At 37.8% G+C, this 576,716-nt stretch overlaps 1 protein-coding gene and 1 long non-coding RNA gene across 4 annotated transcripts; one reads left to right on the plus strand and one right to left on the minus strand.

The window, feature by feature from the left end:
* Positions 1-76,395: 76,395 nt before the first annotated feature.
* Positions 76,396-396,789, minus strand: TAFA5 (TAFA chemokine like family member 5). 2 transcript variants are annotated; one of them, XM_054187634.1, is made up of 5 exons: positions 396,621-396,789; positions 274,482-274,631; positions 154,610-154,737; positions 78,630-78,722; positions 76,396-77,301 (listed from the first exon to the last, which is right to left on the minus strand). In XM_054187634.1, exons 1-4 carry the CDS (start codon positions 396,709-396,711, stop codon positions 78,714-78,716), a joined length of 378 nt encoding a protein of 125 aa, XP_054043609.1. In that variant the 5' UTR covers positions 396,712-396,789; the 3' UTR covers positions 76,396-77,301; positions 78,630-78,713. The 2 variants fall into 2 exon arrangements, with proteins under 2 accessions (XP_054043609.1, XP_054043617.1); XM_054187642.1 differs by lacking the exon at positions 396,621-396,789 and adding an exon at positions 341,286-341,389.
* On the plus strand, positions 162,856-206,166 carry LOC128903637 (uncharacterized). 2 transcript variants are annotated; one of them, XR_008464140.1, is made up of 4 exons: positions 162,856-162,930; positions 166,658-166,954; positions 192,515-193,346; positions 204,630-206,166. It is a non-coding gene; the product is annotated as an uncharacterized LOC128903637 (long non-coding RNA). The 2 variants fall into 2 exon arrangements; XR_008464139.1 differs by lacking the exon at positions 162,856-162,930 and adding an exon at positions 163,308-163,414.
* Positions 396,790-576,716: the final 179,927 nt, after the last annotated feature.

The raw sequence follows: 576,716 nt of genomic DNA on the forward strand, positions 1-576,716 counted from the left end.
AAAAAATAAGTTAGTCTTACAGACATGGATGTGTTAGAAACAGTATGACAATACACACTCTGTCTTGATGAAAGAGTAACTGTTACAAAAGGTCATGAAATCTTTCTTACTTGATATGATTGTTCTCAATCATATGTTCCTGTGGGTCTTCAGCAGATGGTGTATGTATTCTAATGTCAATTCAACATTTACTGTTGAAGCTGTGATAGAACACTTGACACCTATCCAATTTACCCCACTGAAATATCTCTATTAGGTCAACTTCCTATTATAATTAATAGGGTTAACCACACCAGTATCACTCATAGAGTGCTCTTGCAGTGCTTGCTGTTAACCTTACAAATTTAGCTGTAATAGGTCAAGATCCTGAATATAATATATACTTGCAAAAAAATGTATCTTTTCTATCTAATATAGCAGGTATTAATATCTTAAATTATTACCATTATGATTTCCTATACCCTTCACTTGCAATTATGTATGAGATTTCAATTATTATTTAAGAGACTTTATTCCATTGGAATTTATAAAGAAGTTATGAGGTTTAGATGTAAAATTTTATTCATATAAATTCCATGAATAACTGTAAATGAACAAAAATGCTAGCATATAGGTAATATATTTTTTCTTATATTGTTCTACTTTAATTTTCCCCTTGATTAAATTTTGCGCAGGTTGTATACTAAGCTCCGTGATGAAAAGATATCAGTTCACATCTAAGTAGTTCATGGAGAATTATAAAACAGAGTGCCAAGATAATTAAATAAGTATTAAGTGGATTAGTTGGTCACATCCCAAAGCTCTGATAGGGCTTTTCAGTGGGAAAGAATGCAAAATGACTACAAAACCTGATGGTACAATTTCAGTCATGGATTTAGCTGTCTTTGTGAGAATGAGCTTTTACTTTCTGCCATATTTTGTACTTGCCATCTTACAACAATTACCAAAGGGTAATGACCATATTCCAATCATTTGATATTTTAAATATTAGTTTACTTGGAAGAGAAAGGGTCTGGAATGAAAACTTGACTGCTTGTATTTCCCAGATAGATTTCATAAAATATGTTAAATACTGAGCCATCTAATTTCTTTTTTTCTACACTTGTAGCAAATATGACCGTCATACAATAGACAGATATGTACTATTCTGCAGGGCACGCCACAAAAAATACAGATATAGCTGCTGATGGGGTGTCTCAGGCACACACTGTAGTTGATGAAATGCAAGTTTGAGTCCTGAAAGCCCAACAGCAGCTTTTAACAACCTCCATACCAAAAGAACACCAGTGAACAGTTGTTATTTTCTTCCTTAAGTGAAATACCTTCTCTGCCAAAAAGAACCCAAAGGCAACATTCCAATTGATTTCAATGGGAATGGGATTCCACCCTGTGCCTTATTGTGGGGCTGCCAAATTTAATTTAAAATTTTGAAACAATAGAGAATTTACTGTGTGCCTTAGAAACTTGTTCAACAAATTGCTGGCTTTCAGAATGTAAACTGTGCAATTTTTTCCCATGTGATTGTATCTATATTATCAATTTTCCCAAAGCTTCCTATATACATTTCTATGAATGAAAGAACTTAGGGACACATGTTCATAATTCTCTGTCTTGACACAATACGGTGAGAAGAACAAACTGAAGTATTCCAAATTAATTAATTTTAGATAGTGGATAAATTGAGATAAGAATTGGGATTAAATGCTGAGTTTCTAATTATTTTTTTCTTTTAATAATAGATTAAAAGATACTTCCAGGTTTTCAAAGAAACAAAGACGGGGTTGCAGAGACATAGATCCCAAGAAGGTATCTGAGTGTGTAATTTCATTTTTCATTCATCAAAAATATGGAACCTAACTGCCTTTAAATTCTGGATATTTGCTAGTCATAGGAATACAGATAACTACTAATTGTTCAGGAAAAAAAACTTGTTCATATTTCGTGCTAAACTGCTGTTTAGTTTTGAACAGTTATTTAATTTTAATTAAGACTTATAACAGGTCCAAAAGGTTTCAATTTAAGTGGTGGATCAAAACACTTCAAGAAGTAAAAATACAGAATGGGCAAGGCACTGAATAAATAAAGGAACTGATCCTTTAAAGACAGCGACCAGACTTCTTAAAATGACAGCCACAAGGACTACAGATAGAAACGAACTGGAGTGATTGCTAGTTTTCTTCTTCCACTTTGGAAATTTGAACTATGCAGCATCCTGCCTAATGGCAGAGTCCCGCTGCTAGTCATGTGATGTGACCTTGGCATGGCAGCCTGAAGTGAAAACTGGATTTCAAAGTCGAAACTTATAAGCAGCTACAAGATGCTCTAAAGTATCACTTTGAAAAGGCTTGGCATACTTTTTTTCATAACTGTGTTCCAATTCTCTTTTTGTATTTGGCCTGGGGAAAGGTACTTAAGCAAACTCATGGGAACTGTTTCATCGCAGACATTTAAATGTGTGTTAATTAATCAAAAGTCTATATAATAAAACTTCACAGTGAATTTGTACAGGAAATGTTTGTCTTCTCTTAAAATTTCCAGTATTAAAAACCTGATGAATTAGCTTTTAATTTCCTCTTTAATTCCCTGGAAATCATATGTCTTTGACTTATGAGCCTCATCCTTTTATGAGTCCTCTCTCATGAATAACACTGTAACATTTGTGTTCTGTGTTGTGCATATTTTGCAATATCTTTTCATGTCAGGCCACAACTTCCTGGCAAACCCTCCCATTTTGTATAAGGTGTTGATCTCAGCTGGATTTTGCTTTGGATCTCTGAAGAGAAATGTTCTTTTGTGACTCAACATAAATTCTCCATAACAAAATATTAAACTTCCCTAATGTGTTTCACTGGAGATTCTTTTCTTCAGTAAAGAAGAAAGCTGCACCCCTGGCTGCAGCTTAGGAATACAAAAGAGAAAGAAACTACATATCTTCATGAAAAACTCTGAAATAAGGAGATTCCAAATCATTCCAATTTTATATGCTTATTACTTTAAAAGTTATTTTCTTAAAGTAAAAATGCATTTATCTGAATAAGAACTATAGAATGTTTTGTCAGAATAGCCTTTTTTTTTCCACAGAAAATGTAAAAGATGGTATCAGAAAAACACTTGTTTGAAGTGGTCCATATGTGCTACAAAATCATTTTGTCTTTGCCTTTAAATATGGGAGCATCTAGTAAAAGGAAATTCAAACAGCAATGAAAACATCATTAAAAAATGAAATTTTTACCTATTCGAGTTCACAGCTGTCAATTCAGGAAACGCTGGAAGGAACTGTTTGTATACACACACACACAAACTTCCTTGCAAAAACTGTATCTGTTAGAAGGTCCCTAAAACCGGGAGGAAAGCTGAGAGATAAGATCTTTTGAAAGGGCAGGATTCTTGTCTTCCTGTATCAAAAAGAAAGGAAAGGAGATGTTAGAAAAGTACTGGGACAGAGTATGGAGAAGGTGTAGAGAAACCAAGAGAATCATAGCAGAGGAAATGGTTTTGTTACCTTACACAGTACAGCTCTTTTATCACCAGTTCTCTGAGGTATCTTCTTTTCACTAGTGTTTTAAACTCTCTTCAGGCTGAGAAAATTAGTAAACTGCATATAAAGTTTTCCACTGAAGTGACTTTATGCAAATGAGTCATTAACGCAGTCTCCAGGATGTTGTGAGCCCAATCTGTTTCTATCTTAGCATTAACTTCGTAACATATGTTTGCATCTATTTTATGATACTGGTAACACTTCTCTCATGTGAACCAGGAATTGGCCCCAAAACTTTTGAGTAGTAGCAGCTTGCTATACAATACAGGAAGCTGTTGTGCAGATCCTTTAAAAATGATTTAAAACATTCCCAAAACATCGCTTAAATAAATTGCTCTTTTAAAGGATTATAGAATAAATGGATAAATTGGTTCTAGCCATTACACATTCTGATGTATTGCTTCATGCTAGGCTGTACTGCAATGTGTCACTTCTGGTGACTTTCCTACTTTGTTTCCTCAGCATTTCGGATATGACATGCTGTTACTGTGACTAATGCAATCTTACAGGACCAAAAGAAACTTGCACGCCGAGAATTAACAATAAAGAGTACCACTGCTTTGGTTTTGCACACTTTTATTTCTTTAAAACAATGAAAAATGTCTTTTTCTTAATAACAGAGACAATACTTGTTAATTTCTGCTGGCTATTTTTTAAAATAATCAGGAGCTACAAAAAGTGAACTGTTCTAAATATTATACACATGAAAATACTTTTTTGATTGTACAGCCTTTTAAAAAAAAAATCTCCTTAAACTGATAAAAACAGAGTTCCGTGCATAAATACTCAACAGCAAGTTGACATTATGTTTCTTCTGCTCTCAATAAAAGTGAAAATTCAAACCCCAAAAGCTTCCTTTTTTTCTTTTTCATTTTTAAAACTTTGGTAGCTGGCTTTACACTTCACAGTTTGCAACACTGAATGATTCAAAATTCAGTTTTGAGGGTTCCAGGTTGCAAGAACTTAGAAATTCTCAACTGTTATCCAGTATAAAAGGCACTAGCATCCCACTGAGCAGGGACTGAAATTCTGGACTTCCTCTTAAGCTGTTTCATGAGTTTTTGAACGAAATGTAATTTTGCTACTGCAAGAATGAAGAACAGGAGCTGGGCCAGTTATGCCATAGAAAGGATGCAGTGGAGAGACAAGGCTTGTAGTCTCATCACAGCTGGGGGAGCGGAAGGAAAAAAGAGAGAACTGTGGCAGCTTCAGATAGGAGTGTCTTCTCACCCTCTAGCAGTAGCTGTTGTCCCAGCTCCTCTCTCTGGAGCTGGCAGTGAAAGGGAGCCCAGATTTCCACAGCTCTGGCATGGCAAGGGATGCAATGGTGCAATGACTAGTTTTCTAACTCCAGCAGGAAGATGGCTTGGAAAACAGTACAATTAGAAGCTGCTCTGCCTTCTTCCTAAATTATCATTCATAACACCTGCACTTCAGCTATGCTTCCACTTTGTTCTTTTCTCCCCGGTCTCATGATTCATTTACTTTGATTTGTACAGAGACACAGCTTTGTCGTATAATTAGCCTATAGCAAGTGATCATGGTGAGATATGGATCTGAACCCATTGAGCTGAAATGGATATTTTACCTTTATCATCACCACTATCACGATTCATAAAACATTATATAAAAACTTAGCAGGACTTTCTCTTTTTCTGATTATCATTTGAAAGAAAATAGTGGCCCATGGGCAATAATAGCTATAGGTGCTTAAACACAGAGAAGTCCAGTCTCTTTTGAATTTCATGAAGATATCTACATGCAGCTAAGTCAGAGACCTCAGCCTGAAGAGTGTTCAGGTACCAACTCTGTGGTTCTCCTTATTTTCTAAATCCCTAATCAACACATGAGTATTTTGAAGTTTCTAACTTCTCTGTGTACTGCACAGGCTTTTACTGCTTACACGTTTGATTTTTACTCAAAAAAAATGAGGATCTAATACACATTTTCCAAACAAGTGGCAGCCCAAGATTAACTGAAGGAAAAATTCCATCTCTAACACTACTGCAGGATGACAGTGCAAGCTAATGAGGAGGTTGTTCCATCTTATCTTCTTTTAACCTGCAAATTGGCAACTGGATACTGAAACATTTGATATGTTGGGGCTAAAATTTCCACTTGGATTTTGCTTATTGACCTGTCTGTGGTGGATTTCTTTCTTTTTCCCTACAGGGTTTCGATGTTGCTATTGTTGCTGTGACTGATACTATTTTTTCACTGCTAAAATATAGAAGTAAAACATATATTCTCCAAGTCTAAACAAAATAGTCACCAGGGACATCACTATATGGGATATAACTAGACCCTTGGGAGTACAGCAAGAGAAAATCATTCTCCCAGAAGATCCTGCTTTGGAAGTTATGGCTGTGGGGAAAGAAGATAACAACCAATATAACGACAAAGTCCAAGAGTCAGAGAAGAAAGGAAAAGGAAATGAGGTAAAGAGACTCAGTAAATGTACTCATTAAGAAACAAATGAAAGAATATGTCAGAGATCAGAAAAGAAAAAGAAATTTGCTATGTTAAGATATTGACTGTAGATCCTTGGATAAGCAGAGGTGCACAGGGTAATTTCAAAGTTTTCTGTTAAGTTAATAATTTTAAAAGGCGAGGTTTTTTCCTAAACTTGTGTTTCAGAAAAAAATGCCTACAGGAAACACGTCAGAATCTTTTTCTAACATAATTATGTTGTCATCAAAGATCACTGAAACAGAGAATTGTTGGATATGTGTTCATATTTAAAAATGTGTTAGCTTAACCAATTCTATAAAGTGTGCTCATTTAAGTGTTTTTCAGCTTTCATCTGCAAATGCAGGTAACTCTTCTAGTGCTGTTCAAGCATTTACACATATCAGAAAGAACGAGATCATTTGAGAGATTTATCAGAGGAGTTACTTGAAAATCTTTCTAGAATCTCTTCCTCCACTGTTTATGATACTCCTCCTCTGACATCATTAACTGTAGGATTATTCTGCTTTATATAAAGCAATACTAATTCACATTGGTTTCATAAAGGGACAGCTTCAATAACACTCTCTCTCTGTTTCTTCTGCTCTGTCTTCTTGTATTGTATGATATACATGTGTGTTTTCCTCTGAAATGGCTTTAGTCTGGTTGAAAAGAATTTGTGAGAATATAACAAAGGAAAGTGTCTGCTCCCTTAAGGGTGTCTGGTCAAAGGAGCCATAAGCAGGGACATAATGTAAATGCATACCACCAAGACAATATAACATTCTCACACATTAGGAGCAAAAACTTCTCTGACAATTTGAAAGGCCTCAGGAATGGAGAAACGAGCAAAGATGTTTCTAAGTCACATTTCACCTTTCTGAATCCCAGACCAGGTCTTGCTGCTCGTTAGAGCTCCCCTGAAAAATTTTGCCAGAGTGTGAAGTGTGATCCTCCTTCTTTCTTTTCAGAGACTCCCCTCTAATAGATATCTAAACTAGAAGCTGGTTGGAAATCAGTATAAATGATGTTCACTGGGTAGATCTAGGCTACCGGAAAACAAATTTCTTACTCCTGAAATCTCCAAGATCTTTAGAGACTCTTCAATGAAATATATACAGCAGATATTGCAGAAAGGGAGTCACAGGAAAAAAAGCAGGACTCCCAAGAACTCTTTGACTCAGGCATGAATTCATAAGCTAATGCCAACTAACGACATGCACTATTTGGTGTGGTAACACATTTTAAAATCAGCACAATGAACAAGGAGCTGAGCCAATGCAAAAAAAGCATTTCAGGGATAATGTGATCGATAAATTTCAGTCTGTGTCAGGAGTCTGATTACCATATCCCAGATGTAGTGAAAAGGACATACAGGGCACCAATAAAAAGGTCAGGATACAGTGCATAGCTATAATTGAGTGTACTACTTATAAAGAACAGCTACAAGATTGTGTATTGCCCTTAGTGAAACACTGAGAGAGACTAACTATAGAGAAAATTAAAAGGACTATTCACTTTTTTTTATAGGAAATGAAAACTTACAGCAATACTTAACAGAAACAAACTAACAAACAAAAATGAAGCAACGACCCCCCCCCCCCCCCCCAGATAAAATTCTAACTCACAGCAAAAGCTGATATCTGATCACGTAGATACGGGTTCAGATATGAGATCTTCATCACCCAAGTATTATTTCTGTTAAGGTCTAATTCTAAGTATCAATATAGAAGAAGTTAGATCGGTGTTAACATCTGCTTAATTCTGTAATAGCACCATTGTTTCTAATAAATTATAAACACTATAGTGCTCCTCAATCTAAGCATTATACAGTTTGGATTTATGTAGCAGTTCATATGTTCCTTTGCCTTTACCACTTCTGAAACTGAAATTAAAACTGCAGTTCAAGAGAAAAGTCATAGGAAAAAGATTGGTGATATAAACATTTTCTGGATACAGATTAGATGGATTGAGTTTACAAACTTATTTGCGTGGAAAGGAAGTCATTCAGTAAGAGTTCCTGGCTCCTAATGCATCTGTATGTACTTAACATGAGAAGTCAGTATCCTTCTTCCTAGTAGCAAATTGAGAATACAAAAAGGAAGAGATATGTGTCTGCATGCATTCAGCATAGCTGGTAGATTCCCAGTTACCTGTATCCATACCTGCTGCTGTAGAAGCACAACAGCATAAATATGACCTGTAAAATCTCATCCCAAAATGTATTACCACCTGTGTAACTGTGACCTTTTTCTTTTTTTTAAACTAGCTATAGAACTCAGAAGAAACTGACTGGTATTTAAGGAAAAAAAAAAAACTTTCTCTATGTAATTCTATGTAATACCTATAGATCAAACTCCAAGGTACTAAGCCATATTGTTCAGATATTGTATAGCATTGTGCCTTTACAAATAACTCAGTTGTTTCCTACTATATTCCAATGGCTGAGGTAACAACAATTCAGGATCTACAATTAGGATGTCTAGTCAATCCCGTTAGTTCCAGGTGCTAACAGATGTTAATGATCATACAATTTCTGCTTGAAGTAGAAACATACTACTATAAAACATCTGTTTTAAATTGTTAACAAAGTTTTAAGGTATAATGTATCAAGAATGGCACCTATGTATCAAACATCTGCAGTGGAAATGTCCACCTATTATTTTAAATTATTTCTCATTTGTGTCTAAAGCAGCTGTTTTGGTCTGTCTCATTAGTATCAGGATAATAGGATCATAGGATAATTCAGCTTGGAAGGGTTCTCAGGAGATCTGTAGTCAAACTTTCTGGTTAAAACAAGGTCAACAATAAAGCAACACCAGGTCCCTCAGGGATTTACCCAACGTGCTCTTGAAAACCTCCAAGGATGGAGTCTGTACAGCCTCCCTGAGCAACCTTTTCCAGTGCTCTCTCTCTTATCGCAAAAAGAGCTTTTCCTTATACTGGCTATTTCCTTTCCAGATATTACTGGATGATGGCTAATATTTGCATCAGAATATAACCTTATTTTTGCTTTTTCTAGAAAATGCAACAAAGCAAGATAAGAATCACAACTTAATTTCAAGAGTGAACTAATGCTTACTTAGGGATAAATCCAAAACCACCCATAAGACAATTTGAAGCTCAACTCTAATGAAATCCAAATACGTAAATTCAAAATTATACTCCACAAAATTTCTGCCAAATACCACTGTCTGTATGGTTTTTAGCTCTGGTCACTAAACTTACCCAGATATCTACAGAACTTTCTTAGAATTGCTGTCACCTTGGCTGATCAAAGCATCTTAATGCCTACCTCACACCTAAGTCTCACGTGCTTTGGTCTCTGGTATGACTCTGTGATGAGAACGCTACTTTTTGAGAGACACTTTAACTTCAGTTATTGGTTTCATGACTTCCTCTGTGCTGGATCTTGTGTCTGTGTAAAGGAATATGCACAGGAATCCCATGGAGCAGGGAATGGATCCCAACACTCCTTCCTTTCATAGGAATCCCTCACCACTGTGTTGCAAAATCCTGCTTTCCTTTTGTTCTTTTATTCAACCCATGAATTTTACAGTGTCAGAGTTTAGGGCACTCTCCAGAGAGGTCAACCTCATCTGAGTCTCATTTGAAGAGTTCATAAAAAAAATGTACATTCTAGGCACAAGATTATGGCACAAAATTTAGTGGCATCTCCACCTGCATATTCTACTGGAAAACCATCTAGTTCAGCCTTTGCAACAGACTAACAGGAATACCTGTATGCTAAGAGAATTTTTCTGGTCTGAAACCAAGTCCTACCTGAATGTCTAACTCAATATTTCAGCCTGGCACCTAAGGAAAGGAAAGAGATATATTTATCATACATATTTTAGTTACAGCCTTATTTCTCTTTAGTGTTTTCTACTGTCAGACTCTCAAATTCCTCACATTTGGGACATTGGCTCTTGTGGCTCCCACTTTCCAGCATGTAGTAGAGGCAACACGAGAAATTAATCCAGGTTAGTGAATTCCTAACATAAAAATTTGTGAATTGATTAATGCAAGCAGAGACATGCTTAACCAAATACGTAAAATTTATAAATTATAGACCTTTAAATATACAGCTAAATTCAACCCTGATTACCTTAGTAGTGTAGGTGAATAATTTGCCCTCTTCATAGTCGTTCTTCCAGGCAAGGCATATTCAAGGACATAGCAGAGTTTCTTCTCTAAAACAGAAGCAGCATGCTCACACATCCTAGCTGGCTATACTTTCATGCTGATAGTAGTATATATGCTCACTGGTATGGGAGGCTGGCTACAGCCCAACAAGCTGTTGTCCTTCTTCCCTGTTCAGATATAACTTATGTATTTGTAAATTTGCCTAGCAAGACTCTTAAAGCACTCCCCTTTGCTGTAGGAAAAATTAAACCTTCAGAATGTGTCACAAGCAAAAGGACTTGCATAGGCATAAAAACACAGAAAAAAATCTACAAAAAGCTCCTTACTTTTCAGAGGACTTGTATCCCCTTATAACTCTCTCACAAGTTGCAGGAATTCATATTCACCATTTGCCTCAGAGAAAGAGTCCTTTAACTGCGGTTCATGTTCAAGGAGATATGGTTTCTACTGTGCCCTCATAGAATCATAGAATCATAGAATCATAGGGTTGGAAGGGACCTCTGGAGATCATCTAGTCCAACCCCCCTGCCAGAGCAGGGTCACCTAGAGCATGTTGCACAAGAATGCGTCCAGGCAGGTTTTGAATGTCTCCAGAGATGGAGACTCCACCACGTCTCTGGGCAGCCTGTTCCAGTGCTCTGCCACCTTCAAGGTAAAGAAGTTCCTCCTCGTGCTTAGGTGGAACTTCCTACACTCAATATGTAAATAGATTCAGTCCTTTCAATCTGATAGCAGAAAGGAAACAGATACTGTGTTTTCCTCTCTATCCCACTCAGACTATTACAAATGGTAATGGTACACCCCTTGCGATCCGTAAGAGGAGATACAGTAGCCCATACATAGCCAGCTACAGCCATTCTTATGTCCTATGATATCTTGGACATTAACATGAAGCTGACAGACACAGTTCAGGACTTACAGGAGACCAGCAGCCTTTTGGAGCAGCAGCTGGAAGCCAGGAAGGAGACTCTAGAGCGTACACCTGGCTAACAAACAACAGTATGGATGGAAGGGGTGACTCTGAACACTTAAAAGTTCATTGCTAGATCTGTAATTCATCTAGCAATATGAACAAAGCAACTAAACCTTCTATCCTTTTACAAATTAACTTCCATTCCCAACAGCAGAGTCAGGTAGCACTACATGACCTTTACATTTTCTCCCATTTCTATGCACTGGGAAGGGAGATTTGGAAGAAGGATTGAACATGCAGGTCTCCATAACTCTCTTCAGACAGGAGTTATTTTGACTATAACTGCATAAAGAAGTGAGTGAAGACTCTAATCACGCTTTTGTCCTGGGGGATCGCACCATATCTTAAGACATAATCTCTTTCTTTCTATTTTTCTAAGTATGGCAGCGTACCCAACAAGTGACTCATGCAGTCTCTTTTAGGAAGGATCCGAATCAGTCAGCAGCACAAATAGCCTATTATTTGCCCTCTCAGATCTTCACCAGGGTTTAATTCACAGCCATTGCAAAAGCAAAGTGAGAGTCAAATGAATGAGTCTGGAAAGGTGGTTAAATTGTTTGACTTTCTGGCCTAAAATACTTTCTGTCACACACATTTTCTTTTATCTTTCAGGATGTCTTTCTTTTTACAGTCACTACTTTGGCATTCTGAAGGGCAATGGTCTTTTTAAAATATGTATAGACTTCATTCAAAATAAATGAATCTAAAACCCTCTGGGGCAAAACGATGTTTGGTGTATCTCCTTGGTGTACACCAAGGTTGAATCCAGGCCTATGTCCTCTTGTTTGTCGAAAAAACCAAAGAGACTCCATTAAAAATATGGGTTATTTTACATTCTCCCTCATTGTCTAGTTTTGTTTTACAGCCTTAATAAAAACTTCTATTAGTGGGATTTCATACATTTATCTTTATGTTTGATAACATTTTTGAGCATTGTGATAAAATCAACGGAAATTAATGTAACTGTTTCCTGCCAGATTCAATAACTCTAATTACCAGCATTTCTAGTCCAACTGCATAATATGCTTAACTATCCAGTGTACTGAAGGAAATTTAACTACCGCTGACTCAGTGTTCTTTTATGTTTGTGTAAGGAGAACAATCAGAAGAGTAAACAAAGAAAAAAATGAATTTGCAAATTTCTGTTCATCATAGAATTATCATTAAGGATACTGCATAGCACCATAGAAATATATGAAAAATCCAATCAGCAATCTTTTGTCATGGTGTATTTACAATTAGAGAAGATTGTATGAACATATTATATGAAGCAATGTGGTATCACGGTAATGCATTTTTAAACTGAAAAACATCTCTGATATCCTAAAATAACTAGCTCTTTCTGATATGATATATTCATGACTGTCTTTGTACACTTCTAAACCCTTATTTTTATACTCTACTTGACTGAAAATGTCTTCAATGGCTTCACATGCTGAAAACAACAAGAAAAATACCTAGAGTCCTGATTATTTTTCTGGATTTGATCAAGGAAAACAAGGAGTAAACATAACATACTTGTGTCCAGAAGAATTTTAAATACACATCCATGTAAATCCTTCTGTTCTTAAATTCCAAAACAAAGAATTTGATTAGTATGCTACTGAGTTATGGACATTTTGACTTACGCAGATATTCCTAGATATTTTTATCTAGAAAATATGCTACAAAACACAGGCATGAATATGGAAGATACCAGCATTCTCTACATTATCAGAGCTGATTCACATGACTCTAAGCAGTATGTTATATTTTTTAAGTTACCAAGCCGTTAACAGGTTGGTCCTGGTTTTGGTATTTTTGATATCCTGACAGGACAAACTGAAAAGAAAGACTGAGATCATAATGTTCAGCTGTGTGATCACTAGGGACAGAGGAAGTCATCACTCTAACCTGAGGAACCTGAACATGCAGTTCACAAACCACTCTCCCTCGTATTTGAAAAGTCATGGCAGTCAGATTAAGTACCTAGTGGCTGGAAATACTGCTTCTATAATAGATAAGCAAAATACATATCTTCTCCCCACTGTAAATATAATTATTTATATCACAGAATCATAGAATTGTTAGGGTTGGAAGGGACCTTAAAGATCATCTAGTTCCAACCCCCCTGCCATGGGCAGGGACACCTCCCACTAGATCAGGTTGCTCAGAGCCCCATCCAGCCTGGCCTTAAAAACTTCCAGGGATGGGGCTTCCACCACCTCTCTGGGCAACCTGTTCCAGTGTCTCACCACCCTCATGGTGAAGAACTTCTTCCTAACGTCCAGTCTGAATCATCCCAGCTCTAGTTTTAATCCATTACCTCTAGTCCTACCATTGCCCGACATCCTAAAAAGTCGTAGGCCACTATAAGGTCTCCTCAGAGCCTTCTTTTCTCCAGACTGAACAACCCCTACTCTGTCAGTCTGTCATCATAGGAGAGGTGCTCCAGCCCTCTGATCATCCTTGTGGCCCCTCTCTGGACACGTTCCAACACGTCCATATCTCTCTTGTAGTAGGGGCTCCAGAACTGGATGCAGTACTCCAGGTGGGGTCTCACAAGAGTGGAGTAGAGGGGGAGAATCACCTCCCTTGACCTGCTGGCCACGATTCTCCTGATGCAGCCCAGGATACGATTGGATTTCTGGGCTGCTAGTGCACACTGACGGCTCATGTTGAGCCTCTCGTCTACCAGCACCCCCAAGTCCTTTTCTTCAGGGCTGCTCTCATCCAGTCACTGCCCAGCCTATATCGGTGCTTGGGATTTCCCCGACCCAGGTGGAGGACCTTACACTTGGTCTTGTTGAACTTCATGAGGCTGGCATGGGCCCGCCTCTCCAGCCTGTCAAGGTCCCTCTGGATGGCATCCCTTCCCTCCAGCGTGTCAGCTGCCCCACACAGCTTGGTGTCATCGGCAAACTTGCTGAGGGTGCACTCTATGCCACTGTCCATGTCGCTGATGAAGATGTTAAACAAGACCGGTCCCAGTACTGATCCTTGAGGGACTCCCCTTGTCACTGGCCTCCACTTGGGCATGGACCCATTGACACTCTTTGGGTGCGGCTGTCAAGCCAGTTCTTTATCCACTGAATTGTCAATCCATCAATCCCGTATTTTATCAGTTTGGAGACCAGGATGTCATGCGAGACAGTGTCAAAGGCTTTGCTCAGGTCCAGGTAAATGACGTCAGATTCTCTCCCCTTGTCTATTGATGTTGTGACCTTCTCATAGAAGGCCACCAGGTTTGTCAGGCACGATTTGCCCTTGGTGAAGCCGTGCTGATTGTACCCAATCACCTCTTCATTATTCTTCTGCCTCAGCAGTGCCTCCAGGAGGATCTGCTCCATAATCTTACCAGGCACAGAGGTGAGACTGACTAGCCTATAGTTCCCTGGTTCCTCCTTCTTTCCCTTTTTGAAAATGGGGATTATGTTTCCCCTTTTCCAGTCAGTGGGGACTTCACCAGACTGCCATGACTTTTGGAATATAATAGAGAGCGGTTTAGCAACCTCATCCACCAGTTCCATCAGTACCCCTGGGTGTATCCCATGGGGTCCCATGGACTTGTTCACTTTCACGTTCATCAGATGGTCACGAACCTGATCTTCACTTACGATGAGCAGTTCTGTCCAACCCCTGCCATTGTCTTCTGTGACTCGGGGAGTGTGGGTGGAGCCCTTGCCAGTGAAGACTGAGGAAAAGAAGTCATTGAGAACCTCGGCCTTCTCCATATCTCTTGTCACCAGCTCTCCCGTTTCCTTTCTGAGGGGGCCCACAGTCAAGATTTGGAAAATGCTTTTGCATTTTCTATACAAACATAAATGTTTAAAGCTTGTTGGGGATATAGGACTATAATTAATTCTTCTCAAGGCTGCAAATAAAGTGATTCACTGACTTTATTACATGTGGCTCAACAAACCATGAGATTTAAATATATAGATCACACTCTACCTACTTAAAAACAAACATTGTCATTACACAGTAAACAAAATATAGATTTTTTTTTCCTAACATTTCCTTTCCTAGAACAAAAGATATCTTTTCTGTTCAGTCTTTAACTTCAGAAAAGTTTAGTTTCCTATCCAATATCAGAATGGTGTACTTATTTAACTTTCTGCCTAGATGTTCCAGCAGTAAATCTCAATGTTCATCTCTATGATTTCTTCACTTTTACTTGTCCACAAAGCCAGCTGTGGCGTATCAAAGACATAGAAATCTACTTATCTCCTCTAACATGCATGCCCACAAGCTCAACTACCCTTTGCTGTTTACTCTGAAGTGAATATAAACAGGAAATTCACTGCTAGTCTGACATGCTCATCACATCTCTTTTTTTCCCCAAATAGAAAAAATTCACTTCTCTATAGAGTAGTGGCAGAACACCACTACACTGTTCACAGCGCTCTAAGTTCCGGAGCTTTATACCATTCCTATTCAAAGAGATATATATCCAATTTAGCACTGCAGGGCTGGTGAACAGTTAAGTCCTGAGTGTCTGTCATTTCTAGAATGAGATACTAGGTCCTGTTTCTATTATAATCTTGCTTTGCCTATTTTAATTCTTCTCCTTCTCTGTCCTGCTCCTATATTTTGTTGACTGGTGCATGTGCCAAGCATGTGTCAAGCATATTCACGTGGAGCCCCTCACCTTTAAGGTGGCTATAACAATCCTAGCAAAATCCAACACCTCAAGGAATCAGAACTTTGTTGTCGCTGGGAAAAGCAATAAACACTAATGTTTAGGGATGTGAACAATATATTTAAAATAATTGATTTTAAGAACAGTGACCAGATTCACTCAGGGGGACACAAGGAGCCTCAGTAACTCTGAACATCCAAGCCTATAAGTCCTCATGCTGCACAGCGATAGAGTGCCCAATGGGAACTCAAAGCAGCTGGGAAACCAGACTTTCTTTGGGAGATCCCAACCATAGATGTTTATTTTAGCTGCCCAGCACTCTAAGGCTTCTTTTAATGATGATATAACTATTCCCTATACACATCACCATAAAAATGACACTGTTTACTTCAATAGAATTTTTTCCAAAATAAATACTTCAGAAAGTTCTCTAATATCGTTTGATGGGTTTTTTTACCTTTGTAGACAACTACCATTTAGTACCAGCTTTTTGAGAACTATGTTTGATCCTGGCCTTGATTTTTTTATTTCTTATTAGAGTTTCACATCCTCATCTGAACTATGTCAGACAGAAAGCTGAATTGTAGGTAACACACAAAATGGACACAACCTCAGCTGCTGCTCTGCAAAGCAGCTAACGCACTTCAGATTGCTGAATATATAGAGTAATGATCACTAATAATGCACAAATGCTCAAAAATGATCCAAATGAACAATGTATATAGATCAACCCACATGTTATAGATCTGAAGAAAATAATGTTTCATTTACCTTTTGGACTCTGACTTTTTTTGCAACCAAGAGAAAAGATGAGGAGAGGAAAATAAGGCATCAAAATTGCTTTATGAGTAAATGTAAAAGTTATTGATGGTCCTACTGAATACAAATTTACTACCAGATCTAGAAGCTAGTACAACCAGAAGGTTTGGAGGATTTTTTTTCCTTTGAAGCAAAGTAACTATTAACAGTTCATTCATAGGTTACATTCTCAGAGGCCTTACATATTTATTAAAAGATTTGAACATTTTCACTCAGGTTTAGATGCAGGAGCTTTAAAGCAATAAAAGTAATTTATTTTTTTATTATTTTTCCTCACTTAATTTGGGGGGTTTCTTCCCAGTATTCAAACGATCTAATGATCTTTTGCCCTCCTTCAAGGGAAAAGTTCCAAAGTACCGCAGACCCAGTAGAGTTCTTTCTGCATCCATCCAAGACCTTGGCATACTTCCCTGTGCTCTTCCAGCCTCAACCCTAAGGGCAGCCAAAGGCAAAAGTATTTTCAGCAGACTAAGAAACATTGTAAGCTTCAGGGACTTCTGGATGACAGATTTTAAACTGTAACCAAAGTAGAGGTGTGATTAAAAATAACAAGAGCTAAGAACTGTCTCTGAATTGTCAAGGAAAATGTGAAAATTTAGCTTTCCTCAACATCATAACTGATGACTGAATCATTTCTAAGTTACTCACGAAAGTTAAAGCAGGATCAATCTATTATGTCATTTGTTCCATGTCCCTAATAATACAATAAAACTCTCTACAGTACATTTTGCTGTCTTTTTTTTTGCAATCGGGATTCAGACGTTTTGAAACTGCCTTGCTCTGTATAAGGTTCTGATGTCAAATGCCCGTGCACCTCCTGACTGTTAAGGATTTTCATTTCTTAAATTATGAAGAAAGTTTGATCATTTCATCATTCCTAAAAAAGAGTGTGTAAACACAACAATAAAAATAACAACTGCTTCTATAGGTAGCACAGTCTAATTAGCAAAGCTGCTTTTAGACAGATTATGGCATTAAAATCATGTAAGGCAGTGAATAGTCTCAGCTGAAATTTACAGAAACATTTGTGGAATTAGGAACTAATTCAGTGCAAAAGAATATGTAAGTTACAAAACTGGAATCTATTCTGTACAAAGACAAGTCCATCTGAGTAATGGTATATACATTGGCAGTTCTGCCACACGTTGTGAGAATGTGGTAACTGAACAAGTTACATGCAAATTTATAAAAAAATCACTTTTTCCAGGCAAAATCACCAACAGATATTAAAAAATGAGGAATCTTACTGTGAATATAGAATAAAACCTGTTTGCGTTTTATTGAGAGCTCTCTATTTCCGATCTTTGCACATGAGAACCTTAACATCCTTCAGCAAGTCTCCTACCCAGGATTAGACCTGGAGAGTCCTTGCTTTTCTTGGGTCAAACAGCTTTGCCACACCAACTCCCAAAATGGTTTTCATATCTCACTCCATGTCCAAAAATCATCTGATTAGTTAAGATTAAGATGCCCTTCCAAACCCTTGCTTCTCATTCAAGCCAAAGTGGCTTTTTTTTTTTTTTTTTAACTTGGAGAGTATAATAGCTTTCCGTTATCAATTTCTCACATCTAAATTACACAGAGTAGGTTGCTTGAATTCCCACCAGTCTTTTCCATTCAAATAATTGTTATGGATAAAAGGAACACACTGTAAATTCAAAATCAAGAATATATCTTTAGTCTAATTAAAGACCTAACAGACTAACCAGATAATTATTGCTACTCTGGTTACAATGATACCAACAATTGCAGTTCAAATTATATACAGTTAAAACAATAAATACGCAAACTACCTTTTTCTGGTGTAGTGCTCATCTATTCACTGCCCCTCTGAGTCCTAAGTAGAAATTCAGTTTGGGTCCACAAGGCTTGCGGGGGGAATCCCCAGTGTGTTGAGACTATGATGCTGATCTTGGTGGTTTCCTCCTCTTCCCTCTGAGACTTGCTTGGGAACATTTTTGTATTTGCTGATACACTTTACATCTTGCTCATTCTTCATTGGTTTGCAAGTCTACATAGACCTGAATTTGTTATCTGTTGTGTGTTTCACTTATGTTGGATATTTGCTCTTTGTTCTGTTACTCCCTAAAATTTCTTTACCCATCTCTCACCACGGCATTCCTATGATAAGAAGTGGTTAATCACTGATAAGTTGTTTATAGTCCTGGGGATTCCCATATCATCCTGTGCCTGTATTTTCAAAGTACCTAAACGTGGGTATCGTGTCACCAAGTAGTCTCATCTGGTCTCCAGCAGCCACTGCAGAAGGGTACACACTCACTTACAACTTGCATCATATTTGCCAGAGTTAGAGTGTCTAAAATGGAACTGCAGTTGAGGTTTAGACAACTGATTCTCTTCTGAAATTCCTACAACTTTTGTGAAAATCTGTAACTGAATCAAACTGAAAATAAAAATATAGTAAGTCCCCAGCTGACACAAAGCTATAGGATGAACTCAATGCTTATCTGTTCAGTTTGGTCTAGTTGTCACTGTCTTGTCAATCACCACCCATGTGGGTCAGGATCAGCTATAACAGATGTTGAATTTTACTCAGCTGTTAATATTAGGTCACAGAAAGGGGGTGAAGATACAGCAGAGGAGTTAAGGATGCTGAGAAGGAAGGGCAGAGCAGGCAGATGCAAAGTGAATGCGTCGTAGGGAAAAGGGCTTGGGACTGTGGGGAGGTACCGTAGGAAATGCCTTATGGGTGCTACAGTGGAACGATACAGACACATGCAACAAAAGCTTATAAGAAACCAGGCTTCATTAGTTCTGCTACTAATTAAACACTTGTCATCATTTATTTTAAGATGATGTTGCATAGGGATTTCTTTTTTCTGTCTTGTGCTCCTGGAATTCCTGGTTACTCCTAAAATGATTTATGTAATAATAGAATTTGCCTTCCACATGTCAGAAAGATGACTTTGGCCCCTGCCTTATCCCCCTGACAGCCTTGAAGGATGTTTTGTTCCTACATCTATTCATGCCAATACTCTGACATTAGACCTGATCCTCCAAATCAGTCCTGTTTCCTCAGACCACCATTCCTTTTTTTTTTTCTTTCATCAGTTAAGCTGTCCAGCTCTCACATTTTCCCAGCTTTACTACCTGCTTCACAGATTCTACTTTCATATGTAGGTCCTACATCAATCACTTTTACATCAGCTGGAAAGTGACAGATTCACTTCTCTTCCCCACCAAGTTTTCCACCTTATCTCCTACAATCAGGGGCAGAAGGAGTGATTGTTTACAGCAGGACCTTCATCTCTAATCCAGGAGGTGGAGGAAGCAATTTCAGAGCCTTTTGATCACCTTTTATCTTCCTCTAGGGATGCAAGGATGGAGAAGGAACAAACAGAAGGAGGAGAAGGAGATATGCTTGCATTAAAAGGACGAACAAAGATTCTGTCCTGATAATCTTATTCTTCCTGTATCTCCTTTCTAAGTCAGGAAACAAAAACTTCATTTTTTATACCACAATGGAGACAGGCCTGTGGAGAAAGTCTTTTTCTCCTTAAGAAAACTTACTGGAGTAGAGGAACTTCCTATGTCACTGAAAAATTCTTCTCAGTCCTTGGCAAAATCTTACTATTAAAATTTTCATACTGTAGGTTGGAAGCTTTGTCCTGATTAAGCATATATTGTAGTATAAGCAGAATTCTTACACATTTCGCTTTATGCACTAGGCAACAATAACTTGTGGATTCAGCTGTTCCTGTTATAATTACTCTAAGCCTCCTATCTCAACCACATGATTTTAAAACATACCATGTGACCTTTCAAGACATTAAGGACTTACTGACATACAAATAACTGCAGCAGTTGTAATTCACACATTTTGGCTTTGGGGTTTGTTTTTTCTTTTCTGAACAGGTCTCTGGATACGTCTATGTCAAAGTAATATTAATTTATATGCTAAGTTTTTGAGTATTGCAACTGAATATATTTGTGTATAGATTAAGATTTGTATCAGTTAGGGAATTAGAAATTGTGATGGGAGTGATGTTAAGAAGACCAAAAAATCAGCTCCATGGAGCCAGTGCCGCATTGTTAGCAACAATGGCTACAGTGCGTGGTGGTGCTTCGTCCCTGAAGCCACAGCGAGCAGGCTTGAAGTCTCTCTGACAAAGAAGTCAGGACTATGAAGTGTAATTGTCATCTTTCTCCTTCTTCCTCACTTATGCCAGATGCATTTATACTTTTAAACCTCCACCCATAGCGGGTTCTCATTTGCTCCTGATGCTGCTTATGTTGTATATGTATTTTTCAGTAATCCTTGTGTATTTGACAAGAAGTCCTGTCTATTTGCAGTCTCTTGTGCTTACCTTGTTCTTTGTTCTCTAACTTGAAAGAGCTATGATTTGGATGCCTCCACATCAAGCAACAACACATCGTTCTTTGTCACTTCAGTTATCATATTGCATTCATGTTTGTGCAAAATGTCTGTACATTTTATTTGGCTATGCCACACAGTATTATGAAGTATTTATATACTGTTGTTGGTCACATTATTGTAGTACACTTACAATTGGGTTTGAGGCAAAATAATATTAATTATATCCTGATCAATGCACTTTTATCCTATAGGTGTCACAGGTGTCTGCTTGAGCTGTGTAACTGTCATTACAGTATGTTTGTGTGGTAGTCACAGTTCTCAACTTTCAGACCTATGAATTTCCATGATTTATGTGACACCTTGGAGAAGTGAAAGAAGAAAAAAATTATAAAACAACTTCATAAAACTGCAATGCAAAAACTAAAATAACTATAAGTACAAATATTGGAAAAGCTAAGGAAAGAAAAATAACAAGCAATTGAATTCTGAGAAAATTTGTGAGAGGAAAACTATGCAATTTAAGTAAAGGGAAAGAAAGAAATAATAACAACGGAAGTACCCACTATACATCCGCAATAGACAACAAATGTCAGGGCTTGTGCAACTTTCGAGCAATCCCATCCTTGGAAGTTTGTTCTGATTTACGATCAAGAGATTAATTTGAAAACCAAGACTTTTTTTTTCTTCTTCCTTTTTTCTTTCAACCATTTTCCATTTAATACACATTAGAATTTATCTGAATTTTCTTGTGTATGGGAGTTCATCATTCTTACATATTAATGTAGTGAAGATCTGTGGTCAGCACAAACTGGCAATGAAGTTGCCACATCAGTCTACAGCGGAACACAATGGAAATTCTCATCCCCCATGGGAGCTGTTGTGCGTGGCATTGAGCTTTATGCTGAATGGCTGGGTTTTATCTTACCTTGTTGAAGATATCTACAATGTAGACTTCTATGACTGAGCTAATTGCCTTAGGATTTGTTTAGTCAGTAATTTTTGTTCATTCAGCTGATAAGATGAGGCATAACCATGACGTGCCATTTTCTCTCCATTGGCTATGAAGGGAACTAAGGGTTACTAGCTCAGATATCTGTATTTAACAGGGCACTCAACCTGATGCCTAATTCAGGAAAATAGCAGGAAGTGTCCCAACTGAAAGGATGCAGTCTGCATCTCTATCCATTTGCGTGTATAGCTGAGTAATAAGATTCTAACATCTCCAGGTTTGACTTGCAAAATGTAACAATATAGCAGCTAGTAAATGGCTGAAAATCCAGACCTATTAAAACTGGTAGGACATTTGGCATGGCACCAATTCTGGCCCTGCATTCCTTGTCTTCAGAACCAGGAAAAGAAAAAAAAAAAAAAAAAGTAGATACGTTTCTTTCCTGGGGAAGTAACTGTAGTGGAGTTAGTCAATTCTTTTCTGCCTTTCTGATTAAGTCAAAGCCAAATTCAGTCTTGCCTTCTTTCAGATCAGCTTGGTAAGCTACACTTGCTTACATTACTTATCTTGTCATTTAGAAACAGGTGTTACTAAAATAGCATCAGTCTATAATTTATGCCTATTTTAAAGTTTAACCTCTATCCTAAATTTATCTCATATTTGATCTTTCCTATGAAAATGTATCTGAATTTAATAGCATGGGAGTATATTTCTTTTAAAATGCTGTCTTTGCATTTTTCCTAAATGCTACTTGGAAAGACTCCCATTAATTTCAGAAGATTTAGTTTAGGTCCTTTGTTAAGGAAAAACATTCTATTTTAAGAATTCTGTGTTGCCAGTTAAAATATTTCCATATAGAAAATAATTTTCAATTTATTTTTGAATTCAGCATATCACATAAAGGTACTGCAAATGTAACAAATACACAGAGATTTATACAAATTGGAAATCCTTTTTATGTCAATATGCCAAGAATAAGTAACAGGAGATGGTTATATAAATTACATCAATATGAAAGTTGATGTGATTTAAAGTAAGAAGTAAAAATAGATGTCTGAGATAAGAGTGATTGAAAAGTTGATGTAAAACTGATGTGATTTAAGCGCAGAAATTGAAGTAGACAGGGAAAATAAAGCAATTCAAAAAACTGATGCAGTTCTAAATGAACAATGGAAATGGTGGGCTCAAATAAGAGCAATGTAAAACTTCAAGAGATTTAAAATGTGAAGCAGAGAGGTAGAGCAGGTGTAACTGAAAACCCCGTGATTTAAAGAGAAGACTGGAAGCAAGGACCTGGAGTAGAATTAACAAAAAACAAAAAAAGCTGATATAGTTTGAAGAGAGAAATAAAAATAAACTTCTGGATTATGACTGATAAATTTCAAGAAGACACAATATTAGATCACTCACTATGTCCTTGTCAATGTCCAGGATAAATCCTGCATTAAACCCATGCCAACTTCCAAATCTAAATGCTAAATGACAAAAATTCTTTTATAAGAATTTTCTTGGATTTCATTATCTTTTGTATGGAATTCTTTTTTGGATCTGAAGTTTTCTGTGGAGTGTTACATGCTTATGCCTTATGCTTCTGCCATTTCAAAACCTAAGATTTTGACCTGTCCCTTTTTATGACTTAACCATGGCTTTCATACCTATCTCCTGGTCCACGGTCACCTGTGTTTCTCAGCACCCTAAGACTTTAGAATATTAGACATCGCAGAAGCATGCTGGTTTCATTTTTTGCAGTCAGGGGTTTTTGCGGACCTTGAGTGATACCTTCTTGTTTTTAGAGAACAGGGATATGAATCACGAGTGAATCCAACCTTGGCACTAATGTTGACAACTCCATGGTTCTGGACAAGACACTTCATGATTCTTCATCAGTTCCTCTTTTTGTAAATTCAAAATATAAGCACTTCTCTGTCTGTGGGCTGCTTAAATGACTAATTGAATTCATGGGTGTTCAGATAACTATTTGTGCCAGCTTTTTGGCACAGAAAAACTCAAAAATGATGCTGGTGCCTTGGGGAGTGTACAAGTTGGATCTGGAAGTCATTACACTGGGACTGGGCAATAAGTAACTTTAAGTATGAGGTGCGACTCCCATTATTGTATCAAATCCTAAAATACCTTAGCATGGTCAATGAGAGTGATGTGACTGAAACTTGAAGTAAACCTATTGTTAGAAGTGCATGTATTGACATTCTATTTGGTCTGCACTAACATTAGAATTTTGGGACCAAAATATTGGTCTATAGCAATATATCTTAAAATCCTGCATATTGCATATATCATCTGATGAAGAAGTTATTCTCTACAATTTTGCGCTCCATTTGAGTTTTAGGGTTTTATGGAGCCAATTACATAGGTCTGTCTTAGGAGAAATTTGGGATTTTGTCGGGTTTACTACTGAATACAAATATGACTGTGTTCTGGATGTGGTTTTAACTCATAAATAAGCTCTATCATCATTAAAAGGATATCATCATTAAAAGGATATAAAGAAGTAAAGGGTACCACAGTAGTAAGAGTGGAGCAAGTACTCACACAATGCACACTATTAACTCCAATTTGTTTTTCTTCTCTGCTGTACTATCAGATGGAGATATAGCAAACCTCGTACTTAGGCTGTCCCATTCCCAGCTGCACTTCACAGAACAAGTTTCTATAGTTTTCCATGGAGAAGGAAGCTGTGAAGGAAATCAGGAGGGAGGTAACACTGAAAAAGATTATTCACTCATTCCAGATATTTAACTGAAAAGTTTCATAATTCATTTTCCTCAGCCATGAAGCTGACTTAAGTTTGGGGGTAGGGGGGGAGAAAAAAAATATTTTCCACTTATCCTTTTATTTGTTTTGTCCAATGAAACAGATTATGAGAATAAAGCTGTTGAGGAATTTAGATTAATTCTATAAATCAATGTCGTCAAATGAGTTACTAATGTAGCTAACAGTCCGAGTGATTACTTCTTATAAATTCCAACTTCTAATTCTTCTCATGAAAACACTGCTGTATACCCTTAAGTGAGTGGATTATCCCACTAACTTAGTGCGTCTGCAGACATGTTCTAAATTCGGGAATATATAGAACTTTTTGCACCTATGGGGCCAAATAAGTAGAGAGTACACTAAAGTTGAAAGTAATAAAGTAGCAGTATATCACATTTTTATCTGCCAGTGGGAAAGGTCTCTGTGAATATAGATATGTCATTACTAAATCAAAATTTAAATTCTATTCATCCTTGGTCCATTTTCGATACTGCTTTGAAGAAGGTGTTGAAGTAGTAAAATCATGATTAGCCTTTGATATTCATCCAAGCATAAGTTAAGATTCATGACTAGGGCAGGGGAGAAAAGATTTAATTGGCATGCAATCTGCTTACTTGCAGATATATTTTTGTTGCGAGTACTTTTTGATGGCACTCTGCCTCTCACTTGGTTCTACTCAAAATCCAGATATTCAAGACAAACCAGTTATAAAGTTAAGCCTTACTTCTGAGCCCTACTGTTTGAGATAAGTTAAACTGTTCAATACCTATGCATATATATGTGTGTACGCATGTAAAGTCATAATTTATCTCTTTGGAAGAAAGTTGAATACACAGACACTGCCTTAGATTGCTGTTTCCAGATAGATCAAGTAAAGAAATTTGAATTTAGTGCATGAGACTTAATTTCCCCATTTTCTTCAAGGTGGAGGGCACTGGATTTAAAACTAAAAGACCCGCATCCTAATCCCACCTGTACTACTAGGCTGCTCTGCTGCTTCTCCCAGGTCACTAAAATATGCTAAAACTTTAAACGAAAACAGGACAAGTATGTAAGCCTTCCCTGAGAACATGGGTTCCTTTCTGCCGTACACCTTCATGATTCATTAAGGGGAATGAGTGAATGTATGTTCTCTTGATTCTTCTTTGGGAAGGGCTGCTTTTCACTTTCACAGAAAAGACTGGAGATTAGACACTGCAAATTTAAGTAATGCACAGAGGTTTAAACAGATTCATTATTGCAAAAAAACAATACTGATGACTATTGTATTAGCATATTAGTGTTTCTTCTTATTACTGTTCTATACCCTGCCACAAAAAAAAAAAAAAAAAAAAAGGGAGAACAAACCAAACTCACCAAAACCTTCTAGAGTTGATACAGTACTTCTTCTATGTATCAGAGACGAAAGAAGATTTTTTCCTGAGATCAGGACCTACCATTCATGTCATACTCCAAGGGGAAGTTACTGTCATCAAATAGCTTTCAGCTATCCTATAAAGCCTTAATAATAACAAAAGATCCTTCCAAAGCTCACTGAACTCAAGGCAAATTTTCCCTTTGCCTGTGCTGGAAAGGGGTAAGAATTAAACAGCAGGGAAGTGACATGACAGAAGACTATAAAGACAAATTCAAGATAAAACTGAATGAAAGGAAAGGGAAAGCAGATAATTAAATTAATAAGGAGAATAGCTCAATGAACAAAAAGATAATGAAAGGAATAAGAACTGAAGTATGTGAGACACATAACCAATAGAAGGTACGACACAAAAATTAGCTAGAAGCAGTAAAGGGAAAATTGCCTTTTAAACAGAAACTTGAAAAGTGCAACAAAAGTAGAAGGATGAAGGACATAATTGACTAAACGCTTCTTAAAATATTCCGTATCTTTATTACCATTCCCGGTTTTTTTCACCCCCATTTTTCTGTTTCTTTCACCAATCTGGTGCTTAAGTCTTTCCTGCAGTGATCAGCAGTCAATGGATAAGATTGTCTTAAAAGAACCGTTTACTGTTTGTTTCAAAGGCAAGTCAAAGCTCTGTCTGTCTATTTGTTACAACTTAACAGCTAGCAAAATTCACAGATACCATGTTTGCTATTATAATGGTCACAGTTCCCTCCTGATTTTGTCATCAGAAATTAGAACACAGCCATTACGCATATTTACTCCAAAAATAAAGCAATCCATTACTCGCTATCTACCAGTCAGGGACTGTAGTCACATTGCACACATAGCCGTTAGAGAAGATAACACACTATCAGAGAGGTGTCTTCCATCACGCTGTTGGAGAAAGTCTTCTGAATAAGTCAGTCAAAAGATGTAGGAAAGGAGCCCCAAAGTGGTCACTATTGAGAGGTAGGCAAGTAGGAGGGGAGATAGATTCACTGACTAGACACTGTTATAAAATAGAATACCTTTCCCTAGTGTGTATTCATTTGCACTTTCAGAGTGCACATGCTTTTGAGAGGAAAACCCATGGTATTTATTATCATCTTTACTTTGACTAACACAGTGCATTTGAGCTCCACTCATGGCCAAGGACCTCACTGTGACAAATGCATTAGATGGATAACAATGTTCAATGCTTCTCTATGGGTGTTTTGTATTGCTGGTAAATCTAAATAATAACTATATAAAAAAATTCAGATAGTTGACCTTGGGCAAATGACACTCTCTTTATGTCTTAGTGGCATATCTGCAAAGCATGCATACCCTTTTTCATCAACTTTATGTAATTTGTAAGTACTTAGGAACACAGTTTGTCTCACTATTTAATACACTGATATCCTCCTCTTGGTCAGAGTTTGAAGATGCTTTTGTAATACAAATAAAAATAATGGTTCTCTGTTCCATTTATTTTTGCCAAAAGCTGAATAAAACCTATGAGATTCCACAGAGATCAGATAAAGTAAATGTGCCTCCTTAATAGACTGTACAGCATCTGTATCAGAGGGCATGCTATATCAGCTCTTCTATAAGAACACCCAAGTCTTGTTCAGACAACCAAACTTTCATTGATTTCAAAGAGACTTAGCACCCCGCCATCTTGCAGAGTGCTTACTATATTCTAGGTCCCTCTGACCCACAGTATTTGCTTCTAGATGGTACAAGAGCTTGCTACAGGCCCAATATGCTATCATAATGATGACAATTTGAGGGCAAATTGATTACTCCTGAACTTTTTTTTTTGTCACTTACTGAGAAAAGAATAGTTAATTAGCATGAGCCTTTCCCCAAAAGCTATCTGTAAAAATAACCTTACCATTTTTCTACCAAGTCTATGAAAACACTTGAATTTGCTTTTAAATTAATTTTCCTGTACTGAATGTTCACTGATACTGGAAGTTATCACTTAAAATACCAACTTCACGCAGCAAGACAGAATAGCACTTTATACAGAAAAGACCTGAGAGTCAGAGGTTCAGCTCTTGGACTTAAAGAGCTTCTCTGCTGAAACCGCCGGAGCTATACAGATTTACACCAACAAAAGAACCTTTCAGCAGCTTTAGGCTTTGCCACTCTGAACCCTAACCATAGAGGTAGGCTGATCCTGAGCTCACAGGATGAGTGCCATCATTCATCCAGAGGAGACAGCTGTGAGGGGAGGAATCTTGGTGCAGCCCTGCTGGGTTTTTTGCGTGCTATTTTCAGCCCCGCTGCCCTTTGCAGTGGGGATGAAAGGTTCTTTAGTTAGCCCCAAAAAGCTCTACGCTTTTTGATTTTTCATTTTTCTTCATAACAGACTACGTTGTTTCACTGTGAGCGAGTGATGTCCCTGCAAGATACTCAGTCTTTGGACAAAAGTCAAATGGAAGCAGAGATTTAAACATGTTTTTTTCTAATCTACGGCAAAAGTTTCTGGGAAACAAACAAGATATTGCTTATTTCAAGATACTTTCCTCTTTAAGCTGGATTGCTTGGTTTTTTTCTTCTTTTTTTTCCCTACAATTTTTCCCATTCTCTGTGCACATCTTATAATATACTGCATACTTGTATCTGTGACCTTTCTTAGAAGTAAAAAATAATTGACTTCTAAAGCATAAATATAACAAAAACATTAGGAATCAGTTAAAATTTGGTGAATGATTTTCAAATCCAAATTGTTTACTTTGATGGGACATTATAAGTCATCAACCAATGATGGACTGAAGGCAGTAACCAAAAGTCTGAAGTCACATTTTGAAGAATACAATTACATCATATAGCCCAGAATAGATAGGTCCTAAGCTGATTTAAATTATGGTATCTTGCTTCTCTGACTCTTAACTAAGAACTTAACATTTTCCAGAGATTGAACGCTGAGATACAGACAGGTTGCACACTTAGTGATATTCAGCTGGCCTTTCACCAACATCTTCCCAGAGATATTTATTATGTTATAAAACACCTTTTTATTTTATTCACCCCTTCTTGGTGAATAGCTAATTTCCTTATTGTGAAAGATTGGTTAATAATACATCTACAGCATTATGCTATTATGCATCTGTCTGTCTTTCTTGATTTAGAAGCAAAAGGGTGACCTCCCAATATAGCTAATTTAATCTGCAAAAATAACCTTGCAAATTGACTTGCCAGAAACTAATATTAGATGAAATCTTTGTTCTATTGAACCTGACTGTCATTAGTGATTCCCCGTGAAAGGCTTAATCTACAATTGTAAAAAATCTCTACTAATGTTGTCAGGTTTCATAAAATATCTATTTTATTAAAAAATTAGTGATGCTGATTCTGGTGGATTTGCTATATTTGGGTAGAAAGCCTGAATCTGATTCAAATTCAGATCACCTTTTGTATTAAAGTTTGGTAGAGCTGAAAAAGTGCTGCAGTAGCTACTATCGGTATAAATCAAGAGTATACGGTGTTAAGAAAATCTTAATTCTTCTAGGAATGTGAAGCATTTTGTTTTCTATGAAAAGCAAGAGTTAGATCATTGGAACCTTTTTCAGCAGTCACGATTAATGTGACTACAATTCTTTTTTTACCTAAATAACTACACTAATTATTTTAGATGCCCTATATCACCATATAGGAAGGGGCCAATCTTTACAGCAAAACAAATACATGGTGGTAGCGTACACTGTAGGTAGCTCTGAGAATTTCAGTATTAAACAGCAAATCAATTTGATATAGAGTTAAGAGCCAAATATATTTAACTTGGCTAAATAATCAAGCAAAAACACAACAGCCATACCGAAAAGTTGAAAATTCTTTGTGCGTGTCTGGAACAATCTCTAAAGTCATACAAAGATAACTGAGGACAAATAAAGAAGATTCTTTAATGCCTAGGCTACTCAGTGTTTGAAGTCCTCTGTCACCAGAAAGAGTGAATTGCTAACACACCATTATTCAAAATTAAAATGGATAGAGTTCTACAGAAAAATCAAGGTTTGTCTGGGTGCAAAACAGATGGAATTAGCTGCCAATAAATCTGTCGCACTTTGGGCCAGGTTGGCCAACGGCAAGACAATAGATGCTCTCCCTCACTTCTCACTCCAAGGAGAAGAAGAGAGATAAAGAGATTTATGAGTTTAGAAAAAAACAAACTATTGTAATGAAATGTTGATAATAAAATAAAAAGGAAATAATGAAATAGATACAATATATATATAAAACTGTATCAAGTTCCCAGGAAGATGTCACTGGCAGGCACTGGGGACGTTCCAGAGTGGCCTCAGTAACAGATGGGAACTGGATTCCAGGTCTGGCTTCAAGAATGCACAGATCGGGATCAAAGACAGATGAGCAGACAGGGTCCTCCTCAGACATTGGTCATTGAAGAAAGAGAACCACTGAAGAACCGACCCATTGAAGAGAAGAGCTGACCCTTTGATCCCTCGGCTTTTATACTGAGCATGGCAGATGGGATGGAACACCCTATTGGGTCACCTGACTTGTCCACCCCTCCCCATGGGCACAACCCCTCCACAGGGTAAACAACCAAGTGAGCTGACCCTGCTTGCGACAGCAACAAGTGTCAGCAAAAGCCTTTCTCACTAAACTGAAAGTTGACTCTGTTCCACCCCAATCCAGGACAAAAATTAAAATTAAAATGCATAAATCGAAGTTCTAGAGAAAAATAAGGTTTGGCTGTGTGCAAAATAGATGGAATTAGCTACTTGCTTTCTGACTTCTCTATGATTAGTTAAAGATAATGCTATGAATTGCACGAGGACGAAGAATTGGTTTTAACAATTTAAGAATTCGAATATAATAGTTTATTACATTAGTGAACAGACCATTCTTTGAACTAACCAGTGAACATAAGTCACAATGCGTATACTCAGTGTGTACGCACGCACATGTTTTTCACTAGGTCAAGATTAAAGCTGATAGGTTTAAAAAACAAGCAAAGTCTCTTTGAACATCACTTCACAAATTGGTGAACATGAATTCAGCTTAAAGTACAAACCTAGAGGTTAGAATTCTTCCTTCTAATTGTCCATTGTATAGTGTTATTAAATACAATACCCCTTCATCTGAGGTCACAGGAATATATATATGTGTGTGTGTGTGTGTATATATATGTCTTTCCAGAATTTACTTGGTTCACATTGTGAACCTATTTAGCAATGCACAGCTCTTCCCTGAATACTATTTTCGGTATATGTTCGAACATTTATATTAGACTTCGGACTGTCCCATTAAGATACATATGTTCATGAAGAATACAAAGGTTAATATTTATCTGAGTTATACATGTGTATGTATATTGTTTTATGCCATATCTGCATTTTTAATGCTGTCAATATATGATTATACAGAAATATGTAGTACACAAATTATGTATAGTTGGCTACTGGTGCAAATAGCTGTGTAAGTACCAACTAATTGCATAGATTTATGTATTCATATCTGTGTACAAAATACAACCAGGTACTGCCTGTGATATAGCTGCTTAGAATTACAGTACCTTTTTAAACATTTAAATCCTTAAAAGCTATTCAGAAAAGCCTGATTTTGAACATTGCGCTTGTAACAATGGATGAAATCATGCTGTAATTTTTTTTTTTTTAAATCAAGTAGGTAAATTCAAAGGTGATGCCTATTTTTAAATTAACTTCCAGCACTGTGTAGAATAAAGGAACTATTTTAATAGAGAAGACGGCATGGGAGCAAGCTTCTGATGCAGTGTTGATATTACATAGAATGTGAATTACACATAGATAGCAATTCCAAATAGGTAATAATAATTACTGTTTTGAATTGCACTGTTTGCTTTGCATCATATTAAATAAATAAACATGTTAATGGACCAAATAACTTGTGTCCATATAAAAAAAAGGTCGACTTTCACAGCGTGTACTAGCACTTTCCATTGTTTCTTATATGCTTGGCTTGATCTTGGGCTACAGTAATGTAAAACATCGGGACAATATTTGAACACTTTTAGAAAACTCACGTTTTCCTAGTCAAAAAAGCCACTATAGGAACACCAAACATCCTCTTGACAGTACGTTTTCATGAAGTAGTACAATCAAAGGAAAGCAATTTGCATCATCATTGCAGCATGTCTACCTGCATCAGGATAGTCAATACATTTCTCAGGCACTATGAAAATTTCTACCTGAAGTTAAAATGACGTGAGTCTGAATATGAAATGAACTACAAAAGGGTCCTGGGACCTCATCATTTTGCTATTGTATGGTCACTCATTCCAAAGGGCTTTGTTCCTCTAGCAGGCTGTGTCTAGATCATCAGGGAAAGTCAACCATTTGCTGTGTTGCAGCTACTGCACTCTGAGTCACCCAAATCTTCCAGAAAGTGGAGGTGAGAGGGGAGTTGTTCACATATGGCAAACGACAGGGTAGGGCAAGCAGAAAAAAAGACAGCAATGATGGAACCTGAGGCACACAGAGATAGAGGGAGCTTTCTGAAATGAACCAGAGGGCAGGCTCAGCAGTCAGGGGTTGAGAGGTGATTATGTAGAGTTTGTTTCAAAGCAGACACAGCTGGAAATCACTGGATCAAAGCAAGACACAAGGCTTAGAAATGTTACATTCGAAATCTTATTATGGGCAAAAGTAGAATTAACGGTGTAACAGTCTAAAAGTCAAAGTCATCAATTATCGTATTGGAACAGAAAAACTTTGTTAATAATACAATTAGAATTGTATGTTAACAACCTAATATCTACTACTGTTCCTGGTTTATATTCACCTTTCCGTTCTCCCTCTGCCTCTTAAGTTTGAAAGTTTCAGTGTTTCTCATATGGCACCGAGTGTATGTAAGCAGACGATACGTGATATGCCATTAATATCTTAAGACCTTCAGTGGGAGGGATATGATGTTCATGGTGGGGGTCCCTTCCACAGAGCCTTGGTCGTCCTGCTCAGGCAGCTTTTATATTCTTCCTTGCCCCAGGCAGCTGCCTTCAGGCTGCTCCCAGCTGAGTGGGAGCATGACCCGCAGCCTCCCCAGGCTCAGCCCCACCAAAGGCTCTTGTTCGTTGGGCAGCGACCCCCTGGGTTTGCCAGACCCTTCCCACGGGGGCACCGGCAGAGCTCAAGCTCAGCTGGGGGAGGCAACAGGCACCTGGCCCCTAGGCAGGCACTGAAACCAGCTCAGCCCAGTTCTGGCCAAGGTGAACCCTGGGCAGCCCTGAGATCTGTGCTCTCAGCGCAGGGCAGAGCTTGTGATTTCTTACTAGCATTGTCAAACCCTGTTGGTCAGGCTATACAAAGTGCATCCAACCTTCAGTTTTATTCTCTAGAAGCGTAAAGGGATTTCCACAGTCTCCCTCTACAATCAAACACTCATATGCATGTATGTTTTATTGTGTAAACAGTGAGTTGTAATAAGGGAAAAAAATGAAATTAAGTTACAGAAATGTACAGAAACAAAAGCCTACCACAGGTATGGTCCTAGTAACATATAAAGTTTCAGTGAAGAAACCCTCTGCCTTCCCATATACATACACACATAAACAGCAAGGAGAGGAGGATAGGACCTTCCAGGATCATGAGCTACAGAAAGTGGTGAAAACAGAGCACGCACACGTGATTGTCTGATAATCTGTTGCCCTGATCTCAAAATAAAAGATCAAAGTTCTTAATTGTGGTGTGCTTAATGATCTGGCTGGTTGTATAGTCACCTGGAGAAAAATAGGCAGGAAGAAAATATCTTGCAGTCTCAAAAAGAAAGAAGAATATTTTCCTCAGCATTCAAACTCAGTGTAATTTCAAGAAGAACTATACGTATCAAAGGTATAGACTGGTTTACAGATGTATTTTAAGACAGAAAAAATTAATTTCCATAACAACGTCTACTTTCTGGCATTGCAGCAGGAGCTGTTGAACTTAAATTATAAGGATCAAATTACAGTTCATCCTACAGCTGTAATTACAGCGTAGCTGGGAATCGGGGCTGTGTCAGTGCTCACACCCAGTGACCTTGGCTGGCCAAGCTGCTCTCTCACTCTCCTTTCCTCAGCAGGACAGGGAGAGAAAATAAAATTAAAAACTCGTGAGTTAAGATAAAGGCAGTTAAATAAAAATAAAATATAATTAAATAAACAAAAACCAACAAAACCCCAATCACCTTAATAATTAATGCCCCCAACCTGCTTTCTCTTAGCTTTTTGTGCTGAGCATGGTATCATACGGTATAGAATATCCCTTTGGTCAGTTTGGGTCAGCTATCCCAGCTATGATCCCTCCCAACCTCTTGCCCACCCCCAGCCTACAGGCCTTTAGGAGGGGGGGTGTGGTGTTGGACAGACACTCTTGATGCTGTGTGAGCACTAATCAGCAACAGCCGAAACATTAGGATGCTATCAACACTGTTCTACCTATAGCTAGAAGCACAGAGCAATAGCAGCTGCTATGGTGAAACTTGGCTCCAGCCCAACCCAATACAGGGGGTTCTGTATGGGGTTAATATGACTTCACCTTTAATTGAATGGAATAAAACCAACAGCTTTATATTAGATGTTTATCTCTAAGTACTAAAATATTGCAGTTATGAAAAGCATGAATATGCAACCATTCTTTTCTGATGATTTTATGTTATTGCCTGAATTTCAGGTTTTTAAAATCTTGAAGTTTTTATAAACACTGGAAAAGAACCAAATATTATATTCCATTATTCTGCTTATATTTCAGCCTTAACTTTGTAGTCTACCTTGTGCTTCTTGTCTTGCTATCATATGCATATTTAGCATTCCTATGTAAATGACTTTATACACAAGAAGTTCAGCTGCATTCAGAAGACCTCTGTAGATGTGCAAAGTCACTGAAGCATTTCTTTGCAGCCTGAAGAAAATATTTCTTTTTTTTTTTTTCTTCTATAAATGACAGCAACACATCAGGAAATATATTTATTAAAGGAAGGGGCTTGGAGTGGAAAGTTTGAAGCAAGGTGACCTCTGAAGCAACCAGGTTCTGGTTGGTTTTCAAGTTGATAGCATTCTCTTAAATTGAATAGTTTTCCTTCTGGTAAATTGGATGGAAAAAAAATTATGACCTGTTCTTCTAAAACTTTGAAGCTCCTCTGCACTCTAGGTGAAATATAGAGATCAGAGACAAAGACCAAGGATGTCCTTTAGAAATCTGGCATTGCCCGTACAGAGGCATTGCCCTGAACTCCCCTCCCCGCCCCAAGCTACTTGTATGCACAAACTTAATTAAGGTGCAAATTTTTATGATAATTTACCCAGACACTTGGTAAGAAAGACAGGTGCAAAAACACACCTCACTTACCGCAGCGTGGTTGATTCTGCAAGGGAAATAGATAATACTACTACTAATTCTTCATACTATACGGGCCCAAGTTCCAAAATGTACCCAGTCTTCTTTTTTTCTTTTTTTTTTTGAGATCTAAGTATATAGCTACACATCAACATAAAAGTAGTCCTACCCACATCCCATTAAACTCAGAAGAAATGCGCAGAAAAGGAAAAATAAAATGATAACTAGGGAAGACAATAAAGGAGGAACAAGTTTGAGTAAGATCATCAAAACATCTTTAAGAGGTGGAAAGAAACCTAAAGCTTTTTCAGAAACCAGCAAACAAATTGTGTAACAACTGCCAGTCCTTTGAACTATCAAGTATTGAACTAAGCAATCAAAGCAAGGCAAAAATTCAAAGTAGCTTTCTACATACGTGTTTACTAGGAAGGGCAATGAGGAAATTTCCTGACTCAAAGATAATCTTTGTAAGAAATTAATGTGTGGACCTAACAAAGGCTGATGCCTCTAAGAAAGATGTTATTGAGCAACTCAAAAAAAACTCAAGGACAGTAAATCACGGGGACCAGATGGTGCTGATGCAAGAATTCTGAAGGAACTGAAGTGTGAAATAGCAGAGGTAGCAATGAAGATATGCAATATATCCTTAATAAACCACACACTGTTCTTAAAGATTGGGAAGTTGTTATCTTAGGTTAAAAATAAAATAAAAAAGCCATAGATGATCCTGGGCATTACAGACCAGTGAGTCTTATATCTGCTCCGGGGAAACTGGTTCCGAATTTAATTAAAGACAGAGTGATACAGCATTCATGCAATTATAGCCCAATAGAGTATGGCTTCTTTAAGGGCAAACCTTTCAAACCTCTTAGGAGTTTTAAATGACAGTGGGAAAAAATTGGCACTCCTTTACTGACCAGACTAATAATGTTTTATAGGTTCAGCACATTACCAAACACATGGGGATCACAGTATACAATCTAATAGGTGCAAGTGCAGAAAAGGTACTTCATTTTACCTTCTCAGAGTCATGGTGTCATGAGAGGCAACTGGGTGCTTCTGAAGTGCTGAAAATGTAATTACCATCTGAAATAAAGATAATCTCACTCACTCTGCTCCTGAACACCCTAATCTCAGGAGAAAGTATTCTCTGATGACCTTTCCAGAGTCACACAAGTGCATTCTATTGACTTCCCACTGATATATTTTGCTTTTGCAGCAACTGTGAGGTGGTCATGAAAATTTAACTTTGAATAAGCAGACACCTACTTGAAAAGGCTGAGTAACATTGATTTAGGGGAACTACTATCATTTTTTGTTATGGCCTCTTTTTTCATTGCTATAATTCTCATTCTCTGCATCACAGCTTTAAAAACGGTAGCTGCTAGGGGCCCTGAGGTAGCAAGAAATCATCATTAATCTTCCCATCACTTCCTCATTCTTCCCATCCTTCATACTTAATTAGAACTGTGCAGAAAGGGGTGATTCCATTTCATGAAAGATTTTATATTTTGAAATTTAGCTTTAATCCAGAATTGGAACAAAAGCAAAAATACTATTTATTCTTGGTGGAAGAAAACAGACCCTTATCTCAAATGGTGGAAGATCTGGGTCCCTTAAAATTTGGTATCCCAGAAACCCCAGAATCCATGTTTCTGTGTTCAATCCACATGGCTCAAGATCAGCTAACATGGATAACTGTCTTAAATCTGCAGATTCTGGCCATTAGTTTGAAAAATTGCTTGGGGTTACAGTACTGGGGAGCTGTGGGCTCCTCAGCCCAGTGGCAATCAAAGTGGCTGGCAGCTGCATCAGCCAAGTTATCTCCCTCAGCCAACCTGTCGCTGAGTAAGTAAAATGTCAACAGGGCACACTGTAATACCATGCAGATACATTAGCACAAATCCCAAAGCAATATATTTAAAGCTATATTGAACTCAGTTCAAGGTCTTGCTTGCTCAGCACCAGAGCATGGCTCTCGGCACCATGCAGAGCCATGCTTGCAGAACTGCACACCTGGGAAGCCAAAACTGCTGATGGATTGTACAGGTAAATTACCATGAGACTAAGCAAGATTCCCAAAAGATGCATGCCATGTATTTAGGACTGATTTACAAAGTTTACAAGGGTTCTGTCAGATTATTCATTATAGAATACTAAATTTCAACAAAATACTCTGCTTGGGCTAAAATAACGCCCAATTAGTATGTACATGCCAGTTACCTGAGGCTTTGGTTCAATCCATATCTCTACTGTAGAGCCCTCATTGAGCTTCCACCTCCCTGCTCCTCTTTCACATTCCTTTTCAAAGAAATACTATATCATAGACTGTGGATTTTTATTTTATACACCCTATAGTGCAATGCGTTGTTCTTCAGGCAATACTTGACTACAAATGTTAAATAGCAGTAACAATAATTTCATGCAAAATACAATCATATCAGAAGAGTCTTGGGTTCTTACTTGAAAGGGAATAATATATTTGCCTGTTGTATGACAGCCTCATTTTTTTAATCTTGTAAAATAGTTATCTAGTACAAATGGTCAATATGTTTTCACGTTCCTATTAGCCTCTTTTGTAAATCAGTAGTACATTTATAAATGTTTATTCTTGACATACTGAATGTTATAGCTTCAAAACAAATTATTTTTCAGCATGGTATAAACAGAACAGAAAACTTAGTTATGAAGGCTGTTGAGTTTCACAATAACAACACATCTGTCTTCATATCACTTTTCTGACTGTACAATACTCTTTTGTAATGCAAATATGGGAGTAATGCAAACATAATGCTGAGCTTAATTGCCTTATGAAATCTTTATTCATTTTTCAACATGCATTTTACTCACTCAACTATTCATTAACAGATAGTTTGCTATGTGGAGATAATATTTTTAGTATGTAATGCAATTTATAGAGTTTAAAAGTGCTTACAGTACAGAGCTGTTATAGAGGTCATTGACCTATATGGAAATTAATGAAGAAAGCTGCTTAACTTATCAGTGCCAGTGAAAAACTGAGACATGCCAACAATGCAAATAGATCATGTTTATCTATGTAAATCTCCTTTATATAAATCAAATCTCAGACAAAAATCAATTAATTCAACCTTTCTTTTTTTTTTCTTTTTTTCTAGCAAGCACTCTATTGCAGGTATCAAATACAAAACCAGGCAAACAAGAAAATGATCTTTAGGTATTATTCACTGTTACATAGGGTAACATTTAAAAATTAAGATCTACCGATCGCTAACTTTCTAAAACAACACTTGCACGTAAATTCAACTGTAATTAAAACCAGTATCAGCTCTCAGTTCTGAGACCAACTTAATTATGTCTTAATACTAAGACATACTAAGACATTTCTTTCTCTATTTAGGTACAAATGGGAAAAACATGAAAGGAGTGATATATAAACTAGGTATCATGGAATCACAGAAACATAGAATCATAGAATGGTTCAGGTTGGAAGGGACCTTTAAAGATCACCTAGTTCCAACCTTCCTGCTGTGGGCAGGGACATCTTCCACCAGATCATGTTGCTCAAAGCCCGTTGAACGCTTCCAGTGATGGGGCATCCACAACACCTCTAGGCAATCTGATCCAGCGTTTCACCACCCTCACAGTAAAGAATTTCTTCCTTACATCTAATCTAAGCCTACCCTCTTCGAGTTTAAAACTGTTGCCCCTTCTCCTGTCACTATAGGCCATGGTAAGAAGTCTCTCTCCATCTTTCTTATAAGTGCCCTTTTAGGATTCAAAGGTTGCTATAAGGTATTCCTAGAGCCTTCTCTTCTGCAGGCTGAATAACCCCAACTCTCTTAGCCTGTCCTTATAGGAGAAGTGCTCCAGTCCTCTGGTCATTTTTGGTCCATATGTCTCCTGTGCTGAGGGCTCCAGAGCTGGATGCAGTACTCCAAGTCAGGTCTCATAAGAGTGGAGTAGAAGGGCAGAATCACCTCCCTTGGCCTGCTGGCCATGCTTCTTTTGATGCAGTCCAGGATACAGTTGGCTTTCTGGGCTGCAACACACATTGACAGCTCGTGTCCAATTTTTTGTCCACCAGTATCCCCAAGTCATTCTCAGAAGGGCTCCTCTCTATCTCTTAATCCCGCAGTCTGTATGGATATTTGGGATTGCCCCAACCCAGGTGCAGGACCATGGCCTTGTTGAAGTTTATGAAGTTCACATGGGCCCACTCCTCAAGCCTCCCCAGGTCCCTCTGGATGGCATCCTTTCCCTCAAGTGAATCAACTGCACCACTCAGGTTGGTATCATTTGCAAACTTGCTGATGGTGCATTCAGTCCCACTGTCTATGTCATTAGTAAAGATATTGAATAGTACCAGTCCCCTGAGGGACACCGCTTGTTACTAATCTCCATTTGGACATAGAGCTGTTGACTGCAACTTTTTGGATGTGGCCATCCAGCCAATCCCTTATCCATCGAATGGTCTATCCATCAAACCCATATCTCTCCCATTTAAAGACAAGAATGTTGCCCAGGACTGTGTCAAAGGCCTTACGGAAGTCAAGGTAGATGAGATTCATGTGATCAGTCCATCTTAGAAGGCCACCAGATCAGTCAGGCACAATGTTTCCCTTGTGAAGCCATGATGGCTGTCTCTAATCACGTCTCTGGCATCCATATGCCTTAACATAGCTTCCACAAGGATCTGTTCCATGATCTTATTGGGCACAGAGGTGAGGCTGACTGGATGGTACCTCACAGGATCCCCCTATTTACCCTTTCCATATATATTATAAATCCTCTAAAATTTCTGAAATATAAATTAGCATGATTTTCAAGTTTTTGAAACGTTAAACATACACATAAATAAAAGTAGAGTTTCATTAAACACAATAAAGGCATGGAAAATAATGTATACTTTTTTAAAAGCATACTTTTAAAGTGATAAAGAGTCCACTAGCATCTAGTGCTTGATTCTCTGTGCTGTTTCTTGAGCCTAAATTAATCTGCCTTCTGCTTTTAGTTATTGTTAGTTTAATGCATTTGAAATAAATTATCTGATTCCATAAGACATCTATAGTATGCTGGTATTTTTATTTTTGTTTTCCAGACTTCTCTAGTGCTTTAAATACTTGTAAGTCTGTGATCATGTCATTTCTTGAACTACTTTATGAAGGTGAGCTGGCTGAGCCCTTCTCTCCAAAGCTCTGAAATAGGGTTTCCAAGGCTTGTGTCATTCTGATAGCTCTTTTCTAAATCACTTAGAAGAATGGGAGTTAGGAAGTAAGGATAATCAGGTGATACATTGAAAGCAATGCACCAGCTGAAAATCTACATCTGCAGCTGTATGAAGTATCCTTTAATATCTCTAAATGTTCCCAGTCGTTGCCATCTCTGTATTCACACTTAGTATCACCGTAGAGTTGCACCACATCAATCTCAAAATGTATGTTTTATTTAGCTGTTTGTCATGACTGCTTTTGCAGCATCATTTGCTTTAAGGTAATCATCTCCTTTCAAGTGTAATGCGAATGTTGAGTTTCTACCTGTGTGATTCAAGCCATTTAGCATACTCTGTAGAACTGATTTGTACATGTCATGTACAATTCCAATGATGCTAGTATGTTCTTCAGAGTGCCAGACCATTTATGATGATCTATGCAGCTTTATTAAAAAACAAGAGCATTAAAGATCTTATTTCCTTTTTGAATTGTTAGCTATAAACTATTTAATCTTATAGATCTGAAGATATATATATATATAATTTTCTATTTCGCAGTTTTCCTAGTTATTGCTGAAATAGAAAATATGGCTCTTTCATTGAACTATGAATTAGTCATCAAGCTCTCCTGCACGTGCAGTAGGAAAACATTTATTGAACATATTATGCCACCTTTCTATGTCATTATTAATCTTCTACAACCTTTATTTAAAGAAAACGAAAGCAACAAAAATCTGCAACACACTTTCCCACGTGTAGCATTACTTTTTCTGTATTCACTTATGCACTGCGTTCTCTGTCCCTGGTTAAATTCCTAAATACATTTCAGTCATCGGCATGGTCACCTCTACTTGCGGTCTATATAAGTAGTTCCAAAATCAGTGAGAAATGGGTAACGCCAGCATAATGTAGACTCTTAGTCTATATTACTGACTCTCTGTCAGCAGAACTCATGGAAAGCTGTCAATATGATGAGGACCCAATTACATAAAAATTCATGGCTGTTAAAAGGACAGGCAAAGAAGAATGGTGTGGTGCAGGAGGGGTACAAAATGAAGTAAAATACTTGTCATTGCTGTTGATACCGTCACATAAAACAAAATACTGAAGCTCTGCAGATGCCAGAATGCAAAAAGGGACAAGAAAAAGAAATGGGAGAGAATAGTGTGTAGATGGCTCCAGGAACTTTAATCCCAAACTTTAGGATTACATTGTTTTCCTCTGTTCTCCTTGTTATACTGGGTGTTGGTTCTTTTGGTTATGTTAAATTCAAAATGTTAGGAGACAGTTGAAAGCAAGCAGATTATCACGCACTGTTTCCAGAAGGCATAACTGCATAAAATCTTCTGGCAGCTTTGTAAGCAAGAAGGAACTGATCATGATTGGCCATTTCAGCACTGAATTCATGCATATTTCCCTCAATATTCGCAGTTCCCATTCCTAATGGGAGCTGACAGAATGTAAATGAGTTTCTAAAGGAACCAGCAAAAGTGGCAATTTTTCTCATTTAATCTTCAGATGAGCTGTCTGTCTCCCAGCTGCTGAGCTTCATTAGAATTCTGAAACTAATTTCACCTATCAACACATGATTATTGGTTTGAGTGAGGTTTTTGGGATACTCTGAGTAAAAATCACTCTACAATGCAGAGTTGGCTCAATAAAAAAAGGAAAGAAAAGAATAAAACTGGCAGGCTTCAGAACAGTCAGTTCTTACCCTGAAGAAAACTTGTATCTATCTCTGGAGTCTGGTAAAAGTTCATCCTATACAGATCAGCAATGCAACTAAAATGTGATATGCAGGAAAGGTAGAAAGTGATTACATTTTATTTATTAGCATAAAAAAAGTTAGAAAAGATTAATATTTCTGCCAAATAACAAAAGCCAGTATCCAGGAATGACTGTTGTGAATCCCCAAACCAAATATGAAGAGCATATATGAGATTTAAATCATAGAAAAGTAGAATATACTGCAAAACAATAGAACAACTAATTGATTCTCCTATGCAAAGTGAGCTAGTTTTAAATATTAACATTGGACAAATATCACCTTTTCCATATCGTCCCTGCAGTCATGCTATGCTCACCTCCAGTATTCATTATTCTGCCACTTGTTCTTAATGAAGCAATCAGCTATGTCTGTCTCAAGATCTATGAAGACTACTGGTGTCATCACAGCTTTTTCATCCAACTGTATGTATACAAGGCAAAAAAAAATAAATAAATTAGTTTTGTACATTATAAATTGTCCAGGAAATGATATATATCTGCAGGAGATGGCTTTAATTGTTGCCATGACTCTATGTCCTTGGCACTGGACAATTGTGTTGTGCTGTGATTGCCTCCACATTTATTACCAACAAATCTGTTCTGTGTCATGCGTTTACCCCTGTATTTTGTCTTTATGAATCAGTGTGTGTTCATAACAAGATGCACTTCATTTCTCTCACTGCTTTCATTTGGGAAGTCAACTTTTCACTAATCTTGCAAACTATTCCCTGCTCTCTTAAAGTACAGTCCATTTCTCACAATAATTCAGCTTCGACCTAGTTATCAGTTACATCACAAATAATTTATCTCTGTTGGTCCATCTGTTATCTGTACAGCTTACATGATTTAGCTTTATTATGTAGGGCTAACAGAATGGCTAATAGTCTCAACTGGCAGCTTGTTTCTTGTAAAGAAAATGCCTTTCCCCTGTGATACTATTGAATGCATCACAGCAGCCTTGAAATTTCTAAGTGACTTTTCCTAGCATTTTACATTCCCTTTCTTTCTCCCAAAAGAGCATTGCTCTCAGTTTGCAACACAACATTTTGATTGTTTCCAACTCTGATTTCTCTACACTACTACCCACTTTAACTTAATGCAATTTTACACCAGGAACCTCTGACAGGGGTGTTAGGGGGCCGCTGAGCAGAGAGAATGGTGTTTGCTTCCTATCTCAGTCTCATGGCACAGGGCAGTTTGCAAAAAGTTAAATGTACCGCAACAGAGATCAGCATAACCTGATACACTGGCTACTGGACATGTGGTGCAAAAGAAAAGAAACAAGGTAACACTAAAAAAGAAAACCTATTGTTCAAGGTCGGATGGCTATTTTCTTTCTACAAATCCGGACATCCAGGAAATAAACAGAACTTGAACGAAGGAGGCACCAAAATAGCTTCATAATTCCTTTTTACTTCTATGGCCAGTGGAGCAGAAGGATTTCTTAAAAAATAAAAATAAAAATTAAAATAAAATAAAAAAAATAAAAATAAAAATAAAAATAAAAATAAAAATAAAAATAAAAATAAAAATAAAAAAATAAAAATAAAAAAATAAAAATAAAAATAAAAAATAGAAAAGAAGAAGGAATAATCATACAGATTCATACAAATGCCACTTGCATTTATTAATTTAAACTCAACAGGCACTTTCCAACCAAGCACTTATAAGGAATGAAAAGTTAACTTTCAGCTAGTTTTAATTTGTGTGTATATATATATATCACAGAATGAATGCTGACAAAGTGTATGCCATGTCATATGTGTAGGTTCACATCATAGGCTTTAAGAGGACATTCACATTATACAGCTGCTAAATAGTCTGAAATATACTACAAGATATGTAAATGCAATAGCCTACAGTTTGTCTGAAGAACTTGTAACTGTGTCAGAGATCCGTACCACTTTTCCAAACCACCATAATTAAGAATTGTTTATTACACAATTGTACTTTATAAATATGTTACTACTTTACAGGAGGTTCTGCAGGATAACCACAGAAAGTCATTATTATTCTATACATAGCAAGTGACTTTAACAGGGCTGTTTTTCATTTCCCATATTCATGCATTTGGTGTAGCTAATAACCCATAAAGCACCTTTACAGTCAATTTAACTTGCTTTAAAATTATATTTGTCAACCACACAACAAACTCCACTTGCTGTACTTGTTTCAACAGGTTACCCCTATACTAATAAGTTACAGTAAAGTCAATCGTAAAAGATTTGACATGTCATAGAAGTAAGTGAAACTCAACAATGTATTATCTGTGCAACCGTAGCCTCTTTCCTGAAGAACTGTCTAAGTTCTTCCTTCTTTTTGTAATTGCTTGACGTAATTAATTTCTGCCATTTCTAAACCCTGGTTTCCTACTTTTCCTGGGTTCTTACTTCATGGTGCCTGGTGTTTTCCCCAAAATGGTGCTGCACGGATAGGAAGAGCAAAATACAGGTCTGAGGCAGATGACAAGGAGGGCTGATATATGGAAAATGCAAAGGTTAAATAAGGCTAATAGAAATAACCCCAGTAAGTAACGATGCGCCAAAAATCCAAAACAGTCTATGGAAGAGTAATTTATTGTGTAAAAAACTGTTATAATTTGGGGGATTTACTTTTTTTAAACTATAGTACTGTAGTACTGTATTGTATTTGCATTATAATGAGATCCAGTCATGGCCAGCCTTCTGCTTGAACGTGGCACAAAAACTAGCAGCCTTTTCCTTTCAAACCAGATTTGTCAATGTTCCCTCACAAACTCAGACAAATCAATTCCTACCCTCAGGAGCACTCATTTTGATCACAAGCTGTAGAAACAAGCGTGGTTATAGCACTTTTCACAGTATCTGCCTGTACACTGTATGAGAGTCTTGGTAGCTCATTGCACATTTACTGGAATAAACACATTCTTAGAGTGGGTATAAAATGGACAAAACTATTCTTTGCAAAAAATGTCATAGCTAGCTACAAAGCGTGGATATTTTGTGGGGATTTTTTTCCTTTTTCTTGCTCTCTTTTTAGGTCAATTTTCTATTTTGACGGTAATTTTTCAACAGGTTCAGTTCAGAGGGTCTCGCTAACTGGATTTCTGTTCCTGGTGATGATTCTTAATCTCCTACTCATCTCACTGATGATTCTTAATCTCCTACTGAAAAAAAGCGGGTCCTGGGAACAGATACTGTCACAAAAGTTATTAATATGGGGACTGTGTCTTAAAGAAAAAAACCCACAATAATTCACTAAAAGGTAATAATTAAAATAGTAGAAGAAACACCTGACTAAACATCACTGAAATTAAAACTACCCTGAACTGCATAAGCAGGTGAAGGTTAGACACCCATGAGCAGCATGTAGTTTCCATTTTTCAGTTACAATAACAAACTCTTACCTCCTCATATGATTTCAGTTACCTGACTGATGGTACTTCCTGTTTGATATATATAATATTTTAGAGAAACCCACAGTTTCAAGGGTTCTGTATTAGAAAGACTGCACATGGACAAAAAAATTCCACAGCTTGAGGGACCACCACTATATGCTTAAAATCAGTGAGACGACTTCCATTGTTTCCAAAGCTGTCAGATCAATCCTAGAAATGTCTAATCAGACAAAGCAGGAAAAGTACAGCTGAGGTTACAAAGCTACATTTAACTGAGTCTGAGTTGTTTTTCTCATTCTCCTCATCTTTGCTGTATCATGCAAGCTTTTTTGCTGGAGAGATTAAACATGGATTTGGGATATTCTAGAAAAGATGAGGATACAGGTGTTGTGGCATTCCACTTGCTTTTACAAAAGGAAGTTCAGAAAGAGCATGAGTGCATGAGTCGCTGCCACGTTCTGCAGTCTGTGAAATGGCTGATATTAAAAAAAAAACCCAGAAGTGGAATAACCTTATTTCAGATTTCTTTCCCCCTCATCATCTTTATACACACACAGCGTACACTATACTGGACCACTAGCCAGGGTAAAACTCCATTTACATAAATGTGCTTCATGAATTGAACTTGTATTTTTTCCATCCCTTTCTCTGGGTTTCTAGAACTATTAATGTGGAGCTGAAGCTTTTTCATAGTTATAAATGTCATTCACAGTGGTAGGTTATACTTATTCATTTGCTTAATTAGTTCATTTATCAAATGGATGTGTTCCATTGTAGGGAAGCCTGATTAAATGCCCGTATTTTCTGTTGGTTGGTTGGACTCCAGCTCGGCTGTGAGTTGATTTCACGAAAACCAGCCAAAAAGTTTATAGAATGAAGACATGAGTCTGATCGATCTCCAGTTCCTCCTGTTGTGTTCACAAGAACATTAATAACAAGTAATTTTTCTGAAATTACAGAAAATGAGGAATTTTCTTTCATTTGTCTGCTGAGGGCAGAGTTAAAATTGGCCTCATTATAATTATTATTTATATTGCAGTGGTTTCATTGTGCATGCTACAAATGTGTAATATAGACTTTTTAAAAGACCTTAAATTCTAAAGACAGGAGACAAAGGGTGAAACAACAAATGGACATAGAGAAAGGTGAAGTGATGCTTAGAGACCACACATCAAGTCACAACAAAACCAAAAATAGAACAAGTCTCTCATCTTTCTGTTCACATTGTCTCCAAAATCCCCAGTACAAGTTCATAAATTCTCTGAAATAAGTTCTTTAAATGTTGAATATCAGTTTTCCTGATATCAATTAAGTGAACATCTGCTGTTTTCTTGGCAACAGTTCCATCCATTTTGGGGTGAATAATATGTTTTGTTCCTTTGCAACATTCATCATGGTACTTCACACAAATAAATATAATGTAAAACAGGCTAACATAAAACATATATTACAATATGTTGCACCTAAGAGTTGACTAGAATGTGCATAGGAACAGATCAAACTTTACATGTGTGTTCATAATATTTTGTGTACATTTCTGTTGAAAACAACTAACATTGAGGGAAATCAAAGAACAATATTTATGCCGTGAAATGCAAGAGTGGAACAGTATTAATAAAATGAGCAGTTCTCTCACAATTGCTACATTTGGTAGGCTTTGAATAAAAAAATTTTGGTCAAAGAGTCAGAATGCTTTTGACAAGATAGAAAGATTGCTCAAGAAACGTGTATGTTTTTACAAGGCTGATGGTTGTATCTTGCGTATCAACGTAACTTTTCAAAAGTTACGCAGTAAATTACAGCCTAAAGCAATGTCAGAGCAAAACTGTTGCCAGCAGATCAGCTGCAATGCAAACATAACATGGTTACTGGGAACGAATAGCAGCATACATGGTTACTGGCAGCAATTATTGGAGAACTATGTCATGGAGACTGATGAGGTATCTGCTTCCTTGGATCTAACGGAATAGTTGGCATTAAGTGGCTAAGGGTGAATGGCCATCAGAACTCACTAATTTTGGTGAGGCCGCTCTACACAGCATTCTAGAGTTGGCCTGTCATTGTAGGGCCCCGAAAACTCACCCTGTCCTTCAAGTATAAAGAGCAAGTGGCGTAAACAAGAAAAAAAAAATAGTGAGCAGCTTCTCCAGAACTTTGTACAATCACAACAATCTACTTTGGTTTAATAACTTTGTGATTTGCATGAAATTTATAGTGCCATTTAAGCATCACTTTTCTAAAAATAGCACACTTGAGACCCAACTGAGGCTAAATAAAGCCTCAGTCCTAAAACTTGGTGATTTAGAGGCCATCCATGGGGTTTACTGAAATCAATCACAATATTTGAACTCGTTGAGCAAAGAAACCTCAGAGGTTCTTGGCTATAGGTCCCTATTTTAGTTGTATCTCAACTCTGTACCTTTCCCACAGTATTTCCCATCCCAGATGTTCATTTTAATGGGAAAGAAATTTGGAAGCACAGAACAGAAGGAGAGAGAGCAAGTTTGAGCTGGTTCATGGTCAGGACCCAGAAGAAATCAGGTGCTCCATTGTATGTATCCAGTTGCAGAGAGCAGCAAGTCTTTATGCCACTGATTCTCTTGCCAAGTTAAGGGACCAAAGAGCATGAATATGAAGACTTCATCCAAGTGATCTAAATTAAAAACTTGGGAGCTTAGGTTTAAGTGGGTTTTTTAGTTGTTTATTTATTTATTTATTTATTATTTCTTTTCACTGTGGTATACCTCCGAATAAATAGGCACAAGGGCCTATTTATATCCAGATAATCAGGACGTTTTGGCATAACCATACTACAAAGTGCAGATATAACAGTGAAGGGAGATGAAAGAAAGAGAAGAGAAACAGCTTAATGTAAAAGCCTCTGAAATTACTTTAACTTTGATGATAACATCAGCTAATTTAAGCCTAATTTTAGCCATATACAAATCAGTCATGTAATCTAAACTAATCTTCACAGTTCTGGCCACAGAGAAGGGAGCGTTAGACATCTCCTGATTCATTATACATTTCTTATATCTATCTTCAGTTTTTAAAGATGGAATGAAATATTTTCTAACTTTTTTTCCCTGTCATTGAGTCTGGATGCAATCTACAAGTCTGTGTGCCTTTGGAAGAGAAGATGCAGCCTTAGAAAGATATTTCCCCCAGTTTGATGTTCTCTGAAATTAGAAGAAACATCCTGTTGCCCTTGTTGCTCAGTTAATGATTTGTAATCAATCATCAATATGTATTCAGGTAAAGTATAGCTCAGCTTCCTTCTTGATTAGCCAGAGGAACTGTCAAACTTTGAAGTACTAGAGGAAGGAGTAAGGTAACTCTAGGCAGAATAAATGCTATAACCCTTGAAAATATCTTTAGTTTAGTAGAACGCAGACTCTTAAACAAATACCACAGCAGAGCATCAAGCATCATATGTGCAGATTTGATGAACTCTGAATATACTTATAACTTTACTAAGGTGGCCGAGATATCTGTGCACAGGCTGACCAACAGACAAACAGGTGGACTCCCTTGTTATTCTATCTAGGAAAAAATATTTCTTCTCCTATCTTCCCATCTCTTCAGAATCACAGTATAATTATTTCCCTTGTTATTTTCAGTTGTCTCCATCTTACTTCAGGTTTCTTAAGTTAATTCTTCACTGTATTTGACTACATTCACAAAGGTCCTGTTTTCATCAGTTTCCTTGTGAGTCCTTAGTTTTATTACTCTTCAGTGTCAAACTCATTTTTTTTTATTTCTCATGTCTTGTTTCTGCTAAAAAAAACCCATACTGCTATGTTGTTCCCTGCTGTTCATCAATTTCAGCCAATTAATTTCTATTCAAAGCTAATCAAAAAAGCATTTGGTATTAGCAAATGATAGAAAAAAAAGTTTCTATTTATAGAGGGAAAGACAGAGAGCAAGAGATGCATATACAGTTCTAATTATTTTAATTAATTCCTTAGTCTGCTAGGTCTTTAATGATACAAGCACAGCTTCTTGTAAGCCCAAGGCCAAAATGCTTGTTTGCCCCTTACTTGCTTTCAATAGCATAGCCAACAAGATGGACACCAATGTGAATTAGGTCATCCACTTAGATAAACATTTTTTTCAAAAAAACACCTATAAATAATAAGCCAAGTAACAGAGATTTCATGAAGGCAGTCTGACTGTTAGGACACTCAGCGTATGACAGAGGAGATCTGGATTACTTAAAAGCAAACACAAGTATCATCATCCCAACTCATAAACAGCAGCTTATGAGTTCAACACCTCACCTTGAAAAACCCCTGTCTCTGTAGATATTTTGCTTCCTGTAAGTGCATATTTATTAGACTGCAAAGAATGAACAACTAAGCACACAGTCCAGTGGCACAGGCTGTTGTCAACTGTTCATAAAAATAGGACTTGCATGAAAGACTGAAGAAGAGCCACTACGGAATTCCCAGTAGGCTGGTAATCAGCATAATCAGAAAGAAATTAGGGGTTTGAATACAGAGGCCACGTCCATTGGGTCTGGGACATGTTCACCTACAAGACTGTTCATGGACAGTATGCACAGAACATTTGCAATGACAGTTTTTATTCTTAACACGTCCCAAATTAAAACTAAAATTATTTATGGGACTGTTGGAATATATAGTTTCTAGTAACTTACAGCAGCTCTGTAAACTTTGTTTAAAACCTCAAACAAGAGAGGTTGTACCAAGGACAAAGCAGGACAAAGCATCAGCAATAACAGAGCAATGGTTTGTACCAAGAATGGTGATGTGAAAGTGTGAGACACTGAATTAAATGAAAGTCTTTAAGTTGTGAAAGAAGAACAAGATTAAGTGCAAGGAGAAAAGGGAATGAGACAAAGCCCCATCGAACAAAATTGGTGGAACATGAAAACTCCATTGTAATGAGAGGTTAAAATATAAAGATTGTACAATATACTACTGTCCTCCAGTTTGTATAAACCTATTTAAATGAGAGAAACATGTATAATGTAACAAAGAAAAATATTTTTTTCTTTATGACCATGTGTGAGTCTTATAAATTTCAAATGGATCTAAGCCAGTACTGTTAGATTTTATATATTATATTCATATAACTGTTGTTTATAAATCTTCCTGTTGTTTATACTCATTAAGATTCAAACATAAAATCTGACAACAAATCAATGTAAAGAGCGTACTCTATAACATGTAGCAAGGTTGCAAAGTATCTCACATACATCTCTTTATGTACATTTAATGAAGAAAGAATGAGGAGAATGTGCATATATCCATTTAGTTTGCACATATGTACTATTTTGAACAGATAAAAGCTATGTTTTCTGCACGACCTTTCTAACTATACATAAAGTACAAAGCATTTTGAATATTCTTCAGATCTATGAATTCAATGATACATGTAGACCATAATGACTGCATAACTGTAAATCAAGAATTGCCTTAGTAGTGAAATAATATTATTTCCCAGACTACTGAAAAGACTGAGATACTTCTAATGGGTTTGCATAATTGTTGCATTGTGTCTAGGGAGTATTTATAATGTTTCATGCATCTTTGGCATTTCTTCAAGGCATTGTCTCCCTTTAACAACTCTGACATAGGTTTTTAAGGCACTTGGGAAACGACATTTCATGATTTACTTTAAGAATCCTGGCTTTAAGATCAGCAACTTGAAAGGTACCGCTTGGCAGTGCAAATTAGAATACCTCTGAAGCTCATCCAGCTTATGCCAAGCATTAACTTGAGCCCATCAGCTCTCAGAAAATATGTTAATAGGGCCAACTATGGTGTTAACTCCCTTATCCGGGTGAAACGAGCCGTGTGTGTGCAAGAAAGCATGTTTGCACACCCCATTATGTAGTTTCACGTCATGTTCCAGACATATCTCAGTAGTTCAGTGTTTAAGAATTCAGTTCTCATTGCTTCATACAGCTGATTACACATATAAACACTATGCTGTTGAGTACACAGTGCAAGGGCCTGTTTGTTAACAAATGTTCTGTGCCACGGATAAGGTGGCACATAAATGCAAAGACAGATCTTCTTTTCCTTTTGTTATTTTTTTAATATCTGTTTTAAAACAAGTAGTGAAACATTTTTACTCCTAAAAATATTTTCAATAACAATTTGAGTTAACTTTATATCTAGGGTCTAACATTTTTGGTCTCTACATTTTTCCCTTGTCGAATAATAGTTTGAAGCATGTAGAATCACACCCTTTGTTACAGCAAATCTTTCTTTTCGTATCTCCCTATCTGTGAGAATAGCAGAGAATGCATTCATCTTTTAATTATCCTCAGTAGCAAATTAATGTGGATATACAGCTTTCACGACCTGAGCAGGCACCTTTTGGTGGAGCTATACTAACCCATGAGATAGCTTAGAGCTCAGTCTGAGAGGCATTGATGTTGCACCATTCTGGTATGGCCTCCTTTTTCCTGGGGCTGCTCTTAAAGGGTGGAATGAAATTCATGGGAACAACTCTATCCTACAAAAGCAAACATATCTTTCATAGAAATGTCTTAAGGAGATTATAATGGAGTAGACTTCATGTATATATGAAATCATTTGTTGCGTTACCATGTGATATTTAATTAATTAACTGCAGAGGGCAGTGTAGAACTATTTGAACAGAGTATGAATTTCCTTAATGAAATACCATGTTCCAATCTAGCCTGTGGATTTGACTCCCTAAATAAAGATGTGTGAGTACATTCCTCTTTGGACCAAACTTGATTTTGCACACAATCGGGCTGTTGGTCTACAAGTATACCTCAATGTATTGGGAGCAGCAGAGAGGAACTGACCACAGCCCCTCCACCCACACTGTACGGCTCGATGGGGGAGCAGAGGAGGTAGAGTCAGGAATGAAGGCGTGAAGTTGAACCTGGGAAAAAGGAAGGTGTTGATTTAATTTCATCTCTGCTTCTCACCATCCAAAACTATTTTAATAGGCAACAAATTAAATTAATTTTCCCCAAGGCAAGTCTTTTCTGCACATGACAGAAATTGGTAAGTCGCCCAGCTGTCTTCATCTTGACTCACGATCTTTTTCATATTTTGTCCCCCTGTCCTGTTGGGGAGGGGAGTGAGTGACCTGGCAGCTGGCCAGGGTCAACCCACCACAGTCAATAACTGAAAAAAATCACAAATATGAGAATCCCATTCACACTTTCCCAAATAAATCCTTTGTGTAATTCCCAGGAGACACATGTCTCAAAGGAGAACTGAAATCAGTTCAGAAAAAAATGACAAAAATTATTTGCATGCCAAGTCCCACATCAATGAACAGGAGCCTTCAGACTTCTTCAGATATTTTAGGTTAGTAGATTTTAATATTACAAATTCTTATTAAACAAATTGTTAAATGTTATTATATTTCCCTGATTGCAGTTATGAATTAGAGATGACTGTTTATAAAAGTTAATATTTTGGAACCATATCACAGTAGAATTAGACATGCTTGAAAGGCACCATCGTACACAGAGATTTTCAAGTAAATGTTTTAAAGAGAAAGCTTCATCACTGGATTAGTTATATTCTCCTCTTCCCAATTTATTTCCATGGGACCCAGGACAGGTCTCCTAAACACGAATGAAGGTTAGAAAGATTTTACCTCTTTTCCTTTACATTGTGTAAGCTTACAATGAAAGAAAAAAAAATATCTCTGATTCTTCACTTAGTCATACTTTAGCTATACTGTCTATGTAAAAAAACCTTGAAGACCAGAAAATGTTTGACTCCTGGGAACTGACTTCAGAAGTTAATCTAACTCCACCTAGTGTTGAAAATAAAAATCACTACTTTCTTAGTTCTGTTTTAAAATAAGACGGGCATTGGGAAATAAGACAAGTGAAAGACATATGAAGAAGCTAGAATTTTATTTTTAATTGATTTTTAAAATAATATTTTAAGATGAAGTCTGTTTACTGCCACAAAACACCACCACTGTGCTATTAAATGGAAATTAAATAAGCTAATAAATAGTAGACAAGAAATAGTGGGAAAAAAATTAGCATTCAGTTTTGATTTGTCAGTTTGAACATCTTTGTCATGTAGTGTTGACCTGCAGTTTAATAGTGACTTTTTAATTTACTCATTTTCCAAAAATTTCCAAAAAATTAAGCCCACATAACGATCCGAAATATTTTCTGTCTGTTGAACAATTGTAGTTCTTTAAAATTAATGGATATTAGTAGAGAGGGAATTTTGAAAGATGGCATATCCTACAAAACCAGACACATATTCTTCAAAGACCATTTATATGATTTTAGATTTTAAAAGAAAAAAAGTAAAAAAGGCGCTCTGCTAAATTACATTATTGAATAATATTATAATATTGAATTAAATATCTCCATAAAATTCAGGAAGTCTCGGAGAGGACTAACCAATACAGAGATATAAATGTCAAAAATTTTGAAATCATTTGTGGATGTACCTCATAAAACATCAGAGAAAAACAACAGAATCTCTGGGGGTGGAGGGAGGGATTTTGCACTCAGACACTCATATTTTGAATATTTGTGACTGATAACTCATTTGGATTTTACTTCTTTTCCTGCTCCCAAACTGTTGGCGAGCAACTCATGATTGTTTCACTTCAATTTATTTTTTGCTTAATTTTTTGCAGAATGACTGCTGCTATTACTTGGTCTCTTGGTTGTTCACATACACTTTATTACTGTTGATTCTAAATTAAAAACTGCTTTGATTGCCTACGCAACAAGTCAGCATGACAACAGACAGCCAAACCCATACACTTTGCACACTTAGTTACAAGGAAATAGTGAGGTTGTCCTGGTTGGCTTGTGGTATTTTGTATATATTCATATAAATATTTGTCCTGCAATCTGAAACATCATTGTACACTTCAATTCACAATCTAGGACAAAATCTTTCTCTAAGGAAGTATCTGTGGCTACTGTTTGTGTTTCTTACCATCATTTCCCAAAGTGAACAATCAAAGCTCTAGAAAGAGAATTATACCCATTATTCTATACTATATGAAAAATATAAGCTAATTGTCCCAACAAGATGTACATACAAAATTTGGGAACCATCTTTCAGTATCCAGCTACTGTAGTTTATATATACTGATAATGTGAATCCTTTTTTAATGCTTTTGCCAACTGGTATATCACCAAATAGTACAATGAGTGGAGTTCAGAAGGAAGTATTTAGACGAAAAGTCAATCATCGTGAGATCTTGATGGGTCAGCTCCTTACTGAAGTTCATAAGGTTATTTGAAATGTTTTCATTAGTTAAGAGTGATAGACAACACCTTTATTTCAGTGGTATCTGAATAATCCTTTGTATGAGAACAATTTCTGCAATTATATCACCACTTTGTAATAGAGCGTGTCGAATTCTTAATCCTGGTATTGTAAGTGAATATAGCGGGTACCTCACTGAAAGAGAATGACAATCAACAGGCTTGAATACCTTAAAAAAACTGCTGAACTTTCAGTGAATTCAACAGCTTGAAAGGAAATTCATACTATTTATAGAGCAAATCAAAGCCTCAGGGGTCTATTTTGTCATGGTATCAATGGTTACCCAAGAACAGTGCACATTCTCCATAAGCCAATAAACATGTAAGAGATGCTTAGCAGCCATTTTATTGTTTCTAATTTAGTCTTCAAGAAGTAGTGAAGCAAATTTCAAAGACACTATTGTTTGCCACTAAAGACACTCAACATTTTCTAAGACGCTGTAATTTCAGCATATGGTGGTATTTACACTTCTGTTTACACAAACATATGCACTTTAGGTCAAGATGGACCCCCAGATGCAAATGTGAAATAAGAACCAAATCCAAAGGTCTTCAATATAGGCCCTGGCATTTGATTTGGAGTTCAGCCTGCTTTATACATAGCACATTTTTCACATAAGCCCATTTTATATACCAAAAAGAACAGACAAATGTATATTTTTCTTCCTACCATTGTTTTCTATGCTAAAGAATGGATAACTGACAATTGTGACAGAGCCAATACGTTTTCACGGTTATTTTGTTATATTGCTATGAACATAAAACTTGGCTGTACTTCCCAATTTAAAGGAATGGGACAGAATAAATGACTGCATTTATGCAGGCCTGTTTTTCTGTTTACTGTGTATCTTCTCCATAAAAAAGCCCCGTCTGGATGAACAGGAAAGTGGAGGTTCAACTATTATCAACTCTAACAAGAAAGGGAAATGTTGGGGATTGCAGGAGAGGATGTGTATAAGGTTAATAAAACTAATAGTTTGAGATAGGAATCTTCTTACTAGATTTCATTTTGATATGATGGGAAAAAAACCCCAAATAATTAAACAACTTTAAAAGACAGAAATAAAATAATAATAATAATGTGTTAGTCATTATTTAAGCAAAATGTTTTACAAAGCTTGTCACGTTCGTATGTGATTTCAAATGCCATGTCTTTAGCAAGGAAATGCATTGTAGAATATTGGTTTTGATTTGTTTGTTTGTAGAAAGTAATGTATTATTCCTCAACATAGTATCTCAACTTTATATTTAACACATGGTATTTGTTTCTCCTTTAAAAGTAGAACTGGTAAAAACATAGATGATGGGGATTAGGTACATTTTCTTCATCAAATTTTCCATTTTAATACAGACCAGGAGAATGAATGCCATTATAGCTTGTGTGAGATTTAATCACATTAAAATAAACTGCTTAAATCATAATCACAAGCACTCTAGTAGTTATATATGCAAGCAGTGAAGAGATGCAGATATTATAAGGGAGAATTCAGTTCACCTGTGATCTGAATTGCTCTCTGTAAGTGTCTATTTCCTATATAGGAACTGAAGATACCTCAGTTCAATGATGCTGATGACCAGTTTGGGCATGTGGGCAGTTAAGTGTTTCTGTAGTCAGAGCTCATTCTGAACAAACACAGGTGAAGGCAGGCAATGCAGAAGGAAAAAAAAAGGGGAAAAAAAAAAAAGAAAAAGGAAAAAAAGAAGGTATATAACAAGCCAAAGTTATAATGCTGTTGGACTTTAAAAAAAAAAAAAAGTGAAATGAACGAGGTCTGGATTCATTCCCCTTAACTTGAGATAGCCTGCTAGGTTAGGAGGAGCAGCCACTCTAGGTTCACTCTTCAGAAAAACAAATTAGAGATAGGAATCTTCAGAGGGTAATTTATCCCACCTAAGAACCAAATCACCTCTCTGTCTCACATTGTCAGCTACAGGGAAAACCTGTAGTGCCTTTGCTCCCAGCTAGGATATTTCAGTTTATTTATTCCTGTAGACATACTTGAGCTTAAACAAGAGAGGGGCAAAGTGGCAAGAAAGTAGTAAGACATGGAAATTGGTAGTTGGGAAATGAGCAGAAGTTAAAGAGCATGAAAAAGAAGAGATTAAACACAAATTAATCACCATGCAAGAGAAAAATCACATAAAGGAAACTGAAGAACTGAAGAAAAAAGCAAGAAATCACAAGGAATTCAGAGCAAGAAAAAGGCTTTTCATTTATAAGTTCAAATGAACAGGGCTGGCACTAATAGAGTGAATTAAGAGGCTATACTGCATATATTATTGTTTGTATTGGTTTTATACTATGGTAGGCTGGACTAGTTCTAGCTAATTGACAAATGTCTGTCCATGCATCACATGTGGTTTGATGAGGTATACAGCTGATGATGGTATGAAGTATGCTGGCACTTGCAATATTTCAAACATCCCAAATTACGTCCAAAAATTACATCCATCCAGGCAGGCAAAAATTTTCTAAGCACCTTTGGTAAATTCCCAGACCCTACTGAGAACCAATGTCAAAATTCCCATGAAAAACTTTTGTGCAATATGTATATTCGCTCACTTTAAAAAAGGCGGGGATGAAATTGTGTAGAAAACAAAAAAGCATCTTAAACCATTTTTTAAGCCAGTAAACCTGGTTAACAACGTAATTCAACGTTTATTATTTGTTGAGCAATGTGCATCTTGCTAACTAAAAGGCTAAAATACTCCCGTTGTCCTGTTGAACAGAGCACTATCTTTACTTGGGTGTTGTGCGGCTACTAAACACACTTCATTTACACAGGTTATTTAAGATGTTAAATGAACCATAAAGGGCAGATGACAGAGACAAATAATCCTTTTCCCTGAAAGTGCAGAGTTTCAGGGCCTGGGTCTCCCTTTCACACTGGTGCAGTGTGTGACACTGGAGGACCTGACTATCACTTTCTATAAATGGCTTAACCTTCAGCTTTGTGTGGTCTGTCTAGTACTATGCCCTGTCAATTAGAGAAAATCAATATCTGGCACTTCAATGCTGAAAACATGGAGGCCGCTTTGGAGGTAAATAATTAGTTCAGAAATGCTTCAGGCAATAATTAACCAAACTAGACTTATTAAGAACACTTGCCTACAGCATTTTTCCATCTCAGAGGTGTTTAATATCTACCACATAACTTTTAAATTATTTATATTTAAGCATTTCAGCTTTTAACAATGCTATAATTAACATTGTTTGGCTGGTTACTCATTTACACAATAAATTATTCTCAAATCGCAACACCTTAGTGAACCTTTAGACCTCATGTTCATTTATTTCAGGCTACGAAGAGAGAAGCACATGAATTATTTGATTCAGAAGCCTCTGATTTACATTGCTATTCAATACTCATGGAAAGGGATGATTGTGTTATACATTTCTGTTTGAACCACGGATTATGGATTTGATTCTACAACACATCTGCACAAAGAACTCCAATTTAAGCCACTGACCATGAGAGTGAAAGGCTAAAATCCTTGGCTGTCCATGGGATTTTTTCCACTGCCTTTAGGAGGAATAGGAATTTACGGAAGATTTTTATGGTGAAATCCAGTGATGTGTCCAACATATTTCAAGTTTACCTCATCTGATTCAATGACACAATAGAAAAATGTTATTCGTATTGGCCACCAGCTATCTATGTTATGGTTAAACAGCTGATTGGAAAGAGGCAGTGAAAAGAGGAAGAGGTACTTTTTGTCAGGCTGTATGTTCATATTTATCATGACCAGCAGTGGAAATATTACCCAACTGAAGCTTTAGCAATTGCTCAGCTTTGAAAGCATTAGAATTCCTGTTGAAGTCAGCAAAGCTTCTGTAGTTCTCAAACACATCCTTTGCAGGATCTGGGCCTCTACCTACATTGCTTTTATGGCACTGGAAAGTTAACATGATGAAGGCAAAAAACATACTTCATACTTCTGGGTTTGGTGGTCCTGTGATATCCATATACTCAGTGGACTGAACTATGGTCTGTCCACCATTTTTATGTAAGTAATTTACAAGAGAAGAGCAAGAGATTTTCACAGAGCTGGGTTTGGGGCTTGTGTGTGTATGTGTGTGCGCACACGTGTGCATGCGTGCTTACTGCTGATTAGAAATCCATCCTTCAGCTTTACAAATTTTATGGAAAACACATTTTACTAGAACATTTACACTACCAAAAGGAAAGAACAATCCTATATCCCAGTTTTGTAACTAAACAACGCAGCCATCTTCAGCCCCCCTGGGATCAGTGGAAGGAACTAGAGAAACTCCATATAGAATACTATCCTTTTTTCTCCTCTAATTGAACTGCTTGATGGATAAAATTCGTATTGTAGGTGATCTGTCTCCTCTAGCGGCTCGTGAATTTCATGAGCATAAAAGTACAATTCATCTTACAAGGATTTAAAAAAAAAAACACACTATAGAAATTAACAGTTCTAGATTACTTTTGATATTTTATGGAATCTATATCATACATTTAACAATGTAAAGGAGACTAGTCAGGAAAATCAAACATAAAATAATAGTGATTTACCCTACAAAACAAAGAGCATACATTGAGAATTGAGACACCCCAAGCTGAGGCAGAAGAGAACTGTCCTACTTTTATTCACCTACCAATCTTGAAATGCAGAAGTACAAATAATGCAAGTTAGATATCTGGCTTAATTTACACAGTCAAGCTTCCTCTACTGTCTCCACAAAGAAATTCAGTTCTCTGGCCACTGGCACATATCCTACACTAGAATATGGCACATATCCTACACTCGGAAATATAACTTATCTTCTGGAGTTGATCTATTGGCTGTAAAAGGGTTATAAGCAGCTTACAGTAGGGGAAAATTGTGGCCTAATTTTAGTAGTGTAGAATGTAAGCAGCTACATATCTATTTGTTTAAGCTCTCAATACAGTCAACAGAGACCAAGTTCATAATTTGTCGGCAGTTCACTGTGCCAAATGTTGGTCTCTCCCTTAAGATAACATAATTTGTTCTCAGGGCGCTATTAACTGTATTTACACGATCTACACTGACTATAAGGCAAGCCCTGAAAAAAGCTCACCTGTGCTTGAGGCAGTTAAAGCTGAGGCAAGAAAAATCCTGGTCAAAAGCCTAACTTTTAGGTATCTAATTTCAGATGAGATGAACTTTACCCATTATTTATTTCACACTAGACCTTTCTCTGCCCATTATCTTGAAATTTCTTTTCTATGACTATGCCATATCACATGGCTCCTATTTTCCTATTTCCACTTACTTCTTTCAGTTTTTTATCACTGACCTCATGTACATCAACACTCACTTTATATTATCAGTGTGAATGTATTATTTTCCTGCCATGTGTTTAAATTCTAAAGGGTAATTCAGGTACAATGCTTTAGGCGACATCCATAAGATGTTTGATGAAACACAATCTGTTTCACACTAGTATTATTTGAGTGACATTTATTTATTTGCAACAGTTGAGGTCTAATTCTAAAAATATCAATATTTATTTATTTATTATAAAAATTCTGCCAAGGAAGTAAAATACTAATTTAGCCTGTATGATTTATACATGTTTGGGAAAAAGCTATAATGTGAGTATATACTTGTCTTCTCTAAAATGATGGGTTTGAGTTCAGCATAAGAGTAAAAAATATTAAAGAGAAAAGATGCAGTCACCTGAAATCACTGTAAAAACACTTTACAGATGATAACATAAGTTTCCAAATAGGTTGCTATAAGATTTTTGTTGAAGCCCAAGGTTACAAGAAAATAAAGTCAAATGGTGCATTTTATTATTTCGCACCCATTACAGCCTCATGGGTAAATGGTACCCTCACTGTGAAAACAGATTGATTAATTTTCCATGTACTCCCTTATTCTTATATTCTTTCATTGATCTTCACGTTATATGTGTTCTTTTGACTTTCATGGATTGTTTCCCACAGAAAGTCTGAAGTACTATTGCTAGTGCTACTCCTGTGCTCACAGTGGACCTGACTCTTTTACCACTACAAGCATTTAACTCTGTATTTAACAAGTTGAGGGAAGTCAAAACAAAAGAATTAAATCCCAGTCCTTTTGAAATCACTGACAGAAATCTCATTTGTATTTGTGTCAGAACTATATCCATCTGATGTCTTAGAAGGTTTAGGTGCTGTCAGCCATCTTCTACAAAATATTGTGTTGTTTTCCATATGTGTTTAAATTTCATTGCAAACATGCTGCCTTCCAGGGATATAGGGACACTCTTAATTCTTAGAAATATGGTACCTAATTCTATAAGTGCTGCATTATGTTAAAAAAAATGAAGAGCCAAACACTGAGGGAAAAGAACCATTGACAAAGTCTAGGGGTAGGATGCCATGCAAACTGGAGGAACAACATGAGGAAATGCAAATGGGGAACAGTAACTTTAATGCAGATAATATTTCTTATATATGTATAACCAAAAATCATCCTTAATAACAGTTTAGCATGAAATAATCATACAAGCCTCTGCACAATTGGAGAAAGGGCCCAATCTAACAAAAGCAACCATTAGCATGAGGGAAAGGTTGATTACCACTATCAAGACTGTCAACTGCAAGTTTTTGGAACAATAAAGATTACATTCCTGAGCTCTCAATAAATTGCCTGCTGTATCACAGGAAGAATTCCACTAGAGTTTCCCCACATTTATTGTGAAACTACATTCATGGAAATTTATTATAAAACTGACAGCTTTGAGACACCTTCAACAGAAAAACATCCAACAAGTATTTAACCTCTGAACTGTCAAACATTTTTGCAGGCAATCAGGTGATATTTCTATGCTTAAAATCAAAAATGTATTCTATTTGAAGATATCTCAGAGTTAGCATTTGAGATCCATTTATATTTTCTGTCATTTTTTGAATATGCAGTCTAATAGCCACCTATTAATTGAGGAACTTTCAGAGAATTTAGAGCATCCTATATCACAACTGACCTTGTTTGTATCAGCGGCATAAGCAACAGAGCACATGTATGAGATCAAAGTATTGGCATTTTCTCTGACATGTTAGCAGTGATGAGGAAAGCAGATGGAAAAAACATATTAGATATTGATCCCTTTCTCATTCCTGCATACCGTTTAATTAGATTTAGATTGTAAACAATGCCATTGTATCTTGTGGCTGTATGCATTAAATGGTGGCCCGAACAATGTCTATGTATATTTTGAAATATTAGTTAAATTGAGCACTTGAGATTTATATGCGTTAGAAATATATGCTCCTAGTCATGTTGCAAATTTCTTTAAAATTATTTTTTTTTTTTAAAGTAGAATGCACTTTTAAATGTGTTATGGGGAAATATACTAATCTCTCTTTTAAGAAAGGGAAGCAAACAAACTCATATAAGGGTGCAGAAAGGTTATAAGTATGCAGACAATGCAAACCAACAGGGGCAGCAATAGGTCGTGATTTCAGTCCTTTCGTTATGCTGTGGCTGTCACTGTAGCTACAGCAGCAGCTACCAAGCTGGTACCAAGCAAATGAGCAAATATGTCTCTCCATGTTACACGTACAAGGGTACCTCACAAAATTATCCTTCACGCAGTCGATGTGCGTCCAGCAGAGTTTATCAGCTTAGATCCGTTGTCATACAGGGAGAGCTCTCTGATTTCGGAACCAGCTCCCGCTACAGTAAAGCATGTTGACGTATTACTGACCGCAGGCTGCTACGCTTTGCCAGAGCAGCAGCAGCCCCAAGCAGACAGCTGAGAAGTGTGCATAATTCCCCTGCGCTCTTTGAATTCTGGAGGGGCTTATTGCCAAGGGATCTGTGTTGTAAGAATGGAATTACACTACATCGGGTGCAACGCTTATTCCTGGTATACAGGTGATCCCAGCTATCGGTTATTAAGACAGCACAGATTCAGGAGTTTGGTAGAGAGAGACACAAGAATTCCACACAGACAACTTATGTTTGAAAGTAGTAATATTATCTTTGGTTTTCCTTTTGATGGATCATTGAACTTCTTCCTGTTTATATTGCAGATTACTGTCTTTCAGAGAAGAGAAACCCGCTCACTAGTGAAGAGATGACTATATTACCAGGTAAGTCTTTTTCCTCAAGTTGGCTGTTGAGACCATTGCAATCAAAATACAAGACAAAATTCCATCACACAAGAGAATGAAAGATGGTCCTGTGAGCAGGCTCTGAAATGCTGCATAAGCAAAAGTGAGTTGGATCAAGGGTCTGCTCTGTGAAAAACAGAAACCCAAGAGATAGGAGATGAAACAGACTTGGGAGAAGGAAAGTGCACTCAGTCCAAAATGATATTGACAAAGAAGTAAAACTAGACTCTATTGGCTTCAATAATTTACTTATTTCTTGATTTCTTTCAGGCCTCAGCACTTTGTTAAGAATCTGTACCATAATTTTTCACATTGATATGTGCAGTTTAGAAATTATTTTTTTTAAAAAAGTTGTTACTAAGTGGCATTCAGGATCAGTAGAGTTTTTCTTTTGAAGGTGGTTGCTATTAAAATGTACTGGATTATAGGCTAAATCCCCTGTATTGAAGTTAATGAAGAAAGCTGTGAGAGAAAAAAAAAAACAATTAAAAGGAAAAAAGAAAACACCCAAACACACTCACAGCAGGTAGGAGAGCATGTGGTTTTGTGCAGCTTTTTGGATGAAATTGTCCAGTGGAACCACTGGGAGGGAACATCCAGATTGTCTGGAAATACCCAAATGAGATAACTTCCCTGCTGGATACGCACTGCTGGATGTGCACGTTGTTGCCGCTATCTCTGCAGAGCACATCACCAGGGGCATTAGATTGTTCCAATTATGCAGTAAAGAAACGCTAATTTATCCCCACAGTTGTCCTTTTGCCTCCTCCTGGTGCATTCCTCTGCTTTTTCTTACTTCACGCTCTCAGAGTAGGGGCACATACCAATGAAACAGCACTTATAGTAAGGCATACTGCATTGGGTGTCCATGCCCAGGCACTGGCAGTGGGGGCTGCAGGGTGGCCTCTGTGAGGAGAGGATGGGGCTTCCCCATGCTGGTTCCAGCCATTTCCAGGCAGATCCAACCAACCCACTGCAGGGCACAGCTGAGCCCCTCGGACAAGACGGTGGTGCCTCTGGAAAAACAGATTTAAGAAAGGGTAAAACGCTGCACAGCAGTGGGGAAAAACAATTGTGAGAAACAGCCCTGCAGGCACCAAGGTCAATGAAGAAGGCAGGAGAGGAGGTGCTGCAGGCACCAGAGCTGAGATTCCCCTGCAGCTTGTGGAGGAGAACATGGTGGAGCAGGTATTTCCCTGCAGCCCATGGAGACGCCATGCTAGAGCAGATGTCCACACTGCAGTCTATGGAAGATGACATGCTGGAGCAGGTTGATAACGTCTGAAGGAGCTGTGGCCTGTAGAAGACTCGCACAGGAGCAGGTTTCTCCTCAAGGACTACAGACCATTGGAAGGGCCCATGCTGGAGCAAGGAAAAGTGTGAGGAGGAAGGAGTGGCAGAGAGGATCTGTTATGGCCTGACCACAACTCCCCCATTCCCCATGCCCCTGCGCCACTTGAGGATGAGGGGGGAGGTAGCGGAGTTGGGAATGAAGCAGTGAAGTTGCACCTCGGGAAAAAGAGGAGAGGGAAGGTGTTCTTTAAATTTTGTCTTTATTTCTTACTATCCAAACCTATTTTAGTTGACAATAAACTGAACCAATTCTCTCCAAGTTCGGTCTGTTTTGCCCATGATGTTAATTGGTAAGTTATCTCCCTATGTCTATCTTATTTTCTCCCCCTGTCCTGTTGAGGAGAAGGAGTGAGAGAAAGTCTGTGTAGGCATCTGGTTGCAGGCCAAGGTCAACCCACCACGTACATAAAATGCAAATAATATTACTTTGAATACCAAGAGCAGTGATATTTTGCTAGACATTGTCAGCACGTAGACAGAAAGATATTCCCTCTGTGAAGAGTCTGCAGCCTATGAGTGTATGTACTGCACAGGAACAATCTCACTAAAATCTCACTAATTTTGTTAATAGTAGCACAGAAGATGTGAAGATGAAGTTTCTCTTGCAAAGACCAGCATCCTTGCAAGGCCAGAACAGCCCCCACATATGGCAGGCTAAATATTTCTCCCTCTACCACCTAAGCAGTATGGACTAATTCTCTGAATTTTTTTATCCATGTTGCTATCATACCTCCTGATTTTCACAGACGCATCATCTATGAAAGCAAGAAAGACAATAAACTTAAACCAGATATAATGCCATTCACTATGTATATACATGTGTATATATATAAAAAATATATTTGAGATTAAGTTAATTAATAAAATATTTAAGATAAAATTATACCTTACCCATGTCCTAATAACCCCACAGCTCCTCCTTATTAATTATCAATTTTCACATAATTTTAACCCAAGAAAGAGGTCCTAATCGGGGACTTGAAATAGGAGAGAGTAATGGTCTTTCAGATCATATGACACATATCTAATATATTGTCACATTTTCAAGTATCAGAGAGGTCAAGTTATCTCATTACGTAAGGGTATTTTGATGTTCTCAACTGCTGCTCTGAGGTGAGCATTTCATTACTTGCACACTTTTAGCTCACATACATTTAATCCCTACTAATGGGATTAAGGAGCTATGAAGATTCATGACTGTAGGTATATTGTCCTGTAGATTTTTGCAGAATTCCCATTAACATTAAAGGGAGTTAAACACTAGAGGACCAAAGTCTATTAATATGAATAGCGTCTTCACAAACAGTCTTCTAAACAGTAATTTGGGTGTCCTAAAGTTCTCTAGTCATTGAAGAGAAATGACTCTGATGTTAACACTTTAGCAGCAGGGATTCATCCATTCCCCCATTAAGCACTTACAACAGACTCTCAAGCAGGGCCTTTTTTTTTGTTTTAGTTAGTGGAAATGTCTTCCATTCTTGAGCCTATTAACTTGTAACAATAGAAATAATAGGAGCTGAGACAGGTGTAGAAAGTTTAATTCTCTTCTTGTGAGCTTCAAATTTAAAAAGAGAATTCAAAAAAAACATGATAAAAAAGGGTATTAAAATTCATGAATGCCAGTATAATATAATTTTGATCTGCACAGTTTTTCAGGGATTGTTGTCAGTTTCTATTCCACTGTTAGACATCATTAACAGCAAATATGACAGATACACTAATGAAATCGATTTGGTCATGTTATCAATTTAATTCAAAAATGTAACCCCATTTTATTATCATGTAAGTTATAAAGGCTTATAGGCTAATGTCATCTGTCACTGTAAGAGTTCTCTGCTGAACTTCTTAATAACTAAGTGTAGGTTTATTTTAATTTTATTTTTCTACATTTTGAATTAATTACTTCAGTACAGTAGTAAGCATGCTGTTTTAGCTCATGGTAGGACTGAAATATCGTCAATGAACTCTAGTAAGGGAAACCTTTCAGTGAAATGAATATAGCCATTCAGTATTGCCTTGGAACCTGATACATGCTATAGCTGAGCAATAGATTACTGTGCAGCATATATTCCCTGCAGCCAACTCACTGTCTAAGGAACAAATACATTCCTAATGCCCTTAGAACTGGTGCACCCTGTTGTAAGGAAGTTTTTGAAGGTAAAATGAACGCAGGGTGGTCCTCAGACACATGCCTCTCTCATTATTAATACTAGAAGTCTCTGCACTATATTATTTCTTGTAGAAAGCAATATTTTTTAGGAGCACTGATCAGCTGATGAGCCCGAGGTATGGCTTTTGTATTGTGTTTGGAAAAATAACAGACAAAACTAAATACCATTAGGACAGGTGTTACCAGATGGCATCTTCATACACAGACTCTGAATTATTTTACTGAGTGAGCAAATGTTTAAATTTGGGAAAGCTCTTGCCTCTGAACATAATCTTAGACATAATCTTAAGAAATGGAATGAGAAGCAACAACCATTTTCTTTCCTTTTTACCTCCCGTTCAAGTTGGTTCATAAGGAAGAGCTGTTCTCAGAGCATCAAAAAATGCTGTTGGACACAAATAATAGTCTTACAAGCTGATTGTCTTGTTTCCAAACCAGGGCATCTTTACAAGTAAGTAAAAAGCCAACAAGCTTTAATATGCATATATCTAGACTTCATATTCCCAATTCTTCTCCATAAGACAGGCAAGGAAAGAATGACATCTGGAAAAGCATAATTTTCTTTTTCAAACAAGAGAGAAACACTGAAGAAATCCTCCATCCCTGTTCTCCTCAGAAACATAGCCAAAACACAGTGATTTTAGATTATGCAGCCTATCCAAAATCCCCTCAGAGCAGCAAACCTGGGGCCCGCTAGCCATCTGGCATAGCAGTGCACAGCTAGAGGCAATGTCACAAGCTGGGCTTTTAGTTGGCACTGCACTCCCCACTGCCAAAACCACACCAGTAGCCAAAATCAGGCTGAACATCCTTAAAATAATTCCTTTAGAACCGCTCACGGTCATTGCAGTGGGTGTGTTTGCACAGCACTACAGGCTGCAACCATCCCTGCCCCACCGCCTGACCTGCTGCTGTGGCTCCCAAGTGCAAGAAAAAGGAGAGGAGAGGAAGCTTGCTGGGTGCCTCCAACTACCTTAGGGGCTACAGTCACCGTCAAAATAATACAAAATGGCCTTGTCACGGAGCCACTTACACACATTTCTTCAAGTAAGAAAGGTAAAATCTAGCAGGACTTTCAGCTCAGAGTATTAGGTTTTGTTAAGCCAGGAAGAACAAGACATTTCTGGAGTAGCGGAAACTCTAATCTCAAATTTTAAACTCAATTAAAATAACAAAGATTTCAGAACAGCTTTTTCCCTCCCTCTTCCTTATCTTTTATGTTAGAAAGTTTCCATGTGTTCCTGGATTGGAAGAAGCTCTACAGCAACCCTTTGCAGCATGTGGAAGATGTGGCTGTTTGCCCTTCTCAGGACCTTCCTGTGTCCCTAAAGATCTGCACTCTTTGTATTCATGTGTGGCTCTTCATTGCATTTTGTATTCCCAAACTTGCTCTTTTCCTCCACAATAATGTTTGAAACAGAGCGAAGCAACCAGGACAAAGCAAGCAAGCAGTTTTCCTCTCTTCCTTTTATTACACAACCAGCATACTAAACATAACCAGAAATTAAATTACTCAGTCATCTCATAAACACTGATGAGGTCTATTCAGCAGTAAAGTGAATATTTTCGAAAAGAACTACCAAGAAGTAGTCAATTTACTAGCAATCACCTTCCGGAAGAGAATACCTTGGTATTCGCAATGATCTAAACAAGAGAGGGACTCAGACTATCCTTGGCTACTCCGATTCCACCTCTGCTAGAACCTGTTACTAAGACTTTCTCTAGTAGTGGCTTAGCTCAATGAAAAACTTGCATTTTCACCAAAACACGTATAACTGATCACACTGAGAAGCAATTTAATTCATCTGGATTTCCGCATGGCTCACTGTAATTCTGGGCGTACATAAGGGAACTAAAACTGTGTATCAGGAATGACTTTCCATTGTAAAGTAACTTGTGCCAAAGACAGAGGTTTATGGGACAATATAATCCAAAGGAAATTTCATATCATAACAGTTAAAAGGCAACACTCAGTCACACTCCAGCATCACTGTCGGTATGTCCATAACAGCAGATGCTGCTGGCTGTTGCATTAGAAGAACAGGAAAGAGGCATTCATCTTCTGGTTCTGCTGTGCTGGAAACTTAAAGGTATGGTTGCGGTTAGTCATAATTCCTATAAACACTGAAACACTTTTACAGTCTAAATAAAGCAATCACGTGTGATATTTCAGATTCTGAGGGCTATTATTTGGATGTGAAGGCCTTGAATTCTGCGATATTAACTTAACTGAGGACTAAATAAAAAATAAGACTTGGCATCACTTTTGTACCAATGAATTTCCAAAAGATCCGATTGCCTTGTTAATAGGTTGGCAACAGTTATTTCCCATTTGCATCTGGTACCTCCAAAGATCCCAGCCCTGCCTCCAGACATCAGAATTGATGGAGATGACTTGGTTCTGCTCCTGCGGTTTGGTGTCTGCATCGAAGCTTTGCCTGACACAGTTATGGAGGCATTTACCATCATGAACAATCCCAGTATTACACCTGTTAAATTAAACTGAGACAACACTACGTGCTTGCTACTTTTTTTTTTAATACTATTTGTAAAAATAATTATCAAAAAGTCCTTCTTTTCAGCAATCTTTCATATGTGCTCCTTTTTCCGCTTTTCCACTACCTGACAAGATACTGGACACTACTACATTCACCTTGGGTTAACATTTTCTGTCTACAAATCATCTGAATAAGAAAAACTGCAATTTCTAAAGTGAGAATAATGCCCTTAAATGTTGTGCATATCCCCTGTCCTTTCAGGTTTCTCTTGACTGGTTGGACAGTTAGTTGATTAAACCATCTGCAAAGCTTCTGAATTCAGGCCCTTAAATAGATTTTTTTTCCTGCCACAAGGTTCAATTGTTCTGAGGCAAAGTTTTCTGCTCTTTCTGCATTTTTTCTGCTGTCTCCAGAGTCCATGTAGCGAGAAGTTCCTGGAACACACTAACACGCAGCCTGTATTCTCTGCTTTCCTCTTTTCTAGTAGAGTAGATGGACAAAAAAATAGTTTTTGGAGAAGGGGAGCCTGACATCTCCTATCAGCTTTTAAAAATTAAAATGAAAACAAGCACATGATTGCATAGAATTCACAGTGCCATTAAGTATATTATATTGCAGATTCTCCTGTGATTGTAATAGTTTGAGTAAGAATGAGATAACAAAGCTTGGGTGCATTATAATTATTTGTGATTTTTCTCATTTTTGTGGGTGCTGGTTTCCTGTGCAAAGCAAAGTCATTGTTATCTACTCAGCTAAAATTCCTGCCTTTCCAGAGATCACCCTCATTTGATTTGCTTTGCATGGGCTGGAAGTTACATTATCATTGTCATGTTGTTATCTTCAACATTCTGGGAAGAAAAAAATCTGTCTGTATTAAAAACCAAGTGCTACATGGCTTCATTGAGGAAGAATCATAACTTGAGCCAAATTAAACATAATTTTCTTCAAGCCTCATTGTACTTTTTTATTGTTTGCTAATAGCATATCAATCAGGCTATTATGTAGTAAAGTTGTTGTCATTTCTGCTCTTGAGGCTTCTCACATACCTTTGTGTAGAAGTGACCGAGGAGTGTGGACAGAAGTAGCACACATTTGTTTTCATCTATCCATGTGGGTATGTTCTGCATATACAAGAGTAAATCTATCACCCTGCCTACAGGAGTAAATACATTAACCTTACATTTGCATTAGTCACCGTGATGGGAAGGCCCTCTTTACTGCCACTGGACCTCTGTGGGCTCACGTTTTGTTCAATGCTTTTGTGCATTAACGACTGGCTCAGGTCGCTCCTGCCAACCTTCTGTTAGCACCTTCACAACTCGGGAAGTAATTTCAGATGACAGCTGATGTCAACATTTCCTGTCATTATTGTCTCCGCCTTAGGTGGCTGACATGTATTGTTACGCCTGTGTAAGAACCTGTACCAAAGCACCCATCTCTCTCCTTGAGTGTATGGCAATATACATGGGCTTCTTCTCCTGCTGTGAAGGAAGACAGACTCTTGCTCATGGTGATTTAAACCACTGTTTGAGGTAGTGCTCAGGCTCCTTAGCTAATGTAAATTGCACTTTGCACATGCTTTGTTCCTTTGTTCCTTTGATTATATCAGAGCCTGTACTCCTAACATAGACACTGAAGTTTCTACTACTAAACTTTTTCACGGTTGTTCTGAAAGTTCCTTACAAAATTTTTCTTTTTTCCCTGTATTGCATTTTTTTTGCCATTTTGTTGGGTGGTTTTTTTCACATTAACAGCCTTTATGTTTTTTTGCTTCAGCTGTTCTTTGCATGTTATTTAATAATAATTTTAGAAAAGTTGTTTTTTGATTACATGCTAATCAACTTTGCTTATTTGCATAGGTCATTTTGGATCAGTGCCGCACAGTAGAGTGGTTTAACATCGATTTCACTAGCCTGATATTGGCAACATCAAACCCAGAAAACTGTGGTCATGGTCTGCGCAAGTCAGCTGTGGAGGACATCAGTGTCACTAGCACCTCGTGCCTTGTGACTATAAATATGTATCCTAGGGGTCCTCCAATGGCTTGCTTGGGCTCTGAAAAGGCATAGATAACATAGGTTTATCATATGAAACCAGTGACTTCACGTAGGCACTGAGCAGCTTGAAACCAGCATTAATATCAGTTTCAAGAGCAGAATGAAAGAAGTCTTTCCCTTTTTCACATATGTCCTAAAGTTTTACACAACTGAGGCCATAGCGGCTTTGCTGGAATGAGAAATGATAAACTGAAACTCCTGATTTTCAGTTTTCCATATTTAATGTTTTGTGTCCCATTTCGTCTCTACAGATCTTCATATGCGTCCTATATCTTCGCTAATCTCTGTAATTACTGATACTAACAAACCATTCAATCTCAGTGTTCACATTTCATTCACAGTCAAAAGCAGTACAGGAATTTGCATCCATCCTCCCATGGAAAGTCTCATTATTAGTCACTGTTTGATCTGGCTTATTGTCATTTACTTCCGCTTTTCTCCTATTTTTTATTTTATTTTTAATCGGTGACAGAATTACCTTTAACATAGTACCCATGGGTCTCAAATTTCAATGGGATTTATATCTCAAAAGAAGAAAACCATATTATCAATAAAATTTCTCATCTCTACAGTTAAAATAGTTATTTTCTTCCTTATTTATCTGTTTCAAATTTTACTCCTTTTGGCTCTGATAGCACTTATAAAATAATAAAAAGCACTTATTAAATACTAAGTACTCTGAAATGAAAAATATTTAATTTTCTCTGGTTTTGTTCTCTTTTCAGTTTCCTTCTTGGCTTCCTTTCTTTATTCAAGCCCCAGCCTGGAATCAGATGTTTTCTGTCCATCTTTATTTGCCTAAGTCTGAGTCTGAGATTCATTGCATCAATGTAGCATCAATTCTGTGATGTTAGAAAAAAAACCCCAAAAAAAGAATCAAAAAAATAATTACTTAGCTGTATCTTTTGTAATTACATAAGGCAAAAAATATATATATAAAGACTTCATTCTTCTAGGGTGTGAAGCCTACACCGAATAGTAACTGAAGATCAGAAGAAACTTTACTTTAGGGAAGGGTATCATATATTTTGCCACCTGAAGAACCCAGTAATTTTTAAAAGATTCCAGTTAAGACATGATATCAACAGACAGGAAGCACTTGGCTGAACTGCTTTGACAGTTCCCGCATTCTATTGATATTAATTCTCTTTGAAGATGGTGGGATAAATAAAAAAGCATCATATACAGAATATACCTGAAAGAAGAAAAAAAAGAAAGCACAAGTTACTTCTTTTCTTTGCATTAAGTATATGAACCACCTTCTTCAGGCTTTATGATTTTCACCACAAAGGTGGCAAATCACTTTCCTGTGCTTTAATCATTCTCCTCAGAGAGTCATTACTCAATTCCAGACACAATATTACTGCCCTTGTTGGGATGTCTGTGAATTGTTTTCTGCATGTTTGGAACAGGAGGAATAAAAGTACCTGGAAATCAACTTTACCCTTAGCCCATCTTGAAGTTGCTAGAAAAACAAGCTGGTCTACAGGTTAATATAATTTATACTAATAAAGAGTGTCTCTTAGAAGCCTTAGTGATGGTACCCTGTGCTCCCTGGGAAGCAGTATGGTAGTTATTTTACCTTCCGAGGATTCTTGACACTAGAGAAATTCTCTGACTAAGCCTGTTCTACTAAAGGTTGCTTTGGGAATCAGGAACTGGGGCTACTTTCCACTATTTTATGGTAGTTCTAACCCAGTCTTCACAAGGTCCATTCCAAACCTCATAGAAAATGCTATTCTACATCTTACTGATCCAGTCTTTCATCTGAAACAGTTATGTGGAAGGTTATGTGCTAAAGGCTTCCATTTTCTTGTCATCTCTCACTATGTCCCTGTAATGGGAGGAGCGACTGCTTGTGTAGAAGTGCACAACACCCCTAGTCAACCCATTCCTGATCTTTGGTTGCTAATTATGTATATGTTATGCTTAATATAAATCATAGAAAGAGGTTTAAAAGCAAATGCCACCTTCTGTATTTTTTTTAATGGAGAAAGGTACTGCATATGTGTAGGTTTGTGTGATGAAAGCTGGTTCTGTTTGTTTTTCTCCTTGAGCAAATATTCCAATTTTTTTTTCTTTTTTTTTCTTTTTTTTTCTTTTTTTTTTTGGCTTCTTGTGTCTACATTCACTGTTCGCTTGTGCTTTTTCCTTTCTACTAGTTCAGTGGCTCAGGCACTCAGTGCTGTGATTTTCCTGCCAACCAATCAATTTACCACCTTCTAGTTTAGCTGTTCCACATAGCCATATACGCTCTTCAGACACTGTGTTGAATTCTTTGTTTTCTTCTGGAAACTCTAATTAGTACTCACAATGGTGATGAATAGGCTATATTAGATAGTAAGTGCCTGGGTTAAAGATTTATGCAACAGCATGTGGGTACAGTTTCAGTAAACAGGGGAATGATTGAGAATACCACATGCATAAAACCCGAGCTACTGCAGAGAAGAAATGAATTGGGAAAAAAAAAAAGTTAAAAGTATACTTATTAAATTAGTGAATGATTTGTCATATTGATTGCTATAGTATGTTAATATTTGCTCCATTAAATAGCCCAGATGTTTAAAGCAGTAGTTGCATCTGTTCTTGCTTGGGTTAACAGAAAGCTACAGAGAAGCTTTTTTCAAAAAATGTTTAAAGGTTTACTGCATTTCTAGAGGTTGTTTTTATTGGTCTATTATGTGTTTTTCTGTATTCTCCTGTCCCCTTTTAAGCATGTTTTGAAAAAGTTACTTGTTTGCAAGCTGAGAAATGAAGGATATTTAATAGCATTCAAATAAGACATTCCCCTCTGTGTTTCAAATTTTGCTTTGGAAGAGGCACATAAAATACTTTCAGAAACAAACAATTTTTTTTTTATGTAACTTAGTTTTGTAAAATTAGAAGTTCACAATATTCTGAAAACATATTGTTCCTGAGAGAGAAACATTTCACCACTGCTCTTAGAGTAGTAATTCACAGTGACAAAGGCAGCCAGTATATTTTGTTTGTTAGAAACTGTACATTTTGGGGGAGGAAAGAAAAGTACAAAACACATTTTAAGTGCCTTGAGGTGTCTGTTGTACACAGGAGACTCAACAACTAGAATTCATCTCTGATGAATAATCAGAATCTTTTGTCTTTGATATTTCTTGTCCAGAGTAGACCTTATAAACGATGCACATCTACCTTTCGTTGAATATTTAAAGTACTCAGAAAACAAAGACATAAGCTTGCATATTCAGAATTGATTGGAAGGTATGATTTCAGATGTAAAGACTTCAGATGTCCACTCTTAGATCCTCTAGTGGGATCTGCTTTCCAGAAAATAAATTACCTTACTCTGATTTATAACTGAGCATACCAGAATGAAGGTACCCAATGCCTGAATAGGGAAGGGTAAAACAAATTTCAAAACACAACTCATGTCCTCGATTTCCCATTCCATCACTGTCTTCCTCTCTGTGCCCCCACCTCACTTATCATCTGGTGAAATTCCTTTGGTGACGTCATGCTCAGGGAACAAAAGTCTCACTTATAAAAGGATTTTCTTTATTTTTCATAATTTAGCTGAACCAACACAAAACTGAATACTGTAAAGCAACAAAAATGATGAAACATCGTGAATTGTTCTGTGTTTACTAAATAAGGCTACTACACTCCCTTTAAAATAAATCAAAACAGAGAGTTGGTAGAATGAGGGATCTGGCTCTTGAGGTCTACATGTACAGTAAATGTATTTACCATCATTTATTGCATGACATGTTAAACCTGACATTGGTCATTTATAGTGCAGTCAGTCCATAACACTTTTCAAGTGGCTGGGCTTTAATTGCTACTTTGACAGTGGTCAAAATCCTAAGATTAAATAAGAATTTTGTATATATTTATTTTACTTGAAGACAAAATGATCTATAGTTCATGTTTCCTGCAACCTCTGCATTAAATAAGCCTCAGTATTAGAGCAGGCTTTAAAAGAAAAATCTTTAATCAACTTTTCATTTTTGTACCTTTCATCTATGGTCACTTGAACAATTTCTATATATTTTTCTTTAGTAGAATAGAACTAGCATAACACTAAAAGTTAATTGGAGTATTAGGTAGTATACTTGGAACCATAATACATTTGCCAGGAAGAAATTAAGCTCCCTTGCTGATTGCATCATACCAATATGTACCAAACTTATATACCGAAAGGTACAGTAAAAGGGAACAAGGTTTTGTCTGTTTCTCTGTTTTATCATAATTTCCCCCTCATCTATGCCATCTTTGCTAAATTTTCACTAACCAATAATGCTGAAAAAAGTGGGCTTTCTAACAATGAGGTAAAACACTGAAAATGGGATCTAGGAACAGGTTTCAAACTGACTCTTATGTAAAAGTGTGTGTGGGAGAGAGAGAGACAGAGGAAGGAAGGAAGGAAGGAAGGAAGGAAGGAAGGAAGGAAGGAAGGAAGGAAGGAAGGAAGGAAGGAAGGAAGGAAGGAAGGAAGGAAGGAAGGGAAAGGAAAGGAAGGAAAGAAAGGAAAGAAAGGTAGAGAGAAAGAGAGAGAGAAAGAAAGAGAGAGAGAAAGAAAGAAAGAAAGAAAGAAAGAAAGAAAGAAAGAAAGAAAGAAAAAGAAAGAAAGAAAAAGAAAGAAAGAAAGAAAGAAAGAAAGAAAGAAAGAAAGAAAGAAAGAAAGAAAGAAAGAAAGAAAGAAAGAAAGAAAGAGAGAAAGAATGAAAAAGAAAGAAAGGAGCAAAAGAGAAAGAGAAAGAAAGAGCGAAAGAAAGAGACAAAGAAAAGAAGGAAGAAAGAAGGAAGGAAGGAAGGAAGGAAGGAAGGAAGGAAGGAAGGAAGGAAGGAAGGAAGGAAGGAAGGAAAAAACCCAAACTTTGCTATGAAGAGCAATGGGTAAAATATCTTACACTCTGTTTTTATCAGTACATAAAGACAAAAATAAAAATAAAATAAAGATAAAAAATGCCTTCCAACAGTGCAATGGTTGAATGCATTTATGTAATATAAACAACATTATTCTTTGCTTTTTCTACACAGTCCTCTCTGGTCATGCTTTACATCCAGAATGTCCCAATGGAAGAAAGCAAACGACACCAGTCACTTCAGAGACAACTGAAGTAATAAAACACAACTTAACTCTGAACCACTTGTCATGACTGTCAGAGTTATCACGTTAATTGTTAAATAGGATTTTCTACAAATATACAACATATAAAAACTGTTAAATATATAACTTTAGGCTTTTCAAAATACATTTAATGATCTCTTTCAAACAAGTGTTACTTTTGTTTTCTCTTTAATTTGCTTTCTGGTGCTAAATGGTGTATCAGATGAGACATAGGCCACAGATGACCAAACATGCTCTTTGCAAATACTGTATTATCCAACTTTAACTATCAAAAATGGAACTGTAGAAGAGGCATGTTTAACTGGTTAAAACTGAAAATGATTTTAGTACGAGAAAGTCAATCTAAGTACAGAGGAATAAAGGTGCCATGTAGACAGTTTGTGTTCTTTTTGTCCCAGTTTTTCAACCATAGGTCGTTTTTTCTCAGTGGTCCATTATGTTCTCTTGAACGTGGCATTTCAAGAGCAGGTCTCTGAGTTCGTTTTTACTGCAGCTTTCCATAAAGACTTCTGCTGGACAACAACATCTCAGCTTTGTGAAAGCCGGAATCATGTCTTTGTGGAGACCTCCTACAATTTAATGACATAACTCTGTTAACAGTAAGATTGTGTCCACTTTAAAATAGATTTTGCTCTTTGGTCTATTGTATATACTGAAAGTATAAGAAAATAAAAGCAATTCAGACAGTTTAGGGCACAAGAAGAGTTTCTCTTTTGCACCTCAGTGTCCTCCCATAGGCAAAACAGTCTTCTCTAAGGCTGATTGGGATAATACTCTTCATTGTAGCAGACTCTTCGGATTAAAACATGTAGGTAACAGCAAGTCCAGCAGTGGTGTATAACGCAGATGAAACGTTAACCATGAACTTTTTTGTATTGCTAATGCCCAAGCATATATCTTTTTCTATATTCCTTAGTCCAGTGATCCTTAGTATGGTAGAACAAACTTTAGCTCATAATGTAGCGGAATTATGCTGTCATTCATGAGATACAGAGAAACAGACAGTTGAGTTGATGACATATAACGGATGATGATCCACAGCAGTGAAACTTGACTAAGTAAAGTAGCTCACACAGAGCCTAAACCACTCCTACGAAGATTCTGTGTTGCTGCATTTGTCAGGAGACCTGTAAATCAATAAGAACAAATGAGTCAGTGTCTTAATTTACAATCCTGGTTATCTTTACTGTCCATTATTTTAAAATATACTGTACTCATATTTTTCAAGGAGGCAGTTAATGAATTAGAAGGTATTTATTTTTCACAGCAAACATTTTCGCTGAGAAACAACATAGGAACAAACCTATATTTTTATTTATTATAAAAAAATAACACTTTAATAATTATTTCTAATAAAGTAATGACTATAAATGACAATTTACAATAATTTCAATGCCATCTACTTTCTATGAAGCTCCATGCACGTTCTTTTTCATAAAAATAATATCACAGAATGTTCTTTTAGCTGCATTAAAGTTACATATAACAATATCTAATACACATTAAGGTGACTATTAATTTTTACGTATATGGTATGATGAAAAATGGACATGAAAGCCATGACCATTTATTAAAAATGCAAAGATGTTTATACTGGAGGCTTTTCTGCCTTAAAGTTTCCAATGAGCACTAGAGTGTGTCTAATTTAATCAATACTGCCCTCTAGCGATGCTATTACAAGTGCAAATTAATGTAAATAATGTTTATTAATAATCAATTGAATCAGAAAATTGTTTTAGTTACACAGCAGAAAACAAACCAAAAGAATGAAACTGGGCAAAGGACTGTGTGATGAACCTGTTTAAAAGAAAATGGAATGGAAGCAGTGATTTGAAAGAGAAATGTAACCAAAGTTCACACTATTAAAGAAAACAGAGTACTGGAAAACAGCACAAACACAAATGAGAAAGTAATGACTGATTTATACAACAAGGACCCAGCTATTCATGCTCACCCAAAATATCAGTTTAGAAATGTTTTCAAAATTACACAAATACTGTACAAGACAAAATGTTTTGAGGTGTAGTAAGCAAGCATGATTGTTACAAAATGCCGTTTGAATGTTCAAACACTATCTTCTGCTTTGGCATTGTTCTGTCTCCAAATAGTCAGAACTGTTATTGCTGATGGAAATACCATGCACAACTCCAGAAAATACTGAACAGTGAATGTGAAAGAGCAAAACAAATAAGAAAATCCAATTCACTTGGTTCAAGCCGTGTATTAAATTTAGAGTTTTTAACCTAACCCTCAGAGCAGTAAATTAAAGAAATACCTGCCTCCAAATCAATTTAGTGACAGCTTGAAACATATGGATCTCCCTATATATGTAGATAGATAGATAGATAGATAGATAGATAGGTAGATAGATAGACAGACAGACAGAGAGATGAATATTTTCCTTATAAGGCATAAAGTGTATGTATGTCATAGATTTCTGCTTTTGTCCTCTCACCTTTTCCAGGAAAAAACACCCCAGAAATCTTGCAAACAGCCTTTCCTTTTCGGACTAGTGATCAGATCTCCAAACCACATGGCCTCAGACAGGCTGAAGGCAAAAAACCTGGTTGATTATTGTGGTATATTCCCCTTTTTAAATATACATTCAGCAAGAGAAATTATTTTAAAGTTTTGCTTCTATTAATTGTTCTGTTTCTCCTTTATACTCTTTCTTGGTGTTTCTGCTATGCCCCCTATTTTTCTTCCCATTAGAAAAGAACACAACTTTTAAGATAGTAATACTTTTTAGGCAGTGAGACACAAAGCAAAAGATTTGTGGTTTATCAGGTCTGAAAGCAAACTACTATTCTTTTAAGAATTAGGCTGACTTAGCTCCATCTTTCCTGAATTACGCTGGAATGGCCCAAAGCTAAAAGCAACAGCATAAACTGCTGATGGACTGTGTGTTCTGTGTTTTCATAGTGTGTTTCTCTACCATAATTTTCCCAGGATGGAGAGAGAATTCAGGTACAATCACATTTGTTTGCAGACGCTACTGCTTTGACACTTTATGGATATAAAAGATTCCTTCCTGACTTGCTATCCCTGGCTCCACTTTGCACATCCCTGCTGCGTGAATATGGTATCAACACTTTAAAAGAAGGAGGGAAGAGGGGAGACGATTATGCACTCCAAAAATGCTGAGGCAGAGCAGAGAGCAGGCTCGAAATAAAGTGATGACAGGAAGAGGAAGAGATTAGAGAACAGGAGGTGGATTTACAGCTTTGGACAATGACAGGAGAAAATGGAATGAGAGGGGGGAAAAAGCATAGGTTAGTCAGGGAAGTTGAAACATAATTTATTAATGAAGGCATGAAAAAGAAGTAAGATGGGTAATAGGAACAACAGATAAAAAGGAGAGGATAGGAGAGCGCATGAAGAGTCCAGAGAAGAGGAGAACGCACACCTTCCCTCCCATCGCCTGTTTTTTCCCCTTTCATTCCTTACTACAGGTAAATTAATCACTTCCCAGAAAACCAGACAGATCAAACGAGAAAAGAAGGATTCCCAAAATGACCATAAAAAGGAATTGTTCACTATTTACACTAATATTTCAAACTATGAAAAGTTCCATACCCCCGATACAGCAAGTTTAAAGGAAAATGATGCTTTTGATGACTGTTTGGCAGCAATTTCTAGAATATTAATTAGGTAAATAAATTACAATGAAAACTGTAAATTCAATAACTACGTACACAAAACTGCTTTAAAGCTTGGGAAAGGTGTGTTGGCACTGTTTTGTTCCTTTTTTCCCTTCAATTAGGAAATCTGCAGCAGCATCAAATTAAAGAGAGCCTGGGTACCTGTCACGTAATGCAAGATTTTCTTTGCTGTCCATCTCTACACGGGACTCATGTCAGTTCTAGGTACCATCGCACAATTTTGTTTGTCACTGACTTCAATGAAGTCAGCATTTCTCCCCAGTGCTTCAGAGAGCAAGCTCTGCTTCCTTCTGAAGGAGCCAAATGTTCTGGCTGTAAGTTTGGAGCAGACTTGAGCTTGTTCAACTTTGGGATGTTGAGCAGGCATATAGTACCAGACATTAAAATACCGCTGTACGGTATCTGACTGTTTTCACGATGGAAGCCCAAGCTCCTGTGTGCTCCACAGAATTCTGCTCAAGAGGAAAAATTATTTTCCTGACTGCATATTAGTAGATAATCCAAAGCATAAGAAACAATACATTTCATATGACTATATATATCTTAATATAGTTATTGGGTGGCTCGAATATGTCCTGAGAATGCGTGGCTTATTTGAGCAATTATAACACAGTCCACTTAATTTATCTTACTCTGGAGGGAGCAAAATAAGGGACAGTCTATCTCCAACTGTGCCCTGATGGCACATAAAATAAAATAAAATAATTCATTGGTTTATTCCTATGGTCAAAGACAAAGGAAACAAGAAGATGGGAATATGTGGTGCTTTGCTGACTTACACAGGCTTTTCACCAAGAGAAACCCACCCAAAAACCTGTGTCTGTCGTTCAGTGTACGTACTATCTAGGATTTAATTTAGTGACAAAATGTTTTAATTTCTTAGCACAAACCAGAAAATTGAGCCAGGCTTACTGTAACTGGCAAATATTTTCAGAACCAGGACTTGGTTTCAAGCATGTCTGGCCTGACCTTTTATTTTAAATGGAATGCACATAAACACCAACAATTCCATGTCAAGCCTGGTAAAGCTTTAGCAGTTTCATCTGGTTTCCACTCTGTATTTTGAGAATAAAAATGAAAGTCGGAGGGAACCAAAGTTGTTATTTTTGCTGCAGTAGCCGAGTGCTTTTACATGACTGCCTGTTGAAGTTATACTGGCACTCTGTGATGACAACACTGAACTATCTGTCATGTTTCCAGCACTGATTTCTGAAAATTTTCTGGATGCCTACAAAGTAATTGGTCATATTAAAGAGGTTTCTGTGTTGCCTAACAGCTGAACTACTTGTCTAAACTGTGTATTTTACACTTTCAACTACAGTCTTAAAAAATGCCTCTGGGAGCCTTAGGATTCTGTATAGCACCCATCAGTGTAAATGCCTTTTGGTTTTGTTTTTTTTTCTTCTTGTACTCTTATATGAAAAAAAAAAAAACCAACAAAAAAACCAAACCCAAACAAACCCCACAACATTTTGCACAAAGATAATTCACAGAGATGGATGTAGGTTGGGACACTCTCTGTCTCACAAATCTACTCATAATGGAAACAGTTCCAAACCTTTTACCAACTGACTGCAAGTCAGATAAACAGCATGTCTTTCCCCTCTGCTTCTGCAGCTGTCTGTTCCAGGTCCCTGAATAACTAAGCATGTATAATGCAGAAAGAAAGATATGAAAGCATTAAAATGCCCAAGGAAAACCTTACACTGCCTTGCAAGATACCTCATGCATTACAGGAATAAAAATGTAAATTCTTGGTGATGATCCAAGCAGCAGCAATGACCTGTTGCTTTTATGAGAATTCCCACAGTCCCTCCTGAAAATTTCTCCTGTGTCCCCCCTTCCTCTTCCTTTCTCCGTGACGTTCATATATGCAAATTGAACTGTTTAGTCTTTAGAAAAAGGCAAGTTAATCTAACTTTAAAGTGTCTGTGGCTATTAATAGTAAGAAAAAGAAGCGTGGAAGCTGCTGTACTTAGTAATTCTGTGTTCTGTCTCACAGAGCTAGCCACAGGAAGGACACCTTCAGAGTTCAAACTGCAATACCTGCAGAACTAGGAACAATAAGATTGGTCAAATCTAGTGTCTGTGCTTCTGGGTGAATGTTTATAAAAAGCAGCCTGGTGTATTAGGTAGTGTATAAACAGGTATGCTTTCCTGTTGCACTCCAACAAAGTAGCATCCATGAGTTACAGGTAGCAGAACCCAATTATTAGACACCTTCTAGGAGAACGTGCCTTTTCTTTAACACCCGCTGTTTGGGTTTTTTCACTTCCACTATTCAAGTTAGATACAGAAAGAAGTATTTATTCCAACTCTGAGACTCTTTGCAAATAAGGTATTTTTTCCCAATAACAATTATTATAATATCAACAACGTGTCCAGAACTAAACCCCAAAAGTGTAATTTCCCCTTAAAGAACACTCTTAGCCCTATTTTCTAACTTCCCCTGACCACCTGCCAGGACTATCATCTTGATTGTTAATTTCCTTTTCTGTTAAAATCCTGTTTGTTTCATATTACCCTTTTTGAACTTACAAGATCTTGGAACGTGCTGGCTCAGATCATACACTTCTTCCTTCTACTGAATTGCCCATTGCTTCATAAACAATACTAGTGACGGCAGTGGGACTGCTCTTATAATTAGATAATCCTGACAATGAATGAAAATGTTAGAACTAAGTGTTGCAACCCATCGTACCCTGGGTCATGTAGGTGACCCGTGTTAAAGAGCTCAGGTTTAGGCATATATAATAATGCAAGATTGCTTTGCGGAATCTGAACACATGCAAGGGAAAAGCAACGGAGGTGGCAAAAAAGATGGCAGCAAGACTATCTGTACTCAGAACATTTAAAGCCCCAGAGATCATGGGGGATTTTTGGCTGGAGTAGCGTTTGGAGCTCTCGAGCATAACAAAAGAGCCAGGCAGGTCTCATTCTGCCCCCCATGAAAGTCAAAAGCCAGCCCCTTGAAGCAACATAGACAGAAAGAGGGAATCACACATCTTTTAAGGCATAACAATGCAAAACAGTGCGTTTTCATCTCTTATGTGCTGGGTGAAAACCAAACACACTTAAAATAACTCTAGCTAAAGGCCTTGAGCAAGTAACCCAAATGTATCTGATTTCTTTTTGCTCTTTCAAAATGGTTAGAGGCATGCACCTATATGAAGCTTAGTAGCAGGTAAAACTAAGAAAGATTTGTAACTGGCATGGAACTGTAAACTTGAAAAGTGACTACTTCTCTACCTCCCTTTTACTCTTCAAATAAAAGCAACTGCAATATTAGCATGATTGAAAGTGTAGAAGAATAGCCAGGGGCTTTCCTCAGGGTACTGAAAAAATAACCTGGATTTACCATTCCTAAGACCTTTCTCTAGGGTAGGAGACAGGTTCAGATTAAATCACCAATGCATCTAAGAATCTATTTTTATTTAAATGCAGTACCTTAATGTATACTAAATTCTGAATATTCATACCTTTATACCTATATTGAAAGCAAACTCTTCATAGATGAACAAATCTTAACAAAGATGCAACCTTAACGACATTAAACCTTCTTGGGAAAAAAATGCCTTAAATATTTCTGTGTGCTAATAAAAATCTATTAAATAAAATGATCTTCCATAAAATAATGCTTGTACTGCCACAACAGAAGAATATCTCATGAAGACAACATTTTTAATTATAAAGTTTCAAAAACAGTCTTGCCTACAGGTAAAGTTTACAAGTCTACTTAATGGAAAAAAAAACAGGAAAAAAGAACAACAACCCACATCAGCCAGCGCTGAAGTCCACAGACAAATCTAACTGTTACTTTTTCTTCTCTAATTAGAGGAGAAGAATGTTCAGGGGTATCAGTGAGTGACATCTGATTGACAGGCAGCTGGTCTAGAGCAAGGTTAGTCTTACACTCACAATAAAAATTCGAACAGTTATTTCCTGAAACTGATTGTGAAAATAGTTAAATTTAAATGAAGAATACATTGAAAAGGCAACGTGCTTTTAGATGGAATATTTAGGATATTTCATCCATTAAAAGAGATAATTCTGACTTATGAAGCATGAGCTTTAAATAGGAAGTTCAGCTGCTAGTGAAGGAACTGAACAGTCTGCGTTCACCAGTGAGATACTATGTCTGCTTTATGTATTCCATCTGAGCACTTACTGCTTAAGAAAGCAGTCCTGTTTCATATCATTCCAAAAAGCAATGTAGCACAGTAGATGACTTTTAACAAGCAATCTGTATAAGTATGTTGCGTATGGGAAATAATGTCAGTATTTAAAATTACTCTGCTTAGCCTTTGCCTGTGACGAGGAGAGAGTAGTAAATGAACAACCAGGGGGAGTGGGAGTAGTGGAGGAACATATATATGCAGGTCAGGTAAGAAGAATGCAGGAGGGTTTTTATTCTCTCAGAGCCCGTTTGAAAACAAAAGAAATAGCATATATAGCATTCTTCTGTAGAAATAACATACAGGCATCCACTGCAAACACAGAAAAGCAAGTGTGGTCTTCAACAAAGCTCAAATATATGTGGACATGTAAACAGAAGAAAGCCCACCACTGCTCTTAGTCCTTATGCCCACTGCAAAGGAGGGCACATTTTCTTAAGGCAAAATTTTCTAAATCAGAATTGTTCTTAGACAGTCCTTTAATTGGTACATGCAAAACAACACAAGCATGTATCAGCACAAATTATTTCAGCTTTTTTAACCTTCATTCTACTCACTTTCAGTGCAAAACCAAAAATTCCCAGCCTAACAGATTGTTACATCCTTGTTAAAAGGTTTATGAGTTCCTGGCCTCAAAGACACAGTATAAAATGTGAAAAATCTCTCCCTGAAGCACCTCACCACAAAAACAGCGAGGTTCTTCAGGAAAGTGAAGCGTGTATACTTAAGAAGTCAACATTCCTGTCTTGTATCAGATTAAAACCAATTTTTTTTAGAGAACGTTCAATCCTTCATTCAACCATAAATATTCTGAAAGGATAGGGGAAAATGTAGTGACTTAACAAAGTATTTTATTCAAGATTTGGGGAGGGGAAGGATATTCCTCAACAGCGTAAGGGGAAAATTGACAGGAATAGAGGGTTTTGCATACAGCAATATATGTTGATCCTCTGTTTAATGACAACATATCCATACACCTTTGCAGACTTTCAAGTCCTCTTGTATTTCCTTTCAGGAAATACTTTATGTTTATTTCGTGATATATTCTTATAATCCCAACTAAAATAACCTTTTGTACATCTATGCTTATCCTCCAGTTTTAAGTTCTGCATGACTATGGCAAAGCTGTGAAGAACGATGAGACAGGGAATTTAAGGATCATTATCCCAAACTAGCCAATTAAAACATTTTTAATCCCTTAGCGGCAAAGCAGACACCTAAATGCATTATACTGTGTAGCATTCTGATTAACAGTGCAAATATATTTAAACCTAACACAAACTAGGGATGCGTACAATGCAGTAGTTTAAAAACCAACCAGTGTGTCACCGTCTATAGGAGGCAGAGCGCTCTCTACACTTTGCAGCATGTTGGATCTAAATTCTTTGGCATGATCACCACTACTTTCCCTACCCCATGTCTGTGATATTTTGGCAAGCAGTGCTGTGGTGATCAGATTTCTGCAATAGACTGAAAACAAACAACAAAAGAGGAAAAATAAACTGTGGCAAATGTCAAGGAATTTTCTGTAATTTACAATAAATTTTACACACACAAAAGACAGAACTATGTAAAAGCAGCTGCAATACAACTTTTGGAGAGCAGGAGAAGAAGTGAATTTGATCTTCTCTCGATATAAAGATATCAGTCTTGCCAAATCTTATCACTTTATCTAGTTTCATGTGCCTCATAGAGAGGAGTAAATCTCCTACCTTATAGTAACCTTTCTCAATCAGATTTTAGGGAGTCCTAGCCCAGTGTCTCTTCCATGACAACCCTTCAACTCCCAATTATTACAATCTCCTTGGGTTATTACAATCTTCTAGATTTCAGTTCTGCCTAAACATGCTTAGTGCCTGTGGGACATCCTTGGGCATCTCTTCTGATCTCCAGATGCTGCTTTAAAAGGCCTTCTGTCATACATTTGTGCTCCTGAACACATCTTAGGCTCTTGGAGCATCTAGGCTGCCCTGGACACGTGAGTTCAGGGAACTGAATTCTGCCCTTATCACCTTTTTTCAAGCTGAGAGTCCCAAGCAGCTCCTGCTTGTGACTCAGTGGGCCTCGTTTGGTCATGAGTGACCCACTAGACCCTACCGTAACTCCACATGCATCACTGCCCAAACCATATTCTTGTGACTGAGCTTTTCCTCTGGGTTGAGTGACACAGATGACAGGGAAGAGGAATAAGATACCAATCTTGTGATCAGTCCCTGTGCTTAAGAAGCAAGCAATCACGGTTCAGTTAGCTAAGGCTACAAGACAGACCATGAAACATTTGTGTGGATCCATCCTTAAGAGAGAAATGTCAGTGCAGTGATCACACAACCCTAGAAGTTCAGGAGGATGGGATCACAGATAAGTGTCTTATTACACTAAGCACCTGTCATTACAAGTGTTATGAGAGCTGTCAATTTGTTTCTTAGAAACATTTACCAGACCTTTGTTACCTTTCAAGCTTGTTTTCACGTTATAAGAATGACAAATATTAACATCAGATCCTGAGAATACTTCAAAATGCCTGAGCTATTTAAGAGATACTTCTGGATTGAATCAGAGTAAAATGCAGTTTTCCATTCCTCACTTGTTCCGATCGTAGGTGTAGAACAGACCTTGCTGGTTCATAAAACAGTTACTCAGATGAAATTCAATGAACCTGAGAAGCAAATAAGCTTCAGGTGAAGACAGGGATCAAGATATAGTATTGTCAATGTCATTAGTGAATCCAGGGCGGTGAATCACACAGTACTTGTGCTGTTCATCACAGGACCATTTCTGAGTTCAGAATCTAAGGCAAGAAACCAACTCCAGGAACCACTAACATGAAACTTATTTTTTTAATATAATATTTTATAATTTAGGACTTTACTCTTTTCATTATGGTAAGACTTTTGCTGCTGAGAATTCACAGATTTCTTTTTCTCATCATAGATTTTCTCAGATTTGAAAAAATATACAAGAGATTTGAGAGACTTCAGCTGCTGGCAGTATCAAGCCCTTGGTTCCTCTGATACGTCTGGGTTTGTGAGGGGGAGGTTCTCAAGACAGAAGGAAGAGATATCACCATGTTTTAGCAGTTACAAGAAAGTACATCAAAGTTAAGGGGATAGGTCCTAAAATATTAACTATAGTCCAGATGGCCTGCGTGGGTGAAACTTGAGAATGTTTTATGAGAAATCACACAAAACTCAGATGCTATAGAAACAAGAGACAAAACAGAAAAAGAGGAAAATGTATTGCTGACTCTGCCAGACATGCTAGGCAACATTTCATAAATATCAGATGGAAGAAATCATGATCAATCTTTCCTTTTAGGTCAGGAATTACACGTCATATAGAACAGGACTAACGCACAAATGATATCATTTGGTTTGAGTTTCTGCTGTCAGATAGGAGACCTGTATATTCTCCTCAGAATAGGCCTTGGCTTAGGCTATGAGTTTCTTGGAGATGTCAATGTATCAGGGTTAATTAACAAGGAATAGTTTGTGTTTCTCTTGGCTCTTTTTCGCTAATTAAACAGAAACGGAAAAAAGAAGCAAATTTTTATTTATTTATTTTTTTTTTTAAAGTAGGAGAGGAAATCTGCCATGTGTAGGAGACAATGTGGGTGTGTTCCACAGATTCTGTAAGACTCACAGGGACCACTGTGGGAATGACAACACAGGTGGGAAAGTGCTATTGAAAGACAGCCTTCCAAGGTACAAGCATAAAATTTGCTTCAGCAGTCACATCTGTTTGTAAGGCTAGCTGCAACAAGTAGTCAAGGACACTTTTTGTGGAAAACCAGACATTCTGAGGTGGTAATACAATTTTTTCAGTGCATACTGCAACTATGTACACATATCTTGGTCATCTTGTTTAGGAGCATCCAGTTAGAATACATAAATTATATCAAATGCTCTAAAACATGTACAGCCTAGTCATATTTGAGGAAAAAATACAATTGCTTTTTTCATGTAAATGAAATGAAACCTTACCTTTTGGAAGGACATATGTGCCTCCATGGATGATGGAGAAGGCTAACAGCACCTAGTTTCTGAAGGCATGTAACTGGAAAGCGCCTTCTAGAGAGGAATGGATCTGGATGTCACTAATTATGTGTTTTGATATTTTAAAAAAATATGTTCCTTGTTGGGTTTTTGTTTGTTCGTTTGTTTTTTAATAAACAACTGTACGCTGTGCAACTTCTAAAGACAAGATGATGTTTTCATCTTACTAGAAAAAAAAAAAAATTCAAGCTAAGTTATTAATAGGAAAACAGCTGCTTTTCTAATTGGTACATTTGATGCTTAGCTTCTTTTCATTACAGCCCAGACAGGGGACACTTTGATCTAGATGTTTTAATCAGCGTTAAGTAGCATTAAGCCCTAATAATTTAAAAATAAGACAATCACAAAATCAAATCCATACCTAAAAATTGATTTGATCAATACGTCCTATTATATATAACACATCAGTAGGAATGAAACACATTATAACTGCTACCGATATGCCATAAAAGAATGTCATAAGAGTAATGAAAACGAGAAATAATGTGATACAATTAAAAAGTTTCTTTTGGATTCCAGAATTAAAAATATTGAAATACTTCAATGTCAAACAGAAGTGAAAATTCAAGTTTTAACAAATGCTTGCCCTCATTCTTTGTTGATTGGGTAAGGAGAATTTCAAATCATTCCTGAATATTCTCCCTTCCCTTTTAAAAACTTCACACCAGCACACTATCTGACTAAAAGGTAGGAGTGAGGAGGGTTCTCCTTTTTACAGTATATGCACTGTCAAGTCTTTAAACTTACTCTGATAAAGTATGCTTAATTAACCTGTGGTACTTGTTCTTTGTACAGACTTTCAAAATGCTGAACAGCTATATCAATGGGGAATAGAAGACCTTTTCACCATGATTTTCCATTTAAAGGTGTACTTATGTTGATACTTGATTACACTAGCGTTCTTCTATAAATAGCAGAGTATCTGCATATTCCACAAAAAAACTCTGTTATTGGGAATTTTCATTCAAAATCTGGCGCTGTGGTAAGTCAGAGCTCTGACATCTGGAATGCTTTGGACTGACTCCAGATGTAGGAAAAAAAATAGATTATCAATATTTGCCAGAGGTCACCTTTCTCAAAGACAGGCCAGGCATCCATGGCCAACCACATATAAACTGCAACTGAGAGCTTTGCCACCAAAATTAACAAACAGGGTGATTTGAAAATGATCCTATCACTCCTAGCAATGACATTGCTTTGCTCACTTATGAGATACACAGTTGTCCAATAGGCCAAAAACCACACAAACAACATTAAAATTTGGAAAAAAAAAGGATATGGATTATAAGTACACATAATTCAGAAGCTACAGATTCAGATCTGTATTAATGTCAACAGAGATAAATACATTTTGATTTAAAGCCTCATACGTAGTTTGATCTGAAATTAGTGCCAAGATTCATCAAAAGCTGTCAATTGCCATTTGCTGTGCTAATTTGAGACATTCATGTACTTAAATACAAGTATACTTTTTTGTTTTTCTGCGTCCTGCAGATTCTCCTGAGACCATTATAACTGGCATATTTCCCAGACATCTCTGTAAAGGATATTCTGCTCATAGAAATTATAACATATAGTGTCCTAAAGTGAAAAGTGTGGCAGAACACTGGCAAGTTTGTGAGATAGGGGAAAGAAGTGTTTTAATCTCAAGATATGAAAGATAAACTGAGCTCTTGGCTAACTCCTTAAGGCTTACAAAGTGACAAATAATTAAAACAAATGCTCCTTGGTCCTTTTGCTATATAAATGTAATTATTTACTTGTTGATTAAATTTCTGCTGCTTACTATCTATAATAAAAAGCTTTTGATTTATGACTGATCAACTGTATGAACAAAAACTGTAGTTCTCTCAGTTCAATTCCTGGCAAAAATAAGGCATATGGTCTGTTTTAGTATCTTAAACATCAGCTAACGTCCATACTTTACCATAAACATAGTTCACAGCTATCACCTATGAACTGAAAAGAAAGTTATTCACTGGCATTCTGAAGAGGGAATAAGGCGTACACTTCTGTAACACTTTATATCCTAGAAAGAGATAAGGGGACTAAGGAGATATTTAGGCGCCGTATCTGGAAGCAGTATGGCTGTTAGCATAGCAGAGTTATTAAATTTTACTACATCAGAGAAGCACTTAGCTGAATTGTGTGAGTCTGCAGGTTCTGGTTAGTATTTCTTTGGTGGATGTCTCGCGGTGCAATGTCAACCTTTTCACAGATTCAATTCTATTTGTAATCAGATGATATGTAAAGAACTACTCAAGAACTACTCAAGTAGTTTCTTCTTTTTTTTTCTTTTTTTTTCTTTTTTTTTCTTTTTTTTTTTTTTAATAATCCCTTCAAAAGAACATCCTCTGTGCTAGGCTGCCGTATCAAGTTCTCCCTCTTCCTTCCAATGTTCCTGGCTGCACAGTGGTACATCTAAACCGAGAAAGGTTTAGTGTTTGTTCTCCCTTACCTTAACTCTAGACTAGAGACAAAGTAGATTTCAGTTCCTACATTGAAAAAAGAACAGAACACAAGTTTCTTGCCTCATCAGTAATTATTTTTATTTAGGTCTAACCACTAAGTCTAAGGGTTCAATTCATTACCCCCAGCACAGCGCGTGCAGATGCCTTAGTGTACAGAATGCTGATGGACCTGAACAGGCTCCAGTGATCATGGACGCCTGCCTACCTTTCTTCACCAGGAACTGCAGCTCCTAGCAGTGAGACAGAGTGGCAGCTGGGGGAACTACCTCACACAGGAATAAATTGCAGCAGACCAGCCACTTCCTCGAAGAAAATCAATCTTCGACAACCTTCTGCCTTACAAGTACTACGTGACAAAAGTCTGCACGCAGAGAGGTAGAACAGAATACCCGACTTTGGCTAAATTGACTTGGTAGAAGTTTGGACAGCCCAAAGGCCCCAGAGTTTCCCAGAACTATTAGTCCCCAGGCAGTCAACCTGCAGAACGACATTCAGACTCCACGAAACCCCCTGAGGAGTCGGATTCTGGCTTTGACTTTGAGTCCTCTGCAGAATTGTTACAAAGAGGTGGCTGGTGCATTCTTCTGCTCTGTTTTTTGAGGAAATTACCTTTGGATTCAGTGCTTTGTGCAGAAGCCCAGAGTACCAATGTGCACTGTATCGGGCTCATTTCAGACTTCAGTGAGGGAATACACGCTTACTGGATATCAAACACACTTGGCTATAAGACGGGCACTAAATTGTTCATCTTTGCCACAGTAGCCACACCTGGGTGCGCACAGAAATAAAATGACATGCCTGCAAGAAACTTTACCAGAAAAAAGAGGTTGTTTATAAAATCACAAGGACCACAGACACTAGGCAGGATATTTGTTGAACATACTCTTGGATTTAAGCCTCATCAGTAAAACAGGAGTAGTATATATACAAGTATAGGAGGATTGAAGTAAAGCATGGTTGCGTTCAAGAAAGCCTATTTCCCAGTATGCTCCCTCTGATAATCTGTTTCCATCAACATTTGTGCCTCAATCATCACACCAAATCTATTGAAAACCATTTTAAATACACATACTTGACCTCACTGTTAGAAAGCACTCACCTCTACACTGACCATGGGCTATATTCTTCAGGAATTATGAAAAGGAAGTCAGAGTGAATAAAGCTGAACGGGTTCTAGCCCCCGTGGGCCTAAATTGCTTTTGAAAATGATCCTGAATGTTTTGAATGCTGTAACGTAATGGAATATTTACTCAGGTGCTTTTCAGTGTAAGTATGATAAATACAGCACCACAAGATTCAAGAGGAATGTCTACCCTAGGAGTAAGGAATGCTGACAGGTTTTGCATGTGACGGGGGAGCAGATATCCTACTGCACATCTCTCTATCCTCAGCCTGCACCAGGCTCACCTTTCACATTGTCCTTGAAGGATGTCTCCACAAAAGATGTTTCTCATCAAGAATGAATTCCGAAGGAGACGTAGTTTTCTTTTCTTAATGAAGTTAACTTGATTTGGAATTGACGAAGCACACGGAGTGGAAATTGGCAAAGCCATTTTGCAGATGTTTTTCATAGCATAGCTACACTGTAGGCATGCAGGACGACTGGAATGCCTAAGGTCAGACCTGCTCTCAAAGAGCCCAACCAGGTGCTCTCAACAAGCTCTACAAGATGTTCTGGAAAGACTAAGATGGGACAAAAAAATGACAGAAGCATTCATAAATGTATCATATCCTCTGATGACTACATTTATGACCCCTTAATGCATACTCTGTCTTATTGCTAGTATGATTCTGATATTTGTTAGATCTAAGAATAATATATTTTTGTAGCATTTGTTCTGTATTACCTGTAGTAATAAAAAATAATTAATTGAAAATACAAGGGGAAAAGACTGTAAAAAGAGGTGCTGGTAACTTCTTATGGCAATCTTGTTCTGTCTTTTGAAACAATTACATTTTAAAATTCCTCCAGCATTAACTTCTTTCCCTTGGACTGGGTGTAGCATCTAAACCACCTTTTTTTTGCAATGTAATTTTTTAACTGCTCAAGATAGCACAGGATATGTGCTACTCCTGTATGACACCTGCAGGCTGTCTCAAATCTCATCTCCAAACACAAGGAGACATAAACGGATGCTTTTTATCATATCTTACCTGTAACAAGCACACAAAAATGCATGGGAAGAGTGGAGTCTCGGCTCATTTTTCCTTCACCATCAACCAACAATGGGCTACACTGCACAAAAGGAGGTGAGTACTGTTCTGTGCCATACAGAAGTACTGCCTGTCTGTGGTGCACCCCGGGGAACATGAGAGGGAGCTCATATGTAGCCCAGTGCCTCTTACAGCACCTTCACGCAGCTTTCCCTCTCACCAAGGTATCTCTCATATTACAACATAGTCGATCCCCAATTTATTTCTAAAGCTAATTTGGGGCCCACTACTGCCCACCAGTTTAATGCCCATGAAGTGAATGACAAATCCCCACTCAACAGGAAAAACAGAGACAAACTACGACCCTGAAAAGCACCCTCACTTCAGCCACTGCATCAGGACACAGCGACTTCATAGCCTGGTTTGGATCCCAGGGAAGTAAATGGAAATCATGTGACTCCTTATGAAAAATTAAAGGTATAAAAGGTGCACGACTGACTGACCACTAAAAGAAGCTGGAAAAAAAAATCTCAAAAAGGAAAAAAGCCCAAACCTAAAACCTATTCTCCTGCTTTCAAACCTCTTCCTCCTAGTTCCAGAGTCACATCCATTCATTTATTTTCCTCTTGAACAGAAGGAAGGTGAAATTTAAGGCTTTTCTGCTGTGGCTGAGTAGCTATCAAGGGCAGCAGATGTACCAAAAATTTCTCTGTGGTTTTGAACAGCACTTCCTCCATGGCAAGATTCTTTTTAACATTCAAGTTGTATAAAAAAAACAAAAAAAAACCAAACTGCATCTGGTGAACTTTCATTTTGCTCATATATCCTACTTCATAAAAAATGAAAGTAAAAGCATTCCATATGCAGGTCTATGTTGCTAGTGGGAGCTGTGGTCATGCTAATATCAGAAACAAAGGACAGTTATATGAATTATGATACATGTATTAAATAAAACTCTGCCATACTGACCTAGCTGCTTAATGGTAAAGGTTGCAAGCTACTTTGCAGAAGATCATTTATTTTCTCCTCTCTGATTTTCACTTGCAAGAAAAGCAGGTGTTTTACCACATCTTCTGAGGACAGGGACATACCCAGTAAAAACCAAATAGCTGTAAACACATGTGGACTGCCTTTCGAGGGAATCCCTTTCCGTATTCCTCAAACACACATCACAATTACCCACTGCTGACTGAAATTTAAGTGGAATAAGTGAGGGACAAAATGGGAGGCTGAATGGCAGGCTGTCCTGTGTTTTGTAAAAGGCTTAAAAAAGATTTTGTTTGGAAGTGTAATCTGGCTACACACCTCAAGTTAAAGCATGACTCCCTTAGCATACAGGATGTTTAAATGTGTACTAAAAAAAAAATAAATTAACTGCACAAAAAGAATATTGAGAAGTTTTAATATTCAATTCTACTTATAAGCTCAGGGAATGAAGGGTTAGTTCCTCCCAAATCTGGTACTCTGCAGAGTGACAAGTCCTCCGCTCAGCTCCTGACCTGCCGTTTCTTCATCCCTTTGCCTCACTGCAGCGTCTGGCTGTTCATGCGATGGCGCTGGAGGGGAAGGAGCCCAACTTACACCTAATTAAAAAAAAAATCAGCCACACCTTCAGTTGCAGGCAGAAGTAAATGAGATGCCAACACAGCATCCAGGGAAGATATGGTCATCCGCTGATTCTTGTATCAACGGGCAGCTGCATTCTGTGCTTACCACTAGTAGCTGAAACTTTGTTGATCCTGACTCTGGCTCTATGTACGGGTGGGGAAGGTTCCGTACAAAAATCTTACATTGCAGGCTCCAGGCCTACCATACCTTCTACTGACAGCGGAGTATATAGAATTTTGATATCCCTGAAAATCATGACAGTGACCTAAGGAAATGTCTATATAAAAAGTTTTTTAGTGGCCACAATTACTACAGTGCCTTTTATTACTAAAGTTGATTGAAAATGCAGAAAAAGTCTATCACAAAGATTCCTTTTTAATCCCAGTTTCTTTGACAAAAGACATTAAATTTAGAAAATAAGCTTTCCAAATGTTCTCCTTATACAGCGTCTTTTCCAAACTTTTACGTTATGTGGACTTAATTTTGGTTTCTGTCTTAGAGAGAATGATCCCCGCTCATTCTTATTTTTTCTCACAGATTAAAAAAACTATTGTGAGTAATATATCTAGAGAAAGTAGATGACTCTCTCATTCATAGTGATGATATTACCAGGACATTGTTCAGGCTCTTTGGAAAACACGTAGGAAGCTTATAGAAAATTTCCATTGCACTATGTACTCTTCACCTAAACAGAGAACTTCAGTTTCCATTCAAAAAGCAGAATTCTTGAACTTTCTAAAACAATGGGACTACATATACACACGATATTCAAGTTTGAATGCAAAAATAATTCTTTTAATTGAATCATTTATCTGGTGTGCCTGGTATGTTAAGTAAACATTCAAAATGATAAAAAAAGTCTAAAAGTCTAAAATAACTATCTTCACAAATCTAAACAACGTAAGTACACAATCAGTTCTTTTCTGTATGTCAGTTGATTTCATCTCTCTTCATCCTTTCTGTCTTATGCTTTGTCACACAAGTGGAACAGTGAGATAAATCAACCATTTATTTGCTTTATTGCATAAATCTCACAGCAATAAAATGGAATTGATCACATAAAGAAGTTTAAGATGGGTTTCAGTGAATTCTTGAGATGCTGTAAATTAATCACGCAAGCTTATATTATATTTCCTGAAGGGAAATATATTTTAATAGATCTTTTCCAAACATTTTCCTCCTTTAATATATTTACAAATGTTGCTACTATTCTTATTTTTTCTAAGATGATTAAATCATTATTTTTCCCTAGTGTCGTGTGTTTCAAAACAAATCAAGAAAATCTCTTAATTATTTAGAAAAATATACAAGAAAAATCACTGAGAAATTTAAAATAAAGGTATGAATATATCTTCAGTAACAATTAATGCATTCCTAACCTGTGTTTAAATCAATATAGATGACACCGCAGGAGGGCCCATAAAAATAGAAAGCCATATTATACGTAGCATGTAACGCTATCCTGAGATAAGTTTTAAAGGAATGAAAATTGAGCTACTCAACTTGTCCTTTGCATCTAATTGATACTGTCCATAATATAGTATTTTAAACCATTAAAAATGTATTTCATTAATTTCAAAGCTGCTTGATTTATAATACTGGAGAGTATAGTCTAAATTCCCATTGGGAAAGTATATATTAATGATTTTATGTGCGCAGATGTAATTTAAAACAGGATTGCTACTAAGTCACGAATAGCTACTGAGTGAATATTGTTAGTACAAGTTCCTCTTTGCTGTCATGTCTCTCTTTTGCAGACACCTGAACTGCGAAAATGCAGCTGCTGCTTGCTCTTGAGCTCCCCTACTAAATCTGCCCAGTATATACTGACTTGTGCAAATCATGACAATTCTGTTCTAAGATAGTTATCACTCTCCAAGAAAATGGAAGCAAAGCACAAGCATTTTCGTACTGGTCCCCACAGTGGAAATGAACATTACCAAAAGTAGAGATCTAGGTTAAACTATGACCATGAAGATGAAAGCACCTTCCCTATCCCCAGTCTTAAGTTATCGAACCTGAGTAGTTTATTATGGAAATACAGGATTAAAACATCTGAAACCAGTGACAGACAAGGTAATATCCATTCCTTTACTAATCCAATAATATGTGATGGTTTTAGTTTACTCTAAGACTATTACTTCTAGAGTGGAAACTGTCACATCTGTGTGATTCCTTGCCATCAACCCTTAAAAAAATATCTGGTGTACTTTTATTATTATTACTTTACTTTCTGGTGAACAGCTGGCTGGTGAATCCAGGCTGAAGCACTCCATTGTCAGATAATCATGAAGTTATCATGAAGCTGATTCACCATAAAGTGGTTTTTGTGAATGGAAATAATGTATTTTTTTGGCATGGAACAAGGCCAGCGAACTTTGTATCTGACTTAGACTACAAACTCCGGGTTACTTGTGTACAGTGATATGGATAGGGTGAAATCTAAAACATGTTTATGAAATAAATTAGTAACAGCATGGAAAATAACATTGAACTTTGCTACACAGGGTAAATAAACACCGACAGTAGTACACAAATAGTAGGATTTGTATGGGATCCTGTAACAATTTTTTTTTTAAATGTATAAATTTTCTTTATGTTTCCATAATATAATTTGGTTCACTGTTATTGAAATGAAACAGCTCACTGATCTGATAGAAAATGAACTCATTAAAAAACAGGGAAAAAAGACTGTCTGTCAGATCGGTGAGCTCAACCTATTTATGCACACAGTTGCCAGTAGCAAGAGACGGACATGAATTTCCAGCCAGGCCTAGAAGAGCCTCCTTTTCAGAGGCAATATACAGCTGTACTGAATTAGGTGAAATCTTACAGTCCATCCTGAGAAAGATTAATACAAGGGTAATGACTGGGAGATGTAATGTGCTAGAAAAACTTAGTGATCAAAAGTCATTGATCTTGCAGCTTTTACATAAGCAAAATAACGATTGCTTTCTACAGAGAATTTGTACATACAGGACTCAAAGGAGACCATTTCATCAGATCTATAGGATTCCCATATCGGAATTGGCCTTTCCAAAAATAATAAGCTTCAGAAGAAGGTTACTATATTTGAAACAATTATCACACAATTTCAAACGTGGCCACATTCATGAGGACTGGGTTTCCCATCTTCCCAGGAACCAGCCAGCTATTTGCACACTACCATATATTTCATAATACAACCACTCATTAAGTAAAATTAACTTGACTTTGTAAATGCTACAAACCAGATGTTAAATGGCCATCTTAACTTGTCTCCTTTCCTCTTGTAACTGACATATCCCTTCCTACACATTTGTAATTGCAAGTTTCGGGGACAAGTAATATCCCATGTCATACATGTACAAGAGGTGACATTATGTTGGTCTAGATGACCATTAAAGGTCCCTTCCAACCCAAACTATTCTATGATTCTATGACAGTGGCTGCTGATCATGATTAGATGATTAGATTTAGATGATTTCTATATTAATCTGCATTGATTTTCTATATTAATAGGAAAAGTAACAACTGATATCAAGGTTCAAGACGGCAATTTGTAATTTTAAAGGGGACTCACAAGAGTCATCCAGCATCCATGAAACATGTTCCAAATAAAGTTTAATGATGAAGAGAAGTATTGGCCTTCAGTCCTTTTCATTTAACAAGCTAACAATGCTTCATTTTCTTTGCCAGCAGTGAGAACATTTTGATTTACAGTGGATAAAAGAGGATAAAATGTTTATAACTCAAGCTGGACAATCTTTCTTCAGAGACAGACTAAGCATATCCAGCTCCTGGCTAAAGAACTTTGAATGTATTGTCTTATCAGAGGTCAAGCTTGTCAGCTATTGTTGCGATGGCTCAACCTGTACTGCACTGTCCACAGCACCTGGGATGAAAGGATTAGTGAATCACCTCTTTCCACTATCTGGATCAATAGATAAAACACTCTCACAGATGCCTCTGAAGTTCCCTCAGATTATGATTAATGAGTTCATGATGTTTTCCTGTTGGCTTTTCAGTTCCCTCACTACAGTTTGAGCTAAGAAAAACCCATAGTTTCTTTGCTCTCAAGAAGCCTGATTTTGAAGTTTTTTGATGGCTGCTACAGTTTTGCTCTTTACGAACAGCATACTCTACTCCAGAGAATGTTTTCACTTTATCTGACCAAGATACCTGGGTAAACACCCCAGATGAATACAGGCAGCAGAAAGCAAGGGAACATGGCTGATCAAGCATGCAAATGAACACTTTTGCCCTTAATTCAAAAAGTCATTGTGTAACCTGTCAGCCCAAAGAGGCATTTTGATTGGAAAGAACTCTTGTCATGACAAAGCAATACAGTTAAGCATATATCACATAGCCTTCAATGAAGTTCATTACTACTCAAGGAATTAACACTGTTAACTAGCAATACGAATGACCATTTTAATGCTTCTTTTGATTTGTTTAGCAAGAAGAACTTGGCAATATCAAACATAAGCTACTGGAAGGGATGCTTTTAAATCCATGTAATCAGGTTACCGTTCATATGTGTTACCATTTGGGTGGTAGTATATGTCCAGAAGGATGTACTGTCATATCACCTAAAGGTAGCAATTTTTGTCTGTTTATTGAAATATTTTACTTGCACCTTCTTCCAAAAACGCGAACTGTTTTCTAAAGAAAGTTCAAACTAGAAGTTTTGCTGTAAAAGTTGACTTGCTGCGTTGAATTACTATGTAGCTAGTTTTCCTGCATTTGAGATCAACTATTTCTTCCTTCTATGACACAAAGCATTGTTCTTTGACAAAGACATTGTTTTCAATTCAGCAGATGCTTCAGGCTGTATAAATTTAGAAACTATTCTATGGTGCAAGATAGGATAAACTTCTGGAATGGCACATACCTTACACTAATGCAATACATAGAGACACCAAAGAAAATACCTGAAGGGCGTTTGTGTTGACAGTGCCAGTTTAAGTAATCAAATCTTGTTGATCCACCAAGACTGAAAAATCTTGAGATTTTTTTTTGTTCACTGTCAGATGTCTTGTTTTTAAATACTGTGACAATGCTGAAATCTCCATTCTTTCAGAAGCTGGCAGTTCTGAGCACACTACATACTGTAGTACTGAAGTGACTGAAGCAAAGCCAAACATGATATTTGTCATCACATTCCTGCATTTCCATTTTCTCCCCTGGCCCATTAGTGGAACAATTTGTCCTTGTCCTTTTCATAAAACGCTCCCTTTCCCAATCACCCCTCAAACAGAACAAGCTGCCAAGAAGACTGAAAGGCACATACAACACGGTCATGATAGGTTGTAATGAGTGCTGTGGGTGTTAGCAATTACAATGGGTGCATTCGGTGTTCCAACTCAATGGTACTTTTCAAGATTATATTTGTACACATGGTTACTTGCAGTCTATATTGTACATCTTAAATAAGGATTTTCTGTAAGGTATACTAGACATACTGACCAAGAAGGTACAATATTGTTTTATTAGCAGGCCACTGGTATCATTCATTTCTGCATCATTCCACTACTGTTTTATCCTGCATTACATTCTGATGTCATTTTCAGGCTGAGATGATATACTGATTTTTATGGGTTACATATATCTACCACACACAGCATGCTACATCCCAACAGGGGCACTCAGGTTTCCTTATGGCAATTTTTGAAGGATGTATATAGGATTTAAGGTGTATATCTACATTTAGCATTTTAAATGTTATCAAAGTAGTGTTTTTAACCCAGTAACAAGCATTTTCAATAGCACAGCATCCTTCTAGTTTGAGGCCGATAATTTTGTTAAGCTATGCGCACATGCATAGTGTGTGCTATAATCATGCTAGGAATTACAGAAATGCTGCCTTCCAAATTTTCCATATCTGATACAAAAAAGACCTTTCACCGTTCTGACTGTATGAGAGACCGTCAACCATGACCCCCCACTCAAGCACTGTCTGGAGGAGGTTCTCTCTGGGAGCACCTATGCCTGGTCATATAATGAATCAGCAGCCCTTGAGGAGTACCTCAGGAACAATTGGTATATGGATTCATCTACCCCTCTGGTTCCCCTGCAAGGTTTTCCATGTTTTTTCCTCATAAAGAAGCATGGGAGTCTCTGCCCCTCCATGGATTATAGAAAGCGGAAAGACATCAGAGTGAAGAACCGGCACTCCTTGCCTCTTACCCTGGAGCCCTCTGAACATCTACAGTGGGCTCCCTAGTTCATCATGGTGGATCTACAAGAAGCTACTATGAGCATCCTGTGATGCTAGTTAGTCTCTACAATGCTCGAGCCACATTCCAGTATTCTGTAAATGTTGTCCTGAGGGACTTGCTTCATAGCTATGCCATGGTATACCTGGATGACATCCCGGTATTCTGCACCTCTTGAGAAGTATGCACTGATGGCATTCAGGACGTTTTCAATCACTTGCAGCAGCGCTGACTCTGTGCCAAACTGAAGAAATGCTCCCTTCACCAGCAGAGGTTGGAGTTCCTGGGATAACTGTGGGCAACATTGACTTGGGCATAGACTCCAAGGAGACAGATGACAGTCCAAGTTGGCAGCCTCTTTCTATCACAGGTGCAATGGTTTTCAGGATTTATCAGCCTCTAAGGATAGTTCATGAAGGGGATTTCTGGTATTGTGGCTGCCATAATGGCACTCACCCAGAAGAGGTCTTGATTTCATGGAGGTCTTAAGCACCAGCAGCTTTTGAGAAAGTAAAATGGGTATTCACTGTAGTTTTTATCCTAACCCCAGTCTTTTACTGTAGGAACAGATGCTCCTACCTGTACCTTTTTCTCTGGGTAGCTCACTCCACTGAGAGGAATTATGCCTGAGATAATGAGCTCCTGGCAATCAAAGCTTGCCTTTGAGGAGTGGCAGGACACCTGTGAGGGGGCACAAGGACTGAAAATGGTGATGACCAACTACTGCAACGTGGAATAGCATCAAGGGATGAAGTGCCTTTCTCCCCACTTTGCCTCCTTCTTTTTGTGCTCTCCTTCACTTTCCTTTGGCATCCAGGAAGTAGAATGTCCAGGCAGATGCCCTATCATGGAAGAAGGACCCAGACTTGGATGCACACCTTATAAATGTACCTTGTCCTCTTTTTCTCTGAGTTGCTTCACTACAGCCATGGCAGAGGATGAGCTTATGGCAGAAGTTCACCAGGCCACTGCAAATGACCTGCTTCTGGCCGAGCATTGTAATGGCATGGCTTCCACCAGCCTTTAAGCAGGCAGACAGGTAACATCCATCACGGACTGCTGCAAACACATCTCCTCCACTGATGCCACAGTGCATCTGAAGCTGGAAATGAGCTTCACCACTTGAATACCCAGTCCTGCAGGTAATGTATGATATGGACATGTGTGGCTGATTATGTTTGGGTCTGTAACACCTGTACATTCACCACAAGACCTCTGCAAAGACCACAGGGTGTCTTACAGCCACAATAAGAAAGAGGGGCTGCAGTGCCTTGGTGGTATCTTAAGATGTCTCTCTAATCAAGCTATAGATTTAGACATCTGTATTGTTGTTGTAACTCTCATTAGAGCAAGTGGGTAGGAAAGATGGATCAACATTTCCATCTTTCTCTCTCCCCACTGTGGATCACGGATGCAAAGGAGAAGGAAAGAACTTTCATTTTCATGCTCCACATCTTGGGTCAGAAAATGAAGGCCCTGCCATTTGCATTGGCCCTTTAAGTAAAGTGCCGTTATACTGAGAAAGGACAGCTGCCGTGGAGTCTTTTACAGATTTCCTCCAGCTGTGCTGGTCCCTGGCCAGAGATCTCCTTCTTACTCTTTCACTGCAGGCTTAATTTTTGAAATTTTATTATCTCTCACCACTACTTCAGTGCACATGAGGTAAGCCTACAGGAAGAGCTGTCAAAATGTCTGTTGTATAAGTGCCTGGCACCCATACACTGACAGATAGTTCTTCTCTCCCTTACATGTGAGATACCCTGTTCAAAATGAGATAAAAAAAAATAAATATTTGCATAATTGATGTCTCTCTACCAAATTATGACTTTGAAATCATTCAGTATTAAACTTCTCATTTCCTCCAACAATTAAACACACAAAGTGTTTTCTACAGGATCTTCTTTACTTTTGCCTGATCTCATGACATAATGTAAGAGAAAAATCTTTGTGCAACACAGTTTTTATTGAAGCTTCATCATTACCAATACAAATATCTTAAAACCTTTATTGTCCATAATGAGCCTATACCTTCTAATTCGTTTCTTGGCTTCCTTATACCCTTTATTCCGCGTTGCTCTTTCTAACTTGGTCAGACTATTTTTCTAACTGGAAAATGGAAGCTGTCTAGCACATACTCCATTTATTACTAGTTTTAGTCCACAACTTGCAAAAAGTCTTGGTAGACTGTTAATTGTTAAATTGATAAAAATTGTAATTGTAAAAGAAGTGTTCCAGTGAATTTTCTTTGGATCAATCTGTGATGTTTTGGAGCTTTGATCCTTGAGAATACATCAACCATTTTGACTGGACTATAATTTCTCCGAAAAGGTTGCATACACTTAAAGTAACGGCAAAATCCTCACAGTTGCACACAGAAGACACAATGTGAAAACAACATCATGGAAGAAATAAACTGGAAGCAAATATGTAAAATAATGCAAATTTTAATAGCACCAGTTTTCTGTAATACAAACTGTGAGGTGCTAATAGCAAAATGAGCAAAGATAAAAGAACAGTAATCTCATAAACACAGACGAAAAAGTAGGGGATGATGTAAACAGAGTACTAAGAAAAGGACATAGCCTTTTTTTTTTTTTTTTTGGAAGTACAGGTCATGATTTGTCTAGGAATATTGGTACAGAACAGTAGACAACGCTGTGGTTGTGCCTAGTCATGTGGAAATTTGATTACTGCAATGACCATTTATGATTTCTGCCTTGCTGGCTTGACAGTGTCAGCTGCTAAGTGTACAGGCCCCTACATACAGCACTGAGATTTTGACCACAGAGCTTTGTTCCTGTCGTTCTTACACTGGTCAATAGCAACCTCCTGAGCTTTGGCTCTGCAGCGTTTTGTACTGTAACATTTCAGGCTGACATTTCTTGCAAGGCACCTGATTCACTGCTCCCGCAGACAGTTCACCTGAGCTTCCTCCACGGGCAGAGTCTCTCATGGTGCTACTTCCCTGTATCAGCCCTTGCTGTTTTACCAATTGCTTCTCACTATGCCCTTCTGACGGCTGGTAGGATGCAGGGATACCAGTCACTGTGAGCTGAACCACCACCAGACCTTATTCCCAACTCACAGGATATCAGGTGAAACTGGAAAAAAAGCTTTATAATTCTCTGAATGCAAGAACTGTAATTTCGCTCCGTTCTTTAAAGGTCCTCACAGGCTCAGGAAGCTCTGTAAACCCTTCATTTCCCATATGTATCCACATAATATCAAGATACATTCTGGCATGTAAGAATAATTTTCAACTTCTATAGAAATGGATTTTTTAGATATGCATAGGAAGACAGATATTTGCCATGCATTGTCTGGAGTCGTTTTTCATATAGAGATCTACTGGATTCTAATGCATAAATGCACACCATCTTGCAAGTTACACAGCCCTATTAGACTGAACAGAAAGTATTTAGGTCTGAGAGTGAGTTTCAATACCGGCTTTGAGCTCTGGGTCAGAAAGCTTGCTTTAACTACCATCTGTACCTATCTCAGCTATCTCCAGACACAGCATAGGACATTTTTCCTTCTTTCTTCAAGGATTGAATGACCTTCCGCCTGACAGTCATTCAAGTGATTCTGTTAACGTTTTGAAGTTAAATGCAAAACATTTTTCAGAGTTATTTCCCACTTGATGCTATACACATGGCTACATCTGTTATTCTTTCCTCGTATTTCCCCCTGGCACTTGAAGGACAGATGATAAATCTGGGCTAGATTGTATCTGGCTTTGCATGGGCTTGCAGTGAATCGGACAAAAGGGTACAAGGAGCTCTTCCTGTTTCCTTGAGTATCCAGGCAAGGGGCAGACACAAGAGACAGTCTCAGCCCTGATTTAGTAGAGCTCTGAATGTGCACAATCAGTGTATTTAATATTTATAGAAGCACTGAGTGCCAAAAAACGAACTAAGGCCATGGTCTTCTGATTGGGTCAGCAGTGGAGTTAGGTGACCTTTTTTTATGAACTTCACTCAAAAATACAATCCAGAAGAGACCAAAAATACTAGCAAATGTAGTTTGGATTTCTTGACTAGATTTGGCCTGCACTTCAAAACCGAAACATTTCTCCGCCCCCTCAAAAAAAGGTTTCAATGACAATAAAATTAAATATTCTGTCTCAGTTGAATCTCTACCTTCAGTTTTTACATGGGATCAGCAAATAAAAAAAAAAAAAAACAAAACCTGTTTTTTACACAGTAGAGGTATTGAGAAATGCCAGTGCTCAAGGAACACAAATTGTACCCTTTAAAAAGAGCAAAGGAATACAGGACTCTAAAGGTCCATGGGACCCCTGAATATATCGATTTCATCCCTTTCATATACCAATCGCCCAATCACACTATACATTAAAACTGGTTACGCTGTCCTAGCCTACTTCTACTAAGAGGCTATTCCAAAGCCTACTTCCATTGACAATCTTAAACCTTTTAATTTTAAGATCACAGATCACAGTTGTCCATGGCTACTATTATCATCTAATTGCTCTTGTACCAGTACTGTGCTTAAACTAATTCATTCTCTTTGGTGTTTACTTTCTTGCCTCTGTCTAATGTGCAATCACATACCCTCACAGGCTTCAGTTCTCTAGACTAAGCCACAAAGCTTTTTTTTTTCAAAAAAGAAACAAAATGAGCTTATTTTACAAAAAGGCTTTCTTCTGATTATTATGGTAACCCTTTTCTTTACATGTTCCAGTTTGAAGTAACCTTGAATGGCGAGTACAACTAACCATAGCATTCTAGATGAAATTTCATTTTTGTCTTGTGCAATGGCATTAGTGCTGCTTTTTCACTCCAGGATGTGGTTCTCCTGGTGCTTCCAAGGGTAAGTAACATTTACCTTATCACAGCAACTCATATTTGTTGGAAGGCCTGATGCAGAAGTGATGGAGTTAATAACAAAACAAGCATATGAACAGAGCGTACTCCTGAGGAGTTGGAGGAAACTGTTATAATAAGACTATTAACTTTGGGTTAAAGGAGAAAACAAATAAAAGGCAAGTGTTGTTGCTAAGGCATTGGGTCAGATAAGCTAGATTAAAATAATATTTGTTTTAGCCTTGGGAAAAGAAAAGCAGCAAGTTGGGAAATAAGAGTTGTTATTATTACAGTTAGAAATAGATAAATATAAATAAGATTAGCTAAGTAGTTTAAACCAAATAACCAGGGATGGAAACAGTCCTCTGTTGTGACTATGAGGTTATAATTGAAGGCAGGGGTTGAAGGCATTTTTAAGTTCTTTGCTTAGTGTCTCCCAATATGCTGTTGGACTGATTAGCCAACAGTGTTTCTAATAAGGATGTAGTGTCCACTATCCAACTTAAATTCACTTCCCACATAGAATTTGAAAACATAAAGCTTTCTATTTGGGACATTGAAACTTACGGCCACAGTATCATTACTGTTCAACATTACTTGTACTGAAAACAAAACCAAATTAATTTAATTTGAGGGCTACAGTTGTACTACTGTTAGTGTAGTACATAGACTTAGCAATCTATTTTTTTTTCCTTTTTCTTCTTTAATTTTCTATTTGCATGGTCAATAAGCACATTGTCAAGTCTAATGCCCCATAAAAGCTTTGTTTCAGTTTGACTTCAGAATCGAGGACATTCTCAATTTATTCTGCAAGATGTGAGGTTTTACAACCTTTGCAGTTTCCCTGTTGAATCGTAATGTCTCATTTGTATTGGTTATTTATCCAGTTTTGAGCTTTTCTCCAACATCTTCTAGCTCTCTTCTTGGGATACATGTTCAAGAACATTTTTGGACACGCAAGACAAAGGACTCTCAGGCCGCTTTCACATTCAAGTGAAATGTTAATCTAAGCTCTGTTGATGATATGAGTAACTAATTACTTTTATCTACCTTAGCTTGCCTATTCAAAACTGATTCCCCTTCATTACAGGCCTCTATTTACTCTTCCATTTAATTAAAATTCAATTACCTTATTGTCACGCAATCCAAGTCTATTTTCTATAACCGAAATTTTGTATAATGTCCTCACTACTTAAAAAAGCCAAGTATAAAAGCAAATCAGCTTTTTTAGTTCATTGGTGAAGGATGGACACATTCTGAGGGACTCATTCTTTATGAGTAGCTTTCAGTCAGAAACTCTAGCCGGGAAATTAGACAGCTCTGCTGCACACAATTTTCCCAGGGTACACACTGACAAGATTTTGCATATTCAGTCTTATGGCTTAAGAGTGTGGTGGCATAAAATTCTTTCATGGCAGGTAACCTTCTTTGAGGCATTCACTTCACTGACTGAGAGCCAAGGTTCTTGAATACTCCAGGACAATTACCCTGGAGCTTCCTGCGATGCTCAGAGCAGTATCAGTGCGGCTCTACCTACAGTCTTCCCTCCCAACTAGGCGCAGTTTCATTTCTGTTATGCTTTGCTGCTTTAGTTTTCCCCTCTGCAAAGCAACAGTGTCCTCCCCATTGCTTTTATCTTTCTTTTCCCCCCACCCCCCTCTTTTCATTTTCTCCCTCAGACAATGAAAACCCAATTTCTGCAATAAACTATAAAGTATAAGCCTGAGTTTTAAATAATGAGACTATGGACATAATCAACTACCATATATGTTTTATCAGCTTTTTAGTAGCCATGCGGTAACACAGTAATTTCAAAGCTGTTCAAATTCCCTCACATGCAAGATGAAGCAGGGTACTGAATAAAAGACAGGTATCTGTGAGATGTATAAGGAGTGGCAGTAATACATTTGTCTTACTTATTTTCATAGTAGGCTTACACAAAGGAGGTCCTCTAGAATTAATTTAACAAATGTTATGCTCTTTTGCATCGCTCTGTAATCTAAAAGGAAAATTTCTGTGTGATGCTCTTTCTCTGAGGGCCTTGGGTTTTCCGCTATGTAATTTTTCTTTTGAAACCGTGACTTTCTTTTCAAAGCATTCAGTCAGACTCAGGGAAGATCCCGTTATTGTTCCATGGACTGTGTGGCTTCACATATCGGTCCTGAATTAAAGACTTGATGCATTTCATCAGTATGAGTGCACACCAGGACTTTTTAGCACAACATTGGGAGGTTATACCGCAACCTTAGAAGGGAATACTAGCAGAACGCTATTAATGTTAAGAAGCATTCAAAATAGGTTAAGATCACATGGCCAAAGACTACCTTTTGCACAGAGAGTTCTACCCCTTTCACTGTCACAGATGCCTCCATCCTGACTGAAAAAAAGGCATTTAAGCCCATACTTAGTTTTCTGTCAATATGCATGTGGCAGTCCGAGAGCAGGACAGTGAATCACATTTCCCAAAATTAATTTGAGGTGACTGTTCTTTGGAGGCATTGCTTCAATATTAGTCCATTTCTTTTCACCCCTCACATGGGGTCGTGATTTACCCTTGTGTAATTCCAGTGTAGCACTCAGCCTCTGTAATGAGACTGCAGCATGCGTAAAAACACTGACAAGCAGATTTTTATCTTCCTGTAAATTAGCAATTCTGCAAGAATGTCAAATGGTCCTGCTAAATACATTGAGCTGGCCATGTCTGAAAATTAACTTTCTAGTCATTGCTCCAGCCCACGTGGCACTTGACAAGTGCTACAACACTCTAGGAAAGACCATGTTAATTATCACATGACTATTATTTATATCTCTATTTCTTGAAACACTATTCAGTCATTAAAGATAGTGAAAAATGGCACTATCCGGAATGAATATGAAATGAATATTCATAACGCAGCTAATTGTCACTGACATCTCAAATTTCATTATAATTTCTGTTTTGCTTAGCACTTTCTTGTACTCGCAATAAACCCATCACTATGCTATTTAATTACTGACTGTAACAGAAGTCCAGACAAAATTACATATACACAATAGGAGTCTACATTTCATAATCAGCTATATAGTTAGGAAGTTTGGAGAAATGTTTCTTATATAGGTGCAGATGTATTTATGTAGCATAACAGATCTTAACATGCTTAACAGAATCTCCTGCTTTTTTTATTAGGCATCGAATGTTTTAATTCACAGCAAATCTAATAATTCAAGAGTCTCTAAACTTGTTAGTACAACTTTTTCGTTCTACTGGGATATTGTAATAGGCTTTATTTCTTTACACTGTGCATTTCATCATTCCTTTGAAAGTGCAAGTAGAAAAATACAACTAAACAAAAAGGTTTGCAAGTGAGCCATTCTAGTGTTTATCAATACCATTATTTTTCTTGCAGCCTTTTTAAGCTCTTAAGTATGTGTTTGTATCAAGCTCATTTAAGCCCATGCTTTTTGTGTAATATCACCTACTTCATATATGCATAGACAATAAGGGAGGTTAATTTAAAAATGGCTATAGTTACAATGCTGGCTGTATAAAGCCAAAGGGAGATTATTTTAGCTTTAAAAATTGGCTTGGGGAAAATTAACACAGTGAACAAGCATATTAAACACACACTGCTTTAAACCATACTGATTCTTGCTGCTGCTCAAGAAAGAGCTATCCAATTTAAAATATTTCTCAGGCTTTAAAGAGTACTTCTCTTACAAATACTTACCTTTACAAACACTATTGTTTGAAGTGCATTAAAAAAGGAGCTGTTTATTGGTAGCCGACAGTTTTGAACATAACACTGTGATGAGGGAATCTGTCACAAACAGGAAAGCAGTCATTTGGGGAGGAGAAATTATGATGGTTTGATCATGATGTATTTACCGGAGTTCCTGGGACTGTGGGTCAATGGATCCTCCTTCCTGCAAATGGGAAAAAGTCAACCCCTAACTAGAGGGCGGTCAAGCCACGCTGAACTGCGGGCCTAGCTGCAGAATGCCCACTGATTTCTGCTCGTAATAAATGTCAGCCTCTGAAGCTGTTATTTACAAGCTCTCTCTGTGGTAGCCCTGAGGTTCCCAAGGCATGGTTGGTTGCAGCATTATGCACAACAAGTTCTTTCAATCAGAGCAACCAAGGCAACAGAGACTGAAGCTGACAGGTCACAATCCCGTAACACTTTATAGCGACTGGCATTCTTTTTGTTTAATGGCTACTTTTTAAAAAAATATAAACCTTTTTAATTTTCCTAAGAAAATGTTTGTGTATTTATTAAAAATAGCTTCTCTTGACTTCTCTTAGGTGTGCTATCAGTCTTTTTCTTTTCTGATGCAGGAGATTCACAGATGTATATACGCAGGAATGACAAAAGAGCTAAACATATGAGAAAATTTTAGCCTGATATTGTACATTTTCAGTCTCTAAAAAGGGTAACAGGCAATATCTGAAAATTCTTTAAAGGGAAAAATCCGTGCAGACACTCAGTTTAAAACTGATGCTGTCGTGCTGTCTGTATGGCTCTTAAAGAAGCCATCATGATTATTCCAATTTAGATAAACAGTGAATGGAAAAAACTCCAGCAAACAGCTATATGAGAAGCACATCATACAAAGACTCTTTCTTGACAAAGAATTGTCTGGTGATGCTCACAGGCCTACTTAGCTGCCTCCCTCCTAAGAGGGACTAACAGCTAATGACAGTCTGTCACAGAAGTTTTGCTGGAGGTCATATTTGATACTTCTGACATTTATAACAGGGATGTAGGAAAAAAGCTGTTAATACTGGGAAAAGAATGAGTGAAGTGGAAAACCACACAAACTTCCATGGAATTAATTTGTTAATCTTCATCTCTACCTACAGTCACCAGTATTTTCTTCCGCCCATGAAGCAGCTAGCTGTTGGTTGCATCCTTATGCAGGAAGTCTGTTTAAACATGTTAAATATAAAGACTTATTTTAAGTGAATTGAAGAATACATCTGTGAGCATGTGTCTAAATGACATTTTACACAAGATTTTAAACAAGTGTTTCCTTGAACTCAGTCCTTCATAATCAGTTAATCATCTGGGACAGAACAGCTACACTGTGGGAGTGCAGAAGTGTGTGAAACAGGGCATAAGATTCAATTCATGGCTAAAGTACTCCCAAAGATGCTGGAGTCACTGTTAATGGCCTGGATTCTCCAGGTAGATCAAAGGCAAAAAAAAAAGGCAGACAAGATACCTTGAAAATTCAACTGAACCATGGAAATAAGAAAATGTTCTCAAGTGAGATCAATCAGGTTCTGTAGCACCACGCATTCACTGCATTTTTTTTTAATCTTTGTGATTTGGAGATAACTTTACAAATATGATCTAGTAGTAAACTGGTATTGTGTTTTCTTCTTCAGTTTGCAGTCGGAGAGGTCCAGGAGGAATGTGAAGATATGTTTTAGAGCTTTTAAAGAACACATGAATTTTAATGAGAATCCCTAAATTTCCCTTTGGTGTGGTTGATACTGCTTTTCTGATTATAGCAAATGTTGAGCGAAGCTGCTATTAAGTTCTTTAGGGCTCCAAACTGACAATACTGAACTCACTATGGGAAAAAGAAATCAGTTGTCAGAAAAGAAATGGACAAATAAATAAATATACTGGTGGAAGTCAGAGAAAATTATTTTGCAATAGTGTTACTGTAATTGCTGCGAAAAGCATGGCTTAAATCTATTAGAGAAACCCATGTGTCTTCACCCAATGTGAAGAAAAGATTTTGAAAAAAGAGGGGACAAAGTGAGAACAATTACATACCAGTTTATGAGAGATGATACTATTAAACAGGGACAGCTGTCATGTTTGACCTTACCTGTAAAGTAGCTTTTTTACAAAATAAGCAAGAAAGAGAACAAAACATAGTACCAGTAATAAAAGCAACAATAGCAACAACATAGCAAAAGACTATTTAATTGCAAATTGTGATCAAGGAAAAGAAAGACAACAAAAAGTAAGCCAGGTGGTAAACCCTTCTCCTCTAAATGTCCCTTGTTTTACTCAGTACCTACTGGTTATTTTAGTTCAGATAGCAAAATAACACCTCATTTGGTGATGAGATTCCTCTCATTCAGCTGTGGACGTTGAGGTGAATGAGATTTGACTCACAGATTGAGACACCAAATTTAGGTATCTACATGTGAACTATATATCCAAGACCCCAGTCTAGTCAGTAAAATACTGGAGTTTCAGTCAGCTGTTTAAAGATAGATATCTATTGCTTTTCCATTTAAAATGCCTTCTTAGGATATCTGAGGCAACCTCATGGGACTAGCAGATATGACAGAGGACTTCCGGGACACCCTACTGAAGAAGAGTCTGGAGGCTAGGCAGACATTCCTGAGGCATCTCTAATAACATTAGACGTCTATGCATGGACAACTGAAGTGAAGCCTTAGTCCATTTGATCAATGGATCCAGAGGACTATTCAACCCACTCCAAAGTGGACATCTACAGCAGATCAACTGAGCTGTTCCCTACATGCCCCTGCAGAAGACCAGGATGAGATCAGCATTATCAATTCAATGGCCTGCATTTTCTTTCTTCTTTGCGTACATATTAAGTGCTCGGTTAAAGGTTTTTCTTCAGTGCGTATGTTCTACAAACAAGCTAGGCCTTGGATTCATTGTTAACCAAGTGAACTTCCACAGCAGTAAATTTTACAGTCTAGCAGGTAAATCATTGGGAAGAAAGAAAATTATCATCTTGTTTTATGAAGTCCCTTTATTTGGAATACTGTGTTCAAATAAAGGTACTGCATTCTTAGAAACAGATTGGCAAAATGGAAGGAGTTTTTCAGAGATTCAGAATAAATGCATATATCTTTACTTCTTAAATCACTTAAATATTCCAAAGAACGCAGGGCTCTAACTACCATGGACAAGTGATGAAAAGGAGGAATAGTATCAGCTTGCAATAGTAGAAGTCCCAAGAAAAGAATGGAATTCTAGTGTACATTACTCTGGGATGTAATTAGAAGCCAGAGTGTGAAAACAAAGACAAGAAATATAAAGAGAAACATCCCAGTCAGTGACACTTTTCTAGTTATTCAGTAACCTTTGAAATGTAGAAATCCCACTCCATGGGATACTGAAATCCAAGCTTGATTTAGTAATAGAAAATCATTTTTCTACAGGGAAACCTGTTCCAGTGTTTCACCATCCTCATTGTAAAAAATGTCTTCTTTATATCTAGTCTAAATCTACCTGTTTTTACTTTAAAACCATTACTCCTTGTCCTATCACAACAGGCCCTGGTAAATATTTGTCCCCATCTTTCTTATATGCCCGGTTTAAGTACTGGAAGGCAGCAATAAGGTCTCTGCAGAGCCTTCTCTTCAGGCCTAACAACTGCAACGCTCTCAGCCTGTCCTTATAGGAGAGGTGTTCCATCCCCCTAATCATTTTTGTCCAAGAGGTCCATGTTTTTGCCGTGCTGAGGGTTCCAGAGATGGACACACTACTCCAGGTGGGGTCTCACCAGAGCAGAGCAGAGGGGCAGAATCCCCTCCCTCAACCTGTTGGCCACGCCTCTTTTGATGCAGCCCAGAATATGGTTGGCTTTCTGGGCTGCAAGTGCACACTGACACCTTTTAATCCACCAGTATCCCGAAGTCTTTCTCAGCGGGGCTGGTCTCAATCCCTTCATCTGCAAGCCTGTATTGACACCAGGGGTTGCCCCAACCCAGGTGCAGGACCCTGCACTTGGCCTTGTTGAGCCTTATGAGCTTCCACGGGCCCACTTCTCAAGCCTGTCCAGGTCCCTCTGGATGGCATCCTATCCCTCAGGCGTGTCAACTGCATCACTCAGCTTGATGTCATCTGCAAACTTGCTGAGGGTGCACTCGATCCCCCTGTCTATGTCACTGATCAAGATATTGAACAGTACTGGTCCCCATTCAGACCCCCAAAGGACACCACTTGTCACCAGTCTCCACCTGGACACTGAGCCATTGACCACTACCCTCTGGATGCGACCATCCAACCAATTCCCTATCTGCTGAACAGTTCACCCATCAAATCCATATCTCTCCAGTTTAGAGAGAAGGATGTTGTGGGCGACCATGTCGAAGGCCTTAGAGAAGTCCAGACAGACAATTTGTATCTCTTTCCTTGTCCACTGAGGTACTGAAAATGTACTTTAGAAGAGTGTCCGATATCAACAGGGAGACAGATGGGATAATCTGAAAAGATCATCTATTGCCAACACTTACGCATTTTTCCACACGCTATTAGTTTTCCAATATTTTCTCAGAAAAGCAACTATCCTGATAAAGAAACAAGATTTGTCAAGAGAATACCAAATAACTCTTACTCAGGACTCACACTGGTAGGCCCTTAGCAGCACTGCCTTAAATCATATCTATCTGCCAATATTTCTGTTTAGCAGATGCTCATTGGCTAGTACTTATTTTGGACTGGCTTTAAAGTAGAAGATTAAAGGCATTGAGTATTGATAACTAAATTAAAAGGGCTGGCTGCCAATAGCTATAACAGTAAGTAATGAATAAAGAGCATTGCCTGCTCTGTGTCCTCTTGACCATGCAGAACAATCATTAAGAATTAAATGCCGTGATTCAGTCCCCCTCCTCCCTTTTCCCCAAGAGGCAATGCCTCACACACCACCAAGTATGCAGTACTCTGGGAACAAAGCCAAAAGTAGCAACTCGTTCTCTGAATGAGACCAGCTCAAAAATAGGTCTTACCCACGAAGGAGCGGTGCGGGGAGGGGAATGACAATGTTTCCTACTATTGCTTATAATGCACTTATTTTTAATGGAATGAAATTTCTATTAACACATCTTTTACTGTCTTTCTTAAATGAAGTTCAGGATTGTGGCTGAGAGGCTACATTAAAAATATGTCATAAAATGATGCTGTTCCCTTTACTCTTAACTTATTCTTTTACTTTTGCAATCATACATACTGTAGCTAGAGTGACTTTTGTACAGAGAGGTCAGGTAAGTCACAGCAATTGATGATGTGTGAAGCTTTGAAAGGAATACCTTCCACCATTCCACACCTCCCTCCTTTTTTCCCCACCAATGTCTGCTCCTGGCACATAAAAAAAAACAGTTGCATGATACATATTAAATATACATCAGCTTTATACACACAGGCTTGCCTGTATGTTTGTATATATGCATAGACTTGCATTAACCTTGTGGTTAACCTGAAGAGCTATGGCGATGATTTAAAGAAACTGTCCTACACAAAACTAAAATGCAACTAAAAATGTAGCTCAGAAACAGAGACACTGCTGTTGGCCTAAGTTTGCTGTCTTAGACTGGTTATACTAAAATAACGGCACTGACTCGTTGTAACTGAAAGTAGGAACAAACAACAAGAGAAATTATGCAATGCTTGCATATCTTTTTACATTGATTTACTCTTGGTAGAATGCAATGCAACTTTTGAATGACTCCCTTAGTTACATTTTCAAAGGATTTCTCTCCCTTTTGCTCACAACAACCTGCTGAATGCTTTATAATGGATGTTATTTTCCATTTAGAAAACATACTGTGGTTTGTTTTTTGTTGTTTTTTTTTCTATATGCTTTCATTTCTAATGATGCTCAACGTTAACGTCACTTTTCTACTTACTCTGCATATCGATCTTGATGTCAGCACAACACTAGCGCTAGATGTGGTTAGTTAAAATTAGTTCCTTCTGTTTGCTGTGTAGCAACAGAGCATAAAACAGAGATAATATCTGAATCCTCCAAAAACAGTGGCTATTGTTTAGTTGTTTTTAGATCTCCATTGATGACTACATGGCAGAATGGGCTCAAAACACAAGTGGTATTGAATTCAGTGGGATTATACTGACGATTCATTTAATCATATATGTTCAGCATAAAGAAAGTATTAAACACTCTCCAGGCTGTGGCTGGCCACACATGGGTGTGCAGATGACAGTAAAAGCTACTCTTGCAGGTGAGAGCCATGGGAATACTGGGGAGGGCAGTCAAGGTTAGCAGAATTGAGCTGAGCAGCAATAAACGAGCTCTGAACCGTTCCAAACTGTGGCTGAGCTCCTCCTCCAGCATCCCCTCTCCAGAGGCCTGGCACCCTCTGAAAAGGCTTCAGTATGTGACAGATGAATCAGAGAGTATTCCTTGAGGGAATTCCACTGTTGCACGGCTCCTCTTTGTCTCTTGTTCCCTCTAGTGTAACACAGTGCATGCAGTTACCACGTTCATATATTCAAAGTCTGGGTTTGCGCACAAATACAGATGTTTGCATCTGCATAATGGATACACCTCCATTTTTTTAGGGTATACTCACAAGGACTCTAGCCTTTAATGTCTGATTAAATTAGGAGGATGTGCATTATAACTTTATATAAACTTCATGGAACAACTCTCAGATCAACAGTCTGTGTATTTTAATGATTAAAATACCAGTGTCTTTCAGTTGTTCCAAGTTGAGACTTTTTGTTGTTTGGGTTTTTGTTAACACTCTACGTACTGGAATAGGGCATATCTTACATGTTTGCTAGCATGAAAAAAAACCTATTACAGTAGGTATATGATAATTAATAAAATACAGTGAAGATCTGAACATTTTTCTTGACTGAATACAATTTTCTAGATGTCTGACTTTTAAAAACCTTGGAACAAACTGGACACTGTGCTCGAATTGCAGTCACCAGAGAAAAAAAAAAAAAACACCTCTGGAGAGCAATCCATCTTATTTTCAGATAAGCATCTGAGATAGGTCAGCACATTGCTAAGTGCTCATTTCTCTGTGTATATTACAGGTAGGGGCTAGGGTGGATATCTCAGACTTGTATGTCTACCTTTTTGATGTCTGTGGTTAGAGAAATCAGCACAAACCCAAATATCCAATGCCAGTTAAAAAATGTACCCTTGTGCTCGTCCTCCTCCCTTTTTACATAGAATTCATCACAGAACCACGGTATTACGGAGTGGTTGAGTGAGGTTGGTGTGGACATCTGGAAATCCTTTAATCCAACACCACTGCTCAGAACTGGGTCAGCTAGAGCAGGTTTCCCAGGGCTGTGTTCAGTTAGGCTGTGAATATTTTGAAGGATGGAGACTCCACAACCCCACTGTGTTTGACCATCCTCCAAGTAAAAAAAAAAAATTTCTTATGTATAAGTGAAATGTCCTGTATTTCCATTTGTGCCTATTGTCTCTTCTCCTTTCACAAGGCACCACTGATGAGAGTTTGACTCCCTCTTCTTTATAACCCTCCCATCAAGTACATATAGGCATGGACAAGATCCACCTGAGCTTTCTCATCTCCAGGCTAAATAATCCCAAGCTCTCTCAGCTTCTCCTCATATGACAGAGGCTCCAAGACCTTAACAATCTTTGTGGTCTTTGCTGGACTTGCCCTAGTAAGTCCGTGTCTCTCCCATACTAGGGAGACCAGCACTGGACACAGCACTCCTGATGAGTCCTACCAGTGCATAGCAAAGAGGAAGGCACCTCCCTCTTCACCTGCTGGTGATGCTCTGTCTAGTGCAGCCCAGGAGGCTGTTGGTCTTTGCCCCAAGAGAGCTCTGCTGGCTCATGCACAACTTGCTGTCCAGCAAAACTCCCAGGCTTTATTCTGCAAAGCTGTTTTCCAACCAGTCAGCCCCCAGCCTGTACTGATGTACTGGTGTATTGGGCTATTCTTCCTTGGCTGCAAAACTCTCCATTTTCAATTGTTGAACTTCACAAGATTAATACTTCAACTCATTATAGCCATCACGAAGTCAATTAATCCAGTCCGTTAAGTTATCCCTACAATCAATTGGAAGAGTAAACCTGCTTCAAAGGGCAATTCATCCCTCTGTTCCACTGAATAATGTGTGAGGGAAGGGGACATAAGTCTCTCCACATGTGTGGCCAGTCACAGACTGGAGAGTATTTGATGTTTTCTTTATGCTGAACATGTTCACTTGCTTCACAAAAAATTCACTCTTAATGCCTTATGCTTTCTCATCTCAAGAGAATATGGACACTAAATCCCTACTAAATATGGTTGTGATGCTGCTCAGCTCTTCTTTGATCCTTGGTGTCCAAAATGCAAATACTTCTCCAAGTATCAACCTTACTCCTCTGAAAGGCATGTCCTTTATTTGCTGTCTTATTTTAGTTTTTAGTTAGCTTATCCACTGTCTCAAGAAGTTTTGCTGTTAGTCACAATATTTTAAGGGTGTTTCTGGAATATTTTATAAATCCTATGTGGTAAATATTCACTATTAGAATCATAGAATCATTTAGGTTGGAAAAGACCCTTGGGATCATCGAGTCCCACCATCAACTCCACTCTACAAAGTTCTCCCTTACACCATATCCCTTAACACCACATCTAAACGAGTCTTAAACACATTCAGGGATGGTGACTCCCCCACCTCCCTGGGCAGCCTACTCCAGTGTCTGACCACTCTTTCTGTGAGGAATTTTTTCCTAATGTCCAGCCTAAACCTACCCTGCTGCAGCTTGAAGCCATTCCCACTTGTTCTATCGCTAATTACCTGTGAGAAGAGACCAGCACCAACCTCTCTACAGTGTTCTTTCAAGTAGTTGTAGAGAGTGATGAGGTCTCCCCTCAGCCTCCTCTTCCTCAAACTAAACAGTCCCAGCTCCTTCAATCGCTCCTCATAAGATTTATTCTCCAGGCCTTTCACCAGCTTCGTTGCCCTCCCCTGCACTTGCTCCAGCACCTCGATATCTCTCTCATATAGATGGATATTCACACATCCAGTCAAACTCACTACCTTTAATCTGCCTTGATTTTTTTCATGCACACCACATATGTTGTGCTTGATTTTAAAAGTTGCTTCGTACAAACTACATTTTCCAATATCCTTTCAGCAGTTCTAAGAGCTCGTGTAATGGCAGCTTTCAGCAAAGACAGAAGTCAGTAAATTTAGTAAAAAGGGTTGTTTTTATCATATGCACAAGTCATTGAATAATGTTTGTGTTGCCATTGGCAGTTTTGACATTTTTACAAAGTCCAATGACAGATTTTAATGTAAAATTATAACATGAAACTCACTTGTAATTAAAGTATAGGTGTTGTTACAAAAATGAATTCTGGGGTCTTTTCCAAAAAACTGATGAATAAAGATATAGCTATGTTGGTTAAAGGAACAACTGGGCTAAGTGGAAATTTATATGCAAAAGAAAAAAAGATCTATTCTTGCACCAAATAGATCCCGTAAATACTTACCTCTAAAGTGAGAAATCACGGAATCACGGAATCTTCAGAGTTGGAAGGGACCTCTAGAGATCATCTAGTCCAACTCCCCTGCTAGAGCAGGGTTGCCTAAAGCACATCCCTCAGGGCTGCATCCAGGCGGGTCTTGAAAATCTCCAGAGAAGGGGACTCCACAACCTCCCTGGGCAGCCTGTTCCAGTGCTCTGTCATCCTCACTGTAAAGAAGTTTTTCCGTGTATTTGAACGGAACTTCCTATGTTCTAGCTTGTGCCCATTGCCCCTTGTCCTGTCGCTGGGAACCATTGAAAAGAGCCTGGCTCCGTCCTCCTTAAACCCACCCTTTAGGTACTTGTAAACATTAATCAGGTCCCCCCTCAACCTTCTCTTCTCCAGGCTAAAGAGTCCCAGCTCTTTCAGCCTTTCCTCATAAGGGAGGTGCTCCAGTCCCACAATCATCTTGGTTGCCCTTCGCTGGACTCGCTCCAGTAGTTCCCTGTCCCTCTTGAACTGGGGAGCCCAAAACTGGACACAGTACTCCAGTTGTGGCCTCACCAGTGCAGAGTAGAGGGGGAGAATGACCTCCCTCGACCTACTGGCCACAGTCTTCCCTATGCAGCCCAGGATGCCATTGGCCTTCTTGGACTGCTGGCTCATGGATAATTTGCTGTCTACCAGGACCCCCAGGTCCTTCTCCTCAGAGCTGCTTCCCAGCATGTCCGCCCCTAACCTATACTGGTGTTTGGCATTCTTCCTTCCCAGGTGCAGGACCCTACACTTGCTTTTGTTGAACCTCATTAGGTTCTTCTCTGCCCAGCTCTCCAGCCTGTCCAGGTCACGCTGGATGGCAGCACGGCCCTCTGGAGTGTCGGCCATCCCTCCCAGCTTGGTATCATCAGCAAACTTGCTGAGGATACACTCTGTCCCCTCATCTAGGTCATTAATGAATATATTGAACAAAATTGGTCCAAGTATTGACCCCTGAGGGACACCACTCGTTACAGGCCTCCAACTGGACTCTGTGCCGCTGATCACAACCCTCTGGGTTCTGTCACTCAGCCAGCTCTCGATCCACCTCACTGTCACCTCGTCTAGCCCATACTTCCTCAGCTTCCTAATGAGGATGTTATGGGAGACAGTGTCAAAAGCCTTGCTAAAGTCAAGGTAGATGACATCTACGGCTCTCCCCTCATCCAGCCAACCCGTTATAACATCATAGAAAGCTATCAGATTGGTCAGGCATGATTTGCCCTTGGTAAATCCATGCTGACCACTTCCAATAACTTCCTGTTCCTCTATGTGTTTGGAGACGACATCCAGAATGAGTCGCTCCATTACCTTCCCAGGGACAGAGGTGAGACTAACCGGCCTGTAGTTCCCTGGGTCCTCCTTCTTGCCTTTTTTGAAGATTGGAGTGACGTTAGCCTTCCTCCAGTCCTCAGGCACCTCTCCTGTTCCCCATGACTTTTCAAAGATGATGGAGAGTGATCTAGCGATAACATCTGCCAGCTCTCTCAGCACTCGCGGGTGCATCCCGTCAGGGCCCATGGATTTATGAATGTCCAGCTTGGCCAAGTGGTCTCTGACCCGGTCCTCCTCAACTAAGGGAAAATCTTCCTCTCTCCAGACCTTCCCCCTTGCCTCCAGGGTATGGGATGCGTGAGGGAGCACGCATGTGATGGATGCACTACTCATGAAAAGAAGTACTGTTTCAAGACAGGATTTTTTTTATCATGGAATCCTATTACATTAGGCTCCTTCAGGAGCTCTTGTTCCCCAAAACTTTGTCATAAAAGTAATTGTCACACAAATCGTTCCATTAGGCCAGGTTCTGAAATTCTCAGTCATTTTTCCATCTACGCAGCCAGTGGCCTTCAATAACCCTTTCAAAAAATGACGGAGTTCCCCCTCTGGCATGCCCTCTCCGGAGCTGTGACTCCCTTTGAAAAGAGGTCAGCTTGTGCAATATACACTATATAATGCCAAAAGCAGACTGTTGAGATAGACCAATCATTGTAAGTCACGCATGCTTTCCTCCACCTTTTTGTCACCTTTCCTTAATTTTTTAAGGCTGCTGGGAACCAAACTGGCCCCTGACATTAGTAAGGCATTCTTAGGAGTCACTTTGCTGGGCTTAATTATTGCAGTGATGCAGAAGGGCTGTGCATTTTTTTTTGTATTTTTACTGCCCTTGGTAGACTATTATTGAAGGACAAAGTAGACAACGTAATAAATGTCACAGTATATTACCGAATTCGTATGAGGCCTTAAATCTTTTTTGGAAGCAACTTGAAAAAGGACTTTACACTTAAAAATGTAAATCTCTAAGGAAAACAAACAAACAAACAAAAAAACCAACCAAACAAAAAAAAAAAACAAAACAAAAAACCCAAAAAAACCCCCAAAAAACCCCACCAAACCCTAACTAGAAGAAAAAGACAGTGAGGATCTTACTGGGTATTCAACAATATTCCTGCTAAACCCTATCCTGCATTCTCATATTAAAAAAAAAACAACAAAACAAAACAAACCCAAAACCAAAACCCAAACCAACAAAACCAAATAAAACTAAAGCAACCAACTGAACAAACAAAAAAAAACCAAAACCCCAAAGCCCCAAAACCCAAAACCAAACACAAAAATCCCTGGTTTACATTCCAACTGAAAAAGAGTTTAGGCACAGAAGACCTGGGTTGTACAGGTGTTTCCAAAAGCCCCTTAACTTCAAGACACTACAATTCTTTTCAAAAATTACCATTAACATTTTCACTAGATGACTTTCTCCTATGATACATTCTTGCTTCCTTCATAGGTGTGAACTGTATGCTATTTTCCTTACAAGCCTGTTATCAAGCAATCCATGTAAGCACTTGCCTGTTATTGTTTCTACCTGAATAGCACTGGTGAGTTAAGTGCATTTTTACATTATTTGTTTCTTTTTTTTTTCTTTTTTTAAATCATAGGAAGATAATTTGGTGCCACAGACAAAGACTGTCAGCATCTACTATCACTACGCTCCTTTGGTGAGAGAGTATAGGACACTATATCATTTTACTTGGACCAAAATGGTTTGGTAGGACCAATCCAGAGTCAGATTAGGGTTTGGACTTTTATTGCCAGCTGCATCCTGAGGTTGCCCATCTAGCACCCATACCCACGGCAGTCGCAATGCCATGGGCAGTAGAGGTTGCTGTTAGTTTGAAATAGCACCTCTTTTTCCAACACCCCTTTCTCATTGTTTGGACTAGATATTGAAGGATTAATAGCAAAACACCTTTGACCCGTCTCTGGAAACCTGCAGCCTTCTATAAGGGCTCTCTGTCCCCCGATTAACACAGCTTTTCTTCAGCACTCTATCTCAGAACCATTTCTCTGCTGTGAACTGTTCTGTATGAACAGGTTTTAGCTATTATTCTCTAAAGCAACATTTGAGGTTATCATTCTCAGAGAGAGAAAAAAAAATTGTTTTGTGTTTTTGGTCTTTATTGTCTGCATCCAACACCCACATTCTGAATCATTGCTCTGTTCCCACAGTGCCTTCATTTTAAATCAGTCCGTGATTTGGTTTATTTAAGTCCATAAGAAATGACAATATAATAATACGTAGGAAATTTTAAGTCAATTAATAGTATTTTTCTCTTGGCACTACTACTATTAAGGCTTCACCATATTCCTTTGTTAAACTGCCAGAAAAGCAGAAAGCCTCTTTGCCATCAGTTTTCAGTTTGCACAGTTTATTCTTAGTGAGGGACAAAGAATCATATCCTGTTTTAGTCACAAAGTCAAGAAAACGTTTAAATTTATTTGAAAATATGTCTTAAGTGAGAAACTGCATGAGGTTTTCTTTTTCTTTAAAGTTATTGATGTTTTATCTCTTGATTCTTCACAAAGTGGGATCAGTTATTTCATCCTTGTGCTCATCAGCATTAGAATCATTAAAGACAGTGAAATGCAGTTAAACTTTCTAAGACCTGGGTATTGATCTCACTTGAAAAAAAACCTCTTTTCAGATTTATTTGTATTAGATTTCACCTTAAGAAATAAAAAAAAGTGCAGGAACTACACAACAGTCATGCCATTCTTTACTAAGGCTGCCATTTCTGGGGACACGTTCTTCTCCATCAAGCCATGTCATTCAGGGATGTCATATTTATCCCGTGTGCTGTTTGCCTATGCAGACTCTATGTATTGTAGACTAAATATACCTGTGCTGCGCTGCATATATACTACCTTTTTCATCTAAGATTTTTTTGAAGGAATATGGGTGCCTTCTACATGATATATCCTGTTATATTTTAACTGAAGTTAGACTTCACCTTACATATACAATATTTCTATCATCAGATAGTCACACTCGGGCTGTCTTTACACCCAAAAACTTGCAGAAAACTATTTATTTACCCATATATACTAGATACTTTAAGGATGAGAGAAATCACCGCCTGCTAGGGTCTGCTTCACTCCGTAGAATCTAAATGTGAGTCTTGATATCTACACATCAATGAGTCCCATTCCACGTCTGTCTTTTTCATCCACAACTTGCCTAATGTGCAATTAAACTGTGCCTTTATCACTCTACAGGAGTCTAGTCAGCAACTGCAAACTAAACCCTCTTATCATATTTAATTAGGCAATTTAACCATGCTGATTTCAGAATTGCACTTCTTCCTGATTCACATTTGAAAACAAAACCCAGAATGTTTAGAGAGAAACTGTCACGTTGAACGGCAGCTCAAGAAGCTTTCCAAATCATAGTATCAGTCTTTCCTAATATATCAGCTCTTGAGGAGCCTTCTCCGTGACTCTAGTAAGTTGGGGATCAAGCAGAGAAATTCTGATATTGAAGTCCAGGAACTGGAATCATACTGTAAACCAACAGCACATAGAATGTAAAATGCTAATTGATTTCTCTTGCCTTTCGCACAATTATAGAATCATAGAATGTGTTGGGTTGGAAGGAACCTTTAAAGGTCATCTAGTCCAACCCCCCTGAAGTAAGCAGGGACATCTTCAACTAGATCAGGTTGCTCAGAGCCTCATCAAGCCTGACCTTGAACGTCTCCATGGATGAGGCCTCCACCACCCCTCTGGGCAACCTGTTCCAGTGTCTCACCACCCTCATTGCGAAGAACTTCTTCCTAATGTCTAATCTAAACCTACCCTGCTCTCTCTTAAAACTATTGCCTCTTGTCTTCTTGCTACATGCCCTTACAAACAGCCCCTCCCCAACTTTCCTGTAGGCCCCCTTCAGGTACTGGAAGGCTGCTATAAGGTCTCCCCAGAGCCTTCTCTTCTCCAGGCTGAACAACCCCAACTCTCTCAGCCTATCTTCATAGGAGAGGTGCTCCAGCCCTTTGATCATCCTCGTGGCTCTCCTCTGGACCCGCTCCAACAGGTCCGTGTCCTTCTTGTGCTGACTCCAGAGCTGGACACAGTTCTCCAGGTGGGGTCTCATGAGAGCAGAGTAGAGGGGGAGAATCGCGTCTCTCTCGATCTGCTGGCCACAATAAAGGTCTTTGGGCTTGGTTTAGGTTCAATGTAAACAGATTTTTTTTTTATGAATCAGTACTGAGACAGTATCATTTCAAGAAATCAGAAAAAAGAAACATCTTACATATGGGGTTTGTTCAGCTTGCAGTTTACAGAATTGAATGAAGATCAAAGTCAGTATGTAGCCTTGTATTGTGTATGGATAACCGCATGGCTCAGTGATCATACCAGAAAACAAAAAAGTCTGAAGTTCTATGACTGAACACTCATGTAATAATGTTCTCAAAAATTATTTTCCAAATGAAAAATACTGAAAATATATGGCACCTTCTAACCTCTTGAGTCTTCTCTATTCAGTAAGAACAAATGCGAAAGCAAAAATTCAGTGGAGCCGGGATAGATTTCTGGGAAACAATTTACATCAGTCTGTATCTGAGAGAAGACATTGCCGGATGAATACTGATAAAGCAAACCTAGATGTAATTCTAGACATTTTAAAATAAGAAATGCAGTTGATTATCTAACACCAAACCTTCTCTTTCTGATGAGTCAAACTGTGAAGTTACAAAGAGTTATTAATGGTATGCAGTTGGAATAAAAAAATTAATACATGCCATTAGGAGAAATGTAAGAAGTTCATCTTTTTTTCCACCTTGCATATGAAAACCATAATTTGGACATTTGGAGAGCCACCTAAGTAAATGCAACCACCAAATAATTTTCTTTTGTTTAGGAGCTGTATGACTGACTGATTCTTAATAACTGCAAGAATAGCTGTAGGCAAATAACAATATTAAGCTTGCAGTGCACAGAAGTAAGCTAAGAACAGATGCCAGCCCTCAGCTCTTCCTGTATAATTTGTACATGGTAACGATAGTAAAGTGATTCCTTAAGCATATTTTCTAGCTTGTTATTCACCACTACCTTATTTCATGTGGCACTTCAAAATGCTCTTTTATACCTGGGTTGCTAGAACAGGATATCAGCAGCTTTTCGCTAGTGCATGTAATTGAAAGGCTGCTACTTAAAGCAGGCACCATTAAAAAATCTGAATTTGCCAACAGTTACAACCCAATTCTATGCCTAGAATAGAAAAGTAATTATGGTATGCTGCTGTATTGGAAAGTGTTGGCAAATCTTGATCTTTTAATGGTGACTCCTGTTCACAATAAGCAGCATACACCTTGAGGCTCTTTCTGTAGTCTATGTACATTTATTATAACAGAAACAGTGGAAGTAGGGAAGATAGAAAGGACTATTTTATCAAGACGTAACTTTAAACAACAAACTCCATTACCGTTCACAGGTCCTTTCAAAATTTTTAAAATTTTGTCCGTTCTGTTAATTTCAGTGGTGATGACTGAATTCACTTTCTAGAAATGAGACTAGAATCACATCTTTTGTTTCTCGTTTGTGAAAGGACCCCCGGTGTTAGACATGAAGCACTTAATACCACTTTTCAGTTTTAAAACAAACACCATTAACAATTCCTGACTACTCGTTGCTGAAAGGGGATGAAAATCAAGTGACTTTGCATTCTAATTTTGCCAGAATAAAATCCTGCTGCCTCAGGTAAAATCAAAATAAATTCTCAGTAGTGCGAAGAATATGTGTGTTCTCCTATACAGATGTGTCCTAATGGCGCTTCATACAGTGCAGCACGTTAAGTACACTTACTGTCTGACAGCTTGCACCTTTTGTTAAAACAGGAACATATCTGTCATTTCTGAGGTAGACTCAAAAGATTAGGAGGTTAAAATTATTAAGTGCAGTGCCTTTTGTCACTGAAAATGCTCTTGAACGTGAAGGCACCAGTGAGCTGACTTGATTCCTATATTGTTGTACATAAGCTGGATTTGCACTAGCAGTACAGTACTGATTATACCTTCAAGCAAGATTTACTTTCCTGTAGAAGATCATCCCTCTTTATTTACTGAGCTAAGCACTTCATGTGCATTGCCTTGTCTAGCATAAAATAAAAGGGCTCGTATTTAAAAAGTCTCCTGGTGAATGAAGAGTTATGTATGCTTTCATTTATTTCAGTTATTTACCATTTATACATTCAAAATGATTGTAAGAAATACTGTTTTAGGGAAAATGGATACTAATATTGTACATTTACTGTAAATAGCCTGTAGGAATGTAGTGGCAATGTTTTCTATCCCTGTGTTATCTCAAATTGGAGCACGGATGAATGTCAGCTTGATCAGCCACATTCAGTTGGTTTTTTTCATACTGAAAGTTAAAATCCCTGGTTTTTTTAATACTCACAATTCTCAAAACTTATATTTCTATCCAAATAATGAATGCAATTAACAAATACATATAACCTTTATTAATTCAAAGAATTAAAAAAAAATAATAAAAAAAGCCACAACAACTACTTGGAAATGAAGGTAAAAACATTATCCTTTATTCTCTTCGCTAAAAGTGATAAAACTAACTTGATGCCAGAACAGCGTGTAAGGTCACTGGAGATGGACTCATTTGTATAATCCAGGGTTTTTTTTAATGTTTTTTCTTTTATGGCTACAGTAGTCTCACTGGTATGACAACACTAATGTATTACTTCTTAAATGATCTGTTAAATCATAATAAAGATATTTCTTTTTCTTTGTCAGTACTAAGTTTGTATTTGAAATGCAGTTGAGGCCAGTTAAAGAGAAATAACTAAGCTAAAACAGGAAAATTTTGAAGATTCGGGAAAAGCATCTCCATATTAGCCTGAACAGAGCTCATTCTTTTTAATGTAATTTCCGTTCTAGGAATTTAAGATACCGTGGAGTCACCAAGCTGCCACACAGGAATCCCACTAGCAGCACAACTCTGGAGAGTACAACTCAGGTACCTTAAAAATGACACAAATTGTTAGAAAGAGAACCCAGGCTCATTTATTTGATCTTAACAGATGAAACAAGGATCAGATTCCTAGGAATTGACTTCATTTTCACTTAGCCCTCATTCAGGCCAGTTCCCATGGGCAGCAGCATGAATTAAAACAAGACCAGACCTCACATTTGGCTTAGTAGGATTTGTAATGCCATGTACCACGGTCTGAGATGTCTGTCTCTTTGAAGAATATCAATCTTTCTACATGCTTTGGAATGTCCATGTTTCTGTTCAGTACCACATATTTACAAACTCGTAGTGACATTTTAAATGTTACTCACTCTGTAAGAAAGAGGAGAAATCAAATGTACTTTGTACTTAAACGATGGCAGGAATGGTTGTTATTCTGGATATTTTGGGTCAAGGAACAGAATGATGAATTTCAGTTCCATGAGTGACCTTAACTGTAGAAATCCAATACAGCAGTCCTATGCACATAAGTGGACAGAAATAATGGCAACAATGTTTGTGACTCCGTCCTTCATTTGCATAAATCTGTGAGTCTACATAGACAGGCAGACCTTGCAAATGTCATACTTTGGTGGTAAACCCTCTTAGTAGGGTGAGAGAAATATTTCCTCCTGTTCATACCTCTTCGAGAAAGTGAGACTAATACCCAGGAAATGTTGAGCCCCATTGATGAGGTCTTTCAATTCCTTATCTCTTAACTGCAAGTTGAATATTTCACATGATTTAACTTTTGATTTGGTAGATTAACTTATGTCTTTTATTGCCTTTCTCATAGTCATAGTAGCTATCTAAAGGAATAGACTTTCCTATAATAAAATCAGGATGGACAGGCGTAGGACTGTCAAGATTGCCTAAGCAATCCTCAAGGATTCTGCACAGATATTTTTAGACTTTTACTGCAACATTTTAAGCATGTAGAAAATTTCTCATATGGACTAACACTCAGTGAGTTTTTCTATTCCTTTCCACAAAAGAAAAGCAATGCATTTAAAGTTGTAAAATTACACTGAAGGAATGAGATACCCCAATAGCAAAACTAAACCTTAACTCCCTTATCAGTTTTAACGTAGAGGTCTACACTTCTGTTCTTTAAATTAAAAATGAGAAAATCCAAACCTAGACTTTTATTAAAGAATCCACTTGTAGAACTAGAATCTTGTTATACCAAGCATCGCCAAGCTTTTATACAAATCAATGATATCTAAGAATCTCATGGAGAAATTGCTAGCAGCCAGCATCCAATCATAATTATTCTCTCACTCTCTTAGTAACTAAAAGTCATACTATGATTTTTAATTTTTCAAAGGAGGAAGTTTCTCCCACCAGCTTCTAAAAAGTAGAAGACATGAGAATTTTAATGTAGTATAAATAGAAAGCCCCACTTAACAGTGTATCTACCCAGCCTACTGTTAAATCAGAAGATAATAAAAAAAGATACATTATACACGAACTTTTATTTCATAGCATTTACATTTTCTCTGTGCATGCAATGGAATTCCCGATTCAATCAAAACGCTGATAACCTTCAGTCTGGAAATTGTGCTTACTTGGAAGACCAGATTTTAAAAAGTAATAAAGGTTAAAAAAAAAGAAAAAAGAAACTTATTAAAACTAGCTATCTGGCTGCCTATCAAATTGCAAATATAAACGGAGCACCTTCATCGACTGTATGTCTAGAAACCTTAACGTTTTTCTCTTGCAAATAGGTCACTTCTCAGCCCTAGAAAGCCAACCGCATTCTGGGCTGCATCAAAAGAAGTATGGCCAGCAGGTCAAGGGAGGTGATTCTCCCTCTCTACTCTACTCTCGTGAGACCCCACCTGGAGTACTGAGTCCAGATCTGGAGTCCTCAGCACAAGAAGGACATGGACCTGTTGGAACGGGTCCAGCGGAGGGCCATGAAGATGATCCGAGGGCTGGAGCACCTGTGCTGTGAGGACAGGCAGAGAGAGCTGGGGCTGTTCAGCCTGGAGAAGAGAAGGCTCTGGGGAGACCTTATAGCGGCCTACCAGTACCTAAAAGGGGCCTACAGGAAAGATGGGGAGGGACTCTTTATCAGGGAGTATAGTGATAGGACAAGGGGTAATGGCTTTAAACTGAAGGAGGGTAGATTTATATTAGATATTAGGAAGAAATTAGTTACTGTGAGAGCGCTGAGGCACTGGAACAGGTTGCCCAGGGAAGTTGTGGGTGCCCCATCCCTGGAAGTGTTCAAGGCCAGGCTGGATGGGGCCTTGAGCAACCTGGTCCAGTGGGAGTTGTCCTTACCCATAGCAGGGAGTTTAGAACTAGATGATCTTTAAGGCTTCTTCTAACCCTAACTGTTCTATGATTTTTAACCTATATTTAAGTAACTTGCAACAGAATGAACACCCCACATCATCTCAGGTAAAATATACAGTAACAGGAACAATGTGAGCAGGTAAATGAGCAGGGCTGATCCCTGCTACAGAACAACCATGATTGTTTGGTAAAGTGTGAACAGGAAAAAAAGAAAAAAAAAAATAAAAAGAAAAAGAAGATTATATCTATGTGAATAAAGAATGAATGGCATTCTTGCAGGATCTTATACTAGATTCTGGACTAAAATAACTCTGCAAAATGCTGTGGGAACATAACCTTCCTGTAAGAGACTTATCTAATATGCATATAAAGTGAGGACCTTCTCTACTGAGTCAGTAGAGCACTGCGGTTCGAGATACAACCAATTTTGGAACAGTCTGTTAAATTCTGCTAAAACTGTCATCTAGGAGATCTCTGATAAAACGGAGGGGTTTCAGAGGACATTTGAGAAAATAAAGGAATGAAAACAGACCTTCTGAACAATTCAGAGTCCAACATATCTTATCAAAGGAAAAGATTAATGTAGAAGTGACTCAGTCACAGCCTGTAAAGATCTAGTCAGTTTTTATCATGCATTTTCCCATCCAACAAACAAAGGTAAAATAAGATCCCATGACTGGCAGTTGATGATAGACAAGTTTGCCCTAGGACTGTAGTGAAATCTTCTAACTGAAGACTATTAGGAGCATTTATCTAGTATTACCTTTGAGTCTCACCACTTGATTTTTTAAAATAGATTTTGTATTTTTTCATGAAATTTGCTTTTGAAAGCATTGTTTTATAACATGTAGTTCTTTTCCAAACTAATAATCTACAGACAATTTAACTGATAACTATTCCTTCCAATAGTGGAGGGTAAATTAATTCAGTGAATACTTCAGAGAAAACACAAGGGTAATTCACCAATACCTTAAGTGAAAAAGATCAGCATTATAAACCTCTGTTTCTTGAACAGATTTGTGATTTAAACACATTTGTGCAAAACCTCCTAAATGAAGATTAATTTCTTGTTTGTCAGAAAGTCTATTTATTTATTCATGAGTCCACAGTTCTTTAAAAAATAGCATCCGTTGTAATTCATCAATTGGGAAGGCAACATTTTGTGTGAAAATCTTGTCTATTCAGGCTTTATTTTTGTTTAAATGTAGTAGGATATGGACTACAGATAATCTGAACAGTAAAATCTTCTACCCTTTGGCAAGCACTCATTCACTTTTAAACTCCAGGTGCCTGTGATTGAGCACTAAAGCACCATAATTAAAACATGGAATGCCAGATATATTTAACAGGTTCAATTTTGTTTGCTGGTTAAAGACTGAGAGACCAAAAGATGGAGCCTATTAACAATAGCGTATGAAGAAAGAGAAATCACTGCAGAGTGAAGTAAGTCCCACTGGGGGCCTAACAAGCACCTGCCATTTCCATGCGGTGAGAGATCAATCAGTCTCTGTGTGCAGCAAGCCGACCTGCCAGAAGCTGATCCACAAGGGGCAGAGAAGAAAAATGATCAATTCCCCAAATTCTGTACTCTGCAGTAACAAAATGCTGTGCTTTAAACACTTACACTGTCTTTGCAATTGAGATATCTTAGTCAAGTTCAAAATCTGCAGTGAAACTACAGTCTGATACATAGAAAGAAAGGTATCCAAAGTGTATTAGAAAAGAAATTCTCTCTATTGTTACTGTGTAAATTCAGTCGCATTACAAGGAAAATAAGTTTTGGGGTTTTTTAACTTACAGTTGTGAAGAACATATGCCCAAGTTTTTGATCTCATGTACAAGACTGCAGCTTAAATTTTGAAGACTTCAATTCATCGCTTATTTGATTTCTTCTTGCCGTGGAGGACTGAGACAGCCAATAGAATAGTAAAACATACTAAATATGTACCAAACACAACAGTGGTAACTAGAAATGAAAACAGGAGAATTGGAACTCGGTATTTGTCTATTTGCTAGAAAGTGTAGTTATCAACACCCCTATAAAGTTCACTTATTATCAATCAGAAGAAGAATCAAAGAATATTGCACATAATTCTAGGTCCTACCAAAACTGCACGCTGTTACTGGCTTGGGTCACTGCCTGGGCCCATGGATACAGTTACGCGTTATGGTAAGGAAGACCAGTCTCAATTGTCAAAGATCAGAAGCCACGAATTAAATCTCTAGACATTACTCTTCTTTCCTAGGTAATCAGGTAGTCAAATGCATCTTAAAAGGTGACATGATCAAACAAAATTGTCTGGAATTCCAGGGAAAGCACTGAGATCCTGCACTTCTTATGAGATTAGCCTGGATCTTTTAATATTTTCGTGTTCTCTCTCAAGTGTTCTTAAAGCCACTTTCCCACAATATGAAGTGTGATTTTTCATTTCCTGTGATACAGAAGACAGCTGTGGAGCGGTGGTGCAGTAGTAAATAATACAGGATGGGAATCTGTTTGGTATACAGAAAAAAATGAAAGAGCCTTATTAGAGTTATTTATTTGCATTTACCCTTCACTACTGTTAAGAAGAATGATGATTATTAATGAAAACCCTCAATTAAAGAAGTCCAAAGCTGTCTTTTGATGTAACGAAAGAAGTCCAGACTGGTAAAAATTAAAAATAGAGGACAGCTAAAAAATTCAAAATAATATAGTATTCTTCATCACTTGATTAGAAAAATACTTTTGTTTGCAACAAAAGAGTGGAAATAAACGGTCTGATCTTCAGAGAAAATTGTTTGTTTCTCTTTCACTTGAGAAATCGTTCCAGAACAATTCATCCTTGCACAAATATTACCTTTGAAATATTATCAAAGTCACTGTCTGCAGAGGTTATCTGCCAAACAAGTGACCGTAGTTTTAGCTCAAGAGAGATCCAAAGATGGCTATAACTTTTTCATCAAACCTGCAGAAGAAGAAACATCAGTTTTATCATATACAGTCAGGTTTTTAAATAGCTCGTTCAGTTCTGCCAGTCTCTGTTCTCTGGGACTGCATTTAGGTTTCAGCAAATCTACCTCCCCATAAGTTTTGCTCCTCTGATACCCTTGTTGATATGTTTAATTTTAATATTACACCCTCAGTTGCCTCACAGAGACAAATACCACACGACACCATGTGGATTGTGCTGCTCTTCAAACTGATGTGAAGTTCTGACTTCACTGAAGTGAAGAGGAAGACTTCCGTTGACTTCAGTGGGATCATGGTTTAACTATAAAACACATCTCTAGGGACTGCACCATAAATCTTGTTATCAGTCAGTGACCTGAACAAGTTCACTACATTAACATGCAGTAAATTAATTTTACACTAAAAAAAATAAAAATTAATCTGAGAGTTATGTAGACAATCTTTAAGCAAATAATTAAAACAAGCACTGGATAAAGATAAAAAGGAAATAAAAAAACCTCCATAACAAAACAAAAACCCCACCAAAAACCCCAACAGAACAGCACATGTGGAGAGGGAAACTGAAAATAATTTCTTTCACACAAAACAGAATACAACTCAAGCTGTTCTGTAATGTGTAGCATACTTTGTAGCATACTTGCCTATTAAATAAAAAGCAAGAGATTCTGTCATTTTGGCTTTCAAATATCACCCAAAATATACCCTGTACTTCTGCGTGAGAGCTAAGTACACAAATGTTGAAGAATGCTGCCGTCTTTAGTGATTGCTTCTTTTTCAAAGACCCATTTCAGGATGACATAAACAACTTACTCACAAGTTCAGTATATGAATTCTGTGTCACTTGGGCTTACTGTGATACAATGCCTTCGGAAGAGATTCAAAGGTATAGCTGTGCAATAACACTCAGAATACAGACGGAATTATTTCTCTTTCTAGGAATCACTACAATCACAGTAATAGCAGGCTAAATTAAATTATGCCTAAAGTAATATTTAGATACCTTACATCAAGACAGACTTTCTACATTATCTAATACCCATCTTTGCCTTGTCCTGAAAGCACTTATACTCTCTACCCATTTCTGTTTGATCTCAACTTTTCCTGTGCTGTTATATCAAACATCAATGTGTGTGCATTGATACTGATACCCAGGGAAGCGTATGCTCTGGGGAGAATCCTGCCTTTCTTCTGCCTAAGCTTCTCTATCATCTATTGTGCCTAACCTAAATTCCACCTCACTCCCCAGAAAACCTGCAAAAATTTTTCTGGTCAGCCACAATCTGGAAAGCAACGGAAAAGGCAGTGTTTAACTCCTAGGTAGCATCCTAATGGCTATGATCCATATTCCTTGCAATACGTCTATAAAACTTCATGTTCACAGCCTGAAACATATTGAAAAGTTTCCAAGAGCTCAGCTTAGAAGTCTCAATAAAAAATTGTAACTATTAATTCTCAGATATTTTTAAAGCATTTTACCTGGATCACCAGCAAGCACACTGTCCAGTTTACACTGAAAAGGACTTCTGTCATAAGTGCAGAAGAAATATTTAAAACACTATTTTGCTAAACAAATGAGAAGGACTCCTCTGAGTATTCATAATACATGTTTACGAACTATTTTAATTAAAACACATATCTCTGTAGTTAACTTGAAACCTATATTTCAATCTGGCTGCTTTATTATGATTTTCAAGTTTCCTGTATCACACACACATACATTTTGAAAAACAAATATAAATAAAATATGACAGAATAAACACTGATTAGAACATTTTGGAACATCATTAACATACCCAATTTACATGGCGTAAATCTGCTAACATCTGCAGTGATATAAAATCCCCCAACATCTTTCACATCATGAAGATGAAAGCAGTGGGTTTTTTTCCTTCATTTGGTACAATAAATAAAACAGTGCCTTTCTTCTATTTCGCATTTAACAAGAAGCCATTACAGTGTGTTAGCATAGTACATTAAAAGGCAGAAGATGGAAATATGACGCTGAGCAGTTCAAGTAATCTGTTAGCCCAGGACATAGAACAAGAAATTACCTCCATCAGACAGTAATTCATTGTTCTGGGAGGCTCCAAGATAAATAACCTAGACTACAGCATCACCTCCCTTGGCATTTTTCACATTTCTTGTTTTCCATCACTGAAACTGACCAGTAGAAATTTAAACAAGAAACAATTTATTAAATATGAGGAAAAACATACACTTATGCACGCTGATAATGCAGAAGGTTCTGAAACCATCACTGTTGATTATTTTTGACCCATATTAAATCCCAGTTTACTTGGATGGACATCGTCTTTTAGTTAAAAAATAACTAAGGAAATGAGGTTTTTTTGAATCCTAAGAGGAAAATACTAAAAATCTGCCAAAAATTTACATTTATTCTGAAGGTTGACAACTGTTGGTGTAAAATGCCATTATATTACAATTATATTCACAGTGTGCTTGCACAAAGGTGCAATAAGTATTATCCATTTCAGCTCATTCAGAGCCTAGAAATGAAAGCCCAGCCTAATATGCAACTGCCCAATTTTTGCTTCAGTCAAACTGTTTTACTCAATGTTCATTTGTATGAATAAATCAAATACTGAAGTCCTAATTCAGGCTGAGAAACCACCTATAGTCTTCCCCTACTGAGAGTGGAATGTCCAACTTATCTAATAGGAACAGATTTATGTTTTGAAATTATAGTATGTCCATCTGAAGAACAGACAATTCAGGTTCACTTCAGGTCTGTAAACGTTCATCCAACAAAATGCTAAGTCTTTAAAAACTATTCTGCTCTGCAAAGTCCTAGACACAAATGACTGATGACAAGCTCTTTCAGTTGCAGTTCTTTATTTACATAGACCTACGGTGGCAGCAACCTATCACCCACAAGTTTTTTGCCTCTTTGCTTTTTTCCCTTGTCCACATCCTTTGCCCCAGGCATCCCTCTGCTTCACAAAGAGCTAGGGAAATTCCTGTTTGTATTTCAGAAAACCCGAATGCAAGAAGTTATGCATTTGCAAGCTTCCAAAACCAACAAAGCCACTGTACCAAAAATGAGCTCTCAGATTGAGGAATCTGGACACAAATCGCTAAGACCTTCATCTCCTAACCTTTGCAAACTAGTTTTGAAACCAAAAAGACCAGAGACACTTTGTACCAAACCACTGTCCCCTGGGACGCTGCAGCTGTCAGCATTGCGGTGGCAGCCACTGGACTGGGTGTGGAGCAGATACTGGTTTCTCTGTTTGTTGCCCTGTCTACCCACCTTCCTCTTCCACTCAGCTGAAACCACCTCAGCATGCTCCCTTCCCTGCCATCATCTCTGTCCCAGCCATCTCCTCCTGTTTCCATGTGTATATTCCACATCCTATCAGATGTGGAATATCTGCACCCTATCCCACACACTTCTTAGGTGAAGGACTATTACTACACTTAATGGTTACCTACAAAGTCTGAAACCCAGCTTATTACTGGCCAAAAATAAGTTCTTTTTGACCACATATCCTTTGTAACTCAGGGCTTTCTCTTCAGAAGACAAGTTTTAAAATCATGTTTCAGATACGTCACCTACTTTTCCAAGGACAAAAATGAAATGTATGCAAAAACTAATTTTAATGTCAATGTACCATTCCTCACATAAATTAATGTGAGACCTAGTCCTAGGCTCCTCAAATACTTGCTTATTTGTCTTTATTACAGTGCATTACCAACAACATATAAGATACATCCTTCCCTCCTATTTTAACAAGCACTTTTACTAAGGTGGTGGTAATAATGGGTCCTTTATCTTTATTACGCGTTACTTTGAAATGTTTACACCCAAAAATGCTAACAGCAGTACAAGCTCCGTTGCTAACAGCAGGCTGCTCTCCACCACTAGGCAAGAGAAAGACAGCTTCACCAGAGCAGAAAGTAGCAAAAATATCTTTTTTATGAAAGGAACTATAGCTGCTTGTTATGTATTTATTGTGCTTTCTGCATTCTTTATGTTCATCCTAATTTGAGAGGGATTTTTTCCACAGGATTGTAAAAGACAAGTCATTCTCCCTAGAAAATCAAACTGCTCCTGTGGCCAAGTCAGGTAAGTCAGCTCACTCAGGCTGCGGGGCAGGCAGAGCCCTGGAAGAGCGGCAGCTCCTTAGACTGGGGTCACTGCCCTCTATGAGCATCTAACTCAAAGAACCCAAGTGACTAGCCACACACAGTGTAGATGAAAACTCTCTGATTAACCCTTATCAGGGCTGTGCTATCTTCAGAGGACTGGAGCATTAATAAGATTACTAATGTTTAAGATGCCATTCATGATAAAACATCAAGGGGGATCTACAGCAAGACCTGAGCTGAAACAACATTGGATGTCCATCTGTGGGCCAATAACCATCCCACCTGAAACCTGCCTGAAAGCTGGCAGATGATACTGCAGGGTTTAGATTGCTGTAAGGCAGCAGTAATACAATCTAAGATTTCCCAGGAAACTTTCACAAAGACTTTTTTCCAGAAAACTTTTAGGAGGGCATTGGCAGGTATGTAGTTGTATTAATACTTTTTGTATTAATGCATTAATACTTTTTGCCCCTTTCCAACCCTCAGTTCAGTTCCTACCCCTGTCACCTGCACCATGGAGTCCCCTCTAGGGAACAGGTGCAGGAAAGTATATCATTTCATGGTGGCAATTATATCATAAGAGCTATCGGAAGATTCCCAGAGCTAAGAGGCACAGTTGGACCAAAACGTTCTGCTGAAACATAGACTATAAACACTACAAACACAGACATAAGCTCTTTTTTAGGGGATTAATAATCATTGCTACAGTTATCTTATTCTTTCATCTTTTTCTCTTTATTGTCTCCTAAGGGAATACCATTTTTAAAGGAGATTGTTCCAGAATTCATAGTGCACAAAGATAGTATCGGGGAATTAAGAAATATAACCTATTAGTTTCCTTCTACACTGATATTAGGCCACTTAAGAATAACCCACTTGGAAATAACTTATGAGCAATATTATCTCTATCTTATGGGCTATTGCAGAACTCAGTTTTATTTTAATGGATGTTGTTCATTTACTGAAAAGGTTAAAGATCTTCTAAAGCGTTTGATTATTCATCAACAACACACCTTTTTTACACATACTATGAAGGAACAAAAACCCAAACCCAACACCTGGAAATCATAACCAGAACATAAAGAGGTAATAGAATGAAGAGGATATCCAAGATTACCGAATTCTTTGCTGCAATTCAATTACTGCTGACATAATACACTAGCAGTGAAACCCCTAGATTTTACTTACATTATACACTACAGTTAGTACAAAACAGTGCAATACAATGAAATATACATACTTAGTGCTGGTCAACAGAATATTACTGAACCAAGCTCAATAAATTCTGCTCTTCTATGTCTAGTAAGACTCAGGAAATACCACCACCATCAGCAAATAAGGTAAGACAATGGGGTTTCAGTCCTAATCCCATGGAAAATGAAAAAACAAAGGGAAAAAATTTCTCAGTAATTGCTACATGTCTCATTCACATATGACATGCTTCGAAACTGCTCCCACAGTGCTGAGAAAAAGTCACGTGAAGTCCACGATCACTTCTGCTTGACTTGCTGGCTGCCCTGGAACAACTGGCCATGCATAAGGGTCAAGTCTTCTAAAGCTGGACGACAGCATAGGCTGGACCCAGCTGTGGAGGAGCAGAGACTGGCTAAGTCCTCAGCCTCTCAAGTCTACAGAAGCTGCCCTCATGCACAGAACTATGTGGTTACAAAGGTCTATATTCCTGACATAATAATTGTCTACCTCTGTATCTGTAAGAAGGCATGAAATTATCATTGAAAAAGAAATCTCATCCTGTGAGAAGGTTTATTTAGGAACATTCTCCTCTCTGAATATGAAATTAGGGGGCTATTCTTGAACTAGTGTATAGAGAATTCAATGCAATCTTATTAATGCAGCATGCTGACAACTTAAAACTTGTACCAACAATTCATAGTTGATGCCATAGTCAATACAGTACAGTATGTCTTCAGTCTTGTTGATGCTAGCAAAAATTTCACAACCTGTACAGGATTTGTGAGTAGGGCTGTGACTGGACCAAGGCTGTATTAAAAATGAAAAAAAAAAAAAAAAGAAAAAGTAAAAAAAGAGGGAAAAAACCCCAAAAGGTAGGAATTATTCATAGTCCTCTTGGGAGCTCCATTATATTTTTCAAGTGCATTATTTTGTCAGCAAAGCTGTGACAAGTTTGGACTTTAAAAACATGTGATACGTACAAAATCAATCAATAAAAATTGGTTTGAAAACATCGATAATAACACACTAACTTTATTACTTAGCACTCCTAACCTGGTTGCTGATCATGAGGTTTTGTAGTCCCTTCACAAAGTATTAACTTTTGAGCCTGCAGACCACTTTCAGCTACATTTGATAGAGATCTCAAAAAACACTAAGTCCCTGAATGTTTAAAAGGCTGGCAATGGGCCAGAGTAAAAGAAATTACTAATGACAAATTAATGCTTATTGATGCTCCTGGTGTGGGAAGGACTGCAGCTAGATGGTCAGTCAGCACAAAGAGACTCTTCTTACTGCCAGCAGCACAAAAATGACAGATAGGGTATCTGGGATTTTGTAGGAGGGAAGGAGCCCAGGATATAGTATGGAGGGGACGCAGGGGACATAGAAGAGAACGAGAAGCATTTGCAGGTTCTGAGAAGGGCTGGGAGTGTTGGAGTATTAGGTGACATGAAGGAAAAGTAGTCAGGATTGCAAGGAATAAAAACTACTGCTTCGTTAGCCCCACAGTTCACAGGACAACCTTCTAATTAAAACATCACAGACCTGGCTTTGTAACGTAACATATATATTAAAAAAATATTTTTTTACATCTGGTAACTGCAAATAAGTGTGGTTTTGGAGTTTGTTTGGTTTTGTTTTGTTTTTTCTTTCAGACTGTGTGATTTTGGTTAAGCTTTATAACACTGTAATGAAGATTTCCTTGAAAAGTCATATAAACCCTGCTGTGAAGATATTTCACTTTTTACAGCCTAGCTACAATACTCTATTAAGCTACGGTGTGAAATTTTTATGCAATGCTTGGTTTCATGGCAGAATTCTTTGCATGAATACAGACATTCATATGGCAGATGTTTTGTGCGTGTCTATTTTTTGTTTTCCTTTCAAAAATTGTGTTATGTCTATGCAAATTCCCTGTACTTCAATAATTTTGTTAAGAGCTGGCAAATATGCTCAGTACTGTATCTTCCAATAGGGATAACACTCAAATATAGCCTTGTCAGCAACTTCTGCAACACTTTGGGAGATGCTCCAAAATTTTTTGTTGCATTTTAAAGTTCATTAATTTGACACATTTAAAATATATATGCATTACAAAATCCCGCATTTCTCACTTCCATTAAAAAGCCTATATTGCAGAGAATGTGATTTTGTCGCTTCCCTTTATTTCCTTCAAGTTCACCATTAAAGAGACAGCATATCTATTCTTTTATTAGAGTGAAAGTTTTATTTCATATGTTGAATCAAAAACAAATAAAATCTTGGCACAAAACATACGGTAAGAGGATGATTTGGCCCAGTTTTCTTTTGATTTTCCTAAATGAAAAATAAAATATTACTTCTAGGGGATGGAATGGGAATGGATTTCTGCATTACTAAGTACATATATTGATCTCATAACACTCAGATGACAACCCGTCAGAACAGTGTGACTATTTCAATAATGCAGGTAGAGACATTTTCACACTTGCTTGAGCAGAACAGCTGCATAGGATGCTACTAAAGTACTCTTGGCTTGACTTACTAATACAATTTAAACATCTGCCAGTGGTCTTATATTTTTTATCAGTTATTAAGAAGGACAAAGAGATACTGACAAAATACAGCCATTTGACGAAGCTTTCATATTGTAATTAGAGGACTATCTAGCATTATTAAATAAACACACATTTATTCTTGATGTGATACCATTGATTTCAGTAGAAGTAGTTACATCAAGAATGAGAAGAGAAGAAAGCAGTTCACAAAGGAAAAACGGAGATGAAAGGCATTATGTTTAGTGTAACACAGCCTACTGAAAAATGGGATGACTGCCATACCTAAAAAGTGCCAGTATGCACTTAATCTCCCTTCTCAAACAACAAAGGAAATGGAGGTGAAAGCAAAGCTGTCCTCCTCCAGGTCAAATTGTTTCCTGGAATGAGAGCACCAGGGGATGATTTGACTTAAAACTAAAGACATAAAATGTGACTATAAAAATAAAGCTAAGCATCAAACTTAAATGCCTCCCTCAAACGCATTTTGCATCACTCCCCCAGCCTCCACTGCACATGCTTACTCTGGTGCTAGATGGGTAAATCCGATCCGGTAGATTGCCTGCAGTAGCCAAGATATGCCACAGTCTGGGTTCAAATTCCCTAATGGTTCCAAGTTCTTCTTCTTCCACAAAGAGCAACTTACTATGGAAAAATTTCAAAAGTCTGAGTAAAAAAACTCTGCAATGATCACTCAACAAGTAACATGAAAGGATAAGGCAAGCCACCTAAAACCTTAGGTTAAATCATAAACACCTAAAGTTGCTAAATCCAATCTTTTAATTTGCATGTCTTTTAGAATTTATATTTATTAGATATCTCTGAAGTTAGTATGAAATTTATATTTTAATGAAATTCAAAATTTTCATTGGTAACACATACTTAGAAGTGTATACTCCAAGGAGATGGATATCCGTCTTTCTAAACTAAGGTCCTTCTGATATCCCCCACGTTTAGGCAGGCAGGAAAATAAAGTCTGGCTAAAGTACTCGGGAGTCAGGAAAGACATGCCTGTACCTGAACCAAGCATGATGACAACAGGGCATTCATCTTTTGCACATCAGTCTAGTAGTTAGACCATTCATCTAGGATGCATCTAGGCCTATTTATCGCAAAGGGGATAGAATTCCCAGTTCCTGCATTCCAGGAAAATGCCATAATCACCAGCCAAATACCTTGAATTTTTCACTCTCTTCCAAAAGCTAAACCACTATGCAGCAAATCTTGAAGTCCCATGGAGAACAGACAGGATAATCTGTCCAAGCCCAGCAGTTGACACTCATCATGGAACGGAAGAGAGGATACAGACCTCTCTCCATGAAACATATATGCATTTTTATATTGACTTTGGATAAAAAACAGCCTGAAGAGATTTTAATTTTCTTCTGGGGATACATAACCTGTCTACATAGCCACCAGGGACAGCAAATTCAATGTCCTGGTGGAGATCTAGATAGGCACCTACTCCTTTGGCTGGATAGTAAAGCTGGGCACTTTTGCTCATGTCCTTGGCTCAGACACTTAGGTTGTGCCTAGTTATGAATTAAATTCAAAATTCGCATTTGTCAGAAAGAAATCTCATCATATAATTGATGTTCTAGTCTAAGCCCTAGGTGTGTCATCTCACAGTCAAAGTGAAAAACTCATATAATTGGCTTGTACCTGATCTTTCCCATGCTAGAGCTGCGTGCCAAACATCTAGAGGATGTTACAGAAGGAGGATGTTCCCTCTTCACCCAAAGTAGCCCTGTGCATCTCTCAGCTACAGTAATCCCTATACCTGGGGTAGTACCATTTCTTAAGACATCACCTAGACCACTAAATGCACCTTCAGTTGTATGACTCACTTCACATGGAAGGCAAGCATTTATCTCAGAAGTCTGCAAAATATCACCCTTCATTAAAACATATCAGTGATTAGGCATATAAACACCGTCGTTCAACCTCACGCCATCTAGCCTAAAGTGTCTTTCAAATGGATGATGGAACTCCTTTAAGGACTATCTAGAGGGAAAAAGATTCAGAAGGTTACCTATCAGTCTTCGTATAACTCTGACAACCTTTTTTTTTTTCTTTTTACATATTTGTCATTGCCACACCACAGAATGTATAATTCTTTTGTGGCTGAAACAATTATAAGAATTGTTCTGTAAGGGAAAAAAACCACTCTCAAAAGAGATTCTCAGGACTTCATGGAGAAAAGGGAAAAGAGATAGGAAGAAAAAGGAAAAGAACAACAAGAAGAACAACGAAAAGAACAATTTACTGATTCTCATTTTATTCCAGACTAATTAGTTGGCCATTTTATTATATTTAATGATTTCAAGGAAGTGAGTTCATTTTAATTCAGGCTACTGGATGTATAAAGCAGATGTAATACTGAAATGAATCCTATCACACATACATACCCTTTCAGTCACATAAAGGAAGATGAAATATTACTCCACAGCACAATTCAATGACAAGTTTTTGGGACCAGTGTCTGTCTGGCTGAATGGACCACTAATCTCTGTGAGAAAAATTAAGTCTGTCTGATGACTCAAAGCAGCCTCAGAGTATTAGAATCTTCCCTTCATATGGTTTATGAGTTATTCCACTACGGCTTTTATAAGGATGGTTAAAAAATAATCAGAATGTTAGAACTTGTAAAGACTGATCAGTTAATCTATGTCATATCCTACCAATACAAGACTGATCCCCACAGTACTCTTTCTAGGTCTTTGTCCAAGCAAGCTTTGAACTCAACAATTGTTGGAGTTTCCAGCTCTGAGAAACTATTTCACAGCCTAATAGACTGAACTGCTAATTTTTTTTTCTCCTAAATATTTCTCTATCCATACTTTTGTCTCTGCAGGTCACCTTATATGCTTCCTCTTCCTCTATGATTTTACAATGTTGAATTAGTCATGGATTGTTACTGGCTTCATCTCTGTCTCCCCTATTAGCCACCATTTCAGTAAGTTCAACAAATTTTTGTGCTTTATGTAACTCTGCACAGACAATTCTACATGTGTTTGGTTGTTCTTTGATTTTCCTGTATGATTAGAGTGAGTTTTACCTACATTTTCACAGGAGCTATCATCAGTTCCATTTTAGCTCTTCCAGGGACTTTTACATTATCTTTCAATCTTCATGGGTATCCTTCTTTTAAATTCCATTTAAATCTTAGTGAGACTTTAGTTGCCAAGCTTCCACCCAAAGCAAATTGAAGTAAAATAATTTTGGGGGCAGACAGAACAAGACACAAAGAGGAGAAGTTCCAGAATTCAGAAATTCAGGCATTCAGAAATACCTTGGCTTGAGAAGCAAAATGAATAAGCTCTAAAACTATCTGAAATGAGTGTTTCCGCACTTAAAATATACCTGAGTCCCTAGAGGACTTCTAATCTGCTACCAATGCTCAAACATCACCTCAGTCACCTGTACAGCTCTGAATCCAGCACAGAAACATAACCAAGGGAGAGGAGTACATCTCTCAGGTCTTACACATACTCAATGAAAAAAAAAAAAAAAAAAGCAGCAGTAGGATCAGTGCTCAGTGCTTCTTCTCGCTCAGAGGAGTCCCCTTTTTACGAGGCCACAAACTTACGTTTCTTTTTACTTATTTTCTCCATCTGGCCCCATCAGTCTTGAATTGCTTTCTGCACAAGAGTTTCCAAAAGGACTACAAAGGCGCCTCAACTGGGATATGCCCCAGTCTGGCAGGTAGTGTGACTTGTGGAGTAGTGTGGCAACCTACTCTAGGTGCTCTGTGGATCAGTCTCGGATGGGTTGATATGGATCTCAGGTACTAAAGGAAATGTCATACTGGGCCTACATGCTTCCCTCCCTAAGTGCATTACCTTCCTGAGTTTGGCCCTTATCACAAGATTTAGGGTCTTAATTATTATTTGCATTTGTCCTCCAAAATTTACAACACATTTAAGCCCTGCAGATCTCAGCCAATTTCTTTTTAGCTACTCACAGAGATTAAATACTTAATTTTTACTGATAGCATGCTGTCCCCCTCCTCCCTCTCCCTTTTATTTTTATGACTCCCTGGTCAGAACTGGCTCCTTGCAAGCTGTTTTTGGCTGTATTATCACATATCCATTGAGTAACCTGGTCTAGTGACAGGTGTCCCTGCCCATGGCAGGGGGGCTAGAACTAGATGATCTTTAAGGGCCCTTCCAACTCAATCTCTTCTATGATCCCATGATGATTCTATGTCCAGCTTGGTCTCAGCAATGTTCCTCCAAATGAGTTTCTCCACAGCAACATCCTGCTTCCTTTCCAACCACCAAAATTATTTCCTTAAGGGAAATTATTTCAGTCTTAGGTGAAATCCAGATTTCTTTACTGTACCTAGAGATGTCTAATACCCATCAGTAGGAATAAATATTTATCCAGAAATCAATCTGTCACATTACTCACAGACGGACTGCATACAAATTTAGAATTGTGATGACAAGTCCAGCATCCTCCACAGTTCAGGACATGGGCTTTCAAATATCCTATCCCCTTCACGTAGGGTACACTAGTGTATTTCATATAAGGGTGTATTTCATATGCTTTTTCTGCACCTCAGAGGCAACTTTTAGAATTCTTTGGTAAGTGCAAATAGGGAAGAATAGCAATGTTAGCTGAAAAAAAATTAACTAGGTATCCAGCAGAAGTTTTTGATGGCCCAACAGGCATTGGAACTACATAATAAAGGCATACCCCATAGGTTTTGGCCTAGAATAATTTAAAATGCTCTGTATCTGTGTTATTCTGGGTTAATCTGCAGCACTGTAATTAGAAGCTGCTGTGGCTGAAAACTAACCTGGCAAAAAGTGATGCCTGTTTGGCATCTCGGACATTTCCACAAGCACTTAGTGCCTGCCCAACACAGAGGTCAGGCATATACAGAGAGAATGAGACTGGGGCAGTCTGGATTTAGGTTGGTTTAGGCTACCATGAAGCTGCACTGTCAGTTGTAAGAAAAGGTCCTATTCTTCTATATTTTGCTGTTTGATTCTACTGTCCCACCCTTGCCTGGTTTTATTCCTGTCAAGGATCAGCCAGTTTTGTTCACTTCCAACATCCTGTCTCAGCCACGTAATGAGAGTGTTAATCTCTAATGAAACACAGGAATAGCCCAAGCTTTACCATGACTTTGTGAACTGGATTGTCTTTCTGCATACCCTAGCATGCTCATATGCAAGTGAGCAGGAGGAGCAGCTGAGAAGAAAGTCTCACAGGCAGGAGTTAATTAGATGAAAAAACAGGCAACCTTATCCTTTAGGTCTGCAACCAAGGTAAAGATATTTGTGTGCAGAGATAATGCTACCAAGTACCTGAGCTCTATTGCAGATGCTTAAGGAAAATATAGCAGGGGAATATCGGAAAACAGAGATGTCTGTTATGTGCCTGCCTTCCACAGATTTTCAATAACACTTAAGAGCTTAACATCTTTTATGCTTTTGAAACCATTCTTAATAAAATAACATTAGACCTTTCACAGATCTGTCACTTCCCGGGCCACCTTGACCTAGATCAATACACTCCTGTTAACTGTTATTATGTGCTGTTCACAGGTCCTCCATCAGTACCTCGTGGAAAGGGCAGTTTTCAATGTGACAGGCTTTTCTGAATTAATTTTCGAGTATGATTTTAAGAAATAATGTGTCAAAAGTATTATAAAAATCCCTGTACTGTAACACCTATTTCATTTTCTTTATTCACTGCTTGTTTTGTTCAGTACAAGAATTCTAGCTTGGTTTGCAAGATTCAACAGAAATCTTTGGGGGTATTCTTAAAAAAGAAATATTCCAAAATGGATATACATGTGCAACAGCTACATCTTCTAACACTTGTACCATGAATGTTCTCACTGTGCAAAATAGGTGTGTAATAATTTTAGCATCATTTAAATTTTTGATGTTGATGTGACGTATCAGTTTCCATCCTTCATAGTTTTCCATTACACGCCCACAAAAAACAGGATTTAAACTATATACTCAAGTTCTGTGTTGTCTTTTCCAACTTTCTTCCTCGTTTGCACTACCAAATCTATTTTTTCTTTCACATGTACAATGTATCCTGTAGTCCCCTTCAGTTCAACTACATGGCATATAGCATCTGTTGAACAACTTCTTCCAAACAGTGTGTTGTGCTTTGTACAGTGAATTAAGAAATTGCACAAGTAATCCTCAGGGATGTTTCCTCCAATAGTCTCCCTTTCCAATCACTTATTAAATGAAAATTGATTTTCTCATATTCATGCAAGAAATCAGAACCTTCAGACAATGTCCATCTATCATGAAGCATACGTGATAGGAGTGGGCAGGACTGTACCAAATTGTCTGGTTTAGCAGATGAGGAATGAGGTTTAGTTGCTTAACAGAGGCAGTTAGTGAACTAGCATCTCCTGCACGGCTTCCAGCTGCCACCCCACAGTGGCCCGGCTCTATAGATTCCATGTTATTTATGCATGGCCCTATGCAAGGTGACCCTATGCAAGATGTTTTCAATACCCTTAAGTATCTGAATGCACTAAAAGGATAAATTGAGGAAACGAAATCCCAATTAGAAAGTTTATCTGTTATGCTAAGAATCGTCAAAACACAAAAAGACCCAACGTTACCGTTACTAATACGAATGTGGTTTAACTCTTCTTGTTTCCTTTTTGTCAATCTCAGTTTAATAATGTACTAATTCTTAACATGTTAGTTTCTTAGACCAGTTGCAATGCTATTTCAGTATTCGGAAAGGCCTACATAAATGTAAATGGTGACTAAGGTGCTAAACAATAGTAATTAAATATAGTATCAGCCTCTTCACATCCACTCTTTGATGGGCCTGCAATTTTCCCACACAGAGACCTGAATCATCCATTATACATCTCAATTGTCTATGCCCTGGGCATTCCACATTTGAAAGTCAAGTTTGTGGTTTTTTTTTTTTTCTTTTTGAGGAGATTGATGAGAATCCTATCCCCATATAAAATTATAATTTTTACTGACGTATTGCTAAATTATGGGATTTAGAAAGAATTTCAAATTATTGTTGGTTGGATTGGGGGTTTTTTTTTGTGGGTTGTTTTTTTTTTTATTGGGACCAACTTAATAATTTAGGCATTCCTTAAAATGCAGCTTTTAAAGTTTTGTATACCCTGGAACATTTTTAGATGTCACAATTTACTGGGTAGGTTCACACTATGACATAGTAGTCATTGAACTCCCTAAGTTACAGATGTGGTTTTATTTACATTTCCAAATCCTGGTTTCAAAGCATAGAAAAAAATAAAAACAATCCATGCAGCTTTTAGTTGATCTTTTTTTTACTGAAAACAAACTTTATCCCACAAAACCAGCAAAGAGATGATTCGAAACTTATTATTATTGCCTGGGGTGGAATCTGCTTTGGTTTACTCACTCAAAGCAAATCAAACAGTTACTGTTCACACCTCAAATGGATCAGAATGTAGCTCATTTTACAGTGAGCTAACTGGTTTTAAATATAGATTAACCCATATCACAAAAAAAAAATAAATTCCTAAGCATTAATGAGTAAAACATTTTTACCTCACTGAATCTAAATCTGTCGTGTCCCTAACTTAGCATAGTAAGACAGGACTGAATGCTAGAAGCAACTTCCCAATATGAATATGAGTTAAGAAAAAGGAATCCTGAAAGGAAAGTTACCTCTAGAAATCTTATCTATCTGAAAATTGACTTTATTTATTTTCACGGGAATTGCAATATCTTTAAAAGAGCCTGTGCAGAAATGGGTATTCATATTTTCTGTAACTTTATAAAGTACAAAGAAATATGAGGCTATTATAATTCCCCATTAAAATCTAAAAACATATGTTCTGAAAGAGAAGAACAAAACCTATGTTTTCTTATTTACTCCCATGGAATTACATGAGATGTTAACAAATCATGATTTCAACTTAGAAATTTTACTCCAAGTTACTCTTGGAGTAATCTGTGGTCTCTTTTCAGGCAGCGTGAATCACTGAACATCAGTAGAACCAGTATTCAGCATTCAGGACAGAGGAAGGCACCTAATCTCTTTAAGGCGGTTCTTTAAGGTTCTGCCAGCTCCTTTCAATGTGAAGTCTACAAAAATCACAAAACCTTTTCTAGCATTTTGGATTTAGGATTTGAAGATCAGTTATGTGCCACAAAGAAGTGCATCTTGATAAGCGTGATGGAGAATAGAATGGGTGAGTTTCTGTACCTTGGTACCACAAAGGAGCGCACAGCTTTGAAAAGACTGTACTAGTTGAAGCAGCAGTAATATGGATGAGAACTCGCATGTTACAAAGCAATAGCATGGCCCCACTCTATTTATGTTCTTCAGCTTCATGAAGATTTTATTTCTATTTAGCTTCCTCAGTGCAAGAAGGATGTAAGACATGGGGCCATGCAGACCACCCCACCACTCTACTTGTAAGCTTGTCTTGAGCTACTATTCTTTTCCAGCACAAGAATTAGAAACATGACTTTTAATCTCTCTGAAACTTAAGACATCCAGCTCATGTGTTAACTTGATTGAAAATTAACAAAAAGGAATCTAGTTCCAGTACTGCAGTGATGACCCATTTGTAAATTATGATAACTTCTTTAACCAAGCAGAGCAATGGGAACTCTCTTCAGAGTACAAAAACCTCTTGAAAGCCACAGAAATAGAAATAAACAACAGGTTGAACCTAAGTCTTGGGGTACAAATCTACAGAGTGTACACTGAAGCACATGGCTCTGATATGTCAAGAATTGGTGTTTTCTCTCGTAATTACCAATAGTACTACGGGGAAGAATATAAAATTAATAAAAAAATATTAGAAGGCTCAGTTAAAGCACTGGACCATGACTAGGACTGGTCCTGTCGATATGCAGTTACATTAGAATGAGATGTTAACTATGAATAACCTAGTTCTAGCAGTTCATAGGTACAGTCACATATACAAATGTCATGACTGTCATGCTATCATGATATTCTGCAGAATGTGTTCATGTTCTACCATTCCTCAACTTGGTATATAAATATAAAAGGTAGAACATATAAACATTTTAACATATGAAAAGTATTTCAGGCTAGCTTCAAATTATGTGGTAGCGGTCTCAGAAAACTTTATTCAAATAGCAATTTCAGGACCACCCCTCTGAGACAGGAGCTAGTTTTAGAGGACTTCGTGATGCGTAATGCTTGATGAAGCAATGGTCTCAGAGCTCATGAAGCTCTAACAGCAGGAGTTAAGAATACATAATATGGGTCTTAGTGACAATAAGGGTAGTGATTTTCTTAAACCAGATTTCTAGAACAAGAAATTCGGAGTGACCATGGCTGAGGATGAGAAGAGAATTGGGCTGAGTTAATGATCTATTTCACCACATCAGTGTATTTGTGAGAGCCCTTTCTGCTGCTGCTAAGATCTCTCACAAGGCAGTGGCAGGCGAAGGCCACACAGAAAAAGAAAAGACAGAGAAGACATTGAGACCCACAGTTGTGCATGTATACGGACCTTGAAGCAAGGATGTACTCCTGGTCCCAAAGCTTAAATATAGCCAAAGATTCTGATTCCCCAACAGTCTTGGCTATGAATGACAGAAAATTCAGGATCATAAATTCCTGCTTGTTTCTAAAAGCTATCCTTTGGACTGGGATAAGGGAATACATCAGCCTCCTGAAAAATATCCTCTGTAAATTTGGTCCGTATGTAGTGTTCACGTTACAGTTAGGACAGTGAGGGAACTTGGTAGATGAACTGCTGACAAGTGGATTTATGTATTTGTTTCATGAATTGACCACTTCTGACAAAGTGGAAGAGGAAACTTAATTTGGCATGGCATGCATGCCAGTATCATTCCACTGCTCTAATCTGGTGCTGCCTGAAAGCTTATTTTGGTGGGTATTGTGCCCTGGAATGACACAGAGCTAGAACTGGTGGAATGTCAAAAGACTTCCAAAAATAGCTTAACCAAACAAAATCAGCTGACCTGTGGAAGTATGAAATGCACATTTAGAAACACTCAGAGCTGGAATGTAGGTGAGGCTAAGTACAGGAATGCCAGGGTTATGTGAATATCTAACAACAACATATATATCACCAATAAGGACATTTATAAAAAACAGTATTTTTATTTTTAAGTTACTCTGAATTTCTAAACCTCTTAAAATATTAACTCAGGACTCCCAAATTCACTCTGGTAGGTAGCTAAGGATTGTTAATCTTATTTTTACTGCTGGGGAAACTGAGGCAGAGAGGTTCAGTGACTTACCCAAGGCCACAGAGGGAGTCACTGTCAGAGCCGGGATTAGAGCTCAGGAGTTTCTGGCTCCCAGTCCCAAGCTCAGACCACTAGACCATGGCCTCAGGACATTTCCAGCTGGTCTTCAGTCTAAAAAAAAGTAAATTCTCAAGTATGTTACAAATATGTAACATATATATATATTTCTTTTTACTTTGAATGTAATGGTATGAATGAGAACAGATTGCTCGTAAGTCAGTGATGAAAAGCAAACCCGTACTTTTTATCTGAGTTACCTTTATCATACCTATGTGTATGATGAAGGTCTGCAGAAAAATCTTGATTTAAATTGCAGCCAATACAAACAGCTATTGTATTTTTCAGGGTAAGGAACAAATTGCCTTTCCAACCCAGGCAGCATGTCATTTATATTAATGGTGAGGAATGCCAAGTTGCTCTGTGTGTAAGTAAACTCTATTAAGAAAGTCACGTCCCCTGGTGAAGCTAGATCCTTAGTAAATTTTACTAGCTAAGCACTGAGCTCCATGTCAGAGTAATTACACCTTTTATCCACTGTGAGCTCTCTCTTAGCTTCTTCATACTCCTTAATTTCCCACTTCAGCTAATTTAGCAGTAAAATCGCGAAGGTTTTAAAAGGTTAGCTACCGAGGAACTGGCGCATGAATGTTCTGTTAAGCTCCATGCATTGAAATCACATCATGTAGAAGAAGGAATTAATTAAGTAACAATTAGGTAGTGATGGATCATTGACAACATATATACACTTTGGTGCTAAAATTAATCTCCCTTGTAAATCCAATACATTGTGTATCTTCTCATCTACACGCTGGCAAGTTTTATACACGAAATATAAAATGGACAGGCCCTTCAGCAATATGTTAAAAAAAGAAGGTATATCTTCTGGCACTATCGAAACTACAGATTATTTTAAAAAGTCATATAGCGACATATTTTTTTTTAAAGAATTTAAAGAGTAATGAGAATAGCAAAAGGAGAAGAAATTTTTAAGGCAGGTGATTTTAAAGTGACTGTAAGGACATTTGTTATATGGAAGTACTTAGTATGTCGAAAGTGCTAACAATTGTGTAGTATTCTCCTGCTATCTACTTTTACAAGTTGCCATATTGTTTCCTTGTATTGACAGTCAGCTGCTTAATACATAGATTGGCAGTTAGCCCGGTCAGTCCTCGATTCTAAAAGCCTCTTAGCAGATGAAAAAATCTTTGGTTCATTCACACCTTGTAGAAAGGATGACAGGGCAGAAATGACATCCAGATCCATTTAGAGTATACTTTGAGTCTGATTTTCCTTTGCCTTGCACCTTGTGTTGTCATTTATAGCTGTGCAAAGGGAGCACAAAATGGATATAAAACACTGCTGCCCATGTGAGGAGAGAATTCCGATTTGGTTGCATTATTTCCAGAGGTGATCACAAAAAGTGCCAGGCAGTGAAAAAATCTGGCTCTCCATAGAAAGTCTAAACAATTTTGACACAAAGCATAAAGTAGCAGCAGCGCTTTCCAAACAATTTACAGAAATTGCACTTTTGCTTTGGAGTAATGGGTATTTCCATTTGCTGTTTGCTTGGTATTTTCATAGAAAAAACAGTAAATGTTAAACTCATCTACAGAAAACAAATCCCATTTCTTCCTTTATTTGTTATAAACATATTTAACTGTGAGTCCTAGAGTATATCCTCGCATAAAAAGGTCCCCCATAAGATTTCCACTAGTTCTACCTTTCCACATGCTACTTAAACCCAGTACTTAGAAAGTGACACTTCTACACATCCTCCTGGAATCCACGCCAAAGCTGGCATTATCACAACAGCTGGTCTCAGTCCATCAGAGTTCAATACTGTGCTGGCTTTAGTATGGGGGGAAATTATTGTCTCAGCATCTACCAAACAGTGGTATCTCTGCTATATGATCTACCACTGCTATGATAATGGAAGACCTACTGCCAAGTATCTTCAAGATACAAACTAACATGAGCAGGAAAGGCCTGCAAATATTAGATTAACAAATGTGTGTTAACAAAATTGATAGTTAACAAATTAAGGACCTAATCTGGCTGTTGCTGAAGACGTGGTCAAGAATTCTTTCTACTTAACAACAGACGTTTAGTGTATAATAATTAATTCAATACGTATGGACATTTATTTTCCCATACTAATTGGTGGACATTTTTCTGGCCCTTCCCAGAAATCCTTCCTGTTACACTTAGATGCCATGGTGGGCCTGGCAGCTCAGATGTGTTGATTAGGAACAGAAACAGAAATTGACTTCATCAGCAGCTGTTGACCTAAGAGTACAGCTACAGTAAATAATGTCTCTTGATGTTTCTGTTAGAAGATTTCTTTTCATTTAATCACAGTCATGCACTTCATAGGGTCATCCTATGACATAGTTCCCAAACCTATTACCATTGCCCAAAGCCTACCCTTCAACCAAGTGGCTAAAGAACAAATGAATACATTTTTTTCTTCTTCTTATTTTAGTAATAGGGCATTATAGATTGGGAGTTCTTGGGCATTTTTTTCTTTGTTGTTGTTGTTTTTGTTTCTTTTTTCCCCCTTCCCCTTCTGGATTCAGTGCTTCTTTAAGTATTCTGAATTGCTAGTCTGGCTTGACTGAAAAGTACTGTGTGTTTGTTGTGTGTCTGCATGTGTGATACCAACTGTTGGACTGCTTGATGTCAGATGAGGACTTAGCTTAGAGCTGTTCTACAGTTGGCGCTCTGGCAGAATCTCTCCTCACCAATGACAATGACGTCTTCGTGCGGGGGAGAGACTGTTTTATAATATTACACTTGCCACGGCCTTAATTTTCCTGATGGGGAATGATTATGATTTCATTTACGTTAATCAAAATCGTGAGTCATTCCATTCATGTCAGTAGCATTAAAGAGCTCTATAGACAAGTACGAGTTCAGAATCAGGCTTCTGGTGTTTAATCTGAAAGGATATCTGAAAAACTTCATTAAAGATAGATACCGAAGGATAGATCCTCTGCTTACTTTGCATTACTCAGTCATGCCATTAGCATAAAACATCAAATAAAGAACTATAATGACAGCTGGCAATGTGTCACAGTCCAGGGGTTTTCTGTTTACCTCTGGTACAGAAAACACGCCTGAATCAACGAGATTTAAGATAATATTTCAAGTATGACAAAGCTACTGTATTAGGTCTCCCTGCCCTTGGAAGTTGGCATTAATGTTTCAAAAACTTACTTCCTTCCTTTGTTTTTTTATGTCACTCACACATAACTTTAATGCAAAAGACCTGAAGGCAAACAATATTTAAGTAAGACCTCAGACAGTGAGTTAACTTTTATAGCCCTGTCCATAATGAATATTATGTCTGGTAAATACAGGAGCATCAAAACAGTGATCACAATTCATAAAGTTTGTTTTGTAAGTATCTCATAAAGCCCTATCAAATCTCCCTTCTTTTTTTAAAAGCAAAAAAAACCCCAACATTTTCCAAAATATAGTCATTCTAAAGCAATAAAAGGTTTTGTACTGGTGTCTGTCTCCTGCTCAGACAGAGAAATTGTGCAAGGGATGATGGGCCCTAATTTAGTCCTCACTGATAAGTACTTTTAAGACTAAATATTCTTGAAATTGCACTTACTTAAATTACACTCAAGCTCCATGTAAATCTAAAAAAAAGACGATGGGGGGGGAAATCATTTCAAGAGGTCTAGCAAGCTATCAGAATATTGCTTTATTATATCTCTTCAGATTTTTTCCATTTTTGAAGTCAGAGAATTATTGGGATTTGAGAACATTTTTTAGAAATCTGTTTGATACATTACAGACCCTAGAAACTATTACTGTGGAATAAACTCTCAGCTTCACTACAAGCACATGCCTTAAGAGACCAAATCAGAGTTGAGGGTTTTATCAACAAACCAGGATGAAAAGGAAGCTGAAGGAAGGGATCTTTTAGTATGTTTTATATAGGTCTCACTGAGTATCTCACTGAAAACTAAAGATCTATCTGTGCATCTTGCTTTTCCAGTACAATGGGAATAGCAAAAATATTTTCTCCCAATTCCCAATGAAAGCTTTATTTTCACCCTGTTAGACCATGTGTTCAGTTTTATACCCTACACTTCCTCAGCATAAGAAAATTCTTGTACAGCGAAGCAATCAGATACTGTCTTCAGGCTGAATACAAGTGTTAGTTAAACCACTGGTGCCTTTTCAGAAGACCTTGATATAATTTCCACTCTTGGTAACTGTGGGAATTACACATTTTTCTTGTCTTTGTAATAACATTGCTCTGTATTTCAGTAAGAACACTTGGGCACATAGCTTAATTATAAGGCAACAGATTTTACATATCTGTGATGGAAAACAATTAGAAACCTCACCCTTTGCTTTTTAATAAACTAAAGTGAAAGAGAAACTGAAGAAATATAAAACAGAGAAGTGACCTACCGTGGTTGTCTTTATCCGTCCTCCCGGTTGTGTACAGGTCCAGCCTGATTTATTGATTAGCAAATCACAGCCTTCTCCTTCTAAACATGGAAGCATTTCACACCACTGTTTTGTTTTGATAATTCGTGCTATGGAACAGAAAAGAAAAAAACAAACAACCAAAACAATTGGCAGGAGAATTCACATTTCACTTATCTCTAAACACTTTCTCATTTGAGTTGTCTATTTTCATCATCCGATAATGCAGCCATAGGTTATGATGTAGACAGCCCTAGGCAATTTACAAAATTATTTACAACACCTGCTGTGCCAACAAATTCCATAATAAAAATAGAACTCAAAAACCAACAATAAAACAAAAGACAGCTCTGTTATAAATCGAAAGAACATAAACGTTAGTTAATTTTCTCATCCCATGCTCCTTACAGTCAAGTAAATATTGTTGGGGGGCTAACAACCAAAGACCTACTATCCTAACTAATCATTATGGTAGCCTAAAAGTGACCTATGACTGGGATCCATTGTGTTAGACTCTATAAACCCGAGCAGGTTTATACCTTCTTATCCTGAAGTGCTTACAGTGTAAATAGACAAGACACACAGTGGAGAGAGGAAAAGCTATAATAAACAGTAGAGGGGTCAACATAATCACAGCAATTGTGAAACTCTGTGATACTTGCAATGGTAGGGGCATAGTTAGGGCAGGAACCAGGAACATAAGAAGGGCAGGTGTTAAGAATAAGAGGGAAGATTAGAACAAACACCCTATTACCTTATTGCTACAAGGGAAAGGAAGCCTAGTGAGGAAGGTTCCTAGCTGTCTGAAAGGTGGTGTGCACCTCCTCTTAATGCTTGCATCTCTGGTAAGCTGGTTCTGCAAAATTTCCTCAAGGCCACGCACAGCAAGGAGTCTTGGAACAACAGAGCTCTGACTGCATTAAAGTAGACGCAGAGGAGCTGTAGGGAGAAATTTTTCTCCAAGGCAGGGAGAAAAGGGGCTTTAATTCCTGTAGACTTGTTTCTGGATTATAATAGCGCTTCTTTGGAGTTCACCTCTGTAGTATCTGGGTTCCTTCTCATAGAGTATTAAGCAATATGACTAATCTCTAATATTTCTTTATTCTTTCACTCTCCCCCTGTAGGCAAAATTGTAGGCTGGAGTGTTAGTTTGCTATACTTTTTATAAAATACATATACAGAGATGCACTCACTTGCGTGGTGCCATATACTCATCCTAAACAAGGTAAGGCCCCCAAACATTCTATCTTTTGCTCAAACTGTAAGTCTCGCAGTCCACAGAAAATGGTCCTCAGTTCCTTCAGAGGTCATCTCAGCAATCCTGGGATAGACTATAAGAAAGCTTCATCACCTCCATTTGTATGTAAGTGTCCTAGGATTCAAGGGCAGAACAAGTTCCACATACAGGGACACAGATCATGTCTTCCTCTCTGTTGATGTTTGACACCAATTCGTGCAATATACCTCCACACAGTCATGGGCCCAACAAAACGAGAACTACAGGAGAAATACTTAGCAAGATAAGCGTGCGAGAAGCTTATGATGCTCCAAATTAATTTTGGGTCCAAGGAGCTTAAAAGCAGAAATCTATACCCAGTGGCAGTTGCAGTGGTTTATGCTCACCTGAACGTGTGATTCAGTTTCCCTACGCCCCTGACTTCCTCTGTCTGAGACCACTTAAGAGTACGATTCCCAGTGCCACTGCATCATGGCAAGAAATAGAAGTGTAATTTAAAGTCTTTTAATAAAATCCTTTCCAATATTTTGACACAAAACAACTTGTGTCCTCAGTCCCGGTACAATTGTTGGTAAGCTCTAGCAATATAATGAACACTGATTTCTTTCAGTGGAAGCTCAATCTGAAATTCATATTAAGATTTTCATTATAAAAAACATTCTAGCTCCCAAAGGTCTACATAGGAATTTGCACTGTTCATTAGGCAATATATATATTGCTTGAGGAATGATTCCTAAACAATTTTCATAACTACAATTTTTTGAAGCAAATCCACTAAGTTTTTATAGCACATAATATACAGAAATCTGGATTGTGCTTGGGGTCCATAGGTACTGCTCTACTGAGAACTGGATAATATCAGTTTTCGAGGCTAACATCTCCTATGTAACAGATAATAGCCCCATCCTTTCTGAGTGAAGGCATGCCTCCAGTTGCAGGCTTTACAGAAAAAGCTCAGTAAAATGTTAACACCAAACCTCACCCATTTGCATGGATATATTTTGCAATTCACATATGGAAATGGCTATTTCTATCAATGTTTCAACAATATGAAGGATCGCTGAAAGCCTGAATAGTCAGTTAAACTCAGAAATACGTACTAGATTGCCTTTACTCTCTCAGGTGGGAGGTTTTCCTGGAAACATAATTTGAAATATTCTTTAAAAAAAAATATTTCTCTCCTCTGTGAATTACTGTTAGTGTTTGCTTGGTTGCTATCTCAGAATGCAGCTATCGGTAATATCACAAGTATATGGAGTCCTTGCTCTGGGTATTGGCTATATCCACACAAATTTAGAACACACCAAGGGTATTTTACAGAAGATAAAGTCTAAAACATTTCTATGTTAAGTGTATAGACTGGCTCATGCATTTAGGCCTTGAGATTCACAACCAACTTCTTTTGGGGGAAAAGCTACTCAGCTCACATGGTTTAAAGCAAATCAGTATCACAATGGTTTATTAATTAATGAGACACAACCAGCAGCAGTGCAGGATCAATACCAGTAATACAGAAAAGTAAACCATTGTACTACACAAGAAATGTTTGTAAACACTTGGGAATTCCTCAACACCCACTCGGAACTAACCCCAAACACTTCTATCACACACAGCCAGAGGCACACCCCGCTCTCCCATCCCCTCCGGGCCGTGGGGATGCCCCCGAACCCGCCGGGCAGAAGAGGCGGATCCATCTCCAGGGCATCCCTGTGTGCCAAAAGCTGGCCAGGTGGGCGCCCTTGCCCTTGCACAGATATCAGTTGAAGCGTATACAGACACGCTGTCCTGTTAAACACATGCAGCCACAGTCGCAAACAGGAGGCCGTATTCGTGCCTGTGGGGTCACATCTATTTTTGCATTTTCACTTTTCAGTTTCCCATTACAGCAGAGTATCACAGTGAAGCTAAATACATAGTATAAGAGCAAAGTACACAACGATTTTATCAGCATAGTATCAAGAATTTCTATCAGTAATTGAAACTGAGTTAGACTAGTCAAAGCAAAGGAATACAATGTATTTCCTGAGGCAGTGTAGTTGCCTTTTTACTGCTATATTCACCAGGGGTGAAACTCAGCCCTCTGCAGATAAGACAGCAAAAAGCCTATCAGATTCTTCAAATCCACTCCAAGCTCCATTATAAAGAATTAAGTGGCACTTAAATGATACATAGGCTTTGTGCAGACCTTCTGCAAAGAACTGAATTTCATCTTAAGAATCTGAGCTGACACGACTTTGCATCTCCTCAGAAGGGCTGTGCCCCTTCACTTAAACTGAAGCTAATAGGAAGTGACGGTGCTCAGCCCATGGTAGAATTGCTTTGCCGGGTAATACCATCTGAACTGGAGAACAAATGGGCTTTATCCAAGGGTTTTTCATACAAACAGTTCTGAGGTGTTGCAGGCTGGCAGAGGTTATATCAACACGACACCAAGCTACACACCACAGTGTTCTCCACAGTTTGGTAAGATAGAGCAATTTGCAATGGATTTCCAGTTATTAGTAAAAATAAATAAATACAAGTCTCTATTCATGATCAGTATTTTCCAATTTGAGACAGAACACCCCAGGTTATTTTCTGCTAAGTACTGCAACTAGACATGTTTTGTCACTAAGCTTCTCACCTGGTTTAACATCATATATATACTTTCCTATAGAAAATCAGCTTTATTTTCTATACTTCCTTTTCACACATTCACTCTCCGTTTAGGCAGTTATCAATTGCTGCATCTCTAGTCAATCTCATAACTGAAAATTCTGAACTTTTTATGATAGCAAAAAAGTGAGATAAATCTTGTTCAGCAGAGTAAATGCAGCCATCTAAAATATGTTATATTAAAACACTCAGATTGTTACAGGTCATTTTCTCTTTTTTTTTTTTTTTTTTAATGTTAGAAACTAAACTTTGAAATAAAAGTAAAAAATATGTGGTTTTTTTTCATCCAATAAGAATACTGATTTGGATGCGGAGACTCAGGTTTTCAGGTTACATCATACTCCCATGCAGAAAAGGTGGTGTGTGAAATGAATATTTACAAATCATAATGAAAACCATGGTACAAGTACCTAAATAAAGTAAAAAAGAGATGTCTTAGTTGATGTTTCTCAGTCAGTTCCAGATGCCTGAAGTAGTGAGTGGAAGATTCTTTGTAGCTGGGAGTGGGGAAAATTTTTCCTAAGCCCAAGCAGAGTATACCATTTTGAAACATGCTTCTTAAATGAGAGCTTAGCTCACCTGTACTTCTCATAGAATGATGTTCTGCTTCATGTTATTTTTTTTCAATGAAAACTTGTAGCACTTAATGCAAAATGTAAAGTATGCAGTGGAGAAATTATTTCCTTTTTCATTTTCTTACATTATTTCACTGTTGTGAACTTTGAAGAAAGCTGATCAGCGTAGCCGATTCCCAAAGTTCAGAAATGCCTGTGGGTTCATCAGTTTAGGTGCAGCTAGATACATTTACCCTAGTGTTCCTCTCTTGCCCTGTTAACTCTAAACAGGACCTACATCTTTTATTATTAATCACCTCCAACTGATCCCAGCTGGTTCCATCATCCCACTCCTCTCCCAACCTCTCTGTTCTCTTTATCTTATATTTTTCCTTTTCCCTTCTTCCATTTTTTTCAGCTGTAGCCTTTTGCTCCAACCATTTCTCTCCTTTCCCTGATTCAGTACATATATACTATCTACCCATCAGAGATCCCAAAACACTTTGCAGAACTTATGTTTAGCTAGTTTTACCTATGACTGGTAAATGCTGGTCATTGTCCCCATTTTGTACAGAGGTTAATCAACTTGACCAAGGACACGCAAGAAACTTGTTGCAGAGCTGGAAACAAACCCTCTGAATACTTAGTGGTTGCTAGCCTGGAGACCTTTGTCCCATTTTCCTTCAGAAAGAGAGTGTCCTTTAATACATATATATAAGAAATTAAACAACAACAATAAAAAATATGCAAAGTAATAGGCTTTTAAAAACATACATCAGTTAAATTGCAGCAGCAGGAAAGAGGCCAGCAGAAACACAAACGGAATCACAGTACTGTAATAAGACACTGCAATCATGAACCGTCTTTAGAGCAGCAATTCGACTGTAATAGTGTATAAGCCCCAAACGTTAATCTATTTTACTATACAACAAGGAAACATTGCAAACCTCGGATACCTTTTACAGCAGTCATTCTGCTCCACTTAAAAAATTGGAAGCAGTGCTAATTCACAAAGAGTTAGCTCGTCTCAATTATTTATAGGGCATCGAGACCAAAGTACGAACAGCAATATCGCAATGTCTAGACGCCCATTTTATCATTTAGCTCTTGCTGTCAAGATTGGGAGGGATACTTGAGCTGAAGTTGAGAAATGCACAGAAAAAAGTGATCTCCTGCGAGCTACAGAGAGGCTACAAATTGAGAGCAGGTAACTAGATGAAGAGTAAAAGACTGAATGACGGGACAGAGGCTTTTCCTGCATCTCACCCCAATCATAGTTCCAGTAAGGGAGAAATCTTATTGCAACCCCAGAGTTGAGAAGAGACCTTCAATATTGACCTGTTCCCTGAAAAAGAACGAAAGCCTTGGTTTACCATAAACAGTGCAGATGGCACCACGCACAACGTATATTTGGGAGGAGCACCATGATATACAGGAGGTGATCTCCAATTTATGCAGTCATGCCTATCATCCCAAACTAGGACTGCCTAAGGGGTGCTCCTGCCAGTTACATGAATGGTCCCTAGGAATTCAGCTGTGGCATAAGATGTTGCTGCATTACGCTGTGTGAATATAGGAATTTACTTAGTAAACCACAATGGCATAAGTTTAACTTTCAAACTACCGCATTTAGCGAGGCATCCAGGCATCTTTAATTTTAAGAAGGTACCTAATGTGTTGCTGAATCTTTACAAGAGTCTGTAAAATAAATATATACTGACAGCTTAGGAGGGAGAAAGTCCAAAGGTATTACACAATCAGAAATGATTATTAATACATAATAAATCCCCAGAACACAAGATAAAGGATAAAAAAAACCCAAACAAATGAAAAAAAAACCCACCACAATTATGCAAGCAAAAGCTGAAGTGGAATCCAGATTGTAGGAGCACTCATGAAATTCAACAGCTCCTATCTTCTTTCCTGTTTGTGTCTCAAAATAGCAGATTTTCCTCGTTATGATGCCCCAAACAACAAATAAATAAATAAACAATGAAAATAAGCATATGAGAGTAAAGGATCACAAGATATTTGATCCTTTTGTAGTTTAGAAAGAAGCATGTGTTTACCTGACCTCTCTCTTTTCAGTTCTTTGAAAACCTTAATCTATGTGATTTAGTGATCTAGTAAGGTATCTTAGCTTCGTCTACATCCAGATGTTCAATATTTATATGACGAAGCACTATCCTAAAATGGAAAGTGTCCTACAAATCAGCTTCACAGTGTTTCCATGTTAATTTTCAAGGGCCAGTTTTCTTCTATTTATAATTGCTCTTATTTGAGATTGTAATACGTCTCCCCATTTGTTCTCAATCCCTTCGCCTTTCACTGGCAATTACTGCAATTGCTTACATGGAAAAGTAATACAGCAAATATAACACATATTTTTCTACTTCTTGTAGAGCAATCTAACAGAAACAGAAAAAAACCCACATCTGTTATTTACCAGATCTCACCGGGTCACAAGCAGCATCCTGACAATCACAATAAATAATAAATACAGATAAAATTTACATGTGGCATTTTATTTAGGAACAATACATGTGCTCCCAGCCTCTTCTACATTGGTGGTTTCTAACTACATAGTAAATGCCAATGCTTTAAATAGGCAACCTGGCCCACAACTTTGCCCGGGATTTCAGCTCTTGCCTGAATATTCACAGATGTACACATTCACTGGTTTTCAATCTGTGAATGATCTAGTGCTTCATTGTCTGTGGGTAGTTAGCGTTTGCCGTCTAATAAGAGATGCTAATTGAACACCTACCCCTAGAGAAAGCCTTTGTTAGGACTCAGTGTCTTCCGTTTCTGTCCCCCGCTGTTCTGCTCTGCTGTATTCAATTAGTGTGCTGGAAGCAAAGTAAAAATTACTAAAAATCTGATGTGTGATATGCCAGCAAAGAAGCCTTCAGAGATCAGGTTTTCATCACATTTCACTTCGCTGCCAGCACACTGAGAACAGCAAATTTAACTGGAGAGGGACAGCAATTTCAGACCCAAAGAAGAGAATCTGAAGTCAACTGTAAAGGATAGAGACAAGGGAGGGATATAATGGAAAGTAACAAAACAGATAATGGAAAAAAGAAAATCAAGAATAAGTCAAGGAAGGAAGGAAGGAAGGAAAAAGAGGACAAAGTTCAGCTATGTAGTAGTAACTACTGAAGCAGATGGGTAAGGTCAAAAAATTGCACAACTTGTTCAGTGGAGTCAGTAGGACAATGTGGGTAAGCGAAGGCTAAAGACCAAAACTATTTAGTGGTTTGGTTTTTTTTTCTCTTAAGTACACAGATTTCAGTTCTCCTGATATGAGCAGAGTACTGCAGTGGAAGACCAGATTTACTGTGGTTAAAAGAACATGAAAGAACTGGGCAGATAATCATGACCATCCCTATGTTACGCAGGGAAGGCTGGGCAGCTGTGGAAGAGGGAGAAGGACCCCAAGGTCTCCCAGCTATGAAGCATGTGAATATACCAAGGTAACCACTGAGCAGACAGCAAAGCAGGAATTTAAAGGAGGAAGCTACAGTAGGAATAAAATATGCTCTAGGTTACATGGTAGAGAGTGATTAGTGCCACAGAAAGAAGCTGGGAATAAAAGATTATGAGGCTGGTAGTAAAAGAGAGCGCAGGAAGGGTGGCAGAAAGGTTATAAATCAACCTTACAAGTGTCTGAAAACACATTGGAAGGGGAAGGGGAAGGGGAAGGGGAAGGGAAGGGAAGGGAAGGGAAGGGGAAGGGAAGGGGAGGGGAGGGGAGGGGAGGGGAGGGTTGGGTTCTTCATCTGACAACTGCTTTTGCATGGACATAGCAGTGAGAATCAGAATGTGAGACTCCATGCGCATGAGAACCGAAATCTGTAAGTCTTTATTCTTTATAAAGCTATTTCCAGGAATTTTAGTTAATGTTCTGCGTGTGCATTCAAAGGACAAGCATTTAGCTGAGTGGTTCTGCTCTGGCCCTCACTGCTTTTGGTACTTTCCAAGTCCAATGTCAGCACGTACACTGCTGCTGTGACATGGTGGTAACACTTCATTGTGCACTGAAAGAGATAATAATTCAGCTGTTCTCAAGTACAATGGGCTTCCTTTGTCAACAACCACAGCAACAGGAAACTTTGCCCTCCTTTTGTCACGTATGTGAGAACAGAACATGCAAGCAAATTGAGTTGAAATGAGCTTGATAACTAGCACAGGAGAGGAACAGCTGCGGCTATGAGAACAATTAAAAGTATTAGAAAAGGAAACTCAGCAACGAGGCTGTACTTATCCCGTACCCTCTGTGATATCCTCCTGTTCCACATGACTAGATGCTGGTTTACAGTAAGCTCTATGCTCTTTGGGGTAAGTCTGTGACTTTTTGTTTTGATTAAATAGTAAAAATAGGCTATGGTTATGCTGGGGATTTTAACACAAATCAATGCTATGTGAATGAAAATCAAGAAAAAAAATAATAAGTGAGAAACGTGAAAACAAAGAGAAGGAAGCAATTACATGGTATCACCTTTCACAGTGGAACACAATTAATGTAACCACTTGTGATTCTTTTGAAACTTGTGCTCATAAATATCACTTTGTCAGCGACCCAGGAAACTTGCCATAGTGAACTGCAATGTTGACCTTTAGATAGCTTGGAAACTGGCCTTTTCTCATGACTTCTGCTTTCATTACCCAGTGTTTGACCAACAGAGGAACAAATGTGTTTAAATACAGCAAAGATGTTAGTTTATATAACATGCACTGAACTGGTATGCTGTCCATGGGACACCCTGTTACCAGTGTATGTGTTATAATTCGACTGCAAAGTCAGTCTCACATCTTGTCAGACAGCAGTTTGACATCATGACTACGCAGAACATGATTTCTGACTGACAGATGAAGCCATGTGAATTTTTTTCATGTAACTTTTCTCATATACATAAAATATTACTGTTCCTTACCCACAAGGTATATGATCTGAAACATTTTTCCTCCTTTTTGTACTTAATTTGGGCACTTATTGGTCTCAAAACTTACCAAAGCTTTTCTGTATATACCTTAATATTTGTTAAAAATAAATTAAAAAAAAAATTACAAATTACTGCCTTATATAAGATTTCTATTTTTAATTTACTTTTATAATTTGCACATAATAGCAGGAAATTGATATCTTAAAAAGGAAAATAATGCAATTCATGTCCGAAACTCAGCTAATGCATGGATGTTTTTATCTTGTGTATGTAATGCACAGAGGAATAGATTTTCAAAGATTCATCAGATTCTACTTCATAAAAATTCTTCACATGTTTTATGTAGTAAATACAGTACAGTTCAGAAGGAGCTCTATAACAGAAATAGTCACTCCTTAGAAGGAACAGTCTTTCTTCACCTAACAGGCAACATTTCATTTATTGGAACACATCCAGCAAATCAATGAACAGCCACAGAAGGTATTTTAAAGGCCCGTAGTCTCCCTGTCTCCTTCATCATCAGAAAATATAATTTGAATTTTTCAAAATGATTTTTGTGAAAGCAGACTACAGGGATTGGTCATAGGGTGCAGAAGGGGGTTAATGCTGCTTCTTTTCCAGGGCAGGCAATGCATGTGCTCATACGCTGCGGCCACTGTACTTGCCAGCAGGAGTCCTGTCCCATGTCAAAAGCAGTACAGCTGGCTGGTCACAGGACACAGTAATAGCACAGACAATACCCTCTGGCTTCCTTTTTTAAACTTTGAAGTCTGAAAATAAGGTGCCATAAGCAATTGTGGTTCTGCAGCAAGTGCTCACATTGTTAAAAATCAGACACCATGCACGAAGCAGTTGACCAGCACAGGTCATTTAGAGTTAAAACTACTTTTTTGTATTGCTCTCCTTTACTAGAAACATGATGAGTCATAGATTTTAGGGACAGAAACAACCAGCTACACTAATCTAATCTGATCTTCAGCTTTATAAAATCATAGAATCATTTAGGTTGGAAAAGACCCTTAAGAACATCCAGTCCAACTGTTAACCTAGTACTGCCAAGTCCACCACTAAACCATGTCCCTCAGCACCACACCTACATGTCTTTTAAATACCTCCAGGGATGGTGACTCAACCACTTCCCCGGGGAGCCTGTTACAATGCTGGATAACACTTTCAGTGAAGAAACTTTCCCTCATATCCATCCTAAACCTCCCCTGGCGCAACTTGGGGCCATTTCCTCTTGTCCTATTGCCTGTTACTTGGGAGAAGAGACTGACCCCTACCTTGCTACAATCTCCTTTCAGGCAGTTGTAGAGAGCGATAAGATCTTCCCTGAGTCTCCCTTTCACAACCCCTGTTCCTTCAGCCGCTCCTCATAAGACTTATTCTCCAGACCCCTCACCAGCTTCATTGCACTTCTCTGAACACTCTCCAGTACCTCGATGTCCTCCTTGTAGTGAGGGGCTCAAAACTGAACACAGAATTCGAGATGCAGCCTCACCAGTGCCGAGTACAGGGGGACAATCACTTCCCTAGTCCTGCTGGCCACACTATTTCTATTACAAGCCAGGACATTATTAGCCTTCATGGCCACCTGGGCACACTGCTGGCTCATATTGAGAAGGCAGTTGATCAACACCCCCAGGGCCTTTTCCACTGGGCAGCTCTCCAGCCACTCTTCCCCAAGCTTGTAACACTGCATGGGGTTGTTGTGACCCAAGTGCAGGACCCAGCACTTGGACTTGTCAAATCTCGCACGATTGGCCTCGGCTCACTGAGATAGGCTGTCCAGATCCCTCTATAGAGCCACCCTACTGTCCAGCAGATCAACAGTCCTGCCCAGATTGGTGGTGTCTGCAAACTTACTGCCTTTGATATACTCATGCTGACTGTGCCTAATCACCTGGTTGTGCTGTACAGTGCATGATAGAATTCAAGATGATCTGCTCCATAACCTTCCCCAGCACAGAGGTCAGACTGACAGGCCTGTAGTTCCCAGGATTCTCCTTCCTGCCCGTCTTGTAGATGGGCATCATATTTGCTAACCCCCAGTCAACTGGGACCTCCCCACTTAGCCAGGACTGGTGACAAATGGTGGAAAGTGGCTTGGTGAGCACTTCCACCAGCTCCCTCACTACCCTTGGGTGGGTCCCATCAAGCCCCATAGACCTGTGTGTGTCAAAGTGCTGTAGCAGGTCACTAACCATTTCCCCTTGGATTATGGGGCTTCATTTTGCTCCCTGTCCCTGTCCTCCAGCTCAGGGGGCTGGGTACCCAGACTGCAACTGCTCTTACTATTAAAGACTGAGGCAAAGAAGTTTTTAAATATCTCAGACTTTTCTTCATCCTTGGTCACTGTTTTTCCCCCCACATCTAATAAAGTATGGAGAGTCTCTTTAACCCTCTTTTTGTTGTTAATGTATTTATAGAAAAAAATTTTTGTCTTTTACGGCATTAGCCAAATTAAGTTCTAGTTGGGCTTTTGGCCATTCTGATTTTTCTCCCTGCATAACTTCATGACCTCCTTGTAGTACTCCTGAGCTGCCTGCCCATTCTTCCAAATGTCATAAACTCTCTTTTTCCCCCTGAGTTCCAGACAAAGCTCTCTGTTCAGCCAGGATGATCTTCTATCCCACAGGCTCATCTTTCAGCACATGGGGACAGCCTGCTCCTGAGCCTTTAGGATTTCCTTCTTGAAAAATGTTTAGCCTTCCTGGACTCCTTTGCGCTTCAGGACTGCCTCCCAAGGGACTCTCTCAACCAGGCTCCTAACCAGGCCAAAGTCTGCCCTCCAGAAGTCCAAGGTGACAGTCCTGCTGACCCACCTCCTTACTTCTCCAAGAATTGAAAACTCTATCATTTCATGATCACAATGCCCAAGACAGCTTCCAAGCACCACATCATCCACAAGTCCTCCTCCGTTCATAAACAACAGGTACAGCGCGGCATCTTCCCTTCTTGGCTCCTTCACCAGCTGCGTCACGAAGTTATCTTCTACACGCTCCAGGAACATCCTAGACTGTTTCCTCATCCTGATTGAGTGGTCTATAATGGACTCCCACCATGATATCTGCCTTGTTGACCTTCCCCCTGATTCTTACCCATAAACACTCAACCCTATCATCACCATCGTTAAGCTCTAGACAATCAAAACACTCCCTAACACACAGGGCTACCCCACCGCCTCTCCTTACTGGTCTACCCCTTCTGAAGAGTTTATAGTCATCTATTGCAGCATTCCAGTTGTATGGGTCATCCCACCATGTTTCTGTGATGGCAACTATATCATAGTTTTCCTGCTGCACAATAGCTTTCCAGCTCCTTCTGTTTGTTGCCCATGCTGTGTGCATTGGTGTAGATGCACTTCAGGTGGGCTATTTTTTGTGGAAAAGCACACTATGAAGGCTGTAAAATTTAATACAGCAATTTATGTAATAATCTCAACAATTTATGGTTGAGATACAACATACCTTTTAGAAAGACATACAGTACTGATTATCAGAGAATACTCACATTTCTACAAACTCTTACGGCAGCTTATACAATTCAATAGCAAAGGCAAAACTCGTCAGTTCTATAGACTTCAGTATTATTTCTATGGGACTCCTCTTTAACTCTCATAGGAATATACTTGTCTTTCCTTACTAAACGATTGAGTGGTCTGCTGTCAGCTATAACAAGGCCATGTCTCCGACAAAACACTCAGTGTTCCTAAAGGTTAGTCATCTAAATTTTAAATCTCTTGCTGTTGCTTTTTTTTTCACACTGAAAAGCATCTTAAGCAAAATAAAAAAAAAAAAGCACATCAACACAAAAAAGAGTTTAAACCCCCCAAAACTTAACTTGGTTCGGTATCTGTAATCTTGGCTTTTAAAGATGCCGATGGAAGCAAGTTAGAATACTCCACCTGCAGGAATTTCATTGTCTTCTTTTAACAGTAACTGTCTGCAAAAGAGCTTTCTCAACCAACTCTTGCTTTACAGAAGCAACGAGGAAGCTTTATTGGAAATATTTATATTGTGTAACAATAGAAACAATACAAGTTTGCTGTGCTGACTCAGGCAAAACTCGCAATGGGTTTCTTGAGGGTTCCTCTCAACAAAGCACTGCTTGACTGAGTCCGCAGATTGGAAATAGGCCCTTGCAGATTAAGAAACCATAACTGCTAGTTCTCTATGCCTCTCTTAAGTACAATACTGAACTACTTAAGTGTTCATATAGTCTCAACATTTTAAACATACCAAAATAAAATAATCTTCAAGAGGTCTTCCCAGGGAAACTTCACAAATTTTCTAGATGTTTACATAGCAGATCTAAAAATGGCCCTTTAAATTATCCCTATATGCATAATTATATAAGCATGTATGTATGCACGGATCTGTGCATCTACTGTATAAGGAATAAAAGTGGCTGTCGCCACTTTTCTGGAATGTTTTATCTCTGGTCAGCAGAACCAGTTTAACCACTGTAGTCATATAAGATTAACAAATAATTTTTATTAAATTGTAGAATAACATGCACAATTTCTACTGCTGGACTGAAAAGGCACTTTCATAATTTCACCTGTGTTCAAAAGTTTGGAGCCTTTTTACATGCCCTAGTTGCTGGAAAATTAAACAGTGAATTTACAACACACTAGCCACTCATCACTAACTTCGCTTTTTACAGCTTGAGGTGCACTTTTGTTTGCATATTTCTCATCAATATACATTACCTGCTGCTTTTATAGACAGCTTTCTATGTCTGAGGAAGCTTGTTTAAAGATAGATCAGCTATCCCCACCTGTAAAATTTGCAGCGTGTAGATTAAATCCAAGGAGTGGGCTAGTAAGTGCACTGCCTTTCTGGTAGTAGGAAGAAAAATGGTCACAGAGGTTTTTTAATTCCTCTTTGTTCAACAGGATTATATATATTTTTGTTAGTAAAGAGAATATTATTCAGATACCTTAGGTCACTATCAGTATGTTCGGTATCCTAGAATAAACTATAAATTCCTAAATTTTGGCTAGCCAAGTGAAAACGTAGCTATTTTTAACTGTGTCTTACAAAGATTTCTAAGTTCACCAACTGTAAAATATTCAAGATAAGGGAGAATCGTTTCAAGAAAACAGACATGATAGTCTGATAACATGGAGATTGGTGATTTCTACCAGGTGGACTAGCAGGCACTTCAGCATGCTGAAGATGTATGCCTCACCCTTGTTTCACTTGTGCCAGAGGCATGTATAGCGCACGCACGCACACACACACACAAATTTCCCAGCAAATTCCTCAGCAGTTTTACTGTGATACGAACGCTTTTTGTTGTTGTTTTATTTTTTAAATTGTAGTGGGCGCTACAGCTTCAGTACTGCGTTTGTTATATGTATGGTCTTGACTACTTGAATCTGTGCAACCCATTTAAAAACAGACTGCAAAATGCCAAAGACTTTCTTTCACTTCCAGTCCTGCTTAAGTTTTCTTTGTGGCACTGCTCATCTGAATCATTGCCTGTTTCTTGCTTACAAAACATTCATATTCAAAGCACCATTAGCACAATAGCAATTAACAAAGAGCCTTTTATGCCAACGTGCTACAACTTCATCTCGCACACCCTTTACAGGAAAAAGGTCTTTTCTCTTCTCTCCAGTATCAGTGAAGCACTCATACCATGTGAAAAGAATGCTCCCTTTCAGTGCAGAGGGGACACGACTGTGCCTTATGTGAATCTACTGTATGTACAACTGAGGGGAGGACTAGGTGACCTAAAAGATCTTTCTCATCTCTAACCTCTATGGAAGTTCACGGTATCGGGAATTGCATATTAACAACCAGATGCAGGATTTTGTGTGGAAACGGCAGAGTGCTTCCACAGGATGTTTTTCTACTTTTTTCCCTGCTGTAAAGGATAGGAAAAACACTTTTAAGTTTGTCACAAGTATAATTGACAAAACACAGAAAGGACAGTGATTCCCCATGAGCCATTTACAGCCGTCATTCCTAAAAATATTGCTAACATGGAGCAGTAAGTGGGAAGGAGACAAAACCTGCAGCTACACCACACTAGAAATTGGTGGATTTTGTTATCAGTACTACATCAAGTTGCCACATTTAGACAAACACTGAGGTTCCCCATGAGGTAAGACTGTTCCTTTATAACATGCTGTAGATGCCACGATCATATTAATTAGAAACAAACAAAAGAAAATGGAAATTATTTATACATCCTCCTAATAATAATTTATAGGCAATTTCACAAGGCAAAAAAGTGAGTAGCACAGAGTTGGTCAGAAAAACACAGAACACAAACCCGTATGCTATAATGGTATATAAGCAGTATGAAGGCTTTTTACAGTAATATAAAGATATAGGGTAGATATGAGAATCTAACTGCCCCAAAACCATCTTCAATATCAGATAGTCACAATATTTCCAAACACCCAAATTACACAACCCTGTGACATGTTAATAAACTTGATCATTCCGTAACAGCTGTAACATCGTCTAGAATGTTTACCCCGAGTTCCCACTCGCACAACACACACTGGTAAAACAAGAAACAAAAAAGAAACGACCCCTCAAAGGCTCTTGTGTGCCTTTATTTCACACTGAATAAGCAGGCACAGTACAGCCTGCTGCTAAGCTTTTCCTTACCAGTTGGTCAAAACATGGACAGACTCTTGGTTACAGCTCTTAATGTGTTGATCAACTGACCCAGAATAACGAAGGCTAAGGGTAAGCAACACAGAAATTACTATACTGGATCAGACCTGAATCAGTCTAGTCTAAGATCCTGTCTCTGCGAGTAGCCAGAGGGATGTGTAAGAACCCCGCACCAGCCAGCCACATCTATTTCGGTAAGTTCTAGCAAGAACAGTTACAAGAAGAAATAATTTAAGATGCTCAGATTTGTTTCTCCACATTTTCTCAGTTACTGCTTTGCAAGCTGTTGATTGAGGGGCAAAGGGTGGAAATTGTACATCTCTGAGGAACAATTAACTTCTTTGTTGATCCCCTGAGGTGTACTGTAAGCCATAATACCGTAAATTATCCCAAGGAGAATTTCTCATAATAGATCTAAATTGATAGCTTTAAAAAATGCTCATGCATTTGTATTTGAGAGAGACTTTTTTTTTTTAAAGGATTTTGCATTGCCAATTTGAGGGAAAAAAACAGTATAATTTTTTTTTTCCATAGTAATACAGAAAGCATTGCATTTGCATCACACATTAATCACAGAAAAATTAAGGACACAGAAAAACAAATGTGATAAATCACATATCCTATTGCCTGAGATATAACTCAGCATCAGGCCTGTATACGTCATTAACTACTGTGTTTGCCATTAATACTTCACAAAAATGTGTGAACACATAGCTGTATGATGAAGCGGTTAAAAAACAAAATTGTCTTTAATTTTTCCTGCTTTACCTGCCTCTATACATTATATGAAAACCGTCCATACTGTACACCTTTCATTGCCTAAAATCGAAAAAAATGCTGTATGATAGAATCTGCAAGGTTTTCTATCCACAGACAGTCCTGCCTGCCTGAGAAAAGGTGTGTCATACCTACATCTCATTATTTCCCCTCCTGCAACATGAAATCTTTCACGTATAAGCCTGACCTGCTAATAGACTATCCTGTTCCATTCAGCTTCTTACGCAGCACACTGCAGTGCTGCACCCAGGTGCCTCTTGGTAGGGTATGAGCAACGTGGCTCTCATTTACATCATGCCTTCTCCCTCCCCAGGGCAAAAAGTATATGCGGTGAATGTTTTGGTCAACACTTTATTGTTGTTTTTCTTAATGCACATAGATATATAACTTATGGAAAGCAAGCCAACAAAACAAATCCTGTACTTATAGCGGAAGATGCTGAGTCTTGTCCTTATTTCGTTGGAAAACTTATTTTAGTCTAAGTTAGGGCATTGACTGCTTTCCTTAGCACAGCCACATGCTAAATGAGGCTGCTGAATGCACTCACATTCCTGCCCACTCTTGTAAGTAAATACGTGTTTAATTATTTTAACTTCAAGACACTTCTCCAAACATCTATCCTCTCAACCATAGCAGCTCTCAAAATAACTCTCAAATTTTGAAAAAATTCACATTCATCTCCTGAAATTCCTAAATATACCCCAGATTTCAGGCATCTGAAAGCTCTGTCTGCACAGACTATTCTATTTGGATTCATTGCTTCAGGAGAAAAAGCATGACTGCTCTCATCAGGCTTTCTGCCACCCACTCAATACAATTTTAAAGACAAAACCATAATAATAAAGCGAATTGTTAACATTGGGAATATGAAAATAAAATTTTAAAAAGAATTATGGATCTTTACATCCAGCTCCGTACTGCGTATCTTGCCCCACTTGGGGTGCTAGTGGTCCAGAACTTTATTTAACAGAGAGGAGCTGCCTTAAGGAATTCTATTTTTTCTGATTCTTAAAAAAAAAAAAAAAAAAAAAAAAAAGCAAAACCCTGTAAAATGAGGAATTGTATCTCCTTGGCAGACTCTCTTGGAACACACTCATATCCTTTAGTATGTTCTTTTACTTTTAATCCTGTAATTTCATAGATTTTTGATGCAGTTCATGCATAGATCATGATAAATATTCATGCATGCAAGTACATGTGTAGTACATTTATCCTAGAAAAACGTGCAGCCTCTACCATTTCTCAATAGCTTCATAGGGACCACACACATTAGATGAATGACAAGATAGCAGTTCTGGCATCTCCTAAGGCTGCACCCCTTCCTTCCTCTTCTGTGAACATGAGGAGTTTGTGCTTTCACAGCTGTTTGTGAAGCTGGGGCCCGGAACTGAGAACTTCCTCTAGATACTCCGAGTGTACTGGTTATATCACTCAGTTTCTTTAAGATACGGTGTAAAATGTAAATATGATTTAACATTTTCTGGTAAGGTGATGTAGGCACTGGGAAACCAGTCTGCCTGTTTGTCTTGCAGTAAAGTATGTCGCGAACGATACGTATCAGTGGAAGACTTTTTCAAGCACTCCGGGATTCGTGCTTCAGTCAAAGATAGTAAAAAGTAGCTATGGCCTTAACTCAGTCAACTGAATAAGTAGTTTTTCCTTATAAAACTGACTAATTAAAACAGTTGGCCAGAAATAACCTTGAAGAAGGATTTTGAAAGATGATTTTTAAGTTAATGTAAAGGGAAATTGCTGAATATAACAGTGCATAAAAATAAGCCCTGGTTAGGAAAAAATCTCTTCACATTTTTACTGAGTCTAATTTAACATCAAAGGCTTAGCAGAAAAACAATTCTGAATGACTATCCCACAGTAAGAATCACTGAAGTATAATTCCAAACTTCTCACAACAGTTTTTAAGATCTCTGCTTTTATATCCCTTGTGATTTCTTGTAGCAAGCTACTAGAGCGAGATGTGACTTAATGGCTATTATTACCAATATAAAGAGTATTTGTGCCTTTTTTTTCAGCTGGTATAAACCACAATAATAACCAGAATAATGAACATCAGAAACCCATTTACATCAGTGCTAAATCCAGAACTGCTTGTGTTTATTAAGTATTGAGATTTTCTATTCACTAAGATTTTATGTTTATACATACATATGAACATATCTTACAATTAACAAAATTGTAGTTATTCTCAGAAACTAGAAAATTCAAAATCTGTGTTACTTGAGAGAAAATGCAAGCTTGTAATTCATGTCTTAACTGCAACAGTTGATCCTAATACAGCAAATAAAAGCAGAAATCAGTTGTGTGCAAAACTCTGTAAATAATCACAATTATTAAAAAGTGTGAACTTAACCAGGTTAAGAAAGCAAAAAAGAAAATATATGGAAATATAAAACCAATACAAGTTGAGTGAAAAAGTAGGAAACTGGAAAACACAAGAGCTGTTAATTTATTTTCTGGGTGACAGACTGTAAGACCAGCAAGATCCATTGTAATTCTATATTCTGACCTCCTGTACAATGTCACCCATAGGAACTCCCTGCATTCATCACTCTACACACTACAGCCGGCAGTAGCTGTAGTAGAACTAGAGGACTGTTTTGGAAAAGAAATAGAAAATCCTGAGTTTAAAATTTTCAAACCACAACTTTGGTGACTTGTCCCAAAGGATAATGGCAATTGCTGTTAGAAAACTCTTGTGCTTGTTCCGCATTTTTTAAAGTCAAAGTCACAACATTAGTTCCTTTAACTCTGTATTGCAGACTTAGGGCTGGAAGAGGCCTCAGGAGATTTCTAGTTCTCTTAACTCTCAATCAATGTCTTGATTAGTACAAACTGAGTCCTGGAGCCTCATACACCAAAGTATCTTTCTTTCATCACCACCAAGACTGTTCTCTGAACTCTCTCCAATTTTTCAATATCTTTCTTGAATTGTAAACATCAGAGCAGGACGTACTAGTCTATTAAAATCTGCCCCATGTCCCAAGTGTGTAAGAACAGGTTTTCCCATATTCACTCAAGGCTGCGTTAGCTTTTTCCAAGCTGTTGTCTGTAAGATGTTCACCTTCATGAACATTGTCCATCTTCCATATCTTTCATTTCAGATCTGGCTGGGCTGGAGCTAATTTTCTTCACAGCAGCTGGCATGGTGCTGCGCTTCAGATTTGTTATGACACCAGTGTTGGTAACAGACCAGTGCTTTTGCTGTTGCCGACGAGTGCTTGCACAGCATCAAGGCTTCCTCTCTTTTTGATTCTACCTCTCACAGTGAGTAGGCTGGGGATGGGTGAGAGGCTGGGAGGGGACACAACCAGGACAGCTGATCCAAACCAACCAAAGGGACATTGCATGTCATATAGTATCATGTTCATCAATAAAAAACGGGGGGGTAATTTTTCAAAGGTAGACATGCTGGCTGGGCATTGGTCTGCTCGTGGGAGGCAGTGAGTGACTGCCTTAGCATAGTTCCCCCCACCTCTTTCCTTCACTTAATAAACTGTCTTTATCTTAACCCACAAGGTATTCTTGCTTTTGCTCTTCTCTCCCCTATACTGTTGTGGGGGCTGGGGGTCAGTGAGCAAGCAGCTGGTGGGTGCTAAGGTTACTGGCCAGTGTCAACCCACTACAACATATTAAAAGATACAGTTCACATGGCTACATACATTCTACCTTCTGACAATGCCCCACAGCATTCATGGATGAATTTCCTTATCATTCCCAGTCTTGGCCTTTGAAATATTTTGGGGGAAATTGATCTGTGTAGTCTTTACAGCAATCTCTGCCGCATGCTTTCTGGATCACCCATGCTCAGAAGTGACTGCCTAGAGCTGCTTCAGTTCGTGGAAGCTTAATCCTCCAGTGCAATGCAGCAGATCCCACACAACCACGGTGCCATATCATTCTTCCATGTCCTCGTGACTTCACATATGGTTTATCTTTTCACAGGCAGGACGTAGTAAAAATCTTACTTGTGAGAACCCAATACTGCATGACACACCACATGAGACTGCACAGGAAAAGCACTTCATGTGAGACCACAATTAGAGACTCAGCTATAAGAAGTGCCCATAATGAGCACTAAGAATAGAGCGACCTCACACCTTCCAGCACTTAGCTTCTACAAATGCTTAGCTCAGCTTCTATAAATGCTAGTCGTCACTTGGGCTCTTGCCCTGACATTGTAGGTTGAGAGCTGAAATGGGGGTTTCCCAGGCAACTCAAATCTGTCTAGCAACCACCCATGTCAGCATGCATAACAAGGTCATCACAGTATGTTTGCTATTTCCCATGGCATCATCTTATTCCTTGGCAGCTACAGAAAACAGATGCACATGATGCCTGCTCAACCTTGGCTCCTGGTGCCAGCAACCAGAAGCCAGCTGGACCTGCAATCCAACTTTTGACAGCCAGCAGCACTGACCAATGCCAGTACAACACACAGTAGAGAAAAGCTAACAGAAATGCTCCTTATTTGGTCCATACGTTAGATGCCCTGTGGACCCACTTCCCAGCACTGCCTGGTCCTACCCATCTAGGTCTGCCAGCAGGCACCGGTAAAAAATAGCACAAATCAGGTGTTTAGAGAGGCATGACAGGGAGAGCTTGAAGCATGCAGGGGAGCTGGTGGAGGGGCAAGTACTGGCAAGGCTGTGTTGAAATTCCAGCAATGACATCGTGGGGTATCTGTCACTCTTGAAAGCTCTCTTTTGCAGTATGCAGTGACTGGGGTCATCTTAAGGGCTGGCAGTAGGAATATAAATGGGTACTTTAGCATGTAGTGCCATCACAGGGGTCACATGGATCCTCTATTTACATTTACTTACGAGGACCGACTAATTAATCACTTTTTTCACTTATTACATGGCATGTTTATTTTTAATTTCACATTGTTCTCATTTGTCTCCAATTATTGTGTCTATAGAGGAAGTACATTATATCATAGAATCATAGAATCATAGAATTATAGAATCATAGAATGGTTTGGGTTGGAAGGGACCTTAAAGAGTCCAACCCCCCTGCCCTGGGCAGGGACACCTCCCACTAGACCAGGTTGCTCAAAGCCCCATCCAGCCTGGTCTCGAACACTTAACAATAACTTAACAATATCAACACTAGCTCCTTTATTACATTAAAATGTAACGTATTTTGGAAAAAAAATATGTGGGTAGCAGTATAGTAGCTGAAAAACAGCCCAAAAGATCTGCAAAGTGAACTCAACTCATTATTTTAATTTATTTTTGAAATATGGATTAAAGCAAATATGCTACCCTACACCTTTTCAGAATAATTTTCACGTTTCTTTCCAGTGCAATGTATATTTAGTAATTTAAAGAAGCTGGAATAATTTCAGCAGGATTGATTAAGAAAGCTCCCTCAGAATAATCACTGACACAGTGGTCTTTCGACTGATTGAAGATATAGGCATTGCATCACTTGTAATGACCTTTTTGCCTATTGGAATTACTTATCTATCTGTGTACCAGACATTCCATTGTTTGTCCCAAGCTGACATTAGATTATCAGGCAAAAATAACCAAGCTTATCCTCCACCCCCATGAATTCTTTCTACCTGTCCCTGGTCTTCTTCCATAATTCTTAGACTTGCTAAACACCATAATGACAGCCAGAGAAGTGAGTCTTCTACCCGAGTATTCTAAAATTATAAGAAAGAAGTTATTTGCTACTACTACTTCAAAACCAAACAACTCCCATTGTAACAAAGTATTTCACTGTTGTCATCTTCATCTAATATGTGTTTATCTTTTTCCATAACTGTGAACACAGAAAAGTTTTTGAATGTAAAGGGCTGTTATAATTAGAACCATTAAACTACAAGAAAACTACAAGTAAACTACAAGAAAAACATTGAGTTTATTCAGTAGTTGAGATGGCATTTATGGTGAAAGGCTAATTTGTTTCGGAAAAAAATAAGATAAAACTAAATTAAAGGCTGCTTGATAATATTAAGTAGCCAAATACCATTGTTTACATACACACGAAGGAAATTATTTTATCTGTCATTCACTGCTGTGACACATGCAAGCAATATAATTCAAAGCAACAAAGACAAACACAACCACATAAAAATGCCTTCTACCTCACTTAACAGGTGCCTTTAAATAGAAGATTCTATAAACAAAAATAATTTTGTTTTACATAGACTCAAACAGATCAGTCAGTGCAATTTTTCTCAAGCAGCCTCTGAAAATAAACCTTTGAGAAAATCTCAGATTACCAAAAGGATTTGATTTTATTATTGTTCCATATAATTTTACTTTCAAATTAGGCAGCACATTCTTGTTTTAAAACTAGTACAGTAATAATTTATCTCATCATCTGACATCAAAACAAAGCTCTGGGGAAGTTGTTTAAGAAGAGATCCATAACCTTTAACAAAGCAAAACAAAAATTTGTTTAGAAAACAAAACACTAACAAGAAAACAAAGAAAAAAGGCCAAAACTCAAGTTTCCATGGAGAAAAATCGACTTTCCATTATTTATTTATTTATTTTGTTTAAAAAATGAGTAAAAACTTTAAAGTAGTGCTAATAATTTGGAATACATAAAAATATTGTTGACTTACTGCACCACCGAGAGACTGGAATATGGATGAAATATTGATACCCATTTAGATAAAACAGAGAATGTGCTCCTAGCTTTGAGGCAGCTGAGTTGTTATCAGGCTTCTTTCCCCACTGACTGCTGAAGTCTGTTTTCCAGTTATGAATTATACTGACAATCCAGCAGTTTTACTCCATTCACAGCTCCTTTTAAAGGACTGAACAGTAAAGTAATATTCTAGAATGCATTTTACCATTTGTCTTTACTGTGCTAGGACTTCATATCCGCATAGCCTCAGTTACCTCCACTCAAATCAATGCTTTAACCTTTGATCAATGTAGAAAGTAAATCAGAGCAAAAAGTGCCATTTGGCTTGGGTATTAGCGTTGTACAGTCACAGCGTGGCTCCAGGATTTCATGACCTGCACAGCTTCCACTTTGGTTTTAACTTAAAGGGAACTTTGATCCAAAGAGGCTCCAAACGTGCTGTGTTCCACCTACTTGAAATGATACCACAGCTAGCATCAACAGAGAGGCTTAACCCAAATTCCCCCCAGTTTAAAGAAATCTGAGTGGCAATACATTGTTTTTTATGGGAACTTTCTGCTCTATGGGACCCAAATCAACCACACCCTTGAAGCAGAATTACCTTCGTCTGCCTTGTCTTCTTGAAGTCAGCACATCAAATGATACTTGGCTTTCATTCCCTTAAGGTATGTTTTACTAGAATAATAAAAAACCCAGAACAAAATAACTCTTAAAACACAGAAAAGTCTGAACTGCTAGGTGAAACTTGAGATGCTTGTAAATAAATCTATCCCTGCTCACTGTTTTTAGAGTGAGCTGACCTTCCAGCTCTCCTTTTCAGGGCAATAACTTTAGAGAGTTTTGACCCTGACAGATTGGAGAAATGGGCTGACAGGAATCTCATGAAGCTCAAAAAGGGAAGTGCAAAGTCCTGCACCTGAGGAAGAACAACCCCATCCATTAGTACATGCTGGGGGTCAACAAGCTGGAGAGCAGCTGGACAGAAAAGGACTGAGGTGCCTAGGTAGACAACAATCTGATCATAAGCCAGCAATGTGCCCTTGCAGCCAAGAGGGCTAATGGTTCCTGGGCTGCATTAGGAGGAGTGTTACCAGCACAGGACATGACTCTGGTAAGACTATTCTGGCCTCTGGAAAGGCCGCAGCTGGAGTACTGTGTTCAGTTCTGTGCTCCCTAGTACAAGACATGGACATACTGGAGAGAGTCCAGCATAGAGAACTAAGATGATTTAAGGACTGGAGCATATCTCATATGAGGAAAGGCTGAGAGAGTTGGGACTGTCCAACTTGGAGAAGAGAAGGCTTAGGGTGATCTCATCAATGTATATGAAGACCTGAAGGAAGGGTGCAAAAAGATGGAGCCGGGCTCTTCTCAGTGGTGCCCAATCATAGAATCTTCATGGTTGGAAGGGACCTTTGAGGTCATCGAGTCCAACCATACACACAAAAAAAACCCTCCTACAATCTCTGTCCCTAGAACATGCCCTGAAGTGCCAAATCTACCAAACCTAGACAATTCTTAAATACCTCCAGGGATGGTGACTCAACCACCTCCCTGGGCAGGCTGTTCCAGTGCCTGACCACTCTTTCAGTAAAGTAATTCTTCCTAATATCTAATCTAAACCTCCCCTGCTGCAGCTTCAGACCATTTCCTCTGGTCCTGTCATTATTCACCTGGGAGAAGAGGCCAACACCCACCTCTCTACAGCCTCCTTTCAGGTAGTTGTAGAGGGCAATGAGGTCTCCCCTCAGCCTCCTCTTCTCCAAGCTAAACATGCCCAGCTCCCTCAGCCTCTCCTCATGTGACCTGGTCTCCAGACCCCTCACCAGCTTGGTAGCTCTCCTCTGGACACATTCCAGCACCTCAATGTCCCTCTGGTACAGAGGGGCACAGAACTGAACACAGAACTCGAGGTGAGGCCTCACCAGTGCCAATGACAGGACAAGAGTCAATGGGCATAAAGTGAAACACAGGAGGTTCTGTCTGAACATCAGGAAACATTTTTTTACTGTGAGGGTGGCTGAGAACTGACACAGGTTGAGCAGGGAGATTGTGGAGATATCCTTGGAGCTGTGTGGACATGGTCCTGGACAACCTGCTCTAGGTGGCCCTGCTTGAGCAGTGGGGTGGGACCAAATGACCCCCAGCGGTTACTTCCAACCTCAACTATTCTGTCATTCTGTGATTCTTCAATTTCCACAAAACCTGCCTATTGCCCAAGAGCAAGGCAGAGATCAGTGCTGCTCCCTTCTAACCAGCAGTACTCTTTTTAACAAAATGCACAATGCAGGTGAACACCTATTACAAAATAAACATCAAACAGTTCTATTAATTGTTATAAACGTGCTCCCTTGTACCTTCCAACCTTTAGTTCATACAGGAAGAAACATTTATTTTTGCATGTTGTTCTAGAAAACATCACTGTTTAGGTGATCTATGTTGTGGAGTGAAGTGCGGTGCTTATGAATATTGACTTTGGCTGGCTATTTGCTTAAGTGGCTATTTCAGCTTGCTAGTTTTTAATGCAGATTGTGTTTGGAGTCTGGAACAGGTGCTTCTTTTTATTAGTATTGCAGATACCTAGACAGATTTTCTAGAGAAACCTAACAGTCTGCACGCAATTCGTACGTTGGCATCAACCCGCGTGGCAAACGTTCCTTCTCACTTGATGGGTCACAGAACTCCTGGGCAGGCAGAGGCTGTATTTGTGTAGGGTAGTCATAACTTTATTTTCTGCTTTCTGATCTCATTTAAATCACACCACAGATTCCATGGACAGGGGTTGTGTACAACTCTTTTTTACCTACTGTAGAACTTGCTACATTGTTTGCTTAGTTCATTACGTAAAGCACGCATCTACTATCCTGTTAATTTACAGACTTATTTCTTTTTCACTTCCACAGTCCTTTTCTACCTAACATGTTTGAAACATTTATATTCTGCCAACTATGCCTTAACCTGGGATTGGAAACAGCAGGTTCTTTTCTCTCCATGTTTACACATCTGTAACATTGATAAAATCATAACATAATTTCTCCAAAATTATTATGTTACTACATAGTGATAGTGTAATTACTATGACTACACAGCAATAGTGTAAATTACACTACTACTCCTACAATAAACCAACATTCACAGCACGTCAGTGCTGTATGAGCCAAAGGAAGCCTCAGTTCCAGTGAGTGGAAGATACAGATTTAGTATTTAGTCTTCTGCTCCCAAGGGAAATGTCAACTTTCCTGCCTTAATTCTCTCTGGCACGAAACATTCTCTGGAAATACACCTGGTTCAGCAGAGAATGCTACAATTAAATACTGAATTCTGCTCTAAAATAAGTAGTTCAATTTAAATACTGAATGTCTCTTGCATATTTTTTCTATCATTTTTAATTATTATAATACATGCAATTACCAGTATGCAGTACTTTTCAGCTTCAGAATCCCATAGCCAAAATTAGATCATAATAAAATATTTCTTTGGAACTTTTTTTAATTTCAATAAAAGGTTCTCTTTCACTCCTTTTTAATGTGAATGTTCATTTTAAAGGCATCCAATTTAAACACTATAGCACTATGACAGTGCATTACAATAAAACATAAAACTGTCAGAATTAATTAATGAACAGTAATTACTGTAATTTACAGCAATTCTCTCTGACAGCACCTAATTACCAACAGAGCATCCCTATGACTATAAAGGTAAGCATTTTATTGCTTCTCATTTTTTAATAGGGAAATTGAGGCAGAAATGTTAATTAAGCTCAGAATACTGAAAAATTAGATGTCCAGAATTTAGTCTGGTATGTATCTGTGCTTAGATTTAAAGCTTCTCTCTTTTTGTGGGAACGGCTCATTACTCTCTAGATCGCCCTGTTACTTCAGCAGATTTTCAGAAAGCTAACAGTCCGATTGGGAGGGGTAAGAAAAATTTGCAGATGACATATTTTGCTAGGGTTTTAATTTCTCATAAGGGGCAAAATCCCAAATATATAAGTGGAGCTACTAGATTTTAGATCATCTTGGAGGGATTAATTGTCAGTAATTTAAGTAGAACAACTTTCAGGCTGCTTTTTTGAAATTACGCCTCCTTCAAAAAAGTCCGCAGTTCTCTTTGGTTACTGTTTCCTGAAAAAGTTATCACAGGACACAAGGATGAGGACTTGCAGCATATTAAACTACATGTGCATTTATTACAGGGTAGGCTAACACCATGCAAATCTACTCCCTTGTTTCCCCATGATAATTAGAGGACATCTTCAGTAAAAGCAGGCTGAGCAGACACAAAGCTGATCACCTTAGAGTAGTTAATACAGTCTCAAACTAAATCTATGTAATGCCATGAGTTGCTTGTTATTCCTACCTTAAAACTCATATGTTGTATTGGGATCATATATCAACAAATGAAACAACCTAGAAGTAAGCCAGGATGCTTAACTGGATACAGAGAAGGGGACGCAGAAGACCCTTCTTGATCCCATCTACTCAGGCATGGATGTTTCCATCCTATTCAGGTACAAAATATGCAAACATATGTGTGCAGGTGAGAACTAAGGTCAGGTAGTTTCTAATTATGTGCCCTTTGTCTGCCCATTTATTGCAATTCAGGGAAAAAAAACACAACAGGATGAGAGGTTCAGGCTGATGTACTATTTGTATAATTATCCCACTCCTAGTCTGCTCCTCTCCCTTAGATTATTAGTTTGTCCACAGTTTATCCTTTCCTGTCCCAGCTTATTCTTTCTGTCCCAGACGCATTTCCCACTGCAGTTCCCACATAATACCACGTTATACCATACGTCTATCAATACTATCCTTCCAAGTGCCACTAAATCTCTTAATCTACATTACATTTATAGAAGGATGAACTAGTACATGTCCGTAGAGTTCTGTATATAGATTTGAACACATGGCAAAATACGCTTCTCACAAATATATTCCTTAGGCACAGACATGCCAGGGATGGAAGGAATTCTAAGGTTTATGCTTCCTTGCCCTGCTACTTCTACTGTCCACTATGGTACACATTCCTGCATCACGGGCCACGGCTGCTACCGTGTTCCTCCTCAGTTCTCTATTTACATAAGAGCCGTACCTTCCTCTGCTCTTTAAAATTACCATAACGCAATGTAACAAGAAAACAAGCACATTAAATAAACATGTTGGAAATACAGTATCGACATAAATACTCCTGAACTGGAAAATTTATGCCTTTCAAAGCAACACCATATTTCATCGTGCTATGCAAATTAAACCTATTTCCTTGGAGTTTATTGTTTCTTGGTTTCTGTTAACACATGAATCTGCTTACTTTAACCAACAGCTGGAAAAGATGAATCATCTAGAACAAGACCTGTGGGACTGCACTGGAGTTCTGCACATACCGTTGCACAGTCTTAAATTCATATATGCCATAAATGGCAAAACTGCCAGTATTTTTCTGAAAAGCATGGAAAATTTGCACACATTGTTAAAATGTTCAAAAGTACACATATTTCTTCTAAGTTTGCCAACCAGTACAGCCTATGAAGTCAGCCTTGCTATTTGTTTTTCTTCTCCTCAGAAAAGGCTAGGAAGTCAATACAGAAAGCTCACTTTCCGTTTTCCAGGACACGGGTAGTGCATAAACATACAGAATCATCCCTGATTTCTCTCTGGCGAAGAAGAGAGAAAACAGACAGCATAAACAAGACAGCAGTTTCAATGGTCTCTGGGTTTGGGTATAAAAGACATTTGCCAGGCTTTCTCATTGCCTTTGTTACACAATCCATTTACAGTTATAATCAGTGGTAATTAATAGATTACCTATAGTTTCTCCTGCATCTTCTTTCCCCTTTTGGTTCACTAGTAGATGTGTTACATACAGATGCTGATATTCAAATGTCCCTGCAAGCCTAGGGAACTGCTGAAATTCTTACAATTCATACTGGTTTTGCTATGATACTGTACCGGAACATGTGAACAAAATGATGACACAAAATGGCATCAGGATTTGGCATGAATGATCTGCTCACCTGCACGCACCTTTAGTGCTGCCTCTTTCTTAGTCGAGTGCAAATTCTGCAGGATCTCCTTTTCATTTGAGCAAAAACCAAGCATTCTGGGCCTCTTTTGTAGCATCAGCCACCCAAACGTGAACTGAGTGTAAATGGATGTAGCTGGGACTGTGTAATCCTCACAACAGCCAGCTCTAGTGCCTCTGCCACTATTCCTAGCTTCACTAAGCTGCAGAAGAATAAAACCTGACTTGAATTTTATCATGTTTACTTGCAGATACTGTGAACATTATGGACAATACAGTCACCTAAGAAAAGTGTGGCAAAGGCACCTGAAAGCCATGACTTGGCTGCCTACACGCCACAGATCTAACATTTTGTACAATACAGACTTGGTTGTCAGCAGCCTAACTACTTAACTGTGCATGTTTGATGGGGAACCCCATCAGCCCCTGCATAAATAAGCTGGCAATAAAAGGAGACATCTTTGAAAAGTCTAACAGCTGCTGCAAATTACAGTGTTTCCCTATATCACAAGATTATTCCCCATCTTATCTATGCAGAAGAAGGTCACTCCATTTCACGGGGGGAATTTAATATTCCAAAATCTAATTTCAATCTGATTAAGAACAACAACAACAAAATTCAAATACTGAAATGCTCAGTTAAAGGGGACGCATTTATTGGACGTTAAAGCCCTGGAGCAGTTTGCATAAGAGTTCCCGGTTACAAGGTCAGCTCCTGAAAGGCGGCAGCCTCAGAAAGCCCGGATTTCCTGCAGCTAAGAGGCTGTGTTGGCAATTTTCCAGTATAATTTGTTCTTGATATTTTGGCCAAATTGGACCATTTCTATGAAACATTCCTGTTTAACTATTCACTGCATTCCAATGAAATATGCTGAATTTAATTCCTTCTTACTTTTTCTCTACATTGCTGAGCTCTTCAATTTTCCCGAACTGTGTTTCCACCGCTCAGGAACCACTCCACTGCTTAAGGACAAAGCAGGCTGCCTGGAATGCCATATAACACTTAAATAAAGCAAGCTTGATAGCGAGAAGCAATATATTCTATTAGCCCTACTGATCAAACTTATCTAGATAAGCTAGCAGACTCAAAACCTCTTCTGTGGGACAATAAGGGACCACAAAAAATTACTAATTTGAATTCAACGTGCATTTACAGTAGAGCTTCACTGTATCAATCTGCTAAGAGGTAGCAGCCTTGGAATGCGGTTCATGCAGCCTTGCAGTAGCTTCATATCGTGGCAGCTGCAAAAGAACTGCAGTGCAAATAAAAATCAGGAGTTTCTTTTTCTCACCATTGCAAGGATCGATTTCAAATCAAGGCTACCTGTGAAATCAAGAACTTGAAAGCAAAGCAGCAAAGTACAGTGAATTCTAAGGCCTTCTGAAGCTGACACTCTTCCTTTTACCTGCTTTTATAGGTTTTATAGAATAATACAGCATAAAGCCTCAAAGAATTTTGAGAAAATATATTCCGCAGCGACACAGAAGAGCTGCATAATAAAATACAGCACACTCATTGCTCAGCAATAACAGACATTTCCTCCAGTGAGGGGTGGATATAACATGGGTCAGGCCATGGATTTCATCTGGTAGCTGTCAATTTAAGCAAAAACATAAGGAATAAAGGGGAAAAAAAATCTTGGCTTACAAGCAACTTGCTAAAGCACAGCGCTTCAAACCTGCATCTTAGATGTCATTTCACTGGCTTTTTTATCCCCTGTAATCCATCAATATAATATGGCACATCAAAGCTAGACTCTAATCTTTTAAATTAATATTTTAAAAAGATTGCAAGTGTTTTGGTTTGGCTCCTTGGAAATGATTTTTATTTTAACGAATGGAAGGCAGAGCTCAAGATGCATGTTTATAATTTTATTGGTGCACTGCTGACTTTGCTTTCTTGGCTTAACAAAACCAAGATACTGCAATTGCAGTTAGGAGTTTATTTCTCTTATCGCTTACTGGCTATCAGTAAATCTTAGATAAGGCTTCTCTGGATTAAAAACTGTGACCAGTGAAGTCCCAATAGCACTATTCATAAGAAATTATTTTACTAAATTTTTATTCAGTTTGGAGCATTCTTAATAGCATTCTCAACTTACAGGATAGAAAAGCAGGATATAGTACAACAGTGTTCACAATCCGGGCCACAGACATTTTGCCATTTTCGTATTTGTCACTGCTACATAAAATATTTTGAAATGAGGAGGAAATATATATTTGTTAGAAAATAATGAATGCAGAGCATTACAAATGCCTTATTTTGTGTTTCGTGGCAAGAAGGTTTGTACGTAGGGGAATTTTGCCAAGACTGAAAGTTCAAACTCCCCCGATAAAGGAGAGGGGTAGTTCAATTCAGCTAAGGCAAGGTCCTTGTGAGCACACAGAGGCTGCATCTGTATAGAAAAGTCAGTAAGACTCATGGGATCAAGGCTGCAGAGTAAGACAGTCAGTGCTGAGAAAGCAGTATTAACCATATACGGATTTCAGGAGTTTACTCCAGACTGGATCTATCCTGGCTCAACACACTGAACATCCACTCATAACTGGACCACACTAGATGCAACCATGGAACACATCTTCCAGCTGAGTTTCACCCAAAAAGAACTAAGCTTGTAAGCTCTCGGACTGGCCTGCAATGTAAAGTAAATCACGGTAAATGGGGATGACTGGGAGATTTGCTCTGAAAATGCTTTAGGCCACTATGCATCTCATCTGTGCTTGCTCTGGATGCAAATAGCCGAAAAATATCTTGATCCAATGACCCTTGCTTGTTTTCAGTGATAGGAGGAATGATCCGTGGGAGATGTAAGGTTTCTAGACCCACTTAAAGTCTTAAAAATGCCTTTCTATTCCCGTGGGTATAGAGCTTACCTGTCTCTGCCTGCTCCCCTTCTAGCATTTGTGACAGCACAGCAGCTGAGTTCCGTAGGGTACCAATAGTAAATGTTTTTACTGTATCACAATGCCCTCGAAACCAGTGAATAGTGCTTTCTCTTCTGATGTCGATTCAAAACTTATCGGGCTGAAGAAGATTCTGCCTCTGCCCCATTTCTTGGATTAGTGCTCCAACTACTATTAAGCGAAAGGTGGGCGAGTGGTGCCACTGCCTTATTTTGTAAAAGATCCGATCCTGATATTTTGGGCCTTCATTCAGTACAGAGATGAGATTGCAAGAAGACTGAAATTTCTGTCACTGGTTTCTCATACTGTTCAGTGTCTAACTGAGCTAGACAGGATCACTGTCTGAACACCTTCAATGTCTCTTCCACTACTGGCCTTAAAAAGGATATACATTTATTTTACAAGAACTGAATACAGAGGCTTGACTTACCTACCCTGCTTCCCAGCTGTGATGGTTAGTAATTAAAATATAGTGTGTCTTCCTAGATTTATACTGGAAAGATTTGTCTGGTACTATTCTTTTTATTAAATAGATAACATTTTTTTTATTTCTTTGGTAAAAATCAAAGAAGTTTTTTGGGAAAGGTTCAATAAAACCAAGACAGGTATGTGACTGAGAAAAGGCACGGTGTCAGTAGGCGTTGACTTCAGTATCTTATAAGTTCAGTTTTCATCTAGTTCTTCTTGAGTTCTTCAAGATAGAATTTTCTTTGTTTTGCTGGATAATAACGCAACTTTATCCTTCATTTGTATGATAACACAGTTTTAGATCTATGCATATTTTGAGGACATCAGATCTTGTTCCACAAGGTGCACCCTCTTTTTACTCAGAGAAAGATTCCTGAAAAAGACAGGTTGAAGAAGAATCACCAGTTCTTATTGTGTAGCTGGCAAATGTTATACGTCTAAATCACCAGTCATGATTTATTTCTTTTCTACTGTGGGTTCATTAGTTGCATCCATATCTTTTCCCACTGAAAGTCCCCTAAAATGGTTTCTAATTTGTTGGTATGGTTTCACCACTAGCTGTGAGGGAGAGAGGAAAGCTCTTCCTACCTGCAATCGACTGCTACATCAGCTTGTCTTAGCAAATGGGCAAAAATAAATCAATCGTAGTTTGCACTGCCTAAAGAGACAAATCATTCTAATCAAAGTGGTGATTTACCAGACTACAAGCTAGTGAGTTGTTTTGGGTTTTTTTCTTTCATTAGACTAACTAAAAAAGATTTTGTTCTTTTAATCTTCATTCATTATTTGATAGAATCCTACATGCACTAGAATAAATAACAACTTACTCTTTACATTGTTTAACAAAACTAGAAGCCCAATTGGTCTTATAAATTCTTATAAGCCTTCTAATCAAAGGAATAACTTAGGGTAAAAAAACCCCAAACCTATCAGCTTCTTTTCTTTTGAAACAGCAGAAGACAGAATAGATAGGACTGCTCCAAAGAAGTGACATTTAGTGATGTCCCACAGCAGTTCTAAGAAATTCCCCAAACACATTCATCTGTTTTTCTATCAACACTTAAATAAAAGAAAAAGGAAGCAGATTATTTTTTTTTTTGCAAAGCAAAATATTCTGAACCATTTTCATTCATCAAAGTCACAATGTTTCAATGTTTATGTTAGCATTTAAGTTAAGTTAAAGCAGTGAGAAATTTTCCCAACAAGTTTATGTGACAGCAAGGTCATTGTGAAGGAGATAGTGCTTTCCTATTGGAAATGAGTTTATGTATATGCTGGTTATTGCATTGACTTACATTGTTTGATTAGGATTTGATTATGTTTGATTACACTACTTAAAATTTCCTTACCATCAATCGCTTTTTTGCAATTTTGCAATGTGTTTATTTGCATCTTGATTCTATTTGCAACAGCTTAAAGAATAACTATGTCGCGTCAAAGGTAAACAGATAATACAGCCTCAATAGTTTTTCAAACATAATTTACTTGAAAGTTGGAAGAATGCTGCTGCACACAGCTAAGGTCACTGGATAATTTATGATCTTTTGTGAAAACCAGGCACACTTTTATCTGCAAAGGAAGTTATTCTAGTGTGGATAATACACAAATCTACAAAGACATTTACTAATCACCTTTAGTCTTTTGTGATGGTTATTTATGACAAAAAAAAATCGAATTCATAATTACCAAATTTTTAATTAAATGATAGTAAATTCATAATGGGATGCCAATCTTACTATTAATGCTATAAGGATCACAAACATACTTTAACTGTTGTTTCCTAGAATTTATGAGCATTTTCCAAAGCAGTAAGCAAAAGTATATCTCTTAAATTTTTTGTCAGTTTTTCATAGAGTTTAATCCCATTTGAAGACAATGACAAAATGCCTATTTACTTAAATGGGTAAAGGATTTTACCCAGCAAGTAATCATCAAAGAACTCCTCATTCTTTTAAAATTTCACATTTAAAATGAGAATAACTGCTGTCTGATCCCACTCTTCGATACACATGTATGCTGTTGTTACTGGATACAACAAACTCCAAGTTCAAGCTATTGCCTATTACATCATTTGGACAATGTATCCTTAAAAATGAAGGCAAAAAATTTTCAAGCCTCCGATACCACAAATATTAAAGGAAAGAATTTCAAAGAAACCGTAATAATATGAAAACTTAATGGGCCACATTCCCTGGAAACACCGCTCCAGGGCAGTTTCTACAGAGGTGAATTCATCCCATTTCTTTGTGTTTCATGACTTCTATTGAAACATGACAAGAATGCCAAGGAAGTGAAAAAAATTAATGTCTCTAACATTGGGCAGATAACAATAACGGGGAAATTTTAAACTGTGTTTACATATAAGTAACAACCATTTCCACTTGGGCTTCCATCCTACAAACACTTCTCTTTATATTCACTGGTAGTTTCACTCATGTTGATGAAATCACAGACAGCAAAACCAGAGACTTAAACCTTGCCTATGCCAGATGACAATTTTGCTTATAAATATATTGGTATATTTAAATCAATCAATCTTTTAAACAGTGGTGCTATTATAGTATGCTTTTACCCGCCTAGCGTATACACTGGAAGTCTGTACAAGCTAGTGGCTCCTGTGGCTGGCATACATTCTATCAGTAAAAACCAGACATGTACATACAGCTTTGTCTGCAGTGTCAGTTGAAAAATAGAAAATATATCCCTAACTAACTCAATTATGCTAGAAAATCACAAGTACACTTGGACTTATTTCTACTTGCTAAGCATTACACAGATCTTTACAAATGAGAATATATGCTCCCAGAGAAAAGAAAAAGAGAAAAAATTCATTTTAATTTTGAATGTAAATTGAAAACCAGCGACGCAGCTGAATAATTCTGGCATCTCGCTGTGTCTAACGGTAATACTAAAGAAACCACTAATAGTTCAAGAACAGACAACTGAGGAAGTAAGGAGCTAGCAGCAGGAGGTGTCTGCAGTAGAGGCAGCATTAGTTTCAGAGATAATCTAGACTTCCCATCCCCACAATATATCCTGAGCCCTTTATCTGATTATAGAATTCAGAAAGATAAGAAAAATGAGGATTTCTTCAAACAGCAAGGTAAAATTCCTCTGTAAGCCATTGGTAATTCCACCCAGTGCTGAACTGACATATATACATAGGATGTATTTCAAATTTACCTCCATATCTTTACTTTAAAAAGGTAAATAAACCTCAGCCTGTGCTAGCCTCCTTCTCAAGCTTGCTTCCCCAGTGTGGAATTCTGTCTGAGATGGTATCTGAGAATATCTGAGCTATCTGAGAATGAGAAATCATTCTGCCTGAACAACTAATTTCCTCTCCCTTCAAAAAAGCCCTGCTTATGTTCTGTTGGTTGTGGTGGTATTAATAAATGGATAATCAAAGTGATCCAGAAAAAAAATACTCCGCAATTCAAAGCAAACTTAAATGTCCCAAATTAAGATGACCCAAAGTAAGAGCTTTGGATATTTATGAAGTATTCCATAATCTACTATTTTGATAAAATGCTTTATTATAACACCTAAAAAAAATATATTGAACCTGAAGAATTCCTTAATGAGTAACTGCCATGGGGATGATGGGGTCTAGAAAATTTTAAAACATTGTTTCAAGTGTATCTAAGAGTGCAATTAGGAAAAGAAAAAAACAGTGTCATTTGTACTAAGAAATAAAAATGTCCTCCATTTGTTTCATCCGGGATTTCTAACAGTTCTGTGCTCCTCAACAGGCAATTGATAGTGGGTTCAGATGTTATAACTATGTCTGAGATGTTCTGTGGGGAAATAACAAACAAACAAACAAGCAAAAAACAACCCACCCTTGAACTTGGAAAAAAAAAATCTTTGTTTTTATTTAGCAAATTGAGGAGTTTGGCTGCTAAATTCTCTAAAGATACACTCTTCACTGAATATATTCACTTTCTTCATAGTTTGCCTACATACTAAAGAAGTCTGAGCAAAGCTCGTTCATGGCCCAGGAGAGCAGCCCCATTCCAAAGAAGGATTTTCCTCACAATTTGGTGTTCTAATTATTGAAATCCCAAAGAGAGAAAACTAGCACAAGGTAGCAGAACAACTCAGCACAGGGAGGATTCGGATGGGCAACAACGAGCAGGTGGATCTGTAACCACAGCAGGATATTGCCTTATAAAACTCAGGAATCCTTCCAGTGTCAGGTAACCTGAAATACCAGAAAAATGTGTCATGTACTTCTTGGGGCTGGTACAAATAACCTAAGCCTGTCACCAGTCACTTTGTGGGAAAGCTTGATTAAATGATTTGCAATATCTAGGAACCTTGTAGCACTAGCAGGAAGATCATCCAGTATCCTTTTTCACTGCCTTTGCCTTGAGGTTACTCTTCCCTCCCTGCACACCCTCCCCCACCAATCCAATGCTTTTTATCAAATGCCTCCTAACACAGAAAAACTGTGGCATAGACCTTATGGGTTCTTCCATCATTTTTAACTCGTGCAGAGACCATGTTTTGTTTTTTACAGCGGGGAAGAGATATTGTGGAAAATGTAATGTACAATGGCAGCCATCACTTGACCGATTACCTGCCATTGGAATGTTTGATTTGTAATCCTGGCATTTGATGCTGTTTGAGGCCCTGTCTAAATCAGTAATGAAAACAAGCTCTGGGCATTTTTAGTGGTTTACCTTGATTCAGCATGGAAGAGCCTCAGTTGATTTGTGTAGTTCATGCATCCTAAAATAACTAATATATATGGTGGTTTTTACATGCCTCCGCATAGTTGTCAAATCATAGTGCTTATGTCATTTATTTTAAAACTTTACTTTAGATCTCCTAAAGAATCTTAGTCAAGTAAACAGAATTACTAGCCACTTAAAATACTTCTTTTTTAAAAAAAATATTAATATATATGTTAGTAATTAGAAATAATAAATCATCCATTGTTTTTCTCCAGTTTTTGCAGGTATCTCCAAATGTTATTGTTATCTTAATTAAACTGATTTATCTGTGGCTTTCACTCAAAGTATGAACTATAACCTATTTTTGTTCTGATTTTCAAATAGAGTCATTCCTCTAAGAATAAGACACATTTTACATCTCAACAGCAAACCAGAAATTGCGGACAATGATGCTTAGAAATGATGGAAGGATCTGCCTGAATGAGTGCATGTCAGTGGACTCAGGCAGGCCCTTTCCCCTAGCTTGGAAAGACTTATCAACGTCATGTCTCTAATGTGAACATCCCTTCACACTGCTACAACAAGGCAGCAGCTTACCTGCAGGTACACACAACTTCAAGGCTTCCTCCACAACTGACGACCAACATGGACTTGGCAGCGGAAGCCAGCACATCAGTGGTTACTAGAGAGCAACATGAGCAGGACCTCAAGTGAAAAATAAGCACAGCTGCTTTCCCCAAAGAGCTTTCTCTTAGACCATTACTAAATAGGTGCAACTTTGGTAGGAAAGGCTTTTTCTGTCCCCATGCCCTTCACAAACCAGACAAGTGTGAATTGAAAATAGGGGCAAATTTTGGAATCGGGTGCAGAATACTTGGGGAGAGTCACTGAAGAAGCAGGTGGAGAGAAGCAAGAAGTGCTAAGGAAATAAGAGAGGAAGAAGAGCTGTGGCTTTTGGGAAGTGACTCAGTGGACATTCTTACCTTCAGATTCATGTATGGGTGACTAAAGGGAGGAAGAACAGCACTTCTCACTGCACCAGAGGTTCATGATAAGGGAATACAGGGAAGACAACAGAAAGCATCTTATACCTTTTTTTGTATCACATAGCCATAAAAATATCTAGCACCTTGATATTACAGATGAGGAAGCATCCTGGGAGCACCAAAGATGGAGTAACGATCTGCCCTTTTTCAATTCTCCAGATTCTTTCTAGGTGAGTTGCAGTCAAATTATATTGCTTCATTTGCATAAAAAAAACCTAAAGAACAATTCAAAGATTTGACTAATGTTAAGTAAATAATTTTAGTAACAGGAAGGCAACTTTTTATAACCCTACCAAATTCTCTGCAGAAAAAACGTGTTTTGCTTTCACACACCAGAAAGTGCGTGATTAAAATTACTGGCTATTGGGTGAATTCACAACCCAGTCTCTGAACAGGTTATGAATATACAAATGCACCCATTAAACATGGTAGAAATGTCCAGTAAGACAGAGTATCTAGATATCTACATTTAAATATGGAGGAATACTAACTTCTGCCCTAGTTTCTTAATCTTAACACGTAAGAAGAAATTTGATCCAGAATCCATTGCAACTAATGGAAAAGTATGCTTAACTTTTTGTCGACTCTAATCAGGTGATTAATTCTTCCTTATATTTATCTGAATTTGAAGGTTTTGTCCACGATCTCAGGGAAGCAATGAGATTTTTCAGTGGATGAAATGAGATGATGTAGCTATTGTGTACCATGACTATCGCTATACAATTTCAGAGGGAGAGAAATCTAGGGCATGTACTGTGAATCCTAACACTGTGTCACAATGTGGTAATGAAACAGCACAGTAAGACTCTGCTGCTGTGAATAAAGAAGGGAAGACTGTCCTCACACGGAGGTGAGTATGGAGTCTTTTTCCAAAATGCACTTTGTTTCATAATGAACACAACACTCACTTCTCATTATATCTTGTTATCACTTCAGGCCTTGACCAAAGCCAGCCAGAAATCTGGTATTAGTAATGGGGATCCTTTCAGGTGTTGAATGCTCGTCAGTCAAGAAGATAAAATTCACCCTTTGGTCAGTCGAGGGGAAATAAGAAATGTCCATTCTGACACAAGGCTCGGGACAACCGTTTGGCTCCCACAAAACGAGCGGCACTGCCACAAAGAAGTTCTTTTCTGATGACTAATTTCTCCATGTAGATTCTGCAAACCCCTTCTTAGCTGATGAAGTAAATTCCGTTTCAAAACCATGCCAGCTTTCCTCATTTCTGGATTAAAATGGCCATTTACAGTCAGTATCGCTTTGCCTGAAACCACCTACAAGGGTGGTGTACGAAATAGGCTGTGCTTTCTAGAAGCAGTTAAATGAAACAGTAGATTCATTTAGGTATCTTGAGTCTTCTGCCATAAAATACCATGTGCTAGAGTCATGCTGCATCCAAAACTCAAATAATTATGTGTGATTTTGAATAAGAACATTTTTAAACAGTAAGGAAAAGGACAGCACAGTTTTACATAGACTAGGTTTTAACTTCTGCAAACTGGATTATTTTTATATACCCTGATACAAATTGTTAGCATAATGAATTAATCTCCGCAATCTCCTTGTAAGAGATAAGAATGCTCTGTAATTCTTGTGCCATCTGATATGAGTATGCATAAATACATACTTAAGCTAGAACAGCTTTCCAGGCAATTGTTTTTGACTAAGGTTTTATATGTAGCAAAGTTCCTTTACGTTTCATATTATAAAATTAAATTATAATTCCAAGACAGACTTTATCAACTTCTCATTGCACTGGTATGTGAGAAAATTTCACAGTGAATACTTGTCCGCATTATAAATAATTTAGAATAAATCAGTCTATAATTAACTGAAAGAACTCATTTAAACAGGCATCTGTAATTCAATTTTTTGTTTTTACCAAACTGTTTATTTATTATTTTTAAAATCACATCTATAAAAATATTGCTACTCTGCCTTTTTATTGCTAATTTATAGCATATTATGGAAAAGAAAAATCCTTTGAGAATGTTTCCATAGGTAACCTTTACAATAAGAATTGCATACGCAAATGATTAATTTTGAACATGAACTGACTGACTGTACAAGCAAATTCCTACTTTCTCATGGTAAATATACTACTTAGTCAGGAAAATCAGTCCAGTAAAAATACAAAGTTTTCACATCACATATTTCAAAACTGAGCCAAATACTGAATCACTAAAGCACACTCCTAAAAAGAATCAAGTAAAGATCATTGATGATTCAGATTCTCAGTGAAGACATAAACTACTCCTGCGTGAATTAGATTCTTTACCAAACAAGAGAGATGAAACTGCTGACAGTCTTTTATAAGCCTTACTAATGTAGTTAATGTTACTAATGGACATTTATCTAGGTGCAAGCAGACATCTTGCTCAGAGAGCAGTTTTGCTTCCAGTAGCAATTTTGTCTCTATGCTGAAACCCTATAGCCAGCCTTTGACTCTCTGCTGAAAGAGTCACCAGAAGTACAAATTTGCATTAACAGAAATGGTGCCCTGTGACGTCTTGCAGTGTGGAATCTAGTGTCTACTTGTGGTTTTTACATACAAAATGGTATTGAAGTCCCCAGTATAATCAGTGACAATGTGATCAATACAGCCAGGTAGTTCAAGGCAGTTCAGCTCACCTTAAAGTAGACACATAATATTAGGTAAGCAAAATTTCTCCTTGCGCTCCATTGAGTAGGGTAGGGTTTGCTTCATTCACACAGACATCCTCTGCCTTCTGAAATGGCACAGGGACTTCTGCCTGCCCTCCCTCCGGCCCTCCAGAAGGGCACAAGTCTTGCACTTTTTATCTTATATCTGTCAGACCAACCTCAATGTTTCGAACACTCGGGTATCCTGGCAAGAAATGCCCATGAGTGGGCAACTAAATCAAATGCTAGAGCCCCATCAAATATAATGGGAGGTTAGACACCTGCTGACATGTAGATACTTGAATTTAAATACCTTAGTACGGATGTTTTCAACGGAAGCTGAAACTCACCCTTGTTTTCTCTTAGCCATTGAACCGACCTCTCATTCTTTCACATCAATTCACGTGGTGCATTTTGAGGCTTACACACGATAACTTGGAATTGAACAGAAACTGTTGACTTACAAAAAGCTCCATGAGTGGTAATAATCTTTTAAAGTCAGAGACTTTAGGCATTATGTTTCTTTTTACAAGCATCAAAGGATCTGTTTCAAGAGTAAAAGAATTATACAGAAATGCACGGAGTCTGCAAGCATAAAAACACAAAACAAAACCAACCAAACAAAACACATGGAAGGACAATATCACTTTAAATATTCTGAACCCATCAACAGGAATATAATTCAATGTCATATGAACAATTTGAGGCTCATATTTACCCAAAACAAATCTGCTGGTCAAATGAGATGGTGATAATACACTTTCTGATAAGAAAGAAAGTAAAAGGCATCTTCCTGAGAGGCTTTTCTAACTGAATAATAGGGCTGTGGAAGAAGGAAAATATATAAAAGAAACTCATGCCTTGAAATAACTCAAAAAAATGGGGGAGGGTGGTAGAAGGGATGTGTTTGTTACAAAGATTCCTACATGGTATTTGGGAAACTAGAAAGCACTGGTATTTTCCTCTATTTTTCTTTAAATCTGCATCACTGCATGCTGAAAGTGACCTACATCACTCTCCATACAGTACATCAAATAACCCATTATTTAACAAATCAGTGAAGCACCTCTACTAAATGAAAGGAACCTATAGCTTTAATCCCACTTCGATTAACTTCGTTCTTCTCAGAAAGCGGACCTTAATTTATATCAATTTTCAGTAATCTTTACAAGAAAATGCTACTTCACTTACACATGCTGTTTGACAGCAAAATGAATTTCTCGGGCATGTGGATACCCTATGATGGTTCCAATAAAAATTGCCCCTAGTAACAATGAGGATGCCGAACACTTTCTGTCTGCTTAAATGACTTCTTTGGTTAGACAGACGATGAGGTTTAATGATGTATATTGTGAATTCTCTCCACTAACAAATACAAGTAACACTTTGATCAGTGGAAAAACCTCAAGGACATTTGGTACAGCCATTTAAAGTTTCCTATACATCTCTGTAGACAGGCATTTTGTTACTGTATTCAGATATACAATTACAGATCTCCGTAAAGGACCAATTGAGTTAAATATTTCTGAAGGACAGCAGAACAGCATGTTATTTTTACAAATGGGGAAACCAAGGAAAGGAGTCTTTCAGGATAATGTTTTAGAAGTGGGGCAATCTAAATGTAATCAGTTAATTACATAATTAGGCACTATACTTAATTTAGGTGGCCCAATTCTGTTAGGCACCTATACTTCTCAAGTTAATTGATTATTTTTCAGAAGTCTTGTATCTGTGTGCCATTTATCAGCGTCTACAGACCAGGACTTCAAAGACAGTCAAACACGTACCTCTTATTTATTCGCTTAAGTATAGTGGGACTTATAACCTGAAGCAGAAATAGAAGCTTTGGTATAATTTGCGCATGTACTTATTTTTGCAGAGTTAAGCCTAAATCCATAACAAGATCTGCTCAGATGTCAATGAGATGCACAAAAGTCCTGTTAAATTATTCCCTAATCCTGTAATCTTCTCAAGCCCTAGAGAAGCCAACATTTTTGCTGAATAACACGCATACAATTAAGTCTTGATACGCCAAAGACGTCTGATGACCAAACGCCAGCAGATCAGCCAGTTCATTTCTTTCGCACCTCAGATGTGCAGATCACACTCAAGTAAGTGTGTAGATGCTGGAACAGGTTTGGCAGCAGGAACAGACCACCTGTGACCTTGTTTGTTAGCACATACACAATAACGGGAGGGAGAGTCGAAAAAGAAGTAGGATCCCTGTTTCCAAGTTCCTGTGCTAACATGAAGTGGAGCCTGGACCTGGTCTGTAAGTGCCTTAGCCTTCAAGCTGCCTCTCTCTGTAGCCTTCTTTATTTGAATGACTACTTAAAAAACAAATTACCAAGTGGAACATCTGCAACAGAAAGGACTGGGACAGGCTTACTCCAAAACAGTCTCTGTCCAAAGACTGAGTAATTCCATGCAGCCTCAGTGATGTAGGTTCGAAATGTTGCTTCACCTCAGGCAGAACAATATTACAAACATACGTTTGACCATCAACGGGATACTAAAGTAATCACAAGGCTTCAATATGTTATGCAGGTGAGGAAATGGTTGCTTATTTTCAAATTGTCAGGACTAACTACTAGACTGTCTTAAAAAAACATCAAGGGTTCCGACAATAAGCATGAGCGGAACTAGACTCCTCACCACCATTTGGATTTAGGCAGACAGAGTTGAATTAAATTCCCGGCCAAATTTAGATATCTGACTCCAGGCTTCTATTCAGTTGCTCACACACAGGTATAGAGTGCTTTTTGAACTCTCCCAAGGTTGCCTGGCCTCCGGCTGGTGATTCAAAAAGGCACAGAACTCCTGCAAGTCTGCTGCCAAAACTGCCAGCCTCAGGGTGATGTTTTTGACACTGTAGAGCATCTCAGGTGTGCTAGGCACCCATCACGAGGTAACCCAGCAGAGCCCTTTGTCCCTACATTCCAAAGAGTCTATTCACCTGATCAAAGGTAGGCATTTATTTTATGCTGGATAACTCTCTAGACTTTGCTGACTGCAGACTAGGCATTAAGATACCAAAATTTAGGTAGGTTTATTGCAATACTGAACGTTGCAAGATTTAGGCTCCTTGGCAGCTTTGTCCATGAAATTACCTGTCTCAGCGCAAAATGGTTGCCAAAAAATTAAATAAATGAACTTGCTTCACATAGCTGAAAAAAATCTCACTTCTGTTTTGCAGTTCTGAGGTTGACATACACTCTTAGAGCCAGTGGTGAAACTAATACTAGGGAAATGCTTTCTTAATGGTATTTCTCACAGACTGTTAAGCAAAAGATACTCTCAGAAAAGCCAGCTTAGGATTTGGGATTTCTAACTAAAGAAAAAGATGTCAGTCCTGAAATTCCTTTTTTATAGCATCTTAGATTATTTTGCACTGTCTTACACTGCGAGAGCATGTATAATTAATGTGGCAGCAACAAATCCAAACATATGGATTTGTATGTTTTGTGTTGGTCTTTGTTAAAAGGACAACAATCTGTACAAACACAAACAAACCCTGTTGCCCTTCACTCTTCCCTCCCTCTGGGGTTAGCATTGTAAAGGCAGACAGTTTACAAAGCTTTTTGACGTTTAAATACGTAGACATCTGAGCAAATGTTATAATTTTGCAGTAAAGTTTTATTTAATCATAACCTTTTACTGACATGTGGTTGATTAATTAAGTGGGTGTCTGACTTAAGTTTAGATAAAATGTTGCTAGAACAAAAATGGATGTCGAGGATTTTTTTTAAAATATCTCCCTCTGTTTCATATACAGCTCAAGAAGAGACACCTAATTAGGTTTTTACCAGTTCAAGAAATAACAATTCATTGTACTTCTAATTTGATGTTTAGACATCGATTATTTCAACTTTAAGACAAATTTGTAAGAAAGATATTTAGGTATCATAATACCCATACTCAAGTGATGATATTTTATCAAGGCCATTAATGACAACAGTACAATCTGGCTTGGATGATACTCAAGATCCAGGTATAAATCATTTAAAAAAAAAGTAGCAGTAGCAAACAAACATGAGCACAAGCAGGTAACAGTTTTTGGCAGCACAGTTTTCATGTGAAGCCCACTCTGGGGCTCAAGCGTGTTGGTAGGAAAAGCAGAGATGCACCCAAGCAAACTATAGCTTTCCTGAGGACAAAAGGAGGGGGTGGGGGGAGTACCATGTGTTTAAAATTAGAAACTCTTCTCAAAGCTGATGATTACCGTTAAATATAAATGAGGGAGTCCAGCACATGACTGTCAAACAGAAACAGCTCCATAGCCGTAAGGGCCTTTCTTAAAACCATCTGAGTTCTAGCCTGCTGTAAGAAAGGTGATCAGTCACGCATCCCACAATCATACAAGGGAAAAAATACTTAATAAGAGTCTTAAGATATTTGACCCAAAAGATTTGATCTAATATTCTTTATATAATATAAAATTATCTTGGTTGACTTCGTCAAAAGTCCCTGAGGAGCTATTGCATAGTCACAGCTACTGTGTTTTGTTAACTGCCCATTTTTTCCTCAAATGAACCTTGCTGAAGATGCCTACTCATTTCAGCTTTCAGAAAGGTCACTCCTGATTTTGAAAGCATGGATGAAATTCAAAAACTACTGATAGTCTTTGTCTGGCTTTTATGATTTACTCATTTCCCTGTTCGCTTGTTCCTTTTCTTCCCTTCACTCCCCCTCTTTTCCCTTTTGGCTCATACTCATTTTGTGCATGGATGCCTGAGGAGAAAAAAAAAAAAAAAGCCTCAACGATGCTTTTTCTCTTTTAACAAGTTAATGAAGAAATAATAGTCCAGGATGAAGCTATATTGGAAACACAGAGTCTTTTTCTTTATCTGACAGATACAAGCAGCCTGTCTCCTAATCAACAGCAAGATACCTGGCTGGAAATTCTGCCAATGCTGCTTCTTTTATTCAATGGATAGTCATTCAATCAATATTAAATGCATCTCAGCCAAAAAGGGAGCTAAAATTTATCAATCTTAAGTGATCTGAAAAAAAAAGCAAACAATAGAACAAAAGTCAGGAAATATATAGGCTTTTTTCCCCTGCTTATTTGCATTTTTTTTGCTCTGGTAATACATTATGCCAGTATAAATGAGTGCATGACCAGTGCCTGAGATTCACATTTATTCTTCTAAAAACCTACAGGAAATCACTCAAGCTATTGCTCTTGCAACTAAAACATCTGCACTGCCACGGATTTATTTCATATTACACCCTTAATTAGCTCATATGTGCATAAAATCTGAAGATGAAAAATGTCTTCCTTAATACAAGCAGGCAGGGTTTTCAATGTCTCAAATCCCATTTATTTTTCTTTCAGATATGTTAGAGCATATAAAAAATCTGGGGGCTGTCTGAAAGACTACATATATTAGAACTGAGGGTTCCTACAAGTAAGATTTAATGACATGAACTAATAATAAAATCTCCATTGTGCAATTATTTACTTACAAGAATTCTTACTTGAAGTGAGAACATAAACAATGGCTTAAAAATACATGGATACTTTCATTGCTTCTACCAAGTCTGCAAGCGCATGATGTTATCATTTGGGTTATATTTCATTTTTGTCTGTTGTTTTGGTTTTTCTTTTCCCCTGAAGACTGGACCCCTAAAGAAGCAGGGAAAGCGTTTTTTATGATATACCACAAGGTTCTGAAAGACAAAAAACTGAAAAGGGCTTTTTTTTTCCCCTTAGATCTTTTGCAGTTACTACAATCTTAGGTGATCTCTAGTTATCTATTTTTCAGGCGGAAGTGATTTTTTTAAGCCATCACTGACCCTTTAAAATTGCTAAAAGGTTTCCATTTGTTTCCAGATTTTAATGACTTCAAAAAATTCAGCTTCAGTTTAAACTGTCAAAGCTCATTCTCAGCCCAAAAGTAATTACAAAAAAAAAAAAAAAAAATCAACCAGAAATGTCTTCCTGACACTCACTAATTTGACATGACGAGACACAGTGATTGAGAGGGGTTGGAAACTCATGATTAGCAGAGCTTTATAGTGAAGCCACCACAGCACAATATGTGCAGATTGCTCTATGCCATAGCTACATCTCCCTCAAACCCTCAGTACCAGCCTGGCTGACAGGAGACACCGTCCTGATTTAAAAACACATAAAGAATGCATCTCCCCTATTTTTTTTTCCAAAGGAAAAAAAAAATAAAATACCAAAATCAACAAGAGACTGCAACTTGATACTTTGCTTGGCCGACAGGGGAAGAACTGATTTCACCCATCAGTAGAGATGGGAATGCAGGAAATGAAAAATGCAATACAAAAATAAAACAGACAGTGACTGAAATTTTACATCTGGACATGCTCAGTGATGATCTGCTAAGATTTTGGCAGAGCATAATGAAGAACCATCTTCTTTGTGACCTCGCTGCACATTTTCTCTGCCCAGCTTGGCAGGCACATCTGCTCCTGGAACAATTTGCATGAGGCAAATTTTAATTGAGTCACTGAAACACATAGCCATAGTCTGCAAAAACCAAACAGACCAAGTCTGCCTTTGCATCAGACAAGGGAAAAATACAAGTGAGATAAAATAATAATTGGTCCAGCAATATTGAAGTATTTCTAATCTTTGCTGGTTTACATACTTCAAAACTTAATCTCTTCCTCTTTCCTTTTCTAAATTAATTCTTTTCTTTCCTCCTGCAACAATATTTTTATTACAGTATACACTGATATGCTTTTTGCCCTATTAACCTGCTCTTCCAAAGTGAATGAATCTTAGCAACCAAGTTACCCAGCAAAACAACAGCATTAGTAAAAAAGTCGGAATTTCACCTCAACTCCAACCAGTTGTCTCAGTAAACTGATAATTTCACCCCCAATTAAGGACGGTTAAATCCTAAAATAAGCAACGCTATTTCCATTTCTCTCTTACTTGGCAATAACAAAGACAATAACACTATATAAAACAATTACATTAAAATAAATGTTCGGCTAACTTTTTATTTAAATCTAAATGCTGACATGAAGGTTCCCGCGCAAGTGGCCACACTGTATAACCTATATCAAAGTGAGTTTTTGACCCTTGACTAGAGTCCTAATCCTGTCAGCTATTTTAAGGAGTATATATGTATGTTTGTGTGTATATACACACACAGAGATCGCACTGCCCATTGGGTACATAATCACAGAGTTTTCACAGCCCTGTCAGCGATCAGCACTATCTCAGGATGACAAACAGGTGGCCACATACAGTTCATGAGCAATTCGCATCTGGTTCCCGTGCTGGGACTGCAGTATGTGGCCAGTCTGTTTACATGAAGATTTTGGGGTAATCCAAATTCTCTGTCAGAGAAAGTGAAGCAGCCAGGTTGTGAGAGCAACGCTGCAGTCTGCCCCGGTACCGAGCCAGACACCTAGCCCAGCCCTAGCCCATAACACAGTAGATATTAGGAGCATTTAAACAGCCCACTTAAGAGCTGCTTTCAGAGTAACCCCTCAAAGCCACCCCACTAAGCACGAAGAACGTAGTTTTGGAGCTTGTCCAGATGGAGATGTTGAAATGTGGCTCATGCGGCCACGAAGGCTGGCCAGCCTAATCTACCTTGCAGCTGGGCTGGTTGACATCAAACAGCGGTCTGAAGTCTGGGGAGCTCCCTGGCCAAGCTCTGCCTATCCATGCTGACTTGTAGAGATGGCCCAAGCCCAGATGACCTACAAATGCTCTTTGCCCTAGCAACAAAAGACATACCGTGGCCACATACCAACACCTCAAAAGCAAATATTAATACACAAAAGTGGAGACACCAGACATGACCTATTGGACTCATACAAGTTTCAAGGAGAGGCATACTCGGCCTTGAGGTAGATGCAGCATAGAAACCAGTCGTCTTTGTCTTTCTCACAAGTGTGCGTCCACCCAATGGCGCAGCATGTATGTATGCAGCATTTCTCCCATGGAACCACCTCCTAGAGGTCCCTTACTGAGTACAGCAAACACCCACTACATCCAGAACAGACCGTTACTCCTTTTAAACAGGAAAAAGCATAACCAATGCTTTTAGAAAGCATCAGCTTTCTATTAGTGCTAAAACAATTTCTTTAATAATGAAAATATTTTTCACTGGATGTACGCAGAGTTTGTTTAACAAGAAAATCTAAGCAGAAAAGAAAAACTCAGCATTACATTTAAAAGAAGGAGTAGGAAAAATACCCATAATTGTGAAATGGGGCTGAATTAACACTGCCATAGGAGTTTTACGCTTTGCTGTTTCTAATCCCATTCATAGTTCAGTTTTATCAGAGTACTGAAGTGCTTCAAAAACGTTTTTATGTTTTGTGTACTATATCTTTTCTAGGCATACCTATAAAGTTCTTCACAAAATGTGGCTATACACCTAGAAAAGAAGCCACCTATTTTTCATTTTCATTCAAATATTGCAATATGCACTACGGTTCTCATGCAGTACTGGCTGTAGACCCATTAGGAATAGGAAATTGAGTCAAGAAAGCATGCAGGTATACACAGTGTTTTCTAAATACAGAGATCAGGCCAAAAGCCAGCACGCTATAAAACGGGAAAGCATCCAAAAGAGAGCTTTATGCTGTTCTCAGGCATAAATATTTATCAACCAGTGCAAGAGAATGTGACATTCCTCCACAAGCAAAGAATTTGCTCAGAAAGCATTCCAGAAGAGACAGAGGGGAGAAAGAAAGACGAAGGGAAAAAAAAAAAACAAACAAAATACTGTTGCCTTTATGATGTCAAGCTCGGTTATAGCATAGAGCCCCAGCTAAGAAGCTGAACTAATCACTGTTACTTTTGTTGTCAGGGAAAATGAAGCCTCTTCCAGAACACCAGCCATCTCCATGAGTTGCCAACCACTGAGTGAAGCACAACCAAAATGGCAAAAGATCATTACGCCACATGAAAGCTGAAGACAATTTACAAGTTGATGCATGTGCTAAATGAAAACAAGCAGGCTGTGAGCACGCACCACACTCATCTCATTAAAGCATTACACACCTTTTCTAGCTTTCATTTATTTTCCTCTCAGAGAAACACAATCAGCTTGCTTAGTTTCCTAATGAGTATAATAGACAATCATGTAAAGTAGACTATTGCTTGGTAAAAATGCAGTAGAGAACTGCAGGCAGTCTATTAGATGTAAACTTGCTTAATTCTTTAATTATGTGTCTTTGATCAAAAGCAGCTCACTTGGAAAGATTTTTTAAAAGCAAAGTAATGAGCACTCACCTTTCATGTACAGCATTGACTGTTAGGCCAACCTGATATAACTGTGGTATCACTGATTGTACGTCAAGCACACCACTAAAAATTGAGATAATAAATGTTACTTACAGCTATTAAAGCTTTTCTTTTTTTCAGACGCAGGCCTGTAAGAGCTGTTCTGCACTTTTAGCTTTTCTTTCCATCTCTGTCAAGAATCTCAGGGAATGTTTAAAAGAGATAATTGAGGCCATTCATCATTTTTTTTCCTGCTTTGTCCTCAACCCCTTTCCTTTCCTCATTAACCTCAAAATCTCTATTGAAGATCTCTCTCCTCTTACTTCCAACAACTTACACTGTTCCTTGGACTTCATCTTCTGACAACCCTCAATCTAGACACAATTTCTTCAAGCCTCAACTACCTGGTACCTATTTATTTATCACATATGGCTATTTCCTTCTCATCTCCTTACATGGTCACTCAAATAATAGTTTTCTCTGTTCAGGCTTGGTGTCATTTTTTGAAAGAGTTGCAAACAAAGTTAATGTTATTTGCTATTTTGTTTTTACAATCACACTAAATTATTGGCCTGTAAGTGATGCGACAACTGAAAAAGCCTCAGAAATCCCTGCTCCAACTTTTTGCCTACTGAGCATAAACTAGTTTCTATCATTTTTGACTGGCCAAGGCTCCAGCCCACATCACCACGTACTAACAGTGAAATCAGCGGCCACACGACAAAACCAGAGAATTGACCGTGAAATGGCTTTGATCCCAGCCTGAAACTTGTCATGGCAAGCAGGGTCTAGAATGGAGTAAAAAGGCTTTTCAAAGCAGCAAAACTGGGAGTTCAATTAAATTACCTGTATATTTTGAATAAAAAATTGTAACTATTTATCAACCTATCTTAAGTGTATTTGTAGAAACATACATAGCCATGAGAGAGTACACTTAAAAGATGTTCTTTATTATTTCTCCTTTATGTTGAAGAATCACTAAACTTACGACTGATATCAAAGCCAAGACTAATTCACGCTGCCTACTTCAATCTAACTTCCTTGGAGGGAAAAGAAAAACAAAAACAGAAACAAAAACAAAATAAAAGCAGCTAAGAGACTGAAATTAGGGGGAAATTAAAGTACAGGAATGCATAGGAACAGTGTGTGCAGCATTCCTGCAGTTTACTGCACATCAGGAAAATCTGTAGCTACCAACGCATGGTCCTTTACAGAAACGGCTGTTCCTCTCCTGCAAGTGTCTCTTTTACACAGAAACCTGTGAAAATATTAAGCATCCCAACTTGAATTCATTTTAAAGGATCATTAATGTAATTTTTCTTTCCTGCAAATGAAAAAAAAATAATTTCTTATTATAAAAATTCTGCTGTATTCGGTTTCATCCCAAGACGTGTCTAAATACTCCTCATGCCCTACACAACTGCATGATTTGCCTCCACAGTTCAGGTCTGCATTATAAGGTTTCTGCAAGGAAAAGAACCTACACATTGGACATAAAATTCCTGATTTGCCTTGCTTCTCAATACAGCCAAAGTTTGTGCAGATTATTGTTTCATAAAAATAAAAAAAATAAGTGCTTAACAGTATTGTAGGAGGGCTTACCAAACCCAAAAATGTAAAAAAAAAAAAAAAAAAAAATTTTATATATACATATAAATATATACACACAATTCTGAAAACCCGTTTTAACATCATGCGTTCACTTGTTAAAATTCTGCAGTCCAGAATCTATTCCAGCTCCAGAAATAACAGCCCATATTGTCATACTGTTTCTATTTACAGTTTCTTCTCTATGTCAAATATAATGACCTAATTCCTTGATACCCTTGTTAGGACACATGTAAATCAATACCATGTTTTGCCACACACTCCGTCAAAGTCTTCTTTTTGGGTAAACACATACATGCAATTACTAGAAGATCATCAAGATTTATTTGGATTTTAGAGTCAAGGAAATTTTCCCTGACTTGCATGAAATGTTGATCTTGTTCTTTTTTTAAGATAGATTTTTGCACAGTTTTCAGTAACATTTCCAAGACATCAGTGGTTTCTGACTGTGATGACTGCTCATCATATAATTTATATTAATGTTAACTTTCAGAAAAACAGAGGTTTTATAAAAGATGAGAATGTTTGAAATATTCTTCTTATTCAAATTCCACTTGCTTCTCAGAATCATAAATTACATCATTAAAAAGCAGCCCAAGTGCAAATACTGATATTATGTTAAAGAATACGATTGACAAGAGTAAGAATTGCAATTATGACATGCACTAAGCAACTGTGTTCCAATGCAAATGAAACAAATAATTACATTTCTTATCACTACAAATTGATAGTATTCAAAAAGTAAAAGACTTCAGTTTCATATAATTTCTAATTGCCTCTAACTAGGATCTCTAGGAACTGGATCCTGTTTTATCTACTTTAAAGTCATAAAATTAGCACAGCTCTCATGCCCTATATCTGTTTAGTCTCATATTTCTTCTTCTGACTAAGCTGAGTTTCATCAGCTGTTAGCTGCCTGTAGCAAAGTGAAGCAAATAGTGTTCACTAAATGAACAAGCACATTCCATTCCAGCTTGTTCGGTACTGAAATACCTGTGGTGTTTCAATCAATGACACACGTGCAAATCTACTGAAGGCAGTAGGAAGAGCAAAGAGCTACTAATATAAATTAAAGGCCTGGGTACAGCACTGAAGGGAAGATATGCTCTGCATTTCTTTCCTTTTCTTAATTTTTTACCGAGATGCAAAATACAGAATTTGTCCTTTGAGAGTCCAGACTAAGTTTCCAGGGATGGGAGCTAGGAGCAAATTGTTCAAATAGTAATCTAAGCACTTCTTTTGATAGCACAGCGCTCACAGATAATATGCAATTGTAATTGTATTTCAAGTTTAGAGCAAAATATTACACAGGAAAGCAGTGCAACTAAAAATACTAATGCGAGATTGCAGACCTAGTGCTCAGAATGTAGGTAAACATCAGTGTTTCTGCATTTTCTTTGAGTCACTAATGTAACCCAGAAATCTAATTTACCAGTATCTTAGCAGTTTTACAGAAGCAGTGCTACCCCGTGATTTTTCTCACTTTGTGATTTACTCATCTGTTGATTTCTGCACATATTCCCAATCTTCTGCAATGTTGTTTTTGCTTCATCCTATGTCTCAGTTAAAAAAGAAAACTTAAAAGCCTGATGTAATTCAGCTAATCATTTCCTCCCACAAAGTTAACCTGCATAAGTAGGAAAATATTCTATCACTTTATACACACGTTCATGAAATACAGGGTTTTATAGCAGGGAGATGCTACATCCTGCAGTGACACACTGGCAGATTTGTTTCCATTGTGGTAAGATCAGCTCACACTTAGTCTTGGTCAACCAAGTTTCCTTTGTTGTGCACAAAGAAAGGCCTTTTTCTCCATAGAAAGTAACTCAGCACAACTCAGAACATCTCTTTGGACGTTCTTATGTCTTTCCTCTGATGATAAAGGATATTTAAAGACACTAAGGTCATAACACTGGGGCCTCTGAGAAACACCTGAAGTTAGGTGGGATCAACCTTGGCCCTAAGCACCGCTGACACACTGAAAGGAGTGCATGCAGCCATGGCATGGATGGTCATCTCATGAATTGTCATACATGTTGTCCAATCAGTCTCAAAGAGTTCATACCATACTACGAGTATCTTAAGTCTTGCAGTTTTGAAAGGCTGCCTGTTTAACCTATTCTGTTAAGTAGGTTTTAGAAGAAAGCAAGCTTTGAAGAAAAGAAGCAAGCAAGAAAGAAAGACAGGGAGAAAGCAAGAAAAAGAGAGAGAAAGAGAGAGAGAAGGAAGGAAGAAAGGAAGGAAGGAAAGAAAGAAAAAGAAAGAAAGAAAGAAAGAAAGAAAGAAAGAAAGAAAGAAAGAAAGAAAGAAAGAAAGAAAGAAAGAAAGAAAGAAAGAAGGAAGAAAGGAAGGTATGAAGGAAGGAAAGAAAGAAAAGAAAGAAAAGAAAGAAAGAAAGAAAGAAGGAAGGAAGGAAGGAAGGAAGGAAGGAAGGAAGGAAGGAAGGAAGGAAGGAAGGACATTGCTCACCTAAGCCAAAACAGCAGAGAAAAGAAAGGGATTAAGCTTCCTCTCTTTGAGCAAAAGTCATGACCTAGCGGTCAAAATGGGGTTTGCTCCCTTTCTTGCTCTAAATAAACTGAACTTACTTCTCTTTTACCTTTTCTGCCACTGTTTCCATGCCTGTATAATAAAGATAATAACACTTCATCATAAGGTTACTGGAAAGTTTAATTCATTAATTTGTGTAAAGTACTGAGCAATCCTTAGAGTGGTACTGTTGAAATGTGAAATATTATTAAACTGTCAGTTATTTTCCTATAAAATTAGACCCTTTTGTCTAAGTGAAAATAATTGGTCTGACAAGAAGATTGAAAACTTTTAAGTATAACATAAAAGCTTGCTTATAATGATGAGGTTGTCAATTGACACCATGTACTGCAGAAATTGTGGTTCAAAGACTGTAGCATGACAATAAAGAATTATTTTGGCTAGCTTAGTTCACGTGTATACGTATTCCAGTATTATTATCACACAAAAATAAAAGACAGCACAAGGAACATAGAAACAAATGCACCTCTGAGGAGTCTTTACCAGCTTGACAGCTAAAAATACACACCTCCGCTCCTAGAGTTTTTGATGGATATTACAGGAGTCAAACTTCAGAGTTCTTTAACAGACATTCAAAACTATTAAAGCGCAAGTTTCAAGGAACTGCACCCAGAGAGATGAACTATCAGAATTACAGAAGATTATTAAAGAGATATTTGATACCTGTAAAAGAAGGCTAAGGTTTTATCTCACGGGAATTCTGGCAAGCAGCGTGCCTATGTGTTATAATAAGGAACGACTATGAGAAAAGCAGCATGCTGGGAATAAGCAGGAAGTCGACAAAGATGATGAAGGGCAGATTTTGACAAGGACTTTTTCAGTCAGGCTGAGTTCCTTATAACAGAAAGTATGTTTGAAGAAGGCAGGTTATGAGCCAAAGAGTGGTAACATTAATGAGTAATCCAGACAGGCAGGAAAAGTACCATGCATTCTTTTAACCGTTTCACTTTAGACAGGAGCCATGGCAGAAACTCAGTCTGCCTCCTACCTTTCTAATCCTTAACTGTGATCACAGAAGTTTGGCAACACTACTTCTCCCCTAGCAGTGAATTGTACTGTGCAGTGAGGGACAAGCTAGTGTGTGAATGAGTAGTTAAAATTCTTCTCACCACATCTCTTACCTTCAAGGGAGTAAAGACCAGATGTTACCTTTAACATAGATGTATCGCCACTGAGCCTCAGCCACTGTTTGGTTCTGCAGCTCCCATAGCAACTGCTATTAAGTGCTAATAATATGATTAGGAGAAAAGAAAGAACTGATTAAATGACTAAAAAGTAATAGAAACAGTTTACACCAACCCTGATAAGGGTGCGTATCTTTACACACAACGTTGTAGGAAATGCAACTGGAAACGCTGTTGATGACACGAATCCAAAAAGGAATGAAGTACATCAAATAATGTGTAGTGGAATAAATACTGCTATCTCATATTTGCTCCGAGGTAGCAGTGTGCTAGATAGCAGTGATGAGTGTGCCTTAAAAGTACAGATCGACAGATAGATAAGAGAACTGAATGACTTGCAAACCGAGTGATCCTATCTACAAGCAAAAGAAATGGAATTCCTGTATAAAGTGTTCAAGCTGGGAAATTTTATGATCGTGCTAAAAAGGAAGAAACAGTGAGAGCACAAGGAAAGTAATACATGATTGCAAAACAAACTTCAAGACTGTAATTCAGCTGAGGTCTGCTGATCCCACAAAGCACAAAAGCACAACTCAAACAACTCCTGAATGACAATGAATGACTGAATTCCAGCTCCAGTATTTCAGCTAAAATCAAGATGCAACATAGAACAACAGAACAAGACTCTTAAATCTGTTTCTTGCAGTCTGCAGGTGAAAAATGTCAAAAAGCCAAAATGGCAGCAGCTACCATTTGTGAATTTTAAAAAGATAATTAAACAAAATAAAGGCCCCTGTACACAGACAGCAGATTTAAAAGGTTAATGAAGGTATAATAAAGATGGAGATCTGACTATGAATGCAATAGTGACTTGAAAAAACAAATGTTAATGATGGGCAGAAAAGAAAGCTGATTAAAATCATTTCTCTTGAACTCTTGCCTTCCCAATTCCGTTGCACTTTTTCTGGTCATTTATTATACATATGTACATACATAAAATATAAATACACATAAAATTGATGTCTAAATACAGAGAGACATATCCAAAGATTTTTTTTCAGCACAAAAGATTGCTTAGCTGAAAAGACAGTCGGAATGTAGACATTTTTCAAAGAGAGAGTAATGTGGGATCTCAAACTGTGATCACCTCCCATGACCCATTCTGAATCAGTAAGGCCTCTAAGAGACCATGTGCATGTTTATCAAAAACCTAACAAGTAGTTTTTATTTCAGCTCTTCTACTTCACCTCGCCAAGTGTCCATAACAAGCTGAAAGTTTATGTAGCTTTCAGCAGCTAGTCTATCTTTTCTCAGTATTTTGAAACTATCTAAAAGTATGGATGGCAGAAACAACTTCCACATTATGGTGATGTTTTACTTTTTCAGCAAAGTAACTCGGGTGGCAAGACTGGAGGTAAACACAAATTTCCTCTTACTGACTTTCAGTGTGCTCAAGGTGGATGGAGCAAAGTTATTTGTTTCTCCATAGTAAGATTTACAAAAGGTATGACACGGTGTTTGGGTTAACACGATAGGTATTAGGAATAGTATCTTTGGTCAAACATCATCTTAGGCAATACTTTTCATTCTTCAGAGCTCTTGAATAAATAAATGCAACATATTTTGACAGTCTCAAGTTATCCTTTAGTTTCTCACTTTCGATAAAAGTATTTCTATGATAAAGTACACTCTCTCTCCTATCCATGGAATATCTCAAAAGATCCAAAAAGTCTCTAAACTTTTCTCTAAATCTCTCAAAACTTACTTGGACTTAAAGCCTATAAGAAATTCTTTAAAACAATTTAAATGTCAATCTGGATAATTACAAACGTGTAAAATTAGGACAAAAAAGCATATATATTTGTCTGTATAAAACTTGTTTATGGTATTACTGTTCTCCCTCAGGGCAGCTTTGAAAGAATGAAAACTCTTCTGAATCTAAGTACTGTGGTGTCTTTATGTAAACCCTAATGTGACAAGTATTTATCCTGCATACTGTATACAGCTGTAATACTGTTCTTAACCAATGTACATAATAGTTGCTTAAATCTACCACCTTCTTTTGGCGGAAAATAACCTCAGTGATACTCCTGGAAAAGGAAAGCGAAGTAAGGAGCTTTATAAAATACTTTTACTGACAGAATAGCCAAAGCACAGCGTTTATCTGAAAGATCCTCTAGCTCCAAATTAAAGCGTCGCTATCTCAGGGGACCTAGGAGTCCTAAAATGTGTGTTTAATTTTATAAAGCTTTTCATCAGCACAAAGAGATATAATTTAGCAAAACCTGCCTGGAATTAATGCATTGGGCCCAGGAGCTGAAATACGTGTGCTCACAAAAAGGTGAATTTAGGTCTTTTTGCATATCCATCTCCTTTCTAAGAGTATTTGTTTACTGAGTTGGACTCCTAAATAGGTTAGAAAGGACTTAAGGTGTTAACATTTACGTCTCCTTGTCAAACCGTCAAGACTGACTAACACCACCACTAGCAATGGCTCCTCTTCCTAACCATGCCCCTTCATCAGAGAACAACAAACAGAAGTGTAGAAAATGTATGAGTGGTCCTATCCTCTAAATATTTTCTGCGTAGGAAGAATTTGGGATGGTGGTAGGGTAGCATATATTGCAGGAGGAGTGCAGAGCGTTCTCAATAAATTTCGGCTTTGGCAAGCATATTCTCACTGATGTTATAATTGCTGACAGTTGTCAGTTGACTGGGACCAAGCTACAAGATGATTGCGGTTGAGAGTAAGAGAAGTAGAGAAACTGCTTAAAAAGGGCAAAGGAAAAGAAAGGAGTGCTCTGGCATCAAACATGAAATGAATCAGTTAGTTAAAAAAGTAGGATCCAAATACTGGTGATGGAAATAACAGTGGAACAACATGTAATACATCAGTCTGCAAAGTCTGGATGTGGAAGAAAAGGGGCAGTCCCCAGGGAAGGATCCAAGTCAATCAAGCAACGTACACAGTGCATATGTGACCTATACGCAAACATAAACGGTGAGTTTGTTATGACATGCAGGCAGATGTCCTGGCCTGAGATTTAGGTAACTCAGTAGGTCGTGAGAAACTACTGAACACAACATGAGAAATTGTTGGAGCTAGTAAAGACCGGTGTGAGAAGGTGACGAACGGGACACAGAGAGGTGATGAAGGCGAGTCCTGTGAGAAAGACCAAATTGTATGAGTACTCAAAGGGGAGAATTGGGCACCATTTGTGGATGGAAGAGCCTTGCAAGGCCATGTCAAGTAATGCCATAAAAGGCCAAGATTACCCAGGTAATGGTACCAGAAATACCAAGTTTGGGTATGGATGTAGGACAGAAGCATCAAGGCCAGCAAATGAGGAGCCAGGGATCTGGGTCTTGCCCCTCAATAGACCACATAGAATCACAGAAGCATAGAATTGTCTAGGTTGGAATGGACCTTTAAGATCAACCAGTCCAAGCATCAACCTAACACTGACAAAAACCATCACTAAACCATGTCGCTCAGCACCATGTCTACACATCTTTTAAATACCTCCAGAGACGGCGTTTCCACCACTTCCCTGGGCAGCCTGTTCCAATGCTGGATAACCCTTTTGGTGAAGAAACTTTTCCTAATATCAATCCTAAACCTCCCCTGGCACAACTTGAGGCCGTTTACTCTTGTCCTATCGCTTGTTACTTGGGAGAAGAGGCCAACCCCCACTTCTCTGCAACTTCTTTTCAGGTAGTTGCAGAGAGCATGTGGGACCAGCTCCTGAACCATTTGCGTGCATATTTGTGTATGTCACTAGGTGACCACCAGCAAGCTCTTATCCTCACCAGCTGGACAAAAAGAATGCTGCAGGTGTTCATGGAGGTGCCACTTCGGGCACAGATTTCTTTCTGTGGCTGATTTTGTGTGTGTGCGTGTGTTTGTTTGTGCGTAGTGCATTGTATATGCGTACATGTGCACCTCTGTGTGTGTGTGTGTGTGTATGTACGTACACCTCTGGAATATATACTGTCCTTGCCACAGGCTGGATCTGCAAATGAGAACAGACTGAGAGGAGAAAGCACCTTGGCTGGAAAGTCCACCGGATTACGGTTGCCATAACAGAGCTTATCTCTGGAAGTCCTCTGCTCCCACTGTGGGTTTTACCCTGGGAGATAGTGAATCTGTGTTGATACAACAAAACTAAAAATCAAGCTGCAAGTTTAAAGGAGTTGCAGAAGTGAAATATATGTACTCTGTCTGGCGAAGAAAATAAAATCCTTTCTTTCTCTCTCTCACCTGCCCCATCTAACATATATGCTCACGTATGTCCATATATGTGTGTGCGTAAAGAGGTAGATAAGTCAATCTATAGACAGGTATATCTAAAAGAATCAATATATTTTTGTTCAAACATTTTTGTTCAGCTTGAACTTCCTGCTTAAACTTTACAGAGGGGCAGGATATATTTCTTTGGGAGAGAGCAAAAGCTTTATGCTACAGGTGTCACTGAACGTACCACACCTATGTGTAAAGTTTTTTTTCACCAGACAGATAAAAGATTAATTTTTATTTCTTGAAGGGTTCATTTGGTGCTGATTTGGGAGGGGGAGGGAGTGGGGTGGTGTTCAGTTTGTTGTTTTGCTTTGTGGGTGGTTTTTTTTAATGAATCATTGCTTACTAATGTAGGCAGGAAGGACACGAACAATCTGAACAGATCCATAGCCATGCCTCTTCCTCGTTTTTGACACTGTTTTCAAATATGTCACTCAAAACAAGAGTAATTTAATGGTGATAATGTATTTCTAATGAATCCAAATACTTTGTGATGAACACCAGCTTTCAACTCAAAGATGGTTTATCAATAGTACAACCTTGTCAGGAGAATATCCAGGGAAATTTACGGATACCAGCATACCAAAATAATTAGGCCATTATTACTTACTTCCTGCATCTGTGCTCTTATTTTTGGTTTTGCCTGTGTGATTACACAGAAATAGCACTGTACTGCCCAATAATACCATTCAGTTAGGAACTATATTTGTACAATTCATAGTATCTAGTTTTAAACGAGAATCAAGTAAATGCCCTTAGACGGACACCCTGAGTGTCACCCTGCCTACTACAAAAGAAATGAGAGGACTCAATCCATTGAAACAACTTCCTTCAGAGCATATATATCTCGGCACGCAGTGGCTACTCAGCGGGCAAAGCTGTCACAGCTGGATGCCCAATTAGAGAGCTCTGAGGCTGGCCTCCTAAAACTTATTTTTAACTCTTTTTCAAATGCCTGTGGGATGTTTGCTTTGCTTCCTTTGCTCTCTATCTATTACAGCTTTTTTGTGGAAATTTATATTACATTGTACAAACAATTAAAGGAGATAAAGTGTAAATGGTACACTTCTAGATGCACTATAGCAATCTTCATTTTTGTTTCATTTTCATAGTATTAATTTCAGATATGCCTCATTTAAAACAGAAAAAAATAATTTCCACCTTATAATTCCACCTTAAAATTAAAACTAAAATGTCTTTATGATAATTATAATGGAATAAAATAGAGGCTGTGCACTCTAATATTAAATGTATATACTTCAAACCTAGATTTTCCATTTTGCAGATGCTTACAGATGAAAGTCTATCTGAGCATGGAACAGTATTTGTGGGGGTGGTAGTAACCATATCTGTCAGTCACTGCTGTACTGCTGCTCTAGTCAACATTAAATCCTAGTGCTGGATGCTTCATGGTGCACTAAGCAATAAAGTACAGAAGAAGTCAAGAAAAAAAAAAAAAAAAAGTTTGCTTGTTATCCCTATTGGCCTGAATCTCAGCTGGCATAAATCAGTACATCTTGACTAACCTCAGCATAGCTATGCTGAGTTATATTACCCATTTCTTTAGAGATGTCATTCACAATGTCTTTCTACTCAGGAATATATGATCAGGTATACATGTATTTCCTAAAGCTGCATGAACTATAAAAATACACACACAAACACGTATCAGAAGTATCCCATCTTCGGAATACAAATACTAAAGCTAAAGGAAGTGTAGAGACAGACAAGATGACAGTATTCAGACTATATAATTTGAAACCAAAACTCTGACTGTGAAATTGGTTTGATCTGTAGACAAATGTCAGCTCTGTGCCCTATTAAAGTTGCAATTGTTTTAAAAGGACACATCAGTGAGCCCTGAAATGTTGAATAAATGTTAATTGGAAGTCAAAGAAAATATCATGAGTAAAATAAAATATACAAAGAAAAAGCACTTTTAATCTACAACACAGTAAGAGCTGGATCCAAGAAAGAAAAACATTGCCAAATAGTCAGGTCCATCTTAACCAAGACAAGACAGATACTGGAAGATACTTTAATTTTAATCAGCACAATCCTGATCATTATTTTTTTGTAAAGTAGCTACCATGAAAATATATTACTTTTCCAGATTTAATTGCATGATTACACTGATTGTTGAGCAACTTATTAGCTATCTACATTTGCTTCGCAGTGTAAAAATGCACGGGATTTATGATTGCTATACCATAGTGTACCCATGTAAAGCATTAAGGATTTGTATAATCTAATTAGAATGAGGAAATAACAATTAGTAATGATCAACCTTTTTATTATTCGTCCAAGACTAAGTATTATGAATGATTTTTTTTAAGTACTTCAATCTTTTTTCTTTGGTACATTTGTACAGTTTGACAGCAGCAATTTAAAAATGAAGACGGAAGAGGGATTTGATTTTTATTTTTAATTATGGAAATGCAATCTTCTTCACATCTACTTTCAAAATGATGACTAGAGGCTATTTGCTTAACTGAATGGTGAACAGTATGAGTAGTCATTAACCACACTTACTGCAGGTACTGTGTTACATGAAATTACACCAAAAGGCTGCTAGATACAATACTAAAGGGAAAAAACATCAGAACATTGTATTGTGTTTCCTACTTATGAGTAAAAATAGCGTTTTGTTGCAATGCAGTAATCACGTCTTGTTGTGGGACAGCAGTCATAAATTTTATGGGCATACTCTTTTCTAAATCCTGCTAGGAACTTTGTATCTTGGTAAGATATTTTAATTATTATAATAATGCTGGACAGAAAAAAAATAAATCTAAGGTCAAATGATACCTAGTTGAAAACAAATTCTAGTAGAATATGCCAACAAATTAAATAAACTGGCATTGCCTATTCTGTGAGAAATCAAGATATAAAAGCTTGGTTTCATATGAGTCAGTGCAAAAATTTCCCATTGGCACAGGCTGAGCAACTATTTGATTTTAGGCTTTTGTCTTTCTTTGTTAAAAAGGGTATTCACATTTGCAGTTCTGCTAATCTGACACTTTGATTGTACGGTACTGAATTTCCCCCCTCTCACACTCTTGGAGAAGAACAGATCTGATAAACCACTTCTAAATTTGTTAACAACAAAAAAAGCCCTCTTACTATTCATTTATCTTCAATATACAAGTGCATCTGGAGAATCATCCATGGGAAAGAATATAATATCTGTTAAATTGTAATCCTTGGCTCACTACATCTACAGACCTAATTCCCATACTCTCCAGAGAAGCTTCAGTTTTAGCCTTGAAATGTAACCAACCAACTACGCCGAAGTCAGTCAATCAATGTCATGAAGGCAACTTCAGCAACCCTAACTAAGCACTCCATTTACTCTTAATGGTAGAGAAGAAGAATAAAAAAAAAAATAAATTCCACCTTTCCATATTCTTTCCATTCTTCTCTCTTTGTTAGGCCTTACTTGAGTGATGAAAAGTTTTGCTGCCCTAATGTTTTACTATAGCAAAAGTTTGCTGTCTGGTTTGTTTAAGTATTGATAACAATAATAAGCCTATACGTATTGCATGGAGTATGTGCATATGGGAAAAAAAAATTTAAAAAAAAGGGAAAAAAACACCAAATTAAAAAACCCAACAAACAAAAAAAACCCCCTGTGATAGTGACCGCTTGACCTTAAAAAGTAAAGGCTTATGCGGAGTTACAAAGAAGTTTTCTTCTCTTTAGACAGCAATAATAGGATCCCCTGACAGATTTCTGTCTGTTTCTTGAGGAGTGCAATTCACTACCTGAGTAATCCTCAGTTAAAACTGGGTAATGACAGAGGGAAGAAGCAGGCGAAGAAAGGGAATCAGCTATCAGCTTTCGATTGTTAACTTTAGATTCTCCTACAAGGGGGCTAATCTCCCTTCCCACCCAAAGGAGAGAAGACCCCCTCCAGAGTATGAATGTGGTCTTCTGAACCAGGCTCTGAGGAAGCCTATCAGCTAGACAGGAACTTTCCACAGGAACTCTCAGGAGGCCTCACACTTCTTGTAGCATAGGATAACATCCATTTGGGCTATGGATGAATCATTGAATCACAGAATGAAAAGGAGAGTAATTTAGTAGTGGAGTTTCACATGAACATGGAAATATGAGAAAGATCTTGTTAATGTAGTTAATTAGTACCGATTGTAGCTTTACATGCCAATGAAGTAACATACAAGTACTTTTCACACTATGCCCAAGGTTAACATTTTTATTATATTTCAATTTGTATGTTGTACTTTTAAATACAGGAGAGCAGAGATAATTTGACATTATATATATTACAATGTAGATTCCAGGTTAGATGCCATGAAGACCTCATTTTTATTAGTTCCCTAGGTTGTTTTGTTTTCTCATTTTGAGAAACTAACACAAAACACCTGTCCATATAGTCATAAGAACGGTGTCTTCTAACTTATTATATATTAATAATCTCCAGAAGCTAGTGTTTGAAATGTTAGATTTGGTTGAGTGCTACACAGAGGATTTCTGTAATGTGAAGCAGTGTAGCCAACAGAAAAGTTTCTTAATAGAACATCTCCAAATTGAGATTGTAAACTCTTCCAGAGAGTGAGGAGCAAGCTTTAATATGTAACACAGGATTTTACATTGTCCTTCAACTGTTACCATCCCTATATGTGATCCCCATAACACACAGAACCAGTTTTTCTTAGCGGTACAAGTTTTTAAAAGTAATCATAAAATTATTTCTCACTAAATAAACTGCAATAATTAAGAAAAATATGTCATCTTTGTATATGCTTATTTATGGCATACTATACCACCTTCTTTTCTATTGTCATTTCAACTTCTTCTATCACTAGTCTTAATCCAAAATAATCCTTATTTGGTGGGATGATCCCACCACATATTAGTTTTCAGTCCTTTTGTCTTGCTTGCTGGGTATAAGTCCCAGCTTGCTACACTTCATGGAGTGCATCAGCACTGTAGATCAATCTCCTAGTCCACAGTCATGTTTTACTCATCCCATTCTGTACCTACCCTCTTGTTTGACTCATTGTCCATACTGCGGCACATTTATGGGGACAGATAAATCAGAATCTTTAGGGGTTGATGGACTATCAAGGTTCAGTCACCTCTTACTATTATTTATCCCTTCTTATATGTTGATATGGCAGTTATGGAACAGCACTGTTTTCTTCATTTCCCAGAAGGGCAGTGCAACAAAGGGGATGGAATATATCCTCTGCAACTTCAGACATTCATCTCATCTAAAAGTGGCTGTCTAAAACAATTCAGATGAACCAATAGAGGTAGTTGAGGACGATTAGCTCAGATGCAGTCGTCTGATGTTAAGGGAGATGAATCCAAGTCCACCTGTCCAAGGTCATCCAAGAAGTCTGAAAAGACATTTCAACTCAAATCTCAGGTTTATATTTTGTATGCTGGAACACCTGAGAAGAACAGTGATGGAATAAATTTGTCGGAATAAGGAGAAAAGGTTAATGGCGTAGTAGTGTTCTTAAGAACTCAAAGAAAGCTTTTAGTTTATGGATGTCACAATCCAGGAGACAAAACCCCACTGTCTTCAGAATCCCATTTGATATAAATTACTTTTGTCCTCTTCAAAATTTTAGAAACTGTATATGGTTTATGTTTTTAATTCAAATTCTTTAAAATAATAACCTCCATAAGAAGGAAGTGCAATTAAAAATAAGTTTACAGATTTTAAAATCAAATACATGGATTTGAGATCTCCCTGCATCTAGGCCCATTTATTATTTTAAACGTAAGCAAAACGAGGAGTCAGATGATGAGTATGTGAATATTTGTATTAAATGTTATACAAGAAGAAGAGTTCTAAATGCTGTTGAAATAATTGAGCTATTGAAGGCTGAGATCTGACTCGTACAGTAATAAAGAATGTCTCTGTTACACTGAACAACACATTCTGTTAACTCAGGTAATGATATTTTATGCAAAAAAGTGTATTAGTGGATGCATATTAAAACTTGATACCAGTTTTACTGATATTTTTTATGTCTTTCTGACATTCCATGATCTAGTCCTTTGAAAATGAGTTGAACAGTGCATATGAAAGCACCAAACAACAGATGAAGAAAAGATACGGTTAGAAGTGAATGAAAGAAGACTGTTTCTCCTTTCATTCACTTTGATGTCCTGCTCTCACACTATTTTTTATAGCACATACTGTCATTCTCAGCTGAAAATGTGACTCCTATTAGCATAAGGTTGAATCATTAGCTAACACAGAATGATTTTAAATTCCAGGTCTTACTAGGCAAAGGCAATGACAACATCAAACACTAATTGCTTTTTAAAGACTTAATTTTTTTCAAATTAGTCGTTTTCTTAGTCCATACTGGTCATGTTCTGGCCTGACAGGGTAGTGTAACAGAGTGACTGACTGAAAATGCAAATCTCCTATGTTGTTCACATCCACTCTTAAGGACTGAAATCATTTACAGTTATTTTTGAATGGTGTATTGTTTGTTTTGTTTCTTCTTATGGAGATCTAATGTCCTTTGACCTGCGCTTGCTATAGAAGACAAAGGGCAGCATTTTACTTGTAAATATTAGGACCATTTAGCCACAAACAAATTCTAAGCACCTCTTTCCTGCACAGCTGCTTTCTGTGAAGCTTTCGTTGCAGGGATGCAACTTTAACAGCTAGGATTTCTGCATTTTGCAAATGAGAATTTACACATGTGCAATGAAATCTGAGCATAGATAAGTGTGGCAAACCTAATCTTGACTTGCACAACGCATAAATTGGCCAGGACCCCTACAAAGATCAAGTGGCTTGTGTCAGTCATTTAGTTATTTAACTAGTGTTTTCCCTTTAACAATAAACAATCCTAATAGGGGCTGAGAGATATGGAATTAGACTGGTAGAGCCCTTGCAGCTGTTCTAGCATCAGGTTCTCCAGAATTTCTTAATGACCATTGCATAACTAACTCTTCCTCTCAATAGAACTCGATACATGCTGGGAAAGCAAAGATACGACATCACTTTTTTCCTGTCACTTCTGAAATGGTTTTTACTTTAAATATTACTAAAATGAACAGGAAGGGTGCAACTATGCCCTCAAATAGGGCTAAAAAGGATGAAAGCTTTTTTAAATCTTACATAGGAACAATTTCGCTCATAGAAAAGCAACTTAAAGAGGTTGCTCCTACCATATACCTTATTTTCTCGTGAAGCCCACCTGTACTACAATCTGAGAATGGATTTCTGTGCCAATTAAATACATGTCTTCTCTAAACCACATTTATCAAAAGAATACTTGCCTACAAAAGGTAATAGAAGTAAAAGCTGTAGGTATATTCATTTTCAGAAAACCTCCAATTTCCTCAAAAAGAAAAAATATACAGTATTTCTGTATACTAAAACACTGGAACTGTTCTGGAATGAATAACATTTTCAGTCCTCATGATTATCTAGCAACTCAAAACAGCGTGTTCTGCTTGTATAATGAGTATTTAATTTAGACTCACATGCACACTCATTTCTATACAAGCTGAACTCCATCATAAGCATCCTCTTCACTTCATTTACCTTGATTTACCCTCAGAATCACTTTGAAGACTGCAATATACAGAAGTGATTAAAGGGGATTAAAAGCTAAAAGAGACCAGGTCAAGAAATATGTGTAGAAACAGTAAATAGTACCATCAGGAAGTTTTTTAAAAAAACACTTTTTTTCTAGAATGGACATATCATGATATCACATGCCATATTACAAGATGTGATGGATGGTCTATAATTTTCTAGATGGTCTATAATTTCAGGCTTTAATTTTCCTTGTATTTCTGACAAGAGAATACACCACCAGCAGCTGCCAAACTCCCCAAAAACCTAAGAATTCCAAATATTAAAAATGTTCACAAGTGTCACTTTTAGTATTACAAGAGGATTGCTAATCAACAAGGTCCATAAATCATAGGCTACAATTTCCTTTTTGTAAAATGGATTTTTTTCTCTCTCTCCCTTTTAGGTTACAATTCCCAAGCCTCTTTTTCACCTAAAAGAAAAAGTAAAACAAGTGAGAAAGAGAGAGAGAAGAGAGAGAATAAGCATCTTGGACTCTTGTAATTCAGGAAGGAGCATACCAAATTTCCCAGTGTTTATCAGTTCCCATTGCAACTGAAGTCACCCTAAGAATCGTAACATATATGTTAAGAAACACATAGATTATTCTAAGTATGTCTTTGATTGTATTGGCCGTCTTGTCTCTAAGTATGGTTTTTCTCATGTATGTCATTGCAATGCAATGATCACTGTTTGGGAACGTGCTACGAAACTAGGAAACATCTGAATTTGTACTATGATGAAATACATCCTCAAATGCAAATAGGATATTAGGCATTACAACTATTAATTCTTGACTTCATCTAATGACATATTATGTTGAAGACAAGTAGTAGAATTTGATCTCTGTGACCACAACTGTGTTTTGAACACGTTTTTTTCAGAGCTAAAGGAAGAACAAGCAGTTTGTTACCTCTGCCATTCTTCGAAGATGTGTTTGGCAGGACCCAAGGATGTGCTCAGTAGATCTAATTACTCTTACTCTGAATTTCTGACTTCCTAATAACAAAAATTTCAAAGGCAAAGAAAAAATAGGAGGTTTATGTTTTCAAACACTCTGAAAGGGTTTCATTCTTCCATTAACAATATATCATTGACTTCTATTTCAAACTTCTTCACAGTGTAAAGTAAAATGCAATACATACTTACAACTATGCGAACGATAGGAGGGAGGGTTTGTTTTTGCTGGTTTTGCCAATCACTGCTAATACAATGGTGAGTAGATTAACAGATGCTGCCAATAGTCTCTGGGGACGTGCAAGTACATTAAGATGACTGCAATGCATCACTCCTGCTTACCCTGTAATTAAGTTACAGTTTTCTGTATATAATTTCATTAATATGGATTAGTCAAAATATCAATGCACAAATAAATGCAGACTTGCAAAATGCGTATGTCGATAAAATAAAGATAGCGTTCTAGTAATAAGGTGGGAGTCTAACTTCCATAAGATGTCTATTCAATACTTCTACTCAATTGTCATTCACATGGGTAACTGAGGTTATCTGAACTGTGCATTTATGGCAACCTCCTTTTGACAGTTCCTCACTATTCTAATATGCTGTGGGAAATGCTTTTTTCACTCCTCTGAAGGCGGACTCTTCTGTTTACTTGAACCAGTTCTCTGGGATAAGATGATATAAAAGCAAAGGTGAAAAGGAGCTCTATGCAGGATGAATTAACTGAGGTAAGGTAACTCATAAATGAGCTAGCAGCCCATCACAACGGACCATAGAGCCGGCAAAGAATCTGTCACATTTATAGTCCAGAGGAAAATGAGATTTGAAGGAAACATAAAAGAAATCGTGAGTGTCTACCTGGTGAGAAATGATGTGTCCAACATTAATATGGTTTTCATATGGTATTAGTGTGGTTTTCATACAGTACTTGGATGTGTACCTTTCTGATACACAAATATTGTGATCTTTAGAAACTTACTGTTCTTCCTAAAATTAAAATCTTACAAATGGGAACTAAATACTAACTAAGAACCAAAGCATCTAACCACAGTCCTTTATAGGGGGCAGGCACTACCCCATGTCGAAAAAGAAATGAGGGACTCTAGGTTTATTCTCTCCCTTCCTCCTTCCTTCCTTCCTTCCTTCCTTCCTTCCTTCCTTCCTTCCTTCCTTCCTTCCTTCCTTCCTTCCTTCCTTCCTTTCTTCCTTCCTTCCTTCCTTCCTTCCTTCCTTCCTTCCTTTCTTTCTTTCTTTCTTCCTTCCTTCCTTCCTTCCTTCCTTCCTTCCTTCCTTCCTTCCTTCCTTTCTTTCTTTCTTTCTTTCTTTCTTTCTTTCTTTCTTTCTTTCTTTCTTTCTTTCTTTCTTTCTTTCTTTCTTTCTTTCTTTCTTTCTTTCATTCCTCTATCCTACTTTCATTTTCCTTTGAAAATTAATTACACTTACAAGTATGTGCAGCTCTATTTGTCACTTGTCCATAGTTAGCTTTATAGAATATTATTCAGAAAATAAAAATTGCATACAAAATGATGTTTCCATTCTAACCGTACTGTCAAAGCCTTTGAGAGGGCAGAATCGTCATAAACTAATTAAGAAAAGGTAAGAGATTTTGATTTACTGACCTTTAGTTTATTATTACACTTAATGTCACGACAATAAATAAAAAAGCAAAACCATAAAAGCTGTATAATATAACATGCTTTTAGATCCCTCAGAGAGTTAGGGAAAAAAAAAAAAGAAAATACATGGGCTCCTAGCTAAGTATTTTTATCTTGAAATATTAATATCTATATCTTTTTCAACCTGAGTTTATACAGAGGAATGACAAATAACATCTCCTGGCTCAGTTGTGTTTGCAGATTAGTACTGTTTGAGTCAGAGAGAATTAAGCTCTTTCACCTCCCACAGCAAAGGTAAAGGTGATGAGTTTCTATTAATAAAGCAGATAAAATCCTACACTGCAGTAGACTATCACAAATAAATCATGCATTTCCAGCACCACGCATTAAGATGTTGCACATTAAAAATAAGACTGATGCAATGAAAAATTACTCAAACCTAAGTACAAAGACATGGAGATTTACGGCATTGTTCTACAGAGAACAAAATGGCTTACAATCCTATATAGCTGTTTAGGAAAAACAAACAGACAAAATGAAAGCAAGCGGACAACTGTTTTCTGAAAAGATAGGAGAGTAACACAGCCTTCAAGCATAAAATAAATTAATAATTGCAATAATTCATTCATCTGAGCTTATTTTCCAGCAAGTTCCCTGTTGGTTTCTTAATGAGGCTAATAATGTATAATCTTTACAACTGGAAGTCTCAGAGGAAAGTTTACACTTCAGGAAAAAAAAAAAAAAAGAAAAAGAACTAGACAAAGTGCCTTAAGAGTAACCTAAAACCTCACTGGCTTAGATCCGAACAAGTGATATTGTAAGCCTTAGGAGAAACTTCTACCCAAGTGGTGCAGCCCTGTGCAGTTGTAGCATAACTGCATTAACACACCAGAGCTCCTGATGCCCAGAAGCACCTCTTTGTAGACACCTAAAGCAGATTAGGATCAAAGACCAGACAGTACACCTCAGTACTCACGTGATACAGCAGATATTTCCAAAGCAAATATAAGTATTACACACATATACACATGCGAAAAACCCATACGTACGTATAATCTTACAATTTTGGGAAAAATGCAATGTTGATAGCTGTTTTCCTTTAAAAGGGGGATAGTGGGAGACAGCACTTTTCATATGGTCTTGCAACCAGCCAGGTATAGATTCGACACTTGTCTTGCCCGTGATGCTTCACACAGTCCTCACTCACTCTTCAGGAGCACCTTATAAAGCAGCCTCAGTATGTTTGCCATTCCTGTTGTCGATTATCTGCCATCACAGTGAAAATAATGCAACCTACATCTAACACCTGAAAAAGCGACCCAATATCCTAAACTTTCCAGTGCTATTGCTGTTCTAAAATGTACTGGATTGTTGGAAGTGCAAAAATGGAAACTAAAGCCCTACTGTGACACTAGGTAAACCAACAAAATTATTTTATTTAAAATATTCCTGGCCTAATTCTGACATCTGTGATAATGACTGTGACCATGACTGTGATTCTGACACTGAAAAGTATCTTGTCCTGAAAGGACAATTTGTGACATGGAGAGACAACAGGGAGGCAAGGAGATGGAAAAATGTATCTTTATATGCATAATTAATAAATATAACCATGAAAGACACTGCATCATAAACGTGAAAGCTACTAAGTAGGTATTGTTTCCACTAGTCTTACTGCAATATACAGTGTACAGACCCAACAGATAAATTAAATATGCTGCAATGGAAGTTATTTTTTTCACTTGTACACAAAACCTACTCTCATACAGTTCAGGTGGTATTACTTGGACTGTGAGAGACTATACGGTAACTCAGAACCACCACTCCACATCTAAATGAGACAGCAAAAATGCGGAGCTGCAAAACTAAGATTAGAAAGTTTTCTTGCTGTTGCAAAAAAGCTACAACCTGGCACCTAACTCTCTTTTTCTCCTTCTTTTAACAATAAAAGGAGCTTTGACTGTTCCGGAAAAATCAAATAGTTGATTTGATCACTCCTCAATTCTTAGATTTTTCAGCCTGTCTTTTAGTTCTCTCAACACTGCTAACAAACAATAGTTTGTAGTAAAGCAAAAGACTTCTCTTTGAACCATCAAATGCTGTATGGATCAGGACTCAGTGTTCTGACTCATGGCTGTTGAAAATGTAATAACAATATAAAAAAACCCCTCCTAAACAGAGACAGGACAGGCCTAAATCTGGAAGAAGGATGTAACTATGATATACCAGGTGTTCTTTTCCAGAGCGCCAGCGTGCTGTCAATAATTTATAAACATTTTAATGATGTACTTAAATGTCATATTTATCCCCCTTCTTAAAGAGTTTGGCACTTTACCTTCTTATAAAATCAATTCTTACAAATGTAAAAGAGTAGTACTTACAGAAAGCTGTCTGTCCAGTCTATAAAAAAAAGATTTATAATCTATGTGTTTCCCAAGGGAAGTTGCTGATCTAAAGATGTAGCAACCACAAAGCTATTTCTGACCATGCCTCACTCCAAAAGTTATGAAAGAAACAGTCTCTTCTCCTTGTGCCAGTCCTATCCCTTGGACAACTGTGCAAGATTTTATCACAAAAAGACGTATCTTCTTAATACCGGCCGATGAACAGCTTGTGTTTGAAGAAAGGGACTGACAGGCAGTGAAAGGTAGCCACCTGCCTGTAGAAATGCAAAACTGGACATTCAAAAGTAAGTACAATCACAGATACTATCATTTGGGATTAGAGAAAAGATATATAAATAATGATAAGAATATTGATATTAAAATTAAAATAAAAATGCAACCTAACAAGCCCAGAGCGCTTTCTCTATGTCTGGAATTTTAATTAAAAATTTTAACAAAAATAAGCATGACATCACACTTGTAGCTATTACAGCAGGGCAAAGGAGAACGATGCTTGTTTGATATGGTATTAGTAAGTTAATAATGTGATAAATCTACTTATTACTTAGCATTAATCCCAGAAACTATTGAGAAGCACTTGATAAAATCTGCCCTTAGAGAAATGACTTTCTCCTTGTTCGAGGAACACACCTAATTGGGTTTGAAAACGGCGTCTGATACGCTAATCTGACAATTCACAATGAATTGGTCTCTCAGGTTTTATATTCTGATAAATCTACAACTGCTGGGCAGTTGGTAGCATTCTCATTTTTTAGTGTTTTTGAGATGAATCAATGCACATTTGGACAGATCACTCTCTCTCTTTCATCTTGATTAATCCATTAAAGTTAATGCTTTAGACCCCGTCTGCAGCAGAATCTCCTTGAAAACCTGGGAAGGTAAGTTAATCATGGAAACAAGGTGATGCCACATCACAGTCCTTAATATCCCCATTCTGATAACCTGATTAGTAGACCTAAAATGTTAGGGAATTATTTTTAAGACCCAAGGATCGGAGTTTCCAATTTAAACTTTGCATTACTGACTGCAAGAAGTAGATCACTTTTGTCATCTGTGGGAGAATATAAAAGGAATTCAACTAAATGAGTAGTAGACTTCAGTGCAGTGTGCAAACAATGAAGAACATTTTTATTCCAGTAATGTTTGTAATATAAATATACATCAGTGACATACGAGTATAAAAATTGAGAATAGTATCAATGTTGAAGACATTTACTGATACACAATAAGCACATCAAAATAACTACAGGGCTATCCCAATTTTTTTCTCTGCCTTGCCAAATAAGAACCTAATTTTTCTTGTCCTTCTGAACACGTTCAACTAAAAAGTTTCCAGTATTGTACAGTAGTAGCAATTATTGAATATACGACAAAATGACTGATAAAGCAATAATAAAATGTGATTAATAATTAAAATAATGTATTTATAACACAGTACTTTCTTGCAATACATAAACCGCAGATATCAAAGAAGCCCAGAGGATCCACTTTCTGCGTCAAGTAGTGTTTTAAAATTTAGGACACTTCAAAGGACATTTTAGTCTCCAGAAAATACTGTTGAAAAAAGACACTATCTTTTTATAAGGAGCTATTCAGGCTTAGGGAAGCCGCTGCACATCTTTATGAAACTAATGATATACTCAAGTAGACATTGCCTTATGTGAAATTTTTTTTTTTCTTCTGATACTCTCTTTATGTGAAATTAGTTTTGGATAAAGCATAAGCATATATAAACACATGTATGTGTTTATAACAACAAAGAATACAGAAAAGATCTTTCAAATTCTAACTCAGCGGTTGTTTTAAGAAACTTTATTCCTTCCCAGTAGCTGGAACAGATGAAAGACATATCATGCTCAAAGGAATTTCAGAAGTCTCATTTATAAATATGCCCGGTATTCGTCACATTGCTTTGTTTTTCTATTAATAACAGAACTCTCTCCATATGCACACAGGAACAGTAGACTGCCACATCAGTAACAGATGAATGGATAAATTCCACTACTTTGAGAAGTTTTGGTGTATGAAGTAATGAAAACCATCGAATGCCACAAAAAAATGGAGTGTTAAATCCTAGCCATTAAAAAATCCAAAATGTTAAGTCATTTCAGTTGCAACAGGATTTCATACCTCAATTTAGAAAAGTACAGAGCCATTCTTGTTCCTTAAAAAAAACAACACAACAAATTACAGAAATTCTTATTTACTTCACTGGAACCAGGTTGGTTTTTTTAGTCATCTGAATAGTGGCTGTCCTCTAAGGCATTATGTTTACAACATTTTAAAGGACAATGGCACAGAGATTGCTGAGGTTTTTTCGGTGGAAAGAGGCACGCTATGATCAGCACGAGTCACAATTGTAATAAACAATTATGAGAAGCACTGAGAGACCTGGTAAAGAGAAAAGACAAACTGTTAAGAAAATCCTTCCTCTGAACAGAAATCAGCAGGAGGGAGGAACTCTCAGAGACCTGCAGCAACTTCTCAGTGCAAATTTTTGTTGGGATTTACCATTTTGTAATGCGTCTTTTGGAGTTCACCACCTTTTCAATTAAGGAAATTGTCAGACAATCCCTGACACAGGGTTAACCCTCAATGAAGTTAGGCTGATGTACTTACTGAGAAGTAGCACAACCTCAGATCTTAGGTTCCTCCAGAAAATGAGGAATGCTAAATGAATGATTTGTGAAAAGTATAGTGTAACTTGTCTACAATGACTTAGAAACTTGTGGCACTGGTAGGAATAAAATTCAGTTTTCCAGGCTATCATAAAAGAAAAAACCCTTTCTGCAGATCTTCTGCTTCTTTAATTCACCACTGTAGGTTTAACATGACAGCGAACGAGCTCCGACCACACTGCCTGCTCTGGCCACATGACAGCGTCTGCTCACATGAGCATAGGCTCGCCTAGCCAAATGTACAGACAGCCCTGTCTCAATTTTCCACCTCAACTTTGCCCCCTTAATAATATTCTAACACCTTTTTTTCAGTCCGACTTCCTAAAGACGTGAATAATGCTGACTGAGCATCCCTGCTGTTAAAATTTGAACCCAAAAGTTATTTCGATGATTTCAAACAAGGCTGGCAAAGACCAAAAAATATTTCCATAAATGCTGGGAAAAGAGATACCTGGGTGGCTGAAAGAAATGCTGTGTGCCCCTATAGAAGGAAAGGTGGCAGCCTGAGCCCATCACGAAAAATGACTTGATTGGAAACCACATTTCACAGGTCCATGGCTTGCTTAATAAATTTACTTTTTTTCAGGGAAGCAGGAAAGCTAGCAATTAGCAAAATGAGGCATCCTCCTATATGACATCAAACCAACCTGCACAGAGAAGAATCATAAGCAGATTTTGCACCTTTTCACAAAGATAAAGAGGAATTAACTTTTGAATTAACTAACAGCATCAGTAATGTGCAATGTCTACATCAGCATCGAAATAAAACAGGCCCAGGGAACATTTCTTAGTCTTGAAGTTAAATAGCACAAACTTAGATTTTCTCTGAGCCTCATACAGTAAACACAGGGCTTTAAGACAAAGTTATTCTTGTTTGTTTCTCTGTTTCATTTTCTTCTTTGAAGTGCCTGAAATAATAGGAGGGTGGACTGCAGCCACTTGCAGTGGTATTATTTTTTTAGCATGCAACTACCTGTGTGCCATGCCCTGGGATAAGACATAACAGCACGTGGGAGTATTTGACGGTGAAAAGCGTGCTGAAATAGTGATGGTGGACTGTGGAGGGAGTCAAACTTGATTTTATCTTGTTCACACTGCTCCTTTGGGAACAGCCCCTGGCATTTACTCCCTCAGGTACTGTCCCGAAGAGCACTAGTTAGCTTAGACCACTGACGTGTCAGGGACCATGCTAATAAGCGGGATGGATGAGCGCAGGCCAGGGCTCAAGCTGGTGCTCTGACCCTTTTTTACTTACTATAAAGATCCCTGCCATAGAGCCAGCAGGAGGCAGAGCTGGAAGATGGGCAGAGGAGCTGGATGGAGATGAGAAATTATTCAATGGGTTTCACTGATGTCCACTAACAGAGAAAGAATAGTGAAGTCTGGAAATCATAAATATATTTCTATGGGAATATCCTTCTACCCATTTTCTCCAAGTTAAGCCCATATGCCTAGTTCTCGTCAATTTGACATCATACCAAACTGTTTTATTAATTGCTAGCTCTTCACTGTTGCCCCTTTCTGCTCACTTAGTTCCCATCTTCTCTCCACTGGCTTCTCCCAATTTCCTCCCTTTCCTATCCATTCCTAGTATCATGCTTAACAAAGCAGAACATATTATTTCCCTAGTCTCTTTCTTGGAAACAGATGAACCACATTTAGCCTCAGGCAAGCAGCTGGAATGAAGAATTTTAGTCCAAAAGGATAAAGTTTACTAAAGTTATAAACAATCAAAAACAAAGATCCACTTTTGTGTTAGACAACTTAAATAATATGCTGAAAGATGTATTTATAATGCACATAGCATTATATATAATAAATAAATAAAATAAAATAAAATAAAATAAAATAAAATAAAATAAAATAAAATAAATAAATATAAAACCAAAATCCAACTATGCCTGACATATTTTTGGCTGTATGGTCTGGATGGAAAGATTTATACTTTTGAGACTAAAATTAGCTTAGAAAAACAGTCGCAAACAGAGCAATGAGGAATATATTCTGATCACTCACCAAAAAAGAAAAAAAAAAAAAAGGCAGAATGAGATAACCTAATCAAAAGGAAAAAAACATTTCCTGCTTCACAGGTCACCTAACATGCCTGCCCTGCAATTCTTCTGATGCCAAGGGACCCTTGGACACTGGAGAATAAATAATACCCATTTCCTCTCCTGCTCGTTGCTGGATGTGCCACTAAATAGGAGAGACGTGGCAGCAGTGACATAAGAGTTAAGATAACTTTAAAAAAAAAAAAGAGGGAAAACAATATTTAAAAAAACCCCAAAACCAAAAAACAAAAAAAACACAAACAAACAAACAAACAAAAAAAAAACCAACAAAAAAAGAAAAGGATCTTTTCAGAAGCAAAAATCAATGATTCTTTCCTTTTTGGCACACTCAAGTTATACAAAGCAGGGAAAATGGAAGTACTTTTTTTCCGAAGACATAAGACCACTCTTCCTAAAATAGTATGAAATCAGCTGGTACAGCCACATGCTAAATTCAGTATCAACCAGCAGCAAAACAAGGATCTGGGGGAAGATTTTTATAAGGATTGGAAAATCTTGGAAAAGAATATTATATATAGTTTATATAGTTATATATAATATATATATTATTTACAGTTTTACATATATGTATATAAAATTTTATAATATATATAATACATACAGCTTTATATATAATGTATATTATATATAGTTTTTATATCTATGCCACATAAGACAACAATTTAAGCTCACATAAAAGAATGCAAGAAGACTGTACAGAAGTAAGGAATTTACAGTCATCAGACTGTAAATCAGTCATTACAGTCATCATTGACAGACTTGCACAAAGTAATGATCTGAGTTTTAAGGCACCAAGTTTTGGTTTTAATCCTCTAAGTTACCATTTTTGTGTCATTAGCTAAAGTAAAAACTAAAGTGGTGAGCAGCCGCCTGGTTACATATTATAAACACTACGTTGCTGTACCTGAAAAAAATAAATAAAAAGTCAAGAACGAAAGTATTAAAATTAAATCGTTCATATATAAAGTTATTAAACTGATGGAGCATCTGAAAGCTAAAGCCCTCCAGTGAATGTGATAAATCTATGTAAGTTAGTGTGAATGCTAAATTTGGTCTCTTAAGATTCAACCAAAAGAACTTCACAGCTGCATCAGCGTGCACAAATGGGTAACAGAAGTGAGAAGAATGAAGGGATGTGTTATTCATTGGATGTTATGAGACAGTGGTTATACTTATATTGCTAAATTATTCTTTAACTCTGTTACATCTTTAAAAAAGTATCTCTTACGTTTCACAGCATGCCAATGAGACACAGGATGCAAATGGTCTACATGCTTTGCTTTCATTGTCTGGCAATCTGCATTTTCATGAATGCAGAAAGACTACCTCATAAACCAGATGGCATTACACAATGAAATTGTTTTAAGTCAACTAAAAGATAGGAAAGAATATCTGTAATATTAGAGAAATTCTGTAATAGTGCATAAATGGTAACAGTCGGGCAATTGCAAATATTTTATCTCGAAATATTGCCAACTTTGTAATTGTGGCAGGACATGAAAATACATATGAGAAGCTCAAGGAGGAGTAGAGACATTTATGCAAAGAAAAAAATACTACCATCCCTAAGTTGTATTCTTATACTTCTGAATATCAGAACTAATTTAAAAACTAAAATCAACACCAACAAAATCCCCTTTAAAAACTATAATGCAATAAAAACCTTCAAAATATAAACCAAATATGTTTCCTGCAACCTAGGTTTGAAAATAAAGTGATGCCGGTTGTTACAGGAGGTACAAACTACTCTATTCATCTCCTTATGGCATAGTTTCCAGTAAACCATTATTATCTTTTAATAGCTTGATTTTGAAAATTTATCCAGCTTGTCAAAGCATGGGAAAAAAGCAAACATAGACTACAAGCATCTAACATTACCTAGTGTGAATAAAAACTGTGATGCTATATGAGTAATTCTTGGAACTACACACAAACCACTAACAGACAGGAAAGCAAAAGTAAAAAAAAAAAAGTCAAGGGGAAAAAACGCCTCCTCCATAAAGGAAGAAGATCTGAGAAAATTATGGTCTTTTCTCTGTACGTTGCCTCAGGTGAGTATTATATATGTAATTATTATAAGTGGAGCTGCTATTAATAAATTATTGCCTACCATGTTCAAAATAGTTGAATGTCAAATAATGTTTAGATAATTTGTTGTTTTAAATACACCGTATAATGCATTGTGCTCATCCCAAATTGCTTCACAGATAAAACTGACAAATGCAAACAGCAAGTTCCATTTCACGTGGTATATTGTTGTGAATTTTGCTTTATTTCTTCTTTACTATTACATTGATTGTTGCTATTTATTAATTATTGCTATAATCTGTTTTAAGCTCAAGCACTAGAAAGGTCAAATAAGGACCCTGAAAAATACTTGAATGGGGCTCCAGAAAAGTCTCAGAAATATACTCAAGATTTCATAAAGATAAATGAGTTTATGTCTTCCTGCTTTTTCGAAAACATGGAGAAACAAGCTATTATATTAAAGAAATTAAATGTCAAGAGAAACTGTTTTATTAAAAGACAACCTAATTGGAAAATGTTCTATTTTGCCTGTTGCAGAACAGAGTTTTTCAATCATAAAAAAAATCCAAATGTTCCTAAAGAGGATTTCTAAGAATCTATGCATTTTTCCCCATCATAACCTTAAGGCAATTTAAAAAAGACAGTGCCTTATGTACTGGCTGACTGAAAATAATAACTAAAACCTTCATACGTATTTGCTCATGTGGCAGAGATGGCTGGAAATGAAACAGTATTTGTGAACTCACAACTGCCTTCTCTGTATCTAGACCATCTTTATCTTTCACACTTCCACTTTATAAATTCGGGGCGGGGGGGTGGAGTCAGTAGTTTTGAAAGATAAATTCTAAAAGGGCAGAATACTTTGAATTACTTTGAATATATTTTTTTTTATGCAGGGAATATATTCTTGATAAAACCAAATCAAAACAAGACCCCCAAAACAGCTCTGAGACCATTTCTTACCAAATCCCTCATAAAATATATAAACTTTTGTCACAGTCACATTTTTTTGTAGCACTAGACAATTTTCCTTTGGCTATGACAGACAATAAAAATGGAGTTGAAATAAAGAGAACTAAGTAAGACAGGGCAAGCTTGTTGCATCTCAACACCTTTTCAACAGAACTCTTGCATTTAACACAAATTTTTTCCTCTCTCTGCGTTTAGAAAGTTTATTTGTTGCAAAGATTGGGAATAAAAAAAAAAAAAAAGATTCAAACAGGAAAACTAACTAGCAAAGACATATTATCAGTAATCATGTTTTGTTAGTAAATATTCAATTTGTGCCCGAGACTCTCAAGCCATTTTACAAACATTTCCTGTTAAAACATTTTTATCTGCTGTGCAGATTTACATGCCAACGTGTGCCAACACATACGGCTATTATAAGCCAGTGCTACACATTTGTTTAATGGTTTTGTAGACCTATATAATGATAACTGTCAACTTTCCCCCTCACTGGCATTTATGGATTATCTTTTCTTGCTGTTCACCGCTCAGGACCCAAACTTGTTGACAAGAGCGGTTTAATTTATTTAAAGATTTTTTAAAATTAGAAAGACAGACCACTCCCTGTTAGCAGAACTATGAAAAGAACTCTTTGCTCATGTGAATTTGTTGCATTTCTGAGAACAGACCATGATCAGACCTCATAACTCACCTGAGAACTAAGAAAGAGTGTTGATCCTCCTAATTAAAGAAGACCAAAAATAAAAATGAAGCGAATAAAAGCCGAAGTGTTCACCAGAACTGTCAAGGTCAAGACAGTCACGTGTGTGAGACGGAGCCAAAATAAGGCTTAATAATATTTAGCACAGATGATCCCAAAATGGCTTAGGGGATCAACCTCTGGTTGTACGCAATATTCATCTGTTTCACAGGAATTTTGGTCAAAAAAAAAATTGAATAATAAAAGGAAAAAGCAGTAAATTGGCACAGATCTAAAACAGGTGAGCTTCCTTAGAGGGGAGGACACCTCAAAGTATCAGGCTGTGTTTAACTAAAAATGTGCCCTTTGCTATTACTTGTTGTGGAACTTGCTGTGTGCTCCAATGCACTACACGAACAGTTAACTACTAACTTGGCATTTCCTTAAAACTAAGGAAAGAGACTCCGATGTCTTTTGAGACTAAGACACTTTAAAAGTGAAGTCCTAGACTCCATGAAGTATGTTTTTACTTCATATTACTCCCAGGTTACAACAGCGTAGCTGAGCATTGCTGCACTTCAACAGAAAGACGTACATACTGCGATTCATCTAAGGACTTCTGCCAGCTGTATTCCTCATCAGGTAGGGGGAAAAGGTTAAAATGAAATAAATGTCTGCGTTTAGAATTCATGTGCTTTTAGGTAATGAATTTTTAAAGATACATACTTGTAATTCTTGTGCATTTTGCAGTGCCTGCATCAATGTTACCAGGGCATTATTAAGGCATTATTATCACATAGATACAAAAATCATAGAATCATAAAATCATAGAATGTGTTGGGTTGGAAAGGACATTTAAAGGTCATCTAGTCCAACACCTCTGCAATGAGCAGGGGCATCTTCAACTAGATCAGGTTGCTCAGCGCCTCATCAAGCCTGGCCTTGAATGCCTCCAGGGATGGGGCCTCCACCACCTCTCTGGGCAACCTGTGCCAGTGCCTCACCACCCTCATTGTAAAGAACTTCTTCCTAATATCTAATCTAAACCTACCCAGCTCTACGTGCAACCAGCCCCTCCCCAGCTTTCTTACAGGCCCCCTTCAGGTACTGGAAGGCCACTATAAGGTCTTCCCAGAGCCTTCTCTTCTCCAGGCTGAACAACCCCAACTCTCTCAGCCTGTCCTCATACGAGAGGTGCTCCAGCCCTTTGATCATCTTTGTGATGATCATAAAGTATCGTAATATCATCATAAAATCATCAAAATATCATCATAAAATATATGACTTCAGAACACCAGTCTTCTTGTAGTCAATGGCCAGATCCTTAACTTCTGCTACTGGTCATACAGTTCAGACAGTTAATATTCAAGAGATTTTGGAAGTTAAGCTTCCTTCAGAGTTCCTCACATTGGACATACAAAATCACAAGCAACTATTAAACTAGGCAAATTATTTCAAGGGCTGTGCTGTGGGATACAGTATTCCAGCCCTGCTGTGCACGGTGATCATACTCGGGACATTTCCACACAACCCTAAGAACAGAGGTCCTCAGGATGATAACTTAGATAAATTAGACCCATGTTGACATGGCTATATGGCTTCCAGTACCTCAACTCAGTGCCAAGAGCTACTGTGGATGTCTCAGAAACAGTAAGGGTCACACAATAGATGAGCATCACACTTCTTGGTAGTTATATGTGAAAGACAGGGAACTTCTACACCAACCTCTTTGTTTTGTGGGTGTAATAAAAGTGGGTAAAGTTGAAGTGTAAAACTTTGTGAAGAAACATAAAGAGTAGAGGAAAATATGAAACTCTTCTCCCACTACTCCACTTGTTTGGACACAATATGCCATATGTGTTGCTTTAGGATAATTGAAACTCAGAGTTTATATGCTGCATATATCTACAGTTCAAGATGTTATTAATAACTGCATTTCACCAAAAGTCCTCTCTCTGGGCACATAGTATGTTGTACCTATCTGATAGGTCCAAAGTTGGTGGGCAGATGTTGCAAGTCATCCACAGTATGGCCCACCTCTCTAGAGCCTGTGTGTGCAACAGCAAGCCATCTGTTTTCTGGACTCTCTGATCTCACCATTCTTTTAAGGCCAGCCCTATGGAGAATGGTGACAGCAATGGCTTGTCATCTAGTGAACAAACATCACACCAGCTCCTTTACCTTTTTATGCTGCCCGGAGAACGTGGAATGGATTATTTGAATTATAAGTCAACTTGTTAATTGCATTCTGTTTGTTGAGTTAAACCTGTTTAGCCTAGAAGTTCTCTAAAGAGATCTAATAAATTTGGATTATATAAGTATGTATCAGTTTTCCAACTACAGAAAAAATCTGACAAGGGAAAAAAAAACAACATAAAAAACCCCCAACAAACAACAAAGAAACAAAACCCCAAAAAGCCCTTTGCAAGTGATAGGATGGCCTGAGACACTCCATTCTATGCTGTGATTCTGTCATATGTTGCATGCTTAGCAGGTAAGCCCTGATCTGTGAAAACAGCTGGGTCATAATTGTACATTAAGAATTTCACTGAGAACAACAAGGCTCAGCATTCAACCCTGTATGCAGACAGCCCACTGCAGTGTAGTATGGATATACTCGCGCTAGCTCAGAGTAAGCTCCAGGTATTGGAAACATGACAACCGTGAGCTCTGCACAAGCAAGCGTTGCCCTCTATTTTTCAACTTTGCTAACCTGACGTGAGTAAAAATGTTAAGAGATTATTTCTTTTTCCATCCTGACATTTAAATGCACTGTGATTTCTTCTCTTTTTCATCCCTCCCTACCACAATCTACTCAAATGTATGTAGCATCTTCTGTCTGCGAAAGGTAATACTGCTATGCAGCTAAATGAATTATGCTTTCTATGGAGGTTCCTTCACACTCTGGCCTCTAAATATGATCCACACTTACAATAAGGAAGTAGAAATCAAGAACAACACTGCTTGTGTTAAACAAACAATTGTCACTATTTTGCATTGAACAAGGTAATGAATAAGGACCTGTAAGCAATGCAATGATTTCTCTTCTTTTGAACACTCTTTTTCAGTCTCACAGTTATGTTGGAACAGAAACACCGTGGGAACAAAGTTTCTTCCTTCCCTAGCAAACATCAAATAGCCTACTCCCATCTTTTTTTTTTTTTTTTCTTTTTCTTTTAAACTTGGAATCTTTCATGGCAAAATGGGAAAATACAAAGTTAAAAAAAAATCCAAGGAAAATGATCAAAAATAATATTTTAATAAAATATAAATCCAAATTTCGGAAATTGGCTTTCATATGTTTCAGTTCTCTAAAGGTGAAAGTTACAGAAAAATGCAAATGTCATATTCTTGGATGGGAATTTTAACTTGTTTCAGAAAGACAAAGAAAATATAACTTGATTCTGTGTGCTACACTTATTCTTTCACTACCAGAGTAGTACAGACCGTACAAAATTCTTGTTATTGTATGAGGATGAGGATAATGTGAGCACTGTCCTACATGCAGTGCTGGAACTAATCTCAAACTAACGATTTCATTGTTTTTATTTTTTTCCCCAATGAAAGTCCTTACTTACTTATCTCTTTGTTTATGGTAAAGAGTTTATGAAAGTTACGTGGTCAAAAAAAATTGGATTACACTGGAACTGAAGATACGCAAAAGTGAAATTTAGTCTTGGCTTTAACAGTCTCTGTTTTGACACTGTCTCTTAAACCAAGACCACAAGTCTTATGCAATCCATATATATACAGCAAGTGTCTGTGTCACAGTCCATGGTGACTCCAGGCAATCCCAACCTGCCTTGCGTGCTAGACCCAAACATTGCACATGCTCAACTCCATTTTGTGCTTTGATGACAATTCCATATGAACGGCTGCAAATGGTGCCTGCTCAAACATATCCATCCCATCCACTCCTACCAACTGCCACGATAGTTTGTTAAAAGGACGTTGTGCTGCCCTTTTCTGTGGGACACTTTTCTGGGGTGCACAGGCACATAGGTAGTCCCCATAGTAGCCAGACTTCTCCGGTCAACATATACCACGTAGTCTTGGCACCCATCTGCACTGGCTCAACCTCCCTCTTCGCATCACAGCCCTTTATCTCAAGAGCAACACAGTGCTGAAGGGCAAGCTGACATGAAGGTCAAAACAAGCTATGCTGCCTCTAATCCTGACGTGAGGAGGGCTGTGCGAATGTCGCAACCAGGTCTGGAAGGGGTGTCATGCCTGAGCTGGACCCACTCTGAATGGGGTACCTTGAACATGGTGTGGTTGCTCTTGTGGGGTGCAAAGGTCTGCAATATGGATATAGACTGTGGATTAGACAGACTGGTCTTATGGTGGGATCTAATGGGAGTGCAGACATAGTTATCGACATCAACAGCTACTACAGCTAAAACCTAGGAAAACACTTCTTTACTACAAGTTGATCAATGTTATGATATGCATACATTTCTCAAGAATTATGTTTCTAAGAGTAATGGGATGACATTGTTTCTCAATGTATACAGACTAGTCAATAATTCCTTTAATTAACTTAATTCAGTAAATGAGTAGTGAATTTTTGCGTTTAGATTGTAGTCTTAGAAAACAGCTGCAGCATGCCAACTATACGCTCACAGTAGGGGAGAATCAAGAGCTACTTTCTGCCTGGATTTAGACTTTTTTAAAATTAAAAATATAGGGATTTTCATTTATGCAATAGTTTCTCCAATGTTGGCCAGCCCAGAATGGGGCTGAGCCATTACACCTCTCAGATCACCCTTCCCTGAGTATAAGCGTCCTGAGTTTGGCCAAAAGGTCTTTTCTAAGAAAGATCTTCTGTGAAGTCTGATGGGGAGAAAGGGAGAAAGGCAGAAAGTCCTGATTACTATGCCCTACACAATCTCCAAATACAGTCTCAAGATACAAACTAGACAAAACAGAACTTTGCATTTGCACATTTAGTCAACACGTTTCCATACAGACACATGCGTGGAAATCTCTTTTAACCTGGTTTTACATAAAAATTTTGGAAAATCAAAAACCTTGCCAGGTTGTTGTGAGTGGACTCTTGCACTTTCATTGATCCTTATTTAATTTTTAGTACACAGGTACATGACAAAGAGAGAGAGGAAATAAAAGAAAGGATACTTATTAATGGACAGAGAAAAAAGAATACAGATGTGGTTCCCATTACAACATTATTCTCATTAGACCTGATCTCCTGTATTATCAAATTTCCAATATCAGTTAGGAGCAGAAAATAATTTGAAGTGCTGTAATATATATAATTTTCTGGGAATGACTGCTTCTCTATGTATTAAATAAACACCAATGTTTTCTGACAACACAGTTCTTGCCCACAAAGCAGTTCTCAACTACTGAGAATAACAATGGCAAACAGACCAGTACATCATATGGAAGCTCTTATGGGGGGGAAATAAAAAAATAAATAAGCAAACAAATAAGTAAATAAATAAATCTTACTGAAAAGGGGAAAAATTGGGAGGAATTTAGTGCACGTAACACAGTACTAAGCACACCTACAGAGTTAATCAGTGTGCTTCTTAAAGACAGTTAATCTCTGTGTAGTATTCTGCATTAGAGGTAATTATAATTCCACTTCTTTCACTACTTAGCTAAAGGACTTAAAAGAGTCTGAATTGTCAGGACTATTGTGCTAGCACATAAAAACAAGGATGTAAATATTCTAGGCTAGGTTACCAGAAAGAGATATGCTAAGCCAGTATTTACTTGATCTGATTCCAAACGCTGCACATCTAAGGAGATTTTTTTTTTTTTTGCTATTTTCCTTTTAGAATCATAGAAATTTCAGTTGAGAGGCATCTCTTAAGGTCATATGATTCAATCTCCCGTTTCAAGGAGGGCTATCTTCAATCCTAGATCAGATCAGCAGTGGCTTTATCTTAAAGTCTTGAAAACATGTAAGGATAGGTAACCTGTTCCAGCTTCAATCTGCTGCTACTGAGGTAGGTTTCATTACTTCATCTCTGGAACTCTCCGTTAAGTACTCTTACTCTCCTTTCTGTGAGATCTATCACATCGCTCCTTGGCCTCCTCAAACTCTCTTCATAAGTCACACTCTATGTCTCGAATCATCTCACTAGCAAGTTTTCTGCAAGTTTGCTAGAAAAATATTTAATATTATATTATTAAATGCAGTATTCAACACTAATAGTAATAGAAATGATTCTGGACACTTAAAAAACATCACCCAAAGAACTCAAGCTTGTTCTCTGCTTTGAGCTTGTATCTCTACTTTACAGAGATAGCTCTGTCTCAGGTAAAATCTACCTCATCAGTAAGACCTCGCTCTGATTTACTTTTCATTTCTTCATTCTACTTTACTTCTAAATTTTGGAATAGACCATAAAAAAATAGATATTATAAATATTTCAAAAAATATAAATACTATTCTAAGATTTAAATGTGACATCATAAAATAGCAAAGTTGTTTGGGATTTACACAGACACACGCTCTTGTGTCCAAATGATTGCTCTAACGCTTTTATGGACTTCAGTGTTTTCTTTCGTCTCATCTCTGTGGCTCGTGGAGTGGTGATTTGATCAAACCCTCTCACAACTTGATCCCTTATAAAGACAGATGAAGGCAATGTCTTTGAGAGAGACAGAGTGAAGACAAATTGAAGACAAATTGAAGACAGGAAAAACAAACAAGACAGTTAACTGCTTTACTAATAAGAAACCCCTGAATTCTCTTTTTAGGCATGCTTAAGACTTTTATGTTCTTTAAGTTGATAATCTGTAGAACTACTTCATTACAGACAACAATTAAAAAAGGAAATCTCACACAGGTTTCAAATAAACCTTGTTGCTTTATGATTTGTAAATCGTAAGTAGAAAGTGATCAGCAACCTGCCAGGAGCTTATGAATTCACTATTAATGAAGGTTAAAAAACTATGAATGATGGAAACAGAATCTCTTATTTATCTATATTCTATTCTGCATATAAGAAAGGATAAGCTTTTTCAGTACACTTAATATCATAACTCCGTAGGTGTCCCGAATGCACCTATGAAGTAAATCAGCTTGTCTGCTGGCCGGGATTTAGGCTGTCTTGCCAAAAGTCTGCCAGTTTAACTGAATAATTCATGATGCTTTATGATCTGGACTACCGTCCACAAGAGAGACAAGCAGACTCATTTTTCTTATATCTTGAAACTGGACTCAAAATGTGAGTCAAAGGAGAATGGAAAATATGCTTTCATTCCCCACTTAAATAAGCTTCTCACCTTGTGAGAAATCCACTATATTGCTACCAGTGAGTAATTTAATATGGTAAAATTGCTCCGATGAAAATGGTGAGGAGCTTGTAAGAACGTGAGTTCTCTGAGGAAGATTTGGGGAAGTGTGGCTGGAGAGCTCCCTGGTGGAAAAGGACCTGGGGGTTCTAATTGACAAGCGGCTGAACATGAGCCAGCAGTGTGCCCAGGGGGCCAAGAGGGCCAATGGCATCCTGGCTTGTATTAGAAATAGCGTGATCAGCAGAAGGAGGGAGGTGATTGTCCCCCTGTACTCAGCACTGGTGAGGCCACACCTTGAGTATTGTGTCCAGTTCTGGGCACCTCAATATGAGAGAGATATCGAGGTGCTGGAGCGAGTGCAGAGGAGGGCAACGAAGCTGGTGAAGGGCCTGGAGAATAAATCTTATGAGGAGCGATTGAAGGAGCTGGGACTGTTTAGTTTGAGGAAGAGGAGGCTGAGGGGAGACCTCATCACTCTCTACAACTACTTGAAAGGACACTGTAGAGAGGTTGGTGCTGGTCTCTTCTCACAGGTAATTAGCGATAGAACAAGAGGGAATGGGTTCAAGCTGCAGCAGGGTAGGTTTAGGCTGGACATTAGGAAAAAATTCCTCACAGAAAGAGTGGTCAGACACTGGAATAGGCTGCCCAGGGAGGTGGTGGAGTCACCATCCCTGAATGTGTTTAAGACTCATTTAGATGTGGTGTTAAGGGATATGGTGTAGGGGAGAACTTTGTAGAGTGGAGTTGATGGTGGGACTCGATGATCCCAAGGGTCTTTTCCAACCTAAATGATTCTATGATTCTATGATTTAGTTAAAACCCAGGAGGTAAAATGCAAAAGTAAAAGTGATGGAACGCAGACCAACTTTTGTAACTCACTATATTTGGAATACTGCTTTGCAACTTAATAGTTATAATGGTTTTATATTAAGCATTACTTGTGTACCTCAAATCTTTCTGCAGGATTGAACCAAGTGCAAAGATTGATTTTAGGCCAAAAGAATGTAGCAATGACATTTCTCATGTGACAATCTGATTCTCAGCAATTATTACTTTTAAATTCAATGGGAATTTGTTTTATCAAATGACATATTTTTTGTGTCAGGTATCTGTAACCTTTTACACATGACTGCACTCTTTGTGGAATTATTTTGATAAGAGAATGTTAGTATAATGTCAGCACCATCAATGTTTTCATCTTTGAAGTGCTCCCATCAGAGATGTGGGGTGACTGGTATAATCTCATTACTGGAAAATAATTTCAAAGATGTCTATAGCACGAATCCTCTGAATTCACAGTGAATTTCACTGGGCTAAACCATCAAAAACTCTAACGTGGAATTGTATGTAGATGAAAAGGAATATGAGAAGTATTTCTAAACATCTTATATTTTATAGATAACTATTTTTCTTTTTATTAATAACTAACTACTACAGAAGATACATACGAATGTAATTCAGTGTTTGTGAACTTTAATGCCTTATTGGTATGTGCACAAAGGATCTAGAGTTATGAAGTCAAAGTGCACTTTTTCTATTGACTTCACCATATTAAGATAGTTATTTTGCCCACATTTGAGCCAAATTTTCCTCAGATATATAGGCTATTTAAAAGGGAAATAAAGTAATAATCATAAAAACTGAAAAATACATTGTTTAAATGCCCTCAAAATAGAAATCTTTATATTATTTCTTTCATTTTCTGAACTCCAGGGTTCAGCTTAAAAAGCAAAAGATCATGTGTCACTCAGCTATAAAATAATAAAAGATTAAAAATCTGTACTCATACTTGTACATTACAAATACTTTATGCTGTAGTAATAGGTAAAAGGAAAATATCTTAAAATGCTCTAAATGGATTACCCTAGCCTTTTACGTTTCCTTTCCTCCAAAGACAAAATGGCATCAGATCGGAAAATTCTTATTCAGAATTTACCTTAAAAATTTTAATGCAACTTTAGTTTTTATCCCTATTCAAACTACTGTAAATAACATATTTTCTACAGCCATTCTGATACTAGCATTACCATCACTAATTTACCTATGAAGTCTATGAAAAAAAAAATCACTTATTTTTTGTATGAGCGTGTTCTCTTCTCAAATGATATTTCTGCAGAGACTTTATTGAGTGAGGTGGCATAGCGGTAAGAAGAAGTGAGGCTAAAGAAAAGCAGGCTGAAAAAAGGATCATCTCATCTATACTTCGAAGGTATCCAAAACTTGACACCTAGTCTAAAATACTTTTATCGTTTAATTTTTATAAGAAGAGCTGAGCTTCTCCAAGGGCAATGTATTACACTATAAAACACCTTTCTAAGGCAGGTGAGACCAAGAGCCCTCTGGAGGTACCTGATTCTTCCCAGTAAATATTAACAAAGCCTAGATGATCAGCTTAGACAAAGTGGTAAACTTTCTAAAACTTAAACTAGACTACCTCTACCTTAGATAGCCATAATTGCAGACCAGTGAGTGTTGCCTTCAGAAAGTGAGAAAGGGATTTGTCTCATCTAATAATAGATTTATAAAAATTAACATGCTTAAATCTGAGCTTATCACTCTGGGCTTTCTTAACAATCAAACAAGGCACATAGATAAATGGGTAGGATTTCATAGGATCATAGGCTAATTCAGGTTGGAGGGGACCACAGGGGGTCTCTAGTCCAACCTCCTGCTCAAAGCAGGGGCAGCTCTGTAGTCACACCAGGCAGCTCTGAGCTTTATCCAGTCAGGTCCTGAAAACCTCCAAGGATGAAGAGAGATGGAGACACCACACAACCTCTCTGGAAAACCTGTTCCACTGCCTGAATGGCCTCATGAGGAAAAAAGTTTCTCCTTATCTCTTGTCCTAACCACTGCCATTTTAACTTATGTCCGTTGTACCTTGTCTTCCCACATTGCTCTCTTGCGAAAAGCCAAGCTCCATGCTCTTGGTAACCTCTTTGTAGGCTGCTCTTAGTCCCCTTAGTGTCCCCCAGAGCCATCTCCAGGTTGAATAAGACCAAATCCCTCAGACTCTCCTCACAGGGCAAGTGCTCCAGTCCCCAACCACAATGGTGGTCCTCTCAGTTTGTTGTTGTTTGTTTATATTGTGAAGCCAAAAACGGATGCAGTACTTTACATATGGTCTAATGAGTACAAATTAGATTGGGAATAATCACTTCCCTCAGTCCAGTGGCTCTGCTTCTGCTAATATAGCTGAGGAAGCTGATGGCCACCTTTGCTGCCAACAGCTGCTGACTCCTGTCCAGCTTGCCGTCTGCCAAGACCACCAGGGCCCTTTCTTCAGACCCACCAGTCACCAGCTTGTATCACGGCAAGGAACTCTTCCTTCTCAGGTGCATGCCTTTGCATTTGTCCTTGTTGAACGTCATAAGGTTCCTGTTGGCCCATTCCTCCAGCCCATCTAGGTCCCTCTGGATGGCAGTCCTGCCTTCAAGCATATCAACTGATCCGCTCAATTTGGTGGCATTTGCAAAGTTGACTGTGTGCCATCAGCTCCTTCAGATCATTAATAAATGTGTTAACAAGACTATCTGCAGATATCTGCATTTTGTGACCACACTTGGTGCTGAGTCCTCCTGCCTGTTTTATAGGTTGCATATGTTCTGTACATTCACCTGAGGCAGGTATCCCTCCGCTATTTTTTGTCATTTCTGAAGTCTCTCTTCTTCCCATAACTCAGAAGTCTTTCCTTTCTGCCACTTGTGCCCCAAATTTCTAGTTTAACACTCTCCTCACCAGGTTGGCCAGACTGTTCGCGATGATGTCCTTGCCCCACTTTGTCAGGTGGATCCTGTCTCTCCCCAGGAGTCCTCAATCCTCAAACTGAATCCTACGCTCATAAAAGCCAAATCCCTCTTGTTGACACCAGCTGTTAAACTAGGTGTTATCCAGCGAGATTCATCTGCTCCCACCTAAGCTTTTCCCTTTTAACAGCAGGATTGATGAGTTAACATCTGGGACCCTGTGTCCTTTAGCCCTAGAGCCCAGTAGTCATTCTTGGTATGCTCCAGCTTTTCCCTGGCAGGGAATTTTAGACAGTTAAATTTAGATGGTTTCCAGACTAGCCATTTTCACCTCAGATATTGCAGAAAGGCTTTTAATGGACAGTGATATCCGAGACATTCATTAGCAAGTGGATTTACTATGTGGGTTTTTTCCCTTGTCCTCTCCATTTTCTTTCTAGCCTTACTTTGTTGGAATTACTCAAGCTGATCATAAATTACGAGGCTGTTCAGGAAATACTGCTCCCACATACACAAAGCCATAAAACAAAAAGCTGATTAAGGTCGGCCTGGTTTGCTGAAGCTAACATTACTTAAATGCATACTTTCACCGAGAATCTGTCTGAGTTACCACCCGGCTATGAGTATATTGCAATGACTCAATCCAATAGTGAATTTCTGTTCACATCATGGAGTGTGATTCCATGGAGAACGTATTAATACAATTATGCTAAGAGGCTATTTCATTCCTTTTTGGAGGTATGAAATTAAAAATAAATTACTATAATAAAACCTGGCTCTCTGCAACTTCTCTGTAATAATCTGGTTAAGAAACCAGTGGTATTATGGTATATGTAGTTGTTTCTCTGGACAATATGTGAAAAGAAACTGAGTAATACATATTTCATTGTAGGTTGAGACCTAAACAGTAGGAAAAAAAAAAAAAAAAGCTCATCTGTTTTCCCATAAACACCATGAATGAAAATTACCTGTTTCACTTTCATTGCATCGGACATGGAAGGAAATATTTTCTGATTCTTATAACAGGAATTCCTAATTTAAATGAACGCTGTATCTGACGATGACTCTGAATAGCCGTAATATTATCAATATCATATTATGTTAGAAAATTGTTCAGATATTTTAGTTTTCAATCAGAAGGTGCAGATTTTATGCATAAGCATTAAACTAAATAGACTCAATATTAAAATGAGTAAAGATAGGGCTGCATCAAGTCCAATGAAATTGCTGTTTTCTCATGTAATCTATAGTAATCCTACTCTCATTTAGAAGCACAGTAATTTTTACATTCACGCCTTGTAGCTAATGCCATCAGTGCTGTGTAAAAATAATAACATTTCTGTAGACTTCAGAAATAAATTGTTTAAATAGGATTTTGCCATTCCTCTTATTCTTCCCAATTCTGTTCTGTTTATGGGGCACCTCTGGCACAGGTTAGATGAGATGCAAATTTGATTAAATGGCTCCAGCTGCCTCGCTGACTTTGTTTGTGTTCCGGTCCACGGCAGAAGAAGCAGCAGGGTGCACGCTACTGCGTTCAAGCAGCATAGGAGGTGGTGTGTGCACTAGCCTGGACAATGCCAGGAGAGGCAACAGCACGCTGCACCAAGGGATTTCCTTACGCTGTGTTTACTGCAACTTCACTTGCCCCTTCTCCCAAACTCCCTGGACTCCTTCTTAAACAACCTGAGCCACATTTCTGAAAATCAATGACATTTCAGAGTGACATTTCAATCTAACTGATGATTCAGTTGACTAGCAGAATTCTCCCTATGCCACCTAACAAAATGCAGTTCTATTGATAAATATATTTGACTTAAGGAGACATTTTTAATCACTCATGACTAGCTGTGACAATTAAAAAAAAATCATTCCCCTTGGTGCCACCTGTTTTTAAACATACACTAAGTGTTGATACTCCATTTAGACATTAAAGAGCTGAAAGAGTATGGCAGGACATGAAACAGAACTACTATTTTTTGGGTAATAAAACCAAATCATACAGGCAGAGCATGCGTTATGGCACTGTTGAGCACCACTGCTGCATATACTGCTACAGCAGATAGGTCCGTCTTCTGTCTTCATGTCTGTCTTCTACACTGACACCAAGATTTGCTAGATATAGTTTTTATTCCCTCATTCTTGTTCGTAATAACTCTTTAGATAAATGGAAATGGAATATATGACTTCTGCCAAGTGTTTTGATTTGCTGTTCATTCCACCTCCTTCTCTGGAAGTGAGGTATCTGCTGTTGTCAAATATTTTGTTCCAGCATTGTAATACCAGTAACCCCAGAAGAACAATGTCTGCTACAAGACACCCAGATTCATTGCAACTGTTGTAAGCAACTAACAGCAGAAGAAATTATCATATTCTGTACTCTCATGTTCTATAAATTGTCAAATTCTAAAATGTTGACTTCTCAATCAAAATGTAGCAGCATGAATAAAGGCTGTAAGAGCTGCACATATACAGATTTAATTTGTATGTGAAGGATTTGAGCACAGAGTTGGCAAATATATCTACTGTATCCACAGAAACAAATGTTAGATGTGAATGTCCTCTGTTAGGGGGGTTAAGCTTGGTTCTCTGTTACAGAGTGTTACACTTCAGTATGCACTTTGGAGCGAACCATAATTAATCTGTTACACAAAAAATCACAAAATGGTAAATCTCTAGAAGAAGGAGAAAAATATGAAAAACATTAAAGTAACTGTAGCATTTAAAATTAAGTTAGTATTGCCTTATCCACAAAAAGTTCTGGTTCATTTTGACTGATGAATCCTCATGACTCATTGACAGATTGTTATGATCTCACAAACAGTGAAACGTGGCAATGGGAATGCACTAATCAATATTACCGGCAAATCACAATCTCAGATAGTCACTCTGTGTTAAGATTTAAGGGAATATGATAACATTCATGCAGCTGACAGCCATACAGATCTTTCCATTTTTCAAAGGATACACCATTCATCTTTCATATAAAAACATTATAGCTCCCTTTTCAATCAGGAAAGTCCTACAAGCTGAACAAAATTTGGAGAAACCTCAAATCTTTAAGTGTTATATTTTTGTAATATTTAGAATTTCTGATCACTTTTTTTAGCCTATTTTTCATAAAATGGAAAGGACCGATCTTGTAGAATACAATCAGCACTCACCAGTCTGATATTAGAGCTGCAGCCCAAATAATTTTGGGAATTGGTTTAAACAGAAGAAAATAAGTAAGGATCAGAAAGCAAGTTCCCATTATTCCCATATTGGAATTTTAGATCCCATGGGTATAAGAAAAGACTGAGGTGTTCTACTGCACAGGAAATGGATTTGTACATAGAAGACCTCTTAATTACACACATATCTACAGGAGAAGCTTTTCTGGAGCTTAGGGCCTGCCCTGTCTTTGAAATCTTCAGTAATAAAGTTACCGTCCATAAGAAGAGCTTATCATACAATTAGGAAGACAATGCACAGTAATTTCATCATTCATTATTTTCAAAGATCAAAGTTGTTATCTTATAGAAACACACTAATATTTCCAAGTCAGCATGACAGCTGTAAGTCTTCTTCAAGTGACAGAACTGATCGAAGCATAACTGAAAAGTTTTTATTTAATGAACAAAAGCCATGAGCTTCCTCAGACAATCGTTCCCTGTAACAAAGACTCTGGCAGAACTGGGCTCCTACCGATAGAGAGATTTGCCATCCAATTTTCTGGTTCTGAAGAAGTTACAGTATTTTTTAAGGAAATGAAACTAGAGAAATCTTTTAAATCTATTTACAAATTTTAAAAAATAATGTGAAGAAAGGAATTCTTTTTTTCCCCTGTGAACTAAAAATGTATTAAAAACAGTCTCCTCCTCGCTTCACTGGAGAACTCAAAAGTAATAATTTAGGTTGAGAACATCTTCTAGGTCATAAATCATGTGCAAAGTAAGGAATTAACTGGAAGGAAACTCTGCTGCACCACTGCATGAAGCTGGGGATACTGACTGTAGATCTTGGGGTGAGATTTTACCAAAGAGCAGTCATGCATCTATCATGAAAACAGCACGCACTGCAACACAGAAGAAACTGTGCTGTCTTGGTGAATAATCCAGAAAATTACAAGACAGTTGCGATTGACCTTCAGTGGCACATATTCAGGAGTTCAAGTTGCGGTCGACACTCAGCGGAGACCGCGCAGAACATGGGTCTCAGGTCTGGGATGCAGGCTTGGGACGGAAGCCAGAGAAACAGGCATGGCACCAACTCTTCCAAGGACACAAACTGCACAGGGGACTTGTATGTCGCAAAGATGATATTTAGAAAATCTTCGTACAGAAAAAGAAGTACTAAGAGATATTATATAATGAAATACTGAAGGAAAGATGAAAATAACTGCACTACCACTCCGGGTCAGGCTTTTAAATACGTACGTTTTGCAGTTCACAGCAACAGAATACTGGTGTTCACCTCATTATACTTTTAGCTCTAAAACATCATCAATCCATGTCTTATTTGCACACTCATTGAGCTCATATGCATCTAAGGGATGCTAACAGGAATACTCTAGAAAGAACAGGCCCAGTGTATTATGCAGAATTTATGTATGTGACTTACTACATCTTATTTTTTTGAACACCATCATTTATATTTATTGACTTAACTATATTTAAAACAGATCACTGCATCTTTTTCCTGTTTTTTTCTCATGCTGTATTTCCTTTTCTTTCTGTTTCTAACTTACATCCTCTAAAGATAACGTTCTCTTACATTATGCTGTCTGCCTCTTCCTCTGCTAGTCTCTTTTCTTCTTGCTCCAAAATTGACTCCAAATCTCTACTCCTCCCCACTAGTTTTTATAAAATTTACTTCTTCCACCTTTACTGCTTTTCTCGTTCCTCCCTCAACAGACATTCATTATCTATTTGTAATCCTATAAAGGAAACCTAGAAATACCACTAGTCACCTAAAAGACAAAAGAAATATATCTGCTAATCAAAGAGTTGCTTGAAATCCAGAGTAATAATGTTCAGGCAGAAACCTAACTGAGTCCAGTCCAGATCATCCCCACTGCTGGAAAATGGGATTGTGAAGGGATTTCTACTAGGACACAATACTTGGAAGGAAATTCAGGGGACTAATATTTCTTATCAGCTATAAAAAGTAAGCTATTTTAGTAATGCTTTAAGAGACTCATATTTTAGAACATCATATGTAAAATTAAGATAAGCTTATAGGGATATGTGACTGTGTTACTTTGTTAATATGGACAGCAAACATAAAGCTAACTGTTGAGAAATTAAATCCCTTGGAAATACTTTATAGATCTACTTCTCTAAATTTCTTTCAAGAGTAGCTTAAACAGAACCAAAGGAATGTATTTGCATGTGCTGATTGACATAAGGAGTTTGTATTTGAGCATACAAATGTGAAATAAAATCAAATTAGCATGCTAAGGAAATTAACACTAATATAAATACATTCCTGAATAGTCCCAGATAGCTAATCCCTGGGAAGAATAACTTAAATTCTGTTTTTATTTATGAAAATGGATTCTATTAGAATTCCACTTGCTAAAAATGCTCTAAGCCTTAGGCTATGCCTAAAGGTAGAGATATTATATGTGCTGTAAATGCCAACTATTTCAAGTATTTCTTCTGAAAGTTACCCTAAATATGGCAAAATTATAATACCATATAATGAGTTTGACATTCAATCACATTAACAGTATACATATATATGAACTAATTTCCTGTTTGAATTATTTGATAGATCTAATTAAATTATAATTTAAAATACTATTAATCTTTGTTAATCAGCAGCAGTGAATGAAGACTCCTCAAAAGTAATAGGTTTTATATGCTCTTTCAAAGCTTCAAACAAAGCTGAAACAACTTGTTGTAGCACTAATTCAATAGTGAACATAAAAACATTTCGCATCTAAAAATATGAAAAAGGAGTGCAAAAAATCCGTGAATAATGAAGAATTAAACACCTGTAATACATCTACAAACTTGCCTTTTTAAGGTAATAAAATTAAAATAACAATATTCTACAATACAGATGTAAAAAAAGGTAATCTAGATTAAAAAAAAAATACAAAAAATAATTAGCAATAAACCCAAAATGTTTTAGGATGCCAAGGAAGGAAGATTTTTTTAAGAATATGAATTCCCAAATTTAAACTTTTTTTTTTTTCTCTTATCCCAGAATATGGTTTAATGTTTTACTAATCCAAAAGCTTTATTTATTTTCTGTTCAGGTGATCTCCAGAGAGTTGTTTTAAACTGTCACACACAAAAAACAAAGTAAACAAACTGACAAAATAACACTTTATTCTCATCAGCTTGTTTCAAACGTGACAAAATGCCGTAATAGAGATATGAGGTCAGAAGTCATTTTGGCTCAGATTTATGGAGTCAATTATTTTACACGGGCACTAAATAGATTGTGAGATCACTGATAACTTTGCTGATGGTAAAAAAATCCCACTGTTTCAATGTATTTTGATTTAACAGAAAAGAAACAATCTTGATTTGCAAGGTTTTGAACTAGGATTTATGCTGTAACTAATGAATTGCCAGGTACAGAATTTGTATTAAAGGTTAAGGATTCTTGTAAACAAGCAGTGCACTTTTTCTGTTTGAATTTGCATCAACTAATATTATAGGTTATAAGCAGCCTCAACTACATGTCCAACCATTTGATAATCATCATACCCTTTCAGCTTGCAATAAATTAAAGCTTTCATTACAGAAAAATGACCAGAAAAAGGGAAAGGGAAAGGAGGAAAAGACAAAAGAGAATAAAATCATAAAGTGGACAGCAACTGGATTAAATGCTGGCCAGTGTAGTCAACTGATTATTCTACGATAAAGAGAAATTTCCCAACAGCAACTGATTACTGACACCAGACTGGAAAAAAAGACCTGATTCTGGAGCCACAAGGCTGATATACTGACAACAATTCCCAACCCATCTCAGAAATCCCCCTTTTCAAACAACAGGGCGTGATATTATTTCTTTATGTTAAATTAACTAACTTATCACAGGTATGTTCTCTCTGCTTTTAGCATCCTTGCCCTACAAAGGAACACGGAGATCAGAAAAAGTAAATTAGAAAAAGCCAAAGATAACCTGAAGTATAATAATTTTTCTCACACTGAGACATCAGCACAACTGTAAAGCTTATTTAGTATTAAGTTTGCTAATAAACAGCACAAAATAGAGACAAACAGGAATCAGAATGTCCAAGAACCAGGAAGCGGTGATGCTGCAGCTTTCACCGAGCTGGAACTGTGAGGTGCATATGCTGATGGAAATACATTATTCTGAGTGGTAGAGAGAAAATTGTGAAAGTTACAAAGAGATCTCATACTGCTGTGAAACCAGATGATAAAATGGCAGCTGAAATCCAATGTCAATAAAAGCAAAGTAATGCATATAGAAAAAACCCAGCTCTAACTATAGATGTACAGGAATGTACTCTAAATTAGCTATTATCATCTCAGAGAGAGATCTGGGAATCAAGCTAGAAATGTTTCAAAAGAAACATCAACCCAGCGCTCAGTAGCTGTCAGAATTGGAAGCAGAATGATACAAGTTACTAAGAAAAGAACAGAGAACAAAACAGAAATAAAAGCCCACCATTACCAAGCTACATAACCCATAGTACCCAGGCAGTTTTAAAACTGAAAAGATACAGTTGAACTAGAAAGGTTCAAAGAAAAGAAACAAAGCGAGTCAAATCACTGTAACACCTGATGAGGACAAATTAAACAGGCTAATCTACTGGAAGACTACATATATACATGCCCATGCACAATTAGGAGTGCCATAGGAAGAGCAAACCATTGCTTACAATGACACACAATAAAAGAACTAAGGACATAATATAGAATTTCCTGACACAACCAACTGGCTGACGATATTATGATGGACCAACTGTACATGGGTTTAAACAGTAACTATTACAAAGAGCCCTCAGGGACTACCTAGGAGGGAGGGAGGAAGGAAGGAAGGAAGGAAGGAAGGAAGGAAGGAAGGAAGGAAGGAAGGAAGGAAGGAAGGGAGGGAAAGGAAAGAAAGGAAGAGAGAAACAAAGAGAGAAAGAGAGAGAGAAAGAAAGAGAGACAAAGAAAGACAGAAAGAGAGAAAGAGAGCAAGAAAGAAAGAGAGAAAGAAAGAGAGAAAGAAGAGAGAGAGAAAGAAAGAGAGAAAGAAAGAGAGAAAGAAAGAGAGAAAGAGAGAAGAAAGAAAGAAAGAAAGAAAGAAAGAAAGAAAGAAAGAAAGAAAGAAAGAAAGAAAGAAAGAAAGAAAGAAAGAAAGAAAAGAAAGAAAGAAAGGAAGGAAGAAAGAAAGGAAGGAAGAAAGAAAGAAAGAAAGAAAAGAAGAGCAAAAGAGAGAAAGGGAAAGAAAGAGCAAAGAAAGAAAGAGACAAAGGAAGGAAGGAAGGAAAGGAAGGAAGGAAAGGAAGGAAGGGAGGGAGGGAGGGAGGGAGGGAGGGAGGGAGGAAGGAAGGAAGGAAGGAAGGAAGGAAGGAAGGAAGGAAGGAAGGAAGGAAGGAAGGAAGGAAGGAAGGAAGGAAGGAAGGAAGGAAGGAAGGAAGGAAGGAAGGAAGGAAGATAGAGGCAGTCTCTTCACCAGTAGGTGTTTGAGACTACCAGAGCCAAGAGGGTACTGCTAAATGCTTGTTGCCCTCTTAGGCTTCCTTCCCTCCAGCACAACAGGATAACGGACCACACAGAGCTGCCATCTTCTTACTTTGTCTTGTAAATCGATATAATATGACCCTTACTGGACACATCACCCTTCACTCCTCACTGGTAAAATTTTTGTGAATTCAATTGAAAAGTCCTGACAGGATCACTAGTCACTATGACGACAGGGGCAGAAGGATGAGTAATAATGGATTTTAGCATTTGATTAATTTCTAGAGTTATCAGCAAGCAAATACTTGGAAGCAGATGTGAGATGTTACTCCTCTCTCATTATGGCAAAACTGCAATTACTTTCTATTAAATTACCTGTCTCTCCACTAGATGAGAAATCTAGTATCACATCTTCGTTTTTCCCCATCCTTACACTGAACATACTTCAGTTTCCTCGACCCTAAACACCATTCACCCTCCTTGTCTCATGAAGCTTAGGACTCATCCACGTTTTTTAAACCAAAAAATATATGAACTATATATATATGTATATAAAGCACACACAAGGGATTAAAGAGGGGGCAAGAAGATGTGTATCTATGGAAACATTATCTACAATGTCCTTGTCCTACTGCCCAAGCAATGAGGAACAGATTTATTCATATTTTAATTCAAATTATTTTTAGAAATATGATTATCTATTAAGTACTTTGCAACAAAAGGACACCCTGGTCTGAACAGTCTACCCAAGATAAATGGGAGAAAGAAGTAGCTGAAGAAACTTCTGCACAACAGTTACTTGCAAGAGAAAAGTTTTCCTCACCCAAATTGTGAAAACTCTTTGTCACCGAACACAAGGTGAAAAGAAATGAAAATTAAAGTCCTGCACAATTTGGATTTCAAGTAACACTCTGGTTAGCAGGCATATTTATCTTATGTTTTAGACGGCTGGTGGTATTTGCAGGTTCTCTTCATAAGGTGATGAATAATTGATGAATATCTGTTAATGAGTGTGTGAGAAAAGTGCTTAAGGTTGAAGAAGTGAATTTACAAAAGATGGCCAAAAATGAGGAAACTCTGGAGCTGCACGAACATGACTAACTTAACTAGTTCACTAATGTCTTCCTTTAGGAGTCCAGCTGATTGAAGCATGCATTGTGAGCAAAAGGAAACACTATTCTTATACCAAAAAAAATTAAAAAGCAGCTCAGTAGAGGGCAAAAGTTAGGATATTTTCAGAGACATATAGCAATATTGACTTCCCCTGTTTCACCTTCCTGGTTGAGGTTCTAACATCCATCACAAATATGAGAACAAAATGGGCTTCTGTTTCTATCTACAGGTGAATGCATACCTATTCTTTTTATTTCAGCTACATTCAAAGCTAATTACAGCTTTTACTCTCTTGGAAATGTGTGCTATTACCACTGCAATTATTCAGTTCCTCTGTATTGCCTTTTGATTCACCTCATTAGCCAACCTCTAATTTTACTTAACCAGGCCACAATGTTTAGTTTCTTGTCCTTGTCTCCACCCTCTCCTCATCCGCTTTGTCCCTCTATGTTTTCTTTCTTCTACGCTCCTGCTTCTTTTTACAAAAGTACAATAGCCCAGCATCCAATAACACTACTACTAAAAAAAAAAACAAACCAAAAAAAAGTAAACAACATGAAAACGCAACAGTCTAGGATAATATCCTAAAACTAACAGAAGTAAATATATAAATAGCAAAAGAAAAGATCTTTGGACACGCAAAAGAGTTGTTAAAATGTTGCTAGGACTTCCTTTGATCTGTGTGAACTGTCTCCGAAGGCCTTCACTCTTCCTTCTCTTGTGTGTGCTTCACTGCATACCCACATTTCTCAGGGTCTGTTCTGTGGTCATATCCCCCTTCACACCTTTTCCCTTCAGAATCTCTTTCCATCACAAATTCTTGTCATCTAGCTCTACCATCTCTCAGCGGAACTTAATTCCTCTCCAACCCAACAGAAATGAACAAAATTGGAACAAGGTTATTTGGTCTCATGATTTGTCTAATATGTTCTGGCCCTTTCCCCATCTTCTTTCTATTTAACTTTTCAGAACTGGGACTAACTACTATTTTGAGTTTCAGCAGTGCTCAGCATAATAAAGGACTGTGATTGTTTATCCTTGTGCATTACCAGAGCATCCATGAGCAACAATAACAAGAATCTTGCCAGTCATTATTTATAAATGTACCCATTTTCTTTCTAACCTTACTCATTTTAACTCACCTACGAAGTCAAAGCCTTTGCCCTGAACCCAGTCTCAGTTTGCTCTACAGGATATGACACGCTTTTGGTGATGGGAGAACAAAGCAATGGTAGACTAAAATATGAACACATCGTTGTTCTTCCTAAAACTGAAAACTAATGTAAATAGACTACTGAACACTCTCCCAGTCCAAAGATTTTTTTTGAGTAAGGGTATGGAAAGTGTTATTTTCTTGTTACGTTGATGGAGTTCTGATAGAGATGTATCCAGCAGCAACACTCCATTTTCAGAAATGACTATATCTGCAATTGTACTATTGAATGGCTACCAGAAACTGGAAGCTATGCAATCTACACTTGAAATGAAAATCTGTACTGCTCTACTGAAAGCAATGATAAAAAACTTTGGTAGATAAAGAATCCTTATAAAACATACGAAACCCATAAAAATTTGGTTTCAGTAGATACTGAATATCTTGCAGGAAACAGGAAAGGCCTTCAAAGATAGTTATGCCTTATTTTTCTCAAAACATCTATGTCTGTTCTTAATGGAACTCTTAGGCTACTAGTTATCACTACTTACTCAGCCACTCTGCCTCTGCAGCATAATGAAATTCTGGTATGAGGATAGTACATCCTATTAATGGAGGTATTACGGACACAGATGGTTATCAAGGCTACAGATTGCTGAACGCCAGGGCCCATTTTCTAGCTGATATCATAGAGTATTTAGACTCAACAAATCTGGGACACAAATAGCTTTGTAGAAAGCATACTCCAGTATTCTGCAGAAGCCTTTACTGTTCAAATCCAGGCAGGCAAGAGATAGGGAAAGGAGTGTCTACCGCATTCTCATTAATAACTAAATTTTGTTTTTTTGAAATTGGTAAAATCTTTTGAAGACCATTGAAGTGGTTTTGGCTTTACATCATAAGGGCATAGTCTAGGAGGACAAAAAAATGCCTTGTCTTAATTCCAATGATAAAAAGTGTGCTAATATGAATTCGATATTATTGTACACACTTACTAATATGCTCATAATTTTAGATATCACAAGCATTTTATACTGCTGTAATTTCAATCTGTTCACCTTAATTTTTTCTTTATGCTTATCATGTGTATATATCCACCCTGATATATTTCCGTAATAGATATCCTGTGCTTACAATAGTATTATACACAACTTTTTTGTAATTTATCGTTTAGGCTCAAATATCTTATTCAACTGTTTGTCAGTTCAGAAAATCAGGACATTTTATGCTATGGGAAAACAAAAATAAGAAGCAACAACTTCTCTGTGGCAAATATAATACATAGTTGCAGTGTTCTTAATAACTGAAAATTGAAAGCTCAAATATTGCACAAATTAACACTTCTGTAAAGTTCCGTAATTTTGAAAAAGACTCAAAAATTAGTTTGAAAATGGAAACTAGCAGGAGCACACCAGCAGGATGTCATGCCTCTAAATCTCATCATAATATGATATGAACTCAAAGGTCAAGGGCCCATGAATGCTATTTTTCATTATTTCAATAGGCAAACTCAAAAAATAAATAATCTTATATTAACATTGCACAGTAAAAGTAAAAAATTCCACAGTAGGGAAAAGAATACAATCCAAACTGAAAAGCAGTCTAAACTATTATTTCCTCTTCAACCAAAACTGAATAAGAAGATTTTAGAATATTGTGCAATCTTTGTCAAACCTGAAAGCAAATAAATTAAATTTTAAAAAATATTTTTGTTATATATTTTCTTCATTTTTTTTTCTAAATTATGAACTGAATCAGAAATATTATTTCAAGTCTTCCTTAGCATTAGAACTGAAAGAGAATATTTTCAGCTACAACTTCATCTAAGACAGAATCAAAAGCTTTCTTGCTTGATGCCCCACGCAAAGGTAAGGACATCACAGAAGCTACACTCCAAATCTTTCATCTGACCTACGACATGCTCTGAGAAAACTGTGCATCCAGACTTCAATAGGATGACTGAGAATTACAGTGTAAGCAAGACTATCAACTTTTCTCAAATCAGGAGGTTCAAGGTGAAATTTTTTCAAGCTAAAAGTAAAATTGGAAATGCAGCTTTGTAAGGTTGTAAACAGCAGTTTGTATAATTAAATTATCATTCCTCCTCCAGTATTCACCTTTGTATACTGCATCTTAAAAAAAACCAAAAAAACCCAAAAAACCCAAAATGTTATTTGGAGTCTTTTTATGTGCTTACTTTATGCAACCTCTTTTTACATGAACCAACAGATTGCAAACTACCACTTGCACCATCTCCCACGTGCAGTCCACGTGCAGTATGCTCCCACGTGCAGTATGCCAAAAACTACTCCATGTGGCTCATTCCATAGTATTACGTAGCATAAATTGCTCCATGAAAAGCATTTCTATGTGAAAAGCTAGGAAAAGTGAGAATTTAATGAATTAACTTTCCAGAACAGACATAAACACACACAGCAAAGGAGAAAGAAATAACTGTGTCTGAATGAAACGTGACTTCAGAACAAACTATCGTGTCCTTGAAGAGTAAGAAGTGTGGGTAGGGACCTAGCATTACTGTGACCGGGATACGGAGGTGAAGGTCACATCCCTAGAGTAACAAAAGTTTCATCAATCCCACAGTTGAAAGATCATTTTTTTCTCATTTTGGTTTTCATCCAAATTAATCCAGAACATTAAACCCAGAAGTGATCCAAGGTTTCATAGGAGTGTATACATATTAATGTTTTTTATATGAAACTCCCTATTCCAAATAAAACCCTGCAGTATATTATTTCTTTACAGTGAAAAGTACACTATTTAAAGTAATTGTCATAAAAAGTTAATAAATGGAAACCATTAATACAAAGAACTTCAGAATTCAAGTTATTTTATACTTGAATGTGAACCTCTTCTCCAGATTTCTTCCTTACGGGAAGCTTGTTACTGCATTGATTCCATCATTTTTTTTTTTATTTTATCTATCCATCCAAAAGAGAACTGATCCAGTAAATTCAAATTCAAGGAAACAGGTTCATTAGCTTCAGTAGCATTCTTAATTTGACTAAGAGGTTAAAGTATGTGAACCTTAAATTATAAGAATCTCAAGATAGGAATCATGTCTCTCTGTCTGAGTAGGCTTTTTTATTAATTCTATAATAGGATCTAAACTTATGTTCGTGTTCCAGATATAGTCATCAACATCTGAAAGCGAAGCAAAAACTACTTCAAGTACAGAAACCTTTCCATAATCTTTGTTTGCACACTGGGCACAATGTCATTTTAGAATTTTCTACACAAAGAACTGGCACCACTTAATTCATAATAAATCAGTTTAGCCATTGTAATGGATGGATGGCCTCTTACACTGGTTTAAACCTGACTTGAGTCCTCTGGCTTGTCCCGGAAACTACGCTCAGGGGTATAATTAACAGCTTAGGACAATTACAACTGATAGGTTACTTTGTACAGTACTGTCTGGTTTCTCTCTTAGGACTTTTTTACTTGCAAAGTCATCCTTGACCAGGCAAGTAATTTTGTAGCAGAAGCACTAATTGTTGAGGAAGAGTTTTGTGTTTTGGCCTTCAGCTCTGAATTTATTCACTCTAATGCCACATAATAATAACAATAAAAGTATTTTATATTTACCATACATTTATACATAAAACTATTTTTATATATCAAATTGTATATAAAATTAGCATAAAGGTAAAGCTGAAAAACACCATATAATTACCACAAAATAAAACATGCTGTGTAAAGTACCTACAGAACTGAAGGCAGCATGATACCCAGCATACACATTTTGCTTCTAAATACATAAACCAAAGGGTTCTCCAATGCACAGAGGTAGCTGGACTCTATGTTACTCTAAGAATAAACCAAAATGTGCTAAATCAGTTCCCGATGCTGGCAACAAATGCAGATAATGCAGTTCGTATCACTGGTAAATGAAGCCAGCAACAACACAGCACTTTATAGCATATGATGGTGAAATCACAAAATAATTCAATTCTGATTTGAATCAAAATGAACAAAGGCCAGGTACTTAAAATATTCATACAGACTGAGACTTCCACCTCTGAGATCTAACAAGTGCAAAATATCAAAACCTAGTTCTTTTGCATAAAGAGTCTAAGAATTGCTCTTCAGGAAATCTGGTACTAAAAGTCTAGTAGCGTTTTCCTAACAGTGAAAACCTACCCCGCTATTCTAAACCCAGATCTCCTCCTGCCCCAAAACTTTGAGGCTGGTATGCTTCAGCAGTTTATCTGCCTGCTGCCGACCACTGCAATAGAGAGCTGCCAATATTCAAATTGAAATGACTAACCAAGCTGTCTGCATTTGAAAATCTGCACTTCAGATACAGACTATACAAAAATACAGATTAAAAGAGGCAAACAGACACCTGTGGGAGTTTTTGAGGTCCTCTGATATGAAAAGCACAGAGAAAACCTCGATATTATTAGCTAAAACACAGTGCACCCCTGATCCAGTTTCACAAAGTCATATCACATTAAAATTGGGTTCCAGCTGCTTTGTGGGAAACATTATTAGTCTTCCCAAAGAAGCTTAAACTCCAGCTGGGCACAAATTGCTGATGCTCTTCAGGCAGGCAACGGGCCCTTCTAGAGGGACACCACCAGGTATCACGCCCACATGACCACACAGTAAAGCAGAGGGAGGACGTGTCAGTGCACGTAAGCAGTTGGCACTGAGTCTGGCTCATACCCAGTACAGGGCAGGGCTATGCTGGGACCTACGCTGAGTGCTCCAGCCCTCTTTTCCACGCTCCGGAGTTGGCATTTCCCTTGGCTTTACACTAGTATATAATGATTATGCTTCCAAAACTTATGTTGAAATTGAAGTATTCTGATCTAAGGCCGTTAAAGCAAGAATGCAAATACTGAATCTAGGGTAACTGCTTACTTTAAAAAAACCTGGTCAGAATTGGTCAGCATTCTTAGCAAACACTCAATGTTTTATGCCTAGCAAAATTAAAAATTCAGTAATGCATGCAAAGCTGAAGGCTGAAGTTTAAAATAAGCTGGCCGCTCTGTGTAGCAAATGTTACGTTACCAAAGAGAACCTGTTATTAAAAAGTTTTACTTTGCATTACGTACACCCCAGACAGTAAACTTTAAAAATATTTAAAAAGAAAGAAGTTGGTTATTCTAAAGTCAGGAGGACCGAGTCTTCCAATTAGGTAGGACTGTTAAAGGAGATATTTAAAATCTAAACAGCAAAACAGTAATAAAGGAAAACATTAAAAATGATAATTGGATAGAAAACAGGTGATTTTTTTCTATTAGCTTTTGTTATTTTAATACCAGTGCTACTCAGTGCATCAAAACATCCTATTACAACTGAGGAAAAAGCAATTGACAGACTTTTTTCTTTTTGAAAACTCAAATTCCAAATCAGTTCTATTCTTTATCTGAAACACTCCAAAATACTGAGTTTTTTTTCTACTCCAAATAAGAATTTATTTCTCCACTGTGATGCCCGGTCTAGACTGCTACATCTTTGTTGCGGTGAGAAACTTCTAGCCTTTGGGCTGACTTCATTCTATACTGCCCTGGCCCACTCTCTCCAATCTCTGTTTTTTGCTCTTCCCTCTTCCAGCTCTTTCCAGCCACTCTATATCAAGTAGCTCTGTGTCATTATGTCTCTTCCTGTCTTTCCTTTGCTCCATACTAGCAGTGTCTTCCCTGAAACCCCACCTTTTCACTTGGAGAATGCACCACTTCAGCAGCACTGCCCCACAGCTCTTTGACTGCTTCCCTTCTTTTGGTCCTGTGGTCCACGTCTTCCCCCTCCATGAAGCGTAGGGGAGAAGACTGGATGCCTCCTAGTTAACACATAGGCCATCAAAGGTATTGTTCAATTCTGTTTAACCCTCAGTGATTAAAAAAAAAAAAAAAAACTTTACTGATTGCTGTGTGGGGAAGAGGTTCAGGGAAGCAAGTGGGAATTATTTGGCTGGAACATGAGTCTGACTCAGGGAGGTTGGTAACTTCCAGCTTAGTTTATTTCTTTATGTAAGATGAACTTACTATGGGAGCTCACAGAATGAACAATAAACAGAAGGTACTTTTTGTATGCTTTAGAAAACATGGAAACGACAAGAAAATTCTTATCACTTCCAGGCTTACCTGAGTTTTGTACTGCATCTCTTTATTTCATGTATTTTGCTCCCTTCTTGTTGTATGTGCCACTTTCCCTTCAAATGAGAGTCTGTTTCACAGTAGATCACCCTGTTTCGCACTAAGTTAAAGTCATGTCTGCTTTCACAATACTACCTTTTCTCTTGCTGACTGCAGCCTAGCTCTGATATCCTCTCTCTCCTCTCCTTTAAGGAGAGGCAATTCTTTCCTTTATCCCTTTTCATTTCTCTCCTACTTAATCCTTGGGGTCCCACCTTGACTAGTTGTATATCCTCTTCCTTCACATTCAGTTGGGGCTTAACCTTGCCCTCTCAAAAGGGATGAGCAAGGGTAGGGGTCTTCTGTGTATGCCCTCCTAGGAAGGATGCTAGAGGAAAGACTGAAACTCTCAAAGAAATCCTCTTAAACAAGTGGATGGAAATCTCACTTTCCCATTTCTACCTCATCTGAGAGCACAGAGAAGTTTGGAGGGTTTTCCTCCTTATCTTACTCCCCACAATTTGGATAATTAAGAAAAGGAAGCACCTACATATCCTTACTTCCTTGTATAGCTGTACAATCAAGGACTCAGTCCTTGTCCTCTCATTAGATTGCAAGTGCTTTCGGTCTAGGACTGTATGAAACTTGTTCACGAAGCACATTGCATGCCTAGGAAAAAATACAGAATGCAGAAATAATACAACAGTAAGACATAAGCAAAACAAGTTATGAAAATAAAAAATACAGTCATACCTAAAGTTTATTTATGATATGAAAATGCCTGCTTTAATGCCGTAATTTTTTTTCCCTCCTGCAGTATGGCCTCAACCCTTAACAGCAGGGGAAACCCAACTCCTTTCCACGACCTTAAATAGGTAACTTCCTAAGGTTCTGTCTTCAAAGAGGGTATTTTCTCTGAATCAGCCCTATGCAGAGTATTCTGAAAGAGGCATACAAAGACCCTTAGCATTAACTATTCCGTTCCAGGTTTTGGATGTAGTAGTGCTATTAATGTTGTCACTAATTTAGCAATTTTAACATTTTCTAGGAGCCTTCTGACACATCATCTATCATCACAGATATTAAATCTAAGGTAAGTTAAAAGTAAAGTGGTATATAGCTTTAAAATGCCATGTCTAACCATATTATAACCTTTCTTGATTCACTTTTATGAAACATATTGTTTCTTTGGTTACAGTTCTCTGTGCTTAATGAGATTATTTGGGGGCAGGAGGGGAAGTACTCCGTGACCATGCTGCTTTTACATAGTGCTAGAAGTGTCATTTACTATAGTTTTCTTTCACCCATTGATGGTAGAGATATTTCAAAGGCTCCTCTCTCTATATTCTCTTGCACTTACTGGAGACAAACGTGTTGCCCTGACAGAAGCCCACCTTCACGCATGAATAGTTTTGAAAGTTTCTCTTTTCCCTCTCTTCTGGGGATAACTGCAACGTACAATGACAAGCAGAGGGGGTAATATAAACATGTTACATTTTTTCCTTAAACTGCCTCTAATCAGTGAAGACAGTGGCTTTTCCAGAAGGCAATGTGAGCAGCTGATGGCCTGAAGTGTTTACACACATTACATTCCAGCAGAAAACCTACTCTGCTAGTCATCCTATGTTCTCTTCAACCCCATAAGAGAAAAAGAGAGAAGCTTTCAGAAGGCGATTCCAATATTGACACTACGTGACCTCTGACATGCCCATCTCATATCACTGTCCACAGAGGGAGCTTACAGTGCCCAACCTCCTGAATTTAGGAACCTCACGTTGAGCTATTGCCTGAAGTTAGCTAATGAATCAGACTGCAATCAGACTGCTGTGGTTGTTGGTAGTGCTCTGCTGCAAGAAATCAAGCACAGAATAGTCTATCCAGTGATGCAGTACATACTTATGCTAATGCATAATATGTTCTCTAGTATTTTGTCCAGTTCAATTTAAAATGACTGTAGTAATTAGGCTTCTAGCCACTCCCTGAGAAAAGTGTTCAGCAAACTAATGTCACATAACCTCCAACCATTTTTCTGTGCTGAAACTGCCATCAGAGCACGTAGATGAAAGAGGATTAGACTACATGGGTGGCTGCTTAGGAGCGTCAAGGAACTAAAGGAAACGAAGCTGTTATCACTGACGAACTAATGCTTCCAATGAAACACTGGGAGGCTGAAGGTGTTGTCTTTCAGATGAAATGTGAAAGCAAGGCATTAAGCATTAGAGGCAATTAAAGTTCTCTCAGCACTCTTTGCAACAGTACCAGTGTTAACCCCTGGTTTCTGGCCACCTTCCAAATCACATAATTAAATTCTGCTTTCCTAAATATTTCCCTGCACTATCATTTAGAAAGGCAGCCATCACTTAACCTGAAAAGGCGTATTGATGCCAGGTTTGACCTCAAAGAAGGATGCTTATGAGTGAAAAGCAATTCCAGTTTGGTCACTTTGTTATAGGTACAAGGCTTAAAGAAGTATTTTATCTTCAATTATATTTTATTTACACTTATCCCAGATCTATTTCCCTTATATATGCCAAGTGTTTCCTCTCAATCTATGGTATAAAATTCTTCAGAATCTTGTAGAAAATAATCTGCCAATTCGCTACATAATTATTTAAATGTAATTCCTCTACATCCCTAATTTGTTACTCCATAAACATTCTTAGTTCATGGAAGGAGATCTATAGATCTACCTGCCATTAGGAAGCTGTTGATCTCTACAAAAAAAGAAAAAAAACCAAAAAAGGGTACTCAGCCTCTCAGCCTGAGAACCCATGAACCCATACTGGGCCTGACTTTCAAGCTGTGATCAGTACTCACTCTCTGCTACCTGCCTGCTAAAGAATGAAGTACTCTGTGGAAAACACTAGCATTATGCAAAATCTTGATTTGCATCTTTATGCCACATCCAGTCACAGAATCACAGAATCAATCATAGAATATCTCAAGTTGGAAGGGACCCATAAGGATCATTGAGTCCAACTCCCTGCTCCTCACAGGACTACCTGACACTAAACCATATGACTAAGAGCGTCGTCCAGATGCTCCTTGAACGCTGACAGGCTTGGTGCCGTTACCACTACCCAGGGGAGCCTGTTCCAGTGACCAATCACCCTCTCAGTGAAGAATCTTTTCCTAATGTCCAATCTGAACTCCCTCTGACACAGCTTCATTCCATTTCCTCGTGTCCTATCGCAGGTAACCAGAGAGAGGAGATCAGCACCTCCCCCTCTGCTGCCCCACATGGGGAAGTTGCAGACTGCCATGAGGTCTCCCCTCAGACTTCTCCAAGATGAACAAACCAAGTGACCTCAGCTGCTCCTCATAAGTCTTGCGCCCTTGAGGCCTTTCATCATGTTGGTCACCCTCCTCTGGGCACATGTCCTGATGTCCTTCTTATATGGAGGTACCAAAACCGCACAGATTTGAGGTGGGGCCACAGTCATTTTACTTTAGGTATCAAACACTTCATAACATAGTGAAGCCCTTAACTATCGTTCTTGATGAAAATATTCCTTTAGGATAGTCACCAATCTGCTTTTTACCTTCCTAAGCAGTTTTTTTTTTTCATTGGTTCATTGCTTTTTTGTCATGTCTTTGGTTATTCCTGTTGCGGATTCTCAGTCAGGAGGGGAAACTTATCTCCCTGTATTTTTTAAAGACACATCTGTGTTGCCATTGATGCTGCAGCTACCGATATATTTGTTTTATAACGCTCATTTTCTGTCTTGGGGTTGAACAGTGGCATTTCTTCCTCAGAAACACTTCAGTCTCTGACACTTGACATTCAGGATCAAAGAGATTAAATGTATTTTATATGAGCATGTTTACCAAGTTTGTGATACTATTTAGATAAGAAGTATTACTCAACTTGATTTGGAATATCACATGTTGTCGTTAGCAGTTTGGAGCAGGAAGCAAAGCAACTGTAGCGAAACTCAACTTCCTGCGCATTTTTAAATGAAAAGTGACCCACAAGGTGGAAATTGTCATAATGTGCCAGTACCATGCATAGGAAGGGGAAGTTCATGAGTCACTGAAACAACATTACTTCCCTTGTGAGTAACTGTGAAAACCTACAGTTCCGATGGAGTTGTCTAGAGGCAGCTGAACGAAAATAAAGCATTGTACATGCTTTGGTGCATTTGCAAGTACAGATGCAATTGTGACTGCATATATGGGAGATGGGGTGAGGAAAGGGAGAAAGGAATTATTATTTCTTTAAGTCATGTTGAAAACTAAGCTTTATGCATATGATGCTGGCAAATGCATAACTGCTATCCTTCCCCCACTGCCTAAGCAAAGGAATATAGTTAAGAGTACTTTTTTTTTATCTTTTAAAATTATTTCTAGGTAGGAGGTAATATAAATTATTAATATTCTAAGGTAGAACACAAGACAAGTACCCAATGGTTATTTCATAAATGAGCATATGGAGTGTTTCGAACACTTCAGATACATCATAACAAAAAAACACTAAAAGATTGTCAAGGCTCAAGAAGGTTTACTAAAACTTAAAATAAGAGTATATAAGCAATGACCAAAGTATTAATTGTTCCTTTCCTTGAAAGATATTCTAATACTGTAGTGCATTATTACATCCTATCAGTAACATGAGGAGCATTAAAGATGACCACTTGTTAACAAATTCTAGGATTGTTTAAAAGCCCTGATTATAAACAAACCTGCTATATTCTTTGCCAATCTTGTCTACAATTTGGCAATTCTTTGGCAATCATGTCTACAATCAGAATATTCCCAAGGAAACATTTAACTATCACATACACATTTCTTTACTATTCCATGTAGCCTCTCACTCAGTAGTAGTATTAAGTACTTAAAAACTAGGGATTGTATTTTCAGGGGTGCTAAACATCTCTTAGACAGAAGGTCTTCCGTATACATTGTCACTCAACAAGTTTAACTGCTTAGTGTACCTAAATCTTCAAAAATGTAAGAAGGTTCTAACCTTTTCTGTGTTTCCACAACTGAAATGTTAGTATTGACAGTGCTTTTTGATATCTGGGCTTTCTATGCAAATAGAGAATGGAAAAACAGAAAATGGATGATATTGTCTTTCAGATGCCAGGGAAACAGCAGAATTTTATTAGGATAATTTTTCCAAAATGTTCGTTACAGGCAAAATATTCTCCAGTTTAAAGTCATACTTCCCAAAGGTCACTCATTCCAATCTCTGAAGAAGAATAGCAAGGCAAGCTAAATACATGTTCTAACCTGTTTCACTTCAAAACTACCTAGCAGAATAGCCAATTGTTTTGCTACCACCATAATGCAATTAATACCATTTGCCCACGGTGAAAAAGAATCATAAAATCATAGGATGGTTTGGATTGGAAGGGACCTTTAGAGGTCATCTAGTCCAACCCTCGTGCCATGGGCAGGGACATTTTTCACTAGATCAGGTTGCTCAAAGTCGCACCCAACCTGGCCTTGAGCACTTCCAGGAAGGGGGCATCCTCAGCTTCTCTGTTGTTGATGGAACAACCTGTTCCCCCACACCCGCCTCACCACCCTTATTGCAAAAAATTTATTCCTTACATCCAATCTAAATCTACCCTCTTTTTGTTTAAAACCATTGTCCCTTGTCCTGTCACAACAGGCCTTGTTAAAAAGTTTTTCTCTGTCTTTCTTATAAGCCACCTTCCTATATTGAAAGGCTGCAATAAGGGGTCCCCAGAACCTTCTCTTCTCCAGGCTGAACAACTCCAATTCTCTCAGCCTGTCTTCACAGGAGAGGTGCTCCAGCCTTCTTATCATTTTCATGTCCAAATAGTCCCACCCTCCTCCTAGACTTAAATTTTCCACACTATACATAACATCATTTCTGGTCCAGCAAAATGTCTACGTAGTATTATTCAGTCTCCTTTTAATTTCACATCCATCCAGCTTTGCCTTTTGGTTTTACTTTACAAGCCTTAAATGCAAAAAAATATTTACAGCGAGGAAATATCTGCTATAAACCCAGGATAAAAATAATATAAATAGCACATTAACAAACATATGAAATATTCTAAATGTAAAAGCTACAATTCCCATTTCTGAAAATCATTATAGTCCTCTTTCTCCCCCTGCTCCAGTGTGGATAAGATACTTTAGAATGATGAAGCTCTCCAGGTATTAGGCTGTTTTGTTTCAAGTGCATGACCTAGGATTCTATTAATGATCAGTTCTGACCTCTACACCTCCCCGTAGACTCCTAGAGATAATGAGAAGAGCAGGGAATTATTGATCTAAACTAATGTGGCTTCATTGTGGGTCCTGAGTTTCTGTGTTAAAGAAAATCAATCAATGCCAACCGAAAAGCATGTTAATCACTATCTATGAACAAAATATACCAACTAAGATTCTGCAGAAAATAATATTGTTACAATGCTTGCAAAAGAATTAAAACTTTTGATTCACAACATAATTACCTCAGCTCTAGCTATTTCAAATTTAGGAATTTTGGATATCGGAATCAACGTCCTGGGATTTCTCATAGCACTTTGTGGACATAAAAGTAGTCAGAACTCAAATCTAGAGCATGAGAATCTTCTAATCACAGAATTCAGGTAAGCAAATTAAAGATTGCTATCCTAATTTTCTCAAGCAATTAAACCATTTCTCTCATACCACTTTTCCTCTCATCAACTGTTTCTATTTTCTGGAGAAAATTGCTGTTTATTTTTGAGCTATAAATATATATTGGACAGAATTACTGGTATCTATTGAACGTTTAATGTTCATCCCGCTCTTCTCAGGCTAATATGCTTCTATTCTATGAAACGCTTCAGCATAACAAATTTTATTTTCAAATAGATACACATCTTGCGAAAGAACACAAAGCATGGATGCACATGTACACAGACTGTTATCAAAGACTTTTTGTCACTTGCTTTAAAACAAGTTTAAATTAGTGAAAGTACTGGACAAAAATAGAGAATAATTGCTATCTTCCAATCTCTCACGGGCTCCAGCTTAAAAAACTGATGAAGCTTGACTGACACACAGGGAAATTACTCTGGTGATAAAACAGATGCTATGTTGAAATATAATATCTTATCAAAGTAATGCAACTGAGGTCATTGCTATGGAATTTGATCTCAAAAAAGGGACTAGGGAATGCTATTTGTAAATAATAATAATAATATAACTAAAAGTGCGGGCAAACTACTGTCATGATATCACAAAGCCTACGATCATGAATAAAAATTACATCACAACCAAACATACCAAATGTACATTTTGACTCTGTGGGTCGAGGAATGAAGCAATCAACACTAAATCAAGCTTGAAATCAGGATGAATATTGATGCTATTTTTTCAGATTACATTAGCAATCTCCCATACTTAAAGACTGCTAAAAAAAAAATTAAAAATAAATCAGCACTCTCCATCATAGGGCAACATTTCAAAAAAATCTCTGCTCTTCATGCTCTGCTCAGACCAAGCCCTAAACACTGCGTTTTCATTTTTAAGAATTCCAGTTTTATCTATCTGACGCACACGGCCTTCCATTTCTTAGGAAAAGACCTTAACTGATGTAGCAGTGGAAATTGGAGTGGATTCTGGTAATCATAGGACTTACTCTAAGAGCTACATTGACAAGTGCAATCTCAGACAATGCTTGTGAGGTTTAAGAGCCCTTAAATTACTTACTCTTTTTGCTGCAATAATTGACACTTGCATTTCAGAGCTCCAGGAAAAATACAGCATAACTGAATATATTCTAAGGCACTTCTCTCCATTAAAGAATGAACAAATGGTAGGCAGGTACAACATGATGCATTTTAAGGTTGTAAACATTACCAGCTTTGGTACTGAATCTTCAAAACACTCTCTTGACAGAAGCTGCAACACAATTGTCAGCTAATGTTTTCTTGGTAGTAGGTTAGCAGGTCATGCTTACTATGCCTGCTTCCTTCACAAATGACTTTGCATTAATTATTAAAGGTCTAAGGTCTAATTCTGCTACCTTCACTTCAAAAATAATCTCATTAAAATCAAGAATATATAAAGAATAAAACTAAACGAACCAAATCTTTGGAAAGCAAACTGGCATAAAAAAAACCAAAAAAAAAACAACAAAAAAAAAAAACCAAAAAAAACTGCCCAATGAGATTTTTTTTTGACAGCAGAAATGAAATCTCAAATAGAAATTACGTCCTTAACATCAATTATAATATAAATAAAGAAAATTTGCAGAAACACACTCTATATCTTATTTAAGAGAGCTCAGAAAAGGATTTATTTGTTATTTAGAAAATAGGATTTACAGGAAAAAAGTGAATGGAATGTCTGCTAGATGGAAGATTTCCATAGGTGAAAATACCCTTCTAAAGTTTGTCTGTTCCATTCCTAAACCAGCAGTATTTGACTTAATATCAGAGATAAAAATAGATTTTCTCAGACATAATTTTATGTAGATTTCATGTCCAGGAGAAAGCATTTAGTAGCTGTGTATGAAACACTTTATTCTAGAAAAGAATATAAACACCACGGAAAAATTCAGTGTGCGTTCTTTAAACTATGAACCTGGAAGATTCACAGATGGATACTTGTTAGTCAATGGCCAATTTATCTGCCAGCTTTATTTGCAAGCAGAAGATTAGAGACGAGATGAAGTGCTCATTTATTCTTTTCAATACAATTGTGTTTATGGTATGTAAAACTGTTTTTTTTTTTAAATTCCTTCAGGAATAAAACCTACAGATCAAAGATTTGGCCTGTGCCTTCTTTATAATTTGTGAACCTGATATACAGTTTTAGTTATCATTAACCCTTTTGAGCTTTGATTACAAAATATCCCTAACAGTGTCCAGGAAAGCAAAATAGCACGTCCTACGCTTCTTGCAGTTATCATTCTTAGCAAAGGGCTCAGCATCCTAACTATAAGCATTTCAAAAAATAATAACTGTGTTATTAGATCTTATTAGAACATGTCGAAAAGCTTTAAAAAATGAATGATAAAACTTGGACACATCAGTTAATGGGAACCTGTATTTTTCAACTGATTAACTTTCCACTTACTTATTTTTCAAATGTGGAGTATTACATAAAGAACTGTCTCTGATAACACAATACCTAACCATAGACCCTGTCATCCACTTCTATTTTCATAAAATGATGATCAAGCACATTGAAAGCAAAAGCAGAATTTGAAATAGACCTTCTTCGTGATTGCCCAATAACATAAATAAATACACACATACATAAATAAAAATATTTTCAAATGTTAAATGACCTCAAACCTTCCATACTTGGAAACAAAGCTAATATAGCAATTGGAGGATGAGGTGTAGTCATGTCTTCTTACTGACGTGTACATTCTAGCTATCTAAAGTCTCATCACCATAGGTGTCTTAAGGCAGAGAAACAGTGAGTACCAAAGAGTTCTACATCTGATTTATCTTAGGCACTCAGGATAAGTTACTCTGAGAAAGTGCCTTTTGCTCTCCATTTGGTTTAAGAAAAACTGGAGTTACTAGGTTAGACAACTAACTTTGGGTCCCCAAGTTACAGCAAATGAATCTCACCACAGGCCATAACTGACTGAGGAAAAATTGGGTTTAGTTCCCATCAGATGATGTAAAACTCGTATTTTCCCTTAGAACTTTGCTGTTTTAAAATGAGAAACATATGTTGATTTTTTTGACTGTTAACAAATATTTTTGCTAAGGTTACAACTATAAATGACACAATGAAAACATTCCTTTCTTAAGCAATTAAGTCTTATGATCTTACAATAAAAGAGGAAAGAAGAGAAATACTGGATAGAGTATCACATCACGAAAGAGACAGCTAAGAAACTGTTTTACAGAGAACCAAAAACAGGGAAAGGAAAATGCAAAAATAGAATGTGCATGATGTTCTATATTTAGCTTTGTGGGTAGGCTCTGAAATCTCCTTTGAGCTGTCCTCTTTGATAATGACTTGTAAGACTAAACTCTGAGGCAACAGTAGGGTATTCTCAGCAATATTTTTATTTGAGGACTCAAACCAGTCAGTATTCAAAGTCAATCTGTGAATTTATTACAGTTCTATACATAAGCATCTTTTTACTTTTGTTAGCTGAGCCTAGATCAAAACATAACATTTTGCATCAACTGTTTTCAATAGGTCTCCAATTTTATTTTTAATATGCATGCTTGCTAATAGCCTTGCACCAACAGACCCGTCTTGAAGATTGTACCATTGTTAACACGTTATTTAGCTGTAACACAGAAACTAATTTGTCTCAAAAAATGATTTCAAAGTGAAGTATTTTCATACCTCCCTGTATGTCAGCGGTTTTCCAGCTGCACGCTATCACTGCATCTGCAGTGAATCATACAGAATCATCATTTTAAGGAGAGGAGGAATGCTGCACATGTGAGGTATATTCAGACTTTATATTCCAACTATAGTATCAGTGTTTTCTTCAACAACATTACCTATCACACTGGAGCAGTCACATTAGCTTTCCAGTGGCATAAAACCTTTTGCAGTGTTTTTGCAGTGGTTTTTTTTATGTCATAAGGAATAAAAAGTAGCAGGAAAAAGAATGCCGTTGCACTGCTGATTCAAAAATATATCACATGCAAAAATATAACAGCACCATGCCCTTAACATTCAACTGCATATCAAGCTAAAACAAAAGTGAAAATTCCAATTAAAAAATTGTAACTGAAGTATCTATACTATTAGTCAGTAATATCCTTTTGAGGAATTTCAACGGTATGGCCATTGTTAGTTGGGACACATGAAAATTTCTTCTATAGAGTTTTTATTTTTTCATGAGACACTACCAGTTTACACCACTCTTGTATCGGCAGAAACTGATTTAATAGATCTTTGCTTCTTACCATCAACACAGGCTGGCCTTGCTCTTGTTGTACCGGCAATCTGTCCTTTTTTACATGCACAGCGAGCTGTTTGTCGGGCTATAGTCCTTCGGGGCTGACTGCTATCTCTGTCCAAAGTAACAATCTCACATGTACCTGCAGCCAGTTGACCTGGAAAAAGAACCAGCAACAGGTACCAGAGTCACTGAATGCACTACAGGCAATCTATTACAGCCGAATAGAGTCACGGCCCTATGTCACAGCAGACACTCCACAACAAATGGGCAGCCAGCTGATGGATATAATAAAACCGAGATGACATACAATTTTTCTTTGTGGTGGACATATGAAAACCCTGCAAACTGGTTCTGTCAGAAAATGATTATTGTTCCATAAAAGCCAGAGAGCTGAGGTCACACAGGTTACTTTTACTTATGTCGGCTAAGTAAGGGAACAATCCGCTTTTACAGTAACGCAATTTAAATGGCGTGCTCTTTACGTACTTTCAGAAAAGAAATGATAAAGTATATGGAAAACAAAAAACTTCCCCAAATGTCCATGAATATAATGAAGCCTTAATTGCTTTGCGTGTTGTTTTTGAAAGAAAAACTCTTTCAACCTATGCCCATGTTTGACCAGATTGTCAGTCTTTTGGCTCTTGCTTCATCTAAACTGAATGGCAATGCATTCTCTGCCTGACTCATGTTGGAAGTACCTGCTCTTTTTTCTTTTACTAAATTTACTACGTAACCTTCCTTCAAATGACAGTAAAATGACACTGCCCTGTTAGCTCAGTAACATTGTTTGCTTTTTATTGACTTCTCCAACGTATGTAGCTATTCCTGAATACTAAGGAAACCCACAGCACCTAACTCTGAATTGTGACCGTGCTATGACAGGCAAAACACAAAGCTGCAAATAATTCTTTTAAGAAGAACATTAGTCTGAAGTAAATGTTACATATTTAAAAGGATGCAATTCCTCTGGTATAACCAATAGTAGGCTACTGGTATACCAAAACACTACCTTTTACAAGCAAGAAAGATATATTATTGAATTTCAATGCGTAGTAAGACTGAAAAAAATCCCAGCGATCACTTTGTATTACATATAATTTCTGGATTTTATGGTAAATTAGTAGATATAATTTCTATTGGATTTTGTCTTTGTAGACAATCAATTAGAAACCTTCAAATGAATATGTGCAAAACTATATCTGCAAATCACAAGATATTTTTTTTTCATGAAAAAATAAGATTGGAACAAATGCAATATTGTATTTATAAAAACGTTACGCAGTTTAAGTAATATTCACAGTAAATTATTTTTAGGCTGTTGAAATATTGAAAGAGAACAATGAGAAAAAAACCCAAAATTTAAATCTATATTAATATCAAAATTAAAAAAAAACAAAAAAATCTGAAACATATAAGAACAGCATTTAAGTCTAAAAGTGTAATGATATTTCTGTATGCATTCAGAATACAAGTTTACCCAATATATTCTTCTCAGAACCAGCTTACAATGCTTCCTATTGTGCACATACTGTTTTGAAACTGTCAGAATAGCAAAATATTGTGAGCTGTCAACAGCATTGTGACTGTTCACTGCTAAACCACCTAAATTTTATCTTGGTGTGACTCCTACACGACGGTGAATTACAACATGGTAAAACTGAGGATCTCAAAGATGAATATGGAACAAGGCACTTTACAACTTCATGCAAATATATGACATATATGTAAGTAATATACATCAGGCATTAATATAAACTCAGATATGATATCCATGGCAGTGAACACTATCACCATAGTGTTTAATGGCTGCTGGCAACTAGACTTATGAGCTACAGTCAGGTCTGGGTTTCTGCTCTTTTCCAACCACTCTGTTAACAAAAACATCTTAGGATAAACATACTGATGAGAGGATTTTTACTCTACTATACACTGTTTTTTTCTTTGTTTCCTCCGAAATCTTGGATTAGAAAGCAAAGGTTTAGCAAGAAAGAGAGTAGCACGTGATTTTCCAGATAAGGACAAGGGAAATCCAGCTACATTAAAACATCTTGAACTGGGGAAAAAAAAAAAAAATCAACATCCTTTTTTCCCCCATCACTACTATATTTCATTCTGGGTTGCAGGAGATGTATTGTTCCCAAGGAATACAGCTGTCTTAGTAGGTCTTGTAAAAAAGACATAATCAGAGGTGTATTTAGATCTCGATCCCTTAGGCATTTGAACATCATGATTAGAGTCCTGCATTGAGAATAGAAACAGAATGGAATCCAAAGAAAAAGTGGAAGGATAAATACGATGTGTAAGTGTTCCTGCGAGTATGGGTTGCTACATTCTCCACTATCTGTATGTCTTTATGCTATTGTTACTTTCATTAAAAGACATAGTAAATCATATAATCTAGGTGGATCATGATATAAAACCCCATTTCAGAGGAAAGGAACCAGTTTTACAGCACAGTGAAGGTGAATAAGGACTATATTCAGAGAAAAAGAACAATGAAGCTTTATGTCAACATAATTTGTGAACCAAAAAGCTTTCCAGGATATGCAAGCACTGACTATCAATAAGAACAGCTATAGATAACCTTTTCTGCTTTTGGACCTGTCCAGTTTTATTTCTTCATGGGTTCATTTTGAGCCAGCTGGTTATTGGTGGTTTTTTTATGATTGTTTTCAGCTGTTTATTTAGAGACGATAATTTCTTCCAAGCATAGTGACCTCATTTTTTTGATGAACTTAAAAAACTGGGATACCTAAATGAGTGCAATTGCTATACAAAGATGAAGTCACACTGCCTTTCAAGGAATTTTGTGCAGGTATTAAAAATAAGGGAAAACTGGAAAGATTTTTAAAACAAATCAGAGATTTTTTTTTTAAAAGACAATTTCTCTGTTGCCATTCTTGTTTTTATAGCAGAAGAAAATTAAAATTTATTGTAGAACTGCAGCAGCTCTTCCCACATATATGACATAAATACTTCCTTGTGTCACAAATTGCGAGTATATTGAGTGCTGCAACATAGCGTACATCCACTGTTACTTGGCTTTAGATGGCTGTAAAGCATGAAAAGTATTAGTTAAGGTTATGGAGGCTCATCTCCAGAGACAGTCATCCTGTTTAAAGCATGTCCTCTCTGTTTCTCATTAAGTGAGGGGTAAGTCTATAGGAGTACCTTTACCTAGATGACATGTATGCTACATTTGTTTTTTAACAATTTAATCTAGAAATGTAAGGTACAAAATGATGGAACAAAAGGAGTATGCTTCTTGTAAGTACGGAGTACCAAGAATTAGGATACCTTTCATTTTCGGGGAAGACGACATAGTGACCTCTTTCAAAGATATTAATGAAAAAAGGCCATTCATTTGGGAGCATCTGAACACTCTCCACTCCTAAGCACAGAGAAAAAAATCTCAAGGCAGCAATGAGTGGAGTTTCACTGGAGCTTTTCCAGTTGAGAGATTAAGAGCCACAGTCATAACAACTCCATATTTTCAGTAGATCGTATTTATGTACTTGCAGTATACAAAGCAATTCAGCACCTTCCAACCAGAATGAAATAATCTCGGGGAAAAAAAAAAACAAAACCAAAAAACAAGCATCATCACAGAACTCTGATTCATTCTAGCCTTGTCTGAAAGCCCTTCTTCCAAGAAAAAAAGTCATTTTTTATTACTTTATGGATGAAGCATAAAGATTATTTCAGTGTTACCATCATCCAGTTTTCCAAGTAAATTAGTGGGTATTTCTTTGTTGTTGTTATTGTTTTAATATTTATTTTATATATAAAAACATTTTATATTTTTTAAATATTTATTTTATATGTTTATTTCAGTAATTAAGAACCGGAAGCTATTTGATTTTTTGTGTTGCCGTCATCCGGTTACTAAACAGAGAAAAGGTTCAGGTTCTTTAATGCTCTTGTATAATGCTGTACCTCATTCTTAAAATGCCAGCTGATATGTCCCCTCTCTCTCCCACCACAAGGACACATGCTTCTATATGGAATTCTTTCAGGAAAAAGGAAAACTACAGGATTCTGCATTAAAAAAGTAAGTCAAACTAAACCAAAACCAAAAAAAACCCACAACTGTTAAAATTCCAAATACAACAGGATTAGGCTTTTGGCTTCTAGCTTGCACCCATGGACTTGTTTACAGTAATTGCTGTACTCAGCACCTATTTTGCTATTTTCTGAATGAGTCCCATCACGATCAGTTCTGAAATTGCTCTCTGTGAGACTTTCATGGAAATCTGTAGGAATCGGTGAGTATAGGAACACATATTTAGAAAATAGTACAGGAAATAGCTCAAGGTAAAACTATTATATTTTTAAAAGTTCTTTAGTACTTACATTCTTGAAAGAAAAGAATTTGCTATTGAAAAGTGTAAAAGTAAATGGCATTTTTTATGTGCATTACTAAGAGCCTTCTGTCAACTATATGCCATTGCTGAAGGGAGTATCAAGACGGATTACAGAGCCCTGGGAGCAGCGGTAAAGGACTGGTGCACAGGTGGTTTTTTCATCAATCCTCCCGGTCAAAGGGAAGGGGTTTGAAAAGGCCAGTAGAATTTATCCAGTCAAGAAATGGCTACAGGACTGGTGCCACGGCCAGGGGTTCGACCTCTTAGACCTTGGGACTTGCTTTGAGGAAGAAGGTCTGCAGGAGGCTCATGGGATCTATCTGTCAGAGAAGGGGAAGAACATCTTCAGTCATAGGCTTGCCAAGATCATGAAGAGGGCTTTAAACTAGAGTTGCCAGGGGAGGGGGACCTTAATCCATCCCACTCCTACCAGTATAATGCCAATAAATGCCCAGAACCTGGAGAAGGGTCACAGGTCATCAGGAGAGCACCTGGAGTGCAGCACAAAGGAATTCCAGCCACTCCAGCCAGTAAGTCAGCTCCACCGGTGACCCTTAAATGCCTCTATACAAAAGCAGGTAGCATGGGGAATAAACAAGAGGAGTCAGAGACATGCCTACAGACCTATGATCTTATCAGCATCACAAAGAAATGGCAGAATGGCTCCTAAGAGCCTGCACTGTTGGAATGGAAGGATACAGGCTCTTCAGGAAGGACAGGTAGTGGAGACCAGGAGGGGGTGTCACCCTCTATGTCAATGACCAGATGCAGTGCTTGGAGCTCCAGCTGGGTACGGATGAGGAGCCGACCAAGAACTTATGGGTCAGGATTAAAGGGAGGGCAGGAACAGGTGACATTACAGTGGGGGTCTGCTACAGGCCACTTGACCAGGAAGACCAAGCAGATGAGGCCCTCTATAGACAGATAGGAGCAGCCTCATGTTCACAAGCCCTGGTCCTCATGGGGGACTTCAACCAGCCCGATATCTGTTGGAGGGACAACACAGCAGGGCATAAGCAATCCAGGAGGTTCCTGGAAAGCATTGATGATAACTTCCTTCTCCAAGTGAGAGAGGAGACAAGGAGAGGTGCTGTGCTAGACCTTGTTCTCAACAAAAAGGAGGGGCTGACGGGGAATGTGAAGCTCAAAGGCAGCCTTGGCTATAGTGACTATGAAATGGTAGCATTCAAGATCCTTAGGGCAGCAAGGAGGGAACACAGCAAGCTCACTACCTCGGACTTCAGGAGAGCAGGCTTTGGCCTCTTCAGGGATCTGCTTGGCAGACTACCATGCGATAAAGCCCTGTAGGGCAAAGGGGCCCGAGAAAGTTGGTTAATATTCAAGGATCACCTCCTCCAAGCTCAGAAGCACTGTATCCCAACAAAGAGGAAGTCAGGCAAAAATGCCAGGAGGCCTGTATGGATGAACAAGGAGCTCCGACAATCTCAAACAGAAGGAGGCCTACAGAGGGTGGAAGCACGGATGGGTAGCCTGGGAGGAATATAGAGAAACTGTCTGAGCAGCCAGGGATCAGGTTAAGGAAGCTAAAGCCCAGATAGAGTTAAATCTGGCCAGGGATATCAAGGGCAACAAGGAAATCTTCTTCATGTACATCAGTGATAAAGGGAAGACTAAGGAAAACGTGGCCCCTCTCTGGAAGGAAACGGGAGACCCAGTTACCTGGGATATGGAGAAGGCTGAGGTGACTAATGACCTTTTGGCTTTAGTCTTCACCAGCAAGCGCTCTAGCCACATCACCCAAGTTGTAGAAGGCAAAGGTAGGGACTGGGAAAGTGAGGTACTGCCCACTGTTGGAGAAGATCAGGTTAAAGACCATCTGAGGAACCTGAAGGTGCACAAATCCACGCGACCTGATGAGGTTTATCTGTGGGTCCTGAGGGAACTGGCAGATGAAGCTGTTAAGCCACTATCCATCATATTTGAGAAGTCGTGGCCATCCTGTGAAGTTCTTGCTAACTGTAAAGGGGGAAATATAAGCAAAAAAGAAAGACCTGGGGAACTACAGGGCAGTCTCACCTCTGTGCCCAGCAAGATCATGGAGCGGATCCTCCTGGAAACTATACTAAGGCACGTGGAAAATAACGAGGTAATCGGTGACAGCCATCTAAAGGCAAATCATGTATCACAAATTTGGTGGCCTTCTAAGTCGGGGTTACAGCATTGGTGAATAAGGGAAGAGCAGCTCATGTCATCTACCTGGTACTTATGGAAAGCATTTGACACTGTCTCACATGACATCCTTCTCTCTAAACTGGGGAGACATGGATTTGATGGATGGACTGCTCAACAGATAAGGAACTGGCTGAATGGTCGCACTCAAAGAGTTGTGGTCAATGGCTCAATGTCCGAGTGGAGACCAGTGACAAGTGGAGCTCTTCAGGTTGGTGTTGGGAACAATGTTCTTTAACATCTTTCTCAGCGACACGGGCAGTGGGATTGAGTGCACCCTCAGCAAGTTTGCAGATGACATCAAGCTGTGTGGAGCAGTCGACACGTTGGAGGAAAGGGACCTGGACAGGTTCGAGACACAGGCCCACGCGAACCTCATGAAGTTCAACAAGGCCAAGTGCAAGGTTCTGCACCTGAGTCACGGCAATCCCAAGAACACATACAAGCTGAGTGGAGAACGGATTGAAAGCAGCCCTGAGGAAAAGGACTTGGGGGGCGTTGGTTGATGAGAAGCTCAACATGAGCCAGCAATGTGCGCTTGAAGCCCAGAAGGCCAACCGCATCCTGGGCTGCACCAAGGGAAGCGTGGCCAGCTTCTGAATCAGGGAAGGCGATTCTTCCCCTCTACTCTGCTCTTGTAAGACTCCACCTGGACTACTGAGTCCAGATCTGGGGCCCCCAACATAAGAAGGACAAAGGACCTGTTGGAGCAAGTCCAGAGGAGGACTAAAAAGATGATCAGAGGACTGGAGCACCTCTCCTATGAAGACAGGCTGAGAGAGTTGGGGTTGTTCAGCCTGGAGAAGAGAAGGCTCTGGGGAGACCTTATAGCAGCCTTCCAGTACCTGAAGGGGGCCTACAGGAAAGATGGGGAGGGACTCTTTATCAGGGAGTGTAGTGATAGAACGAGGGGTAACGGTTTCAAACTGAAAAAGGGGAGATTTAGTTAAATATTAGGAAGAAATTCTTTACTGTCAGGGTGGTGAGACACTGGAACAGCCTGCCCAAGGAAGCTGTCGATGCCCCATCCTTGTAGGTGTTCAAGGCCAAGTTGGATAGGGATATGAGTAACCTTGTCTGGTGGAAGGTGTCTCCATCAAGAGCAGGGGAGTTGGAACGAGATGATCTTTAAGGTTCCTTCTAACCCAAACCATTCTATGATTCTATGAAAGAACAAAACTTTTGAATGATCCATATTGTCTGTCATAACTAGAACCCTCAAACAGTAAATGTTTTTGTATTACATGGAGGGTACCTGGGATAACATTTTAATTTTCTGCAGATGAAAGTATTTCTGTTCTCTAATAGAAAATAAAATCTGCCTAATCTACAATGATTACAGCAAGCAAGTTATAGCTATTATGAATTTTTAATTTATACATGCTGAAAAGCTGAAGACTTTCCCTCAAATTAATTTGAAAAAAATAAAGTCAGATTATGAACTCATGGTATCAGTGGGTACAATGAAAATAAAACTTGATCTAAATATACGGGTCTTTCAGGGTTTTAGATTTCATGCTCATACAGAAAAGCTACTTCTGAATTGTACATGCAGGCTTATATTACAGTTTCAGTGAACAATTTTTCCATGCATCACCAATTTGATGCCTAGCAACACAAGCTCTTTTAGTTCAAAATGCACCAAGTTAGATGTTATTAAAAATCTTGGCTAGATTCAGATACTCTTTTGTCAGTGAACACAATGCAGGAGTTGTTTCAAAATGAGATCCTACGAATATATTCAGTAGTTTTCTATTACAATATTGAAGTCTTTCTGACAACAGAGCCATGCCAACTCCTGAGCAGGGCTGAAGATCAACAATTCCTACTGAAAAAAGGGGGAACTTAGAGTACTTAGTGTCACTCATGATTTGCAGTTTCACATTAAGTTGAATAACAAATATTTAAACTTATTTCAATTAAAAAATAAAAAGCATATATTTAAGTGGAATTTCAATTTTTTTAAGTTGTATACCCTTTCTCAAAGAAAATGTCCTGAAAGAGGATCTCTTACACACTAACTGTCATTCAATTTCAGACAGACCTATTTTCTGTTTCAATTTTAGTTCAGAATGAGCAAGATTATGGCAATGAATTGGTTTGCCCCAGAGAACCACACTCACTTTTAAGGTACAATGGAAAAAAATGTCGAAATCCAACTAGTATAAAAAAAGAAAGAGCGACTCCAACAAAGCTTCTGAGAAGATGTATGTAATCTAAAGTAACAGACCAGAATTGGCTCAGCTTCTGTAGCTCATTATGGGAAAAAGCCTGTTCAAATGAATCAGCACAATTTCAGAATAACTATAAAATAAGAACATTGTTTCAATATTAATTTATGCGATACAAGAGCATTTCAATTTTTCAATAGAATATGTTCTTGGAAATACACTCCTTCCCTTTTCTGTTGCTAAACTCATTGACATTGAAAGTATTTGTTTCCAAGATGCTTCATATGTCATTTAGGACCTTGTATCTTTCTATTGAAACAAACGTTGTGGCTGTTTAAGTAGAAGACTACACAAAGCAATTCTTCATGCTAGCACAGTTAAACAACCTGTTTAAAATAGTCTTTACCAGTTTTTCTTTAGGGTATGATTATACTGTCAGTAGAAGACGACAAGATCAATGTCACTGTCTGAAACAAAAAGTAACTAATTTGGATAACCCTAATTTACTGGTGTAACCCATTGCAAACTAAAAAGCAGCAGACCAAATTTTTCAAAACTTTCCATAGATTTACTTCATTACTGGTTCAGAGCTGTGTCTGGCTGGAATCAACCTTACCATGTGACCTCTGTAGCTTCCCAATCTTAAAAGGAGTGATTCTGGATTTTAAAGATACAAAAGAAGAGCATTTGTCTCAAAATATGTGGTTTAGTGCTCATTTTATGAAGGAAAACTCACTGTAGAACCCAGTTAAGAAAAACTTATGAATAATAAGAAAAAAATATGATTAATGTCTTCTCCTTTTAAGAGTTAGTTTAAGTATTTTCAGAGTTCCACTGCAACAAAACAGTACATTATGTCCCCTTAGTAATTACTAATCTTATTGCAATTTTCAGACTACCATTTAGCCATCTCAAGCATATAAACAGCACAGACATTAGGAGGATTGGAAAATAGCTTTCAGCCCTTCCATTCTGAAATAAGCACTAAATTTTAATTAAGATAGATCCTACTCTTCTAAATAGTTGCACAGGAAAGAAAATAGAGTCTGTGGAGATTCAAGATACATTCAGGACCCATTTTGAGATTTCTTTTTTTCCCCGATAAGACTAATGCCCTAACTTATTGCGCCTGATACTGCTATTGTACGTAATTGCTTAATATTTTGCTGTATAATTATGAATCATTTCCCCTATATCTTAATACTAAAAACATAACAGAAAGAAAAATAAATGTAAAACCAAAGTTCAATAAAAACAAACTTCAAGACTGAAGCTTCTGAGCACAACTCTCAAATTGGTACAAAGGGGAACTCCAGACCAGAAAAAGCTTGAAAAATCAAGCTAAGGTTGTACAAATAAATGCGGAAGCAAGGCATTTATGTATATATGAATCTACTTCTAAATAAATTTTCCTATTTGGTACACTACTTTGGAAAATAATTCATTCTGATCCCATGGTTTTAGGACATGGCAATGTCATTTCTTGAATTCCTATACAGTCTCAGGTCAAAACCGACACATTTGATATGCTGCATTTTACAAAAAAGAAAGAAAAAGAAAACCATGGCTGACATACAGTATTGAGAGAAAAATTTACTTGAAGGCCACGAGAGCTACAGTAGGCCTCACTGTCCCTGTTCGGCACACCCTGCCCACAGCCCAGGACCCCATTCCACCCCCAGGGCCGTCAGCCCCAGCCCCAGGGACACCACAGCAGGGCCAGTCTCCAGCTCCCCACAGCCCTGCCCTGCCGGACCACGGGCCCCGCCGAGTCAGGCCCACCCGTGGGGCCATGGCCCAGCCCGGCCTCGGCCCATTCCCAGGGAGGTGACTGGGTCCTGGGGCTGGGCTGCTCCATTGCCCCCCTGGCTGCCCCAGCCCCACTCCTGTGGAGTATCTCGCTGATTCCAGCATGGAGACTGGAAACGCATCAACCTGCATCACCAGGAGAGCCAGTGACTCTGGCACACCTCATTTCAATGACAGAGATCACAGCTTCCGTCTTTGAGAAATGTCTTTAATGCACATTCACACAAAAAATCAACGAAATGAATCCCACTAATGTTGATTTCATTAATGTTATACAAATATCCCCCCTCGTTTAGTAATTTCTGGGGGGTTGTATTGAGTTTCCATGTCTCTTTTTAGATAGTGACCTAAAAGCAGACCCTACAAATAAGGAAATCATATAACCGATGATGCTACCTAAAATAAGTAGAAATGACAAGACATTTGAGTAAGTAACTCTTTAAGTAAGTTCTGTCTCTGTGTAAGTCAGAGTGAACTGCAAATCTCAGCCACACAGAGCTCCTCCAAGGAGGACCTGCAGCTCCAAGGGCCTCCGTTTCCTTCCTCGTCATACAGGTTTACTTAATTGGTTCTAGAGGCCTCTATTGGTTACAAAAAGGAAATAACTGCATGAATGCAGGATTAAACAAAGCTATGCTTATTTGCATAAATTGGGAAGTCACTCTATTACTTTCCTAAAAATATTTAAATCTGTTAAAAAAAAATAAAAAAAAGAAGAAAAACACCCTTCCATGTCTTTACCAGCCTCTACATGTAAAATAAACCTAGTCTGTTTATGAAACAAACAGAAGAGCCATAGGGGGAAAAAATGTTATTGGAGGGCTGATGATATTTCTCTCGAGAAAGACAGGAATAAAAAGCATAGGTTTGTCTAAAAAGCTACTGACATTTGTTGGAGCCAGAAGCTGTATGTCAGGAAGGAACAAGTCTGTTGTGTTAGCAAAATATGTCACTGCAGGGAGCATGAAATCAGTTTGAAGGAACATGCAGATAAAGCATATATCAGAAGTAGATATAATGTAGCAGCAGAGGTAAACAGTGTTTTTGACTTCTCAGGTTTTCCTTTTAACAATCAAAATAATTGTCATTCTAGAACGACTTGAAAAATATTTACATATTTAACACAGACTTTAAAAGGTCACCTTACAAGTGGCCTTCCTACTGGTATCAGGATCTGCACTACAAAATCCTGGGTTAAACAGCAGATTTAGGGTAAAATTTGGTCCAGTTAGGCGCCCTCCGAAATAATAATGCCAAACTTCTAATTACCATCCACCAGGAAGTAAATTACATCCTATGTAAAAAGAACCGCGTCATTACTCCATACCTGTGGCAGGTTTGAAAACCTGGAGGCCAAAGTACGTAGCTGAAAACAACTGCTACCTAACTATATCCAGCCTTGTTAACATGCCATATGCTAACTCATACCTATGAATGAATAAAGGATTCAGATTATGAAATTTTCTGTCATTTTTGTAGGACAAATGTAATCACGCTAAATCATCCACTGTATTCTTAGCAGATCTAAATAACTTCTTTAAAATAAGCCTGTTTATTTTCACTACGCCTGTAACACTACTCTTCCCTTTTTGCAAAAGCCGATGGCACAAAAATTCATTTTCTTTCCAGTGATGGCACTGTGATGCAGTTGTTTTTTTTTTTGTAATCTACATGGTAGGTTTACCCTGAAATCACTAGATAACAGAGAAAGTGTTCTAGTAGCTAGTGTCATTCGTTTACCATTTTTTTCATGGAAAGAGTCCATAAACATTCTCTATACAAAATATAGTCTCTCAAGACTTTGAATTCTGTTGTACTGCACTTACTGAGAACATATAGGTACAACAGCTCACACATAACCACAGAGAAATATAAACTTGTCTTAGCAACACTGCAAAAATAAACACTGAAAAACAGAGGCAGTGAAGTAGCACAGTACCCATATCCAAGAAGGAAACAAATTCAACAATTTTGAATGTCTTAGTAGACCTGAGAAGAAATAACCCCACTAAATAATATATGATATTAATTAGAAGTATTATGGGTGAACCCAAAGCAGGGTTTAATGCTGAGAATCTTGAGCAAAGGATTCTCAGGCACAAAGCTTCAACAGGCAGAATTTGCACCTCTTGAAGCGCTTCTCTCTCTGGAGTGACTGCAAAGGAAGTTTACGCTACATAGGTTCAATTAATCTGGGCGCTAGCACAAATTCTCAAATGAAGCACATCATAAGGACCACAACAGAATAGCATGTATCTGCTGCGTCTGCTGTTTCTTCTTGCTTAGCTCTCAGAGTTTCATTACTGAGCACACAAGAACAGCATAATGTTCCTCAGCGGTACCCTCCTCTCTGTGTTTACTGCATGGAGCAATGAAGTCCCTCATTTAGGTGCTATGCTGAGCACACGGCTAGATTTAGCACACAAGCCCCACTACTGCAGGTACATCACCAGGGTTTTAGACAGTTACATTGTCTTACAAGTTAAAAAATACAGATGTAGTATGCTAAATAAATATATCCTTTCCGTTAGGCTAATACCAAACTTCAGCACCAGCCAGAGGAAGTAAACTTAACAGGCTCCTTAACTGATGGAATTGAGTGATGGCTTTCATTTTAAAGGTTTGTCTGGGAACAGTGCTTTACGCAAGTGTGACAGAGAAGCATGAGTATGCTGGCTATTATTCTCAGCTGTTCTACAGACTTGGAGGAGGGATTTTCTATCTGGGCCAGCTTCACTGCTGCATTTTCCATTTTTATCCATTTTGCTCAAAATGACTTATGAAACAGGTGCATGCTGAAACTAAAAGTTTTCATGGATGAAATCCATGATTTTTATATCCTCATTTCTAGTCCTCCAAGAAGATAACCATTTATGGAATAAGATTCTTTTCTGCACAACTCAGAGGAGGCTGACAGCAAAAGAGGTTTTAAGTTGCTCACATATATCCAAAGCTGCCCAAAGGCAGTGCAGTGAATAAGGACTACAGTCATCCCACCCACCTTTACAAATCAGTAAAGGGCTCAAGATTAGAGACATACACAATACCTCTTCCTGTGTCCCATTTATCAGGAACAATGTCTTCCATTTACAGAACTAAGCATTCAATCACTGCATACTCGCATCATCCATTATTTCACCTCTATACCATATAGAGGGGCTTACGCTCAAAGAAGATATATGTCATGTATGTTCACACCAGATGTAGAATCAATCTCAAGTACTGAAAAGCTGAAAAGATTTTAAGTGTACAAATCCATTCTGTGCTAGACTTAGCAGCTGTAAAATAGACACAAACAAAACTATCGATAGAAGCAAAACTTCAAGGTATGCGTTCATGCCGTGGAAGGCAATGTTAAAAAGTCTTTATACTGATGACCTTTTAAAAAACTTTAAATTAACCTTTTTTATTTTTATTATTCCCTCCATAACAAGGTCCATCTTTTTATATACTGCTTATCAGTTTTACTAGCTAATAAAAAGTTAAATTATGCTATCAATTTCCCAATGAATGCCTAATAAATAATACTTCCTCAGATCAAGGTCCTTAATAAAAAGGAACAAAAATGAGGCCTGTCACTGTTTTACTCAGCATTTTGATGAACTAAGTTTACTGCTACTCATGGTGTACCATCTTGAAATATGCTTCCTAAGACACAGAACAGACTGCAGTTAATAGTTTTCTATACACAAAAAAGTGTACTTAGATAAACACACTCACATATATGCATATGCAGATACTTCACAGAAGGACGTGTTGTTCTACTTGACCTTGAAGATGAATCAGAATGTATTGCTTCTCATATTGATCATAAGATATAAGGAATTTGCCAAGATCCTTCACAATAGCTATTATGCCACAGAGTGAATCAGTAAATCTGCTCTTTATGATAGCGTAGTCAATGGATGCAATATTTTTACTTTATAATATATAACTTTTAGTCCAACCTACAGAAAAACTTCCAAGTAGAAACTATCTGTGTAAGAAGAATTCCCAGTGATTTCTAAGGGAATGCCATGTGCAAAAAAAAAGGTCAGGTCCGAGTCTGGCATTGTCTATGCTTTACATTCTTTGTCCTCATCTACTTACTAGAACTTTAACGCCACAATATTGACCATAGTAAATATTTTAGCGTTCTGACCATGTCTGGTGGATGACACTAAATTATCCTCTCAAATTTGGGATTAAGTGTATCATAAACCATCATAAACTACATTCCATCTTTCATCAGCTAAGTCTCTAAGAAGAAAAACTAAGAGGATGTGAGATTCGATCAGCTCCATGGGTCAGCAGCGCTGAGCAGAAGTTCTCTGGTGCAGAGGACAACATGAAAGCTGTCAAGTTAAAGAGCACTGAGTGTAACTAAGTGCTGCTCCTCATTCAGAGGAAATGCTGAAGGAGAACCGTTAACATTATGGAAAAGCACTAACATTTTCTGCCTTCCTTTTGTTGAATATACTTAAGTTGTTTAGGTCAGTGTTACTGATACCGTGTCTCTGTGGCAATGGTATGTAGGCAGGAGAAAGTATGAAATTCACGGACAGGAGGATGTTCCCACAGGGATGAGTGAGAAAGTAGCAAAGAGAGATTTATTGAATGAATGTTTGCACTCACCAGATGTAATAAAACTTGAATGATATCAAGGAATTCATGTACATATATGAGATATACATGGTCATGTTGACCACTTATGACCTGCCCTTCTTATTTTAATTTTCCCAATGGCAATATAACAGCTTGAATGAAAACTGAGGATAAGCTGATAGGAATCGGAACAGAAAAGCTGGCAATAAATATTTCATTAAAAAAGGGTTTCTGAAAGGCCATACAACCTTTTGTCTAAATGCTTCAAATCCGAAATGTATTAGGTTCAAACAAAATAAAGTTATTTTAATTAGGTATAAGTAATCTGAATTTATACTGCAACTGTTAAAGGGAGAGTTATTATGACACTAAGACAAATCCAATCATTCAGACCAAAGATTGGGTAGAGTATGTCTGGAGAAAATAGGCCAACACAAGCATGTATTACCTAAGGGGCAACTTAAGGTAGTGAACTGAATGATTAATCACAGCTGTAATTACACATCACATTATTTGTGTGTATGTCGACACACACACGTGTGTATTTTGGTCTCATGCTGAGGAGGATAACAGCAGAGGGAGACAGTTATTTTGCAATAAAGACAACATCACTTAACCTCATTGCAAGAGAAACATGGGCCTGGTTATACACAGAAAGCACTGATTGTGTTATTATCATGAAGAGGAAGGAATGTATTAAACACCAATTACGCAGGCTTAGTTTAAAACAGGAATGGCAATCAAAAGACAAGGATTCAGTTTCTGATGTTGCCATATATCTTCTCTACTGGCTACCCATTCTGCTCTTGTTAAGAGGAGGATACAGCACTATTTTCAGTGAAACTACACCACCATCAAACTCACAGTAGCCCAAAGCTGAAGCCGTGAGAATTGCAGTATTAATCAAAATTCAGTTGTTCTAATCTGCTGAAATCTAATGAATTAAAGAACTACAATCCTTCTCTAGTCTTAAGTAAGAACAGTTGTACATCTTCTGTACAACATGAATCTTTGCACAATGACTAATCCTGCTCCCAATAAAATCAATGGAATTTTCACCACTAACTTCCCAGACAACAAATTCAACAGAATAATGAGAAAGTCTCCACAATCGCAGGAACAGCCCTTTAGCAAATTTGTGTTGCATCTTAAATAACCGTGATTCTGACCAAAGACATTTGTCAAATGAATTCTTATCCAAGTGAAAGCTCTATTTCAAAAACCATTCACTTTGTATGACTTTGTATGTACCACAAGTCATGGCAGCAGCTCGGAACAAAGGGGCTCTGGCATCAGGAAACAGAGTTAGATGCAAAGCCAAAGGCACACTCCGAGTGTTGTACTCAGCTATGCATTCTGTGACAACTCTATGGTCTATCTTTTTTGGACTAGGTGACCTCCAGGCACCCCTTCCAACCTAAATCATTCTATGATTAAATGATTCAAATAATGTACCAGTATACACTAGTGTACACTGTGTGTATACACTAGTACACACGGTGTCTATGCTCTTGTATGCATAGCTGCTTGCTTATGGCTGTTGATGCTTTAGTCTTTAAAATATAAGAATTTGGTTTACCACTTCTATTCTAGCAATTTCAAGTAGACAGTTTCTGTTTTCTACTGCTTCCCGATTTCATATATTAATACCAATTTGCCGTAAAAGAACTGCTCTGTTGATACGAGATAAGCTTATTCCAATAATCATTCCATTTAATACCCTAATTCTGATATCTTCCATCAAACAAAGATGGTCACTGCTGGAAAGGCAAATTCAGTAAAAGGTCCAAAGACCTTAATAAGAGTAAAGTGTATACATAAAATATTTTTGACTATGCAAAACTCTTTAAAAGAATATAAAACTACACATATTATAGAAATAGTGTGTGCGTACATATATAGAGAGAGTATCTGTATGTATAATGTACAATATAGATTGTGCATACTTTAAAACTGTTAGGGTATATTCGATACTCAAAAACTTCAAATATCATAGAATCATAGAATAGTTTTGGTTGAAAGAGACCTTTAAAGGTCATCTAGTCCAAACGCCCCTGCAATAAGCAGGGACATCTTCAACTAGATCAGGTTGCTCAGATCCCTGTCCAATCTGACCTTCAACACCTCCAGGGATGGGGCATCTACCACCTCTCTGGGAAACCTGTTCCAGTGTCTCACCACAGCCATTGTAAACAATTCCTTCCTTAGATCTAGTCTAAATCTACCCTCTTTTAGCTTAAAACCATTACCCCCTGTCCTATCGCAACAGGCCCTGCTAGAATATTTGTCCCCATCTTTCTTATAAGCCCCTTTTAAGTACAGGAAGGCTACAATAAGGTCTCCCTCGAGCCTTCTCTTCTCCAGGATGAATAACCCCAACTCCCTCAGCCTGCCCTCATACGAGAGGTGTTCCATCCCTCTGATCATTTTTGTGGCCCTCCTTTGAACCTGCTCCATGTCTTTCCTGTGCTGAGGGCTCCAGAACAGGACACAGTACAGAGTGGAGCAGAAGGCCAGAATCACCCCCCTAGACCTGCTGGCCACGCTTCTTTTGATGCAGTCCAGGACACGGTTGGCCTTCTGGGCTGTAAGCACACATTGTTGGCTCGTGTCCAGCTTTTCATGCACCACTACCCCCAAGTCCTTCTCAGCAGGGATCCCTTTATTTACCAGCCTGTATTGATACCAGGGGTTGCCCCAACCCAGATGCAGGGCCTTGTACTTGACCTTGTTGAACTTCATGAGGTTCACATGGGCACAGTTCTCGAGCTTGTTCAGGTCCCTCTGGATGGCATCCCATCCCTCATCTGTGTCAACTGCACCAGTCAACCAGAAAGGCTAGGCTCCATGTCAGGGGGAGTTTGGCTTAACCCCTGCTCCTTCCCCTTGGGTCCCTGGAGCTGCTGGTTGCAACCCTGGGATGGTGGTCTGGGCACTGGGGCACCCTGGCTGCATCCCTGGGATGGTGGTCTGGGTGCCAGGGGACCCTGGCTGCATACCCGGGGTGGTGGCACTGGCATCAGAAGTCCTTGTCCAATCTGAGGGAGCACCTGCCTGCTTCGCAGGGGTCACTGTTGCTGTGTCCCTGCTTGCACCCACAGGGAGCCAGGCTGTGTCCCTGGAGTCCCTTTCCTCGTCGTGGGCTCAGGTTTTGTCCCTTTGACTGCAGCCTGGCCTGCGAGGGCAGCTGCAACTGCCGCTGTTTGACGACATAACTGAAATCTGCAGTAGTATCCAACTGGAACACATAAGTAAAATTATTGCCTAAATAGCAAATATACACATATACGTGTACTTGTGTGTATATATATATGTATGCATATGTATGTGTGTGTTTATATATGCTTTATGGACAGTTATAGATGACATCGACTAGGAAAGAAGAGCAAATTATGGATGAAATATAAAGAATGTGAGAGGATGTTTTGATGTACACATATTGCACCAAGTCAACATGTACACACGGCTCATATAAACCTTATGCACAAAAATGTATATATTGCTACTAACTCACATTTTCTTATTGAGATCAGCAAACTATTTTGCATGCAATGTGCCCAGTTGTAAATGGCTACCCAAACACAAAGCAGTGAAGAACCAGGCCTTTGAACTGCAAGGAAGGGGAAATTTGGCTCCATTCTCAACAATGAATATTTAATGGTTCCCTGTTCCACTTACATCTGACAATCCTTCCTACCAATTATCCTTTTCGCCAACCCCAGCAGTAAAGACAAGAATAAAAGATCAAGACTGGACTGGTTGCTTAACCCTTTACATAAACCTCTGCACAGTCAGGTAAATGTTATAAAGTCAGAACACTTTTTCTCCTCTTTTTTTAAATACGATTACATAACTGACATGCTGCAGCCTCTTCTACGCAGTGAAAGTTTCATAGTGATTACTGAGATTGTATATACAATCGTATATGCATAAATGCATGCCCATACGCACACACACAGATGCATATCATATCCTATCACATCCTGGCATAAGAAATACATCAAGTTTTTTTTCCTTCCTCTTATTAGAAAAATTCAGTGATCATAGTTACTGTGTGTTCAGTACACAACTGGAAAAAAATCAGTAAAAAAGAGAAAATCCTCAAGATATCTAGGCAACCAATCCTTTCCACACTGTAACAGCTCTCTTGAGTGAAGAGACTTCCCTGGAGTTGGTGAAAAATTAGCGTCTTTGCCAAAGTCCCTTGATGACAAAGGACATAGGTTTTGATATTTCAGCCCTAAACACAAAGAAGTAGAACCAGCAAAACATAAAAGAAAATAAATCTATTTAATAATCTGATTAATTTTTACCTTCCGTTTTTCCAGTGGTGGAGCTGTATCCAGTGACAGTGTAAACATTTTACTTTGCACAACTGCACAACGTAAGAACCACAATAGAAGAGTGTAATTAGCGCTGGAAAGACATTCTCAAGGAAGTACTTTGATTTCAAAAGACCGCTGGAGTGATTGTCACCCCTGCTGTGCTTGGATTCTCTCTTGATGCGCATAAAGTGTGAATGCAGAACGCATTATTATGAAACTCACTCATCCTTGCATTTGTGCGCTCATTGCTTTTGCCATCTTGTGGTGACCAAAAATAGAAACCTACAGAGCAGCATATAATTCACACTAGAATAATGTTGCTGAATTTTTTAATCAATTCTTCAGTGCACATGCTGAAGATCTACAACTCAAACCATGCTCTGCATTTTGTCATTTATGTAACAAATGTGCATTCATTTTCCTTTTAAGATTGAGCTCACTGAAAAATACAAACCATAGTCTAAACACTTAAAATAAGCACAAACGTGAAATGATTTAATACTACATAAATGTCTTCCAAAGGGTTTTATCAAAATAAACTATGAGATGATTTTTTAAAGGAAGAAAAGTGCTTCTATTCTCTCAGCACATACAAATGCAATACTTTTATAAAAATTGCCATGTAACCCAACTACTGAACAGTTTAATGTGTGATAAAAGAAATTGGATTTGGACTTCATAAACCAGTCAATAATTATTTGCGGAAGAGAGTCATTTGTGGGCTTTAGTTCGTGGTTTCTTCTTTAAATTATCAAGGAAAGCAATGAATATAAAGTACCTACCCCTCTTAACTTTAACTTTTAAAAGAAGTAGTACGTTTTTGAGTTAGTGGTCCCAAGGGAGAGAAGATGAGGCCTTCTGTTGCTAAGCAAGAGTTTGCCAGTTATTTCAAGCTTTAGCTGAGTACAAGCAATAATCACTACTGCCTGAAATATACTGGAATGAAAGTACATGGGACCATTCATGACACTTCATCAGCATGCAGGAGGCAAACAGAGTGACTGCAGTGATTGAATACAGGCTCAGACTACTGGCTTTAATCTCCATCTTATTCATTCAGCCTTTACTTTTGGCACAGCTGTATGATAAACACTCTGACATTCTTCCTTGCCCACCCTCCTTTGGAATCCCATGATTGCTGTGCATGTTTGTTACGTATTTAAGGTAGTCAGATTTTCCCTCCCCTGCCCGCCCCCCCCCCCCATATTTATTGCATAAATATTGCATATTTATTTATGCAATAAATATTTAGATATGGGTGAACTACAGGTTTACTACTGTTACTATCAAAGTACCATTAGTTTACTAAAGGGGAACTAAGTCATGTTCACTTTGCCTCTGCAGACATCTTAAAACAAAACAAAACATGGTAAATTTATAATTAATAGTAATACTTTCTACTACCTTCTGTGCAAAATTGCATATATAAAGTGAATGTATATGTTTATAATAAAGTATAACTGGCTTACAATGGTATTACACTATTACTGATGTTAACAAAATTCTGATGTTAAAGAAATTACAGTTCACTATTCAGTACTGGAGTTTTTGTTTGGTTTGGTTTTCTTTTTTTAATTTTTGCTGTGTAACACTCACCTTCTGGCCAAGAAGAGCTCTTATGCAGTTCCATATCACCAGTACCCTGAATTTTCCTTGGCTTTACACCCAGCAGGTACTAAGGGTCCTGAACAGCTCAGGGCCTAATTGGTAGCTTAAACATACTATCATAAAGTTAATGGAATTACATACGTAAAGCCAGTAAGCAGTAGCAATCTCTGCAACTGGGTAGCAATTGTCCTGTTGATGTGACACTTGTGTCAAAAAAAATAACTTGTATTTCATTTTACTTCTTCCTCATATCAAAATACTTAATAGTTTTTGGGGAAATCTGCATGGTCTGCTTCAAGAAGTTAGGCCGAATTCTGCTGCCCAGTGCGCCAGACTCCCTGAAATCACCAGCCTGCTACACAAAACGATCGCAGCTTTTCACTTGCTTTTTGTAATGAAATTAATGTTGTTTGATCAGTACAGTGGTTGTAATTTAATAAAAAAGGTAATCTTAGCCAAGCAAAATACTATAAAGAACCTATTTAATACTGTCCACTCGGACTAAGATGGGAAAGCATTTGCAGTTTAGCTGACTGAAGGCATGTGGCCATCCCTTAATGTTCAGCGATGAGTGGGAGAGAGCCCTGCAGAGGGCTGGTTCTACGGTGCCTGTTACTGATTTGAAGATGCCATTTCTTTTAGGCTAAGTTTTATCCGCTGCCAAAGAGTTACTGAGCGGCCAACATAACAAAAATAGAGAGAGGAAAAAACACCACACCCTGTTCATGCAACATTCAATGCCATCTCTTTCAACCAAGCAAAGAGCAATTGATAGGCTGCATTGAAATCTGCAGACAGCAAACAGATCGCTGAGTGAAGGAGACAAAAAAGATGAACTTTGCAGGTTCCCAGGGAGACGCAGAAATATCCTTGGGATAGCCAAAATAAATCTTTTAAAGAAAAAAAACCAACTCAGTCAACTACAATGCCACCTAAAGGAAGGGATCTAAAATCTGCATCCAGAAAAAAAAGCAAATTCTGCATTTTCTACTCTCTCCATACATCCAGGTTGAACTTGCAATAAATTCTACTAGATCTCTAAAGCACATGAAATGTTCTCTGATTCAAATGTTACTAAAGATAGCAACAGAGAAGTAGAAAACTAAGTATTTGAAAAGACCCTCTTGAGCTTTTCTGCACTTAGGTAGCAGCAAACAATCCACCACCTTCCACTCCTAAGTACACTTATCATATGTACTCTTAAGGAATGTTTCATTACCTATTTATTTCAATCAGAAAAAAAACCAAACAAACACTTTGACTCTGGCAAAAATCAGCCCGTCAGCTGTGAGAGATCAAAATCTTCTAAGCAGCAACAACGAAGGAATACAACACACATAGTAAAGACAGACTAACCTTATGACCTGTATATCCTTATGAAAAAGGGAGCTGGGATGACTCCATCTCCACTGTAGTGCAAATACATTGAATTGTCAGCTAAAGACTGATACCACTATATTTATTCAACACTTTCCTACTGTGACAGTTCTGTCTTTCCTGAAAACAACCATTCACTAGTAGCAATTGGTCAGTAATACTGAATGATGTGACTATACCAGCTCACATTATTATTTTATTTTTTTTATTCTTTATTTAAAAACAGAGAATGTCACCACCACAAAAACACCACAAGTTTCAGAGCCCACTCCAAAATGTTCATACTGGCTGCTTAATTCAAATAATTTCTCCTTAATTAAAAACAACAGCTTTCCTTGCCAAGAAGTTAAATGCAATACCAAAAAGAAAAAAAAAAAAAAAAAACCACAACTGTTCAATAGGGTGCACAATCTGATTTATTTATGACAGATATGAAACAACCATTCTGTTCATGAGACATCTATCTCTTGAAGTAACTGTTCTATCAACTGTTCTTATTTTAATGCAGAAGTTATTTAGGATGTATTTTAACTGGTGGGCTAACAGACTAACAGACCATAGAAAAGGAAAACTGACAAGAGATTGCAGGTAACATACCAGCTTACTGGAAATATAAATGATGAATATCACAGAAGACATCATCAGTGCATTGTGACCTGCTTAAAAAAAGTCTTATTCTGTGATTCCAGAAAAGTTAGATCTTCATTTTAACACTATCAGGCAAAGCAGCTTGCTCTCTTTTTTTCCTTCTTACTTCCTTATTAAATGAAGGGCAAGAGCAACCTTGCTTCCCAATGTCAGGATTTATGAATTCCCAGTCATAGTGTCCAAAGGTTTGCAAGACAACCATCCTGACCTTGGTTAAAAAGAAAATTGCTCTGAATGAGCTTAATGAGGATTTGAAGAAACGGCCTTGGAGGTGTAGTTTGAATGAAAATGTAATAGTGTCTTTGCCTTGTACCTTATGAAGAGGCATGAAACAAATTATATCTGGCATTTTGCATTTGCTACTTTCAGTCCCCACACAAGTTGCTTACAGGAAAGAGCTAATAAAAATTGCCCAAATGAGTCATTATTCCTTTCATCTGCAGTATTTAATTCCCTTCTTTTCTGTTGACTCCAGAAATAATATATTAAGACAACAGAACAGTAAGTCAGTATCACTGTGGGTAAACTTCAAATTTCAGTTACCAGATTTCAGAGGCAGCTGATGGTTGCTGATGTCTGAAATGTTGCTTTTGATTTTATCTGGAAAGTTTTTTTACAGCTCTACTAAAAAAAAAAGAACAAATTCTGTTTTTTTTTAAAAATATTTTAGAGAGATTGTGTTTTTGTTTTAAAACACACATCACTGCTCCACTGAAATTTAGATACCTACCCTGCCTTTAAAATAAAGTAGCTCATCAACATAAAGTAGCTAGTACTTTTTGCCCCTTTAAACACACATTCAGACACGTGATCTTCTTTGTCATGTCCTCTTTTGGGATGTCACGAGCCATAAATGCCATCAGTCTGAATTTCAACTGATACTGCACAGACATGCCAATATTAATGACAAGAGAGATATTTAGTTCCCTGAATAAACTTGTGTAGGTAACTGGTAGACATAAAGCTAATTGTGTAAGATACAGCACAACAAACCCACATGCTTATCAGAGGACAATCAAATCACATGACATAATGAGATTTGGTGAGTAAGACTTCAGAGCCTAGAATGCTCTGCCAGTATTGCTCAGGAAGACAGCAGGATTTTTCCACTGACTTCAATAAGAACTGTCTAAAACCCTGTATGATATGTGTGATACTATTTTCTGCTCATACAAACTAGTCCAGATTCAGTGTTGAGAAATTCGTACCGCTGACACAAATGGTTAATTGTTCTTTTCAACATGTCCTTCTACTGTACTAATTTACATGCCAACACAATCAGAGTTTGAAAAATCACCAAAATGGTGCAATTTGAATGTAATCACGTTCTCCAACTGTTTGGAGTGCTCTCAACTGCTTCAGAGTCTGACCTGAAGAGGATGAATGAAAATAAAAGTAATATTTCCACCTCTGTGTAATAAAACTGGAAAATAAAAATCCATATCGGAAGAATGCTAACCTATATTCTGCAGGTAAAAGTTTAAAAACTACATGCTAGGAGAAAAACTTTTAGGCAGAAGTCAGTGCCAACCTTAGCTGGAATAACCTGTGTTCTTTAGACTTCACAGCTTGTCTCTTGAAAGTTCTCTGGCAACATGCGCTTTTTCACATTTGTCAGCTAAATCAGAGATCCAAATGCAAAATATAACATTAAGGAACAGTGAGTGCATTTGCGACACTCCTTGGAGAAATCAGGTACGCATAAGGCAATGACTATATTACATGGAAGTATAAGCGCAGTCTAATGTAACTTTGTTAAACTAATTTAATTAAGGAAGATCAGTATTCCCTCCTAACGTCAGTGCATACTGTGGATATTCTGCTTTTCAGAGAACTTAGCTATCCCTAGGTATCAATGAAACAAGATACTTGACAACTTGGCACAGTATTTCAAACCACGTACTATTACCCTAATTATTCACAATGCTGTACGAGTACAGACACAGAAGTATGGAAAACTGTCTACTGAAATTGTGTGTTCCCTTGATTATGAAATGGAAGGCAAGCAACTTATCTACATTTCGACTGTGACACATCGAAACAGTTCTACTGAAGAACTTAAACCAGTAGTTTCCAGGCCCTTTGGACTGATTTCTCATTGCACTCTGCAAAATTCTCTGCAAACAATCAGTACAGCTGCCAGGAGGTAAATAGTAAATTTTCCTGTAGTGTGGTTGCACATACCTGCTGCAGACTGCAAACCAGTGACAGTCTGCAGACGAAATTTAGGGATCACTGAAGTAAAAGTTTATTTAGAATACAGGTCAGGTTTTGTGGAATTTGGCATAACGCTAGGCGATCTCTTTGCCAATGAAATAATAATCCAGTACAACATATTGCTGAGTTATTAAATCTGGTGTTCAGTTTCAGAAATTAGCTGATGTTGAAGAAAATTTCTGAGGCAAAGAGCTGATGATGCGGCAACATTTATACATGCCTTATACAGAAAAAAAAAAAATATGCAAAATGCACGGTATGATGTCTTAAGCAAAAATGTACGGTATGATGCCTTAAGCAATCACTTTCCCATCATAGTGAGATATCCCATACGATAATGATTAGTTTTGCACTTGCAAAATGATGCCAAGGATCACTGAATCCTAGGGAGCAAAACCACTTTTTAGAAAAAGCCTTTATAACTGTGAATATCATCACTGAACAGTTCTTTCACCAACAAAAACTACTGGCTATCCCAAACAGTTAAGTCCGAAACAACAAGCATTACAATGAAGTAAAATTTTACAAAATGCTTGAAGGGCATTGCAGCTGCAAATCCAGCAACGTGCTTCCCATTCAAACCACTAAGTGCTGGTATGGACCTCACAGAGTGCTCCTCTCCAAATCTCTTCAAAAGCCACAGACAAAGTACGAATTTCATAAACACCTTGCTGGTTTATGAGACATGAGGTATATAAAATTTTGCATCAGTCACCATTTTTTTTCTTTTCTTTCTTTCCCCCAACATCAATTTAGTAACATATATACATTAGCCATGCTTACATAGAAGCTTATATTTCAAACCTAGACTAAATGGGTCTAATCCCATCATTATTATCCTTTAAAGCCTTTTAGAGAACGAAGCTTTAAATCACAGGCTTCAGAAGGAATCTTGATCTTTTCTTTATGACAAAATCAATTATTATTATCCTGAGGAGAAAACCACATTTTTCATGAAAGCAATAACTGAATATACGTTATATATGCCCTAAACACTTAAATTAAGAAGATTCTCAACACTAAGAACGTCTTTTAGAAGTAGGTACACCATTAATCCTAGTCTTCTCTTCTGGGCAATACATTAGACAAGAATATTTTGAAAACTTTATCTTTCTCCATGATACTTAAAGATTTGCAGCAGATTTTGAAGATGACTACAGGAAATTGTGACAGATTCCATCTGGTGTAAGTCAGTGCCATTCCACTAAAATAAAATAAATTACAAAACCAAAAATCTGATCCTTTGAAATAAAGCTTTAAATCACCTGAAAATATATGTTTGTGCTCCATTATTAATCCTACTTGTGCAAAGATACGGTTTATATCTTCTTCAACTTCTTTAAATAGTTGTCGCATTTATATGTCAATCATTTTTGACTAGCAAAAATAGTACTTTTAAAAATTCTGTTGAACTAAAAATAAAAATTCCTTTCCAACAGCATCAAATGGTTATTTTGTTTTATAATTATTCTGTTTAAAAAATACATCATTAGAATCTTTCAATAGAATGCAAATATCACTTTTGGCAATCTTTTTTTCTACTTCTTATTTACTTTTCTCTGGTAAATCTAACATACAGCTTCTGAATGCCTCTAGTGCATTTAGTTTTGAGCTCCTACTGTCCAATTTTTCTTGAACAAATTTTCTTTTCTTATTTTTCTATCACATAAGTGCATTCCCTAGGATGATTATGCTCAGATTCAATTTGTAGGTTTTTTTGTCCCTCTCATACATTCATCTTGAACATTTTCAAATGATGGAATCATATTTTCCTAAACATGTATAATTTCATTACATTTTAAATATTACTTTGGGCTTTAACTATTATTATGCATAGCCTAGGCAAGCGAAACAGTGGAAGGAAACATTTTGACTATGAATTTAGAAGTAAGAATATCTGTGCATCTACGCAGTTACATATATAGGACTGTACAGAAAATAACTGAGGCAATGCTCAGGTAAAGACGCTGTGAACAATATCAACCAGAGCAATAAATAAATAGACATTAATTTACACATAAGTGCCTGAACTTTAAGAGCTTTGCTTTAAGAGCTTTGAAATTTAGGGCTATTGCTGAACATGAGCTTATTTCAGTAGGAAACATGCCTTCAGGCCAGTAAGTGCTCTGAGGTCTCCCATTTGAATCTGTCCCTGTCTTACTGAAGCTAAAAATAAAGGGGAAAAAAAGAAAAGAAAAAGAAAAATAGCCTTCAGTCCAAGAATGTTTTGAATCTCAGGCTCCTCTCCCAGTCACATAAGTAAAAGAAAGGTATTACACTTTCGTAACTCAATTAAGATCTACTGTACAGTATATTTTATACAGTTCTGGGGGTTTTGTTACTTGTATAAAAGAAACTGCTATGGTGAAACACAAACTTTTCTTCCTCAAACTGATGATTAATTTATTGTATCTACACATAATTGTTTACAAAACAAACAGATAATGTTTGTAGATATTAAGCTTATATGCGTACCCATAACATCATAAGTTACTTGATTTTAAGTAAAGATTCAAATGTATTCTGTTTGCTCTTTAATACAAAATTCAATACATGCTCTCTATGTTATGGAAGCAATTAAAGGGATTTATGAGGAGGAGAACAATCTTGCCCTTGTCACTTGCCTTTAAATAGTCTATTTTGAAAGAAATAAATTATTTAAGACACAACATTAAACTGTGAACCAAAGCATAATTAATCTGGATCCTGATTTTGCTTAGCTGTAGGAAGGAAAAGGAATTGTTTAAACTCATATTGTGAACTGTGTCAGAGCCTACATGGCCTACAGAGAAACCCAGAGAGTGCATCTTTGAGATATCAAAGTATCTTATAACAGCATTATAAGAGCTCTGCTGACAACCATGATTAGTGGGAGCATATGCTGACCTCTTTCAGTTAACATCACTCCATTCTGCTAGTATACATGAGATGAGACAAACTAAACAGCCCAGAGGATCTCTTCTAACTTTGGAGGAATATGCACATTCCCTTTCCTTCTTATTTATAATCCTGTAGCAAGTAAAAGAAAGGTTATTCACTCTGTAATTCCTGCTTCAAAATATTTTGTCTATATGTGTATTCACAGTGCAGGGTGCGAATGCCCACGTTGCTTCAGAAGTACATATGGCAAATGAATACCAATCCCCCCTCCTCTCCACAGTCCTGGTAATGAATCAGAACTCCACCCAGGTCTTAGGTATAAAATATCCAGGGGAAAGGAGGAAAAGTTTTGAATTTACAATCAGATAAATCACCTGAGGAAGGACTGCTAGAGAGAAGTGATCTTTCTTTCTTTCTCTCATGACGCTCTGTTACACAGTGGTGGCTCTAAGCAGGAGTTCCCATAAAACTTCATGTATTTGCAGAACAGTCTCAGGATCCAAAGTTGAAAAAGGACTGAAAAAGGTCTCCTACAAAAACAGCATGCCATCAGCAGGTCTGTAAGGTTTGGTGGATTTCAGAATGAAGCTCTAGGTGGCAGCTAGATGTGCAGCCTCCATATGCTAGGGATGGAGGCATTCTGAAGAAAATAAGACAGCTATGTTAATCTAAGGTGGCTCCAGTTCAGCAGACAAACTGCTTCCTACACAGTTAGCTATCCAGTAAGGCAATCTGTTGAAACAGCTGATTTCTAGCTCACTTTGTTGTCATATGGACAAACAAGGATTCTTCCTGAAAGGCCTCATCCTGGCAATGTAAAAAGAAACAGCTTGTCTGGGAAAAAGTGTAAGAAGAACTAGCGCATACAGTGGGGCAAAGATAGGCAGCCTTGGCTTAAATAAAATCCAATGCCTTAGAAAATAAAGGGTGTTTTCTGAGGATAACTTATCACAGAAAAATGTGGGGGAGGAGGATGTAAATATGTATATACACCATATTCATATATAAAGAATCAGCCACAAGGATCCAGATTTCTCCCCCTCTCTTGGTTGGAAAGGAATATCCTTAAGGAAAGACGACAGAGGCTAAAGTTGTATAAAGGCTCAAAGGGCTGGCCCACCACTAATCTAACAATTAAGTTAAGGTATGGAGTATGTTAACATACTGGAGGAAATACTATTAGTTTCTCTGACTGCAGATTCACAAGTATGTTTTGCAGGACCCCTGAAGCTGGTCTGTCTCTGTCATTTCATTTGATGTTCCAGACACTTCAGGATGCACCTCCTCCTTCTTCATCTTCCATTTATGTTCCTGTTCGCACTGGCTCATGCAGTTTGCAATCACTTAACTGTTATTACAAGGGTAATCCCCTGATTAATTTACTTGGTGACTAAAATCAGCTAGTGGTTTGTAGAGAGCCACACAACCAGAAAGAATTTCATGTTATTTTCCTTCCTCTAGTACAAGTTGCAAGATATGCATTAGGTGTACATTATTTGTAGATGAGGTCCTTTTTACACATGGACAGAAAGCCTGACACATCTCATTAGTGTGAGCTCCAAGACAGTGATGTATATACTGAACTTCAAGGTCAACTACAGACTCTGATCTCTGAGATCACTGAAGTGAAATACCCATCCAAGGAAAGAGGAATTCATCACTATTAACTTTAAAAAAGTAATTGGAACTGAGAACTGATCCCTGAGAACTAATCCCTATATTCACTATGTGCTACCCACAGGGAGGTCTGGCAGAGCTCTTCGCTACCCCATCAGGGAAGGATGATTACTCAAATAAACCATTAGAAGCTATATACATGCATACTATATAAACAGAAAACAGTCCACTGTTGTAGAAGACAAGCCCTATAAAGAAAAACAGGAAAAAAACCCTAGTTAATCTGATAATAAATTCAGTTGTTTCAGTATTCATACAGCATATGCAACTAAACAGAACAGAGGCTCTGGCAAAAGAAAGCTGAGGAAAGACCACGTTCATTCAAAATGTAGACTCAAAACTAGATGGACATTCAGTCTATTCACCTTGAACCCCAGGGAACCGAAGAAAGGTTGAGAGAGTTGGGGTTGTTAAGCCTGGAGAAGAGAAGGTTACAGGAGGACCTTATAGTGGACTTTCAGTACTTAAAGGGGGCTTATAAGAAAGATGGGGGCAAATATTTTAGCAGGGCTTGTTGTGATAGGACAAGGGGTAATGGTTTTAAACTAATTTTTTTATGATTAGGGTGGTGAGACACTAGAACAGGTTTCCCAGGGAGGTGGTAGATGCCCCATCCCTAGCAACATTCAAGATGAGGTTGGAGGGGTCTCTCAGCAACCTGATGTAGTTGAAGATGTCCCCTCCAATCACGCTAGATGACCTTTAAAGGTCTCTTCCAATCCAAGCCATTCTGTGATTCGATGATTCTACAAAATGTAGAAATGTACATCAAGACACTTGACATCTTTGCCAGAGTCCATTGTTCAGGAAAGAGCACCACTCCATTTTTACTTTTTTTTTTTTTTTTTTTTTTTTTTAAAGACATTTGCTGTCAGGGAGACTCCAGTGTTTAGATCTTGTACTGACATGGTAGAGTCTTCACAGAGATAATCTCTGCAGAAATTCACAGAGATTAATCTCTGCAGAAACAAAGATACTTTCAGTCCAAAAATGTGATTGAGACGTTGAAGTAAGCATCTTGCTCGTCAAGATGCACAGAGCAATGAACCCTTTTAAAGCTGCAGACCGTCAACATCACTGTTCTGAACTTGAATTTCTGAGTTTCAAAATAGGTCTTCAGCTTCTTCAATACCAGCAATATCTTACTGTAAAAAAAAACCAAAAACCTCAGACCAGTTCTATTATTCCCTAGTCCGAAAAGTATTTGTATCTCATGGACAAGACCTCCAAAACAAGGAAAAATGGTCAGATGATGAAAAGTTGAAAAATGAGTAAAATGCCCATGGGATTAAATATGAAGCCTGCATGAGCCCAGAGTTTAAGATTCCCATGACAGACAAAGTATAAAGAGGGTGGAAATAAAGAAAAAAAAAAGAGGTTAAGCACATCCATCTTTCTTTCAAAATCTGCATATATATTGGAAAGTGCAGGACTGAAGAACATTCATGACTAGGTCAATGATACATCTCCAGGGTTCCTGGCATTTGAAATACTTTGAGGTAGGCTATGGAGACAATCCTTATTCTGGATTTTTAGATTTAATGGCATAGGGAAAAGCATATCACAATCTGCCAAAGCTGGGGTACAAAAATGACAAATGCAGTTTACTGCATTCAGGACAACAATTCCCAGTGGAAGTGCTGAGGTGCCAACTATTTGAATGTATTTCCACTTGAGTTGTAATGAGCCTAATGGCAGGATCCTAATGACACTCACAAAACTGTATCAGGAACCTCTGGGGAGCAGGACGCCTATCCATTTGACCAGTGATTTGAGGAGCTTTTTCCCCTAATACCACATTCTTGGAGACACTGTTTACCTGTAGGCCTCTTGTAAGATCTAGGAACTGAAGCAGAACTTCTCTAATTACCAAATTTCATCACATTTGTTTGTATGTTTTCTCAGTAGATATTCTTGGTATCTAAATGGTGTGATCCATTCAAATATGATTTCTCTAAGGAAGAATAAGCAACTACTCTGAGAACATTTTGAGGAGCAGTGGAAGAAGTGGTAGATTAAGTGTGTATTATTAGTACTTTACATTCTGCTCAATGTTTAGGTAGATGAAAAGAACTGAAGATGTGGTATGCACCATTCATTTCCACTAACTGGTACAAGACACTGGTGTACAGGACTTAAAATTCAGGCTCTCCAGCTATTTCTGAGGCAAAAAAGTCTTGAATGCTCACTAGAAAAAAAACTTAAGCTATGTTTTCCATGATGATTCCATCTACCATCGGAAACTGCTTATACCACCCATCTATTTATGACTAATTATCCAAATAAAATTATTGTCAAGTATCATTGTCATCAAGCAACTATTTATTATTAGTAAATACATTTTTGCAACGTTTTTCCTCTATATATCTGCCTAACAAGCCCTGTTATTAAACAAATAACCCAAAACACTCTCATGATTACACTTCTGTTCAATTCTTGTCACCAAAGATTGATGTCTTCTCACTGATAATCCTAAAAATGTCACTGAAACTGCCTTTTCTACAGCAATATGAAATGACATTTTTGTTTAAAATTTCTTGTCACCATAATTTATTTTTCAATTACAATTCATTGAGAATGCAGGATATTTTCTGGCTAGTAATTAGTCACATTAAAGACTGACAAACTATGTATACTGACGGTAGCTGAATAGCCTTTGAGCCATTTATACTACTATTTGCCATGGCATAAGAATCTATAAAAATGTAATCTATAAAAAATGTGCCCATCTTATCTTAAAACAGGATTTGAAAAATAACTCATCCATTTACTATATCTGGGCTCTTTTGTCTTATGAGAGAGTACAGATTTGGGTACAACTGACATTGCAATGGGATAAATGGAGAGCATCTAAGCCAAAAGTTGAACGTATGAAGATCTACAGTAATGCAGAAAAGCATTAATAACAATAATATGATGTTTTAAAAACAGTATGATGCTATAAAAATAGTATGATGCTATAAAAACTCATTATTAAATATCTCTAATAAAGTTTATAGTAAAATTTCATGACACGGGCAGTGGAGGCATCTCCTCTGGGGAGATTTAAAAGTAGGAAATACGTGGTGGGAAGTGCTCTGAAAAATCCCATAACTTTCATCTTTAATTTCTACAGGGTATGATCTACTTTCAGTTACCCTGGTGTAAATGCCAAAAAAAGAAACCAGAATTGCAAATTCAGATCTTTCTTCAGTTCTTCAGTACCCCTCTTATAATAATAAGGGCACATCAAGTGATGAGAGACTGGATGTTCCTAATTTGGGACACCTTTTGCCCTGCTAGCCACTCTGCAGAAAGCAGATCGTTTAAAGGTCAGTAAATATATTTACCACGCTGCAACCAAAGCAGCATAAAGGCCTATGATTCAAATAGGGAGAGATACCTAAAATGTAGATTCAGTGATAGAAAGGTATGTTCAAATTTTATTTTCCTGCATTTTCTTCAATCTGAGGAGCATAATTTCCTAAAAGTGATCTGGAAAATCATGAAGTGGGTTATTAAAAATAGTCATTAAAAAATCTTCCAGTGTGAGTAGGAGGCTGAAAACTTCTTCTAACCCAACTTCTTCTAACAAGAAAAGCCAAGAAGTAAAGGAACATACACAGGTCTGGAGGAATCTGCATTTCGCAACTGGAAAAAAGTATCTACAATAGATTCTAAAAAAAACCCACCAAAACAAAACAAGAAAAAAGAAAATAGACTGTGAAAACACACACAGAATCTTTAAATTTGCAGTTCTGTTCCATTCCCCTGTTTCTATATACACCTCTTCACTCTTATCTATCATGCATGTGCATGTGATGACTCTGTTGACAACACTTCACACCTTGTCCAGCATGATGCCATCACTGGTAAAAGAAGAACTGCACCATCACTACCATCTTTTAAATGCTAAGAAAACGTGGTATTTAAAGAATCTTTGGCAGCCTGAAAATCTCTGCAGCAGAGATCTAGAGGCATTACAGACAGTGAGTCTGATTTTGTCACTGTGGGATTCTGACTTTAAAATGGTGGGCCAGAAACTCCTTACGCTCTGAGTGGTACTGCATAATCACAGAAAATGTAGTGATTCCATCTTACCATCAAGATGAGCGGTAGGACCAATAGGCAAAGGGAAAAAAATATAAAACTGACAGATACGATAACTTGTGAACATGTGCTTCAGCCCTTCATGTACTGTTAAGTGCCTGCATTTCAGCACTCCTCTCAAGAGGTTGTGTGTGTCTGTGCATGCAATTATGGTATAAAACTGATAATATGAAGACCAGATAGAATTAATAACCTTTACTAATTTTACAGTACAAATAGCAATGTAAATATCATGCAGCTTCAAAATTTATGTCCGAAGGTGTCCTGCAAGCCCATTCATTAATTCAAGGAGTGAGTTTATTAATTTTTCTAATAGCTTGGAAAGCACGGGCATGTGACTGCTAAGGCTGGCAGATGAATCCAATTCACTTTGCATCACTTTCCCTTCAACATGGCACAGTACTGTTGCATCTCTGAGACATATAAAACCATATTTGAAATAATGCTCTGAACTTAAATGGTTGAGAACTTAAGCCCTGTTATTAAAACCCTTGCAGTGAAACTGAGACTCAGAACAGTTTTACAATGCCTATTGAAGCATCACTGAAGATCAAACTCCACAGTACTCGGGTCACTCCCACTGGATGTCCAGGGAATGCAGACATGAGGCATCTACTAAATCACACTCATACACTTGGCAACAGACTAATTCAATCTGGCATTTCCGAAGTGATCACTAATACAATACCATTACCTACCTTTAAAATATTCTCATGCACTTAATAGACACTCCTGCAATGAATCTTTCAAGCAATTAAAGACTCTTAACTTAAACCACAGCCTTTAGGTGGAAGTACCAATGAAAATCACAGAATCATAGAATCTTCATGGTTGGAAAGGACCTTTGAGACCATCGAGTCCAACCAACCAACCTACAATCTCTGCCACTAGAGCATGCCCTGAAGTGCCACATCTAGACGTTTCTTAAATACCTCTAGGGATGGTGTCTCAACCACCTCCCTGGGCAGGCTGTTCCAGTGCCTGACCACTCTTTCAGTAAAGCAATTCTTCCTAATATCTAATCTAATCCAATGGTAGCCAACTGAAATACACATATAAGCACAAAAAAAGAGTTGAAAAGGGATTGTAGGATTTCTGCACTAATTCTCACAACTATTTTTGCATCACATGCTTGCAAATGTCAGTAAAATATGCGTGCGCCACGCGTAGTAACCAAGCCTGCTCCCTAAGTTTAAAGCCATGTCCCTCCCATTTGACCCAGCACATTAGTATTAAATAAATTTTGCTGATAATCAGTGATTCTGCTCCAATAAGACAGCATTTAATAATTTTGCACTGGAGTAAATTACTGACTTTAGTTCTACTGACAAAGCTACTGCCTCTTTCTGAACAGTTGCTTCTCCAAGACTTAATTAAGTACAAAACAATAAATAAAAGCTTCGTCATTGAAACCGGATGTGACTAAGTAGATAACAAGGGAGTGTCTCCTGAATAAGATATAGTGTGAATGGGAATATGCCATGAAATAATAATACTCTACCAACTTGAAATTGTACCACGTTGCAATGAAGTTCCTGATGTGATTATTCAACAGATGCGAGTTAGATAAAATATTCCTTCTGATTTTACATTCTAAAACTAAAGAATTATTTGATCCGCTATCCCAACCACCTGCTTTAAAATTTCATCTCGTTAACAATGTACTGAGACCAATAATTTGTTCTTGGCAAGAGTCAAATAATTTCCTGAGAGTTATTTAGTTCTAATTTGACAACCTCATGTGATGGAAAAATCACTTGTTTCTCTTGGCAATTTGTCCCAGCGGTTAATCACCTCCCTACTGAAAGTATTTGCCACGTATTTAATTTGAATTTCTGGCTTCAGCTTCTACTAACTTGCTTTGCTAAATTAAAAAGCCTTTTATTACTAAGTGGTTTAGACACAGTTAGCAAACCACCTCTCAATCACATCTGTGATAAGCTAAACGTAGTCTGATCCATATGAAACTGTCATTTTCTCCTACCAAAAGCTCAGTTTCAGTATTCTTTTCTTCACCCTTTTTATTTCCAATATTAAAAAGAACAGCCACAATCGAGTATTAGTTCTGCCACTGCTTTATACTGAGGTAAAATAACCCCACAATCATTATTTATTACTTTGCTTTACTCTTCAAATAGCTTATTTACTCTGTTGTCACTGTTGATGTTCATGCTGATCTAACTTGAAGTTCAAAAAAAGTAGCCTCATTTAAAGACTTACTACTGATACCTTTTTCTCCTTTGTTTCAAATTTCCTCCCAAAAATGTTTAGTGTCTTTTTCAGTGATTTATTCTGCAATTTAAAAACTATATATGATCAGCAATTGGGTATGGGCTGGCATGAACTGAAACATCTTAAAAAGGCTAAAATATGCTATATTTACATTGCCATTTATCAACCAAACTTGTCATCTCATCAAGAGAACCAAATTCATTGGTGAAATGTTAACTTGCTAGAAAAGTGTGCTCCTAATTCTTAACTATAACCTTTTCCCTTAACCCTGTAATAATTGATTCTCTTATTACACATACTGTTATTTTGCCCATACCTGATACCAAATGAATCAATCACAAAACTACCTCTCATTTGAAACATTCAGAAACATTAAGAGTCCTGTTTTCTGGCATCCCACTGTGCTATGAGATCTATTAAACAGGAAAACCATGAGGCCAGAGATACCCTTACCCAAGCTGTTGAAGAATCATGGCTGCAAACTATCATTACAAATTTTAAGACATGTATTCCTCAGATTTCATCATCTTCAAGACAGAGAGAGGATAAAAACAATCGCATAGGTACTCCAGGTATTTCTATACTGCTAAATATAAGGGCCATGGAATGATCCATGGTCTTAAAGTCAATTGGAACAGTTTTCTACCAATGTTTATGGATTTGGCTACCTCTTTCCAGTGCAAACTGATGGGGTCACATTACCTAGTATTGGGGCCCAAGTTGCCTCTGGACCCATACACTGCCCCCGTGACCCTAAGACATAATATGTATTTCCACTGGGGCTGCAGAGGGATAGTCTGTTCAAAACATCCAAATCAAATGTTTTTTTCTAGTGTCACACCGGGAGAAAATTGCGTATCTCCTACGTGTGAGCTGAAAATCTCTTTTTCAGAGGGCAAAGTTTTGCTGTCTGGAGCTAAATGATGATGTGGGTAGAAATACCTGAAACTGGCACAATTTTCTTTCTGCTGCCTGTTTGTAATGATCTCTGAAGTAAACTAGGTTATCCCCCCCCCCGATATGTATTAGAAATATCTCCTTCAAACGTGGGTAAAAAGACATAAGGTAGAGTTGGAGAAATGCTTATGCGCAGCTCTGAGATTCTTTGTATATAGGATATTACATATATCCTCCTATACAACACATGCAAAGACTCACCAAGGTGATTCACAAAAAACAACGCATAAGAAAACTACGAAAACCAAGGATCTTTCTCTTCCTTTAGATGTACACCAGACCAAATGATTAACAAAGCCCATGTAACTCCAAACACTTCAAAAATACTGCAAATGTATACAAAAGATTTACTTCAGACCATCTTATTTCAATGTTCAAAGTCGTACTAATGAAAATACCCTATATATAAAATCATATTTGGTGCATGCATAATATTCTACACTGAAACCTTGTTTGTACTGAAAAATATGAGAATTTGTGCATGTCTGTGCAAAAAATTACCAACTGAATGCTCTTCTATTGAATTAAAATTGGATGTTGATTAGAATAAGCACAGCCAAAGGGTAAAAAAAACCCAAAAACTATATATGTGATTATTTTTGTTTATTATTTTTTACTTAAAATACTTTTAAAAGTATCTCCAGTGAAAGATTAATTAATTTCCTTTTAAACTCAAATGGAGGAGGAACTGTTCAGACAAACATTACATACGTGAACACTTCTGTTTATAATCTGAAGAGGGATTATGCAGGCTACACGGCAATTTTTATCATCGTACCACAGAAGTGCTTCATGATTATAGTATTTCCTGGATGTGAAATTATATTATAAACCAACATTGCCTTCCTGTAAACTATATAATATTATGTATAGAAACTACGTAAAGAAAGCAAATAAAATGTTACTTTAATGTTCGTGATTATATGCCAGACATCATTAATCTGGCTGCTTGACCTAGATTTGTTACATTGTATACACAGCAGCTGCGTTCATCTTCGTATGGAAAATGATGGAAAAGAAACTATACAGTATGAAATCTGGGTCCAGCAGTAATTGTTGACTGTTCACTGAGCTCATTCATAGACACTCCCTATGAAAATAATAAAAAAAATAGTTTCCTCTTACAAATCTAGCTTTGCCAGAACTAAAAAAAAATATTCATGCATAGATGAAATTAATTTTCCATGGAAGGAATAAAAACAGCTTGTTTTCCTTGAGTAACAGTTTCTCTGAACGAGTAAGCTACTAAGAATTCTATTTTATTGATTCTGGTTTGATGATTTACTTACAATAGACATGATTTAGTAGTTGGCTATTAAGCATAGACAGGTGATGACAAATGTGCCCGTGTTAGAAGTTTTATATTTTTAATAAATAACCATTAGATATATTCAGTGCTGTGTATGGAACCATGCAAAAGTAATTGTAGTGATGGCACAACTACTTAAAATGTACCCAGATGTACAGGTTGAGAAGAGAATTCTCTATATAACCATATAATGTCTTAACACTATCCACTGCTTATATGTTTGCCTGTATTGTTTATTTTGGAAAAAGCTATACTTTGCTTTATAAGTAATTCACATCAGAAAGATTCAGAACCTATGAACCACCTTGACAGAAAAGTACAAGAATTTCTCAATAAATTGTGCCACAATTAACAAAAAAAGGCATATTTTTCTCCTAAGAGCTACTGCCCTGTATCTTTAGAGAAATCAACTTTTCATCCAATGTTTATCTACATTGCCCAATAAATTTAAAAGCAATAAGTACTGCCTCCCACACTCCATTCCAACAGAATATAAGAATGTCATATTAAATCACCTATTAACAGAACAGGTTTGCAAAAATGTGTTCATATGAAACACATTATTAAAATATGTAAATGCAATGCAAACACAAAAATACTGACAGATTACTTTCACAAATCCTTTAAAAAGTGTTCCAAAAATTATATAACAACAACAACAAAAAAAGGCACAGCATTTACATTGCATTTATTGCAATTCTTCATTGTCTTATTTTTTGATTTATTTAGGGTTGAAATCACAGACTTGGAAAATAAGTCAGTAGCAGTTTAATTGTCAATTGACAAGTTGAAAAGCTGTCCTTTTTTACCAACCCTTTTATTTCTTCTTCTCAAAATGATGTTATTCTTTCCAGAACAAAAACATAACTACCTTGTTTCAAACAGGAAAAGAAGAAAACAAAATCCAAGAAAAAGAATCCAAAAATTAAGAGTAATCCTGAATCTCAGTAAAAACATATAAGGGAGCATTTACAAGAGACAGACAGATATACATACACAAATACAAAGATCCTCACCTCACACAGTTGCGGAACAGACATTTTCTTAACCAGATTTTCTCCAGTATGAGCAATAAATGCTCATCAGTTTAAAAATTAGGTCATTCAGAATCAACTGTTTAAAGAGATTATCACAATATTGGTACAGTAAAAATATTATCATAAAAATGAATAACAGTGAACAAACTGTATAAACACTGGGCAACTGACAGACAGAAGACTGCAAGAACATTAATGTCATGATACAAGCTATTTATGGAAATTCCAGTTGTTTTCTGGGGTGAGTGTTTTGTTTGCGTTCTGTTTCTTTTATTCATTCATACAGATAGAATATAAGTCTATCTGAAGAAAAGGCCAATCTTTCAAACACTGAATGAGGACAGCTACTCATGGGATGAGCAGGAGATAGCAGATGAAAAACCCACTTTTTTCTTCATGGTACAGATAATCAGGGTCTTTTTTCTCTCCTTCCTTATTCAAAGTAAGTGAGTAGAAATCAGATTGCTTCTTTAAAACAAACACTAATATTTAGGTTTTCTCTTCAAGGCAATGTCATACATTATTTTGAAGGGTACCACTCTCACAAGGAAATAACACATCTTAAGGAGCTATTGGTCTGGGAGTATGGAAAAAAAAAAGTGTTAGGGTAACACCTACTATATTCTTTCCTTCTCAAATGCTGCTCCATGACTCAGCTTTCACTGATGGTTTAGAGGGATACAACATGGCTTGAATAATCCTACCACAGAAGCTAAGTGCTGTCTGTGCTTCCTGTGAAAAGTCCTTGTGCTGAAGAAGTGATGGGAAATGTATCATAACAGGTCTTCACAGAGATGAAGTGATGGGAACAGAGGAAGAAGGGCTTTACATGATCCTTCCAAAGCTTTCTTGGGCATAGGAGAAGTCAGCTCCTCTGACTTCTGTGTGAAGAGTCAAGATTTGCAGCATAATAACTGCCAAGAAATATTGCTTCTTCCATTCCTACAGAGCTCTCAGAAGTTCTACAAGGTTCTCTCAGGTAACTGCTGACTGTCTCAAGCAAGCCAGAGAACATTATAACAGTAAAATGCAGCCAGGATAAAAAGTCACTACATTAAAAAAAAATCGAAATTTGTTATGAAGAGAAAATTTTCTAAGAATTCAACACCTAAATGTCAGGACATCTTATTAAAAAAAAAAACCCCACAATATTTATAGGACATCATATGTGACAGTATAGAATCTAAGATACAGATATGGATATCTTTAATCATTGTTTCTACATTCACTTGCACAGAAATGTGCCGTGCACACCATACATTGTGACCTCTTCTTAATCTGTTGCACATATATTCAGTATGCAGATTAAGACACCTACTTAGAATTCCTCCAGACCTGACTATGTTGATGACATAGTAACAGTAATAATGGGCAGGCATATCACAACAACACATTTCTGAAAGACAGGAGAGCTGAGCATGAAGGTTCTCTAAAAATGTTGCTGCATACTTCAAAATAAGAAAGTCTGTTTGTACTGATTATCAGCAAAAGGAAAAAAAGAAAAAACAAAGAAAAAATAAAATAAAAGTTCTTATGGGTTCTTATAAGAACCTTATAAGTTCTTATGGCTGCTAACTCACAAAGTGAACTGGGGAAAATTATCTGGCTTTTTGGTGATAATAAAATCAGAAAACATAAAGGGTTAAAGGAAAATCTGGAAAATACCCAACAGATGGTATATCTGAGCTGAAGCTTCTGAGCTGAGGGAATCACAAAAGCAGGAGGAAAACCAACACCTTTTGGATTGTTTTCATACTATCTGTACTAAATAGAACTATTTACATCAAGCTGCATGAAATACCAGGGCAAATCTTTTTCAGGAGATTATTCCATTTATCTATTCTCAAAAATCTAAATTAAAGGAAGAAACATGTCTTTTCTGAAGCCGTAGAACACCACTCAAAGAATAAAAAATAAATTACCGATGACAGTTGGCTGCATCTGAAGGAATAAGGTTTGCTCATCAAATTCTAAAATACAGCAAAGTCCAACAAAAGCCACCCAAAACTCACAGTGCAGAATTGCATTATGTGTTCTGAAATCACTCTGGTAAAGTTCACTTGTTCTGTATTTAACACAGGAATATTGCAGGCCTGTCTGAAGCAAAGGTCTTGATAGATCTATGTAATGAGAACTACAGGGGCAATAACACCAAATACTTTAGGTGACTGTGGCCATTCCTATGCTTTAGTATATTATGCTGGTAACACTTTATAATGAAAGTGCATAAGCGAGATTACGGTGGAAATTGGTGATAATAAACACAACACTATTACATTGCTTCTCATTTGTTGCAACAGACTTTTTATGTGCAATTATGTAATTATGATTCCTAAAGAAAATTGAGATCTTCATTCCTTTGCTGTTGAGATGTTTAATTCTTACATAATCCAAAAAGCCAATAATCATAAATTTGTTGCCTCTAGTCCATTATATTCTACAGATACAATGCAATGAAAAGTTCATACAAATTCAGATTTCAAAAATACGTTATTCCAAGGATAACTCTGAAACAACTACTAGACGATGCACCATAAACTTGAGGTCTTATTGTTGATATATTTTTAAGTACCTCCCCACTAAAAGGTAGATTCATACAATTGGTACAAGAAATGAAACCAATTTGATGGCTAGACACCATCAAATATCACCAAAGATTAGGGTGAGATCACTTACCTTTGAAATACTTATACAAATAATGAAAAACAATACCATATGAGATACTTTTGCTGATTCTATATAATTTTTTAAAAAAAGATGCTGACAAAATAAAGCCTCTGTTCAGACAGATAGCAGTTATTTCCTAGAAGGTTGCACTGTTACTTTTAGACATCAAAAATTGCTGCTGGAGTCCAATTTTTCATGGAATAAAATCAGCTATTATTTTTGGTTGCTCTTAAAATTTTGATTATAAGTGAAACAGGCACAAGAGACCTCAGCTACAATGAACTCTTTGCTCTATTTCCTTCATAAATTTTCACCCTTGGAATTAATAGCCCTACCAAACAGGAGAAGCAGAAACTATGAAGCCCTCATGTGATCAGATCATTTTGCTTGCTAATATGGCAGCATTTACTAAAGGGCATTAAAGGAAAATATGGACAATTTTATTGTTCTCCTTGAGGCAGAAAATACTGCAGTGAAGAGGTTCATTACTAAATATTTTACCACTGTCCAGCTGCCTTACAGTCAATTATGTTCAGTTAATGTGCATCTTAATGAAGATCTTGACATACAGTTATAATCACAAACTGTCCATACCAATGTCAGTCTTCAGTTCATGATTAGTACTTTGTTGGCATAATATAACAAACACTTTCTAATTATGTTCCAGCTCATTAAAATTAAAACAGAGTTCAATAAAAGCAACTTGCAACATGTTATTTATTTTAGCAAAGAGATAATCCTATTCTAGAGAAGAAGATTCAAGAAGTAATAAAATAATGAAAAATGCACAGAATAAAACTATTAATATTGTGCTTGGTCAGTATTGAGGATCACTTTCAGTTTGTTATTAAAGTTATTATGCAAATACTCCCCATAGCAAATCAACACACTCCAGCAATGTTGTGTTTTGGAAGAGAAGATACATGAAGAAAAGAATACCCCCAAACCACAAAAGTACTTCTGCAGCAGATTTCTCTTTGATTCAAAGGCTACGGAGGTTGCTATGCATGAAAGACAGACAATCACAGATCTATGATGATGAATCTATTTGGGAAATAAGAATACTGGGAAATGACAGAAAACGAGATATTTAGCAAAACATGCTCCATTGTTTCTTATGCAGATTTCCAACGAGAATATATCCCCCAAGTTACCACTCATGAAACCATGAGCACATACATGTTGCAGGTTGTGGGCAGAGTATTAACTACTATCGACACATCTGTATCTCAGTCACCAGGGATGAAGGGGATGGCAGCCCCTGCCATGGGAGGGGGAGCACTTCTCAGGTAGTATCATTGACCACCACAGCTTGAATACAGATTGTGCACTGTGCAAAAAGCTTGACTTTTATGTCCCTTTTTAGATGAAGGTCATTCCATTAGCTTCACACTGTCAGAGAAGAAAAGAATATATTTTTCAAGGCATTAGGAATAATAGGTATGCTTTGGGGACAGAAATGGGACAAGAGGCTGGTCATCAGCTTCACTGCTTTGAGAGGGTACAACTGAGACTTCAGCAGATTGTTACTTTGCATTTTTACTGATAGGAGAAAAAACGCTGCAATCCGGAAATGACTGTGGTATGAGGAAATCATATTTCAAAATATCCTTCCAATGAAAGACATGTCTAGTTACGGCACGGGGAATAAAAACATTGTTGCTCTGGAGAAGAATATGTGAATTTTACATGAGCATTTTTACAGCAGAAAGCTGCTATTTATCACATGCATAATGCAGTTCTCTAATTTTATCTATTACCATGCATCTCTTGTATTAAATCTTTCCTAGTTTCCTCATAAATATGTTTCTAATACATGAGACTGTAATTTTTACAGAAGTGCAGGGAATAATAACCTGAAAGTAACAGTTCCAGTTTTCATACGAAGACATCGTCAAAGTGTCAGAATTAACAGATAACCTATCTAATCTTTACAATTTAATATTCAGGGGAAAAAACAAATCAAAACAAAACAAGAAACTATTAATTCTCTCAAAATACTAAGTAAAACAACAGTGAAATTCTTCCCACCCCATCCTCACCTGACCCTAGGGGCTGAGACACAATAAGAGCTTGCTTAGACTCTTTGCAGCCTGGATATATGCATGACAATTGTATTATCACTGTAGACTTCCAGTCAGTTAAGATTGATCTGAGTAGGTAAAATACAAAAATGCACAAGAATTCAGGTCGCTGGAGAATTTAGAAAAGCTGGGTCTTGTATGTTCAGAACCTTTCCTGCTTTGAAGAACAAAGTGATAGCAAGATGTGGTCACGTCTTGAAAATGCATTCCCCAATTGCGTGTGACTCAGGTCATGAAAGAGTTAAAGTTTACCATTTGAAATACAAAGAAAACGTCAACAGGGAAATTTATGTTTAAAACCTACACAAAAGGTTGTAAACATATGACTCTGATAGCATCTTCTGATTGTATATTTTTTTATTGTGTTCATTGGAAAAAAAAAAAAGGTTGGTATTCAAAAAATATCATTCTTGCTTTTGACATATCCCCTGAATGCCTATAAGCACTTGCAAAGATCTTAATGGGAAATTGATTTTTTTTTTAACCTTTGTGTTACCTCTATGTTAATTTTCTCCCACCTCTTTCTTCTAAAAGAAGAGATGGGATAAATTCCCTTCACCTAGTGACAGCCGCATTAAAATGGGTTTGATTCACCTTCCAGTTCCAAGTCTTGTCATGGTAAATGAAACTGAAGAAAGGAGATTTCTCCCTTCTGCTGATACTCTGGTTTGTACTGTATTCTACAAATATGGCCTACCCGAGCAAGCAGCAGATGCTACTTCCCCCTATCATTGCATGGGGAATAGTTATTTTTGTTTTCTCATTGCGAGTTCAGAATGTAGCCAGTGCTGTAGAATGAAACAAAAGTCTCAAGCACATGCTAATGTTTAAATGATTCAACATTTTGTTTGCTTCATTCTTCTATTGTTCTGCAAGAAGGATTAGTAAAAAATGAGCTAGTCCTCTCATCCAGAAACTAAAAATGGTTCACACGAAGCTTTCCTGACATAAACAGAACACCAAGAAAGAAATACTGATACTGGTTAGGCCCTCACTGCAAAATAAAACTGTCTTCACACTGAAATATCTCAATGTGAAGCTCTGCTAGGGACCAGCACACTAACACACACAGAAAACATGAAAGTTATGAGGCACGTGAGTAATTGAGTTGACCTCGGCTAAGAGGAGAGTAAAAATTACCTATGCTCTGCTCCTACCACATAATTTCCAAATCAAGATAGGTAATTTGTGAAGGAAACACTGATTTTAGTGGGAAACTACAGCCTAAAGTATTGTAAGTATTTACCCAGAATCCCCAGGAGTGACTCTTAACAGCTTGAAACATTTTTTAAATCCAGAAAAGCAGTATCCAATTTCAGTTTGTAATAGACATCAGACAATTTTGCTCCTCTTTCTAGCACACAAACTTGCAGGTACACACACACACACACACACACACACACACAAACGCACACCTCCTTTCATTAACAGAGGAAGGAAAAATATTTTTAAACAGTTCACAAGTAAGCTAAAGGTTCACTCAGAAAACCTTGTGAACGGAAGAAAAAAAGATCAACGAATACTTTCAATAATAAAGATAAAAATTTTAAAAGGTTACAAGCTTGTGAAAACAATAAGAGCACCTGCTTTATAAGGTACTACATAAAACCACATAGATAACAAAAATCACCTAGTGACATAAAATCTTTTGGCCTCTGTAAGCTGCCTTCATGAATTGCACACACAGGCTGTGTGCCTGAAGCCTGCAGCGGAACCACCGAGCCTCAGCAACCCTCTGCAAACCACGGCTCACCAGGGCTAGGAAATCATTCAATGACGCTACTGAACAATCAAAGCCAAGGTCCTTCATTCCTGCAGTGAATAGCAGTGATGTAGCACTTTTGGTCCATTTCATAATTATTTCGGTCCATAATTATGAAAAAGACCAAAACCATGCAATATTTGTCACCAAATAGCTAAACTGATGAAAATCCAAAGGCATGCAAAGAAATAAATTGTTTTCCAACCACGTGATGCACACCCAACAGCTGAGGAGAGCCCGTCTTTCTTAATGGTCTCCTGGTCTTCTACATCATACTGGGTGGCGAATATTACCTCCTTACACGCAGCAAGCTTTGCTGGCCCAATACGTCTAGAATTGTAGCGCTGTTTCCTATTGCAGAGGGGCAGACTTATCTAAAAATTAAGTGAGGGACCTTAGTCTATGCCATGCGGCAGGATTTACCAGCAGAGAAATTGTGTGAATCAGCTGGCAACAGAAAGCTTTTTTACAGTAGGATAGAAAGTGTAACTTGTAAAAACATCTATTTAAATTATTTAAACATATATTTAAAAGCATATTTTCAAACTGAAACTTGAATCATATAAAAAGCTCTTGTGAAGCAACTTTCATACTTACCTGTGTCCCTAGATTACCACTTAAAGAAGACTCTAATGAGCAATGCAAGTCCTTATCAACCTGTACTGAAATATACCTCAATTCATACAGTTCCCGATGAAGCAGCATTATCTACTGTGGTAATTCCAAGATCTTAGAATTTACCTCCTGATTTGAACCGAGAAGTTCTAATAAAGTCTGATTTTTTTTACTATTTAATGTGCATATTACAAAACTACATGTGTCAGGCATCTTCTGCATCACTACATGGTAACCGGTTGTGTTACTAGCAGTGGTCACCTAGAACACAGTACGTTAAAACACGTCTTGAAAAAGGCAGCCCTAGGCTTCTGAGGTTACTTAAGAAAGGGGCTTATTCAAAATCAAATGCAACGTGGTTTTCAGTTGCTTCAGTTTACTAGGCAATAGAGAAAAACAAACCATTGTCATATAAGTCAATAAACAGCCAAAATAAAATTATATTTGATCACAGTTGATCAGAAGTGCATTCCTGTAGTGAAAAATATCTATCCTCTTCGTAAGTCTAAGATAATAAAATGTTTTTTCTTTTCAAACATAACAAACAGTTAGGAAACACAGGTATTTGAGGACTATCCTAATTCTGTCAACCAAATGCTTGTAAAGTTTGCAAGAGATTTCAAGGTTTTCTTCTGAGCTCAAGAGCATTACTTTCTCTGGAAAACTACTGCCACTGAAAGCAGAAAACTATCACTGTGAACCTGTGTTCAATATAACACTCTGATAGGGCACTACTAATTTGCTAACTATAGAATATTGTGGGCATCCTGCAAGCTTTAATGAGTGCAATAAACATAGAAGCACAAACAGGCAATTAACCTCATTTTCTTTGCAAACAATGTCCAGAACAGTCTTTGTGCTATCATTTACCATATAAAAAACAAGAAAGTGCTGCTGGGTTTTTAAAATACAAACAATAGGTTTATCTGTCAGCAACATTACTTTTAAATATTACACGCTGCTCTACAATCCTGAGAAGCTGGTCCATGTGAACCTCATGAGGTTCATCAAGGCCAAGCGCAGGGTCCTGCAGCTGGGTCAGGGCAACCCCTAGGATCAATACAGGCTGGGCGGTGAAGGATTTGAGAGCAGCCCTGCCGAGAAGGACTTGGGGGTACTGGTGGATGAAAAGCTGGACGTGGGCCAACAATGTGTGCTCGCAGCCCAGAAAGCCAACCATACCCTGGGCTGCGTCAAAAGAAGTATGGCCAGCAGGTCAAGGGAGGTGATTCTCCCCCTCTACTCCTCTCGGGTGAGACCCCACCTGGAGTACTGCGTCCAGATCTGGAGCCCTCAGCACAGGAAGGACATGGACCTGTTGGAGCAGGTCCAGAGGAGGGCCACAGAAATTATTAGAGGGATGGAACACCTCTCCCGTGAAGACAGGCTGAGAGAGCTGCGGTTATTCAGCCTGGAGAAGAGAAGGCTCTGAGGAGACCTTATAGCAGCCTTTCAATACTTAAAAGGGTCTTATAAGAAAGATGGGGACAGACTCTTTATAAGGCCTGTTGCAGGAAGCCAAAGGGTAATGGTTTTAAACTCAAAGAGGGAAGATTCAGACTAGATAGAAGGAAAAAAAAATTACAATAAGGGTGGTGAAACACTGGAACAGGTTGCCCAGAGAGGTGGTAGATGTGCCAGCCCTGGAAATATTCAAGGTGAGGTTGGAGGGGGCTCAGAGCAACTTGATCTAATTGAAGCTGTCACTGCTTATTGCAGGGGGTTGGACCAGAAGAGTCCCTTGCAACCCAAACTTTTCAGGTCCCTTCCAACCCAAACTATTCTATGATTCTATGATCCTTGACAGATATAGACAAGCCCTAGGCATATGTCCTTTACCTGGGGAGAAATAACTCCATGTAATTTTACAGACGAGGGGCTGATTGCCTAGAAAGCAACTCCGTAGAAAAAGATGTGTGGTCCTGGTGGACAACAAAATGAACATGAGTCAGCAGCATGCCCTTGGAGCAAAGGCGGCCACCAGGCTCCTGAGCTGTATTAGTAAGACTGTAGCCATCAGGTATAAGCAAATGATCCTTCCACTCTATTTACCACTTGTGAGACTACATCGGGAGTGCCAAGCCCAGTTTTGGGCTCCCCAGTACAACAAAGACATGGATGTACTGGAATGAGTCCACTGGGGGTCACCAAGCTGGTCAGGGAGCTGGAGTACAGGAGCTTCCAGGGCAGGCTGAGAAAGCTGCATCTGTTCAGCCTGGCAAAGAGAAGGTTTGGGACACCTTTTGGCTGTCTACAGCCAAGTTGGAGGATACAGAAAAGACAGAGCCGGACTCTTCTAGAAGGTGCACAACAATGGGATGAGAGCCAATGGACTTGGGAAGTTCCAATTAGATAGAAGGGGGAAACAATTATCCTGCAAGTGGTCAAACAGTGCAACAGAGAACCAAAGATGCTGTAGGATGTCTGTGCTTGGAGACATTCAAATCCTGGACATGGCCCTGAGTAACCTGCTCTAACTGCACCTGCTTTATACAAGTAACTGGACTAGATGACATATGGAGTTTCCTTCCAACCTACACAACTCTATGATTCTAAGACCATTTTTGGTTTTATAGTGCTCAACATTACCTCTCAGTTGTCAGGCATTAGTTTCTTTGCAGCATACTCACTAAACAAGTAGTTTTGCATACAATTTTTCTTAATAAATCCTGTCCCAGATGATAAAAGGTAGGTCCAAAAAACACACACAATGCTTTAAAAAACCCTTAGGTATCTCTCACGACAAAGTAATGAAACGGTTTAACTGAATCTTAATTTTAAGCCAGAATAGATATTTTTTTTAATGCATGAAGTCAGCACCGTAAGTAGCTTTCCAAAATATAATACTTCTTATAATCTCAAACAACTATAAAAAGGCAACACATAACAAACTTGTAAGTCAGATAAAGAAGGAAAGTTCCCTAGTTTCCAACTAAATGTTATATTTGTAGATGTTAAAATGACCTTATGAAGTCCCAGATACTACTACTGTTTCATAGCTGAGTTAGGCAACTATATAAACTCATTCTTCATAACAGATTTTTTAATTTCTAATTGTGTGTTTAAAAGTATTTTTTTCTGTTGAAATTAATGTCAGTCTCCATGTAGTTTATCAGATTGGTTGCAATAAACTCAAAAGAACAAAGCCTTTGTCTTTGGTATAATGACATATCATATAGAAGTGAAAACTTCACAGAAATCTCTTGCAGTGACTCAGCAGAGAGCTTAAGAACAATAGGTGGATTTGTTTTCATTTATTTGCAATATCTGGCCATTCTGATAAAAACTTGGAAGACAGACAAGAATTAGTAACAGAAGCCCAGAACTTGCAGATGCATGACTAAGGCCAATAATCCTGAGTGACCAAGGAAAGGTTTTAGATGAATTTGACTGAATTAACTAGTCATTTATATAATTTATTTAAAAAAAAAAAAAAAAGAAAAAGGTTTGATACAAGGATACATTTGAATTAGGGACATTTTAGTCAGGAATTTGGCGCCCAAATGTACATGTCAAAAGGCTCTATGTGCCTCAGTAAGTGTCTTATTTTTCAGTGTAATGATCTCTGGGCACCTAGGGTTTTATCTCTAATCATGCCTACCTTTACCTCATCATCTGTGGACACCTAGAGCTTTCTCTCCCTCATTTCTACTGCTTCAGTCAGAATGTTTCTACCCTTACATTAATTCCTCCAGAGACTATAGCTAAGCTGTCGCTGCTGGAACAGGAATTGAAGCCAGATCTCCCACAGCCCAGGTAAAAACCTTAATCAGCAGACACTGACTCATGCTTCTTCTCACCTCTCTTTGCTCCACAAATTGGCAGTTCTTGGCTGTGCAAAAGAGCAACTGACTTCACATAGCTGCACAGGTGCCAGGACTTCCCACCACATCATACAGGACAGCTAGGTGCCAGTCTCTGTCCTGAGAGCTGCACCTGAGCCCCCTCAATGTGAAAAATAAGCTGAACCCAGTAAAAGCCATAGTCTCTAAGACACAGAAAATGTAGGTATCACCCCACTCTCACACCAACATACACACATACCTCCTCTGCTTCCCATTCTGTAAGAGCAACAGTAAGAATTGACCAGGACTTCAAAAGAAGTGCTGTGGTACCTATCAGGTTGCAGAGGGCAATGGAGGAAGGTGCCATCCTCAACATCCTGTGACAATCTGAATGAGGAGCTTCATCTCCAGGGAGAAGAGGGGTTTCAGACAAACCATCTGTGCTTATTGTTTCCACCAGGCTACTCGTAAGCAGTCACAGGCAGGCTAGGCAGGGAGTTATCCCATTTCCTTTAGATCTCATTCCAAGGCACCTATTTTTCCCCAGGAATATACAAGGAGTCAAGAAATCATAACATAGCTTTCTGGATTTAGCTACAAAAACCTTTTCCTGGACCTTGAAATTAGTATTCACCAATAGTCAACTATGAAATTTTACCTTTTTTTTTTTTTTTTAATTTACCTGGCAACTGCCATGTCCAAAATCTGTAGAAAGATCTTCTACGTGCACTAGCTACAGATTTCACAAGTATATTTTTTCTCCTAAAATCTACATCATCTGTTCAGTCCTGAACTGCCACAAAATAGGATTGTTACCCAGCTTTCAAAAAGGAAATGTGCAACTGACTTCAATTTTATTCCAAATGATAATAAAGATACTAGAAAAAAGAAAGTGTTCTTTGCCTATGTCAAACAATGAAAACATAGAACATATATTACTATGAGGACAACATAACAGCATGTCAGTAATTTATTTTTCAGAAACTGCAACGTATTCACTCAGTAGATGTCTCAGTAGGATACTATAAAATCCTAACAACAGATATCCCATAATAATATTTAACATCACAGTGCAAATGTAGAAAACATCACCACGTAATTCCACAAGAAGAGGCTTTTAGTGGAGAGAACTGGCTACACAAGCTGGAGTCAGATGACCCAGATTCAACACAGCTCCTCTACTGACTCAGGGCTTATCTACCCAGGGAAAACAACCTATAATTGCTTCTCCTACAGACACTCTTATTCCATTAGTCCTAAAATTTCTTTGTTCGGGTAATTTAGTTCGCTTCAGAATTTAACTGAAGACAGCACAGCTTACCATGTCTAGATTTCATGTGCCAGCTTATTTTGCAACAAGTTCAGTGTGTAAACAAGATTTGATGATAAGGCTCAAAATAATCAGTGTATCACTTGGTGCTTTGATTTATTCAAAGCATAGATGGCAATAATTTATGTTACATAAATCAGAAAAGTATTTTGAATCTTCAGATATTCAAGAACTATGTCTAGATCCTCAAATAATGTCATACATCTCTAATACAGACATGTAACTGGCAATTTTTTTTTCTTAATTGTTTAATGATTATGCAAAACACTATTTTCTGACTTCTATTCTTCAGCAACTCAAAGAAACATTAGCTAGTTCCAGATACAGAAAAATTTGAAAAGATATTTCTCAAACAAGAAGGCAGAAAATTACTTTCCCTTATGGGAGAATTAAAGAGGCTTCCATTATCTATGCACAAAATTATTTGCTAAATTGCATGTTAGGGTGCAGTCAATTAATACACTGCATTTAGAAATTCTTTTAGTTATGATTGCACTTATCTATTTTTATGAAGCAACTCTGAACTGTACTTTAAATTAAAAACAATTCATAAGTGAATATAAAAAAATGTGCTACATCTATATAATACAAGGAAACAAAAATAGGCAATATGTCTTATTCTTGATCAAAATCGCTTGAGGAGCAATTGAAGGAGCTGGGACTATTTAGTTTGAGGAAGAGGAGGCTGAGGGGAGACCTCATCACTCTCTACAACTACTTGAAAGGCCATTGTAGAGAGGTTGGTGCTGGTCTCTTCTCACAGGTAATTAGCGACAGAACAAGAGGGAATGGGTTCAAGCTGCAGCAGGGTAGGTTTAGGCTGGACATTAGGAAAAAATTCCTCACAGAAAGAGTGGTCAGACACTGGAATAGGCTGCCCAGGGAGGTGGTGGAGTCACCATCCCTGAATGTGTTTAAGACTCGTTTAGATGTGGTGTTAGGGGATATGGTGTAAGGGAGAACTTTGTAGAGTGGAGTTGATGGCTGGACTCAATGATCCCAAGGGTCTTTTCCAACCTAAATGATTCTATGAGTCTATAAAATATAATTTTAACTTATAAAGGTGCTTAATTTCCAACTGAATTACCTATTTATGTTTGTTATGGAACCAACATGCAATAACTATATGTTTCCTGGCATTCCTGACATTTCAGTAATCAAAATGCATGCTTGCTTGTTTGCGCAGACTAAAGCTAAGACTACTTAGTCTGAAGAGTTTGTTTTCAATGGAAACTACACCAGGAAAAGACAAGGTAGCATTGTCTGATGGAATTAAAATTTATCTACAACTGAATATCACAAACAAAATAGCACTAATAGAATTATTAAAGACACATATTTCTGTTGAAGACGTCTACTATTCCTGCACAGAAGTTTGAATCTGTAAGTATCACACATCAAATAAAAGCCCTACTGGTTTTGACTGGGATAGAGTTAAATTTCTTCATAGTAGCTGATGTGGGGCTGCGTGTTAGATATGTGATGAACAGTGCTGATAACACAGGGATAATTTAGCTATTGCTGAGCAGTTCTTACACAGCATCAAGGCCTTTTCTGCTTCTCCGACTGCCCCACCAGTGAGTAGGCTGGGGGGGGCACAAGGAGCTGGGAGGGGACACAGCCGGGACAGCTGACCCCAACTGACCAAAAGGATATTCCAGACCATATGACGTAGTGCTCAGTAATAAAAGCTAGGGGAAGAAGCAGGGACGGGGAAACGTTTGGAGCTATGGCACTTGTCTTCCCAAGTAACTGTTACACGTGATGAAGCCCTGGCTCTTTTGTTAGATGCCTCTGACATAATATAATATTGCAATTTGCTAGTTACATAATTTTAAAAATTCTTCATATATTGTCAGTGAGAGTTTCTAATACTTTTTGCTCTTTTCAATAAAAGCTATTTTTTATCTAAAACAGAAGGTCCAGGTCTGCCCCACAGAATGGTAAATGAGCTTTGTTTTTATATCATGCTAAATTTCAACACGGAATACTAGAAGGAAGAGAAATCAGGATACTTGTAGGAAACTGGCTCTTTGTCTCCTGTAAGGATTTCAAACACTTGACAATTAATACCCACCCAATTTCCATTTTATCTAAAATATATTTATAATGCAGTCTTGCAAGTGAGTGAACAATCTGTTTATATTTGTGGACTGCTTCCAGGAAGCTACCTCCTCCCTCTTCCCTCAACACTATCCTACAGACATTTTAAAAAATAAATTGTCACAACAGTCTTTCCCTTCTCAAACAAAATTAGACTGATCACTGTTACTACTTACTGAGAAAAAAAACGCATCTGATTTAGCAATAGTAATATTCACATATTCAAGTCTGCGCTCACTGAAATAAAATTTGTGGCCATCCACAAAGATACATGCAGATTCAATATCTGTTTATTGCTAGGGTAAGGCATGGCTTTTCCTGACCACAATCTTAGCTCTTCCTTCAAAAGAGGAGGAGGAGGAAGAAGCAGCTGTAATTCTGTAGCAGCCTAACACTCTTGGTTCCACCACTATTTAACTTTTTTTCATGCTACCAGATCTTCATTTCATTCACTGACTATTTTACTGGCACTATCGTTAGACCAGGCTATCAAGGCTTTAGACAGTCCCTTCAAACCTTCAAACAGTGATGAATGTTCCTGGTATTCCATATGTTTTGTGACATTTGAGGCTCCGAAGTACTACTTTTAATCAGTGCAATATGCTTCAGTGGTTCTCATCGTCACACAATCTTGAAGTCAAAAAGCAACAAAACAACTTCCCCCCAAATCCTTTTAAATGTGATACTTTATCACAGTTGCCAGCATAAATTTTCCATTAGTGACAGCTCAGGTTTTCTTCCAAATTCACATATGTACCACTTTAAAATATTCATTCTATTTATGGAACACACAGAATTATGCAGTGAGTTATAGTATGTGAACACTCATAGCCAGATTTAAAACATGTGAATGGATTTCATTGAGATGCGTGGAACACTCCTAAGAGACTTATTTTTTTTTTTTTGCGTGTATCTTGAGTAGTTTAATAAAACTTCATTTAATTAGCTGATCAGAAGATATATTTGAGTCTTACTGACTAAGTATATTATACCATTCATGTCAAAAGACTATTTGCTTAACTCTATCCATTAACAACCCATATAAATTTCAACTCCAAAGATAGAAGTTAGGTGCATTTCTTTCCAAATCACTTATTGCTGATCATTCATTACTGCTTCAATATTACAGGTTTTCCTACTTTACTTCTATTCTTTATATAAATTATGTAAAAATATCACAAAATAATAGTCCTGCTAACATGAAGTCTTATTTACCTGAATCACCGTGTGAGATAAAAGTTAGGTGTTGCTCTCCAGAAAATATTTATTCCTGAGTTTTTTAAACTTTCAAAAGACCAACATAAAAGCCCCAAACCTTTCCAAAATTATTAAATAAATAAATAAAATTGTTATACTTCAATGTTCTTACAGTTTGGGAATTTCTGCAAAACACTGGGAACTCACACAGATCTTAAAGCACTGTACAATGTAAAACCTATTTCCCTACCTACAGTCACATTTGGAAGTCTGAATCCATTAAATCAGGCATTTCCTCATACTCAAGGCAAGAAGAAGACCATAGGAAACTGAAAGAACAACACTCAATCCCTTAGTGTTGTAACTTGTGAGTTCCTTCAACCCTGTATCCATAAAAAAAAGAAGAAAAAAAAAAAAGAAAAGTCAATGAGGAATTTACAGTTTATCTTATTCTATATTCATACTCACAGAGGTGCTCTACTGACTGCTAAAATGAAAATAAGGTAAAATAAGGATCCCTTCCTTCATTCTTAGCATAAAAATGTAGCTGTACCAAACACACAAGTAGAAGCACAAGAAAAAAAATAATTTAGTGTGAACATGGAATAATGAGAAATGGTTGCACAAAAAAAAAAATAAATATAAATATCAAATCCTTATTAATTTCCTCTCCAAATGCATCATTGGACCATTGAAAAGTTCTCCTCCATATTCTAAAGAGAGAAGAGAATTACTGTGATTCCTTATTCTAACTGGAAATGTCCATTAATCTTTTGCACGAGCCTTTTTCCAGCAAAGAATGATGTCCAATATAAGCAAAATTCTATTTATATCTCAAAGATTAAGGTCAGTACCAGGACTATTTCCATCAGCATTGCTGGCAGCTGGTCTGTCTGTCCAAGGTTTCCTTTCTCCATTCAAGGCTGCCAAGAGTATTGATGTGGAGAAGAGCTCCTAAGGTTTCTGGGCTACTAAGGAAGAAGGGCAGCCAGACCCCCAACATGCCTGTTTGTCTGCTGAGCAAATACATGTTGAACTAAGCCACAGCTGACACTTTTCCTGAAGCACATAACTGTATATCTGGCCATCTCTTCATTTAGGCAACCAGCCCTTGGCCAATAACACGGACACTTACACTACTTCTCCAAAGCACCAAGACTCCTAGGCAGCTTAGGAAGCAGCTCTGGCAGCCATTCAGCTTGGCAAAAAGATTTGTCTTTTCTATTTCTATCATAATCTGAGGTGGTAAAACACAGAAGTTAAAAACTTAACATGGCCATGAAACTACATCTGGTATTCCAGCAACACTGAATAGAATAACTTACTAAAAAAAAAAAAGGAAAAAATACTCCAAAACCCAAAAAACAGTAAAAACCAAAACTCACAGCTAAAATAGATAATAGAAACCAGAAATGAAGGGATAGAAAATTATATAAGATAATCAAACCATATAATTTTTTTGTGCACCTTGTCCCCTTGTACCTAGGTAACCCAATCTCAATCTATACAGGCAGAAGCAGAATTCTACTGGCTTCAGGAAGCACAAAGAAGGCCACATGCCATGTTCTTCAGAACAAAATATCTCTTAAATATCCCATAAAAGCCCTCCTAAACATTGCAGAATAGTTACTGTAACTGTTCACATAGTATTTTGTAAATATCAGGCACTCTCAAGCTGAAGAGAAGACCGAATTTTCAAATTAAAATAGAAACCATGGCTGTTTTATGTATCTTGGACAAGCCCAAAGATTCAAACGTACACCTTTGTGTCTGCCACACCAACTGGCAGGAACTCTCCTGCCAAAACATCATTAGGCTTAAAACTTTCTTGTTAGGATGCCCTCTCTCTCCCTTTTGCTAACATAAAACTGCTCAACAGAAATACCTACTGTTGCCTCTCAACCCATCTGAATCACTAGTCAACTTCAGAGCAAATTATTTCAGCATGTATTTAGCTTCTGTTTCATACCTGCCATACATCTGAAATACTGTTGGGCTTTTTTTCCCAAGGGTATCAGTTACTCTAGTACGAGATACTTTCCCTTCTTTCAACAAAGCACCCAACAAGAGTTGATTCGCTGCCAATGTGCTGTAACCGCAGCATGTTGCACAGAGTAACACTATCCTGTCTCCTTCAACTCCTCTTCTCTCCTCTTCCCTTAGACCATAAGCTCCGTGGGGCAGGAATTCTTCCTCTTCACAAAGAGATTTGGGTCCAAGGCTGAGGACGATGGTATTACAAACACTCAGGAATAACATTTAATATCTAAGTTTGAGCTGAAGTAAAATTTTATAGAAATATTTACTAATATACATACATTTGTACTATGGGTGCAAGAATTTTAGTGTTCAGAAGAAAACATGCTTTATTACATTTATTAGATTAGATTTATTAGGATTTATTAGATTAACATTGTATTATCTATGCAATAAACATGTCCGTGTACGTAGCAACACAATCTATACTTGGCAGACTTAAAAATAGTAACCATTCGTCTTTAAATACAACTTTTAAAGGACTTGTTCCAGGAGAAATACACTATCTGAATGAGTAAAAACAAAATAATAAAAAAACATTATTATATTCGGATGATACTGTAAAAATAATTGAAGAACATTTTATTGAGCAGTAAACAAACCTGGGCAACATAAGCAAATTAAAACTAGAAAAGTAAAATTGAATACAGCTGGAAGGCTGATTTACAAGTGATTTTGTCTTACAAAGAGCCCGCAATACTGCAATAAAAAGCTAGAGGTGCTAGTAAACAGGGAGTCCAATATAACTGTATCACAGAATATAGCAATCAAAGACCTAACCAGTCCTGAGGGTATCCGATCGTACGCATCCAATGTGATAGCCTGTCTGTGGTATAATAACCAGTGTAATTTAATTTAAACTATGGCAGTGAGTTTGGGAACCTGAACTCCATAAAAAAAACCCAAAAAACAAACAAACAAAAAAACAAACCACAAACAAAAAGATGGAGAGAAATTGGAAGCAATTCAGAGAACAGCTACTAAAATAATGGAAGGGTTGAAGGGACTTAGTTTTGTGTAAAGGTCAGGAGAGTTAAAAGGCAGTAGAAGGCAATGTGGCACCACTGAGAAAGGACTAAACTAACACAATAGCTTCCCCAATGTGTAACCTTAGGCATATCTCCCTCCTCCTCCTTCTCCACCTCCCTTTCTTTTTCTTTTTTGGCAATTTCAATATCTGCACAGATGCAGACAGACACTGAACTCGTTCTGACTATGTTGCACGACGGCTGAACGGGAATCATGTCCAACCAGAATGAGATTTAATGACGCTGTGGTGGTGTGTCCAAGCTAACAAACCATGCTGACATCTTCTCTCTGTATTTACAGTCTCTCTGGCCCAACTGGATCATAATGTTTGGTTTTGTAATGTAAATAAAAATATTTCAGACATCAGCAAAATGGCAGCAAAAATAAATTTATCAAAATACCCATATACAGTGATCTTCATCTGTCCATATAGAGGGAGTGTAGCCAAATAAGCATAACATGTGACAATGTTATCACATCCATAGACATCTTTGGGACAGGCCTAAAACACAGCCCCAATTTGCAATTTAGAAAATGACCCACTGGGGAGTATATTTTCAGATGAGTGCCGTCTGTGCCTTCATTTATTTTGGACACTATAATAGTCCCTGAGACTTTAGAGGTCCTGTGGACAAAATCAGGCAGTGCTGATATTACCTAACTCAAAACCACAGTGTGACAGCAAAGGTAAAGCGGAGTCCGGTTCAGGCTTCAAAGCTTTTAGGTTCAGGTAAGTATTTTTGTGACTGGTGAAAGCCAAGCTCCCTGCTGCTGTGGCTATACTTTTACCAGTACTCATACCAGCCAGTTTAAGTAGCTTGAGCATAAGATTTGAGAGGCCTAAATATCTTGTCCGTATCAAGAACATCATCTTTCCAGTTGTTTCTTTCTGTATCTCTCAAATCTATTAGTTATCTTTCATTAATGACTACTTTCACTCATGTCCTCAAATAACTGAAAATTCAAGGAGTTTCTGTTTCATGAGTTGGAGAACCTCTGGCCTTATTTCTGCAAATATAGGTTTTGAAATGCAGCGCTTATCTAATAAATCATGTAGAAATTGCTCCTTTGCTAATTAACACAAGTCGGATGGCTAGGAAAATACTAATAGACTGCACACAAAGCTTTTGCATTACAACAATTATGCTAATGTTCTATGATGCATTTTTCTTATTTTCTTTTTAATTGTAGAGACACAGAACATAATCCTGTGAACATCCAAAATTGATGGCACTTATTATCAAACTGAACACTAGGCAATCTCCTTTCCGACTTCTAACATTCTATGCTGCCAGTATTTTTTGTTTTGCTTTGTTTTTTAAACAGCTGCCTCTAGAGACTCACAGGCATGAGCAGCTCTAGAAAAGATCTCTCTTCCAATACTTGGCTCCGTATTGTAATAGATGCAGCCAGCATCCTCTCCCTACAGACATTCACAGAGGCAAACGGGAAGACTCCTCTGAGTCATGGTACAGTGCATGCTAAGCCAGCCGGTCTTCCTTCACTTATTTTATAAATTTTGCGATTAGAAATGTAGTTGCCATCTGCACAGCATGCGGATTAGATACAGATTTGCATCGTGCGTACCTGCAAAGGGCAGAAGCACAAACTCACCTCAACCGTCTATGTATGAAATTCATAAAAAAATTTAATGTTTATGCACAATGCTATGTATAAACATGATGCCTAAAAATTCATTTTCAGAAATGGAAACTTACAGAAGAGTGATGATCACGTAACCGCAGATTAATTTACCACTGAAGCTGTTAATTTTTAAGCAATGCATTCCTGTTTTCACTCACTGCCTCAGCATTTCAAGGCTGTCTGTTTCCCTGTTCCCCTGTTTCTCCATTTGTATATTTTTTTTCAAATCTGTAATTCTTAGGGTTTATTTCTGTTGCAGAGGTAAATCTGTCTGCTGCTCAGCTGCATTGCCAGTGTCATCTGCACTCACCCAACGGTACCTGGGCCAAAGATAGTAAAATACCCAGTCCCAGCTGCCCGTTCTGGGGTATAGGCAAACTTCTGCAGAAAGCTGGCTAAACAACATGTTAGTCCTAATTTTTTTTTCCTTGTAATTCCCTGTCAATGCCCAGACAGGATGCCTAATTCCAACAAGGTATTTGTGGCTAAGAACTAGTGGTTACAATTCCCAAAATGCTACAGCCTAATGTGAGTGCAGCACCAGCGCGGATGTCATACTTAAGCTTGTCTTTAAAACGTGCTTAGTCTCGATGTTTAAATTGCATATGGCAGTACAGACAGGTAACTGCCTCACTTGCCCTTAAACCAGTATTTACAGTTTTCACATTAAAGCACTTGCAAATTTTGCTGTGCTAGTACAGGATTGCACCCAGCCGGCTCGGCCAGCAGGTACATCAGCCACAGCAGACTCAGCGGGACAGAACGTGTGGGGATGTGCCCACCCTTCCAGGTCACAACATGCCTTAATGCAAACCTGCCTTCGGTTCGACATTTTAAGCTAAAATGCTGGGGAAATTGCTGGCATAGTTGAAATACTGCACTGATGTGATTGGTGTATGTTCTGTGCTGCCAGTTCTGCTGCAATGAACAGTAACTTCCAAAAGAAGCCTGTTAATACCTGAGAGCTATAACATTTTACAAGGCTGCAGCCGCATTTACTTTAGCATGTCTATCAAAGCATGTATTACGATGAAGGCTTAAGTGCAAACCCTTCTCTCCTTCAGGTGGCCATGACATAGACAAATAGCCTTTTTAAAACCAGTCAGCAAGTGAATCTAGAAGCCTTTTTTTCAGCAAATCGAACAAAGCATTATAGAAAATTAGTTTAAAATAACAAAAAGCCTACGCGCTTACCTAAGCTTATTAATCTTATACTTCAATACGCCTCTGTTATACAGGCTTTACTTTGAGTTATGGCCATATAAATGATTCAGTCTGAATCTCTGTAGAAAATCTCTATCACTGGAGACTGTTTGCTCACTCCAAGGGACACCCCCTTTTCAGAAAGACCGATCCTGCCCAGGTAAAGCAGAGTTCACTTTTTATATGCGGTGATGGCTACTGTCACTGGGCTTAGACATGAAGTCCTTCTTTTGTCTCAGAGTGGTTTTCCATCAGGCAGCACAACAAGGCCCAAGCAGGTCCTTCCCAGAACATCCTTTCCATTTACCGTGACTAGGAGGGCAAATAATCACAACTTCTGTGTTCCTCACATGGAAGATTCCTGTTCCATGAACAAAGGACCTTCTGCAACAGATTATAGCTACATCTTGAAATCATTAATTAGAAATTTCATTTTTTTTATATATCTTTAGCCTGGGATTGCTTTTATTTTGCTGTATTGAAATGCATGTAAATGCTAATGTTTACTATTGTCAAAAAACAGTACGTTCTTTCAGAAGATGAGAAGGCTTAAACCACTCCTGTTACTAAACTCCTGCGATAATCACTACGTATTAGTACTTTCAGTAACAACCAAACTTGATTTAAAGACTTCATACCTATGAATCTAAGGTTGAATTTCAAAAATGGCAATGATCACCTCAGTGCACAAGTCTCACTGAAACTAAAGAGCTAATCAGGAATCCAAACCTGCTCACATGTGCCTAACTTTAAAACAACCCTCCACCTTAACAGACATATCATCAAAATTGCCATCAACATACACTGCAGCAAACAAGTCTTCACCAGAATGAAAAAGGTGAAATGTGCCTCCTCAACAACTGGGATAAACACCTGACATAACAGAGCCATCAAATGTGTGGATCCTACATGTGCACACACACAGGGCACCAAATACTGTTATAAAACTATGTAGGTCAAAATGAACAGACCTTCCAGTACCAGAATGAACTTGTGTGTGAAAACAGTGAAAGACTGGACATGCAGTTAATGGAATAACAGTTTCCACAAAACATTTATTACATTTCTGATCACTCAACCTCTTTCTCAGCAGAGATTTACCAAATACCTCCAAAAGATAAGCTTGGGAACTAATAGCTTTGCCAGATACTAAAAATCATGGACCTAACAGCAACACATTATTATTTCTCTCACATCCTCTCCCCAGATAACTCCTCCATGTTCCACAGGTACTAATTATCTGTCTCTTTTCATCCCACGGAGCTAACAACTTGAATACCTCCAGCCTTGCTAGCAGCTTCTACTGTCCCACAGGTTAAAAAAAAAAAAATCCTACCATTGTTTCTCAAACTGTATATTAAGTGAACATAATTAAATTAAACAGAGCAACTATTTTCAACATGTAGTGTTTTATTTCAGTTTTGAGGTAATGGTTTTATACCGAGGAACTAGTTTATTTTTCCAACATCACTTATTTATAAAACATACATGCACACACACATATATTTATCCAACCATCTATAAAGAAGACTTAGAAATACACATTTCCACATTATAATGTATGTATGTACATGTACATTTATATATTTTACATATGTATGTGTAAAACCTCTTAATACATCTTCAAAAACCTTGCCTTTCAAAATCATTAAAATATTTTCAAAGCTTACATTACTGCACCTCACAAACACATACTGGTTTAATTAGGCAAGAAGAGATAAAAACCATAAAAAAACCACGACTGTGAAAAATACAGGCCTCATCTCATCCATTCCCCTTACTCTGGAGGAGGACAACACAACCTTAGACTATTCTTGATACAGATTTGCCTCACATATTTGAAACCTCCAGAGACCAAGATGTCCTACGTTTTTTTCAAATATTTAGCCCTGTCATATATAAAGAGTTTTCTTATCCCAAATCCTCATTGTTATAAAGTATTCATATTACTTTTGTTCTATTTGTTATGATTTAGGAAACAGAACCGTCATTGCTCATAATAATCTTTCAAACATTAGAAGGCATTTTTTTTGCAGTATTATTGACATATATACTTCTCAAACTTTCTGTTCAGTACTAACCTTGTTTTGTCCTTATAATATGTGGTGCTCGTTATTGTTTATCTCCTCTGGATGCCGTCCAATTCATCTATTTCTTTCTTTAAGCCTAATGCCCAAGACCAGGCAAAATCCTTCTGTGACATCCCACCCACTGAAGGAAGCTCAGTAGCAACTCCCATGTGTTGCAGATGACATTCCTGCCTGCGTGCCCTGGGGCTATTTTCCCTTTTTTATGTAAAAGAATCACATAATTAATTAATTTCAATTTGTGGTCCTTTCTAACACCAAGATATATTTGCACGCCACTGCTGCTTACAAATTGATTTTCCATTTCTACATAAACATTTTATTCCTCATTTCTAAGTTCTAATAGTCAGCATGTCTTATTGATCTTCATCTTACTGATTTCAAAGCATTCCTCCAATTTATCAATCTCATTTTGAATCTGACACTAAGACATGATAAGTACTCTTCCCATCTCCACTCTATCCACGAAACTATAAATGCGCTTTCTATTTCAAACAAAGGATCTTTTCACCATTATCTAGTTGCACCTAATTATACTAGTGGATCAAATGGAATATACAGTCCTCTAATTTAATGAACTTTCTGATCATGGTTAAGATCATGGAATATACAGTTTTTTAAATATGGTACATATGTTGTAATACATATATTCAATCTCTTATCAAAAGTGTGTATATAGTACTGGAAAGAGAACTCACAAATACTTTGAAAACAAAGATAATTCAGTATACAAATGAAAAAAAAAAACCATTTGTAAAGGAAAAGAAAGAAAACTAATTCGGAAAGCACAAATTATGGGAAAGAGAATAAACAGCTATGACATTCTACCACATGGAAACACACTGCAAAACAAAAATTGACAAATAATTCCTAATAAAGACAAAATGCTATAATAATTTAAAGAAAAAAACCTACAAAAAACCCCCAAAAAACTAAAACAGAAAATGTTTTCTTCACTGCATAGTTCCTTGAACATGAAGGAACACATACTGTCTACAGGAAATTCTACAAATCTATCACCAAATCCACAATCAGATGTCAAAACAATCTCCAAAGTAAACTTTTAAAGAATTTGCATTACCTTCAGATTGTCAAATAATTAACATAGATGTGAATCAGTCAGCAGAAAATTTCTGGGAAAAAAAATAATATCTATTGAGCTAGACAAGCATTTCCTATTATGGAAAAATAAATTAAAAAAAAAAAAAAGTACATGGTAATTTTGCACAGCCTTGAGTTTCTTTCATAACTATACATCTCCAGGCAGTGGAGGGATAGAAGAGGAGATAGGAACGGAAAGATATAATTCATGAGGGACAACAGTCAACCACATCTCTAAGAAAAGGAATGTTGATTCAGGAAGGTCAGCAGGAAGAAGTGGATGTGAAACAATTGAAGAAAGAAATTTAGCTGAATAAAAAGGGTATGGTAAAAGATTTTTGAACTGCACAGGGCAAGGATGCAGGACAGATAAGTAGATCTAATACCAAAAGAATGCATATAAATACCCAAAAAAAATGCTGTCTTCCCAGCAAGTGCATATACTGAAATAAACATTCCTCCACCCTAAATCCAATCCAACACTTACAGTAAATGATAGTATCTTTGGTTGAAATCTCCCAAAACACCATTCAAATAGGATTTGCTTATCTTTACTAAATCTCTCCAAGGTAACTATAGTTTGTACAGCTTTACAAATGGATTGACAGAGACAGTGTGATTTGTTCACAGTCTCACACAATGAATGTGGCAGGATGAAACTATTTCAAATCTCAGCCCTCTTCATCATCTATAATATCATCCTTCCTCTCCACTTTTCCAAGTATTTTCTTAAGATTGGCACTAACAACACCACCTACAGCAGAAAATTCTTTTTTTCATGATGTGCCCTCAACTATGCCACTAGATATGCAAACAGAGTAATACAATCCACCTCTTTTGGCATAAAAAACCTGCTGAAAAAATTCATTTATAGGTGCATAACTGAAGCTTGGCAGTGTTGAAAATAGATGCATATACGTTCTGCCAGTTTTACTATGGATAAGCAAAATGGATTCCAAACACCCCAGCTCATATTCACAGCAAAACATAAGTTAACTCAATCAACAGTAGAATTAATTGCTTAAGAACAGTTCATTGACACTGATCTTTGGCACTCACCTTCAAACCCTTCCTCCAATAGCAAATTTGTTTACTTGCTAAATTGAAGAAGAGGAGGGATCAAAGGTTTCTATGTTAAACATTTCAAAATTACTATAAATGATGCATCCTGTAACCACTGAATGAAACAGTTCCAGAATTAGCAGTTCAAGCATTTCACAAGTTAAGAAGCAAAAAATTTGTTCCACCGTGGGGAGCCATAAAGCAGTTAATACATAGAAATATATCAATACAGAAAAAGCTATCAGTATAAAGAAGCAGTAAGTAAACCAACAAACAGTTTTCTAGGAAACTCAGGTCCTATATTTGATGGATCATTGATTCTTAGTACTTCTCCATAAATCAGTACTTGCTAATAAATGAGCAGCAAAGCCCCATCTATTGCCTTTAGAACTGTAAACTGGCATAATAGGCTGACACATGTTTACACCTACACAAAACCAGGGATTTTTCCACTGCCACCACGCACTGAGCAGGGTGCAGTGATCAGCTGTTGCTGGGGAAGGAGCTGGTACTGCAGTGCAGTGCAGCAACCGAAACATGCTTTCATATATTGAAGCTGTTTCTTCTGAGGGTTAGGAAGGATTGAGATATGCTACACTGCTCAAACCCAGTCTGGGATTCTGGGAAGTTTTCCTAGCTCTCTTGACTGGAAAAAGAAAGAAAGAAAGAAAAAAAAAATAAAAAAATGTTTACAGAGTCTAAATGGTAAAATACCATTCCAATCTGTCTGCAGAAAGCACAACAGAATACTTCCAGATGAACGTTTCTCAATATTAATTTACCATTGGAAACTCAGACTGAGGGAAATACTGCTATTGCCTGGTGCAGAACTAAAGCTAACTTAGGGAGAGATTTCCCAGTTTTGAAAATTTCTGAGATTTCAATATTATTCCCATTTTTAAACAGAACTTCAAACCAAAGCTACCTCTTTACAAACAAGATGTAGGGGCTACATAACCATTGGAAAACTGTGAAGAACAGCATTGTTCAAAGAAGATATGCACTTTGGCTTGAAAATCAGCTTCAAGCCATCAGTTAGTGCATTAAGGATACACTTTTACATACCAGTTTCTTCTTTGCACAATGTTAACATCCATTTTTTTTAAGACAGTATATACTGTTCTACTTGTCTCTTGAGATACAATAATGATGCTAGTCATACCAAGAGGCTTAAGAGCTAATGAGAATCATTTTTCCTGAACCTGGAGAAGCATTTCAGAATACTATACTTAAGGAAAATAATACTGCTATTTCAAGAACCCCCAAAAAGGTCACATATTGCCCCTTACTTCCCCAAAAGACTGACCCCCCAACTCATGACACTTTCTTATTTGCAGAAGACAAAATTGTTCTAAGAGAAGGGTTAGTCTATCTCCTGACTTTTCAGCTCTGCTCATCTTCTCTATCACGATGTATGTACAATAACTTAAGGTTGAAAAATCAAATTTTAATGCACCCTAATATGCCCATACCTCTGGCTGATCCACGGGAGACTCCACTGACCCACTGTTCACCCTTAAGGTCAGAGAAATGCCATTCATTTCCTGTTACTGTCCTGACTCTTTGCCATTCTGTATTAGGACTATTAAACAGAGCTATCATATGATTAAGCAATAAAAAAACCCCACCTGCAGATCTTACATAGAGAAGGAAGCTCATGGGGCATCAAGAGGCAGGCAAGCTCTGCTGCTGCATCTGAAGTTACAGCCTTTACACGGTGCTCTTTCCATTTTCCCACATCTGGAAACAGCATGAGAACTTCTGCTAGTCAGCTCTATTGCAGATTCCCTACACATGCACACAACACACACATCAAATCCTGATTTGGTAACAACAGCCTGCACCTCACCCATCCCCACTCATTCCCTTCATTGCTTCAGCAGCGCAGAATTGCTGTCCACCCTCTTTCATCCTATACATTTATCACTGACCTTGGCTTCTCCCTTTCGCATGCCCAAATCCATGTCCTGTCAGCCACCCACACATCACTGTTTACACTTGCCATGCACCTTTCAGAAGGATTTCAGTTTCCGTCTTCAATTTCATGTTTCTTATGCTACAGGTAGGGCTTATAGGCAGCTCTTACATCCAGGTTCTGCAGGAAATAATCTGCTGCCATAAATTAAAACTACGCAGCTAATTCCAGGGTAAAGAGCTTGTATTTGGAGGGAATGGTGAGACAGACCATGACACAAATTGGAAGAAAAAATCCGAAATGTCTTGGAAATATAAACTTGTCTCTTTGAATCAGTAGGGCAGACATTTTGCTTGAAGGTGTAGTTCCATCCTCACCAAAATCAGTGTTGCTGACTCTGTCCAAAACCACTTTAAAAAAAATAAATTGCAGCCCAGTAATGACAAGTTCTGACATTCCTAGTAAAGGGCCACAAGCTGTGCCCTGAGTTGAGAGCAGCCAGAAGGCAGCAGCCCGGGGCAAGGAAACACAGAGAAATAAACCCAAGCAGGTCCCAGAACTGAGGAGGAGAGGACTGCCACCATGAACATCACACCCCGCCCAGCAAAGAGCTCAGGATGGTGGTTGTTCAACTATTCCCACTGCGGGCTAGGAGAAACCACCAAAGTGAGGAACCAAAAGAGCCTGGAAGGGTGAGCACAGCACCAGAGAATAGACACTAGGGTGGGTTTTCTTCTAAAACCATTTCTATAACCATTTTAGAGGTGTTATTAATGACATAATAAGTGTTCATATTTTTGTAACCGGACTAATAACTTGCATTCTGTTTCAATACAAACATGTTTGTGAAGATATTAATCAGACTAAGCTCTGGTATCTCTATATGTGGTACATTCTCTTTCGACTGTAACAGTATCGTATTTTGAACAAACTCCATTACGACAGGAAGCTAGAATGGTTTTCATCTCATTGACTTAAACAGGTAATGTGAAGTAGTGGTTAATCCAAGAAATGCTATATGATGGCATCTTTTCATTACGTTTCCAGGAGATAGATTTAAAAAGGAGGGAAAGTGGAAAAAACACAACAGCACATATTTTCCAAAACTATGAGTCACAGTAGTTCTAAGATGGTAATATAAGGAAAAAAAAAAATATCTTAAAATGTAAGTAACAGAGGTTTCAAAAAAGGAATGTAAATAATTTAAATTTAGAAAATATGAATGTTTACAAAGCTGCAGAAATTAATAGAGATTTAGTTCTTGGGTATTTTTGTCTTGATAACTGTTTGGAAGGAGGAACACATTTGGGTAAATTAGTCTGTCTGAAGAAAAAAAACACAGGAAATAAAAATTCCTGGATCTGGCTAAGAAAAAACGTGAAGATAACTAAATTAGTGTTGTCTTTAATATATCCAGGTCTAAGTTCAAGCTCCATATAGCTAAGGTGTCTTAAAGATGTCTTATTTCTAGAGCTGTAACAATATAGCAATTTATTCCTTGGTGTAATGATTCCAGTAGGAAGTGCCCTGACGCCTTCATGAGAGACAAAATGATCCTTCAGATTAAACCTTTATTTCAAGCTAGTGTGAGTGCTTCTTGGTTTTCACCTCTGCAAGCTCATTAGAAGACTAAAATAAACTGAGAAAGGTTCTAGTTCCTTCTAAGGTTTGACACTCATCCTTTTTAACTTTGGATTTCATGCAACACTGAAGGTCTGATATGACAAATACCAACTGCTTGATACTCCATTGCCTCATGTTTGTTGTAATCTCTGTCACATAAGCATACCAGGGATGAAATTACTTTAAATCATGGTAGTATTATAAATCTTCTCACATAGCTATAAATGACCGTGAGAGGTGGCAGGCAATGGATAATTGGGCCCATAGTGACTACCAGGTACAAATGAGGACACTTACTTGTTTTAAGCCAGCAGGCAGGTTAGATCTAGACTTTATCAGCATATGTGCCTCTTCTGTATACTGTAAAGCACATAAGCCAGCTTACAAGTGAGAGGCAAAGAGTTGCTGAGTCTGTTGACTCTGGGTTGCAGAACTTCAGAATACTGCTAGGATACGAGACATCTACTGGATTTAAATTTATTCTTCAGTGAGATGAAGGTGGTAGCAAGTGTAAGTGTACAAACCCTCACTAGAAAAATTATGGGAAACTAAGACAGTACCCGTGCTTTTGTATTGCCGTACCACAGACTGTTCCACTGAAAATTAGGTGTCTCCTCTGCCAAACAAACTTCAGGGAAGGGAGTATAGTACAAATGATACGCATGTCTACTTAACTCTTTTTTTCTTTTTTTTTTTCTTTCCTTTTTTTCTTACTTAAAGTTCTGAATATATTCTTTTGTTTGGAAAGCTCTGTCGCCAACAATCATTCAGAATACACAGAAAAATACTTACAAAGCCAGATGGGATACTGCGTTCCTCCAGGTAAATCTTAAAAATAAAGGGGCTTCAAAAGACCATTTTATGGACACACACTAACTGTCAAAGTTCAGAGTTTTTCAGACATGGGATTCTGGCTTGAACCTTTCTTTGATATTAAAATGAAAGTTAACCAACAGAAATTACTTCCCCATAGTGAGCGGGGCTTTCCTGGCAGTCATCAACTATTGTTGAAGGCAGCAGTTACTGCCAGGGACAGCAGCTGTACTGTGCCCAGTGCTGTGCTCAATTTTATCATTTTACTTCATTGTGTTGCTTGTTTTCACACTTCTAAAGGTGTCTTTCTATGCCAGCTACTTTCATAATAAAAGCCTGACTGTGATCAAAATGTTGAGGCAATTTCTTCATGAATTGCTCACAGTGGGCATAGCTTGACATTTGATGCATTTTAGAGGTTGCATCAGAACCAAGAGAATGCATTTTGGGACTTAGCTTCCTATTTCATTTCCTCTACGTGACAGGAGAAGACAAGTGCGGGAAATGTGGGCAAAAAAGAAAGCTGCAGGAAGAAAGACCTCCTTCCCAACAAATGCTGAATTTAGACAGAAAGACAAACACCCTTATCCCAGGGAAAGTCACAAACTACAAATTTCAGAAGTTTAAAGTACAGAAGCTCAAAATCTTCTCTGTGTCCTTATTGCTTAACATATTTCATCTTATGGATGTTAAGATAGTGAGAGAAAGGAAGAATAATTTTTAAAATTGCTGCTATTAACCCCGCAGAACTCAACATATTTTCTGACATAGAAGGAGGTATATCCTCATGTGAACTAAAAACGTTAAGAAAAGATAGCAGACTGAGGCTCACGATGATATATAGAAGAGAAAACACTACCCAGCAGGTCACTATATGAATAGCATCGTCCAGAAATACCTGGGACCCACTTCTCTAAAAAAGCAAATACATATTTTCAGTCCACAATCACAAGCAATATAAAAGACAGACACTGGAATGTGCGCCAAGTACTATGCAAAAGCCTACGAGTTCTGCAACTTATCACATTAAAAACAACGTATGCTTTATAAAGTAACAAGAAACTGACTTTACCTTACATTTCTAATATTTTTATTACACTTTTGTCCAATAATCCGTCTGTGATCCTCCTAATGCTCTGACTACTAGAGTATTCCGTCACATAATGCTTTACAAATTCGCTTTTTAAAATTAATTTATAACTCAGAAGAAGTTCTCAAACTCTCATTTAGAAAAATAAGTTCTATGAAACAAAAATGAACGGGGAGGAGCTGTTAAGTTTTCTGGCTAGAATTTACTGAGTTTAAAAAAAATCAGAAAAAAAAGACTGTAACAAAAGTAAGTAAAACATTTATTTCAACAAATTATGTTTCCTATATATGTATTATATGTGTATAAATATATATATATGTATAAAAAATATACCTTCACGCACTTAAACTGGTAAGACATTGGTTAAAAAACTGAGTTCAATTATACTTCAAAAACAGAATCCACATAATAACTTCTGATTAAAAGACTAACTGTAAATTTACCCCTGCACTTTCTTCCTTATGTTACCCAGTTGTGTTTCCATGGTTACTCAATTTTAGAAATCACTGAGTCTTACTGGAACATGAATAATAAACATACTTCTTTATCAATACATTTTATGCAAAGATCAACTGGGCTAGATTTCTGAGTAGCATAAAGTAATTCTCCCTTCTTTTGTTTTTTAATTATTATTTAAATACTACATTAGGCACACATATAAACAAAGCAAACAAGTGGAATAAATTGTCAAAGAAATATTATAATTAAAAATGAGTTTGAACTTTAATTTTAATTATAAATTTCAGTAATAACATTCTCAATTTCTCTTTAATGTGTGTGTATATTTATTAAAGTCATTTTTGTTGGTTTCTAGCACTGGCATTAGAAAGGGAAAGGAGAGGGAGAGAGAAGTGTTTTATGTTTGATAGAAGCATGGCGTTGCAGTTAACAGAAAGTAATCCAAGCAGCTATTCATGATGGAAACTTCATTCTAGAGGCAAGTTATTATTTTCATTCCGTTGCTAAACAAATCACAATAAAAGTAGATTTGTTCAACTTCTTAGCTGAAATCTATATATTGTAGGATGCACACACATACCAAGGTACCTGTAAATTTGGGTTGTCATGATACAGATGCATGAAGAGAATCCTTTTTTTCCAAGCCATCATTTTCAAAGCATTACTCATTTAAAAAATGCCTTCCATGATGAAGGTTAGTAAAGATAAAGGAAGAGGGAGAGACTACAGAATCGCTGCTTTAAGTAGCTAAAAGACCGAGGTTAATTACTTCCTCCTTTTTTTTCCCAATGGTAACACCTATATGACTGCATTTATTTATACATTATTTTGCAGGCATAAAAAATACCTTTTAAGTGTAGTCTTTCAATGTAAGCCATCTACATCTTCCTTTTAAAGAGTCAGGCTTGTAACAACTTCAATGATTCCAATTAAGGCATTATTGCCTCACCGTGGTTATGAAAACAGATAAATAAGAAGAAAATTATTGATAACTGACTATAGAAAAATAAATGAAGACAAACAAGGGGTTTTTTTCACTATTATGCCAGCAACTGAAATACTTGAAAAAAATAGGACAAATGGCATATCATTATTAAAAAAATTATATATATATGTATATAGTTTACTGAGTCTTCTAATTTATACTGTCTCCCAAAGGTACTCTATTACCATATCTTTCATATCTACCAGGGTAACATTTAAGTACTAAAATAACATAACTTCAGTTCAGCTATAGTTATAAAAAAGTGTTGTTCAGTCATAGAATCAAGGAATAATAGAATGGCTTAGGTTGGAAGGGACCTCTGAAGATCACCTAGTCCAACCCCACTGCCATGGGCAGGAACATCTTCCACTAGACCAGGTTGCTCAAAGCCCCATCCAACCTGGCCTTGAGCACTTCCAAGGATGAGGCATCCACAATTTCCCTGGGCTACTTGTTCCAGTGTCTCATCACCCTCACAGTAAAGAATTTCTTCCTTTATGTCCAATCTAAACCTACGCTCTTTCAGTTTAAAACTATTGCCCCTTGTCCTGTAACTCCAGGCCCTAGTAAAAAGTCTCTCTCCACGTTTCATATAACCCCCTTTTAAGAACTGAAGAGCCATCCCCAGAGCCTTCTCTTCTCCAGGCTGAACAACCCCAACTCTCTCAGCTTGTCCTCATAGGAGAGGTGCTCCATCCCTCTGATCATTTTTGTGGCCCTCCTTTGTATCCGCTCCAACAGCTTCATGTCTTTCCTGTGCTGAGGACTCCAGAGCTGGATGCAGTACTCCAGGTGGGGTCTCACCAGAGTGGAGTAGAGGGGGAGAATCACCTACCTTAATGTGCTGGCCACACTTCTTTTGATGCAAGATACGATTGGCTTTCCGAGCTGCAAGCACACATTGCTGACCCATTTCCAGTTTTCCATCCATCAGTACCCCCAAGTCCTTCTCCGCTGGGCTGCTCTCCCATCCCTTCCCCCAGTTCATTCATCCCCCAGTCTTTACGGATATTGGGGATTGCCCCAACCCAGGTGCAGGACCTTGCACTTGGCCTGGTTGAACTTCATGATTTACACTGGCCTACTCCTCAAGCCTGTCAAGGTCCCTCTGGATGGCATCCTTTCCCTCAAGAAAATCAACTGCATCACTCAGCTTGATGTCATCTGCAAACTTGCTGTGGGTGCACTTCATCCCATTGTCTATGTCACTGATAAAGTTATTAAATAGTATTGGTCCCAGTACGGACTCTCAAGGGCCACCACTCATTACTGGTTTCCACTTGGACATTGAGCCATTCACTAGAACTCCTTGGACGTGACAATTCAGCCAGCTCCTTATCCACCTAACAAACCCAGCTGTCAAACCCAAATCTCTTCAAGAATGGTGTGGGAGACGATAGCAAAGGTCTTACAGAAGTCCACGTAGATGACATCCATAGCTCTTCCCTTGTCCACTGATGCAGTCACCACATTGTAGAAGACCATCAGATTAGTCAGGCATGATTTGCCCTTGGTGAAGCCATGACGGCCGTCATTGATCACCTCCCTGTCTTCCATAGGTTTCAACGTGTATTCCAGGAGGATCTGCTCCACGATCTTACTGGGCACAGGGAGTGAGGCTGACTGGTCAGTAGTTCCCAGGGTCCTCCTTTTTACTCTTTTTAAAAACAGGCATGATGTTTCCCTTTTTCCAGTTATTTGGGACTTTGCCTGACTGCTAGAATTTTTGAAATGTGACTAAGAGTAGCTTGGCAACTACATAAGCCAGTTCCCTCAGGACCCTGGGATGCATCTTGTTAGGTCCTACGGACTTATGTACGTGCAAGTTGGTCTCAAAACCAACCAGTTGTTCAAGGTGGTCTTAAAACTGATCTTCTTCTACAGTGGGAGGGACTTCATTCCCCTAGTCTCTGCCCTGAGGTTCAGGGGCTTGAGAGATGTGGAAAAAGAGATTGCCAGTGGTAACTGGCACAAAAAAAAGAAAAAAAAAGCTCCTCAATTCCATCTACTGTCTACAAAATAATGTACATATTATTCACTCTGTTAAGAAAATCAGAATTGGTATCTTTTCAGCTACATGAGACTTAGATAGCAAATTCTGAATAAAATTACCAAGAATGTACAGAAAGTCTCAGTCCCAAGTATCCCAAATAGCCCAATAAATAGAGGTCCAGTCTACTAAATCAATTCCAGATAAACTTTTATCACTTCCCTATCACCAGATTCAGTTTGCAGTGCTTACTCTCATTCTAGTCCCCAAAACTTTTAATACATTTGCATAAAAATGTAACATACTCATATAGACTCAAAATACCACTGAATGAAATGCGTTAGGATTTTATCAACCTGAATCTGCTTAAAGGGTCAAGCTTCTGCCCTTCTACATAAGACAAAAATCAATTCTTACAGAAAGCAGAAATAGCTGTCTGTATCAAAAGTCAATTGATACTTCAAGGACTGAGGAGGTTTTTTTTTTGTTAGCTTGGTTTGGGGTTTTATTCTGGTATTTTTCCCCTCTACTGCCAACCCTCGGTTTACATTTCAGTAGAAAAGCAACGTAACATTTAATTTCATTAGTTCTCTTCAGAGATGTCAGGGCTGGAAACTGTTTAAAAATCAGGATGCTCAGTCTTCAGCAGAGCATTACTTCAGTGTGACAAGCAAGAGAGACTCAGCAGCTTCCCAGGCAGCACTACCCTTTAGAGGGATGTATCTCCAAGGCCTTTCTGGATAGGCCTTTCTTGAAGCACTATCACCTGACAAATTTTAGAATGAAGTTAAGACTCTACTGTATTCTATGCAGGTTCATATGTAGCATGAGGCTCCCATCACCGTGGTGGCTGAATCACAGTGCCACTGTCACCACCACTGGCACCGGAACTAACTTCCCTCACACGCAATGCACCGTCCCACCTCTCCCTTAGATAACTGCCTACAAACATGCATCGGGAACAAAGGAAAGAAGAGAAGGAAAGATAACGAATCAATTACCACAGCTATTGGACAAAATCAGTTCTGGTCCACTCAACAGGGTGTCGGTGCCCAGGTGCTGGCAGCGGGGGCTGCAGGGCGGCCTCTGTGAGGAGAGGCCGGGGCTGCCCCGTGCCGGACACAGCCGGTTCCAGCCGGTTCCACCCAAGCCAGCACAGGGCATGGCAGAGCCCCTTGGCCAAGACGGCAGTGCCTCTGGGAAAACGTATTTAAGTAAGGGCAAAACCACCAGAGAGCAGTGAAGAGGGAGGAGAAAAAAAGTGTGTGAAACAGGCCTGTAGACACAGAGAAGAAGGAGGAGGAGGAGGAGGAGGAGGAGGAGGTGCTCCAGGTGCTGGAGCAGAGATTCCCCTGCAGCCCCTGGAAAGGACCATGATGAAGCAGATTGCCCCTCTGCAGCCCAGGGAGAGGACCACGGTAAAGCAGATGTCCACACTGCAGCCTGTGGAGGACCCCCGTGCCAGAGCAGATGGATATTTCCTGAAGGATCTGTGGCCCATGGAGAGCCCACGTTGGAATATCCTGAAGGGCTGCAGACTGTGGGAAGGACCCATGGTGGAGCAGGGGAAAAGAGTAAGGAAGCAACTTGAATTTTAGCTTTCAGCTTCTGATTAAAAAAAGTTTTATATTTTTCTTTAAAAAACACCACGTTGCATGCGACTTCAAAACTTTCAGGAAAAATACATTAAACAATGAAAAAACAGTAAAGAAAGAAAAACACGTGAGATCTCTAAGTGACTTACTGGACCAGCTGCCCTGTATTGGCTTTTCAGAAGAAGGGAATGCAGTGAGGAATTAGAGGCTTTTGTAAAATGGACTTGGTGGAAGTAGCTCATAGCACAGGAAAGGAAGAAAGTAAGAGCCATCAGCAAGTTCAACATACTGGGTAGGGAAAAAGAATTTTACTTAGAGACTTACGGTTGACTAGACAAGGGAAAGTACATTACAACTAGTTAATGGAAAATGTAATAAGGTCAGCTGCAATTCCAACAGGGTACAAAAGGAGTAAATTCCAAGAAACCAGTAGCTTACCACAAACTTCAAGTGGTCCCTCTAGGAAAATCACATCAAGCAATTCATGTTAACAAAAAAAAAAAAAAAAATAAGAAAACAGAAAAAAAGAAATAATTCAGTTCCATGTAATAAGTAGTCTTATGGGAAGGATAAGACTAAAATCAAGAGGCTGGGCCTCAGGGCTTTTTTCAAAGTGGTCCTGATATTTTAGAAGATTTGAGGGCCAAGATGTGCTGATGATAGCTTCATTTTTCCATAAACTCATTCTTTGGTTTACTTTGCTTAAAATAATGTCTATCTTAAATCACTTCAAGGGAACTAATGACACATTTTATTCATCAGAAGGAGGGTTTTGTGAGGGGAGATTTTTTTACAGCATAGTTATTGAAATATTAAGGCAGGATGACTACTAAAGCAAACAACTAAGTCTACAAATTCAGAAGAAAAATAATTTGGTTTCTGCACAGACTCATATTTAAATGTCACTGACATCATGACTTTTCAGGTCCCGTTATAAGTCTGTCCTCTTTCAAAATGCTTTGGAAGCATCACTATTCTGCATCTGGACCTCTGTTCTGGTCTTCTTCCAGTATGTCTAAGATACCTGCAAGTACCAGTTTGGATGTTTTGCTTCTTCCATTACATCCAGAGAATGAGTCTCTCAATGACAAGCCCTCAGTGTAAAACACTGGGCAACCAAAATACCCATCATTTTGGGAAAGCAGTTCTGTTTGGTTTTTTTTTGTCTTGGTTTTTTTTTAAAGTAAAAATGAGGAAAAGATGGGAAAAGTTCCAAAACCACGCATTTAAAAAATATCTCAGTATAGTTCAATAATAAGCAGAAAATTACATATGCTAAATATGAGAATGCATTGGCTTTAACATTGTTGATTTCAGAGTAGAAGCGTTTTAAAGGTTATTTGAGCCAAACTATTAATACAGCCTCATCTACAAGAAACGAAACAGTATCTCAGCAAGGACATTTGGTACAATTGCAGTCCTTAGTGCTTATCCTCCTTGGTCTGTAACTCAGCTGGAGGCTAGTAGAAATAAACGATGCTTTAAAGAAAAATAGTAAATTGAAAATCACTCATTTTTAAAAGATAAGTTTCTCTCCATGTGATTACTCTTCTGAATTATTGAAGCCACCATAACAGTCACTTTAGTGACATTATTGATTACTATAGTTTTTTGCATGACACATTCATCTTGAATAGTAAGACCTATCTAGCCATTTTCTTTTTATTTTAGATCAGTTTTTATTTTGTCCATCAGATGCTAGCCAATTTTTGCAGGTGAAATTTTAAGACAAACTAAAAGATATGCCTTAATTATAACTGACATTTTGTAATCCTTTGGTACACAGAAACTCCTTACTGACATCTGACTCAAGGTGACCATGTCCCTTCATTAACCGTCTTGATTCCAAACAGCTCTTGGTCAGCTCTGCAAGAAAAGAGACCTAGGCACGACTGTAGACTAAAAGTTTCTGCATTCTCACTGGTATTTGCTGTACTTATTAACAAGATACATGACAGGTTACTTACTCATCATGTGTTGACTGGTGGAACTTAGTTAATAAAAACAATGTGTAAGAGAGCCAAGAATAGGTCTGTTTTCAGTAATAAAGTTATTGATATTTCACTCTGAGATTATTTTATCCAAAGGTGATGTCTTTTCTTGCAGAGAAATCCCAGTATTTCATGACACATACAACAGGTAAATACATAATCCATCTAAAAGCAAAGCATCTTTATAACAGTCTATTTTAAACATCATAGCTTGTGCTTTGTTTATTATAACATGCATGTTTGCATCATGAAGTGTTACCAGAAGAAGGTAACTCCTAACTCAATGAAACAAGATTACTGACACAAAATGGTTTTGAAACATATTAATTTGTTTTGCTTACCCAAAATGAGAAGCATTAGTATTTACAAATAAATAGAAAACCTTATTATTTTCACTTGTTTCAACATCTGCTTGGTCCCCAAGAAAAATACTCAACTATGTTAAATAGCTCTCTAATAGTAGCAGGTTTTCTCATTAACAGTCAATTTTTTCTCACTGACTTTGAGACAGAGTAAAGTTCTAAGTAAAATGTCCTAATTATTAGAATTATGCAAAGATAGCTTCCATTTATGAAAATTAAATCATTTAGAAACTTGTATATAGTTAATGAAGCGTAATAAATATTGAACTAATGATATTGTAAGACCACAGAAGATAATATGCCAAAGCAATTCACAGCCATCATTTGCTACAAAGACAAGTCTAAATTTTCACAAGCATAGTCAACTCCCCAGCCAGATATGAGGGATTTATTCTTGTTATTATTATTGCAAGTGGGGGTGATTTTTTTCACAAAGTTTTAATTTTATTACACAGCAATGTTTTAGACACCCTATGAGTAGCCAGCAGTATGAAAGGAAAACTGGAAGGCTAATAAAATTTATGATAAAAAATTATGATAAAATGAGATAAAAAATATCTGTTTACAGAAGATGAGGAACAAAACGAGTATTTTGCAGAAAATATATATTATACAACCCTTAATTTTCTTTTCAGTGTTATGGAGAAGCTAAGCCATTTTCAACTGAAATTAATAACATGTTTTATCAGTGATGGGCATTTTTTTACACACAGCAGGAACCACCACCTGTCTACCTACAAATTAAGTACTTCAAGGGGAACCCAAACACTAAAAGCTTTCTTTCCTCATCTCCCCCTTTCTCAAAGCCAGTGAGAATCAACTCTTGACTGTCAGCCAGGAGACGCAGTGATGCTCTGCCACTTTGGGAAGCAGGCCCCTCATCTTTGCCGTCTGCCAAAGGACACAGAAATGCTGCACCAGGTAGGAAACCAAATACCCAGCCCAGCTTCAAGACGCTGCGTTCCAGTGCAGAAACTGAATCTTTGTTCCACGTGAGCAGACGGGGGCCATGTCCTCCAAGAACCTACACTCTTCCTAGAGGCAAGAGGACACCATGCATCTCTGGCAGCATCACAGGAGTCCTCGCTGCCTCCAACAGGACCAGCTGCAGCCCAGACCCAGCAGCTGAGGAGACGCAGCTGCCAGCCTGCAAGTGAAAGGTCTGCAGTGGCCCAAGAGCAGGAGCCGGAGCCCTTATGGCTCAAAGGAAACAGTCTCCAGCAGTGCTCGGAGTAATCAAATCAGGCAATTCCTCGTCAGTGAAACTTTAGCATTCATGAGGCCAAATTCATGAAAGCCTCACAATTTTAATAAAGTTGGCACATGCTTAAAGTCCTGATTTGGGAAATGTCACTTCTGACTCAGGTTATGAGACCAATTATGTAGCTCACATTAGTATACTAATGTTCCTCCACGTGCACGGTATCCATTTAGTCATATAATAATAGAAAGAATCAAATAATTTTCCCTTTTGCCATAGGTCATTACACATCAAGCAAAATTAATATTTAAGAGGTATCCTTACATAGAACGGTTTTCAGACTGCATAAAACAGAGAAAACAAAACGCAAAAAAAATTTTTAGTAAGAAGAAGATGACTAAAGAAAGCCTTAGGAATATACCTAATGTTTATATATATAAAAAATTATGTATATAGATAGAATTTTTTATACATTATTGTATGTGTATAATTTTTATAAATTATATATCTTATATCGTTTATTTATGGTTGTATAATTTATAATAATTATATTTTGTAGGTTTAGATATATATGTGATTTTTCAATGAAAGTGTATCTATTCTAAAAAAAGCATCCCCTTTCTGTATTTCTGACATCTTAATAGAAGTTTCTGTTGCATAGATTTATTTATTATTTTTTTTAAAGAGTTAATGATGTTTCCTTGCCTTACCAAATACTATGTTTTTATAGTATTATACAGGAAGATACCTTGTCAGGAATTATTATGCAAAATCTTCCTTTGAATCACCCAATGGCAGAATGAGCATCACTATTTTTGTAATCACCTCCACCAATCTACTACAGCATCCAGATATTAAAATAATAAAATTCATGGCAAATTAGTTATGCCCAGATCCTGAAATACACATAACTACATGCAGACATACACATATATTCATACAGACTATGCTACAACGTGTGCCCTTCTAACACTGAGAGTCAGCCAGGACTACATCTCTAAATACTTACAGAGAATTTTGCCTTAGATTGTACTCACTGTTTTTCAAACCAGCCAGAAAAGCAGAAAATTCAGGAAGTTTCCTGATGTCCTCTTGATGTACACGTTCTAGAATCCCCCTGATAAATCCAATGGGACTTTGGTTCAATGAATGTAGTCTACTATTGCCTATGAGCACCATAGGCAATAGTAGACTACAACAAAGCACCAAAATTGTGCTTTAATTATATTCCACTGATGTCTGGAACTCAAAAAGTCATGGCTGAATCCGAGGGATGAGTTTTTTAGTCAGAACCCAAGGAATCTACCGAATCAAGGAAGATTTTGAGCAGAATATTTGAGTTGTTCTGTGTTTGTTTCCTTCTCTTTTCTTGGGCAGGGGGATTAAAATGGCTGAAATTGTTAAAATAAGTAACTCCTGGACAAATGGTTTCCTCCATAGTATGGCTTCCTTCATGCACGGTAGTCTTTGGCTCTTAGGAGCAGATTGTGAAATCTGTGAATCTACACAGACTGCCAGACTTTCTGCAGCATCAAAAATCTTCTGGATGCAGCAGATCATGATGGGATGCAGCCAGGAAGTGTTTTCTGTCCCAGGCTCAGAGAATACAAGGCCTACACAAGGCAATGGTTTTCCTTGTCACAATCAGAACGACATCCAGTCATAAAACAACTAAGGAGACAGCCAGAGTATGCTGTGCTCCAGCTATTTCCCTGGCATCTCCTTTACAAGAGTAGTAGAGGAGAAGGAAGACTAACATTGACCTACTATATCTCTACAGCCACTGGAGAAGTTAAAATAAGGGACTATCCTGTGTTTATCTCTCCTTACGTGGGAGACGCTTAAATGGGGACTTTCATTCTCACTGCTAAACTTGGGATGAACTCACTGAAACAGCTAACCCAAACGTCTTATACGATATGCTCCAGTTTTCCTTAGCAGTGCAAATACGAGCACTTCAGAATGGAAAATGAGAGCTGTCTCATGCAGATTTGCAGTGGCAACCTCCTGAGCTAAAAAATATGAATGCCACATTCCTGGCATGAGACATATAAAGTCAGGCCGATTCTGCCAGAAAGGAAGAAAGGAAGTCAAGTAGCTAAAAAAAGTGTCCGGTTTCAAAATCATATGAGCCTGAAAATGACTTGTTTAGTTCCTGCAGTCACTGGACCATGTCCAGAAGAAAATAGATAGCTGTTTACAGTAATGCAACAACTCTTGAAAGCCTTTCTAAGGCTGTCTTCTTTCCTCTTGATCAAAACTCTCGTTATGCTCTGCCCCCTTCCATGAGGATACTTATTCTTTTAGTAACGCTGCCAACAGTTACAAGATGTTCCATTCTTGGCTCTACAGCAAATATATTCACTTATTAATCAAAGGGAACGGTCTCCTTAGCACTGTGCTTTTCAGATCTACTGATTCTTGAACCAAAAAGATAAGGAGGGGAAGAAAGTTCCTCAGAAGCTGTCAGAAGCCAGAAAGTAAGGGGCCACAAAAATGTTCAATAGGTTGCACGAACATTTTGAAAGTCTCCTGTTTGATGCATGTGGATATGGTTTCCTCAGACTGAATTCCCTTTGATCTCTAGAAAAAAAATGAGTCAGAGAATATTACTCCTTCTGATGCAGAAATGTCAGGAGGAGTAGGAGGGGAGGAGGAGTAAAACTGACTCATCTTGAGAATCAGATTCAACAAACTCTAGATATATTATCCATCAAGAAGACTCTAATCAAAAATATGAACAATAGATTGTGCCACATGGATGATGAACAAGAAATCTGAACTAGGCTGGATGCAAGGTCACTAAAAGCACCAGTCTGCTGTACTAAGGTCATTTAGATATGATTAGAGAAGATACTGTTAATATAGCATTCCATCTCCTATAGTTAGATGAGATTACAGTACAGTTTCAATACAAGAAAAGCAAAAAGGGAAATGATGATTTATACAGCTAAAGAAAGGAGAGAAAGAATTGGTGGGAGGAATGCAGAAAGTTTACTAGTCAGAAAAAAAAAGAAAAAGAAAAAAAAAGAAATACTCTATTCTGCCCACCCGACGTTTAGACTGAGACAAAACGTCAGTCAACAGCAATACCCAAGAAAAGTTTAATGTCTGTTGGCCGTACCACACCACAGCAGGACTCTGTTTCCTGAAACAGTGCTACAGAGAGAATCAGAAGGATAGTATCATATTTAAAGTAATTAAAAAACTCTGAAGGTCTTGGAGAGCCCTAATGACCAAACGTTTGCTCAAGATCAGGGCACAGTCTACTTGCAAACTATATGATGCCCAGTAGATTCACATTCAGTGAGAGCAGAATAGAGTAACAGAAACACAAGAGAGCTTTGAAAACCCACTGGGTGCTCTGACCAAGAATATTTTCCAAGAATACTTTGCTTTTCTGGACGCAGGAGACATTTGCACATAAAGTGAGTGTAAAAGCAGCTAAACCAGGAAGACGTGTTATTCCCTACATGTCTGCCTCCAAATCCTCTATGCCTGTCCTCATGATGAAATAAAGCAAAGATAGTACATATATAAAAACGAAACAGAACAGGAAAAAAACATTTAATCAATAACAAACAGAAGCTTCTAATAACAGCAGAGAAGAAGAGTTTGTCTTTGAATGTTTGAAACACATCTGTATTGCTTCTCACAAGCAAGTATCTTTTTCTTTTAATTGTCACACTAAATTTGCCTCCTAAACCTAGCTATGCTTGTCACCAAATTCAAATAAAGTAGTTTAATTACTTCTGCTGGCACTAATTTATAGCCTGTAGATTCTTGCTAATTAAGAACCCTAATCACTGTTTCAATCTTCTCCATCATACCTCTATCGCCTGGTGTGATTCATACCTGCTGATTCCCTTCAGGCACTAAAGCCATATATCAGAAAGACATTTCCTTGGATAAAAGTAAACTTTTTAACTATGTAAGAGTTAAAAGGAGGAGATTTATATGCCAAAATTTTATCCTTGCAAGTTTTAAACAAAGCATTGCAATTCCTATATTCTGTAGAAAGCCAATGCTACGAAAAAGTCTGCAATTCAACTTGAAAAGATTTTTAATTTCTAAAACAAGATGACTAAACTCAATGTTTTTTCATTGATTCGCTAGGTTGTCATTGAAACCGAAAAGTCAGGAATAGCAAAAATCCTGAATACCAGGGACACTTATACCAAAAATCAAGCATACCAACTCTTAGCTTGCCAATGAAGCCAAGGAAAAGTTTAGCAATGAAAAAACCAAACAAATTTCAAAACTGAAGCTTCCTTTTTCTCTATTCATTCATTCAGTTTGTTACTTTCTAGAAATTTCCAGACTTGCATAGTCCTGTGCACAGAATATAGGGATTTTTTTAAATATTTCCACGATAAGACTCTAATAGTTTCTGCAGCAGGTCCCCCAAGTTTTGCCTATATTAAAGCTTAAATGCACATTCATTTAAGCTTTGTATGTATGTTACTGTACTCCTGGAATAGCATACATTGCAGTTCATCCTTTGTAGCTATGTTTCCATTTTTTCACAAGCATATCTGTTATTTAAAAAACAAAACAAAACAACACAGTAGTAATAAAAAGACAGTATAATCAATATAGACCTTTTAATAAAAATACAGGATGTCCTAAAAGAGACCAACACCATCTTCTTTTGCTGAAATTCTTACAATGTTATTCTCATGGGGTTTTTTGTGCAATTAAGCATTTTTAACTCTTCTATGCTTTTTTTGATAAGGTGATGCTTTAAATTCAATGTAATATACAGTCTTTCATATTAATAAGGAGTTGGAAACAAATGGAAGGGTGGTTTAAAGCAACTGGTATATATTTCATGTACATAGTGTGAATTGCTATTCTTATCAAGCAAAAGCATAGAAACTTCACCTGGACAAAGTATGCTGGAATAGGCCAAAATTAACACAAAATCCTTCTTACTTTTGCCAGTCTTGATTTGATAAAAATATAAATTTTGTAAGTCTGGGTATTTTATAAAAGCATGTAAATTAAAAATGTAAAATTAAAAAGCTTCAAATGTTAATAAACACAATAAATCTAAATTTTATAAATGTAAGTAGGACTGGGTTGGTTTAATTAGAACCAAGTCTGTTGTGTAACAATGTCTTCTAAGGTAATATTTTTAAGGATCAAATATAGAAACCTAGATCTTCACATGTGCTGCAACAGGACCTTCATAGCAATCATTCAAAACAAGCTGAAATAAGAGTTAGCCACATTTAAATAAACATTATTACACTTGGTAGAACTTTACTTTTCTCATTTACAAAATTTACATAATTCTACACTACTACATGTGGGTGGAGTAGGAGTTCAAAACAAATGAGTCAATATTTTTTCTTCAGGAAAAATACCATTAGCAGAGCATTCATGAGCAATCATATAATCACAGGCAACTGTCCCAGACCCATAATATATGACGACAAACACGCTTTAAAGAAATGGCTCAGACGGAGAGAAAGCTCTCAGTATGGAAAAGCCAAGATGTTATTCCAAAAACAATGAATTAAAGTAAAGCTTGACAACTTTCCTGCAACCAATTATAACCCAGTCCCCTCGGCTGTAAAATGAGATTATTAACATTCCTGTTCTGCCAGTCTTGAAATCTTTTGCCTAGTCATACTTGAAGCTGTTCAGTGCAAGAACTTTCTCTTACCCTTGTAACTAAAATCTGCCTGAGCGGGTTCTGTTATATTCTGCTGAAGAACAGGAGGGGCACACTAAAAACACAAATTCCCATTGTAATATGTTTTAAGAGTTCATACTTTAGAACTGATTAAGTTAAATGACCAAAACCTACTATTTATTTTTTTACCATCTCCTGTATGCAGGCATGTATGTATAGCACCCGTTAAAAGGACAGAAAAGACTAGTTTAAATAGATTATTTTATTCTGTAAACATTTACAGAAATCAAATCCACTATAAAATTTCTATCACACTTTTTGCGTGATACATTTGGAGAACATCTTTCTGTCAAAATTAGTTGGAACGTTTTGCAGTAAATTGCCCACAAGGAATGCAGACCTGGTAACGGGGCAAAACAAGATGCTGGTTTAACAAAGAGCGTAAAGAACAGTACCCAATGTGTTAGACATTCTGCATGTAATAGATTTGGTTGTAATTGATTTGCGGACTGACGAGTATAAACAAGGTGCAATGGATGATAGTAGGTGCAACATGCGATAGTAGAGTCCCAAGTGGACACTAGAGTGACGAAGAAGAAACCATCAACATTAACATCCGAGTCTCCTGGCAGAGGACAAAGGAACCCCCAGCACAGACACCACAGAACATGATATACTCTCCCAGCAAAGCATTCGTGATGGTGGTGGCTCACCATAACTGAAGCCAAGGACACAGAAAAGCATGGGAAGGATGAATGTAGCACCACCGAAGGGAGTAGATAGTGGAAAGTGTGCATATAATAATAACTGCATTATTTATTATCAAGATTTTTCTTTTACTAGTATTCTTTCCCTTATTTTATTTTCCCTTTTTCTGTAATAATTAGAGCTGGACTAAAAGGAATTATTTGATTAGACTGTTAAGATTTAATATAAAAGTCTTCATTTGTCCCATAATGTGTGTCCTTTCGGGCAACAGCAAGACTAGGAGTACAACATCTTCCCAAACTTATTTTCGGACTGGGTTCACATAACTGCAAGTCTTCCTTTTTCTTCCTATACCTTCTCTTGTGTTTCTCACTGTTCAAGCTCCTGATCTCCAAATTACTCCAAAAACAAACCTAACACAGATTTAGAAGCCAGATGCCACCCAAACAACTGACCAGAGTATCCAACTAGTTATATTCAGGTTTCTCCATCTTCCTTTATTCCTGCTACAGTGCAGTACTAGTCCTGCTGACCTCAGAGCAAATTTCTCACTCACCCTTTCAGTGTAGCCTCAGTTCTACCTTGTCAAACTTAATGTTGATGAACATATAATTGTTGTAATTTTTTAGACAACAGATAATCTCTGCATCTCAAAACAACACAGTCCCTTGTTCTGTACCTTGGTCTCATCACTCCAAAAAATTTGACATGGAACATGTCACTCAAACAGAGCCAGAGTCCCCTGGGAACAGACATGTTCCATGCCGCTTTGCCACTCACCCTTGTGAATCATAACATGTCATGATAACAAAGAAGTGCTGAAGACATGTGGGACACCTCTTAACAGTGAGGACAGTAGAATCTTTTCACTAGCACCCCTGCTTACTTTAATGAGAAATTATTTTTGAGAAATTTCCACACAAAAGGCTGTCACGCGTTCCTGTAAATTACAATTTTAACTTGTGACACCTTTGCTCAAATTTCACCTTCTGGCCTAACCTTCACATCAGTGTGCTTTTTGCTAGACTCGTGTCAAAAGAGCTAACTAACCTGAGAGGACAGTATACACTATTAAAAGAAAAAAAGGAAACTCGTTAACAAGTAACAATTAAACATGATCACAAGACAGGACCATCAGGGAGAAGTAAGATTAATTATTATGAAACAAATTACCTATGAACTTTGCCCTGTATTTGCATATTGCTTTAAGGAAAGATGCTGAAGAATAGTAGCTTGATTTTCAGAGATGCTCTCACAACTCAAAGAGAAACACTCAAGTCAAAATTACGAGTTTCCGCAAGAAACTTCAGTGTCTCTTTATGGATATAAGTAATCAGATACAATTACTCACTTGTAGCTTTTGCCCACTGCAGCTCAGTGAATCTGATTTTTGCTACTTCTAGTAGTGTCACAGGCTCTGTCCTGAGCTGAGGATCTCAGGGCTGGGCTGGGCTCATCTTGGCCGGAGCTGGGCTGAGCTGGTTTCACCGCCTGCCTCGGGGACAAGTGCCTGTTGCCTTCCCTGCCTGAGCTTGAGCTCTTCCAGTGCCTCTGTGGGAAGGGTCTGGAAACATGGTTTCTTAGTTGCTGTCTAAGAAAAAAGAGCCCATGGGGAGGCTGAGGCTGGGGAGGCTGTGGGGCCACGCTCCCACCCAGCTGGGAGCAGCCCGAAGGCAGCAGCATGGGAAGCACACTGAAATAACCGGGAGCTGGCCCCACTGCTGAGGGGGGAGTAGTTCAACCAACATGGAAATCTCCCCAGCAAAGACGAGCATCCTGTGATCTTGTGATCCCTCCTACCATCCTGGGGGAAAACTGACACCATCGGCTCAGAGGGATGCTGGAAACGTGAGCATAGCACCTAAGAAAAAGGCACAAATCAGCAACATTTCCCGTGGAACAATTTTAAGAGTATTTTTATTAAAACAACTTTTCTGTATTTATTTAGATTCACTGTTTTGAACCTACTTGTTGTCTTTTGATTAGATTGCTAAGATTTTAAATAGACCAGTAGTAAATTCTTGGGTCCATGTATGGTATGTTCCCTTTTGCCCATAATAATATTTTTAGTTTTGAGTGTAACATTATTATTTTTAGTACAAGAGAAAAAAATCCCAGATGAAATAATTAACATTTATAATTAGCATAGAAAATAGTTATTAAAAAAAAACCCTCTGGCTTGAGTTTTATCACAAAATACTGCCTAGATGAAAACAAAAAGGAAGCCTTAAATTAGAATTACAACAGCAATAGTAACAAACTTTTACAAGACTACGAAAGCCGTACAAAATGTTACAAAGTAAGTTTGGGAAAGCTTTTAATGAATCTATGCTTTCGGCAAAGCATTAACTTACCATAAACACTGAAGTACTTTTCATTGAACCTTCAGGGAGTGATATTCTGTATTTGACAGCGAGAGAGAAGGAATGGCCAAAAATCCTCAGATTTCCGGTGAAATTACCCAGACCTTTCATCCATAAGGTGGTACTAGCTATAGTCATGCCCCCAATACTAATGTGCAGAATTTACTGTAATGCATTGGCCACATCTGTACAGAACTACCATATGTAACTAATTCCGACTTAGAATGCATAAATGAAAAGTGACAGAAAAACCTGTGTACGTTTTACTGGCCTGTATATGCTAAAGACATGAGAAAACATAAATAATGAAAAACTAGCTTTGCTGTTAGACACTTGGTTCTTGAAGCATATTAAAAATTAAAGGAATACTGTGGATGAGAGAGGGAAATTACATGTTTGTATATGAGCAATGTGCAGAATGAGACTAACAGGAAAACAATTGAGTTGTCAATTCCAGTAGGTTGCACTTAATTTAGCCAAAAGGTGTTTTTGTAATTCAGTGGAATATTCTAACTTTTCCTCTGTGATGCTTTTTGATAACTTTAGATATTAATCCTCTGGATTAACTAATTTAAATACTTGTCTCTCATTGAAGTAGTTATAAAAGTTTCTATCACAACAGTTTTATTTTCATGTTATGTAAGATACGTACTGTGCTTGTTTTAACATAGAAAGATTTACTACTCAATGTGTATAAACTTTGGAATGTAAATATTAAGATTTCTATTAACTGAAACTATTAACTGAAAGCACTAATCAACAGGAAAATAGACAATGATGCATAGTCTGTACATATCCCATCTACCCATAGATATGAATTCTCTCATCAGAACTAATCCCTGGACAACCTCTGTATTTTATGCAATGATTGATGTGCTGCACATGAACGCTGAAGGATCAGAGACCAAAATTGACTTCAGTCCCTTCAAAAGTGCTTGAATCACTAGGCTGAGATGTTGTAACCCTCATACAGGCTTTTACCATTTCAAAAATGCCTGAATCCCTGGTTCCACTGAGGTTCAGCAGGGAGATGCCTGACATACAGCCTATGCCTTGTATTCTCTTTTGGTCACCTCTGCTCAAGCTTGATGAATTTACACATCCAGTTAGTCACTTTACCACTGACTGTACAGAAATCCTGGTAAATCTAGCTGGCATAAACTAGTTGACACCTTCTCTGTAGATGCTAAAGTGCCTAAAGGGGGTCTTGTTCATGCTGATTCACCTTCTTGACTTTCCCAGATTTTCTTCAATTTGCCAGCACTGAAAACATAGCTGATGTTCAGAGTAGGATTAAATTTATGGATTAAACTGACTAAATTCAGGTTTGTATTTTAAAACAGTTCCATAGACACACAGACAGCTACATGTCAACACTGAAGAATTCCTGACTTGCTATCAGACTCCCCCATTACATGTAGTGCACCCAACTCTGCACAACTCACCTAAATCTTTTCATTTCCCCGGAAGTAAGGGAACATTTCACTTCTACAGACATTAATCGTTGCTAGAAGAGAAGGATGGAAAGGGTCCCCAAACACTTTGTTTCAACTTAACTTTTGCCACTGTTTTTTCCCTCTTGAATCTTCTTGCTCTGTAAATAACTCCAGTTGCTACATAGAAATGCCAGTAGCAGACGTCCAAAACTTGCAGGTTTCAATTTCAGAGAGAGATTTCAAAATAGCACAGAAAGACTGAAACAAAGGCAATAATTTCACTCGTACACATTGGCAAAGATAGGAGGTGTAGCATCAACACTGTATCTGCATGTCTTCAAACTTGAGAAGATACACTGGTAAAGGTTCATACACATTTCCTATCTGATAACTATAACAAAAGCTCTAGGATATTTCTTTATTGAACTTAAATATTCAAGCCCCTAGAAGCTGCAATTCCCATTAAAAAAAAAAATAATAAGACTTAATATCAGTCTCAAATGAAGTCTTTGTTAGAGGTTTTTATCCAAAATAAGTTGTCGGTGAGTTTCTATACTTCTTACTAACCAAACAAAAAATTAATGTAAAGAGTTTTCTTTTTTTTTGTAGCATCCTACCAGCCAGTCTTGTTTGCTTTACTGAATTCCATTTCTTTCAATAAAATTTCAAAACGTAACAATTTTTCCAGTCTCAAATCAGGAACAGAACCTTCTAGCTTCTTCTGACATGGACAGTGGCATAGAGTGCACCCTCAGCAAGTTTGCCAACGACACCAAGCTGTGTGGGGCGGCTGACGTGCTGGAGGGAAGGGATGCCATCCAGAGGGACCTTGACAGGCTGGAGAGGTGGGCCCATGCCAACCTCATGAATAATAAGTTCAACAAGACCAAGTGCAAGGTCCTCCATCTGGGTTGGGGCAATCCCAAGCACCGATATAGGCTGGGCAGTGACTGGCTTGAGAGCAGCCCTGAAGAAAAGGACTTGGGGGTGCTCATAGACGAGAGGCTCAACATGAGCCGTCAGTGTGCACTAGCAGCCCAGAAATCCAATCGTATCCTGGGCTGCATCAGGAGAAGTGTGGCCAGCAGGTCAAGGGAGGTGATTCTCCCCCTCTACTCCACTCTTGTGAGACCCCACCTGGAGTACTGCATCCAGTTCTGGAGCCCCTACTACAAGAGAGATATGGACGTGCTGGAACGTGTCCAGAGAAGGGCCACGAGGATGATCAGAGGGCTGGAGCACCTCTCGTATGAGGACAGACTGAGAGAGTTGGGGTTGTTCAGTCTGGAGAAAAGAAGGCTCCGAGGAGACCTTATAGTGGCCTACCAGTATCTTAAGGGGGCCTACAAGAAAGCTGGTGAGGGACTTTTTAGGATGTCGGGCAATGGTAGGACTAGAGGGAATGGATTAAAACTAGAGATGGGACGATTCAGACTGGACGTTGGGAAGAAGTTCTTCACCATGAGGGTGGTGAGACACTGGAACAGGTTGCCCAGAGAGGTGGTGGAAGCCCCACCCCTGGAAGTTTGTAAGGCCAGCCTGGACGGGGCTCTGAGCAACCTGATCTAGTGGGAGGTGTCCCTGCCCATGGCAGGGGGGTTGGATCTAGATGATCTTTAAGGTCCCTCCCAACCCTAACAATTCTATGATTCTATGATTCTATGACATAGATATTATGCTGCATAAAAAGACCAGTGAAAATTAAAAATCAAATCATATCCTTAGAGGGATGTTTAGAAAGGAAACCCTTAACTTCCTAAAAATTTCAGTATTGTCTCTATTTTCTATGATTCCTTATGATTTCTTCTCATAATATGAACTGCCCTCATACCAGCAATATAAAAAATAACTGGTTTATGTGCATGTCATGAACTGTGTTTTCAAAGTACAGATATAATAAGTTATTGAATATTCTGACAAGCCCTTAGGAATGTATTCTGACTTTATAAATGCACGTTTTATTTTGGCAACGTAAAGCCTATGCAATTAAGATAAATGAGATAATCATGAGCTTATAACATATCACATCACACTGAAACTTTAATTGTAGATATCACACGGCCCAATAACAAGTTCCTACTCCAAATGGAGCATACTAATAGATATATAAGAAGGTTCCCAAAAACTCAGTAGTAGTGCAGTCATGTGAACAGAAATATTGCAGCTCTTTATTGGTTTCACACTGTGAAAGCCACTAACTTTCAATTTTGTGATGTTATTCAACACAATTTGATCAGCTATTTTATGCCACTGTGCATAACAACAACAGAAGATATAAGACAAGTAATAAAATAAGAATTTGTTAAAGTCAACTGCCTTGTCCCATTATAGAGATGATAGGCTGAGAAAAAGAGGCAGTAAGTTAGATTCAGAATTGTCAGGCTCTATTAAGAGAAAGTCATTTTGCTCTGATTATGCCAATGAGAGCAAAAGAAAGAAAGAATTAAACAAGACAGCATGTTTTCCAGTAGTTTAAAAAATACATAGTTACATAAAGAAAAAGAGTCAAAGAATACATGTTACATCTAAATGATAGTCTCTGCAGAAACCTTATTCTTTTACCAAGCGAAAATTCACTTTCTTAATTCATTCACTTTTAGCTCCTTGGGTGTAATTCTGAGGATGTGTTCCATGTTGCTGACACACACTGTGCTTCCTTTTTACTAATATATATTGGTTTCTGGTATCTCAGATACCAATTTATCTCTTCCTAGCAAAAAAAAGAAAAGAAATTAGAATAATCCCATGGCGTAACCTATATGTGTTTTCCAGTTTTGTAGTTTCTGCTATTGATTAATATTTTTGGAATATTTTAAATATAACTAAACACTTCCAATTCTGTATTGGCTGTAGATATGCACTAAAAGCAAATATATATGAAATATAATTTACAACTTTTCTGACTGCATTTTTACAAATCTTTAAAACATCTGGAAAACACACAGGGTAATGTATTTTGATTTTGTTCTTCAGCAAGTTTAAAAAAAAAAAAAAAAAAGGACAATCCTGGATCAGTAAAACACTGAAATGTCTCTATAAATAGATATTATGTCTAAAACTACAGTATTTAATACCTGCAGTAATGGTTTAACATTATTCACTAACCAGTCTATGAATGAAAAATACCAGAGAAGCAACTCTCTCTCCATAAACTACTCTAACATTCAACTGGCAAAAAATGATTAGCAAGAGTCTGGCATTTTATTTAAAACAGTTTAATACCAGTCTTCACCACCAAACCCCTCTAGAGATACATTAAGTACCTCATGCTTTAAAATGCCTCTGAGAGTCCCCTCAGACATGTACAGACAGTAGTTCTCATACAACAGCTTTACAGCTAAAGAGTTCATTTATCACAGAGAGAAACATTCATGATGACATCATATGACACACATCACCAAAAGAAAATTTCAAATACCTAGGCTAAACTAAAACTACTGATGTTACACTACTAGTCACCTCAGAGTTAATGTCAGAAAATTTGTATTAGAAACATGTAGCTTTACAAAAGTTAAATTATATCCATCAAATATACCCACAAATGCACTTAAACTAGCAAAATAATATCAGAATAAACTTCTTGTATTTCTATTTCATGTGAAAATATATTACACAGATATATTAGTAAAGGTGATGTTTTATTGAGCAATTAAAAAAAAAACAAAAAAAAAAACAACCCACAACTTAATTCCTATTGCAGGCAAATTACCCCCCAAAACTTAAAAGTAAGAAGAAAACCCAAGCAATCTTGTCAAACCTAAAACAGACCCCACAAATCACAGATCAGATATAAAAACCTTAGGAAGAATCCAGTGCATTTCCCTGTCATCCTACAGATCAAATCAAAACAATAAATCAGTCCTCTCTTCAGGTTTTTAAGGAGCTCATTTAATAACAACTCAGCATCCTGCTCGTTGTTTTAATGTTAGATGAGTCTTGGTAGAACTGCAGCTTCTTTCACTTTGTCTAGGCCCATATGATACTTAAGAAGATTATTTCAAATTTCTGTCGTACATCTCATTCAATAATAACCATTGATTGCTGTGTGTTCACAACCCATGCTGTATTTTTGTCTCGGCAGAATCTAATAATTTTCAGTAATGCATTATCAGCAAAAAAAAAAAAAAAAAAAAAAAAAAAAAGGTATCTCCCCAGGTGCCTTACAAGGAAAATTATGAAAAATGAGCCTCTAAAAAAAATTCAATATTTCTAAACCATATAGACAAACTGATAGAAGCTAAGTTTGCCAATGTTAATTTGACCTTCTGTTTCCCCTAGGAATCCATACTCCTTTCAGAGGGAAGCAAACATAGCCACTTGGGCTAGTCGAACGGGTCATGTATTTATGTTATGACAGGCATTGATTACACTATTTTGATAAGTCAGCTAATGAATAGCAGTAAAAACTAGCTTGCAGTGGAAGTCTGCCAAGATTCTCTTTAGAAAACCTCATCCAGATATATCAAAAACTCTTTACAGATTAATGAAAAGCAAAAAAAAAAAAAATAATATTGTCAATATATTAATTATGCTTCAAAACTAAATTTTCCAATTAAGTGGAAACAAATGCACTTTTCTTCGCCACATATTCTCATTTTATTTTTAAAAATAGCTCCCTGTTTGAGAGAGAAATGGGAGCTAGTAAAATGCCCTTAAGGGAAAAAAAAAATAGCATTTTTGAATCTTCTATTCAGAAGTTTGACTGATTATTCAAAACTTCTATGTGCCGTTACAATAGTGCAAACATACCAAGTACATGCCATCTAACAAAGAGGTGTTCCTGTTTATGATCCAAATTATCTCAGTGATACCATGCCATCCCCCCCAAAAAAGGAAAGAAACAGTGAGAAGACAATTACATATTAGCACTAATCCAAGAAGAAATAAAGGCAGCATTCACTGGTGCTAAAGTCTAATCCCAAATTCAGTGTCAAGAAAAATTATTTCTCTGATTTGCTCCTGGAAACAAAGGTCCCAAGCACAATACATCATTTCAAGCTCTGAAACCTTTTATACCTTTTTCCGGTATAGATTCTAATTCCAGTAGAGACAAAATACGTCTCTAAACCACAAAAAAACCCAAATAGAATCCTGCATGGATGCAGTTTCTTGGCAGATATGCAGTGCACCAGCTAATTTTACATCATTACTCTAGAGACCAAGGTACTTCCTGGGACAGATTCAAAAGTGAGAATGCCTACAGAAGTAGGCATCACATGCATCCTGATACACACTTATTAATTTAATAAAGGAATTTTTAGCGATTCCTATGTAATCCCATGTAACTCTCTGAAAATGTAACACGTTTGAAAGCACAGGCTGCCTCATAAAAGTATTAAGTATTCAGTTGTAAAACAGATTCTATTATACATGAATTATGGTATCCCCCAACTCTTGAGGGACACAGAAATAAAAGACTGATTTGGCAGAGCTTTTTATAATGGCATAATCTTCCTCTTGTTCTTCTTTACCTCCATCCTTCTGCGTTACTATCCACTTCACTTCTTTCTTTCTTCAGCCCTCCACTTCATACATACTTAGCTCTATGGCCTGCACATGCACTACTCTCTCGGAGCACCTTCAGAGGCAATCACAAGAGCAAACCTCCAGCCGTGCATACTGCCTAGCTACAGAGCATCTGCACGAGATTGTCACCTCCAAGATTCAGCCTTGTCTCCAACCAACACATCCTTAAAACCCTGGAGAGAACACCATCCATTCACCCAATACGCTCTCCTCCACCACAGCACCTGCAACTAACAGAGGTTTTGGTCTGTACAGGCAAGCTGCATTTATCCAGCAAAAACTTGGAATGTAATCATGGCAGAACCTCCCAGTCAATCAAAGCACATGAGCAAACACAGCAAGGAAAGCCAAACCTGCACCACGTTTCCTACAGGCAAGTTTTTCAGACGGAGGACCAGGATTAACACAGAGCACGTTGCCCTCGCTGCCTCTGCACTGGAAGACCACCCGGGATGTGCCACCATCAAAATATGCAGAATCTGCCACCATCAAAATATGCAGAATCTGCCTGATATGAAGAGGACTAGGAATACTTCCACCAAGTCACAGAAATCATTACTATAGAGAGAACATCGAGGCAGGTCACAGAGTAAGGGCAGGGTCCATCTAATGAGCAGATGGGAACACTCCAGCAGTTGCAGTGATCCAACACAGGCAGCCGAGCACTGAAGGGAGCTTCAGAGTCTCCATGTCCACATCCTGCCTGGGCTGCGGTAATTTTTATTTTTCCTCTTTTCGCTGACAGCACACCTTCACAAACTGGCCTATCCAGAGCCTATGGGACAGGGAAAGCACCTAAACTGGGACACCAAGGAAGCTCCTTATATTGGTAGCAGCTAAAATAGTCAAAGTAGCAGCAGTGGAAAAGGAGTTGAAGCATTTGCTTGGAAGGTCCTTGGAAAAAGTCACTTTCGTTAACTGTAATAAAACGGTAGGTAACTTCTCAGGGCAGGATGGGCTGAAAAGTTTATTTTCAAAGCAAACCTTCATCTATGAGAGGCTCTGTCTTTGGGCACCCAGTAAGAGCTGAGGATGTGGCTCAAGGCCTTCTGAACACCATAATTCCTCAGAATTTTGTCAGGTAAACAACATCAGCAAAGCAGGTAGGTATCCTCATGTGATATATGTTCATTTCATCTATGTCCCCAGAGGAAAAAATACCAGAATTCTGGGACATATAAACCTCAGGCAGGTAGAAGACACTGTCGCTGATCAATAAGGTCATGGAGTGGATGTGGGATTTTCAAGGCTGTCTCTGCAATGCCTCCAGCAAGGCTGTCATGATTCCTGAGACACCAACCAGGGGAAAAGTCTTATGCAGAGGATAAGCTGCAATGACAACGATAACCGTGCAGACCCACTGCACAACTGCTGTGCTACAGACTGGCACAAGCCTGGTTATGGCTAGTTTCCAGAGCACAATTGCTTTCTCCTTCTGGGCTCCGATTCAGAACTAGAAACAAATGCGCAACCTCCCTCCTGTCAAGGGCAATTCATCACAAAGAGCCACGAAGGTTATCTCGCACATTTGAAAATTACCAGTCAATGGGTGGTTTATCTCATGTCTGATCCCACAGGGTCTACTGGCAATATGGACAGCCCGTAATACAGTTTTACAGTTCTGTGCCAGCCTCTTGAGAGGTCAGCATGACCCATGAGATAAATTGGGCAGATAGCTCGCTGGTGGGCCTCATTCCTGCTCCACCTCTTGCCCCTTTCTTTCACTGTTAATACTAGTTTCGTTTACACTAAGTTTGTAAGAGTCAAGAAGATGCCAAGTTGAAGAAGTAATGAGATGTCATTAGGTGTACAGAGTAGAGGTGGATCAAGAACAGCACACCTGAGAAAGGCTCATACTAAGTCTTGTAGGACTGGTGGCATCTCTGAAAGCATCAGTCTGGCTTCCAGTAGAGACATATCTGAACCTTTCTACAGAACCTATGAATCTGAATAATGAACAAAAACCCCAGCATGTAACACTATCACTAGCATCACAGACTTTTAGGCTATACTTCTACGTAAGCAAAACAAGCACAGCTACAAATGCTAGGTGAACTTCTAACTACACATGCGTTCCCCATGCTCCACTGCTCCTTACACTTTCTGTGCTAGAAGTGCATCCATCTGATACCATTAATTTCTCTCCTCACAACCCAAAGCAAAATAGTAAAATCTGACGGCGACAGTTTCAACAGGCCTGTGTTCTATTATTAGCTCTGCAAAGACCTCCCATGGACAACTCGCTTGCATATATTGTAGTTTAAGCTTTCAAAGTGTTATAATACAGAAAAAAACATACACCAACCTCAAAAGATATTGTGGAAATTAGTTCATTCATTATAAAGTATTCTGAATTCTTCAAAAGAGAATTGCTGCAGAAAGACATTATATTGCTATGAAACCGTAGCAGTCTACACAGGACAAATGTTGACAAAGGACAGAGAGGATTATGGCCTTCAAGTAAATCATTTTTATTTTATATCTTGGCATTTTTATGGACCTTATCACTGTAAGGTCTGAACAACTCACAAATACTAATTAACTGTGCCTGTTTAATTATTCTCTCTGCTTACACAAGGGAAACCCTAGACACAGTCCAATCTAAGTTCTCCTTTAACAACAGATGAGTCAAAAGGAAGGAAGGACAAAGCACAGTATGTAATGTTGATACTTACTGACCTAATACATTCTTCCAAGAAGGCTGTGCGAAACAGAGCAACCTCTAAGTCATCTGAACTCATACATAAGGTCTCATGGTGCCATACGTGAAACATTTATGAGCCTCTCAGCGGTGGGTCCAAATGCTCTATACTCTGTGCATAACCAATAAGGCTTAAACTTGTAAAACAAGCAACATTAATATATTCAAGTCCCATTCCCTTAAACCCAAGATTGTTTCTTGAAACATTTGTAATAAAGACTCATGGATTTAAAAAAAAAAATAAAACACAACACAGTATTATAGTTATAAATCCATCTATCAGATGAAGTTATTTCTTGCTAATAGCAAGACTGTACCAATCTGCCTGATTCTTCTTGTACATGCTTCACTGAAACTACAAAGTAAGCACTAGTGCAATCATTCTGTTTCATTAAGCTGCTGAAAAAAATCTGTAAGTGCATATAATATGAAAATTATCAGGTGGACTACAACAATGTGTAAAGTCCTCAACCCTTTTGTTCTAGTCTTCAGGAAAAGAAACAACAGAGATTTAGATATCTGAAAAATTGAGATTTTTCTATGTATAGAGCTAGTTTTATCACCTAGGAAAAAAATATTTGGTATTTACTCAGCCAGTCAACATACATCTAGAGTGAACGAGATCTCAGATTATTTAAAGAACATATCGGGTGTCATCCATTTTTGGTTCTGGTTTGGTTTGGTTTTGCGACATTTGAAAGCCTATGTCTCTTTCCCCTTTTCAACAGCGAAGGATTGATCCTACAAACAAATAACTTTAGTGTAGGACCAAACTGCAGCTAACATTTCAACTAGGAGTAGGAATCACCAGATAGAGAATACATGGGCTGGTCTCACCTGTTTCTTTGAACACAGATGCTTCCTTCTCTCTGTTCTTTCTGATCTCCTTATTCAGATATCCAAGGTAATAACAGCTTAACTGATCTGCCCGTGCCTTGCCTTTGTCTTCCTTTTAGCATGATATGTCAGCCTGTTTTTAGGGCAGAGCCTTTGGTGACAGTAACATTGTTCCTATCAATCCACAGACCACAACTAGTGTAAAACAGCATAATCATATGAAATAATGTCAGGGAAAGATAGCTATGACAAGGTTGGAATTCAGTACTTACTACACCAAAAAAGAAAAAAGAAATATAAGGTTACTGATTGGATTTTTCTAGATATATTTCCAGTTTCAATGCAACACAAAAGTTAAACACAAGCAGAGTTTCTAGGTGCCACATGCAGCTCAACTAAGCGCAGAAGCAGGAACTGAGGGATTGATGCACGTCCTTGCAACACAGGAAGAGCTTTGAAATCATTTTTGTATGAGATGACACAACAGTGAGAACTCCACACTACCTTTGCTAAAGCTCTGAGAAACAGAGGACCTCTTCTTCCTCCCCCATCTTCCGTACAAGCCTATGTCCATACATAAAGAAATGGTACTTCTTCATGAAACAAAACCACCAGCACGCTGGACGCTCCTGTGCAGCCTTCTCACGCAAAAATCCCTACTTTGAGCAATATAAACTGGCACCCATCTCTCAGCAAAATTAAAAGCGCTATTTTTACCAAGTTGCATACTCTGGCTTTGGGGTGGGATTATGTGCAGTGCTGAAGACACACTCTCAAAGCCGGGTTACCCCCGAGGTGAAGTTACTGGAGTGCTGCAGGACAGGATACGCAGCCCAAAGAAGCAGCTTCCCCATACAGACACATAACCATGGGAAATGGTAAACCGATTATTTTGCTGCATTATTCTGGCTATTTTGAGCTGAAAGCTGGACAGGACACTGTCCCTACAGCAAACTGTAGTGCAGAGCTGTGGCTGTTGTCCCCATATGTCCACTGTTTCCTGCAATGGATGTCCAAAAGACAAGGATGAGCAATTACTAAGTTTTGGACAAAAGATTGTTCCTGCTCCTTGGTAATGACAATATTGCAATTGTTTGTGATATTACTGCCCCCTTTTTTTTCCAGTTCAGAAAATATTCCACTGCAAATTACAAACCCCTTTCCTCCAAATGGGCCATTTACCTAAAGAACTATGTCCTTACCTTCCATTAAAATCAAACAGGTGCAAACCAAGTTATCTGCTAGTTTAATTTGGTTAGTGAGCATTTTCATCTGGAATTTTTTACTGGAAATTAGTTTTTTAAACAATTTAAAAACAACAGGGCTCCCTCAGTTCTTAGATTGAATACCAATGCTAAAATAAGAAGGTGAAAACTTTGGCAACGCTCCATTCCAACAACTTCTAATCTTATTTCCATCTAATGAAAAGATAACTACCATTTCATGTGTATACACTGAAGTTGCCTGCGAGGTCTAGTTTAAAAAGATGATGACAAACTCTGTCCCACTCTCTCCAATTGGTTGTATTATATGCAATTAGGATTCCGATCCAACATGAACCAACTAGATCTTGCTGACGGACAGTATCAGTACCTTCTATATACTCTGTGACATTGAATATCCTTGTTTACAGTATCTGACAAGGCCAAGGTAGCTAAAAGAAGGCTGACAAGCTTCATATTTTCATGACAGCACACAAAGATGGATCCTGTTATACTTCATGTGCATGTTCACAGCTGGCACACTGTCAAGGGGCACTGTAATATGAATTAAGGTCAGCATATGAATCACAGTGTCAGTGTGCGCACAGCTGGACACTTAAAAACAGATGCAAAGGCTCATGTCTTCCCACCACTATATTCACAGATAACCGAATCTACGAGTTCATACTTCCCGAAAATAACCATCAAAATAGCAAAAATAACAACAAAGTGCCTTTCTTTGCCTGATATTGGCCTCGGTGAATACATATTTTTTTTGGAAACAAATAGTAAATAGGTACCATTCTCAGATTATTCAATTGCAAATGTATATACAGAAAGATCATCCAGGCAATTGATGGTTTCTTTGCTTACATCTCAGCAGCTGCTCTGCCAGCCTGAGTCCCTGTCAGGAGGAACACAGAGGTCTTGGGAACTGGACCTCTGTGGTCTAGAGGTCCTTGTCACCTGCGTGGAAGACCCTGGGTACTTGGTTTCACTGGGACTGAAGTCAGCTTTTCTATGACAGTTAAATGAAGAAGGAAGATAATCTCAGTTTAATATCCTGGAGTCGTTTTTTACTGTTTACCATCAAATAAAAGGAACCCACCAGGGGAAGTGAATTTCTAACCCTGTTGATTTCATAGCAACGAAGCAGATTTACATGTGGGGTTTTATTTTTTCCACCTGCTGATGTTTCGCTGCAGACTATTGGCATGGCAGCACAGGTGCTGCAGAGACCCTGGGCAACCCTTGGCTCTGGCTACCACCTTCCCTGGGATCCCTGCGGCAGTGTGAGCTAGCCCACCCTGTGACCAGGCAGGGACAGGGCAGGGACGGGCAGGGGACAGGGTGACGGCTCACCTCCGCTCTTCCATCAGGCCAAATGGAGCTGCCAAACTGATGACCATCAGGCAGTTTAGATTAAATTAACCCCCATCTCTGAAGGGCAGCCTTTCCCTCTTTCTGCTCGATGAGCAGTGTTAATATGCCAGCTCCATTCCAGACTTAGTCAAAGCCCAGTCCTGTACAGACTAAATACATGGAGTATTTGGTAATATTTCTTATTTAAAAACACATCATTTGTGTTAATATCACTTTCTTCTGACTGGAATTAGTTTACACTACATTGGAAACCCTATTCTATTGACCCAGAAGCAGAGTAAATTGAGAAAATTAATGACATGTTGAAATAAATGACTTTTTTCCCCTCTATTAAGCACATTGAATTTAGAAAAAAAAATCCAGATGTACAACACAAACTGTGAAGCATGGTCTTCTTACCAGTAATAGATTAAATAATTGAACGAAAGCATGCTAATTCTAAGTGGAAATGGACTTAAATGTTCAAAAAAATGGAAGATAACAGCACAGTAATGATTATATGGAAACATCTATTTTCATACTTTTCTATTTTTGCATAATCACACCACTTAATAAAGCTCCAGAAAGATACTGTGCACTGCAAATTTTAATTTATGCAGTATGTAATTCAGCTGTAGTTCGAGACAGCCTTACTTCTTAGAGGATTAGAGCACAGTATTATTTTAATGTTGCTCCACAAAGGCATTAATTAAACAGTATATAGATAAGTTCAAAGCTGGTTGAATTTCAGGCCAAGAAAGCTTTCTAGCTATCTTTTAAAATGTCTTTTGTAGACATTTATCAAATTCTGCAGGTTTGCTTGCTGAAACTGATAAATCTTATTTACGTTTGCGGAATTTTAACCCAGCCTGCTGGGTGACTCAGATGCGGCGCGTTTGGATCAGTTGCACAGCTCTCCAACCTGCGCAGAACTTCTTCCTCTGCGAGCTCTTTACTACTCCTGCCAGAATTAGTCTATGTATCCATTTTCTATGAGCCGTGTTTGTGTCGGAGAAACACAAGCCAGAATCTTGTCAGCTGAACTCGCTACTTGCTGTCTAAGCGCTGCTACTGCTGCAGCCACCGAGCAGAATATTTTGATTCCAAGGATAAGATTTATAGCATCTCAAGTTAGTAAATAATGAAAAAGTCATAGCATATACAAATCACACTTGCAGGGTTTAAATTCTGTAACTGTTTTACTTTTTTTTTTTCCCCTCGGAAGTTTTCAACAGAAAAAACTCTATTTGAAAAGCATAAAGATATCTCCAGCTTTTGCTGTGGTATTTGAGAAGCACACATTACACTAAAAAATCACAGCCTAAAATAGAAATCCTTAATCAGCGATTACTGTGAAGCAATGTAAATAATTATGTATTTACAGATGAAAGGAGGTCACAGAACTCAGCCAAAATACTCCATTTTCAGAAATTCACAATTCTAGTTTAGTTTGTAGCATTAAAAATACCCTGTAAATTTACAGTCAGATTATAGGCAGCTAGGGTACACTGCCTTCTCCAGTAAAATATGTACTTCCATATAAATCAAGTTTATAGTTTGCACTGTGCTGTAAATGTGCTAAGACTGTTCCTTTTAAAAGTGTATTAACAATTTTCAAAAGGAGATAGAAGATGCCATTTATAAAGCACATGCCTCTGAAATCCTCCCGAGGGCAAATGATACAAGGAAAGGGCCAGCAGGAGGGAACACCTTCATCACTCTGACACAAGGGACCAGGACAGAATTTTGAGATCTGTCCATAGATTAAAGGAGGCACTACAGGAGAGAATTAGAGATGGAAAACAGCTTACAGGAAAACAATGTTTTTTCTTTGCTCAGTGTAGTTCATGAGTTCATAGCCCTAAATGCTGCAGTGAATTTCAGGATTAGACATCTCAGGATCTCAGACAGTCCAATTTATGCTGGCGCTGAATAAAATCAGAAACTTCCTTGATATATGATTGGGTTCAAAGTTGAGCCATGGTTCACCTAAAAGAATCGTGAACTTCTGTTAACCGTTCAGTGAAATTAAGTCAGGCAAGTGGTTCCTATAAAAAATAGAAACTAGGGTTTCACACCGTACAACTGCACTAATCTTCCACTCCAAAGCCAGTAAAGTGTTACTGCTTGCAGCCAGTTATGCTGGTCTGAAAGAGAAAGTTGAGATGTTCCTTCACAAATGAAAGAGGTGAGCAACGTGAAACAACCCTCCCTAGGAAACAATATGTATTTGGGAATCTGATTTCACCTATTCAATTGCTAAAAATGTTGGGGTTTTTTTTATTTATTTTGGTTTTTAAATCAAGACAGGTATTTCATGACCAAACCCTAAAGCTTTTCCATCGCAACTTATGTTTAATAATTCCCACTTCATTCAGTAGGCCCTTTTGGGGCTCCTAAATTTAAAGGGGTTTTTAAATTTAAAAAAAAAAGAAACATGAGAAACTCTGAAAGTATTCCTTTCCTACAGCCTGATCTTCTGTTTACAGTAAGAATACTTAAAAATACAAAACCGACTTGAAAGCCCAAATCCCTAATACGCTGGAAAATACGCAGTCAAATTCGCAGGACACAGCTTTTCTTTGTAGACGTAAAAGCCGTAGCAATTCCCAATTACATTTCTCAAACAGCAGGTATCAGAAAAAGAAAAAAAAAAAGTTGTTGTGCAACTGGCAGAGAGCAAATAGCCCCACTAATTCTTCTGCTGATAGTTTTCCTAAACCAACTCAGTGAAAACCATTACACATTTTGAGTGGTTTTCTAGCTACAAACAAGAAGACAAAATACAGAGTATAAAATTAGAGGTGATTCATGAAATATTAATTGCCACAGCTAAACCAACCACTGTGAGTTCAGTTCTGTTGAAAAAAAAAAAAAAAAAAGGAAAGAAATAACAGGTTTTTCTAATTTAATTATGAAAGCCTGGAATATTATTTTCTAAGATACAAGCTCTAAAAAAAATGAGCTAGTTATACAAGCTTACATTACTTTTGATCAAGTCTTCAGAGACGTAGGCACCAGTTTTAATTTGGAAATCTAACCTCCAAATGCCAGCTTAAACACATATCAGATCTTAAATCTTGCTTTTTGGCCCAGTGCTTTTTTTATGTGCAAAATAAAATGTTACTGCAAATGTGGTTACTGAATTCTTTTCATTGTACATCTAAATTAGAAGCTCAAAAGAATTCTGAGACACAAATTTCAGAGGCATTGTTAATAGAGAAAGAGCTCAAAATACAACATAGGAAGAGACTGAATGCCTTTCTGATGATGGGTTTAACAGAAGTGGGATGAGAACAATGAAGTGGAAAACCAAGTAGGCAGGAACTAAAAATAATTTATATGAAAAATTTGGGAATTTACTAGTTGGAAATGACAGAGGAGGCAAAAGGACTAAAACGATGAACTGATGGCAGATTAACTGTATGTTATCACTGTTATGAGGCTGTAAAAGGACAACTGCTATCCTAACAAAAGGGAACAGGACAGGTACCGCTAAAAAGAGGGAGGCAAGTATAAACATTAGTGCTCAACACCACTGTAAGACAGTTATAATTCATATTATACCTTTTCAAGCCGCTGATTGTGGGGGAAAGAAGTAATGAGAAGGGTACTGCAAGTACACAGTCTGAAGTAATGCTGGAAAAATAACTTTTTTTTCTTTTGTGTGGCAAAATGAAGGGTAAGAAGGCATATGAGTATATTCGTAATTTCAGCAGGGATAAACACTGGAAGGAGGCAAAGTGCAAAATAACAAATGGATACATGCTACAAATAAATTAAGGCTGAAAAAATCAGATTTCCAGTTAGAAAAGCAATGAAATTTTGAAACAGCCCATGATAGGAGTAAGGGGGGCAGGAAAAAACAAACAAACAAACAAAAAACAACAACAAAAAACCACACCACAAACTCAGTTTATAGACAGAATATAATATAGTTGACTCTTATGGTCTATGACTGAAGTTCAGGTGCTTAACTTGAAAAATTTAATTAGATGAATAAAAGTTGGGAAGAGGAAAAAAGAGAGAGCAAAAGGACTAGAGCAACACAAGAGTTGCAGAGCTGATCACAAGACAGATGGGACCTACAGTATTTAAGATTATTAACTTCTCATTTATAAGGAAACATGTAATACATATAGTTAGGGCTGAAGCAGCTTTTTGCCAACAAATGCTTCGGTCTGCAAGCGCAGAACTTAGCGTTACTAGCTGATAGGCAGCAATTGTCTCTGACTAGCTGACAGGGGTGTAATTATTCTCTATCTTCCACCTCTTGTTACAAACCTTTGAAAAACAAAGCTCCTTAAAACTAATGACATATACTAATAAGCATTTAGTCAGGATATTCAAGTCCCTCGCATACTGCATTTATGAAATGTTCTTCACCTTTGTATTCACGGTATAGGTACACCTGATACCACAGAACACAAACTTGCACTTTAAACATGTTTACTTCATTTTCATGACACTGAACATTACGGATATATAACTAAGAATTTTTTTGCCTGTACATAATATGAAAAGCATGGGTTCCAAAATATAAGAAAACCACTTGTTTGAACTAAAGATTCAATACATATACCATTTACGTGGTCACAACATTTCCTATTTTCATCCAGTTGCAATCATTATATACAATTGAAAATAAAAGGCACGTTCCACATACCAAGATGCAAATGAACACATATGCAAGCTCTCTTACAAGTACAGCACATCCACACTGCTGCAAGCAGTCACTCTTGCAGCTAAGATAAAATTTAGTCAGACTACCAGCCACGACTGTGCATTTAAGCCTGTCAAGCCTCAGAACCATACATAAGCTTCACAGAGCTCCAGGATAGCTGGGACTGGGATCCAACTGAAATACAAAGTAAAGCCTTTGTGGTGGAGGGGTGAGGGGAAAGACAACTACTGTTTTAGCAGCAAAGATTCGTTGCACATATCTGTACACAGAGACCTCCTACGATACCTGCAGAATTTAAAAAGAATACACGCTGTTCTAGCTGGATGGGTTAGAAAATAGTTCTGGTTACTGATTTACCAGCAGCACATCATAGCGCTATCAAATGTCATTTGAGAAGAGAAATCATAATTGCAAACTATGGAAATTATCCCACAGAAGGACAATGTGGGTTTCATTGACATAGCAGCCTGTCTTTTGCATAGAGGAATACAAAGGACACTTTGTATTACTGCAGTTCAAATGAATCAATATGTTTATACACGATTCAAGCATGACAACATCTAAAATATGAGCTACTCTATCAAACTCACAAATACAGTAAAGTATTACTTCACTTGTGGGGATGCAAGTCATGTTATTGTAACTTCATAACATGCAATATAGATAGAGGAAAAAGCAATTTAACCATGGACAGTTTGCTCCTGATTTCTACAATTTGTTTTAAGATTTCTGGGTATAACTACATCTTTTCACTACTTCTGAGTATCTCCTTCTGTGTGACACTGGAATGCTTCCTAAACTCTATGTCATGGCAACACAGCCCATTGCTATAGATCAAGTACGATACCCCACATTCAATGTTATTCAATCGCTGGAGCATCAGGTAGAAGAAAGGAAACTGGAAAGGAGATGAAAGCACAAGTTTAAAAGTACCCTGCAGTGGTATAATACTGCCTTTTGAGAAGTATCCCGAGACACTTCACAAACTCAAACCCATGGAAGACAAATTTGTGCCTTTCTAAAACTTTCAGGTACTACTAAAATGCAATAAGTTTCTCATTGTACACAGCTTAGAGAAGTGGCATTTCCCTGAAGTAGTGACATCAAGCAGCACCCAAACAATCATCCTAAGCACCGAACTCAAGTTCTCTGCAGCTGCCAGTCCAGATTCCAGCTTGATCAGGACCCATTACCACATCCATAAAGTAACGCGCATGGTCTTTAAAACACAAGTGTACGTCTGCCACATAATATGCAAAATAAATCAGTGGGTCAATGCACGCTGGTATTCTTGTGCTGCATTTATTTTAAGTGGCTTGCTTACCAGATGAGCTACAAAAGCAGACGCAATGTCAGGGTCCTGCAGGCACACCTTGCCCACGACCCCATTCCACTCCCGCAGCTGTCGGCGCCCCCCCCAGTAATGTGACAGCAGCGCCGGTCCCAGCTCCCCACAGCCCTGCCCTGCCCGGCCACAGGGCCATGACCAGCATCAGCCTGTCCCCGTCCCCATGGAGATGCCCAAGGCCCCAGCTGGGACACCCCCGGCTGCCCTGCTCCTGGCAGGGGTGGGACGGGCCCTGGCTGCCCACCCCTGCCCAGCCGGGTCTCCTGGGGACCCCCAGCAACCCCCGTACCCCAAACTCAGGAGCTGCCGGACCTTCCAGGGCCCCGACATACAAAAATGAAGAAGATGGATATTAGTTAAGTGCATGCAAGGAATATTTCCTAATAGATTTTGCTCTCTAACATACGATTTAATTACCATCTCTGCCATAGAGAAAAAGGCTATATAGTGGCCAAGACTTTTGAAAACAGAAACACAAAGTTAGACTTCACAGAGGAGCAATTAGAGATGGATGATTTTCAAAAATATTCAAGATTGACAACAGCAGCAACTGTGTGTCCTAAACGCTTCCAAGAACCAAATGTTTACATAAAAATTGATTTAAAACCTGACTTTTTATCCTACTATTTTTCAGCTTCCTCCCATTGGACAGAGGTTTGACAGTGACTTCCTTCCAAGCTGTCAGAAATCGTACTGCTGGAGAGCAAGATGTGCTGCTTTGAATGCCTTCTCTACCTCAAACAAAGAGGAACTTGTGTACTTTTAAAACAGGAAGAAAAAAATCAATACAAATTCTCCCTTACGCATTTACCTTTCCGTACGAAGCAAAGCAACATGAGAAAGACATCAGTCTCAATATAGAATGCAAGTCGGGCAACCACAATAGGCGGTCAAGAGCTTCATGGATGCTACTCCTGAACAATGACACGCATGGACTTTGCATTTAAAAGCTCTGAAATACCATTAAATAGCAATCCTTGGAAAACTCTAAACCCACTAGTGGTCTGTTGCCCAAGGATGTTTGGGAAAAGCAGAGGAAGAGCACGGAGGGCTGTACCAGAAGGCATTCTGATGCTGCAGTGACACGGAGTAGGGGCCCCCCAGGGTGTAAGCACAGGATGATGGCGAGGCAGGGGGTATAAACCCAAATCACAGTTACTACTTACTGAAGGAATGCAGCCTTGGGAATTTGGTAGAACCAGCATAAAAAGGAAAACAAGGAACAAATATCTCACATGTGTACAACACCCTTCTATGAGGTGCAAACACAAAGATGAACACAGTTAGGGATGCCGCACCTCACCGCTGAGCCTCGGTGTCCCCAGCAGGTCCCCCCTCCTCTGTGGCAGGGAGCAAACACTGCTTTTTGGTTTGTCGTTCACCACATTCTGCAACTGCAACCCAGCAATCATACATAAAGTACTATCTTTATGATTTAATTGGGTTAAGTATGTTAGGATTTCAAAGAGCTCTGTGTGTGTGTGTGCGTGCTTTCTGCTCCAGCCTTCCCACATGACAAAATGATTGATACCGCAGCAACCACTCAGAGTAAATGCAGACATAACAGATGAGGGCAGCATGAAAATCCAGGAAAGCTGTAGAATCTCCATCATCAGAGGTCTTAAAGCAGAGCAATGGTTTAGGTGTACTCAGTTCTGCTGTGGGCTTTTTATGATTCTATAGAAAAGAACTTAAATGTTACCTTAAAAAAACCATTACTAATAATTTATAATGAAAAGGAGACTTGTAATAGAGCTGAAAAATGGTGGAATACCTTAGTGCTGTCTAGTGATAAGTAGTTTCTGTTATTACATTTAACATATTCAAAAATGAGATCTATTTTTAAATCTAACATACCAGTATGGAAGAACTATTCAAGCTATAACACTCATGCATCAGCAAAAACTTCACCTTAAAAAGTTAAATAGCTCAGACGTCCAGTGAATCAAAAAGGTCACTGGCCATCACCAGTAGAGCTAGACCCAACACAACGACATTTAGAAAGTATTAGATGATGATTGGGGGCAAACGTTATTATTTCTTACATATTTCTTAAAAATTATAAAATATATAAATAGCACCGAAGATAAAAACTGGCTGTCTGCTGAGACTTGAGGTACGCAGTGAATTAACTAGTTAATCAACTGACCCTGCAAATTGCTGCATGAAAGTCATTTGCTCAGTTTGGCTGCACATGGAGTTAGAAAGCTAACCGAGCAGTCCGGGGCACTCAGAACTAGAGATTACAATACTCATAGTGCACAGTACTAAAACTGGCCTTTTAAAGTAGCAAAAAGGGATCTCACTATTAACTCTATCTTTTGATCTGTTTACCAAAGCTCTGTTTCATACAGAAAATATTACTGGCAAGTTTGTTCTGGAAAAAAAGAACTAGTGAATTAAACAGAATTAAGAAGAAATTTATGAAAAAAGAATATACTGCCCCACATGTTTAAAAATCTTTAATGCTAAATGCACAATTGCTGAACAACAACAGCGGCAAACTCTAATACTGAAAAACACCTATATACTTTACGACTTTTTTAGGGAAAAACACCCAAACAACAATTATCTTAGGAACATCATAATTAGAAAGCTGATTCGAAAAGGCTGAGTTTGCATAACTTACCAATGCCTTCATATTTTATTATGTTTTGCACAAATGCACAGAATTATGCTCTTTCTTATCCACAAAACTTGAGAAACATGTCATGCAAGTTAAGAGTTTCCTCGATCTAACATGAGATTTATAAATTTTTTTTTGCAAACTACATGTTAGGATGGCAACTTTTTGTTTTTTTCAAAATGTATATTAACAATGAGGCCTCATTACAGACTCTTTATTTCCTTTGTGCTTGTGCATAACCTTTTCTCTTACATGGATTCAGAATAGCCCTTTTTACTTTAAATAGCTACATTTTATATTAAAAGATGAAGCTCCATTGAGAAAAAGTCATGATTAAATCACAGTTACCAAGCACATCTCTGCTTAACCTTGACCACTTTTAAACCATAAATAAATGCAAGAGAAAGCAATCAAATAAATGAGTAGTTCTATGGCAAAGGTTTCTCTGTTTGGCTTTTTATAATTATAAACTATTAGGAAATGAAAGTATGCTGCAAATTGCAGTCCTTTTTGTGCTCTTGTTACTGCTAATTCCATTGAAATTTTACCATGTTCTTTTCTCTTCTTCCTAAAAAAAAAAAAAAAAAAAGTGCAGAAGAAAATATGATTGCTCTGTTTTCTTAGGAAGAAAATTGTGTTTTGACATGCCGCTCTAGTACTGGACAGCTTTACTGAATTCAAAAACCTGCCTGCCTAAAGATGCACAGGTGCCTGCAGCTCCCGTTACACTGAACTGGAATCATATAAACCTAGAGATAGATCTAAAACCTTCAACATCACGTCAGAAAGTCACAGCATTAGAATGAATCTGAGAGACAAGCTCAGATTTTAATTTGACTTTCATCATTTGCTGAAAAAGGGAGGTTTGCAAATCTCGTCTTGTTAACTGAAAATAATTTTCAAACTACTCATTAAAATGCCGGTAACAAATAGAGACTTTACTTTCATTTTACACCATAATACAAATTACTAAACATACACAATTTCTCTGAACTGGGTTTAATATTAAGAATTATTATAAATCTAATGCATTTTAGCTCTCACCGTGATAGAGTTCACAAAACTGATGAAGAAAACTTAAAAGGGTAACACTACAATAAAATGCATGTGAAAATACAAAAGCTTAACTACATATAGACTTGATCTCCCCAGGGTGGGCATCTGAGCAACCTGATCTAGTGGGAGGTGTCCCTGCCCATGGCAGGGGGACTGGAAGTAGATGATCTTTAAGGTCCTTTCCAACCCAAACCATTCTATGATTCTATGTTTCTATGATCTGTACTGGCGTCCTAAGAGACCAGTTGCCTGGAAGTTTGCAAATGAGTCACCTAGTGAAAAATTCCCACCTCACAAAGAGGAAGTAATTATAAAAAGGGCATAAGTTCCTTGCTCATCTTAGTTCTGAGTCAGTACTAGAAAAGAAAAATTTCAGACTGTATTCTAACAAACTAAATCAGAATACTGGTAATTCATTAGCTAATACACAACGCCCTAATACCCAAGGAACTAGATCAGACGGCTAGCAATATTCTAACCTAAAAGTCAGACTGGAAGAATTTTATAATGGGTAGAGGGTCAGTCAAGGCTATATATATAGTTATACAAGCATACAGGCAAAGCTAATTTGGAATTTGTTTCTAAAAGAGCCTAGAAACTAGGGGAAGAAAAGCACAATGTTCAGAATCATAACAGATCCCTTGATCATATCCTTTTTTGCCCACGTTCCCACACGTGCGTGCAGAATGAAGCTGCATTCGCCTGGCAGAGCGTGCAAGAGAGAAGGCAGAAGGAGCGTGCTGGAAGTGGACAAGGACCACTGAAAAAATTAGGCAATTCTAGCTGGAGAGAAGCATTAAGCCTGTGAAGAGACACTGAGGAGAAATGATAGTTCATAACTTCTGTTATTTTAACTACTTGTTCATGTATAATTTAACAATTTTTTTCCCTGTACTTCTTCAATGAACTGCAGGCGTCTCTAGATTTGTTAAGTGACTGCAAGGGTACAGTTCTGGCTCTAGGTAAGGCCTCAGTGCATAATTAAACAGAAGCACATAGTACTAACACTAATAATTCACTGCATTGGAGTATGCAGTTATACAATAGCCATACCTAGTTTTCAGCATCTGCGGAACAAGGGAAATAACCTAATTTTACCAATAACAAGATAGCGTCACCAGGAACTGGCGTGCCTGAGTATGAGACAAGGAACTGGATTACAAAGCAAAAGCTGCCCAGTGAAGTACGTGCTTTAATCAGTTGATCTCAAAAAAGCTTCAGTAAGAGTTATCTTTCAAAGTCATTTAGCTAACACAAGATTGGAAAGAATACTTTCCCAAGTCAATAAACTAAGGCAAAAGTATACCAAAGTAGAACCTCATGGTGCCCAACACAGCTGAAAAGGGGCCCTCAGTGAAAACAGCAGAAGTTCACCATCAATTCGAATGGAGAAAAGATTTCATTCCTAACATCAAATAGTGTGCTCATTTTCTCTAATCGCATTGCTTCCTTCGACTTGCGTACCTGACAGATTACTTTCTGAAGGCTGTTAGCAGAGACAATTTACTTAAAAATGAAAAGCCATGTGTGGCTTGTGAAACGTTTTTGGGCTCAGGAAAGTGCAATAAAAAGGAAAAACTGCCGCTAATTTATACACTGACCTTACAGTGTATTTTTTATAAATAATTAACACTACAAATGATGTATATATATCACAACAAATGGGTATTTGTCTAGTTATGAATTAACCAGTAATAACAATGAACCTGTTGGGCCTTGGCATGAAATTAGTAAGTGGACGTGGCCAAGAAAATGCTCAACCCATATGTTTTATCTCACAAGCTCTAATTGCAGGCAATGGGAGTTCTTGGGTCTTCAGCCCACTTGAAAATCCTGCCATTTATCACCTAAATAACAGGTAAAGTATATTTTAAATGTTGCTGCAGTCTTTAGGGAAGACATAAAACCTCTTATAATATTAAAATATAAAAAGTTTTACTAAAATGTTAGTCAGAATAATAGGTAAGAAGATTCAATAAAACAGGGCAATTGCTATATACTACAAAAAAAAAAAAAACAACACACAGCAAAGGGATTTTTATGTTTAAAGGCTTGACTCTAAGACTCATCAGCATCCATTATAATTCTATAAAATAAGTTAAGGCAGCATCTGGTACAATCTATATAGTTTTATAGCCAAGCATACAAAAATGCTTACAACAGTTACAAGATCTCACAATAAATGAAGCTGAAGACTCTTTACTTCATCTACCAGCACACATTTAGAAAAACAAAGAAAAAAGCTAGAACAAAAGAGGAAACCAGAAGCACATCCATTTTTTTTAATGACTAAATAATACTTTTAAAGCATTGGCAGATAGTGGGAACTGCGGATGCACAGGAAAAGGAAACATTTCACAGTCATTTTAGTTTAATCTCAATTAGTTCATAGCCATAAGCAAGGTGATACTCAAGCAGTGACCGTTTCAAACAACTGTTTGATTCTCCTGAGGCTAAGTTTATTCCCAGATCCACATCTCCAAAACATGTACAACTCTGAATAATGGAGCAGTGGTTTGTTTTTCTATTTTTTTCCTTAAAGCCATAAATTTGCAAGAATTATGCAGAAAACCATGTAATTTAATACAATAAAAACTGTAGCAAAGTACAAAAGATATCATATAGCATCATTGTCATGATTAATCAGCAGTCACCACAGAACCACATAAAATGTGACTGCTTTTTGACAAACTAGTGTAAAGGGGTAAAGAAATTTTAACTTGCAATACAATAACTTCTAAAAACTTTCCTATTTCTGTCTTTAAAGAAATGTTAGTGCTGCTCAAGGAAACAACAACTAGTACCCAGCTCTTCTACCTCTCTAAGTAGAACAACCTTGTAGTAGGTAACTGTTCCAGAGACATGAACAAATTCCAGACAGGACTTGCTCCAAGTACAAGTTGTGGAGTATGAGACTTCACAGCCCCAACAGGGTGACCACTGTTCTCCTGCTTATCTTCTGCCAGCACAATTTGCTAATTTTCCTTTTGCTATTGGACTTGAAACCATGCAGACATCATAAAAATCAGACCGTATTGCATTAAGGTGCACATCATTAGAGACAGAAACGAACACAAAGCTCTCGATCACCAATAGCACCAAACGGGCACAGGTTGACAGGGAACCTCTCTGAAGCCATTTGCAGCTCATCCTGTTGTGGGGCTGCTTCTGTGCTTCCCATAGCAGAGGTCAGAGCAGCCATAGGGCCACCTGGAGATAATCCTTCCAATTATCCAATATCCAATTATCCAATAATCCAGAGATAACAATCCTTAACGCAAATCCTCATCCCATAAGAAATACCAGAAAGTGAATGATACTAATATTCTAATTTCATTGCTCTTTGCATATGAAGAAAAGTGAACAGAGCAAGGCTCTACTTCAGGACATCTTCAAGTCCTAAAGAGCTTGCAAGGTAAACAGCACCTAAAAGAGTGATCTTTAATTACATAAATAATGAGATTCTGTTCTCTTTTTTTTTTTTTTCATTACAACTGCAACTCAAAAAGTGGCATAAAAAGTGGCATGATCTAGCTAATAAAATACTTAAAACACTGGTTGTCTTCTTGAGGTTTTTTTTTTCCCCTGAATACTTCCAGATCCTAGTGTGTCTTCTCATGAGCCTATTCACTTTGCAGTCAACAGAAAACTGCCCTAAAGTCAGATGTTTAAATATCTTTCATTTTTCTATGGAAGTTTCAGGTAAGTGTACCTTTTGGAGGATAAGACTTGAAGGGACTTCAAGAGGTCACCTAGTCCGCCTGTCGGCTTCAACTTGACAATACTATTCCCAACAGATAATATTTTAACCTGAAAGTAAACTCTCCTGTTTCGCAGCTTCCCAAGAAAATCTATCCCAATGCTTAACTCTTCTTGCCATTGGCAAGTCTTCCCTGATGCACAGCACAAATTTGCCTTGCTGCAATCCTTCCTAATGTCTAACCTAAATCTCCTTTAAATCAGTTTGCGCTCATTGCTTCTTATAATCTTCCAACTTCACAGAAAGAACAGTTTGTTACTCTTAAGGCAGAATTTTACCCACTGAAAACTCTTATCATGCTAGTAATCTCTTCTATAAACTCAATAACTCTGGTCTTTTCAGTACTTCTTTCTAGGTCATATCCTCTAAAGATGCACTTATTCCCTTTGTTCTCCTGTGGACCCACTTAATTTGGCCTACATCTTTCCTTGTGTGTGACTGCAATTAAACATCTAGACTTTGGAATACCATATAGCCTTGTGTCACATTAGAAAGAAGTTGAGATCCAAAATATACTGGTCTATTATAAATGCAATTTTTCACCTGGTGGATTAACACAATCTTCTACATTCCTCCTTAGGGTCAAAAATTATAAATCACCCACATGAAAATACACATTAGTACAGCGTCTTCTTTTAGCAAATGTTTCAATAGGTATCGATCCATTACAATATTTTTTTCTGGTTATTTATATGTTAATTTGCTGTTTGGATAGATTTCAAACACGTTACTCATTGCTTTTCACAAGACTAACAACAATTAGTAGGAAGATCTATTGTTCTGACTAGCATTTACTTGTGAGCTGATGTAGTGCCAAAGGTAAAATATAATGAATAGGCAGATTCATTATATTGTGTTGGATTTCTAGAACAGGCATAAAAAGCACATTTAGGCAAATAATCGGATTTTGTTATTAAACAGAACCTTCTATCACTGTGGGTAATAAGTGGCAAGAGGATATAATTCCTGAGCAAAATAAATCTTTGCTGAAATCCAGATACTGGATGGAATAGATCCCTGGCTTGGATTTGTATGAACATACACTACAGTTGGCCAGTCATACTCAGCTGAGCCACCGATTCCAACTGGGACATCTAAATACTTCCAGAAAACAAATACTGTTGTTATCTTTAGTTAAGAAACTTGTGTTGCCTCTTTTCTTCACAAGATTACAAAAAGTTACTTTCAAATATATATGAGGAGAGAATAATTTTACCTGTATTTTGACTAGTGAATTAAAGACATTTATCGCTCACCAATACTATATTGAACTCACGACCTCTAAATACAACCTTGTTTTTTCTGATCTCCCCTTTTAAATTCAGCTTAAAAAAATCTCAATAGTGTGTCTTGTGTTTATTCCAGTTTTATATTTAATACAGTATATGCCCGCTAAGAAACAAGAATAATAAATATTAGTCACCAGATCTAAAAAGCCTGCACTTTTGTATGATGTGACTCACATCAATCTATAGTACTGCCTTTAGGAACAGGTAGTGCTGATAAATGCTGAGAAAGGTCAATAATTCCTCACTTGTGCTCTTGGGGCGTGAAAACAGGCAGTCGTAAAAAGGCTACTGAAAATCTGTTACTAATTCCTTTTTTCAAGTTGCTCAGTCGGGAAAAGTAGGGGGTTTATACCATCTATGGTGCGCTTCCCTATGAAGATATACACTTCTTTCATTTTCATTACCCAAAACCAAAGAGTTTATTTCAAAACTACCTTTAATGGGTAGGAAAACTGTCAGACTCCCCCTCTTGGTATAGCCCGGCACAGCAGATGCCAGACAGAGAGTATCTTTCTCGCCTCCCTGAAAAGAAAATTATTGAGAACTTTTGTCTGCATAGCTTCCTTTCGCTGCTACACTTCTCTAACCCTATCTTAAAAAAAAAAAACAAAACACAAACAAAACAAAACAAAAAAAAAAACAAACAAAGAACCCTCTGAGAATACCAAAACTTTTCAAATACAAAGCTATTTTATCTGAAAGCAGGACGTTCTCTCATTTTTCTTCAGTCCCATTGTGCCACATACTATCAAATAGCCACTGAACTGGGTCTTCCTAATTTTATTTATTTGCCATAAAGCTATAAAAAAATTGCAAAAAATCCTCCCAGACTGGTTACCTTTCACACAGTCTTTGCTTGTGCAGCACTTATTCAAGCTTAGGGGTTTTTAACTGCCAAGTCTGGTTTCTGGATGGGAAGAGAAACCTTCCACTTCGCCTTCTGTGCCTCTCTCTAGCCTGATGTGCTGCTCTGATAATCTCATTCAGATTTGCCTCTCCACAAACCCGGAAAAAAAAATAATAAATGTATAGAAGACAAACGGGAGAAAAGAATTATACTACAGTATGTTAAAAGCAATAAACCCCTCAAAAGCAGGTAAATTTGCAGCTGGGACACACTGTCCTCAACTCAGTTTTACTATATATAGGTAACATATGCAGCACATCTGGTGAGTGAGGTATCTCACTGTTTTGAGACACAGGTTAAGCATAAAAGGGCAAACTGAAAAAAACAACTCTAACATCAACCCAAACTTTTTTTCCCCCCACATTCTTAAAGAGCAATTCTCTTTCTCGCTTTGTTTAATCGTTTCAAGTCTTTCTTCTTTTTTAAGCATTTAAAAGATAAAAGAAAAAGAAATTTTTAAGAAAAGCTGGCGATACTGTCTGTGTAATAAGTCACATTCAAATTCTTTCCAGGAAAATTTTCAGGACCAAAGTCTCAAAAAGTTTTAGAAGATAACAAATCCCTTCCTCAAAACATTTTACACAGCAGTAAACATTAGTTTTACCAACTTTATAGAGCTACCAGATGATATGAACACAAAGCTCTGCAAAAAATATCTTGGGTATATTGTCAGTAGACATTTTCAAACATTAGCAGAGGAACAGCAGAGTTGTTCGAGGTTAGACAGCTAAATAGAATAACGTTCCTTATTATTTTCAGTGTCAAAATGTACACCCTAAGATCTCAAAAATATGCATAAAGCTTTTTACACACTTTTAGAGCAGGCTAAAATATTTAAATCTGTAAAAAGTGACAGAATAAAGATATTAAGTATAAACCTTAGCCAAGTTATTATGTGTAATATATGCATTCTTTTAAAGAAAGTGCTGCAGTGTTTTTGCTATTGTGACACTAATTCCTCTAAATGTGTTTGACAGAGAAGTGCCAACAAGAGCGTAACCAATAATTGCTAACTTTTGCCTAAGGCAGAAGAAAATGATAATTATGAAAAATGTGCTAAACAGAACCCTATTCATATATATAAGTATATACTAAATCTGCACAAGTGATGCTTAAATTCTGGTTTATAGCCATAATCATCTGGTTATAAGAGAAGCATTGGAATTCTCTTGTCTCTACTTAACTGCTACAGCATATCAACAGAAAATCACCCTATTTTACACAGCTTACTACCAAACATCTACCCAGCAGATTAAGAATGTGGTTTTGAGATCCGATTACTCCAGTCCTCTACACTTTAAACAAGATTCTTGAGACTGAATCCATGTTTCTGTGTAGTCCCTCTCCAAACAAGGCTCACAACACTCTAATCTCATAAACCAATCAAAATATTAAATCGCCCTTGATAGATAAGACATTCTAGTCTCTTAATGAGCGATTGTAGGATAAACAAAGCTTTAAAGTATATCCAGAGCTGTAACAGACCCCGGCTACGATATATACATACCCTTGAAAAGTTACTCCCTAAATGCATTACTTTCCATGGGATTTAAAGACACATTTAGAAACTGTATCCTTTACCTTTCCCCACCCTTTCTGTGTCCGAATGGTTAAAATGTTCTACTAGGTGCAAAGGGTACTTGTCTGGGGGCAAAGGAGTTCCCACGATTAATGAGTGTAACATCAACTCAGTGTTTTTCAGCTCTCTTTGCATAAATGTGTTAAACAATAATAGATCATAAATTATTTAAAATCAGACATGAGCAGTGAATGTAATTCCTTACTTTTAATTCTCAATGGTGCACACAAAGAAATTTTTAGATATTTCAATTTTTAACTCCCTTCCATACTGACTGCAGCTGACTGGGGTATGTTAAACTGCTCCGCAGGAAGATCAGACAGGCATGGGACTGCAATTATACACCACAATACCCTTTTCTGGGTTCACAGCTCTATTCATCTTTAGAAACACTGAAGGACAGATTGGACATAGGGGAACGGATTAGCCACAGGACGACCTGTATTTCCACACAAAAGCCTAAGTGTGGAAAAATGGCACCCTGTGTCACCCATTCTCCACTTCCTGAAAAAAACATATTCATGAAAATAGACATTTAAACAGCTCTTTCCCACTCATCTCAGAACAAGCATTCATTGTTTCTTAACACCATTTAAACGGTAGTAATGTAATGCTACCACTAACCTGCCTTAATTCAAAAATGTATATAAAAATATTTAAGAATGAAGACAGGGCTACTTAGAGAAAAATATAAGTTCAGCATAGCAACTAAAATGAAAAATTAACGGTGTGAAAGCTCTCAGCTGACTGTTGCAACACACAATCTCATATTTATGACTGTGACTGAAGGAGGATTTGGTTCTGGTAATAAGTTTCAGCTGGATGTAATGAAAGTTCTACACACTATAGCCATGCAGTACAACTGAAATTATAAAAACATCTTGTGTTAATAGGTGATAAGAGTTTTAACGTAACAGATAACATCACTAATTCCAAGTGAGTAAAAGGAAAAGGAATACAGAAGACGACGTGTGGTAATTACATCATTTTGAGATGTTGTAAAAAGTGAAGATTATGTCAGTTTTCTATTAAGACCTGCCCCTGGAAAAATAATAAGCAGTAAATATTACAAAACATGCAAAAATTGAAAGAGCATGCCTTAATAAATTAAGTCAGACCTTTAATTAATTTTACATGTCATTCTTCTTAAATCAATTGTCTTGCATACAAAAGAGATGCTTCGTGTATGAATTTGTATCGTCAAATTGTCTCAGGAGATGCGTGCTATCAGCTAATCTGATCAAGCCAGGCAAACTGCTGGCTTACTTGTTTCTTCTTTGGGACTAGAGGAAATTATCCTTCTGTACAAGAAATAACCAAATGACAATGTCCAAGCATTTAACCGAGGAACTCGACCACACAGCTGAGTTACAAACAACAAGCCCATGTAGTTCATTAGGCTCCAATGGGAAATTAATCTTTTTGCAAGGAAATCAACAGTCTAACAACGTCGTGTGTAATGAGACATACCACTCCTAACTTTTTTTGAAATTTTAATGTAAAGGGCTAACTCTGATATGAGACAAGAATTTCAAATCTTCTGAAGGTAAAGTAACAGCCACCTCACATGTATTCTTCTTTATACATATGTACTTAGTAAACTAATATGGTAAGCATGTGGTTAAATGATTTGCTAGTCCTTTCCTCGCACTTCATTCCCTTGCTTTCTTTCTGAAAATAATTTTAAAAAGACCACAGGTTTTAAACTGAAAAAGAAAGGAAGTGTAAGTCTTGTTTTTGCAAACTGTTTACAATATACAGCTTAAATCATCTGTTATCTATTTCTCCTTCTCTTAGATGGCTGTATTTGAACATATTATGCTTAAAGCAATTATTTTTTATTGGATATTTTAAAAGTTCTTCATAAAGAAAAAAACTCAGTTATACCATGTAGACTTTCAATCAGTTCCACTAAACTATTCAGTGTCATTATTGAAGTTACAAGGAGGAATACATACACTGCTGAAGTAATTATACGAAAGGGGTCAAAATGCTATTGTGGAGATTAGCACCCGTCAAGAAAAGGCTGACAACCAGCCCAATACACACAATCTGTATTTCCAGTAACTATATAGTTCTCAGTGTTCAACAAAGCAGAAATCTTTTTTCTTTCTTTTCTCAAATATAAACAAACCAATGCAATTAAGTTATCCGACAAGCTCAAGAGCTTCAGCTTCCTCTCTGCAGTCCACATTAAGAGTGGCTATAAATGCTGGAGAAGAAGCAATGTAAAATGTGTTAAAAAGCTCGGTGTATGGCCATGGTTTCTGTTTTTATAAATTATTTTTCTAGCTTTCTACTCCTACAATGCAAGAAGAAATATTTTAAATAAAACAAAATGCTTCTTCCTTTGTGGGTTATTTACAGTAACACAGGTCTCAAAATCAAGCAGTGAAAGACTGAATGAGAAAAAAAAAAAAGGCAGCATAATGGCAAATACTGACAAAATAGCCTGAAATGACTGGCAATATTTCATTCTGCAAAATCTCCTCCAAACGAGTCATCTCATTAGACAGAGATATATAAAAATACACTAGTCCGAGCATTTTTAAAAGATTGTTAAATAAGTGACTATGTGGGAGGCATTGCACACGATGCAATTAAAGGGTACGTTTCTTAAAGGAGAAATCTCTGGCACTGGAGATATCTGGATAACGCTTCTTAATTAACCAAACCAGGCAAATCAGTGTTTATTTATTTCAGAAAAGATCTGTGAAAATGTACAGCCTCGTGCTTTTTTTTGGACTGGCACTAAATTAAAAGCAGCGGCGATACTTCAGTGGTTGCAAGGTTGTCGCTTTGCCCAGTCTTGAGTGAAACTTTGTCCCAGTCACATAAAAGTTTTTTTTCCCCTGCTTTGCGCAGCCAGCACTCGAAGAGGAGCTGGGCTCCTTCTTCCGGCTGCTATAATCTTGATTATCTTACAATGTTAAAAAAGAATAAAAGGTTTCAGCAAACCCCCCATATTGTTGTGTTATATTTGTTAACACTGCTTAAAGAACAGCACTGGGCTTTCCCACACACCACCAAGTAAAATATATATGCATCTCAGGATTCACACTCGAATCTCAGACTGCAGTTTGCTTTACAAATAAGCAGCAGAATCATTATTGTAGCACAGAAGGGAGAAAAAGAAAAAAAGAGTAATTTTCTGAGGAAAGAAAACAAAAAAGAGCAATACAAGGGTTACTCCGCAAGAAAATTCCTCTATTCACTTAATCAAACCTATTTTTTTCCACCCAACTCACTTGGGGCGGGGGGGGGGAAGAAGAAGAAAGCCTGACACGCAATCCAAACTATTTTCTCCAGTAAATTGTAATCACAATTTTCTGACAACAAGGTGGAAAAAACAGGAGCCTTGGAACCATGCAAAGGCCTCTTCCAGTTTTGGGGCAACGAGGAGGAGAAGGAAGATGCTGAATGCCCAGGATTTGCTCTGCCCTGCCCTTTCCATAGAACTTTAGTGCCATCTATTGAAAATGTACTGAATAAGGAAGAGGGAAAGGATGCCTATTGATTTGGTATAAAAATAAGACATTTACTTGTTAAGGGTTTTTTGGTTTATTAATACTCCCATGATGACTACTGTTCTGTGGTCATCTGATAGCAACAAATATTTTCTATACGCTATACATGCCCCATAAAGAAATGAAACATTGGCTAAAACACTGAATACAAACATCATACAGATTTTATATATATATATATATATACACACACATTTACCAAGAATGTAAGTCTAAAGCTACCTATTCTCTACAGGAACAAAAATGAGAAGGCTTTAACGGAAAGGAAAAATAGCGTGGAAGCACTGCTGTAAATAGAACATACTGGAAACAGTAAAAATAATTAAGGCACCTCGTAAAGACCTTAGTATTAAAGAACAGGGTATGTAGACATGCAGATATAATTACCTTCTTTAAGAAACTGTGAGTGGATGACAAATATAAGAAAACAGCAGATCGCTGCTCCTGCTAGTGCCCATAAAGCTTTCAAGAGCTGCATCTCGGTCTGAAACTCAGTAAATACCCAGAAAGTCACACAATGAATTTCCACAGCGATGCATCAACGCTTCCCTCTTGTGCGCCAGGCGCGGCGGCTCCCGGCAGGGACCCCACACTCCCGAGCAGGGCGGGCGAGCCCGGGGGCTGCGGAGGAGGGGCCGGGGGGCTTCACACCCCGCGCGGGGGCAGCGGCAGCGGCAGCGCCGGGCTCCTCTCGCCGAGGCGGCCGGCGCGGGGCCCCATGAATCAGCGCTCCGTCTCGGCGGGAGCCGCGCCGAGCCGCGGAGGCCGGTAGCGCCGGGGCCGGGTTGCGCAACAGCGCCCGCTGCGCGGCGGGGGGCGCGGGGCCGGGGCCGCCGCTGCCGCCGCCGCCGCCCGCTCAGGGCGCGCCGCCGCCGGGCGGCGCGGGGCGTGCGGGGGCCGGGCCCACCCCGCCGAGGCTCCGCGGGAGCCGCTGCAGCATCGCCGGGCTGCGGGCGCCGCTCGCTCCTTCGCTCGCTCGCTCTCTCCCTCCTTCTTCGCTCGCTCGTCGGGCCGCCGCTCCGCTGCTCGCTGCCACGGCTCGGGGAGGAGAGAGCGAGCGGGGAGGGGAGGGAGCGGGGGGAGGGAGGGATCTCTCTTTACTGCAACTTCTCCCGGCTGGCGGCAATTTGTTGCACCCCCCCCTCCTCTTCCTCCTCCTCCTCCTCCTCCCCCGGCTCGGAGATCCTCTCTGGTGCGGGGAGGGGGGAGCCGGGGGGGGCGGCTCAGTTCATCCCGCCATCCCCGGCAAACGCGGAGCCGCTTGGGGGCTCTTGCAAAGATCGCTGGCCGCCCCTCGGGTTCGCACCTCCGCCGCCGGAGCTCCAGGAGCTCCCCCGGGCGCCGCGGCCGGCCCCGCTCCGCCGCCTGCCCGCGGGGTCGACCCCGTCCCGGCGTCGCTCCCCGGCGCTGGCACCGCGGAGCGCCCTGCGAGCAGCTGCGCCGGGCTACGGCGAGAGCGCTCTCAGTCTACAGGTTGATGCCTCCGTTACAGCCATCCCCACGGAAAACAAGAACGCAAACGAAAGAATGCCATAAATCAAAAAAAAAAAAAAAAAAAAAAAAAAAAAGAGGCCAAGACTGTGATTTTGCTGCCGCCCTCCCACTCCCGGGGAAGGACCGAGCCGCCGCCGCCGGCTGCCGTAGAGAAGCCGGGCGGGGGGGGCGCGGGAAGGCCGGGGAGGTGCTGCGATGCGGAGCCGCTCCGCGGGGGCTGCGCGCTCGGCCGCGCCGTTGCGGGACGCGCTGCAGCCCGGGCCGTGGGCAGCGACGCCGCAGCGCTCGGCAGCCGCGGGGGCCGCCCCGACGGACGGGGGCTGCCCGGTGAGGGCACCGAGCTCCGCGGTGCGGGACAGGGGGGACAGCTACGCGCTGCAGGGTGCGCGTATTTGGGCGGCGGAAAGGGTTGCCTGGGCCGGGTGCCCCGCGGACGCGGTACGGCTCCGCGCCTCTGGCGTTCAAGCACCGCCGGGCTGCCCCGCGCAACTTCCGCGACGCGAGCCTGGCCGGCACCTCGGGCTGGCGGGGAGCAACCCCGAGTGCCGCGGGGAGGAGGGCGGACCGCGGCCGGCGCGGTGCCCGGGGAAAGCAGAGCCGGGCCGGGGCAGGTGCGGTTCGCAGCACCCCGGGAGGCTGCGGGCGGGAGGCGGCCGCAGCGCCGGGCGGCCTCGGCGGCACGGGGCGACACGGCCCGGCGGCGGGTCCTCCCCTCCCTGCAGCTCCGCGACGCGCTGAAAGTTGCCGTGGTCCTCAGGGCTGGCGTGGATTTACTGCGCTCCGTTAGCCATAGGCGGTAACGCACCGGCGGCCCATGCGTTACCCAGCGTTAGCCGGGATAGACATAAAGCACATCCGTAGTTTTGAGGATATAAACCAAGTAAGGCAACACTTGGTTTGTTTGTTTTCAAACCAAGCTTGTTTTCATAGCTCTTTGGTTACATCATGTTTGCTTTTTGTAAAAAAACAAAACAAAACCCAACAAACAAACCCTTAATATTTAATTATTTTCTTAATTAAAAAAAAAAACAAACCCCTAAAAAAAAACAAAACAGGGAGGGTTTCTAGATGCTTGGAAGCACAGATTAATAAAAGACTGGTATTTTTTATTGGACAAACATCTCCCTTGTTCTTGACGTTATGTGTTAAGTTCATCCCTGTGCTTTTTGGGTTTCCACTGATAGCGCAGAGAAACATTGAAAACAACTATCTTTTGAATTTTAAACTTCACACGAATCCCTATAAACCCATTTATTGCACTTACTGTATTTGAAGATTACAGCAATGCAATGTTAAAGCAATGTCATAGCTACACTAGAGATATTCCACTGTAAATCTTTCATTCTGAAATGTACACTTTGATGAGAAATTGGCCATGATTGGGCTCAGTTCAGGTTGGGTTTTGTTTGTTTATTTGTCTTCTGGGTGAAAGAAAAAAGTGTCAAGTAGCTAAAGAAAATTCACACACTTTACACTTAACCAAAAAAAAAAAAAAAAAAAAAAAAAAGCCCTGACATAGCAGCTTTTAAGTCCCCAGATAAGTGGATTTTGAAAGTGTCTCAAAGTTAAGAGATTATGCGGACCAGGATAAGCAATGCGTATCTTTCAGCTTGAACATGCTAAGTTTGGAGAGGAATCCTATGAAAAATTTCACATATTACTTTCTTTTTGACTAAAAAGCATGTGAAGACCCACTGTCAATGGGTCACAATCCTCAAATTGCTTGCTCCTTTTGAGGTGCAAGATGATAGCCCTGCTCCCATTTTAAACTAGTCTTACTTCTTTGAGCTTCTGAATTAGACAGAATACTCCTGGGCTTCTGTGGGCTTTGGATCAGACCTTTTTGTAAGCAAGACATCAGGATGCGGCACTGTGCTTCCCAGCCACAGGGGAGTCACTCTACACGCACACTGGTGTAAGTGGGAGCAAAATCTGGTTCAGCGCTCACACTGTACAGAGATATTTAGTCTCATAGCAACAAGGGATTCCAGAAGACTTCCCATTTGAGAGGACAGTGGTACCTGGCAACGCTGCTTGCTGAACTAAATATGGTTCAGTGTGTTTTCTGTATTTTCTAAATAGCTTTGGACCTTTCAAATAGGGGGAGTCCTATTCAAAAACCATCCATCTTCAATTTTCCCACTTGTCACCTGCATAAAGATTTATAAAATATTGAAGATACCTCAAGTTACCAGCATAGACTTCTCTGGAAGACTTTTCTGAATAAATTGCACTGCCAAAAATTGTCCCCTGTCTTTCAGCCTATTAATATTTGCATCCCCAACACCCATCAAACAACTTCTAAGCTGCTTAGGCCAAGAGAGATTTACAGAACTATCTCACTGTGAATTTTCAGGGTTTTCCCAGAGCTCTGACCTCATACGTCTCCAGCAACACAGAGGCTGTGGTCCCAGCAGTAGCTCCTGCCAGGGAACCACTCCACAGGAACTCTCCCAGTTGTGTTTTAATGTTAAAGGAGGGATGCTCAGCACCTGAAAGCTGGTAAAGGATGGTGATAGCCTTGGAAGACATTTCCAATAGAGAAGGCTGTTGCAGCTGGGTAAAGTAGTGAGGAAGCGAGGAATGCATTTTCCTGTCGATCAAGGAGCAAGAGCAAACGTGTATGAGATGTAAGTTCTCCTGAGTTCTTATGGGAAAACAGCACAAAAATGAAGTGCATCATTTCCAAATGTGTGTTCTTTTTTGGAAATACAGCTCATTTGTTCTTTTTACCAGAACTTCAATCTAGTTCTACAGAATTACTAAAACTGGAACTCTGTAGCAAAGACAGCAGCCTTTGCTCAGTTCTAGAGGTTTAAAAATATTATCTATATTATGCATTTAATTCTGTGAAAAGATTCTATCAAACTTTAGAAGATTTATTCTTCACTATTGAGATATTTTATAAATAAAAACATGCAAAAATTCCTGGAACACAATCATGTTCAGATTGTATTCCATATACCTATAACTAATCCCGTAGTATTTTCAGTTGTGTCAAACACCTTTTGCATAATTATTTTATTCCCGTTCATGCAATAAAACCCAAAATTATGCATGGCCAATGCAGATCTAAATGCAGTAGTACAAGAGATGACGTTAGCCCATTTTCACTAATGAATTTGGAAACTACTACTGGCTTTGAATCGCAAAAAATAGAGCAGACGATATCTATTATTAGGTTATCTAGACTAAACCTTTGCCAATGCCCACTGGATTTCATTTTTGTTACTTCTGAGTTACTTGGGCAATAGTCTGTCACCAGTCACTGGAGGCGATTATTCCAGCCCAGTAGTTCTCTCAGCTGAAACGTTTCTCCTGATGCTAAGTTTAACATTTTATTTTGTTGAAATTCACCCAGTTCATCTTTCATATATGCCTGAAGTGACATTATAAATCTTTTTCCATTTTAAATCTAACCAAAATAGATGATATATTGAATGTATAGTAATGAATACAGAGGGATATATTTCCACCAATTAGTTTTTGCAGCCTTTAAGTATTTTTTCCCACTTTTTTCTGCATGCCAATGGCTGGTTCACATTTCTTTGCTACTGGGCTAGTCACAACTACTGTAGTCCTCAAAATTTTATCGCTGATTTTCAGACGAAGCTGGGTAAGTGCCACTGGAGTAGAAATTAATCTGTAAAGAGATTAATTCTGTTAATCTCTAGTTAGTGACACGATGCAGCTACCAGAAGAACCACAAATACACATCCATTTGACCATCTAAAAGTTTCCCTTTGTTTTTCCTTGGCTTACCCAATTAGGTGATATGTTAATATATCTTTAATAATTTTTGAAAGACCAAACCCTGTTTCCAGTTCTTTCTCCTAGTAGCAGATTCATAAGAGGGACAATGCAGCCTAAATATTTTAGAATAACCAATGTGCAGTTTCCTTGCTTCAGTGCATCATGTCTGCTTAGAACTTTTTCTTTTTAAGCCATGTTTTTTTCCTTTGGCTTTTCAGATGTACTGTTTTGCTGTTCTTGTCTTCTTCCTGCTGTCTTAGGGACTTTCTGTTCAGGTATGATTTTCTTCCTCTTTTTTATTTGTAAAGAACTATGCCAGCAGTTCATGTCATGTGGACAGTTGCCCATTGGGAACTCATTGCACTTTCTCCCACACAGCAGTCACCAGTTGGTAATAGCTTTTGGCCACTACTGACAAAAGCTGTATAGGAGCTGCCTAAGAAGAAGTGAAAGGTTCTGTAAGACCACTCTGATGTCTTGAACCACCGGTAAATTCCCCCAAAACACAAATCTGAAGAGACACAATATGCCAGTCACAGATACAATGGAATGTATAGTCAAAGTATGTTACCATGCTCCTCCTTCCATGTTGTACTCATGGATCATCTTCAACATAGCTGCTCATCAAGCAATTTCCTCTTATATAATTTAAATCTTTGAACAGCTGAATTCTGAAATGTTGCTTTTGTCCTTTTACATTTTACTTTATCCACTCAACCTGTTACAGGGAGCACCTAGCTTTGCAGTAGCTGCACTGACACATTTAACAGCACAATTATAGATGACTTGGTAACCACCCATTGACTAAAAATAACCTAGCAACTGAAGACACACTTAGGTATTTATACTTAGATATCCCAGAGGAACCCTTCACAGCTCCTGTAGCTGGGGAAAACATATGTATCTCATCAAATGCAGTCAGCTAGGAATCCTCAGGGGTGGGGGCGGGGGGACGTAGGGGAAGCGATAACATTGCACAGCTGAAAGATTTGCCAGACAACACTCTGCCAGCTAATCCAACTCTTATCCAACTAGCTCTGCAATTAAGGTTTCCGACTGTGAACAATGAGAGCATTATGACCTGGGGAATTTTCTAAATAGAAGAAACCCAACGCATCTGGGATTACAAAATTTAAAGCCTCAAAAAAACCAGCTCCTACACTGATGGTACTTGCAACCAGTACGGATCCAAAGGAACTAGTGCCAGTATGCATATGAGAAAATACATGAGCTGTAAATGCATGAGCTGCCAATGAGGAGGGAGCCAGGGCAGCATATCCTGTGTGAAGAACCTGCAGTCTGAAACTCATTCTTGCCTTCCAGAGTATATGGATTATTTTATTTTTTTTATACGAGATGTACCAAGGTTTCATCCAGCCTGTTCAGGAAGAAATACCCTAATGACTGAAGAAAGAGACATCTAAATGATGTGATTAAATTTCTGTGGTACATGATTACATATGCTATGGCTGCCTATGAGTAGTTTTATATATTTGAGGGGAAAAAGTAATTTGGTATTAAATTGACAGAACCACACATGTCTTAACTGAGAACTTGAAATACTACAGTGTCTGTCTGTGCATCCTTTCCTACTCCCATTTTTTCCTGGTCTGTTTATAGCCTTCATCTATTCTTGTTTTCAAAATATGCCTTCATTCATCTAAAAAGACCCGAATAAGTAGGAATTTACATCCAGGAGAACTACTAATCTCAAAGAGAGAGTCTACAAGGTCTCAAGGGCCTTTCTACCTGCCTCCAGTTGCAAGATTATTACCTTGAAATGATAATGAAGTGTTCAAAGTCAGGTTGGATGGGGCTTTGAGCAATCTGATCTAGCAAAAGATGTCCCTGCGCACAGCAGAGGGCTTGGACTAGATGATCTTTGAAGGTCCCTTCCAACCCAAACCATTCTGTGATTGTATGAGTCTATGATAATTCAGAGAGAGCATATAACTACAGAAACTCACAGTTAAGACTGGTGAGCAAGGCATAGGCTTGAATGTTCCAACGATTACAGGGCTATTCACAAAAATCACAATGAAATTGAGAGGGTTTTTATATATTTTAAGATCATCTGGATTTTTTAACACTTCTCAAAAACCAATTGTTTACTGCTTTTTTAGAAAAAGGATTTGTGTTATAACCAGGATGCTTAAACACAGGAAATTAACGGAATTTAGTTATGATCCACAGTTTCCAGCATCAATCCCTGAGGGTTTAGCCTAAATGCACACAACTAAAATGCTGTAACATTCAGTGAATAAGTTCTTAATTGAAAATGAGACCCATGTAGAAAGCCAGGCTGAATAAGCAGTGACTCTGTGTCAAGTCACAGCAAACCTTTATAGAATGGCCAATAACAGCGTTGCATGGAAAAGTTAATACGGTAATATATTTGGGGGTTTTGTTGCTTCCTCCCACCTTAGTGGAGTGGGAAAATAAAAAAAGAAAAAAAAGTTCAAATTCCACAGGAGTGAATTCTACAGCTGGACTGTCCCGATCATCATACTCATCACTCATACTCACTGGGAACTTAGGCAATAAGCTCTTTTACCTATAGTTTGAACTTTAACCAGAGAACTTACTTTACATTTATTTAACTGTTGACTTTCCACCTCAAAACCTGGATATCACAAAAACTGATCAGGAGCTGAAGCCAGGACACAATGGACACTTTTAGTTCTTTCCATTAGTGATTCTTACTGTAGTAAGTAGGAAAGGGAGCTGCAGCAAAAATGGAGCATATCCCGAACAAACCAGGCACCTCCGCAGTTAGATAGAGCAGGTTCCTACCATATGACGAAAAGACAACGACTGCCTCTGTAATGTCTGAGCACATTGTGTGATATTACTGGGGGAAGTGGTAATCTTTGGTTGCTAATAAGCTAGTGAAGGTGAAACAAATACTTTTCAGACAACTGTTAAGTGCAGATTCTTTAAAAATTATTCAAAACCTCAAATAAACAGTTGAAAATGGTTACATGCACAAAATGAACAATTATTACATTTGAAGTATAAATTAAAATGGGTTTACCACTATGGCACTCTTTTTTTTAACCCGAAAACTCTAATTTTTTCAAAAGATCTACACCTGCATCAGACTGTGACATTAAAGGAGGCCCAGAATTTTATGTATTAAGTTTCTTCTGGGTCTGTGTTCAGGACTTCATTACAAAATCTTGAATAAGAAGAAAGTGGTTTTTAGATTTGTAATCTTAAATCTTAGAACCCAAACTTGTTTGTTATTCTGAAATAGAAGCCAATAATTTTACAAGCCATTCATGTATAATATAGTCCACTAGGTTCCTGATAGTAAAGAGAAAAAAAAGTATTATCCAGTCTCTAGCTATTATTAGATATGGCCAGTTAATACTAAATGGTATAAAACATATTTTGTTCGGTAGGATGAAAATGGATTACTACAAGCTAATCTGAGATTTATTACTGGACTCTGTGGCATTAACACACTGGAGGCCCATCTATGCACACCTGGGGTGGGATAATGGCAGGAGCTGCAGATTAATGTAACCTTCCCTTGCCAGCGCAACCTATTCGTTATTTGCTTGCCTGTTTGTTTTTCTGGGAATTTTATTTCTTCTATTTACCAGGTACATCAGGCAGCCTATAGCTTACAACAGTTAACGAAGTAGCCACTGTACAGAAGCTTTTTACCAAACTTTTTGTGAAAAGCATATTTTAAAAGGGAAAGAACCTCTTTGGTTTTGTTTTGAATTATGCTGTTCTAACAGGAACCATTTTTCTGCATGCTTACATTGTTTTAAAATAGAAAACTTTTAATTATAAGGTGAAACGGAGCATCTAAGATTTTGGCATTTAATAAAAAAGCCAGATATTAAAATAGTACCCTTGGCACATGGGGCAGTGACAGTGCACAGCCCGAACTAACTTCTGTAAAAATCCTGGAGACACTGGAGCTGATTCAGCCACATTTCAGCTGGACAAAACGTTACAAAGAGCATTATACAAACATTGTAAGAGATGGAACACCCTTCTCTACAGCAGAATGAACACTCTCCCCAGACACTGCTTAACCTTAAATAGAGAAGGAGTGAAGTGGATCACGGACCCCTCTTTGTGCCAGCTCCTGGGGGTTTTAGCATCACCCCTGTGCTGGACTGTCCCGATCATCATACTCATCAGCAGGCTTTTGAACAAGAGACAGAAAGCTTTCTCTGATTTCGTCACTTAATGCACACTCAGTGAAAGCCCGGCACCAACACCCCATGTCCGTACTGTCCTTCATGCACAGGTTCAAGTTCACTAGCCGTTTTTAGCTGCCTGTGTCCATATATGAAAGGGGAGATGAGTCATGATAACTAATTGCTCCTGACTGAACAAGAGTATATGAGGGTAATAAATATGTAGATAGTAGAGACGATCCAGGAATTACGGCTTGAATGCAAGTTTTAGTCTTAAACTAGCATATTGGTTAAGCCGTGCCTGCAGAAACAGCTTTGACCTTAAAGTCACAGTAAAAATCTGAGTATGGTTTACCTCACCGGTATACTAATATAATGGTAATATTACAACATTACATTAGTATAATATTATACATTGAATGGCTACTATAGTAAAAGTAGACACATCAGAAGTGGGTAATGATGAATTAAGGTTTTTATGTATGAATTACCACATTCAGATTACATATTACATTTAATTTTTTTCAATGCTTGTTACCTTTTTTTTTTTTAACAAAAAAAATATTTGCTTTTGTTTAACATTTCAGAGGAAACTGGTATAGTCTATTTCATCAGTAATACACAGAATCATAGGTCAGTAACACAGTTTATAAACTATATGCTCTCAATCCATGCCATAGTGCTTTGAGAATGTGTCAACACTCAGTGATTTCCTTACCCAGCTCAAAAGCATCTTGGAAGCACCCCGGGCAATGTCTCATATACAGCCATTGAGGGTTATCCGCTCCAAAATAGCTCTTATAATCTGAATGGAAGAACCATAAATGATTCAATTGAAATCACTTCTGAAAATGCAAAAGGAAATGAACACAGAATAAACTACAACATTAGGGGGTCTAACAGCACGCACACCTGAAGATTTAGAATTGAAGACTTTGGTGTTTCCCCTTACAATTATCCTACTCTATGTAACAGCTACTTTAAGACGCTGAGAACAGTGTTCATAAAATTGACCTTCAGTGATTTTAGAAGAGCTTTTTGCATCATTTCAGATAGAAGTTAACCAAACACATCCAACTGTATCTGATTTAACTGAAAGTTAAAAGAGTCTCTCTCACCCCATCTCCTTTCTTTGAAAGGGGATAAGTATTCATATCTTCCCTATAAAAAGATATAGTATAGTGCATAGCACTTCTCTAGTTATAGCCTTCATAGCAAAAAAGTGTTAAAAAACCCCTTAAAATCTAATGCCACCAAATGTTGGATCCGCAAAGAGATTACTTTGTATTTGTTTTGTGTTTTGTTTTTTTTTTTCTTTATGAAGAAACAATGCCAGAAAAAAAATATTTTATTTTTTTTTTCCCCCACAGGAAACTAATGGAATTCTATAAAACCAGAACAAATCAAACTCCCCAAACACATGACAATTACTTCAAGAAATGAGGGACTAGAGAAAGACAGTATACTAACTAGAATAATTGTTATGGTTAGAAAGGATATTTTAGATTTATTTTAAATACGAACCACTTTTTGTATTGTTTTCTTCTCTTTGCCTACACATAACAGATGTTTTTTGTCCTTCCATTAGGAGACATTAGGTTTTAAATTTCTTTTTTTTTTTTTTTCATAGTCACTTCAGAACAATATAGAGGAGATACAAGGAGCAGGTGTGTACTTTATGTAGTAAACTGAAATATTAAATAGTATGAGCAAGATAACATTTAATTCTATATTAAGGGTAGCCTGAGGGATCAGCAAGGGAGAAATTCTGTTGGTGTAAACATGTGCAACTGGCATCATTCCTAAACACATGCCATAGGTATGAAGATTTTTATCAATAATGTTGTCCTATCAAAGTGGATAGAGTCAGCATATGACCAACGACCTCCTACTATGAAAAACAAACAGCTGCAATTTGCTTTGCCATAAGGAAAAGGCCTCACCCTTTCCAGATTCTGTGCCCTGCTGCTGCTCATACAGAAAAACATCCTCAAGAAGGCAGTCATTAAAACATAGTAATGCAACTGTAATAGCTTGAGGCAATTTAACTGTTTTCTTTTCCTTTTCCAGATACGCTGCTGAAGATGGGTATCTTCCTTTTGACAGACACAACACAGGGCTAAAAAATTTTAACAGAAATTTGAATTTTCCACTGTTTGTGGTGCTCATCTTTTTTAATTGGCTAACTATCAGAACTGAGTTTTGTAAACAGGCATCTTTTGGGTTTTTAAACTGTTTTTTTTGAACTATATTAATCTTTATAATCCCAATTATTTTTTGTGGGATGCATACAGTGTATCAAAGAGGATTAGTTTGACACAAAATGTAAAATATTTCCTATTTTTTAAGAAGATAAAGGTAATCCTTTGAATTACATTTTTTCCTGAATATTTTGGTAGAGATTTTATTGTCACTGCAGTAGCCTACTATGGAAAATATATTTGTACAGGAATTTTTTGGTAACTTTTTTACTTAAGGAATGCCTAATGAACAGAAACATGAATAAACTAAAAGCTGGAAAGACATGTTATGGTATAAAAGAATTGTGAGAAAATAATGTTTCATTAGCAATTGTTAATGACGTTTCCTCTCCTTGACTTTATTGAAATTTTTTTATTCAACCCTGCATGAAGTTATATTACAAAATCTGGAATTCTGATTAAGAATCCTCTAATACAGGTTGTGCATTTATTGACAAACTGAAAGAAAAGGTGGCTGTACGGGGTCTTTGGCTAAACCCAGAAAACAGGATACAACACGTGAGGTTGGGAGCAGCCTTATGGTTGTGAATCCAATTTAAGATTAGGAGCTGATGCTTGTAAAGTGTACTTTACTTCTTTCTTTCATTTTTAGTTCTTCTGTCCAGAATAGTAGTTATGTATATGTATAGTACAGGATAATATCAACTCTATTCAATCTCCGATACTCACAGAGAGGAAAAAAAAAAAAAAAAAAGGACACAGCTGTCTTCTCCTGCGTTGTGAGGTAAGTCTAACCACAGCTTAAAACAATATTCAGCTTGAGGACCATTTCCACTATCACTCACATGGGACCTTTATTAAAAGCAATCCTATCAGTACATATTCAAGCAGCAATAGTGGAGGGATGGACTTCACAGAAAACAAGCAATCCCAGGAACCTGAGATCAAACGAGGCCTGTTCTCCTCTATGTTTACAACTTGTAATTGACTGCAAGCTTTGATTTCCTACGGCTGGATAATTTTTAATGTCAATTCTCTATATTTAATACAGTAGGAGAGGACATAGTATTTATTTCCACCATTGGGACATTTATAGGGTCTCTGTCTTCTAATGATCACCTATTTTCATAAAAATTTTGAAACTTATATTTGATACTTCCTTCTCTGAGAAATTTGGTTGAACTCAGGCCCCAAATGAACAAGTTTTACATGGAAGCACAACAGATGTTTCCTGAGCCTCAAAAACTGCAGAGCCCTCTTCACTGTCCTCAGGGACTGCTCACACTCTTTCAAATCTCTTACTTCCATAATTTGTCTGCTGCCACTAGGTTCTACAAATAACGAAACAAGCCATAACAAAACAAAACCTTTTATGAAGTCTTTGCAGCACCTATTCCCCTAGGTTGGAAATCTCTCACCAACAAGACCTCTACAAAGGCCTTGGGAATATCGAATATTTTTTTTTCTTCTCCTTGGTGCCAATGCTCTGAGGCCCATATTCAGATTTTAATACTGTACAGCACTCAGCCAGGCAAATTATCAAATCAAATTACAGTGGCTTCCAAATTTACCTCCCATCAGCTCTAAAGCAATACCTTGTTAACCTGCTGTAACTGTGTTGTGTGTCTGAACTGAACACGTATGAGTGAAGGTTATATCAGAAAGAAAGGACAGACTGGAGCAGCTTTTATCCACAAGGAAAAAATAGGATAGACGTTTAAGCAAACTGTTTAACTTTAAAGGCAATTAGGCAATGGAATGACTTGCCTGAGGAGGTAGTTTAGACAATGTAATGAGAAGTGCTTAAAATAGAATAAACTATTTGCGAGACAGATACAGATGTAAATAATCCTCCATGTTTTGAAGTAGATGAATCAAGAGAGGTATCTTTTCTGTTCAAATGTCTGACTATAAAGATTCTATTCTCTTTCCTTGGGAACAGCTTTCAAACTTATGACTGTTTACACCTGTTCTGAATACTAAAGTGAAACTGCACTCCAAAAGGCAGTTTAACCTCAGTGTATCATTATAAAGTAGATTTATTCATAACAAGCATCTATGAAAAACTTCCAGCAAAAAAGTCCTTAGTCAGGGAGATGCACATTGTTGCAAAAATGGATTGTTTCTCTTAAGTGCTTATATGGCCCCATCGCTATAGTATCCAAGCGCCTTACAAACATTAATGAATGTATTCTCACAACACCCCTGGGAGATAGAGATAGTATTATTAGCTAATGCACAAAGAGTAGCTTGTCCAAAGTCACACAGAAAGTCTGTGGCACAGCCAAGACTCAAAACTGTGATTTCCTGCCCACTGCCGTAACCATGACTATATTCTCCTGCCCATATACAGCATTTCAAAATATGTTACATATAACCTCAGATCTTTACACAGTAAGCCTTTCTGTTCAGCTGTAGATCCAATCACTGACTTAATAAATAAAAATAACTTTGTTTATCGGGAAGCTTCATTATGGCAACAAATTTGCAGGTTACCGAAACAATGACAGTTATATGGGCCATAACTGGTTCTGATATATGAGAGCAGTGAAAGAGAATTCCCTGATCGTCACATTCAGAACAGGAGGCATCATATCCAGAACATGATTTTGATACCAAAATATTTTCCTTCAGATAATGTAAAGTGTTACATTATACAGAGGAGTTTGGTTTTGAGAAAAAAAGAAAGAAAGAAAGAAGACAGGCTAGCTGTATTCCCTACATAGTTCCTTTTGGATAAACTATTTTTGTAATAAGACATATACAGTATTTTCAGTTTTAATGAGTTCAAATCTGTAGGGACAACTGCAGTAAGTGTATTCACCCCTGAATATCAGAGAACAGAAATTGGCTTATAAATTTAATATCATAATCATGAAAATAAATGATAAATATAAATATATATAATTTTGCAGTCATTTAGATTCATTGTAATGAAATCAGAGATCTGATCAAATGATAACAGAATTCTGAATCAGGAGCACAGCAACTTGTCTTTTATTTTGGCAGGGGAGGAGCATAGGCATCACATTTTTCCTCAAATGCTAAATAATTAAAAGAGAAAATAGAGGACAACCGCATAAATAATGGAAAAGGGTAGGTAGGTGTAGTAGATCACAAAGTGAATAATGATCCAAAAAATACAATACTGTTGCAACAAAGTGAAGTATAATTTTGGAATTCATTGGCAGAAACAAAAGACAAGGTAAGTAGTGTCTCCTGAACTTCACTCCTGAAGTTCCAACAACCGCACTTTTCTGTTTGTGGCTTCATGTTTTAGCAAAGATGTAGATAAATTAGACCTGGTTTTAATTAGAGCTACCAGTATAGCAAAGGGGATTTACATTAGGTGCTAACTGAAAACAGCCCAGCTATAAGGACAGTTAAATGATGGAGCAGATTATCATTGACAGGGAATCCACACCTCAACGTGTTCAAGAGCAAGTTAAGTAAGTATCCATGAGGTGTGACACTAATTCACATAAAAGGATAGACTAGATTGTGTCCTCAGATGCATTTTAGTCTAACATATATATATTATATTACTGTACAAATAGTACAAACAACTGTTCAGATCACTATTCTTCAAGAACCCCTGTTCTAGAATCCCTTATTCCCTCCTTTTTCTCTCCCTCTTTCCCCCACCTCTCTTTCTCTCTTACTCTCCCTTTCTCTTTCTCCCTCCCCCATCAGCTTGCTCTCCCCCTTCCTGTCATTCTCTCTTTCTTCCATCATCCTTTCATCCCTCCCTCTGTTGTTTCTAAATGCTTCTAAACTGACACATCCCTAGCTGAACTGGAAACTCCTTAAGTGTCTACCTTTAGCAACTTCAGCGTGTGAAGGAACATCCTATTCTGAGGGACCAGGTATCTGTTCCTGATAAGAATACATAAAGATCCAAATTTAGATAAAATGTGATTTAAATTCCTATCATACCTTCACTACAGGACCAGAAAACTGCAATGACTAGGTACTTCTGGGTAATTTTTATTATCATTTTTATTACCATTGAGTAATAGAAAAATTATGAAGATAGACTGTACATTAGCAAAATTATCAGATTAGAGAAACAGCGACTCTTGTTATTAAAGAGCTTAGGTGCTCAGTTAGGTTGCAGGAATAGCTTTTAATTTTCTCTAATTCTCCCAAGTTCACGGCAAGATGTTTTTTTTGTCTATTCCTGTAAGCTGCCTGTTTACATGCAAAAACATACTCTGATTCAATATGATGAGTATAGATTGTTCTCGTTCATAAAAACCAAACAAATGTCACATGAAAGACAACAAACTGGTGTCCTGTACCGTCACTTTGTCTCCTTTCATTTCCTTTGAGACTGTTGAAACTGGGACTGGATGGAGGTAATGGGAACTGCATTCAAATAAAACAATAATGGGATTAAATAGTTCCTAGTTCCAGGTGGGATGCAGTGTTTAAACAGTCAAATAGGACTGGAAGAAATGTTTCTAAGGAAGGACTAAAGGAAGACCTTAAACTTGGAGCACCCTCTTGGAGATATAATCCCCTCTGGGACTGCTTTGTACAAGTGAGATCAAACCATATTATCCAGTTAGAACAGGTTACTGTATTCTTCATCCTACTTTGTCCCCAGAGATAGACAGCTGATTGGGAGAAACTATTCCGTTATCTGAAATTAGACTAAAGCCATAATAATATCAACAAGTGTATTTTCACTATGTGAAATGGCAGCCTACATAGCAGCCACTAAGGAGGAGTATGGTCCCTTATACAAGCAATTCATACCCACTGGAGTACAGTTTATTAGAATGGCTGTATTTATGTGCTTTTTAGAAGTTACTGTATAAAGGATTCATTAAAAAAGTGCACCATTTGACAAGTGCAGAAGTGCACACATGGAGCAAAATCCTCACCCAAGGAGAAAATGAATCTTTGCCCTAGAATGTGGAGGAACCTGCAGGATGCTTCGCAGAAAATCTGGAAAGAAAGACTACTGAAGCTAAAAGCGGGTACCAGAGAGCCCACTTACAAGATGTTAGCAAGGGCCTCTGCTGTGAAGTTTGTGGAGTGCCTGGACAAACACTAATGAATAAAGCCACAGGAACCCCATACTGGAAACTGAAAGTTAAGCTGTTAAATATGAACACATGGAGATAGGCAAGCTGTAGGAGTCCCAGTTAGTTGTGATGGTTTAGACAATAGCACTTGTTCCTCACAGGAAGATGATATCAACAAAAGAAGCTTCAGAATTGTGTCAGTTAGAATGGATGGCTTCACTTAAAGTGGACAACCACAATCAACATAACCTGGAACGGGAATGGTGAGGACTCAGTGAACAAAAAAAAAATCATAAAACATTACTTGACATTTGGTTATGAGCAGGACTGTGCTAATTTTACCAGGAGCTAACAGATTGCCAACAACAATCTGCTGACAATAGAGAGGTAAGATCTCAGGGACTGGCACAAGCAAAGCAAATTCATTCTCTCTTGTGAAAGGTCTTACTTTCATTGCCTGCATCAATAATCTCCAGTCTAGCAAATGAATTCTAAAAGACAGTCAGAAATCTAGTTGTGGGGTGTTTTTTTCTTGGTTTTGTTTTGTTTTGTTCTGTGCCTGTGCTTGACACTCGGACTTTTTCTCAGAAAACAAGGGGTCCAATGAATGAGAAACATCTGGGGAATTACTGGCAGCTATCACATAGAAGCTCAAAGTGGAAACATGAGACCGCCTCATGTAGCCTCATTTCATGGGGAAACACAGATAATTCCCTCTAATTTAACAGAATCATAGAATCACACAATAGATGAGGTTAGAAGGAACCTCTGGTGATCATCTAGTCAAATCTCCCTGATCTGAGCAGGGTCAACTGGTGATGCAGGTCACTCAGGACGGTTTCTCTCTCAGGATGTGGATCACCACAACCTTGGTGAACAACCTGTTCCACTGTTCAATCACCCTTAGCATTAAAAAAAAAATAAATTTTTTCTTATGTTTAAATGGAATTTCTTGTATTTCAATTTATGGCCATTGTCTCTTGTCCTGTCATAATAATTTAGTCAAAACTTAACCAAAGCTTTGGCAAAATGGAAGAAATCAAAGTTGATAGTGAAACTTTATGTGAAGTCAAATTGTTGAGTCTTTCATCAAAGGCAAGATACTTCATATCACATATAGTATTAATTTCAGTGAATTAAAAAAAAAACAAACCTAATTGCACTGTCCACGGTTAAAGAGTCATAATTATGTTCATACATATGTGCAGTAATATATGTATAATGACAATAGTTCAGTCTACAGGAAGAAGTATCATAACAAAATAACTGGTGTTAATCTCAGGAAAATAACGTCTATCCAGCTGTCTCCCTGAAGGTGGTGCTACTATGTCTTGTCAGATACACTCTAAGGAAATCAGTGAGTAATTCAGTCACAAGACGGGAATCTATCTGGAACCCAACAGGCATAGAACTATGCATCTCGTATTCAAGAGCTAAGCACACAGACTAAACTGTTATGATCCAGTTTTCCATCTGCACCACAGTGGATGTGGACCGGAAAATAATTCAAATTGAACTGAAGAAGTAGGATAAAGAAATAATGCAATAACATGATCTTCTTCATGTTACTCCAGTTGCAACAAAAGCTACACCGTAACAGTAAGTGAAACCAAAGAAATGCTCTTAAACCTGCACATAGCATATATTTAGATGAAGTTTTATTGTAGCCCACCCATTTTTAATTATAAGCTGATGGACTTTGGTAAATGAAAACAAATACTGAAGAAATTAAAATATATCCAAAAGAAGAAAATGAGCCCATAGTTCAGTCTGAGAACCAGGAAAATTTAGAAATAACCAGGATATTGCAAAATTATGTTGTTGGGCTAGTCATTTGCTTTCTCAGTTACATTTTGCATTCCTGGCATTTGAGTTCTCTCTGGTGTATAGGTCTATAGTTTTATGATCTTGCCTTTTGTCGTTGCATGAAAAGGTTCAGTATGTGCAGGTAAGAACTTTCTTAGAAATGCAAGTGACATGCAATTGTAGGGAGCTCCGGGGAATAGCTAAACTGAAGGATAAAGACACCTCAGCCTGGTGCCTATCTGCTCCCAAACCTGCTGTGAGACCACTGGAGAAATGAGGTCAAGATTGTGAGACATTTCTGTCCTACTTATATTAGGAAAAGAAATATTTTTAAGGCTGGAATATGCAAGAGCTACATTGTTACAGAATGCAGTATATTTATTTATGGTGAGTATGTATAGTTATAGTATACTTCTGCTTTTAAAACGCAAGTTGCAGGACCATCTTAGTTTATCTGTTTCTGATCCTGCCACTATTAGAGTAAGATTTTTTTGTCCTTTGCCAAAAGTTAATAGCTTTTAGGTGTTTAGGGATTGGTGTTTAGGAATTTAATAAATATATTGTATTCAATATGGTGAGAATGAACGATTCAGATTCATAACATCTGAAGTCTGAAATCACATGACAGACAACAGTTAATTCTTTGCAGTCAGATAATGGAATTAACCAAAACAGGACCTTTGATCTATATTATTAAATATTTGCAGTTGACACTGGGTCAACATTAAACTAGAGAAGAACCATAAAACACCATTCCAGTTCATTTGTGACTGGGATCTGTATTGTCCTTGATCTACATCTTAATAAAAAGAGAAAGTGATGGCTATAGTTATCCGCAAATTAGGAAGGGGTTGTTTCCTTGGAGTTAGTGATGCACTCACAAATTTCTGGAGAAAAGACTTCAGCAAATAATCATGACTATATAATGTCAAGCATTGAATGACAGCCAGAAGGACTTGGTTCCAACAAATAATACTTTTAAGTGGAGTCTTGTCCTTATTTCTGACATAGGAAACTGTTTCTAACAGAAGATGGTGACAGAAGCAACGCTGTTCAACTTAACAGTAGCATGCAATATTAGCTAACACATGTATCTACAGGCTACCATGGCAAAGATGTTTCTTCCATGGGCTTCCATGGCAAAGATGTTTCTTCCATGGGCTTCCATGTCCACAGAAATGATACTGCAGTCACCTTCATGTGAACCCTTGCAATAAGCTGAGTGGATACAGTGCTCTCACTCCAAAACTTTACATAGTATTTATGTGATATGCTCAGTATGAAAATTACACCTACCTGACTGTCTAAGAAACAGAGACTTTCAATACACTGACAAAAGCCTGAACTAAGGCAGCTAACAGTGATTATTAATAAAATTGGAGGTTTAAGGCAACAGTGTCATCATGGTTGTCTCAAGCATGACAATTTGATATCTTGTTCATATCCTAAAAGACTGATATATTTAAGGCTAAGTCTAGATTACATCCATACCAACAGATCTCCATTTCACCACAGTAATTATGAAGAATTTTTGAAGAAATGGCTAGGTGCTCAACTTATGGAAACAGTAACCAAGCTATGCAAGGATCAGCAGGGTTCATTTGTCAGACAGTTGAAAAATATTGTGTTCTTGTAGGATTAATTTTTTTCTCCTTCTTCTCATTGCTCTTATTTAATAAACACTTTCTTTCTTATAAAGTGCTTCTGACTTTGAACTGCAATCTCTAGCAAAACATAAGTAGTTTCAGCTTTGAAAGCCAATGTAGACAGCTATGCAGGAGCAGTCCACCAAAACAGATAGCCGAGAATGTTACTGTTCTTCTAAATGTACATCCATTTTATGTTGCTTTTAAAGATAATTTCTTAGGTCTCTCTCTGCTTAGCCCAAGGATTTAAAAGTCTAGAAGACGAATAAAATAGAATTCTGTAAAATCTAATCTAGATCTTAGAGTTCTGTAAGTATGTTGCATCATTAAGATTTCTTAAACATACATGTGACATTTTGCATAAATTCAAGTTTATCTCTGCAATGAGTGAATGGTTTTGTTTATTATTATATCAGAGAACTGACTAAGTCTGAATTTAGGTAATATATTCCTTTATGTAATGGTCAGGAATTGCAGTATTATCTAAAATTTGAAAAGACAAAGACATGAAACTTTCATTTAGAAGGTTATAATTATGGCATATGGAAAACAACACACTATTAGAAATATTTCAACAACTAATCCTTTAATAAATAGTGATATCAACAGAGCTGCAACTTTCATTCAAGAATTTCAAATATACAAGGCCAAATTTTGTTCTAAAATCTCCTGCTGAAGCTTAAGAGAAGCCCATGGACGCAGGTACTAAGCAGAAAACCTGCTCACAGAAGGTGTGATAGATACTTATTTTAAACATTTTCAGGACAATTTGAGCTCCAACACTGAACACACTGAGCCATTTAAGGCCACAGAGAGAGCTAGTACCAGAGCTAGATTAAAATTCTTTCTGTCCCTGCACATCAAGACATCATTCCTGGTCATTAATTAGATCATTTCAGAATTATAATAAAAAAGCCTTCTTTGTCCCTATTAAGCATATCCTCACATTTATATGTGTTCAAGTACTGAATTTAGTATATATTTGTGAGAGTATTTCTCATGTTTACCTCCAGAGAGAAGTTTGCTTGTTTGAAGAGTTTGTTTGCTTGTCTTCTAAACTGAGAAACATACATCTAGCATATGAAAAATGAAAAGATCAATAGGTTTTTCAAAGCTTGCTCAAAATATCAGAGATTAAATTCCTAATGAATGAGTAAACGGGTAAGAAAAATTAGAGCAAAGTGTTAACTGCGTGTATAATTCTATTGGTTTTGTTTTGTTCAATTAAAGCTTAACAGTTTGAACTTTTCATCACTGCTGAGTAACATAACAGATTAAAATCATATTGCATGACATCCCAAAACAAGGGATTTGCAGAGAAGCTGAGGACAATATCACATTATCCTATAAAGTAATAAAGCAAATTAAAGAGGGAAAAAAAAAGCCAGAGAGAGAAACAAAACAACACACCACAACTGCTGAAAGCAGGCCCATTCCTCTGTCATGTGGCTGTCCAGCAGTCACCGCCACCTGCTGCTGGCACTGGTGACACTCACTTGAGCATAGCATGGGATCCGGCATGTTTAAATGCCACCAAGGGTCTGGGAATGTTATGCAAGCACCAGAAGTCTTAGAGAAGAACAACAAGTGAAAGGGAAAGAAAATCCAAAAAAGACTGAGTGGGAAGGAAAAGGCCAGGGGAGACACAGAAATACTGGGAAAGAAAGTCAATGAGGATCCAAGCAGCAAAGGCAGAAGTGAAAGTTAAAGGTAACTCTCTCCATCTCCTTGGCATTTCTCAATCCAGTGGCATCCTCAGCTCCATTTTGCAGAGGGGGAAGCTGAGGCAAGGGGCAGCTGCTGCCAAAGGGAAAAGGCTGAGGCAGGGGAGGGCAGCCTCGGGGGAGCAGGTGCCACCATGGAGGGCTGCCTGCCTAGGAGAAGGCTTCCTTTCCTAAGCATTAAAGAAGAAACATTTAAAGCAAGGACTTTATCACAGTTCTCCTAAAGGACAGGTTTGCATGACCTCAGAGGATGTAGTGTGTTCCATAAGGAAGAAGAACACTACAAATAATTGTTTATAATCAATAAGATTTGTTATAAATGTACTTTAAAAAAACCTTTCAACTAATCCTTTCTATATAATGATTACATTCTAATCACGGCTACACTCCTCGCCCATACGTTACCATTGAAGCAACGCTTAAGTGCTGCCATGAGCTGTCCTTTCAGCACCACAACCTACCACCCCACTAGCAATTGTCGTGCTACTTAAACTCCTCCAATTAACTCCAGCAGTTAATTACCTTATGAAGCAAGAAAAGTGCTGCCATCTTTTTCAGACCCTAAAGCTAGAGGCTTAAAAGACACAAGTTAAACTAATCAAACTGAGATCTGTGTTACACATATGTAAAAGTAGGCATTTACAGTGAACTAGAAACACTGATAATTTCACAAACCACTGTTTTTATAGGAGACAACTAAGAAATCCCTTTAAAACTATGTATTTGTTAAATCTATATGTGTTTGAAAATCCTGTCAGAGTTGCAAAGCAAGAAATCATTTCAGCTCAACAACTGAGCATGCATAATAGAATTCCTTTACAAAACCAACTAATTATACCAAATCCCACATTATAAAAATTCATTGCTTACATAGGTGATAAGTGTAGATTTTCCTTCCAAAAACTTTAAGTGTCTATGTGACAGAAAATTCCTTCTCTGTAAACACTAATAAGATCATCTGCAGCAACATCTTTGATGTCCTGCAGGACCGTGGTTCTTAGTGAATAAGAGAAACTGGAAAAAATATTCTTAGACTGTAAATCCACTAACTTTTTTTTTTCTTCTTTGTTCTTTTTTTTTTTTTCCTTTGGGTCAACTCTGTACATACATGACAAGAATAAATTAAAAAGTCTAGGTTTAAAACCAGCACTAACTCCGTGTTAAGACTCTATCTTGACCATAGAAATAGTTCCAAAGTTATTGCCTTCCTCTGTTGAATGTTTATACCTATAAACACTCCTGCACATTTCAGATGCAATTGAAGTATAATAGTTAGGAAGAAATTATGTTTACTCCCTATTGATACAGTGAAGAGATTGTTCATGCTGGAAAGTCCAGAACTCCACCTTGTGGTGATAATTTTAACTGTCTGTTGAAAACAACTGGAGAGAAGTAAAGGAACACTGAGATGCAGTCAGGGAAAGGAGGAGAAATTCATGTCTGATCTATGGTGAGTAAATTCTGTGGAGGTTCATTTGGAAAAGCTTGCAAATTCACTTAAGACATGTGAGGCAAAGCAAAACCATAGAATCTTTTCTTTATTTTGGGAACAAACTTGTTGAACAATGTAATGCATAGTATTCACTGCGAAGACAGATAGGCTTCCATCACTGCTCTACTTTTTCTGTCAAGATAAATGACTGAAAGTTAGCACATACCTATATTAACAGTGACCACTCTGGGTTCCTTTAGCTTTCTTCTACCAACAAATTCTGCTGGACTTGAATTGTTTAAGGAAATCCAGACTGACCATCTCCCACCACAGAATGCAATAAATAGCAGATAATCAACAACACACATTCCATCAAAGCAAATACTCTACTGGTAAAATATCCTTCTTCTTTTATTACTAACACAATACGAAGGGAACAGATGATCTAAGCCTCTGGAAATTTTCTCCAACTTAAAATAAAATGATCGTAGAATCAGGCTGATGCACAGAAGCTGAAAAATGCATATGCACATAAAAAAAGCCTCAGGCACTGCCATTTTCTTCCCATGGTTATGAAAAAAAAAAAAAAGGCAAAAAATTTATGTTCTCATTTATAATGTGGTGGTTTAATTTTTCATTATACTATAGAATAGGAAGCTTAAGGGTGACAAGTTGGCCAAGCAAGTTAATATGCAACATTCCTACAATTCTATAGATGCTATGATTTACCTGATTGTTTATCTTGGGGTAAGCACAACGGATTTTGGGGATCCCTGTTTCCTTTCACTATACTGCTGAGTTGTAATTGAGCATCATATGCTCTACTGCTGATGCATCTCTGTATAAAACACAAATTGAATTAGTTCAGCTATTAAAAAAAAAAAGAAAAACTAAAAAAATTGTCTCCTAATATTGTTTGGTTTGATTGTTTGCTTACAGTATTGGTTTAATTAATTTACATGGAAAAATCACTGTCATGTCACAGAAAGTCTTTTCCTGAAGAAAAGGCCACTATTTGAATCTCTTCAGTCACAGAAATGCTTGAGGTAAAAAAAAAAAAATGAATCTAGCCTGCCAGGGATCCTCAGCTTTTCAGTGTAAGTAGCAAACCCCCATTCCTGGTCAGACATGCCTTCATTACTGGAAGTACCAGAGTGTTGCAAGAGATATGAATAGCTTTACATATCATCACATGCAAACTGAAGGAGAAGACATCATTAACTATTCCTTTGTGTGTATGTATACACCATCAGGAGTCTCCTGCAGAAGGAGGATACAGGTAGCAAAGTAAAGACACTCTGCTAATCTTCTTACAGAAGACATTAGAAATCGAGTCTTAAAAAAAGTCTTCCTGTGTTTTCTGTACATCAATTCATTGTCCCCTAACAGCTCACACTAAAAATAAATGTCTGTATGCAAGTGCTGTGCACCCCTAGAGTAGATATTATTTCAGAAGACCATTATGTATAGCTTAAAAAAAAAAGGACCAAACCTTTTCCACAAATAATTTAGCTCACACCTGTCCCTGAAATATACTCTCATGGAACACCATGTGAACAGACTCTTTAAAATGAATCCATTACTGTAAATAAACGTACACAAACTAAACATTTAACCCACATTTACACTGATACATATCTACACCGACAAGAAACTAGTAGCAAAAGCAATAAATAGTTTACTTACAAGAGTTGCATACAATTGCATGACAGAAAAAAATTATACCCGACAAAGGAGAGTCAAATCTATAAAGCAGCTATGAAGAATAGTTAGCTTTTATTAGTTTTTAGCATGGCTGCCTCTTAATGAAATGTTGCTCTCATTATTCTGTGCTACACAAACAAAGCAACAAGAATGAAAGCCTGCCAAACGAATGCGTGCAATTGCAGCAGAATTCTGCAAGACAATAAAGGTTTTAGTGGAAGGAATTAAATACTTTTCTTATCTTCTTTTGGTTCCTGTAATGACCAATGCACCCGACCTTGAAGCAGCTTATTTAAAATTGAGCTCAGTGTATAAATTATTGAAACATAATAGACATTACGCAAAACAGGCAGGGACAAAAGCACATCATACCAACACTTCTCCAAAGCCCAAACATGCAAATTTTCACTTTTATGTACATCAGTTACCAGGGTCATAAAAGGTTTCCTAGGTCCCCTCTCCTTTCAGTCACGCCTTTTCCCCAGCAAGAAGCCTCCGTCTCTCTGCTACCCTGATTCTTACTGCCCACTCTGCCCACAGAGCTCTCCTCACAACAGCAAAGCAGACAGAAGTTTCCTTTGGGAATTCCACATTTCTGTATCTTATTTTCTGAAATTACAAGTTCAAAATTCACCAGATAGATACCCATGTATCTTTTCTACTTTTTATGCAGCATTCTCTCCGGTGGCAGAGAATAGCAAGTAAAGCCCTATACTGGGTTATTACATTCTTGGCTGTGATGGTTTTTACATAGCTTGTAAATGTTTTATTTTTGTTTCAGTATTTCAAATGCCCACTCTTAAGGATGGTTTATGTATGTGCTGTGTCTGTGTCAGTACTTACTTTTTATTATAATTTTTATGATACAATGAGTTCTAAAGAGGGAATTCGCCGGCAATAATTTAAGGCCAATTTCTAAGTGAGAAATCCTTTTCTCAACAAACTTAGCCTACGTGCCTTTTTCACTGCCAGATTCCTACAGGATACAATAATCAGAGTTCATATAAATGGTTGCTTTCATTGGTGTAATTGGGTACGGGCTGTCTGTAATTATAGATTTTCTTTGACCCAGCAAGATTTTTTTTCAGTTTCTCAGGGATTCCACTCATCTGCTAAGGACCACAGAGCTCAGCTGAGCCGTCTCTAGGCACCTTCTACTGCACCAGCCTCAAGTATTGTACCTGCTCTGGTACTGTCCCTCACCAACTGCGAGGTGCTACCCTTGCTCACTCTCTTTTTGCAAAGCCACCCTTTATGCTGTACGCAGCACCACTAGCCAATGTTACTGAAAATCCCTTGTACTGGGAAAAAATATAGAAGTAGTTAAAGAAAATATACTTTACTGTAGAAATTCCACTGAAAATTGAAAAGAAACCCCTACAAAACTAAACAATAAAAGGTCCTGCAAGCACAAATCTTGTTTCTTGAACAAGAGAAATTAAGAAATTCTAAAAAGCAGACATGTAAGGAAAGTATCTTAATGAGGCTTGTGTAATAAATTCCAGACAGTGTTTCTGGTGAAATACATACTGCTTTTACTTTTACAGTTTTAGAGAAACTATATGGCTTTCTCAATGATCCTAACTTGCATTGCCTACTGAAGTTCTTCAGTCGTACCCTTGTTAGAATCTGTATATTCTGTTGTGAACTACAGTGAACCACAAAGCAAGCCCATTAATTAGGACAATTATCTGTGTTAACACATAGGTTATTTGCACATGATTATTCACTGTTCTAAGGTAGTCAGGATAATTGTTCACACTGATGAGATTCTAAGTCCGACACTTGCAATTTAATATTTGTAAGTATATACATGCAAAATTTGTTAGAACATATGTGGCACTTCATATATTATGTTTGTTTTCCAAAGACCAAATATTTCCTATTTATCAAATATTTCTGATATATACGTGCTTACAGTTATACGTTCCTTTCCTTTCTGTGAAAAAATACAGGCAATAAAAACCACATTAGACTACTGTTCCTAAAGCAGCTTCATTCAAAACCTGGAAACTTAGACGTTTTTCCCTTTAAAAGACGGTATCTCCTCCAGACCAGCTTCTCACTTGGGTCTGATCTCATTTCCAAGAAGCAGTAAGTATTCCTGCTTATGGATGACAACTTAAAAATGACTGATACTGTAGAATGGCTTTATTTAGATCTGAAAGAGCAATCACAGAAACTAACACACAGGTTAACTGTGACTGTATTTTTTTAAGTATTTCAGAATTTTATATATGTACACACACATATATATACACACACTATACATGAATGTACAAAGAAAGATTTTTCTTTACAGAAATTTCAAATATGTTTAAAACCAAGGCAAATTAAGTGCCAACTGAATCCAAATAGGATAATCAGATATTTCACTTGTGAATTTAGTAGTTTAATGTTGAAAAAAATAATAATTTGTCTTGAAGACCATATTTTGATTGCAAACATCATAATTTATGACCAAAAAGCATTAGCATTCATTTGACTTAAAATATGGTTTAATCCTATTATCTCTGGTTTCAGATACGTGTTACAAATACATGAAGTATAATATATATTTTTAAGAGAAGTAAATATGAGTCAACTGAATTTCAATTTCCAAGAAAAATTAATTGCCAATAGAATTTATGTGAGAAAAATGTGCCAGTACTAAGTAGAATGCTTTTTTTTGGTAGAAAATTACTGAATTTAGTACGACAAAGCCACATGTAATGCATAGAAAACCTTATTACTTCCAGGAAAGGAGGAGGAGGTACCAGAAAATCATTTGAAAATGTCATGGGACAGTGTAGTACTGATTGCTGCATGTATAGTAATTACAAAGGAAATGAAAATAAAAATCAGCAAGTACAGACATTCTCAAACATTTAAAATATTCAAGATGAAAGGATGAATCTTGTGAAAAGTTGTTTTCTGGCTTCAGAAAAATTCCTAGCTTCTCAATTCTTCTCACTACCCTATTATTCCTAACTTCAAGTTATCCAACATTTGCTCACAGGATTTTCTTAAGTCCCCAGCTCTGCAGTAAAAATAATTAGGCATAAAAAAACGCCGTATACTCTGAAGGGTAGTTGTCATCAGTCAATTGTGCAGGCACAATATAAGCACGACAACTGTTTCCAATTTGGTGCACGGCTCAAAGCAGATGCAAACATTCCATTCGTGGTTGTTGGCAGAGGCAGGGTAATAGACAGTATCTAACATCTACTGCTGTTAGCAATGTGCCAAAACAGAATTCTGCACAAGAAAATGTTACAATTCTCTTTGGAAATGCAGAATGCAAGGGAAATCATGCTAGTAGAAAACAGCACATACTCATAAAATATACGTACTCATAAGAAAATCTTCTGATTGTTGGGCTTATATTTATGAAGGGGTCATAAACAATGCTTTATTCACGTTTCAATTGTTTAAAAAAAAATCAATTTTCCAGACTGCTTTAATAGCAGTGATACTCTGTTGATGTCCAAGAGCCACTATCTAAAATACCCACTGCAAAAGCACAGCATTAAAGTGTAATACAGAGGGAAATGTGGAATTTCGTACATCAGTGAACTAAATAACAACAGAAGACAACTTGGGAAATAATGGAACATAACCTCCCTGCCTTTCTATGCCTTTTATGTATTCTTATTATCTAGATTAGCATTTTAATGTAAAAAAAACCCAAACTTTAGACAGACAATCCTAATTCGTATTTTCAGATAAGAAACTAGAGGAAACTCAAATTCCTCCCAATATGATACACAGCTCTTAACCATTCAGCTGAATTACAGGAAGACAATTGAGGTTTCACATCTTAAAATGGGAAGTGGCAGGCTAACTGAAAGAGTTCTAAAGATAGAAAGCTTACTGAGCCCTGAACTACAGAGTTCAGTATCCAAGGTCTTCTCAGGAAAGTTGTACAAACAGGGTGATGTGAGAAGTGTACCCAGCTCCTAGGTCAGTACCAGAATATCTCTAGCATAGGTTACAACACTACAAATAGAGTACTCAGTTAATTGAGACCTTTCTGTTATACATTTCTTGCCATTAGCTTACAGGCTCAAACACTGGCTGCTGGTTTATTTGCAGGGCACAGTAGTCAGTAGTCCCTAGCAATAATGAGACATATAGTACCATTTATCATGCAAACAGTAACTAGGCAAATATCAGTAGTTTTTAAAAGCAATTTCTGCTTACACCATCAATTCTCCTACCCAATCAATTTCTAGAGAACCTGGAAGGCAAAAAATGGCAGATGTTTGTAGGCATATTGTAGACAAAAAAATATATTACTATAACCATCCAAACAGGGATAATTGTTAAGTCACGAAAGACAACATTTCTGAGTGGCAAGGGTTTTCAGCCTAGAAGAGGGAAAATTTGGAGGTATGATGGTGGTTGACAATATCATGGTGACTTGGGGGAAGTAGATAGGGACCAGATATTCCTTGTCTCTTCCAGTACAAGAACTTCTGACTATCAAATGAAGCTAGCAGCAGTCATGGTCTAGGGAAACAGAAGTACGTGGTTCTCAACACAAGCAGACCTGTGGAACAGCTTTTGATGTTGTGGATGGATTCAAGAGAAGACAGGGCAAGCATGAAGAAGAAAGTTTCACTGACAGTTACTAATGTGACAAATCATATCAGGCTCAGGAACACTCCTAATCTGGGAAAAGCTGGAAGAGTTGTCCTGGGAAATACTATATATGCCTGTCCTGTTTTCGCTCCCAAGCACTGACCTATGAGTACTGTTGGAAACAGAATAGAGGAGGAGATGGACCATTGCGTTGAACCCATACGGTCATTCTTAGGTTCTCACATTCTTGCTTAAAAGCATCTATTTTCTTTGCAATAAATAAGGAAATGAAATAAAAACCCCACAAGATTTTCCTTAACACTTTACACTTGCATGTTACCATTTCAATGGTGTCTATTCAACAGACTACATGTAAAGTACTCCTGCTTATTAGTGTTGGTTTAGGATGGCCACAACATTTTGTAAGTGCATTTTCACTTGTAAGTGAAAATCTGTAAGTGCATTTTATGATCAGTGAATACGGTTCAGGTTGCAAGTCACTGATGTACTTCCACACATTTCTTCTCGCTATATATTTTCAATAGGTCTCTGATGTCCCTATAGGGAAAGGCTGATTGCCATCAAGGTACAGCAGCATGGAGTCCAATGGTGATTTCATACTGGAGTACTACACTCATATCCTTTTGTGGCCTTTTGCAGTAAGCATCACACTAAAAAGAATTCTTGGCATTTAAAATCCAAGCCAATTTTTTACTGCCGCTTTCACTCACCTTTGATAAATTAAAAAAAATAGAGACCTTAAAGTAGTTGTAGTCCAAGATCAGACATTGGCTTATGGTATACATCATAAATTATGTTTAGATGACTCTTGTCGTTAGGAATGCAATGAAAGTTCCAGGATGGTGCACAAAGGGTGTAAATCAGTTCTCTACTAAAAAGATAAATCATTTTCTGTAATTTGAGGCATGCAATTTTGTATTATTGGAAAGAGCTAACATTGCTGGTATCTGTTCTCTGATTTAACTCTTCATTGGTTTGATTTGAATGCAGAAGTTCCTTCTGTGGAAGGCAGCTTTTAAAACATTCTGATTTTGCATTTAGACTGTCAGATTATCTACTTTCAGCTACTGCTGTATTTAGGTTGCCAAGACAGACATTTATTTCTTCACCACTGTATAAGATGCAGCTTTTGTTATTACTATTAAATTCACATCCTAGATTTCAAGAAATTTTACATTTAAATAATCCTGAGAAATACAGAATGGGTTTATGATTAGTTGAAGGTCTGTTAAGCAGTTTCAGTTCACTCCTGTGTCCTGAAATTCAACAGATCATTTCCATGACTGAATTGTTTACAGTACTTCAAAGAGAATTTGTAAAATTTATACTTCAATTTCAAAGCATTAACCACACCTATAGATTGTTCTTAAAGAGAAAATACATTTCTGATTTCAGCAAAAGTGATGTTTTAATATAATAGTTTCTGCATTTATTATTTATTTAATATATTATGCTGTTAACATTTCTTTCAAACATAATGTAAATGCTTTAAAAATGCTGTAAAGTAATGTAAACAGCATTTATGGAAATTAGAACAAAGTTATGCTTTATGTCATACATTTACAGTAAATACGCATTATGAAGATAAATGCATAAAGAATTTTCTTTTGCAAAATGTCAGCTTTTGCTATTAAAAAGAAAAGGTCATTTGTTATTTAAAATGTTTCTGTGGATGGATTCTATACTTTGGATGGACTGAATAAATTCAAATAGATGTTTTCTAAAAGTTAACAAGAATATAAATAAATGCAAATAAATAAACTGACCCATATTTTCCATTTTCCCCAGAGACACAACCCCCAGATAGAGCAGAAAGGTGGCAATCTGAATATACATTGTTCCATATGCCTAACAGTGCTAATCGTGAATGTTAAGTGCTTCAAAAATTGCTATGATTGAAAGTTTGTTGAAGACATTTGGGAATCTTTCTTCTTTGGTAAAATTAATTAAATTAGGAACATTAGACTTTCATGGTACAATAGAGGGAAATTTTATTATGAGGAAGCTCTCTGCAAGAAGTTTATTTAGGAGTACCATGTGTCAGATGGTACATATTAAAACCATTTTATTCTTTAAACAGATCATATATATCCTTCCTCTATGGATCATAATGAATAAGCAATAAATCATTTAAATATGCTTATTTGTTTTGGTTTTCTTTGATTCATTTACACAGAGTGACTCAGAAGAAGAATCCAGAAGAATTCTCCCTAAAATAAGATTTAAACATCTAAAATTTAATTAAATCAATTTATGTTTTAGTAAGGTATACTGTAATCTAACCTCATTAGGGTATTTGCCCATGTCCATATTTCTAAGACAACAGATTCCTTGACATCTATTGCTATCCTGGCTTAGGTCCACACTGCCCATGTGTCCCTGAAGAAGATGAAAATATTAGATTTAGTAGAGATTGTATTTGTTGTCATATAACCCATCTTTCTGTTTACAAGATTCATACTGGAATTGTGAGATAAGTTCCCATCTCTACTCAACTCAGAAATATCGAATCTCTGTCTCACAAGACATCCGTAGTAATCACCTTGTGTGAAATACTCCCTATTTTCTTCAAACGAGGCTACTATGTAACCAGGAGAGCAAGCAATACTGGTTCTAAAATAGTCGTAGCTGAAAGCAGAAATGGCCTCATTTGGTTAACGTCTAATGTTAAATGGATATGTATTCAAGGAACTTTACTTGGGACCATATCTATAGCTCTTGCAAACTCATTGCTCATAGCATTAGACTAAAATGAGATCTTTTCTGCTTTCTGTCCTGGCACCATGACTATTGCATCCTTTGTTGTCATATGGGTTCAACTTTAAGAAGAATGAGTTTAAGTATTCTTATCTGTGGGACCTGTAGCCTGGTATCACTTGTCAGAAATGCAGAAATGAAATTTAATCTCCTTTCACCTACCAGAGTATTTTAATCATTAGCTATTATGATTATATGCAAAAAAATAGTGTTGTGAGTACTACCACTCCTAAAGAAGCGTAGGTAGATAGGATCTTCGATGTATGGGAAGGTATTTCTGATATTTTCCTATGGACTTGGTGAAGAATGAACCGAATTGGCTTCTGGATACACACTCCAAAGGGAGCTGTCTAATGGAGAAAAACACAAACTCTGACTACAAATCTTGAAAAGTATAGTTAATGTATGTATCTTTTATTATGTCATCTTCTAGAACTGTTGATTGCAATGGATTCAGGTTGTTCAATAAGGACGACTGTAGATATGGACATGGAAAGTGGAAAGGGATTTGTTAAGTTCAATTTAAAGAAGGAAAGCACCATGAAAAAGAAAGAGAAATAAACCCGTATTTGATTTTAAATATAACCTACAAGTCAAGAATTGCAAATACACTGGTGTTATGTGAGGATAATAGGTTGTCTTTCTAAGTGCTATGTTTCAAACATTTAACAGGTTAAAAATGACACAAGAAAGAAATTAAATTGTCAAAATTAATTACTTCTCCCACCTATCTATTAGATAAAATCAATATCTATTTTCCATATGACCAGCTCAAATTAAAAAACAAAACAAAACAAATGTATTTCCAGTTATCTGTGAACTTCGCAGGGTCCTGAGTACACTTTCTCCTCCTGGGGGTTCCACCACCTGTGCTGAAGGTGAGTGCTGACATGGCACAGCTGCGCAACCTCAGTTCAGACTGCTATGAGGAGCAGTGGCCTCCCTGCTCCTGTGCTGAGAAGCTACATTTGAGCTCAGGTTCTTGCCCTTGGTTGCTGCCTGAGTTACAGTACTACCATGCCTGTGCCCGGCCATGTACCCTGCTGATTGCGATGGTGACCCTAAACCTGGTGACTTAACTTCTTGGCTTGTGTTTGCAAGGCTTGACCTGCCTTCTCACCACAGACTTGCCTGGGCATCACTGCAGTAGGGCTGGTTACCCTGCTGATCCTGGTTACCGTCACTGGACCTGATCTTCACTTGCTGACTTGACTTCCCAGCTTGTCCTGGGACATCCCTCACCGCTTCAGACTCTCCTGTCTCTGGTTAATGCAACTGGACCTGCTCTGCTCACCTTGTTTGGGTATTGTAGGACCGGGCCCTTGCTGGCAAGGTCATTGCTGCCCACCTTGCTGTCACGCTCAGCTCCCAACTTGCCATTCCTCATGGAGCAGTCCATTCTTGCCCCCCACCCACAATGTTATTGATAATCACTGTTTTTTTTAAGTAAATCAGGGAATGGTCCCATATTCAGTCATTTTCTTTTTCTACAAAGTCAATTTATTTTCCTACATATTAGAAGACACCATAAAAACTAACAAGGTGATTTGGTTTTTAAAGTAATGCAATCACTTATTAAGATTGTTAGAAATAATGAATAGATTAATAACTAACAGAAAAAGTAATTAAGTTACATTACATTAGAATCAAATGAACGATACAGTGAAGGGATAGTTTAGAAATAATACTCAAATTACATGTTAAATTCTAGAATTCAAGACATTTTTTTGGGAAAAAAATAGAGTATTTCACTCAATTGAGCATTTTCAACAGAGAACGTAGCTCGATAAAAGGGTGTTAATTCAATTGTTAGTGGCACCAGAAGCAGACTGCTATTCAGCCAAAGTAGACTAACTGACAATCCAGCAGCCACGTTTAAACCCACCAAATAAAAATTCACTGGAAGTAAAGTATGGATAGTATCCATACTATCCACAGTAAATGGATAATTAAGTAAATGGATGAGTAAAACCATACTAAAGTTCTTTTAAAGAAAAAAAATGAAAACACAAACTCCTAAGTTACATAGGATAATGTAATTAAAAGTATTGTTACTACATAAGGTGTAAAGCTTACAACTCCCCTTAGCATTGTCTTAAATGTGGAATATTTCTATTATTATATATTATATATATTATTATATATAAAACAGAGTTTAAGAGAAGTTCGTGGTTATCTAAACACTCCACCCTGTATTTATGCATGGTTGACATACATAACCCTGGCTAACGACAGTTAGAATGACAAATTGAAGGAACTAGCTTTATACATACAATACAACGGTTCTAGAAGCAAAGTGGAGTGTTTCAGCTGTTATTGTTCTGATGTGGAGTTAGTAAGAGAGAATCAAATGGTGTAAGTAAATCATAACTCAACCACATATGATGTAAAATATGAAATTATAATGAGATGATAAACTGAAAAAAGTTAGAAATAGAGAGTTAGATGCAATTATGGACACTGTCATGAAATTAAATTTTTACAGTTAGAGCATTCCTATAATAAATTTCATAAACTTCAGAAGAGCTAATGTACAAAAGAGACACAATGCGTAGCACAATGTTTTTACTATTCAACTCAGACAAAAGTAAACTGGTACAAACAGGATTAATCTCACCAAACTTTCAGCTTTGATAAGCTTAGATGCCTCTTCTCCGCTGCTCATCTAGACTCCCTCTAACCTTAGAGGGAAGACGGGCACCCTAGGTGGTTTCACTCTATGTTTGACTCCTACCTGAAGATGCCTACCTCTCTCCTCCAACTTTAAGTGCAGCCTAGATGTTTAGCTGTGCTGCTGCACCTGCAGTGCTCTGAGAACACAGATTACACAAAGCTTTGGGTAGAGATATAATATCTTTGTCTTTAGAGGACTAATATTCTAATGCATTGGTAATTTGCCTAGAATGTTAGTTAGCGTTGGTTGGTGTTATCATGCCTCTGCCTTCATACATTCTTCAGCTGAAGCTAAACCCCTGTTGGAAGCAGCTAAAGATGAGGTTAGTCACACTGAGCGCACGCACTGGTATGGAACTTCAAAGCACCAGTGCACATACTTACAAAGACTAACTTCTAATACCTCAACAAAAAGAGAGCCAGGGAGAATCTCCATCCCTTACTGGATGCGGGGGGGAAAGTTGCAACCAAGGATGAGAAGAAGGCTGAGATACTTGATGCCTTCTTTGCCTCCGTTTTCAATAGTCAGACCAGCTATCCCCAGGGTGTTCAGCCTCCTGAGCTGGAAGGTAAGGATGGAGAGCAGAACAACCCACTCATAATCCAGGAGGAAGTAGTCAATGATCTGCTTCTGCACCTAGACACATATTAGTCTATGGGGCTGGATGGGATTCACCCAAGAGTACTCAGGGAGCTGATGGGAGAGCTCACCAAGCCTCTCTCCATCATTTATCAACAGTCTTGGTCAACAGGGGAGGTACCAGATGACTGGAGGGTGGCTAATGTGACGCCCACCTACAAGAAGGGTCAGAAGGAGGATCCGGGAAACTACAGGCCTGTCAGCTTGACCTCGGTACCAGGAAAGATCATGGAGAGGATCACCCTAAGTGAGCTCTCACGGCAAGTGCAGGGCAGCCAAGGGATCAGGGCCAGCCAGCATGGGTTTAGGAACGGGAGGTCCTGCTTAACCAACCTGATCTCTTTCTATGACCATGTGACCCGCCTTCTGGATGCGGGGAAGGCTGTGGACATTGTCTATCTGGACTTTGGTAAGGCCTTTGAGACCATCCCCCATTGCATTCTCCTGGAAAAGCTGGCGACTCATGGCATAGACAAGTGTACTCTTCACTGGGTTAAAAACTGGCTGGATGGCCGTGCCCAGAGATTTGTGATTAATGGGGTGAAATCCTCTTGGCGGCCGGTCACCAGTGGTGTCCCTCAGGGCTCAGTTTTGGGGCGGGTTTTGTTTAATATCTTTATCAATGATCTGGATGAGGGGATTGAGTGCACCCTCAGTAAGTTTGCAGGTGACACCAAACTAGGTGGGAGTGTTGATCTGCTTGAGGGTAGGAAGGCTCTACAGAGGGACCTGGACAGGCTGGATTGATGGGCCAAGGCCAACTGTATGAGGTTTAATAAGGCCAAGTGCCGGGTCCTGCATTTTGGTCACAACAATCCCAAGCAACGCTACAGGCTTGGGGAAGAGTGGCCGGAAAGCTGTCCAGCAGAAAAGGACCTGGGGGTGCTGGTGGACGGCCAGCTTAACAGGAGCCAGCAGCGTGCCCAGGTGGCCAAGAAGGCCAACAGCATTCTGGCTTGTATCAGGAATAGCGTGGCCAGCAGGAGCAGGGAAGTGATGGTGCCTCTGTACTTGGCTCTGGTGAGGCCTCACCTCGAGTGCTGTGTTCAGTTCTGGGCCCCTCTGTACAAGAGGGACATTGAGGTGCTGGAGCGTGTCCAGAGGAGAGCTACCAGGCTGGTGAGGAGTCTGGAGACCAAGTCCTATGAGGAGAGGCTGAGGGAGCTGGGCATGTTCAGCTTGGAGGAGGCTGAGGGGAGACCTCATTGCCCTCTACAACTACCTGAAAGGAGGCTGTAGAGAGGTGGGTGTTGGCCTCTTCTCCCAGGTGAATAATGACAGGACCAGAGGAAATGGTCTGAAGCTGCGGCAGGGGAGGTTTAGATTAGATATTAGGAAGAATTATTTTACTGAAAGAGTGGTCAGACACTGGAACAGCCTGCCCAGGGAGGTGGTCACCATCCCTGGAGGTGTTAAGAAATGTCTAGATGTGGCACTTCAGGCATGCTCTAGTGGCAGAGATTGTAGGTTGTTTGGTTGGACTCGATGATCTCAAAGGTCCTTTCTAACCATGAAGATTCTATGATTCTATGAGTCTATGATTCTGTACTTAGAGATATATAATACAACCTCCGTTGGAAGAGCAACCAAAACAAAAAAGCAGGCCAGTGTTTAAGGTACACATAAATGAAGATTAAAGAAGCACCGACTGCAGTACTTGGACAGTGAGAAAAGACTGCCCAGCAATAAAATCTCTATCCCATTATAAGAAATACAGGCCCATACAGTAGTAATGAGGTGGAGAGAGGATTCACCTACCCAACCCACCAATCCAACCTGAACTGAATACTGAAGCAAGGTTTGCTCACGGTCATGTAGCTGTACCACAGGAGTCAGAGATCAAGTCTGATCTGCTTTCTTGCTGTCTTACACCTCTGTGCATGCACAAAAATTGAAGTACCTCTGCACTATATAAGGTAGTGACTGTAAGGTCTCACTACATGTTCTCTGCTACAATATGTGGTATCCATGCTCTTGAGAAGTTCATCTTTTTGCACAATGAAGATTTGCCCTAGAATTATTTTGTTCTTTTAACACTGAACTAAAATCAGTAATACAGATGAAATTGTTTTAAGACCTAATTCAATCTCCTTTGTAAACGCCCAGCAGTAATGTGTTCCATATTTTCTGGATTTTTCATCAATTTCATAGTTTGAAATGGCTAAATGCTAAAATTCAATTTTTAGGATTATTTAACCTCACCCATAGGGAGGCTTCATGCATTATGAATATTCTGACTTTAGATTCCAGATCTTGATACAAGGAGGAAAAGTCTGGGGAGGGTGTTTGCCTCATAACAGATACACAGTATTATTGATTTGATTTCACTAATTTTCTCTTTCTAAGATAGCAAGAGATACTTGAGTAGGATTGTGTGATCCTGGAAACTTTCTCGGGAAAAAAAAAAGTTTTCTTAATTTGTTTTTTTTGCACGTTTTTGTGGTCTTGTCTAAACAGTTTGGTGTAGAAAGTAGCTCATAAGCACAGAACACACTGCGCGCTGCCAGAGTGGGACTTCTCCATGATCCAGCAGCTATTAAGTCGTGTTTGCAGAGAACTGTGCCTGTGTTAATGAATCCTTTCTCTTACCTGATTCTCTAGATACCCAAAAGAGTATAAACTATGGGAACTGTGACATGACTGGCTTACTTTAAGATCAGAAAGCTTTCCTTAAAATTGAAACATCTGCTTACAGCAATAATCAGCCATATTCATAGTGGCTAAATATTTACACATTTATCTACAACTGTATAGAATAAAAGTAATCTTTCAGAATTATATTATTTTAAGATCATATTTTATTTCCGTCAAAGGAATATTAGTAGTTGAGCAGTAAATATATTCAAACTGTAAAAACAGACACTTAAGCAAAGTACAAGAGCTAAAACCAAGTCTGCTTTTTTGGCTTCTTCTGTTTGGGTTTCATGAATGTTTTAGATACACGGAAGATCATTTTTTCTATTTTCCCTCTCAACATTGCATGCTGTTCTTGAAAACTATAAAGTCATAGGGATGTAAGTTACAAGGTAGAGATTCAAATTAAATTTCAGTGAAGTGATTTTGCCCTAGGGAATTCAGGATTTTTATCCAATTTAGTAGGAGCATACCCATGCAACCTATCTATTTTTAATTGAAACAAATAGTTTACAGTTTCAGCCGAGAATGATCAAAATTTGTTGTTTGGGGAAAAAAATGATTCCTTAGGCAACCAAAACACGTTTTTAGAACTCCTTTTAGAAGACCATACAAAAAGTCATTTAAAATGTTCATTAAAAAAAATAAAATAAAATAAACACTCCCTAAATAGATTATTCTTGAATCTGTAGACAGAAGTGCCGACTTAAACTGAACTGCATGTGTAGGAGGACAGCTGGTCAAATTCTAGAGCAATCATAATTTTATGGTTTAATCTGTTAAGACAACAGTTTTTATTAATACTCATTTGTTACTTGTGAGAAGTTGCTGACATAAATTGATGATTAAGCTGCTACGACCTTCACTGAACCTTAGTAATTCTCATTTACATTCTCATTAAAGCTGGGTTTCAGTCTCATTTTTTTCAAATCTGTAATAGCATCCTACTCAAGTCTTTATAAAGTCTTCCTCAAGAGCAATTAACTGGTCTGATAAAAAATGTTTAATTTATATATGTATTAATAAAAAGAAAATGTTCAAATGGATACAGATACCAAGTTAAAATATATACAGTTACATATCCTTACATTGCAGCTTATGGATTTTTTTTTTTTTTTTAATATCAAGAGAAATTAAGAGGAAAATACTGGAATAGCATTGAAAATGGCCAAAATGGCCATAGGGTAGTCTTTATTTGTGATAATGTAAACTATTTTGGTATTCTTCTGTAAATTCAGTACTCCCATTTTTTATATACATTTAAATATATCTTTTTAAGTACTTGATATGATTTTGCGTTGGACAGTTAAGCTGAGCGGTTTGACAAAATTAATTTACTAAGCCTTTCTCCATAAAGGAATGGATCTCTTCTCAAAAACAGGTAAAAGAAGACACAAGTTTAGTGATAAAGGCCTGGACTCAATAGTTTTCTGTGTTTCAATAAGAAGGAGCAGTGGTGAGGCTGGTGCAAGTACTGTGCATGTCCTTCTTGAACACAAACATCAAAAGAATTATTTTTAAAGGGTCTTTGATATGAGCATGTAATAATTCTTTACAAAGGACGTGATGTCATATATCCATCTGAATAACTTTGGAATCTAAACAGGATTACGGCTCCATATACCTGCAATGTGCTAAATTCATCCTCAGAAAAAAAGTGTTTTCAAAAAGGAACAGGTAATTTTGTCTTCGGAATCTTAACCTTTTACATATACTCAAAAAATCTACATCATATTTCTAGTGGCACGCTGAATGAACTACAGGATAAAACAGATTCAGAAAGTCTTTGGTGTAGTAAAGAACGTCAGTATTCTTAATTCTGATTTTATGTTACTTTCAGAGACAGAAAATCTGCAGAGTAATCAACTCATATGAACAATCAGTATTTAAACAGCAACAAATGTAACAGTTGTTTGCCAGGCCTACTTTGACGTTCATCTTTAAAATAACTTAAATTCACTTTTAATAATATAGAAGTATTTCTAGTATCTCTATTAGTTTGAAGGACCTAGAGAAGTCAAATATAAACACCTTATTTAAAAAAAATATTCTCTCTTTAAGGATTATAAAACTAGGCAAGTGACTGAAATTTTCTTAAGACTCTTTTATGCCAGTTCCTAAAAGAAAACTGAACCTTGACAAAAATAATAATTAAAAAAAAACCAGCACACCCCCTAAATAGGTTCAGATAATACATATTAGAACATTTCGAAACTATTTCAAGCATCATGTGCTTAGCAAAAATGCTGATAGCGTATTTGAAATGATTGACCTAATTAAGCACATGTACTCAACAAATTCTAACTAATTCAATATCCATGACTGAGCAGAGAGGAAAGTAAAGAGCTAGATGAGTAAGACAACAGAAATGGTGAATGTCAATGATGCCTAAACTGGAATACACTGGAAAGTATTATGTTCCAACCCTGCAAACTTACACAAAAACCCAAACGCAAACCGAAATGACTAGATATTAAGACTTCACATTGTAACTGTAATTCATATGTACTTTCAGAAGAATTAATGAAGCAATAGAAATCCATGTTCAAGGTCTGTGTAAATATAATGTAATTTACTTAATTAGGGAAAACTATCATGGAGTTAGCTATGTTTCTATGCCTAGGACGTATTAAATTTTAATCATTTTGTCTGTCCAACACTGACGGTTTGAGGTTGATATTGAGCACTGGACTCAACTGGATGGAGGTGCACGAGTTATACTACCTACCTTTAAGCCTCAATTCTCTCCCTACAACACAGCTGTCCATACCGTGCATCCTAACCCTCTACCAGAGCCCTTCCAGTGACCAGTGTTCTCTTTCCTTTCACATCTGTCTTAATTCTGGGCAGCAGAAAGAAGTGTTCTATGGTAACACCATTAGTAGATACTGTAAAAATTTTGATGATATCCAACTCTTTCCCAGTAGGCACTCAAGAATATGCTTTTACAGTGAACAAAGAATGCATCTATATATTTCCTGTTTCAAACATTTCAGGAATAACCTTTCATTCTTTACATTACTGAACTTGTTTCCTTGCTTTGAGCAGAGGAAGAATTTCTCAGACATCATTAAAGACCCCAGCAGACATGACAAGTTGAGTAGATCCTATTTTGAAAATCCTTTCTGGAAAAAATATTTTTAAAAATAACATGAAAACTTCTCGTAAAAGCTTACACATACTTTCTCCCGCAGTGGTCCACTGTTTAGCACTGAGAGTTTTGGATGGTCACCTCTTGGAGGTCTTTTATGTCTTCTCCTTATATGTGTCCAATAATTAAATGAAGTTTATTTCTTAAAAAAAATTCTAACATTTCATTATTCTATTGGGAAACAGGCATATATATGGCAAATATCTTAATATCTGTGGTATCACCAGATTGTTTTTATCACACTCCATCTTCTTTAACTCAATTTGTTTTACCCATACAGACAGGTAAATAGAGAAGATATTGACTAGTAAGAATTCTCAGCAGTTCTAAATACCAACAGAACAAAAAAGATGGAAACGTTTTTACCTCACATCTTAGGGTAAATCAGATATTATTTTATTGTCATCAAAGTTTAATACATGAAAACAGAGACTTACTTCCAGACATTTATTGACATGGTGCTTTAAGGATTCCCCATGATACTGCCATTGATGGGTGAGCATGACCTAATGAATTATAGCAGTTAATATCTTGCTTACATCTTGAACACACTGATCACGTTTTGAGATAAAGACCATTATAGTTTTAAATGGTTTAGCTTTTATAAATACCTACTACCGTAATTAAAGAAATAAGTATGGCCTTAAGAAAATACCAACTATGGGAGATGCAAGAATATTACTTCTTTATTTATAAAAGTCACTCCAGGCCTGTTCAGGAGCTTCCTAGAATACTTGTACAGCCTATAAGCAAGTTATTGAGCAATTATTTTGCTAGTGCAGGTTCACACTTGAGATGATATGAAGGTCATTTCCTCACTTTGATCTACTTAAAAAAGAGAGAACATGCTAGTCTGAGAGAGCACTCAGAAACTGTCTTGTCTAGTTCTTCACCCCATACTCTGATAAACTTTCCTGTAAGTATAAATACATAGTGATCACCTTCAAGAAGAGTTTCAGAAAAGTGAGCTGGTAATCTAACTGGAGGCAGATTCCAAACAGAATACAGTACTAAATGGAAGAACATACAGACCAGTAAGGAACTTTCGTTGATTTCATTAACCTTCCTACAAATCTAGCCTATGTTTGGTCACCTTCATCACAGTGGGATACTAATGCTTTAGCTAATAAAACATCAACTATTTACAGGATAATCTGTTTCACAAATATTGGACCAAATATGCATAGGCCTTTCTTTTACACTGATTCACACAAGCTATTAAAAAAAAAAAAAAAAAAAACAAAAAAAACCCAAAACAAATAAAAACAAAAAAAAAAATCAAATAATCATCAAACAAACAAAAAACCTGATTTCCTAATGTACTTCTGTCCTCTAAAAGAAGTCTCAAAAATAGTAAATGTGTTTTCATTAAATGTTGTGGCGTGTCCAGGCTATAAACCAGTCTCCTGTCTGATAAGAATGATTTCTGAGCAGAATAGAAGAAAACTATTTACCTGGTTTCAACAGAACTATGATATTACTTTTCATATAAATTTGACCCATGGTGTACCAGCCTTTAGGGTTCGTGTTGCATCTTTTTTGTTCATTAGTACAACTAACCAAGAAATGGCTCTTTTGTCTAACAGGATAAAGCCATGATAAAATCTCTTCCTTATTATTCTGTAGAACATTAGACTCCCCTCTGTCACAGGCCTGATCACCTGGATTACTATCAATATTACCAAAGTTCTTAAAGGTTAAAGGATAGATTCGCCTCCCTAATAAGAAGGTTTGGATAAAAATCCACAGGAATAGATGTCTTTCTGACTGTGTAAATCTTCCTATATGTTGGGAGAGCATGTAATGTGTCCATACATTGATTAATTGACTATGAAATTTTAGACTGTGATACGTGTTTAAAGATTGTGTTCCTGCATTTCTGTGTTTTCTGCTTTGCATTCAGCTAACCTTGGATAAAAAGTCTTCTGAACTTGCTGTGCTTGAATATACTCAAGCTAAGTGAAATTCAATTAACTCCTTCTTGATAAATCACCTTGTGGTTTTGCACAAGATTGGCTATACATTCTTGGTGTGTATATATTTCAGGTACCTTACAGCATTGGTTAAAAATGTAGCTTCTGTTAAAAATTTCTGGGTATTTTTTCTTAATTCAAAAGCTACTTACAACCCTTCATTATGTAGTATCCCAAACAAAAGAACGCTGTAGGTCTGACTATTTTCCCATTTTGCCTTTAACTTAAGAATAAATCACCCTTCTGCCATTAAAATCAGGAAGAAGAAATACAAGTCGTCTAACTTGCAGTTCTTTAGAACATAACAGTTTTAATGAAGGTTAAACAACACTTCAACCCCCTGACCCTCATGTTTTTCCGGGGTAGGAAACTGGGTCTATGTGAGCGTCTACTTAGTATTTACCCAGGCATCACACTGAGCAGAACTGCATTCTTATTTAGGTCATAAAGAATTTACATTGCCTGAGGTTAATAGTGCTAATAGGTATTAGTACTAACAGCAGAAACAAATGAACACTTAAAGACTGATATTATATCACTATTCTATAACTGTTGTAAAGATGTATGGGATATGAGGCCATTTAGTTTAGGCTGCAGTATTCCTAAATACCTTGTGTCACTTCCATTCTGAATTATTTTCCTATTATAATTAAATTTATTATGTTAAGAGACGCACCTACGGGAGTTTTCACATTATAACGAATATATAATTCCTAATTTTTGCATACACTAATATTTGTTTTGTAGAAAGTGTTCATTTAAGAATTGATTATGCAAATTACAAGATACTGATATTCAGTAGTAATACATTATCATAGAGTACGCAGAATAGTTCAATATAAGACTTCTTTCTCAGATATGAATATGATACTTTAACAGTAAAGTGTATGCATACACAGAAAAGTTATGCGTAACCCTGCAGCACTAAATTACATTTTGTTGAGATTTCTGCACTCCGTATTTTTGTTAAGTTTTATAGCTATAGATGATATTTACATGATTAAAAACTGCTAATGGCAAAAATGTTATATGAAGGGTACTTTTTTGAACAACAGTATTGAATGAGGGCTAAAGCAAGGACTACTTGCTAAATAAAGGCTTGCAGGCAATTATTCTTCAATAAAAGCTAAAAAAATAATTTCACTCAAATATGAAGCTGGAATCTGGTCACAATACTTGCACAGGATATCTATGCATCATTAGAAAAGTGAACGGGGTATATTTATCGTAGAACATTTTTAGTCTGCCGGTTCATCTTCAAGAACTCATTTCCTTTCACATCGTAAAGTTAAAAGCGTGAGATAGATTGAGCATTTACTGATATCCAGGAAATCTTGGTGAGTCAAATGAGTTTGAAACCTTACATTGCTAAGAGCTTTGCAGTTGAATATACTCTATGGTTCAAACATTTTAATGAGAGTTCAGTGTAGTTTGCGCTCTGAGGCATCTGGCCTTGCCAGATCAGGGACTGAGACACACCAAGTTTTTAAGCTTGGGCCCAATTACCTCTCTTTTATACTGAGTTTTACTGAAGTCAAAGCCAACAAAAGTAGGAGTAGTAGTGCACTGAGGAAATCAGGAAATTTGATCTGATGTCAGCATTTTTCTAGAGGCAAAGATTACTAGGGATAAAATTAGTAATAATCTCTGAGTAATAAATACAGTGATAAATCCCTTTAAATAATAAAAGTGACGACTATATGAAGAAACTATCCCTCATGTTGGGAAAAAAAAAATCTAAAACCTTATAAAGTACTATTTTTACAGAATACATCTGTATTGCCAGTAAATAGATTCATCCAACTGGATTTAATGAATACTCAACATGCTGCAATATTTTCTTGATTTTATGTATTTTTACATCGGTGCCAAGTTTTTAATGGTTTAGAAGGCAGCTTAGTAATGAAAGACACAAAATAGCACAGGCTTATTCTTTGCTTATAGAACGTTTGTGCACACTTCATGTATTACAGAAACTTAACAAAACCACAAAACACAGGAAATACCGTTTAAAAATATCAGTTATGATTTCTTCCTAAACTTCATATACTCTAGGCATGAATGTACTAGTTTATCATTTGGAAGATGCCCTTCATATTTATTTAATTACAAACCAAGAGGTAAGATACAAAACTGAATGGACATTAAAATAATGCGTGTACATGATATACAAACCTCACAGGACAAGATAGTCATTGGAATCTTAAAACAAATAGGGGAAAGGAGAAATTATTTAGACCAGGGAATTCCTCAAACAAATTCATCCCTTCAATTTTGATTCCATGCCAGTTCTGCACATGCCTATTTTCAAGCCAAGTTGACAGAATTCTCACAAAAACAACCCAGAAAATTCGACTAGTGATGAGCATGAATACAAATTTTGGACATCTAATCTCAAAGTGAATATCCTAATCTAATTTTTGTGCAAGACTTAATTGTACAAGAATATTATGGAAGACCATTTTGCCTTTGCAGTTTAAATGAAAATTTTACTTTAATTAGTGTATTTTAGGTATGTGTACTATTTTTTAAATTATAAAGAGCAGGATACTTAACAAATACTAAGGTCTTCTTTAAAGGAACAGAACCCAAATAATACTTGAAATACCATTTTTAGAAGGTTGTTCCAAAAGCAGAAAGGAAAACTGTCTGTAGCAGTAAAAAAAGAATATTGCTGCAACCCATGGCAATAAATCCCACGACAAGTCCTTTTACAGAGAGACAGGAAGAAATTAACGTGGTGTTAAATATAATTAACAATGATTTCTCTTTCTTGCTTTAGTGTTCATTGTAATTAAACTGGAATCTTTCTTTGCAGCAGTTTGTGTACTGAAACCAAGCGTCCTTCTTTGTGGGATATTAATGACCGCATAATTAACTACAATAATTTCATGTAGGCTATTAATTAGCTACGGAGTACAATACTAGTAAGTGAACCACTGCTTTCTGCAGGAAAGAATCCTAACTGTTCAAATCTCATAACTTCTTTCTTTTTATTATTTCTGTAAGAACTATCATCTAATAGTTAGTCATCAATTTCTTACTGACCTTGATGCCTCAAGTCCTTAACATACTCGCTGATCACTCTTCTTTTAATAATCTTAAATAGCAAAACAATTTTCTCGATTATCACTTACTACTACATAATATTTTTAATTTCATTTACCTTCACTGGATCTCACGTCTACCTTTAGAACCCAAAACTTCTTGCACTAAATTGCAGTGCTCTCACAAAATTAATTGTACCTTCCCTAACATATTATCTTCCTGCAAAGCCAGCCTCTATGTTTTGGCTGCCCGTCACACTAAAGTGAAAATTCAGATTGTTCTACATGTAAAGAATTCCCAGTCAGAATCTATGAAGCCAGCATCTCCTCCACTGTTAAGTTTCTCCTCCTGTCATACACGCTGGCAGAAAATGAGTAATAAAACGCTTAACAACCAAGTATTTCACACTACTTGTTTGTGCTAAAACCTCTAATTATCTTTGTTATCCACTCTCCTTTCTTTTAGTTTATCTGTTATTTGTCATCTTCTAATCTGTTAAGTTATTAACTGTTTGAGGTACCCCATGCGAATGGCGTCCTAACAAATGGATCTGAACTAATTGAGTTATCCATTGCCAGCCATTAATGCAATAAATACTAAATATATTATTATTACCACAACCGTGAAAAGTTATGTGCATTACTTTATTGCCATGCCTCTATTTTAGAACCCTCAAGCAACAATTAAGGGATATTTGAGGTAAATGAGGCACAAAATAACTACTGTGCCTTTCTGGCCTTAGCATGGAAATGTTGCAAAGCTGCTTAAAATGAGCTCCCTGAAAGAGGACAAATTCATGACAGTAATGTCATTTCCCCGTTCTAGCTTAGAAAATGGACCCTTTTTGACTGTTGGTCCAAGCAGCAATGACTCGGAATTTCTAAAACTTGAGGAAGGATTCTTTCAAGAAGCAGCACAAGCAGAAAGGCAACCACTACCTTCCCACTTAACACAGGGAGAGAGCAGCTTAGGAGGAGGCAAGTCATTCCCTTTAAAGAGCTCCCTGCTGTGTTGACTCAGTGCTAAAAACCACAAACATGAATCAAAACATTAATATCTTGCTGAGAAATTAAGATAATGAAGAAGGTTGGTAAACTGTTTAGCATCAAACTCAATATTTAATAAATACTATATCTCATAAACATAAACACATACAATCCCTTGTCTCATGCTGATCTTAATGAAAATATTTCCCCTTACAGCTTCTTGTCTTTTCATCATTAGTTTAGAAACATCTATAAGGGGCTTCTCAACTCAACACGTTAAATTATTGTTGAATTGCTGCTTTTTGCACTTTGTTTTCTGTGATTAACATTTTTGCTGTTTATGGACATTAATAAGGGAAATTAGCACTTCTAAGCATAATTTCTATTGATGAAGTTTTTTAAGAATTGCCATCCAGGATACAGTATAACTATGGCAAATTTAACTCAAAACTAAATGTGTATTAAATCAGGATCAGTCCAAAGTTTAAGAAGAAAAGCTGAATATTAAGTCAGCTAGAAATAAGAAGATGTTTGATGAAGAACTTGAGAGAAACTCTATTTGGAAGTACCAAAGTGACACAGGATAAATCTCATTTTCAGAATTGATCTAGGAATCTTCCGGCATTTTAATTACTGAACTGACACAGGTCACATAGACATAACCTAGATAACTTCAAACGTATTACAATTAACACAGTCTCAGAAGCCAGATTTCAGCACAGACTACGTAGCAGACCAGTATTTATCGAGCTTTTCAGACTCTGTAGCCTGCTCCAGGCCACATACGGCCACAGCAGAATCAGTAAAAGCTCTTCTCTTAGCCAGGTTAGAGCTAGTTTGTACCTAGACGTAACCATAGGAAAATATGCAGGACATCATCTGTTAGGTGATTCAGTGACCTCCTTACATATCCTACATGACACAGTCCCTGGACAGACATTACTTGAAGCAAGGATGGAGTCTGGCTTTCACCTGCTTCTTCTCTGCCCCACAGACTATTCAACTGTTTTGCACAGGGGCAACGTTACCCTAGAAGAGGTGGAATAGTTCTTCTCTCTTCTCTTCCATGCAGCCTACTTTATAGGCCCACTGTTTGGAGTGGTTTTAGGTGGGCTTACAAGCTCCTTTCAAGGCAGAGGAGGACAATGAATGCAATTGGAGAGCAGGTATTTCACATGAAATATTTCAGAAATAAAGAATGTATTATTTGGATCAAGGACCGTCATGCAAGTACACAAATTCATGTATTAATTACCAAATTTACATTTAAAGGAATTATTACTATCCAGTAAATAAAGAATACAGCTGTGAGCCCAGCACAGCTGAAAAGACAGGCTGGAGGGTCAGGTGAAGGCTCGGGTGAAGGTTTAGAGTGGGGCAGGTGAGTGCAGAGTGGCACCACTGTGCAATGCTCACCTCTGCCCCAGCATTTTTCATCTCTGTCCGCTGCCTGTTGGCGGTTAAAAGTCTCATTCTCACCCATTTACCAGGAGCGTTTGTGGTCCTGATATCAGTAGCTGTGTCAGTATAGTCACACCATAGGAAATAAGAACTTTTCCTCCACTTCCTTGTGGAGTAACCTGATATTCAAACTGTAGCATTTCTTATTGTGAGCCATTGTATTTCGAAGTTTAAAGATCTAACAAAGATTTTCTCCCAGATTAATCGCTTTGCTTCATGCCAGCTAAATTCTTTTGTTTGCCAGGCTCGCCTGAGTAGCCTGCCCGCCCAACGCTGACTGCCCCAAGGAATTCGGCTATTTCTGTTTTAAAGAGTTGACTGACTTTTGTGCAAAAGTGTAGCAGCAGGTTAGAAAGAGCACTTCACATGACTGTTTTTTTTTTACATTTCTACATGACACAGTGCTATGGATTTCATGTTAAGGACGCTGAGGTGTGAATTACTGGAATACGAAGAGAAATAAACAACTCCATTTAAATAAATCTGTTCTTTACAATAATGGAACCAGAAGGATCCTTTTCATTTTAAATGAACATCTTAATCATTGGGAAATTTTGCTGCTAGGGCAGTGGGCAGGGAGAGCAGTTTATGTTTTTCAGACCTGTCACTAAGTTACACCCATGCACTCTTGAAGGCTGCTTTCACTCAGACTCTAAGCAAAAACCACTGTGAACAGCATTAGCACAGTCACTACTCTGAATTACACACTTGGAACTTCTCTGTCTTCAACTGGCCGGGATTTTTCTACAGAGACCAGATTATCAAAAGAGAAAATTTCATATACTCACAATTAAAAATTTTGTAGTTCAGATATCAACTGTTCAAAGCAATATTTACATGTCAAGCATTCCTGTATTTTCACCTAGCAGCAACCCTTTTAATACAATGTTTAAAAGTTGGAGAGGTTTAAGAAAAAAGTAGAAAACCAAGACCTGAGAAATCTAACAGAAAAAGATGAAAAAGCATGTCCGAATAAAGTCCTAATTCAATAGTTCAAACTAAAAATCTAGTCCTAATCCAGTACTACAAACATATTGATTTTGCTGCAAATTGCAAGCATATAAATAAAAATCATCTCAACAAATTCATATTTTTTGAATTGGTTTATGAAAACATATATCTGCGCTGCTTACCATGCTTTCACAAGCAAAACGTACACAGCAGAAAGGAGGCTCAGACAGGACATCTTGTAAATATGCTTCAGAAATAAGCAGAACCCTGAAGTTCGAGAGTTCTCAACTGGCAGGTGGTTTAGACATCTCTGATTTTCAGGAGAACTTATGCTACCATTTGCAAATTTGATGCTTTTCTTAGTCCACACGTAAATATTTTATATGTTATCAATTCGTGCCTTATTTATATTGTGATTTTATTTCATCTTTTTATATAATACACTAATAAAAATCCTGTGTTCCTAAGTGATCAAGTAAATATAGGGAACAGGTCTATACCGCATCCTCTTGGCTACAAACCCTTGTCAGGCCTTCCATCCCGCCCATAGCCCCAGCATGAAATCACAAGTTACAGACACAGGATTTATTTAGAGCATTCTTAGCCTTCCCTATCATTATATACAGCTGAATCACTGGTATCCTGAGGCAGTGAAAAACCTCAGTCACCAACTCTTCATACTGTTGTTGCACCATGTTCTGAAATAGACAATGAACTTCTGATTTTCCTTAGCCCCAGGCTAGGCTCGTTACAAAGGTTGTTCTTTCTCTGCCCTACTTTCAGTTCATTTTATCATGCAGAGCTTAAAGCCCTTCTTCTAATTTATTTATTGGTCTGAACACCAAAGAAACTTTCTATTATGATCTGCAACCATAGCTGCTTTTGAAATAGATTTTAAACTTAATATCCTGCCGAAACTAGAAGGCATAATACTTGAGAGCGTGTGAAAAATACTGACCAAGCCAAAGTGTGATTTAAAAATATGCATACTCAACAACAGAAGGTAAGATTAATAGAAAAGATAGTGGCACAGTTGACTTATCTATTGAATTCAGAATTCCATTTGCTTACTAGCCCAGCTAATAAGTAAACTCATGCAGATGTTAATTATATATTTTCTCACACCACTGGCCCTGCAAGGTAGTTGGAGGTTGCAATTAGCAGACTTTCTCCCTGTAATCCCGTTGATCGTTCCTAACAAAACTAAAAATGGAGAGAATTAGGTTGAATGCATCACTGAACCCACACAAAAATCTGAAAATAATCATTCTCCAATAGGGACACTGAAAAGTTTGGCAGTTTTGCAAATGTCAGTAAATGCCTACAACCACCCAAGTACAAGAAAATGAGTTGTCTTTGTCTCTTAGGAAATAGATTTACATACACCCAGTACTAAGTGCTGTCCAATAAAATGGTTAAACAAAACAAGTCACTTCAGGGGAATTAAAAAGGTCGTATTTTTCAACATTATTACAGAGAACATTTGTTTGAGGATGAAAGTGTATTAAAACTTGCCAATTTAAAAGCACAACCTGCAGCACTACTGTCACTGATACTGGAAACATAACATGGGAGACTTAAAACTAGTTCCAATTTTAAATAACTAGGCAAAATCATTAGAAGTTATTAAAAAAACTCATGTGTACTATGTTAAAAGAACACGTATGTACACATAAATATATACATATACGTAAAAAGCTATAAAAACTCAACACTAATTCCAGTCTTTATGACAGATGTTTGAAAATGGCAAAAAGCCCCTCCAAATGGTAAGCCTCTTAATACCAGTTTTAGATCAAAACCAGTATGAATATTCTTTTAGCTAAATACTATCTTACCCTCACTCTTAGAGGCATTAATTGATAGTCTATGTGTTAAAACTTATGAATAATGTATTCCAAACATACAGGATGTCTTGGTATAGAAAAGAAAGAGTCTTTTAGAACTGTGTACTGCGTTTGGCTGTTCTTCCTGTTTCTTAATGATAGCAAAGATACAGTAATTCTACTTTTTTAAAGATAATCAAAATTAAGACTTTCACATTTTAATCTCCTAGTTCTTGCTAAAAATGCATATTTAAGAATATGCTAGACACTAATGAAAAATTGAGGTCAAATTTACAAAACCCATTAGTGAAAAAATTCCAACTCAAAAAATTTTAAAAATAAACAGTGAATTTTCAGGTTTCTAGAAGTACTGTATTAGGAAAGTTATGAATAAAAGAAAAGAATCATTTGTCTGAATTAATTAAGTCACCATTATGAATTTCATATCCTAGTAAGACAATTTTTGCCCTTAGTAAGTGATCTTAGGCAGAAAAATGACGTCTTTTAGGCTCATGCTCCATCTGTCTGACGTCTAACTCAACTGATTTTTGATTGCTGAAAGGTTCTGATTGCACACTGACTGAGGAATCAGAGTCCACTTGCAGTTGCCATGACATGCAAGCAGTCATGACTGTGAGTTTTTCACAGTTCTTTGTGGAATTATGCTGATAGATATTAAGATTGTTCACAATTCACATATTAACTATATGTTTTAGCCTGTGTTCTTCACATCCTTCCTTAAGCAATTGAAGACAGCTCCCACAAATTCAACTCTTAAAATGTTGACGGCTATCAGAGACAGGTGTTGGAACAGTTGGAAATTTCTGGGTAGCATTTATAGCATGACTGGGGAATAAAGATGGGATAGGTGTAACCATGTCCAGAGGTGACACTGTTCCCTTTGAGGAGCAGGATCTGGGGGGGTGGGGGGTGGGGCGGGTGGGATGGCATAATTTTGTCTGGGGTAATCTCAGAGACTGTGGCTTTAGCAGAAGTGTGATACTAAACCAAAAGAGAGATCAACTGAGATTTTGCCTCTCTGCTCTTCTCATCCAGGAACAGAGGTAACATGAAGACGATGATCATAGTGTCTAAAGTCAGATCCCAAATGATGAACATCATTAAACCTATTTTCTATCACTTTGTAATTTTTACCCCTAAAAAATGGTACTGTCCCAATCAGCAATATTAGGTAACAGTTTTTCTATTTGCATAGTACATGGAAAATCATAGAATGATAGAATGTGTTGGGTTGGAAGGGACCTTTAAAGGTCATCTAGTCCAAGCCCCCTGCAGTAAGCAGGGACATCTTCAACTAGATCAGGTTGCTGAGAGCCTCATCAAGCCTGGCCTTGAACGTCTCCAGGGATGGGGCCTCCACCACTTCTCTGGGCAACCTGTTCCAGTGTTTCACCATCCTCATTGTAAAGAACTAATGTCTAAGCAAGTTTGCCGATGACACTAAGCTGAGTGGTGTGGTCGATGTGCCAGAGGGACAGGATGTCATCCAGAGGGACCTGGACAAGCTAGAGGTGGGCCCGAGCAAACATCATGAAGTTCAACAAGGACAAGTGCAAGGTCCTGCACTTGGGTTGGGACAACCCTCGTTATCAATACAGGCTGGGGGATGATGTGATAGAGAGCAGCCTTGGGGGTACTTGTGGATGAAAAGCTGGGCATGAGCCAACAACGTGCACTCACAGCCCAGAAGGGCAATCGCATCCTGGATTGCATCAAAACAAGGGTGGCCAGCAGATTGAGAAAGGTGATTCTTCCCTTCTACTCTGCTCTCTTGAGACCCCACCTGGAGTACTGTGTCCAGCTCTGGAGCCCTCAGCACAAGAAAAAAATGACTTAAAGTATAATGCAACAGAGCATCACTGCCAAGATATAAATTCATTATGTGGCAAGGTAGTACTTCACAGTACTGCTGGATGCTGATAAGTAAAAAGAGGATTACATTATCCAGACAGCAAAACAGAACAGAATCTGACCCCTATTGCTGTTCATGAAAATTAGTGAGGTTTCCTTTTTCTGCATTCCAATGTAAGTTGAACTTTAAAGGAAAGTAACTCCGTCTCTTTACCTCGTACTCAAACATGAATTCGGGTTCAAATAGTTTCTCTTTGTAAGTAATAAAACATTTATACTCAGAGAAGTACCACTTCATAGAATCACAGAATCATAGAATGGTTTGGGTTGGAAGGGACCTTAAGGATCATCTAGTTCCCACCCCCCTGCCATGGGCAGGGGCACCTCCCACTAGACCAGGTTGCTCGAAGCCCCATCCAACCTGGCCTTGAACACTTCCAGGGACAGGGCAGCCACAACCTTCCTGGGCAACCTGTTCGAGTATCTCACCACCCTCACAGTAAAGATTTTCTTCCTAACATCTAATCTAAATCTACTTTCTTTCAGTTTATAACTGTTACCCCTCGTCCTATCATTACACTCCCTGATAAAGAGTCCCTCCCCATCTTTCCTGTAGGCCCTCTCCTCGGAGCCTTCTCTTCTCCAGTCTGAACAACCCTAACTCACTCAGCCTGTCCTCATACGAGAGGTGCTCTGGCCCTCTGATCATCTTCGTGGCTCTCCTCTGGACCTGCTCCAACAGGTTCAAAGAAATGAAGAATTGAAGTCTTCTAAAGGAGCATGTCAGTGCAAGTCTTTGTTAAAAAGCAATTAAAAAAAAAGAAACAGGGCACTTAATCTATATACTGCTTGTCACTACATTAACAAAAATGTGGGTTTGATTTGGTTCCTCAATTCAGGATGGAGGAGCCCATAAAAAAGATTAATAGCAGTTATACAGCACACCTGGGACAGTATTCTCAACAGCACTTAATACTGGTATAATTCTGCGGCCATTAATATTTACTGGACAAAATCATAGGTGCTTTTGGAACCAGTTTCACCTTTGGTCCTTTCTGCTTTTGACTTCGTCTCACTTCATAACAGGTAACATGCACATAGTATAGCTTAATATAAGATTTTCTGTTCCCAGATGCACCACAGTCTTTTCACCTCTGAGATCTCACTTGCCCCTTAATATACCTGAACATCACAGTAAAATCTGAACTCTCTCATGTTAGATTCCGTGGTAGAAACAACAAAAAAAAGTTCAGGCATATGAAAGAATTAACACTGATTGCTATTTTCTAGTGCTTTTTTGCACTGTTTATAATGTAGGCACCACATGTCTCAGTGTTTCTGCTACTTGCAAGGGTTGGAAATGATAATTTCTCTTGTCTCATTATATGGCTGCTAGAGACTGCTTTCCCTTGAACCAGTAGGCATTGTCTGCCATGAGAGAGAAGGTAAAGTAGGCTATGCTGGTACTATTGCAGGTATCAGACTCTATGAAGTACTTGTTTTTTGTGTCTTACATGTTCAGGTCCTAATCAGACACAGGATTCTTCACCAGGAAAAAGTTTTCCTCTTGTCAGATGGGCAGAAAGCATGGGCTCCTCTGTTGTGCAGGACATAGTCCACTTTTGCTTCTTATTTGGGAAGTTCACCTAATAAAACTCTCTTTTGCAACCCAGGATAAAACTTTCCTTTTTAAGACACTAAGAGCCTTTGCAGTACCCAAATTCCTCTTACTGTATTTTACAATTTTACAACAAAGCACATTGTTGTTGTGCTGCTTCATCATTTACTGGGTATAGAGCTCATTACTAGGTGTTCGGAAATGTTCTAAACTCTGGATGTGGTTTCACTGACCCTCCTGAGTTAAATTTTTATGGCATTACTGGCTAAAATTATAGGGCAGTGGACCTGCAAACTGGCTTGGTTCTACTCCTTTAATTTCTGTATTCTTACAATAAAACAATCTGAATTTTTACAGTAACTTCAATGTTTCATTTCATTCTTGTTTCCAAAATATGACATAACATTCCCTTGGCTCAACATCAGTTTGTACTGAAATAGATGTGAATGAACCTACATGCAATGAAGATTCGGAAGAAAAGCTGTCAAGCCTACAGAAGCCTTACAAAGGGACTGAAAAAGAATCTTTAATGTTGGCCACTTGGAACAAACTGCATTGCTATTATTGATCGTGAGTGAAACTAAAAATATTACAATTTGGTACTAGCCAAGAGGACCAAAAAAAAAAAAAGATAAAAAAAGAAATAAGCTAAAAGTAAAAAGTAAAACCATGCCAAGAAACTGAATTCTTTTCCTGGAAACAATTTAAAACTAATGACTAAAATGAATAAGGCATGGCCTTATAATAATATCCATTTAAAATGCAGTTACATGACAATATAGATAATTATAGGATATTTTAAAGACCATATAATTTATGAGCCAATGAGACAACATGATCCTAGTGTGGCTCCAGATATTTTCTTTCTGACAAATGGGAATTACAGATTGCCACGTGAATTTGCATAGCAGAAATTAAAACTGAATTGTAGAAATCCTAAAAGAAAAAAAGATAGAAGATAAAAGGAGTTGTGATAGGATATACACAGCTTTTTCTTGGTATTTTTTACCAATATGGAGAAATTAGGCTACATTTTGGTAATGATAATCCATGGAGAGGTTAGTAAAACAAAAATCCAAATAGCTTGTTGAAACTAAATTTATGTGTTATGTATGCCACAACTATATTCTCTCTTCACAGCAATGATACTGTAAAATATAAGAGGCCAGGCTCAAAAATTATTCAATATTCCATCAATTTTTTGTTGCAACTTTATAGCAAGTACTTCAGTAACTTGGAGATAATGAAATTTTACTTTTCTGGAATTTGAAAGATTAGTTACATTTCCATTTGATTTTTGTTGGTTAAGGCACCCTTGTCAGCAAGCTTCCTCTACACCAGATAATTCACAATACAGTGAATTTGCAAAACTAGTGAATTATTAACAATTACAGCGACTCTACAGTAACAATTTCAATTCATTTGCATTGCTTTCTCTGTTTACTGTAAACAAAAAAATCTTCAATCACGCAGTAAAATAAAAAATGGAATAATCAAATACATTTAGATATATATATCTCCAGACTATCAAGATAATTGGGGGTTTCGGTTCAGGAAAGGTAACCACAAACACCAATATCAAGACCACGTTACAAAGACAAAGGGCAAACTTTATTTAGTGTAAACTTTATTTAGTGTAAAATATACATATAAATAACATATATATGTAAATTTTGCTAGAATATACATATAAAATAAAATGGTAATATCACAATCTAGCCCTTACATAGCTTATCTTTCTACTATATCTTGTTTATCTATCAGTAATGGAACGAGTCCCCTTAAAAACTATCGGAAAATAAATGAAGCTGATGATTGGGAAAAGCCAGCATGGATTTACCAGGGCAAATCATGCCAGACCAGCCTCATCACCTTCTACAACAGTCACATCTTCTGTCAACATGGGGAGAGCAGTGGATGTTGTTTACCTGGATTTCAGCAAAGCATTTGACAGTTTCCCACAGCCTCCTCCTATTAGAACTGGCGTGATACAGCCTGGATGGATGGTGGATCTGTGTGGCTGGGAACAGCCTTGCTGAAAGGGACCTGGGGGTCCCGGTGGACAACAAGCTGAACGTGAGTCAGCAGTGCAATGCTGCCCCAAAAAAGGCAAATCAGATCCTGGGCTGCATCTGCAAAGGCATTACTAGCAGAGATAGAGATGTGATCTTCCCACTCTACTCATCTGGAGTACTGTGTCCAGTTCTGGTCCCTACAGTTCAAAAAAGATATGGACAGGCTGGAGAGGGTTCAAGAAGGGCCATGAAGATGATCAAAGGGCTGGAGAACCTGCCCTATGAGGAAAGACTGAAGTAATTAGGTCTTTTCTGCCCAGAGAAGAGAAAGCTCAGGGAGGACCTCGTCACAGTATTCCAGCACTTAAAGGGTGGCTACAAGGAGGACAGAGGCTCTCTCTTTACAAGGAGACATATGGAAAGGACAAAGTGCAACAGGTGCACATTGCACCAGGAGAAGTTTCATCTCAATATAAAGAAATAAATTTTGCACAGTGAGAACAATCATTCACTGGAACAATTTCCCCAAGGACATGGTAGATTCCCCATTGCTGGAGGTTTTCAAGGTGTGATTGGACTGGGTGCTAGACAAATTCATCTAAACTCCTTTTTCCATGAAAAGTTGGAGCAGATGATCTTTTGAGGTCCCATCGAACCTGGGCTATTCTATGACTCTATGATTATATATCTCTAGATCTCACTCTCTAATATGGAAGGAAATATCAACATCTGCACTTTCAGATGGAAAACCTGAGGAAGAGAAGTGCCTTGACTATCTTTCAGCAGGTCACCAGCAGAGTGGGAACTAGAATTTCCCAAGAATATTCAGTAATATTCTTTTCAGGTAAATTTTGAAATGTCATTATAAAGGGACAGTTTCCACTTATTTATTTTCATTTATTTCCATATTCACTGATTTGGCCAGACAAATGCAAAAAGTCTGAAAACTCTTTTAGATTTCCAGTTTCCTGGGGAAACTTTTTACTACACAATTTTCTCTGTAGCTGATGCAGCTAAATAAGATCTAAATTTGCCCAGAGCCAATATTTACATGAACAAGTGACAGGCCTAAAAATATTTAAAATGGGAAGAAGAGGAAACAATTTGGTGGGGAAAGCAGCGTTTTCATAATGAGGCAAATGAATGCAACACCCCATGAAGTAAGACGCTATTTCAAACACATGTGGAAAAGAATTTAATATCAAACACAATGACTGCAAGACAAACATGTCTGCAAGTACAAGATAAATTTAAGACTACTTGGGATGATTTTGTAATACATTTCATCTCAAAATATGATAGAAAAATGAATTTAGAAAAAGATGTCTTTGATGCCTCCCCATTTAATTAGAGGTTACCGTGCAGGTGATAATCATTTATGATAAATATTTTTTATTATTTTTTCTAAATATAAAAGTACCACATGTAACTATTCCCAGTACAGCAAAGACATTTAATCTCTCTGGAATCTTCAAAGATGGATTGGAATGACACAAAAGTCCACACAAGGCAGGGGGAAGAGCCAAGTTGATGTCAGCAAAAATGCATCCCCAGTAAGGGTCTGTAGCCATTTGACTATTTTGAAAGAAAATTAGTAAATGAAAAGTTAATAACACAATGTTTATAATGGATCCTATACATTGTTCAATATAAAAAATAAGGCAATGTGGTCTTTAAAAATAATTGACATGAACTGTACAATTTATGAACAGCATATTTATGGTTCTACTAAAAGCTATTTTAATTGGAAAACTATTTACAAATTTATTCACTTAACAAACCTCACTCACTCATCATTCAAAAATCCCAAAGACACACACTTTCCATTATGTCCAGAAGAACTGAGAATTATTTTATTATATTATCTCAATTATTGTTTGTGATGCCATGTGGCCCATCTTCTTAGCATCTTTCTTTTAAGGAGTAATTCCATAAATATCTATTACTGAATGCATTATTTCTTCTATTACTCCTAACATTTAAGCCAACAAAACAATTATCAAGCACTAGGTCAAACAGAAAGTGTTTGAAAAAGCAAGAATTCCCTAGTATGAGGAACACCAGGGATTTACTCTTCTGGATATGTTGCATGGTTAAGAATAGTGACAGCACATGAAATATTTAAAGAGTAAATATATTATCTTTCATGTCAACTAATTGTATGAATTCACAGACTGTTTAGACTTTGTAGCTACATACAGCTCAGTTAACTGAAGGAAGAGTTTGAAATGAACTCATAAATATTTTAACATGTATGAAATCTTTCATGTCCCTGATTTTTTTTTTTTTTTTACTTTTTCAGTCAGTTTTTAATAATAATACATCAGTACAGTCTGGATCTGTGGGACAAATAGATGTTTCAGATGCCACCGAAAGATACAGGGAACGGATGTTACAGAGATGGAGAAAGCTTAACAAGAGAACATCTTTTCCACTAGCCCAGAGCCCTGTCAGAGCTAGACAGGAGTTTTGCTACTCCTGTCATTAATGGCATTAAAGACATGAAGACTATCGTTACTTATGCACAGCCCAGCACAGGGCAGCCAAAGGGGCAGGTACGTTACCCTGGCCCATAGAGGAGTCTCCTGTCTCCAGGGCTGGTGTTACCTGAACGTTGTGCTCGATCAGCGCTTAGCACAGCAACAGTACTAAAGAATAGTAATGACTATATTAACAAAGATTCACAATCTTTCTTGCAGTGTATAGGTTTCAGTCACTGCAAGGATAATGGACTATAATTCAAAAGCATTAAAACTTTAAACCTGCATTTAAATAGTAATAATACTGATTAAACTATTGCACATTGTTTTTAATATCTGCCTTTTTTTTTCTTCAGAGCAGCTGAGTTTCTTGCATGATTAAATACCAAACTCTGCAAAGACGTCCGCTGTCTCTAACCACAAATAACATTTTATAATTGCAGTTATTTTAATTTTGAGACATCATGTAATCTGTTAAATGCAAAAGTTGAATAAAGCCTTTTGACTTTCAATATGCTGTAGCAAGTCATCTGCACATTAAATTTTGTGAAAACTCCGTAAAGCCACCATAAAAAATGAAAATTGCCTTTTTAAAATCACATTTGTATGGAGATGTGTCCCTGTGGCTTCCTCACATCAGCTGCCAATGACAGAATGCACACCAGAGGTAAATGGAACTGAGCTGCCCATCTGTGTGCTTTAAACACAACTGTGTGCCAACAGCTAAGAAGTATACATACAGAGACACACATATAGATGGATGTAACATCAAGCTTCTTCGTCCTGGAAAATACAGTTTGAAAAGTAAAATCACAGTAGTAGTCCACGACTGCCACCTAAATTAACAACACATCAATTGCAGCACCATTTGCAACTTTGGGACAGAAAGCATTAATATCACATTGCCTCCGAAGCCCTGCCAAGATGAACATGTGTTGTCAGGGCAGACTTCAGTGGAGAACAGAGCTTGACAAGCAAGCACTGATTCCACCCTCTTGCTGAGAATCACTTGCCAATTACGTGGTATCAGTCAAAGGAATTTCTGAATTACATAAATTATTGCTACATGTAAAAAAAAAAAATTAAAAAATAAGTTCATGCTCTTACCTTTTATTCCTTCATTCTAGACTCAAGAGGTAGCCCTTTTCCACAGATAACATTAACATCCAAGGAAGTATGGCCCAGATTTACACAGATTTGGATTGAGTTTAGATAGATAATTAAAACAGTTTTTGATTGTATTCTGCCACGGTAGTATTCTAAGTGTAACATGAATAGGTAGTGAATATTTGCAATTAAAAAGTTGAAAATACTGAAAAAAGCAACTAAAATTTCATTTGGTTATTTTTAGTACTTAATCTATACTTGTTTATATATTTATTTTTCTTCCATGCCAAGTCTAGTTGGCATGTATCTACAAAAGTATATTTCCTAAGCCTCAATACAGTCAAGCTCTAAATGAGTTCATTACCCATTGGCCTACTTCCACCAGTTTTTCATATGAGGTATTTCATTATGTATTGTTTAGAAAAAAGGTTTCAAAGTGAAATACACTTCCATCTTACATATAGAGAAATACTCTTACCGCTAAATATAAAGCTATATTTCACAAGACATAAAACATCCTGAGCAAGTCACATTTGCTTCCTAAAGTGAACAGATTGGCAGCGACAAATCTCAGCACCCCAGCAAGTGAGGGTCTAATGTTTAAACTTCCTCACTTCACAGCTTTAGATTCACTAGTTTCTCCTAGAGGCTTTTCCACTCTATTTCAAGCTAATTTGCTAATATCCGAAAAAATCCTAGAACACATCAAACAAATGATTTCTTAATAACTATAGTACTGTTTTTTATTGTCTATGTATCATCCCATGGGCCGTCAATATCGCTTTCCCCCAGAAAAGTTGTTTGACTGTATTCATGAAAGGTAGTGTTTCAACTCAACTCAGACTGATCCTTCTTCATTACAAATGAATGCATTTTGTATTACAAAATACATTTTAAGATCAGGATACTAGACAGAATATAGTGTACAAGACTTGCGTTCTTGTCCCATCAAACATCTAAAATGCAGTAGATAACATGGCTCAATACTGAAATACTCTTGTATGCAGGTTGTAGGCATAATTTTGCAAGTATAATTTATTTCAACAATATTAAGTCAGTAGCAAACTGACCAGGTGTAAAACCCGGCGAGGTCCAGGTCTCAAATTACGTAGATAAAGAAAGGCAGAAGAAAAACACTGGCAGCTAGCTGGTCATGAGGGACAATTTCATTCTTTGTAGCCAGGTCTAGGCAAAACACATGGAACAACTGAAAAGACTCCTTACTCCCTGATTAGTGGATTATTATTAAATAAATTGATGCATGCTCACAAGCAGGCTAATCATTGGAAAAGATCAGCACAGCAGCAGAATTTGGTATCAAATGCACAAGGACAGTACCTGACAGGACAGAGGCATCCTTCCTGCCTACACACGACCTGCTGGCTTCACCAGGGGTGCTGCACATGAACAGCCACCAGCTTGGCTGTGAGGCCACCATGCATCCCTACTGTTCTTCTGCGTGTTCTGTCTTACACCTTCGCTTCTGGCTGTCCCTTAAGTCATTAGCCCACCTACCAGGTGAGTGAGGTTGATCTTAACAGTGAAATTTTGACATGCAAATTAAGTTTCCTCACCTAAATTGAGACTTTTGCAATATAAGATATTTAAATACATAAGATATATATATCTCATATAAATATAAGATATTTAAATATCTTACCTGTCTAGATTTGACTGATAGCCAGTGGCGAGGAATGGAGGTAATGGACTTACCGCTTCTCACAAGGCATGTCTGGGAACGGCGGTGTGAATTGCCCTCAGAAGTTTCTGTTTCCTTTCATTAATTATAGAGGAAACCTAAAGAATTAGCTTAGATGTAAACACCTGCGCAGTAATTGATATGTTAGGTGAGATGAAGCTCATCTGTTCCTACATTTTGTCATTACAGTGTATATCATGTGCCTAGAATTGTCTAAAGAGGCCAAAGAGCCCCACTGCCATATCGAGGATTGTTTTGCCAGTGCAGGTACTACAAAAGACAGTTTTAATAATGCCTGCTAAGGAGTCACATTAAAGCTTGGCATACAGAGAGTGCCATATAAAGACAAGCTGACAAGATTCTCAAAACCAGCCAGTACCTAAAGCAGTGTGAGGAGAATCGCATCACTTGACAAACAATACTGACAGCCCGATGTTTTAACAGGTCATAAGAAGAAAGGGATGAAAACAGCTTCCTTACAGCTTTTTTTTTCTTTCTGGGCAGTAAATTTTGTCTCTTGTAGGATATGTCTCTATTAAAATAACTTTTTTTTTGTAACTATGTGTTTGACACCATATTTATAATATAGCAGAAAAAATTATATGGCATTGTGTCTATCAAAATTTTACTATTATATAATATCTGTGATGAATTATACTCCAGCAAATATATATCTTTTTCAGTGATGAAGAACAAGCCAGTCTTTTATTATTCTACCACAACAGTCAAGTAGGATATTAAATATGAAAAGCGTCTGAGATAAAGGATACTGTGCTGGTTTGAGACTATCAACTGAGCCATTAAGCCCCATAACCAGAATATAATTTTAGAATTAAATCAGTAACTCGATATCCAAACCTCTGTGTCATACTGATAACATTTAAACCACTTGATCTCCTCAGAATAAAAAATTCTGATATTAGGGCATCAGGCCTGGTTTATCTGAAAAAAATGACTAGACTTATTCTTAATGCAATTTTTTTTTTTCCAGAACAGAAGGTCCATATGGGAATTATTTGGAAATAACTACAGCGGAATAACTTATTCTGGCCCATTTCCTTTATATAGACAAAACTTTGGTCTAATGTAATTCTACTGATTTCAGAACAATTACTCTCAATTTTCCCCAAGTGAAAGATGAGACTCAAGCTTATTGTGTTCTGATCACCTTCATATGTTACACCTACAAAATGGTCTTCAGTTACTAATCTGTATCGTCTACAGACTTAGAGGTTCCATTCATCAAACTATAATCATCCAGTAGAGAAATTTTCAAAACATCTCTGGGTCTAAGAACAAGACACGACTTTATCCCTTTATACCCTTCAGTTTTTTCCTAAATACGAAATCATCTCTGCACAGAATATATATGCACTACATTCTTCAGTGTCAGTTTGGAACATAAGTGTGATCATCCCTCTTATCTAAGGGAAAAATAGGATAAGGAATGGATGAATGGCATTTCAGAAAGATGTACATTTTTTAAGGAAGTAAAAGGAACCATATTTGCTTCGAGGAGCTATTTTTTCACATAGAATCATAGAATTGTTAGGGTTGGAAGGGACCTTAAAGATCATCTAGATCCAACCCCCCTGCCATGGGCAGGGACACCTCCCACTAGATCAGGTTGCTCAGAGCCCCGTCCAGGCTGGCCTTACAAACTTCCAGGGGTGGGGCTTCCACCACCTCTCTGGGCAACCTGTTCCAGTGTCTCACCACCCTCATGGTGAAGAACTACTTCCCAACGTCCAGTCTGAATTGTCCCAGCTCTAGTTTTAATCCATTCCCTCTAGTCCTACCATTACCTGACACCCTAAAAAGTCCCTCACCAGCTTTCTTGTAGGCCCCCTTAAGATACTGGTAGGCCACTATAAGGTCTCCTCGGAGCCTTCTTTTCTCCAGACTGAACAACCCCAACTCTCTCAGTCTGTCCTCATACGAGAGGTGCTCCAGCCCTCTGATCATCCTCGTGGCCCTTCTCTGGACACGTTCCAGCACATCCATATCTCTCTTGTAGTAGATATGGACTCCAGAACTGGATACAGTACTCCAGGTGGGATCTCAAAAGAGTGGAGTAGAGGGGGAGAATCACCTCCCTTGACCTGCTGGCCACACTTCTCCTGATGCAGCCCAGGATACGATTGGATTTCTGGGCTGCTAGTGCACACTGACGGCTCATGTTGAGCCTCTCGTCTATCAGCACCCCCAAGTCCTTTTCTTCAGGGCTGCTCTCAAGCCAGTCACTGCCCAGCCTATATCGGTGCCTGGGATTGCCCCAACCCAGAGGGAGGACCTTGCACTTGGTCTTGTTGAACTTCATAAGGTTGGCATGGGCCCACGTCTCCAACCTGTCAAGGTCCCTCTGGATGGCATCCCTTCCCTCCAGCATGTCAGCCGCCCCACACAGCTTGGTGTCGTTGGCAAACTTGCTGAGGGTGCACTCTATGCCACTGTCCATGTCGCTGACAAAGATGTTAAACAAGACCGGTCCCAGTACTGATCCTTGAGGGACTCCACTTGTCACTGGCCTCCACTTGGGCATGGACCCATTGACAGCCACTCTTTGGGTGCAGCTGTCAAGCCAGTTCTTTATCCACTGAACTGTCAGTCCATCAAACCCATATTTTATCAGCTTGGAGACCAGGATGTCATGCGGGACAGTGTCAAAGTCTTTGCTCAGGTCCAGGTAAATGACGTCAGATGCTCTCCCCTTGTCTATTGATGTTGTGACCTTTTCATAGAAGGCCACCAGGTTTGTCAGGCACGATTTGCCCTTGGTGAAGCCGTGCTAATTGTACCCAATCACCTCTTTGTTATTCTTCTGCCACGTAAGTAGGCATACATACGTTAGTAGGACACAGATTGTCAATCATTGTCTGCATCCATCTTGAAGTCCTCCTTGAAATGCCTGACATTACACCTATCAGGTGCCAAAATCAACCAGATTATATGATGGAGGGCTCAGAAGGTGAGGCATATAAGAAATGTATTTCCCTCTCAGGCAAGTAGATCAGCTAAATTGGAAGCAATGGCTTAGATGTCACGGTACAAATTGTATCAAATCTGAAATTATACAGTTTAATTAAACAGTGTCCGTGAAAATCTTTACTCCAAAACTCCATTTGATATACAGAAGGCATAGTAAATATTTATAATTAATGGTTATTTACATAAAATATAAACAATGACAAAATAACTGAAGTGGCGTGTAAAAATGGCCTATATGCCATATACAGTTAGCTGCCACTTCTACCATTTTTGTCTCAGAATGACCTTACCAACAGCAGAACTAAACTTAAGATATGCGAAACTTTTTTTCCAACTCCCTGTATCTACATATTACTGTGAAACATATTGCCATTCACATGAAAATTATGAAAAAAATCAGCATTCTGTGTTTAAATTCTATGTAAATCAAATTTAACATAAGTCAGTGCTCCCTATTGATTTCAGTTAGAGGAACCTCTGTTTGCGTCAATTAAATGAGAGCAGGAACAAGCCCAATCAATAGCTACTAATATTAAATATCTCTGCAAGAAGTGCTGGTACTTTAAAACAAAACACTGCCAAGATTTGGTTTGTGCATATGTGTGTGTGTGCGCGCGTGCACATTTAACTGCAAGAACCTGAATTCGTGACTTTGACCTTTCTGTGTGAAATCTCAGAGAAATAAGTAAAACACACTTCAGCAAGTTGCAGTCCTCATAATTACATGAATTCCTGATGATGATGGAAAATACAGTATGTTATCAAACAGTTAATGCTTTAAAAAATACAGCACATTCAAAAAGTGGTTAAAATCACATTACAGAGACAATCTTAATTCTTACGTCTTCTAATTTCTGAGTACTTGACATTGAGACACGAATGACATTGTTGTAGTACATTTTTAGCTTATTTCTTACAGGAACAAAACATAGATCATTGCTTTGAATGTCTGTCTTTCCATCTGGCACTCCCTAACTTTTTAATCTTTTGGACAATTTCTGTCTATCTGAAAAACATAGTCCATTGATTTCCTACAAGTTTCATAAAAATGGGTCGTTAGCTAGAGAGTTTTACTGAAAGTGAGATCCAGGGAGAACAGAGCTCGTAACACACTGCTTGACAGCAACCAGCTGGCCACTCAGATATGTGCATTGGCCAGCTGATCAATATACGAACAGTTCTAAATGAGCCACAGTATGTGCTGTCTCTTGCCTAGAGGTTTTCCCATAAGGAGAGAGCTATGCTTCTTGCATCAGGAAAGAAGGAAAGATTAGGGATAAAGAATACAAATCCCTAAGAAACCAACTGTTGTTAGTTCCGCTTGTCATCAAATAAACTATTGTCCATGTACTTTTATTAAGTGTCACCAGAGAAACCAAATCCTAAAGCACTGGTGAAAGAGTAAACAGGTATTTTCAGTCTTTTATATTTATACACAAAGTGCACACAATCCACGGAGGAAGTATATTTCTCACTCTAATACCACCAAAGTAGGTTCTGCACACCTGGGAAATGGTGCTTTGTCTTCACGCGGGGGCAATACAGAGTGCCTGCGCATGTGTCTGCATCACCTGCTCAAGGCACTCAGAGTCTGGTGGTAATGTATTCAGTCCTACAGACACATCTGATTTCTTCTCTTGTGTTGCAGAGAGGAGAGCATAGCAAGCTTGGTGCAGCCCTAAGGCAACAACAGTGACTACAGAGTGAGAACAAACGACACCTTCTCTCTCCCATTTTCTTTTTGTTCTGAGTTGGAAGAAGATTGATTACTTCATTCGATTTTCTCTGGTTATTAGAGTGTTAAGAATTTGGTGTATTTATTTATTAGGAAAGACAGAGAGTGTGCATTTGTACTTTCAAGTTCTTTCAAATGAGACCTGAAGCTGCTCAGCACCATGAAAATTATTCAGTACCTGAAACTAAACATCCAAAATCAGAAGCACTCAAAAGAACCCAACACTTTTGCTTATAATCAGTCATAACCACACACTGAAGAAAGAAAATTGACCTCTGTGCTCCTAATCTTGTTCTTATATCACCTACTTATCTTTACTTATCTAGTTGTTGACATAAAGTATCATCGAAGCCTGATTACCATTTAATCAGGCTGATTAAAAAAAATTATGCTGGACTCAGCAATATAAGATAGTTTAGGTACTATACAATTTACACAGAGCAGTAATTACAGTAGTGTGAATTTTCTACAGGGAAGATCAAGCAAATAATTCTTGTAATGGTTATGGCTTCGTAGTTTCATGAATGGCAAAGATAAATCATGAAGACAACTAGAAATAAGAAAAGCTGTTGGCATGGAAACATAACAGTCAAAAATTTCTCATGCTTTCTCAAAACATCAAATTTTGATAACTAGGTTGGATTCCCTGCTCCTCATAGTAAACTATTTGCTGAAACATGTGCTGGCATGAATCTTTGACAACACATCATCTTCAGTGGTTGAGCAAAGCCATATGTCTACACTGCAGTGTTGTACAAGAACAGAAGTTTCTCAAATTCCTTGGACAGCGAAGTGGGGAAAACATCAACATTGTCATATAAAACTCAGATTTTGGACATCCTGTCATTTTTGACAAAGGAATCACTTGGGTTTTGCAGAAGCTTATCTAGCCTTACAAGTGCTCAAACATAAGTTAAATTCAGCTCCTCTTTTGCATACGGAATAACGACCATTTAAATGCTTTTCACTCTAATGTTCCCAGCAGTGCAAATTTCTGCTAGTCACACTTTTTCCTAAAAGGCAGTTGTTGCATGAATTGTGGCCCTGACTAATTGGGAAAAAAACAAAGTGTTCCAACACCTGCACATCTGGATGTACCAGTACTTGGTTATTTCAAGAGGAAAAAGAAATAGGAAGACGTTCCAAATAGCCTGCCAGCACTGTTACAAATTGACTTCTGCTTAGCTCAGCTATTTCATCTGCTCTCAGTGCTCTCTAGTGTTGTCTCAAATGAATGGAGAGTCCTCTATGAAATCAGCCAGAGAAGCATGCCTGCAAGAAGCACAATATTGGCCAATCAAATCTTTTCTGAATGGCTGCCATAGCAAAATGGAAAATAGTACAATAATTCATATGAGGTCTGTTAATGAGCATACCTATAATATACAGGTATAATATACAGGCACGTTTTCTCCAGCATAATTCTAATCATCTCCATAATTAGCTGTAGGATGAAGCAGCTTGAACTGGAGATCAGTTAACTTTAAAATAGGAGATAACCATTTAATTGTCCCCTCTCCCTCTTACATGACACCAGCAATGATGGAGAAGAGGAGAGGGTTCCGCCACTATAGATTTGGCAGAACTACTAAGGAATTATACATTATTTTCTTTTTTAGAGATGGGAAGAAAGAATCAGGAATTTCACTAGTAAGTAATTTCTGGTTGGGTACCACTGGGTTTGCAGAGGTAGAAATATCTCCAGGACCTCAACATTTTATGCTAAGTCACAACAAGGTAAAAACAAATATACTAAAACCCCTTCATGTCTATTGCTGAATAGGGATTCTTAAAATGCCTTATGCCTTCAGAGTCAAGGACATCTATTTTTTTTCTTTTTCTTTTTTCCTTTTGCAAAGCCAACTGTATGTCACACGGGAGAACTTTATTTTATGACAATTAATTTTCATATGAAGAAAAGATTGTGTCTAGCACCGAGCCTGGATGCTGTATTTAAAATTGGGAAAACAGATTTCAAGCATACTCCAAAACTGGGGGATCCTTTTGCTCTGTAGTAGATCTCTCTATGAAGGGTCTAAGTGTAGAAGGCAACATTTCTCATCACTATCTTTTGTCAAGGCTAGCGTTATGAACAGTACCATGATACTGTAATAGAACAGTAGAAAAATAAATGATACTACCCGAAACCCTAAGAGAGGAGCTGCAACCAATCATTGTCTGTGGAAGAGATGGAAAACAACTGCTGCACTTAACTGCCAATGACACCAGAACAACACTTTTCTTTCCAACCCAAGGTCCATACATTGTCAGACTTACAAGTAATGGTAATAGAAATCTATGGACAAACTGGTTAGTAATTCTTATATCCTAATCTGTAATCACATCAGAAAGATAGATCAGAAAAAATATCTTCAGGCTTCCTTAGAATTTTATTCTCTTCTTCAAATGCACATGTAACTCAATCAATAGAAGTAACATATGCATCATGTTATTAAGAGAAAATAGACTCTTCAGTAGTTTCAGCAGATGTTTTACTCCAGGAAGGAAGGATCATTTTTGCTAGCTTGGCTGCTTACCATTTAAATGTAATGTTCCTGAAATGTATCTTGTCTTTATGAAGAAATAAAACACCAGTAGAGCAACATAAAATTGTACTAAACAATATGAGAATAAGATTAAAATGACTGTCAAAATATCTTTTTAAATGTTTATTCTACATAGCCTTCCAGCTTAACTCTTTAGAAACTGAACAATAAGAATCTAGAATGTTGGAATTTACCATCCCTATTTGGAAAGACTGACAGATTGGAGCATTTTTGTTTCTCTCAGAAGAAAGCTCATTTGATTAGATGCTTAGTTGGGTGAACCATAAGCTGAAGTTTTGACCTGTAATATAATTAAAGAACACTGCAAAAGATGGCTATTACCTAGTCCTGATGCATGAATAAAATGTAAGTTGACATACGGGATGTTCAGCTGATACTTGCATTAGCCACCACTTCACAGTTTTCTAGGGATAAATGGTTAAGCCATAGCGATCACTCCACTAAACACGTGCATGCCTAGCGAAAAAAAAAATCAAAATAGATAAAATTTAAGACAAATCAAATATAATTATGTCCTCTAAAAATTGTGATGCCAAAAAAGACTGTCTTGGTACATAATATACGGCAACTCACCAAAAACATGTTTGTTGTCAAAGCTAAAAAATAAGTAACAAGAGAGAGGCCCAGGTTTACTATTGGCAGAAGAATGCAGAACCTTCCTGCAATATGTGATGTTGCATCCATCTTTATGTAGCAGTAATGAATTTGGCTCAGCCAGTTAGATGTCTGAAAGGAAACAACTAACTTTTTTTCAGAAAAAAACTGAGCAAGGGAGTAGGCGAAGACATTCCGCTAAAAAAAGACATTATAAAAGGACTGTTCTTTTAAATGGTATTCAAGATCTAGCCTAATCCAAAAGAGACAACAAGCAATCTGTTTCCAGAATCTTTATTGTATTCAGTGAAAATCTTTCTGTAAATAAACCAGCCTAAATTATTTAGATTAGCTTGACAGATTAAAGCTCTATTTTCATGGGATCTCATATAAAGCTTTTACCAGTAAGTGATCACTTCTGGGACAACATTTCAGAAAATCTCCACATAAAAACCTTTAATACTAAACACATCATCTTCCTGACAAAAACTTCCTCTATCTGCCTCCTGCCTCCATTTTTCTCATAAGAAAAAAAAAAAAAAATTAAGGAAGCTCTTCTCATCTGGTGAGATTATAGTTGCTATTATCAGTATTTCCTTAAGATTTTTATTTTTAACCATAATTAATTTTCTAGCAAAAGATGAAAGACATGAAAATTTGCACATGGTTGCACAGAAGTGTTTAGAAGGTATAACAAAATGCATAAGAAATCTATATAAAGTACATATCTTAAAATAGAAGAGAAACTGGAGAAGTCCTGAATTACTGACTCTGTTTTTCCTCGAGTCTTTTTGAGGCAGAGTTCTCACTGGGGCATGTTGAACTGTGCACCAGAATCAGAACAAGATGACCTAATTTTATGTTACATTGAATAATGTGTGATTTCAGAAAAAGTCACTTAATTTCTTACAACTTCAGTTTTCACCTTTGAATAATAGGGGCAATATTTTTTACATGATCAAAAGATGCTTCAGAGAAGTGAAATATATATTATTTATCTTCTCGGTTTTACATTTTATACTTCAACTACCTCATCATGGAAAGGGAAAGCCACGATCAATTCCTTGATGAAATATGTTCTGTATTTTACTACACACTGGCAACTGAATAAAACACTACTATTGCCCTCTCCTGCTTCTTCTTCTCTTCCCTCCCACGAAGGATCACTTGGATGTCAGGGAAAATCACATTTATCTGGCATCACTGAAGTTAGAAGCATGATGAGAAAATGAGAAGTACCCTATCCAAAGGGAAGGAAAAAGTCATTAGGAAGGAAAAAGACATTAGGATATGTCTAATGTCAAAACATGAGGACAGAGGGTTGCTAAAGCTACACAGGCAGCAGTAGAAACAGAGATATCATGAAGATGAGTTATTGAATCATTTTGGTTCAATGATCTAATACAAAAAACTTGCTAATGGATAAAAACACTAACTCCAAACTGTACATACAGGTGGAATGCATGTTATAATTTAAATGTCATTATCTTGTTTTTTCAACTAGGAATGCAAGGAAACACAATATGAGCAGAGCAAGACTTTAGTGGCGTTACCTCATGCACTTTAAGCAAGGAAGCACCTATAAGGCACCATTATGGGGAAACTCCTCAAACCTATTCTGGGAAATCAGCACACTGGGGTGTCTCTCTGAAGTGCCTTTACACTAATGCATGCACCATGGGGAATAAACATGAGGAATCAGAGGTCCATGGGCAGCTGCAGGGCGGCAATCTTGCTGGCATCCTGGAGATGTGGTGGGATGAGGACTCATATGACTGAAGTGCTGTAATGGAGGGACACGACCTCCTTAGGAAGGCCAGGTTGGAAAGATAAGTTGGAATTGCATTCCAGCTGCTATCCCACAAAGAGCATAGAGCTCTTCCTCATGACGGATGACTGGGCAACTGAGAGCTTATGGGTAAGGCTAAGAGCAAAGCAATATTGGTGATAATTTAATGGCTGCCTGTTGAAGGCTGCCTGTAGGAAGAACAAACTAATGAGGCCTTCTACAGACAGCTGAAGCAGTTTCATGTTTTCAGGCCCTGGTCCTCATGGGGATCTTCAATCACCCTGACATCTGCCGGAGGGCATAAGCAACCCAGGTTTCTGGAGAGTGTTAATGATAACTTCCTTACACAAATGATAGAAGAGCCAACGAGGACAGACATTTGGCTTCATCTCATACTCACAAACAAGGAAGGGCTTGTTGGTGACGTGAAGTCAAAGGCAGTCTTTTCTGTCCTGACCATGAGATGGAGTCCAGGATCTTGAGAGGAGGAAGCAGGTCAAAAAGCAAGATCACAACCTTGGACTTGAGGAGAATAGACTTTAGCCACTTTAAAGATCTACTTGAAAGAGTCCCATGGAATAAGGCCCTGGTGGGAAGAGGTGAGCCCAAGGAAGCTGCTTGATATTCAAGAATATCCCCCAAGAGCAGCCCATCAAGCTGGGAATTGGGCAAAAATGCCAGGAGGCCTGCATGGATGAACAAGGAGCTCCTGGCAAAACTTGAGCACAGAAAGGTAGAAAACACAAGGTGGAAGTAGACACGGGTAAGATGCAGATGCTGTCTGAGCATGCAGAGATGCAGTTAGGAAATTCAACCTGGAGTTGAATCGGGCAAAGGATGTCAAAGGCAACAAAAGAGGCTTCTGTAAGTACATAGGCGACAAATGAAAGACTAGGAAAATGTGGCCCATCCCAAGAGACCTTGATAGAGAAAGGGGCTGACACGAACCTCATGCAGCTCAATGAAGGGAAGTGCAAAGTCTTTGCCTCTGGGAAGGAACAAGCCCATGCACCAGTACACACTGGGAGCAAACCAGCTGGAAAGCAGCTTAGCAGAAAAGGATCTAGGGGTCCTGGTGGACAGCAATCTGACCATGAGCCAGCAATGTGCCCTTGAGACAAAGAAGACCAACAGCCTCCGGGGCTGCATTAGGAGCACTTGCCAGCAGGTCAAGAAGGGTGTTTTTACAAAACTTCTTAGCTCACACACATTTGAGTTAGAAATAATTGCTGCAGCATGATTTTCTAGGGAAGTTTGTTCTGTGCATGATGACCAAGTCAAGCTTTCTGTTGAGAATGCAAATGAAATAAATAACGTAAAGTGCTTACATGAAAATTAGAACACCAACAAGTGGATTTAAGGAGTTTTGTGTCAAAACTCCTCCTTACCAGGTCAGGAGGCAATAATTTCAATTATGATACAAGACTAGGCCCTTCTAATTAAGGTGGAGGAACTTGATAAATTTACTTAAATCTGAAGCTGCAGTGCTCCTAAGCAAACTGAGAATTTATCAAACATGTCTAGTCAGGATAATTTTTGTGCCATAGAACATAAATCCACTATGCAGTACGGTCACTGTAGAACAATAAACTACAAATTAGGTACACAGACATAAACAAATAGAACTAAAAGTACTGATGCTGGACAACCAGGATAACACAGTTCCTATATGATATAATGTACCCTCCAAAGCTGACAAATATTTTTGAGTATAAGTGAACACTTTAAGATCTAGAATTGTTCTAGACTTTTTATTACTTAAAGCCAGTATCTAGTCAGAAAATCAGTGAAATAGTGGTATTTTAAAATGTGACCCGAGGCCTGATGTTTCTGCAGGATAAACTGAGACCTGATAAAGAAAATGGAAAGAACATTACCTAATGAGAATAGCAATTGTTCTTGTCCAAGTATTATATTTATTCATTTTCCTTCTGCTTATCCTGAGATTGCGGTATGTACAAAATGTTTTCTGAAGAGACATCAAACAGAGAATGCATTCTGGAGAGATATTTTTATCTATTTACATACATACATAATAGCTAAGATATTATATTTTTAGATATCTATGAATACATACGAACATAGAAAAATATGGAAAATATTCTGTTCAAGAAATTAAAAATCTCAGACTAGCACTCCCTTTCTTAATGCTACAAATTTATGTCCTCTGTAGAAATTATAAGTCAATGAAAGCATTTAAGATTGTGACTTTCACTGACCTAAAGTTTCAGTTGTATAGTTAGGTGATTACAACAAAATCAGCAATAATTAGGGCTGGCTGGAAGGAAGAGGAATGGATTGTTGGTTCCTTTTAAATACTTCAAAATTTTAAATACTGTTCTTTATTAAATAACTTTAGTCAAATGCATGGTGAAATAGAAAATATGTAAATAAATTTTGGTATTCCGAAGTACACAGTAGTGAGTCACTAAGAGCTGTATTTCTTAAATCTGTCCCCACATCTTATTGTACCGAAGCAGGTAAGATTGCCATTAGCAGAGTCAATATTCACAAAACTCTAATAAGAATGAAATGCCAATAACGTGTTACTACAGGCTTTGCCATGGTGCATGACAAAGACCTCTGCACAGTTTTAAACTATGCTGAAAGACAAGACAACTGAAATCGCAGACAACTCCAAGCATCCTAAGGTACATCTCTGACAGTAAACTGAACAGGTTCATGACACAGGCTCCAGCACCGCTCCGTAGTAATCCCTGGTGGTAAATTGTTAGCCTGCTCCCTGGCATGGTTCCACTTCATGTCAGCTAACACTCCCAGACAATGATTTAGGAATTAAAAAGTGCCAGAGCAGACTGACAGACCACTACGGATGGGACTACGTATGCAACACCTTTCTTTAGTTTAATGCTACAAGCACACCTTTCTGATGAGCTTCACTACAGGCCTTGGGTTACTTCAAATACATTGAATTAATATTAACAAGCTTAAAATATTATGCTTAATATCACAGGACCACAGAGACATCACATGAGGCCAGTAGAGACCCAGGGCCAAGAGTTACATAGTGTGGGTTTGGTCAGTCTGTTTCTTTTTGCCTCAGGTTCAGAAAATGTTCTCTGGACTGTTTAGAGACATAGTCATATCTCTAAGTCTTGGAGAACTGGAAAAAGATTTTTAGCAAAAGCCAATATGGCCTTTGAACTCTAAGAGTCTCTGAGACTCTTTTCTTGTTTTAATATGACCTTGCCTCCAGCAAATCCTGACAGTATCAAAATACTATTTCCTCTCCAGACCAGAAGCATGACCATATCTTATGCAGATGTAACCAGCATTAAACTAGCTGGCTCAAAGCACTGACAGCTGCATGCAATTCAGTGCAAGTGGTAAAACTATTCCAAGACTCTGAACACATTCTCAGATAGTCAGCATATTCTGAACTACACAATCCTTTGGCTGAACTACTAACCTGACTGGCACCCACAGCCTAAATAACTTTATAAATTATGTTTGTAAATTGCATTCATGTCTGTGGCACATACAAGCTGTAATTCCATCCAACCTGGCCTTGAACACCTCCAGGGATGGGGCATCCACAACTTTCCTGGGAATTGTCTCACCACCCTCAGAGTAAAGAATTTCCTCCTAACATCTAATCTAAATCTACTCTCTTTCAGTTTAAAACCGTCACCTCTCACCTCATCTCTACACTCCCTGATAGAGTCCCTCCCCATCTTTCCTGTAGACCCCCTTTTAAGTACTGGAAGGCCTCTATAAGGTCTCCCCAGAGCCTTCTCTTCTCCAGGCTGAAAAACGCCAGCTCTCAGCCTGTCTTCACAAGAGACGTGCTCCAGCCTTCTGATCATCTTCGTGGTCGTCCTCTGTAACCGCTCCAACAGCTCCTTCTTATGTTGTGGGGTCCAGAGCCAGATGCAGCACTGCAGGTGGGGTCTCACAAGACCTGCTGGCCACACTTCTTTTGATGCAGCCCAGGATACAGTTGGCCTTCTGGGCTGCAAGTGCACATTGCCAGCTCATTTCCAGCTTCTCATCAACCAACACCCCCAGGTCCTTCTCAGCAGGGCTGCTCTCAATCCATTCTCTGACCAGCCTGCATTTGTGTTTGGGACTGCCCTGATTCATGTGCAGGACTTTGAACTTGTCCTTGTTGAACTTCATAAGGTTCGCATGGGCCCACCTCTCAAGCCTGTCCAGGTCTCTCTGGATGGCACCCCTTCCCTCCAGCATGTTGATCACTCCACACAGCTTCGTGTCATTGGCAAACTTGCTGAGGGTCCATGTAGCTGGCAAAGATGTTAAACAGCACCAGTCCCAATACCAACCCCTGGGGAACTCCACTCATCACTGGTCTCCACTTGGATATCAAGCCATTCACCGCAACTCTTTGAGTGAGACCATCCAGCCATTTCCTTATCCACCAAGTGGTCCATCCATCAAATCCACGTCTCTCCAATTTAGAGACAAGGATGATGTGCGGGACAGTGTCAAATGCTTCGCACAAGTCCAGGTAGATTACATCAGCTGCTCTTCCCTTATCCATGAATGCTGCAACCCTGTCACTGAAGGCCACCAAATTTGCCAGATGCTATCTGCCTTCAATGAAGCCATATTGGCTGTCACTGATCACCCCCCTATTTTCCATGTGCCTTAGCAGAGTTTCCAGGAGGATCTGCTCCATGATATTGCTGGGCACAGAGGTGAGACTGGCCAGCCTGTAGTTCTCCAGGTCTTCCTTTTTTCTCTTTTTAAAAACGGTGGTTATGTTTCCCCTTTTCCAGTCAGTGGGAACTTCACCAGACTGCCATGACTTCTCAAATATAATGGATAGTGGCTTAGCAACTTCATCCGCCAGTTCTTTCAGACCCCGTGGATCTGTGCACATTCAGGTGCCTCAGCTGGTCTCGAACCTGATCTCCTCCTGCAGTGGGTGGTTCATCTCCCTGAAAAATTTATATTCCTGACCGGATCAATCCTGGTCCCACATCTTTTGATTCCATTTGAAAGGAATCCAATTCCCAAACTCCAAGACCACTCCACAATGTAAACAGTAAGTGAGGACTGGGAAACCTCCTGATCTACATTAATGTAGATAAACACCTTTTATCTACACTATTTATATCATCTATATTTTTGTATCTTCATAGTAGTGATGGCAGTTTAGGGATTCCCTCTTTCCCAAGCCTCTTAAAAGACAAGTAGTGTTCCATTTTTAAGTACTCACAGGTGGAGTGGAAGTAAGTCAATTATTTGTGAGGAAATTATGAAAAAATTATGAAAAAATTATGAAATTATGAAAAAAAATATGACAGGAAACAAAGAAACTCCTTGTTCTAGTTTCCATGAAAGAATCATGGAAGTAGCGCTTATATAAATTGCAGTTTAGGAAAGCACTATTAGAAATGTGTAGCAATTAATTCAGCCCTACCCGGAACAAACTACAATTTTTTAAATTTTCTTCTGAACCTGACTAGTCCATCTGATAAGGATGGTAGAGAGTAGCCATTATTATGTACTGAGATGGCTAGTCAGAGTGGAGAAAATATATGATGTGTCAAAGTACCTTTCCATATGATTCATACACATTTGTGCATCAAACATTCATCTTGGAAGATCCTGTTAAGGGCTCAAGAAGTAGCCAGGTAGCTACTGCTTTTCTGTGACTTAGAAGCTGAAATATATGATGAGGAATACAATAATATGAAATATTCTGGACTATGTAAACATTTTCCTAAAGTTTTAAAATCATACCTGTGAAAAAAAGAAATAAAAAATTCTCACAAATACCTACTTGTCTTGCACACATACATACGCAATAAAACCAATATTTAAGGATCACGCTGCTCTAAAGATACGTTTGATTCTTCCGATTGATTAGAAAAGGTCCTTAAGATCAGTGCTCCCTTAAGAAGTCTCTTGTTATTACATTTTGGAAGTATTTATATATGCTTAATTTGGGCTTTTTTATTTGTCCTGGTTTGAGGTAAAACAATCAACTTTCTGTTCAGTAATTTTACTTCTTAGTAAAATTACTGAACATGTTAGCTAGGCCTCTTCTAACTCTCTGAAATTAACAGCATGTTGTGTCAAAAATGGTTCATTCTCAGAGTGATAAGACCAATGTTTACAGTTTGTGCCAAGGAATGCTATGCAGAGAGGCTCTTGCTTATAATTATTGCTATAACAACCAAGGTCAGCTAATTTTGTTATTTGCCCCATTGGAGGGTCGGAAACGGAAAAGCGTAGAGGGGTCACACCTGCGGCGAGGAACAGACAGGACAGGTGACCCAAAATTGACCAACAGGGGTATTCCATCCCACCTGCCCCACGCTCAGTATAAAAACTGAGGGATCAAAGGGTCCAGGGAGGACCCTGCCTGCTCATCTGCCTTTGATCCCGATCCCTGTGTTCCTGACTCCATCTGTGGAAACCAGTTCCCACCTGTCACTGAGTCCAGTTTGGGACTTGCCCAGCGCCTGCTGGTGATGTCATCCTGTGAGCTTAATATGGTTTTGTATATACTGTATCTATTTCATTATTGTCCTTTTTATTTTATTATTAATATTTCATTAAAGTAGTTTAGTTTCTTCTAAACTTGTAAATCTCTTTAACTCTTATCCTCCTCTCTGTGTACGAGAGGCTGGGGGGGAGCATCTGTCACCGGCCATTGGCCAATTTGGCCAAAACCACGACATTATTTTTTTGATAGAAATATCTTTTCAACCAAAAGGCATTGATATTAGATATTGATATAAACACTTACCTTCTATGCAAAGTTTGTCAAACTTGATTTGAAAAAAACTCATTGACTGGTGTGTCTTTCTTTTTCTTTCAATCAGAAAACCATTTCCTAAAAACCAGTAAATTCATCTTTTCCACCTACATAAAAAATATCCTATTTTTACAAGTATTATTATGATGCTTCAATTTCATAAAGATATTGTATATATTACACATAGGATAGGTTGTTTTGTCCTGTAAAAATTAAATGGTAGCCATTTTATTCTTTTACATGACAGCATGGTCAGATAGCTGTTGAAGAGATGCTTACTCATAGAATTACCCAGAGAGATGGGAGGAATAGAAGAGCTTTTTGGTGATGCTACTCTGTAAGTAGCTAATTGCAACTGGAAACCTGCATTCTGGATGTACAGAAAAGTGTCTGTTGTATCAAAACATTGAACAACGGGTTTCTGGCAGGGCCCTGGAGCCATTCAAAATTGGACATCAGAACATTTGAAGAGAACCAGAATGGGAAATAAAAATTCTAAATAAAAGAAAAAATCATTTTTGACGATGGCCTGAATGTTTTGTCTTCTTAATTTCTATTTATGGCTTGTCCAGTGGTGCCTGCCAATTGAACACAGAGGAGCACTAGATTTGCCGTGTATCCAAACTAATACATTTTCCCTCAAAACAGCTGATAAAACTACTGGGCTTCAAGAAGATGTCAAAACATAAATGGAGCACTTTGGTCTGATTGCTCTTTGCTTTCAGTCTCATTTCTGCTTGTGCAAGATGGCTGCAAAATGCTAGCAAAGTTGAGTTGTGGTTTTCTTATCACCACTCTGCATGGCGCAAATAATGTGTTCAACTGTGGGTAGCTTTACGATTAAAAAGTTTTGATTGTGTTGGAAAGCTTTTAAGTTTTTTCTAACCTACGTATTTCATACTACACCAATAGGACCTTGAAATACTGTCCAGAAAGGGTGACTGAATGTTGTTCTTTGCTCTTCCCAGCTGCAAAGGCTTCTGCAATGCAGAAGGCCACAAATTATTTAGGAGAAACAGGCTCCATTATAGTCAGAAGCAGACGGCAGGTAGTTTTAAATGTCTTCATTACCTTATTCTGCACCCTGTTCCCCCAAAGTCATCTTAAATGGAGAAGTACTTTTCTTCAGCTATTGTATCTGAATATTTAATTAGATTTACTGTACCTCAGCAACTTCTCCTCCTGCTTGCCTACCAGTATTATCTGCATCCAAAAGGTAATATTAGTAAAACTCCCACAAAAACCAACTTGATCAAAAGACTGACCTCATTTGCTGGAAAATTTTGGGAAACAATACAAATCTGACTGATTAATTTATTTAATAACATTAATTGTATTACAACATTCAAAGGTAGTTTTTAAATAACTTATTCTCTGCAGATTACTTGTCTCTTCGCTAATCCTTTGGTTCCGTTTTTTGTTTGGATTTTTTATCATCACATATTCTTTCCTTATCATCATAGATTCTTGATGTCATGATCGCAATTCAGAGAGCTTATTACAGAAAGCTTGTTATATATAAAGTGTTCTTATTTTTGTTTAAGGGAAAAAGAGGTCTTTTAAAAATTACAATTATATTCAAATAGAATTTTATATGGGGAAGTTTACAAGTTTTGGATCATTTAGAGTACATCTCTAGGGTAATATATATTATTCTAATATTTAAAATAATTTTCTGTTTTAAACCAAATCAGAAATATTTTCCCAAATTCTTGACCAGAAGGCCATTCATCCTCAACTGCTGATGTATTTGTATTGTTGCCTAATAACCGACTGAAACTAAGATACCATGTTTTAAAAAGCATCTGTTGTTATACTTGTTTATCCTATTTCTTTAAACAAGCAAATAAGTTAGCTATCAAGGTTAATAAAATTTCTCACTTAGAGATGTGCTAGACGATTACTGGTATCAGATTTCAGCAAAATGCTTTAGGGAAAACCCGGCAAACAAACTCTATATTCAGTACACAGACAATGTGGTGACATTCTATGGCCTACTTAACATGAGAAGTGATTAGATACTGTAATAAACCCTTCTGGTCTTCCATCTATGGATCAGGAGTGTGTTTTCTAAAGAAAAAAGAGGAAAAATACAAAATTTCATACTTGATAAATGTTGTCTACAGACTACATTTGAGTCAACCTTTTCCTCTTCTTCTCTTGCCACTTCTTCTCGAGTTGCAGCAGTACTAGTCTGAAATGACTAAGCCGGACTCTGATTTACTTGCTGTTCCAAATATACCACCTAGTCCTAAATATTCAAGATGAGAAGCATTGCATTAGTAGTAATGTACTCCTCTCGTAAAACACTAGCAGTGTATTGTAGCAGGCCTGAAAGAGTCTCTGCTATGATAAAGTTCTGAAAGTAGCGACCACTGAGATCTACCACAGATAACTTAATGGCTGAAACTAGCGAACAGGTTCTGATCAGCAACAGGATATGGATATGGTAGGAGGAATATATAACTATTCAATGATAGATAATCCTGTGAGGGATGGAAAAGTTAAGAAATGGAAAAGTTAAGAAATCAAAAGGTTAGTCCAAAACTTCATTCAGGAGAAAAAATAGTATTTATAAAAGTATGCCTGAGTACATCTCCCCTGATTTTGGATATTTAATTGAAATTTAAATTAGATACTTAGATTTTTCAAAAACATCAGTGGAGAGAGATAGGTTCTTTTTGGTGGAGGTTATAAGTGAGATTTGCATGGCTGCACTTCTGTCTCACTTAACCGAGTTGGGAGCCTCTCGGATGAACCTTCACCTTCCAGATCTTTAGAGTAGGTACTGAAGATTCATGGAGAGCTTTATATTTTATCTTGGAGAACACTTCCATTCTTAGGAAGTTTCCAATAATATAAATTTATTCATTCCTCTAACTGCATGTCATACAGACCATACCCATATGCCCATGAAATAAGATACATTCTAAAAAAATATTTGGAATTGGAATATTTTTGTATTATGAGTGCCATTATATACACTGATGACATAAAAGCAGTGACACAAACTAAAGTTTCTCAGTCTCACCACTGGTTTAGGTTTTTCTTAAGTTTGTTTCTAATATGAATGTTTTCCCTTCCAAGATTTAGAAGCTGGGCATGCCTAGAAAGATCTGTGGAAACTGCACAGTGCAGAGTGAAAAAAACTAATAAGCTTAATTGAAAAGTCTACAGAACAGTTATATGCAAATTAAACTGTACGTTCTGGGCATCATCAGAGGACTGACCAACTTAAAGCAATAAAGTGAATCCTCTGCAAAGAAAAGTGAGGCAGTACTAACATCAATAGTTACTTATTTTTACTCCTTTTTAAAGAATGATTCAACTGTTTTGTTTAGACACAAAGATATTTTGCTGTCTCCATGAAAGATCTATTGGTCAGAGGAATATTCTAGTGCTTAAGTACTTCAGCACAGTACAAACATTTTATTTTCTATACATTTACAGAATAAATCCAATGATTAGTCACAAATGCCTTGCATATGTCCTGCTCTCTGCTTCCTTTTGCAAAATGTATTTAATTATTCTTTGGCATGCACATTCACGGTAGGTTTTTTCCAGCATTCAAAGAATATTCTTTAAGCGATTAGTCGTCTTCTGATGAAAGGTCATGGCTGAGAAGTTCTCATTATATAAAAGAAACTGACAGAATGTGAAATGAACATACAGATGACATAATCCATATCATATACTGAAATCCAATTATCCAAAAAGGAGTAGGATGGTTGGGTAAACACCCAATTAAAAATTGTTTTCCAAACTAGCAGTAAAATGGTCAAGAGTGCAAAATGTCAATCCCTTCTTTGCCATAGGGGATTTTAATTTCCTTTAGCAAAACATTTAGCTTAGACTTAACTGCAGCTACTTTATCAGTCTAAAAGACATTTAGCTGACATTAGTCTTCTTCATTCCATCAGGGGCCACCACAGCGACATCTCAAAAAATCTATTCATTCTGTCCTAAGATATATGCCCAAAATAACAGGATGAATCATAGCTGGTTGTGCCTTTTCTTTTCCATTAACTCTGCAGAAAGTCTAGGGAAATGGCTTAATTGGACACTTTTATTTTTAGATGGCTAAAAATTGTCCAAAACCAATAAAATTAGTGACGGTTTAATATTTCAGTTGTTTTCAGAATCAAAAAACTGTGTGGCCTTCCAGAACAGAAACCAAAAGAGCAAATAAAGTAAAGGCACCTGAGATACCTAGATGAAGCTAAACACCAGGACAATGATGAAAATGATGAAAAACAGATGCCTCATTCACAGCTGGAATCTCCTGAGGACATGATCTTTCTCCCAAAGAAAAAAGGATGGGGCTATCTTTCAAGAAAAGCCGAAGGGGGTATCCACAGCAGTGATCATTGTTCACGCCACGGCTTAGCACCTGGCAGCAGGAAATAAGCCAGCTTCTCATAGGTGAACACTGCAACCAGAAGGCTGCATTGGCTAGGGCTACACCCTTCCTCTGCCCTACAGCAGGCAGGAATTCATCGGGTAAGATTCTGGAAAGGCAGAAAGTCTAAATGGCTGCATAAATAGTCAGGTAAGCCACTTAAAAGGGAGGAACTTCAGGTCCAGCTCCTGCTTCAAGGCATAGGAAGAAACTGAATGCTTGCATCTCCAAGTAACCTTAAGAGGCGGGACACCACTACAGCTTCCACCTAACAGCCTGTAGTTTTAGGTACTGCATAATATTGTGGCTCACTGATACAAGCAACTTTTATCACCTTTTCAAAAGAGAAACAAAAGCAAATACAACTCCCTTGTTTAAATTACACTTAGTTTGAGATGTGCAATCTCACTGCTCCCAGATTAGAACTGCACAGAAAGTGTGGGCCCTGGTCCTTTGAAAACCATCAGATAAATTCTAAGGTACAGCTTTTGGTCCTTGAGTCACCAAAGAAACAGTGAAAAAAAAAAATCCAGCAAACTAAAAGAAGTCTATGAGAGATTGTTATATATCATGCTGACACTTATTTCCATCACTAAGAATGAACTGATGAAAAAGTCAGCCTCAGACAGAACAGGAGTTAAGCAGGTATCAGAGTCCAGATCTTATGAGAAAGACTGAAACTGAATCTCAAACTGAGCATAAAAAATAGTATTAACTACTTATACAGTACAACATAATATTTCTTTATGTTATGACAGCACCAAGTGAGCCTTCCAAAATTCCAGAACTGTAACTGTAGCGATCCTAACTGGAAGACCATTGCACATTGAGGAGTTAGCGATCCACGCAACAGTTAACCTGAGTAGGCGCATGTCTGTGTTGTCCTACACCTATAGCTGTGCCACCAGGCCTGCGCTATGCTCTGCGTGTCCCTTGGATGCAGGATAAGTTTAGCCCACCCACGGTAACAGAGGAGACCGTAGGCAGCTTCCACTCAGTACCAGTGATTACACCACCTGTGTGTCCTTACATTTATCTAAAAACGTGGCAAGAAGTTATCTTGTGAACACACCTTTTTTTTTTTTTGACAGTAGAAATTATTAATAGAACTGTTTTCTTTTAAGAAAATCCTGTAAGAGCTCAAAAGACCTTCTTCTTTACAGACTAAGCTCCAATAAATAGCATTTTAAGTGGTGTTTTACAGTGTGAGCACCCTTCTTACTACGATCATAATGAACCAGCAGTTCCAGTTACTTTTTGCAAGTACACAATCCTTAATATTTCTTTGTTTCTGGCACTATTTTTAAGAACTTCACACCTAACATACCAAACTCTTTAACAATGTCACTATTTCTTACTCACTCACATGAACAGAAATTACAATCTTCAACTGATTTTACATATAGTTAACAGAAGTACCTGCCTACAAGGATTACAGACCTTCATCTAAACCATTCCAAGTTTGTTACAAGAGCTCATTTAAAATGACGTCCAGGTCAGGGTGAAAATCCCAGAGACCACAGTGCAATCTACGCTCCTTTCAGCCATTTCAAACATAGGCACTTCACTGGATAATAAAAAATATATATGTATTACATTCTTACACACTAACCTCCTTTTCTCAAGGAGTTCGCATACATACGTATTTGGGAAGAGCAACAAAGTGTAAGAGAGTTAAGAAGGTTTGAATGTAAAAATTCTGAAGTCAAACTTGGTTATTACATCTCTGTAAATTCCGACTAAGCCACAGACTCCAGGGAACTACTCCAGATGTCTAATAAACACAGATCACGCACTAACACATAAAACTCTCTCCTAATAGTTCCAGTGATTTCTCTAAAATATGCAATGACTTAGGGACTGGGAGACGACTTGGGCTTTTTTTTTTTTTTTTCTGGAGCTGTGACTCCTACTGATCCATTTTCTTTTTCTTTTTTTTTTATTATTTTTACCTGCTCTATAAATAGGTACAACAATTATCTTAGCTTCCTAAAGATATATGCCCCTATCTCAAGCGAAACATATGGTCTATGAAAATGCTCTTCCCTCATCTACAGGGTAACTAAGCACTACTGAAGGTGCTACCCTCGCCCTATAACAACATGGCTACAAGGCAACATGTCACAATCATAATTAGGGAACAACTGTAAGAGAAAAGACCTTTATTTAGCTATCCGTACTTGGCTGGAAATGTAATGCTAAGGTCTTTTTGTGAGTACTTTTCTGCCCAGTTCAAAATGCTTTTCCAGATTGTGATACTCACTGAATTTCTAGTTTGTTTTCATAAAAATGATGTTTTATAAAAGTTGGACAGTTAAAATACAGAAGTATCAAATAAAGGAAGAAAAACTCACAGAATATACAAATCACTAAAGTGCCTTGAGCGCTCACTGTCAGACAAACCACAGTTCCAGCAAAGAGTAGATCTCTGTTAACTTTCCTAAATGGCACATTCAAGAAACAAAAGCAAATTAAAAGGAATCATCAGTTCAGCATTTAAGAAAAACACATTTGATAGTATATTTTTAAATGAAATCTCCTCCTCCAATAAAAGTGCCATGTTGCAATCTTGTTAAGTCTATTCACAGTATACCAACTTGATCATCTCATTCTTCTACTGCAAAAAACCCAGAGCACACATAATGACAGTGTAATCAACATTTAAATGAATTCACAAGACATTGTCTAATCTTGTAAAGACCAGGAAAGATGTAACAATAAGCAGCATAGAAACCCTCTTCACTATCCTGTATGGACGAGCTTCCTAAAAGTGACGATCTCAAAGTTTGAAATGAAGTTAATGAATAGACAGCTAATGGAGATAAACAGCATTTACAGCCTCATCCAGACTGATGCCGAGTCTCCTCATCTTTCATATCATTCACTGTAAGGTGAAGACTCTTAGCAGGATTGATATGGAAGATGATTATTCAAATTAATGTTTCATCCAAATCCTGCTATGTTTATTTCTATCTCATCACATAAGAGAACCTAGAACACACCTACATTTCATTTTGAATATGAACGGCATTTATTTTTTTTGAAAATGCATTTTTTCAGAACAATAAAGTTACCGATTTTGTAGCCTCATATTTTAATATAAAAAATGGATATATCCAAACTGCTGATATAATTCATCCATCAAGATCCATGTAACTAAACTCTCCTCTAACCACACAAACAAAAATCCTGTAAGAGAAGGATAACACTTTGCATCAAAGCCGTGAAAACCCAGACAGTCTATCTGCTTGCACCAGAGAAAAAGATGCTAATCTAGCATTCAGGATCTTTATCATCCCTCAGTGAAATACACAGAGCTACTAGTTCCATTTAGAGAGCTGCTAACTGCATTGCCTCGGAGGAGCAGTTTCTAGGAAGTCAAGTTTCAAGCTTTGTAGGACTCATAAATCAGTATGAACTCTTTATATTATACTCTGACATAAATGGGAAAAGCCTTTATACTGTCGTTCCTCTTCCCTACATTAGAAGTCTGTATAAAGAAAATATTCCGCTTTAGCAACATGCACAGTATGCTGTGACTGTCATTCTTCATGCTAACTACCATTATTTCCCTCTGGTCCTCTCAGAATTTATTTTCTTATCTGTAGTCTTACAGCTGAATTCTGAATTCTCTGGAAGGAAATGTCTTTACTAACAACTTGTTCAGTACCTAAAATGAAATCAAATTCCTATCCCATGACTGTTCCAAGCCCACAACAGATTTGGACAAGGCACACTTTTAAATCTTTACCTTAAAGTGATATATTTGTCACTTTAGCAACACAAAATAGACAAACATTATTTTTCTTTCATTATAAAGAGAACCAAATCTTATGCTGTATGTGGTGGCATAACACAAAGGCAATGGACTAGCTTATTCCAGAGTGTTTAGAACAGAAAGTGTTTCTCTCATGTAGTACTAGTTTTGCCTGTTGAAAACACATGGTGGTTAGGGTTGCAAGAGAGATGGTTACCACATCACATACAGAATATTTGTAGACTATCCAGAGTGAAGCCTTGTTGTAGGCAATAGCAATACTCAGACCTCATGGCAGTCTACAACCTCCTCATGGAGGGGCAGCGGAGGGGGAGGTGCTGATCTCCTCTCTCTGGTGACCAGAGATAGGACACAAAGAAATGGAATGAAGCTGTGCCAGGGGAAGTTCAGATTGGACAATAGGAAAAGGTTCTTCACTGAGAGGGTGGTTAGTCACTGGAACAGGCTGCCCAGGCAAGTGCTCACCAAACCTGTCAGAGTTCAAGGAGCATCTCTTAGTCATATGGTTTAGTGTTAGGTAGTCCTGTGAGGAGCAGGGAGTTGGACTCGATCCTTATGGTTCCCTTCCAACTTGAGATATTCTATGATTCTATGATTCAATTTCTACAACTTTTTTATTTTTTTCCGTCACACTGCTAATACCAACTTCATGCCAGAAAACTATTACCAACTTCTCCAGAAAACAAAAAGCCAATATCTGTAATGAATTATATTATTAACCAGGAGAGCTACTTGGAGAATAAATACATGTAGTATATGCATAAAAATCATACTGAAAACATCATAAATAACAAGCTGTATATTATCATTGTGTAATCTACTGGTTTTATTAAATTCTGCTTAGACATTGAGAAAGAAGAGGCTAAACTCGCCAAAGAGGATTAACACCATAAGAAAGAAAAAAAGGATTAATCTAAAAAGGCTTGGATAAAAATGAAATTGTTTAAGAAAAGGCTATGACTCCATAGTTTGGCAAGCTGGTAGTCTGAATCACAGAAAAAGAAGTAATGGGCTCCCTGGCTGAGTGCTACATCTGTTTAATTGACCATCCTTTGTCCTTTGTCCTTGCAAAAATTCTAAACACAGAATTACTTTCTAGCAGACAGCCAAGCTTATATATTCCTTATAAGATCCCAGGTAGGTTTGTGTGTTTTTATAGCTTATGCAGACAAAAAGTGGCAATGTGTTTGGTAAAAGACAGCTCTGCATCAAATAGTAAGTACTCTCCATCAGTGAATAGACAGGCTCATGGTTAAGGAAAATTCTGCTGTACCTCAAACCGTTCAGGTGGGAACCACCTCCCCATTTCCTTGTCCAATTACTGTCTCCCATGAGCTGAGCTACTTATACCTAAAATGTTCTTTGAAAGAAATACTGAACTATGGTAGCTTCTTCTATGAAGTCCATGTACTATAAGCAGATAGTTTGGTGAAGTTATAAATATATGCTATGCAAGAGCATCAGTGCTGGTTTATACATCCTGGGTCCTTCTGAAATTGTGACTAATACTGATTTAATACACAATATTTGCGATTCTCATATAGTACAGTGGTGGATGCATAAATAAACTCAGATCAGCAGCTACAAAGATTTTTAACACTAACTCTCCACTTAGTCGAGATTAACTCATTAACATCTATATGGCTTTCTTATCAAGTCATATGGCAAGAGTAATTTATATGTAACAAGTTTATCATGACATTTGTTTTCTCTGTGTCACTGTTTCTCCCACTTGACCTGTTTCTGCTAACTGGATATGGTAAGTACTTAGTCCTATGCAGTGCTTTTATCAATAGTCACAAAATGTTTTACAAAGAAGATTTAGTATTTTGATCTCCATTGCTATCAACAGAGAAACTTAGGCAGAGAGGTCAAGTGCCTTTTAAAGTATATTCAGCACACAAATCACAGAGCTAAGCTAACAGGACTCTTGAGTCTCAGTCCTGTACTATATTAATATGGCTACATTCCCTCCCCTAGAGACAGAAAAAGCCAAAATCAGGTGGCTAATTACAAGTAACCACAGAAAACCAATAATCCTTGAATAATCCAGTTTCAAAACCCCTGAATTATTAGATTCATAGATCCCTTGTAAGCCTCTGAAGTAATTAAAGCCTGACTGAGGAGCTAAGCGATCTTTAGCTCAAATCCTATGAATAGATTAGCTTGTGAACATAATGTATGCTGACTATTAATGTGCTATTTTGCTGTATAAGCAGCGTGTGTAATTCAGCAAAACCCTACTGAAATTGTACATATAATAGACTCACAACATCTTTACAAAGCTAAAGCTAATGTTAGAAGAAAGCATCAAGAAATATGATTTTATCTCTTCTTATAACAATGACAACATGAGATGCTCTAATTGACAGAACACAACCAGATACTTCAAGGCTCCAAGGGATGCAGATCCGTAACTCTTTCCATAAATAATGAAATGGAGCACTATCTGATGAGGGCAGTCTAGTAACAGGAGTATGAACTGTTACTCTTCCACCATTTTAAAACATTTGGAAAGAAATCCTTCAATTTAAGGTTTTCTAGAATTATTAAACTATTCTTCATTTTGAATATTTTAGCACAAAATATCCTGATCACTCCTCTTGGAAACATACGACAGTGTCTAGAGTAAGTTAAATGTCTTTGAAGTTATCTGGAATCTGTCCATTGACCACGCAGGGAGCAGAGACCATTCATTAAATAGACTTGTATTTAAACTCATGCGTTGAGCAACAAAATGCATAGGAAGCATTTCTTTACCGAGAGAGTGGTCAAACACTGGAACAGGCTCCCTAGAGCAGTGGTCGATGCCCCAAGCCTGTCAGTGTTTGAGAGGCATTTGGACAATGCCCTTAATAACATGCTTTAACTTTTGGTCAGCCCTGAATTGGTCAGGCAGTTGGACTAGATGATCATTTCAGGTCCCTTCAAACTGAAATATAATATTCTATTCTATTCTATTCTATATCTATTCTATTCTACTCTACTCCACTGAAAATATTTATATTACAATCATCGGATGATATTTGAAAGGCATGTCCGTTAACTCATCCCAATGTCTCAGCTCATTAAAAGCCTCAGCACTTCATCAGAGAATAAGAGATTGTTTTTCTTAAGTGAAATCGGACTGAACCTAAGAGCTCATTTTTAATAGTCACAGTCACTGGATTTCTGTCAGTCACCAAGACTAGAGCATCCCTTTGAGCCATTAAGTACAACACAGATAAAGTGTGAATTTGATGTAATGCAGAAAAGAACAAATCCATCTTTGCACAAATTCTTTGTCTTTTTTTCTATTTTCTGCATCCATTTTCTGTAGGTTTTTAGTGCTCATTTGGAAAGAAATTACATCTATTGGCATGTCTTCCCAGAAAAGACATCATTTTTAACAAGACTATGAGGCTAGAGCCAATCTGGGCCACAGCATAAACAGACCGGTGTTTGGGTTTGTCACATCCTTTCCTCAGGAGGAATCCTCTTTGCTGAGGATTTGTTACAGAGCTTTCACAGTACAGAACCCAGGACCTGAGACATTAATGAGTAGCAGCACCAGCTTATATTACTAACTGCAGTATAGGAAAGGTGTGAATGTGTACTGCTCTCTTAAGCTTATCTTCCCACCTGCACAGATCTGCAACTTGGCGCTCCATGTTCCCAAGAGAACCTGATACCAAACAGGAACAACAGGGTCCATCTGCCCAAGAAAGGGGGAAAAAAAAAGCTAAGCCTCATAAAAGTACAGCAGAAGGCCGTCATGACTACAGATTCCTTTTTGAGCACATGTTCCCCCTCTGTATTATGATGCCTCTTCAGCAAAGTAAAGCAGCTACACAAGTTCACTTTACATATTGGCCTCAACATTCTGATTCCAAATGGTATCATCACTTCTCTATTCTAGTCACATGTGCTATATCCTCTCATGCCTTCTCTTTGCTATTCTAAATACCTCCAAACTTTTTGTTCCTTTTCCTTTTGGAGGTCCTGAGGGTATTTCCTAACTCTTGGTAGCATTAAGACTAGTCAGGCATACTTTCATATTAAGAGTTTCTTTAAGCAACCTGTCTCCTTTTCTAGAGAGCAAAAGACAGGGGAAAAACCTCTCATTTCTAAACATATAATGCAAACATTATGTAGTTCAAGTTTAAAAATTCAAAACCCTATTTCAATTATCATAATTGCTCAGAGTTCTTCATGCCTATGTACCAAACTAACACTTCTGGCCCTGAAAATATGCAGGTGATGAAATATTTCTGAATCTCCATTAGAAGCTTAGATCACAAAAGCAGTTTAATGAAAGACTAGAATTAACCTCGCTGAAATGCAAAATTATACTAGAAGACTCTTTATATTACACTAACAATGAGGTGAGCTTATATAAGCTTTTGAGGTGGCATACTGTTGGGTCCAATTTTTCAGCTGTGCCTTGCAAAGATGAGAAGAAAAACCTAACTATTGTATCTCTGGTGCACTGTTAAGAAGCACAGCATACATATAGTTAAAGTGAATAGGAACAATAGGTCAGCATGATGGAACTTGTGGGGAAAAAAAAGCTAGGAAATGTGGAAGTCCACAAAACACTAAAATATATATATATATCATCCCTTAAATGATTTTTGGACTCATGCCTTACATTAAAAAAAAAAAAAGAAAGAAAGAAAGAAAGAAACAAAAAAAGGAAACCAGATCTTTGGCAAAATAAGAGAGCAACATAAAAGTACAGTTAGAATTTGCAACTGCGCTAATTTGAATCAAACACTGAAAAGCTTCAAAAGGTTCCAAGAACTAAACTTTATAGAACTTCAGCGTAGAAATTCAACAATCTGACATCTGCTTCTTTCTTCTGACACTTACTGTTACACCTTCAGATGTACATCCCATATATTCAGTTAACACCAAGAGATGAGAGAAAATTTAAGCCAACTGACCTCTGTCACCTCTAAAGATTTCTCAGTAAGTCATCCTATTATCTCCCAATAATCCTATAAAGTGTCTCATGAAAACTGGGAACATCACTCACTTATTTGCAATACAAGAAGCAAGTTACTACACAAGATAAGGCTGGCGATTCATCTAATCTAGCAGCATGCTACTGACAATGGTAGGTTCACCTTCCTCTAAGAAGAAATTCTGCTTCTAACACATACAGAATATAATGTCTATGTGGAAGCCTCTCCATAGCCATCAGAAGCTATGGATAGGCTTACCTTGAAAATCATGAGGTTTTGTAAGACTAATTTTGTATTTATTTTGCCTAGAATTAACTGTTTACATTTTCCCTATAAAGAAATAATCATACTTTCAATTTTATCCAGCTTTCAACTTCTTTGATTCCTTTTTGTAGTAAGTTGAATGGATTCACCACGTGCTATCTAAGAAAATGATTATTTTATCCATTTTGAGTTTGTATTTTTCATTTTTGTTAAACATTTGTTCATTTTTTAATTATTAGCAAGGAAAGAGGAAGCTAAAATACACCTTCAATCCAAAAATTGTTATCTTTATACCCCTGTTGTGCTTTCCACCATCTAAACTCTCCACAGTATAATTCTGTCCATCTCTGGTCAACATACTGCCCACCTTTTCTCTCTATTTATCTGCAATACATGACAAGTCCAGATCCACAAAAATATACATGCAACTATTATCCTACTTGGATGCTAAATTCTCATTTATCGAATAGGAAATAGGAACCAAAACATTTAAGGATTTGATTCTTTGTATTTTAGAAGCTCAAGAAAAAATAATAATTATTATATTTGTAATTCATCCTATTGAAGGCAATTTGAAGCAGGTATCTGAGTTACAAACTGTAAATTCAAAGAAATAAAAACAACTGCTAATAACAATGAACAGCCTGAAGCAATCAATGATTTTTTTAATGACAAATAGTGTGAGTCTAACTATAATTTTAATCCCTCTGTCATATCTTTCTTTCATATTTAATAGATTAGAACCATTTGCTGCTGGTTTTTAGTTACAGCTCTAAAGATGTATTAGGATGCAACAGACCCAAGAAGCCATACTTTTAAATAAAACTTCTTCATCTTGTAAATAGACTTTTAGAATTTCTGGCTTTAATCATCAGTTTAATGAAGTCTAATGGATCTGTTATTATCCTTTCCCTTTAATGTGGTGATGAGAATAAAAATATAATTAAGGGTGTTTGAAATAAAGGAACAAAAGCTGAAGACAAGGGAGAAAAAGAGATAGATACAGCAATACTACATCAATCAGAGGTCAAATAAGCTGCAAAAAGCTTTTCTATAGGAAACCACTCTAAAAAAATACTCATTATATGATTCCAAAGCTTATTCATAAACCTGCAGCCTTCAAAACTTGTTCTAGAAACGCCTTATGCCCCATCGTGTTATGAACAAAACAAAACAAGTCTGAGTGAACTTCGGGCATCAAAATTAATTTTAAAAAGAACATCAAGCCACTATTTTACTAAAAGCAAGTTGTCTGTATGAAGCAATAATTGAAAAGGATATGATGTGCACATTTTGCATATTGTGATTGTGTTTTACCAAAATTAAGGTGATTCTACAGGCAAAATAAAGTCTGATTAGTTTCCAGTAAGATGAAGAGAACACTAAATTTATGTTAAATATCTACTTTCAAGATATGTACTGTATGAGGTTTAATAACTACTATGAGGTTTAATATCTACTATCAAATATCTACTGTATGAGATTTAATAAGGCCAAGTGCCGGGTCCTGCACTTCGGTCACAACAACCCCAAGCAACGCTACAGGCTTGGGGAAGAGTGGCTGGAAAGCTGCCCAGCAGAAAAGGACCTGGGGGTGCTGGTGGACGGCCAGCTTAACATGAGCCAGCAGTGTGCCCAGGTGGCCAAGAAGGCCAACAGCTTTCTGGCTTGTATCAGGAATAGCGTGGCCAGCAGGAGCAAGGAAGTGATGGTGCCTCTGTACTCGGCACTGGTGAGGCCTCACCTCGAGTGCTGTGTTCAGTTCTGGGCCCCTCTGTACAAGAGGGACATTGAGGTGCTGGAGCGTGTCCAGAGGAGAGCTACCAGGCTGGTGAGGGGTCTGGAGACCAGGTCACATGAGGAGAGGCTGAGGGAGCTGGGCATGTTTAGCTTGGAGAAGAGGAGGCTGAGGGGAGACCTCATTACCCTCTACACCTACCTGAAAGGAGGCTGTAGAGAGGTGGGTGTTGGCCTCTTCTCCCAGGTGAACAATGACAGGACCAGAGGAAATGGTCTGAAGTAGCAGCAGGGGAGGTTTAGATTAGATATTAGGAAGAATTACTTTACTGAAAGAGTGGTCAGGCACTGGAACAGCCTGCCCAGGGAGGTGGTTGAGTCACCATCCCTGGAGGTATTTAAGAAACATCTAGATGTGGCACTTCAGGGCATGCTCTGAAGGGCAGAGATTGTAGGTTGTTTGTTTGTGGTTTTGGTTTTTTTTCTGTGTGTGTATGGTTGGACTCGATGATCTCAAAGGTCCTTTCCAACCATGGAGATTCTATGATGTGATAGAGAGCAGCCCTGTGGAAAAAAGACTTGGGGGTACTGGTGGATAAAAAGCCAGACATGAGCCAACAATGTGCACTCACAGCCCAGAAGGCCAATTGCATCCTGGGCTGTATCAAAAGAAGCGTGGCCAGCAGATCGAGAGAGGTGATTCTCCCCCTCTACTCTGCTCTCATGAGACCCGACCTGAGTACTGTGTCCAGCTCTGGAGCCCTCAGCACAAGAACGACATGGACCTGTTGGAGTGGATCCAGAGGAGGGCCATGAGGACCACTGAGAGGTAGGAGCACCTCTCCCACGAAGACAGGCTGAGAGAGCTGGGGTTGTTCAGCCTGTAGAAGAGAAGGCTCCGGGAAGTCCTTATAGCAACCTTCCAGTACCTAAAGGGGGCCTACAGGAAAGCTGGGGAGGGGCTGTTTGCAAGGGCATGTAGTGATAGGACGAGGGGTAATGGCTTTCAACTAGAGCAGGGTAGGTTTAGATTAGACATTAGGAAGTAGTTCTTCGCAATGAGGGTGGTGAGACACTGGAACAGGTTGCCCAGAGAGGTGGTGGAGGCCCCACCCCTGGAGACATTCAAGGCCAGGCTTGATGAGGCTCTGAGCAATCTGATCTAGTTAAAGATGTCCCTGCTTACTGTGGGGGGTTGGACTAGATGGCCTTTAAAGTCCCTTCCAACACAACACATTCTATGATTCTATTGGGTAGAGGACAAATTCTTGATTTGAAGAAAAGTGATGAATAAGATAAGGACACATATGTAACGTGTGCTTTATAAGCAACAAAATAAATTATTTGTAGAGTCAGTATTTTTCTTAGAAGTTATCCTAAACTCAGCAGTTTCTACATTGTACATTTCAAGGCATTATATCAAAATACTTTTCCTCTTGTCCTTAAAAAAAAAAAGAAAAAACATTTAAACATTTAGTTTTAAACTCCACTTGGATTTTAATGCAAATGGAAAATCAAATTTCTTGGATCTCTAACACAAATAGAAAAACAAAATCTTCAATTTTATTTTTCACATTCTTGGATAAGGAAAAAGCATATAAGCTATTTAATAAATACCATGGTCTGTCTTCCCCTTTCTTATCTAACAGTAGAAAACACATCATATTTTTATGATGTTTTTCCTATCACAGTAGTGCAGCTTAAAAAAATCCTGAAACTTCATTCTAGGCCCTCTTTGTTTCTCGATTTAAATATGATAATTAATGGTTTTATAACTTAACATCCTACAGTAAAGTTACTTGGTATTCTTTCAGCACACTCAAAAATGAGTATGTGTTTATAAAATAGTGACAGAAAAAAACATGGGTTTTGGATATGAAGCAACAAGGGGGACAAGATTAAGTCATTTTACTTTGATAGATGATATGAAACTGTTCAGGAGCTGTGTGGTAAAGCTTATCTTAATGGTTTTCTCCTTGGACACTTTTAGCTGCACTGCTTGTTAAAGAGAAGACAATATCTGGAGGTAGATCAGGAGGTAGATTCATCTTGGCTGTTGTGTTATTTCAGCTCATTGATGAGATCAATGAAATGTACAAGAGAGATTTATTTAGTCTTTTATACTACAAAAAAGCAAAAGCTAGCCAACTCCCCACATTATTTCCTCCCTACACCACCCCTTGAATCTCTTCCTAGTTTTTTGCAATGCATGCTACTCCTTTAGTTATTCGGTCCTTTGGCTTATCACTTCCACTACAGAGGATCTACACTTTTCCTTGCAGCCTAGGGGAATTTTGCCAATGGAGTACAACTTAAAGTGATGAGCAAAATGAGCAATGAACCTAGAGCAATCTTTGCATATGACTAAGTCACCTCATTTTTTTTCTAAAATGTGTGAATGTTTGAATTAAGATAATGCCATTTATATTTCTACTCCATGCTTTGTAAGCAGCTGAAAATAGCATATTTTTTGTCAGAAACAGAAAGTAAGTACATAATGAATGCTATTTTTCAGGAAAACATTCCTAAAAATTTTCAACTTGTTTTCCCTTCTAATACGCAGAGCTGAATTTCATCCATTTTTTTCCCATTGTCATATATACCTAAGCTCGATACAGTACCAAAATAATATTTCTATGTCTTTGTTTCTCCTTTTGATGGAATAGTGGCATAAAGGAGTTCATCAAGGTGGACAAGTTTGAGTAATTTATTCATGACTTCTTGATTCCAATGAATTGAGTGTATGGCATCACAGCATGACTCTTGGGTTGTCCTATATATGCAAGGATAATGGTAATTAGACATTCTGTAAAGAATAAAAAGTTAGGCAACTCCTCCTTCCCTCCCTTTCACACAACAGTTGGAGCCAAATGGTTGTTCAAGCTTGTTATGCACAATCCTGTTGTTATAGGGAGAACTATTCCATAAGAAGATTAGATATTAGCTTAAGCTGCCTTGGTACAACTGAATAAGCATAAGCCTGCAGATATACAAATGCTAAATCCACTGGCATTATCATTTCTTAAGCATTCAGAAACCTCCAAGCTTTTCTAGATGGTAAAGCATCCTACTAAACATAAGTCTATTTCACAGACATTCTAAATCTGTTTATTTTGAATAGAAGCAGCATTGTTCAAGTTAAGTTATAGTGTAATAAACAGATTAGGGCATTAGGCAACAGAATTATTAAAAGTGAAAGATCCTCAAAGTGAAGGGAAATAAATGAATGCCAAATCCTCTATTTCAAACAAAAAAGCAATGAAATTTAAATTAAATCTAGCTCAAAATAATTTACCTTTCGGCATCATACATCAGTATTTTAAGTACCAGTTCAGAAAGCAAATAACACTCCAGGATGAATGAAAAATTACCCTGCCCCTTTTGATCCAGTGTGAATTTTCAAATTTAAAGTAACTTGTAGTAATTTATTTAGGGCACCTTGTTAAAGTACTGTTTGTAACACCAAAGCAGAGACAGGAACGTCCAAGATTTTAACTTGCTCCTGGAAATCTGACTGCATTTCATCTTTTTTTCTGTTGTTCTCAATGGCTTATGGTAATTTGACAATAATGCAAATAGGCTATATGTAACATTTTCTTTTACCTGCAAAGTTAAAATTCACAGGAAAAAGGATCATCCACTACCCCTCTCTATCAGAGTTTAACTAATAGGAGTATAGGTCCTATGCTGGACCTTGACACAGAACTCTCTTACTGTTATTACACCAATTGCTATTATAAAGCAAAATCTTGCATTGAAAGTCAAACTCTGTGATCCTTCCTGAGCAGAAGGCTTCTTTATTATAATATAAAGCTGGCTATGGCTGTGTTTCTGGAAGTATGTATCAGTATTTCCATACTGAAGTACAAAGCCTGAAGACTAAGCACTTCTAAATTGTCTTTGAAGTAGTTCAATTTTTCATAGGAACAGATTTTGCAGATACTACCAGAAACAGCAGAAACAAGGTTGGGGGTGGAAATGTGGGTTGCTTTCAAAAAGTTATTAAAATCTAGTTATTTATAGTCTCTTTAAATCAAAGGGACTTTATAGCTGCCCTGCTTAGCTTTAGAATGTTGTGCCAAATAAAAAACAAACAGTAAATTTTCTTAAACACCATTGACCTAAGTTTCTACCACTTTCTAAAGTTGACCAATATTAAAAATTAAGTTAAATGTTGAGAAACCATAAAATATTCAGCTTACAACACAAGACTGGAACACAAGAAGCTCAGGCATCCTGTTTAAGCTATTTTAAGAGAAAACAATTTGCTGGTAGGTATATGTGTCAGGAATACATCTATCCCCGTCTCTAGTCAAGAAAGAGCTAAAGGAAGAGCTACCTTTGTGGCAATGGTAAAAGATCAGACCTTAAGAAATTGAAAAAAACAAACTGGTGAATATTCATGGGACAGAAGAACAGGTCGTCTTCTCCCAGTTGCACAATTATCCAAATGACTCAGAGATACATGTTCAAACTACATATTAACTCAAAATTAGCTCTTTGTTATATTTAGGCTGTGTGCTTGTCCTCGTAAAAATGGGGAAATATCACAGTGTGCTCTTCAGATAGCATGGAAGCCAGAAAACCCAAATACATATGAAAAGTTATGGCCTTGGGTTATCTACTGTGGACACAGATGCTCAGGATAAATAAATCATGCTAACAGACTCCAGGCTGCAGAAAATGACCAGGCTTGCAGTTCTCCTGCCACTGCCAGAGACAGAATACTAGACTAGTTGGACCCTTGGTCCCCATCAGGAGACTTATTTATATTGTTACCTCTGAGTTCAATTTCCAAGAACATTATCTTCTAGGTTTGAATACGCTATGGCATTCTATACCACTTAAGTATTTCCAGCACCTTTGAAGGAATAGAATGAATTAATTGATGGTGTTTCAGACAAATCTGGGGAATTTAGAGATAACTATAGTAGGATTTTTCTTTCATTTTTTAAATTTTTGTTTTGAGTTGTTTTCTGGAAGACTTCTGTGTGGAGTTTTCATTGAACTACTGCTATGTCAGGAAGTCAGGAAGCATGCTTGTCATTCAAGGATTTGCTGTCCCCAACCTTTCTAATTCAGACCATCAACAACCACATTTAGCATTCAGTTTGACAACTCTATTTTATCTTATACGTAAGACAGAATACCTAGAACTGAAGAACGAAACATCTCTATAGTAACTTGTACTAATTCCTCTTCTTCTTCTGATGCTAGTCCTGGAGTTTCACTGCATTTATTCTTATTATTCTGCGAGGTGGGAAACTTCTGTCTACTGTCAACAGTTCTAGTTGCTGGGAAACACACTGCAGCACACAATTATCCACTCACTATTTCAGTTTTCAAAACTGGAGTTTGAGAAGAAAAATAGACAACCAAACAGAAAAATGTTACTTTGTTCCAGACCCAAAATTCCAAAGAGAAGACATATTTATACTAACAGTTGCAGTTGTTCTCTTAAGACTGGCTGATTTTCTTGTTTGGCTTTTGTAATTTCAGCAGTGTTTTACCACACTATTTCATAAAACACAACTAGCAATGTAAAGACCCCTTCAGTGAGAGAGCAGGCTTGGCATAAATATTACTTCTTAATTCGTCTGTCTATGCAATTCACTGATATGCTATGAGATTCAGTCGGATACTGTGCACTACTCTTTTCCCTCTTGCTTACCCGTCTGTCATATTGTCTTTCAAAAACAACCTTGTTTTTCATAAATCAGCCTGGGTCTATTTGAAATCAGCATTGATTTGTTTGTAAAGAACTAGCTTGCACTGCCTTTATTGGTTTACATTTGAATTACCTGGAGGCAGTGTAAAGGGCAGAATTATGCAGTGTTTAATGCTATACAAAACATTGTGTTGTATCTTTCATATGAGCATTTTATCCCAAATCCTTTACAGGGAAAATAAAGTAGAAAGACTAAGCAAGAGCAAGTGAGCAGAACTGATAAAAGAAACTATCTTTGGAAAAAAGGTATCTATTTCAGTGTGCAAATGTGAAAAAAAATTGGAACATACCCTGTTCCTTTCAGACTGTTGAACGCTTTCCTTAATCATGGCAACGACACATTTTAGCAATATGACCCACTGTTTTTTGCTAGTAACTAAAGATAGAAAGGGGATTTCTTGATGACTAGTACAACAAGGTCCAACTTTTCAAAAAAAGGTCTTGCTGAATTTAATATACAATCATATTCATGTAGAATTCTGGGAGGGTTATATGGAATTAGGAAAGAATTTGGATACTGTTTTAGCATAATTTCTGAAGGCTTTAATTGGTTTTATCTCTATTCTATAGGGCACTTCTACAAAATGTCGTGATTGATTTCAGGCAAATAGAAATACAAACTTTGTACTTTGGTGTAATCTCATTTTTTGTGCAATTTTTTTTTTTTTTTTATGTGTAGCTCTTTTACAAATTTTGCATTTCTTTACCACATTGGTTTGAAAACTCACTAAAGACAAATGATTCTGTGACACAGTTAGTGTCTGTTGTAGAAAAAGAAAAGACTTGTGCTTTAGGACACCAGCTGCAAAGGAAAGCATTGGAGTAGAAGACTCCCTAAGAACTGCTTCCTTTCATAGGTCTCTACAACACATGTTATCTTCAGCTTTTTCAAAGCAGTCATCAATGCCAAATTTACTGGGGCTTGAGCATAGATTTTCCATATAGTCCTTTACAAGTCCTATGAAACTCTGTGTCAGCTAAAACCATAAATTTCTTCAATTTACATTAACAGACCATTTCTTCCTGACCTTATTTTGTAGTGATTTCTAGGCAGGCAGAACTTGGCATTGTCTGCTTTCCTTTTATAGCTTACTCTGCATCCTTCTCTAGTAAAGTTTCACCTCCAAGTCTTATTCAGCTCTGTTCTCAGTTACATTAATCCATCCTTGAGGAGAAGAGCAGATCTCTTCAACCAAAAATTACTGGCTTGGTAGACAAGGGGAGAGCAATGGATATTGTCTACTTTAACTTCAGTAAGGCTTTTAAGACTGTCTCCCTTAAGATCGTCACAGACAAGCTGTTGAAGTATGACTGAAAAATAGCTGAATGGCCAGGCACAGAGGGTCATGATCAGTGGCACAAAGCCTAGTCAGAAGCCAGTATCTAGCAGTGTATCCCAGGGGTCAATAGTGCATGCAGACCTGTTTAACATCTTCATTAATGATCTGGATGACGGGGCTGAGTGCTCCCTCAGCAAGTTTGCAGATGACATAAAACTGAGATGAGTAGCTGATATGCCAGAGGGTCCTGCTGCCATTCAGAGGGACCTCAGTAGCCTGGAGAAACGGCCTGACAGGAACCTCATGAAGTTCAACAAGAAGTGCACCAGTACATGCTGCACACTGATCGGCTAGAAAACAGCTTAACAGAAATGGTCCTGGTAGGCAACAACCTGACCATAAACCAGCAATGTGCCCTTGCAGCAAAGAGGGCTAATTGCCATTGCATTGCCAGCAGCTTGAGGGAGGTGATCCTTCCTCTACTCAGCGCTGGTAAGACCACACCTGGAGTACTGTGTCCAGTTCTGGGCTTCTCAGTATAAGGCATGGACATACTGGAGAGAGTCCAAAAAAGGGCCACAAAGATGATGAAGGGATTGGAGCACCTCTCCTACGAGGAAAGGCTGAGAGAGCTGGGATGGTTCAGCCCAGACAAAAGACGGCTCAAGGGGGATTTCATCAACGTATAGAAATACCTGAAGGGAGGTTCTAAAGAAGACAGAGCTATGCTCCTTTCAGTGGTGCCAGGGACAAGACCAGAGGCAGTGGGCACAAACAAACACAGGAAGTTCCCTCTGAACATTTTTTACTGTGAGGGTGACTGAGTACTGGCACAGGTTGCCCAGAAAGGTTGTAGAGTCTCTCTCCTTGGAGATACTCAAAAAACATCTGGACATAATCATGGGCAGCCAGCTCTGTGTGACGCTGAGCAGGGGTGTTGGACCAGATAAACCCAGAAGTCCTTTCCAACATCAACCATTCTGTGATTCTATGATTCTGTAACAGAGACTTCCGTCATATATGACTGAAGCCCAATGAAGGTACAGAACTCAACAAAAGTGTTCAAAGCAAAATAAAATGTAAGGCGGCAGCATCCTATATAGAATGAAATTGAAACACTAATTGCATCAGGCTTAGCTTTAGCTGATAATATTAATCCTCCACTTAAATGGACATTAAATCCAATAAAGTAAAGTTCTTTGCCATGTACCAATACCAACACACTTACCTGTTGAGTAATACATTATTTATGTGCCAACTTTGCTCATACAAATGTCTTGATATAAACACTTATATAAATGTCCTGCTTGGCATATTCATAGAAAATTGCTAAACCTGTGAAATATATTGATTTATCTCTTATCACATTGTTTCTCCTTTTAGACACAAACAAGGGATCAAGGGTCTTTTCTGTTTAAATTAGTGTCTGTACTTCATAACATTAACATTATTAGACTGGTTGACAACTCATACTATTGCTATGGACTTCATTATAACTAGAAGAAATGTAGGTCTGAGGAAAATACTAGACAATTATAGGTAATAAAGATATTTTTTCTCTCTCACTTCAACCATCTGAAGCTCTCCCAGAAAAAAATCCTAAGTAAGGCTCATCCAGTCACAACAAGAGATACTTACTGTTATCTCTATGTTCTGCTGGTTGATTGAACAGGTAGTTGTGACTAAGGAGTCATTTACACTAGGAAGACAGAAGCATATAAAATGATCAAGGTAATGATAGCCCATTATTCAGAATCCCCCACAAAATCAAGATACAGTTAGCTTCATTTTATGAATCTTTTGCAGTGCTTTTAACAGCACCTAGATAAGGAGCAGATGTGAAGATAAAACATTATTCCATAATGCTTTATGATCATAAATCTCATTTGGGTGTTTCCACTCTCATTTAATTTTATATCAGTTCAGGCAACGGGACTACATATTTCTATGGGCTGCCTTCCATTCACCAGACAATCTTCAGGAGGCAAATACTGTCAGTGTTTGAAAAGAGTTATTGGTACGACAATGGTAATTATAACAGTGCTTTATGCACTGGGGAGTAAAGTAACACAGCTCTGGTTCACGGGCAGCAGAGAGACTTAAGTTATAATGTATGTGGTGTGGTGTGTTATTCTGTATTATTAGCCTTGCATGGCATTGCTAAAGAGAAATGGTGGCAAGTCAGGACTAATATAACAGGAACTAGAGTATTTGTAATTCCCTCCTCAACATCTGTTGCATAAAACGTAATTTGCTCATTTGTGCAAGCTGTGCTTCTTTAGAGGCAATCTCCAAATCCTTTTTCAGATGTACCTGCCCAATTTGTACAATTTGAATGTGGCCCAAAATAGCCTGCATTTCAATTTCACATAATTTGAGAATGCTGCAGTGAGCAACCTGTTTATTTAAATTACATCAAAAACAAAGCAACACAGGGGTATGAGTGACCGGAGAGTCAGAAAGGAAGAATTCAAAGCGGGATTGGTTTTTTTTGTTTTTTTCAAGAGGCATAGCTCTCAGATCACCAGGAAGAATATTAAGGAAAGCAGTTAATATGTAGTTAAAGGAATCGTAATGCACATGAACATATGTTGTTTTACCTAATTTTGATCAACTTAAAAGTAAAAATGTCTTTATTCTTTCGGTTGGGTTTAACACGCCATCTGGTTTAATTATTCCTTAGGTAGCACACTATAAAGTTAATAGTAACAGTATTGTTAAGCCAATCAGAAAAAACGTTTCCGATGTGATTTTTCACCAAGGATGTTTCTCTTAAACCCATTGACTATGAGGTCAATGTAATAAGCTTTCACATAAGTATTACGTTACTGCCAGTGCTTGGCAGATGTTTACTCAGAATTGTCACCTCTAGATTGACTCAAATCTGCTTACTCAGTGAAAGAATTTTGTCATAATCTAAAGTGCTCATTTAATTCAGACTTCTGGGCAGAATTTGAATTTTAAAATTATTTAAATAGTTTTAAAATAGTTAAGAATATATGATGGCATTTAAAACTACAAGATCTTATAGGATTGCTTGTTAAAAGGAAATAAATTGCAGTTTATAAAAGTCGTTTTGATTAAAGAGTCAAAATACTAAAGTCAATCTCAGTCCTTATTTCAGCAAGGAAAGATATGCCCAGTGAGACGTCTGAAATCCACTGCTTTGATCAACTAGGCAAGTGAAATATGGAATGTTCATTATTATTAATTCATTATGATACCAGAGGGAAGGTAGGGAAAGTAGGGATTTAGGGATTCACTTCAACATCTTTGAGTTGAAAAGTGATTTCAAGGAGTTTTGCACAATCCCAATTTTAGAGAGTCCTTGTGAAGTTCACCACTCCACTCCTGTTGACTTTCAACAGGACCTAATTATTGTTTAAAATCCTAGCTAGAAACTACTTTGTGTTGTTCATCTTTGAAACTATTATTAAAAAAAAAAAAATGAACGCTGTAACAAATTCTTACAGAACTGAACATTTTATTATGGCCCTAAAAAATTTTGTTTCCCCTGAAGGTGTTCCGGAACTGAGGGAGGGGGAAAAAAAAAAAACCAACAAATCTCTAAAACAGAATTTCATTTTAACGGATGCATAAGAAATATTTTATGAAACACACAACATACTGCTCTGAATTTAGCAAAAGAGAGGGAGAAGATTCAGAACACGCAATTGGTAGGGGAGTGCTTGATATTCTCATCATCATAACATACATACTTTTATTCTCAAGTGTAGTATCATGTGTTCTCATTCCCTATTCCAGATTTCAGCTGTGTACGTGATAAAGAATGTTACACAATGACCATGAATTAAGAGAGCAGAAAGTGGACTAAAGGCTTACCCGTCATACTGAAAAAAAATAATTAAATCACTTGAAGCAAACAGGTGTTTTCCTGATTCTTAGGCTTCATTGCCCATTGAAGCTGGATACAATTTCTGGCATAATACTGCTATTCTAAATTACACCAGTTACAGCAGTGTCTGGTGTCCCCATGAAATACAAGAGGCAAAAAAATAACTTCAGCTCTCAACACCCATACTAAATTGAGTTAATGGAAATCATTTGTGGTTTACTAACTGCCTACAAATCTCATCCAACCCAGGACTCCCTGAGCAGAAGACAGCTGGGGGACAGGAGGGCTTTAGGGACAAGTGCCCTAAAACCTTGTACTGTCCTTAAACTTCCCTAGGTATCCATTTATAGCTACTGCTGTGACCATGGGCTGAATGACTTGTTGATATAACCAAGTAAATTTGTTCTTTGAACTAAATACACCTGTAACCCATAAGTGGTAAACAAATGATTTCAGACAACTTGGGGTACTTGAATGTGTTTTATCAACAGAAAAGAAGTTACCCAAAAGACGGGGATCTTTCCCAGAACTCATTTTTTGGAAGTCATAAGGATAAGTATATTACCACTGGGCATACAATATTGATGAGTAGAAGAGACTCCAGCTGTAAGCTGATATTTGAATTTAAAAAGCCTTATCAACCAGTTCAAAGGAGCTAAGCAATATGTAACACATTTCAGTAGATGAAGACAGTAATTCACAGGCAATTCCACGATTTAAGTGCACTGTTATCAGAAAGCATAACCTCTCCCTACCCCAGACACGTGTTCCTACACACACCCTTATGCCAGCTACAGCACTCTGAAAACCAATTTGACCAAAAGAGGAAGAGGAAGGAAAAAAAATAGAATTGTCAGATGGGGATCACTTTCATGATCTGGCTTTCAATGTGGTAGCAGCTCAAAGTCATGGTGACTTGAAGTGATTGAGAACCACTGGCTCAAGGGCTGTAAAATATTCTTATTCTCTTTGGATACAGCAGTTTGTTCTAATTTGTACCAAGTAAACAAAAATACCCAGGTATAGGAACATTTAATAAATGCTGCTGGCTGGCTGTTCTACTGTACATGACCACCTACACCATGAATCACTGGCAATGAGTACCAGCAGTGGTTTTGAATCTGTTACAGTATCTGTCTTCTGCTTCAAAGTAATGGCAGCCAGTTCACGTTACACCCTTCTCAAATACAAATAACACGTGCCGTAAAAGTAACTTATTCATAACCCATCTCCCTCACTGGGACACAACCCACAGTCTGGGAAACACATTGTTAGGGGAATTTTCAAGGCTATAGTTCTGACGAGATGCTGCCCAACTTCGGCACATAAAAATTTGAATTAAAAGTGAGCAGTCGAGTGATACAATGGAATGGTTGTTGGGGAAAAAAAAAAAGGCAACACAGAAATAAGTTAACAGATAGATATAACCATCTCACCAATGCCTAACATTAATAGCAATATCATTAGACAGATGCAAGACTGGAACAGATCTCTTCAAGTCATCAAATCTGCTGCCTTGCTATCAGAGACCCCTGTGTATTAAAATCCTTTTTCTAAATCAATTAAATCCCACTTCCAAACCTTTTTTTTTTTTTTTGCCACATCCCTGGAAGAACATTCAAAAACCTGCTTACTCTGATAATCAGAGATCTTTATTGATGTCAGTGAACACCCACTTAAACCTGAGCTAATTTTGTCCTTTTTTTTTTTTCTTTTCTGTTGTTTATTCTCCTGATGTACCTTATTGTACCTCTCAGCTGCTGTTTGACTAAACAAGCCAAGCACTTTTAAACTTTATTTCTGGAGTGGACATTTCATTCCTCTTATCCAACCACTTTTCTACCTAGTTCAGCATGAGTTTCTGAATAAAGGGAATTATACATAGCCTTGCTGAAGAAGTCTCAACAACGCTGCCTACAGTGACATTAATACTTCTTGTTTTTCTAATTCACCTTGGGGTCACACATCTTTTTCACAACCCCAGTAATGATTCATCAGCTATCCTGCAACTAACTAATATGCCAAGGATCTCTATTCCTGGATGATGACAGATGAGTCTCTGTACTCGGCACTGGTGAGGCCTCACCTCGAGTGCTGTGTTCAGTTCTGGGCCCCTCTGCCCAAGAGGGACATTGAGATGCTGGAGCGTGTCCAGAGGAGAGCTACCAGGCTGGTGAGGGGTCTGGAGACCAGGTCACATGAGGAGAGGCTGAGGGAGCTGAGCATGTTTAGCTTGGAGAAGAGGAGGCTGAGGGGAGACCTCATTGCCCTCTACAACTACCTGAAAGGAGGCTGTAGAGAGGTGGGTGTTGGCCTCTTCTCCCAGGTGAATAATGACAGGACCAGAGGAAATGGTCTGAAGCTGGGGCAGGGGAGGTTTAGATTAGATATTAGGAAGAATTACTTTACTGAAAGAGTGGTCAGGCACTGGAACAGCCTGCCCAGGGAGGTAGTTGAGTCACCACCCCTAGAGGTATTTAAGAAACATCTAGATTTGGTAGATTTGGCACTTCAGGGCATGCTCTAGAGGCAGAGATTGTAGGGGTTGGGTTTTTGGGGGTTTTTTTGGGTTGTTTGTTTTTTTCTTTTGTGTGTGTGTGTATGGTTGGACTCGATGATCTCAAAGGTCCTTTCCAACCATGAAGATTCTATGATTTTATGATTTTACTGCAGAAATTCATGTTGATAATTAGTAAACACATAATGTTTATTATGTCATCCAACTGTAGTTTGCCCCCTTTCTATTACTTAAGTCTCCAATATCGTCCACTGATGTTACACTTTTTCTTATACTGTGACATATCAGTAGAATTTTAAAATGGAAGGTAAATATGATATGTGCACCCTAAATACATTTGCTTCTTGAATCATTAGATACAAGGCATTCTTTGATATTATTTAGACCCTTGACTTCAGTACAAAATATCCCAGACTCATGTTGTATCAAATGATCTCATGGTTGAATCATTTGTTCTAAAACAGTGAAACCAGCCAAACAACAAATTCTACATACAGAGATTACTGCAACAGCTATTTGATTTTATATGTAAAAGAAAATGATTAATGCTTTCCATTTAGTAGGGAACAGCTGCACTCCTAACTTTACTATCTGGAAAGCAGGAGGAGAAGTAGCTGTTCAAAAAAATCATATCATTTTTAGTGAAAAATGGCTTCAACTTTGGGAATAATTGCTGTTGCCAGTAGGTTCCTAGAAAATTACCAGCAATGCACTGAAATAAAATGTATTAAGATTCAGAAGATTTTTAAATAATTATCAATACAAAAATTAATTACAAATATCAATTGTTGGCCTGTTCACACATATCAGCAATCAAGAATATGCAATTCCAGCTTAAAATAAATTCTCCAGTCACTCACACACTACAGTAGCTACCTAAATGGATCAGGAAGCTGTTGAAAAGGGGAGCCTAAGCAGAAAGTAACCACTTACTCCCTTTCTGTCATTCTCCCTCTTTTATTGCAAGTTCTAACAACTTGATCAATGAAACAAGAGATCCCAAATTATTATGCTTATTGCCATAATTTTTCTCAGTGGAGACTTACATACGTGAGGAACAAAAGATGCACTGGGATTCAGTGAAGACTAAGCCTTACCCTATTCTTTCTGCTCCCTTGTCAATTAAGTGCAAGAAAATATTGATAGCTTTTCTGTTTTTTTTTTTTGAAAAGGGGTCAAACCAATGATTTTCCTGTAGAGAATCTAACACAATATTTTCTAACTAGTGAAGTAATTGTTTTTTTCTGTAAATGCAGTTACAAGACCCTGATCTTGAGTATTAATGTGCAAGTACAGAAATGTACATCACACTGATTTAGCCCAGAAAGACTGTTCTTTTGATTCTGACTGCTGACCAGGTGTTAAAAGTACTAAACCATGCAACAGTCTGACACACCAGTGCTGAATGTGTTCCCAGCTGCTGGCCAGAATCTGATCACCTTCTTCTAAGCAAGGTGTTCAATAAAGTAGTAAAAATCCCCCCTGTCTAATACCACCTGTCAGCTGGGCTTCAGACCAGGCCACCGGTCTGAGACAGCACCTGTGGCTCTGCTGGATGACCTCCGCATTACAGGCAAAAGGAAGACAGCCATATCAATTCTAACAGACTTGGCAGCTTTGGTATAGCTGATCTCCAAAAATTCCTACTCTCATCCCAAAGACAGCTGCAGAGGGCAAACAGTAATAGATGGAAATTACTTGGGTCATTTTTCTGCAACCACAAACTCAGGACAGTATGGACATTTCTTTACCATCTTCAGACTCTCAAAAGGATCATACTCCTCCTCCTTACTCCTCATCAGGATCTAAATCTAGAATGTGAGCAGCAGAATGCACACACAGCGTTCAACTCTATCCTGTGCCCAGTGTGAACATAACAAATTCTGTAAAAGCTCCCGTTTAAAGAGGAGGCGGTAAGAATCGAATCCAGGTAGGCCAAAATAATGCCAGAAGCTTGACAAAAGTGCTTTGAAAAACAAACTTTCTCCAGAACCGCTACTGTTTACAAAGATGTTTGTCTTTGTGCTACTACATCAGGTCACAGCTTCAAAGATGTATTTTCTTCCTCATCTTTGGCTCAGACAGACATGGCAGGAAAAATATCCCTCTGGCTTTCATCTAAGACTTACAGCAACCTATCTGCTTTTCAGGAGTGGGTTGGTCCTGCTGAAGCGGTCACTCGTATCTGCAGATTTGCACTGCATGTATGGAAGGAAGACAGAACTGTGATTTTATGTGGAAATTAAGCTCCAAACAAGAAAAAAATTCAAAAGGCCATGCTCAGCAGCAGCAAACATCCACTAACCAATAAAAATGTGTACAAAGTCCAGTTCAAACTTTCAAAGGCCTACACTGTTCTGTGAAAGTAACTTCTGACGGCATCGCTACTCCAAGAAAACAATTAAGTTTGTAATTCTTGACAATGAAGTGTAAAAAACAAATTTTATGATGGTGTTAGCATCATTGTGATACTAATTCCCACAGGATTAATGGAATAAAACACAAACCAAATTATTCAGGTAAATTTACCCTAATTTTCTTCTTTTACACATAAAATAGAAAGACTTCTATAAACTGATTGAGCTATTTATCCTACAAAAGAGAGAGAGGGACATGCTTGTTGGCAGTGTTTTATGAACCTGAAAGGTAACGGGGGCCCATAAAACTCCTTGGCACTTGTTTCTGAGCTTCACAAAATTAGAGTCTGTACCTCATACTTGAAGAGTTAAAAAGACTGTTTCTTTTGCCTGATTCATCTACCAACCAACTTTCCTGCTCACAATAATTTGTTTCATAGATTTTTACTCCTTTCAAAAAAATATTAGAGTTTAAGTTCCTTGAGGTAATAAGTCTTTTATCAAAGGCAAAAATAACAGATGCATGTCCTGAAAAAAACCATGCTACAACCACTATTTTTCAATGGTATTGAAAATGTACACAGAAAATGCATTTATGTTTAGAAACATGTTGTTAGTGTAAGATCAATACTCTTCATGGACATTCTTCATCTTACATAAATCTGCTTGTTATTACTATAGAAACTAGTCAGCCAAGGGAGAAAAAAACCACTATAAAATGAGGTTTATGCTGTGTATATGTGTACCCTAATCAGTGCAGACAGAATCACTCTCTAAAAAAGACATTCTAGGAACAAAGGATATTAATTTTCAGTATTTGTAGAAGTTCTACGTATACATGAAAAAGTTTTCAAATGTTATAATAGACTGAATTGAACAGAAAACCAAAGCACGTTTTAACAGTGATAGCTGAAAAGTACCTTTAGAAATCTGTCTGGTTTCCAAAAGAGCTGTATATTTAATTTAAACAGAAGTAAGAAACATCAAATAAAATAATCAGGCAGGCTTGAAAAAAGGTAAAGGTAGAGTTTGGCAGATATTTTGATGGCATTTGCATGAATTTCACATGTGGAAGCTCACCACATTTATCTTAAATCAAGTGCAGGAAAAAAACCCAAATAATGTCTTGTCTTCTCACCATTAATTCTCTTTCATTATCTGCAATTGATTTAAAAGGACCGTTTTCAACTGTTTACAGACAATAAATCATTCCTCATTTAGACAATAAATCATTCCTTATTTTGTGTGTTTAAATCCTTGTTCTCAGGAAATAAACGTTATGGTCATTTTCGAGGAATAATATCAATTGTTAATATATGTAGGTTTCAAATGTATCAAGCAACATTCTTTCTGCCTGAGTACAGCTCCAGTAACAGCTACTTTCAATGTGAAAGCAAATGCATTTTTACGGTTCTCACTATTGTATTTTATAGAGCTAAGCGCAAGCGCTGCAACAGTGGATGAACCTCCTGGCCAAGGTTTGTGTTAGTAGGCACAGCAACTGAATGAGTATAGCCAATAAACATTCTATAAGATCTTGATTTTCCTGCCTCTCAGCTAGAATACTACCGATGTTGGGAGCTAATATTTTGACAGTTTGTTAACAGCTTTAATTCCTCCACTATGGCAGTTCTCGCATTAAGCAAAGAGACAGAAGCGGATGCTCTCCCTTTCACCAAGTACGGCTTCCTGACTAGCAGTGACATTTCAGACTCAGGTGCCTGCGGAAAAGACAAAGACAGACAAGTCTCAACACAAAATCCACTGCCTGAAAGCAAGCACTCAACCCAGCTCTTCGCTTTCTTTAAATAACTTGCAGCCACAGACTTTTATCATACCCTATAAACCAATAAGGCTGTTTATCTTACAGTCCTAGAAAGAACTGCTGTTATCAGTATTTAAATATTTATATTTAAGTGTTTTTATATAGTCTTGGAGGAAAGACCCACAGAAGAAAAAATACTACATTTATTTACTGATCAAACTAACAAACAAAATTACTCCTCTCAAAAAGTCCAGACAAGATATGAATTAATCAATATGATACATTTGTTTCCAATGAAGCAAAACTAAAACGGATGATCCAGAGCATCATGTGGTTTTCTCATATGTGTATCCCTGTGTTTATACATCAATCAGTTCTGGGATGTAGGTAAGAGGAAAAACAATCAGCATACAAACAAGCTTCAGTGTATATTTACAAGCTTTCCTTTTTTAAGGACAGAATTTTCTCTGACAGTTGTCAAATTGGGTTTTACCTGATTTGAAAGGTGCTCTGTTGACTTTTAAAGAAATGCTGTCAGAGTCTGCAAATCAAAGTTAATATCCAACTTCCAATTCTTTTCAACATGTCAGCAAGCAAAATTCAAAATTATACTTCCTCTATTATTTCTTTAAATTTATACTTTTTTTTTCCTTCTAACTAAGGTTCCCTTTTACCTTCCAATTAAAAAAAAAAAAAAAAAACAAAACAAAAAAGCCCAAACAAATAAACAAAAAAAAAAAACACAAAAAAAACCCCAAACCAAACTCATGGCACCATCTCTGCTCTTTAGGGGGAAAAAAAAACACCACACATCAGCAAATTTAGAGAAACGAGAAAAAAAATGTTACATTTTCATCAGGTGAGTTCAGCTACAGTGCTACATCCTGAGAATAAATATTTGCATTATAGAAATACATACTGAGAAGAGTAAACCGGAAACCAAAATAAGAAAACAGGATTGGTCAAAAGCATACTTTAGAAATGCTGCTCCTTGACTTTACAGAAGAGCTCTGAAATTTTCAATCCATTATGCTTCATGTGACCACCCCTTTCAAAGAAAGAATGAAACCAACCAGTTCTGGTTTAAGTTCTGGCTTCCTGCCACCCACTTTTAAGAGAGCTGTTCCACAACTGGAAAAATGTATATTATCCAGCCAAATCATAGGTATTTTTTGTCACACAAAACATACATGATCTGAGTAATGTTAACATGCACCTGAAATTTAGATACCCCTGTCATGGCAAATGATATATACGAATGTTATCTACCAGGGCTCTCCAACATTTTGGCAACTTAAAATGTTTGTTCAAATTACATGCGCTGAAACTAAAAGCGTATTTTTTCTCAACAGTTCCGTTCGAACCCTCTGTGCATAGTCATACCTGTTGCTTTAGTACACTTTTCGAATAATTTAGAATGACAGAAGAAAAATTAAATTCTAATTTTGGATGTATTATATTCTCTCTGCACTGACAGTTTACTAAGTTCTAATAAGGTGCATACACGTAAGCCTACAGTATGCCATATCACAGACTTTATAATTGGTCTCAGAGAACCTGATGCATGTGGAAGAAAAACAACCAAGCCCAATTCTCAAATCTCTGCAGATCTAGCAGTTGGGAGAAAAAGTCTCAACACATGTATCAAGTTAATTTGTCTGAGAAGTCACTGGCAACCCGTGATTCACATAGCTGTACTTGTCAGACTGAGTAACAGAAAAGCACTTCACAAAGTGGCAAGACAAACAGCAGGGCCAATTCACCTGACCTTATATAAGAAAAATAAGAAAGCAAACCTGAGAAATACAGAAAAGTAATATTAGGACTCTATGCCAACATGGAGCACTAAATTCTAAAAGAAGCTCTCAGGAAGGAAATGGACATCAGTTACTGTAAGCAGTGAAAGGAAAGGCAGTGAAATATATTTGGAATGTGCTCTAGTAAGGTAATGTCGGAAATATTTTCTTGAGTTCTACAAATTTGGTCTTTGATGGATACAAAAAATCCCCTAAGAATTTCAAGGAATTAACTAAAAAAATAAGATAGGTAGTTGCTTCGTTTTATTTTGCATCTGTGCTTCTATTAAAGTATCAAGAGGAAAAGATTACTTGTACTCTGTGAAATTGAGGATTCTGAAGGACATCCCTTTCCTCTATATAGAGATAAATTATCTGAGCAACAGTTCTTGGTATTACATATGCTCAATACAATGTCAGTCTTGTGTAGTCAATGTAATATTTCTGCCAAAGAATATACTGGTTTACCCCTACTCCTGTCAAATGTCAAAATGGAAAAAGATAAGCATTAAGCTATTTCGTAGGAATTACTCTGAAATGCCACCAACTCAAGTGTTATAAGTTGTTTTTAAACTAATTCCTTGGAATTGTATCTGAAATACCTCAAATCCATTTATCATAATTACAAGTGGCAGTTCATGGAACTCGTTATCACCCTAAGAGTTCACAGCAGCACTTCACAGAACTCTGCAAAAGCATAGGAAAGGGAGGCCATACAAAACCATAAACTGTTAAAGAGTCTCTTGGCTAAGGCATTGTAAAGAAGATTATATTAGAAAATAATCACATTTATAGACAGGATTAAGGTAGAGATCTCTAGTTATACAGGCAGCACAACCAGATTTGGCAGCTGTTAGACAAAAAATGCCAATGAAGATATATACCAAGGAAAAAGGTGAAAAGTGGCAATATATTTCTTGAACAAAAACATACTGATGAAAGAATGAGGTATAGAAGGCAACAAATCTCTCCAGATGAAAAGGACTGTAAAAATGGCACTTACACTGAAGAAAGTAGAATTGGAGGAACTACTCGGGTCATAAAGCCCAATACTCTACTAAGAATAACCACATAACACAAACTTTTTTCATACGTAGCTTTTATTTTCCAGGTGAGGGGAGAAGGAAGGGCAGAAGGAGTTGAGAGGGGTGGCACTTCAATGCTCAATGCAATTCATATCCGCTCTTATATTCAAGGCAAGCATTTCTACTCCTCTTCGCCCCTGCAGCTTTTTATATATATGTACACACTGTTCACCTATAAACCTTTTCTTACCTAAATCACTAGTAGATTAAGATGATTCAAATGTACTAATCACACTATAAAAGGTTGCATGGTGCAAATGTGTTTAGTATTGTTTTCGTATGGAAGAGGCTTGAAAAAAGAGACGAAGAATGACAAAGCTGATAACCTTTGGTACACTCATGTAAAATTCACCTAGTTTCCAACTTTTGGAGAAAAGACAGTATTTTTAGAGTGCCCAGAGTGTGAAAATACTGGCAACGAAACTGGAGAATTTACAGTGAGGCAAAACACATTGCAAAAAATGTTCAGAATACAAGCTGTTTGCAAAGATGTCTTCAGAAGATCCCAGTAATTTATGCCAACTACTTCCCTCAATTTGTACAAATCCTTTACTGTAGTAGTTCAGTATCTTGACCTACAGTCTTAATGAACCTCTATCACATGCCTATTTTTCTACATTTTTTCTTCCCTACATAAATACTGAACCAGTTACGTGGCATTAAACATTTAAATATTAAGCATGGGCCTTGAAAATAAAATAAGCAATATTCTAAAGATGCTGTAATGAAGGACTGGATTAGTGTGATAACATATATGTTAAAATCTTAGCAAGTTGTCTAACCTGCTTTTTAGTCAACAAAGACAGGCACTTCTGCAGCACAGTTTACCTCAAACGACATCATGTATCTAAAACCGATCACATGAACTGCACAAATGTCTATGTTTCCACTGATTTTAAAATGACATTAAGGCAAATATAGATGACTATACTGCATAAATCTAAGTAAGGAAAGCCAGTCCTATTCAGATGGAATTGAAACTATTTGTCAGCCAAATCCAACTCGGGATCTGAGTTACAGACCATGTATGTTTGTTTTTGGTTTGGTTTTTTTTTTTTTTCTATCTGGAGCTGATAACTTAAAAGGAAAACATCTGTGAAAATTCTTTAAAACAATATCTTAAAAGAATCATAATTCCCGGTATTAGGATTTACAAAGACATGTTAGGTTAAATGCATTACAGAAGGTAATTTCAGGGAAACTCCCACCTTTAAGCAACATTAAATGAGAACAATCTTTAAAGTCTCCTGGTTTTATTTTAAATATTTATGTGTTTTTTACTGAGCACATATAAATACAAACACATACATACTCTCATCTTAAAAGGAATTTTCAATAAAGCACTGCTGACAGTGTATACGGAAAAAGCTCTAGAACACCCTTCTGATACTTTTCAATAAAATGATCTTTAAGATTAAATCAGATTAGTTCAATTCAGAAAAGAATTTTATATTTTTGTGATTCAAGCCTATATACAGAAGTACTCTGGAATTCATTCACTATACAAAAAATAATAGAAAAAGTCACATTTCTTTTAGTTTGCACAGAAAAGAAGTGTCTATCCAAGGTATAACTAAATATAAAGTCCATTTTGGTTCAAAAAAAATGAGCAACTGGTGAACCCTTTCAGTAACCCCAGAGAATGCGATCAGTAGCAGGTAACCTCTCACAATATCTCACAATAACTCATATTTACTTTAATTTAAAGCAAGAGATCAAAAGTCATGAAATGGTTTGGGTTGGAAGGGACCTTTAAAGACCATCTAGTCCAAATCCCCTGCCGTGGGCAGGGACATCTTCCACTAGACCAGGTTGCTCAAAGCCCCATCCAACCTGCCCTTGAAAACTTCCCATGATGGGGCATCCACAACTTCTCTGGGCAACCTGTTCCAGTGTCTTGCCGCTATTATCATAAAAAAATTTATTCCTTACATCCAATCTGATTCTACCCTCTTTCAGTTTAAAACCATTGTCCCTTGTCCTATTACTACAGGTCTTGGTAAAACATCTCTTTCCATCTTTCCTATAAGCCCCTTTCCTATGTTGAAACACCACAACAAGGTCCTCCTGTAGCCTTCTCTTCTCCAGGCTGAACAACCCCAACTCTCTCAGCCTTTCTTCATAGGAGAGGTGTTCCAGCCCCCTGATCAGTTTTGTGGGCCTCCTCTGGATCTGCCAGAAGTGCTAGAAGTCACTGTTCACACAGCATTTCAACATTTCTGCTTGCAATTGAATCATTTAATGAAGTGGAAGAGCATAGCTTAAACCCAATTCTGTTATTTGGCTAAGCTGTTCTGCCAAACTTTGCACTGGTGTAGTTCAATGGAAAAATTAAATATTCTGCTAAAAGGGATACTGTCATCTGAGAGTATCAAAAGTGATACAGGCATTTGGGGTTAACAGTATCGCATATTGTCAGCATATAATCTCTTAGAATACATTTGTCAACATCAGAGTTCTAAAATAATCAGGAAAAAAAAGGAGTTCTAAGAGCAAAAGTAAATGCCACTATAAATTAAACTATGATTAACAAGAACACAATAAGAATTCCCTTCTAATTTTTGATAGAATTCAGAAACAAAAATTTCTTTTTGATATATAGTAATTTCACGTTTCTGTAAGAATTAAGGACTTTTCTCTCAGATGATGGAGTTTTGTCAGCTAGTGGAACCAGCAGGTTCTACCGCTGTGCTTGAGTACAGTCGGTCACTACAATTCTTCTCTACAACGGATGAAAAATCAGGAATCAGTCCAACCAACATAACTTGTAATTTGAAACGTCACCAGTCTCCTAGGCATTCTGCTCTGGGCTTTTATTCAGTTTTTGGTACACAAAATACAAACAGAGCACATCTGTTAACAATGTTTTGGAATTAACCTCTACACAAGACAAAACCAGAAACAGTCCCAGTTCTGGACCTTCAAAAGACCAAACCAAAGAATGGGGTCACAGCTCAGATTGCTACTTTCACTCACAGGTTAAGACAGAAGGAAGCTGTATTTTGCCAGGTATGCGATCCTAAAAATATTGTAAGATCCTGCCCTGTTAAAACACCCTCCTGTTGGAAGAACAGGAGATGCCTGTGGTGGAGAGCTCTTAGAGACAAGGGTCAGCTGAAAGCATGTCTTAACTTGGTCTACAAGAGAATGCGGCAGAGAACATAAAAACTAAAAATAAAGTCATACCAGCCTACAGCCTTGAGGGGAACTGTAACCAAAGGAAAAATAGTAGCTAGCGGTCTCTCTAGATATAGTTAATGTTTTCTCTAACTGCAGCATATCATTTGGCAAAATAAATAACGTTTTGTTCTAGAGAAGTAACTTCCCTATCGCTGTACTGGGCCACAGGCACTTAAAAGTGCTAGGAGACACAAAACTGGGGATGATACCAAGTAACTAGCTGTTGCACAGAGACTGCTTTGAAAAATAGTCAGTTATGCTCCTCGCATGAGAGTTAGATGAGATACTTTCCTGTTATCTGAGAGCAATAAAGTGTTTGAAGAAAGGTGTCAAAAGAAGCAGCCCATCCAGAGATCGAAATAAGACACAGGTCACAAAATCTTCAGATCAATAGATCATCACATGAATGCAAAACCCTCTACCATTATATTTGTGATTCCTATACTATAACCAAAGTCCATTTATTGAAAAACATGCACAAAATCTTTGAAATAAAGCTCTACACCAAGAATACTGGAAAACATACTCTAAATACGGTTCATATGTTTTCAAATAGTCACCACATAACATTTTCCTATTTGCAGGGCTAACATAAAAGCATACCCATGAAGAGATGACTTCCCAAAACATCTACAATAGCAATTTTGCCAGCCATCTGTGCAAAAAGCAGTGTAATTTCCCTTTAAACAGAGGAAAAAAAAAAAAAAAAAACCTAAACAAATCCCCAGCCGAACAGCAGAACAACACACCTGGTCAAACATGAGCCTAAGCGTGAAAACATTCTGGTTTGAGTTTAGCAACAAAGAATATGCAGGCCGGGAAGATTGTGGTTAACCAGTGCTATCTAAATTTGCCTATGTATGTGACACTTCTGTACATAGTTCAGTATTGAAGTGCATTTTTGAGTTATTGACAACATTCAAGGTATACTTCTAATAAAAATTATTTAGCATGCCAGATGCTGGACTAGCTGTCAATGCGTTTTTTTCACATAATAGCCTTATGGTTAAAGCATTCACTAAGAAAGCACTAAATTACATCTAAAAACTGAGATATTTCATACCCACAGCTTCTAGCAGAGAAGAATGAGTGGGGAAATACCCACGTACAGGCTAAACCCAGTGAAGGATTTACTACCACTTCTTCAACGGAGTCACTAAGCAAAGAATGAAAGATTAATGGGACCCCAACAAAAGAAGATAAAATCTAGCCCATATTTACACACTCCCAATGCTGTTTTCATAGTATATAGTAAGAACAATACAGTGCATTGCATAAACAGAAAAAAAAAGGCAAGTCAACTCTCCCCTATCAACCCTACTGAAAGATATGGAATACTCCGCTGCCACGTTTCATTGAAAATATCCCTTTCTTTCTAGTTCCTCCTCCCTACTCTTGTCCCATTACATCCACCTATGTCAGCGGTTATACTTGCAATGGAAGTAAGAGTTACCAGAATTCAAATACATTTGAGAAATTATAAATGGTGCTTACTTAGCCTTAAAGTGTTGAATTCAACATTAAAAGCAATAAGAAGACATTTCTTACATTGATGCCAATGACTTCTACGTAATACATGATCTGGACAGACTACAACATAACTGCTGAGACAATCTCAATGTCAGTTTGGTACTCACGTTGACAGGCAGTATGTTGTAGAGGCCATTAAGTTCAAAGCACTGGTTTTAATTCAAAAAAAGAGAACCTTGTTAAAAAGGAGCCGCTGGGATGTTATATAAAGAGATAGAATTTTAATACCTAGCTTTTCCTAATTAATGTCATAAAAGCATTACTTTTTATTTCTATACACAAACCAGACTGAGAAAAGTTTGAATAATAACAGTTGTTCTATATGTCACATTCATTCTGTCTGCAGGGTTTTGGAAAAATACAAACACAATAATTCTTGCAGAAAACATAGTAACATTACAGATCAGTTTGGACAGATTAAAAAAAAAAAAACAAACTGTCTTTTTTCATTTGTAAAAAGCAGAGAAAGTGATCTGAATGATACAGGGTCAGTAACAGGGGCTGTAGGCCTTCATTCAGAGGTGACTTGTTTGCATCCAACTTAAATCAGCAATGACTATTTATCATCTAACTGCTGCTTAGTTGCCAACACACGATGATATGGTAGCTCCCGGTGGAGAGGTGTCCAGGTGACAGTCACAGCTAATTGCCATCCCTGCTCACCGTCTCAAATAGCGTAAGGGAACAATAAGACCTAGAGACCATAGTAGCCTGTGTCTTCTAGACAGAAAGCAATTCCAGAACAGGATGATGAAAAGGTGTTTCTCAAATGAGCAGTGTCCACCCAATGTGAAACAACAGCATCTCAATTTAAGGTGAGGTCAATGTAATGTTTTTCATGGGAATTATCTGCATTTGGTATGGTACCATGCAAAATCTTTGAGACACTTTTGTTATTTGTGCTAAGGACTTGATTTTTCTGCTCGAGAAATTCCACAGCTTTAAATGCTAGACTGCAGAATCAGTCATTTAATAGAACCTATCAGTATTTCATCATTACAGTGCTCTCATTTGGTATTCTGCAAGCAAAGAAATACTGATTTAGGAGAACACTTCCCATTTCTTTATTACTGTGAAAGAACTTGCACTTACAATGCATAACTGTAGAGTTATGGGAAATATTTTGTATTTTGGACTTTTGGATTCTTTTTTCCTAGTACTATCACCATTTAGTCAGCATAAGTGCTGGGCTTCATATTGCTCTCTTCCATACCCACTATTTAAAACAAGACGGTGAACTTTCCAAGTACCATTCAGTTTTGGTAGTTCCCTTCAAAAAATCCATTTGCTTGCCCTTATAAGTATTACCTTAACAGAACAGCAAAACCTATAACACCATGGGGGTCTAATGTTCTATTCCTTATGCTTACAAAACAGTATAAAATAAGGAAAGCCAAAAGCTCAGAACAGCCATGACTTTGCTAAAGCTGAATCATATGTTGTTTAAAAAGTCATCATTTACATATAAGTACCTCAATATTTACAGCAAAGCCAACTGAATAAATACACTAAGAAATAATTCTGAATCAGAACTATGTTATTTTTAGATTTCTGATGTAGCATGTAGCTTTGATACCACAGAAAATTTCTTCAATTTGACCAAACTTTTTAACATGGAAAAATGTAAACCCAGTTACAGAAGGAGAAAAAAAACCCAAACAATTCAATGTACCTTCACGACATAAAAACAGTTACTTCAAGAATTCACTGTAGGTACTTCTCTCTGGTCTACCACTGTTCATTAAACAAGTATGCTGAATGCATGTCTGGGATCCAAAAATGTCACAAGTCCTCCAATTTCAAACTGACATTGAAGGTGGTGACCCTCTATCTACCAGGACAGCTTTCTGAGACTGTTTTTACATTTACTTATGGTTCTGTTAAGTAAACTAACTCCTTGGTGGTCACACCAAGGACCATAAACAGCCTATTTCTACTACTTAATTTTTGCCTTCTCCTGTTGAGAACCTACCAAATCAGACCGTTTTTCTTTGGTTGGAGAATATTACATTATATTTATCACTATAGCAACTAACCTAATTGACTTGATGCAGGTTTCTCTTCCACCATAGGATGGAGCCACTATCCCTAAATATAATCTAAACATTTAAGAGAGAAAAAATCATCAGTTTATAATTTTACCATGTCAAAGAGAACATAACTGGGCTTTGAAATTAAAGTATAAATGAAAGTCTAATGGAATGCACATATACATCCAGAAGATGCTTTATAAATATGCGTATCTGTCAAGTGAAACTCAGAGTATGTTGTTTACTGGTTGCTCTCAGTAACAGGGATGACTATTGTACAACAAATACATTCCCAGAAACAAAGATTCACAAAGCAATTAGGGGAAGGGAAAGCAAAATTCATCTAACTGATTCAGGAATAAGCTTCGTCAGACCAATAGACTGAAAATGAAAATACGCAAGGCAGATCAAAAGTTTTATGGATAGTCCTAAAAAAATGGAAATATGTAAAAGTTCTGATATTATTTTTTTTTGAGTGGCAGGGTTTGATGTAAAGGTAATAAAATGATACAGTGAGAGATGATCAGATACAAGGTTCCTGTAATTACTTTAATAATGTATTCACCTGTATTGTTTTTTTTACAGAAGTCTGCTTGATATCAGAGATTTAAGTTGGTATACTTCCATATACCTGAATATAAGGTGTGTGGAAAAATACAGAACATCTTACATTGTCAAGTTCTTTTCTTTTACTTCCTAAGAAATATGGCAAAGCTGTTATTCTTAAAACATAACTGACAACCTCCCCTTGCCTCCTCCCCCCCCCAGTTATGCTTTTCTTCAAAAAATAAGGCATCACATGAAAAAAAAGACTGAATAAAACCTAGATGATTTTTAAAAGAATTCATAAAATTTGCTGTACTACTTTACCTAGAAATAGCTTCACATTTTTTTCCTTGATTTTTAAACATCTTCACCCTTTCCACAGAGCAAAAACATTTTTTGCAATTTTTCAAATACTACCGCTAGAGAAAATGTTCATGGCGCTTCATTAACATTTGGAATTGCAGTTATCAAATCAGTGAAAGATTACATAAATGGTGAAGTGTTTTGACACTGCATATTTTAAGCTGCATGGTGCTTTTCAGCACTATATGGAATGAAGAGCATACTATGTGTTTGAGGAACACCATCTACACTGCCTGAGAGAACTAATTAGAAACTCATCATTTAAGCACACCAGAAATTGCTTTCATGTTATCAGCTAACATTTGCATTGTTCAGCATCAGTAAACAATGCAAAAAATAGATATTGAACAATACATAACAATTCAAATGGACAACTTCATTCCTTAGAACAGAACATTGTCAAACCTCTCACTGTTGAATATAAATAATTTTTAAGGTGTCAGAGTCTTTCTGAGGCTCTGCTGACAGAAAATACCTGCACAGAACTCATATCTTCTCATAAAAAGCCTGGGACCCTCCAGACATTTCTAGCACAAACTTAATAAAATATTTTCTATTACTAATATCCAGATGAATTCCCTTTACACTTGAACTATTCATCCTGAAATACGCATTTATTGAGTCACCTATCTCCCAGTATGCACATAAATTCTTTTACATCTAAGTTTGTTGTTTATTATACCGTCTATATTAGCACATCGAACATGGCATTATGTACAAAACAAAATTATTTAAAAGCATGGCCTCTTTGATATGAATTTTTATGAGAAGTGTAATGCAAAATGAGCTTAATTACAAAATATGTTATTCTTTTTGGAATAAGCCTCTTTCATAGCTGTCAGTACAGAGAGTCCCTGTAACATGCAAAAAAAGTGAATTAAAGGTTCTCTTAGCCAATTACAATCTTGTTTCAGAAAAAAAACCACCACAGAAAAATAGAGCATATAATACGGTTGGAGGGAATGGAATAGAGGGTTAAGAAATGCAGCAGGCATACTCCTGAAAACCAGAATCCATTTCCTATTCATCATAACCTACACCTATTACAGCTCAACAAGACAAGCCTAGTGCAAAGTCTTTTATGCCACAGCTTAATGAAAGGAATACGCACTATGTGTAAATTACAGACCACATTCAGCTCAGGTTGGGAAAATACTGTGTAGATTCATTTTGGCAAAGTTGTACAGGTCCCTTCTGATAAATTACATATTTTTTTATTATTGCATAGAAACTCCTTTTTCTATTCTCTTTGAAAGACTGCCACTCTGGAACCATGGACTAACTTGCACTCCCCAGAAGTATGGGCTTTAACTGTATTTAGATTACATAACTGATTGAAAATTACTCTTGCCAAGAGCAAAAAAAAAAAAACTAAGACGAAAAAATAAAGACCTTTAAAAGTATTAATAGTCTGGGTACTTGACTCTACAGATACCTTATCTGCATCTCAGTGTGATTAGTGGCCAATCTCTCAAGCCTGAAAAAGAATATACCAGACTCTACCGATAACCTGTGATGCAGCTCTAAAACTGATGGCATGGGCTTACTAAACTGCTGAGGATACGCTAAGGAAGTGCCGGGGTGTTCCAATGCAATTTCACAGTCAGAGGATCACATATGATCCCAGTGATGTTAAGACATCTGTCACTTGACTAAGTACATGCTTTCTAAAGGAATGAACATAAGCAAAACAACTCCTGTTCATGGAAGGTGGATGGGAGTAAGAGAGTGTGTATGTGGGGGGAGCACGCTGGGAGAGAGCTGGTAACATCTGATAATCAACAGTGAATAGTGAATCACGGTTACTACCACTAAAAAGTTTGTTCCTAAGATCCAGGAGATGTTTCTGTTTGGACTGGAAATGCCACATCTACAGCCTATGGACATCCCATAAAGTGTCAGTCCACCTGCTCTACCACAGGGGAACGGGGGAGAAGCATGGAGTACCCATGCCTGCCAGCTTCAGAGCTCTACCTTTGCCAGAAGCGTTACCTCAGATGTGAAGGGTGTGGATTTACATCCAGCAAAAGCACCAGGACAAATATGTACTTACTGCAGTAAGCGATTAGGAGACTAGCCAGGATCATGATAGCCCAGAAAGTTGAGGACATGCTTGGCAAGGCGTTGGCATCTTTCCTACTGCTTCTTCTGGGAGATGGAGCCATTGAAGCCACTTCCCCAGTGAGGGGGGAAAGTCAGATAGTTTCACCAGCCAGCTCTCCCCTTGACCGATGGCCTTTCTCCACGTGTAATCCCCAAGGAAGGCATCTTCCAACCACCCCGCGGTCCATCAGCAGCAACACGGCCCTGTCGCAGGAACCATCTTCCAGCCAGAAAGCCAAGACGACTCTAAAGCGTGCAGGACTTCGGCGCGGTGGCCGCAGCCAGCTTTCCTCCCGTTACTGTGGTGAGGTTCACCAGCGTGGTGGGCTTTACTGGGACTCCGCTGCCTGGCGTGGCGCTGAGCTCTGGAGATGTCCCACGAACGAGCCTCTTTTTATTATTTTTTTTTTCCTTTTCCTTTCCTTTTTTAATTGGCAGAAGTTGTTTCGCTTGTTGGCCGTCCCCCTGCCTCCTCCCCCTTCCCCGGCGGGCAGACGCCCCCCGGCAGGGGCCCGGGCCCAGGCGGTGGTACCGCGGGGCGGCCTCCCCCGCCCGCCCGCCGCTCTAGGGCGACCCCCGCTCAGGCCGCCGCCGTCTCCCAGCCCAGGGCAGCATGGCCGCGGGCACGGCGGGGCGAGGGCACCTCGGCGGCCACCGCCGCCCGCCCGCGGGGGTGGGCTCCGCCTGACAGCTCGACGGGGCAAAGGCGACCGGCAGCCGCGGAGGCGCGGGGGACGGCGGTGCCCGCGGAGGGCTGAGGACAGCGGCGGAGACGGACAGCCCGGCCCCGCGGGTGGAGAGGCGACCCGTCCCCCGCGGCGAGTCCAGCCTGATCTCCCCTCCCGGCTCGCTCCTGAGGGGTCGACGGGGCGGAGGCGCGAAGGGCGGCCGGGTCCGCGGCGGGTGGGACACTTTATGAGGAGGGTCGGCGGCGGCCGCAGCAGGTCTCCTCTCCGTTCGCCGCCGGCTCCGCTCTCAGGCTCTACCGCTAGAGCAGCGCCGGCCCTTCAAGTAAAAAGGAGGAGGAGGAGGAGGAGGAGGAGGGGGACGGCGGTCACGCCCACAGGTGAAGAGCCCACGGAGCGGTTCTTCCCCCGGCGCCGCGCCACCTGCGCGTCCCCGCCGTTGGAGCGCTCCCGCCCGCCGGCCGCACATCGCCCCCGCGCCCGCCCGCTGCCGGCCGCGCCTCTGCCTCGCCTCGCCTCGCCTCGTCCCGCTCCGCTCCCGCGTCCCCCCCCCTCGCGGTGCGACACAGCGACCGGCGGGTTTAACCCTCGGCGGTGGGGAGGGAGGAGCCGCGGGGGTATCTCACTGCGGCGGCTGCCAGCCTTGCCGGGGGCGGCGGTCGTGCCGCGGGCAGGGGCTGAGGGGCGCGGGGTGGGGAGGGACGAGCCCTCTGGCTCTGCAGGGGGAGAGGCAGCTCCAGCGCCCAGCGACTCCCCACGGCCCTCAGCGGAGAGGCGGCGCGGAGGAGCCGCCGGGCGGGGAAGGGGAAGGGGATGGGGATGGGGATGGGGATGGGGATGGGGATGGGGAAGGGGAAGGGGAAGGGAGCTCCCCGCCCGGAGCCCCCTCGGGGAGCCTTTGCTCTTGGCTTGGTCGGAGTCTCGGCAGAAGGAGAAGGGCCCCAGGGAACCTGGTCCCATCCCCTCACCTGCACGGTGCGGCTCGAAGTCTCCGCGGTGTCTTCTGCCTCGACGCGGCCTGAAGTGTTAATGGAAACATTCCTCCTCCTGTATTCATGCAGTCCTTACAGGGACCGTTGGCACGCCATTTCTGGTGCTGAAGTGGCGGACACACATGGATGTTGAACCCAATTTAGAGGGCTCCAGTCCACATATCTGCCAGTAGCCTTTATGGTAATAATAAAAAACTGAAATTTTGTAAGAGGGACCAGGTACTTGAGCTTTTCCATCCAGAGTCTCCATAGCAATGTCCTCAAATTAATATTTTAAGTTTTGCAGAAGGTAGTCACTTTCCAAGTACTGGCAGGACTGGCAGACTAGAAGAGGAGCTTGATCACAAAATGTCCCAGTTGTCTCCTCCTGTGTTTTGCTTGTGTAATAAAAGTACTGTGAAAAAGTAGATCCATATCCCTTCATCAGCCCCAGGTTTGTCTGATTGTTTGCCACTTAAATATCTGGACTTAAAATTGTATATGAATGATGCATTATTTACACGACAGGACTGTAGGGACTTTTTTAGTACAGCTGCACTTGACTAGATACTTGGAACTAGGTTCAGTTTTGCTTCATGAGGACATCATCATTGTAATCTCTTTGATTTCAGATCTAATTTTCTACCAGGTTCGTTTGCATCCTGCACTGGTAGGGCAGTAGGCTGGTGTGTTCAAGTATGCCTCACAGAGATGAAGCTTCAACTATCATTTGGGTACGTGCACAACATCCCCTTCCAAGATGTGACTCTCCCTTATTTTCAGTGGGAATTTCTTTTCTATTTCATTTAAAAACTAGACTAGAGCACAACTCAAGCATTAAGGCAACATGCTAAGCTTTATTCTTCTCCCCCACATCATTTAGAAGAGCATTTTTTTATTATTTTGTATTTAGAGACCAAATCTTTGTAACACCTTCTATCCCTGACTTATACTCTAGATTTTCTCTGTAAGTCAATATAAAATCCATAGCTCCTTTGGTATCCTGAAGTATTAGTTCTGTTTGATGTTATAAAGTGCTACTGCATAATGAGGTTTCTTTAAAAAAATAGGACTTTCAAGTTTCCTATTCTCAGAACAAATGTAAGTAAGTATTAAGCAACAAAAATGCCTCAGCATGATGTGCTGCTCTTCGTTGCAATTCCAGGACTAACATGTAAATTAAGCAGTTTTCTGTGTGTATGAAAAGAAATTTGATTTCCATTACAGCTGCGAGTATTGAATATATAGTTGAGTAATGTATTTTAACTACTACTAAAAAGAAAAAGCACAAATATCTTGACAAGAGATATACAGTATGATCTATAGATTAAGAGACTTTAAATCCACAAAGGATAGCTGCAACAGGATAGAGGCTGCTGTACCTTTAGTATAGTCCATAGAATTTTATATAGTAAATGTTATAGTTTAGCCATTAAGCTGTGGTTATACAAGAGGATTTCCCTTGGAAATGCATCCAGCTTTCAGTTCGGGGAGTGGGAGTCATGATTACTGTTCACCTAAATAAAGCCTGAAGCTTGATGCAGAAACAAAAGTATTGCTCTGCTAGTTCTGAAAACTGACCTTGTTCATATGAGACCAGGTTAATTCTCTTGTCGTAGAACTACTCAGTTACTTGGAAAGTAAGGTACCACTCACTGAGAACAGGGACCACCGAGCTGGGGCCTTCGTGTTTCCATCTACATCTACCTGTAATAGTTTTACATAAGGCATTTTATACGAAGAAAGATTTTCAAATGTTACATTCTGATTCCATTGTCAAAGACAAGATAAGTCTTAAAAACACTCTTTAAAAATGTAATTTTAGGTCACTACTGATTTGTTCTGTAGGTTGATCCCCAGTAATGGTCTGGCTGTTCTGCACTGTCTTGTATTGAAAAGTACCTCACCCCAGAGTGACACTACTCACAAAGTAAAATCCTACTCAATGAAAAAGTGACAGAATGTGATCTGAAATTAATTTGCTTGCTTCTTTCTTGACATGTCCCCTTCACCTTGATTTTCAAGGAAAATGTGTGAAGTCTCTGTCTTTAATGCCTCCCTCATCTCCCAAGAAATTCCTGGTATTCAGACCTTTGTGTGTGCAGAGATGTAGAAACAATGATTAAACTCATGGGCAGATGTCTGAAAGCAGACGAGGAAATAGACACCCAAGTTAAAGGCTGTATATCAAAGTGAAATAAGCTTGCCAGAAATCAGATTTATTCCCATACAATCAAAGACACAGATCTCTTGTTCTGCCATTGCTGCTGGCAGAGTTAATATCTACAAGGAAATTAAAATAATATTTAAGCTATTTATTAAGATAGGTTGTGCTGTTGCTCCAACTGAAATTGCAAGCAAAATGTTTCCATTGACTAGAAGCAGGTTTAGTTTAAAGCCTGTTGTATGCTGTAGCTATGTGTCGGAGAGTTTGTCCATGATGTGTATACGCACCGCTGCTTTCTGCCAGCATGTCAGACCTGTAAAGCCTGCGCAGTGATTTTGACCTCTATTACAAGTGCAGCCTACAGAGGATAAATCCTGACATTCATTTAGCATCAACCACGTACATGGCAGAAGGAAGGTAACATTCTTTACATCTTTGCAGAGAGACCTTCCATTCTTTTTGAGTTTGCTTATTTACTTTGAAAAGAGGAGTTTTAAGTAAATGGTGGGTCAATTCTATGGCAATACACTGATTCAGTGAACTTAATAAAGAATTACCAACTAGTAATATGCAAGCCAACAGCTGAGTTTTGGCTTTAGATAAAGTAAAATGCTTCAGTTGATTCTAAATGTTGGTTTGAAAGAAAGAACAGAATAATCTCTGAATGGACATAAATCATAGAATCGGAGAAACACAGAATAGCATGGTGGAAGGGACCTCAAAGATCATCTTGTCCAACCTTTCTTGTCAAAAAAACTGTTTAGATCTGTTGATTTTGAGATAAATATGAGTGAAATAGATGTAAAAGAATGGCATCAATAGAAACTATTTTTTTTCCACAATGTTAAAAACATGCATTACAAACAGGAGCTTTGTAACATCAGCTCGTTTTATCTCAACAGAATTTTCAGAGGAAGAGCAACGGAGCTTCATACTAAGAAAGTAAACCCTTCAACTTTATTTAACCATTTACATTTTCAACAAAGTAGTTAAAAGACTCTGTGTGCCTCTTTATAACAATCCATAGCATCTCTTTAACAACCACAGCAATTATCAGAAAAAATGCAAGGGAATTGCATCTTCTGTCTTCCTCAAGAAGAAGGGATCAGTGGAGACTGGTCAGGTGATACAGATTCATAGCTAAAGAAAAATAATGTTTTTAGTTAGATTTTGTGAGAAAATTTGCTGTCTTTCTTTGTGTTTCATACTCTTAGGACGTTTGAAAAAAAGGTTCAAAGTAGACACATATTTCAATGATCTTTTTAATACCTTGTTTAATGCCCATAATATTGCCCATCTATTTAATAGGAAAGGTTTTGCTATTGGTTTGCATTAAGCAGAAAATTACTGCATTTATGTCAAAGAAAAAGGAAGGAAGGAAGGGAGACATGCATGCTGATTTCATCGTCAAATTATAATTTAGAGAGTGAGTTCAGTCCTTCAATAACAGAAATCATATTTGAGTCTAAATGGCAAAGATGTGCATATATCTGGTCAGGAACTTAGTCCTCACCTGGGATTTCAGTAAAAATATTTATTTACAGATTACTGAAAAAATGCATATATTTTGATACATGTTTATGCAACAGGTTTTTTTTTCAAGGTCAGTAAAGGTGAGGTCCTTAAGAACCGTCCACAATTCTCTTAATGCATAGTCAAGATATATTTAGAGGGAAGCTGTTGACCATTAAGTGACCAAAGCTAAGTCATGTTGGTGTATTGCATTATATTGTCTGTGCCAGGTGCTCTCAGCGATGAGTGCTTTTGTTGGTTATTACAAACCTATAGCTGTGATGTGTCACTCATAGACTGTGCCTTTCCACTGATCTTTCTGTAACAGATTCAAGCTACCAGATAGTAGTTGGTTTTTTCTAGCCATTATAAATTTAGCTGGTTTTTTTTTCTAACTTTAATTTCCTGCTAAGGACATTATAGATGTAGTTTGATACAGATATAGTTTGAAAAGCTGTATGTGTTTTTGATTTAACATGAAAGATTTCATAAGTTGTGGGAAATCCTCCCCCTGTAAAACAAAATACGTGAAGTTTTTCACTGACAGCTATGTTAACCTATCCAATTAATTGCAAAGCCAAACATAAAAAAAGCATGAGAGTGACAGTGGAAATACGCTGCCAATACAAAACATTTTTGTACAAAACCTGTCTGTATAACTGATGCGTTGTCACAACATCCACATTATCATTCTGACCGAATATTATTTACAGATCTTACGCTAAAATGCAGAAAAAGCCTAAAGGAGAGACACTTAAAGATGCATTTTAATTCCACTTTGTGTCAAAGGCAAGTCTGCATTTTATATAAAAAATTGGCACCAATATAAGTGCCATCAAAACATTTCTGCCCTTTTTTCAAGAAATCCTAGCTATAGATGACAAAGAGATTAAATGAACTTTTGTAAAATTACTGCATTCTTACTTAGATCCTTAAAATATTGAGATTTAAAAGAGCACTTCACTGCTGATATTCAAGAAGCTCAAATATCAGAACTAATGTTGGTTTATAATAAACTACTGCTCTTTATAGCACGTACTAATAAAATGTTTATTTTTATGATGTGGGTGTGTAAGATTGTTTCTTTGCACTGAAATGCCTACAACTGATGTGGTAGATAAGTACGTTTCTGTCACTTAGCAACCTTCACTGCTTCAGAAAAAAAATTTTTGGGGTATCTGTAATGCTATTATTGAAAGTGTCTGGAGTTTAGCAAATTACCAAATCATTCAGAAGTGAGTCATTACCTGAACTACAGTGATGCAATATACTGGATTTGACAGCAAGAACAGAAATAACTAACTTGCATACATGGATAATTTAGGAAGGTGAGTTATTTTAAAAAATCAGGAAAGGAACCAGGACATGAAACAGCAAACAAACATGAAATAAATCCAAATATGGCAAATTATTTTCATTACAGTAAATAGATAAAAAATAAGGGATATGAAATCATAACGATGAGCAGATTTCTGTCTTGGAGATTGCAGAAAATATTAATCAGATCTGTTGTGAGTTAGGTCTAGTTTTATTTTGTGTATTCAAGTGAAAATGGCACTGAATTCGGTACCTTTTCCAAAGTGTTGAGAAAAATCTGCTTTTGATACATAGCCAATAAAACACGCCATTCTTTTACAATAGATTTAAAGCAAGGAAAGAATAAACAACTTGCTTAGGAATTTATTCCATTTTGTGTTTTTTTTTTCTCTAGTTCCCTTTTATTAGTTTTCCTTCAATTACATTCCACGATTTGATAACTTGCACATCATACAGGTGTTAAGAAGTGTACAATCACAGAGACCTCATGGGTTTTCTTTGTCACTCTCTGGTCTTTTTCAGTCCTGTATCAGGTAGTTTCCCTGCACTGAGTTCTCTAGGAGAGAGAAATCAAGGTATCCTGTACATGTCTGTATATACATTCAGCAACTACCCATTTGAGAGAAAAAACATCATCGCTGGTCTGACAAACGCATGATCCTGTCTTTTGGGGAGTGTGCTCTGAAGCCACCTATGGAGTTACTATGTAAATCATTATTTCCTTTGACATTTTAACACACGTCAGAGAGGTAAGGGCATGTGTGGTTAACTATGCATCCTTATGGCATTTTCTGGAAATCTCACCGTGTCTTCACAAACCTTGCCGTAGGACAAGAAAGAGGCGGTATTGTTTGGAGGCAGAGTACAGGCTTATGTCCTGAGAGCTGACTTCTTCATGTCAATGAAGCCAATAGATTTTCTGAGCAGCTCTTTGACAATTGCTTCAATGCCTTAGTTTTTGCTGGAACCAGGAATGGTTAATGTTTTTTCTGTAAGGATCTAGAGCTTTTTGATGAAATGTTCTGTTTGAAGGTGAGGCAAGGCACAAACATTTTACAAATGTATTGTTAAGAACTTATCTCAACGAGAGGGCAGTGAGTGCAGTCGTGCTCTGCCTAAGCTGGTGCTGAAATTGTTAAATTCACCATACAGCAATATGGTTGGTCAGTGAATAGTAAGAAATTTCCCCAGGAAAAAGAATCTTGGTAAACTAAGCAAAGCTGCAGATTTAAAAGCTAAAATTTTCATCTAGACTTACCAACAATGTGGTTTGTTGTCATTCTCCTATTTGACAGTTCAACTTTTGCCTTTTTACAATAGAATTAAATGGTGTTTCTGGTGTCATTGTACTGTATTTCAGAAAGGAGCTAACTTTGTGTAACCAGGAAATCCCTCAAACAGATCATTGCCTTCCTGAATGGAAATGAGAAACTATTGGTTTACTGTAAATCACAGCGTATGAGCTGCAGCCTATGAACGTGGTGGACTTTTGTTGAGAAGCAGACAAGCTCTCTTTTAAGTGATATGCTGAATACCAGACAAGGATTCAAATTTTCAGTGGCTTTTCTGGTCAGATGAAATGCATGGTTTAATATCAAACAAATTCTGTTTCTATCTTCGGAAATAGGATTTTATATGTAAGGGTACAAGAAGAAAGGGTACTAGAAGGTAGAACGGACAAAAAGGAACAATTACATTTTCTTTGGATGGCTCCAAAGGAGGATCAGTCATTTACTAGAGATCCTGTTGGCAAAATAGTTTTCCCTTTACGATTTTTGGCTGTGGGTGCAGTTTTTTGGGGGGCAGTGGGAGGGAGGACAAGAGGTGGTGGGGTGGCAGGGAATTCTGAATTAGGGATGGGCTATTTTTTCACTAGCCAGTGGACCTATTTGATTCTGAAGGTGTCACCTCCATGTGCATCCTGCAAAATTATGTCCATGCTGAAGAATGGCTTTGGGTACAATGTTTGTCTCTCACAGAACACTAAACTCATGAAGTTAAAAAATAGTAAGTGCAAAGTCCTGCATCTGTAGGACTCCATGCATCAATGTGGACTGGGGGCCAGCCATCTGGAAGGCAGCCTTGTAGAAAAGGACCTGGGAGTCAAGGATGTCAAGGTGACCATGAGCCAGCAATGTGCTCTTGCAGCACAGAAAGCCAGGAGCCTCCTGGGCTGCATTAGGGAGAGTGTTGCCAGCAGGTTGAGGCAGGTGATCCTTCCCCTCTACTCAGCGCTGATGAGACACATCTGGAGTGCTGTCCCCCATGCTGGACTGCCACAAGAGGTAGTACAAGAGAGACTTGTCCATCTCTGTCCAGTACAAGAAAGAGATAGACATACTGGACATAGTGCAGCAAAGGGCCATGAGGGTGATTAAGGAATTGGAGCATCTGTTGTACAAGGGCAGGCTGAGAGAGCTGGGATTGTTTGTCCTCAAAAAGAGAAGGACTGGGCAGGGGGATGTGTCGGGGTCATTGTGTGCCCATCAATGGGTCCTGATGGGCAGAGACAGACTCTCCTCAGTAATATACATTGAAAGGACAAGACACAATAGGCACAATTTGAAATACAGGAAATTCCACTTGAATGCAAGAAAAAATATTTTACTGTGAAGGTGATCATACACTGAAACAGGTTGTGCAGTGACATTGTGCAGTCTCCATCCTTAGGGATACTCAAAACCCATCTGGACACGGTCCTGAGCAGCCTGTAATTGAGCCTGCTTTAAGCAGGGAAGTTGGACTAGACAGTTTCCAGAGGTCTTTACCAACTTCAACTATTCTCTAAAAAGTAATTGAATAATACTAAAAAAAAAATAATAATTAAGCAATAAAAGTTAGATGCTGTTTTGCTTCCTTTTAAGGTAATTGACTATTATCTAAGACTTTGAGTAACATTTGTGCTTTCAGACAGCATGATGAGGGCTGGGTACCTCAGCACAGGATCTGAACATAAAGTCAACAAATGGGTACAGCTTAAGAAATAGCTAACAGATAGCCACCTGAAAACGGTGAGGACAAGGGTAACTCCTGTTCTCTCATTAGGACTCTTAAGCGGTTTTCTAACCACCTGGGTCTTTATCCCAGACCCTACTCCTGAAGGTTGTCACCTGTAATCCTTCCTTCTAATCAAGTATTGTGTTTAGAGGAGAATGAAGTGGTGGTGATGGGACAGATGCCACACCATGTCCTCAAGGCATCCTAGTCATTACAACATTTGTTCAGGATGTATGGGAGCTCAGTTCAGTTCTCTTCTCTGCCATGGGCAAATCTGCATCAATCAGTAGTTCTATAATGGGGCACTTACAATCCCCTTGTTGAAACAGTGTCACTGTACAGGTAATAAATCAAGACTTACAGAGCAGAAGGAGAAAGTATAAAAGTGAAACTGATTTTGTAGCTAACTATTTATGTGGGTACTCACCTTGAGAGGAGACCAATCTTTTCTTGCCTGATCCCAGGACAGTTTCTGTAATTTTAACAATGACTGTATAATGTGCTTAATTATGAAAAAGACAGGCCATTGAAGAAGATTGATATCAGAAAACTTTGATTTACTTGGCTTTAGCTTCCATGCTTTGTCTGTGGATTGGATAATACCTCGTGTAAGTATGTAACTTTCATGGCAAATTTGGTATCACATTGCATATAATGAGATTACTCATGGCATTGACTTTCTGACATTGAATCAGTTTTCAACCAACTCATAGTTATTTTTTCTGTATATATACATCTAGGACAGGTTTCATTAAATGAACCAAAAATAAAATTGTTACATTAGTATTTACAACAATGTTTTCTGACAAGATCAAAGAAATGTTACAATTAATACACTGTTACTCAGTCCTCTGAACTCTCTCTTTCTTTAGACTTCTTCATCCTACCCAGACCAGATTTTTTTCTCAAAGACACTTAATTAGGAAAGTGACAATACTGGAAATAAGAATTTTCTTACAAAGGATAGTTTTCAGCTGTCCAAAACTTGTTTGTCTTCTCCCCTACAACCTTCATTTTTTACCCTTCAAAATCTACAAGTTTCAAAATGAGAAGTCAGGTGCTTCTTCACTGCATTTGGGTTTATTACAATCCAAATTAAGCAGTATTATGCAGTGTTTACGCCTGGCACTTCTGCATGTAAACTATACTTTTGTATACATTACACTTTCTCTTTACACAGCACCCATACCCGGCTCAGGAGCCTCCGTGGGGAGCAGGGACATGGGCACACTGTGCTCTGCCACACCTGTGGCCCCACATCACTGGCGCCAGCCCTAATAGAGACCCCTCCACCTCTGCCTCACCTTGGTGGGGTCCTGTGTTTTCAGAGCAAGACTTGGTGGGGATGAGGGGTGAGGACCCGTCGTGGTGACAGAAAGGGATGGCAGAGTCAACTGCCTGTGAATCCTGTGGGTGTTGTGGCTGGCTGGATGTAGTAAACCGTGGAAGACAATCCTTTGCCAATCTCACCCAGAGGGGTTGTGGAGTTCTCCACCTGTGGAGATACTCAAAACTCAATTGGACATGGTCCTGGGCAAGCTGCTGTAGCTTACCCTGCTTGAGCAGAGGGCTTGGGCTAGATACGCTGGAGAGGTCCCTTCCAGCCTCAACCTGTGATCCTGTGATCCTGTGATTCTGTGATTCTGTGAATAGACAGTGTTATCTTTCTTCATTATAGAAATGTATGCTGTATCATATTGAAACCTGTTAAATATACAGCAGTGTAAGTAGGAAGACAGAATGTCTCAGCTGTGTGTGTTAGCTTGTCATGGGTACATTTGATTCACAAGGCTTTAATAAGTGATAATTCCCCAAATGTTCAGCCTATTAGAACTGGTTCATCAGTACCCTAGAAAGGCCTCTATGCCTGGGGCAGCTTGGTTCTGTCTCCTGTTGGGCACAGTAACAAAAGGCTGGGAATATTGATTTTTCAGGTCTCTTTGAGACATCGCTTTGTTACTCCCCTATGGAGCTTCATTGTCTCCATCATGCCAAGCCAATATCCTGCAATATTATCTCCAGTTGAATAGAACTGCTTTGTGTTTGGAATTGGGTGAGCCACACAGTCTGTTCATCCAATTTTAGGTACTGGACTGAAAAAATGGAGTGCAAAATTTTAAAAATAATTGAACTGGCCTTGATTTAAAAGGAAGTAACAATATACTTGTTTACAAGAACACTAATGAATATTTTTATTCATTTTTATTCTTGTGTTGAGGTTAGCAGGACAATAAAAATGGAACCCAAACACATTTCTGTGTCATCATGAATTAAGGCAATCAGTAGAATTCCTTGACAAATTGCCAGCCCTCATAATTACAGGCTTCTCTGATGCTTATTCCACAATGGATTTTTAAATCTCATCAGCTGTGTGAGCCATCTTTGTCAGACAGGAAGGAACTTAACAATGTCTTTATTTATTATCTGGACATCGCATGACACTAACGTGACACTTCAAGTCTGTTGTGAATGTTTGACCATAGACTCTCTTTCAAACAAGCTAAATGTTGGCATCTGGTATGACACACACTGTCATTTGTCTGCGTTGCTTAAAATTGTACAGAATGGTTTCATCATCCCCCCCCAAAATACCTGCTATAACCAGAATGCCCTCTCGCACACAAAAATATTTGTGTTTTATGTCAGATCTGCACAATATTTTAAGCAAGTCATAAGGAGCATTTGCTTTGAGAACAGACTGTGTAAAACCCTACACATTTTAAAATGCTATTCTGAGAAGTTTTGAGGTATGAGAACTGTACAGGTTTTGACTGATCTGGATGTTCTTCAAACTTCAGAAGTGATAAAAATTGGAGATAAAGGATTTTTTTTGGACAGAAAATTTCAATGATGTCTTCATAGGTGATTTCTCCTGCCTTATGATTAACTGTGGTGCTGGAAGAAGCTTTTCTACGCAGCATTCTTTCCTTTCTGTCTTGTCAGTTTTAGTTCCAATACAATTTTAAGAGATAGCTTTTGAATCATTAGACTTTCCACCTAATTGCAAAGCCATTACAGGCTTAATATGGCAAGAGCTGAGCCTGTCAATGCATACATTTCTTTTAGTTTAATTGCAGTCCGTCCACCTTAGGTTCTTTCTAAGCTACTTTTAAACTTAGATAACATTCTTTATGAGATTTCCCATAAACTAAAATGTCATTCTCGGAAACTGTGATACTTTCCAAATGTTGCAGTATCATACACGTTTTTCTAAGGTGATTCTGATGCCAAATGGGAAGCAAAAGAGTAGGCATCTTTTAAATAACGTCATAATAAGTTGTCATCTTATATCTTTCAGGAAGATCTGGTGAGAATAATTTTGACAAAACATTTTTCATCAGAAAATACTGACTTGGTGAAACTAAAGCTTTTCACAGAAATGTGTATCTTTTCAATAAAAGTTTCATAATGAGGCTTATTTTTTTTTCAGGTCCAGGATAGAATTTCTAATCGAATCCTGACAACTCAAGATACATGTACCTCTGTGGTCAGGTTAAGTTAGGAGACCTAGGTTTAGATCTCTTACTTTGAGCTGCAGCAGGTAGCTGAACCTGGGCCTAGCACTTTAAAAGTGATTGCCTTCAGTGCTTGAATGCTGGTTTTTGGGGTAAATCTCTCTCAGTCTCCTTTAATATCTCTTGAGAACTTTCTAAATATCGTAGGATTTCCCCTACACGGAGGTAAAACAAGTAAAAAAATGACAACTATGTTTACTAAAATAAAATTATTTTGTTTTCAGGTCAGTCTACCTGTCAGAGTGCAAAAGAAAGTGCTGTTTGGATGTTTTCATATAGGAAGACTCATATCTTATCTTTGAAGCTCTACTTACAGTTTCAGGTCACAGCTCTGTGTTCATTCATAACACAACTCTCTTGATTTAAGTGGAATTATCTCTATGTTTGAGCATTTGTAGAAAGTTTGAGCATTTATGTTCTTAAGCTTTCACAAAGAAAAAAACCTTTAGTCAATGCTAAAAAATTATTTGTGCATGTCATTTGAGTAGAAAATTTAACATTTTATATAACAGTACAAATTCTCTGCTTACAATACTATGCTATTTCCTTCTTGGGTAGATTTTAGTTTCTAACATTCCGTGTCACAATAATATAAAAGAATTTATCTTAATCAAGGAATTAACCACATAGTGAGGACTTAAAGTCCTTCCTTAAAGGACATAAGGAAGAAAGTTAACATTGCTTATAGCTTCTGTTACTACAGTGGACTAGAACACAAGTTAAATAATATCACTTTCTCCCTTGTACTCAGCACTGGTGAGGCCGCACCTCAAATACAGTGTTCAGTTTTGGGCCCCTCATTACAAGAAAGACATTGAGGTTCTGGAGCGGGTCCAAAGAAGGGCAATGAAGCTGGTGAAGGGCCTAGAGCACAAGTCCTATGAGGAGCAGCTGAGGGAGCTGGGGGTGTTTAGCCTGGAGAAAAGGAGGCTCAGGGCAGACCTTATCACCCTCTACAACTACGTGAAAGGAGGCTGTAGCCAAGTGGGAGTCGGTTTCTTCCCCCATGTAACAAGCAATAGGACAAGATGAAAAGGTCTCAAGTTGTGACAGGGTAGGTTTAGATTGGATATAAGGAAAAATTTCTTCATCAAAAGGATTGTAAAGCATTGGAAAAGGCTGCCCAGGGAAGCGGTTGAATCACCATCCCTGGACTTATTTAAAAAACATGTAGATGTGGTGCCTGGAGACGTGGTTTAGTGGTGGACTTGGCAGTGTTAGGTTAACAGTTGGCCTCGATGATTTTAAAGATCCTTTCCAACCAAAATCATTCTATGATTCTAAATTAATCTGAGGCACTCAAAATTGTGTGAGATGACTAGAGCTGTCAACTGGGCAATTGTACATATAAAAATATCACAAGATACATGACTTGAAGATAAAGTTTGTGAAGCACTCTCCTGGTTCCGGCAGGGACAGGCTTAATTCCCCCCAGGCTCCGGCAGGGACACAGGTATTCCATGCCATGTGAGCCATGCCCACCCTGAGCTGCCGGGGGAGGGGGCAGGAAGTCGCCGTTTGGAGCTGGCGGGGGCATCCAGGGTCCAGTCGGTGAGCGGCGGGGAGCGGCGGTTCCGTGATCGTGTTTGTATATTCCTCTGTCCGTGTTATTGTTGTTGTTTCCTTGTTCTCTTTGCTGTTCTGTTAAACTGCTTTTGTCTCAACCCAAGAGTTTTGCCTTTTTCTTCTGATTCTTCCCGTATTGGGAAGGCCCGAGTGAGCGGCTCATGGTTCTTTGTTGCCATCTGAGGGTGAACCACGACAAGCACCTTGGCTGTTGAGAATAATGTACTAAAAATTATCTGTTTAGAATGAAATTATCTTTAGAATGCATTCTGGGAAAGCCAAATTATTGAAATTTTTTACAATTAAAATAAGCTAAAGTGATTGATTTGAGAACAATAGATAGTGCTACTGAACATACTTTTTCTGGTATATTGAAATATAGGGAGTACTTATTTAGAAAATTAAAAAGAAATGTAAAGTATGAGTTGCCTTTAGACTCAGGCTAGACATTAGTTAGACCATAAGCAAAATGTTCTTTTTCGTATACCAAAGTAATAGAGCTACTTGACAATCAGCTTTTTTAATGCATTATGGATGAATGGGAACTGACTAGCAGTAATTGAGTACTGTACATTCTGAAGCCTGATTACTGAAGTAAGGAAAAAGGTGTTTTAGTCTAAAACTGTAACCTTATTAATTACTACTTAGCAGCCACTCATGCCAGGATCACTGAATAGCAATAGCCAAATCCTTGTTTAGCCTGCTCCTAATTTTCACTAAGACTTTAAAGTTCTGCACCCGCACGTGACCAGAATTACCTTTCTTTGGACAAGCACCTATCTTCTGCCTGTGCCCTGCTCGAATCTACGCTCTGTCAGTCATGCCAGGGTTCAGATCTGCTAAGTACTCTCACAGCGTATCAAATACACGTTATCAGAAGAGCTATTACAAAGTGTAATCACGTCCACATTCTTTCTAAAATGCGTTATCATGATGTAGAAGGGTAAGTTGCTAGTTCTCACCTTTGGATAATGAACAAAGGATTACAGCCATTCATTCATGAAGCTTGAGCTAACTTATATTCTAAACCTTTCCCCAGGAGAGCATCTTCAAATTCACCTTTCTTGCTTCCCTAGAAAATGAGTGAGTTTTACTGCACAGAAAACATTTCAAACTGAAGAGCAACTCTGTGACCAAACAAGGTATTCTACAACAAAGAGTAGGTCTAGGTCACTTCCCTTCACTGTCACATTTTTTTTCTTTGTTTGTTTATTTCTTCTTTTTTTTTTCTCCTTTTTTTTCATTAATGGTTGTTTAAGGGAAATTTTATGTGCAGCCCGAAATGCAAGTACTGTGACACTTAAGTCCTTTAGTGACTCCATCTCTTAATTTCTCAATTATCAAATCGATAAAATAATTACACCCCTAACCAAACATTTTGATAAATGTTGATGAAAGGCACAGTTTAAAAATGCATACATCTAAAACACAGGCATCACTGTTCTTGATTCCAAAATAAATTGATTACGAACATTTTTACTGGCAGTGTTGACCGTATTGCCATACAGAGAATTAATTTTTTCACTTCTCTCTAATAGGTAGGCAAAAGGTGACGCAGTTGAGTGTTTGATTCTTGCTGGATGTACTGATTTTGGCCTGGATGGAGTTAAATTTCTTCATAGTAGCTTGTATGGGGCTATGTTTTGGATTTGTACTGAAAATAATGTTGATAACATATCGATGTTTTAGTTTTGCAGGGCAGTGCTTACACAGAGTCAAGGCCTTTTCTGCTCCTCAGACTGCCCCGCCGGCGAGCAGGCTATGGGTGCACAAGGAGCTGGGAAGGGGCACAGACGGGACAGCTGAACCCAACTGACCAAAGAGATATTCCAGACCATATGACATAGTGCTCAGCAACAAAACTGGAGAGGTGGAGGTGGGCAGGGGCTGCTGTTTCTCCAGGACTGGCTGAGTATCTGTCAGTTGGTGGTGAGATTCTTTTCTTTTCCGTCACTTGTTTTTCTTAGGTTTTATTTCCCTCTCTCTCTCTCTTTGCGCCCCCCCCCCCTTACTATTTTTTTCCTTGAAATTACTAAACTGTCGTTATCTGAAGCCACATATTTTCTCACTTTTACCCTTCCAATTCTCCCCCATCCCACTGCGAGGGAGTGAACAAGTGGCTATACGGCGCTTAGTTGCCAGCTGGGGTTAAACCATGACACTGGACTAGACCCTCCCTGTCAGTCTATTCACTTCATTCATGATGACATGGGAAGGAAGAAGGCAAGAAGGAAGCAGATAATGAGGAAAGAAAAATGAATCAAGTGAAAAGCATATTCTTCTAAGACACTGTCAGCAGCGTGTTAGATTCTGATGAAACTCTAAGGGGAATTTATATGAAGCTGTTAATTCAACTTTATTTTTTTCAACACTTAGTGGGATTACAACTTTTCCAACAGATTGCAGCATCCATTTGAATCTAAGGGTTCAATGGTCCTTGGTCATGTTGGTTGTGCCTGTGGTTCTGTGGAAGAACATAATGCCGTAGTGGCTATATTGTATTTCTTTCTTGCCTTCCACCTGCAGGTGAGTTTGTTTGTAAAATTGACTAGTTAGTGACTGAACAATTGGCTTATTTCATCTTGGTGCTAACTAGTTTTGTACGCACTTGGGCTCAGGAAAATCTGCATGTTCTAGAGAGAGTATTTATTTGCACTTGTGATTCTACTTTTAGATTCACAGTTCACATTGCAGGCAGGGCAGGTAATGAAGATGGCCTTTGGATACCTGTATCTACTCTGCCTGAGAAACCACAACAGTTGTCAGTACTGAACAAATCTTCAGTGTGTTTTCTAGTCAGTCATTTCTTCACTTTGAATGTTTCCATGCCGAAGCTGTCGGGTCCTCTCCATTTCTTGTAGTATGTGATTAAAAAAAAACAAACTTGGAAGGGATGTTTCTCTAAGAAAAGGAGAACATTCTTCTAGAAACATGTTGGTCAAGCCAAATTCAGAGGGGTTGCCTGGCCTAAAGACTGAGACCTAATTGAAGACTCACAGGGTGAGAGCAGACTGGGATGTTTGCATTTAGGATTCCTTTAGTTTATTTTGTAACTTGCTTGTAATGTGTAAGTGTAAAGAGTTCATTGATAAGAAAAATGGTCAGTAAACCTGTATTTGTAAGCAAGGAGGTAGAGCTTCCTATAACCCAGTGTTATGCGGTGGTCAGAAACTAGGAACCTGTCTAAGGAACTGGGAAGGACTGGTATGAGTGGGCAGCATATGGACATAAACAAGGTCCACACACCTGTGGCTGTTTAATAGACTCAAAACTGAGAACAATGGGAAGTTATTATTCAGATCAAGAGGGCGTTAAAACAAGTGGAAATACATGGTTGGCTTCAGTCAAAACAGGTGTTTATTCAGTAAGTGTAACTAGAACACCTTCTGAAAGAGTGATGTTTGGTTTTAAAAAGTTTCCTTTGATTTTCTGCAGAGTCACATAAATCCATCTCTGCAGGGATTTCACTTTTCAGTAGTTTTTGCTGTTCTAATATGATGCTCACTTCATGCTTCTGACTCAAATGTTAGAAAGTGAGTGTCTGACTTTGACTTTTTCTGTGATACCAAGGGTGGCAGGAAATGGCCCACTGCTATTATACGATCAATTGAATGGGTAGCTGCAGGGTGTTGGCATACCACAGCTTGAGGCAGTGCTGACAAAGAAACAACACATACAGTTGCTGTCTTGGAAAATGTACAAATAAGAGAGAAAGAAATGACCCAAAAGGGCATATAAAATTTAATTTGTAAATAGGATCTTACAGTACAGGCTGTACTGTAAGACACTTGTTTTCTTGTACAACATAATCTGAGGCACCGTGAAAACCTGCCCTGATATTCTTGTTCTGAACTGTTCCATTTGAGGTGCCAACTCTTTTTAGGCCAAAAGTCCAGCAAGTATATTCTGCATGTTATTCACATGTATCTGCGCTTGTTAATGAGCATGCAGGCATAACAGCTGGCTGGCTTTCTGCCAGAGCCCAGGTGAAAGAATATCTAATGCACTAGCTGTCAAACAGCACACCAAGGGGGATATGCAAAGTGATGATCTGCCACTGGCTTCTGGCTCCTCCCTTGTCATGCCAAACAAGTTTTACAGGTGTCCAGACTCTTTCTTGCAGAAAGGCAGCCTGGCTGACTATAACTGCTGGCACATATGAGAAATGAGACACGAAACAGCAACCACCTATGGTACAATTTTACATATGACTTTTCTGATTATATTTTGTTTGCTTAAACCCAGTACTGTAGTTGCTATGAAAAGGTTCAAGAACCTTTATCTTCTAGTTAACAGTCATATTGCAAGGTAATAGGCAAGAAAGAAGGAAAATGGAAAGAAAAATATCATGTAATTGAATAGACTGGGTTAACCTGGGAAGGTTGAAAGATATGATAAAGAGAAGGAAGAAACGTAATGCAAAAGTATAGCTCTTAAGATAATTAATATATTTCGTTTAAGCTCCATTATGTTTTGTTTCCCTGAAAGGGGAACCCTGGGTAGAATGTTGCTTCCATCAACGGCAAGAACTCTTTGAAGAAAAAAGATCAGATTACAATTTAAATCATATTAATATAACATATCTATGTTATCACTTACAATAATTGAGCAGTTGTAGCTCGACAGCAAAAAAATTCACCAGGATGCTCGTATACTCTCAGACCGTGTAGACTGAACAGTTCAGTAGAAGGAGTATTTTTTCTTTGTTTTTATTTACTGAATATTGGTTTATATTCTCAAACCTAACTGCAAGTAACTTCTTGAGCATGAAACTAACCAATCAAGAGAGGTGACTGAGAACACGCTTGCTTTCTTCTCCCAAATGTTCTTCAGAAGAATGTAATGCATTTTATTGATTCTGAAGACTAGCAAAGGTAAAGTTAGTTTTGTGCAACCCCTCTAACAGAAGGCAATTTCCATTCTTGACACTCTGAAGTCTGCTATTCCATTGAGATTCATGCCCAAGAAACTATCATATTGTTACACTTTTTTTTTTCCTGGTCACTGTGTGGCTGCTTCAGTTACTTTGGCACAAATAAAAGCAGCTACATTAGAAGAAGAAGTTCATTATATAGTCAACGGAGAGCACTAGACACTGCTCAGGGCCAGTTCAGAATGTTTAAAATTAATTAAATTGGTATTCAACTAGTCACTATAATCAATGGAGACTAGGGCACAGGTTTTATCATGCCTTCTTTAACACTGGTGAGTTCAGCTGGGAACTAACTATTCTTTCTATTTATTGCAAAGGTAGCCTACCTGTGACTAGATCAGACATTACAGACATTTAAAGTTAGATGAGATGGACTTCTAAACCTATCTCCTTCCTCAGCTCAGAAAAGCCATAGTCAATACATTAGCTTCTGAATTTGCAGCCAGGGGAGACCACCTTAATATACCCAGGCCTGACTACATGGATCAGTGTAGGTGACAGCTTTGATCTGTCTGCAGCTGTTCCTCTGCTAAGGAGTTTTAATTTCTCCTTTAGCGAAAACTTTGATTGCTATCAGGTCCCTCAACACGCATCCATTCTGGTAGTCATTTAGCATAGAACCACATTGAGAGTTAGAAAACCCAGGTCCAGGAAGAGCAGAAATAATAATTGCACTGGGGAAGTGGTATTTGTGGGGATACGATAACTCTGTTCTGCAGATCTGTTTGAGAATTTCAGTCTGTCTCATCTCTAAATTCTCAGAGACTTACACTTTTCCTGGTGCGGTTTTCAGAATTCAGGTTTGGTCCGTATGAATAATGGAACAATCACTTGGACTTTGGACTTAATTCAAATCTTTTAATGAATTCAAAAGCTTTCTTGGGAGTTAAAATTGGAGTTAATATTCATGTGTCAGTAGAATTCATAAGAAATGATTGCCCTCAAAAGGTTAGTTCATCTGTTGTCTCTTCTAGGGGACATATAAAGTCCGAAACCGGTATGTAGTTTCTAGTGAAGTACCAACATTAGCTGCTGGTCCTACTTGGAACTACTAACCATGGAAAGAAAATTTAAAAGCATTTATCTTGTTGTCCTGTTTTCTTGAGGTGATTTAAAAAAAAGTTCCATGAGCATTTTGACGACATTGTTCCCATCGGAAAACTGTTCCAGAATCTCATCTGAATTGAATTTGCAATCTCAGTATATTAATGGGAAGTCTATATTTAAGTGCTTATACCTAAGCAGTTTAAAAGAAGTTGTTTTACCTTGTTGTTTACCTCCTCCTCATACTTGCAGGGGGTAATACCATCTCATCCCAGCCTTAAATAAGCTGTGTTTATATATAGAGCCATTTAAACTGTCTTTTCAATTAGGAGGCTTTGCCAATTGAGATCACAGCAGTGTGAAATACTGTAAAAGTTTTTACTTCCATTAATGCTAATCCTATTTATAGGCTTGTGGTATGTTTAGAGCATGATGACAGGGCACACGAATCATTTGCCAATGAAAAGCCATTGTTGACTGTACTGTACTTTAAGTCCTGAACTTCATTATTAGGAGAAATTAAAATGTTGGAAGTGATGTTCAGAATTGAGGTATAGCAGTTTGGAATATAAGAGAAACTATCTAATTGAGAAAGGCACATATGAACTAGACTAAGTCTGAAAAAGGAATAACTGATTTGCTGGAAGTCCAATCAAGTCATTATAGGCATCTTCCTGTCTAGTGTGAGTTTCACAAGGTTGTTCCAGTTTCCCTACAAAGTCAATGTTGATTTAAGTGCCACTTAAGAAGGTTTACCTTTACACACACATTTATCATGCTTCTGCCTACTCTGCTGGTACATTTAAGAGTCTGAGTGGAGGTAACATACAGGCCAACAAGACATGAGGCTTGAGTTAAGTACAGTGGAGTCTATATAGCACACTCACGCTCCAGTTTGAAAAAAAACGGGGTGTTGGATCTGACCTGTCTTGTAAAGCACCTTGAAATGTAAATGATGTTAGCTTTTGTGTGCTACTCACTTCTCCTGAAGATTAGACAACCACATAGCTTTATTTATGTTGTGAGGTGGCAAACCAATACGCACAGTTCGTCTTCCTTCACCGTTTTTGTTCTGTTATTGCATGAAATGAAAATAATTGGGGTTGAGAACGCAGTTATAGATGAGTTGCTTAAAATCTTTGCTTTGAAAACTTTGCCTCGGTGGAGAAAGGAGGAGCACAAACCCTCATGAGATTAGTGATTGCATGTGTGCATTATGTCAGGGCGCTGCGAGGACTGGCAGCTCCCTGAAGCCAGGTGCTGGGAAGACACAGGGGATCCCCATGGGCCTCACCAGCCAGGGAGCAGGGCAGGCCAGGAGGGCAACCAGGGGCAGCCCCAAGACACCATCAGACACCTCTGTGGGAACAGGGATGTCAGCCTGGTGGCTGGGGCCGGCTCAGCAGAGCCAGGTTCCAGCTGTGGCGGAGCTGGAGAGCAATACTCCTACCGCACCACTGGGACAGGGACTGGCAGCTCTGGGCTGAGCTGAAATGGGGTCCTGGGCCGTGGGGCAGGGGTGGGGGGAGGCCCCAGGGGAGGCTGGGTAGGGCCATTGAGGGCCATTATTGCCCTCAGCGCCCTGACATATAATGACTGGTATGTAAAACATAAAAGGTCAGTTTGTCTTTATCAGAAAGAATGGTTACAAGCTTCTTGGTCTTCTAGGCTGATGACCTTTCTTTTCACATTGTTTCCACAAAGATAAAAGAAACTGGCAAGGAAAAAATAAAGAAACGTTAATCCGAGGAGCCATTTTTTGATGTTTCCTGCCTACACTAGGGAAAAAAAAGGGGATGAAAATATACTCTGTCATCAATTTTTAAAAATAAACAAGTTCATTTCAAAATAAAGCACTACAGATTCTGGTAACTTCAGAAGTCAGAATGTTGCACTTCTTATCTCTTGGTGTTCAGGAATCAAATAACACCCTGTTTTATTTAACATGGAGATCTGTTGCTCATGGATTGTATTGCAGATTGCTTAAAACAATGAGATATGTTGCCCACTGCATTATCTGTTTCTTACCTTTTCTTTCAGAAGTTCACGGCTATGCAAAACCATCTTTTACTTATCAGCAATAGTATATCAAAGTGTCAAAGGTGATCTATACATACTTGGCATGACCGTTATTAAAGCATATCTTCAAAATCTCAGTAATAAAACCCATCTCAACTTATTCATGGCATTAGTTGCTCACAAATATAATAAATCGGCATTTTTCATTTACTTATCTACAAGGCTTTTTCATTTATGATTTAATTTCACAGCTGCATAAACATAAGATCAAAAATCAACATATTTAAAACACTCAGGTAAAATAAGGGACAACTTACTACCACAAAATGGCAAAGTGTATGAGAACAGATAAATTTGAATTGTGAGCAGAGCAGTAAAAGAATCTCTCTTAATAAGGAATTACATATCTTTGGAGTTTAATTACAATAAGGCCTGTCACTGTATGATTAATGATGAGCAGTTTTTCACTTCAAACGATTGCAATTGAATTTAGATAGTACCATTATTCTTAGAGAGATAAGGTCAAGCAAATGAGGCAAAAGTGGGGAAAAAAATGGAAAACCAAACTGTACTAAAATGAGAGAACATTTTATAAGATGTCAGGACCTTAAAATGCATCACAGGGCTTATATTTACAAATTTTATAAAATTTTTTTTTTTTTTTTTTTTTTAACCATGCAACACAGGATCTAGTACCGTTTGCAGAACAGTGAATCAGAAATAATTTGTACATTTGCATCTCTCTCTCTCCTTTCTGGAAATGAGAAAAACTTTTCTAGAACACATATATTACTTTCTCTGTTAGAAATCGTATAGCAGCACTTGTGTGCAGGGCGGACATTTGACTGTATGTTAGGGATAAACTCTGAATTGCTGACTGTGATGTTATTTTCTAATGCACAGGGTAGTGTGGCCTTGGGAGTCACTGTAGTTTGTCCATATACCTCGCTATACAAAGGCCATAACATTTTCCCTCAGGGGAGACACTTAAAGAAAGAAGATGTCAAAGCGCTGTTGTCACCTCTCCTCTTATCTCAGAACCTGAGAAGGACCTTTAATCTTCATTTGCAACCTCTTTTCTGGAGTCTTGCATTTGAGTGAGGAGATTCTCAAATTTATCCTAGCCTTTATTTGATTTAGGAATTACAGTTTTCACATGCTGTACCATAAACTCTTTAACCATAAAAGTACACATATAGGGGAAATGGAAGTGAAATGCTTCATCCACTAACCCCACTAGTGGAAGACCTTCCATTAGGTGTAGACTGGTTTACTTTAGATTTGTTTCCAAATTCTTTATGAAGTGTTAAAATACAATTTAACGAGGCCCTAATAAAAGGGTTTAAGGGACTCTTATTTGTAACCACATTTCCTTTTAATATAACTTAAGTTTCAGTTTTCTACATTTGATATCATCAGAATTCATCCTCTTCCACTCTTCTTACTAATCCTGGTCTTTCGGGGTTGTTGTGTTTGTTTTGGTTTGTTTTGTTTTTCTTTCCTTATTATTGCGATATCTAAAAATTACATATTTCTGTTTGCTTTGTGTCAACTTTATGTCAGCTTTTTGTCATTATTGCCCTGACCTCATTTGATACTTTTAAGGTCTCTGTTATCTATATTAATGTAAATATATATTCAAAACCTTGTAAAATATGTGGCAAAATATGCCACATTTCTTCTTTTAGAAATCACATCAAAGGTTAGATATTTTCAAAGGGAATTAGGTTCTTCAGCTCATAAGGATAACTCAAAGAATAATAGTGCAAAGATTGTGATAAATATGTAGAAATATGTTTTATGTCTTTATTGATTTCTCTCTCCAAGAGAAAATTTCTAGGGAGAGAGCAGAATTTGGTTTATCCTTGGCTCTAGCTCTATCCAGAAGCAAGCATAGGTAATGCATTAGCAATTTACCGTGTTACCTCTCTTAATTCAGTACATAATCTGACATTGCTTTCAGCCTACAAACTAAAGAAGCTACTCAATCTTCCTGATTGCTGACAGAATAAATTAATTAATAAACATGATTTTAGGTTTTAATTAAATTAATATAATTTGGTGTAATCTGCAAGAGAACAATAGGGCTAGTTTTTCAGCCCACTTTGTTAATAAATTAGTTTGTCTAAGAGCTGGTGCTTATTCTGAGCTCTTCTGAATGTGAATCACTTATACAGGCATTTTAAACAGAATCATCTTTCAAATTCTCATTACTTGGGAATAGACGTTTCACACTCTTGTTGAAAATAATGCATAAACCTTTTTACATGCAACTGCATATCAGGAAAACACAGACAGACACTTTTTATTTGTTAATGTAATCTTCAAGAATAAACTGTATCTCTCAACAGGCATTATGTAAAATATAATATGTTTCCTTTTACATAAGAAAAAGAAAGAACACCTAAACCTTGGGTGATAACAAGCCAAATGCCAAATCCCAGAGGATACTTAGGTCTGAAGATGTTATACACCCAATGAACACTGCCAGGATAGCACAGAGAACTTGGGTCAAAGATCCAGCTAACAGACTAATAATTATATAAAAAATCAATGTTATTTATATATCCATAAGCATTTCCACCAGGATCCAGCAATATAAGAATCCAGATAGAAATTTTGTAATATGAATTGGTGCATGGTTGAATTTGGGATTGTTGCTTTTGAAACTGATCTATTATGTGGCAAGATAAATGGGATTTCTCTGTAAATTGCTGTAGTTTGGGTTTGCCGAAAATATTTCCAATTTGTATCTTCTCGTGATTGTGATGAGGTACAACAGGTTCTGAAAGGCAATTTCAAAAACCTTCTTATTAACAATTATAATCAGGATTAAATAATAGTTACCATTGCTAACAAAAATATCAGTAATAACAATCTCTCTGACAGTGTCAAATGTACTCTCAAATATGTCAGATACCTTCTGTAGAAAGCTGGTACTGTGACAAGAACTGTGATGTTCTCAGCATGCACACGCAGTTGCTATATTTTCTGCTATATGATGTGATGTGTTACAAATCCCTGTACGTTCTTAAGAGTTTAAATTAAACTGATAAAATGAACTTGGAAGAGATGTCCAAGAAGTTAGTCTTTGGTTAGCTCAGGATATATTAAATAAGGAAAATACTTTCCGCAGGGGGCTGTCCGGAATGATATGGTCCCATTGTGGGGAGAGACAAAGGGAGAGCTGGGTTTGCCAGCTATAAGCAGTTTTAAGTGTAGACATAACAGAAGCTTAGGAAAGAGTTTCTTCATTAAAGTCTTTCAAATCAAATACTCTACTTCCCAGAAAGAATGCATATAGGACCTATGGAACCCTGGGTTCAATAATAGAAAGCCAAAGATGTGGCAGCAGTTTCTGTGTTCCTTGTTTATAGGGACATGTGCACTTTGTTGCTTCTGTTTATTGATACCTTGTCTTACCAGCCCTCCAGACAATTGTTTAGGGTTTTTTTTTTTCAATCAATTGCCTGACATTTTCTGTCTCCTCTGACTGTTTGCTTTAGACATTAATCTGCAATGTGGAATGTTGTCTGGTGTTTCCAAAAATCTAATTTGTACCCGCTGCTCTTCAGAGGGCTGATATTCTCCCTTAAGTTTTGTTACTTGCATAGAATTATTGTTGGTAATAGTATGATGTTCTATCTTTTCCTCTTTTTTTTTTTTTTAATTTTTGACTCCTGTAGGCATATTTGTTACTTTTTTTTCTTATTTTCCTCAAATACACATGAAAAATATTTTATTAACATTTAGATTCTTTTATGTTTAGTTTATTTGGTGTCTGGGTTGGATTTGGTTTTGGCCATATAAAGTTTACCTAAACTATTATTCTGTAGAATCCCTTGTATTTCTTAAGTTTCTTTCATATGAGCTGAATCTCGACACACACAGTTTTCAAACGTTATTAGAATTGTTCTATAACATCCATTTGAACATTTTTCCAGGGAACAGTTAAGATTTACATTGCTGATAGTTTGAGATTTTTTTCTAGGAGACTCAGAATATGGCATATTTATTTTCTGGGGTAAGATAAGTCATTCATATAATTTTTTACTTCACAAACTATGTAAGAATATGTGTACATTTTAATTTTAGTGATGCCACATCCCTTTGGATTTTTAATATGCTGAGCCGAATTGCTCATTCACAGCCGCCCTCTGTATTAGGTAGGGAATCTTCAGTGGCTGAAGACAGCAATTATTTCAGGATCAGATTCCCAGCTTTTTATTTGCTTTAGGGTTTTGGTAGCATTACATCACCAATAGTAAAAAATGGAATCAGAGGCCTAATGAATAAAAACTAAGAGCGACCCTACTATGTCCCTGTATGTTCTTGCAGATCATGAGGCCTACATGAGTTACTCCCATCATGCCGAGGGAGCTGAAGAGACCAGCATCACCATGGGGCTGGCATACTCTTTCCCACACTATTACATAGAGGGTAGGTAAACAGCATCAGTAGCAAAGAGAGTAGTGAAACCACCTACTTCCAGTGCATAGGAGCAGCTAAGGCAATGCAAAGAGCCAGAAGATGCTCTTGGTACAGAGCTCGCACAAATTAAATCCACTCAAGGAAAATGTGAACCAATGACTGTTTTTCTCTCCTAGACCATAGCTTCTAGTCAGCTCTTGTAGTATACCTAATTTAGTGCAAATGTATTATTTTACTATTTTATTTAGAAATATGCATCCTTCTCTGCCTCTTGCACATTATCTTGAAACTGAATCTTTTCTATTGTAAAATGAACCATAAATAATAAACTAATTAAAGGCCATGAGAATAGTTTATGTTCTCACAGAGATCACTTGAAACACATAAACCACAAAGTCCTCGCAGGAACAGTGTTTGAGGAGAGAATTGGCGTGTAAATGGGCAAATTACAATGTTCGTTATTAAATAGAATACTGTATATCCATTTTTTTTTAAAGATATAGTGCTCTTCTGTGATTAATATTCAGTTCAAACTGTTATTTACCATTAAATGACAAAATAAATATCTCTGGACCTAAAGTACAATAAAGAAATTTGGATGCTCATCACAATATCCCTCTCAACTTTGTTCCCTGCAAGACAAATAGTTGTCAGTTCAAAAGCCTAGCAGAGATCTTTGGCACAAGACACCCTCCAACTCTTTTGGCTGATGTAGCTGCATTATATGTTTCTGTGGATATAGTGGAGATAAGTTTTAGTAAACGTGAATGGTTTTTTGAGACAGTACGGCCAAGCGTGCACGTACCCATGCATAGAGTAGATGCAACTGGTGTGCATCAGAGAAGCCCTGATGCCTACGGAGAGGAATCAGCGAGCCTGTGAACTCAGACGTCAAAGTCTAGACAGCACCTAGAAGCTGCTACTGAGGACACCACAGTTGTAACCTGCATGGTCACAGGTCACCTGTGTAAAACAGGTGGTATTCCTGTGAGGTCTAACATAGCTCTGTCTTCAATAAGGCTGAGGTATGTTCAAGTTTAGATGATATTTGAACACTATATTTTTTTGTGCATATTGTTGCCTTTCTGAAAATGGCCTTCCACGCTCATTTTACATGTTATTATTTTGAGGGCGAAAAAATCCAACAACAAAAACTCAGTATCCCTATCCTTTCTACACAATTAACAATAACAACTAATACTAGTGCATGATAGGTGACCAAAACCTGTTACGAAGATAGTGTTAATTACAATGTCTTGAAAGAAAAAGAAAAAAAAAAGTGCAGCAGCGTATTGTCCATAAATCAGAAAGCTTCATTTACTAATTTATATTGAAATATTTTTACTACATACATTGCTTTGCTAATGCATAGAAACCATATATTTTATTTGCCTGGGGTGGTGTTTAGCTCTGATGACAATAAATCTGGATATACAGGTAGTACTACTCTCTTTAGCTCATAAATTTAGTAAACAGCAGAGTTTCTGAAAATATATATCGCAGATATAGAACTCCCTCTAGACAGAAAAGCAATATAGTAAAAACGAAGTTCTTGTTTTGCAGTCCTTTTATGAGAAGGTATATAGCTCCTCTCATTCAATATATTAAAAACTGTGTCTTTCACTCTAAATCATCTGACATGCTATGACTAATATCAGTTATATTATTTTGAGATTCTATTAAACAAAATGCAAACCATACGATAATCATTATTTTAATATCACTTAGTTTTTGAGGGTCAGATAAAAGTAATTCAAAAATTGAATCCTCAGTTTGAGCATCTATATTGTATGAACTGTAATTTATAATCTTACACAAAATTAAAAGTATGTATTTAAACAACATTGTTTTAAAATACCCTGAAAGAAGCATATACCCCATAAATAGCAAATTTTCAGTATTTCATTACTTTCCTTGTGATATAATTGAAACAAAATGTCCTCCGAATTCAAGCTGCCCAAATATCATACTTTTCCCAGTCTTGCCCCAAGTCAAAACCATTAAACCATCCGAACACAAAATATGGAGAATAATTTTGATGAATTATGTTTTTTTGGTCTATAAAATAAGATCTATGTTAGATAGACTGTACCTTCAACCTTTTTTTTCTCCACTCAGCTCCTTCTTTTTCTTTTTTTCTTTTATGGAAATACACTGGGAAGTAGGCTAATAATATACCAAACAGTCTTTCACAGTTGTGTACGTACAGTGGTTCAGTACAGCTCATATTGGAGATCAGCATATGGTCTGGCTTTCACATCTGTCCTGCTTCTGTAGCTCCAAGCAGTGGAACAAGTTGCACAGAGAGATCATGCAGTCTGTCTCCATAGTTGGAGTTTTTTCAAGACCTAACCGGATAAAGCCCTGAGCAACCTGGTCTGATCTCACATCTGACTGGGCTTTGAGCAGGAGATTGAACTACAAACCTCCTGAAGTCCCTTCTAGCCTGAATTATCCCATGCTACTATGATTCTGAGTGAAGTTTAGAAGTTCTACTGGGGCAAATACACATGTACACATAGTGTACCACAGTGTCATGCAGAGACACTAGAGAGGCCTGTCTTCGGAGCATTGTATTGTGCCAAGTAATGTGATGCCATAATGTGCCAGTTTTGAGGGTATCTGAGCTGCTACTTTTTTAAGACAAAAAGAAATGACTTCATAATTTCTGAATGAAGCCTATGATTTTAGCTGCCTCTCTCAAAGAGACTTGGGACACTCAAAGCTTGACTCTGCTCTGCTCATGAAAAATTGCTTTTATTTCTTCTGTAAGTTACACAGTAACAGTGACCACTGCTATGGTTGAAGGAGCCGCTCTAAACTGAGATGAAACCTGTGTGGGTGGGTAAAATAAAATTTTATTTAAAGATTCCAGTGCTTAATTTTTTAATTACAGGTTTAGTTTAGATTATTTTTAGTATTGTATTACTTAAGTTGCAATGCAAGTAATTTTGCATTTCACGGAAGTCTTCATTAAATGAATAACAATTTACTTTTACTCCTGCTTAGACATCTATGGATCGCAAGCTACTGTCTCTGTTAATGACATTTGTCCATTCCACCATTTTCCAGCTTCCCATCCTTCTTCCTTTCATGTCTACTGAAGCAGTGCCCTTGGCCACAGTCCATCTCCATTCTTCATGCATAACTAAACAAGCTTTCTATTTCTTACTACTGTTATGAATTGTTTCTTTTGTTCTATTGTTTTCATTTAGCTCCTGACCACATTGTTAAAAAAAATTACAATAAATTCCTCAGCTTTCTAATTCAAAATATAATCCGTAATTATTTTGGTTTATAGATGCAATTCAATAGTGCTGAAAAGACCTTGACTAACCTCCTTTTGTTGCCATTACTGTTTTTGCCAAAATAATCTTCTGAACTACCAAACAGTATTCACGGAAGTTTTCAAAGACCAAAGCAAGGTGAAAAATCTGCTATCACATTATGAGGATAGAGAAACATCTGTTTCAAAAATTTTGCCTCTAAATGATGACTATTTTTGTACTGAAAGTCATGCCAGTCTAGAGTGCAGTGATAGTGATACGATCTGTCTTTGCACGCTGTTTAGAGATTGCTCATGCTGAAATGAAAATCTCTTTTTGCTAGTTTCTTTTGTCTCATCTTGATCTTTATTCTTGTCTGAATTTGCAAGTAAAACAGGATTAAGTACAGTAGTCTTATGTTCTGGTTTCAGCTGGGATAGAGTTAATTTCCTAGTAGCTGGTATAGTGCTGTTTTTTGGATTTAGTATGAGAATAATGTTGATAACTAACACACCAATGTTTTAGTTGTTGCTAAGCAGTGCTTATACGAAGTCAAGGAATTTTCAGCTTCTCGTGCCCTGCCAGGGAGGAGGCTGTGGGTGCAAGAGAAGCTGGGAGGGGACACAGCCAGGACAGCTGATCCAAACTGTCCAAAGAGATATTCCATACCATACGATGTCATGCTCAGCACGTAAACTGGGGGAAATTGGCCACAGAGCAGCCACTGCGCGGGCACTGGCTGAGCATTGGTCAGCAGGTGGTGAGCAATTGCATATTATTATTATTATTATTATTACTACTACTACTACTACTACTACTACTACTACTACTACTACTACTACTACTACTATCTCTTCCTTTTCTGTCCTAATAAATTGTCTTTATCTCAAGCCACGAGTTTTACCTTTTTCTCCACCATGCCACTGTGGGGGAGCGATCAAACGGCTGTATGGTATTTTGCTGCCTGTCAGGTTGAACCACAACACTTCCCATCAAAGCCTGGGCTGCTGTACTGTATGGCATTACTGTTTCCAGGAAAGGCACTTCTGTTTTTAACTCATTACTGAAGCAGTGCAGCAACGCGGTGATAAACCAGTTTTTGTAGTGGAGTTCTTTTCTTAAAAGAAAAAAGATAAAGCCAGGCTCCAGATTACCCAAGAGCACTGAGAGATACTTCAAAATATATAGCCTCCATGAACCAAATGTTTTATCTGAAAGGAATTTTTTAAAGTTTAGTGTAAGCAATTGTATACAATGCTAAAATTTACACTGACAACGTGCATTTGAATATGTAAATTTAGAGTTGATATGAGCAATATTTCAGATGTAGTATGTCAGAAAAACAATAATTTCCCTAGAAACTAGACTGTGGATATAGAAAATCACCAAAGCCTGAGCTGCACATTTCTGCAGCAAACTTCTCAAGTCAGTGGAAATAACTGCCACTGTGGAGCTCTTGTTGACTTTATTGCTTGTATGTCCCAGTAAAGAGCTGATTGCCTTAATATAATTCAAATTAGCTAAAGGCAGTATGTAATCTATTAAAAAGACACCCTGCATTTAACCAACTGGCACTAGTCTAAATAAACACAACCCTTAGCTTTCGTTATATGACCCTATCCATTTTATTTCTAATCAAAATGTATTGGCTTACCTACTTTACTTTCCCTATAGCACTATGATTTCTAAATGGAAACTAACCACAGTACTTCAGGGTTTCCCCCCCTATCTCTTTTCCTTTAAATGCCTATTAGGGGTCTAATTTCAGCTGAATATTTGACACTGCTTGCAAAAAGGAGCTTACACATGCCATTATCAACATGGGTGTCCTGCCATTGCATTTGTAGATATACTTTTTCTTTGTTACAGGTTTGACTAATCTTAACTGCATTGTTAACTCCAGATTTCAAGAAAGAAACTCCCTGAAACCTGACACAAACAGAAGGATGAGGTGCATTTTTTTATTTCCATCTCAGTGAGTACTATCATTCTGTACTGACAATTCAATAACGATCCACTGTTCTCCTAGCAAGAATTGTCTAGGTAATTTGTTACGATGAATTCTGCTGTGGTCATGTGTAAACATCAGGCTTCAAGCCCACCCCAAAGTCTTTGCAAAGCTTGATTGATTATATTTCTTTTATGTTTTTTTCTCTTTTAGCTTTTTATTATTTGTATTATTTACCTTTATTACAGAAAGCTTTGTGTCCTTGTTAGAGCTTCTTTGAAACTGGTTGTTCTTATAAAATGTTTCCTGGCAAATCATTTCTGACTCATAATTTTATGAAGGCCTAAGAATAAGATCTCGAAGTCTCTAGAAGAACCAAGTGAACAAGAAATATATGTTAACTTCTTCAGTAGAAGCCTCAACCTGGCTCCATGAGCACTGAAGTCCTCCTGTTCTTGGGTAATTAACTATTAACTAAGAAGTGGAGAAGACACGGATGCTAAGGGCAGTTTCGTGTGTTATCAATTCCTATTTTGAAACCAGACACATTTTCTAAATGATAAACATCCAGATCATGGAGTATATTTCAACACTAATCCTTAAGTAATCATGAGCTTAAACCCTTGAGGGAAGGGTCAAATAGACTGAAGATTAGACTAGGTAAAAAAGCCCTCTTCATTCAATTTCCAAAACTGATTCTGGAAAAATAAACCAGACTAAAGCGAAAAGGAAAAAGGCCTTTTTTCATCACTGATGGACAATATAGGTAATGGAATTGCCTGTACGTTGGTTTGGACGTTGGTTTTAAATTACTTAATATCCTGACAATATAACTTGATAGCAGAAGGACTGTAAAGGAAACAGGTCTCTGAGACAGCCTGAAGCTGATTCTTATAGTATCTCAAGAGCTAGAGTCCACACTTGGCCATAGATGCTACATAAAGTCCTTGGGGACATTGGTAGAGGACATTTTATCTTCTGTCTTCCAATCAGTCTTAAGTTCAAGCTATGCTATAATGTCAAGACATTGACAGTTATATTTTTATTGGGTTTTGAGTGACTGGTTTTTGGGTTATTTTTCTACCAAGGTCTACGCCTCCCATCAATATAAATCCTTCATTTCTTCAGCCTCAACCAGATATTCTATAAGAATTGTCACTCACGTTTCCTGACTTTAGACAGTATGGCAATTAGCAAAATGGAGTAAAATTGCATATTACCAGCCAAACTGCAGCCAAGAGCTGTAATAACTGTCCAGGTTCTAAAATCTGAATTTGACTAACTTCCTTCTTATATAATTACATTGTTACACATTGCTCAATTTGCTAATTGACTACATAATTTGTCTGACATTCATATACACATTAATCAATAGTCTTGCTATGCTTTTGTCATGGGCATATCTGCAATGTTTGTTAACATCCTGACTTGAAAGAATATTTTGAACTGCAATTGTGTGTATGCATTTGTGTATGTAAGTATGTATATATGGTTTTCATCAAGTACAGATCATTCCTTCAAGCTGCAGGTCTTTTGTGTTCACTAACCTGTCAGTCTTAGCGTGGCCCAACATTATTCAGTGCTCCTCAACACAGAAAAAGTCCCAGCAACTTCCCTGCTTGTTGTCATATATCATTTTTATGATCAGCTGGGCCCATGTCTACAGCACAAGATATGGCCCAGAAAAAACAGGAAAGTAAAACTGTAAAAGCCCTTTGCATTTTAGCTTTCTCCGGGTGCAGACTGCAGCTTTCAGAATTTGAATTGGGCACCTCAATGCCATCTAAATCCTATTTTTTGTACATATTTCCTTTACTGACTCAAACCCATAACAAATTTGTCCTGAGATTGGGACAGCAAATTAGAATATTAATAAATATTCCTAAAAGGATTGTTCAGGGCAAGAAAGGAAGTAGAGAATGAAAAAGCAGAAGATGACAAGAGATATGATTAAAAGCAAGGAATTTTGGGACACTGATATTACATAACAAATAGTCCACAATGAATGGGTGAATGTGGAGACAAAGGGTGAAGGGAGGCAAGACCGGAAAGGAGACACACAACAGCAGACTAGAGCGGCAACAGGAGAGGGGAGACTGTTGCCTATACAGGCTCATGCTTCATTTGTTCCAAAAGATGAAATACATGAAGGTTAATGATACATTTACAGGAGCTGAATGTTTGTTTGGAAACTACAGGCTGTCTTTACCTCTGCCATTGTGTTTCACTGTATTTGATGAATCACTTCAACTATACTTTCTAAAGGCGCATGTTCATAATAGTCTGAATATGTTGCACCTCAGTTACAGCAATATTGACTGTTCACAGATGTAATTAAAGTTGATTTGCTGTGCTGTGAATATATGAAGAGCCATTAGTGCTAATACTATGAAAAATGAGGTCATAGGTATTCCAACCAGAGATTTTTTAATCTCAGTCCCTTGGTGTCTCAGTTCTCTCATCTCTACAATGATGACAGTACCTATATGTGAAATTGAATTTATTAATGTTTATGAAGCAGTAACACACTGTAGTGATAAGTGTTTTAGAAACGCTTATGAGGAAATTAAGAATTCCTTCCCCAGACTAGGCCTTCCATTTACAGCGAAAGTAAGGGAGAGGGCCAGAGGGAGGAGGCCAGGCAGTGGACAATGAGGAGAATGCAAAATATTGAAAAGATGCGTGAAATACAGAGTGATCTTGTGAAGACAGGGATCCTAAGGATAATAGAGGTAATTAGATAATACATCACAAGGCATACATACAACAGAACTTAATTAAGATTACAGTGGATACCTTTATTCTAGTCAAATTTCTTTCAGTGCTTGGTTTTTCAAGAAGGGAGGGGAGGGGAGGGGAGGGGAGGGGAGGGGAGGGGAGGGAAGGGAAGGGAAGGGAAGGGAAGGGAAGGGAAGGGAAGGGAAGGGAAGGGAAGGGAAGGGAAGGGAAGGCTTCTTGCTTGTACTATCATTTTCAAGCTGATGTATACAGGCTATTTTCTGATAATATGTATTCATAGGTTAATAATTTGATATTAAAATCCATACTCTCTTGATTTTATCACATTAACAGATTAAAAAAAAATCAGTGCTCCCAAAGATGATGTCAAATTAATATGTATATAGGATCATTAGTGGAAGAATCAGTTTGAGTGGTGAATTATTGATTTGGACATGTAATTAAGAAATAAATGAAGTTCTTTACTGTAATTTATTTTTTAAGGTTTCCATATTCAGAAGGAAAATATGTAATATAAATTACCAGGTTTTATACCTGAAATATTCTTATATGCACAGTTTGCCTGTATGCTGGCATTCCGTATTTCCCGAAATATCTGGGTAACTTGGCTATTGTTCAGATAACTAAGAATTTGTACAAACCAAATAAAAATCTATACAAATATTTGTAAGAAGACAGAGGTGATAAAAATGTGCCATTTTTCTGTTATTATGCTTTAAAATTAATAAAACTAGATACAGATAAAAAACAAGATGAAGAAAATACATGTATTAAAACATAAATTTTAAAAGTCATATAATAGTATATTAATATTCATGGGGAGACAATAGAATATTGTTAGCCAGGTTCTGCAATTTCTCTTAGATCAAGCATTCAGACATTGTCACAGTCATTCTGTCTACTTTCAGTGTACAAAATTAATTTTTCAGAAATTTTGTAACTGGTGTTTAATCCCGATGTAATTAATAAACATTGAATCGTTTATAAATAATGAAAAAATTAGATCAAGCTCTCCCTCCTACAGTTACTGAATTCACTCATTTTAGTGCCATTTTGGTCTCCTTACAACTGAGTGTCTAGGGGGATTTCAAGTTATGATTGTCTGTGTTTCTGCAAAGACTAATGGTCTCAGTCATGTCTGCGTCATATACCGTGACATCAGAAGGTGCAAATTAAAGTGAGATAAAGTTAACCATCTTTGTTTGCAGTTTCAATGTTTTAAGTTACCAAATTGACCATCATGTTGAGAATGAGATGAAAAACAGTTTTTCTGCCAAGACAGTTAGAGTAACAGCTGTGTTCAGATACACTGACATTACATGAAGGGAAGAGTAATAACAAGAAGAAACTAAAAGCACACGTCACAACAGTACTTAAACATTATTGGATTTTTTTTTTTGGAAGAACAACAAGCACTGGGAGCAGAGATCAGAGCCCATGTCTCTTCTTTCCCCAGCAAGGGCTATAACTAGTGGGCTATAGAGTAAAACTCTCTTTTTCAAGTCCAATAAATCTTAAATTGTTTTCTGCAAAGAAACTGCCTTCAGCAGACTAGCTTGATAATGACACAATGAGAAAGCAACTCAAGATAACATTTTTAGGAGTTGGGAGATGTGAATGTTGATCCTTAAAAAGAAGAAAACAGTACCCTGGAATCCATAGTACAAGACTGGTAAGTTATCAGGGAAAGATGCTGCTTCTCCAGTATGCTTTCTCCTTTTGTTTTGAATATTTATGATGTTGTTACTGCTCCTAAAGGTCCAAGTGGCTCTTTCATGTGAAAGTCTGATAACCTGGCAACTTAGAATTCTGTCTTATAGCTACAGTCATGTCAGTTCATGGATTCAGTTCAGTTTCTGTGGAAGCATATGATGCGCTGGCTGAATATATCATGTTATGGAACGCAAATATATAGAACCCATAGATTTGATAATTCCTTGTGTGGGGTATTTGGGTAACTTCATATAGAGTAAAAATTAAAATGTCTTGTATAAAATATGAACAAATCCATATAGCGTGAAGTTTTTAAAATACTGCATGTCAGTATCCTGCCCTTCAGAAGAGAACTCTAACGGTTGAACTGAGCATCTGCATTTTTTTCCACTGCAATCACTAGAATGAAGATGTGAATGCAACTGGGTAAGTACTGTGAAAGTGGCAAGCAATTAACAAATTGACAAATGAACAAATTAAGAAACAAAACCTGACAAGTAAACCAATTGGTAAACTGGAAAACTGACAAATTGGCAAACAGCTTGGTAAGAAGGCAGACATGCTCGAAGTTTATTTGAAAGGACAGCTTAGGTACTGTAGGTTGGGAAAATTGATTCAAGATCCTTTCAAGCACTGTGTAGTAGCCTTTCACCGAGATGTTCTGAATGAGAAAAGGAGTAACGCGCAAAACTAGAAATAGGGGCTTGGACATGCTGTAGTCAAATAATGTGAGAATTAAATATTGGTCAAGAACTTGGTAATCTTTGGAGAAAAAGCTACTACTTTATTTTTACTGCACATAGCATTTTGATAGAGATAAATAGCTATCCCACACTTCAGTATGTGATAGCTAAATAGTAGACTGGATATCATGAATAGCATATGTGAATCATGCAATGGTGTTTAGTAAAAAACTGCTTTACAGGAAAAGCTTGATCTCTACAGCAATCCTTGGGCATCATCCTGAGCCCACGTGGTAGAGTTTGGAGATAATGCGATCCACAACACCTTTTATTTTAGGTCGCAAGTTTTAAATTGTTTGATCATTTGCCCATGTGGTGGGTTGACCTTGGCTGACTGCCAGACACCACCCAGCTGCTCTCTCACTCCCGCTCCTCAACAGGATGAGGAGACAAAATAAGATGGACAACCTCATGGACTGAGATAAGGACAGGGAGATTGCTTACCAGTTACAGTCACTGGAAAAAACAGACTCAACTTGGGAAAACTAATTTAATTTGTTAAAAAATTAAAAATAGAGTAGAATGGTAAGAAAAATGAGAATCCGATCAAATATGAGAAAAAACTTCTTTACAGTGAGAGTGACAGAGCACTGGAACAGGCTGCCCAGGGAGGTTGTGTACTCCCCTTCTCTGGAGACTTTCAAGACTCGCCTGGATGCAGTCCTGAGTAATGTGCTCTAGGCAATCCTGCTTTAGCAGGGGAGTTGGACTAGATGATCTCTAGAGGTCCCTTCCAACTCTGAAAAATTCTGTGATTCTGTGAAATAAAGACAAAATGAAAACCACCTTCCCTCCACCCACCCCTTTTCCCAGGCTTAACTTCACTCCTTAATTCCTGACTCCTTTACCCCTCCTGTCCCTGCCCCAGAGCAGTGCAGGGGAGTATGGGGATTGCCACCAGATGATAGCAGTTCCTCTCTGCTGCTTCTTCCTCCATACGCTTTTCCTCTGCTCCAGCATGGGGTCCTTCCCACAGGATACAGTTCTTCTCAAACTTCTCCAAAGTTTGGGCCCTTCCCGCAGGCTGCTGTCCTTCAAGAACTGCTCCAGGATGGGTCCTTTCCGTGTGGTACAGTCATTCAGGAACAGACTACTCCACAGTTCCTGCCAGAAAATCTGCTTCTGTGTGGTCTCCTCTCCATAGACCACAGCTCCCGCTAGAAGTCTTCTCCTGTGTGGGCTCTCCATGGGCTGAAGCTTCCTTCAGGGCATCTCCACCTGTTGTGGCATGGGGTTCTCTACAGACTGCAGTGTGAATTAATCTGCTCTGGTGTAGTCCTCCATGGGCTGCAAGGGGCCAACCTGTGTCACCATGGTCTTTCCAAAGGCTTCAGGGGAATCTCTGATCCAGTGCATGGAGCATGTTCTCCTTCTTCTTCACTGACCTTGATGTCTGAAGGATTGATTTTCTCATATTCTTCTCGCTTCTCTCTCTCACAGCTTTTGCACATTGTTTTTTACTCTTTATTAAATATGCTGACACAGAGACACTACCAGCATTGCTGATGGGCTCAGCTTTGGGCAGTGACAGGTCAATTTTGGAGCTGGCTGGAACTGGCACTGTCTGTCATGGGGGCAGCCCCTAGCCTCTTCTAACAGAAGCCACCCATTGCAGCTCCCCCACTATCAAAATTTTTCCATGTAAACCCAATGCAGCCTAAAAAGTCACCCAACAATCCCACCATAGCTGGGAAAATACTGCATGACTCTCAAGGCAGGTGTTTGCTCCAGGTGCTGTATCACACCATGGGCTCTGGACTTTAACGGCATTCATTATCCTGGCTCTGTTGACTTCAAAAACTGTATAACACCATAAACAAGTTGAGAAATGTGTCTTGAAAAAAGATATACTCCCTAAGGGAAAGATATGATTTGCAGTTAATGCTGATGACCAAGTTCACTTTAGTAAGAGAGAGTTTGTTTAAATATTTGAATGGGCATTATCTAAAAAAGGTCAAAATTATTTAGAATCATCACCTGATATATTATTTTTTCCTTTTTTTAAAATTAATTTCTTGACAGAAAAAAAAGTAATCTTCAAGTTTAAAAAGGAAAATTAAAATAGAAAATATGTAGAAAAAAAGTCACAAGAAGGTATGTCATAAAAAAGGATTGATAGATATTCAGAGGAAGAAACTACATTGAAAACTTATCCTTTCTCTGTCACAACCTTCTTAGAACAGTAAACTAGAAAAAAAGAGACACATCAGAATGATGTACCTCTTATTTCTTTGGAAAGAAAAAGCTTCATTTGTTCATGAAACAGGGTAAGAGACTCCTGTTATCACCTTCTGCTAGTGCCACAGTGGCACAAAAGCAAACAAAAGTAAGAATTGTGTAATCTAACATGTTAGGTGACCTCCAGGGCAGTACCGGGTACAGATATAGCAGATCTGGCCTCACACTTACTGATGTCTGATCTACGTTTGGGTGACTGCAATAGTTCCTGAGAACACAAATATTCAGTAAAAATCATGTGGCAAAACTCAGGAATATTATTAAATAGTAAATGCACTGCAAAAAAAAAAAAATTACATTGATGTGTAAAAAATAAAATAAAAAAAATCTGAAAACACCACTCCAAAACAATTCTTCCAGTTTCATGGCTTTTTCATGCCTTGATGATAATTACCTAACCAAATGGAAATGGAGATACCTACAGTCATACACAGTGATACAATGCCTTACTTTCAAGGGCTGGACTCCTGCTCTCTAGCCCTTGTGTTGAAAGCATTGGGAGAATAAGATGCTTCCAAAAGCAGAAGCAAAAATGCTAAATGGGGAGCTGTTTTAGCTTGCCAGTAAGAAAAGCTGAACACGAAGGATAAATCCAGTTGACAAAGCAAGGCAAGCTCTATGAAAGCTCTTCCTTCATTGTCTCTGCAAGGCAACATGTATTGAGGTCTTGAGGGCACTGATGGGCTTTATTGGTCCTGAGCAGCCTCAACTCGGGACCCTCACACCCACATCCACACGTCTGGGAACCTCCTTTCATCTCAGCCTGGGTCCATCAGTCCCTGTTGGAGATAGGCTGTAGGTTTACCAGCCTTCAGCTCCAGCTGCATTGCAGCCATCCCTGGGCCTGGCTGTGGGCACTGCTGATCCTGACCCCGACTCAACAGGAGTATTCTGAGCCCGGCTATCCTAGGGCTATGTCTGACACTGGGTAGCCTCACTGGACTGGATCCTGACTCCCACCCATGGGATAACGTATCCCAGTGTGGCCTCTGCCTATCCCTGTCCCCAGGGAGGTGCACGATGCCCAAGGCTGGGGCTGCCCCCCGGCTGCCCTGCTCCTAGCTGGGGGCTGAGACAGGCCCTACCCAGCCAGTTGCCTTGTCCACCTTGGCTGCCATCTCCCTACCCCAAGGGACAGCTGGCCTGTGCCATGTCCTGACAATTTGACATCCTCAGTTTCTATATCCTGACTAAGCTGAGGTGTTCCCAAAACTGCAGAGCTGGGCATGCACAGAAGTAGGATTTTAGTAAACTGGACAATGTTAATTTTTTTTAAGGGTGCTTGTGGAATCCACTTACCATGTGGGTTGGTAGCAAGTGACCAAAAGATAACTGGAAAATAATGTAGAAGAGCTCCTTCAGTTTCTCTTGAGACTTTCTTTAGGTGATTGCCTGGGTCTAAGGCATAATACTGTCATATTGCTATTTTTCAATTTTATTTTTATGAAACTTAAAATCCTTCCTGGGGTTAAAGAAAAAAAGTCTGGTAAACGAAGAGAAGCCAAGAATCAGGTATGACAACTGGTTTATTTTTTTATCCAATATCACACAAGTATCAGGATGTGTATGATGATATTTGAGAATTGAATCACTTGATTTCCAAGCTTTATGATTTTGACTTTACTATTGCTTTGAACCAGATGTTTAGGGTGGGAATTTGAACCGTTCTCTGTTGGGCCATGCTGCCATATAGATTATATGCTCTGAGGCTACCACTCTGCGTCTAAACTGTGAGAAACCTTTAAGTGCCTGTGACAAGTATGTATTGTGTCATGAGCTCTGCATGCATCAGCCTTCTTGCACCGTAGTTTACATGGGAAAAATGAGTGCAGAAGTCAAAAGGACACATGATGAATTTCAACTATTTTCCATTTTGGTACCTGTCTTTCAATAAATGCTCAATAACACAGAGCCCGATTCCTGGCTTATCTGGGTCAACAAAATCATACCAGATATTAAATGATCAGAAAGGTCTATGTGTTGAAAAGATAGGGATTGGCTATATTTAATACTATACAGTTGTCTTCAACACTGATATAACTTTCAGCGGTATTGTTATAACTCATAACGCTGATGTGAGTTAAAGAAGAATCACACCTATAAAACAGTCTGGGAAAAGAATGTTTCAGGTTTCTTTAATGAGTTCTGTCTGTATCAATTATGAGCTCTGATTTGGCATTACTATCCAATATCTCTCCTCAAAAGCATACATATCTGAAATAAATTTAGACTAGAGTAGAATACACCGTATTCCTGTCAAGCACTTTATCTCCCAATAAGAAAATAAACTAATCATGAAGTATAAATGTTCAGTTACTCAAAAAGTGCGACAGTTGAGACAATGATTATTGTTTCATTCGTGCACAATAGAGTGCTGAAAACTGGGATTTGGTCTCTGTATGGGTGCCTGACTGAAATATTCAAATATTTTAGAATCATGCTTGATGGCATGCTTGATGTCTGTCTTGAGAGTCAGAACATTGTTTCAATTGCTCCTGCAGGTATTTGAATTAATTATATTGAAGTAAATGAAAGCACTTTAGTTATTCCTTGTCTAATTGAAGTAACAGTCTTCCCTAAGAAACGAGGCATAAAGAAAATATGTTCTATGAAAAAGACCAAAACCAAATCTAAGTTCCCCAAGGGTTTTAGTTTGCAGTTGCCCTTCTATGATACTTTCTACTCTCACATGAGCCTCAAAAAAATAAAAAAGTGCATTTTATTATAAAATACATTTAGAGAAAAAACTTGTAGTTTATATGCATTATCATAGTATTAACCACAGGTATGAACTTTTCTCAGCTTGAGGAAGAGAAAAAAACACAACAATATTGAAAAATTAACCACCAGCTTATACACTTATTTGAATACGGATATCCTCCTTTCCTTTTTTTTTTCAAGATCATATCATTCAGTGGGGAAAAAGTCACCAAATTTCGTGAGCTAGCAAAAGTGCAAACAAGAACAAGTTGACAGAATAGTAACCTGCATTTTGTCTTGGTACAATCTTCATAATTCTTCTCTAACAAATCTTTAATGCAAATTCTATAAAAAACTATTAGAGTAAAAATGCTGGAATCTTACATTTTCAGCTGCACAATAACCATTCTGCTTTTCAGAAACTCATAATCTTTGCTGAACTGTGACAGTGCTTCAACATAACTATCTTCCTACATATTTTGAGAGAAGAGTACTGTTCACCTCTCTGAAACAGCAGATTCTTTGCACTTATACCGAAAAGGTATCAGAGGGACAGAGATGCATGACTCTGCAGCCTTGTAGGATAATAACTAGGCCTAAGAAAAGGATGGCACTTCAGAAACACTCTGAATTTTGTATTTTCTACTGGTAAGTGGTTAACAATACACTGGCATTAAGTGCATTAATTGCTGATGTTATGTGTTTCAGTCCCCATTCCACATTGGTTTTCAAATGTAGTACAGGATGCACAGGTGCCTATCACAGCATTTTTGGTCCTCTTCCAGGGTCCTGTTGTCTAACATTTTCAGTATCTAACTTTTAGGTGAACAAGTTACTTTTTGGGTTGGACTCTTTAGTACAGAAATAATCTTTCTGTCTTTAAAACAAAAAGGCATACCCTATTCTTCTCACTTAACTGTTCATCAGCTTTATCATCATCTCTGCAGTAAGTGAAATAATTGGAATTTTTGCCTTTGACTTCAGTGGGAGAAGAAGGATGGTTTTGGTTGCAGTGATGTCCAGAATTAAGTAGAACACTTTGCCTTTCAGACAAATTGTTTCTCTGGGAGATGTCGCAATTAAAGAAATACTCCAATGAAGTGTGTCCCATTTAAATGGAGATGCCAGTACTTCATCCTTCATACAGGGTAAGACTAACAAATGCAATGCAGAAATAACGTCAAATGAACTGTTTAGTCTTCTAGATGAATACAATAGTTTTATTCTCTTATTCAATTATCTTTTATTAGGTTAATTGGTTCAGAGCTGAATATGCATTCCTGATAGAAGCTTGCAAATTTTCCAGTGTTTCCTTGACTGTAAGACCCTATTATTTGCCCTCTCTGCTAACTCTTTTGTGTTAACTGCTAAGAAGTTATTGATGACTTTTTTGAAGCTGCCATTGCAAGAAGTGTAATGAATTGCTCTTTTGCAAGGTTGTATATCAACTCAAAGATCTCCAGTTATAAAGACTATTTAAATGTATCATTAACATACTAGGTTGCCTAAGAATCATGCCCTCTGTGCATTCTTACCCTCTGTCCTTTAGCTTATGGGTTTTCATTATTGTCAAAAAACATAGGAAAATGCATTTTGAAAAATCATCCTTGATAACTCCTGGTGATAAAAAAAGACAAACAGGTCACAGAAGAAAAGTATGTGGAAACCTCAATTTGCATTATCGACTGCCACTATCTCAGAAGACTCACTTTAAAGCAACTGAAAGCTTTTTTCCTGGTAGCAGAATATAAATGAAGAGCGTATTGAGGTTATGCACTAGTTTCACCTCACACAAAGTCAAATGTCATTGTTCTGGATGTCAGGAAGAGCAGACAGGTACAAGTTGTCCTTTTCACCTATGTACAGTCCTTGAGGATTTATAATTAAAGTGACTTTAGAACTTGCCAATGGCTACTAGTGTATCTACAAGATTTTCCTTGTTATAGGCTTCATCACCAGGAGAAGTGGCAGATTTCATTATTACTTTCTTCTAGGACTTCTATGAATTACTAAATCAACAAAACCAAACAAAAAAAAAAGATGTCCCAAAACTTTATCTATCAGAAAAGGCAAACGAAAGCACTTGAAGAAATTGCCAGTATTCTCGCAGCAGTGACTCATGGAACTATAGAATAATAGCAGTATAAAACCTTTCTATTTTCCCATATTACTGTTGACTGCTCTGAAAGACAAAAGGGGTGTGAAGATTAAAGAAGTTGTGGTAGGGAAGCAAAATAAGCTTTTAAGGATGAGGGGAAGGAAAACTGGACTGTTAGATTTCTATTTTGACAGAGTAGCAAACTGTCATTCATATTGTCAGAAGCTGGTTATTAGAATGTTGACCCCATCCCTGGTGTCCTATGGGCAGTAGCCCCTCCTTTGTTACTCAAAAATTTGCTCTCTTTTTGGTCTTATAAGACAATATGATTTACATGTCTATGAGTGATGGATGAAAGAAGAAGGAAGAATGGTGGGAATGTAACAGGAGGAAAAAGGGTTTGGACTGCTGCAAATATCCTGGCTCTTGAGACACTGTAGGGCCAGATACTCTAGCTGGGAACACTGACTAGCCACAGGCACATCATTAGAAAATACCATTTCCATACCTTAGGAGTCAAAGCCATGCATGTTTCTGGCCCTTATAATTCATCCTGTCCATTTAGACCTGACATACCTCAATCCTGAATTGCCAGAACCTATTCTAGAAGCCAAGATTTTCATGCCAGCCTTATATCCCCAAAGAACATTATTCTTCAAAGACTTATGAGTAGATTAAGGACACTCAGATGCTAATTTACACTATGTCTATACTATGTTAAGCTGAGTAGCTCTTGTGGTCTACTTTTTTCCAGGTACTAGACTTTGACTAACAAGTATATGCTCAATTGATGCACCAGTCAACCACCAGTTGACTTCTTTTCCTTTCTGATCACAGCACACACACATTTTTTGGCTAGCTTGTGGACTAACTTTTTATTCTTGTGCACAAGGTGACTGTATTTGCAGAGGGACAACCTGATAAAGGTGAGCATTCTTGGCCAGCATAAGTGCTTAGACTGCAGTGGAAATATCTGCCTGGAAGGAGAGCAACAGGGTAATCTAAAAGCAGCCTGCAACTACTTGAAGGGCAGTTACATGGATGGTTCACCCAAGCCCTTTTAAACAGAAGCAGGCAATATAATAAGGAGCAACGGCCAGAAGTTGCAGCTTGGGAGGCTTATCCTGGTCACTGGGGAAAAATTTTTTCACTAAGAGCAAAGTACAATGTAATAACAGGTTTCCCAGAACGTTGTCTAGAGGGGTTTTGTAATCTCTACTCTTGAAGATTTTCAAAGACACTGCTAGACAAATCTGTTGCTGACCTGATATAGTGTTGATGACAATCCTGCTTCTAGTAGGGAGCTGGACTAGATGTCTTCCAGACGTTCCTTCCAATTAACACTTCTTTTTGCAAGTGTTGAGGCACAGTTTGGGAAAGAAGTCACATCAGGGAATTGACAGTTTAGAAGCAGCCATTCCAGGCTTGGTGGCCTATTTTGTCTGTATTTTCTTTTCATTTATGAGTTGGGATTTTTGAGATAAAGAGACAGTTTGTTTGTATGTGCATGAATTGTATCACGCCTTTAGAGTTGGGTTATGCCATGTGTCTTTAGAAACAGAGAAAGTTCCTGTCATATTTGTTTTATTTGATAATAAAGATGTAACCTGTTGAGGTCTTAATCTTTCCCCTACCTTAACAGAAGTTTTCTGATGAAGAAAGATCACTATAGTTGTTAAGGAAGGATGAACAAAGTCCTTTATAAAAAGTGGTTCATACAAAAAATGTTCTGAGGGAGGTACAACAAATGCTGTTATAATAAATGTTTTCGTGAATGTGCACTACATGGGTCTGTGATGCTTTAGAGGTGTTCTAGAACCTGCACTGTAGAGGGAAATGAGCATTCCAGCCAAAGGCAGTCTTCAAGTTCCCTACAGTAAAGTATGTTCAGTGTAAATTCTAAGATCAAGATCTCTTCTCTTCCACAGCAGTATCTTAAAAGTGAAGAAAAAATATAAATCATTGTCCAATTAATGTCAAGAATAGATACGCATTTTAGGGTTTTAAGTAGCCAAAATAAAACAGCAGGGTTGTCTTTATGTAAATAAAGTTTATTAATGGTGGTTTATTGTACATACTTTCTATAAATAGAAAGTAAATAGTAATTTAACATGTAATTGTAAATGTAGTCTCTTGAAATCTCATAAAGAGCTAAACAAGCATAGGCTAATTTTAATACTTAGGTAGGAAAGCCTCAGAAAATTTATAGGTGTCACAGCAAATTAATTTGGCCATTTAGTGTCATTTCTCTCCAGTGAGCTGGATGGCACTAAGACTGATACTATTTTTTCTGATATAAAAAAATAAATGTCTAAACCCTTTCAAATTAATAAAGCTCCCAAGACTCATTTCATAAAACTATTAACTTGCATACATTGGCTAAAATCCAATATAAGTAATTATAGCTTTCTTATATAAATTCTTCCCATAATTTCACTGGATAAGGTATACCTCATTACCTGGTCTAGAATTCCAGACAAAGTTGACATGCCTTGTTTTAGAATACTTATGAGAATAAGAAATCGTTGATTTTCTGAGCCAGAATTAAACTTTATGGTAGCTCAGATTAAGTGTATTTTAGAATTAGACTAAAATGTTAGTCAATTTTGGTCCTATTTTTCAGAAACTATACATCAAAGAAAATAACTATAGAAATGTCAAAGAGTATTAAAAAAACCCACATGTGAGCAAAAAATGCTTCTGAACATTTGTATTTGGAATGCTGAAAAAGTTCTATAACTGACAAGATGTCAATTTTTTTTCAAAGTAAGCTTACCATCCTGAAAATAATTTTGTGAAAAACAATGGATTAGCTGACATGAGATTGTTTTCATTAAGAACTAAGGAAGTGTATAAGCAATTTGTCAACGATGTTTTTTGAAGAATAGATTTTGTCATATCAAGCTGAAGAGATAAAAAAATTTGTTAGATGTTACAATGTCATGGGTTAATCATTAATTACTAGCTAACAAAACTTCAGTGACTGTGGGTTCAGTAAAAAGTTTTAATACTTAAATTGTAGCATTACTTTCATTCACCTTTAAGTGTTAACTTATAGGGTGGAGTCCTGATCTAGTTGAAGATGCCCCTGCTTATTGCAGGAAGGTTGGACTAGATGACCTTTAAAGGTCCCTTCCAACCCAAACCATACTATGATTCTGTGATTCTGTGATTCTAAGTAAACCACTGGGACCCTTATGAAGATCGAGAAGTAATCGGACACCTCCAAATGATATCCCCAGCAAGCAGAGCAGAGGGCCAATACATGTTTAGCAAAAAGGAAGTAAAGAGTGTTGGGATATACGTATGATATCTGGCTGTCCTTGAGGCAGAATTGTTTAACTCAGATGTTAAACAATAGATATTTCTATTCATGGGGGACAAACAACATACATTGTTTCCTCACGGTACGTCAGAGATAACAACACAGTCAAATAAAAAGGTCTATTATTTTCAGATGGGGCTAATGGCAATGATGGCACCCATATAATGATAACAGGATTTTCTTCTATTTCACAATCCCATGTCATAACCACTAGGCTATGGAACCAGGGTTGCTGCTGTTTGCTTTTCTCCTGAATTTATGAACCTGAATACTTACTTAGCAATCTGGATTTGATTCACATATCCAGGTGTCTAACTTTGAGGTGTAAAGATGCTGAGCAACTATAACACTTTCCTTTTTCAAGAGTCCATGGAGAATTCAAAGTTTAAAGATTATGAGCTCATTTGAGTGTAATACATATGTGGAAAAAAGGTACTTGGTGGCAGAGCGCTCTTCATAGTACTAGATTAAAAGTAAACCAAAGCTCAGTATTAGGAAGTGTGTTTAGATGAGAATAAAGATAGTGTTTTGAGTAGTGACAGCAGTTAACTGGTGGAAAAACATATGAAGAATTATGTGTCTTGAGGGCAAATTTTAAATAAAAAATGGAGGTTTCTCAGTCAGTATAAAATTTGTCATACATGATTTAAGATAAGGAAAGATAATAACAAGAATAAATGTTGATCTCAAAATTATTTGAGTGAGAAAAAGTAGTGATAATGGAAATGAATGTTTTTCCGCAGTAATTTGAAGTCAAAGTGAATTAATGATACAAACAAGAATACTAACGTCTCCATCACTACAGGACTTGGATTTTCCTGTTCCTTACCACTCAAGAGATCTTGAATATATTAGATACTTTAGATGAAATATGTCAAAGCTTATGTTTACAAAGGGGCAGAGAATCACAGTCAGGGTTTCACCTGTTCTGTATGCCTGTGGGACATGAACCATCTCCAGCTTTGAATGGCCCATGTTGGCATACCACTTTTCTCACTTGCAGAACAGGACTAGCTGTTGCAAATAGGAAGTGCTGTAAGGTTATATTTACATTACAAATTAGTACAGAACTGTAGGTGCAATTTTTGTAGAGTAAAACAGTACTATGGACCCAATGTCCATTCTATCTGGCTTTTGGTAAGTTTTACTTCAGCTCTAGTCTTGTCCTGTGGATTTAGTGTCCATAGTAGTTGGAGTCTACTAGTTGCACTCCAGTAGTCCATCTTCTAGTTCTTGTATCCTTTGAAGTTGTTTCTTGTTGCAAACCTGGTAAATGAAGTTGATCAGGAAATTCACTTCAAAAATGCATCTAAACCACGAAATGCTAACAAATTAAACACTAATGAATGAAAACAGAGGTTATAGTTAGTATTCTAATTTATACAGCTTTAAGACAAGTACTTGCCAGACTGGAAAATTGAACAGCTGCAGAACTGTCTGCATCTCATCATGTAGGTCTGCAGTGAGTAGGGGTAGGATTTATTCTAGCTGAGCTACCTATACTAAAAATAGATCCTCTGGGCATTTGAAACTTGCTTGAACTGTCTTCCTCTCCTCCACTGGATAATGTTTATCAAGAGAGCTGTCTTACCTAACAGTTGATACTGCCAGATCCCCAATTGCAAAATGATGTGAAACAAATATTGCTTCCTGAGACACCCAAGTAGGTTCCTGATAACAAACACCTCAGATTAACCTCGAACAATATTTTATTTAAATTAATGTTTTTTTCTGAACAGATGCCGTCTCTCGTTGTCTCTTCAGCAACACATAGCACCAGCTGAATGTACAGAAGAAAAGTCTATTCCAGTACAGGGTTAATTTTTTATTGCGAAATCAGAATTACTCCTACCACAAGGAATAATAAAGCCCTACAGTTCCTCTTTACTTGGTCCAGTAACTACCTTTGAGAGAAATTGCTCCTTTCTGTCCCAGTAAGTCTAGCTCCCCAATGGGGGCTTGGCTTTCCAAGGACAAATCTCTTCCTCTCTTTAAGATAGCTTCACAGCATGTCTTACTTACCTGCTTTTATTTTTAACCCAATTAATTCCGTTAAAATGTAAAAGATAGGGCATTTTGACTCCCAGAGGGCTTCTTTGACACATGATCCTGTTATTTATATATTTAGTTTGGTACTTTCTTCTAAGCCTAAATGGCCTTCTTGCCATTTACATTTTCAAGAGTGTCACAGCATTTTATAAATTGAATATCATAGAGAAAGTATTTATTGTGCATACATCTGACAAAGCTAACAGGCTGTGGTGTGACGTGAGACTTTTGGCAGCAGGTCACTCCTTCCATTCACCCCTTCCCTCACTACCACCCTTACCAGTTCTTTACTTTTTTGCTTTAAAGTAAAAAAAGTAAAAGAAACAACCCAAAACCATACAATCCCCCCATATCAAACTATGACAAAGTGATTTTTCTGCTCATCTAAATTTTCCACAGACTGCTATGTCTACCCCTTTTCTGAGCAACAATGTAAAAAAATCAAATCTGCATTTTTTCCTACCCCCTCTCCAAATCAAGAGAATTGGCATCTCTACTGTGGTTTTGCACTGTGAGTCAGCTCTTCAAAAAACAAACTCTGTAAAAAACCAAAATTAAAAACATTATCAATATGCAGTATATGAACTAAAAATACGATTTTTTAATTAATCAATGAAAAAGAAGATAAATTATATAGAAAATCAGTGTGCAAACAGAGGCATCAAGTTCCATGTATAAAGTCCATTAAGGTCTCATTAGTTTGAAAATAATATATATGTAATAACTGAAGTACTTAAATTAAAACAACTTCTATACTTATGAATATATGAATAAATATATACTTGCTTTTCTTCTCTTTCCAAAACACTCCCATTTCTATTAAGCAGAGTAGAAATAGTTGCTGAATGTACTAGATGTAGCAAGTTCTCCAGTTGTCAAACTTTTAATGAAACCAAACCATGATCATTCCTTAAGATTTCCTGTAGTCACTTATCTTTTGAGTGAATAAAGTGCTATTAATTGCATTTATATGCTTTAAATGAAGTACATCTGATGCTTTCTATTGGTGGTTTGCCAGCCAATTTGCATTATAATGAATAAAATCCCAAGGATCTTACATATGGTGAAGAATTAATGTGGTCAATATGCAAATATACATATGAAGTCCTTGGTCTGAGATATTGCATAATTACACCTTAAAAGACAGACAATGAAGAAAACTGTAAAACTTAATTAAAATTAGCATTTTATTAACCTGAATTATAGTAAATACAATGTCAATTAGTGTATTCCACACAACAGATGGTTTACTTTTATTTGGCTTTATTTGACCATGTAAACTGGGGGGTCACCACATGAGCAAATTTAAATCACTTTGACAAACGGGCAAAAATTTTCAGACAGTTGCGTTTTGGCATAGCACAACTTGTTCTTTGTTACATAATTTTGTTATATAACTTGTAACACAAATTTTGTGATAAACTTAACATCTAAGTCAATGATTCAAATGCATACTTATAGTACTCAAAATGGTGCAGCTTCAAGGCTGTTATATAAGTGCTGCTACTTTCAAAATGGATGGTATTGTAAACTGTTGGATGGCTTAGATAATATTTGCTATGTAAAGGAAAACACTGTTTAAACACCACTTCCCTGTGAAGAAAAGCAATGCTGTGTTACAAAATGTCTGAATTCCATATTTGCTCTGAACAGATGTTAACAGGAACAGTCATTACATTAAGCTGCATTAATTAAATATTGACAGAACAACCTTAGTAGATGAATTTATTAAAACAGCGTGGGGTCTGAGTAGCAATTAGTAGATTGATGTATTCATGATTATTTGCATGTGACAGCAAACAATCAGACTGTAGAGAGAATATTTCCCACATTATTATTCATGTTATCCTTTCCTACCGTTTGAACCTGGAAATTTCCCACTGGATTAGCAAACTGAGTTAATGACTCCTTTAAATTGTTGGAAAATTTGTGTTAATTCTTACAACATTCTGTTGCCACTGATTCTGTTAAACATTTTTCTGACAAACAAAAAACCCCAACTTGTAATTCAATTAGAGGTAACAGCCCCAAAATGATATGTTGGGAAGAACTGAAAACAACATTTTGGAGGGTGCTTTTCCCTCTACAAAGCAGCAAGATAGGTTAGTCAAAGCAAAATAAGATTCCTTTATTGCAGGAAGACATTGTTCTCTTAATACAAGAAAATTAGCACATCCATGCAGTTCTCTTTCTTTTTAATAACTTTAACCTTTCACAAGAAGGTTGTGAGGTTTCTGAATGGTGCTAGCTGTGATTCTAATCAAAATAATTGGATACTAGCTGTTTCATTGATTTAAGGAAGGTAGGTAGTCTTAACATATTGTTTCTTTGAAATAAACTGTTTCTTTCATTTAGAATGTCTCTGGAAAGTGAATAATTATCTACCGTTAGTTTAAATTTATTTTCACAACTTCTAAATGTAATAGATTGAATTGCTACAATTAGGTCATAGAAAAGTACAGTATAAGCCTGTGATTATATTGTTAAGAAAAACTTTTAAATACCGTTCTTTATTGCTGTGTTCATGCATATGTGCAGTTATGCTCACATCTTTATCTTCCACAAGCGCCTGTTCAATGGCAAGTAAAGCAGGCAACACCTACTGGCAACGTGCACCCAATCCACAATCCAGTTCTGCCTACTGCAGATCTTCCTATTGTGGCTGATAAAGTCGAAAGAAAGGTTGACATGATACAGACTCCTAGACTATGGCTGGTTGCATCTGAAGAACGAAATGTGAAGAGTAGAACTGATAGAGATAAAGCACATCCCTCTTCACAGTGCGCTGTTCCCAGTTCTCAAAACTAGTATTCATTTAACTGAGGACCCTGGTCTATGATGGTACTTCTGTAGCACTTTGGATCCAAGAATTTAAATGTTTTTCCTAGGACAAGGCAAAGGATCAGTACTTTAAAGTAACCCCTGCAGCTACACTGTATGAAGTTCAAGACTTCAGATCAATCTGAGTTTATTCTGGTCCCCTGTACCGAGCGTCCCCACAATGCACATGGCTCAAATGTAACCAAAGGACCAATGAATGCTTGACCCCTCTGTTCCCTTTAGGTGCTAAAGAGCATTCAGTGTCAACCAAGAGAAAAATGTATGGTTTAGTTTCTACTTAGAGAAATTATCTAGAGTACACCAAAACTTCTACTGAACTGAAACGCTATATCACAACTGGGGACAACCAGGAGACTTGCTAAAAACTTGTACTATTGCTCTAAACTGAATACTTAATGTAGTTGTAGTGTTATTACCACAAACAAGGCACTTTGGAAAAGCTCCTTTCCTGTACTCTATTAATTACTATTCAAAACAGCCGCTTCAGGAGGATTTATGAGAGTCAGGAATAATCAAATGTTTCCTGGTCCACTGTGCAGTAGTGCAGTGGGATAACAGTGAACCCGGGGGACAATTGTTCTGTGTCAAGGCCTTGGAGAGACCCTTTTTAATCTGAAGAGATTTTCTGATTTCTTTTTTTATTTTTATTTTTTTTAGGTTTCCTGCTGTTTAAATGGGATAAGAATTGTCTGTTTGTGGCTTTGATTCATCTTTGCTGAGGTACCCTTTGGAGAAAACTTTCTGAAACTTGTTCTATGAAAACAAACAAGTGAAAAGGTTAGCCACGAATAGGTCTTTAAACATCAACTTTAAAGCATGTGTGTCTTCATAGAATCATAGTTTGTGTTGGAAGGGACCTTTAAAGGTCATCTAGTCAAACCCCTCTGCAAGGAGCAGGGACATCTTCAACTAGATCAGATTGCTCAGAGCCCCCTCTAACCTCACCTTGAACGTTTCCAGGGATGGGGCATCTAGCACCTCTCTCAGAAACCTGTACCAGTGTTTTACCAACCTCACTGTAAAAAATTTCTTCCTTATATCTAGTTTAAATCTACCCTCTTTTAGTTTAAAACCATTACCGCTTGTCCTATTGCAACAAGCTCTGCTAAAAAGTTTGTCCCTCTCTTTCTTATAAGCCCCCTTTAAATACTGAAAGACTGCAGCAAGGTCTCCTTGGAGCCTTCTCCAGGCTGAACAAGCCCAAATCTCTCAGTCTGTCTTTGTAGGAGAGGTGTTCCATCCCTCTGATCATTTTTGTGGCCCTCTTCTGGACTTGCTCCAACAGGTCCATGTCCTTCTTATAGAATCATAGAATGATAGAATGGTTTGGGTTGGAAGGGACCTTAAAGATCATCTAGTTCCAACCCCCCTGCCATGGGCAGGGACACCTCCCACTAGACGAGGTTGCTCAAAGCCCCATCCAGCCTGGCCTTGAACACTTCCAGGGATGCAGCATCCACCACCTCTCTGGCCAACCTGTTCCAGTGTCTCACCACCCTCGCAGTAAAGAATTTCTTCCTAATATCTAATATTAATCTCTACTCTTTGAGTTTAAAACCTTTATCCCTTATCCTATTGCTACACTCCCTCATAAAGGTTCCCTCCCCATCTCTCCTGTAGGCCCTCTTTAGGTACTGGAAGGCTGCTATAAGGTCTCCCCAGAGCCTTCTCTTCTCCAGGCTGAACAACCCCAACTCTCTCAGCCTGTCCTCATAGCACAGGTGCTCCAGCCCTTGCATCATCTTTGTGGCCCTCCTCTGGACCCATTCCAACAGGTCCATGTCCTTCTTACGTTGGGGACCCCAGATCTGGATGCAATACTCCAGGTGGGGTCTCATGAGAGCAGAGTAAAGGGGGAGAGTCACCTCCCTTGACCTGCTGGCCATGCTTCTTTTGATGCAGCCCAGGATACATCTGGAAGTGATAACTTCATAAAGGTCTATCAATTATTTAATAATTATATTAGATGATCCTAAGATTTAGATGGTGACCACTAAATGGAATCTAAACATGTTTTTGAAATGTCATAAGTAACAAGGACTTCTATGTCTTGTTTGAGATACATGAATTCTTAAGGGTCAGTACCTAAATCTGGCACAGAAGATTTAGCCAAAATCGAAACACTGTGGGTAAAAGCAATCCTTAATATGTTCCCATATGTCTACTTCAGGCTGCTGCAGGGCATCTCCATCTACTTGGGATCTACAACCTAGACAACCTTTCAAGGACTGGAGTTCGGTCCTTGAAAGTGTTTTCTGATAAGGAGGATGCTTTCTGGTTGTATAATAACATTTTTGTATATAGACATTCATACAGAAGTAATTTCATTTCAGGTGGTTCGCTGCTGAAGTAAATGCAAATCCACTTCTCAAACCCCATCAGTGCCTGCCAGCCTGCATGGGCAGTAGGATGCTCTCCACTTCTCTAATTTATGCCCTGCCCAGTTGGACAAGAATTCAAGACATATTGCTTTTGAAAGCAATTTCAAAGCTGAGCATGCTTCTGTCACCAGAAAGGCCACTTGCTTGCTTTGGGAAGACAGAGACCTGGCATCTGTGCTCCAGTGTCCTAACATTAATCAGTCATTGGGAGGGGACTTGATTACATATAAATTATACTGCAATCACGAAATAGATACACTTTAGTTAAGTGAACATTAGCAATACATTTTGCTTTTTGAATGGCAGAGCTATACTGAGGCTTGGCTAAAGTTGGACTTAATATGTCATATTTTTTCTCTAAGTCTTTGTGGCAAAGTCTTTGTTCTATTATATCAGAGTCCAACATCTCATTTCCATTTGTCTAAAATGATATTCTGGAAGTTCTTACTTGATCTGTGAGATTATATTGTGCCTTTAACCGGTGACAAAAGAACTATGAAGGCCACAGGCATATTAATAAGTCAGCAAAATTTCAAGGGGTGGAGCTCTTGGTCTTCATAATTAAAGGCTGCTTTGTCTTTATTCCTATACAAGTTTTTAAGTCCACTAGACTAATGAGTATTACATGAAAAAAAAAAATTTGCTTTTCAGTCTCGTTTTGCTTTTCCATAATTGTGTGAAGGCCAGAATTCTTTGTGTGTCTGTGAGATTGTCCGAAGAAGTGAGAAATTAAGGTAAGTTTGAAACTCAACACCAGTAAATATAGATGTGTAATTTTAGGAGTTCTGAGTAGTAATGCAAACATATGCAAGTCTACCCAGGATTAATCATTATACTCTAGAGGAAGCATTCTCTTACAGGTGCATACCAAGAAAACAGATAAGAAGCGTGTCATGGTTTAGCCCCAGCCAGCAACTAGGACCTCTCAGCTGCTCGCTCCCTCCATCCCTCCCCCCTAGTCGGGATCGGGGAGAGAACTGGAAGAGTAAAAGTGAGAAAAAAACTCGTGGGTTGAGATAAAGACAGTTTAAAAGGTAGAAAAAAAGCCACACATGCAAGCAAAGCAAAACAAGGAATTGATTCACTGCTTCCCATCGGCAGACAGGTGTTCCATCTCCATGAAAGCAGGACTCCACCATTCGTAATGGTTACCTGGGAAGACAAACACCAT

This window comes from Rissa tridactyla, chromosome 1, assembly GCF_028500815.1.
Source record: "Rissa tridactyla isolate bRisTri1 chromosome 1, bRisTri1.patW.cur.20221130, whole genome shotgun sequence".
Classification (NCBI taxonomy): domain Eukaryota; kingdom Metazoa; phylum Chordata; class Aves; order Charadriiformes; family Laridae; genus Rissa; species Rissa tridactyla.

Coding starts and splice junctions, on each gene's coding strand:
- TAFA5 (XM_054187634.1), bottom strand. CDS start 396,711: ATGCAGCTCTTGAAAGCTTTATGGGCACTAGCAGGAGCAGCGATCTGC. Junction 274,632..396,620: donor CTCACAGTTTCTTAAAGAAG/GTAATTATATCT, acceptor TTCTTTTTCCAG/GTCAACTGGCTGCAGGTACA. Junction 154,738..274,481: donor AAGGCCAGCCTGTGTTGATG/GTAAGAAGCAAA, acceptor TCTGTTCCATAG/CACGAATTATCAAAACAAAA.